Here is a 472,625-nt window from a genome sequence, read left to right on the forward strand (position 1 = left end):
ATACATGTTATCTGATTTAATCGATATTAGAACCACATTGAATAAACTTTTGAGGTTCAAAGTCGCGATGAACGCTATCAAAATTCACTAATCTTGTCACATATATTATTAATTCATTCACATAATTCTTCATAAATAAATCCTCGGAACACGTATTTCAACTTTAGTAGCATCCACTAGTTTATTATCTTCCTACATACACCGAGCGAGGTGGCGCAGTGGTTAGCACACTGGACTCGCATTCGGGAGGACGACGGTTCAATCCCGTCTCCGGCCATCCTGATTTAGGTTTTCCGTGATTTCCCTAAATCGCTTCAGGCAAATGCCGGGATGGTTCCTTTGAAAGGGCACGGCCGATTTCCTTCCCCATCCTTCCCTCACCCGAGCTTGCGCTCCGTCTCTAATGACCTCGTTGTCGACGGGACGTTAAACACTAATATCCTCCTCCTCCTACATACAGACGTGAACCTGAGCCTTGACGAGACAAAACTAACATGTTCAATAAGATTAAACTCACTACGACGTCATTGTTGTACAAAACATTACAAATTCTCAGTTATTTAATTTTTAGAAGCACGACGCAACAACTCGGTTTCAGGATCTTCTGTTGCTCTTAGGCTGTCGACCCGCGACGTATAGTGGCCAGCAATTTTCTCTCCGGTCCCGGCAACGAAGATGCTGTCTCCGTTCGTTGCGCCGCCCTCTCCGTACATGAAACATAAAAAAAATACAAAAACTTTAGACACTTCACAAATATTACAAAAATACATAAACAAAACTAAATTAAACTTATATTCACCTGCAAACTGGGCTGACACTGGTGGATGAGTGACGCTTTATTTCGTCCCACTACAGCTGTAACTAAATAAATTGTAAGATTGTTACTGCAGAATTTTTTATGTAAATATAGTTTCCACTGATTTTCTCACATTTTAGTATATCATACAGAATTTTGATTTTTCACATTAACAAAGATGAAATTACATTGTTCGCACCTATTATATACAAATACGTCCGATCACATTAGAGGCAAGCTTACGACTCCCAAACTCTGCTGAAATAACAATATTCCAAAGGGTTTACAATTTTGCTTAACGAATGAATTCCTACTAGTTATCGTCACATTATTAATTTCGATCATTATTTCGTAAATGAATCCAGAAATAAACACAGGATTGCAAAATTAATAACAGAAATTTGAAGTGTGCAAATAATTCGTAATTTCAACTGTTTCTGAAAAAAATATAATTTCACCTGTACATTCAGAACTAATGTTATCGAGTATAACAACAAAACTAAAATATCCTAGAAAGTAATTCCTTTTCATAAATTTTAGCTTGAAATATACAATTATATGAAAGTTTTCAGAAAAGCAACTGAGATAATATTGACCTGTCCAAAATACGAAAAATAATACTAGTATCGACAACTACTGTTGAGGGAAAGTAATGCTGCAGGAGAACGTCTACATCCATTTTTATAATTCGTATAGGTTTGTCGGCATTGTTACATATGACTTGTACCATGAAAGATATTTCTGTCCGTCTTTCACACTTATTTTTATTATTAAGATCAAGCGTGCAGTAAAACCGCCAAGACAAGGTTGGAGATAGTACCACCAAAAGTTACTAGATAGTGGGCCGATCGATAGATCCAACAGAATTCGAGATTACTCGAGCTGTGGCGTAAGATGCTCGAGCAGCTCGAGTCTTGTTCAAGCACAGCACTACTTAATGAATAGGGAACATGGAGATATAATGAGGTAAGTCAGAAACTTGAAACAGTAGACGTCCGCTATGTTAGTTCCCCCAAAAATTAGCTGGTGGTGGACGCGTTTTGATCAAGACTGCTAGCTTGTGTCATTAACGGATGAATACAGGGTGAATCGCGTGAATCACCTAAAACTTGCACCACAAATTTTGCGGAAATGTCACATCCTATTGATGTGCGGTTTTTACAGATTGGATTGGTATCAGGGGCTGTTAGCCAATCAGCAGATTGTAATAATACTTAAAAGTGCATTTTTTGTACAGATAAACATTTTTTTAATGGAGCAACGCCTATTAGCATTAACAGGGTAAGAATAGCGTAAATTAGACTGTCTGTGGAGTTTGTTACAGGATTCTAATGTGAATCGTTTACGAGAAATCGTATTTTGGGAAGTTCCCACACCAACACTTGTACAATACCAGTGATAGCATACACATATGACACTTGCCTCACTCATGTCACTTCCTAGTGCTATTGCGCTGGAGCTAACGTTAGGATCAAATGCTACAGCAGCAGGAATAATTATTTCCTTCTCTTCTGTTGTCACTTGTTTTCTCTTGTTACGTTGTCTAAGTGCTACAGTACCAGTTCATGTAACTGGTTGAAGAGGTTGATAAATAATTGCCGAGATGGCTGACGTCTATTGGGGTATCTTGTCACACACACTGTACAAGGACGAATTGTATTTTTCCTACACTCTCCAAACACCATGTGCATGTCGGCTTTTTCTGCATTAATAAATCCAATCGTCCATTCACGACCTACTGTTTGGACTTTCACACTCAAACTGACTAACAAGTCGCAGTGCACTCAAGGAACACTTAAGCACACTGCAAGCAAACATAAGAACATCGTACCTAGCAACTACACTGGTTGAATGGCACGAAGAAAAGTCGGTGTGAAAACTGCGAAAATATTTTAACTTTCACTAACTGGATGGCAAAGCAGTTCACTCTTGTTGTTCTAATAGGGTGAGGAAGTAGTCTTTTTCGTGTGACACAACCCAAAGCCACAGTAAAACGGCGCTTGCAAAGAAGAGGTTATTTCCAATCTGAACCGAAAAAGATGATTCCGAGATGGAAATGGCCAGTTCTGATGTAGATTATTCGTCCAGTGCGAAACAGTTATTCTTCCTCTGACAAATATACATCTGAAACTGACATGGTAAGTCGAAAACACATACTTTTTTAAACATTTAATACATTGAGGCTTAGGACTGTGTCAGAGCAAAAACTGTTGCGTAATTATAACTGTTATATACTCTCTAACTACACTACATGTGTGTGAATCATGAACAAATTATACTTCTCCTATTAATTACTGCATTATTGGTAATAATTTTAATATTATAAGGCTATTTGCATAATATATTAAGGTATGTTATATGCATTAAAGTGCTTTGGTCTTTCTCATTCTGAATACTTAGTGCAGTTTAGGATGCTGACGAATGTAAAAGGTCTCTCGAAGTATCACGTGCTAAAGAAACTAAAGGCAGAAAAAAAGAGGAAATATATGCAATTGGAAAAGGGAAAAATGTAAACGTCATAGAAATTCTGGCACAGAGTACATGTCTGATAAAACAGGGCAAACTGTTGCTGCTAAAATTCGTGATCCTGGATATATATGTAAAAACACATTCATGAATGTATAGAGCAGATATTCCATTCTTTTTGGGATATGCGTGATTTCATTTGCCAAAATAATTACCTTCTGAGCAATATTAAGATGAAACAAGTGCACCGGAGGTGACCATGATTAATGAAAATCTGAAATTAATATTTTATATCATGTACTTTTTATAAATAAAATATTGTTATTTTTATTCACATATTTTACTCTTTTGGGTACCCAAAAAAAGGAAAACCGCAGTTTCGCAGCGAATGGTTACTTTTTTGTACCAGGTTAAAGTGAATGACTGTAATATTTTGGTATGCAGAGAAGGATTTTTAAGTGTGCTTGGGTTTCATAACAATCAAGGACGTCTTAAGAACTTACAAAAACACTTGTGTGATGGACACTTCACTTCGCCAAAAAGCAGAACAGGTATTTAAGAATTAAATTAATTTTGCATCCTAGAAAAAAACATAATTTTGTTCTATTCTGCTTATTTATCCAGCGTTTTTCCTTAAGTGTCATATTCAAACATAAATTAACTCAATTTCTCTTACTTGGGCTTCAACTTTAAAATTACTTTTATACTTTTTCTTTGCTTCCTGGAAAAAGGGAATCCATCAAGGAAAATTTCACCAGAAGCCGTTCAGAGAGTTCACAACTTCATAATAATATACCTAAATATGCCTGTCATTACAACCACTCACAGAAACCTAATAAATTACACTTCGACCATGACATGTTAATTTCTTCATTGTATCAAGAACATTATTTGAAATATCGTGAAGAAAATAATGCACTGCAAGTAAAAGTTTCGAAATTTCGATATTCTTAATCATGATTTTAATATTGGTTTTAAATTGTCTCGTTTAGACACGTGTCATGCATGCGATGAATTTAAAATTCAAATAAAAAATACACAACTGACCAACCCTGAACATATGATTAGAAGATTAAAAACTCAAAGGGACCTACATCATGCCAAAGCATCTGCTGGGCAAAATATCATTACACAGCTTTCCAAGTTAGCTAGGGAAAATCCTGACAAACATCTTACAATAGCCTTTGACCTACAACAAACGTTTCCAACACCAAGGCTGACATTTGGGCCTGCATTCTACAAGAGGAAGTTGTGGGAATATAATTTTGGTATTAATGATTGTGGGTCTAAAAAGGAACAAATGTACATATGGAGTGAAGATGAAGCAAAGCGTGGATCTGATGAGATAGGAAGCTGTGTGATAAAATTCCTAGAAATAGAAAAATCTCAAGCAAACATTCTTCACATTATTTGTGATAATTGCAGAGACCAAGACAAAAACTGGGCAATTGTTGCACTAGAGAGATCACTAGTGCGTTCAGGAAAATTAAAGGTCGTCGAAGATTGGTTTTCACAAGTTGGACACACATGATTGCTCTGTGACTGAGGTTTCGGTCGAATTGAGAAGCACATTCAGAACAGGAACTCCACTGTGTACACCCCTGATAACTGGATTACAGTCATTTGAGAATCGTGAAAGAAGAAGCCGTTTTCAGTCGTTACAATGAAGCAAGCAGACTTTATAGATCTGACACCTGTGCAGATCAATACTGCAAAGAAGGACAAACATGACGATGGATCTCAGTTCCGATTTTCTGAAGCGTCAGCTTTTCGTTGTGATGAAGGAATGCCGTAACATTTAAAAGTGAAGTATCAGTATACCGATTTTGAAGAATTCAGAAGTAAATATCGCTAGAAAAGAACGAGTCCATCAGGAGCTTAATTCGTGCCAGCTATCAAGGAAATTCTTAAAACCCATTCCAATTTGCGACAGAAAAACTCAAAGATATTATGTCATTAATGCCATATATACCAGATGTTTCGAAGGGATACTTCAAGAGTCTGAGTGAAACAAAGGAAGCAAGTGATGAAAATGACAAAGAGGTGATAGATATTGTCTATATTGTTTGAAAAATTGTAGTCACTATCATTGTAAGCTATGTTGTATGTTGATGTTCAAATTTTTGTAAACCATGTATTCATTTAGTATGAAACAGGCCAAAGCCCAATATTATGTCACCCAGGGATAAAATATTTTTTTTATTAATACCGTTTAACTTTGTTCACAATATAACTCTGCACACATGTATATTGACATATTGGAGAAATAAACTACTTTTGTCAGACACCCAGAAAAGATGAAATATGATGTATGGATTTATTCAAAGTTTTAAAACGATCTCCTGAAAAATTTAAGTTTTGTGGCTTTGGGTTATATCATTTTCATCCCTTTAGTTTATGATTGGTTAATGATACGAACTACCAACCCACTCTGTGAAAACCGCACATCAATAGTACTTTCCACTTCTGCAGTATTTGCGGTGGAAATTTTAGGTGATTCACCCTATTATTATTATTATTATAAACCCTTTTAAGAGCGCAACTGAACTTGAGGAGTCATGTTTTCTTCTTCACCCTTCATCCTTCCCAAATTATCTTCATACGCTTGCCGTGCTCTCTGCGTTCTGCCGATCATTTATTTCCTGTTCTCTTCTCGGAGCGTTTTTATTTTAGTGTATGTTTCTTTATGATGTTCCTGGACTGCTGTCGATTGCTTATGTTGTCTTGAGTAATTTACAGTTCGTTAATGTCTTATTCTGTTTCATTGATCCACTTTGTGTTGTTCTTGTTAGTGTTTACTATGTCAAAGATTTGCCTTGCGAACCTGCTCTTGTTCATCCTGCTGATACGTAGATAAAATTTCAGTCTTCTGTTTCTAAAGGTCCGTTATTGATTATTTCTCTTTGTAGATCTCTTTTGTTGGCCTCTTTATCCAAATTCCTTCATGAAACTCTGGTCCATATATCTTCCTCAGAAGTTTTCTTTCTTGCTTTTCAATCTTTCTGGTTTTGTTATGAGCATGAATCACTGTAGTTTCTGGAGCTAAGTGGGCTTCTGGTAGCCGGTCGCGGTGGTCTAGCGGTTCTAGGCGCTCGGTCCGGAACCGCGCGACTGCTACGGTCGCAGGTTCGAATCCTGCCTCGGGCATGGATGTGTCTGATGTCCTTAGGTTAGTTACGTTTAAGTAGTTCTAAGTTCTAGGGGACTGATGACCACAGATGTTAAGTCCCATAGTGCTCAGAGCCATTTGTGCTTCTGGTAGAACCACTGAGTTGCACTGCCTTAGTTTTGTGCTGACAGAAACAGATTTTTTATTGGACTGATTCCAAGTGAGCTTATGTTGTTGTTGTGGTCTTCAGTCCTGAGACTGGTTTGATGCAGCTCTCCATGCTACTCTATCCTGTGCAAGCTTTTTCATCTCCCAGTACCTACTGCAACCTATATCCTTCTGAATCTGCTTAGTGTATTCATCTCTTGGTCTCCCTCTACGATTTTTACCCTCCACGCTGCCCTCCAATACTAAATTGGTGATCCCTTGATATGCTTTCTATAATTTGGAGATTCTTTCTCGATTGGCTATGGAGTTCAATCCTGATGTTTGGATTGTCTTTCCTAGATATCTGAAGTGCACAACTCATGCCACTTTCCCATGCTGTGATGGATTGATTCTTCTCATAGGGATTTGTTTCTATCAGTCCAACTCGAAAAGCACTCAGGGGTGAACGCTGTGAGATGTTGGAAACTGACGAAACATAACAAAATACGTTTTCAGCATCTTCGAAAAGAGGACATGGAGTAAACACCAGTTTCATCAACCCTTATTAAGGAAAATGCTGTTTTATGAAAGCATCCTTTTCATATAGCATACTTCTCTTATTGGCTACTAGAAACGCCTAACGGTACAAACATTAAATTAAAGAGGTGAAATGCGTCGTTTTGCTGCATCATATACGCTTTTAAAGACCAGAAAACGTATGAACATGCCTTCCTGGCGCTTTGTTATTGGGGAAAGCACTAACATTTTTTGTTTAAAAGAGCTGTTGCATGTACACTACAGAAATAAAGAACAAGGAGTAATCGTAAGAATAGCCAGCTAACATTTTGGGGCCCCTAACATAGCGACGCCGGCTTTAAAGCAACGTACATCGTACGACTGTTGCGCCATTTCTCCTTATCGATACCTCCATTATAGTAGGAAGACCAAGTGACCCACAATTGATACATCGCTGACATTCTCGGCTGCGATATCTTTTGCAGTCGTTCGTTCGTTTCGACACAGCCACTCGCGAGCAATTACCAAGCAATATCAACCAGAATTTCGAACGATGTTCTCCAGTAGAAAATGAACTGCCATGTTTAACAGTCATCAGCGTACGTCGATTGCTTCGGTGAACAATCATAAGTTTGTAGTTCAGATGTGTATGGTACTATCATGTGACATCACACGCCATATTGACAACCTCAGGAAGTGCTACCATGAACGCAAAAAAAAACGGGAAATGGTGCTATATACTTTCACTGTATGTCGTTTTGTAGCCAAAGTGGGCGGGGCCTACTGCCATCTTAAACTGTACAAAATATTAGGAGTCTACTGTTTGTATTGCTTCTTGTTTACAATTGTGCGCGTAACAGCTATTTTAAATACTAAAATTACAATGCTTATATGAATAAAATAGTGTCAAAAAGACAGTTTCGTTCCTTTTTCCGTTCTTGCATGTATTTTCTCCATTAATGCGATACATTTGGCCTCATTTATGTAACTTTTTTATATATATTTCGAATAACAGAAAGAATAGGATGTGGTGTGAAAAGGATGCTCTCGTAAACTATTTAATTCCATTTTTACTGTATTTGTATCGATGATAAATGAAACTGAAACCAATGCTTGTTTCTTTCTGGTACTGCTTCTTGTTAGTTACACTTTCAGCTTTCAGCTCGTACGCACAGCCTCGGATCTACGATATTTCCGAACGGGGGCAAAAACTTGATGGTGACGCCCCCCCCCCCTCCCACCCCTCGAGCATTTGAGATTGGAAGTCAAAAAATTTTTTAAAATTGATTTTTCAAAAAGTATGTCCATTTTTAGCGCACGTCTTTCTAAAGAGTTTGATATATAAAACATATATGTGTGAGGAAATGTAAGGCATGTTATTTGATGTTAAGTGTGCCGAAATGCAGTGTCACACCACATCACGCAGCATTCTTCTATCGCACGTCACTGTATTTCGTTCTGTGGAATCCAAACGTGTTTATTTTTGTAATGGAAGCCATCAAACTTATGTTCGGGACAGTGGAAATTAAAAGATCCTGTGGTGCCTCTCCTGCTCCCAGTTCGCCAGTTTGACATTGGACACCGCTTTAAAAAAAACTTACAATTAATACTGGGTGGGATTGTTTGTGATCGGGAGAAAAAGAACCCTTCAACAAGTTCGCACTCTTTATTGGCTATTAGCTAATAATTTTCCCTTTTGTGTGACATAAAATTAAATATAGGAAACATAAAACCAGTAAAGACAAGAGACAAGCAAGGCAGTACACATTTCTTCAATCCTTAGGTCCCAGCATTTTTTCCCTCTCTAGTCTTGCTACAGCCTTACACCATATGCTTTCCTTTCAACGAAAGAATCTACTACCTCATCAAAGTTCGTCAAACGTTTTGTTTCATGAAAAATCAAAATGTCACTGTCTAATACTGAAAAAGCTGTTAATGAGAACAGTACCCAAGACTGGTGTGCTTTCTCGATTTGAGTAAGTCTATTTTGTCACTGTCTGCTAGATAAAACAAAATAAGGCTTTCTCATATTGCAGCAATTGTAACACACGCCAAGTAAGGCGAAACTGTTTTGGCACAAATGGTCATTTTTAACTAACTCATTTACATGAATAAAACGACAGAACATAATTCACGAAGTACCAATATCAAGTGCCTATGCGGCCTACTACAAGCTAAAAGTTTTATGTTAGGAAATAGTCTCACATTTAATCCAAATGCTCCAGTTTCTCAAACATGAGATCGAAAAATAGCAGTAGTACGAAATTTTTATATAAATTTGGAATCGTCATATTCTTCCATATAATTTGGATGATGTCCCCGTTTCTTCTCCTTCCTCGTTCCAACAAACAATCTTGTCCTCACTAATTCTGTAACTATTTCTACCATTGTCAAAACTTATTCTCTTGTTAACTTTACTAGCCGGTTCAGTTATCCCGCGTTTAATCTCCGGTTAGCTGTTACTGCGTTTTCCGTGCTATTCCGAGAATAGAACTTAAGCGGCTGCTACCAGATGCTGTACAACTGCCCCTTAGTAGTGTAACGACTGGCAAAAGTTTTTTGTCAAAATTTCATTTTTTTCAATACACCGAGAAGATGATACGTAAACTTTCTTACCTGTTAGCCGTTTATTTCCATTCTGGTAGTCTGAATCTAGTGATTTTGCTAATAAATATAACAACGCTGATCATTCGCACACCGAATCAACCACATAAACAAACAGCGACTGGCATTCACCCGTTCGGGTTTATTCGGCTCAGCTCGTATAGGCCGGTCCGCTTTTGTCTGCGGAAAAGTTTTTTTAATTTCCGGATGCGACGGGGTTTTCCGTGGCAGAAACATCACGTACACTATGCATGCATTAAAAAATCTAGTTATGATTCGTTCAGAAATCAACTTAGAATGTGTACAAAAACTAACACGGATGTGTTTCAAAATCATATGAATAATCGATAGGCCAAAGTGTGCTGGTTATTTTTCTTCGAGAATATGAATTTGGAGTTCTCTGAAATTGCCGCCTGGGTCAATTAGCGCGGTCTGTCCACCCCCCCTTCCCCCTCTGTACACCGCGAAATTAACAACGACGCCAGCGTTTGGTCTCGTGACTGCTCTTTTTTCTCCATTATTATAGTATCTTGAAGGGCTGTATCACCGATGCGTTATTAACTGACATTCAGTGATAATGGTTGCTTCGAAACGGAATACTGCAAGTTATAATTCAAAACATTTAAATATGCCAAAATGAATGTGACGCCTGACCCACCGATTGTCGATATTCCGTGTGATGTCAAATTTGCAGAAGATCTTATGAGATGAGCGTTAACCATAGAGGTTACCTCAGTGGTGTTACCAGTTTCTGTGGCTCCTCAAACAATATCTTTGATAAGTTACGATTTCTGTTTGGAAATATCGTAAACGAACGTTTGTCGTGAAACGTGTCTGAGTATTATTTTCAGTACGTAGTGTGTTGGCGAGGCTCATTTATCTTTCGTTGCCGCTCTCTTCTTGCCTTCAAATATACATCATGCTGATGACGTATTTCAGAAACAGTAAGTAAATACTCTTACACCAATAATCCACTGTATAGTATGGAACGTAAATATTTTGTTCAATTCGGTCTCATGTTAAGGGTCCAGTGTTCGAAATAAAAAGGTCGTTGTCAAATTCGCTTATTATTTAACATGCAATTCTCAGCAAATACAATCGCGTGGTAGATCTAGAAATTTTGTATTTTATTATCTTCAGGCTAGATGTTTATTGTACATATCCCGTACATCAGCTATATTGCGGGGTGGGATACAAAGTAGTAGCCGAAACACAATTACAGAACAAAAAAATGATTCAAAATATGGTAACTGGAGTACCTTGATTGATTGTTTTGTATAGATGCGTTTACAGGGGCCATATTTTAAGCCAGTTTGTGGCCGCGGTACTGTTGATATCAACATTGCTGCAATGTGGCTCCAGCATATGGCAATGCTGCGGTATGGCCCGGCAGTACTGTCGATGATAGATCAGCCTGTTGCAAATAGTTGCCGAGGTTTTGCCCAGCAAGGGTGGAGAACATTTTGTATGGCCTAGCCATATGAATGTGTGCTAGTCTGTAAACGATTTCCTCTCGTGCCAGCTTTGCTGCTGCGTTCTCGCGCATAGTGTGCCAAATTTCCGAAACAAAATAAGCTAGATGTGTCCGTGAAACGAGCAGAAAGCTGATAGAAAGCAGACAGTCTTTCTAACTGAAGCCATTATACCGTGTGAGGTATTTAAGTAGGGGAGGGACATAATTGAAAATCCAGAAAGTTAGGTTTTGTTAGATAACTGCAACTATATGAAGAACAATTTGAACAAATTTTACACAGCGGCAAGCCAAAATGTAATGAACGCTAATATTATTTTGATGAATTCTTTTTACTTTCCAATCAAGTTCGGCACTTTACTGAGTTTAGGGGGACAAAGTTTTCGGAAATATTTTTTCTCACTTTTTGATCTCGAAGATAAAAACTTTTTAAAACATCGAGAGAGAAAAAAATTTCCCATTTTTTGACCGGACCACGAATATGTTATTTGCAAACATCATTCAAGCTTAATCGTAGCACATCAAAGCACTCTGATAAAATCGCCTCATTCAGTTTGCACTAAAGTCAAGTAACAGTGTAGTTTAGTGTTGGTTCGGTGCTTGTTCTACTGACTCGTGATGACTAGAATTTTCCCTGATTTGACCGAATTTCGCCGGCCGCGGTGGTCTCGCGGTTCTAGGCGCTCAGTCCGGAACCGCGCGACTGCTACGGTCGCAGGTTCGAATCCTGCCTCGGGCATGGATGTGTGTGGTGTCCTTAGGTTAGTTAGGTGTAAGTAGTTCTAAGTTCTAGGGGACTGATGACCATAGATGTTAAGTCCCATAGTGCTCAGAGCCATTTTGACCGAATTTCGTGTGGTAAATTTGTTCGACGTTTGCCGTGATAGTGATTCAGCTATTGAATGGGCTTTCGGTCATGGTTTGCTGAAACGTGAGAGATTCTGTGAAGATGGACAATGCCTTGGTGGTGCGAATAAAATGTTATTAGAACGCAAGCAATCTTCCGACGGTCGTATTTGGAGCTGCTCTGTAAGACGCATTTGCTAGAAGATTATTTCAATTCGCAAAGATTCTTTTTTTACGGGTAGTCATCTGTCTATCGAATGGATTATCAAAATGGCTTACTTCTGGAGCTTCGAACTCGATAAGCAGGAATTTTTGGGTCTAGTGTAGCAGGGGATACAACTCGTCGGCTTTGGACAATGACGTCACAAGTCGCCAGAGAGCAGTTTACCATTTTCGCTTTTGCTGTTATGTTTCAGTTTCGTTTTTTTACTGGTTGCTTAATAAAGTGGATCTGTTTATTCTATCTCGCGAGATTTTTTTTTAAAAAAGCCAAAAAACACTTATCAGCCACTGAAGGGAGCTACAACACTAAGAAGAATCGCTTCTCGATTGGCCACTTGTGACGTCATTGTCCAAAGCCGACGGGTTGTATCCCCTGCTACACTAGTCCCGAATTTTTGATGCGTGAACTGCAAATCTCGGCTAATACGGTTGTGGATTGGAAACAGTTCTGCAGAGACATTTGCCAGGAGTATTTCGCGCAAGAGCTGATTGTTTTAGGCGGTCAAGGGCGTACAGTAGAGATCGACGAAAGCTGTTTTGCCCATCGAAAATACAATCGAGGTCACAAGGTTACGGAACAGTGGGTATTCGGCGGATACGCCACCTAAAACCAGAGAAAGCGTCCTCGTTCCTGTAGTTCGAAGAGATGCAGCAACTCTGCTGCCGATTCTACAACATTATGTGCGGCCTGGGACCACTATCGTCTCCGATTTGTGGGGAGCGTATAACACAGTCAAGAATCTAGGTTAATCATTCCATGCATTTCGTTGATCGAATTACTCACGCAACTACTAATCATGTTGAAAGCGTATGGCAGAAAGCAAAACAGAAAAACAAGCGCATGTTTGGTACTCATCGCAATACGCTGTCCAACTGTTTGGCCGAGTTTCTACGGCGGAAACGCTTTGGATCAAACCCATTTCACAATTTGATTGATCACATCAGGCGCGTTTATCCGAATGCTGCGATTTAATTTGCTGCAATTTAACTTCAATGATCTTTACGCATTGTTATATTTCGATTACATGAGAATATTTTGTTTCAATCACTTTATGTTGTATTGTTACATTTTGATTAAATGACAATATGTTTTACTGTTTCAAAACTGATGAAAAATATTTCATATTACTGATTAGCATAGTCAAATTGACGATAATCTGTAAAAAATCAGATTTCATGGGTGTCCCCCTAAACTCGATAAGTGCTTCAAGTTCTTGGAAAAATAGTTTGGTCGTATCAAGTACGTAAGTCAGTTTAAAACAACTAGAGGAAATAAATATCCCATAGGATTTAGTATTTTAAGTGTGTACGACGTTTCATTTTAATGGGTTTAAAAGTCGGAGAGCAGAAAAGAAAAAAGATGTAGACGTTCCTTGTGCATCTCATTAGAAATTATTTCTAAACGCACTAGTACTTCGGATCCGGAAATAACAATCTGAGAATTTGTTTCTATGATATGCATGTGAAATACCAGCCCATTTTTAAAACCTCGATATTTTGATGCAAAAATGTAGGCTCATTTAAGTAATCATCTTCATGTCAGTTTCTTTCCCAAAGCTTTCTTTTTCTCACAACAAAAATGTAAGTAATGCTTCTGCTAGGTACTTAGAAAACGCACTTCAGAATATCCGCAATGTAACATTACACTGTTCCTTTTATGCATCTTCCTTCATTGTTGTGTAGTTGAGATGCTACGCTACGCTGCAACAGCTTTTCCTGTGAGGCTCTCAACCGTTATCTACATCACACTCCGCAAGCCACCTAATGGTGTGTGGCGGAGGGTACTTTCGGTACCACTATCTGACCGCTCCAACCCTGTATCACTCGTGGATAGTGCCTGGGAAGATAGATTGTCGGCAAGCCTCTGTATTGGCTCTAATTTCTCGAATTTTCTCCTCGTGGTCAATACGCGAGATGTATGTGGGGGAAGTAATATGTTGTCAGACTCCTCCTGAAAAGTGCTGTCCCGAAATTTCAATAGTAGATCTATCCGTGATGCACAACGTCTCTCTTGTAACGTCTGCCAGTGGAGTTTGCTTAGCATCTCCGTAACGCTCTCTCGCCAGCTAAACGATCCCGTGACGAAACGCGCCGCTCTTCATTGGATCTTCTCTATCTCCTCTATCAATCCTACCTGATAGGGATCCCGGTAATTTCCAAGAACGTTTGCCCATCGAAGCCGCGGGCTGCAAACGACATATATCGAACGTGCGATTCTTAAATGGTTCAAATGGATCAGAGCACTGTGGGACTTAACATCTGAGGTCATCGCTCCCCTAGAACTTAAAACTACTTTAACCTAATTAACCTAAGGACATAACACACGTCCATGCCGGAGGCGGGATTCGAACCTGCGACCGTAGCGGTTCCAGACAGAAGCGCCTAGAACCGCTCGGCGACACTGGTCAGCCGTGCGATTCTAAGTCGATCACCCGACTGTGGTGGCGGGGGTTATGATAAATTATCTGTGAGACGCTAGGAAAACCCAAACGATTTATGACGATAGTGAGTGCTATGATTGCCTCACGTGGAAGAATCTAATTCCCTGCTTATGCAATGTAGAAAATGTTGGATTTTTGTCGGAAACGTGCCACTCGACCCATACTTTTGTGTGACATTGGAAGAGTGTACCCAGGTTACGGCAAAAAGGGAATGCTTCCCGTAGCATACACATCAGATGGACTTTCTCATGACAACGACTGAAGTAAGTCGTTTCCTTTGTTGTTGTTGTTGTTGTTGTTGTTGTGGTCTTCAGTCCTGAGATTGGTTTGATGCAGCTCTCCAAGCTACTCTATCCTGTGCAAGCTTCTTCATCTCCCAGTACCTACTGCAACCTACATCCTTCTGAATCTGCTTAGTGTATTCATCTCTTGGTCTCCCTCTACGATTTTTGCCCTCCACGGTGCCCTGCAATGCTAAATTTGTGATCCCTTGATGACTCAAAACATGTCCTACCAACCGATCCCTTCTTCTAGTCAAGTTGTGCCACAAACTTCTCTTCTCCCCAATCCTATTCAATACCTCATCATTAGTTACGTGATCTACCCACCTTATCTTCAGCATTCTTCTGTAGCACCACATTTCGAAAGCTTCTATTCTCTTCTTGTCCAAACTGGTTATCGTCCATGTTTCACTTCCATACATGGCTACACTACATAAAAATACTTTCAGAAACGACTTCCTTACACTTAAATCTATACTCGATGTTAACAAATTTCTCTTCTTCAGAAACGATTTCCTTGCCATTCCCAGTCACTTAAATCTATACTCGATGTTAACAAATTTCTCTTCTTCAGAAACGATTTCCTTGCCATTCCCAGTCTACATTTTATAACCTCTCTACTTCGACCATCATCAGTTATTTTACTCCCTAAATAGCAAAACTCCTTTACTACTTTAAGTGTCTCATTTCCTAATCTAATCCCCTCAGCATGACCCGATTTAATTTGACTACATTCCATTATCCTCGTTTTGCTTTTGTTGATGTTCATCTAATATCCTGCTTTCAAGACACTGTCCATTGCGTTCAACTGCTCTTCCAAGTCCTTTGAGTTTCGACGATGACATTGTAATTCTGTCAGACAGCAAAGTTTTTACTTCTTCTCCATGAATTTTAATACCTACTCCGAATTTTTCTTTTGTTTCCTTCACTGCTTGCTCAATATACAGATTGAATAACATTGGGGATAGGCTACAGCCCTGTCTCACTCCCTTCCCAACCACTGCTTCCCTTTCATGCCCCTCGACTCTTATAACTGCCATCTGGTTTCTGTACAAATTGTAAATAGCCTTTCGCTCCTTGTATTTTACCCCTGACACCTTCAGAATTTGAAAGAGAGTATTCCAGTTAACGTTGTCAAAAGCTTTCTCTAAGTTTACAAATGCTAGAAACGTAGGTTTGCCTTCCCTTAATCTTTCTTCTAAGATAAGTCGTAAGGTTAGTATTGCCTCACGTGTTCCAACATTTCTACGGAATCCAAACTGATCTTCCCCGAGGTCCGCTTCTACCAGTTTTTCCTTTCGTCTGTAAAGAATTCGTGTCAGTATTTTGCAGCTGTGACTTATTAAACTGATAGTTCGGTAATTTTCACATCTGTCAACACCTGCTTTCTTTGGGATTGGAATTATTATATTCTTCTTGAAGTCTGTGGGTATTTCGCCTGTCTCATACATCTTGCTCACCAGATGGTAGAGTTCTGTCATGACTGGCTCTCCCAAGGCCATCAGTAATTCTATTGGAATGTTGTCTACTCCGGGGGCCTTGTTTCGACTCAGGTCTTTCAGTGCTCTGTCAAACTCTTCACGCAGTATCTTATCTCCCATTTCATCTTCATCTTCATCCTCATCGTTTCCTTTATCATTACAAATATTGTAGTAATGCTCTTCTTTTGTAGTTGCTGTAGCGGCCACTATAAACATGCTCATAGCACCCGCCCCCAAAGTAGCTTGATCGATTTACAGTCGCGTGTTCGACATCTATCGTTCGGAACCCACGGCTTCGATTGAAAACATTCTTAGAAATTACCGGGATCCCAGACAGATGAACAATACTCAAGAATCGGGCGAACAAGCGCCTTATAAGCCACTTCTTTCGTGGATGAGTTACATTTCCTTAAGATTATTCCGGTGAATTTAAGTCTTGTCTGCTTTTACCACTATCTGTTTTATATGGTCATTCCACTTAAGGTCGCTCTGGACAGTTACGCCTAGATATTTCACGGCAGACGCTGTCTCCAGCTGTTTGTCATCAATAGTGTAGCTGTACAGCAGTGGATTTATTTTCCGTACTGTATGCGTACGCCGACGAGCCCTGAACACACACACACACACACACATACACACACACACACACACACACACACACACACACAGCTTTAGTTTCCTTTTCGCACTTTTTCATTCAGTCGAATTTTCATGCAATATTGAAGCGAGTTTTGAAATCATAGTTCAGTGCAATTTTTCTTCAATCAACACGGCTTTTAATGCTTTCCTGTTGAGAAAAGAAGGCTAGAAAAGAATCTAAATAATTGCGAAAAAAGACTTACCTCCAGACCCCAGTTGACCACTCATTTGTATAGTATTAAAAAGAAGCCAGAGTTAGATCTATAAAAGCTGATTTAGCAGCATTGCTCACGCCGGCTCCGCTGTTCTGCCAAGCCACACGATCTTTGTGCTGAAACAATATTACATTACTGGCCATTAAAATTGCTACACAAAGAAGAAATGCAGATGATAAACGGGTATTCATTGGACAAACATATTATACTAGAACTGACGTGTGATTACATTTTCACGCAATTTGGCTGCATAGATCCTAAGAAATCAGTACCCAGAACAACCAACTATTGCCGTAATAACGGCCTTGATACGCCTGGGCATTGAGTCAACAGAGATTGGAATGGCGTGTACAGGTACAGCAGCCCATGCAGCTTCAACACGATACCAGTTGATCACGAGTAGTGACTGGCGTATTGTGACGAGCCAGTTGCTCGGCCACCATTGACAAGACGTTTTCCATTGGTGAGAGATCTGGAGAATGGGCTGACCAGGGCAGTAGTCAAACATTTTCTGTATCCGGAAAAGCCTGTACAGGACATGCAACGTGTGGTCGTGCATTATCCTGCTGAAATGTAGGGTTTCGCAGGGATCGAATGAAGGGTAGAGCCACGGATCGTAATACATCTGAAATGTAACGTCCACTGTGCCGTCAATGCGAACAAGAGGTGACCGAGACGTGTAACCAATGGCACCCCATACCATCACGCCAGGCGATACGCCAGTATGGCGATAATCATGATGCTGTAAACAAAACCTGGATTCATCCGAAAAAATGACGTTTTGCCTTTCGTGCACCCAGGTTCGTCGTTGAGTACACCACCGCAGGCGCTCCTGTATGTGATGCAGCGTCAAGGGTAGCTGCAACCATGGTCTCAGAGCTCATAGTCCATGCTGCTGCAAACGTCGTCTAACTGTTCGCGCAGATGGTTGTTGTCTTGCAAACGTCCCCATCTGTTGACTCAGGGATCGAGACGTGGCTGCACGATCCGTTACAGCCATGCGGGTAAGATGCCTGTCATCTCGACTGCTAGTGATACGAGGCCGTTGGGATCCAACACGACGTTCCGTATTACCCTCCTGAACCCACCGATTCCATATTCTGCTAACAATCATTGGATCTCGACCAACGCGAGCAGCAGTGTCGCGATACGGTAAACCGCAATCGCGATAGGCTACAATCCGACCTTTATCAAAGTCCGAAACGTGATGGTACGCATTTCTCCTCCTTACACGAGGCATCACAACGTTTCACCAGTCAACGCCGGTCAACTGCTGTTTGTGTATGAGAAATCGGTTGGCAACTTTCCTCATGTCAACACCTGTGAATGCTCTGAAAAGCTAATCATTTGCATATCAGAGCATCTTCTTCCTGTCGGTTAAATTTCGCGTCCGTAGCACGTCATCTTCGTGGTGTAGCAATTTTAATTGCCAGTAGTGTAGTTTATGCGCTACTTAATTACAGTTATAAGGTCTCCACTGGTATTCCACAAGCAAAATGTCCTGTTGTACACCCTGTTCTGACAATTTTTGCTCATAGTGTTGGCGGGAAGCACGAATTAGTACAAATTGCAATCATAAGTTCTACGAGGGTTTAGTGATCTAGGGCGAAATTGCTGTCAGTGAAGCAGTGACTTTTAAATTCTTTGTTGATCTACGAACAGGTCGCGATTTCTACGAGTGTGATTAAGCAGTTTACGGCTGCATTTTCCGAATATCTCGCGATTTCCTATGCTGTTGTTAGGCTGGGACATAATAGTACAGCTTCAGTTTGTAGAGCAAAAAATCTGGGTGTAGTGACAGACTGATTTGTAGCGTAGCCCCAGATCTAGGTTAGGTTGGAATGCAACAGTTTGGTTGTGAGCTGGCGAAATAAATCTGGGGTAAAGGAAAGGCAACAAATCTTATGAAATTAGCTGTTCGGTGGAATTCAGCGAGGGTCGAAAAAAAATGCTTCCTAGAGTCCCTTGAATTTTGGACCAAGAATGAAAAAGAAAAGATCCGGGTTGAGACTACGGCCGTTAGTGTCTGCTTCAATTCATACAACACTGTAGGTAAACACAGAACGTCGACAGAATGCGGCGAGACGTTAGAGGTGCCATCCCACGATATGGCAGAAAGACCAAACATTTCGCGAGTTACCTAGTTGAGTATTTGTCCCGTCGAGCACATCGCCAGAAAGAAATATTACGTCACTTTTTTGCTGAAGCGGCTAAACTTTACCCGCCCGGCGCAATAAATACGAAATCCGCCAAATACGGCACGATAGCTTCGGAAACTATGAAATTGAGAATACGCTGTACGACGTACTGTTGTTAGGCAATCTACCACAATAATTCTTTCAAAGAATGTTGCAAGTACGACTAACGACTACATTTCCGTGTCTTTCGAGCAAACCGACTTCGTTTCCTCAGCATTACAGGTATGTTGCAGTGTCGCTTTGCTTGGTACTGTACACTTTGTACATTGCATTGGAATATCTACTTTATTCGTGTTTCGCTCTTAGCATTTTTCGTCGTTCGTGTGCACGCATTGAAAATGTGGTGGTATGATTGGATGATTAGAAATCGTGTAATGTGCTCTCATTCTGTTTTCTGATTAGCTCCGGAGATCACACGTCCTGTGCCTGGGTTGTGTAATGAAAGTACATCGTACAGCGCAATATCGAGTTGACAATTTCCGAAGCTACGTATTTGGTAGATATCGTATTTATACTTCCTTGTTACGCAAATATGCAGAGCCATTGCTACGGCGCATGAAAGATCTACCTAAGAGACATCATTTTCTTCTGTTTGTTGTGCTACTGTGCCTGAAAGTGCTGTATCGACGTATAAAAATTCTACCAATTTTTGTTGTTGATAGAATTATAGAAGTATAAAAGTTAGGTTTTTTCGGCAATGCGCACCTTTCCTCATACGTTGTATTTACATCAATCTGTATTAATATTTTATTAATTATAGGCATATTCCTTCACATGTATAGTTCTGCAGTGAAGGATGAATCTTTGTTGTCTGAGTGAACCTGAACTCTGGTGACAAAATTTCGGATGTTGTTAAGTGATATTTGAGTGTTATGGTTCTAGGGACTCTTGGTCTCTGGTGGGTCATTGCAGAACAATAGTGTAATTGTGTTGTTGTATTTGTTCCCTCAGTTGTTTTTGTTCCTGCGAGAATACTATCATAACAGCGAAAGAGTCTTTCATTTTCAATCCCCGAAATGGTACAATTGTTCTTCATGCAAGATTCGCTAAACATTAGTTTCGCTAATGTTCAGACCTCGTGCAATGCGCCGGCGATAGCACGTAACGAATTATCTTCCAGATCAGGTGTTCTGACATGCCTTCATTCTAACATCGAAGGATTCTGTTTCTGATAGATGCCCATGTACAGATGCAAAACCAGTGCGATGTTATCAAATGAAACTATATGGCTCCACAGACTTTTCAAGTCTCAAAGATCTACGATATATATATGCAGACTGAAGCGACAAATGAAAATTTGTACAAGGTCGTGATTCGAAGCTGGTTTCCTGCTCACTAGACAGATGTGCTAACACGACGCCACCCTGTTAGCCTGCGCAGAATAACGTAGCCAGTAGACGCGTAGTCGGCAGGGCATCTGTGGGGAGAGTGGCTCAAATGGCTCTGAGCACTATGGGACTCAACTTCTAAGGTCATTAGTCCCATAGAGCTTAGAACTAGTTAAACCTAACTAGCCTAAGGACATCACACACATCCATGCCCGATGCAGGATTCGAACCTACGCCCGTAGCGGTCTCGCGGTTCCAGACTGCAGCGCCTAGAACCGCACGGCCACTTCGGCCGGCTTAGTTAGGTTTAAGTAGTTCTTAGTCTAGGGGACTGATGACCTCAGATGTTAAGTTCCATAGTGCTTAGAGCCATTTGAACCATTTGTGATCGCTACACAACGAACTTTTCGGCGACACTTCAACGTTCCACGCAACAAAGCCGTTCCTAATGCAAACACAATTCGGTCTTGGGTTCGGCAGCTGGAGGGAACTGGTAGCACTCTTCAGAATAGATACACGTGGCCGACATAGATCTATCAGAACGCTAGAAAATGTGCCGCGGGTGAGAACAGCAGTTCAACAATCGCCGGAATGTTCTGCTCGACAACATGTTGTTGCATTAGGGATTTCAGACCGCAGTTTGAGAAGAATTCTGCAGTGCGATTTGAAGTTCCATTCTTTCAAAATAATGATTGCTCGAGAATTATGCCCAACAAACTACGCCAATCGTCAAAATTTGTGTGAGCAAATGCTTGCTCAGATTCCTCCGAATGCAGATTTCTTCAGTAGTGACGAGGCACATTTTCATCTTAGTTGGTGCGTGAATAAGCAAAACTTTCGCTACTTGGTTGAAAATAACCCCCGAATTATTCATGAAAGGCCGCAACATTCTCCTAAAGTGACAGTGTGGTGTGCCATATCACAATTTGGCGTGGTATGCCCTTACTTTTTTGAGGATGGAGTGACCGTGTCAGTGAATTCCACACGTTATGTTTCAATGTTGGAAAATTTTCTGCAACTCAGAATTGACGAGATTGTTGAAGAACATGAACCGGGGGACTTGGGACTTGTGGTTCCAATAGGATGGAGCTACTGCTCACAAAGCCCGAATTTCACTTGATGTTTTGAGAGAAATGTTTCCGTGACGCCTCTTCTCTTTGACGGGTGATGTCGGGTGACCTGCGCCGTCACCAGATTTGAGCATTGGTGATTCATTTCTTTGGGGATATCTGAAGGAAAAGGTTTTCAAAAGCCGCCCTCACACCCTACCAGAGTTAAAAGAGCGGATTATTGACGAAGTGAATGCCATACCCCGCGATATGTGTGCAAGAGCTGCTCGAATCTTCAGGGATAGTCTACAAAAATGTATTAATGCTAACGGCCGCCATCTTGAGGACATCATTTTCAAAACTAAATGAAATTAAAATGGTATATTGTACTAATTTAGAAAATAAAAACTTTTTTCTCCATACATTCATATTTACTTTTTATTGCTCCTTAAAACTGCTTAGTCGGTTCTGCCGCATCCTGTAGTTTATTAAGGAAATGAGAAAAAGTACATCCTCGGTACAAAAATAAATGTTCAACGTTTTCACTGGTTCCAAAACTCATAGCATTTCTCGTTTCACCGGCTATTGATGATCATCAAAAATTATAGTCTTTCATCGCAGAAGCCTGTAGTAAGGGGAATAACACACTAGACAGTGTTCTGCATAACAACCATATGACAAAACACTCTTCATTGCGTGCTACCATTTGCCACAATCTCATTTCGATATCTCAAACCGTTTAAGAAAAGTGGGGAATCTTGTGAATGTTTCACAATGGCTTTATCGCTGGTCCACGTGATCACAAATCAGTGTGCTACATTAGATCAATTTTCTCGAGACTGGTGACGGAGACCTCCATCCAAATCTAAAGAAAAATGGAATGTGTTATCTAAATATCATATGCAGCAGCTTATTATGTAAGATGCACCACAAAAATCATAGCGACCTCTACTTTTCAATGCAAACTTTTTAGAATTTCTCGCAGTGTCTTACTTCTATGCAAATATCACAATAACTGTGACCATTAACGAAATGATGGGCGCATCATGAAAATGACTTATAAAGCTACAAGCAAACCAGACATGATTTTTTTTTTACCAAAAGTTTCTTAAAGAAAGACTGCAGGGCGTGTCCCTCGATTCTCTCATCTCTCATCGCCGACCGACCGTAGGGGGAAAAATTTGTGTAGTTACAAATTATTGTACATTGGTGGAGGCGGGGGGGGGGGGGGGGGGGGGGAAGGGCGAAGGATGCCATGAACGGTAAGTACACTCCTGGAAATTAAAATAAGAACACCGTGAATTCATTGTCCCAGGAAGGGGAAACTTTATTGACACATTCCTGGGGTCAGATACATCACATGATCACACTGACAGAACCACAGGCACATAGACACAGGCAACAGAACATGCACAATGTCAGCACTAGTACAGTGTATATCCACCTTTCGCAGCAATGCAGGCTGCTATTCTCCCATGGAGACGATCGTAGAGATGCTGGATGTAGTCCTGTGGAACGGCTTGCCATGCCATTTCCACCTGGCGCCTCAGTTGGACCAGCGTTCATGCTGGACGTGCAGACCGCGTGAGACGACGCTTCATCCAGTCCCAAACATGCTCAATGAGGGACAGATCCGGAGATCTTGCTGGCCAGGGTAGTTGACCTACACCTTCTAGAGCACGTTGGGTGGCACGGGATACATGCGGACGTGCATTGTCCTGTTGGAACAGCAAGTTCCCTTGCCGGTCTAGGAATGGCAGAACGATGGGTTCGATGACGGTTTGGATGTACCGTGCACTATTCAGTGTCCCCTCGACGATCACCAGTGGTGTACGGCCAGTGTAGGAGATCGCTCCCCACACCATGGTGCCGGGTGTTGGCCCTGTGTGCCTCGGTTGTATGCAGTCCTGATTGTGGCGCTCACCTGCACGGCGCCAAACACGCATACGACCATCATTGGCCCCAAGGCAGAAGCGACTCTCATCGCTGAAGACGACACGTCTCCATTCGTCCCTCCATTCACGCCTGTCGCGACACCACTGGAGGCGGGCTGCACGATGTTGGGGCGTGAGCGGAAGACGGCCTAACGGTGTGCGGGACCGTAGCCCAGCTTCATGGAGACGGTTGCGAATGGTCCTCGCCGATACCCCAGGAGCAACAGTGTCCCTAATTTGCTGGGAAGTGGCGGTGCGGTCCCCTACGGCACTGCGTAGGATCCTACGGTCTTGGCGTGCATCCGTGCGTCGCTGCGGTCCGGTCCCAGGTCGACGGGCACGTGCACCTTCCGCCGACCACTGGCGACAACATCGATGTACTGTGGAGACCTCACGCCCCACGTGTTGAGCAATTCGGCGGTACGTCCACCCGGCCTCCCGCATGGCCACTATACGCCCTCGCTCAAAGTCCGTCAACTGCACATACGGTTCACGTCCACGCTGTCGCGGCATGCTACCAGTGTTAAAGACTGCGATGGAGCTCCGTATGCCACGGCAAACTGGCTGACACTGACGGCGGCGGTGCACAAATGCTGCGCAGCTAGCGCCATTCGACGGCCAACACCGCGGTTCCTGGTGTGTCCGCTGTGCCGTGCGTGTGATCATTGCTTGTACAGCCCTCTCGCAGTGTCCGGAGCACGTATGGTGGGTCTGACACACCGGTGTCAATGTGTTCTTTTTTCCATTTCCAGGAGTGTATATTAAATATCCTGAATGGTAGGGTGTTAACGTTGGAGCAGCTGGCGGGAGAGGGCAGGGGGAAGGGTGTCTGAAGATCAGGTAAGCTGGAAGAACGCTTGTAAGCGATATACACTACTGGCCATTAAAATTGCTACACCAATAAGAAATGCAGATGATAAACGGTTATTCATTGGACAGATATATTATACTAGAACTCACATGTGATTACATTCTCACGCAATTTGGGTGCATAGATCCTGAGAAATCAGTACCCAGAACAACCACCTCTGGCCGTAATAACGACCTTGATACGCCTAGGCATTGAGTCAGAGCTTGGATGGCGTGTACAGGTACAGCTGCCCATGCAGCTTCAACACGATACCACAGTTCATGAAGAGTAGTAACTGGCGTATTGTGACGAGCCAGTTGCTCGGCCACCATTGACCAGACGTTTTCAGTTGGTGAAAAATCTGGAGAATATGTTAGCCAGGGCAGCAGTCGAAAAGTTTCTATATTCAGAAAGGCCCATACAGGACCTGTAACATGTGGTCGTGCATTATCCTGCTGCAATGTAGGGTTTTGCAGGGATCGAATGAAGAGTAGAGCCACGTCCACTGTGCCGTCAATGCGAGCAAGAGGTGACAGAGACGTGTAACCAATGGCACCCCATACCACCACACCAGGTGATACGCCAGTATGGCGATGACGAAGACACGCTTCCGATGTGCGTTCACCGCGATGTCGCCAAACACGGATGCGACCATCACGATGCTGTAAACAGAACCTGGATTCATCCGAAAAACTGACGTTTTGCTATTCGTGCACCCAGGTTCGTCGTTTGAGTACACCATCGCAGGCGCCCCTCTCTGTGACGCAGCATCAAGGGTAGCCGCAGCCATGGTCTCCGAGCCGATAGTCCATGCTGCTGCAAACGTCGTCTAACTGTTCGTGCAGATGGTTTTTGTCTTGCAAATGTCCCCATCTTTTGACTCAGTGATAGAGACGTGGCTGCACGATCCGTTACAGCCATGTCATACCAGGCCGTCGGTATCCAGCACGGCGTTCCGTATTACCCTCCTGAACCCACCAATTCTATATTCTGTCGACAGTCATTGGATCTCGACCAACGCGAGCAGCAATGTCGCTATACGATTAACCGCATTCGCGATAGGCTACAATCCGATCTTTATCAAAGTCGGAAACGTGATGGTGCGCATTTCTCCTCCTTACACGAGGCATCACAACAACATTTCACCAGGCAACACCGGTCAACTGCTGTTTGTGTACGAGAAATCGGTTGGGAACTTTCCTGATGTCAGCACGTTGTAGGTGTCGCCACCGGCGCCAACCTTATGTGAATGCTCTGAAAAGCTAATCATTTGCATATCAGAGCATCTTCTTCCTGTCGGTTAAATTTCGCGTCTGTAGCACGTCATCTTCGTGGTATAGCAATTTTAATGGCCAGTAGTGTAGAAACCTTATTTTGAGAAAGTACAACACATGTCAAAACTCATACCGGTTCGCAATAGTTCGCGTTGACAAGCCGGGACTCACAAATCCTCTACCTGTGCTGTGGTAGCTGTACGATCTGCCTTTGTAATATGACGATCTCGGTGGGCGTCTGTGCTACGTGGACGTCCAGAACCTCATCTGTGAGTGCGAGAACGACCACTGACATTAGCGTCGTTGCACAACTGGCGCAGCTCTCCAACTTGTGCGTCAGTTCTCCGGAAGGATCATGCCGCCGCTCGGAAGACCACAATTCCCTTTCAAACTTGTTCAGTTGGCTGTGTAGACTCGGCCTAGATTCCAGCTTTAGTGCGATTTGTACCAGGATTTCAGCTGTTGTCCAGTTCATGGTGGTATTCTACCTGTATCCTCTGCCTGGATTTCAGCTGTTGTCCGGTACGTGGGGCACTCCACGTGTAACTGGGGCTGACGGTTATCTCTGAAGAATCTGGTTTTCGGTTACACTGGTTATTGTCATCTCGAATTTAACTTGAGGCTAACACCGCTCAAGATAACCGGTTTTTTCGTTGCTATTATTTCCAGAAATAAACGTAGACATCACACAAAGGTTGATAAATTCTACGACTTCCTCTATTTTTCGCGTTAAGTTATCCGTTTGTAAAGGTTGCAAGCAGATGAAAGCGTGTTAAGTAGAAACAGGCAGCAGATCAAGTAATTTCTGTTATCATAAACTACGAATGAATTGTTAAATTTTTATTTTATTTACTTTATTACTCATAGCGTAACTTCCTTTTCTATTATTTCACAGAAATGGCGGAGAAGTACTAAGCTTTTGTGTAAAATTTGTAGCTTTCTTTTTCTTTAATTATTTCGAATGAAAAAGCCGTTTTTACTCAAACATGCATCCTTACTTTCTGACTGGAATCTGAATACAATTGGGTTTCGTTGGCAAAACCAAAAATGTTCTTTTAAAAAATTCGAATGCACAGTAGAGATAGTGCACAAAACATAAAATTTACCAGGAGCAATGACATGACAACGCTAAAAATTTCAATAATGAATTAATCCAATATTTATTGTTCCATCTGATCATAAATACTGAATCTATAATGTGCTGATCCGTAAGTTGATTCCTTGAATCAGAAAAAAAAAATCATTTAAAGACTATATCAATCTTTCATTAGCCACATATCGCTCGTTTTTTTAAGTTTTTTCTTAAACCAACAATTCCAGCACAATTGCTGTGGTAAATTGATACATTGGTTTTACACTCGGTTATCAGAAAAAAGAAAAGTATACACTATGTGACCAAAAGTATCCTGTCATCTGGCTGAAAATGACTTACAAGTTCGTGGCGCCCTCCATCGATAATGCTAGAATTCAAAATGGTGTTGGCCTACCCGTAGCTTTGATGACAGCTTCGACACATTTCATGGGCGTGTTGCTAGATTTGTTACCGGTAGGTTCGATCTGCACGCAAGTGTTATGGAGATACTTTGGGAACTCAAAATGGAATCACTGGAAGGAAGACGAGGCTTTTTTTGTTTGACACTATTGCGGAAACGTAGAGAATCTACATCTGAAGTCGACTGTTGAACGAATCTACCGCCGCTAGCTTAGGTTTCGCGTTAAGGACCACGAACATAAGATGAGAGAAATTAGGGTTCGGATGGAGGCTTGTAGACAGTTGTTTCCCTCGTTGTATTTACCAGTGGAACAGGCAAGGAGGTGACTAGCGGTACATGGTTCCATCCATTATGCACCATGTGATGGCTTCCGGAGCACGTGCGTAGATGTAGAAAAATATTGGTATGAAATGGGAATTGGAACAATTTTTAAAAAGCTTCTACAGTACTACCCTTAAAATTGCTGCACCCTGAAGAAATGCAGATGATAAACGGGTATTCATTGGACAAATACATTACACTAAAACTGACATGTGATTACATTTTCACGCAATTTGGGTGCATAGATTCTGAGAAATCAGTACCCAGAACAACCACCTCTGGCCGTAATAACGGCCTTGATACGCCTGGGCATTGAGTCAAACAGAGCTTGGATGGCGTGTACAGGTACAGCTGCCCATGCAGCTTCAACACGATACCACAGTTCATAAAGAGTAGTGGCTGCGTATTATGACGAGCCAGTTGCTCGGCCACCATTGACCAGACGTTTTCAATTGGTGAGAGATCTGGAGAATGTGCTGGCCAGGGCAGCAGTCGAACATTTTCTGTATCCAGAAAGGTCCTTACAGGACCTGCAACATGCGGTCGTGAATTATCCTGCTGAAATGTAGGGTTTTGCAGGGATAGAATGAAGGGTAGAGCCACGGGTCGTAACACATGTGAAATGTAACCGCAGCTACGGTCTCCGAGCTGATGGTCCACGCTGCAGCAAACGTCGGCGAACTGTTCGTGCAGATTGTTGTCTTGCAAACGTCCCCATCTGCTGACTGAGGCATCGAGATGTGGGTGCACGATCCGTTACAGCCATGCTGATAAGATACCTGTCATCACGACTGCTAGTGATACGAGGCCGTTGGGATACAGCACGGCGTTCCGTATTACGCTCCTGAATCCACCGATTCCATATTCTGCTAACAGTCATTGGATCTCGACCGACGCGAGCAGCAATGTCATGATACGATAAACCGCAATCGCGATAGGCTGCAATCCGACCTTTATCAGAATCGGAAACGTGATGGTACGCATTGCTCCTCCTTACACGAGGCATCACAACAACGTTTCACCAGGCAACGCCGGTCAACTGCTATTTGTTGTGAGAAATCGGTCGGAAACTTTCCTCATGTCAGCACGTTGTAGGTGTCGCCACCGGCGCCAACCTTGTGTGAATGCTCTGAAAAGCTAATCATTTGCATATCAGAGCATCTTCCTCCTGTCGGTTAAATTTCGCGTCTGTAGCACGTCATCTTCGTGGTGTAGCAATTTTAATGGCCAGTAGTGTAATACAAATTTGTTCATTCTTCCAGGCAAAACTTAAATATTTTAATCTGTTTTTATTAAATTTATTCATTTATATTTTTTTTTTGTGTACTTGCTGACTGTGGAAGTGTTTGCAGGATACTCCCATCGTGGGCTGATAGCGTTCTGTGCTGCTACAGTTGTGGGCTTTGCTGGCGGCCTGCTCTTCACAGGTAACTGAAAATATCCTACTTCATATATTTTCAAGTGGATGTTTTATGAAATTTGGAATGAGCGTCCCAATTATATTAGTAACTGTAAACCATCAATCCCATTTCTCTTCCAAGAATCGATCTTCTGTGTATGAAATTGTTTCAAACGTATTGCAAATCAGTTAATGTGATGAACGTTTGACGTTATGCAAACGAGAAAAAGTTCAGAAAAGGTTTCAAATTGTGTGTAAAGTTGGCTGGAAGACGCTAAGTGCTCTGATTCTTCATACCTGAAGATTACATACTGGGTATTTGAGCACCGTAAATCGCGTTGACCAAGCCATCGAAACGGCTCCTAACTGTAATAGCTCTCTGTGTTACACCTTTAACGAAAGATTATAGGCCTTTGAATGGATTATTACAGCATTTTCAAATTTAGCCGGCCGGTGTGGCCATGTGGTTCTAGGCGCTTCGGTCTGGAACCGCGTGACCGCTACGGTCGCAGGTTCGAATCCTGCCTCGGGCATGGTTGTGTGTGATGTCCTTAGGTTAGTTAGGTTTAAGTAGTTCTAAGTTCCGGGGGTCTAATGACCACAGATGTTAGGTCCCATAGTGCTCAGAGCCATTTGAACCATTTCAGATTTAAATTCGGTCCATAATTATGTAAAATATTGGAAATGAGGTTTTTGTCGCCTATGGAAGCCATTAGATAGGCAACTTACAGTTCGGACCATGTACTGGACTATCCATTTAGTAATACTGCTATTGACAGGTGGCTGTAAGCAGGGGAGTTCTCTTGGCTACTCACAAGGGTAAGGCCTCAGACACGGCGAACCGATTAGGCCGCTCATGTGTACATCTCAAATCAAAGATGTGTATATGCAGACTGAATTGACCAATGAAAATTTGTACCAAGGTCAGGATTCGAACGCGGGTCGCCTGCTCACTAGGCAGATGTGCTAACCACTACACCACCCTTGCTCAGTGGCTATGCACAAATGCACGAACTACTGTATTGGCCTCCCTCCTCAGTTTTGCTTCAGTACCCCCGACCCCACCTCTCCCTCTCCCCTACCCCCGTTTTTTGAGAAAACCACCCATAAAATTCATGACGAGCAGCCGTCTGAAAATTGACGGGATCAAAATGGGTCAAATGGCTCTGAGCACTATGGGACTTAACATCTTAGGTCATAAGTCCCCTAGAACTTAGAACTAGTTAAACCTAACTAACCTAAGGACATCACAAACATCCATGCCCGAGGCAGGATTCGAACCTGCGACCGTAGCGGTCTTGCGGTTCCAGACTGCAGCGCCTTTAACCGCACGGCCACTTCGGCCGGCGACGGGATCAATACAAAATTTATCATCATATATGAGGTCTACAAACGAAAATTTCATAGAAATTGAGGAAAGAAAGTTTTACGAACTACTGCTCGTGTACCCATTAGGTGAAAGCTGTTGAACGAAAGCGCCGCTGGTGCAGCGATCAAAGGGATCTGGCTGGAGGACAGAGAACATGTCTTCAGTTCCCAAATGCAGTCTGCAGCTTTTCTTACATGTATATTTTTTTCTGTGTCGAAATTGGAGGATTAATAAGGCAGGTAAATAATACCATACTAATAATAAAACCGTAAAACCGACGTGTCTGGTCTGTTTGTTTGGACACACTAATCTTCAAAACTGTTAGACGATTTTTCATAGCATTTTTACAGGTAACTTGAGCGTAGGCTTTATTTCGTAAAAATTGGATCACAGAAAAGAGATAGAGTAATTTAAAGTTTTAACGCCGCTGCAACGTGGAGGTTACGTGCAAACCGGTGACAAATGAAATAATAAGTACAGAGGACTTAAAAGATATATCATATTTATTGGCTGATCAACAGTTTAACCCAAATGGCACAGTATTTACCCAAAAATTTTGTGGAAGTGTCTCTTATTCACAAGTCAGAAAAATCCATTACACAATACCTTTCTAATTGAATTAGGTGCAAACAAGAACTTCTTATAACTTCTCTACTAACTGTAATTGCTTTAATAATAAAAGGTAAAATCAGTTCCATTTGACAAGGGCACTTTATTATTAAAGGTGAAATAAGTTTCTTTTTAACCGGATACACAAGTTACAAATACATTACACAAAACCTTTCTGATTGAATTACTTGCAAACAAGAACTTCTTATAACTTCGATCTTACTGTAACCACTACAATAATAAAAGGTAAATATACAAGTAGTATAGCAAACGGAACAGATGCCTTGGCGTCCCAATGCAGAGGAAACTTAACTTAATGCAAGATCCCCACTCACTGCAACCTGAAGAACTCAGTGACCGCCGTATCGGTTGCCATTTTCCCGGCGGACAAAAGAACCTCCGTTCCCTCTGGTACTGGTCGGCCAAGACATCGTACTCCGGACATCGATTTAGACATGGACTAGGCGCCCGCTGCAAGAGAAAAGCACAAACACACAGCCACAGACAAAAGAAACAATGTTAACAGCCCCAGAATGTAGTAAGATAAAATTCTGCAACGATAGATCACATCAAGACAAAGGCAAATTAAAAATGGTTAAAAGCATTAACTGTAGACTTCAATTTTCAAAATATGTAAAACTGCCCCAGCACAGACTAGTTTTAAAAGGGCAACGATAATACAAAGCATAATATTATTACACCAGTACGTCGCAGTTCCAATACAATATTGACACTCACAAGAAAAGGTAGAAGCTAGTGATAACATGGGTAGGCCCGATTGCAAAACTAGAAGCGTGAATGTCTACTTATTCAATAGACTCCACTAGGCAAAATGAATAACACATTGCTCAGCGTCCTGTGTAGAAGACTATGGCCCAGTCTCGCCTCAAGAACTTGCAATAACAGGCCCGCTTCCGCACTCCGAGCCACATACACCAGTCAAATCCAGCTAACTCCACGCATACACAAGTTTCACTCTCTGAGGAGCGACACGTACCGGCCGTTACGAAGCCAAAAACCAGTCTGCCCACCAGCACCACCACTGGCCAACGAGGCAAAGATAAGCAACGCCAGAGGGAAACAATCGATCCAGGTGAATCGAACGGAGAAAGCACTGGCGCCGGCGCCTCCCCACATACCAGCCACATAGAGAAACATGTTGTATCTTTGGAAAAAGCTGTCAACTTTTTGATGTTTGAACTGCATAATATTTGCGAAAATGATTTTATTGATTGAAATGTTCTACATAATACTATTCAACGTAATGAATACAGTGTTTATACTAAATGTCAACGTGTTTAATGCATACTTCCATACCAATTTTATTAAATGCGAAAGTTACTGTGTTACATATTCACGACGAAACTGCTGAACTGGTTTTCGGGAAATTTTGTATGGAGAAAGCTTGAACCCTGAGTATGAACATGGAGTATTTTAGTGGGAGAAGACGGCCCCTGAGAGTGTGAATTAGGGGATGGATCATCTTTTCCGTTATCGAACATGAACTATGTGAACAGCGTATTAAATTTGTTATATAATGTCCATTTAGATGCTTCAGTGGCACGGTAGATAGATGCACCCCTCCGCACGCACCACTCTGCTGCGACATTGTGCGTGACGGTGCGCCGTTTCGTGCGTTTGGGCAGTGGAGACGTGGGGAAGGAGTGGTGGGGGAGGGGGGGATGAATGGTGGGTGGGACAAAAAACCCAGTAGCGGTAGCTAAGCTCGCTGGAACAGGCAAACATGAGAGTCCAGCTACACTACTGCACATACAACAGTTGACTTCCTCACCGTCGCTCGTCATAACTAAACTGCTGATAAGTGAGCGCAGTCACAAGTAGGCAAATAAATTTCTCGTACAATGGATTAGTATAGAAATAAAATTTTAATTCTTGTCACCACTCTGTTACATGTCCTTTCCTTCAAACAACTTGTCCTATAAACATTCAATGCAAGTACGAGGTGCAACAATAAAGTAATGAGACTGATGTGAAAAAATGGTGCTTACTGTTTTAGTCAAGTTTAGTGTTGTCTACTTCAAAGTAGTTCCCTTCTAATTGCACACACTTTTTCCAGCGCTTCTGCCATTGATGGTAACGTTTCTGGAACTCATCTTCTGTAATATCCTCCAAGACCCTCGTCACAGCTTTTTGGACATCTTGTGCTGTTTGAAAATGGTGTCCCTTGACCGCCCTTTTGACTCTTGGAAATAGAAAAAAGTCGCACGGAGCGATATCTGGTGAATAAGGTGGCTGTGGTAGTACTGAAATTTGTTTTGAGGAAAATTGCTGTACTGACGGAACAGTATAGGATGGCGCATTATTGTGATGCAGAATCCAATTATCAGCAATATTGGCACGGACACGAAGAACTCTTTTACGAAGTCTTTCTAAAATTTCTTTGTAGTAATATTGGTTAACTGTTTATCCAGGAGGCACCCACTCTTTATGAACAATTCCCTTGGAATCAAAGAAGCGCATAAGCATGCGTTTCACTTTTGACTTTGACATGCGAACTTGTTTTGGTCTGGGTGATCCCTTTGAGCGCCATTGCGAACTTCGGCGTTTTGTCTCTGGATCGTACCGAAAAAACCAACTTTCATCACCAGTGACAACACGTCTCAACAATTCTGGGTTGATTTCCGTCTGCTCTAACAGATCAGCTGCCACATTTTTCCGAGTTTCTCGCTGTCGTGGTGTGAGATTTTTGGGGACCATTTTTGCACAGATCTTTCTCATACCAATATCTTCAGTTATTATCAGACGAACCGTATCTTGATTGATGTTCAGTCCTTCAGCAATCATTTTCATGGATAATCTTCGATCAGATCGTACGAGTTCACGCGCCCTGGCCAAGTTGACATCTGTTCGTGTGGTTGATGGTCGTCCACTGCAGTTTTCATCTTCAACATTCGTTCTGCTTCACTAAACATTTTATGCCAACAAAAAACTTGAACTCTTGACATAACCCCCTCTCCAAAAGCATTCTGAAGCTTACCGTAAGTTGTTGTCGCGTTTTCACCCAATTTAACACAAAATGAAATGCCATACCGTTGCGCAATATTATGCGGTTCCATTTCTGTGACGAGAGAGACAAACACGTGTTAACTTATGACAGCACAACTCACGACTGCGCAGTTAGATCCATGTGCTGCTTGGACTAGAAGCAGCTTATAGACCAAGGTAAAAGATATTGTGCCTACGCAAGTTTGCAGGGTTGCCACATCTTGCGAAGAAAATCAGTCTCATTACTTTATTGTTACACCTCGTAAACTTGTGGCACCAAGAACATCTAATGAATGCAACTTGGTGCAGCCACATTGTTCCTTCCAAAGATTCGGCGGAAAATAAACTTCATGTACATTTAAAAAGGTTACTTCTTGGGGAATTAATTTTGATGCATACCACACACGCGATATCATCACCTGAAAAATCGGTACTGGAAGTTGATCATGAATTACGCTATGAATCGTTATTGCGTCCTTACAGTCTTACTCCGAATTGTTTTCATTCAATGAGGCTTAAAATTTTGAATCATTACTAACCCAATTTACTTGTCTGCCATTGTTATTACTCCTTATTGATTTACTTACTTTATTGCCCCTCTCATTCCTACCAGTTTCGATACAGAAGAGAAATAATAGTGAAAGGAAAGCTACAGGATGCATTTGGGAATTGAACACAGTTTCTCTGGTCCCTAGCCAGATGTATTGTTCGCTACGCCAGTGGCGATTTTCTTGAACAGTGTTTATCTTATGGGTATGTAACGAAAAAGTTTCTTTCGTTGATTAAAGAAAATATGCGTTTCCATATCCCATATACGATGATTAAAAATTCTGAGTTTCCAGTCATCTATCGATCCCTACAAGTTTGAGTCGATTGTGCGTCATGAACTTTCGGGGTGGGTTTCTTAAAAATGGTGTGGTGGGGGTATTGAGTGAAATATCTGAGACTTTTTCATTTTAGGTTTTACAGGAGCGATCTACTAAACATGGGCTAGATAAGTTGGTCGTATCTTAGCCCTTCCGTTTGTTAGTGATTTTTCCCTGAGAATATTCGCAAGCTGTATTGTGGTGCAATGTTGTGGGTACTGGAACGGACGGAACATATCTGTACTGAGAAATTTAGCCTCTACTCTCACTCCATGAGTGCCCTTGTTCTATACAACGCATGTGTCCAAAAGACACATACACCCAGAACATTTAAGGCTCCCTTCTCTACCTACAGAACCTTGGGAAGGAGGTGTCATTCGGCTGACTACTAGGGCACAAGGTAATTCAGGGAAATCAATTTAGTGGCTATGACTATCAAGAAAGCGCGTATCCCAAATCCCGAAGTTCAGTGTGCCATCCCTCTACATACAGGAAAGTCCTCATTGTATACAAGGCTTGGAAAGGATCCAGACTCGTGTTACTGAATGGTACATAATTGGAAATTCTCACTCGAACGTGCGAAAACACGAATTCTTTGAAGAGTTTCGAGGTTACCGGATTGGGCGGGGTTTAGCGACGTTCCCTGTTCCATTGAAATAGTTACCATGAATACTGGATCTTACCATCCAAGATAACTCATTAGGGTATATTCAGTCCCTGCCCCACTGAAGTAGTTATTATGAATCCCGGATCTTACCATGCCATACAACTCATTAGGGTAGCATTCAAGTACATTGTTGCTCAAAGTTGGTACAATGTTAATGAAGGACTGCACAGAAGTGTTGGAGTCTTTCGACGTATAACTTTTCAGATGCTCTGCATTCAAGATGTTATGGAGGTAACATAGATCTCTGTGTACGGTTGGATGATGGATATCCGCTGGATATATGCTTTTTACTCGTAAGTGCTGCAATATAAACAGGGATAGCGACATGCGGTAGTATCACATGCACAAAATATAAAAGCGTAGTGCGTTGGCGAAGCTGTTATTTGTACTGGGATTATTCATGTGAAAAGGTTTCGACGTGATTATGGTCGCACGAGGGCAATTAAGACACTTTGAACGTGGACTGGTAGTCGGAGCTAGACACATGAGACCATTTGGGAAATCGTTAGGAAATTCAATATTCCGAGATACATAGTGTCAAGAGTGTGATTCAAATGGCTCTGAGCACTATGGGGCTTAACTTCTGAGGTCATTAGTCCCCTAGAACTTAGAACTACTTAAACCTAACTAACCTAAGGACATCACACACATCCATGCCCGAGGCAGGATTCGAACCTGCGACCGTAGTGGTCGTGCGGTTCCAGACTGTGGCGCCTAGAACCGCTAGGCCACCGAGGCCGGTGTCAAAAGTGTGCCAGGAATACCAAATTTGAGGCATTATCTCTTTATCACGAACATCGCAGTGCCCAACGGACTTCACATAACGACCGACAGCAGCGACGTTCGCTTGTAGTTGTCAGTGCTAACAGACAATCACCACTGTATGAAATAAGCGCAAAAATTAATGTGGGACGTACAGCAAAAGAATCCGTTAAGGCAATGTGGAGAAATTTTGCGTTAATGTGCTATGCTAGCAGACTACTGACTCGAGTGCCTTTGATAACAGCACGATATTGCCTGCAGTGCCTTTACCGGATTTGTGACCGTATCTTTTGGAACCTACACGACTGGAAAACCATGCCTGTTCAGATAAGCACGGATTTCAGTTGGCACGAGCTGATGGTAGGGTTAGTGTGTGGTGCAGACTCCATGAAGCCATGAAACCAAGTTTTCAACAAGGCACTGTGCAAGCTTGGTGGTGGCACCATAATGTGTGGTCTGTGTTTAAATGGAATGGACCGGATCCTCTGGTCGAACTGAACATCTTAGAGACCATTTGCAACCATTGATGGACTTCATGTTCCCAAACAACGATGTCATGCCACTGGACCACAGTTGTTTGCGATTGGTTTGAAGAACATTGTGGACTGTTTGAGCCAGTGATCGCCCGACGTCAATCCCATCGAACATTAATGCGACATAATCGAGAGATCAGTTCGTGTGCAAAATCCTTCTCCAGCAAGACTTTCGCAATTATGGACGGCTCAATTTTTATGCATGGACGGCTCAATATTTCTGAATGGGACTTCAAATGACTTGCCGAGTCAACGCAGTGTCGGGTTGCTGCATTACACCAGACAAATGGTGGTCCGACACGATATTAGGAGGTATCCCTTAGCTTCTGTCATCTCAGCGTAATCCACTCATCAAAAAAGCATATTTCCAAATTACTCACCAATAATGAATTTGGACGTTCCTTTTATGTTTATACAGGAAGGTGGTTGTGTACATAAGGCGAATTCGTTCATCATTGCCACTCCGCCTCATCAGGGGCATGCAATTGCGGCTTGTAAACAAACGCAGTACGCCAGAGCTGAGTTCTTATGAATCCACTGTTGTCCGTGTGCCTTGTAGTGTGGCACAGTATCTCACAACAGGCGCTCTGTGGCAGACCGTATCTAAATCAGCGGGGAGAAAACAAGAGACAAGCTGACGTTGCGGATATTGTTCACGTTAATCAATGTGGTGTCTCCACACGGTGGAAAAAATTCCAGGAAACGCATTCAGGGGCGGATCGACATCGCGAAATCTGTCCACGCAAAACTGCAGCAGCTCAGGACCGGTTTGTGAAGGTATCTGCACGGAGACACCCTACAAAGACAGCGACTACTCTGCGCCACAAGCTTCGAGAAGCGACAGGGTTACCGGAAGTACCCAGACTGTGTGCAACAAACTTCATGATGGAGAGTTGTACAGCTGAAGACCTCTCAAGACTCCACCACTGCGTCCACGTCGCAGGGGTGTTCGTGTAAGATGGGCTGGAGCAAATGAACATTGGACACCAGACCAATCGACCTAATCGCTGTTTGTAGCCGAAGTGCGGATAGGCTTGCATCCAGACGACGATTCTGTTCGCATATGGGGGCGACCAGGGAAGACCAGTCATCCATCAATGGTGTGGCACGTCGCCAACGATCTGGTGGCTCAATCATATTCTGGCAGGTACCATGTATGACAGCCGCACAACACTCCTTGCAATTGAAGGCAACATGATTGCTGCAATGTATGAAAACAGCGTTCTCCGACCCATAGTCAGTGGTTTTGCAGAAACTGTAGGGAAAAGGTTCGCTCTACGGGACGATAACACCTGTCCTCATCGTACTGGCAATGTGAAGGTATCTGACACGATGTAGGATCAGAAGAATGGATTGGCCAGCATGCTCGCCGGATATGAATTGGATAGAGAATGGATGGAGGTTGCTCATAAGAGTGATTTCTAGTCGTAATTAACCTACATTACCGATTAAAGCTCTTAGGAATGCTGCCATTGTGGAGTGGAGAAAATGTCTCAAGAGGCCTGCAATGAGTCGTTACTGAGCATGCACCGTAGCATTCAAGAATGCCTGAGGATTCGTGGAGGATCTACACGTTATTGAACAGTGCACTGAACACACAATGTATGTTTTTTGATATTGTGGGACACTGCAAAGTTCTTTTTTTTTTTTTTTTCAAAAATGTCCCTTTTTTCCTTTCATAATCGATTTAAAGGAAACATATAGTATAGTTTTCTTTTGCGTAATATTCTGTATTATCAAAAACAGAGTGTAAGACATCAATCTCATTTCAAGGTATGAGAAACAAATACATCCTTAACTTTTTTTGGTGGGTGTATACAATGTACTGTTTTGATGTAGGTGTAGGGTACAGTATCCTCACTGTTGAGATAGGGCATGATGCTTGGTTGGGAGATGAGAGGCTGGAAGTGGCAGCAATAAGTTACGGTTATTAAACTCAACTACCCAGCCCTGGCGTTTCTCCTTCTGGACACTAACGGAGATGAAGGCCTTCACACTCGCCTCAGAATTGAGCACAGCCTGATAACACAAGACTTCCTGCTCTGGTGGGTGGCTGTCCAATGTGAGACATTGAAAAATAAATGTTCTGTTGGAGTAGATGACATCTCTAACAAGTTATTAAAACAATGTGGAGCAATTACAGCTGATGTTTTGAGTCACATATGTAATGCATCACTGACTCAGGGTATTTTTCCAGACAGGTCAAAATATGCCATTGTCAGGCCTCTCTACAAAAAGGGGGAAACCACAGAAGTCAATAATTACTGGCCAGTATCCTTCCTTACAGCATTTTCAAAAATCTTTGAGAAAGTAATGTACTAAAGAGTGGTTAGCCATCTCAAAAGTAATGGGATACTTAGTAAATCACAGTTCGGATTTCAGAAATGCTGTTCCACTGAGACAACAGTATACAATTTCACCGTGCACATAATAGAGTCTTTAAATAGTGTAATGTGACCAGTAGGAATATTCTGCTACTTATCCAAAGCATTCATTGTGTGAACCATGACATTGTTAGAGAAATTACAATATTATGGTATAAATGGAACAGCATATGAGTGGGTTAAGTCATATCTACAGAACAGGAAGCAAAAAGTCTCTTTATATGCTTCAAGTGATTCAAAGGAATTTGCCACTTCATCTAACTGGGGTGAAATTACATTAAGTGTTCCACAAGGTTCGATCATGGGTCTCCTCCTGTTCTTGATATATGTGAATGATCTCCCTTCTTATGTGAAACAAACTGCTGAACTGACACTGTTTGCTGATGATACAAGCATAATTACTAATCCAGTAAAAGTAAGTCTGACAGAAAATTATACAAATAAGGTCTTTGGAAAAGTTATTGATTTTCTGCGAATGGGCTTGCTCTGAACTTTGAAAAAACACAGTACATCCAATTTTCTGCTGCAAAAAGTATAATTCCTTCAATAAACATAACACATCAAAAGAAGTCAGTAGCCAGTGTAGAGCATACAAAGTTTTTGGGTGTACATATAAATGAGAATCTTAATTGGAAAATTCATATGATGGATCTCCTAAAGCGACTAGGTTCAGCAACTTTTGCAATCAGAATAATTGCCGATTTTCAGGATGTAGAAATTGGTAAGCTAACATACTCTGCATACTTCCACTCTCTAGTGTCATATGGAATAATATTCTGGGGCAACTCAACTCTTAGGCAAAAGGTATTCACTGCTCAAAAGAAAGTAGTTAGAATAATGTGTGGGGTTCATAGTCGCACATCTTGTAGGCATCTGTTTAAAAGGTTAGGAATCCTTGCAACTGCTTCACAGTACATTTACTCAGTAATGAAATTTTTTCTCAACAGCATGGACCAGCTTAAAATCAACAGCGACATTCATGATAACAATACCAAAGACATACACTGTGCTGTACTTAACCTATCTTTGGCACAGAAAGGGGTAAAATATGCTGCTATAAAACTTTTTGATAAATTACCAGATGAAATGAAATGTCTGACAGACAGCAGTAATAGTTTCAAAAAGAAACTGAAATCATACCTCCTTGACAACTCCTTCTATACCATAGATGAATTCTTGAATGTGAGCAAATAAATCTGGGGATATGAGTTTTGTGCCATTTAAGGGAATGGGATAGAGAATAGCAAGATTTAGGTATAACACTATAATGTAAAAAAAAACTTGTTTCCTGTACGCATTTCTTGTGCATTTGATACGTTCCACATCATAACGGTTTTTCCGTGCTATTGATCAATGGAACACATAACTAACTAGCAAAAGAGCAGTGAATAGTTTATCAGATGATGTGTCCTCTGTTTTAGCATGTAATGAGACAAGTGTGGTGAGACTTTGAAGATCTTGTGAACCGTCTGACTTTCTCTCTTATACAAGCCTACAAATTAAAATTAGGGGAGTGTAACGAACAACATACTAAAAATCCTGACCAGTGACGGTGGAGTTGGGAGGGCATTTAATTTACTTTTTTACGGTTTTTCTCGACTGTCTTGAAAACCGCAGATTCTAGCGAAAATGTTTCTCAATACAAAATTAAACTACATTATATTGCCTACAAAACAGTTTCTTTAAATTTTTTCTCTAGGACTAATAGTTACTGCGTTGCAGGGGATGGAAAAATCTGATTACTAAAAATGTTTTAATGGTATAAAATTAATGTGTATTGTTAGATAACGTGGGTTAAGAACAAATATTACATTTTTGTACTGCATATAAGTGCAGTAGAACCGTATTAGCGGATAAACTGTATTTTGGGAGTGGAGGTTAGAAACATGAGGGAAGATAGGTCGCCAGATTGTGGTCATACACTTCCTCCTTCGTGCTGTCTACCACAATGAAGAGTCTGTCCCAAGAGTAACACGCTGTCAGTACGCATTTGACATTCTCAATTTGTCTCCACTATCTATAGTGTTTATTAACCTTACGAAAAAACCCTAAGAACTTATGGAACAACCTTATACATTATGACACTTATTGTAGTAGTTGGCCGGCCGGGGTGGCCGAGCGGTTCTAGGCGCTTCAGTTCGGAACCGCGCTGCTGCTACGGTCGCAGGTTCGAATCCTGCCTCGAGCATGGATATGTGTGATGTCCTTAGGTTAGTTAGGTTTAAGTAGTTCTAAGTCTAGGGGACTGATGACCTCAAGGTGTTAAGTCCCATAGTGCTTAGAGCCATTTGAACCATTTTTTTTTAACCTACAGAGGAGCAAGTATGTAACCATAGACGTGTCGCATTATCAGTATTCATTCACAGGGATTTGAGTACGTATTTTCGTCTCTAATTGTTTTTGTCACGTAATTTTGTTAATTATTACATAAGGTAGTCTCACTTCCATCTTAAATTAGCAACCAACCATCATACCTGAGTTGTTATCCTCATAAGTGCAATTAATTTCACACTCTACCGTGCTGATTACTCCCGTTGTGTTTAGCGAAATTCCTTCCCCTGCCAGCCCACGGCTACTTTCAGAACCGCTGCAGACCTCGCTGACCTTGGCCACAGATCCTGTTGCCGCCTCCCCCCCCCCCCCCCCCCAGGGACCTACCCCCTACCCATACCCCTCTCGGCTGCTTTCACTGCACAGAACTGGGAGGACACTCCCTCACCCCCCCCCCCCCCCTCCACACGCATTCTGCATTCCTCATGCCAGACCCTCACCGATAACCACAACCCGCAAACATCGGTCGGCACTCGGCAGCGTCCCAGCGTCCTCGGGCAATCAACACCCGAACACACCAAGCTGCATATTGCACATTCAAATGTCCAGTCTCTGCCAGCTCACTTCGACGAGTTCAAATATATATTTCAAACTACTGATATACACGTAATACTTTTGTCAGAGACTTGGCTCAAACCAAGTATTCCTACAACTTCCGTAAACCTAGATGGCTATATCTTTCTCAGGCACAACAGATGCAACAGACGAGGGGACGGCGTAGGGGCGTACATACGCTCTGATTTGTCACCTATTGTACTACATACATCCGACAACAATGGAGATAAACAAGAGGAATATATGTTCATAGAGACCAAATCTCTTAACAGAAAGTGCTTAATATGTGCCCTTTACAAACCTCCTAAAGTAGGTGGGTTCGCCTGCTTCGAAACTGCCCTCTCTAGTCTCGAATCGTCATATGAACATGTAATTATAGCAGGTGACACTAACATTAATTTTCTGCGCAATAGTTCTTTCACTGGCAAATTTGAGAGGATGCTTTCTTCCTCAAATATGACGCTACTTCAGCTGGCACCTACTCATCACACGACTACCGGTCACACTTTCATAGATATATTCGCAACGAAATCTCCAAACAGAATAATCCGCACCTCTCAAATATCTGCGCCTGGCATGTCTGCCCATGACATCATTTTCATGACGTATTCACTAGAATGCCCTTGAACTAAAATAGCTCATGAATCTCAGAGACGCTGCACATCAAGCATAAAAGATACACCCTACAACTGAAAATCATACTGTGTAGAAGCAGAAACGAAGCATAGTCAGTCAAGCGGTGAGAAACGCTAAACTCAGGCATGCCCATACATTAGCTAACAATAGATGTAGACCAGCTATCCTGTGGAAAAATCTCCGTAGTCTCGGGTTAGGCAAAATAAAAGTCGCAGAAAATTCCATGGTCCCAGCTGAAGAACTAAACCGATTCTTCACATTATCTACAACCACAACTGAACCGCAAAAAAAAAAAACAGAGAATCATTGATTACTTCATGAGAATGAACGACTGTAGCAAAGAAAAATTCTATCTGCAGCACGTCACTTGAAATACTGTCAAGAAAGCCATAATGCGGATTAGATCAGCATCTACTGGACATGATGGCATCACTAACCAGATGGTAAAACTTATTATTGATCAACTACTGCCCTCTATAACAGACATTTCCAACGATTCATTAATCACAAGTGTTTTCCCTGAGGCCTGGAAACTGGGACAAATTAAGCCACTGCCTAAAAAGTACATCGCCACAGCACCATCTGACTACCGCCCCATCTGCCTTCTTCCTGCACTATCAAAGGCCTTAGAATATATAGTCCATAACCAGCTCACCAACTACCTAACTACTAACAACCTACTAGACGAATACTAATCAGGTTTCCGTACACATCGAAGCGCAACATCCGCACTGATAAAGGTGACAGAAGACCTGAAAATTGCCATGGACAGACAAGAAGCGACTACCATTTGCTTGTTAGATTTCAGCAAAGCATTCGATACTGTCGACTTCGACATCTTACTAGCCAAACTTAGCGGTCTAAATTCCTCACCAAGTGCAGTGCAATGGTTTCGCTCATACATGACGTCTCGTCAGCAACGCGTCCTGTCTGGGAATATAAAATCACAATGGCGGCAGGCAGTGTCAGGCGTTCCCCAAGGTTCAGTATTAGTTACTATACTCTTCTCCCTGTATGTCAATGATGTGTCATCGCTTCTGACCTATTGCAAATATCATATGTATGCTGATGACCTTCAGTTGTATCTAAGTGCGAAACCAAGCAATCTTAAGAAAGCTATTGAAAATTTCAATACTGACCTCGATGCACTATCAAAATGGGCACAGGACCTAGGACTAAAACTAAACCCATCTAAAACCCAAGCGGTACTTGTTGGTCACTCTAAGCTCATTAGCCCAAAACATCGGGAATCCGTACCATCTCTTATCCTTAATGGAACAAATATTAACTTCTCTCCCTCAGCAAAGAGTCTGGGAGTAATAATAGATGAAAATCTAAATTGGACAGAGCATGTAACTGCAATGTGCAAAAAAGCATCTGCATCCCTTCATGTCCTACAAAAATATAAAAAACTCTTCCCTTTCGATCTGAAAAAGAAATAAGTACAAATGCTTATACTCCCAATCATTGACTACAGCGATATTATCCTACAAGGCCCCTCTCTGGAAAATTCGCGACGTGTGGAACTGGTCATGAATGCCTGCGTCCGATATATCTGTGACGTTCGACTCCTTGGTCACATTTCACCGGCATATGCAAAATTACCCTTGCTGCGTGCAGACAAACGCAGAGATTTCCACACACACACACACACACACACACACACACACACACACACACACACACACACTCATCTACTGCCTTATAAATGTACACTGTCTCTCATAACTCTCCTGGTCCTTAACGCTTATGTCGGAACAACATGACAGAAACACGTTTCCATCATAATAAAATCCTCTATGTTCCACTGCATCGCTCAGTCACCTTCGCCTAGTCCTTTACAGTAGCGGGAACTCGACTCTGGAATAACCTCCCTCGTTATGTTAGAGAACTTAAAAACATGTCCGGCTTCAAAAAACAGTTAATGATATATCTACTTATGCAACAGTAATGCCTTCGTCTGTAGATGAATGCACTTCACCTCATTTCTTCCCTCTTTCCCCCTCCTTAAATCTCCCTTCCCCAAAACTCGCTATACTAGTAAACATCTACTTTACACACCAAGATATTAATTTACATCTGCACAAATCTTCATTACTATTGCCAATTTTCCTCATGTTTATCATTATTATTTGATTTTTTACTGTTATTATTATTGCTTTTATCATAATTTGTATGTATAGCACCTGTTGTAAAAATACTGCCAGCATTTACTTTATTAGGTCTTACAAGGGGAGGCCGCCAATTGTGAAATTCAGATTCGATTCATACTGCGCATAATAAAAGCTCATGGCCAGAGGTGTAATGTGGCAAAGCACCAAGATGCACTTCTCAGCCGTTGTCGAGAAAATCGACAGTTAAAAGAAGCCGTTGCGGTGAAATACTCTCTACGAATAATGATTTTCTACGGGCCGTGGCGCAGCGGTAAGCGCTCGGGTTCGTAATTCGAACGTCGCCGGTTCGAATCTCGCACCATGCAATTTTTTTTGTTATTAGTTTTTGTAATTCAAATATATATATATATAATCTATTAATGAATTGCTTATGCATGTTGGTGAAGGCGGATCGCTCTCCAATTGTACCGCCTCCATTTTTCCGTTTGTTTAACAGGGTGTACCAAAGCTCTCCCGTCCGCACTGATTTTCGACGATGTTATAAGTTGCGCTAGGGACCGCATCTACCTTCTTTCGAAGTTAGCAGGCAACTACGCTGTTACGCGGCGGGTCGTTTCGACCCATTCGGCATCTGTCCTTCAAGTGTAACGAGCGAGTAACGGATTTTATATTTCATACCTGCCACAGCAAGTTTGTGTTCGTGGGGTCTCTATTCTAATTCGAACGTTTGACTTACGTATTGTATTCGTTTCGGAATATCGTTTCTACGTCTTCCGTTAACTATACGTGGTTAACATTATGAAGATAATTAATAACATTTGTGAAATACAACTTTGTTTGCGGAAAACATAATGATGTTCGAAGTCGCCAGTTTTTCCACGACAAACGACTTTCAACAACTAATTATATGCATAATTGTTGCAACTGATTGCCGGGAATTATATATTTGAATTACAAAAAACAAATACTAAAAAAAAAAGGTAGCATGGCGCGAGAATCGATCCGGCGACCTTTGGATTACGAATCCGACCGCTTACCGCTGCACCACGACGGTGTAGAAAATTAGTAATCGTAGAGAGTATTTCACCGCAACCGTTTCTTTTAACTGTCGATTTTCTCGACAACGGCTGAGAAGTGCATCTTGGTGCTTTGCCACATTATACCTCTGGCCATGAGCTCTTATTATGCGCAGTATGAATCGAATCTGAATTTCACAATTGGCGGCCTCGCCTTGTTAGTCATGACTCTTCATTCATATTGTCACTAGAGTAATCTAATGTTCTTATTTAAACTATTGTCATGATGTAACTCTGATGTGTGAAATTCTGCATGTGTGGAACGCTGGCCCGATGTAAGAGAGGGTCTGATGGCCCTAATCTGATCAGGTTAAATAAATAAATAAAAATATTATCCGGTAGGTGAAAGCTGCCAGCTGGATGGAGAGAATCCATCGGAGAAGGTGCGCGTGCTGTGTGTGGTGATCACGCAGCCAGAGAACCACCGTGACAAGGCGCTCGCCGTCAAGGAGACGTGGGGACAACGGTGCTCGGAACTCCTCTTCTTCAGCTCTCAGCTGGGTAAGCCGCCTGCTCTGAACAACGCTCATCACCTGGCGTATGTCACATAAACACAGAAGAATCAGTCATCCCAGGCAGGGCCGCACTCACGACCATTTTGTTTTGGGCGGGGGGGAATCGGAAAGCTAATTTTATCTAGTATGACTTTACTGTAAATATAGATTCGATTGAACCTTTTAACAGAAAAGAGAAATGGACAGGAACTGATTTGCTGCAGCCACCCCCCCCCCCCCCCCACCCACCCTTGCGTGCGGGTCCGCATATCACGCAATCTGGTCACCCTGCACTATAACAAGATTCGTTGTTGACTCAAGAATGGACTTCTCTCCCGCTAAGTTGGTTACTCTAAACGAAATTATCTGAAACATATAATTTATTTAACATGGCAAGATTAGGGCCATCAGGCCCTCCCTTACATTTAACCAGACATTCTACATATTGTACGTTCATATGTTTTAGTAGGCATGTTAAACTACATCTAGTAAAAGACATACACATACAGTTCATATTCGTAGATGATAAGTATTGCGATAATTAGACGTTATGATAAGGACAGATTTTAGATAGGAGTGCTAGTAGCGGTGTATATGAGAGAAACTCATGGTGGTGATGTTTGGTTTGCGGGCGCTCAACTGCGCGACCATCAGCGCCCGTACAAAGTCCCAATTTTTTACACTCTCCAATTTTTAACAATACAAAGTAGCCACTGTCACGAATGATGACGACGAAATGATAAGGCCAACACAGACACGCAGTCCCCGGGCAGAGAAAATGCCCACCTGGCTGGAATCGAACCCGGGATCCCATGATCCAGAGGCAGCAGCGCTATCCACTAGACCACGAGCTGCTGACGAAACTGAAGGTGAAGGGTTGGGAAGAACAAGGACGTGATGAAGCACAGTTAAGAAAATATAAGGTAGAAGGAGATTGCGTGGCTAATGGAGATAGAAGAAGAGAAAGGAGCAAGATAGGAGGCACTAGCTTTGTTATTTGACAGAGGGGAAGATTGGCCGTGTACATTAATTTTGCGGAAAACGTTATGAGGGTGATAGCAGGAAATACTTCAACCTCTTAAAAGCAGCACGGATTATGTCATAAAGCTGCACTTGAAATTTTAGTTTTTTTCTCGGAATTGGTTGGCTTTAGATGTACTTTCAATTTACCTGGGCTTATCCCCAATTAATCACCTAGGTCGTGCCTACCCCTTGTAAGATAATCATTTAATGTAATCTACCTAATTAGCGGAAACACGACTTTGAAATAAGGTCATGGAGACTAATCTTTTTTTTTTTTTTTTTTTTTTCTATTGAATCGGTGGATACGAATACTGTCCGATGTTATGATTATGAACAATCAGTGATCAAACCCTAGTCGGTATCATTTACAATTTCTATTTAGCTCTAGTTGGAAACAGTGAGTTCGAACCTGGTATCATTTGTGTGCTATGCATTTTATAATTAGAGTAGATATTAAGTAATGACGTTTTCTGTAGGCTCGGAATAGAGGTATTTTATATCTCGTTAAATAGGTCTTTCTGGTTTAGAAATGTTTATAGGTGGATAAAATGCTTAATGCAATTTTAATTTCGAAGAATTGAAATGAAAAATTAAAATGTTTTCATTATTCGCAATAAATCCATTGACTGGAGATGGTATGGTGAGCCTGTTTCTATCAACCGTACAGTTGAAGAAAGGATGTAAAATAGTGAATGCGCCGGCTTACTAAAATGCACTCTTAACTGAGAACAGACACACTTTATACCGAACAAACCGAAAATTTACTTCCAGTATCTAACTGGGTCGACAGGTGTCTTATAAGCTGATCGATGAAAACTCTGTTACGTGACTTCGAGCTACTGTCTTCACTTTCTTACATGGTTTGAGGTGCTTGCTTTGATATCATCGGACGGGGCTTAAAGATCACTTTAGTAGGTCTTTCCACTTTACGTAACCCTTCCTGCTAAAATCGTTCGGTATTTTCTTTTCCTATCGGAAAGGCATGGTACACAAGTTTTCGAACAAGAATTGTAACCTTCGGTCTATTCTGTTGTGTTCCGAAATAGCCCAGAAGCAGCAGTGTTGCACCTAAATTTTTCTTTACATGGCTAAGTATGGCACTGAGACTAGAGACAAAGCAAGTTAATTAGCTCAGATTTGCCCTTGCCCGATCTATTTTCAGCTGCACGGAAATTTTTACCCAGTTACAAACGTAGTAATGTTGTGAAACTGTTCGCCATATACTCTGCTCTAGAAGAGTTGAAGCCTTATATACACTGTAGCGCCAAAGAAACTGGTATAGACATGCATATTCAAATACAGAGATATGTAAACAACCACAACAGGGCGCTGCGGTCGGCAATGCCTATGTAAGTCAACGAGTGTCTGGTGCAGTTGTTAGAACGGTTGCTGCTGCTACAATGGCAGGTTATCAAGATTTAAGTCAGTTTGAACGTGATATTATAGTTGGCGCACAGCTTCTCCGAGGTAGCGATGAAGTTGGGATTTTCCCGTACGACCATTTCACAAGTGTAATGTAAATATCAGGATTCCGGTAAAACACCAAATCTCCGATATCGCTGCGGCCAGAAAAAGATCTTACAAGAACGCGACCAACGGCGACTGAATCGTTCAGCGTGACAGAAATGCAACCCTTTAGCAGATTTTTGCAGATTTCACTGTTGGGGCATCAGCAAGTGTGAACATGCGAACTATTCAATGAAACATCATTGATATGGGCTTTCGGAGCCGAAGGCCCACTCGTGCACCCTTGATGACTGCACGACACAAAGCTTTACGCCTCGCGCGGTGTCAGGGATTTTCTCTGCCTCGTGATGACTGGGTGTTGTGTGATGTCCTTAGGTTAGTTAGGTTTAAGTAGTTCTAAGTTCTAGGGGACTGATGACCATAGCTGTTAAGTCCCATAGTGCTCAGAGCCATTTTACGCCTCGCCTGGGCCCGTCAACACTGACATTGGACTGTTGATGACTGGAAACGTGTTGCCTGGTCGTACGAGTCTCGTTTCAAACTCTATCGAGCGGATGGACATTTACGTGTATGGAGACCACCTCATGAATCCATGGACCCTGCATGTCAATAGGGGACTGTTCAGGCTGGTGGAGGCTCTGTAATGGCGTGGGGCGTGTGCAGTTGGAGTGACAAGGGACCCCAGATACGTCGAGATATGACTATTGACATGTGACACGTACGTAAGCATCCTGTCTGATCACCTACACCCATTCATGTCCATTGTGCGTTCCGGCGGACTTGGGCAATTCCAGCAGGACAATGCTACACCCCATCCGTCCAGAATTGCTACAGAGTGACTCCAGGAACACTTATGAAAACACTTCCGTCCTCTACCAAACTCCCCAGACATGAACATTATTGAGCATATATGGGATGCCTTGCAACTTGCTGTTCAAGAGAGATCTTGGTTCAAATGGTTCAAATGGCTCTGAGCACTATGGGACTTAACATCTGTGGTCATCAGTCCCCTAGAACTTAGAACTACTTAAACCTAACTAACCTAAGGACATCACACACATCCATGCCCGAGGCAGGATTCGAACCTGCGACCGTAGCAGTCGCGCGGTTCCGGACTGAGCGCCTTAACCGCGAGACCACCGCGGCCGGCAAGAGAGAGAGATCTCCACCCCCTTGTACTCTTACAGATTTATAGACAGCCCTGCAGTATTCTTGTGTCCGTTCCCTCCAGTACTACTATACACGTTAGTCGAGTCCATTCCACGTCGTGTTGCGGCACTTCTACGTGCTCGAGGTGGATGTGCATGATATTAGGCAGGTGTACCAATTTCTTTGGCCCTTCAGTGTATGAACACGTGGTCTCTATTCTTACTGACAGGTCTGTATGAACAGAGACCACGCATTCATATAGGGAATCACTGTCCCATGCATAGGCTGTCATCACACAAAACTATCAGCTGCATTCAGGGTCCAGGTGAATGGTGTCACATTGTGTTCAGCGGTGAATGGTCTGCCTTAGGGAGTGCATATGAATGGGGTCACATTGCGTTCAGCGATGAACTGCAGTTCTGCACTACCCTGTATGACCATTGTTGGCGAGTGTGGCGGAGAACTGGAAATGCACAAGTTCGGTGAGGGGAGCCATCGGGTATGACTTGAGGTCACAGCTGATAGTGAGTGAGAGGACTCTGAGAGCACAATGGTAAGTCATGGGTATCCTGTGCCCTCATCTGTTACCACTCAAGTGACAGTGTCATGGTGCCATTTTTCAACAGGACAAGGTTCATCCACACGAGAGTGTTTTGCTTAATGTTGAGGTAGTCCTGCAGCCACCAAGATCCCCGTATCTTTCATTGATAGAGCGTGTGTGGGACCATTGTAGACATCAACTCTGTCCCAGTGCCAGCATCCAGGAGATCAAGGACAAGTTACAATTGTTGTGGACCAGCTTGCCTCAGGAGAGGATACACCAGCTTTATGCCACCCTTTCCAACTGGATCAGTGCATCCATGCAGGACAGGGGGTGTAACGACATGCTGATAAGTGTGCTGAGACTTTATTTTTTTAAGATTTGATTTAATTTTTTAATCGCTGAGATAAAATCACACACTCTGTCGACCCATGAAGGTTCTATTTGTTTTTTTGTCCCTTTGGTTTACTTTACATTTTTTGTCAGACAGTAAAGTATCACCTCGACACGTTAAAAAAGAAATGAGCTGGAGGCATAATTACAGATACCAGTACCTGTACATTAGATGTATTGACCCTGGCTGTTGAGACACTTATCCCACTGTGACACAAGGCGGTGAATGGCTGTCTCATAAAATTCCCGGGGCTGCATGTTAACCAGTTACGCACATACAGCTGGACGTCGTTGTCTGAGGTGAATTGTTTGCCCCTCAGAGCCTTTTTAAGTGGACCAAAAATGGCGTAATCACAGGGAGAGAGGTCTGGACTGTATGGAGGGTGGCCGAGAACCTCCCATTTGAATTTCTGCAGGAGTGCCGCGACTGTGTTGGCTGTATAGGCCTTGCATTGTCGTGGAGCAGAATGACCGCACGGGTGAGATTGCTGGGAATTCACTGTTGTCCCGTGCTGCAGGAAGTGTATCAGAAGAGGGCCACCTTAGTCAAAGAAGAGCGTCAGCATAACCTTTCCTGCACTTGTCTGGATGGCCTTGGTTTTTTATTTTTTTGTGGTGGTGACCCTGGATGCTTCCACTGGAGACTTTGTTGTTTCGATTCTGGTTCGATGTGATGACACCATGACTCATCTCCAGCCACCACTCGTGCCAGGAATGCATTCCCTTCCTGAACATAGCACTGCAGATAAGCAAGACAGTGGGCCATTCGATATGCTTCCTGGTGTGGTTGAAGACTGTGGGGCACCCGTCGGGCACACGCTTTGCGCATGTGGAGTCTTTCCTTCATGATGGTGTGAACACTTCTGACACTCAGTACGACCACGGTGGCTATGGTTTTCAGTGTCACTCAGCGGTCTTGGGTAATGAGTGCATCCACCAGCTGGACGATGTCATCGGTAATGCAGTGTGGTGCTCCAGACAGTACATCATCAGCTAATGACACCCGTCCTTCCCTGAAGCACTTGCAAGGGACATGCAGTGTCCGCTGGGCACTTGTGACATTCGTCAGTGAATGTCCATTCCTCCCACTCCTTCCGCTGTCAGAAAACGAACAACACCTCTTTGCTCTTCTTTTGACGCCTCCGTGTCACTGTTTGCAACGCCACTGGCGGCGTTTGACGATTGATGCCTGCTGCTACTAGCTGTGTATAGTCACGGGATGTACACACATGCCATCTAGCGATGGGCTGTGAACTTCCACGCCCTGGTCGGAACCACACCTCGTTACACACGCCACAATATTACCCTCCTCTCACCAGTTTGCGCATTCCAGACTCCAGCTCTTTTCTTTTTGAACGCGCCTTATAGTATGTGCTGTTTGTTTGGGTTTCAGACATGATGCTGCCAGTTGTAACCCTGAATGTGTCAGAGGGCAGAGAGGTGCTGTGGAACAAGACGAAGGCAGCCGTACGGTATGCGTGGGACAAGGGGCTGCTGAGAAGGAACGAATGGTTACTCAAGGCGGATGACGACACGTGAGTACTTGTTTCGCACAGAAATAGCTAAGCAACTTCTCAGGATCTCAATGTTGTGATGGGTTGTCAAATTGATTTGGGTTCTAACAGGTGATAAATAACATGATTATTGCGCACGTAAAATGAAGAATTGAAATATATTTTACAAGTAAAATGGACACTTAACTCTTATTATAAAACTACTTCGATGTGCGTCAGAGTATAGGTATATTTACACAGGTGAGCCAAAACATTATGAACACTTCCCACTGCGACGATGAATATCGCTTGTGGCGTTGCTGTAACGTGACGCGGTAACAAAGGTAGGAGACACATCCAGAAAATAAGTTTCCCTATCTTTTAAAAACACAGACAACATAGTTACATGGAAAACTTTGACAGCAAGAGGTACAACAATGTTTGAGCTATTTTTCGACATAGTACCAAAAGAATTTTGTATTTCTGTGCCGTAGAAGTCTGCTGTGAATCCAAATGGCACAGAATTTCTTGAACAGCAGGTGCTTAGTGACAATCTCATGCAACAAGGATTGCGATGTCTGAAGTAAATGGTAGCTGGCTGCATAATTGTGAAGCGAGGTTTGTCCAGGATGCCCTGCCGCGCCAGCTCAACCAGCTGATCATTGATGAGGGAAGATCACCTACTGTGCCCTTCATCGTGGACACTTAGACGACAGTCAGGAAAAAAGCCTACACCAGCAATGCACCTTCTGTTTCTTCATAATGCTCTACCCATAGACCTCTACATCTACATACATACTCCGCAATCCACCATATGGTACCACAACTAGCATTTTCTCTCCCTGTTCCACTCCCAAACAGAGCGAGGGAAAAATGACTGCCTATATGCCTCTGTACGAGCCCTAATCTCTATTATCTTTGTGGTCTTTCCGCGAAATGTAAGTTGGCGGCAGTAAACTTGTACTGCAGTCAGCCTCAAATGCTGTTTCTCTAACTTTCCTCAGTAGCGATTCACGAAAAGAACTCCTCCTTTCCTCTAGAGACTCCCACCCGAGTTCCTGAAGCATTTCCGTAACACTCGCGTGATGATCAAACCTACCAGTAACAAATATAGCAGCCCGCCTCTGAATTGCATCTATGTCCTCCCTCAATCCGACCTAATAGGGATCCCAAACGCTCGTGCACTACTCAAGAATAGGTCGTATTAGTGTTTTATAAGCGGTCTTCTTTACAGATGAACCACATCTTCCCAAAATTCTACCAATGAACCGAAGGCGACTATCCGCCTTCCCCACAACTGCCATTGCATGCTTGTCCCACTTCATATCGCTCTGCAATGTTACGCCCAAATATTTAATCGACGTGACTGTGTCAAGCGCTACACTACAAATGGAGTATTCGAACATTACAGGATTCTTTTTCCTATTCATCTGCATTAATTTACATTTATCTATATTTAGAGTTAGCTGCCATTATTTACACCAATCACAAATCCTGTCCAAGTCATCTTGTATCCTCCTACAGTCACTCAACGACGACACCTTCCCGTACACCACAGCATCATCAGCAAACAGCCACACATTGCTATCCACCCTATCCAAAAGATCATTAATGTAGATAGAAAACAACAACGGACCTACCACACTTCTCTGGGGCACTCCAGATTATACACTCACCTCCGATGAACACTCACCATCGAGGACAACGTACTTGGTTCTATTACTTAAGAAGTCTTCGAGCCACTCACATATTTGGGAACCAATCCCATATGCTCGTACCTTAGTTTGGAGTCTGCAGTGGGGCACCGAGTCAAACGCTTTCCGGAACTCAAGGAATATGGCATCTGTCTGATACCCTTCATCCAAGGTTCGCAAGATATCATGTGAAAAAAGGGCGAGTTGCGTTTCGCAGGAGCGATACTTTCTAAAGCCGTGCTGATGCATGGACAGCAACTTCTCTGTCTCAACGAAATTCATTACATTTGAATTGAGAATATGTTCGAGAATACTGCAACAAACCTGTGTTAAGGATATTGACAAACCGATGTTAAGGACCTAACAGAGTTGACGATGAATTTCGATGGGCGCTATGTTTTGTGCATTAAGGAATCTTATTACAGTCTGAACCTCTTAGGCGGCAGGAGAATGAATAAGAGCTGCCATTTTGGGGCACTGCTGGCGCTGTACTGGCACCAGGCAGGATCGCTCCGATCGGCACGTCACAGATCTGTTGCACATGCGCAATTTTCCCGGCTAAATACGTCTCCTTTAAAGGAAACAACATCTGGAAGTTTGCTTTCTGGATGAGCCTCATGTGTAAGGAGAGCAGACACGGACGAGGGATCACGCTAAGACATTGACTGCAAATTGGCAAATCTATTGAGATAAGCGACTTTCACAAAGGGCAGATTAATATTACGCAGAGCCTGTGGACGAGTAACACCAAAATGGCGAAGCTGATCGAATGTTCACGTGCTACTGTCGTGAGCATCTACGAAAAGAGGTAGGACAGTGAAACTATCAGTAGGTGCTAAATGGCCGGACGACCACCACTCTTCACAGAACATAGGGTTCGGAGACTTGTCTGCTCTGTAAAGGATTATAGATGGTGATCCTGTGGCATCTCTGCCGGAAGAGCACAATGCTGGTGCAAACACAAGTGTTTCGGAGCACACCATTCATCGTACATTGTTGAAGATGAATTTCTGCAGTTTCCTCTACTTGCACACATGTTCACACGACGACATAGTCAATTACAATTGCAAAAATTTCAAATGGCTCTGAGCACTATGGGTCTCAACATCTATGGTCAGAAGTCCCCTAGAACTTAGAACTACTTAAACCTAACTAACCTAAGGACATCACACATCACCAATTACAATTGCAGTGTGCACAGGAAAATCGGGATTCGACCATCGATCAATGAAAACGTGTCGGCTCTTCATGTGAATCACATTTTCGCTACAATAGGTCGCTGATTGTCTCCACAAACGCCGTCATCGTGGTGAATGGTGCCTCGAAACGTGCAGCGCGCCAGGGACGCAGGATGGTGGGAGCGGTATTATGCTGTGGGAGACATTACTCTGCGCTTGCGTGGGTCCTGTGATAGTAATCCAAGACATGCTAACAGCACTGAAATACCTGTATCCCTCCATGCTTGATGTCTTCACCGACGGCTATGTCATCTTTCAGCATTATAATTGTCCCTGTCTCGGAGCCAGAAATGCGCTACAGTGGTTTGAGGAGCATTATAGTGAACTCGCGTTGATGTCTCAGCGACCAGACTCGCCTGAGATAAATCCTAGGGGACCCATCTGGGTTGCTATCGGGCGCCATACTGTGTAAGCAAATCAGTTGCCCATTATTTTACGTAAGCTGTGCATCGACGTCTATGGCCACATGCCCAAAGAACTACCAACAAACGGTCGGATCCATAATATACAGAACCAGGGATGTATTTTGCTGCAAAAGTAGACAAACAAGCTATTAAGCAGTTGGTCATACTGTTTTTGCTATCAGTGTATATACCATTATTGATAGAACCAGTCTGACACCTATTACCAAGTAGACTGTCATTGGTAATACAGCTCGAAGCACTCTTCAATAGAAACTCTTTCTCCTAGCACCTTTCAAAGACAAAGTTCACAGCTGGCTGGGGTGGCCAAGCGGTTCTAAGCGCTACAGTCTGGAACCGCGCGACCGCTACGGTCGCAGGTTCGAATCCTGCCTCGGGCATGGATGTGTGTGATGTCCTTAGGTTAGTTAGGTTTAAGTAGTTCTAAGTTCTAGGGACTTATGACCTTAGAAGTTGAGTCCCATAGTGCTCAGAGCCATTTGAACAAAGTTCACAAACATGTGCAAGGAGTTGCAGATAAAGTCTATTGGCGCCAGATGAGGTACCCATGTCACCGCTTGCTGTGGACTTGTACTGACTGGAACTCAGCCTGGCTTAGAAACGACCTCATATCCATTGGTTGGTCTGTTTCAAGAAAGGCCACCAACTGTGGCGCGAAGAACTTCAGTTGGCATGCTTTGGTACTAACGTGTCATTGGTGTGATCCGTGATGCTCTGACAGCGAGGAGCATCTCACCAGCGCTACGCCTATCAGCTACACCACCCTCAAAGCAGTTACAAAAGGCGAAAATATCCATCTTGACAATGCAGCAGTTGATAGGTTAGTTGATCGCCACCAGCTGTCACACATTCTCTGTTGAAGACCTATGTTGGCAGACCACCATATCCCTGAGAATGTACTTGTGACGACTCTCTACAAAGTGGATCAGAAAGCTTCACCAAATTTCACATTATATCTTCTCTATGAATCAAGATAGGCATTTTAGCTTACACACAGACTTAACATTGTTTTTACCTGTCAGGTTAGCTGAGAGCGCTATTGCGCTGCTTCCTGGACTTGCATAGGCGCTTCGGCCCTGGATCGAATCTGCCTGGCGGATTACCGACGTCGGTCGGTGTGCCGGCCAGTCTGGATGTGGTTTTTAGGTGGTTTTCCACATCCTGCTAGGTGAATACCGGGCTGGTCCCCACGTTCCGCCTCAGTTACACGACTCGCAGACATCTGAACACATTCGCACTTTTCCATGAATTACATTAGACGCAGACAGCAGGGGTACGCTAATTCCGTCCGGGAGGGGGTACGGGATAGCGGCAGGAAGGGCATCCGGCCACCCCTTTCCACTAACATTGCCAAATCCGTGCCTAACAATGCCGACCCTGCGTCACCGTGGGACATAGCACCAGTGAAAGACAGACTTACATTGTTTTAATTTTCAAAAGAATAATCCGATCTACAAGGGTATGTCTTTTACATGCATTCACACACAATATCTGATCGAAAGAATCTGTATCCCACTGTCTAATGCAGAATCTACCACTAGAAGTTAAGAGAGGCAGTCCCATTAATTTAAAGGTATGAACAAACAAACACTGTCTGAAACAGACAGTGTAGGCCCAACGGCAGCGACCAGCCGCCATGTCATCCTCAGCCTTTAGGCGTCACCGGATGTGGATACAGAGGGGCATGTGCTCAGCACGGCGCTCTCGTGGCCGTTGTCAGTTTTCGTGACCAGTGTCGCTACTTCTCAGTTAAGTAGCTCCTCAGTTGGCCTCACAAGGGCTGTGTGCACACCGCTTGCCAACGGCAGTCATCAGACGTGCAGTGTGACCTACCCAAGTGCTAGCCAAGCCCACCGGCGTTTAACTTCGGTGATCTGATGGGAGCCAGTGTTACGACTGCGGCAGGCCGTTGGCTAATATAAAAATAGGTGGGGAGTTCAGATGTGTGTGAAATCTTATAGTACTTAACTGCTAAGCTTACACACTACTTAACCTAAATTATCTTAAGGACAAACACGCACACCCATGCCCAGGGGAGGACTCGAACCTCCGCCAGGACCAGATGCACAGTCCATGACTGCAGAACCTTAGAAATAGGTGGGGAATATTGTGTTGTTGGTACAAAAGCAGTGACAGCAGAATGGGTCGCTCAGAGAGCTGAGTGACTTCGACTGTGGACTTGTCATTGGATGTCCCCTGAGTAATAAATCCAACAGGCATTTCAACCTATCTAAAAAGCAACCCAAAATGACTGTTGGTCATGTCATTGTAAAGTGGAAATGTGAAGGAGCAGCCACAGTTAAACTGAGACCAGGCAGTACTGATGAGCAGGGACAGTCGAGCATTGTGGAGGGTTATTGTAAAAAATATTAATCTAGCAGAAAAAAACACTCGTGACTTCAAAGTGCTACCAGCAGTACATATAGCACAATGACTGTGCATACCGAGTTAAAATGAATAGGGTGCAATGGTCGCGCAGATTCTCATAACCCACACATTTCTGAAGTCAATGCCAAGCAACACTTCAGGTGGTTAAACATCAATACCACGGGACAGTGAATGACTGGAAACGAGTGATTCGTTGTGATGAGTCATGATATAGCTTTTGGCAATACAATAGAAAGTTTTGAATTTCGCAAATGCCTGGCAACTTTACCTGCCATAATGTATAGTATCAGCGGCGAAGTACAGAAGAGGTGGTTTTACAGTATGGGGTCCGTTTTTTGTGGTTAGGCTGTGATCCTGTTATTGTGCTTAAACCTTTGAGTCCCAACAATAAGAAAAAAATGCCTGGTGATCAAAAAGTCAGTATAAACTTGAAAACTTAATAAACCATGGAATAATGTAGATAGAGAGGTAAAAATTAACACACATGCTTGGAATGACATGGGGTTTTATTAGAACTAAAAAAACGAATTTCACAAAAAGTCCGACAGATGGATCTGGACAGCAAGACATCAGTGACTGCGCATGACAATCGTGTATAAAAGGAGCTGTAATGAGAGAGAGAATCAGATGCGCCAGCACTCGCAGCATGTTGACGTTACCTGAAAAGGCGCTTTTAGTGAAGCTGTATTATCAGAATGGGGAATTTGCTAGTTCAGCGTTACGATCCTATCGCCATAGGAAGGGGATTCGAACGGGTAAAGGTCCGTTGACAAATGCAGCTGTGGCTAGAATGATTTCGACGTTCGAAGCCACGGATTATTTAGACGATAGACCCCGTGGTGGCCGACCGAGCTCAAGGCGTAATGCTGCTGAGACAGTTCAGGAAGAAATGGACACAGTAGGGGGTTCGTCTATGCACGGGGAAGTCAGCGCTCGTGCAGTCGCATGTCGCACCGGCGTTCCATACACTACTGTTTGGTTGGCACTTAGTGAAGCGGAGGGCATTTGTGGTGTGGGCGTTTCAAAAGATGGCGGAAGATGACGATTGGTTGAGTAACGTATTGTGGACTGACGAAGCTCATTTCACGCTCCGAGTGTCTGTCAACGCCCACAACTGCAGAATTTGGGCTACCGAAAATCCTAGACCTGTCGTGGAAACTCCATTGCACGACGAGGAAGTCACGGTATGGGTTGGATTTACCACATCTACCGTTATTGGGCCTTTTTTCTTAAAGGAAATGAGTGATTCTGGTTTTGTAACTGCTACCATGACGGGTGAGAGGTACGCCGATATGTTACAGAATCAAATCATCCCCAGCCTGGCTGATAAACACCTGCTGGAACGTACGATGTTTATGCAGGATGGCGCTCCACACAATATTGCTAGACGCGTGAAAGATCTCTTGCGCGCGTCGTTTAGTGATGGTCGTGTGCTCAGTCGCCACTTTCGTCTTGCTTGGCCTCCCAGGTCCCCAGACCTCAGTCCGTGCGGTTATTGGCTTTGTGGTTACATGAAGTCGCAAGTGTATCGTGATCGACCGACATCTCTAGGGTGCTGAAAGACAACATCCAACGCCAATGCCTCACCATAACTCTGGACATGCTTTACAGTGCTGTTCACAACATTATTCCACGACTACAACTATTGTTGAGGAATGATGGTGGACATATTGAGCATTTCCTTTAAAGAACATCATCTTTGCTTTGTCTTACTTTGTTATGCTAATTATTGCTATTCTGATCAGATGAAGTACCATCTGTAAGACATTTTTTGAACGTTTGTATTTTTTGGTTCTAATAAAACCCCATGTCATTCCAAGCATGTGTGTCAATTTGTACCTCTCCAGCTACATTATTCCGTGATTTATTCAGTTTTCAAGTTTATACTGACTTTTTGTTCACCCATTATTATTTTAAAAATTTTCACAAAAATAATTACACTGATTAGTCAGAACATTGGCCACCTACCTAATTGCTGGTATGTCTACGTTTGGCATGGATAACAGTGGTGCCACAATGAGACCTTGGTAGATTGCTGGAGGGAGTTGGCACCACATTCACACACAGGTCACCTAAGACCTGTAAATTCCAGGGAAGGGGGCAGTGAGCTCTGACACTACATTCAATCACATCCCAGATGTGTTTCATTGGGTTCAGATCTGGCAAGTTTGGGGGGCCAGCACATCATTTTGGACTCGCCACTGTGTTACTTAAACCACTCAATCACCCTCCTGCCATTGTGACATGACATTATCCTGTAGAAAAATGCCACTGCCATCAGGAAACATGATCATGAAGGGGTGTATGTGGTGTTCAACCAGTGTGTGATACTCCTTGATCATCGTGGTGCCTTCCAAGAGCTCCACTGGTCCAATGGATGCACACGTGAATTGTCGCCAGAGCATAATGGAGCCATCGCCAGCTTCTCCCCATCCTGCAGTACAGGTGTCAAGGAGCTGTTCCTCTGGAAGACGACAGGTTTGTGTCCTCCCATCAGCATTATGAAGAAGGTATTGGGATTCATCAGAACATGCAGTGCTCCTACACCATATGCCACTGGTTACATGCCCATTTCAGTCATAGTTGCCAGTGTTGTGTTAACACTGTCACATGCATGGATCGTTGGCTGCAGGGCCCATCATTAGGAGTGTTTGGTGCACTGTGTTCGGACATACTTATACTCTGCACAGCAGCAAAGTCTGGCATCTGTAATGAGTGGCCAGCCGCTGTAGCCGAGCGGTTCTAGGTGCTTCAGTCCGGAACCGCACTGCTGCTACGGTCACAGGTTCGAACCTGCCTCGGGCATGGATGTGTGTAATGTCCTTAAGTTAGTTAGGTTTACTTAGTTCTAGGTCTAGGGGACTGATGACCTCAGATGTTAAGTCCCATATTGCTTAGAGCCATTTGAACCATTTTTTTGTAACGAGTGGTGGCCACCCAACCCTATGATGTCCGGATGTGGTTTCACCAGGTACTAAAGACACAGACCACACCACAGCACTCCTCAAACACCTGACGAGTCATACAGTTTCTGAAAAGCCTCCAGACCATCACAATCTGCCCTCAGCCAAACTCACATAGATTGTGTGCATTCCTCATTCTATACACAAACAGCAAGCTCTCTGATACTACATGCACCATGCATGTGTCTGACTAGTAGTCATTCCTCGCCAGGTGATGTTGCTGTCACCTGGACTGGTTTATATTGATAGTAGGGCAGTGGTCATAATGTTGTGGCTGATCAGTGTATATCATAGTAGCAAGCTATGAAGACAAGAAGAAACTGGCAAAAAGTAAATAATCGTTTGTTTGAAAGAGGGGGTTTCGGTTTGGAGACAGTTTTCAGCCACGCATTATTTCATGAAATATTTGTATTTGAAAGCAATTTGGCCTTTCTCCTAGGTACAATCCCACCTCCCGAAACTCTCATGAACTCATAATGCCTAAAAGGGATTATAGTCCTAAATAACAAGCAAGAATGGGTCTAAATTTATTAAATTATATCAAAAGTACTTACTCCCCCAGGAGGTTAATTTCGAAACTACTCACTAAAGAAGCAGCACAAATTTACGTTGCAATATTTTTAGATACCTATTTTCACTGTCAGCAATCTCCTCAATATGATAATTAGAAACAAGGCACATGTCCATAATCTCCTTCAATCACATAGTACAATCTCTGCACCGACTGTTGCTTTCAACATTGTAAACTGCTACAATATGCTGTACTCGTGAAAGAGCCCTAGTGTACAATTAGATGTCTTTATCTTGTAATAGCATCGATGGTTTTATGCGAAAGGCACCGGTACCTGGTACTTCAGTAAAAATTTAATATAGCGGCTTGAGGCAGAAAGGTCTGGTGCTCAGTGTTAAGAAAATTTTAAATGCAGAAGCATATGAGCACATGTTACAGAATTATATACTGCATACAGTACAGGCACAGTTCAGAAGTGATGATTGATTGTTATCAGCGTGACAATTCCCTTTGTCATAAAGTGATTTGTGGATGATAACATTCTTGAAATGTACTAGCCTGCTTAGAGTTTGGCCTGAACTCCATGTAACATCTTTGAGATAAGTTAGAACGTAGAACTCACTGCAATGCCCAGTGTCCAACATCACCACATTCTCTGCATTTGGCTTTTGGGGATAAATGGACTTACATTCCTCCAGACATTGAGCCACCTCATTGAAATTATCCACAATAGATTTCAAACAGTCACGAAGACGAAGGTTGGACAGATCTTGTACTAATGTCCATTAATACATGCTGGGGCCAGCTGGTGTGGTCGAGCGGTTCTAGGCGCTTCAGTCTGGAACAGCGCGACCACTACGGTCGCAGGTTCTAATCTTGCCTTGGGCAGGGATGTGTGTGATATCATTAGGTTAGTTAGGTTTAAGTAGTTCTAAGTTCTAGGGGACTGATGACCCCAGATGTTAAGTTCCATAGTGCTCAGAGCCCATTCATGTTGGGATAATTTTGACCACACTCTATATAATGTGATGGAGGAACTAATTATTCATCGGTTGTGGGCAGGTACGTGGTGATGGAGAACCTGCGGCAGCTGCTCCAGCCCCTGGAACCTGAGGAGGCGCTTTACCTAGGGCTCCACTTGCTGGCCAATGTACCCAAAGGCTACATGAGCGGTGGGGCAGGCTATGTGCTCAGCCGTGGTGCCGTCCAAAGGCTGGTGGCTGCCTGGGATCTGGATGTGGAACTGAAGGAGGACGACTCTGGTTTTGAGGACATCAACATTGGTGAGCAGTACCTTCCCAGTCAGTAATTCCAGCATCATTATCAGCTTACTATACTAAAAAAGTTGCTTTCATAGTTGACACCACTAATATGTACCTGCGCAGTGGCGACCGAATTGGAGATAGACACGTCGAATCCTGGTGGTAATAAAAAATTTCACTGTCACTTTTTGGGTGATGCTAAACACGAGACACAGCAGCAATGTCCTGGATTAAATGGCATACCTCCCAACTGTGGCTCATGGACCGAGAGCATGTCACTGTCGATAGTGATCCGCCAGTGTATAGGGATGCAAGCCGTTAACCACGACTGTGGATCGTATTTAATCGCAATCAGTTGAGTGGTTTAGTCACGAAAACGTAACAATCAGTTACTTTCCCATTTATAATACCAGTATTAATATGGAAGTATGGATTAAGCTCGTTGAGCATTATGTAAGCATTGTATACATCACATTGAACTATATTATGTAGAACAAACCAACCAATAAAAGCATTTTTGAAAATATAATACAGTTTAAAGTCAAAGAGTTAATACATAGCTTCTTCAGAGAGTAGCTATATTTCCCTAATTCTCGTTATATTCTTCATATCATTTAGTTACTCTCGCATTTATATTATCTGTGGGGATTAAACTGGCAAACCCCTTACTACTATTTGAGAGGGACAGGCTATGTGCTGACACTATATTTCACTATCTCTTATCTCTACATCGTCCAAAGCAGACGTAATGCCAGACTATATACACTCATCAGCGATGGTGGATCTAATGCTATTTGACTCCACAGTTTTAATATTGCCATGTAAACTGTTTAAATGACTGAATGTGTTTTTGACATCTTATGCAATTTTTCGTGAGTATTTTAGGTAACTTTGTATTCAAAGTGACATGTGAAATGCATTTCATCTCTTCTCTACCTTGGTGTAAAGGTGATGCCATGAAAACGTTCCCCAGAATCTCCAGAAGATAATGCTTCCTCCTACACCGCTAGTCAGCACTCAGTGGACATTCAGTTGCGGTATTTCCAGACAGACTCCAGCCTTTGTCACCGGTGAACAGCAGTGAGCGTAGGTGTAACGGTGGGGAACCTGCTGTGGAGGCACATACACAGCAGCGTTTGTTGAACAGTCATTAGAGGAGACAGTGTTGATCATCTCTTGGTTTATCTGGACGGACACTTGCTCAACAGCTGCACATCTATTCGCCCATACACGTCTCCGCAGCCATCGTTCACCCCTTTTGTCTATGGCTCGTGGTGCACCACTGTTGCCTCGGCACTGATTTTAGGTAGTGCCATTCTGCCGTGCACAGTATACTTGAAACACAGTGGCATCCAAACAGTTTACAAAATCATCCATTTCGGAAATGTTTCCACCGTTGGCCCGAAAACATTTGATCATGTGCTTTTGGATGTCAGATAAATTGCTCCATATCTGCATAATGAAAACAACTGCACAGTTCCCATGTCTGCCCAGCATGCTTTATACACCCTCCTTAGCTAGTGCTGTCACCTCCGCCTGAGTGTGGTTATTGCACGTTGACTTCGAATGTAGGCGTTGGTCATATTAATAAGGCTGGACTGTGAATAAGAAACTGGCAGTTTGTGTTATGCCCGCCTGGATAAATTTCTACAGACACACGTGGCTATATTCAGTAACGTCACTGCTGATAAAGGCGGCGCAAAATCTTTGACCGACTAGAAGCGACTGTGTAGCACAGTTATCTTCAAGCTTTCTCCTGGGATTCCACAGATGTTGGGTGAGCGCAGTATAAAGAGCGCTGGTGGTGTTTCAGTTTGGGACCTTTCTGGGTGAGTACCCTTGTTGTATGATCAGTCAGCTATTTGTGATGGATCTTGTCTTTCTTACATTTAAGGTCGATGGAATGTAACAGAATGGAAGGCAATGACACTGTCAGGTGGAGGGGTGTTTTGCTACACAGAATGCCAGTGAAGTGCCACTTTGCTTACTCCAGTACCGAATGGGGGAAGTGAGGTAATAACATGCCATCAGTGAGTCAAAAAGTCGTAATACAGTGGCAGAATTAAGGAACCAGCAATTTATTTTATTTAGCGTATGGCTAAACCACCCCAACATAAACATTTACGAGCTGTTCACTGCCATGCATTGCTGTGGCTCAGTCTGGTGCAATGGAAGAGATCAAGCACTCATCTGTAATACGTATGGGAATTGGATACACGTCCTAATCTCCTTCTCTCCCGTCTTTGTCCATCTCCTTTTCTCCCATCTCTGTACATCTCCTTCTCTCTGGCCTTCTGGCCTTGAGCCTTGTTTATTATTCCACTACTGGCCATTAAAATTGCTACATCAAGAAGAAATGCAGATGATAAACGGGTATTCAATGGACAAATATATTATACTAGAACTGACATGTGATTAAATTTTCACGCAATTTGGGTGCATAGATCCTGAGAAATCAGTACCCAGAACAACCACCTGTGGTCGTAATAACGGCCTTGATACGCCTGGGCATTGGGTCTAACAGAGCTTGGATGGCGTGTAAAGGTACAGCTGCTCATGCAGCTTCAACACAATGCCACCGTTCATCAAGAGTAGTGACTGGCGTATTGTGACGACCCAGTTGCTCGGCCACTATTGACCAGACGTTTTCAATTGGTGAGAGATCTGGAGAATGTGCTGGCCAGGGCAGCAGTCGAACATTCTCTATATCCAGAAAGGCCCGTACAGGACATGCAACATGTGGTCGTGCATTATCCTGCTGAAATGTAGGGTTTTGCACGGATCGAATTAAGGGTAGAGCCACATCTGAAATGTAACGTCCACTGTTCAAAGTGCCGTCAATGCGAACAAGAGGTGACCGAGACGTGTAACCAATGGCACCCCATACCGTTACGCCGGGTGATACGCCAGTATGGCGATGACGAATACACGCTTGCAATGTGCGTTCACCGCGATGTCGCCAAACACAGATGCGACCATCATGATGCTGTAAAGAGAACCTGGATTCATCCGAAAAAATGACATTTTGCCATTCGGGCACCCATGTTCGTCGTTGAGTACACCATCGCAGGCGCTCCTGTCTATGATGCAGCGTCAAGGGTAACCGCAGCCATGGTCTTCGAGCTGATAGTCCATGCTGCTGCACACATCGTCGAACTGTTCGTGCAGATGGTTGTTGTCCTGCAAACGTCCCCATCTGTTGACTCAGGGATCGAGACGTGGCTGCACGATCCGTTGCAGCCATGCAGATAACATGCCTGTCATCTCGACTGCTAGTGATACGAGGCCGTTGGGATCCAGCACGGCGTTCCGTATTACCCTCCTGAACCCACCGATTCCATATTCTGCTAACAGTCATTGGATGTCGACCAAAGCGAGCAGCAATGTCGCGATACGAAAAACCTCAATCGCGATAGTCTACAATCTGACCTTTATCAAAGTCGGAAATATGATGGTACGCATTTCTCCTCGTTACACGAGGCATCACAACAACGTTTCACCAACCAACGTCGGTCAACTGCTGTTTGTGTATGAAAAATCGGTTGGAAACTTTCGTCATGTCAGCACGTTGTAGGTGTCACCACCGACGCCAGCCTAGTGTGAATGCTCTGAAAAGCTAATCATTTGCATATCACAGCATCCTCTTCCTGTCGGTTAAATTTCGCGTCTGTAGCACGTCGTCTTCGTGGTGTAGTAATTTTAATGGCCAGTAGTGTACATTAACATAAGAGGGAATTCCGTGATAAAAGGAGGGAACTTGTGACCTAAAATTACTGTCCAGCCTGTCTGTGTTCTCGTGCAGGCTGGTGGATGGAAAAAGTGGGCGCCACATTTGTGCAGACAGCCGACGTGAATGGACGCAGGCGCTTCCACGCTTTTCCCCCGTCCCGCGAGCTGAGCCCGAAGATAGATATGATGGCCATGAGCCAATTCTATAGGGAGGCCACGGTAAGTTCTGGCCGAACATTCTTCTACGCTATAGACTGAGGTGACAAAAGGCGTGCGATAGCGGTGTGCCCAAGTTCAGATGGCATTAGTATCACGTACATAAGATATAAAAGGACAGCGCATCGACGGAACTATCATCTGTATTAAGGTAATGCCTGTGAAAAGGTTTGCGAATGATTATCGCAGCTCAACGGGAATTAAGACTTTCAAAGCCTATCTGTGATTGGAGCTAGATGTATGAGATATTCCATTTCGGAAATCGTTAGGGAATTCAGTATTCAGAGATCCACAGCATTAAGATTGTACCTGTCAGCACAGACAACGCAGTGGCTGGCGGTCTTCACTTAACGGCCCTGAACAGCACTGTTTGCGTAGAGTTGTCAGCGCTAATAGACAAGCAGGACTGTATGAAATAACCGCAGAAATCAAAATGGGGCATACGGCAAACGTATCCTTTAGAAGAATGTGGTGAAATTTGGTGTTGGTGGGCTATGGCACCAGACGACCAACTCGTCTAGATTACAGACTCCATTCCATATAAACACAGCCCATACCATTTTCGAGACACCACCGTCTCACAGTATCTCGTTGAAAACTTGGGTCTGCACCACAATCGAACCCTACGAATAGCTTTTACCAAGTGAGATCGGCACTCACCTGACCCGCCAGGTCTAGCAGAGAGCGCTAAAGCGCTGCTTCCTGGACTCGGGAAGGCGCGCTGGCCACGCATCGAATCCGCCCGGCGGATTAACGACGATGGCCGGTGTGCCGGCTAGCCTGGATGTGGTTTTTAGGAGGTTTTCCGCGTCCCGCTAGGTGAATACCGGGCTGGTCCCCACGTTCCGCCTCATTTACACGCGTCGCGGACATTTGAAACACGTCCGCACTATTTCACGATTTACACTAGACGCAGACAGTTGGGGTACACTGATTCCGTCCTGGTGGGTACAGGGTAGCGGCAGGAGGGGCATCCGACAATCCCTCAAACTAACCTTGCCAAATCCGTTCTAACCACGCCGGCCCTGCGATCGCTGCGGGACTATGGCGTAAGCGAAAGAAAGAAAAGAAACGGCACTCATCTGACCAGGCCAGGGTTTTACAGTCGTCTCGGGTCCAAACCAATAAGGCCGCAAGTGCAGAAACAGATTATGCAGGCGATGTTGTGCTGTTAGCAAAGGCACTCGCACTGGTCGCCTGCCGCCATAACCCATTAGTGTCCATTTCGCCACACTGTCCAAATGGATACGTTCGTCGTACATTCCAAATTGATTTCCGCAGTTATTTCACAGTGTTGCTGGTCTGTTAGCACTGTTAACTCTGCACAAAATCCACTGCTCTTAGGCGTTAAGTGAAGGCCGTCCCTGATCAGAGCTACGCAGGTGGTTTGAAAAGTTCTCGGAACAGACTACAAAAAAAGTACTTACATTACAGAAACTTTTTTTATTTTTCAATGTAGTCTCCTTGTAGATTAATGCAGTTGATCCCATCTCGAAAATGAATTTCCCCGAGGCCTGGAAAATAGTTGTCAACTCTGGCTATCAATTCTGCGTTTGAAGTGAATCTTAGTCCACCAAGAAAATTTTTCTGTTTTGGGAAGAGATGGATGTTAGACGGAGCCATATCAGGTGAATACGGCGGGTGTGGCAACAGTTCATACCTTAGTTCGTGTAATTGTGCTACGTCGACAGCATGCCACCTAGTAGTCGGAAGTTCCATGCGGCTTTTCGCGGATGATGCTGTAGTATACAGAGAAGTTGCAGCTTTAGAAAATTGTAGCGAAATGCAGGAAGATCTGCAGCGGATAGGCACCTGGTGCAGGGAGTGGCAACTGACCCTTAACATAGACAAATGTAATGTATTGCGAATACATAGAAAGAAGGATCCTTTATTGTATGATTAGATAATAGCGGAACAAACACTGGTAGTAGTTACTTCCGTAAAATGTCTGGGAGTGTGAGTACGGAACGATTTGAAGTGGAATGATCATATAAAAATAATTGTTGGTAAGGCGGGTACCAGGTTGAGATTCATTGGGAGAGTGCTTAGAAAATGTAGTCCATCAACAAAGGAGGTGGCTTACAAAACACTCGTTCTACCTGTACTTGAGTATTGCTCATCAGTGTGAGATCGGTACCATATCGGGTTGACGGAGGAGGTAGAGAAGATCCAAAGAAGAGCGGCGCGTTTCGTCACAGGGTTATTTGGTAAGCGTGATAGCGTTACGGAGATGTTTAGCAAACTCGAGTGGCAGACTCTGCAAGAGAGGCGCTCTGCATCGCGGTGTAGCTTGCTGTCCAGGTTTCGAGAGGGTGCGTTTCTGGATGAGGTATTGAATATATTGCGTCCTCCTACTTATACCTCCTGAGGAGATCACAAATCTAAAATTAGAGAGATTTGAGGGTGCGCAGAGGCTTTCCAGCAGTCGTTCTTCCTGCGAACCATACGCGACTGGAACAGGAAAGGGAGGTATTGACAGTGGCACGTAAAGTGCCCTCCGCCACACACCGTTGGGTGGCTTGCGGAGTATAAATGTAGATGTAGATGCGGTTTTGATCCAGCGTCAAGAGTCGCAGCACCCATCTTGCAGATAATTTTTTCATTCCTAATTCTTCATTTAAAATGTGATATACCCTTTCAGATGACTTCTGGCAAGCGTGAGCAATTTCACACGTTTTCAATCGGCGATCTTTCGTGATCAGTTTGTGCACTTTTGCAATGATTTCTGGAGTAGTGACACATCTTGGCCCACCACTGCGCGGATCATCACATTAGCTCTCCCGACCATATTTAAATTCATTTGGCCACTTGGCAACAGTTGAATACGAAGGAGCGGAGTCCCCCCAGCGTATTCTGGAAATCGGCATGAATGTCCTTTGCTTTCATACCTTTCTGTATGAAGTACTCAATCACTGCTAGAATCGCGATTTTATCCATCTTCGCAAAACACTACTCGAGAACAACAACAGAGCCACGTCACCGCCACAGCTCTCTTCCAAGAGCACTGATGTGGCACGTGTTTACAGGTAATAGTCCACAATGACTATCACGTGAACAACTCGTTGAGCTAGCGCTGACCTCTCATGGTGATTACGACAACTTTTCAAACCACCCTCTTAATACCTGAAATTTGGCATTCTCAGCACACTCTTGACACTGTGGACCTCGGAATACTGAATTCCGAAATGGAATGGTCCATGCGTCTAGCTCCAACTACCGTTCCGGCCACAATCACGTCAGAAATATTTTCAGACGGATCACCTGAGTAAAAGTTACTACTCTGCCAATGTCGCTTTATACCTTGTGTACACGATACTATCGCCATCATCTGTACACACTATGTGATCAAAAGTATCCGGACACCCCAAAAAACATACTTTTTCCATATTAGGTGCATTGTGCTGCCACCTACTGCCAGGTACTCCATATCAGCGACCGCAGTAGTCCTTAGACATCGTGAGAGAGGCAGAATGGGATGCTCCGCGGAACTCACGGACTTCGAATGCGGTCAGGTGATTGGGTGTCACTTGTGTCATACGTCTGTACGCGGTATTTCCACTCTCCTAAACATCCCTAGGTCTACTGTTTACGGTGTGATAGTGAAGTGGAAACGTGAAGGGACACGTACAGCGCAAAAGTAAAAAGGCCGACCTCGTCTGTTGACTGACAGAGACTGCCGAGTGTTGAAGAGTGTCGTAATGTGTAATAGGCAGAAATCTATTCAGATCATCGCACAGGAATTCAAACTGCATCAGGATCCACTGCGAGTACGATGACAGTTAAGCAGGAGGCGAGAAAACTTGGATTTCATGGTAGAGCGCCTGCTTATAAGCCACATATGACGCCGGTATGTACCAAACGACGCCTCGCCTGGTGTAAGGAGCGTAAACATTGGACGTCATCTAAAATGGTTCAAATGGCTCTGAGCGCTATGGGACTTAACTTATGAGGTCATCAGTCCCCTAGAACTTAAAATTACTTACACCTAACTAACCTAAGGACATCACACAGATCCATGCCCGAGGCAGGATTCGAACTTGCGACCGAAGCGGTAGCGCGGTGCCAATCTTTCAACACGATCGAGCACCTGTTCATAATACACGGCCTGTGGCGCAGTGGTTACATGATAATAGCATCCCTGTAATGCACTGGCCTCCATAGAGTCCTGACCTGAATCCTATAGAACACCTTTGGGATGTTCTGGATCGCCGACTTCTGCCAGGCCTCACCGACCGACATCGATACCTCTCCTCAGTGCAGCACTCCGTGAAGAAGGGGCTGCCATTCCCCAAGAAACCTTCCAGCACTTGATTGAACGTATGCCTGCGAGAGTGGAAGCTGTCATCAAGGCAAAGGGTGGGCCAACACCATATTGAATTCCAGCATTACATCTACTTTTACATACATACTAGGCAATCCACCATACGGTGCCTGGCGGTGGGTACCTCGTACCACAACTAGCATTTTGTCTCCCTGTTCCACTCCCAAACAGAACGAGGAAAAAATGACTGCCTATATGCCTCTGTACGAGCCCTAATCTCTCTTATCTTTGTGGTCTTTCCGCGAAATGTAAGTTGGTGGCAGTAAAATTGTACTGCAGTCAGCCTCAAATGCTGGGTCTCTAACTTTCCTCAGTAGCGATTCACGAAAAGAACGCCTCCTTTCCTCTAGAGACTCCCACTTGAGTTCCTGAAGCATTTCCGTAACACTCGCGTGATGATCCAACCTACCAGTAACAAATCTAGCAGCCCGCCTCTGAATCGCTTCTATGTCCTCCATCAATCCGACCTGATAGGGATCCCAAACACTTGAGCAGTACTCAAGAATAGGTCGTATTAGTGTTTTATAAGCGGTCTCCTTTACAGATGAACCACATCTTCCCAAAATTCTACCAATGAACCGATGACGACTATCCGCCTTCCCCACAACTGGCATTACATGCTTGTCCCACTTCATATCGCTCTGCAATGTTACGCCCAAATATTTAATCCACGTGACTGTGTCAAAATTCTACCAATGAACCCAAGACGACTATCCGCCTTCCCCACAACTGCCATTACATGCTTGTCCCACTTCATATCGCTCTGCAATGTTACGCCCAAATATGTAATCCACGTGACTGTGTAAAGCGCTACACTACTAATGGAGTATTCAAACATTACAGGATTCTTTTTCCTATTCACTTGCATTAATTTACATTTATCTATATTTAGAGTTTGCTGCCATTCTTTACACCAATCACAAATCCTGTCCAAGTCATCTTGTATCCTCCTACAGTCACTCAACGACGACACCTTCCCGTACACCACAGCATCATCAGCAAACAGCCACACATTGCTATCCACCCTATCCAAAAGATCATTTATGTAGAGAGAAAAAAACACCGGACCTACCACACTTCCCTGGGGCACTCCAGATGATACCCTCACCTCCGATGAACACTGACCATCGAGGACAACGTACTGGGTTCTATTACTTAAGAAGTCTTCGAGCCACTCACATACTTGGGAACCAATCCCATTTGCTCGTACCTTAGTTAGCAGTTTGCAGTGGGGCACCGAGTCAAACGCTTTCCGGAAGTCAAGGAATATGGCACATCCCGTCTGATACCTTTCATCCATGGTTCGCAAGATATCACGTGAAAAAAGGGCGAGTTGCATTTCACAGGAGCAATGCTTTCTAAAGCCGTGCTGATGCGTGGACAGCAACTTCTCTGTCTCAAGGAAATTCATTATATTCGAACTGAGAATATGTTCGACAATCCTGCAACAAACCAATGTTAAGGATATTGGTCTGTAATTTTGAGGATCCGTCCTTCTACCCTTCTTATATACAAGCATCACTTGCGCTTTTTTCCAGTCGCTCGGTACTCTATGTTGGGCAAGAGATTCACGATAAATGCAAGCTAAGTAAGGAGCCAATGCAGTAGAGTACTCTCTGTAAAACCGAATTGGAAACCATTCAGGACCTGGCGATTTATTTATTTTCAACCCACTCAGCTGCTTCACAACCCCAGGGATGCCTATCACTATGTCCTCCATATGGGAATCTGTACCGATGGAGGTCGCCACGAACTTGTAAGTCATTTTCAGTCAGGTGTCCGGATACTTTTGATCACATAGGAATGTGCAGATGGCTATCCCATGACTTGTCACCTCAGTGTAGAGTGAATGGCTGCACATAATGGCAGTGCAAACTACGAAAGCTTGTTTTGAACAGGGGTGCTGCTCGGACACCGCAGTCTCCTTCCACTACTTGTCCGCTGCAGCCCTGAGGACCATGGAGTACCTGCTGTACGACGTGGCGATCTATGGGGACAGATGGTGTCTTCCCGGCTATGGGAAGTGGTGAAGCCAAACACCAGTAGCAGAAGACTTGAAACTCCATCGCCAAATCATGTCAGCTTTAAAAATCATACACATAACGTAACTGATTCTTACTGAACTCGTTTCTGAGCCGCTACCTGGTTAAATAATTGTTTTGCTTCACCAGCTACGGCTTTGGGTATTTAACCTGTATCAGTATGTAGATTCCCAATGAAGTTGCAAACTGTCATTGTTATGCAAGGATTTTTAATTAATGCTAAATTATGGCCCTGCAAACTCTAAAAAACTGTCGGAATAATGGCACTGTGATTTAATTTTGTGACCAGGCGAGATAAGTATGTAATGAATGTTGTTATGCACTGAAGCGCCAAAGAAACTGGTATAGACATGCGTATTCAAATACAGAGCTATGTATGACTACGAAGTCTTTCGCGAAGGAGTCCTTGCATAAAAAGTTCTCGGTTTACTTGCCGCGTCAAATTTGGATAACATACCAAGCTTTCGACGACTACATCCATCATCTTCATCAGGGGTAAAACTGACTGTCGTGGACCGGTGAGGCTTCCGCTTTTTATTAGCAGTGGACGGCTTCTCATTGGCTGGATGACGTCACGGTGAAAACGGCGCCTACCGAGGTGGCGGCCTCTATGTCCATAGATTTTGTTTGCGCACTTTATCCAGCGTTGCTTGCAGCGGAGAACTGACAGGCGGAGAACTGCGAGGAATGTAAGAAGTCTCCCTCTGCGCTCTTTCTTTATCAACTGCGTGCTTCCATGCATTGCACAGTGCACTTCCGGAGTCTCTGTCGGAATTATCACAGAGTCTAATTTCAACTGCTTACCTGATGACAGAGTCCCAATAGTTTGAAGTGTGAGCAAGTAGTCTTGTTTCATCGAATAACATCTTACGTTTATTTAACAAACTGTGCTCAGCCACCCGTGACTTTTCCAGATACCTGTTTTTCAGGTGACGCTGATGTTCCACACAGCGATCGGAAACATTTCTTATAGACTGACCCACATAATTTTTGCCACACTCGCAAGGAATGCTGTAAATTCCCGGTACTCTCAGGCCGAGATTATCTTTCACGGGTCGTAGCATTTCCTTAATCTTCCTGGTTGGCCGGAAGACTAGTCTAATTCCCTGCCGGCTCAGGACTCTGCCGATCTTGCTGGTCGTTGCACCGCAGAATGGTAGCCGCGCGATGTCTTGGTCCTCTTGATCTGTTCGAACAGCGTCCTTCCTTGGTTTCTTCGCCAGAGTAGATCTGATACCACGATCGGAATATCCATTTTTTCTTATACCGTCGTCAGACGGTTAATCTCGGAGCCGAGGTGATCCTTGTCCGAAATAGTCCTTGCTCTGTGTACTAAGGTATTCAGCATAGCTCTCTTCTGAGCTGGGTGGTGAAAACTAAGCGCGTTTAGATATAAATCTGTATGCGTTCGGTTTTCTGTACACAGAATGTCCGTGACGTCCATCTGATTTTCGCTCCATCAGCATATCTAAGAAGGGTAACTTCCCATCCTTCTCCACCTCCACTGCAAATCGTTATGATGTATACCATTCAAATGATCAACAAACTGCTGCAGTGCCTCATTGCCATGTGGCCAGATTAAAAATATATCGTCAACATACCTGAAGGAGGATGGACGTAAGGGAGCACTGTTCAACGCTCGTTCTTCGAAATCCTCCATTAAGAAGTTAGCTATGGCTGGTGATAGTGGCGAACCCATGGCTGTTCCGTCAGTCACTTCATAATATTTTCCACCATACAAAAAAATAGGTGGTTGTCAAAGTGTGTCGAAATAACTTCAGTATTTCAGGAGAGAAATAAGCAGCCAAGAGTTTTACATTCCTCGCAGTTCTCCGCCTGTTGCGATGGATGGCGCTACAAGCAACGCTGGATAAAGCGCGCAACAAAATCTATGGCCATAGAAGCCGCCACGTCTGTACGCGCCGTTTTCACCGTGACGTCATCCAGCCAATGAGAAGCCGTCTACTGCTTACAAAAGCGGAAGCCTCACCGGTCCGCGATAGTCAGTTTTAACCCTGACGAAGATGACGGAGGTAGTCATCGAAAACTTGGGATGTAATCCAGATTTGACGCGGCAAGTAAACCGAGAACTTTTTATGCAGAGATATGTAAACTGGCAGAATACGGCGCTGCGGTCGGCAACGCCTATATAAGACAAGTGTCTGACTCAGTTGTTACATCCGTTACCCATGCTACAATGGCGGGTTATCAAATTAGAGTTTGAACATTGTGTTACAGTCGGTGCACGAGCGACGGGACACGGCATCTCCGAAGTAGCGATGAAGTGGGGATTTTCCCGTACGATCATTTCACGAGTGCACCGTGAATATCAGGCATCCGATAAAACATCAAATCTCTGACATCGCTGCTGCTGGGAAAAGCTCCTGCAAGTACGAGACCAACGACGACTAAACAGAATCGTTCAACGCAACAGAAGTGCAACCCTTCCGCAAATTGCCGCAGATTTCAGTGCTGCACCATAATAAACTATCAGCATGCGAATCGTTCAACGAAACATCAATGTGGGCTTTCGGAGCCGAAGGCCCGCTCGTGTACCCTTGATGACTGCGCAACACGAAGCTTTACGCCTCGTCTGGGCCCGTCGGCACCGACATTGGGCTGCTGGAGACATGTTGCCTGGTCGGGCGAGTCTAGTTTCAAAAATTATCGAGCAGATGGCTGTGTACGGTTATGGCGACAACCTCATGAATCCATGGATCCTGCATGTCAGCAGGGGACTGTTCAAGCTAGTGTGGGGCGTGTGCAGTTGGAGTGATACGGGACCCCTGATACGTCTAGATACGACTCTGACAGGTGACACGTACGTAAGCATCCTGTCTGATCATCTGCATCCATTCATGTCCATTGTGCACTCCGACGGACTTTGGCAATTTTAACAGGACGATGCGACACCCCACACGTCCAGAATTAATACAGAGTGGCTGCAGGAACACTCTTCTGAGTTTAAACACTTCCGCTGGCCACCAAACTCCCCAGACATGAATATTATTGAGGATATCTGGAACGCCTTGCAACGTGCCATTCAGAAGAGATCTCCACCCTGTCATACTCTGACGGATTTATGGAGAGCCCTGCAGGATTCATGGTGTCCGGTCCCTCCAGCACTACTTCAGACATTAGTAGAGCCTATGCCATGTCGTGATACGGCACTTTTGCGTGCTCGTTGGGGCCCTACATAATATTAGGCAGTAGTGCCAGTTTCTTTGGCTATCCAGTTTCTTTGCTATCTACGTACCACTCTATATCATTTGCGTATGAAGTATCAATAACGTTGTGGACACAAAAAATTTAACGAAAACGTTAGCACTAGATGGCTCTGCAAGCGGCAGAATACACTACTGGCCATTAAAATTGCTACACCAAGAAGAAATGCAGATGATAAACACGTATTCATTGGACAAATATATTATACTAGAACTGACATGTGATAACATTTTCACGCAATTTGGTTGCATAGATCCTGAAAAATCAGTACCCGGAACAACCAACTCTGGCCGTAATAACGGCCTTGATACCCCTGGGCATTGAGTCAAACAGAGCTTGGGTGGCGTGTACAGGTAAGCTGCCCATGCAGCTCCAACACGATAGGGAAATGGCAGCAAGAGAGGGGAAGAAAACCAATGTGCACTCCGTGTGCATACCGGGGGGAGTCATTCCAGATGTGGAAAGGGTCCTTCCGGATGCCATGAAGGGTACAGGGTGCACCCAACTGCAGGTGGTCGCTCATGTCGGCACCAATGATGTGTGTCGCTATGGATCGGAGGAAATCCTCTCTGGCTTCCGGCGGCTATCTGATTTGGTGAAGACTGCCAGTCTCGCTAGCGGGATGAAAGCAGAGCTCACCATCTGCAGCATCGTCGACAGGACTGACTGCGGACCTTCGGTACAGAGCCGAGTGGAGGGTCTGAATCAGAGGCTGAGGCGGTTCTGCGACCGTTTGGGCTGCAGATTCCTCGACTTGCGCCATAGGGTGGTGGGGTTTCGGGTTCCGCTGGATAGGTCAGGAGTCCACTACACGCAACAAGCGGCTACACGGGTAGCAGGGGTTGTGTGGCGTGGGCTGGGCGGTTTTTTAGGTTAGATGGCCTTGGGCAAGTACAGAAAGGGCAACAGCCTCAACGGGTGCGGGGCAAAGTCAGGACATGCGGGGACCAAGCAGCAATCGGTATTGTAATTGACAACTGTCGAAGCTGCGTTGGCTCGTGGAGATAACATCTTGGACCTACTGATAACAAACAGACCCGAACTTTTCGACTCTGTATGTACAGAACAGGGAATCAGTGATCATAAGGCCGTTGCAGCATCCCTGAATATGGAAGTTAATAGGAATATAAAAAAAGGGAGGAAGGTTTATCTGTTTAGCAAGAGTAATAGAAGGCAGATTTCAGACTACCTAACAGATCAAAACGAAAATTTCTGTTCCGACACTGACAATGTTGAGTGTTTATGGAAAAAGTTCAAGGCAATCGTAAAATGCGTTTTAGACAGGTACGTGCCGAGTAAAACTGTGAGGGACGGGAAAAACCCACCGTGGTACAACAACAAAGTTAGGAAACTACTGCGAAAGCAAAGAGAGCTCCACTCCAAGTTTAAATGCAGCCAATACTTCTCCGACAAACAGAAGGTAAACGATGTCAAAGTTAGCGTACGGAGGGCTATGCGTGAAGCGTTCAGTGAATTCGAAAGTAAAATTCTATGTACCGATTTGACAGAAAATCCTAGGAAGTTCTGGTCTTACGTTAAATCAGTAAGTGGCTCGAAACAGCATATCCAGACACTACGGGATGATGATGGCATTGAAACAGAGGATGACACGCGTAAAGCTGAAATACTAAACACCTTTTTCCAAAGCTGTTTCACAGAGGAAGACCGCACTGCAGTTCCTTCTCTAAATCCTCGCACAAACGAAAAAATGGCTGACATCGAAATAAGTGTCCAAGGAATAGAAAAGCAACTGGAATCACTCAATAGAGGAAAGTCCACTGGACCTGACGGGATACCAATTCGATTCTACACAGAGTACGCGAAAGAACTTGCCCCCCTTCTAACAGCCGTGTACCGCAAGTCTCTAGAGGAACGGAGGGTTCCAAATGATTGGAAAAGAGCACAGATAGTCCCAGTCTTCAAGAAGGGTCGTCGAGCAGATGCGCAAAACTGTAGACCTATATCTCTGACGTCGATCTGTTGTAGAATTTTAGAACATGTTTTTTGCTCGAGTATCATGTCGTTTTTGGAAACCCAGAATCTACTATGTAGGAATCAACATGGATTCCGGAAACAGCGATCGTGTGAGACCCAACTCGCTTTATTTGTTCATGAGACCCAGAAAATATTAGATACAGGCTCCCAGGTAGATGCTATTTTTCTTGACTTCCGGAAGGCGTTCGATACAGTTCCGCACTGTCGCCTGATAAACAAAGTAAGAGCCTACGGAATATCAGACCAGCTGTGTGGCTGGATTGAAGAGTTTTTAGCAAACAGAACACAGCATGTTGTTATCAATGGAGAGACGTCTACAGACGTTTAAGTAACCTCTGGCGTGCCACAGGGGAGTGTTATGGGACCATTGCTTTTCACAATATATATAAATGACCTAGTAGATAGTGTCGGAAGTTCCATGCGGCTTTTCGCGGATGATGCTGTAGTATACAGAGAAGTTGCAGCATTAGAAAATTGTAGCGAAGTGCAGGAAGATCTGCAGCGGATAGGCACTTGGTGCAGGGAGTGGCAACTGACCCTTAACATAGACAAATGTAATGTATTGCGAATACATAGAAAGAAGGATCCTTTATTGTATGATTATATGATAGCGGAACAAACAGTGGTAGCAGTTACTTCTGTAAAATATCTGGGAGTATGCGTGCGGAACGATTTGAAGTGGAATGATCATATAAAATTAATTGTTGGTAAGGCGGGTACCAGGTTGAGATTCATTGGGAGAGTGCTTAGAAAATGTAGTCCATCAACAAAGGAGGCGGCTTACAAAACACTTGTTCGACCTATACTTGAGTATTGCTCATCAGTGTGGGATCCGTACCAGATCGGTCTGACGGAGGAGATAGAGAAGATCCAAAGAAGAGCGGCGCGTTTCGTCACAGGGTTATTTGGTAACCGTGATAGCGTTACGGAGATGTTTAATAAACTCAAGTGGCAGACTCTGCAAGAGAGACGCTCTGCATCGCGGTGTAGCTTGCTCGCCAGGTTTCGAGAGGGTGCGTTTCTGGATGAGGAATCGAATATATTGCTTCCCCCTACTTATACCTCCCGAGGAGATCACGAATGTAAAATTAGAGAGATTAGAGCGCGCACGGAGGCTTTCAGACAGTCGTTCTTCCCGCGAACCATACGCGACTGCAACAGGAAAGGGAGGTAATGACAGTGGCACGTAAAGTACCCTCCGCCACACACCGTTGGGTGGCTTGCGGAGTATAAATGTAGATGTAGATGTAGATGTAGATACCACAGTTCATCAAGAGTAGTGACTGGCGTATTGTGACGAGCCAGTTGCTCGGCCACCATTGACCAGACGTTTTCAATTGGTGAGAGATCTGGAGAATGTGCTGGCCAGGGTAGCAGTCGAACATTTTCTGTATCCCGCAAGACCCGTACAGGACCTGCAACATGCGGTCGTGCATTATCCTGCTGAAATGTAGGGTTTCACAGGGATCGAATGAAGGGTAGAGACACGCTTCGTAACACATCTGAAATGTAACGTCCACTGTTCAAAGTGCCGTCAGTGCGAACAAGAGGTGACCTAGACGTGTAACCAATGGCACCCCATAGCATCACGCCGGGTGATACGCCAGTATGGCAATGACGAATACACGCTGCCAAGGGTAACCGCAGCCACGGTCTCCGAGCTGATAGTCCTTGCTGCTGCAAACGTCGTCGAACTGTTCGTGCAGATGGTTGTAGTCTTACAAACGTCCCCATCTGTTGATTCAGGGATCGAGAGGTGGCTGTACGATCCGTTACAGCTGTGCGGATAAGATGCCTGTCATCTCGACTGATAGTGATACGATGCCGTTGGGATCCAGCACGGCGTTCCGTATTACCTTCCTGAACCCACCGATTCCATATTCTGCTAACAGTCATTGGATCTCGACCAACGCGAGCAGCAATGTCGCGATACGAATAACCGCAATCGCGATAGGCTACAATCCGACCTTCATCAAAGTCGGAAACGTGATGGTACGCATTTCTCCTCCTTACACGAGGCATCACAACAACGTTTCACAGGGCAACGCCGGTCAACTGTTGTTTGTGTATGAGACATCGGTTGGAAACTTTCCTTATGTCAGCACGTTGTAGGTGTCACCACCGGCGCCAACCTTGTGTGAATGCTCTGAAAAGCTGATCATTTGCATATCACAGCATGTTCTTCCTGTCGGTTAAATTTCGCGTGTGTAGCACGTCACCTTCGTGGTGTAGCAATTTTAATGGCCAGTAGGTACAACACATGCGCGGCATGCAGCTGTTCCTCAGTTTGCAACTGAAACGCTTGTTGTGAGTAATTCAATGTAGCATCACATGCAGCACGTAAAGTTGTTTTACGAGAATGGTGACTGCGCCAGTAGCTCTGCAGAAGTTCTGATCACTCAAGGTTCTGAAAAATTTGGTCCAACGTCTGTCAAGAGTCTGGAGAAAATAATTATGGAATTGGAAAAGACAGGGTCGTTTGAAGCGTGGGGTGACGGGGGAAACTGTTGATCTGACGTGAGTAGAATATGTGGTCAAAACATTGCAGGAGGGGTCGAGCATTGGTGTGAAAACATTTGCTTGAACCTTAGACATACCTCTGAGCGCAGTGCATAAAATTCTATGAAACGTACTGCGTTGCCATCCATATAAAATTACCCTTATTAAGGAGCATGCTGACCAGCTAGTAAGTCAAACATCTGCTCTAGAATTTTTTGCTCACATAAAAGTGGCTGATTGTTATGGAACATTCTGTGGGCAGACAAGGGACATGTCAGTATACAGAACTGCGTATTACAGGCAACAGAAAACCTTTCGCACATCAACCGGTACCGCTTCATTCTCAAAGGTGGTTGTGTTGCGGATTGACGGCATCGTTTACAGTAGGGCCACTTTTTTTTTTCCTGTATGAGATGAGTCCCGCGGGTTCTGGTGCCTATACCGTCACTGATGAACACTATGAGAGTCTTTAGAGTACCGACGTCATTACAACCCTTTAACAACGTGGATGTGTATGTAGAATCATTTCCAAGCAAGCTGGCGATCCCCCGCAAATTGCACAGCCAGGGAAGGAGAGACAATGAGGATATGTTAGAATTACTAGCTGTCAGTTCTCTACAACAAAGCCGTTCAGATCACCTGAACTTAATCCCCGTGACTTTTAACTGTGGCTTTACCTGAGAGATGCTGTGTTCAGTGCATCGATTGCAAACGTAGGTGAACTGGAGGCACCCACTTCACAACGCAGTCTGAACGTAACCCCTGAGACACTCTGTTATGTTGTGAAACATGCAGTTCCTGGATTTCAACTTGTGGCAAAAAAAAAAAAAGTGGACACCATATTGAACACGTCTTTCGTCAGTCTCTCGACAATTAGAAACCGATGTCATATTGCTTTTTATACAGTTTTTGGCCTCAGGGTATTGAGAAACCGAGATTATTGTTGCTGTTTATGCGTTTGTAGGTGGACAGCACATTGAACGTGTATTTCGCTAGTCTCTCGACAGTTAGATACCAATGTCATTTTGCGTTTTATACAGTTTCAGGCATCAGGACAATTAAAAACCGATGTCATTATTGCTGTTTGAGCTTTTAGGTTTCTATACTTCAGTCAGTAAAAACAGAAACCTAATAGAATTACTTTGTTGTTCATCTGTCTGTCTGACTGACTGTTCAAAGCTCTTTTCCTCAGGAATGGGTAAACGTATCAAGTTGACATTTGTCGCGTATTTAAGGTCTACGGTCCGTTTGTGATGTAAAAAAGTGAAGCTTCTAAGTCAATGAAATCAATAGATACGGTCGTTTAGGTTACATTTAGACACTTAAAAACTCACACATCAAAACCAAAAGGGCACTGCCTATTGGCCTAAAATCATGAAATTTATCAAGAGGAAAGATTTCACGGTACAGCTAAAGGGAAAAATCCTAAATTACACTTCCTGGCAGATTAAAACTATGTGCCCGACCGAGACTTGAACTCGGGACCTTTGCCTTTCGTGGGCAAGTGCTCTACCATCTGAGCTAGCGAAGCACGACTCACGCCCGGTACTCACAGCTTCATGCACTGCTCCTGCTGCTTCTGCCAGAAGTGAAGCTGTGAGTACCGGGCGTGAGTCATGCTTCAGTAGCTCAGATGGTAGAGCACTTGCCCGCGAAAGGTAAAGGTCCCGAGTTCGAGTCTCGGTCGGACACACAGTTTTAATCTGCCAGGAAGTTTCATATCAGCGCACACTCCGCTGCAGAGTGAAAATCTCATTCTGAAATACTAAATACTGAAATACTAAATTGTTAATTTGTAATTATGAAAGGTTGCTACTGACCCTATAGCAGACATGCTGAGTCGCACAACAAAAAGACTCGCAAATAAGCTTTCAGACAACAAGGCCTCTGTCAAACATAGTAGACACACGCAAATGCAACTCTCACACACACATGAATGCAGTCTCTGAGAGCTGAAGCCACACTGCAAGCAGCAGCAGCAGCAGTGCATGATGGGAGTGGCAACTTGGTGGGAGTAAGGAGGAGACTGGGGCAGGGGGGGGGGGGAGGGATGGTGGGGTGGGGGTGAGGGACAGTGAAGTGAAGTGCTGCTGGGGAGCATTCAGGAACGAGGTGGAGAGGGGGTAGGGCAGCTAGGCGCAGTCAGGAGGTTAGGCGGAGGTCAGGGGAGAGGTGGAGGGGGTAGCAGAAAAGGAGAGAAGTAAAAAGACTAGGTGCATTGGTGGAATGAGGGCTCTGTAGTGCTGGAATGGGAATACGGAAAGGGCTGGATGGATGAGGACAATGACTAACGAAGGTTAAGGCCAGGAGGGTTACAGGGTATATTGCAGGGAGAGTTCCCACCTGTACATTTCAGAAAATCTGGTGTTGGTGGGAAGGATACATATGGCATAGAGTGTGAAGCAGTTATTGATATGAATGCTGTTGTGTTGGGCAGCATGTTCAGCAACAGGGTGGTCTGCTTGTTTCTTGGCCACAGTTTGTCAGTGGCCATTTGTGTGGACAGATAGCTTATTGGTTGTCATGCCCACATAGCATGCATCACATTGGTGTTGCAGTTTAGCTTGTAGATCAAATGGCTGGTTTCACAGGTAGCCCTGCCTTTGATGGAATGGGTGATGTTTGTGACCGGACTGGAGTAGGTGGTTCTGGGAGGAAGTATGGGACAGGTGTTGCATCTAGGTTTATTACAGGGGCATCAGCCATGAGGTAAGGGGTTGGTTGCAGGAGTTGTGTATGGAAGGACAAATATATTGTTTAGGTTCAGTGAATGGTGGAATATCACTGTTGGGGGGGGGGGGGGGGAAGAAAGTGGACAGGCCATTTCTCATTTCAGGGCATGAAGAGAGGTAGTCAAAACACAGGTGGAGAGTGTAATTCAGTTGTTCCAGTCCTGGGTGGTACTAAGTTTCGAGGGGAATGCTCCTCTGTGGCTGGATCGTGATACTTTGGGAGGTGGTGGGAGACTGAAAGATAAGGCACCGGAGATTTCTTTTTGTACAAGGTTGGAAGGATAGTTACTGTCTGAAAAGGCCTCATTGAGAAACTCCGTATATTTTTAGAGGGACTGTATGGAATGGGTGCCAGCTGTCAAAGAGGAGGTATTGCTGGTGGTTAGTAGGTTTGGTATGGACAGAGGTGCTAGTCTAGCTATCTTCGAGGTGGAGGTCAACATCTAGGAAGGTGGCTCGTTGGGTTGAATAGGACCAGGTGAAGCGAGAGGGAGGGGGGTGGGGGAGGGAAGAAGCTATTGAGGTTCTGGCGGAATGTGGATAGGGTGTCCTCACCCTTAGTCCAGATCACAAATATGTCACCAATGAATCTGAGCCAGGTGAGGGGTTTAGTATTCTGGGTGTTTAGGAAGGATTCCTGTAAATGGCCCATGAATAGGTTGGCATAGAATGGTGCCACGTGGGAGCTCATAGCCATATCCTGGGTTTGTTTGTAGGTAACGCCTTCAAAAGAGAAGTAACATTCCATCCTGGATTTTCCGTTGTTTAATTTGTAATTGCATCACACGAAAAAAATATTTCTTTTGTCATTTGTTATCTGATTTCAGACTTGAAATTAAAACATTCTCGAAAGCCCTTGATTTCCCGTGACAGATATTCTGCCAGTATCAGTATCGATAACAGGCAAAAATCGTAAATACCCTCGATTCCCGGAATGGATGAACTGTCTGTGTACTGTATTAGATTTTAGCGTTGTTTTGCGCATTGGTATTCCGTTTGGAGACTAGAAATCTACTCTGTAGCAATCAGCACGGGTTTCGAAAAAGACGATCGTGTGAAACCCAGCTCGCGCTATTCGTCCACGAGACTCAGAGGGCCATAGACACTGGTTCCCAGGTGGATGCCGTGTTTCTTGACTTCCGCAAGGCGTTGGATACAGTTCCCCACAGTCGTTTAATGAACAAAGTAAGAGCACATGGACTATCAGACCAATTGCGTGATTGGATTGAAGAGTTCCTAGATAACAGAACGCAGCATGTTATTCTCAATGGAGAGAAGTCTTCCGAAGTAAGAGTGATGTCATGTGTGCCTCAGGGGAGTGTCGTAGGATCGTTGATATTCACAGTATACATAAATGACCTTGTGGATAACATCGGAAGTTCACTGAGGCTTTTTGCGGATGATGCTGTGGTATATCGAGAGGTTGTAACAATGGAAAATTGTACTGAAATGCAGGAGGATCTGCAGCGAATTGACGCATGGTGCAGAGAATGGGAATTGAATCTCAATGTAGACAAGTTCAATGTGCTGCGAATACAGAGAAAGAAAGATCCCTTATCATTTAGCTACAATATAGCAGGTCAGCAACTGGAAGCAGTTAATTCCATAAATTATCTGGGAGTAGGCATAAGGAGTGATTTAAAATGGAATGATCGTATAAAGTTGATCGTCGGTAAAGTAGATGCCAGACTGAGATTCATTGGAAGAATCCTAAGGAAGTGCAACCCGAAAACAGAGGAAGTAGGTTACAGTACACTTGTTCGCCCACTGCTTGAATATTGCTCACCAGTGTGGGATCCGTACCAGATAGGGTTGATAGAAGAGATAAAGAAGATCCAACGGAGAGCTGCGCGCTTCGTTACAGGATCATTTAGTAATCGCGAAAGCGTTACGGAGATACAGATAAACTCCAGTGGAAGACTCGGCAGGAGAGACGCTCAGTAGCTCGGTACGGGCTTTTGTTGAAGTTTCGAGGACATACCTTCACCGAGGAGTCAAGCAGTATATTGCTCCCTCCCTCCTACGTATATCTCACGAAGAGACCATGAGAGTAAAATCAGAGAGATTAGAGCTCACACAGAGGCATATCGACAATCTTTCTTTCCACGAACAATACGAGGCTGGAATACAAGGGAGAACCGATAGAGGTACTCGAGGTACCCTCCGCCATACACCGTCAGGTGGCTTGCGCAGTATGGATGTAGATGTAGATGCTATGGGTTTATCTATGGATTGTCATTTTTATTTGAGTCCACATATCGTCATTTGGAGATAGTGAGTGGAGCTGTGGATGCTAGAAAATGGAATAATGCCAAGTGGAGAAATCGGAACATTTCCGACAAATTCTTCTGCTGGAATTAAATAGAGGGGTGACAGCAGCATAGCCAGTCAGAAAAATTTGCGCAGTGTGTGTGTGTGTGTGTGTGTGTGTGTGTGTGGATAATGCCACTGGGCAATGCATGGCAAGAAAAAGATTTTCTCGTTTTAAGGAGGAACGTTTTGACATTAGTGACTCTTCACGTTGAGGAAGACTCTTTGGGGATTTGTGAAGAGTGTTTAAACGAATTAATCCACAGTGATCATGTCAGTGTACTCGACAACTGGCAAATGTGATGAACTGTGATCATTTCTCCATCGTGCGACATCTGTATGCACTGGGAAAGATCAAGAAATTGAGTGTGTGGGTACTGCATGCCGTATGCCAAAATCACAAAAATCAGCGGTGACCATATGTGCATCTCTGCTTACTCGTCATCAGTTGGCTCATGAACAACGCCGACTATTTCTATACTGGATCGTTACTGGCGACGGGAAATGTCTATATGGTAATATAGGGAAAAGAAAGGAATGACTGAGCCGAAACAAAGCAGCAACTCGTGTACAAAAACCTTTGCGCACCCACAAAAGATAATTATGCATCTGGTGGAACAGATGAGGTAACCATCACTGCTGACATTTATTGTCGACAACTGAGTACGTGTTGCTGATGCAATCAATGAACTATAACCAGGAAGACTATTTGAAGTTATGCTACACGCACGCCCACATTCCGTTAGAATGACAAAAAACACTATACAGGAGTTGGGTTGGGAAGTCATTCCACACCCATCTTACCTACCTCCTCTTCCGACCTCAGAGTTTCACCTTTTCCGATGTCTATCGAGCAATCGTCAACGAACTTCCTTTCCGGATGAAAATGCGTGCCGAACATGGCTCAGCGATTTCTTCGCCTCAAAACCACGTGATTTCTAGTCGCAGAATTGGAACAATTACCCCAGCGTTGTCAGGCTGTTCTAAATAGTGAAGGAGAATGTATTATTGATGACTAAAACCTCTGTCATCTGATGTGGTACGACCTTGCTGTGGTGGATGGGCTTACCTAACTTAGTGCCAATGCACTGTCATGCACATTGCACAATACAGTTGATTTAATGTACAACTGCCAACATAGCCGTCGTATTGGGATTCATATGTCATTCGTGGCAGTACCTATTCACATTATGATGGTTGCAGTGCCATCTAGTGGTAAAATGTTTCTTAAACTTGTTTCCATAACGTTTCCAACTTCTTGGATAATCCTCTGCTGAAATTTGACGTCATTCTGAGCAGCGATTCTTGTTTTACTTTTTTTAAACTGGTACTTCAATTACAGTTACGAGGATGGTTTGATAAGACTGGTAAAAATGCAAGAAAAATGTTTCATAAACAGCTCACCTTCCTTCTCGACACAGCCTCCTTTAAGGGTCATACACTTGGTCTAGCGATCCTGAGGCTTCTTCATTCCATTGGAAAAATAGGTTCTGTCAAAATCTGAAAGATACTTCTCGACTGCAACTATCGATTCCTCATTTCATTTCCACTTAGGGAAGACGAAGAAGTCACTTGGAGCGATGTCTGTTGAATAGGATGGATGTGTAACCAATTCAAAGACCAATTCATCACTGTCGCCATTGTTATCCCTAATGTGTGGGATGGTGCATTATCTGGTGAGTGAGCACTTTTCTGCACTCCAACCTTGGTGTTCATGTTTCAAACGATCCGACAATGAAGTATAATGGGGTCCTGTTATGGTTCTGCCTCTTTCAGAGTAATCTATGAGAATTGTTCCTTGGGAATCCCAAAAAACTTTGCCCATCACCTTACCAGCTGACGAAATTATATTTGCCCTTTTTAGTTCACTTTCACCAGCCTTTGTGACTGCCGTTTTGGCTCCGATGTGTAATGCTGGATCTAGGTTTTATCAAGTCACAAATCGGCACAAAAATTCTTAAGGGTTGCCATTAAACATCGCCAGACATTGTGTAGAAACGTTGTAGCGTATATGCTTTTGGTCGCCTTTGAGCAATGGTGGCATACACCTCGCATACGGCTTCTTCATAACCAATTCTCCACATTGGATATTATGTACTCGCTCTGTTGAGATGCCTACAGTCTCAGCAATCTCATGAGTTTTTCTTCGGCAGTCTTGCGTAACTATATCATGGACTTTGTCACTGGTTCCGTGTGTGATGATCTCAGTGCACAGCCGGACCCCACTTCGCCTTCGGTGTTTCTCCGACCACGTTTAAATTCATTACTCCAAAAGTAAATGGTCTGTAATCATGGTGCAGCGTCTGCGTGAACTTCATTCAGTTCTGTTTTGATTTGTGCGGTAGTCCAATCCTTAAAATGAAAATGTTTAATAACAGCACGAAACACGGGTTTCTTCGTTTTCAATCGGTCGACACACTGACCAATTCAAACATCTGTCAGTGTAAGCTGTACATTGTTGAAATTTCTTATACGATCCTTGGAATAATGAAGCTTACCAACCATTAAGCCGGAACAAAAATGTCGCATTCTTTCATGGAAATTTACCAGGCTTACCAAAGTACCGTGGCATGTTGTGTCGCAGTTAAAATGCCTGACTCCGTGAAGAGGTACCTACAAGGTGGCTGCGACTGAACACCGTATTGTATTCTTGCTGCCCGCTTCTGTGCAATGAATACATTCCTTCTAAGTGGTGAGTTGCTTCAGAAAATCATTCCGTAACATATTACAGTCAAGTTTAAATCCGAAAGAAGCTTGTAACTGAAAGACAACACTTAGCACTTTTACGCTGAGGTTGTGCAGCTATATGCACATACACAGATTCTGGTAATAACACTGAAACAAGGTATGAAAGGACAGTGTCTTGGCGGAGCTATCATTTGCACTCAGGTGATTCATGTGAAAAGGTTTCAGTCGCAATTATGGGCGCACGACGAGAATAAAGATACTCTGAATGCGGAATGGTACAGCTAGACGAATGAAACGGCTCATTGGAAAATGATTAGGAAATTCAGTATTCCACGATCCACAGCATCGACTGTGTGCCACGAATACGACATTTCAGACATTATCTCTCACCATGGAAAGCGAAGTGGCCGACGACGTTCACTTAACGACCGAGAGCCGCGGCGTCTGCGTAGAGCTGTCAGTGCTAACAGACAAGCAACACTGCACGAAGTAACTGCAGAAATCGACGTGGGACGAACGGCGAACATACCTGTTAGGTCAGTGTGGCGGAAAAGGTGTTCATGGACGATGGCAATAGACGACCGACATGAGTGCCTTTGCTAAGAGCATGACATCACCTGCAGCTCCTCTTCTGGGCTCGTGACACATCGGTTGGACTCTAGACAACTGGAGAACCGTGGCTTGGTCAGATAGGCCCCGATTTCAGTTGGGGAGAGCTGATTGTAGGGCTCGGTCGTGGTGGAGAGTCCACGATGGCATGGGCCCAAGTTGTCAGCAAGGCACCATGCAAGCTGGTGGTGGCTGCATAATGGTGTGTGCTATGTTTACATGGAATGGACTGGGTCTTCTGGATGTTCTCCTACTTGTAGACTATTTGCAGCCACTCAACGATACTATTTTTATGGATGACAATGTGCCATGTCATGGGGCCACAGTTGCTTGGGATTGATTTGAAGAATATTCTGGACAAATCCTGAGAATGGTTTGGCTGCATAGATCGCCCGAAGTGAATTATATCGAGCGTTTATGGGACACAGTTCAAATGGCGCTGAGCACTATGGCACTTAACATCTGTGGTCATCAGTCCCCTAGAACTTAGAACTACTTAAACCTAACTAACCTAAGGACATCACACACATCCATGCCCGAGGCAGGATTCGAACCTGCGACCGTAGTAGTCACGCGGTTCCGGACTGAAGTGCCTAGAACCGCACGGCCACCACGACCGGCTGAGATAGGTTATGCTGAGTGGCGACGAAAATTTTTCTATCTGCGCTTGTCAGCTTAAAGGATAGGAATAAAACAGTTGTCGAACCAAGAAACATATGTTATGCTGAGTGGCGACGAAAATTTTTCTATCTACGCTTGTCAGCTTAAAGGATAGGAATAAAACAGTTGTCGAACCAAGAAACATCATAAGGTTCAAAACGTTCGTCTGTAACCTGTTGCGGTTTTTCTAATCAGGTGACGTTTTTAATCTCTCGAGGGAAGAGTTGCTAAGAAAAGTAGTTCCCTGGAAAAACTGCATTTCATTCGCATGTGATAATGAAAATACATTGGTGGGACACACAGGTGGAGGTTCCTACTTTTTTGTAAGAAATTTCAACCACACGTAAGAATATAAATTTGTTCTTACCATTTGCTTCATGTAACTACACAAACAGCTGCATAAAGCGTAAAATACTTTTATGCCGAGGAATTTGTAATTGATTTTTACTACTTCCTCCAAAAAAAGTTCAAAAACCAGTCTACTTCAAAACTCTGTAAAAATATACACTGGGGAGCCAAAGAAACTGGTACACCTGTCTAATATCGCATAGGACCACTGCGAGGACTCAGAAGTGCCGCAACACGACGTAGCATAGACTCGACTAATGTCTGAAGTAGTGCTGGAGGGAACTGACACCATGAATCCTGCAGGGCTGCCCATAAATCCGTAAGAGGGGGTGGAGATACCTTGTGAACAGGATGCTGCATCCCAGATATGCTCAATAACGTTCATGTCTATGGAGTTTGGTGACCAGCAGAAGTGTTTAAACTCAGAAGAGTATTCCTGGGGCCACTCTGTAGCAATTCTGGACGTATGGGGTGTCACACTGTAACGCTATGGTTATTCTACAAGGTCGCATTACTGCCATTTTGCTGATCAGATCTATCCGATATTAAAAGACGACCGGCCTCTGTTCACACAGCTCACATCGTTCAAGGCTGCTTTTGTGAGCACGAGGATAAATTGTCGCATGTTCCCTGGCCACCGCTGCCACTAGATCTCAGAATTATTGAGTCTTTGTGGTCTACTTTGGAGAGAATGGCGCGTGATCGCTATCTATCTGAATTTGCCGCCGTTCTCCAGGAACAATTGAATAAGGTTCCCTGGAAAACTACGCAGTACCGGTATTTATCCATTCCGAGGCGATTGAAAGCTGTTTTGAATGCCAACAGTTTACCTGTAACATATTAGGCATGGTAATGTGTTGCGCTTTTGGTGTTCCACATTTTTGTCCACCCCTTATACGAGGGTTGAACGAGGGAAAAAAAAATTGGCTCCGCCATCATTGATTGGGTATGGATGGGAATATTTTAATAAATCAAACGCAGAAATAATCCTTAGTATGTGATCTTTAATTACCTATATTCACTTTTCGCCATAGTCACCAGCCAATTGGATACATTTCTGCCAACGATGAACGAGTTTTCTGAAGCTGTCACGGAAGGAGTCGACACTGTTTCCACAGCCACAGTCTCACAGTTGTCTCAGCGTCTTCATGAGAAGCATAATGATGTCCTTGCAGATCGTCTTTCACTATTGGGAACAGATGGAAGTCAGACGGTGCTAAATCTGTACTGTATGGAGGATGCCGTACGGTGGTGAGAGTCTCTGGAGTTCTGCTGTGGCGTCACAGAACACTGTGGCCATGATTTTCCAGCTGAGGGCCGCGTCTTGAACTTCTTCTGGGGCGAGTCTTTGTGTCGATATTCCATAGACTGACGTTTCGTCTCCGGGTCGTCATGGTTTACCCACGTTTCGTCCCCTGTCACAACTGAATGGAGAAAGGCGTCACCTTCATATTCGTAACGCGAGAGGAGTTCCTGGCAAATTTCAAGTCTGTGCGCTTTCATTTAAGGAGTCAGCATCCGGGGTACCCACCGTGCACAGATCTTCCGATAGCCAAGCAAAGCAATAATGTGACCCACACGTTCTTGTGAAATGCGGATTGGGCTTACAACTTCTCTCTGAGTGATACGACGATGGTCCTGAATCAATTTGCCAACATTTTGCTTGTGAAACTCGGTGGTTGCTGTCACAGTGCGTCCAACTCTTTGTCACGCAGGTCACATATTCCCGCCTCAATATCTTTAAATTACTCGCCCAACCAGGCACAGTATTCACATCAACACAATCACCATAAACTGCTTTCATTCTCTGATGAATCTCCTTTGGGGTGACACCTTCTGCTGTCAAGAATTCAATTACTGCACGTTGCTTAAATCGCATTGTCCGACCGTCTGCGCAAGGTTCCATACTTTACACTGTAGCAACAAAACCGTTCAATGCTAAGACTTCCCACCAACTGGAGCTGTGGAGAAGAGGATACGGAACAAGCCAGTACCTGCCGCATACCAGTGCTGCCAACTGTTGAAGAGGTACGAAGGTGGAGACATTAATTTTCAGTCAACCCTCGTAAATGGTTTTCGTTCTCCAGAAAAGATCATAATACGGAAATATCAAACGTTTAGCTTAGTTCAACAGAGTGACGTCAATGATACAAGTATTTATTTGTACCGATACGACGAGTCTTCCTGGAAACCAGAATGTGCTGCACTTTTTTACAGAAACACGTGTAATGCTTCGTTGCTGTTTCGACCATGGTGAACCGCTGCTAATGGCGAGCAAGCTATTTCGCATAATCTAAGTAGAACAGAGTTGACTCGCTGCATTCTCGCGTCCGTGGCCAGCGGAATGAACTGTGCTTCTCAGCGATATTGGGGCATTTCCAGCAGGTGCGTTGCACCACTGCCACTTGAACTACACTTGAAACTCTAATGACAGTGATAAAATCACAGATGGCGGATAACCTTGCCCCAGAGGCCACCAGTTACCCATCTTTTGTCGCCACGCCTTATCGCATATCCTAACGATCCATTTCGTCACCTGTTGCCGAATGATACTCACTCCTCATCTGGAAGACTGTATGCGATCTCTTTGGCTTCCCCAGTTTGTCATAGGGTTAAACGGTACGACTTTATGAGGCGATTAATCTAAAGTATGCGGCAGGGGAGTGATTTATACGAAGCATGTTGAAAAGAAGTCAGGTGCGGCTAGGACTCGTGCACTAAGGGTTCGGTACAAACTTAGATATGTAGATAGACTATCCATGCCGACAATCGACGTTACTGACGACTTTTGCCTGTTACCGACATTGATACTGGCAATAGATCGGTCCTAGGGATTCCAAGATTTCATTTCAGGTTTGAACTCTGACAACAAATGACAAAAGAAATATTTTTTTCGTGTGATGTAATCACAAATCAACGATTTCGGGTTTTTTCCTTTACGTGTATTGTGAAACTTTGCTTCTTGCCAGATATCATGATTCTAGGTCAACGGGAAGTAACCTGTAGGTTTCGATGGCTGAGTTTTCGAGTATCATAATACCTGACACAAACGGCCGTACCTATTGAGTGCATTGAATTGCAGGATTAACATTTCTACACCGCCAAGGGACCATAGACCTTAAGATGTGACACAAATTTCAATTTGGCACGTGTACTCATTTCTGAGAAAAATGGTTCTTAACAGTCGTACCGGACGGACAGATAAACAGACAAGAAAGCGATCCTGTAACTGTTTTCGTTCCTACTGGTTACTAAAAATAAAGGGAATTTTTGTTTTTGAGAATGAATTTTATTTATACGCCTACATCAGTGTTACTCCTCCTAAATAGACCCCATTAGATATTACACTTATATCGGCGCTATTTCCGAGTCCCTGGAACTCTATGTTTGGGATGGGTTTCAGCTCTCTCAGCGATGCGTTTTTAATCTCATACCAGCGTTGTGTAGAACCCGATGCCAGCGATGTGGAAGGCGCAGTATACCATTGGCAGAGCCTGTTCTGCTGATGGTGCGAATGGAGCTGTCTACTGCCTCTCGAATCTCTGGAACAGTTCTGAAGCGAATGCCACGAAGTGGTTCCCTCATGTTCGGAATCAAATCAAAGTCGCAAGGACTTAAGTCCAGGGAGTATGGTGTATGGTACAGTACTTCCCAGTCCCATCGACCGAACAGAGCAGCCACAGCTTGCATTGTATGCGCCCGCACATTATCGTACAAAATGATGGATGGGCTGCGCAGAAAGTGTCGCCGCTTCTTTCTCAAAACTGGTCGCAGGTGATGCTCCATAAAGGAACAGTAATGCTGTGCACTGACGGTCTGCCGTGGAGGAATGTAATGCGTTGGGATAACAAGCTGTGGCTGCTCTGTTCGGTCGATGGGACTGGGAAGTACTGTACCATCCTCCTCAATTTGGTCCTACGGAGGTTGACGTGTGAATAAATAAATAAATACGGTATTTTTATTGCATGAACAGCGGAAAAGTATCGAGCGGTAAACATTTTTCCTTTCAACTTTTGTAGTCCTGTCTTCCTAGTTGCGTGTATATACGGTATATTGACAATTTTTACTTATGGACCGTCTGACAGCAACTGAATAAAACAATTTTAGTGCCATACGCGTTTCGCCTTTATTTTCTGCAAGGCATCATCAGTGGCCTGGAATATGTACATATGTTAGCTATTTAATTTACATTTTTGTCACTGTGCCTGTAGGTTATAAACAGTTCTGGTGGTTGGTATTTCCAATTAAGTAGTAATGTTTTGAAATGTACTTACAGGTTGCATGGACAATTTCTTACATATTACGCTCCTGTTGCATTTTTGGTGTTGTTCTTCTTCTTATGAACGCCAGTTTGCGGTTTTTTCCACAAAAAATATTTATACCACACCAAAATACACACACACACACACACACACACATACACATACACATACACATACACATACACACACACACACACACACACACACACACACACACACACACACACACACACACAAATGCATACACGAACAGACCACAGATACTCCAATAGTTACACTCATAAGTTTGGCAGTAACATTCGATCTTTGGCAAAAACATTTGACAGTCGGCAACAGAAACCAAAACATTGCATTAAAACAAGCGTTCAGTGCATAGTGCTGTGGAATGTGGAAAAACCGCAAATTGGCGTTCATAAGAAGTTTAACGACTCTTTCAGACAAATGCAAGTGAATGACAGTCGCCATAAATTAATTTGACGATTTTAAATTTTAGTGGAAAGATAATTAGTTTTATTTTGTAGCAGCTACTTATCTGCTCTACTATTAACCGATCTTCTCCTCCCTGTTCTCTCTGTCCATCTTGTCCTCTCCGTCTTTCCACCTCCTCCTCCTCCCCCCTTCTTTATCCACCTCCAACTCTCCCCCTCTCTACACATCCTTCCTCTCTCTTTGCATCTGCATTTCCCCTCTCTCTGTCCATGTCCTAAACCACTCCTCCCTTTGTCCATCTCCTCAACCCCTCTCGTTCTGTTGCCTTCCCTCCTCCCCCCTTCCCGCCTAACTGTCATAGTACTTGCAGTGAATCCTGATGCAGTTTGGAATTCCTGTGCGATGGTCTGGATAGATGTCTGTCTATTACACATTACGACCCCCATCAACTGTCGGCAGTCTCCGTCAGTCAACAAAATGGCTCTGAGCACTATGCGACTTAACTTCTGAGGTCATCAGTCGCCTAGAACTTAGAACTAATTAAACCTAACTAACCTAAGGACATCACACACATCCATGCCCGAGGCAGGATTCGAACCTGCGACCGTAGCGGTCGCTCGGTTCCAGACTGTAGCGCCCAGAACCGCACGGCCACTCCTGCCGGCCGTCAGTCAACAGACGAGGTCGGCCTGTACACTTTTGTGGTGTACGTGTCCTTTCACTTTTCCACTTCATTATGGAGACGATGCTGTTATCTATTATGAAGTGCTATCTGAGAGAAATTACATAAATATTCGGTCAGATCTTGACAAGATTTCAACATGATACAGAGATTGGCAACTTGCTCTGAATGTTCAGAAATTTAAAATTTTGCACTTCATAAAACGAAAAGATCGTAGTATTCTATTACTGTGTTATCAATGAGTTGCTGTCGGAATCGGCCAACTAATACAAGTACGTGGATGTTACGCTATGTAGGGATATGAAATGGAATGATCACATAGGCTCAGTCATGGGTAGAGCTGGTGGTAGACTTCAGTTTATACCTAGAATACTGGGAAAGTGCAATCATTCTACAAATCACTCTTGCGACCTATCCTAGAATATTGTTCAAATGTGTGGAACCCATACCAGATAGGACTAACTGGGGATATTGAACATGTACAGAGAAGGGCAGCACGAATGGTCACATGTTTGTTTAATCCGTGGGAGAAACTGAACTGGAAGACTCTTGAAGGTGGACGTAAACTGTCCTGAGAAAGTCTATTAACTAAGTTTCAAGAACCGGCTTTAAATGATTATTTTAGGAATATAGTACAACCCCCTGCTTATCGCTCAGACAAGGATAGTGAGGATACACACAGGGATAGTGAGGATAAGATTAGAATAATTACTGCTCGCCCAGAGGCATTCAATCAATTCTTCCCACGCTCCACATGTGAGTGGAGTAGAAAGAAACCCTAAATAACACGTACAATGTGACGTACCTTCTGCCATGAACTTCACGGTAGTTTTCAAAGTATAGATGTAAATTTAGGAAGGAGTCAATTTATAGATCAACACATTATAGAACGAGTATTTATGAAGAGTTTGGCAATAAAGTTTCGGTATTGAATTAATTCATTGTTGAAATTTTAACTGTTGTGAGGTAATTGTTCCTGGTAAATATTATGTTTTGCCCAGCATGTGATCTGAATTTTTGAAATAGCAATTGTGGTGTTTTGTCAGCAAATAAACAACTGTACACAAATTCGGGTTAAAAAGTAAACGTATATGTTTTACTAAAATGGCGTTTTATTTCAGATACTTAATAAAAAAGATCGCAGCAAATTTTACATAGAAGCATACTATTTGTCTGCCATCTCTGTTAAATAATAAAATAGAAAGGAAGTTATTTATGGCAAGAGTGGTAAATTTAAAATTTAACAATTCATTCTTAGTTCATTATGTTATAATAAAGGGAATTTTTGTTTTTGAGAATGAATTTTGTAGTAAAAATAGAAAATAGTTGACGTTCTACCTTTGTGTACGTAATATGCCTTTCTTGCTTGCAGCCCTTAGATGCAAACAAGCAACATGAAAAACAGAGCTCTCAGATCTCATTTTTCACCCTTTAGTACTGACTATTCGTAATGCCCAAACAGTGGTATGGTCCTTGATTACGACATGCTTTTTAAACAGAGATTTAAAAAATTAGATTCAATATGAGGATACTAGTGAATTTTTGTAGAATTCAAACCCTCATTATGTTTCTAGTGCTTACTGAGCAGCGAACCGATGTAAGTTTTTTTACCTATTTTATTTGATATCTTGATTCCATGTATCTTGAAACGTAAAATGCAAAAGTCTGAGGGAGTCATAGAATTTTTCAACTTTTGTGCTGTGTCTACGTTTGTTGTTGGAAAAAATAACAATAATAAACGGAAAAATCTATTATTTCAGAAACCGGTTATTTTGAGCGGTTGACAGTTCTGTTAAACTGGAGATGAAAAATACCGCGGTAACCGAAACTCCGTTTTTTTAGCAATAACTGCCATTCCTAATAACCACTCCAGGCATCAATCTTCTGTATCAATCACCAATAGCCAAAAACTGAAACTAACATACAGTTATCCATATTTGTATTGGCCTTACCATTTCTGCAGTCTGATTAAAGTTACTTGATAGTTGATACTTCACATATCAGAGCTGGTATCCTCCAATCAGACCACTCAACGTCATGCCTGAACCATTTGCTGTTGCCAAACTGCCATAACAGCTGGTCAGATCACTTCCAATTCCTTGCCTGGCATTCGTTTTTCATGTGTGTGGTTCACGAATCATAGGTCTGGGCTTTTTATTTCGTATTTCATCATACATGATAGCCACACCACGGATAACATACACACTTAACGATGCTTATGAAATACACACCTTTCATAGTGCTAGCTAAACAGTACTGGGTATTTCCACACAGCCGCAATTCAGCATCACATATGTGGTTATCCAAATCACAGATCGGCTTACATTAGATATGTATAAGCTTATAATGATGAAGATCGCAGGCTAGAGCTCGTTACATGTCGTCAATTTTTTTTATTTCTGAATCTAATCAAGATAGTTTGATTATCGTTTTTATTCAGTAAATTGATTTAACTGTATTTTTTTATTTCTAGTTCTTGGCCATGTCATTTTCATCATCGTATTGACAATTTTATTTGCTTCTGTTTTTTTTACCGATCACTCCTGTTTATTTTTTTTTATTTTTTTTACTTATCACTCCTTTTTTCGTTTGGAATCTGCCTGTATCGTCTATAATCTGCACCCAAGTGACAGGGAGAACTGCTCATCGGTTGGTAACGTGGCAGCTTGCATAACCAATGAGGATATTTTCATGTAACCAGTCATAGTAAGAAATCAACAGTTCGTTTTCAATTCTGGAACTGAACGTTTTGTGCCTTCAGTTTGATCCCTGGCCGTTAGCTTTAATAGCCATGGACAAAGTGAGACTGAATTTAGTTTTGCTGCAGCTTGTTAACCACCGCTTTCTCAGACACATCACACGTCATGTGGTTGTTGTTAGCTTAGGACACGAGTTTATATTAAGGGCTGTAAAACGCGTCTTGTAACGCAGTTCAGTTGTTGACCGCTTAAAACCAGCTGTCGACAGAGTATCTCGCATTTCCGACATACCTTGTGGTGGCAATTTCTAACATTGCTCTGTGTTACACATTAACAGCGTTTGCAGAGTGACTTGCAGTGTGTGTGTGTGTGTGTGTGTGTGTGTGTGTGTGTGTTTGTTTGTTTATGTATAACTGAGAGGTGGTCGGTGGCTGATGTGGCAACACTGTAGCGGCAACACTGTAGCGGCAAGTGACAATGTCAACTATCAAGTAAGCTTAAACGGGCTGTTGGGCAAATTGACATTAAGCTACATATTCAAAATCTTGTTTCAGGGTTCTGTAGATGGTATGTATCCATTTCACGAATGATTTGAATGCCAGTGCGGGAGAGTCATGCTGTTTTCCACTAGCTCACTTTCGTCCATTTCACGGCCATGGTAAGGTTCCTGTAAACATTTCTAGACCGGAAATGTATTGCCACAAACATTGCCGGGTAAAAGTGGCTGGAATTGCTGCTGTACATGCGACTCCAATTTGTTAGGGCTGCAATCTTGCCAGACGACATTGTCGCGCTACATTGTCAGCAGTATGCAATTTCATGACATGTGTGAACATACCATTGAGAGACATGTTCACAAACATATTCGTTTAAATGACAAAAACACTATTCACTGTGGTAACAAGAAGCCTGGCTTTTTGCCAACATCGAAGGTGGTGTTTTCTCTTTAACAAGGATGTTGCAATGTTTCGGTGACCCCATTAGGGTACAGCGGAGATATTTCGCCAGTTTAAACTGTAAGCTCTGTATATTATGGACATGAAACTATTTTAAAAAATCTGTCAGTGTGATACAATTATGGTATGTTAATTTCGAATGCATTCCAGAATACAAAAGATCGAAATTCCTTTACAGAAGAAAGCATAAAATAAATATCTGAAGAAAGGCAGATATCACAGTTTATAAAAATGGTGTGGCTATTCCACCCTATCAAGAGGCTACTCAGTGTCAAAATCACAAGCATTTACCGCAAGTAAACATTTTTCGTCCTTTTGCACCAAAGCACATTTCAAGAAACCATATAGCACATTGCTGGCACTTTATCCAGGGGAGCTGTCTGCAACACTTGTTGCTGTTTGTTTCATACGTCCATTGAACCATAAAGCATTAGGCTTTTTCCTTTTATATGTATGGACCGTCTGAAAAGAAACCAAGAAAACGTGTTATCTAGAATTTCGCAGTAAAACGTCAATTAAACTAATAATTTGATTATTTTTTTGTGGAGAAACAAAAATCCAGCAACCTGTGTTCTTACATAAGTGACCGAAAGAGTTTAAAAGTGCACGTCATTGCGCATGGTCAACCTTAATTTGTTGGATTGCTTTCTTCAACTACGGCAATAATCCGTTGAATTCAGCTGGAGACTTTTTCAAGGAGGTGTCAGAGAGTTTGTGGAGACACGAAAGCCCTTTCTTTCTCAAGAGCAGAAACCAGAGAGGGTAGTGATGTTGGACGCTGGGATGTGGAACGAAGTCAAAGTTCTGACCCATCCCAAAGGTATTCCACGCGTTTGGATCGTAACTCTGGACAGGTCAGTCCATTTTGGGAAGTAGTTGTCCACAAACCATTGCCTGCTTTATGACAAAGTGAATTGTCATACAGATACAATCGAGCGTAGTCTTCGGACTGTTCCTCTACTGTACACGGCACATAGTGCTGTAAAATGTGTTAATATTCAGGGTGTACGTAAAGTCCGGGATTATTTCAATTATTTATTGCACAAGAACTATACCTTGTACAGGTGTCATACATATATCATTTTGAAGAGAAACTCTGAAAGGTTTTTTTTTTTTACAAACATTCGGTATGCGAACACCGTATGTCATTTGAGAAAATATCCATGTTGGTTGGCACTAGATACCTCATTATGTTTGAGCACAGAATATGCTCTAAGAGCGTGCAACAAATCGAACAAAATTGAAGGTGACTGCCAAACGATTCTATTACCGCCGAGCATACATTGCTCGTAAGGGCCACGTAGATAAGATACGAGAAATTAGGGCTCATACAGAGGCATACAGTCGTTTTTTCCTCGCTCTGTTTGCGAGTGGAACAGGAAAGAAAATGAATAATGGCGATACAGGGCACCCTCCGCCATGCACCTTACGGTGGCTTGCGGAGTATCTTTGTGGATATAGATGTTCAAGACCTTTGGGCAGAAGTTTTGTGGCTGACTTCTGCCCCCCCCCCCCTCTAGATTAGATTAGATTTACTTTCATTCCAATTGATCCATAGTGAGGAGGTCCTCCAGGATGTAGAACATGTCAGAAAAACAGTACATGACAAATATTTACAACTGAAACAAATAAGCTAATGTACCTTCCATAGGACACAGGTGGAATGATTATCATTTTTTTTTTTATGAACGCTATATGAAATGATCATTCTGCAACACTCGTTTACGAAGATCGCATTAAGGGGGGTTGGACGTCAAACGGGCCGACTTGGAGCAAGAGAGGCACCACAGGACATTTTAATTTTCACTGTCCATACTTTTACAAACAAATTCATAAAACTTTGTCAGCATGACCAGAAAGGATTCAGGATTCACACTCTTAGCAGTGGAAGTTCAAAAACATAACAATTTTGTTTTTTTTTCACATTTGAAATTTCATCATTTTTTCACTTATTATTGGCTGCGTTTGTTACTATAGGTACACTTTTCTTCATAAGTAGAAGAGATTCTTCGATGAATCTCGCACAGCTTACAAACCACACTTACAGGTGCATGAAACTCTAGAATTTCTTTAATTTACGAAAAATTGAATGAGCTGTTATACTTTAAATTTCATGTTTAGAAAAAACTCAAATTCTACAGTTAATTATTTGAATTTTTACCGCAGTTTTTAATAGATTTGGAAAATTCTAGAGTTTCATACACCTGTGAGTATGGTTTGTGTGCTGTGCAAAATTCATCGAAGAATCTACATCTGCATCCATACTCCGCAAGCCACCTGACGGTGTGTGGCGGAGGGCACCCTGAGTACCTCTATCGGTTCTCCCTTCTATTCCAGTCTCGTATTGTTCGTGGAAAGAAGGATTGTCGGTATGCTTCTGTGTGGGCTCTAATCTCTCTGATTTTATCCTCATGGTCTCTTCGCGAAATATACGTAGGAGGGAGCAATATACTGCTTGACTCTTCCGTGAAGGTATGTTCTCGAAACTTTAACAAAAGCCCGTACCGAGCTACTGAGCGTCTCTCCTGCAGAGTCTTCCACTGTAGTTTATCTATCATCTCCGTAACGCTTTCGCGATTACTAAATGACCCTGTAACGAAGCACGCTGCTCTTCGTTGGATCTTCTCTATCTCTTCTATCAACCCTGTCTGGTACGGATCCCACACTACTGAGCGGTATTCAAGCAGTGGGCGAACAAGCGCACTGTAACCTACTTCCTTTCTTTTCGGATTGGATTTCCTTAGGATTCTTCCAATGAAGCTCAGTCTGGCATCTACTTTACCGACGATCAACTTTATATTATCATTCCGTTTTAAATCACTCCTAATGCCTACTCCGAGATAATTTATGGAATTAACTGCTTCCAGTTGCTGACCTGCTATATTGTAGCTAAATGATAAGGGATCTATCTTTCTATGTATTCGCAGCACATTACACTTGTCTACATTGAGATTCAATTGCCATTCCCTGCACCATGCGTCAATTCGCTGCAGATGCTCCTGCATTTCAGTACAATTTTCCATTGTTACAACCCCTCGATACACCACAGCATCATCTGCAAAAAGCCTCAGTGAACTTGCGATGTCATCCACCAGGTCATTTATGTATATTGTGAATAGCAACGGTACTATGACACTCCCCTGCGGCACACCTGAAATCACTCCATTGAGAATGACATGCTGCGTTCTGTTATCTAGGAACTCCTCAATCCAATCACACAATTGGTCTGATAAGTCCATATGCTCTTACTTTGTTCATTAAACGACTTTTGTTCATTAAACGACTGTGGAGAACTGTGTCGAACGCCCTGCGGAAGTCAAGAAACACGGCATCTACGTGACAACCAGTGTGTATGTCCCTCTGAGTCTCGTGGACGAATAGCGCGAGCTGGGTTTCACACGACCGTCTTTTTCGAAACCCATGCTGATTCCTACAGAGTAGATTTCTAGTCTCCAGAAAAGTCATTATACTCGAACACAATACGTGTTCCAAAATTCTACAACTGATCGACGTTAGAGATATAGGTCTATAGTTCTGCATATCTGTTCGACGTCCCTTCTTGAAAACGGGGATGACCTGTGTCCTTTTCCAATCCTTTGGAACGCTACGCTCTTCTAGAGAACTACGGTACACCGCTGCAAGAAGGGGGGCAAGTTCCCTCGCGTACTCTGTGTAAAATCGAACTGGTATCCCATCAGGTCCAGCGGCCTTTCCTCTTTTGAGCGATCTTAATTGTTTCTCTATCCCTCTGTCGTCTATTTCGATATCTACCATTTTGTCATCTGTGCGACAATCTAGAGAAGGAACTACAGTGCAGTCTTCCTCTGTGAAACAGCTTTGGAAAAAGACATTTAGTATTTCGGCCTTTAGTCTGTCATCCTCTGTTTCAGTACAATTTTGGTCACAGAGTGTCTGGACATTTTGTTTTGATCCACCTACCGCTTTGACATAAGACCAAAATTTCTTTGGATTTTCTGCCAAGTCAGTACATAGAACTTTACTTTCGAATTCATTGAACGCCTCTCGCATAGCCCTCCTCACACTACATTTCGCTTCGCGTAATTTTTGTTTGTCTGCAAGGCTTTGGCTATGTTTATGTTTGCTGTGAAGTTCCCTTTGCTTCCACAGCAGTTTTCTAACTTGGTTGTTGTACCACGGTGGCTCTTTTCCATCTCTTACGATCTTGCTTGGCACATACTCATCTAACGCATATTGTACGATGGTTTTGAACTTTGTCCACTGATCCTCAACACTGTCTGTACTTGAGACAAAGCTTTTGTGTTGAGCCGTCAGGTACTCTGTAATCTGCTTTTTACCACTTTTGCTAAACAGAAAAATCTTCCTACCTTTCTTAATACTTCTATTTACGGCTGAAATCATCGATGCAGTAACCGCTTTATGATCGCTGATTCCCCGTTCTGCATTAACTGTTTCAAATAGTTCGGGTCTGTTTGTCACCAGAAGGTCTAATATGTTATCGCCACGAGCCGGTTCTCTGTTTAAAAAAATGTCACTGGATTCTTTGTCCCTGCCACCCGTTATGAACGCTTGAGTCTCCCAGCCTATATCCGGCAAATTAAAATCTCCACGCAGAACTATAACATGGTGGGGAAATCTACTCGAAATATTTTCCAAATTATCCTTCAGGTGCTCAGCCACAACAGCTGCTGAGCCTGGGGGCCTATAGAGACATCCAATTACCATGTCTGAGCCTGCTTTAACCGTGACTTTCACCCAAATCATTTCACATTTCGGATCTCCGTCAATTTCCTTCGATACTATTGCACTTCTTATCGCTATAAACACGTCTCCCCCTTCACTGTCCAGCCTGTCTCTGCGGTATACATTCCAATCTGAGTTTAAGATTTCATTACTGTTTACGTCTGGTTTCAGCCAACTTTCTGTCCCTAGTACTATATGGGCGTTGTGACCGTTTATTAATGAGAGCAGTTCTGGAACCTTTCTATAGACGCTCCTGCAGTTTACTATTAGCACATTAATATTGTTATTCCCTGTTGCATTTTGCCTACTCCTACCTTGCCGCGTCTCAGGAGGCGTCTTGTCGGGCCTAGGGAGGGAATTCTCCAACCTAAAAAACCCCCATGTGCACTCCACACGTACTCCGCTACCCCTGTAATCGTCTGAGCCTCTGGTTTAAGCCTTCCACTCGGCTCCAAACCAGAGGACCGCTATCGGTTCTGGGAACGATACTACAAATAGTTAGCTCTGATTCCACCCCGCGAGCGAGGCTTTCCGCCTTCACCAATTCCGCCAACCGCCTGTACGAACTAAGGATGACCTCAGAACCCAGAATGTCTTACTTCTGAAGAAACGTGTACCTATAGTAACACATGTAGCCAATAGTAAGTGAAAAAATGATGAAATTTGACACGTAAAAAAATTATTTTGTTATGTTTTTGAACTTCCACTGTTACGAGTGTGAATCCTGAATCCTTCCTGGACATGCTGACAAAGTTGTATGAATCTATTTGTAAAAGTATAGACAGTGGGAATTAAAATGTCCTGTGGTGCCTCTCCTGCCCCAAGTTGGCTCGTTTGACGTCCTACCCCCCCCCCCCCCCTCCCCCCTTAATGCACTGAATTTAAAATTTAAAAAAAAGTTTTATTTATTTATAAGGTAATAAACATATAATAGAACTACTACAATATTTATTTACAATGAACACATTACTGCACTGAAATGGTGCAGAAGTTAGATTATACTTTACACACACACACACACACACACACACACACACACACACACAAAGCAGTTGTTTCTACTGAGAAATTCATCAATGGAGTACAAGCAGTTGCCCACCAATAAATCCATTAGGCTTCTCTTAAACTGAATTTCATTGGTTGTTAAGCTTTTTATGGCTGCTGGCAAGTTATTGAAAATGCGTGTTAATGAATAATGCACACCTTTTTGTACAAGAGTAAGTCACTTTAAACTCTTTCTTCTGAACGTGTGTGATCCGTGCTTTCTTCCATCCAATAGGCATTGTTTTTTCCTCAAGGGATCTACAAAATGGCTCTGAACACTATGGGACTTAACATCTGAGGTCATCAGTCCCATAGACTTAGAACTACTTAAACCTAACCAACCTAACTAACCTTAATATATATTAATGACTTGCCATTCTATATTCACGAAGATGCAAAGCTGGTACTTTTTGCCGATGATACAAGTATAGCTATCACACCCGATAGACAAGAATTAACTGGTGAAATTGTAAACGATGTTTTTCAGAAAATCATTAAGTGGTTCTCTGCAAATGGGCTCTCATTAAACTTTGACAAAACACAGTATATACAGTTCCACACAGTAAATAGTGACACCATTAATAAATATCGATCAGAAATCGGTAGCTAAGGTAGAATATTCAAAATTTCTAGGTGTACGCATTGATGAGGTGTTGAACTGAAAAAAACACACTGAGGATCTGCTGAAGCGTTTGAGTTCAGCTACTTATGCTATTAGGGTCATTGCAAATTTTGGCGATATACATCTCAGTAAATTAGCTTACCACGCCTATTTTCATTCTCTGCTTTCGTATGGCATCATATTCTGGGGTAACTCATCATTGAGTAAAAGAGTGTTCATTGCACAAAAGCGTGTAATCAGAATAATTGCTGGAGCTCATCCAAGGTCATCCTTCAGACACTTATTTAAAGAGCTATTAATCTTCACTGTAGCCTCACAATTTATATATTCACTTATGAAATTTGTTATTAACAATCCGAACGAATTCAAAAGTAATAGCAGTGTACATGGCTACAACACTAGGAGAAAGGATGATCATCACTACTCAAGGTTAAATCTAACTTTGGCTCAGAAGGGGGTAAATTATGCTGCCACAAAAGTCTTTGGTCACTTACCTAATAGCATCAAAAATCTGACAGATAGCCATAAATTAAAAGAATTTCTTAAAGGCAACTCCTTCTACTCATTAGATGAATTTTTAGGTATAGTAAGTGGGTAATTTCCCAACCCTCACAAAAAAATTGAAAATATTGAGTGTCATGTAATATTTTGTCTAATGTAATATCTTCTATAGACACCTTTTATTAACCTGACACGTTCCACATCATTACGAAGTGTCGTATTCATGATCTATGGAACAAGTACTAATCTAAACTAATCCCTAATCTAAACACATCACACGCATCCATGCCCGAGGCAGGATTCGAACCTGCGACCGTAGCAGCAGTGTGGTTCCGGACTGAAGCGCCTAGAACCACTCGGCTACAGCGGCCGGCTCTCAAGGGATTTACGGTAGGTTATAATTAGAAGAGGAGCTAATAAGATGTAAATTCAAAATTTGTAATAGGCAAGCTTGTATCAGTACCGTGGTTTGATGTAAATTCAATTTCCCTTAGCGTGACCACTTCATACCCCGCCTTTCCCTATCGATGATTATCGAACTTCCCAATGCGAGGCGCAGTGCCTTGTGTAAGCACGAACGCACTGATTGTCCACCTCACAGTGACGGAGAAGCGGCCTTGAAACGGTCTCATCCGCAGACGGAAGTCTGGAGTGGCTTCTTATCGCGCGAGCCACGATTGCTGCGGCCGGTTTTGTTGTCAGATGTGGCGCATTGTCGTCACTCATCTGGGACAGCGGCTGCCTCGCACACGGAGCGCCATGTGGTTGCCTTCAGCTCTCCGTGCGGTGCTCCTGCTTCAAGCGGTGTCTCTAGCGATCGGTGAGTGTGCTTTCTGCTTCGTGTCATCCCTTGGATATCGGCGCCTGCGTCACGATTTTTCCGAAATGAAGCGTAACTGTCAACAAGATCATCATCATCAGTGTTCTGCCTAAAGGCAGGTCTTCACATGGTATTTCTCCAGGCTGTCCGGTCTTCTGCCATCCTCTTCAGGTCTGCATAATTTCCTCTTCCCTTTATGTCGTCTATCATCTTGTATCTCCTCCTTCGTCTCGGTCTTCTCCCGCAAATCAATCCTTCCAAAGCACCTGCTAGCGAGCACTCCCTTCTCAATAAATGTCCCAACCAGTTCTTTTTCCTTTCTCTTACAACCTTCAGCAGACATCTTCTCTCACCAACCCTTTCCAATACTCTTTCATTACTCACTCTTTCCATCCATCTTATCCTCTCTATTCTCCTCCACATCAAATCTCAAATGCTTCTAACCTTTTTTCATCCACTCGTCTCAGCGTCCATGTTTCTGCCCCATATAGTGCCACACTCCAGACAAAACATTTGCCAAGCCTTTTCCTTAGTCCTTTATCTAATTTGCAACATAAGAGTCTCCTCTTTCTGTTGAATGCCTCCGTCGCTGTGGCAATTAGAGATTTCACCTCCTGGCGACATCTCAAGTCTTCAGTTATTGTGCTTCCGAGATATTTAAACTCACTTACTTGGCTAATGGTAGATTGGCCTATTTTGATATTGGACTGTCTGCGTCTTGTACTGATGACCATACTCTTTGTTTTTGCTGTGTTTATTTGCATTCCATATTCCACACAAGCTTCATTCAGATGTTTGAGCATGTCCGCTCACTTTCTGCCACTAATACCATGTCATCAGCAAATCTTATACCTTCCATTCTCTTTCCACCAATACATATTCTTTTCCCATCTAAGCTTTTCGCAATAATCTCTTCAAGGTATACGTTAAACAACAGTGGGGAAAGGCAACAACCTTGTCTAACACCTCGTCCAATGCTGCTTCCTTCTGACATTTCAATCCTTATCCTTACTTTCAGGTGTAAATATAGATTCTGTATCAGTCGTCTCTCTTTCCAATCTACTCCTTTCCTCTTCAAAATATCCATCAGCTTGTTCCACTGAACTCTGTCAAAAGCCTTTTTTAAGTCTATAAAAACAGCAAAGATTTCTCTACCCTTTTCCATATATCTTTCCCCCATAGTTCTTACCAGTTCCTTTTCCTCTTCTAGATCCAAACTGCTCCTCTGCAATCCCTCTATCCAGCTTGCCATATAACTTTCTATTCAACACTCTCAGCAAGACTTTAGCTGCATGAGAAATTAGACTGATGGTCCGGTGCTCTTCACATTTTTTACTGTTTCTCTATTGGTATCATAACTGTTGCAGCGAAGTCCTCAGGCCATTCCCCTTTGCCATATATCTCGTTACAGAGGTAGACTATTTCTTTTCTTGCCTTGTTTCCCAGACTCTTCAACAGTTCTGCTGGCAAATCATCAAGATCACTGGACTAAAAACTGTGTAATAAAATGGAACGCCTAGAACCGTCGTTTTGATGTTATTTATTACATGGCTACCAGTTTCGGTGATTCAGTACACTATCTTCAGGCATTGAGTGACGCTGAGGGGGTAATCCACTCTTACACACGTTTTCATCGGTGGCCAACATCTGTGACTGGTTTCCGTAGACTGTAACAACGATGTTGTGTTTCCAACCGTCAACCACCAACTTAGTAGTTGATGGTTGGAGACACAACATCGTTGTTACAGCCTATGGAAACCAGTTCATAGAAGGCCGGCCGGTGTGGCCGAGCAGCTCTAGGCACTTCAGTCTGAAACCGCGAGACCGCTACGGTCGCAGGTTCGAATCCTGCCTCGGGCATGGATGTGTGTGATGTACTTAGTTAGTTAGGTTTAAGTAGTTCTAAGTTCTAGGGGACTGATGACCTCAGATGTTAAGTCCCATAGTGCTCAGAGCCATTTGAGCCAGTTCATAGATGTTGGCCACTCATGGAATCGTATATGCGATTGGAGTTAAACACCTCAGTGTCAGTTTACACCTGAAGGTGGTGTGCTGAATCACCGAAATTGGTAGCCATATAATAAGTAACACCGAAAGGACCGCTGTGAGTGTTCCATTTTATGACGTGAGTGAGTGCCCAATGTTCCTCAAATCTTCAATCATAAACATGGACGTACAAAAACTGGACAAAAAAATTGCCACCCCTAGAGGAATCATTAGATTTATGCATGTTGCGAAAAGTGGCAGTCGATCCTCAATAAAGAAAAGCGTGAAGTTATTCTCATGAGTACTAAAAGAAATCCGCTAAATTTCGATTACGCGATAAGTCACACAAATCTGAAGGCTATAAATTCAACTAAATACTTAGGGATTACGATTACAAATAACCTACATTGGAACGATCACGTAGATAATGTTGTGGGTAGAGCAAACTAAAGACTGCGATTCATTGGCAGAACACTTGGAAGGTGCTACAGGTTTATTAGAGGGGCTGCTTACACCATGCTTGTCCGCCGTATTCTGGAGTACTGCTGTGCAGTGTGGGATCCGCATCAGGTGGTACTGACCGATGACATCGAAAAAGTACAAAGAAGGGCAGCTCGTTTTGTATTATCGCGAAATAGGGGAGATAGTGCCACAGATATCATACGTGAATTGGAGTGGCAATCATTAAAACAAAGGCGTTTTTCGTTGCGACGGGATCTTATCATGAAATTTCAATCACCAGTTTTCTCCTCCGATTGCGAAAACACTCTGTTGGCACCCACCTACATAGCGAGAAATGATCATCACGATAAAATAAGAGGAAAAATAAAAAATAAAAAATAAAATAAGAGGAAAAATTTAAGTGGTCGTTTTTCCCGCGTGCCGTTCGACAGTGAAACGGTAGAGAGCGAGCTTGAAGGTGGTTCATTGAATCCTCTGCCAGGCACTTTATTCTAAATAACAGAGTAATCACGTAGATGTAGATTACAAGCATAGAATGAAATTTTCACTCTGCTGCGGACTTTGCGCTGATATGAAACTTCCTAGCAGATTAAAACTGTGTGCCGGATCGAGACTCGAACTCGGGACCTATGCCTTTCGCGGGCAAGTGCTCTACTGACAGCTACCCAAGTACAACTCGAGACCAGCTTTACTTTCGGAGACGAGGTACTGGCGAAAGTAAACCTGTAAGGACGGTAGAGCACTTTCCCGCGAAAAGCAAAGGTCCCGAGTTCGAGTCTCGCTCCGGTACAGAGTTTTAATCTGCCAGGAAGTTTCATTACAGGCATGATGTAATTCATTTAATAGCGTGTAATTTCTCCCCTGGACTTGACAACCGCCTGGATTTGGTTAGGAAATGAGTCCACAAGGCTGTGCAGGTACGTTCCATCCAAGCTAAGCCACTCGCTGAAGATTTGCTCGCGCAGTTCCACTAAACTTAGCAGTTAAGTCTCATAAGACTTCTCCACTGTTCATTGCATGCATTTCCCGTCGCAACGTTCTCCCGTTAACGGATAAGGCTGGACTTCCATTCACTGCCTGCAGCAATTTCTGCCGGTGTTGAAGCGATTTTGATTGCATGCAGTGAAACGCTTTTCCAGTCCCTCTCAGTCGGCATCTTTCCCGGCCAAAATTCTGACATGTTTCGTGACCACTGTCTTAACACCATTGCTTGTAAACACGATGAGCAGTTCGCCGCGAAGCATAAACAAATCCAGCAGCTTCACACACCGTAGAGCCAACGGCACGACCAAATCCTATTGCCCCTTTGTGCTTCTGTCACGTCCTTACATTTACCCATGTTTATGTACAGCCGGCCGTTGTGGCCCAGCGGTTCTAGGCGCTTCAGTCCGGAACCGCACTGCTGCTACGGTCGCAGGTTCGGATCCTGCCTCGGGCATGGATGTGTGTGATGTCCTTAGGTTATTTAGGTTTAAGTAGTTCTATGATCTAGGGGACTGATGACCTCATATGTTAAGTCCCATAGTGCTCAGAGCCATTTGACCCATTTGTTTACAACACTCGCTTGAAAAATAACTGTCGCATTGATAGTTACTTGTCCAGTCAGCTTAGGGGCGACCATCCGTCCAGTGACCTTTCTTTCTCTTTCTTCTTCTTCTTCTTCTTCTTCGTCTACACATGCACTGTGTCGTCTTTTGCACTGTCTTCTCTGACTGACTGCTAAATGCAGTACAACAAAAATTTACTATCTCGCGTTACAAGTAAATAAGTATTAACCTCAGAATTGCGTCGCTAGCAGCAAATGACCCAAGAGTTCTTTACTAAACAAAGCCTGTTAACAAAAGGAGGACAAAAAGAAAGAAACACAAAATTAGAACAGGTTTTCCGTGGTTACAGCGAGGACAATAATTTCGTGGCTTCTACGTTTACAACAAACCACATTAATAACGAAAAGTGTTCTAAAACGAGAGTACGCTAGCGGATTGATATCTAGCCCGCTGCCCCCTACCGGCGGGCGTGCGATCGATAAGCCCAGGCGATGCACGTGCGGCGAGGTACGTCATCAGGTGACGTCACATTTCCAGCCTTTATCATCCACTTTTGGGGTATTTCCCGACGTTTGCGGCCCCATGTATCTTATATTAAATTGCTTGTCTCAGCGCCATCTACGTCACATCGGGGGTTTTTAAACATTTATAAAAATCACCAGTACAAACGGGCGTTCGGCCATGATGATTTAGAGTTTTTGTGATTTCCCCAAATCGCTTCCTTTTAAACGGCACGGCCTTCCCCTTTCTTCCCTAATCCGATGGAACCGATGATACCGCTGTTTGGTCCCCTCCCACGAGTCAACCAACTAACCACCCTTTTTTTCGTCCATCATGACAAATATGATGGCCCAGGGTATCCGCAGCTGTGGAACTTAACTGGAAAGGAATTATTGCACTAATTTTATTTTTTATCACCACAACCGGTTTCGGTTACCAACACCATTTGCAAATAGCTGTTGTGCTTAGCGTTATGAAGGTACAAAGATGCTACTGTCGGTAAGCGTTTGTGTTCGATTAAATCATTCAAATGAAATGATCGTACGGCATTGTTGGCCAGGAGACCCCTTTCGGGGGAGTTCGGCCGCCGTATTGCAAGTTCTTTCTAGTTGGCGCCACATCGGCGACTTACGAGTCAATGATGATGAAAATGATAATGAAGGACACACAACACCCAGTCCCCTGCCGGGAATCGAACCCGGGCGCCTGCGTGGAAGGCGATAACGCTATCGCTACGCTGAGGAGGCGGACATGAAATCATTTGAATCTCTCAAGTCATCCGCGACTACCGCTGGATAACAACAGATGGAATTGTTGTGACATTACTGTCGCATATTACTGATCGATATTGATTTATTTTTGCCACCATTTCGTGGTTAATTTTATATAATTAAACTTTCCCTATTATCGCGTTATAACACGGAAACTAATTACCGTATGAGTGCTAAACGTGGTGGCATTTATGTCCAAAGTATGGGGTGCATGATTTCTATGCGTCACAGTGCCACCATCCAGTTCCATTTATGGCCACCAGGTGCCGTGGTCAGTCATCTTGATTCATACCTCACGCACCTGACCAGTCGCATTGCACTCTTGTTGACGTGTCAGCATGAGCTTGGACAAAAGGAAAGGATTATGGAAAGGTCGTCTTTCTCCACGTGCTGTGCGGAGCATGATGAAGTATTTCGAATCGACTGGAGAACTGGGTATCGCTCTGCGAAGAGGCCGACGACCGGTCTCACCTCATGTGGTTGATGAAATCGCGCCTGCCGGAGTGGCCGAGCGGTTCTAGGGGCTGCAGTCTGGAACCGCGCGACCGCTACGGTCGCAGTTTGGAGTCCTGCCTCGGGCATGGATGTGTGTGATGTCCTTAGGTTAGTTAGGTTTAAGTAGTTCTAAGTTCTAGGGGACTGATGACCACAGATGTTAAGTCCCATAGTGCTCAGAGCCATTTTAACCATTTTTTGATGAAATCGCTGTTGCTATGGCGCAATTCCCGATCGTCAGGGAATGCGCGTGCAGTGTCACGACAGCTGAGCACTCATTGGTCCACTGTACGGAAGGTGCTTCCAACCATTCTGAAACGGTATCCGTACAAGATCCATATCGCACAGCAGCTTGCACCACAGGACGCACAACGACGTGTTGACTTCGCTCTCCACTTTCTCGCAAGTCGACGAGGGCCGACCCTGCACAATCTTATAGATAGACGAAGCTCACTCTTCTCTACGGGTGAGGTGAGCACACAGAATTGCCGAGTGTGGGGATTTTCACCTCCAGTCACTGTGCAAGAAGTTCCTCTGTATGGTGTGGCTTCACGGCTACGTTCATCATTGGCCTATTCTTTTTTGAACTCATTGGCGCTTGAGGACCGAAGTGCAATGTGACTGGTCAGCGCTACTGCAATATACTTCGCCAGCGTGTCATACCAGCCCTACAGGAGAGACAGGCATTGAAATCAGCAGTTTAATGCAAGATGAGCCCCACTGCACATCGCTCGTGAAGTTCACCTGCTTCTCCGAAACACATTTCTAAACTATCCAATTATCCGTCGATCTTTTCCAAATGCTTGGCCGGCACGATCACCTGATCTCACTCCCTGTGACTTCTGGTTGTGGGGCTACCTGAAGGACAGGGTTTACCAGCGTAACATTCACACATGTGCTGATCTGAAGCGCAGCATATCAAGAGAGGTAGACACCATACCTAAGTACGTGCTTCGTTCTGCTGTGCAAAATGCAATCCTGCGCTTACAGATTCTTCTGGACACTGATGGCCGCCATATTGAGCCCCTTTTATAGCAGTAATGGTACCGTGTCAGCCCATTAAAAGTGTTTCAATTGAATTGCTTCTGCGTTAATTCTCTCCCCCATGTGCTTGACGTTAATGCTACCAAGTTTGGTCCTCGTACGGTAGTTAGTTTGCGTGTTGTTGTTGTTGTTGTTGTGGTCTTCAGTCCTGAGACTGGTTTGATGCAGCTCTCCATGCTACTCTATCCTGTGCAAGCTTCTTCATCTCCCAGTACCTACTGCATCCTAAATACTTCTGAATCTGCTTAGTGTGTTCATCTCTTGGTCTCCCTCTACGATTTTTACTCTCCACGCTGCCCTCCAATACTAAATTGGTGATCCCTCGATGTCTCAGAACATTTCCTACCAACCGATCCCTTCTTCTAGTCAAATTGTGCCACAAACTCCTCTTCTCCCCAATCCTATTCAATACCTCCTCATTAGTTACGTGATCTACCCACCTTATCTTCAGCATTCTTCTGTAGCACCACATTTCGAAAGCTTCTATTCTCTTCTTGTCCAAACTAGTTATCGTCCATGTTTCACTTCCATACATGGCTACACTCCATACAAATACTTTCAGAAACGACTTCCTGACACTTAAATCTATATTCGATGTTAACAAATTTCTCTTCTTCAGAAACGATTTCCTTGCCATTGCCAGTCTACATTTTATATCCTCTCTACTTCGACCATCATCAGTTATTTTACTCCCTAAATAGCAAAACTCCTTTACTACTTTAAGTGTCTCATTTCCTAATCTAATTCCCTCAGCATCACCCGATTTAATTTGACTACATTCCATTATCCTCGTTTTGCTTTTGTTGATGTTCATCTTATATCCTCCTTTCAAGACACTGTCCATTCCATTCAACTGCTCTTCCAAGTCCTTTGCTGTCTCTGACAGAATTACAATGTAATCGGCGAACCTCAAAGTTTTTATTTCTTCTCCATGGATTTTAATACCTACTCCAAATTTTTCTTTTGTTTCCTTTACTGCTTGCTCAATATACAGATTGAATAACATCGGGGAGAGGCTACAACCCTGTCTCACTCCTTTCCCAACCACTGCTTCCCTTTCATGCCCCTCGACTCTTATAACTGCCATCTGATTTCTGTACAAATTGTAAATAGCCTTTCGCTCCCTGTATTTTATACCTGCCACCTTCAGAATTTGAAAGAGAGTATTCCAGTCAACATTGTCAAAAGCTTTCTCTAAGTCTACAAATGCTAGAAACGTAGGTTTGGCTTTTCTTAATCTTTCTTCTAAGATAAGTCGTAAGGTTAGTATTGCCTCACGTGTTCCAACATTTCTACGGAATCCAAACTGATCTTCCCCGAGGTCCGTTTCTACCAGTTTTTCCATTCGTCTGCAAAGAATTCGCGTTAGTATTTTGCAGCTGTGACTTATTAAACTGATAGTTCGGTAATTTTCACATCTGTCAACACCTGCTTTCTTTGGGATTGGAATTATTATATTCTTCTTGAAGTCTGAGGGTATTTCACCTGTCTCATACATCTTGCTCACCAGATGGTAGAGTTTTGTCATGACTGGCTTTCCCAAGGCCGTCAGTAGTTCTAATGGAATGTTGTCTACACCCGGGGCCTTGTTTTGACTCAGGTCTTTCAGTGCTCTGTCAAACTCTTCACGCAGTATCTTATCTCCCATTTCGTCTTCATCTACATCCTCTTCCATTTCCATAATATTGTCCTCAAGTACATCGCCCTTGTATAAACCCTCTATATACTCCTTCCACCTTTCTGCCTTCCCTTCTTTGCTTAGAACTGGGTTGCCATCTGTGCTCTTGATATTCATACAAGTGGTTCTCTTCTCTCCAAAGGTCTCTTTAATTTTCCTGTAGGCAGTATCTATCTTACCCCTAGTGAGACAAGCCTCTACATCCTTACATTTGTCCTCTAGCCATCCCTGCTTAGCCATTTTGCACTTCCTGTCGATCTCATTTTTGAGACGTTTGTATTCCTTTTTGCCTGCTTCATTTACTGCATTTTTATATTTTCTCCTTTCATCAATTAAATTCAATATTTCTTTTGTTACCCAAGGATTTCTATTAGCCCTCGCCTTTTTACCTACTTGATCGTCTGCTGCCTTCACTACTTCATCTCTGAGCTACCCATTCTTGTTCTACTGTATTTCTTTCCCCCATTCCTGTCAATTGTTCCCTTATGCTCTCCCTGAAACTCTGTACAACCTCTGGTTCTTTCAGTTTATCCAGGTCCCATCTCCTTAGATTCCCACCTTTTTGCAGTTTCTTCAGTTTCAATCTGCAGTTCATAACAGATTGTGGTCAGAATCCACATCTGCCCCTGGAAATGTCTTAAAATTTAAAACCTGGTTCCTAAATCTCTGTCTTACCATTATATAATCTATCTGATACCTACTAGTATCTCCAGGATTCTTCCAGGTATACAACCTTCTTTTATGATTCTTGAACCAAGTGTTAGCTATGATTAAGTTATGCTCTGTGCAAAATTCTACAAGGCGGCTTTCTCTTTCATTTCTTTCCCCCAATCCATATTCACCTACTATGTTTCCTTCTCTCCCTTTTCCTACTGACGAATTCCAGTCACCCATGACTATTAAATTTTAGTCACCCTTCACTACCTGAATAATTTCTTTTATCTCGTCATACATTTCATCTATTTCTTCATCTGCAGAGCTAGTTGGCATATAAACTTGTACTACTGTAGTAGGCATGGGCTTTGTGTCTATCTTGGCCACAATAATGCGTTCACTATGCTGTTTGTAGTAGCTAACCCGCACTCCAATTTTTTTATTCATTATTAAACCTACTCCCGCATTACCCCTATTTGATTTTGTATTTATAACCCTGTAATCACCTGACCAGAAGTCTTGTTCCTCCTGCCACCGAACTTCACTAATTCCCACTATATCTAACTTCAACCTATCCATTTCCTTTTTTAAATTTTCTAACCTACCTGCCAGATTAAGGGATCTGACATTCCACGCTCCGATCCGTAGAACGCCAGGTTTCTTTCTCCTGATAACGACGTCCTCTTGAGTAGTCCCCGCCCGGAGATCCGAATGGGGGACTATTTTACCTCCGGAATATTTTACCAAAGAGGACGCCATCATCATTTAATCATACAGTAAAGCTGCATGTCCTCGGGAAAAATTACGGCTGTAGTTTCCCCCTTGCTTTCAGCCGTTCGCAGTACCAGCACAGCAAGGCCGTTTTGGTTAATGTTACAAGGCCAGATCAGTCAATCATCCAGACTGTTGCCTCTGCAACTACTGAAAAGGCTGCTGCCCCTCTTCAGGAACCACATGTTTGTCTGGCCTCTCAACAGATACCCCTCCGTTGTGGTTGCACCTACGGTACGGCCATCTGTATCGTTGAGGCACGCAAGCCTCCCCACCAACGGCGAGGTCCATGGTTCATGGGGGGTTATAACGTGTTAAATACAGAAAGTTTAATTGTAACTGTGGTGTCACCGCCAGACACCACGCTTGCTAGGTGGTAGCCTTTAAATCGGGCGTGTTCCGTTAGTATACGTCGGACCCGCGTGTCGCCACTGTCAGTGATTGCAGACCGATCGGCGCCACACGGCAGGTCTAGAGAGACTTCCTAGCACTCGCCCCAGTTGTACAGCCGACTTTGCTAGCGATGGTTCACTGACAAATTACGCTCTCATTTTCCGAGACGATAGTTAGCATAGCCTTCAGCTACGTCATTTGCTACGACCTAGCAAGGCGCCATTATCATTTGCTATTTATCTTGTGATGCATGTACCGTCAGACCGATGTTCTCCAATTGTGGATTAAAGTTAAGTATTCAAGCAGCTACGTACGCTATTGGCTATATTAATTACCTTGTCCAGTTCCAGACCTCACGCCAGCTTGCGTGAGCTAAACGCGTGCCTTTCGGCTTCACCTCCTAGTGGCTTGGCTGTCTTGCCAAGTCACAATAGTAACCACCCGGGAGAATGCATTGGGCATGGGTGCTAGAAGGAAAGCTTTGCTTTATTTGCACTGGGAACGTGTTCTGCTGATGTGGTCTGTTTCTCCTCTTTGTCAGCAGGAAGCGGTTAGTAGAACTAAGAGGAGCGAAAGTTCCCGGCGGGCTGCGCAGTTTTCCCGGAAATATAGTTGTGGCCCGCTTTGGTGACTTTATCGGCAGAGCCGGCGTCTCTCCTAGCGATAGGCGGAAGTCACCCAGCCACCACTGCCGTCTCCAGACAATAACTGAGCACGGCGCTTCTGCCTATTCTGTTCGGACTTCAAAGGACGAGACACCGCCCGATCAGAGCGGGAAGGTCCATTGCTTTCGCTCCAAAGTTTTGTGTACCCAGTGAACTGCGTCGCCTCGCCACCGTTCTTGGCGCGAGCGAGCCGACCTGTCGACGAGACACTGCACCGTCCCAGAACCAACTAGGGATAGCGGTTCTCGCTGACGCGACCGGTTTTCGCTTATATCGGTTTTTGCCCACGCTAGTTTAGCCTGGCTGTTAAAACCGATCAAAATAACCGGTTTCTGAAATAACCGATTTTCGTTTTTTTTTTTTTTATTCCTATTATTTCCGAAAACAAACGTAGAAATTGAGCAAAAATTGAAAAATTCTGACCTTCAGTTTCAAGATACAATGTCAAAATATTAAGTAGAGAGATAAAAACTTAGTCTTTCCACCGTCCAGATACACTGCAGATTTGATGGTAGCCTCAGCGAAGAAGAATGGCCCGATAATTCGATCGTGCTATAGCGCGCACCAAACATTCACCTTTGGACTGCCTCTGGTGCACTCCATGGCCTCGCCAGGGGGTTGTGAACCCCAAATGCGCACATTATGGCGATTCACTACTCCACTGACAAAAAAGGTCGCTCCGTCGGAAAAGGCAATTCGTTTGAGATAACCATCATCGCCCTCAATACGTGATAGCATTTCGACCGCAAAGTCATATCGACGTGTACTGTCATTGGGCAACAAGGCCTGAACGATCTGCACTTTGTATGCACGAAACAATAAACGTTTGTGTAAAATTTCATGAAGATAGCTTTTTGGCATCTGTAATTCACGTGAGGCCCTGCGCACCGATTTCTTCGGACTTCGCAGGTTCTTGGTCTACCATACCTCAGAACGTCAGCAACAGATCCTGTGTTCTTGAACTACTCATAACAGGCTTTAATGCTCTTGACATCAGGTGGATTCCTTCCAAATGTTGTCTGGAAGTGTCTCTGCACTGTGGTTGGTGATCGTGTCTCATGGTACTACAGGACACACTGTGCCTTCTCCTGATTGGTTAACATGGCTTTTTTGGCACTGCACCTCATCCACTACTTACGTACTGCGGACCTAAAACAGAAAAAAACTTTGATAGTTGTAAACAGTTCGACACAAGTTTCATATTTGTATCTTGCTTCTAGCCTGAGTTATCAGTTTATGTAATCAGGGAAAGTCTTTTCGGACACCCTGTATATTTCGTGATAATTTACCCGTTTTTAAGAGATCCAGTCAGATAGACACGTATTATGTACACACAGACAGCAGATCAGCTACTTTCCATTTTTATTGTACACTATGAATGAACTGTCGTTAAGCATCTAATTTATTACTTAAACAGTACCCGAACTCTTACGGGAATCGGCAAAAGGCCGCGAGTAATGAGTATAATGGGCAGGGACACTATGCATATAGTGCGGGACAATTAAGTTGGCAATGTGGGTCTCACGGGAGGCGTGCCACAGAGAAGTCCCTGCGGTCGCACTATCCTCTGTGTCCTCGGTGGCTCAGATGGACCAGGGTTATCTGCCCTCTGTAATAAAAAACTGAGGCAACGGTTCAACACTGAACTTGAATGGGTGTCATGGGGCATCCGCACTGAACAAATGCAACGAACAATATCGAACAAAATGAGAACAAAAAAAAGATGGATAGAGCGTCTGCAGGAGATCCCGGGTTCGAGTACCGGTTGGGATAGACATTTTCAACTGCCCCCTTGACTTACATCAAAGCCTGTATGCAGTTAGGGGTATTCATTTAATTTAATACTGTTGCCGTAATTTCCTTCCTTTCACAGAAATAGCAGACAAATAATTTAAAGCAACTAAAAAGTGACTCTGGGCACTAATGGAACTTAACATCTAAGGTCATCAGTCCCCTAGAACGTAGAAGTACTTAAACCTAACTAACCTAAGGACAATACACACATCCATGCCCGAGGCAGGATTCGAACCTGCGATCGTAGCGGGCGCGCGGTTCCAGACTGAATCGCCTAGAACCGCTCGGCCACATCGGCCAGCATTTAAAGCAAATAAAGCACTATACTTCATTCCTGTGTCACTTCTTAAACTTGCTTCCATACTAGCTTTGTACCATTCTGCAATACAGCGGATGTCCGTCGACGAAGCGAGAAGCTACCGTATAGACCAAGGGGCAAGTTTTGCGCACTGCTCGGACACAGGTACCTTAGGCTACGACACACGGCAATGCGGACATTATTGTATTTTTGCTTCAGCAATGCCGTACCAATTCTTATTTGATGTGTTTGTTGCCGTATCTGTCGACATTGTTATTAAAATAGCACTCATAGCTTTTTCCATTTTCTATAACAATGAAATATTTCAAACCAATTCAAATTTTACATATAAAAATAACTCCTATTTTAGAAAAGGTTTATTTAAAAAAGAAAAATTTTAGCACTGCTTTTGTGGGTGATTGATGTTTCGGTTTGTTTTGTACTCGGTTATTAGTAAGAAATAAAAAACACCGGCCGCAACCGGGACGAAACAAATACCCGTTATTCAGAACAAAAGTACCAGTATCTGTTTTAATCGGTTGGTTTTTCGCATCTTTTGTACGATCTTCTTATTTGTTAAGGTGCATTTCGTATGCCACCACATTTATGTATACGGGGTTTCAAAAAGTCTCTCCGCAGTGTCGTATGATTGTTAGCCGGGCGTGCCGAATGCCGCAGTCAAAATATCGAAATGAAACTCAGAGAAATAAATTTATTGAATATTCATTTTTACTTACAAATTTTCACATTAAATGTTGAAAGTGCCCCCTTGTTGTTGAATAGAGATTTCAATTCGTCTAATCATGTTTCCACACACAAGCAGTAACATTTCTTCTGTAATAGAATCCGTGAAAGTGGATATTGCAGTTTTCAATTCATCGATGGATTTTGGACGCTTTTTATAGACTGTTTCTTTCGCTGCACCCCAGAAGAAAAAGTCAGGCGGTGTTAGGTCAGGCGATCGTGGACCAAGGTCCCTATGAAATTATGCGATCACCAAAAACGTCAGCAAGCAGTGACATTGAAACGCGAGCTGTATGCGCGGTTGCACCATCTTGTTGAAAATAACCGTTCAGTATTTCACTTAACACAAGTTCTCCTATGAATGGGTACAGAATATCACTGCAGTATCGTTGTGCGTTTATTGTTTCGTTGAAAAATATGGGACCCACAATCCGACGTCTAGAAATTGCAATCCAAACTCCTATTTTCACAGAATGAAGTAGTTCCTCATGAATACACAATGGATTTGCAGTACTCCACATACGAGAATTTTGCGAGTTCATGTACCTGGATAAAAGAAATCACGCCTCATACGTAAAAACATTTTATTAAGAATATCTCTGCCTTTTTGTTGAACGAAATTTTTGAACCATTGACAATAATGCAGTCTCTTGGCAAGATCAGTATTTTTCAGTTCTTGCACGACTGTCACTTTGTATGGGAAGAGTTCTAATTTTTTCCTTACAGCTGTGTGGGCCGTTCCGACACTAACATCGATTTCCTGGCCGAGGTTTCTTACTGACTTGTTTGGACTCGTGGGCATTTTATCGGAAATATCGAATAGTTTATTCTCAGACCAAACGCTAGGACGACCACTTCTCGGTGCATCTGTCACTGAACGCGTACTCCGAAATTTGTTAGTTAAATCTCGCACAGTATCGCGATGAGGGAGTGTTGTCTCCGGGAAAAGTGAGTTAAATGTATGACGAACTGAAACTGTGTCTTTACCGCCAGCTTTGAACACCTGTTCGACTAAAAACACACCTTGTTCAATGGTTAGCATTTTAACAGTGACAAAAACCGACACAAACGAACAAAGGAACTGAACTTAAACGTTCACGTCAACACGTAACGACACACACCAACGATACTACTGACGCTTGCTGAGATGGGGGAGTCCACTTGAAGGGAAGTACCCAGGCAGGCGAAAGATCATACGGCACGCGCGGCTAACAGTCATACGGCACAGCGGATGGTTATATACACTCCTGGAAATTGAAATAAGAACACCGTGAATTCATTGTCCCAGGAAGGGGAAACTTTATTGACACATTCCTGGGGTCAGATACATCACATGATCACACTGACAGAACCACAGGCACATAGACACAGGCAACAGAGCATGCACAATGTCGGCACTAGTACAGTGTATATCCACCTTTCGCAGCAATGCAGGCTGCTATTCTCGCATGGAGACGATCGTAGAGATGCTGGATGTAGTCCTGTGGAACGGCTTGCCATGCCATTTCCACCTGGCGCCTCAGTTGGACCAGCGTTCGTGCTGGACGTGCAGACCGCGTGAGACGACGCTTCATCCAGTCCCAAACATGCTCAATGGGGGACAGACCCAGAGATCTTGCTGGCCAGGGTAGTTGACTTACACCTTCTAGAACACGTTGGGTGGCACGGGATACATGCGGACGTGCATTGTCCTGTTGGAACAGCAAGTTCCCTTGCCGGTCTAGGAAAGGTAGAACGATGGGTTCGATGACGGTTTGGATGTACCGTGCACTATTCAGTGTCCCCTCGACGATCACCAGTGGTGTACGGCCAGTGTAGGAGATCGCTTCCCACACCATGATGCCGGGTGTTGGCCCTGTGTGCCTCGGTCGTATGCAGTCCTGATTGTGGCGCTCACCTGCACGGCGCCAAACACGCATACGACCATCATTGGCACCAAGGCAGAAGCGACTCTCATCGCTGAAGACGACACGTCTCCATTCGTCCCTCCATTCACGCCTGTCGCGACACCACTGGAGGCGAGCTGCACGATGTTGGGGCGTGAGCGGAAGACGGCCTAACGGTGTGCGGGACCGTAGCCCAGCTTCATGGAGACGGTTGCGAATGGTCCTCGCCGATACCCCAGGAGCAACAGTGGCCCTAATTTGCTGGGAAGTGGCGGTGCGGTCCCCTACGGCACTGCGTAGGATCCTACGGTCTTGGCGTGCATCCGTGCGTCACTGCGGTCCGGTCCCAGGTCGACGGGCACGTGCACCTTCCGCCGACCACTGGCGACAACATCGATGTACTGTGGAGACCTCACGCTCCACGTGTTGAGCAATTCGGCGGTACGTCCACCCGGCCTCCCGCATGCCCACTATACGCCCTCGCTCAAAGTCCGTCAACTGCACATACGGTTCACGTCCACGCTGTCGCGGCATGCTACCAGTGTTAAAGACTGCGATGGAGCTCCGTATGCCACGGCAAACTGGCTGACACTGACGGCGGCGGTGCACAAATGCTGCGCAGCTAGCGCCATTCGACGGCCAACACCGCGGTTCCTGGTGTGTCCGCTGTGCCGTGCGTGTGATCATTGCTTGTACAGCCCTCTCGCAGTGTCCGGAGCAAGTATGGTGGGTCTGACACACCGGTGTCAATGTGTTCTTTTTTCCATTTCCGGGAGTGTATATATATAATATGTTGTGACTTAGCAAGATAGCCAAGTCACAACGAGAGGAAGCCGAAAGGCACGCGTTAAGCTCACGCAGATTGGCGTGAGGTCTGGAACAGTTAAAAGGAAATGAGAACTTAGAAAATGGACGCAGTTGCTGTAATACTTAACTTTAATCCACATTTGTAGAAACATCGCTCTTGATGATACATGCTTCACAATATTAATTATCAAAGCTATGGCGCCTTGCTAGGTCGTAGCCAATGACTAAGCTGAAGGCTATGCTAACTATCGTCTCGGCAAATGAGAGCGTATTTGTCAGTGTGGCTTCGCTAGCAAAGTCTGCTGTACAACTGGGGCGAGTGCCAGTACGTCTCTCTAGACCTGCCGTGTGGTGGCGCTCGGTCTGCTATCACTGACAGTGGCGACACGCGGGTCCGACGTATACTAATGGGCCGCGGCCGATTTAAAGGCTACCACCTAGCAAGTGTGGTGTCTGGCGGTGACACCACAATATATATATAGGGAATATTCTGAGGCGTCAAGGGGTCACCAATTTAGCATTGGAGGGCAGCGTGGAGGGAAAAAATCGTAGATGGAGACCAGTAGATGAATACACTAAACAGATCCAGAAGGATGTAGGATGCAGTAGGTACTGGGAGGTGAAGAAGCTTGCACAGGATAGAGTAGCATGGAGAGCTGCATTAAACATTTCTCTGGACTGAAGACCACGACAACATATGTACACAGCCTGGAAAAAAATCGCAACACCAAGGAGGAGTTGTGCGACATAAACGAAAGTTGGTAGGCGTGATTCGACATCTGAAAGACGATGTCTATTCGTATTTGACGCCATTCGCGTGAGGATGCAAATCAGGTTTACTTTAAACACGGGCTGCAACGGTCGTGAGTGTTAGTTACTTTTGAGATTGGACTTGATGAATTATGTTAGTCAAGAATGCCTTTAAGATGACAAAGACAACATTATGAACACCCCATTGAGTTTGAATGAAGTCACGTAATAGGGTTACTAGTAACTGGATTGCTGGCAGCGGTGACCACGAGAACGTACGGCTCTGGACGGCCAGGTGGCACTATCGAGAGGCAAGGCAGTCGTTTTCGGCATGTGGTTCTGGCGCATCGTACTGCATCCACAGCAGCAGTTGGTATGGAGCTCCACCCCGCAAACCGACATCCCGCACCTGTACAATACAATGCATGCATGCACACAACGTTCTGGCTATTACAACGGTTATTAATGTACCACATTCAACACTAGCAGTAACTTATCTCAAGTTTACATTGACCTCTGATCTTGCAATGTTAAGAACTTAAATATGTTACCCATACAAATGTATTCCCGAAAATCCGTTATTTTGCATTAATTACTTTTTGGAGCCGCGATCCCCCCCACCCCCCCGCACACACACACACACACACACACACACACACACACACACACACGCACACACACACACACACACACACACACACACACACACACACCATACCATTCCATACTACAAACGTTATATACAGGGTGTTACAAAAAGGTACGGCCAAACTTTCAGGAAACATTCCTCACACACAAAGAAAGAAAATGTGTTATGTGGACATGTGTCCGGAAGCGCTTACTTTCCATGTTAGAGTTCATTTTAGTTTCATCAGTATGTACTGTACTTCCTCGATTCACCGCCAGTTGGCCCAATTGAAGGAAGGTGATGTTGACTTCGGTGCTTGTGTTGACATGCGACTCATTGCTCAACAGTTCTAGCATCAAGCACATCAGTACGCAGAATCAACAGGTTAGTGTTGGAAATGTCGTGTGGCTAGGGCCTCCCGTCGGGTAGACCGTTAGCCTGGTGCAGGTCTTTCGATTTGACGCCACTTCGGCGACCTGCGCGTCGATGGGGATGAAATGATGATGATTAGGACAACACAACACCCAGTCCCTGAGCGGAGAAAATCTCCGACCCAGCCGGGAATCGAAACCGGGCCCTTAGGATTGACATGCTGTCACGCTGACCACTCAGCAGTGTTAATCACGAACGTGGTTTTGCAGTCAGTGGAATGTTTACAAATGCGGAGTTGGCAGATGCCATTTGATGTATGGATTAGCACGGGGTAATAGCCGTGGCGCGGTACGTTTGTGTCGAGACAATTTCCAGAACGAAGGTGGAACGAAGGTGTCCCGACAGGAAGACGTTCGAAGCAATTGATCGGCGTCCTAGGGAGCACGGAACATTCCAGCCTATGACTCGCGACTGGGGAAGACCTAGAACGACGACACCTGCAATGGACGAGGCAATTCTTCGTGCAGTTGACGATAACCCTAATGTCAGCGTCAGAGAAGTTGCTGCTGTACAAGGTAACGTTGACCACGAAACTGTATGGAGAGTGCTACGGGAGAACCAGTTGTTTCCGTACCATGTACAGCGTGCGCAGGCACTATCAGCAGCTGATTGGCCTCCACGGGTACACTTCTGCGAATGGTTCATCCAACAATGTGTCAATCCTCATTTCGGTGCAAATGTTCTCTTTACGGATGAGGCTTCATTCCGACGTGATCAAATTGTAAATTTTCACAATCAACATGTGTGGGCTGACGAGAATCGGCACGCAATTGTGCAATCACGTCATCAACACAGATTTTCTGTGAACGTTTGGGCAGGCATTGTTGGTGATGTCTTGATTGGGCCCCACGTTCTTCCACCTACGCTCAATGGAGCACGTTATCATGATTTCATACGGGATACTCTACCTGTGCTGCTAGAACATGTGCCTTTACAAGTACGACACATCATGTGGTTCATGCACGATGGAGCTCCTTCACATTTCAGTCGAAGTGTTCGTACGCTTCTCAACAACAGATTCGGTGACCGATGGATTGGTAGAGGCGGACCAATTCCATGGCCTCCACGCTCTCCTGACCTCAACCCTCTTGACTTTCATTTATTGGGGCTTTGAAAGCTCTTGTCTACGCAACCCCGGTACCAAATGTAGAGACTCTTCGTGCTCGTATTGTGGACGGCTGTGGTACAATACGCCATTCTCTAGGGCTGCATCAGGGATTCCATGCGACGGAGGGTGGAGGCATGTATCCTCGCTAACGGAGGACATTTTGAACATTTCCTGTAACAAAGTGAAGTCACGCTGGTACGTTTGCTGCTGTGTGTTTCCTTTCCATGATTAATGTGATTTGAAGAGAAGTAATAAAATGAGCTCTAACATGGAAAGTCAGCGTTTCCGGACACATGTCCACATAACATATTCTCTTTCTTTGTGTGTGAGGAATGTTTCCTGAAAGTTTGGCCGTACCTTTTTGTAACACCCTGTATACTTTTCTTGTAAAACAAAATACTTTCTGATTGACTCTCATAGCCGTCCTGTAGAAGTGCAGATAAAAGCAGACCATAACACCAAGTCTACACTGGTTTACAAGGAGCCAATGTTTCCACGCTCCATTCGTAAATGAAACGGAAAGAAACCTTCAATGAGGAATACTCTCCATCACGAAATTAATACTCATTGTGATGATGGTTTATTCCAAAACTTCTCGTTAACAAAGGGGTTTTTGACAGATATATGAGTGATTAAACTCGTGACCTTCAGAAAATTTTTTAATGGATTTTGATCAACGATCAAAGTTGTTTTAAAAGTAGAAGTGTTAAGGTTGCGTGTGTACTGGCGACCGAGATAACAGTTAAATTACAGTCCTGCAAGGTCAGGAAAACCGATATCTGAAAAGAGAGTGATAATGACAGTACATCAAATCGTTCGCTTTAAAGGTCGCTATCGCCCACATCGCAGCTGTCAGATAACCGATCTCAGATAGCGCCAGAGAAGGAGATCGCGTGCGATACGGATGAAAGGTTCGCGGTCACTTCAATGAAGGCACCAGATTTCTTCAAATACGCCTCACATTTCAGCAGCCAGTGTGTCAGACAGCACACAGCCCATACAAGCTTCAACACGCTTTTCAGATACAGGCTGTTTCCGCAAAAGCGCGCATAAATGTAACAGGACATAGAGAATGCTCCACTGAACGATTTGAGATATGCAACCTGGGATCGGGAAGCCAGCTTAAAAAGATATGGAAGTAAACGTGTCTACCGCTTTGTCTAGCATTTCTATTTTCCAACTTATTTACAACTAACGTGCGTACAAGTTTAAAGGTACAGGGCTGTTTATTTACATGTACATTATTTCCTGCTAGGAAACAAGGAGGACGAGCTTGATTATCAGGAAGTCGTGATGCAGGTTTTGCTTAATTTATTTGTCCATAAGGTGCCTCTGTTGTATCGCATTTGTATTGTCCCCAGACAGAACGTACTATGAATCAGCGCCAGACCCATTGCTCAGTGTTACGCAGAGGCGTGCAGTACAATACGATCAAGCAGTATTTCCTGGTCGCTGGATTGGAAGAGAAGGTCCTATTCCATGGCCTGCGAGGTCACCTAACCTCTATCCCCGTTATTGTTTCATGTGGGAATATCTAAAGTCACTTGTATATGTGATCCCAGTGGATATGAAGATGGAACTACACTCATGCTCATAAATTAAGGATAATTGCAGATTGTGGTGCCACACAACGTGGCACTACACAAAACTGGCGCTAATAGTATAGGTACATAGGGAACACACACGACGCAGTTCTTTTTAAGTCCACGGTGTTGGTGATAAGTTGAGAAAACCGTCCCGAAACACGTGGTACAAAACGCCGCTGTTTCCTGCGCATGTGCCCCAACATCAATATGCGATATGATTACCATGCACACGTACACAGGCCGCACAACTGGTTGGCATACTCTGGGTCAGGTGGTCGACCCGCTGCTGGGGTATAGCCTCCCATTCTTGCACCAGTGCCTGTCGGAGCTCCTGAAGTGTCGTAGGAGTTTGAAGACGTGCAGCGATACTTCGACCGAGAGCATCCCAGACGTTCTCGATGAGGTTTAGGCCTGGAGAACAGGCAGGCCACTCCATTCGCCTGACATCTTCTGTTTCAAGGTACTCCTCCACGATGGGAGCTTGGTGGGGCCGTGCATTATCATCCATCAGGAGGAAGGTGGGACCGACTGCAACCCTGCAAAGGCAGACATACTCGTGCAAAATGACATCCCGATACACCTGGTCTGTTACAGTTCCTCTGTCAAAGACATGCAGGGATGTACGTGTACCAATCATAATCCCACCCCACACCATCAAACCACGACCTCCATAGAGGTCCCTTTCAAGGGCATAAAGGGTTGGTACCTGGTTCCTAGTTCACGCCAGATGAAAACTCGGCGAAAATCACTGTTCAGACTATACCTGGACTCGTCCGTGAACATAACCTGGAACCACTGTTCCAACGACCATGTACTGTATTCTAGACTCTAGGCTTTACGGGCTCTCCTGTGATCAGGGGTCAGTGGAATGCACCTTGCAGATCCCCTGGCGAATAAACCATGTCTGTTCAGTCGTCTGTAGACAGTGAGTCTGGAGACAAGTGTTCCAGTGGCTGCGGTAAGGCCCCGAGCAATGCTACCTGTAGTACTCCGTGGCCGTCTGTAGGCACTGATTATGAGATGTCGGTCTTCTTGTGGTGTTGTACACTGTGGACGTCCCGTACTGTAGCGCCTGGACACGTTTCCAGTCTGCTGGAATCGTTTCCATAGTCTTGAGATCATACTTTGTGGCACACGGGGGGCCCGTGCTACGACCTGCTGTGTTTGACCCGCCTCCAGTCTCCCTAGTTTCTACCCCTCATAGCGTCATCAATATGTGTTCTTTGAGCCATTTTCAACACACAGTCACCGTTAGCATGTCTGAAAACGTCTGCACACTTACTCGCTGCACCGTACTCTGACATGCACCAACACACCTCAGCGTATGTGGGCTGCTGCCAGCACCACCGTGCGACAACCGCAGGTCAAATGCACCGCATGGTCATATCCTGAGGTGATTTAAACCCGCAGACTGCCCACCAGAGTGTTGTTTCACCATGCATCAGCATTATCCTTAATTTGTTCAAAAATTCAAAATGGTTAAAATGGCTGTGAGCTCTAAGGTCATCAGTCCGCTAGAACTTAGAACTACTTAAACCTAACTAACCTAAGGACGTCACAAACATCCATGCCCGAGGCAGGATTCGAACCTGCGACCGTAGCGGTCGCGCGGTTCCAGACTGTAGCGCCTAGAACCGCTAGGCCACCCCGGCCTAGCATGAGTGTATGTGCTAGAATTGTAGCTGCCTGTGGCGTGATTCGAAACGCACCAAGAATATTTGTCAGGTTGCGTCAGAATCTTATCGCCGACGGTATGCTTGCATTGAGACGGATGGACGTCATTTTCAGGATATTTTGTAAGATATGTGCGTTCATCGTGTCAACGACGGTATTTGCAGCTAACTGTAACTAATGTAAAAAAAGTACACTGTAATGTGACTTTATTTTCCTTATGTCCTTAAGCTAGCTTCTCCGATCCCAGGTTTCGTACCTCAAATTGTTCAGTGGAGCGCCCTCAAGTCCTGTTAAATTTTTGCGCACTCTCACGGAAACACCCTAGAACACCAGTAGACCTCCGATTCCGTAAAGAATAGAGCACCCGAGTGTAAAACAGCTTCAGTCTTCTTATTACTTTACGTATGTGTTAATACGTTAAATAGCTGCCTTTATGCATGTAAGCGAGAAAGATTTGCGACATCATGGTAACTGAAGAAAACTTATCAAGCAAAGATCGATGAAAAAGCATTTTATTGTGTGACTATTTTCAACAGGGCTGTGGTGTCATCATCGGATCTGCAGGAGGATAAACAGCTGAGAGGAAAATATTTTAAAATAATGATATTACAACTTGATAAACCGTCTTGTTACCTGACCTATGAATTATAACAAACTTTACTCTTCTGAATTTTTACAACATATTATCCATCAGTGTTCAAAGTCGCCTCACATTGCATATGTCGTTGGACGACAAAGAATATTTATGGCTAGATAAATGTATGAGAAACGGTAATGTTGTGATTCTGGATTATTGAATTTGATCTGAAGTATGTATTAAAGAGTTTTTGAGATCCTGTAAGAAAGGACAGAGTATCCTTTTTCAACATTACACTGTTGATAAAAATTATTCTATATTTCCATGTATTATTTAGAGTTTATACAAGAACAAACACAAATATAAGTACAACTACGTATCATTTTAATGGGATTTGATGAGACAGATCATGATGGACCTAATTTCTACACACGTATAGGCCGTGGAATGTATTCAGCTTTCGATGCTAGGAAAATTTTGTGAGATTATTTTCAGATCTAGTTCTGTTGAGTGGTTATAATGTCAATGTCGACTTTCCCTTTTTTAGCATAATATTCTGGGAACTATGGTTGAAAGGCAACAGTCAATTTCCATAGCCCTGACACGCCAACCCACTGCAGACTGATAACGAAGTTGTGAGCATACGGAAGAGGTTCCCAGATATGTGAGTGGCTCGAACACGTCTAAAGTAATAGAACCCAATGTGTTTTACTCGATGGCAAGTGTTCGTCAGAGACGAGTATGGTTAGGAATGCCCCAGGCAAGTGTGACAAGATCACTATTATTTTCTACATGCACAAATGATCTGGCGGAAAGCAACGGCAGCAATCTGTGATTGTTTGCTGACGATACTGTAGTGTACAGGGATGTGTCGAAGATGAGTCACTGTAGGAGGATACAAGGTTGTATTGTATTGTATGTTAACCAGGGGCCTAGAAACGACGGAGAGGTTCCGTCCCCGCCGCAGCCGCAGTGGTCCGCAACCCCACGACGACTACCGCAGTCCACTTCACCCCTCCGCCGCCCCACACCGAACCACTCTTTCAGGACTGCTGTGCGGTTTGCCCCCCGGTGGACACCCCAGAGAACGTCTCACACCAGAAGAGTGTAACCCCTATGTTTGCGTGGTAGAGGAATGGTGGTGTACGTGTACGTGGAAAACTTGTTTGCCCAACAATCGCCGACATAGTGTAGCTATAATAAGGGGAACCAGCCCGCATTCGCCGAGGCAGATGGAAAACCACCTAAAAGCCATCCACAGACTGGCCGGCTCCCCGGACCTCGACACAAGTCCGCCGGGCGGATTCGTGCCGCGGACCAGGCGCTCCTTCCCGCCAGGAAAGCCGTGCGTTAGACCGTACGGCTAACAGGACGGTCAGGATACAAGGTTACTCAGACAAAATTTCTAGTTAATGTGACAAATGGCAGTTAGTCGTAACAGTAGACAAATGTAAGATAATATAGACGAGTGGGGAAAACAATTGAGTAACTTTCGAATACAGAATCAGTAGTGTCCTTGTGACACAGTCACGTCATCCAAATATATGGGCGTGACGTTGTAAAGGGATATGAATTGAACGAGTATGTAAGGATTGTGGTAGGGAAGGCTTTGGTTTATTGGGAGAATTCTACGAACGCGTGATTCATCTGTAAAGGATAACGAATAAAGATACGAATGGGACCTGTTACTGAATACTGCTAAAGTGTTTGGGATCCGCAAAAGGTCATATTAAAGGAAAACATAAAAAGAAGTTCGGAGGTGGGGTGCTAGATTTTTTACCAGTAAGTTCGATCATCACGAAAGTATGATTGAGATGTTTCGGGAACTCAAAAGGGAATCCCTGGAGGGAAGGTGACGTTCTTTTCGCCGAAGGCTATTCAGAAAATTAGAGAGCCGGCATTTGAAGCTAACTAGTCCTTTTTCCCTCGCTCTATTTGCGAGTGGAATAGGTCGAGAAATGGCCAGTAATGGTACGGCGTACCCTCTGCCAAGCACCCTACAGTGGCTTCGAGGATGTATGTAGGTGTTAATGTAGCGCACGTGTCTGCGACATCATTATCAGAGCCCCACGGATTTTGACAACGGCCACAATGTGGATCTCTCTTATAATATGTCAGATTTGTAGGGCATTCGGATGTGAGAATGGCCCGATGTTGGATTGCATGGAACACAAGGGCAGACATACTTGACCTCAAGATCTCGGTCGACCACATCAGACCACCGGAAGGGAGGTTCGCTGTATTGTGCACCAACCACATCGCAACCTCCTTACATCTGCGCCTGCCATTCAGAACAAGTAATGGACACTGCAACGTTCTGTCTCATCCGGCTCCATTGATCAGAGACAAGCAGTAGCCACGTCACATACTTAAAGCTGCCATTAACACCACAACACAACGGCAGTGATACACAGAAGGATTTCACGACCGGATGACTTTACTTAACCGTCAATTAGGGCGATTCACAAACTATTTTTTTTATTATTCATATGACCGGTTTCGGTTCATTCAGAACCATCTTCAGATCTGATATTTCAGTTACACATGTTACGTCACATTTTTATGTGATGTAGCATGTGAAAGTTGCTGGATTTGGACGGGTTACTCCTGTAACTGAAATATCAGATCTGAAGATGATTCTGAATGAACCGAAACCGGTCATATAAATGATAAAAATTGCAATCAAGACGGATTTTAAGTAACATTATAAAATCACTGATTGCTGTTACCCCATAAGACATTATGTCTGTTTTTGCAACGATTCACAAACAACAACTTAAGTACACATGTTATTCCAAAAACGTTATCGTGGAAGTAGGGGCCAGGAGGTGCTGGTGAAAAAAAACACACATTGATAAGGTTATCTTTTATTTTAAAAGGATTTCTCAGTAATAAATTTTTAAGTTTGGCATTTCTTTAAAAAAAAATAATTTCAAAACAATTTCAAATAGCTTGACAATTTTCATTATGAAAAGGAGATTACCAGGTATGACATTAACAGCTTGCCAATAATGAGATTTTAACTTGCCATATATATATATATGACAACAGTTAAAAACCTCTTTTAAAAATAGCTCCATGTAAAGGATATTGCAAGGTTTGACGTTAACAATAAGAAGATTTTAAACTTGTTATATCAATAAGGGAACAATTCCAAAAAAACTTTAAGTAGCTAGCTTGTAATAAGCAAAAATAGTTGTCTCTCGCCAGTTACATAACATATCTGTTACGGGATAAAGCCAGCTCAAAAACCTTAACATTAAAGGCAGTTCCCCAAAAAAATTTTCCTTAGCTCGGTGAGGGAGTGACACGTGTAAAGGTGCCCAAATCACAATAGGCGGAATAGTTACTGGTCGTCTACAAAGCCATAGCAGATCAGCCCCAAAACTTCCATTACAAGCCGCCACCTCCCCGAGTTACTCAAAACCAGAAGATGTAGCAAGGGCGGTGCCTGTACAGAGACCCGCGACACCGACGCTAAATCACCCAACTCAGGTGTGAATGAAAACGGCCTGACCAAGAGGCAATTACCACATTCCCGCGGACAGGCAAACGAAAACTGTTATGGGACGACTCCAACAAAACCACTTATACATGGGTTCAACGGCCGATAAGAAGACATACGGTGCCACGCGCTGATCTCCTGCACCACGGCTTCTAAGCTTCATAAGCCACGTACATGCGGGTAAGGCAGACTTAGCTCCTAACAGCCACGAGGTCGGGCAAAGCACGTGGCGAGCAGTTGACGACCCCCAGCAGCAGGGCCCCGCTCGCGCCACCACCTCTCTCTGTCACCGCCCAGTACCTACTCCTCGATCGTCACGAGACCCTACACTTGCTCCACCTCCCGCCAGAGGGCGGTAGCGATCCAAACAGGGCGCCAAACCGAAAGCGCCACCGCAAACACGAGACGCGAAGCGAAAGCACTGCGCCTGGCGCGCTTTTCGAAGAGCCGGACACAACTACGGCTCAGTTACCGCTGGTAAACTTTTCGGGGTATAAATTCGTGGTCCACGAAGCTCTCCTGTTCCTAATGTTTCGTCCAGAACTGCGCGGGACATCTTCAGAGGCGCTGCTCCTCCGTTGAGTGTTGCCGACTGATCGTAGGCAAGGGCAGCGTCTCTGAAGATGTCCTTCACAGTCCTGGATGAAACGCTAGGAACAGAAGAGTTTTGTGGACCATGACGTTATGCCCTTACACTTTTACCAGCAGTAAAAACGGCAGTATTTTGAGTAGTCCCATGACCGGGAGGTATGTACTGTTGATGAATGCCGTCGCACTGCGTTGCGCGATGAACCGTGACTCTGCGCTACCTTGGATGACCGCCGTCAGTGAATGTGGTGGCGACCTGAGGATAGCTCCCATTCTTCCAGCGTTTTTGGGACGCACGACGGTGTTACTAAAATGGTTCAAATGGCTCTGAGCACTATGGGACTCAACTGCTGTGGTCATAAGTCCCCTAGAACTTAGAACTACTTAAACCTAACTAACCTAAGGACAGCACACGACACACAGCCATCACGAGGCAGAGAAAATCCCTGACCCCGCCGGGAATCGAACCCGGGAACCCGGGCGTGGGAAGCGAGAACGCTACCGCACGACCACGAGATGCGGGCGACGGTGTTACTCCTGGCGTCAATCACGGCTGGCAGTGATTGAAGGGATTCTGACGACTTAACGGTATGTCACAAACATCCTGTGCCCTCATGTATTACCTCTCATGCGGTAGTATCGCACTATCGTTTTTCAGCAGGACAATGCTCATACAAACATGACACATTTCTCTGTGAACTGTCTTCGTGATGTTGAGTTACTTCTTTGGCCAGAAAACCCCCCAGATCTGTCCCCAATGGACAGTGTTTCCCAACCTGGGGGTAATGACCTCTTGAGGGATAAAATGAAATATTCTGAGGGGCAAAAACTAAACGATTCGATTTTGCTCCAGTCACGAAACTAGATAATTTTCAAAAAAACATTACTATTATCACAATTTTGTAAGACTGGTGTTAGTTATATTAAGTTATCAATAATTACATATTCTCAATTAACAGCATCAATGCAGTGGAGGTTACAGGTTCAGATGGCTCTGAGCACTATGGGACTTAACATCTGAGGTCATTAGTCTCCTAGAACTTAGAACTACTCAAATCTAACAAACCTAAGGACATCACACACATCCGTGCCCAAGGCAGGATTCGAACCTGCGACCGTAGCAGTCGCGCAGTTCCATACTGAAGCGCCTAGAACCGCGCGGCCACACCGGCCAGTGGTTACAGGTTCCTTACATAGTACACCAACTACACACATGTGTTGTGCTTTTTCCTGCACATTGCTGATGATAAAAGTGAGACATATACGGGGGATAGGCAAAATAATGTGAACAGCGGTAGTAATGGGATGGCTGTGTTAGACGGTCAACAACGCAGGTAAGGCACGTGTCGCGCTGGACTGTGCGTGTTCAGTACGGACTAGGCACCAGTGCAGGTTGTTTACAAGTAGTGCACACTTCGTATTTGCATTCAGAGGCCGAGGTCGACGTGCAATGACAGACCTAACAGAGTTCCAAAGAGGGCAGATTGTGGGCGCCCGATTAGCTGGAGCATCAGTAACCAAGACAGCCAACTTATTGAATGTTTCAAGAGCAACTGTTTCAACAGTCATGACAACCTACACAAAAACATGGAAAGACATAATCGTATAAACGTAAGAACGGGCGCAAATCAAAACTAAATGACAGAGATCGTCGTAGGCTAACACGAATTCTGTCAAAACAACACAAAACTACGGCGGCTAAAGTGACTGCAGAGCTCAATAGCCATCTTCGAGAACCCGTATCTCCTGACACTGTCCGCCAAGAATTCCACAAAGCGAATATTCAAGGACGAGCGGCTGTACCGAAACCATTAGTGACGAGAACGGACACAAAGAATCGTAAAACGTGGTGTCAGGAGCATAAATCCTGGATGGTTAACCAGTGGAAATACGTCATATGGTCAGACGAGTCAACGTTTTCATTATTTACAACAATGGGCCGGGTTTAGGTTTGGAGAATGCCAAAAGAAGCCTACATGCTTGATTCCAGCGATTAAGTGTAGAGGTGGAAGTGTGATGGTGTGGGCCGCTATATCATGGTATTCTGCTGGTCCCATCATTACTCTCAAAGGCCGTGTCACAGCCAACGACTACGTGAACATTTTAGGGTGATCAGGTGCATTGCATGATTCAAATGTTGTTCCCCAACATCGATGCCATATTTGAGGACGATAATGCATCCATTCACACAGCCAGGACGGTACAATTGTGGTGTGAGGAGCATGCAGCTGAACTGCAGCGTCTTCCCTGGCCAGCACAGTCCCCGGACTTGAACGTTAAGGAACCCTTGTGGTCGGTATTGGAGCGCAGACTCCGGAGCAGATTTCCGCCTCCCTCTTCACTACAGGAGTTAGAAGAGGTTCTGATCGAATAGTGGCATCAAATTCCACTGAAGACTGTACAATCATTATATGCCAGTATTCCAAGAAGAATCGCAGCTCTATTACTGGCAAATGGAGATCCAACCTCTTATTAATAAACCATTCCCAAGTAAGTACAGGTGTCCACATTATTTTGCGTATCCACTGCAAGTAACAAATGCTAGATATCTCAAGAAAATTTCTTCGCCAAGTTGTCGATAGTACCTACAGTAGGCAGTTACGTCCCATGAGATTTGACACACATTTGAACATTTTTTGAACCTACAGTAGTTCAGAAATTGCTTCATTACTCGCTTAGAAACAGATAAATGAATTAATTGACAGCAGCACACAGCATTAACTACATACGTGTGTACACATTATTATTATTATTATTATTATTATTATTATTATTATTATCATCATCATCATCATCACTATCATCTTCTTTCCTTAAAAATGGAAAGTGACGTGGACCTTGATCAAGCGTGACTTCCTTTTAACTGTACGGTATATGTTACATTGCATTTAGGAACTTTCGGGTAATTGAACATGTATCAATAATTACAGATTTCTGTAGTTGTATATATAAGTTTGGATGTAGCTGTATTCCGTTGATGTACTGGTGGATATTGTGTGGTATGACTCCTGTAGTTGATAGTATAATTGGTATGTCAACTTCATCCTGATGGCACATGTCCTTGACTTCCTCAGCCAGTTGGATGTATTTTTCAATTTTTTCTCCTGTTTTCTTCTGTATATTTGTTGTATTATTATTATTTCCTTCACTTTCTCAGACGTTAAGTCCGGTTATTATTATTATTATTAATGTGATTAGACACAAAGCGTTAATAGCCTGAAGTCGTACAATTTCTGCCAGTTCAGAAGTAAGGAATCCAGCAATCATGTCGTTCACAGACAGTCAGTATAGTGCACACATCTGAACTTGGTTGATTTTAAATGGGGTTGTAATGTGCAGGTCAAGAAAGTGCTGCAATAGAGAGGAGCAGTGCAAGGGAAGTATGTTCTGTAAAATATCTGGGAGTATGCGTGCGGAACGATTTGAAGTGGAATGATCATATAAAATTAATTGTTGGTAAGGCGGGTGCCAGCTTGAGATTCATTCGGAGAGCCCATAGAAAATGTAGTCCATCAACAAAGGAGGTTGCTTACAAAACACTCGTTCGACCTATACTTGAGTATTGCTCATCAGTGTGGGATCCGTACCAGGTCGGGTTGACGGAGGAGATAGAGAAGACCCAAAGAAGAGCGGCGCGTTTCGTCACAGGGTTATTTGGTAACCGTGATAGCGTTACGGAGATGTTTAGCAAACTCAAGTGGCAGATTCTACAAGAGAGGCGGTCTGCATCGCGGTGTAGCTCGCTGTTCAGGTTTCGAGAGGTTGCGTTTCTGGATGAGGTATCGAATATATTGCTTCCCCCTACTTATACCTCCCGAGGAGATCACGAATGTAAAATTATAGAGATTCGAGCGCGCACGGAGGCTTTCCGCCAGTCGTTCTTCACGCGAACCATACGCGGCTGGAACAGGAAAGGGAGGTAATGACAGTGGCACATAGGGTGTCCTCCGCCACACACCGTTGGGTGGCTTGCGGAGTATAAATGAAGATGTAGATGTAGAACAAGTGTCTACCCTTCCTGTGGATAGCTAGCTTTCCGTCTGAAGAGGAGTTGTGGTTAGCACTTGTGACGCACTACGAATTCCTTCGTCATTCTTACACACACACACACACACACACACACACTAAACATCATTCATCTTTCATGATTTTAAAAGTAAATGTGTTCCAAGAAAAGTTTTTGATTCTACAGTTTAGTTAAGTGCTAAAATTGGCGACAACGTAGGGGAGCGGGCAACAGATGTAGAAGGGTGGAGGCCGGGGGATACCGGCTGATGTCTAGTTGCATTCAGGGGTAATGGTCTAAGAAAGTTTGGGAACGACTGCGACAGAACACGTGTGGGACTGGCTCTGAAAACTCCGTCCCAGTGCCAGGATATGAAGGAGCAGCTACATCAGTCGTAGGTCAGCTTGCCTCAGCAGAGGATGCAACGGTTTTACGACTCCCTTACAAATGGAGTCGGTGCATGCATCCAGTAGCCGATCGGTTCTGGGCGCTACAGTCCAGAACCGCGCGACCGCTACGGTCGCAGGTTCGAATCCTCCCTCAGGCATGGATGTGTGTGATGTCCTTAGGTTATTTAGGTTTAAGTAGTTCCAAGTTCTAGGGGACTGATGACCTCAGAAGTTTAAGTCCCATAGTGCTCAGAGCAATTTGAACCACGCATCCAGACAGTGTGTGTGCAACGTCGTATTGACAAGTAGGCCCACACCGTCATGTTCTTCGTAAATTGGACTCGCTATTGTATTCGCTGAAACAATATCGCATACTCTCTCAACCTGTCAAGTTTCATTTCGTTTCTTTCCTTCTTCTCATTTTGGATTCTTCGCTTTTTTCGTCGGTATATTTCCATCGACGTGTGTGCTGTCTCTGATGCCAGCTGAGTATTTGTCCTCACGCAACGTTTCGGACTTCGTTCGTATTTCTCGAGACTGATAACGCTGTACTAATAGTGGCGCCTTTGTTCTTGTATCAGTATTGAAACTTCAGGACATAACAAAGCGCCATGTACCCTTTGTTCCTCCAGCTGTTTGTAATCTTTTTTCACTGTCCTGTAAATAAATGCTCTAACCCTATCGTCATGAGACAGTAAAGGCAACGCCTTGTTGATGTGACCATTGTTCGCTGCCCCTCCCCATTTGCTTTTGCTTAAAATCTGCATCTACATGGTTACTTTGCAATCCACACTTAAGTGCCGGGCAGAGAGTTCATCGAACCATTTTCATACTACTTCTCTAACATTCCACTCTCGAATGGCCCGTGGGAAAAAGGAACACCTAAATCTTTCTGTTCGAGCTCTGATTTCTCTTATTTTATTATGATGATCATTACTCCCTATGTAGGTGAGTGTCAACAAAATATCTACGCATTCAGAGGAGAAAGTTGGTGATAGAGATTTCGTAAATAGATCTCGCCGCAAAGCAAACCGCCTTTGTTTCTGTGACTGCCACCCCAACTCGCGTGTTATATCAGTGACACTCCACCCCTATTGCGCGATGAAGCGAAACGAGCTGCCCTTCTTTGCAATTTTTCGATGTCCTCCGTCAATCCTACCTGGTATGAATCCCATACCGCGCAGCAATATTCCAGCAGAGGACGGACAAGTGTAATGTAGGCTGTCTCTTTAGTGGGTTTGTCGCATCTTCTAAGTGTTCTGCCAACAAAGCGCAGTCTGTGTTTCGCCTTCCCCACAATATTATCTATGTGGTCTTTACAATTTAAGTTGCTCGTAATTGTAATTCCTGAGTATTTAGTCTAATTGACGGCCCTTGGATTTGTGCGATTTATCGTATACCCAAAATTTATCGGATTTCTTGTAGTACCCATGTGAATGACCTCGCACTTTTCATTGTTCGGTGCCAATTGCCACTTTTCGCACCATACAGAAATTCTCTCTGGATCATTTTGTAATTGGAATTGATCGTATGATGATTTCATTAGACGGTAAACTACAGCGTCATCAGCAAACAGTCTAAGGGGGCTGCTCAGTTTATCACCTAGATCATTTATATAAACCAGGAACAGCAGTCGGCCTCAAATGGAGCAGTCATTACCCAGTTTATATTCATTTGAAATTTAATAATGAGAGCACTTAGCCGCTGGCAACTTCAAGCACATCTCACCTAATTTTTTTTTCCAGTTACTTGCTTAGTCAAATGCACTTAATCGCGACACAAAAAAAAAATTAATGTAGAGTAATGAAATTTTGGGAATAAATTTGTCTAGGATCACAGGTTAATGTAAGCGCGAGAAAAGCCATTCAAATGTGAAATGCTGGTAGATTAATGACCGGAGTAACTGCCAGAATGTTGAATGCATTGTGTTGTACAGGTGCCGGATGTCAGTTTGTGGCATGGAGTTCCATACCTGTTGTAGTTGGTCGGTCAATACAGAGACGATAAAATGCTGTTTTTGGGTGTCGCTAGAGTCGTCATTCTACAAGGTGCGACAATAAAGTAATGAGACTGATGTGAATAAACATGTTGCTTACCGTCTTAGTCAAGTTTAGTGTTATCTCCTTCAAAGTAGTTCTCTTCTGATAACACACACTTTTTCCAGCGCTTCTGCCATTGATGGTAACATTTCTGGAACTCATCTTCTGTAATATCCTCCAAGACCCTCGTCACAGACTTTTGGACATCTGTGTTGTTTGAAAATGGTGTCCCTTGCCCGCCGCTTTGACTCTTGGAAATAGCAAAAAGTCGTACAGCGCGATATCTGGTGAATAAGGTGGCTGTGGTAGTACTGAAATTTGTTTTGAGGTTAAAAATTGCTGTACTGACAGAGCAGTATGGGATGGTGCGTTATCGTGATGTAGAATCCAATTATTAGCAATGTTGGTACGGACACGAACAACTCCTTAACGAAGTCTTTCTAAAATTTCTAAGTAATATTGGTTAACTGTTTGTCCAGGAGACACCCACTCTTTATGAACAATTCCCTTGGAATCAAAGAAGGACACAAGCATGCATTTCACTTTTGACTTTCACATGCGAGCTAGGTGATCCCTTTGAGCACCATTGCGAACTTCGGCGTTCTGTCTCTGGATCGTACTGAAAAAACCAACTTTAATCACCAGTGATAACACGGCTCAACAATTCTGGATTGATTTCCGTTTGCTCTAACAGATCGGCTGCTACATTTTTCCGTGTTTCTCGCTGTTGTAGTGTGAGAGAATTTTGAGGACCATTTCTGCACAAATCTTTCTCATACCAAGATCTTCAGTTATTATTAGACGAACCATTTCTCGACTGATGTTCAGTTCTTCTGCAATCATTTTCACGGATAATCTTCGATCAGATCGTACGAGTTCACGCACCCTGGCCAAGTTGACATCCGTCGGTGAGGTTGATGCTCGTCCACTGCGGTTTTCATTTTTAACATTCGTTCTGCCTTCACTAAACATTTTATCCCAAGGAAAAGCCAGCCGGAGTGGCCGAGCGGTTCTAGGCGCTGCAGTCTGGAGCCGCGCCTGCTACGGTCGCAGGTTCGAATCCTGCCTGGGGCATGGATGTGTGTGATGTCCTTAGGTTGGTTAGGTTTAAGTAGTTCTAAGTTCTAGGGGACTGATGACCTCAGAAGTTAAGTTCCATAGTGCTCAGACATTTCCGACGTGTTGAGGACTTTGTTCTATTAAGGGGAGTAGGACGTCAAACGGGACAACTTGGAGCAGGAGAGACACCACAGGAATTTTTAATTTCCACTGTCTATACTTTTAAAAATAAATTCATAAAACTTTGTCAGAATGACCAGAAATGATTCAGGATTTACACTTATAGTGGTGTAAGTTCAAAAATATAAGAAAATAATTTATTTTTTTTCATTTGTATTTCACCTTTTTTAGTTCACCATTGGCTGCATTTGTTGCTATAGGTACACTTTTCTTTATAATTAAGGAAGATTCTTTGATGAATTTTGCACAGCATACAAACCATACTTACAGGTGTATGAAACTCTAGAATTTTCCAACTCTATTAAAAACTGCGGTAAAAATTGAGATAATTAACTATAAAATTTGAGTTTTTTCTAAACGTGAAGTTTAAAATGTAACAGCACATTCATTTTTCATAAATTAAATAATTTCTTGAGTTTCATACATCTGTAAGTATGGTTTGTATGCTGTAAAAAATTCATCGAAGAATTTCTCTTACTTATGAAGAAATGTGTACCTATAGCAACAAACACAGCCAAGAGAAGTGAAACAATGAACTTTCACATGTAAAAAATATTATTTTGTTATTTTTTGAACTTCCACTGCTCTCCATGGATTCGACTAATGTCTGAAGTAGTGCTGGAGGGAACTGACACCATGAATCCTGCAGGGCTGTCCATAAATCAGTAAGAGTACGAAAGGATGAAGCTCTTCTGAAACGCATGTTGCAAGGCATCCCAGATATGCTCAATAATATTCATGTCTGGCGAGTTTGGTGGACGGCGGAAGTGTTTGAATTCAGAAGAGTGTTCCTTGGGCCACTCTGTAACAATTATGGACGTGTGGGGTGTCACAATGTCCTGCTGGAATTGCTCAAGTTCGTCGGAATGCCGGAAAGCACATTGGACATGAATGGATGCTGATGATCAGACAGGATGCTTGCGTAAGTGTCACCTGTCAGAGTTGTATCTAGGGGTCCCATATCATTCCAAATGCATACATCTCACACCATTACAGAGCCTCCACCAGCTTGAACGATCCCCTGCTGACTTGCAGGGTTCATGGGTTCATGAGGTTGTCTCCATACCCGTACATGTCCATCCGCTCTATACGATATCATATGAGACTCGTCCAACCAGGCAACATGTTCCAGTCATCAACAGTCCAGTGTCATTGTTGACGGGCCTAGGCGAGGCGTAACGCTTTGTGTCGTGCAGTTTTCAGATTACACGAGTCGGTCTTCGGCTCCGAAAGCCCATATCGATTATGTTTCATTGAATGGTTCACACGCTGACAGTTGTTGATGGCCCAGCATTGAAATCTGAGCAATTTTCGGAAGGGTTGCACCTCTGTCACGCTGAACGATTCTCTGCAAACGTCGTTGGTCCCGTTATTGCAGGATTTTTTTTTTCCGGCGGCAGCTATATCGAAGATTTGATGTTTTACCGGATTCCTGATATTGACGGTACACTCGTGAAATGGTCGCAGGGGAAAATCCCCAATTCATCATTACCTCGGAGATGTTGTGTCCCATCGCTCGTGCGCCGACCATAACACCACGTTCAGACTCGCTTAAATCTTGATAGCCTGCCATTGTAGCAGCAGTAACCGACCTAACAACTACGCCAGACACTTGTCTTATATAGGCGTTGCTGATCGCAGCACCGTATTCTGCCTGTTTACGTATCTCTGTATTTGAGTACGCATGCCTATATCACGTTCTTTGGCGCTTCAGTGTGGAAGCCAGTATGTTGTCCTTGACAGCGAGTGTTTATCAGAGACAAGGAGTGCCCCAGGGAAGTGTGATAGAGCCCTCATTGTTCTCTATATTCATAAATGGTTTGGAGGACAGGGTGGGCAGCAATCTGGGGTTGTTTGCTGATGATGCCGTGGTGTACGGTGAGGTGTCGAAGTTGAGTTACTCTAGGAAGGTACAAGACGACTTGGACAAAATTTCCAGATTGTGTGCTGAATGGCAGCTAATCATAAATGTGGAAAAATGTAGGTTAATAGAGATGAGTAGGTAGATTAAATGCGTCATTTTCGGATACAGTATTACTAGTGTCCTGCTGGAAATAGCGAAGTCGTTTAAATACCAGGGCGTGACGTTGCAAAGCGGTATGAGGTGGTACGAGCATGGGAGAACTGTAGTAGGGAAAGGACTTCAGTTTATAGGGGGAATTTTAGGTTCAAATGCCTCTGAGCACTATGGGACTCAACTGCTGAGGTCATTAGTCCCCTAGAACTTAGAACTAGTGAAACCTAACTAACCTAAGGACATCACAAACATCCATGCCCGAGGCAGGATTCGAACCTGCGACCGTAGCGGTCTCGCGGTTCCAGACTGCAGCGCCAGAACCGCGCGGCCACTTCGGCCGGCGGAATTTTAGGAAGGAATGGTTCATTTTTGAAGGAAACCGCATATCGGCCGCTGGTGCGACCTATTCTTGAGTACTCGTAGAGTGTTTGGGATCCATACAACGTCGGAGTGAAGGAAGACATTGAAGCAGTTCCGAAGTGGGCTGCTAGATTTGTTACCGGTAGGTTCGAACGACGCGTAAGAGTTACGGAGATTCTGCGGGAACTCAAATGGGAATCCCTGGAGGGAAGGCGACGTTCTTTTCGGGAAACATTACTAAGAAAATTTAGGGAACGGCATTTGAATCTGACTGCCGAACGATTCTACTGCTACAAACATACATTGCGCGCACGGACTACGAAGGTAAGTTGCATGAAATTAGGATTCATACGGAAGCATATAGATAGTGGTTTTTCCATCACTCTTATTTGCGAGTGGAACAGAAAGGACTAGTAGTGGTACAGGGTACCCTCGACCACGCACCATACAATGGCTTGCGGAGTATATTTTTAGATTTAGATGTAGATGTAGACGTAGAACGTGCCTTTCGTGGTCAGATACAACAGCGCAAACGACGGGCTTTGGTAACATCTGCTATTACGTTCAAGCACGCATTTGTTGCCGTGTTTTCACATTTTTGTCCAACCTCTGCATGTTCCCCAAAAACGGACGGGTAAAGAGTTCAAAGTTTGGAGAAAGACAATGGAATACCACCTATGACAGGACCGTAGCAAGGCCTACCTTCAGCTTCACTTACAAGCGAACTACCGTTTAAGGAATGTGACGAACGATTGTTAGCAATCAGTGCGGGCCACTTATATCAGTAGTTGGCCGACTTATTAAGCGATAAGCGGCCAAGGCCAGGCAAACAAAACGCTTCTGCTACAGCGTGACACGAGTTCTTTATCAGGTGTAGATTGCGGTCGAGGGTCGAGAATGTTCATTGCTGGGCTCATTCTACCTCGGTGAGTCCAGGGGCTCCGCGTGCCCTTCACGCAGTCTCGCTGACCCTCGTGTCCTCTCCAAATGAAGATTTTTGGGGTTCCTTACATCAGTCCGTAAAACGGAATCCTTACAGGATCAGTATATGTTGTCTGTCAGTCTGCCCGACTGTTCCGACACCCATTTTTCCCCACAGGAACGGGCAGATATATCAAGTTGATATTTGTATCACATACTATGGTCTGTGACCCCATCTCTGAGTAAAAAAATTTAAGCTTGTAAGCCAATGCAGTCAGAAGATGCTACGATTTACACTCCTGGAAATTGAAATAAGAACACCGTGAATTCATTGTTCCAGGAAGGGGAAACTTTATTGACACATTCCTGGGGTCAGATACATCACATGATCACACTGACAGAACCACAGGCACATAGACACAGGCAACAGAGCATGCACAATGTCGGCACTAGTACAGTGTATATCCACCTTTCGCAGCAATGCAGGCTGCTATTCTCCCATGGAGACGATCGTAGAGATGCTGGATGTAGTCCTGTGGAACGGCTTGCCATGCCATTTCCACCTGGCGCCTCAGTTGGACCAGCGTTCGTGCTGGACGTGCAGACCGCGTGAGACGACGCTTCATCCAGTCCCAAACATGCTCAATGGGGGACAGATCCGGAGATATTGCTGGCCAGGGTACTTGACTTACACCTTCTAGAGCACGTTGGGTGGCACAGGATACATGCGGACGTGCATTGTCCTGTTGGAACAGCAAGTTCCCTTGCCGGTCTAGGAATGGTAGAACGATGGGTTCGATGCCGGTTTGGATGTACCGTGCACTATTCAGTGTCCCCTCGACGATCACCAGTGGTGTACGGCCAGTGTAGGAGATCGCTCCCCACACCATGATGCCGGGTGTTGGCCCTGTATGCCTCGGTCGTATGCAGTCCTGATTGTGGCGCTCACCTGCACGGCGCCAAACACGCATACGACCATCATTGGCACCAAGGCAGAAGCGACTCTCATCGCTGAAGACGACACGTCTCCATTCGTCCCTCCATTCACGCCTGTCGCGACACCACTGGAGGCGGGCTGCACGATGTTTGGGCGTGAGCGGAAGACGGCCTAACGGTGTGCGGGACCGTAGCCCAGCTTCATGGAGGCGGTTGCGAATGGTCCTCGCCGCTACCCCAGGAGCAACAGTGTCCCTAATTTGCTGGGAAGTGGCGGTGCGGTCCCCTACGGCACTGCGTAGGATCCTACGGTCGTGGCGTGCATCCGTGCGTCGCTGCGGTCCGGTCCCAGGTCGACGGGCACGTGCACCTTCCGCCGACCACTAGCGACAACATCGATGTACTGTGGAGACCTCACGCCCCACGTGTTGAGCAATTCGGCGGTACGTCCACCCGGCCTCCCGCATGCCCACTATACGCCCTCGCTCAAAGTCCGTCAACTGCACATACGGTTCACGTCCACGCTGTCGCGGCATGCTACCAGTGTTAAAGACTGCGATGGAGCTCCGTATGCCACGGCAAACTGGCTGACACTGACGGCGGCGGTGCACAAATGCTGCGCAGCTAGCGCCATTCGACGGCCAACACCGCGGTTCCTGGTGTGTCCGCTGTGCCGTGCGTGTGATCATTGCTTGTACAGCCCTCTCGCAGTGTCCGGAGCAAGTATGGTGGGTCTGACACACCGGTGTCAATGTGTTCTTTTTTCCATTTCCAGGAGTGTATTTCACATGTATTGATGCTCTCAGACTCACTCATCAAAACCAACAGGGTACTTCCCATTGACGTAGAATCATGAAACGTGGCGAGAAGCAAGGTTCCACAGTAGGAGTAAAGAATCTGGTAATTGTTAAATAGTAATTACATCACGTAAGACATATCTTTCCCATTTGAACTTACATTGCATTCATCATCCGTTAAAAGTATAATAGGAAAATATTACTGCATGCAATCATAAAATGTGAGTTGCAGTCAAGTTTAAGTGCGTGAATAAAAGTATTTTATTAAATTTTGTCTTCTACATAGATAAACAGAAGTCCCTGCTCGCTTCGCCTTGTATGTCCGGGCTAGTCTCAGATTCCCGGGATGGATAAACTATTTACGTACATAATTACACTAAGTGCCAAAAAACTGGTATAGGCATGTGTATTCAAGTAAATGATAGATATTTAAACATGCAGGACACGGGGCTGCGGTCGGTAACGTCTGTATAACCCAAAAGTATCTGGCGTAGTTGCTAGATAGGTTACTGCTGCTACAATGGTAGGTTATCAAGATTGAGTTTGACCGTGGTGTTCGCGATGGGACACAGCACCTCCGAGATAGCGATGAAGTGAGGATTTTCCCGTGCGACCATTTCACGAGTGTACCATCAGTATCAGCAATACGGTAAAATATCAAATCTCAGACATCGCTGCGGCCGGAAAAAGATCCTGCAAGAACGGGAGAAACGACGACTGACGAGTATCGCTCAACGTGACAGAAGTGGAACCTTTCCATAAGTTGCTACAGATTTTAATGCTGGGCCATCAACAAGTGTCAGCGTGCGTACCATTCAACGAAACATCATCGATATGGGCTTTTGGAGCCGAAGGACCATTCGTGTACCTTTGATGACTGTACGTCACAAAGCTTTACCACTCGCCTGGGCCTGTCAAGCCCGACATTGGACTGTTGATGACTGGAAACATGTTGTCTGGTAGGACGAGTCTCATATGATACTGTATAGAGCGGATGGACGTATACAGGTATGGAGACAACCTCATGAATCCATGGTCCTTGCATGCCAGAAGGGGAAGGTTCAAGCTGGTGGAGGCTCTGTAATGGTGAGGGGCGTGTGCATTTGGTGTGATATGGGACCCCTCATACGTCTAGATGCTACTCTGACACGTACGTAAACATCCTGTCTGGTCACCTGCATCCATTCACGTCCATTGCGCATTCCGACAGACTTTAGCAATTCCAGCACGACAATGCCACACCCCACATGCCCAGAATTGCTACAGAGTGGCTCCAGGAACACTCTTCTGAGATTAAACACTAGCCATCAAATTGACCAGATATGAACATTATTGAGCAAACTGGGATGCCTTGCAACATGCTGTTCAGAAGAGATCTCCACTCCCTTGCACTCTTACGGTTTTATGGACAGTCCTGCAGGATTAATGGTGTCAATTCCCTCCAGCGCTACTTCAGTCAGTAGTAGAGTCCATGCCACGTCGTGTTGCGGCACTTCTGCGTGCTCGGGGACCCTACACGACATTAGGCAAGTGTACCAGTTTCTTTGGCTCTTCAGTGTATGTTTGTACACAATTCACAGAGCGCGATTTCTACTGGGACTTGGCCAATTTTTATCTTATATCTCACTGTTTTACCATTTTTATTTCAGTTTATGGCAGCCATCTCTTCCACTCCCTCACTATATTTTCAAGGAGAACTTTGAAATACTGTCGATTGCAGTTTAAAATGAGTGCAACGTACTTGAAGCGCCACTTACTTGTTTTCATGTATTTATAAAAAATGCCTTCTGAGTTCCGTTAAGAAGCTATTTGGTCCGAACAAGGCAAACTGGGTGCTTCAACAGGATAATGATCCGAAACATCGCAGCCGTCTCTGTACAGCGTGGAAACAAGACAGTGGGGTGTCCACGATGGAGTGGCCTGCAGTGTCTCCGGATACAAACACGATCGCAAATGTTCGTTCGTATATTAAGACGAAGCTTTAAGGAAAGCCATATATACTTTGAAACAACCGTCATATCAAATCAGGACGATATGGAAATCGTTACCGAGAGAATACGCGGAAAATCTCGTGAAAATCATGCCAATAAAGTTCCAAGCTATAAACGGTAATGGTGGCGTTTGGATTAACTACCAGGTAATTGTGCTATTTGTAACAATATGTATTTTCTTGTAAACATATTTATAATAGTATCTTTTATTTCATACAGATAAAGCGTACACTTTCTTTTGGAACCCATTGCATTGCTAAGGGGGGAGGTGGGGAAACACTTTTGCCCACCCCAAATGAACAAAAAGATACGAAAGTCATTAGTTGTAGTTGACTTATACAGGGTGGGGCAGAGAAACATGCTTATTTGCATTTGGCGCCCTGACGCGACAGTTGCTCCGAGAAGGGTCGATTAGTCACATTTGAAGTTGCAGCTCGGCTTGGTACTGTCAGCACCATGCAGTGGACGAAGATAGGGCTCGCGTTTGCTGTCGGAGCGTACTTTTTTAACGATCGCTCAATCACTGCCACCAAAGGTGCATTCCGTACCTATTTCAATATTGCTCCCCGTGATCATGTTCCTGGCCTGCAGTCGGTTGTTTCGTGGATAATTATACTACTGGCCATTAAAATTGATACACCACGAAGGTGACGTGCTACAAACGCGAAATTTAACCGACAGGAAGAAGATGCTGTAATATGCAAATGATTAGCCCTTCAGAGCATTCACACAACGTTAGCACCGGTGGCGACACCGACAACGTGCTGACATGAGGAAAGTTTCCAACCGATTTCTCATACATAAACAGCAGTTGACCGGCGTTGCCTGGTGAAACGTTGCTGTGATGACTCGTGTAAGGAGGAGAAATGCGTACCATCACATTTCTGACTTTGATAAAGGTCGGATTGTAGCCTATCGCGATTGCGGTTTATCGTATCGCGACATTGCTGGTCACGTTGGTCGAGATCGAATGACTGCTAGCAGAGTATGGAATCCGTGGGTTCAGGAGGGTAATACGGACCGCCGTGCTGGATCCCGTCCTCGTATCACTAGCAGTGGGGATGACAGGCATCTTATCCGCATGGCTGTAACGGATCGTGCAGCCTCGTCTCGATCCCTGAGTCAACAGATGGGGACGTTTGCAAGACAACATCCATCTGCACGAGCAGTTCGACGATGTTTGCGGGAGCCCCTGCGATGGTGTGCTCAACGACGAACGTGGGTGCACGAATGGCAAAACATCATATTTTCGGATGAATCTAGGTTGCGTTTACAGCATCATGATGGTCACATCCGTATTTGGCGACATCGCAGTGAACGCACATTGGAAGCGTGTATTCGTCATCGCCATACTGGCGTATCACCCGGCGTGGTGGTATGGGGTGCCGTTGGTTACACGTCTCGGTCAACTCTTATTCGCATTGTCGGCACTTTGAACAGTGGACGTCACATTTCAGATGTGCTACAACCCGTGGCTCTGCCCTTCATTAGGTCCCTGCGAAACCCTACATTTCAGCAGGATAATGCACGACAGCATGTTGCTGGTCCTGTACGGGCCTTTGTGGATACAGAATATGTTCGACTGCTGCCCTCGCCAGCAAATTCTCCAGATCTCTCACCAACTGAAAACGTCTGTTCAATTGTGGCCGAGCAACTGGCTCGTCACAATACGCCAGTCACTACTCTTGATGAACTGTGGTATCGTGTTGAAGCTGCATAGTGCAGCTGTACCTGTACACGCCATCCAAGCTCTGTTTGACTCAATGCCCAGTCGTATTAAGGCCGTTATTACGGCCAGAGGTGGTTGTTCTGGGTACTGATTTCTCAGGATCTATGCACCCAAATTGCGTGCAAATGTAATGACGTCAGTTCTAGAATAATATATTTGTCCAATGAATACCTGTTTATCATCTGCATTTCTTCTTTGTGTAGCAATTTTAATGGCCAGTGGTGTAACTTCAGTGAAACTGGCGTTATGAATAAAAAAATCCTGGGCTCTCACTATCTGCAAGGTCAGCTCAAAAGCTGATCATGGTAGGGCTGTTTTGCGATTACCTCAGCGCTCTGAGCGCAAACATGCAGCTGTTGTTCGGTTGTTTGTTAGTTCTGTGAGACGATTTCTTCATGCAAAAATAAAATTTCATTCCTGCAAATTGGCGGTGGTGGAAGACCTTCATCTAGACGATTTTGTTGCTCGAGAATACGAGTTCCCGCTCAAATTACGTTGAATAAAATTAAAATTTCTCCTCGACGTCTCAACACACGCAGCTTGGTTGCGTGGCGCGCAACTGTGTTACGCGCTTTGTGCATGTGCACCGGGGCTTTCATCCGCGAACAGCCCTGCGTCAGTGACCACCGCTCGCCGCCAGCTCGGCCAGGCTGCGATGTGACACCACAGGTAACGGCCCGTCCTCTCTGCTTCCGACACAAGCGGCTGCTTTAGGGCGCTAAGCAGAGCTGAGTCGGCCTAGTGGGAAAGCTCTTACAAGGGGAGGCCACGATGTTTGGAACGCGGATTTATTTCAGACTTCGTACACTCGTAGTACTCCATGAGGACAACAAAATGTGTAAGCAGTAGCGCGTACTTCTCAAGCGTTATTGAGAAAATCGCAAGATAATTTCGGTCGTCAAATACAAATCTGTGCGTGGCCATTTTAACCATGAAGCAACTACAGCCAAATGGTTCCGGCACGGTAGCTCAGCGTGATCGGTCAGAGGGTTAGCTGCCCTCTGTAATAAAAAAAAACTGAGTTAGTGAATCAACGATGAACTGAAATGGGTGTTTTGTGACGTCCGCATCGAGCAGATGCAACGAACGAAAACGCCCTGAACAAGCAATATAGAGCAAAATTTTTTTTTTTTTTTTTTTTTTTTTTTTTTTTTTTTTTTTTTTTTTTAAGTTACTGGCGTTCAAGCCGCTGGATCGAGTTCCGTTCGTCAGTTTTTCTTATTTTCAACACAGTCATTTTCTTTACTATTTATATTACAGTTGATATAATGGGAAAAATACGTGTAATCGGATGAACTATTAAATTTACAATGTTATTTGAAGTCTACTAATTTTTATTATCACAAATAATATAATATTCATATCGACTAGTAAACGACCAAACCCATAAAGTGATGCTGAAAATGTATGCTTGTCCGTGTCTTCAAAACTGTTCGTATTTAATCGAAAGAGAACGACAAATTGCTTCTCGGAAGACGCTACTAAAATACACTCGATACTGTATAACCAATTATCAGCGCCGATTTTTAAGGAAATACTCCGTTATGCATGGTTTGCTTCCAAACTATCGTCTAAAAGAGAGGTTTTTAAAAATGTTAACGAGGTTTGTTTTTCCACGGAAAACGTCAAAAGACCTTGCGTATGCGGAAACATAACATTTATTCAATGCAGCTGGTGCCGTTTAACTTTGTTTTCCACGTTTTTACGAAAAATACGACCTGCAACTTGTACTCATAATGTCGAAAGCGACGATTAATTGTACATCTTTCAAAAGCCGTCTGTGCCGGTCAAAACTCGGAGGTAACAAGTCCTTTCGGGCTCCTTCCAGGTATAAGGGATTTCTCAAATCACGGACACGCGTACATTTTCAGTATCACTTTATGCGTTTGGTCGTTTACTAGTCAATAGTTATGAATATTACATTAATTGTGATAATAAAAATTAGTAGACTGCCAAATAACATTGTAAATTTAACAAAAGTTCATCCGATTACACATATTTTCCCCATTATATCAATTGTAATATAAATAATAAAGAAAATGACTGTTAAAAATAAAAAATAAACTGACAACTGACGAACGGAAATCGATCCAGCGACTTGAACGCCAATCACTTTTTTTTTTGTTTAGTTCTATATCGTTCGTTGAATTTGTTCAGGGCGGACGTCCAATGATACCCGTTCCATTTGTTCGATGATCCGTTCGCTCAGTTCTTTTATTATAAAGGGAAGCTAACGCTCTGACCGAACACGCTGAACTACCGTGCCGGCACCACTCGGCTGCAGCCGCTTCATGGTAAAAATGGTCACGCACAGATATATATTTGACGGTCGAAATTATCTTGCAATTTTCTCAATAACGCTTGAGAAGTACGCGCTACTGCTTACACATTTTGTTGTCCTCATGGAGTACTACGAGTGTACGAAGCTTAACAGTAAATCCGCGTTCCAAACGTCGGGGCCTCCCCTTGTTAGTAAAGATAACACTGTCAGTAGATAATCTTTATACTGAATTTTTATAACATGGGGGGATTGGTTACCAAACGACTATTCAAGCTGGTGTGTGGAATCTATGACTCTCGAGAAACATCACAAGGGAAGATGACAGTCTCGTGCATCAAGCACATTGTAACACATTTACGAGGGTTGCCAAGAAAGTAATTGCCCCTCTTTTTTTTCTCACCCAAAAACTATGCTACGAATGCGAGACGTTAAGTATGTATTATTTGAAGTCTTCTGAGTGAGCGCGCCTCCGTCACTTCGGACATATAGTGTAGCTGCAGGAGAGTTTCAAAATGGCGTCTGTTGTTGATGTACGTTACAAGCAACGTGCCTCATTGAATTTCTCACTGCAAAGAAAGAAATTGTGGGGAATATTCACAAAAGGTTGTATGAAGTCTATGGAGCATCTGCTGTCGACAAAAGTACAGTTAGTCGCTGGGCACGGAGGGTGAGGTCATCAGAATGCGGTTCGGCTGAGGTCCACGATTTGCAGCGGTCGAGGAGACCATCTACGGCTGTCACACCTGACATGTTGCACCGAGCTGATGTCATTCGTGAGGACAGACGCGTTACGACTCGGCAGTTGGCGCTGCATCCGTCAATCAGAAAAGGAGGTTCACACAGCGAAGCACTGGCTCCGCCACTAAGACAAAGATTGTTACCGACAGGGCATACACGCCCATTTTTCGCGCTACGGGAATACAGAGATACGCAAATCGGTAGAATACTGCGCCTATATAAGACAACAAGCTTCTGGCGCAGTTGTTAGATCGGTTACTGCTGCAATGGCGGATTATCAACATTTAAGTGAGTTTCAACGTGGTGTTATAGTCGGTGCATGAGCTATGGGACACACCATCTCTGAGGTAGCGATGATGCGGGGGTTTTCCTGTACGACCATTTCACGAGTGTGCCGTGAGTATCAGGAATCCGGTAAAACATCAAATCTCCGACATCGCTGTGGAAGAAGATGCTGCAAGAACGGGACCAACGACGACTGAAGAGAAACGTTGAACGTCACAGAACTGCAACCCTTCCACAAATTGCTGCAGATTTCAATGCTGGGCCATCGACAAGTGCCAGCATGCGAACCATTCAACGAAACACCATCGAATGGGCTTTCAGAGCCAAAGGCCCACTCGTGTACACTTGATGACTGCACGACACAAAGATTTACGCCTCCCCTGGGCCCGTCAAGACCGACATTAGACTGTTGATGACTGGAAACGTGTTGCCTGGTCGGACGAGTCTCGTTTCAAATTGTATCGAGTGGATGGACGTGTACGGGTATGGAGACAACCTCATGAATCCATGGACCCTGCATGTGAGCAGGGGACTGTTGAAGATGGTGGAGGTTCTGTAATGGTGTGGGACGCGTGCAGCTGGGGTGATATGGGACCATTGATATGTCTACATACGACTCTGACAGGTGACACGTACGTAAGCATTGTGTCTGATCACCTGCATCTGTTCATGTCCATTGTGCATTCAGACGGCTCAAAATGGCTCTGAGCACTATGGGATTTATCTTCAGAGGTCATCAGTCCTCTAGAACTACTTAAACCTAACTAACATAACAACATCACACACATCCATGCCCTAGGCACGATTCGAACCTGCGTTCATAGCGGTCGGGCGGTACCAGACTGTAGCGCCTAGAACCGCTCGGCCACTCCGGCCGGCCATTCAGACGGGCTTGGGTAATTCCACCAGAACGATGCGACACCCCATACGTCCAGAATTGCTACAAAGTGGCTTCAGAAACACTCTTCTGCGTTTAAACAGTTCCGCTGGCGACCAAAGTCCCCAGACATGAACATTATTGAGCATTGCCTTGCAACGTGCTGTTCAGAAGAGATCTCCACTCCCTCGCAATCTTACGGATTTATGGGCAGCCCTGCTGGTGTCACTTCCCTCCAGCACGACTTCAAACATTAGTTGAGCCCATGGCACGTCGTGTTGCGGCACTTTTTAGTGGTCGCGTGGGCCCTACACGATATTAGGCAGATGTATCAGTTTTGTGGCTCTTCAAACCAACAGACCAATGTTTACAGGATGTTAAGCGTTTTATGAAGCAAGGTCTTTTTTTTTTTCTTCAAGAATATGAATTTGGCATTTCCTGAAATAAATTGCCCCTCGGGGCAGACACCTTGGTTTGCCGCCGTCTCGCCCCCCCCCCCCCCCCCCCGCCCCCCCCCCCCCAAATTGACCCGGGCCTGCTGCTACACCATTCCCCGAGTGCTGAGGATGTGTATAATCGCGCCGGTGGGCTTTCCTACGGAGCTATGGACCTCTGTATGCGTTCTGAGCTGTTGACCTCTGGCTTCTAATATTTATTATACAACGCACGTGCCTCATTCCGTGCTATCATTTGCAAAAAAGTCTCGTTTCGATATCTAGAATCGCTATGATCAATGACGATTGTTGTGATCACAAGATTTGGGATGCGCGAGGACGTCACCGAGCGCGTAGCGCACCATCATCCTTCGGATATAAAACCCAATAACACGAAAACGAAACGAGATATCGTTCTGCTTTCAGTTTTTTAAAAAAAAAAAAAAAAAAAAAAATTTCGATACCTTATCTACGAGGGTCGTTCAGATAGTAATACCTCCTATTTTTATTCATGGAAACTACAGGAGATACGTAAATCAAAACAGCAAAGCTAAATAGAGCAATATTTCAGCTACAGACTGTGGTTTTTTCCCACAATGTCATCACCATTCGTTTGGCACTTTTGCCAACGATGAACCAGAGCGTGCATGCCGCGCTTGTAGAAATAAGAACCATCTGAGGCTGACCGCTTCCTTACAGCTTTGACAAAAGCATCCGAGTCTTGAAAATGATCGGCACGTAGTCCATCTTTCAGGGCCCCAAAGAGTGGATGTCTAAAGGCTCTAAATCGGGACTGTACGGTGGATGTGGTAAGACAGTCCAGCCGAATTGTGCAATGATGCGTGGTCGCAATACTGATGTGGGGCCTGGCGTTATCATGTTGCAGGTGAAAGTTGTTCTTCTTCTCTGGCCTTACCCTAGAAATTCTGGCATTCAGCTTAGTCAGTGTCATCTCGTAGTGTGCTGAATTGACAGTTTCTCCAGGATCCAGGACATCCAAAAGAACCACACCCTGGCTATCCCAGAAGACTGTGCACATCACTATGCCTGCAGACGGCTGCCTCTCGAGTTTCTTCTTTGTCGGAGAGTTCTCATGTCGCCGTTACGTGGACAGTCTTTTGGATTCCGGCTCGTAGTGGTGCCGAGATGTTCCAACACTGTTTCCAAGGCATTACAGCCAACATTCAACTTTGCACACAATTCTCTGGTCGTTATCCTCCGATGAGCACAGATTAGTCGATAAAGATGCTCTTCATTGCGAGGGATGACAGCTGTGCAGGGTCGACCGGGCCGTGGCTTTTCATGCACACCCTTCTAACCAACTTGAAAATGCCGTACTCATCGCCTCACGTATCTCACGCCTATTGTATCGTCTCCATACAGCTTGAGCAAGCGTCGATGGATTTCAACCGACGCAATTTCTTCAGGTATGAGGAATTCAATCGCACATCGCTATTTTATATGCGCGTCCATATCAGACTCCACTTTGGAACACCCTTCTGCTGGCGCCAACTACCGCAGAACAACGGAACCCGCCTGCAAATGAAAGATAAAGGTTCAAGCATTGGCACTACACCAACGGCATCTGACGTGGGTATCCAGTCACCACAGAAAAGTATGAGGCATTACTTTACGAACGACCCTCGTATATTATAGTCACTGCAATGTATGAACTAAAATCAACCAGACGTTAAGTTCGCGCACCTGCGTTTTAAACCCTGCAAACTCTTTAAAATTTCGTGCAATGCTTTACTTAATCTGGTGCAGCGCAGTGAGTATTGCGGATAACAAAAGGAATTCAGCCGGCCGCGATGGCCAAGCGGTTCTAGGCGCTTCAGTCCGGAACCGCGCGACTGCTACGGTCACAGGTTCGAATCCTGCCTCGGGCATGGATGTGTGTGATGTCCTTACGTTAGTTACGTTTAAGTAGTTCTAAGTTCTAGGGGACTGATGACCTCAGATGTTAAGTCTCATAGTGCTCAGGACCATTTGAAAAGGAATTCAATTTTTTATCGAGTTAAGATATCAGACTGTAAAATGTGCAAAAATCAATTTTTCTACCTTGTAGCTTTCCTAAAATGGGATGAAAAGTATTTCATACCGGCCAGAATGCCTCCAAGCACAGGCTTCAGCATTTGGAGAGCTGTGCAGCCACAACAAAAGCCACTTCAGCATGGAATGCAAATAGCACATCTTTAGCAGCGAAAAATATTAGCAGATTAGGACAACATTTTAAATTTTGTCAATAATTATATCAAATACATAAATCAAAAATTTTACTGCTCCTGGGAAACATGATATAGGATACCTGCAACCACAACTGGGTCACCAGTTTAGCCATTTAGTGACGTAGAAACACTTCTAATCTCCACGGTTCATAAATTCTGAAAATCTAATTTTTATTTTTGTTCTTGTAGATCTGATGACGTCTGTAAAGCTGAAACCAGATATCTATTCAATTTTATTAAAATGTGATATAAAAAACTTTAATTCTGATATTTATTTAGATGTCAAGGTCACGATTCTCCTCCAAAGACCAAAGTGACGTCATTTCAAAAATCTCTCGAACGTGATACTTACCTGCAACAGACAAGATTCTTAGAGCAGAAAAAAGAGGCGTACCAATCTACAGATCTTTCCTGTTGCAGCTAAGTTCAGAAATGTATGAAGTCCGTTTCGTTGTTCCAGGTGCTGAGGATGTCAGAACTGCAAATGGAGGTGACGCCGGCGCGAGGCACTCTGCAGGAAGTTCGTGGAATCCAGACTTCCGGTTCCAGGTACGTAGACTCTGGGCATACATATATACAGGATGCTCCATTGATAGTGACCGGGCCAAATATGTCACGAAATAAGCATCAAATGAAAAAACTACAAAGAACGAAACTCGTCTAGCTTGAAGGGGGAAACCAGATGGCGCTATGGTTGGCCCGCTAGATAGCTCTGCCATAGGTCAAACGGATATCAACTGTGGTTTTTAAAAATAAGATCCCCCACTTTTATTACATACTCGTGTAGTACGTAAAGAAATATGAATGTTTTAGTTGGACCACTTTTTTCGCTTTGTGATAGATGGTGCTGTAATATTCAGAAACGTATAAGTACGTGGTATCACGTAACATTCCGCCAATGCGGGCGGTATTTGCTTCGTGATACATTACCCGTGTTAAAATGGACCGTTTACCAAATGCGGAAAAGGTCGATATCGTGTTGATGTATGGCTAGTGTGATAAAAATGCCCAATGGGCGTGTGCTATGTATGCTGCTCGGTATCCTGGACGACATCATCCAAGTGTCCGAACCGTTCGCAGGATAGTTACGTCATTTAAGGAAACAGGAAGTGTTCAGCCACATGTGAAACGTCAACCACGACCTGCAACAAATGATGATGCCCAAGTAAGTGTTTTAGCTGCTGTCGCGGCTAATCCGCACATCAGTGGCAGACAAATTGCGCGAGAATCGGAAATCTCAAAAACGTCGGTGTTGAGAATGCTAAATCAACATCGATTGCACCCGTACCATATTTCTATGCACCAGGAATTGCATGGCGACGACTTTGAACGTCGTGTACAGTTCTGCCATTAGGCACAAGAGAAATGACGGGACGATGACTGATACGACATTGTCACATCACTGCCGTCACACAGGACTGCAAAACGATCGCTGCAACGCATCAGGCAAAAAAGCATGGGATCTACACAAGATCCGACCGATGCTGTAGGAATATTTCTGCAAGAACATCATTTGCTAATGAATGATGGGAGCAAATTTTTACTTGCAGATGACGTCAGAGGAATAAACGATAGGATATTGGTATTCGCCAGCGAAAGGGGAAAATCCTGTTAAACAGACTGCAATTCGTTCTTTGTCGATGGAATGTTCAAAACCTCCAGCAAGCAGTTTGGACAGTTATTTATTGTTCATGCCGATATTTCTAGTTCTGAGGAGGAAAGAAACACAGTTCCAACCGTGTACGCCTTGCCACCCAATAAAAAGCGAGAAACGTACGGTCGCTTTTTCACAGCTGTTAAGAGCAACGTACCTAGATGGAATCCTATAGCTATCATTATGGATGTTGAGGCTGCAGTCACCCAATCAGTAACGCATTTGTTTCCTGATGCAAAGATTAATGGCTGCAATCAGTGCTTGTGGAGGCAAGTGCTGAATTGCGGCCTTGTTGCTGCCTACAAGGAAAACGAAGAAATTCGTTTTCACATAATACTGTGTTCCGCTTTGGCTCTCATTCCCACGCACATGTTAGATGATGGGTGGCTATGCATTCAGGAGAGCACACCAGATAATGAAAGACTGCAGGAGTTTTATGTCTAAGGCCACTCTTCCTTGCCCAAAAAAATTCTGAAATGTAACCTGGCTGCACTGGAGGAGTGTGAATGTGCCTCAGCAACTGCCCGGCCGGCACAAGCAGAGTGCTCAGTCGCACCAAGTGGCAGCAGGTAGTGGCCGAGCAGGTAGTGAAGCAGCATTTGCGACACACCCTGTGCCGGTCCCCCAGCATCCCGGATTTCTCACAAGTGTCGCCACATTCCAGTTTCTCACAAGTGTCGCTTCTAACAAGTGTCTACAACTCAACTGAGCTAGTGACCGAGCAACTGCACTAGTGACTGTGACTGAGAATTGAGACCGGTACTGAGCCTTCCAGTCAGTGGAGGGGATCTAAATACTACGGTCGAGAGCGCGTTGGTGGCGTGTTGCTTGCGAGTCTGTCTTTGGCCTCTCTCTTGATATGCCCACTTGATCCAGAGCCTGCTATCGATCTTGTTGCTAAATCTTTGCCGACCAGTGTGCTGGCAACAGCTTATACCAGCACAGTACCTCAACATTATGCATACAGTTCAGTTCACAGAGACATATTCCATGTGTGGGCGAGCATTGTCCTATTAAAAATGACACCACAGCACTGTTACATGAGAGATTACATATGAGGATACATAATGCCTATGACATACTGTTGTGCCTCCATACTTCCCTGACACTCTATGAGCTGTGTCGTCAAATCAAACCCTATGGCTCCCCACATTATGACGCTGGGAGTAACACTGCTGTGTCACTCCAAAACTTTGAGTATGGTGTGGACTTGGAGAGCAGCAGGCCTGTTCTCCCAGTGTCGAAGGTCATCTGGGGTAGTGCAGAACCGCCATTTGTCAGTGAACATGTACAGCGCCATTCATCTACAGTTATGCTTCCCAGTCGTGGCATAACTCTAATGAAGCCATTTCTGTTGTGGTGTTAATAGTAGCGTACAAATGAGATGGTAATTTCTACCCTGGTTGCTACCTGTCTGCGAGCTATGGTGTGGAATGACACACAGTATCGTAGGGAGTCCATTACTTGTGCCCAGTAGGCAGGTGCAGTTCTGAAGGGTTGTGATGTGCCCGGTGCACACTATAATGGTACTCTCTTGTGGTGGCCAGACGTGTTCGCCTTCCCCTCATGTTTCCATGCAGTCCAATATCGGACCAGTATCAAATCCGATTGTCGAACAAAAGAGTATATTGCACGGTTCGACCAGCTGGCCAAATGGAGATCGAATTAGTTTTTGGCTATACTGTATCACACAGTAACGTGCCAACTGCTTGTACTTCACTGTGATGTCTCAACATCTTACGCTGCTCACGCTCCTTTTATACTCCTACTAGGCCTGATAACTGCACTGAACCAGACCGCGTCCAGAGTAGACACTTTGACTGTGAAAATTTTATCAGCAGACTATCGATGTATTCGTAATAATGTTCTCGGATTTACTGCCCTCTAGAAAAGTTCTCGCACTCAAATCGTTCTTGGGATCGAGAAGTGGCTGAAACTTGAAGTGGAAAGCTCTGCGATATTTGGCGAGTCGTGGAAAGTATACGGAAAGACAGATTATAGGTCATAGGAGGAGGAGTGTTAATTGCAGTTGACAAAAATATCACCCCTATTGGGGTCGAAGTTGAGTATGACAGCGAAGTTATCTGGTCGCTTATAACAGGTATAGGTGAAACGAGGTTTATTGTTGGATGCTTTTACCGGGCAGCCGATTCCGCGGTGTCAGTTCTAGAGTCATTCAAAGATAGTCTGCGGTCAATAGCGCGTAAATACTCAGGTCATGCAATACTAGTTGGAGACCACATTAACGTGCCGAATATAGACTGGGATGTCTATGGATTCATTGCGGGTGGGGTCGGGGTACAGACACACACTCGTACGAAAGTCTTTTCAAGCCGTTTTATTAAAACTGTCTTGAGCAACTAGCTCGGCAGCCGACACGTAATGGAAATATATTAGACCTTCAAGCTGCGAATAGGCCGAATCTTATCGACAGTGTCGGTATAGAATCGGGGATAGCGATTACGATGTCACTATAGCAACTATGGTTACGAAAGTTAATAAATCATTCAAGAAGGCTAGGAGAGTGTTTGTGCTAGATAGAGCAGATAAGCAGTTGTTAGCATCTCACGTAGAGAGTGAATTAGTTCCAGTAAGATGGAAGTAGAGGAACTATCGGCAAAGTATAAGCAGATTGTATATCGTGGTCTGGAGAGGTATGTGCCTAGTTTGTGGATAAGGTATGAAAAAGACGCACCATGCATTAATAACGAAACTCGTAAGATGGTGAGGAAGCAGAGGCTGTTGCACTCACGGTCCAAAAGGGAACGCACAAATAACGACAAGCAAGGGTTAGTAGAGATTCGTGCGTCTGTGAAAAGATCTATGCGCGACGCATACTACTACTATTACCACCGTCATACCTTAGCAAAAGGTCTGGCGAGAACCCGAGAAAATTCTGGTCGTATGTAAAATCATAAGCTGGTCTACGGCTTCCATTCAGTCCCTTGTTGACCAGTCTGGTGTGGCAAAAGGAAAGCCAAAGTTTTAAATTCCACGTTCAAAAAATCGTTCACGCAGGAGAACCGTACGCATACACCATCATTTCATCATCGAAGAGACTGCTGTATGGACGACATAAAAATAAGCATATTTGGCGTGGAGAAAAACCTGAAAGATCTGAAAGACAAATTACCAGATCCGGATGGAATCCGAATTCGATTTAACAAAGAGTATTCTACGGCATTGGCCCTTACCTAGCTTGCATTTATAGTTAATCTCCAGCCCAGCACAAAGTTCCAAGCGGCTGGAAAGACGTGCAAGTGATTCCTTTACATGTTGTTGTTGTTGTTGTTGTTGTTGTGGTCTTCAGTCCTGAGACTGGTTTGATGCAGCTCTCCATGCTACTCTATCCTGTACAAGCCTCATCATCTCCCAGTACTTACCGCAACCTACATCCTTCTGAATCTGCTTCGTGTATTCGTCTCTTGGTCTCCCTCTACGATTTTTACCTTCCACGCTGCCCTCCAATACTAAATTGGTGATCCCTTGATGCCTCAGAACATGTCCTACCAACCGATCCCTTCTTCTAGTCAACTTGTGCCACAAACTTCTCTTCTCCCCAATCCTATTCAATACTTCCTCATTAGTTATGTGATCTACCCATCTAATCTTCAGCATTCTTCTGTAGCACCACACCTCAAAAGCTTCTATTCTCTTCTTGTCCAAACTATTTATCGTCCATGTTTCACTTCCATACATGGCTACACTCCATACAAATACTTGCAGAAATGACTCCCTGACACTTAAATCTATACTCGATGTTAACAAATTTCTACGTTTTATATCCTCTGAACTTCGACCATCATCAGCTTTTTGCTCCCCAAATAGCAAAACTCCTTTACCACTGTAAGTGTATCATTTCCTAATCTAATTCCCTCAGCATGACCCGACTTAATTCGACTACATTCCATTATCCTTGTTTTGCCTTTGTTGTTGCTCATCCTATATTCCCCCTTCAAGACACTGTCCATTCCGTTCAACTGCTCTTCCAAGTCCTTTGCTGTCTTTGACAGAATTACAATGTCATCGGCGAACCTCAAAGTTTTTATTTCTTCTCCATGGATTTTAATACCTACTCCGAATTTTTCTTTTGTTTCCTTCACTGCTTGCTCAATATACAGATTGAATAACATTGGGGATAGGCTACAGCCCTGTCTCACTCCCTTCCCAACCACTGCTTCCCTTTCATGCCCCTCGACTCTTATAACTGCCATCTGGTTTCTGTACAAATTGTAAATAGCCTTTCGCTCCCTGTATTTTACCCCTGTCACCTTTAGAGTTTGAAAGAGAGTATTCCAGTCAACATTGTCAAAAGCTTTCTCTAAGTTTACAAATGCTAGAAATGTAGGTTTGCCCTTCCTTAATATAGCTTCTAAGATAAGTCGTAGGGTCAGTATTGCCTCACGTGTTCCAACATTTCTACGGAATCCAAACTGATCTTCCCCGAGGTCGGCTTCTACTAGTTTTTCCATTCTTCTGTAAAGAATTCGCGTTACTATTTTGCAGCTGTGACTTATTAAACTGATAGTTCGGTAATTTTCACATCTGTCAACACCTGCTTTCTTTGGGATTGGAATTATTAAATTCTTCTTGAAGTCTGAGGGTATTTCGCCTGTTTCATACATCTTGCTCACTAGATGGTAGAGTTTTGTCAGGACTGCCTCTCCCAAGGCTGTCAGTAGTTCCAATGGAATGTTGTCTACTCCGGGGGCCTTGTTTCGACTCAGGTCTCTCAGTGCTCTGTCAAACTCTTCACGCAGTATCGTATCTCCCATTTCATCTTCATCTACATCCTCCTCCATTTCCATAATACAGTCCTCAAGTACATCGCCCTTGTATAGACCTACTATATACTCCTTCCACCTTTCTGCTTTCGCTTCTTTGCTTAGAACTGGGTTTCCATCTGAGCTCTTGAGCTATTGGTTATGACCTGTAGATTGAAACTGAAGAAACTGCAAAAAGGTGGGAATTTAAAGAGATGGGACCTGGATAAACTGAAAGAACCAGAGGCTGTACAGAGCTTTCTTTGGGATTGGAATTATTAAATTCTTCTTGAAGTCTGAGGGTATTTCGCCTGTTTCATACATCTTGCTCACTAGATGGTAGAGTTTTGTCAGGACTGCCTCTCCCAAGGCTGTCAGTAGTTCCAATGGAATGTTGTCTACTCCGGGGGCCTTGTTTCGACTCAGGTCTCTCAGTGCTCTGTCAAACTCTTCACGCAGTATCGTATCTCCCATTTCATCTTCATCTACATCCTCCTCCATTTCCATAATACAGTCCTCAAGTACATCGCCCTTGTATAGACCTACTATATACTCCTTCCACCTTTCTGCTTTCGCTTCTTTGCTTAGAACTGGGTTTCCATCTGAGCTCTTGATGTTCATGCAAGTGGTTCTCTTTTCTCCAAAGGTCTCTTCAACTTTCTGTAGGCAGTATCTATCTTACCCCTAGTGAGATAAGCCTCTACATTCTTACATTTGTCCTCTAGCCATCCCTGCTTACCCATTTTGCACTTCCTGTCGGTCTCATTTTTGAGACGTGTGTATTCCTTTTTCCTGCTTCATTTATTGCATTTTTATATTTTCTCCTTTCATCAATTAAATTCAATATATCTTCTGTTACCCAGGGATTACTACTAGCCCTCGTCTTTTTACCTACTTGATCCTATGCTGCCTTCACTACTTCGTCCCTCAAAGCTACCCATTCTTCTTTTACTGTATTTGTTTCCCCCATTCCTGTCAATTGTTCCCTTATGCTCTCCCTGAAACTCTGTACAGCCTCTGGTTCTTTCAGTTTATCCAGGTCCCATCTCTTTAAATTCCCACCTTTTTGCAGTTTCTTCAGTTTCAATCTACAGGTCATAACCAATAGATTGTGGTCAGAGTCTACATCTGCCCCTGGAAATGTCTTACAATTTAAAACCTGGTTCCTAAATCTCTGTTTTACCATTATATAATCTATCTGAAACCTGTCAGTATCTCCAGGCTTCTTCCATGTATACAGACATCTTTTATGATTCTTGATCCAAGTGTTAGCTATGATTAAGTTGTGCTCTGTGCAAAATTCTACCAGGCGGCTTCCTCTTTCATTTCTTAGCCCCAATCCATATTCACCTACTACGTTTCCTTCTCTCCCTTTTCCTACTACCGAATTCCAGTCACCCATGACTATTAAATTTTCGTCACCCTTCACTATCTGAATAATTTCTTTTATTTCATCATACATTTCTTCAATTTCTTCGTCATTTGCAGAGCTAGTTGTACTACTGTAGTAGGCGTGGGCTTCGTCTCTATCTTGGCCACAATAATGCGTTCACTATGCTGTTTGTAGTAGCTTACCCACATTCCTATTTTCCTATTCATTATTAAACTTACTCCTGCATTACCCCTATTTGATTTTGTGTTTATAACCCTGTAGTCACCTGACCAGAAGTCTTGTTCCTCCTGCCACCGAACTTCACTAATTCCCACTATATTTAACTTTAACCTATCTATTTCCCTTTTTAAATTTTCTAACCTACCTGCCCGATTAAGGGATCTGACATTCCACGCTCCGATCCGTAGAACGCCAGTTTTCTTTCTCCTGATAAAGACATCCTCTTGAGTAGCCCCCACCCGGAGAACCGAATGGGGGACGATTTTACCTCCGGAATATTTTACCCAAGAGGACGCCATCATCAATTACGGCTGTAGTTTCCCCTTGCTTTCAGCCGTTCGCAGTACCCGCACAGCAAGGCCGTTTTGGTTAATGTTACAAGGCCAGATCAGTCAGTCATCCAGACTGTTGCCCCTGCAACTACTGAAAAGGCTGCTGCCCCCCTTCAGGAACCACACGTTTGTCTGGCCTCTCAACAGATACCCCTCCGTTGTGGTTGCACCTACGGTACGGCTATCTGTATCGCTGAGGCACGCAAGCCTCCCCACCAACGGCAAGGTCCATGGTTCATGGGGGGGTTCCTTTACATAAGAAGGGTAAAATAACCGACCCGCAAAATTACAGACCAATATTCCTAACTTCAGTTTGTTACAGTCCTTGAACATGTTCCTAGTTCAAATATAATAAACTTTCTTGAGACTGAGACGCTTATGTCAACGATTCAGCATAGTTTTAGAAAGCATCGCTAGTGCAAACTTAGCTTGCCGTTTTCTCACGTGAGATACTGCGACTATGAGTGAAGGACAACAGACATATTCCATATTTCACGGTTACCGCATTGTTTCACAGTGACGGTCAGCGTTCACTGTTTCACCTCAGGGCAGGAAATCAGTAAGCAGAATGCCCTTCCTGTCCCAGAAGACGGTGCACTTTCAGCTCCGATACAGTCTCTTTGAATTTCGTCTCGGCCGGAGATCAACTGTGACACCAACTCATTGGCTGCTGCTCGGTTTCCGGGATCAAGTGAGAAATCCACGTCTCGTCGCCCGTGACAATCATGTCGAGGAACTCGTCGCCGTCATCGCGATATCGTTGCAGAAATGGTAGCGCTGCTAAAGCGTTTCGTTTTGTGCTCGGGTGTCAGGTTCTTCGGCGCCCACCTGGCACACAATTTCTTGAACAGTAGGTGCTTAGTGACAATTTCGTGCAACAAGGATCGCGATATCTGTATCTACATCTACATGGATACTCTACAAATCACATTTAAGTGCCTGGCAGAGGATTCTCTATTATTCCAATCTCGAACTACGCGCAGAATAAACGAACACTTACATCTTAGCGTGCGAGCTCTGATATCTTTTATTGTACAGGGTGAGCACAAAGTCTTGCCCTGATTATAAAAATTTGTAACAGAATAGCCGTTGGACATAATAGCCTACATTTGATGCCGTTACATATGTTAGTGTTACTAGTTGTGACCAATAGATGGCGCTAGCGCTCGACAACACTGACGCGGTCTGTTAGGTCACGTTAGTGGCGTCGAAGCAGGAGAAAGCGCAATGTGTGCTTTGGTTTCACGAAACGAAATCGCCCTCAGTGTTCAGCGTAAATTTCGGGCTTCTTATGAACGTTAAATCAATAAAGCGATGGCATGCAAAGTTTAACGAAGCAGGCAGCGTTGAAGATCGTCCTTTAAGTGGCAGGCCTCGTGTGAGTGATGCAACTGTTGATCGTGCTAGGCAATCGTTTCAGCGGAGTCGGTCTAATTCAACTCGTAAAGCATCTCGTGAACTTCAAATACCGCAAGCAAGTGTGGTGAAGATTCTTCATGAAAGGCTTAGGTTTCATACTTACAAAGTGCAAATCGTGCAATCGTGCAGGCCTTGCAACCGAATGATTTACTGACACGTGCTGAATTTGCATTTGTGATTCTAAACAGTATTGATGGCACTAACGATTACTTAAATCGCATATGCTTTACCAATGAATCCACCTTTCATGTCATTAGAATGTAAACAGGAATAATGTCCTTATATGGGGTTCAGAGTCTCCACGTGCTACTGTACAGTTACAGCGAGACAGCGGAAAAGTGCATGTTTGGTGCGGCCTCATGCATAACAAGGTTTTTGGACCGTTTTTCTTCGCGGACAAATCCATTACCGCTAACACTTACTTAGACGTTTTGCAACAGGTCATTGCGCCACATTTAGAACAACAACCACCATGGATACTTTCCCAGCGAGATGGAGCACCCCCCCCCCCCCCCCCCCCCCCCCACTGGGCTTTGATTTCCGGATCGGTTGATTGGAAGGAACGGTCCAACATCCTGGCCACCCCGCTCTCCAAACATTACCCCCCTTGATTTTTTTTTTCTGGGGCTATATCAAGGACAGTCTTCGTCACACCAGTTGCTGACGTCGCCAAACTGAAGGCTAGGATACAAGCTGCTGTGGGTACTGTGACAGTACACATGTTACGAAACACCTGGCGGGAACTGGAATACCGCCTCGACATTCTTCGAGCTACCAAAGGAGCACACATTGAGATTTAAGTGGTTAAAAAGAAACTACTAACACTAATCTATGTAACGGCATCAAATGTAAATTATTATGTCGAACGGTTATTCTGTAATAAATTGTTATAATCAGGGCAAGACTTTGTGCTCACCCTGTATTATGACGATCGTTTCTCTCTACGTAGGTCTGCGTCAACAAAATATTTTCACATTCCGCAGAGAAAGTTGGCGATTGCAATTTCTTGAAAAGATTTCCCGCAACGGAAAACGACTTTCTTTTAATTATGTCCACCCCAAATCCTGTATCATGTCCGTGACTCCCTCTCCTCTATTTCGCGATAATACAAAACGTGCTGCTCTTCTGTGAACTTTCTTGATGTACCCCATTAAACCTAACTGATAAGGATCCCACACCGCGCAGCGGTACTCCAAAAGAGAGCGAACAAGCGTAGTGCAGGCAGTTTCTTTAGCAGATCTGTTACATTTTCTAAGGGTTCTGCCAATAAAAAGCAGTCTTTGGTTTGCCCCCCCCCCCCCCCTCTCCAACATTTTCTATGTGTTCTTTCCATTATAAGCTGTTCGTAATTGTAATTCCTAGGCATTTAGTTGAATTTACTGTCTTTAGATTTGATTGCTTTATCGTGTAGCCAAAGTTTAACGGATTCCTTTTAGCACTCATGTGGATGACCTCACACTTCTCACTATTTGGTGTGAATTGCCAATTTTTGCACCATACAGACATTCTTTCTAAATCGTTCATAATTTATTTTGATCTTCTCATGACTTTACTAGACAACAAATAACATCATCTGCAAACAACCTAAGACGGCTGGTCAGATTGTCTCCTAAATCTTATATATGGATAAGGAATAGCAGAGGGTCTTTAACACTATCTTGTGGAAAGCCAGAAAGCACTTCTGTTTTATTTGATGACTCTCCGACAATTACTACGAACTGTGACTTCTCTGACAGGAAATCGCGAATCCAGTAACACAACTGAGACGATATTCCATAAGCACGCAATTTCACTAAAAGCCGCTTGTGTGGTACAGTGTCAAAAGCCTTCTGGAAATCTAGAAATACGGAATCAATTTGAATTCCCTTGTCAATAGCACTCAACATGAAACGTCCCCTTTGAAAAATTACACGACTGTGCTTAAACTGACACACAATATTTTTTAGCGCAACGCAATCTGACTTTCAATAATCCCTACAAAAGAATGGCCCTGACTAACATTAACCTATACCTTTCACAAATCACTTACCTCACAAAAATCTTCGTTACTCGAACTACTGCAATACAGCGAGCGCCACTACTGCCAGCTAAATAAAAGATTCAAACTACGGAAGGCACTAACTACTGATAGGCATAGTTAGCAAATGAAAGATTTTAATAGAGAACAAGCAATGTATTTACTTTAATAGTCATAATATATATAGCAGTTCATGACATTCAGTCTTACAAATTTCAAAACTCCGCCATCTCTCTCCCCACATCCACCACTGCTGGTGAGCCACCTCCAACTGCGCAACTCTATGCGCTGTTCACATCCAGCTGCCGCTGCCCAACACTACAATGGCAGACAACAATGCAAACTAGACACTGACTGCACACAGCACAGCCAGTGATTTTCATACAGAGCGCTACGTAACGTTGCCAATAAGAGAACAAACAGCCTACTTACAAACACCTCGTGTGAATGCCGGCCGGGGTGGCCGAGCGGTTCTAGGCGCTACAGTCTGGAACCGCGCGACCGCTACGGTCGCAGTTTCGAATCCTGCCTCGGCCATGGATGTGTGTGATGTCCTTAGGTTAGTTAGGTTTAAGTAGTTCTAAGTTCTAGGGGACTAATGACCTCAGAAGCTAAGTCCCATAGTGCTCAGAGCCTTTTGAACTTCGTGTGAATAAAGAGCTAGCTGTGTTTCACAACAATGTTTTCTAAATCCATGTTGACTATTTTTCAATAGACCGTTCTCTTCTAGATAATTCATAATGTTCGAACGCAATATATGTTCCAGAATCAAGCTGCATATTGAAGTTAATGATATGGACCTGTAATTCAGCGGATTACTCCTACTACCTTTCTTGAGTATTGACGTGACCTGTGCAACTTTCCAGTCTTTGGGTACAGATCTTTCGTCAATGAATGGTTGTATAATAAGGAGCTATTGTATCAGCATACTCTGAAAGGAACCTAATTGGTATAGAGTCTGGACCAGAAGACTTGCTTTTATTAGGTGATTTAAGTTGGTTCCCTACTTTGAGGATACCTACTTCTATGTTACTCATGTTGACATCTGTTCTTGATTCGAATTCTGGAATATTTATTTAGTCTTCGTTGATGAAGAAATTTTGGAAGGATGTGTGTAGTAACTCTGCTTTAGCAGCACTGTCATTGATGGAATTTCCATTGCTATCGCACAGAGAAGGCATCGATTGTGTCTTGCCATTAGCATATATTACATACGACCAGAATCTCTTTGGATTTTCTGCCTGTTTCGAGACAAAGCTTCGTTGTGGAAGCTATTATAGGCATCTCGTGTTTAAGTCTGTGTTGAAAATGGTTTCTGAGCTCCGTAATGGTGAAGTGACTGTTCTCCAGGATGTGGTGCCTCACCACTTATTTACTGGACTTTTTTATCTTGTTTTGATCCATACTACCACTCTCCAAAATATGGAAAGCAAAGAGCTTGCAGTAGAAGAGATTTGTTTCACAGTATCAAAGATAAAGAATTGCTCACAGCCCTTAAGGTATGCGTTTTAGAGCTCACATTTAGTTGACTTTTTGTATCGAATGATCATTCCTGTCATATCCCTGAATATTGACCATCACTTCTGGAACGCACTGTATTATGAATGTGAGTGTGCACTTTCTCAGTTATTCTCAGATTTAAATAACTTTGTGACTGGCGTTTCAACAAGTCGAGTGGTAGAGTTCACGTGCCAGCCAGTTGCTGTTCTCACCTTCTTCTCACTGCGTTGCCTTTTTCACAGGTACTCGCAGTGTCTTGTGTGTAGCTGAGTCAGCATAAGTTGATCCCTGACAGTTAAAGTGAGCTTGACGTGTCAGCTTTCAGGGCCTATGGTAACCAGCAATGTCACTCGATTTCGTAAACATTCCTGTGGCAACGCCTCGGTATTGCCACAGCTCTGTAGAAGGCTATTGTTTTCGCCTGTAGCCATTGGTGCTTCGCAACTGAAAACTTGCAACAGCGCTACGATCTGTCAAGGGTCGTCTTATGCCATCTCGTATGGTGGAGCTGGCTACACACCGGCAACCCCGCCCCTGCCACCGCAGCTTGTCAGTCACCAAGTTATTTTAATCAGAGTATACAATGTACCATGTCCGATACTAATGGTCGCACTACTAATTTTCCGACAGGCGAGTCTGTGGTGGCACCGAGACGAGTTTCCACTGTGCGGGGCAGTCGTCATCGATGAGCGCAACCTGGTCACCGCCGGGCACTGCATATACGACGGCATCATGAGGCCCACCAGGTCAGTTCACCTTGCGACACCTTTACTGTACAGCCTTCCTTCCTCTCTGTTGTTAGTGCTTGCAAGGGATGGGCTAAACTGCAGTGTTGGCCATTAAAATTGCAACACCAAATAGAAGAGCAAATAATAAAATTTTAGTTATTGTTCATATACAGTTGTTGCTGTTGTGGTCTTCAGTCCTGAGACTGGCTTGATGCAGCTCTCCATGCTACTCTATCCTGTGCAAGCTTCTTCATCTCCCAGTACCTACTGCAACCTACATCCTTCTGAATCTGCTTAGTGTATTCATCTCTTGGTCTCCCTCTACGATTTTTACCCTCCACGCTGCCCTCCAATGCTAAATTTGTGATCCCTTGATGCCTCAAAACATGTCCTACCAACCGATCCCTTCTTCTAGTCAAGTTGTGCCACAAACTTCTCTTCTCCCCAATCCTATTCAATACCTCCTCATTAGTTACGTGATCTACCCACCTTATCTTCAGCATTCTTCTGTAGCACCACATTTCGAAAGCTTCTATTCTCTTCTTGTCCAAACTAGTTATCGTCCATGTTTCACTTCCATACATGGCTACACTCCACACACATACTTTCAGAAACGACTTCCTGACACTTAAATGTATACTCGATGTTAACAAATTTCTCTTCTTCAGAAACGATTTCCTTGCCATTGCCAGTCTACATTTTATATCCTCTCTACTTCGACCATCATCAGTTATTTTACTCCCTAAATAGAAAACTCCTTTACTACTTTAAGTGTCTCATTTCCCAATCTAATCCCCTCAGCATCACCCGATTTAATCTGACTACATTCCATTATCCTCGTTTTTCTTTTGTTGATGTTCATCTTATACCCTCCTTTCAAGACACTGTCCATTCCGTTCAACTGCTCTTCCAAGTCCTTTGCTGTCTCTGACAGAATTACAATGTCATCGGCGAACCTCAAAGTTTTTATTTCTTCTCCATGGATTTTAATACCTACTCCGAATTTTTCTTTTGTTTCCTTTACTGCTTGCTCAATATACAGATTGAATAACATTGGGGAGAGGCTACAACCCCGTCTCACTCCTTTCCCAACCACTGCTTCCTTTTCATGCCCCTCGACTCTTATAACTGCCATCTGGTTTCTGTACAAATTGTAAATAGCCTTTCGCTCCCTGTATTTTACCGCTGCCACCTTCAGAATTTGAAAGAGAGTATTCCAGTTAACGTTGTCAAAAGCTTTCTCTAAGTCTACAAATGCTAGAAACGTAGGTTTGCCTTTTCTTAATCTTTCTTCTAAGATAAGTCGTAAGGTTAGTATTGCAGTATTGCATATACAGTACTATACTCGATATGGCGAGAGAAGAGCTGTGACAGTTGACGCAGCCTCGGTGCACGTGCTTCGCGCATCCACGACGGCCAATCGATCGTGAGTTTTTGATTACATTGCTGTGGCAACGCCCAAGTGTTGCCATAGTGCTGGGTGACCACTGCTTTCAATCAGTTGTGCCACGTGATACGTTCAGGTTTGTGTGTATACGTGTGCATTCCGCTACTTCTGTGAGTTTCTTGCCATGTGTCTAAGTGGAAAAGTGTGTATAAGTGGAAAATGGCCGCCTGTAGTGCAGAGAAGAGGCTTTTGGGAAAAGAGCTACGCTGAAATCCCAAGCATACGGATTTAGATACAGATTGCGTGTTTACTTTGAAAGGGAAAGGGACAATGGTGGGCCTTTGATATCAGTGGGTAAAGTGGTTGACAGAGTGGCAGAAGCAGTGAACATCTCTACAGCGACAGCGAAGAGAGTCACAAATGATAAAAGAGGCTGCCAGTTCAGCTGCCAGCCCTGTTATTGTGACGCCTGGAAAGTCAAGGAAGAGATCGTGTCATGTGACTGAAATAGACGACTTTGAAGTAAGTGCTATCAGGCAACACATATACGCGCACTACAGCGGCAAGGTGTGTCCAACGCTTGAAAATTTGATGGCATCACTGTCGGACAGTGGTTTGTTCACAGGCGAAATGACAAGTCCCTCCATTGTTCTGGAAAAAAAATTGGCTTCCGTTGGAAAAAGTTCTCAGGACGAAAGTTATTGCTGGAACACGAGACATTGTAGCGTGGAGACGTCGTTGATTGCAGCGAATCCGGAAAACGTAATGTGGATTGGCAAAACATGGGTCAACGTGCGTTATGCACGTTCCATTGCGTAGACAGAAGACACGCGCCACGGAACTATGAGTGTGCCAACAGGTAAGGGAGGGCGTCTAATTATAGTTCATACTGGCTCTATGAACGGTTTTGTGCCCAGTGCTATGATGACGTTGCAGTAAAAAAAACTGTCGACTACCATGAGGAAATGAATGCAGATACGAGGGTAATCCCAAAAATAAGGTATCCTATTTTTTTTATAAGTGCAGAACTCTGTTTGTGTGGCACTTGGTTACACTGTTATGAAAAGTGCTTCACGTGCTGTGTGTAAACATGCGCACGCCGCGCTGAGGCGCTCAGCCTTGGCTTGGCAGCCGTTGGATGTTACCAAGTGCGAATTGCGCGCAGTTATTCGGTTTTTGAACGCAAAGGGCACTGCGCTGATTAAAATCCATCGCCAATTGACAGAAGTGTATGGTGAGTAGTGCATAGATGTCAAAAATGTTCGTAAGTGGTGTAGAGAGTTTGCAGCTGGTCGGACCGAAATTCACGACGAAGAAAGGAGCGGGAGACCGTGTTTCTGAGGAGACAGTGTTGAAGGTTGAGCAAAGCATGCGTGAAGATCGGCGGATCACCCTGAATGATCTCTTCACGTTGGTTCCTGAGGTTTCCCGAATTTTAACGGAAACATTGAACTACCGGGAGGTGTGCTCAAGATGGGTGCCACGCATGCTGACTGAGGACCACACGCGACTACGAGTTGATGTTCCGCGCGCATTTCTTCACCACCTTGCGGCCGAACAGGACAACTTTCTGGACTCAATTGTCACGGGTGACGAAACCTGGGCATACCACTTTATACCTGAGACCAAGCAACAATCTCGCCAGTGGCGGCATCCTTCTTCAGCATGGCGGCGAGCTGGTATGACATGCCCATATAAAAACTGCCACAGCGTCTACAAAAATGCATCGACAGAAATGGTGATTATGTCGAAAAATAGCTAAATTTTCAAGCTTTAAACTGATGTAAACGATTGTAGAAATAAACAGGTCTATGTACTTATAAAAAAAAATAGGAGACCTTACTTTTGGGATTACCCTCGTACATTCAAAGACTGTTTCGGTACTTGTTTGCTGCAAAACGACAGTCCCGGTAGTGCTTATGTAATTGACAATGCGCCGTGCCATTGTGCATAATTAAATAAGGCATCAGCGGCTGCTGCAAGGAGAGACGAAAGTCAACTGGTTAGAAGATAATAAAATAGGCTTTAACAGAATATGCGCAAAGCGGAATTTTCGGAATTAGTGAAACGATACAAGCCACAGAAGACGCATTATGTGATAGATACATTAGCAGAGAACCCCGGCCACAAACTTATACGTCTTCCACCGTGCCACTGCCATTACAGTGCAATTGAACTCACCTGGACTCAAATAAAACAAGATGTTGCGGAGCGAAACAAAACCTTTACGTTGCGAGACACAGAGAGGCTGGTAAATGAGGCTGTCACACGAATAACGGCAGAAAATTGGAAGAACGTCGTGAACCACGTGTGGAAAGAGATTACGAGGTCAAACGTAGAAGATGTAAGAGAAGAATCCGTTCATAATATTGTAATTTCTTTATCAGACGACGAGGACAGCAACAGCGAAGATAACTAAGAGCATGTGATCGTGACGAGAGATGACTAATTGGATGATAATTGATCTTGGAGTTTCCATTCTCCCACAAGAAAAATAGAGGTAACGTCCTTATTGGATATTTTACATGTGCACTTTGCTTTGCTTTGTTAACGTTGAAAATCTGATTGTGTGATATTTTTATTTTGGCTGGAACCATAGTCATGGTAATTTTTTAATGATGTTACCGCTGTTTGACGATAATAATTTTTGTTTTATTGTTATACGATCCAGAGTTCGGCCGTAGACCATTTTCAAGTACGGCAACTCATAAATGTCAAAAGATATCGTACTGGTATGAAATACAGCGGAATATGAACCGTATAACAATAAAATAAAAACTGTTGCCGTCAAATGGCTGTAACATCATTAAAGAAAATATTTGTGTGTGTGTTTGTGTAAGGTGACAAACACTGGTAGCGCATGTGAAAAAATATCCCATCAAGGAACACATCGGTCAGCAGAATGCTGCAGTGAATGACGCGGCAATTGTTAGGTTCTGAAGGAGAAGCAGAGTGTTGCCGCGGGCCGAAGGTCTGTCACCCCGCTCCCCCCCCCCCCCCTCCCGCTGTCACGCTGCCTGTCCGTGTCGAATACTGGCAACTGAGCTGCCAGCTGTCAGAGCTCTTCTCTCGAAGTACAGAGTATAGCGAACCGAGCAGCTTTGCAATTGCTACACAAGTGGTGGACAGACAGAGGACGGAGAACAAGATTATGATGTGTTTCCTATTCCATCTCCTCCTCCTCCCTCTCTGTACTCCCCTCTATCCTCCTCCTCTTCCTCTTCCTCCTTTCTTCCCCCTAACCTCCTCCTCCTTCCTCCCCTCCATCTTCCTCCTCCTCCCTCCCTCCCTCTATCCACCTCCTTCCTATCTTCTATCCTCCTGCTCCTTCCTCCCCTCTATCCTCCTCCTGCTCCTTCCTCGCCCCCATCCTCCTTCCTCCCCTCTATCCTCCTCCTGCTCCCTCCCCTCTATCCTCATTTGCCTCCTCCTCCTTCCTCCCCTCTATCCTCCTCCTATCCTCCTGCTCCTTCCTCCCCTCCATCCTCCAGCTCCTTCCTCCCCTCCATCCTCCAGCTCCTTCCTCCCCTCCATCCTCCAGCTCCTTCCTCCCCACCATCCTCCTGCTCCTTCCTCCCCTCTATCCTCCTCCCTCCCTCCCTACCCTCTATCCTCCTCCCTCCCTCCCCTCAGTCCTCCTCCTCCCTCCCACCCCTCTATCCTCCTCCTCCTGCCTTCCCTCTATCCTCCTCCCTCCCTCCCTCCCACCCCTCTATCCTCCTCCTCCTGCCTTCCTTCTATCCTCCTCCTGCCTACCCCTCTATCCTCCTTCCCCCCTCTATCCTAATTTGCCACCTCCTCCTACTTCTCCTCTATCCTCATTTGCCTCCTCCTCCTTCCTCCCCTCTATCTTCCTCCTTCCTCCCTTCTATCCTCCTACTCCTTCCTCCCATCTATCCTCCTCCCTTCCTCCCCTCTATCCTCCTCCTCCCTTCCTCCCCTCTATCCTCCTCCTCCTCCCTCCCTCCCCTCTATCCTCCTCCTCCCTCCCACCCCTCTATCCTCCTCCTCCCTCCCTCCCCTCTATCCTCATCATCCTACCTCCCTCCCTCCCCTCTATCCTCATTTGCCTCCTCCTCCTGCCTCCCCTCTATACTCCCCTCCTCCCTCCACACTATTCTCATTTGCCTCCTCCTCCTCCTCCCCTCTATCCTCATTTGCCTCCTCCTCCTTCCTCCCCTCTATTCTCATTTGCCTCCTCCTCCCCCTCCTTCCTCTCCTCTATCCTCATTTGCCTCCTCCTCCTCCTCCTCCTTCCTCTCCTCTATCCTCTCCTCTATCCTCATTTGCCTCCTCCTCCTCCTCCTCCTCCTCCTTCCTCTCCTCTATCCTCATTTGCCGCCTCCTCCTCCTCCTCCTTCCTCTCCTCTATCCTCATTTGCCTCCTCCTCCTCCTTCCTCCCCTCTATCCTCCTCCTTCCTCCCCTCTATCCTCCTCCTCCTCCTCCTCCTTCCTCCCCTCTATCCTCCTCCTCCTCCTCCTTCCTCCCCTCTATCCTCCTCCTCCTCCCCTCTATCCTCCTCCTCCTCCTTCCTCCCCTCTATCCTCCTCCTCCTCCTCCTCCTTCCTCCCCTCTATCCTCTTCCTCCTCCTCCTCCTCCTCCTCCTCCTCCTCCTTCCTCCTCCTCCTCCTTCCTCCTCCTCCTCCTTCCTCCCCTCTATCCTCTTCCTCCTCCTCCTCCTCCTCCTCCTTCCTCCCCTCTATCCTCCTGCTCCTCCCTCCCTTCTATCCTTATTTGCCTCCTCCTCCTCCTCCCTCCCCTCTATCCTTATTTGCCTCCTCCTCCTCCTCCTCCTCCTCCTCCTCCTCCTCCTCCTCCTCCCCCTCCTTCTTCCTCTCTGTGTTCCCCTCCCCACTTTGTCTCCTCTTCCCTCCTCACTCTGATCTTGAGTCCTTTTATTGTTACTGTAAATTAATATTCCATTGTAATATTCTAAATCATAAGCCATAAACACTACCTCTGTTTTTCTGTGAAAACCAACTGCGAGAAAGAAAACAAAACACACTGTTTTGTGTACAAATTACCTTTAAATATATGTAATGAGAAATAACATGTATCTGGAAGGAACAACATTGTTGTGTATACAGTTTATCTCAAATTTACACTACTGGCCATTAAAATTGCTACACCACGAAGATGACGTGCTACAGAAGCGAAATTTAACCGACAGGAAGAAGATGCTGTGATACGCAAATGATTAGCTTCTCAGAGCATTCACACAAGGTTGACGCCGGTGGCGACACCTACAACGTGCTGACATGAGGAAAGTTTCCAACCGATTTCTCATACACAAACAGCAGTTGACCGGCGTCGCCTGGTGAAACGTTGTTGTGATGACTCGTGTAAGGAGGAGAAATGCGTACCATCACGTTTCCGACTTTGATAAAGGTCGGATTTTAGCCTATCGCGATTGCGGTTTATCGTATCGCGACATTGTGCAGGCGTTGGTCGAGATCCAATGACTGTTAGCAGAATATGGAATCGGTGGGTTCAGGAGGGTAATACGGAACGCCGTGCTGGATCCCAACGGCCTCATATCACTAGCAGTCGAGATGACAGGCATCTTATCCGCATAGCTGTAACGGATCGTGCAGCCACGTCTCGATCCCTGAGTCAACAGATGGGGACGTTTGCAAGACAACAATCATCTGCACGAACAGTTCGACGACGTTTGCAGCAGCATGGACTATCAGCTCGGAGACCGTGGCTACTGTTATCCTTGATGCTGCATCACAGACAGGAACGCCTGCGATTGTGTACTCAACGACGAACCTGGGTGTACAAATGGTTAAAAGGTCATTTTTTAGGATGAATCCAGGTTCTGTTTACAGCATCACGATGGTCGCATCCGTGTTTGGCGACATTGTGGCGAACGCACATTGTAAGCGTGTATTCGTCATCGCGATACTGGTGTATCACCCGGCCTGATGGTATGGGCTGCCATCGGTTACACGTCTCGGTCACCTCTTGTTCGCATTGACTGCACTTTGAACAGTGGACGTTACATTTCAGATGTGTTACGACCCGTGGCTCTACCCTTCATTCGATCCCGGCGAAACCCTGCATTTCAGCAGGATAATGCACGACCGCATGTTGCAGGTCCTGTACTGGCCTTTGTGGATACAGAAAATGTTCGACTGCTGCCTTGGCCCGCACATTCTCCAGATATCTCACCAATTGAAAACGTCTGGTCAATGGCGGCCGAGCAACTGGCTTGTCACAACACGCCAGTCTCTACTCTTGATGAACTATGGTATCGTGTTTAAGCTGCATGGGCAGCTGTACCTGTACACGCCATCCAAGCTTTGTTTGACTCGATGGCCAGGCGTATCAAGGCCGTTATTACGGCCAGGGTGGTTGTTCTGGGTATTGATTTATCAGGATCTATGCACCCAAATTGCGTATAAATGTAATCACATGTCAGTTCTAGTATAATATATTTGTCCAATGAATACCCGTTTATCATCTGCATTTGTTCTTGGTGTAGCAATTGTAATGGCCAGTGGTGTAACCAATAAGAGAGAATACGTATCTGGAAGAAACTATTTGTCAGACTAAGGGAAAGAAAACAAAACCGCACATTTTCACTACAGAGCACAGCACAGCATTTTCTTTCTCACAGTCGGTTTTAATAGAAAACGAAGGTTGCCCTGAAAGTAATGCGGCAATCTCACGTGCTAATTCCTTTTCACATTGGTTTGCAAAGTTACGCCTGGACATTGAATCAACGAGACTGTGTCAGGCCGCAATCCACTAATGTTTTATCCGTACGTCACCGGATTTTTTTCTCCCACTGATCCTCATTAATTTATACTTTTCTACAAGTAGAGCTAGCTGCCATTCATCACATCAACTACAAATTTTGCCTAGTTCATGTCGTATATTCTTACAGTCGCCCAACGACAACACCTTCCCACACACCACACCACATCATCATCATCATCATCATCATCATCATCATCAGCAAACAGCCACAGATTGCTGCTCGGCCTCCGTCAGATCATTTGTGTACATAGGAAATGACAACAGTCCTATTACACTTCCACGGGACACTCCTGACAATACTCTTCTCTCAGACAAACATTTTCCCTCAATGGCAACATAGTGGGTGCTGTTCATTAAGAAGTTTTCGAGCCATCCACATTTCTGGGAACGTATTCCGCATGGAAATACCTTCGTCAACGGTCTGCAGTGGGGCACCGTGTCCCACGCTTTTCGGAAGTCTAGGAACATGGACTGATGGTCGCCATTCATCGATGGGAGTGAAAATGAGCGTTTGGCGTCATTGGTCGGGAAGCCCCTTACAGGGCAGGTCCGGCCGTCTTGGTGCAGGTCTTATTACATTTGACGCCACACTGGGCGACCTGCGCGCCGGTTGGGGATGAAATGATGATGAAGGCAATACAACACCCAGCCCCTGAGCGGGGAAAATCCCCAACCCAGCCGGGAATCGAACCCGGGCCCCTTAGGACGGCAGTCCGTCACGCTGACCATTCAGCTATCGGGGCAGACTCCATTCATCGATAACTCAAAGGATACCGTGCGAGAAGAGGGCAAGCCGAGTTTGGTATGAGCGATGCTTTCTAAACCCGTGCTAGTGTGTGGGCAGAAGAATTTCCGCTTCAAGGAACTTTATTATACTTGAACTGAGAATATGTTGCAGAATTCTGCAGCAAATCTATGTTAAGGATATTGGTCTGTAATTCTGCGTAGCTGTTCTTCTACCCTTCTTATATACATGACTGGTCTGTGCTTTTTTCCAGTCGTCTGGGACTTTGCGCAGAGCGAGGGACAGGTCGAACAGCACTGAAAGTGTACGTAGCTGACTGGAGTCTGGCCAGAGGCGTATAATTCCGTCCTAAGCGCTGCGAATTTGTCTCTTTTTCAATCGATGCAAGGCGTCGAGTGTACTGCTGATCCAGTGAGACGTTTAACCCCCAGTGTGTGTAAGGTGTCAGGCCAGAGGTGGTTCTGTGAAGTTTAGTTTGTGTTGCCGAACCATGAATTGTGCCTATTCGTTCAGGTTGCCGTGAACATGAACCAGAATAATCATTTGAACATTCTTTCCCTTGCTTCTACATCTTCATTATGAGCATGCTGTGACACGCCTTCCAAAATGACAATAGCTCTGCTCTCAGTGCTCCACATAAACGTACGTTCCTGATTTCACCAACACTTAGGCACCTCGTCCTATCTCGAGAGGCCTGCTAAATCACCTCATCTTAATCCCGTAGAAAATACATGGAACCATTTGGAATAGTGGATGATATGAAGCAGTCAACGTCATCCCAGTTTGGTAGCTCTATGTCATCATATCATCAGTGAGTGGCATCTGCAGGGCACCTAAGGAAACGTGTGGACTGTCATTCTGGTCGAATAGAGGCAATTAACAAAGCTAGAGAAGGCATTATCCGCTACTAGCGACCCAGCAACGCTTTAAAATGGCTAAATATCTGTGCGAATTGGATATACACTCAAGCGCCAAAGAAACTGGTATAGGCATACGTACTCAAATACAAATTGTATTCAGATACAAATACAGGCAGAATACGGCACTCCGGTAGGCAATGCTTGTATAAGACAAGTACCGGTGCAGTTGTTAGATCGGTTACTCCTGCTACAGTGGCAGGTTATCAAGATTTAAGTGAGCTTGAACGTGGTGTTACAGTCGGCGCGCGAGCGATGGGAAACAGCATCTCCGAGTTAGCGATGAAGTGAGGATTTTCTCGTTAGACAATTTCACGAGGGACCGTGAATATAAGGAATCAGGTAAAACATCAAATCTCAGATATCGCTGATACCGGAAAAAAATCCTGCAAACGGGACCAACAACGACTGAAGGGAAACGTTCAACATGACAGAAGTGCAACCCTTTCGCAAACTGCTACAGATTTCAGTGCTGGGCCATCAACATGTGTCAGACTGCGTATCATTCAACGAAACATCTTTAGGAGCTGAAGGCCCATTCTTGTACCCCTGATGAATACACGACACAAAGCTTTACGCCTCGCCTGGGCCCGTCAACGCCGACATTGGACTGTTGATGACAGGAAACATGTCGCCTGGTCGGCCGAATCTCTTTTCAAATTGTATCGAGCGGATGGACGCGTACGGGTGTGGAGACAACCTCATGAGCCGTTGGAACCTGGATGTTAGCAGGAGACTGTTCCAGCTGCTAGAGGCTCTGTAACGGTGTGGGGACTGTGCAGTTGCAGTGATATGGCACCCCTGATACGCGTAGATACGACTCTGACAAGTGACACGTATGTAAGCAGTCCTGTCTGATCACCTGCATCAATTCATGTCCATTGTGCAGTCCCACGAACTTGGGCAATTCCAGCAGGACCATGCGACACCCCCTACGCCAATAATTGCTACTGAGTGGCCCCAGGAACACTATTTTGAGTTTAAACACTTCCGCTGGCCACCAAACTCCGCAGACTTGAACATTATTGAGCATACCTGGGATGCCTTGCAACCTGCTGTTCAGAAGAGATCTCCACCCCCCTCGTACTCGTATTGGTTTATGGACAACCCTGCAGGATTCTTGATGTCAAATCCCTACAGCGCTACTTCAGACATTCGTCGAGTTCACGCCACGTCGTGTTGCGGCACTTCTGCGTGCTCTCGGGGGCCCTACACGATATTAGGCAGGTGTACCAGTTTCTTTGGCTCTTGAGTGTATGTCCTTGTCTCATTCTGCCCCCTCTCTGTCCATCGCCTCCTCCCTCCCTTACCGTACTTATCCTTCCCTTCTCTTTGGCCGGCCGCGGTGGTCTAGCGGTTCTAGGCGCGCAGTCTGGAACTGCGCGACTGCTACGCTCGCAGGTTCGAATCCTGCCTCGGGCATGGATGTGTGTGATGTCCTTAGGTTAGTTAGGTTTAAGTAGTTCTAAGTTCTAGGGGACTGATGACCACAGATGTTAAGTCCCATAGTGCTCAGAGCCATTTGAACCTTCTCTTTGTCCACGACCTCTTCCTGCCACTCTCTTTGTGCGTCTGCTCCCTGCCCCCCCCCCCTCTCGACCATCTGTTTCTCCTCCCACATACCTCTGTCCGTCGCCTCCTCCTCCTCCTCCTCCTCCTCCTCCTCCTCTCTGTCCATCACCATCTCCTCCCTTTCTCTATTCGCCTCCTCCTCCCTCCCTCTCACTGCCCATACTCTCTCTCTCTCTCTCTCTCTCTCTCTCTCTCTCTCTCTCTCTCTCTCTCTCTATCTCCTCCTCGATCTTTCTACGTCCTCCTCCTTCATTTCTCTCTGTCCATCTCCTCATTCACCGCCTCTGTCCATCCCCCCCCCCCCAATGCATATCCTCCGCTCCCTCTCTTGATCTTGCCCATTGTTTATTGTTATTGCGTACGAAACCGTGACAGGAAATTGAAGCCATTTAAAATGAGTGGGTAAATTTCATGGGATCATTTTTGTATAGAGTATGAGAGAGACATGTCCAGCTGTTGCATCTGTCGGGGTAATAGCTTCAATGATAGTATTTTGCATAGTTTTAATGTGGAAATGGGGACGTTTACAAATTTCTGGACGATTCAGATTCCGTTGTAGTATTTAATTTTTAGCCAGTAAATACAAATCTCCTGTATTCTGTTAAAACTGACTGCGAGGAAGAAAACAATACTGCACATTTTTGTGTATACAATTTTTCTTTAAAATTGTATACAATAAAAACGAATATACCGGGTGATCAAAAAGTCAGTTTAAATTTGAAAACTGAATAAATTGCGGAATAATGTAGATAGAGAGGTACAAATTGACACACATGCTTGGAATGACATGGGGTTTTATTAGAACCAAAAAAATACAAAAATTCAAAAAATGTCCAATAGATGACGCTTCATCTGGTCAGAATAGCTATAATTAGCATAACAAAGTAAGACAAAGCAAAGATGATGTTCTTTACAGGAAATGCTCAATGTGTCCACCATCATTCCTCAACAATAGCTGTAGTCGAGGAATAATGTTGTGAACAGCACTGTAAATCATGTCCGGAGTTATGGTGATGCATCACGAAACTGCGCGCGCAGGAGATCTTTCACGCGTCCAGCAATATGGGGTGTTTTTGTTTGGTTCTAATAAAATCCCATGTCATTCCAAGCATGTGTGTGTCAATTTTTACCTCTCTATCTACATTATTCCGTGGTTTATTAAGTTTTCAAATTTATACTGACTCTTTGATCACCCGGTATATGGGACAAACAGTTTGTCTAACCATGTTATCGCAGTAAAAAACTGACTCCAACAAAGAAAACGAAACCGCATGTTTTCACAACACAGCACACCACAGCATTTCTTTCTCTCAGTCGGTTTTAACGGAAAACTTTTGCTTAAAAAATGTATACCATGGCCGTCTGGATGATTATTAGAATATCGTGTAACACTTTGAAGTAAATTTGTCAAGAACTTTCTCATATTGCTGGAAATAACGCTTCCCCTTTTTGTATTATGTGTGTAGATGTATAGAATCCTACACACATCAAAAAAAGTTTTGCATCACCCCAATTCCCAGAAATCCTGAAGAAAGTCGTTGACTGTGGGTAATGTATCACAGACAGTCCCTTTGACTGTTCAGAGACGTCACTAAACCAACCCTGAGATGTAAACAGCCATGCATGAGCAGCGCCTATTACACGGAGGGGAATCCGACAGCTAGGAAGTGCTCTCAACAAGGGAAGTGTCCAGGCGTCTCGGAATGAACCAAAGCGATGTTGTTCACAAATGGAGGAGACACAGAGAGACAGGAATTGACGATGACATGCCTCGCTCAGGTCGCCCAAGGGCAACTACTGCAGTGGATGACCGCTACCTACGGATTATGGCTTTGAGAAACCCTGACAGCAACGCCATCGTGTTGAATAATGCTTTTCGTACAGCCACAGGACATCGTGTTACGACTCACACTGTGCGCAATAGGCTGCATAATGTGCAACTTTACTCCCGTCGTCCATGGTGAGGTCCAGCTTTCCAACAACGATACCATGCAGCGCGGTACAGATGGGCCCAACAACATGCCGAATGGACCACTCAGGATTGGCATTATATTCTCTTCACCGATGATTGTCGTATATGCTTTCAACCAGACAATCGTCTGAGACGTGTTTGAAAGCAACACGGTCAGGTTGAACGCCTTAGACACACTGTCCAGCGAGTGCAGCGAGGTGGAGGTTCCCTGCTGTTTTGGGGTAGCATTATGTGGGGCCGACATACGCCGCTGGTGGTCACGGAACTCGCCGTAACGGCTGCACGATACGTGAATGCAACCCTCCGACCGATAGTGCAACCATATCAGCAGCATATTGGCGAGGCATTCGTCTTCATAGACGACAATTCGCTCCCTTATCGTGCACGTCATGTGAATGACTTCTTCAAGTTAACGACATTGCTTGACTAGAGTGGCCAGCATGTTCTCCAGACATTACCCTATCGAACATGTCTGGGAGAGATTGGAAAGGGCTGTTTATCGACGACGTGATCCTCCTACCACTCTGAGGGATCTACGCCGAATGGCCGTTGAGGAGTGGGACAATCTGGACCAACAGTTCCCTGATGAACTTGTGGATAGTATGCCACGACGAATACAGGCATGCATCAATGCAAGACGAGCTACTGGGTATTGGAGGTACCAATGCGTACAGCAATCTGATCCACCACCTCTGAAGGTCTCGCTGTATGGTGGTACAACATGCAACGTATGGTTTTCATGAGCAATAAAAAGGGCGGAAATGATGTTTATGTTGATCTCTATTCCAATTTTCTGTACAGGTTCCGGAACTCTCGGAACCGAGGTGATGCAAAACGTTTTTTTTTATGTACGTACGTCCATCCAAATGTTTATTCGAGAATCATGTGAAAATTCAAAGTAAATCGGTCGAGGACTTAACGCGATTTTTAGAAACAAAATTAGGCAACTCTTTTCGCAATACAGGATGGTCAGAAGCAGCCTGAAAATATTGTAAGGGTGTTGCGAGATAGGCTGTGTGTTAAGAAAAAAATTCCGTACGTTGCGGAGTTTCACAGTTAATCATCATTGAAGTTAGCCCATCAGTTCGTTGCACGTGCAAATTCATGCAGCGCGCCAAGGACGGTGTCGACAAATGTGTTCTCCTTCCGGTTTCCTAAAACCGAACAAGAGAGTGACACAAAAATTGCACGTGTGAGGTACTAAGAATCGAACCTGTGCCAAAGGCTTTGCAGTCTTGTGTGGTTTCATCTCCGCTATGAGAGCGACTGACACTACCTGTATCTGGCGGAATGCTTGAATTTTCACGCCCAACGGCCTGATTGAGTAAATCAACTTAAGTTGGAAATCGCGCAATGTATCGAATGGTTTTCTCAACAGTTATTTCTCAGCACAACTTACCCCGCAACACCCTTACAAGCTTTTCTGACTGTTTTTGACCATCCCGTAGCAGTAGCCTATAGATTAGCGTGGAGCCTCTTGAGATTGACTAATTATTTTGTCCAGTGTAGTTGAAAAGCTGTGGTCGCTAGAGTGACATGCATAGTATGCCGTCACATTTTTTTTTTAATTGGAGTGCAACAGAAAAAGTTCTTAATGGAATATTTCCAATGAAATGTGAAAGCTGCTCTGTAACATCCTGTCGGGCATTTCGTCTTCAGGAGGCCGATTAACTTCTTGCGGATAACTGTGGGGAGCCCCGACTACCAGAAAGCTACCAGCTACGATGTGGGCTACACATACACCCACTTCTACTTTGACACGCTTGGGATGGACCACGACATCGCTGTCGTCAGGGTAAGTGCTCTACCCATCAACTCTACGACCTGTGGCCTGTACTTATATTCAGTAGCGGCATTTCTTGTAGGGTATACTTAGAATCACGAATTTCGAAAAAAGAAAAAACCAAAAACTTGTAAAATAGAAACACAGCAAAAGTAACTATGTAACATACTTCTACCACCGTCTAACAAAACAGTCGCAACACTTCCCCTCGATTTTGTTGTCTACTGCGCCAGCAGCGCGCCAAGCGGCTAGCAAGCAAAACTATTGAGTTCGGTGCGATCGTGAACGCGAAATCGAATAGTAGTTCCCAGAATGAGATTTTCTCTCTGCAGCGGAGTGTGCACTGATACGAAACTTCCTGCCAAATTAAAACTGTGTGCCGGACCGAGACTCGAATTCGGGAGCTTTGCCTTTCGTGCACTAGTGCTCCACCGACTTTTTTTTCTCATTTTGTTCGATTAGTTCGTTGCGTTTGCTCTAGGCGGACGTCACAAGACATCCGGTCAAGTTGATCGTTGATTCCTTTACTCAGTTTTTTTTATTACAGAGGCCAAGCAGCCCGCTGACCGAACACGCTGAGTTACTGTGCCGGCTCCGACTGAGGTGCCCAAGCACGACTCACGCCCGGTACTCACAGCTTTACTTCCGCCAGTACCTCGCCTCCTACCTTCCAAATTTCACAGAAGCTGTCGTGCGAAACTTGCAGAACTAGCACTCCTGGAAACATCCCCCAGGCTGTGGCAAATGCATGTCTCCACAGTATCCTTTCTTCCAGGAGGTTCGCAGGAGAGCTTCCGTGAAGTTTGAAAGGTAGGAGACGAGGTACTGGCAGAAGTAAAGCTGTAAGGACGAGACTTGGGTAGCTCAGTTGGTGTCAGCATGGTATCTCAGCGTGTTCGGTCAGAGCACTAACTAGCCTCCGGAATAATAATAATAATAATAATAATAATAATAATAATTACCGTACAGTTAAAAGGAAGTCACGCTTGATCAAGGTCCGCGTCACCTTCCATTTTTAACCAGACATAACGTCTGAGACAAGAAAGAAAGAAATAATAAAAACTGAGTGAATGGATCAACGAGGAACTTGAACAAGCGTCACGTGACGACCGATAGAGCACTAGCCCACGAAAGGCAAAGGTCCCAGGAAGAATAGCAGTTTTTTCATTTTAGTGTGTGTGTGTGTGTGTGTGTGTGTGTGTGTGTGTGTGTGTAAGGGGGCATCTGTAGCGCAATAAATTGCAGTAACAAAATGAAGAAGTCACCTCATCAGTTTTTTTTTAGGTGTCCTAAGAACCCCGAGATATATATACCATCATGTTATTAAACTGTATCGTCCGGATTCGCTTGCGAACTACATGTGTATTAATGATCAATGTTTCGTTTTAGGAACAGAAAATGGCTAGTGAATAGCAGTTTTGTTCGCTATACTTCGAAGAATACCAGTTCATGGATGCAGACAATAATAAACTCGTGTCGAATGCAGTATCCACACTGTTAGACATCCCATATACGCTACCTCAACTGACGATGAAGAGGAAATTGCCGCAAACGTTCGACAATCCATCTAAATCTGTAAGACTGTTATATGGCACAGAAGCAGCCAGTTCAACTCTCCATGACAGTGCCAGAGTCATCTGAATCGTCAACACTGACCTGCTTTGATGATGAAGTGGTTAGATTTTAAGTGCAGTTATTCGTGCCTTGCAGAAGTGTGTGAACTGTCAGAATGTGCAGATCGCTAGAGTTGGTGCAAAACTATTACGCGACAAGGAAAGTGCGTATCATTTTATGTGCAGACAGCAACAGAAACTGTATCAGAAGGATGAAGTGAAGGAGGACAAACAAATTTCGAAGATTGTAGGATCCCGATATTTAAAATATGTCCTTCACTTGTTGTTAAGCCAGATTAGCATTCCAGATTAGTAAAGTGCAGCAGGATGGAAAGACGAAAATAAGCTGTTTGCTCTAAATTACAGCACTCAGGCATACAGGCTTTGCCAGAATGTTTTATGCTTCCATCAGTGCATACATTACAGTGATATTTGGAAGACATCCAAATAAAATTGGGAAAAGTGCACGAAGAGGTACACAATTGTGCTACTTACGTTTGAATCCGTGTGTTTATATTCCTTTGATATCAATGTGATAAGCTGCAGTTCTATGTAACATCACAAGTGCTTTTTCACAATTGTGTTGTAGCTTGCCACTGGATTCATTGTTTTTATCCCTACTTGCACTTATTTAAGATCACTTTTAGAAACATCTATATCCGCTGATATTAAACAAACTCTTGGAGGCAAAAAGATAATTTATATATTTCATAAATCAAGTAGGAAAGGGATGCAAGACAAACATTGCACTTACAGCGCACTTGACGTTCTCCTTTCTCGCTGCTTGGAGTGTCGCGACTGTTATGTTAGACTGTGCTTCTACTTAGATTGAAACTACTACAGAAATGGTCATAAATAAAGGCATTAATAAAAATAAAACACATAGTAACTCACTATTACATATTTTTGTGAATTTATTGTTCTCTTTCTGGGCATAAAAATTGGTACCATGAGATATGAACTCCTGCGTTTAGTTGAATATTTCACAGTTCCCTTCTCTACAGCCAAAATCACCAAGTTTGACAGTCTGTCATTGCGTTGCGAAGGTAGCCTTAAGGGGACACTGCACGTGTAATTCGTTGAAATTTGACATTTTCTGTTTTCTACTCCATAATGAACTTTAGACTTTCCTGAACATTTTGGTATATAATACGTTAAAATCAGACAGTTGTGAGACCTTCAAATAATATTTGAATGTTGATGTGTGACTGTCAAACTTTGCAGCTATGCATATACTGCCGCAGTTGAGCAGTCATATCTTTGGAACAACACAGTTTAGAAGGCTGTGAATTACTTTGCTTTGTGCCTACAGCTACGTCTCAGAAGTTGGCATTACGAATAAACAAATCAGTCCTTCGTTTCTGATGCTAGTTTTCATTGAAAGAAGTGTGATTATCGGCTATTTTTGTAGTTAGATAACTTCTATTGCTTTTTGTACGTAAATAAAATGACGAAGTGTAAAAATAACTGTGACAATTTAGAGAAGATGAAAATAGCTGTGTGGATCACTTTCTTTCATCGAATATCAACTGATGAAAAGCCAGTCATGCTTTGTGTCCACCTCCACCAAACACTTGGTGTAAATATGGGCAAGCTGAATTTTCTGGCACCCTGCATGAGTTTACAGATGAACATTCTCTTTCTTTGGCAGTAATGCAGGCAATCAAACCTATTTACAGAGATTTGACAAATCCTGAGCTACTAAAGAAGTGTTTACATGGGAAGACAGAGATGTCTGATGCTATAATAACTTTTAACGGTGAGAACTATGAAAGACTTAAGGTTCTGGAGAAGTTAGGGGTAAGATTTGGACAGAACAAAGCTAAAGGACTGCGAGAACTGGATGAGCTTGATGTACGTGAAGCAGAGTTAGTAAATGACAAAAGAAGCAGGAAATAAAAGCAGGTGGCAAGCACTGAGGCGTTGACACTGAAGAAGAGATAGACTTAGGTTAGGGCAATTCTAGTGCATGAAAGACGCAGAAAAGTGTCTGTATGAGATTTTGTAATAAAAAAGTTTTAAACCCCAATAACTCTGTACTACATTTTTTGCAATAAATGACCCATTTTCTATAAAGTACTGATTGTAGAGACATGAAATTTTCACAGCATGCCTAGTGTGAGATTAAACACACATGGAACTAGAATAATTAAAATATCCTGAGTTGCTTTGTTTTTATGATCATTTATTTACAAAATTCTGTCAAAATAATGAGTGTCAGAAAAAAAAGATAGCATGCCCCCACAATACAATGTTGGTAATAATTCTAGTTCAGTGTATCTAGAAAGGTGCATTCAATAATTATGGAAAACTGTAAGTTCATGTCTTAAAAAGTTTCCAAGATAATGGGTCACAAAATTCGATAATTTAACATTGGCGGCATAAGACATACAATGTCCCCTTAAACTCGTTTTAATGTACTCACTCTTCTTTCGCAATATGCAGTGGTTGCTGGAATTGCAAGAACCAACGACAGTGATTTCACACTTTGAGATAGCGTTTTTAATCCACTGCTTATAATAGATTTAAGGACGTCTTGAGGCTGTACACGTTTGTCCTCACTGCCGTAAATAAACGTTAAGTTCTTCTTTCGGTTTTGCAGTGCCAAAAAAAGGATACATTTTAAGTAGTTTTTCAACTTTATGTATGAGGAACTTGTTTGGCCTACTATAACCTGAGAACTTTTTCTCATTTACAAGTTCTGTAAAATATGTTTTATGAAAGTTCTGGCATCCAGTTTCCATGTTTACTACTACTTTGTCAGTTATTTAGAATGTTAGCCTTCTCAATTTCTGAATACTTGCTTCTGTTTCGTTAAAAATTAATTTCATATATTCGTACCAGATTTATAAGGCTCTTAGGGTTCACTATGCATTTCATAATGATTTCCTCACATCTTAGTCTTTCAACAGCCTTAATGCAGTTTTCAATTTTGACCTTACAGCGTCGTATGATCACAATTTTACTTTGCAAGATGTCAAACGAGATACTTGTGTTTTGGAAAATCAAATTGTACAGCTGCCGTAGAAAAAGAAAAGTCTGACCATCCAGTATACTATATAACCCAATTGCTTGGTTTAATGGATTATGATCCTACCCTTCATTGTTTGTCACATCATTAAATGCTGCTCTCAGGTCTGTATAGTGAAGAATAATAGTTTTGTTCACCACATGAATGAAAATTCCTCCTTGTTTCATAAGTGCTTGGTAGTTCAAATCTTCTTTCCCGTAGAAGTTCACTTGTGTTACTGGAACAGCTAAAAATGAGTGAAATGATTATAGATATGTAAGAAAAATTTTCACTTGTGTAATTTTTTTACAATCATGGAGAAGGGCTAGGTTCAACCGATGTATATAGCATTGGATGAAGAGAGCTTGTTTTACAATAGAATGGGCACTGTAATTTTTCACTGCAGCCTTCGTATGTTTGCTATGATGATTTGTTTTTATCAGTATTCCAAGTGCTTAGCACTAGGAACAAAACAATGGCTATACCTTGTACACTCCAGTCTTTGGATATGTCTAAAACCCTACGAATCTCTCCCGTATTTCTCCTGATTCGTTATTTGCAAAACGAAGAGTTAGACTCATTTAACTTCTAGTTGAGACATGCATTGTTTTGTCGGCTTCTACTTATATTAAAGGACTATTTTATATTTCACTTGAAATGTGGTCTGTAACCAATATCGGTAATACAAACTATTAATTCATTCTGTGTGTCAAAAAAAAGCGATCTTAGAGAGACCGTAGTCAGTTCTTACTGTACCTACCTGATTAACAGCTGCTGTAATATGTGAAATGCAACATTGATACTTTTTAGCGTTCGAAAGGAACGTTTGAAGACTCTTCACCTGCTTCCCACTTCCGCCATTTAAAACCGTCATTACCCATTCCAAATAGCACACAGTAAAAATAAAAGTTTGTTGCTTACAGCGCTGCCACTTAACCACGGTTTTGAGTTGTACCTGAGAAGAATAAGTGTAAAGTGCTTTTTCGCCACAGTATCATTTTTTTCAGTTACAGGAAAAGGTACGATAGCCACAGTATTTCTTTACGTTTTCTATTGCACTTATTCATATTGTCAAATCTTTGTTCTATTTAATTACATTACAGCGATACTGTATAGGGAGTCGAAGTGTCATGAAAAAGCAACACATTTGGAACTATGAAATTGTTATAGTAAATAAGTGATTTACATCATCTGACCTACTGAAACATTCTTGTGCTGAGTGTTTAGGGCATACTTTTAAGTATGATTGTGGGGGTGAAATTCTTACTTTTTATTTTTCGGAGACATTTTTGACTCTTTGTTCATTTTTTGGGAAACTGGAATAGAAAAACAAATTAATGCAGGACGCTGTGTTATTGCAAAAGTACATAGATGCACGTAATGGTTTGACACCTGGCATAAATTGGAGACTGTCACATACAAACTTTATCTGCATATGGACATAACACGAATATGCATACACTGACTGGCAGTTTACTGCAACAGACTTGCAAATTTATCTAGGATTGTATCTTAAACACATGGCAAAAAAAATCGCAGAAACAGAATTTGTTTAGTATCAGCGCCAGAGAAGTTGATGAGCTGCTGTACTGTGACAGACTTGCATCCAGTGACCAAAATTGGAAATAATTTTTTTTTAGTGTAAATCAGTTCTGCATTAACACATTAGCATATCTACAAAGTTTCACTGCCCTGTAATAATTACAGCCCATACTGGACCTCCACGAGGACCTGCACTTTAGACCCTGTCACCAAACTTTTTTGGAGTGATCGAGTAAAACTATAAGATACGAGGTAGACATCCAAAAAGTGAGTTGTAGGTCTTTCCATGACAGGACAAAATCGCAGATCAGCACATCAAAGTAATTGTTTTGAATTGGGGAGGAGGAGATGTGTTGTTTATTCCATACAGTGCTTGGTTAGAGTGCCAAAGTTGGTTCTGTAATTCACTGTCTAAATGTCAAGAACATCATTTGTGTTGATAAGTTTGCGAAGTTTACGTAGAAACTGTAGTGAGTGACTCAGTGGTGAGGATAGTTCAATGAGAGACGTAATCAGCCACACGGTATCGAACAAAGTGGGCATCCATGTTTGGTTCATGAAGAATTTTTTGTGCAGTTGAAGACGTCATAAACGAAATCTATAATTTTGTAGTATCCAGTGTTTCTAAGAACTTTACACAAATTTCAGGATCGAGTTATCATGAAATTGTTTCTGAAAAAAAAATTAATTTTCGGAAACTGTGTGCTAATTGAGTGCTCACAGAGTAACAGAAAAAACTGTGTCCGGGCAGTGAAGTTGACTATTTGTCACTGTATAACAAAAATGATGATGATTTTCTAAGCAAGATAGTGATCAGCAATGAGATTTGAGTTGCTTATGAAACCACTCAACCATTGTAACGGAGGCACACTGATCACCAGTGAATATTGATGATGATGATGATGATGATGATGATGAGTCCCATACTCTTTGCAGAGCGTAGGGGAGCGACGCGGGAGACCCGCGCTGCCTTACTAGGCAAGGTCCTAGTAGAGATGGTTTGCCATCGCCTTCCTCCGACCGTAATGGGGATGAATGATGATGATGAAGACGACACAACAACACCCAGTCATCTCGAGGCAGGAAAAATCCCTGATCCCGCCGGGAATCGAACCCGGGACCCCGTGCTCGGGAAGCGAGAACGCTACCGCGAGACCACGAGCTGCGGACCAGTGAATATTAAAGCCAAGGAAATCTTGACACCTTGAAAAGCCACGTTTGTAATCTTTTGGGATAGACAAGGGATTCTGTTATTAAGTATAACGCCAAATCTCCAACAACCTGGCACAAATTTTGCAGTGGGATGGCACTTCGGTGTGCCAAAGCCAGTGGTACCTGGCACACCCAGTCAGTCACCCATCTGCATGTTAACCAGGCCTGACATTGCTTCAATTTCAGTGATATGGTAAACGTAAGTGTCGTGACTAGGGCCTCCCGTTGGGTAGACCGTTCACTGGGTGCAAGTCTTTCGATTTGACGCCACTTCGGCGACTTGCGCGGCGATGGGGATGAAATGATTTGGACAACACAACACCCAGTCCCTGAGCGGAGAAAATCTCCAACCCAGCCGAGAATCGAACCCAGTCCCTTAGGATTGACATTCTGTCACGCTGACTACTCAGCTACTGGGGGCGGACAGTGATCACGTGAGAACTGGTGTTTGCAACACAACAAAGCGATTGGCAAATAGGCACCTATGAAACTCACACACATAATGCAGAATATGTCCCACGGAAAGTTTGCACATTGTATTGTTTTGTTTCATGACTATGGTCGACCTCACACTGTAAACAAGCCAAGACAACTCTTACAGGGCTCTTGTTGCAGCCAGAATGAGCATCCTCCGTACAACACTTGCATTGACCCTAACGCCTTCTATTTCTTTTAGCACCTGAAAACGTTTCATGGTAGTAAAAAATCAAACAACAATGTCGAGCTCAAAGAACATATTTCTGTGGAGAGTGCTTACAGAATTGTGGGAACTACAATATTCGATCAAAAGTATCCAGTCGCCTATTAGTGAACATAAATACACTATGTAATCAAAAGTATCCGGACATCTGGCTGAAAATGACTTAAAAGTTCGTGGCTCCCTCCGTCGATAATGCTGGAATTCAGTATGTTGTTGGCCCATCCTTAGCCTTGACGACAGCTTTCACCCTCGCAGGCATACATTCAGTCAGGTGCTGGAAGCTTTCTTGGGCAATGGCAGCCCATTCTGCACTGCACTGAGGAGAGATGTCGATGTCGGCTGGCCGGTATGGCCGTGCGGTTCTAGGCGCTTCAGTCTGGAATCGCGTGACCGCTACGGTCGCAGGTTCGAATCCTGCCTTGGGCATGGATGTGTGGGATGTCCTTAGGTTAGTTAGGTTTAAGTAGTTCTAAGTTATAGGGGACTGATGACCACTGATGTTAAGTCCCACAGTGCTCAGAGCCATTTTAACCATTTTTTTCGATGTCGGTCGGTGAGGCCTAGCACGAAGTCGGCGTTCCAAAACATCACAAAGGTGTGCTATAGGATTCAGGTCAGGAATCTGTGCAGGCCAGTCCATTACAGGGGCTCGATCGTGCTGAAAGATGCAATCGCCATCCCCGAATTGCTCTTCAACAGTGGAAAGTAAGAAGGTGTGTGAAACATCAGTGTAGGCCTGTGCTGTGATAGTGCCACGCAAAACAACAAGGGGTGCAATCCCCCTCCATGAAAAACACAACGACACCTTAACATCACCGCCTCCGAATTTTAGTGTGGGCACTACACACGCTGGCAGATGATGTTCACCGGGCATTCACCATACCCACACCCTACCACCGGATCGCCACATTGTGTACCGTTATTCGTCACTCCACAAAACGTTTTTTCAATGTTCAGTCGTCCAACATTTATGCTCATTACACCAAGCGAGGCGTCGTTTGGCATTCACCAGCTTGATGTGTGGCTTATGAGTAGCAGCTAGACAATGAAATCCAAGTTTTCTCACCTGGCTAACTGTCATAGTACTTGCAGTGGATCCTGATGCAGTTTGGAATTCCTGTGTGATGGTCTGGATAGATGTCTGCCTATTACAAATTACGACCCTCTTCAACTGTCAGCTGTCTCTGTGAGTCAACAAACGAGGTCGGCCTGTACACACAACAGTGGGCCTAGGGATGTTTAGGAGTGTGGCGAACTCGCGTACAGACGTATGATACAAGTGACACCCAATCACCTGACTACATTCGAAGTCTGCGAGTTCCACAGAGTGCCCCATTCTGCTCTCTCACGATGTCTAATGACTGCTGATATCGTTGATATGGAGTACCTAGCAGTAGGTGGGAGCACAATGCACCTAATATGAGAAATGTATGTGTTAGGGGTGTCCAGATACTTTTGATTACATAGTGTATGTGGTGTGACCATCCTCCACTTTTATAACAGCTCGACCTCTGCTGGGGACACTTTCTGTGAGATGTCTGTTCAGGAATGCCAGTCCATTCTCCCTCAAGAGCCAAAACCAGAGAAGGTAACGATGCTCAACGCTAGGGGACTGGAGCAAAGTTGACGTTCTAACTAATCCCAAAGGTGTTCCACTGGGCTCATGTTTAGACTTTGGCAGGCTAACCCATTTCAGGAATGTTATTGTCCACAAACTGTTATGATAGCGTACCTTGTCATACAACTACTGACACAGTCATCATCTCAGCACTGTTCCTCTGCTGTAAAATGTATGTTCAATAAGGGGACCATATCCTAACCATGAAAAACACATCCAGACTCCTACACAACTTCCTCCATACTTGACTGTTGTGACTACACATGATGGCAGGCAACGTTCTCTAGGCATTTTCCAAAGTGAGCCCTTCCATCAGACTGCCACAGGGTTCAGCATGAAACATCACTCCAAGTCATTTGTTTCTGGTAATCCAATGTCCAGCGGCATCACTCTTTACACCAGCTTGAGCATCACTTATCAATGGTTACAGAAAGATGTGGCTTATGGGAAGCTGCTTGACCATTGTACTCATTCTTTTTAGCTACCTATACATAGTCATGGTGCTATCTGGATCGCTGGTAGCACTTTGGAGCTAACGGGTGATTCTTTCTGCTGATTTTATGTGGTTTTTTTTAACGACTCCACAATGCTGGAGGGTCTCCTGTACAGGTGGTCTGCCAGATCATGATTAAGTTGTGCTTGTCCTTTCACATTTCCGCTTGACAGACTCATCACCAACAGTTGAATAAGGGCAGCGTTAGAAGTGTCAAAATGTCCCTGATGGCTTTGTCAGTCAGGTGACATCCAATACTATACCAAGTTCAAAGACACTAAATTCTTTTGAGTGATCCAGACAGGTTACAGCTTCCCTGTTGACAATACAGTACTCTTCACCTCCTTTTATACTGACAGGTCCACCTCTCATGACACCTGACGGTCAATTCTGCTTTCATAGGGGTGTTATGATACTTCTGATCAGATAGTGCATATAGATATTTTAAGCCTTGTTTCTTTCTCTATAAATAGCTTTCTCTGCATCTGTACTTACTGTCTAGGAGCATCTCGTAATTAGAGTGGCAACTACATAGAGAACACTGTGTTGCAGCTGAAGAAGCCGATGAAGCTGGGGGAGAACGTGCGGAGCATCCCACTGGCGGCCAGCGCCCCAGCCCCGGGCACCGTCTGTCAGCTCAGTGGCTGGGGGTCCTGGGCTAACGTGAGTAGCGTTTCTCCCACCAACCCCTTCTCATCCCAACCCCTTCTCCTCGCTATTCCAGTTTGCACCTACTAACTTCACCTATCTAGTCACATATGCCATCCCCTTCTTCACACTTACCCACCCACAGACCTGCAACCAAATTTACAATCTTTTTATTTATTTCTTTCTTTGATCTCATTGTGTCTTCACGCAAATTTCAGGTGGTTTTCGCCTTTCATTATCATCCTGCTCCCTCAGATTTCATCTTTCTTCCTCATACTTCATCTGTTTCATCCTTTTCGTGATTTTTCCCACTTGTTTGGGTATATTTTTTGAATTTTTTCGGAAGTGTTTCTACGTTATTTATGTATTTTTATGCGTTATCATCCCCCACCATGGATCCCTGCTCCATCCATCTGAGTCTATACAAAAAAAGTTTCCTTATCCCTAGCCAGTACCCAGACTCTCATACTGTTCCTGCATTGTTGCTTGGCTCTTGGAATCCTCCCAAATGGCTTTACCATAAAATTACTGCCACCCTTACTTCCACAATGACCTCCATCTGTTCAAAGTCCATCAATCCTTAACCTTTACCAATATAGTACTGCAAAACCATTATCAGTCAGTCCCAAACCTCCTTGCAATACCTCCTCACCATCTGTAAAATTCTCCTGCTATGCAATCCCAAACTCCTGAATGACATATCACACATTGAAACTCTTGTCCTCCAGGAAGTAGAGCAACATGCACAATGCCACTTCAAAAAACTCTCCACCCTATTCAGTTCATACTCCCATCTTGGACTACCACTAAAAAAAAATTTAATCATCTTGTTTAGTGACAGGTTATTGGTACGCATTGATAAAAGCTACAGATCCAGAACAGAACCTTGCAGCGCCCCCCCCCCCCTCCCCGCCTTACTACATCCCAATCAGATACAGACCGATTCCCTGTTTGTTGACACTCAACAAAACCGTTCTGGTTCTCATTTTTGACATAAAATTTACCATAGTTCAGCTTCTCTCATAATCACATAATATTCCAGTTATGTGCAAGTATAGCATGCCCCACAAAACCAAATTTATTTGTTAGAAGAAATACTTCCTGTCTCCAACTGGTCATTCAATCCTGAAAGTGCCTCACTTTTGTTGATGCTCCATGTTATGCACTACATGGATATTAAGTCTAGTGTTCATCTCTGTCATATATGGCTCACAGCTATAGAACCACAGAATCTAATGTGTGTGAATTTCTGTCTTTCCTGATTCAGCGAGGCGAAAACAATGCCACTACATTACGTCACATGGATGTTGTCGTACAGACGCAGGACAAGTGTTTGGGCCCCAAGGACACAGATGTCACTACTCCACTCATCTGTGTGGCTCCAAAGAACGGTGATGTTTATACACATGTAAGTAGTTAAAATGTAGAGTAATTACACTACATGGCAAAAATTCTTTCCATTCCCAAAGTTGACAGTTTTGCACACTGCTCCCAAGAAGTTAATTGTGTGATGACGCACACTGTGATACAAATACAGTACTTAATCTTAGGTGAAGCATTCTGCTACGAATATTACTCATAAAAATCGGTAAGCTCCGAAACTGTGCCATTACAAAATGTATTCTCTTCAGTGGTTCATACCCGACCGAAATTTGTCGAAATTTAGTAAAGACGTATGAATATACAGGGTTTCTCAGAAGTGTATGAGGAGGGACTCTAAACTCACAAGGGAGTGATTCGATCTGACATATTGAAACATGTGAAATTTCTTAAACAGGAAAAAATACCAAAAGAAATGCTGTGCCGAAGCTTTAGCTGCTAAAATGGACTGCAAGTATTTTTAAAAATATGTTGAAAATGGCCAGATTTGTAGGCCTCAACCAGCTGGGAAAATGTGCACCCCTACTGGAACTATATCAGGCTGCACATGTGCAACATGGCAGACTCATACCTTGTAGTTGTGTAGTTGCCGGTGCACTGGTTAACAGTTAACACGACACAACCAGATTGTAATTTGCAAAGTGAATTTCAGTTTCCGTTGATACTTTCTCTGACACAATTCTTCAGTTATTATTCACATTGAATTTTCAATTCATTTAATAGCCATAATCATTAAGTTAAGAGTATTATTGGTAAGAGTTGACAGTAGAGATAAGAATGAATTAATATTAACTGTGTTATCTTCATATGTGTCTACTAATTTGCCTTTATACAGGTTCCAGTGTTTAGTAGTAATGTGAATCCAGTTAATGTTCTCTTTCTAAAGAGATGAAATACACTTATTTGATCAGAATCGTCTGAACACTTATTAGTGGACTATAATATGGGATGTGCTCACCCTCCATCTTTAAATTGGCTTAAACTCCGCTCAGGATACTTTCAATATGATGTCTGATGTCTGTGGAGGAGTAGCAGCCCATTCTTCCTCAAGAGCCAAAACCAGACAAAGTAGATGTTCGACACTGGGGTCTGGAGAAAAAAAGGCCGTTATAACTCATCCCAGACGTGTTTTATTGGGCTTATGCCAGCATTCTGGGCGGGCCATTCCATTTTAGGAACGTTGTTGTACACAAGCTGTTGCCTCAGAGATGCTGTTTTCTCACAAGGTGCACTGTCAGGCTGATAGAAAACGGTCATTGTCTTCGAACTGTTCCTCTGTTGGACACAGTTCATAGAGTTGTAAAATTTGTTCATATTCTTATCATTTCCTTAAGCGCAATAAGGGGACCACATCCTAACCATGAAAAATACCTCCATCCACTTCACTGTTGGTAATGAACATGACAGCAGATAACATTCACCAGGCATTCACCAAACCCAAAACCTTCCATTGGATTGCCAGTGCAGGAAAGAACTTGATATGCAGTCGAAATCACGTACTTCTCCTGAGGACGAATATATGCGTTATATACCAGTTCAATTCTTGGATATACATTCGAGCGACATCAACACTTTATTAGAGCCTGTGATTATATTAGCACAAATAGAAAATAACGCTCATGATTCCATCGATTATGGTTCAGATACAGATTGTTGTGCCAATAAGAGACTGGAACAAGAACACCTTCCTAGCCCAAAGAGAAGGTGTACTGTTGTAGCTTTGGTGGAAAGGAAAAGGCTGTGAATGTTCGATGATGGAGTGATGAAATGCTTAAAGTTAAGCAGTGTACAAAGTCTGTTATTTTTGTAAATCTGAGCATGAATCGTACGAAAGGAAGAAAGATTTGGCGCACTAAGAATTATTAATTAAAATTAAATGCATCAAAGTGTGAAAGAACGACTGTTCGAAAGATATAAAACAACTTGTGAGAGTCAACGCACCAAGGAGTTCTACGAGACTGGCCCCTCCAAATCACAAGTGAGATGAACATTCCTTATTTCCTGGCTTCTTTGGCCGATTAAGGAGAGTCCACAAATCTGCAGAATAGAAAGTCGTAAAATTGTTGAGTTTACATTTGTTAAATGTGTAGAGGAGATACTATTAATAAGAAGTATTATAAAGGAATTCGCAATTGATGTACAGACGAAGCTTGGTGTTATCCCTGCAACTGCTGTTTATAGGTTTTGTGGGGGGAAAAAAAAACAAAAAAACGGAATGGAAGCAGTACTTATCATTTTAAGGTGAAAAAAGAGAGAATCGAATCTCTCTTCAGGAATGGCGAGGCAAATTAGCACCAAAAACAGAAAAGATTAATTGCAAAAATGTTGTAATCATTGTACCAAAATCTGAAATAATCGTAAATAATAATGTTAAACATTTCATTTGAAACTTCTTACTATCTGCAGAAAATAATTCATTGCTTGCCTGAACGTAACACCACTTCTGTCTTTGGGGAGGAGGATGAAACGATTGGTGACATAATGCAGCTTTCATACAGAGCAATTGATGTGATTCAGCTTCTGATAAAAAATATTTTTGACAATGGAAAGCCTTTTTTAAGGAAATTGTCAAACAATAAGATTTCCTCTTCGTCGTTTCAGATTTATCAGTGGAACAGTGTTTTCAGCCTTGTTGTTTGTATGTTATTGGTCTATATCTCATGTTTTATGAATTTGTTTAAGTATGTCTGGTAGACAGTGCATTTGCAGAACAATTGTTGAGACCATTTCTTACTCCATCTCAGTTTTGCCTGAATAAAGTACTGCTTACTGTAAAGCACCTGAATGAATGCATTAAACTTTTCTTAATCGTACACACTGTTGTGTTAAAGTTATTAAAGTCTAAATTCTGAATTTAATTTTTGGATACCTTGCACTTTCAAGGGACAGAATTGCATACAATTAACCGGCTGTGGCAAAACTGATGCTGAAAGAAAAATAAAGGGGAAATAAAGTAATGGGGGTTCTACTTCACACACAGGCTGACGACGGTGGACCACTGACGTGTTCCGGCCAGCTGGTGGGAGTTGTCATCAGGAACGGCCGCAACGGCCTCGGTGTTGCCGTCACGGATGTGTCGCTGTACACCGACTTCGTGGCGGAGTCGGTAGCGCATCCCGGGCGTGGCGCCTGGCCCTTCGTGTCGTCACTACTGACAGGCATAGCCGAGGCGAGCACCTGTCTCGCCATAACTGCCCTGCTAGCGCGCATGTCCAGCGCCCGATGACGACACATCCCGGACACTGCACCACTGGCAGGGAGTTGCACTGATCGCTAACTGCTGCCTGCGTCCAGTGTCTGCAAAATGGACGAGAGAGAGAACGTGTCCTGCTCTCTGATGGGTAGCCACGTTAATTTTACTGGCTGTGAGAGAGACTCGGATTTTTTATTGCATCGCTTTTCCCAATGTAAATGTGTATATAACTAATAAAGAAACTCTTTTTTTAGAAAATGTGTTTATGGATCTACATCCATTCTCTAAAAGCCACCTTATAGTGTTTGCTGTAAAATGTATTGTGTACCATTGCCATTTTGCTTTTTCCTTTTCCAATCACTAGTGATGCGCAGGATGAGAATTTGTTAGTAAGATCCCATGTGAGCTAAAATATCTCTTAATTTTACTGACATGGTCTTGTTGTGAGATATATGCTGCTAGGAAAAAATTTGTGCACCTTTTACAGGCCTCCAATTCACCCAAGATTGATTGTGGCATCAGTTCATATGGAGTACATGAAATGATTATACACACATCAAAAAACGTTTTGCATCACCCCAGTTCCCAGAAATCCTGAAGATAGAAGTTGACTGTGGATACTGATCACAGACACAGTCCATTTGACTGTTCAGTGATGTCACTAAACCCGTCCAAAGATGTAAACAACTATGCACGAGCAGCGCCTATGAGACGGAGGGGGTCCAACAGCCGATCAGTTCCAGTCATTCCACCATAAAGGAGGTACACAGCTCGTGTTGTCTGTAGTTCAACCATGCCTAGACAGTCAGTACTGCGGTTCGACTACACACACATTGTTACTATGGGCCAGGAAGGGCTCTCAACAAGGGAAGTGTCCAGTTGTCTCAGAGTGAACCAAAGTGATGTTGTTCGGACATGGAGGAGATACAGAGAGAAAGGAACTGTCGATGACATGCCACGCTCGGGCCACTCAAGGGCTACTACTGCAGTGGGAAACCGCTACCTACGGATTATGTCTTTGAGGAACCCTGACAGCAACGCCACCATGTTGAATAATGCTTTTTGTGCTGCCACAGGACATCGTGTCACGACTCAAACTGTGTGCAGCAGGCTGCACGATGAGCAACTTCACTCCTGACGTCCATGGCGAGGTCCATCTTTGCAACCACGACACTGTGCAGCGTGGTACAGATGGGCCCAACAACATGCCAAATGGACCGCTCAGGATTGGCATCACGTTATCTTCACCAATGTGTGTCCCATATGCCTTCTACCAGACAATCATCATAGACGTGTTCAGAGGCAACTCGGTCAGGCTGAACACCTTAGACACACTCTCCAGCGAGTGCAGCAAGGTGGAGGTTCCCTGCTGTTTGGGGGTGACATTATGTGGGGCCAACATACGATGATGGTGATCACGGAAGCTGCCATAACGGCTGCACGATACATGAATGCGATCCTCCGACCGATAGTGCAACCATAGTGTATTGGCAAGGCATTCGTATTTATGGACAACAGTTTGCTACCCCATCGTGCACATCATGTGAATGACTTCCTTCAAGATAACGACATCGCTTGACTAGAGAGGCCAGCATGTTCTCCAGAAATGAACCCTATCTAACATGCCTGAGATAAATTGAAAAGGGCCGTTTATGGACGACAAGACCCTCCAGCCACTCTGAGGGATCTACACCGAATCACCGTTGAGGAGTGGGACAATCTGGACCAACATTGCCTTGATGAACTTGTGGATAGTATGCCATGGCGAATACAGACATACATCAATGCAAGAGGATGTGCTACTGAGTATTAGAGGTACCAGTGTGTACAGGAATCTGGACCTCCACCTCTGTATGGTGGTGCAACATGCAATGTGTTTTCATGGGCAAGAAAAAGGACAGAAATGATGTTTATGTTGATCTCTATTCCAATTTTCTGTACAGGTTCCAGAACTCTCAGAAGCGAGGTGATGCAAAACTTTTTTTGATGTGTGTGTTTATAGATAAATAGCATGCACAGTCCTGAGGTACCAGGTGTCAACCCATGCTGAAACATCCAAATCAGTACATGGTGTAGCCTCCATGGGGGGGGGGGGGGGGGGGGGTCAGTGCTGGTGCTGACTCAGACATCCAGGTAATCGTACTGATGGCAAACACTATAGTGGCATACATTATGCCAGGCCTGCTTGATCTGTTAATGTAGTTCTGTAATGGTTGTTGATTGACATGTTGCACAAAACACTTTTTGTTCCATCATATCCCACATATGCTGAATTGAAGAAAAGTCTGGAGCTTTTGCTGGCCAGTGAAGGTGCTGCACATCTTGCAGAGGATGTTGAGTTTCACGGACAGTGTTGGAGCAACACACCTTACTGTTGCGAGAATGGCAAAAGAATGGGTCTAACAACATTCTACATTCCACTGGTTGCGTCCTTTCTAGAAACATCGAAGGTGAACGAGAGTTGTACCTTATCCCACCCCAGACCATAACGTGTGGGGTGGGACCAGTGTGTCTCAGGTAAACGCATTCTACAAGTCAGCTCTCACCAGGTTTGCAGCCGGTCAGAGTGGCTGAGCGGTTCTAGGCGCTACAGTCTGGAAGCGCGCGACCGCTACGGTCGCAGGTTCGAATCCTGCCTCGGGCATAAATGTGTGTGATGTCCTTAGGTTAGTTAGGTTTAAGTAGTTCTAAGTTCTAGGGGACTGATGACCTCAGAAGTTAAGTCCCATAGTGCTCAGAGCCATTTGAACCAGGTTTGCATTGCATGTGTAGAAGACCATCGCTTGCGTGTAGTAAGAATCTGCTTTCATTGCTGAAGACCATAGCGAGCCATTACACATTCCAAGTGATCTTCTGATCCCACCAGTCGAGTTGTGCACATCAATTTTTCTGGTGAGTGGGGGACGAGCTAGACATGTGTGTGCCCATAGCCCCACCTCTAATAAGTGGTTCGCAACAGTTCGTGTTGAAACATCTGAGCTCACAAACCCTCAATCTGCTGCTGCTGTCCTTACAATATGACGTTCCTGGCAGGCATCTGTGCCGCGTGGATATCCAGAATCATGTCTAAGGGAGTGAAAATGTGCACGTTACCACTGATACCAGCGTTGTTGAACAACTAGCTTTTGTTGCAATTCTCCACTAGGATCATTCTACCACATTTGTACGTTTAAATAAAGGGCGTAAGACTAAAGTGGCTTTATCTTTTTCAAATAGTGTTTTCTTATTCAGCTGAGCATTTGGTTTCCTTTAGTCGACTTCTGGAGCATCTCTCATAACTTTCAAACAATAGTCTGCAAGCGTACCTGAGTTCCATTTGCCCTGGTACCTTCTTTCCAGTTCTGTAACATCTTGATGGAAATGCTCTCCATGCTTGCCATTCAGTGGCACAATGGCGTGCAAAAAGGTTTAGATGTGAGTCCAAAAAGTACATCTTGAGCGACATACTATAACCTAGCTCCTGGCATATCTTCAGAAATACACTAATGAAATAAATTGTCACTTCTGAGAAACAAAAGTCACTCCACCACATCCATAGCAAAAACTATTCATGCCTTTAACAATTTGTTTGCCATCTTAATGTTGAATTAATCTGAATGTAAACAAAATAAATTTCCCTAAGAGAATTTGAATTATGAATATGTATTTTACACACATGAAGATAAAGGTTTGTGGTTGGTTTCTTATTTATCTGTGAAAATTTAACTTCACACAGAGAAAATTCCTAAAAAGGAACAGCAGATATAGTATCTAAGTACAGCAAATGACATTTACGTAAACACAGTGGCTTCTCTAGGAACCAAATATGGCATACTCGGTGCTGACAGCCTTTATTTGTAACAATAAAATATTACGAACATTACAAAATTCACTCCATCATAAAGTTAATTCCCGTTTCATTCACGTGAATGATAGCTGTAACAACATTTTAAATATCATATTCATTTATTTCACATTGAAATTAACAGGAATTAACTATTTTTAACTCAGATAGGATTTGAATGCAGACGAGCAATATTTTGTCCAGTTAGCTAATTATCACCATCATTGTCGCTATCCATTTTCGCGTCTACTGCTATTATGATGGACAGTCACAGAGAACTGTCTATCCATAACATAGTAAACTTTTTCACTATCACGTGTTTGCTTTCAATAAAACAAACTTGTGATTGATATTTCTTAGTCGAGTGACAGGGGCCCGATGGCAGCCAACCCAGCTGTTTCTTGTTCTGCACATGCTTAGTGTGTCGCCTTTTCTATAGCCACAACCAGCAGTGCTGCAGGCTCCTATATGGGGTATTCGTCTTACATGTTTTTTGTGTATGTGCACAACTGTTGATTGCACAAGCACATGGCATATTGAGTATGAACTGGCAACTCTGCTCCTTCACCGAGTCGAAAAAATGGCTCTGAGCACTATGGGACTTAACTTATGAGGTCATCAGTCCCCTAGAACTTAGAACTACTTAAACCTAACTAACCTAAGGACATCACACACATCCATGCCCGAGGCAGGATTCGAACCTGCGACCGTAGCGGTCGCGCGGTCCCAAACTGAAGCGCCTAGAACCGCTCGGCCACTTCGGCCAGCTTCACCGAGTCATTTTAACCAAAGTTTCGCAGCTTTTTCAGAACAATACCCACGCAATCATGAGGTAAGTACAGTACATGCTTCGATGCTTGGCATACTTTACATGGTCTCTTATTCAGGGTGGTCCAAAAGTCCAGAAACACCCCCATAAAATTCACATGGAGTAGAAAACAAGGAAACACATTCCCTACACACGAGGAATGGGAAGGGAGAAACTTTATAGGCTATGCCACCAACATGTCGGCCATCTTGAAAACCGCCATTTTGGATTCAACTCCAGAATTTCAAATGGGAATGTGGTCATGTGACATATCAAACAGAGAATTTCACCAGAAAAACAAAGCCGTTGTTATCTTAAACACAGCTTTGTTCATTCTCGGGTTATAGCCAGTTACATGTGGCAGCGGTGGGACGCTCGGCAGCATGTGTGTTATGTGCCGAAGAGACATTATGCCGAAGTTACACAGTCCCGACAGACCACCATCAGACATAGGAATGGCTCGATATGTTGTCCATTATTTTGGATTGTTAATGATATCCTCTGAACCCAGTCCTGATGAACTTTGACCAACACATCTGGCTCAATTTGACCACATGCATCAACAATGTGCTGCTTTTGATCATGCATATCCTGTATTTTCACAGGATAAACCAGTGCTTTGACATGACCCCAAAGATAAAAATCCAAAGGAGTCAAATCTGGTGAACATGGTGGCCACTCCACAACACCTCTATGACCAAACCATTTTTTAGGGAAGTGCACATCCAGTTATGCTCGCACATTGTGCCCATAATGTGGTGGGGCTCCATCATGCTGGAAGAATTCCGGAAATGTCCCATCCACCGTTAACAACGAGGGAAACACCTCTTCATCCAATAACCTCAGATAACCGTTGGCTATTAACGTACCATCAATAAAAAGGGTCCAGCGACTTTGGTACTCCACACACCACACCAGACCATCATTTTTTGTGACTCCACCGTTTTGGAAGCATCAGTCCAGTGCGGATTTGTGTCGGACCAGTATCTGTGATTCTGCTTGTTCACTTCACCATTGATAAAGAAATTGACTTCATCACTGAACAGCACCTGGTAGGGTAAACATGGGTTTATCTGCAGCTGCTGTGTCACCCATTCTGCGAACTGTACCTGGCGGTCTGGGTCATCCTCGTTCAGGTGTTGGAGCGGCTGAATTTTGTACGGGTGCCATTTGTGCTGCGATAAAATTCGCAGTATGGAGGTATGGCTAACCCCACATTCTTGTGGCAGGCGACGAGTACTCCGTTGCAGACTCTTGCTAAATGATGCCAACACACTCACTGTTGTTGCTTCATCGATGGTGGATTTTGGTCTTCCAGCCTTAGGTTTATCTGCGACAGAACCTGTTGCTTGGAATCTGGCGAAAAGCTTGGCAACTGCGCTGTAAGTGATGGGCTGTCTGGTTGGGTGACGACTGTTGAAATCCTCAGCAATGGCCCATGTGCTTCTTTCTCCTGATATCAAGATGATTTCAGTGCGTTCTTCATGTGTTAAGGACATTTTGTAACCTGTAAATAAGGAAACAATGATTAAAACGTTAGCATGAGTAAATGATACCTAACAGTTGAACACATGTAACATATCAGGCATGGGATAGTCACTTTGCACCGTTTCAGACTCCATTTTATGACTTCTCAGTACGTAATACTCATGCTGCCGATCGTCCCACTGCTGCCGCATGTAACTGGCTATAACCCGAGAATGAATAAAGTTGTGTTTAAAATAAGAACGGCATTGTTTTTCTGGTGAAATTCTCTGTTTGATATGTCACATGACCACATTCCCATTTGAAATTTTGGAGTTGAATCCAAGATGGCGGCTTTCAAGATGACCGCCATGTTGGTGGCATAGCCTATAAAGTTTTCCCCTTCCGTTCCTCGTGTGTACAGACTGTGTTTCCTTGTTTGCTACTCCATTTGGATTTTATCAGGGTGTTTCCGGACTTTTGGACCACCTTGTAGTGTCTTAACGGATCGCTAGAGACCTGGACAGTGATACCTGTGTTAGATTCTGCCTACAGTCTTTGTGGATCTCAGGTGACCAGATGTGTGCAAAGTTTGGCCTGTCTTGGAAATACTTCAGCACAGCTGGCCGTAGATGAGCTGGGATGATGAGCAACCATTCATGCATGCATGTCCAAAAGAACATTGCATCATAATTCAGAATAACACAGGGACTGCAATATTGTATTTATCCGCTGGCACCAGGCAAGTGGCTTTCAAGCAAAAAGTCTCATATATACAGGAATATACATAATGGATGCATGGTCGACGACTTATGGAGGTCTGGGTCTAGCTACGAGTCTGGCATGGACAGCCAAATGATAAGGCAACTGCTCACAATAATGGGGAAATCGGAGTTCAAGTCCCAATCCAGCATGAATTTTCATTATTGTCATTTCATAACAGCTGTAGTCGCCATGTGCATGTCTAAAGGAAAATCACATCATAGTTCAGAAGAACACAGGCACTGCAACATCATTTGTACAAGCCTGTTGTATCTGGCGACTCAGTCCAATCCTTACAGCCATTTCATTGGGTCCTAACCAGCATCTCCAGAAAATGCTGATCGGTGCCTGATGTGCAGCTGGCTTATTTCCAGTTTGGAATCCTTCTGCCTTCCGAGTACACGGATCTTGGCAATAATGTACCACTTTATACTCCAGTTCCTATCATGTAGGCCATGGTTTCTGTGTTGCATAACTGGAGCAATGGTGAAGATGATGTTTGAAGTACATACCATACTCACTGAAGAATACCACATGGTAGCCAGACTCAAGCCCAAATCCAAGCCACACAGGATAGCCGTGCGGCCTAAGGTGCCTTGTCACGGCCTATGCGGCTCCCCCTGTTGGAGGTTCTAGTCCTCCCTCAGGCATGGGTGTGTGTGTTGTCCTTAGCTTAAGTTAGATTATGTAGTGTGTAAGCTTATGGACCGATGACCTCAGCAGTTTGGTCCCATAAGGCCTTACCACAAATTTCCAAATTTTCCCAAATCCAAAAGCAGACTCATCACTGAAATACTACACTTAGTACTGAAATAACATACATACAAACACCATGATACAGGCAAGAACAGAACTGTCCTCCATGGTGGAGAGTCTGCTATTTATACAAACATTGGATATTCAAGAATGCTGGCATTTATTCAAATCTTGAATATTCCAGAACATACAAACATTACAAATATATTTCAAGAACCCTCGAAATGATAAATACTTAATGACAGTTTCTGTTGGTCAGGCTTGAAATTGTGACAGACAACACACTAGACAGACATGCTAACCACTACACCACCCTGCATGCACCACAGCCTGTCGCAATGACATTGTTCACAGGTATGTCAGCAAAGAACGTCAAGGTTTCTTGGGAAGAAAAATTTGATCCCTTGTAATCTATCGAGGACAGTGTGACAGACCCAGACATGAAGTGCTTGAATAATGATTACTGAAACCAACAGCTATATTTTAATCCAACGTTGTCTATTCAAATCATGCTACCAGTTTCAGCACCAAAAAGCGTCATCTTCAGGCCCCAATCGTAATTTGCCATCAGCATAAAAATTGCAATGACAAAGACCGACAGTGCCTTCAGACAGAAACAGTACAACTTATTAAGCATGTATGCCTGCATGTATAACCAAGCGGGGCCAAAACCAACTGGTTTTTGTATCAGTAACAAGCCCACCAAGGGTCAGATGAAAACTCCCCTGTCTGTTGGTGGGTTTGTTACTGATACAGAATCCAGCTGTTTTTGGACCCACCGTGCTCAATTTTGTGGGCTGCACGTGTGGGCTTATATACTTAATAATGAGTTTTACCGTTTCCAAGAAATACTAAATGTTGATATTTGTCATTATTGTTCGTATGTTGATGGCAGATTATGCGTGGTGCCTGAAGATGATGCTTTTTGGCGTGGCATGTTTTGAATAAACGGTGTTGGATTACATACAATACGCCTGTTGGTTTCAATTATCATCATCGTAATACTGAAAGGTTTAATGTCTGACATCATATTCATTGTTGAACATGTGACCCACAAGCTGATTTTCTCCTGATACACAGCTCATCTCCATACGTGGTTTCGCTGTGGTTGATGTCAGTTGTTACCCTTAGTCACTGTTGTTTGTTACTTTTGTCATTTGTAATAAATTGTTTCATTTCGGTACTTATTTTATTCAAATTTATATTTTATAATACATGATGAAGGATTAATTGATGTGATGCGGCAGCTGTCTGTAATCTAAGACATTAGTGTACTAAATTACTTGTCCTCTATTGTGTGTATAAAATGGATTTTTATACATACCGATACAGTATTTAATATTTTCCAATTAAATGAACTACATATTGTTGCAAGTGAAAAAAGTAATGTGAGTAGAATAAGGTTAAATATTAGTGAAATTTGTTTGTATATTGTCAGGCATTTGTAATGTTTGATAAAGAAATGGACTGAAACTTTCAGGCATTGCTAAGATAGCAAAATGTCTTGTGAAAGTAATGTAATAGAATTGTTTGTTTAAAAGCGTGTTTGAAGCAGGCTTATTTGTTTTTAAGTAGCTCTCCGGATTGTGTGTGAAAAATTTTTGCAAGCATCAGCGGTCAATATTTTTGTTTGACTATCTATCTCAAGTAGAAATATGGCACTTGAACTATTTAAAGCCAAATATGAGATGAAAGGAAAACCTATAAATCTTAAAGGGAAAGGTATTTGGAGAGAGAGATCACAATTGCAAAAAAATTTGCACTGGACTGGCAACTAAACTTAAACCAACTGGTAATGGGATGTAAACAGAGCTCATAACACTGTGTTCCTTTTAGTAATTCTGGGTGCAATTTGGCGTAACAAATGAAAAAGATTAGGACTTTCGACGTTCTAAAATATTAATAAAACACACTATTCTTCCTGTAGACCTGTAGGGTGTCAAATTCCCCTACTATACCCAACAGTGTCATATCTCCGACCGATGCTTTTTTTTTGTGTTACGAACTTCTGTTTTCCTTCTCTAATATACAAGCCATTCGTGCACGCTGCAAATCATTTGAGTCTGACAAATGTACTTTCCGCATACTCCAGCATTCACGTACACGAACTTCCGTGTTCCGTATGTGCACTTTGCGTTTATAAACAGTTGAGAATAGTTTTGCGAAGACCACAATTCGCTTGAAAAAACAGTCGTGGACAGCCATGCGAGCTGAGATCACATGAATTGAATTGACTTGATGAGAGGTGCCTTGACGTGATGGACGGTGTGAATACACCCTAATGTGCCGGTGCCGTGTCAGTCAGTGCGAACTGCCCTTGAAGAATAACCCATGAGGATGGGACAAGCACACTGAATCCTGTTTGGTTTTATATCAGACACAGTTTTTCGCTTAACAGGTGGACCTGGATCCAATAATTTTGTCTTGAAACACGGTCACTGCAAGAGCTACAAACCACAGATAATAATAATCGCAGTCTAACAAAGTGGGTTTTACACGAGCATGTTTGTATGTGTCAATTGACTTCAACGTGCACTACTGACAATTTTACACCTACATCATACTCCGCAAGCCACTAATGGTGTGTGGCGGAGGGTACTTTCGGTACCACTATCTGATCCCTCCAATCCTGTTCCACTCACGAATAGTGCGTGGAAAGAATGGTTGTCGGTAAGCCTCTGTATTGGCTCTAATTTCTCGAATTTTCTCCCCGTGGTCAATATGCGAGAAGTATGTGGGGGAAGTAATATGTTGACTGACTCTTCCTGAGAAGTGCTGTCCCGAAATTTCAATAGTAAGCCTTTCCGTGGTGCACAACGTCTCTCTTGTAACGTCTGCCAGCGGAGTTTGTTTAGCATCTCCATAACGTTCTCTCGCCAGCTAAACAATCCCATGACGAAACGCACTGCTCTTCGTTGGATCTTCTCTGTCTCCTCTATCAGTCCTACATGATAGGGATCCCAGATAGATGAACAATACTCAAGAATCAGGTGAACAAGCGCCTTATAAGCCACTTCTTTTGTGGATGAGTTACATTTTCTTAAGATTCTTCCAATGAATCTGAGTCTGGTGTCTGCTTTTCCCAGTATCTGTTTCATATGGTCATTCCACTAAAGGTCGCTCTCCATAGTTATGCCTAGATATTTTACTGCAGATGCTGTCTCGAGCTGTTTGTCATCAATAGTGTAGCTGTACAGTAGAAGACATCTTTTCCTATGTATGTGCAGTATGTTACATTTATTTATGTTCAGGGTCAGAGTCTGCACCATTCATTAATTCTCTGCAGGTCGTTCTGCAAATTCTTACTATTTTCTGGCGTTGCTACTTTGGTATAGACAGCAGCATCATCTGCAAATAGCCTTAAAGAGCATCCGACGCCTTCTGCTAGGTCATTTATAAATATTGTAAAGAGCAACGGTCCTCTCACACTTCCCTGTGGTACTACGGATATTACCTTTACATCTGCCGATTTAGTTCCGTTAAGAGCGACGTGTTGAGTTCTATCTGCAAGAAAGTCTTGAATCCAATCGTAGGTCTGCTCCGATAATCCATAAGCTCGTACTTTTTTCATCAAATGGCAATGCGAGACGGTGTCAGATGCCTGACTGAAATCAAGGAACACGGCATCAACCTGAGCGCCGTTGTCCACTGCTCTGTGGATCTCATGGAGGAACAGAGCCAGCTGAGTTTCGCAGGATCTCTGTCTGCGGAATCCATGTTGATTTTTATAGAGGAGCTGTTCATTTTCGAAGAACATCATAGTTCTTGAGCATAAAATATGTTCCATAATTCTACAACAGATTGACGTCAACGATATAGGTTTATAATTTTATGGATCTGTCTTATGGCCTTTCTTAAAGACGGGAATGACCTGTGCTTTTTTCCAGTCGTTAGGTACAGTACCTTAAGTTGCTAAGCGATCTATGATAAATCACTGCTAGAAGGGGAGCAAGTTCTTTCGCATAATCTTTGTAGAATCTTATAGGTATCTGATCTGGTCCTGAAGCCTTTCCACGACTGAGCGATTGTAGCTGCTTTTCAACTCCGCGATCGGTTATCTCAATATCAGCCATTTCGATGTTCATACGACAATTAAAAGGAGGGACAGTGTTACGATCTTGCACGGTGAAACAACGTCAGAAGACCGAATTCAGTATTTCGCCCTTCTCTCTGTTATCTTCTGTTTTGGTGTCGGTGTGATCACTGAGAGAATGAATAGATGATTTTGACCTGCTTACTGGTTTTACATACGACCAGAATCTCTTAGGGTTTTTACTCAGATCATTTGACAACGTCTTACTTTCAAAATCAATTATCGCTTCTCTTAATTCTCTTCTTACATTCATTTCCGCTTCATTTGGCTTTTGTTTGTCAGCTAGGTTTTTATTTCTCTTGAATCTGAGATGAAGTGCTCTTTATTTATGTAGCGCTTTTCTAACATGGATATTAGACCATGCTGGCTCTTTCCCATCCCCCAAAACATTACTTGGAACATACTTGTGTAGGGCATATTGAACGATGCCTTTGAATTTTTTCCATTTGTTCTCCACATACTTGTTCTCATCGCCGAATATTTGATATTGACTGCTGAGATATTGTGAAATTTGCATCCTGTCATCCTTGCTGTTCTCCCTACCTTTCTTAAAATTTCTTGTAGAACCCACTGTCATAGATGTTGTCACAGCCTTATGATCACTGATACCTTCCTCTACATTACGAGTCCAGGTCTGTTTGTTGCCAGGAGGTCTAAGACGTTATCCTCACGATTTGGTTCTCTAACTATTTGCTCAAGTTAATTGTTGGACAAGACATCCGGAACAATGTCATACGATTCCCTATCCCTGGCACCAGTTTTGATGGCATAACACTCCCAATCTATACCTTACAAGTTGCAGTCACCCCCTATTACAACGGCATGATCAGGAAAATTACTAATGATATTCTGCAAGTTCTGTCTGAAGCGCACTACAACTACAGATCTTGAACCAGGTGGTCTATAAAATCATCCAATCAACATTTTTGACTGTTCTTTGATACTCAGTTTCACCCAGATTAATTCACATTCAGAATCCGTGATAACTTCACTAGATTTTATCGACTTTTTTACTGCAATATACACGCCGCCACCACTGGCGACTAACCTATCCTTACGATAAACATTCCAGTCTGAACTTAGGATTTCGTTATCACTGACATCTGGTTTCAACTAGCTTTCTGTTCCCAGTACTATCTGCGCCTTTTAACCATCAGTAAGCGATACTAATTCTTGGACCTTTCCTTGGATGCTCCTGCAGTTTACTAAAATCATATTAATCTTTTCTGTCTCTGATGTACGAGGACCAAGATTCTCTGAGGTCGCTGTGGCTGATTTAACAGACAAATTTTCTTTGCTCCCAAGGGAGAGGTTCTCTAACTTAAAAAAGCCCCAAGTGCACGCCACACATACTCCGCTACCCTAGTAGCCGCTTTCTGTGTGTAATGCAAGCCTGACCTACTAAGGAGAGCCCTACAGTTCTGCACCCAATAGCGGAGGTCGAGAAAGAGCCATCTGAGCCTCTGGTTTAGACCTTCCACTCTGCTCCAAGCCAGAGGACCGCGATCAACCCTGGGTACAATGCTACAAATAGACAGCTTAGCCTGCACCCTGCGTGCGTTCCTAGTTGCCTTCACCAAATCAGCCAGCTGCCGAAAGGAGCCGAGCATGGCCTCAGAAACTAAGCAGCAAGCGTCATTCGTGCTGATACGTGCAACTTCATGCAGCCAGTTGCACCCAGTGCACTCGATAGCCGCCGGCAGGGCCTCCTCCACGTCACAGATGAGACCTCCCAGCAAATATACCGAATGTGCACTGGAATTCTTTCCTGCCTTGCCTGCTATGTCCCTGAGGGGCTCCATCACCACCTAACTTTGGAGCTCCTAATGACTAGCATACCCACCCTCTGTACTTTTCCGGACTGGGCAGGAAAATCGACTGCTGGCCCAGCAGGAGAGTCATCCTGTGCTGGCTCAGAGTTATCGTCAACACTGGGTAGCACCTCATACCTGTTCCCTCTTTCGTCTTCCGCCCAGTGACTCGTGAACCCACCTCTGCCTGCCACCCACCATGGAGTGAGGATGAACCGGTCAGATGTTGTATATTGGAAGCCACAGCGATGTTCGGGTCACCAGGGGATTCCAGTGGCACCAAAGGTGTCGCAGGTCTCGTCATTGGGACCCCGACGTCACCTCAACTCTGAGCATTAGCTAGAAGCTTGTTGACGGTAGCCAACGTAGCTACCAGCTGTTTATGGACAGCAGCTAACTGCTCACAATAAGCATAGTCCCTAGCCTTATCGTACTGTGTATAAAACAGATATAAGGTCTCAAATGGCGCTACTGAGTTTGAAAATATACCAAAGGAGAATAAAGAAACACTAAAAGTTGCTATGCAGATTTCTCACCGTGCTCTGAGACCGCAATCCATTAAACAGAAATAAATTTCTCTATTGAAGTTGATGTATTTACAGATACCTGTTATTAGAAATCCTGTTTGCCGAAAAGTTACTGCACGAGATAAATATTCAAATTATAATGCACTGATCTAAACTGTGTGCTGCCTACTAGCACAAAATTAAAATCTAGTGGAGTGACGGAGTTTCTGGCGACGGGAAAATTTACACTAGGAAGCCGCCCTACACAAGGATATTCACAAGACTTATGCAACAAAGAAACTACGATTAATTTTCTAACCTCTAGTATACACTAAAATACACATGTACAGTTAACTTCTTTGCAGAAGCACGTGAACAAAAAACAAAACAATTCACACAGGCTTGAAAATTTTCAATCCAATCAGGTACAGTTTAGCTTTTCATCATGGCGACACCTGGATTAATATGTGCCGACTTTCGAGTCGTGGCTTTCATTATAATTCAAAAAGCTATAGGATGGTTTCATAGAAAAAAGAGAAGACGCGGACGTTGGGTTCTACAGTGGATTGCGAAGATAAAAGAATTGGGAGAGACTAGAATGCTAATTAGGAAGCTGGAAATTGAGGATAAAGCTTCCTTCGAAAACCATTTTCCAATTTACAGACGTTGTTTTGGACATTTCTAGAGTCTCGTAGGCACTTCAATTAAAAAAATGGCTCTGAGCACTATGGGACTTTACATCTGAGGTCATCACTGTCCCCTAGAACTACTTAAACTTAACTAACCTAAGGATATCACACACACCCATGCCCGAGGCAGATTCTAACCTGGGACCGTAGCGGCCACACCAGCCAGCACTTCAATTTAGAGAAAAGTCGTATCAGGGTATCTTGTTCAGGCGATTCATTTACCTCACGTCTATATATACGTACCGCATCTCTAAGTCAACAATTTCCAAGTTTATGCCCGCACTTCTGGGTGAAATATACGTTTCTCTTGCTACTATTATGTTCTTCAAAAGCCGATCAGTAATAGGAAACCACAGCAACGTTGGCTTATAATCTGTGTTTGTTAAAGAACCATTCCCCACTGAACCCTAACCTTACTGTTCTCTGTCATTTACGTATTTCGTAAACTTGGGATTTTCGTTTTTACTCCATTTTCATCAATATGTGGTACATTTTCCCATATACCGTTTACAGTGTCTCCTTTTGCTTCAGCCTTCATATTTCTAAGTATCAAGCTTAATGTTCCACGAACACGAGTATTCCTCGTAGAGTTCCATAAATTGCATTATATACAATAACGTACACATTTTTGTCACTGTCATTATATTTCAGGCCTCTGAAACAAAATGTGCACGATATCAATTCTTGAACGGACAAAAAAAGACTGTAAGCAAGAAGCGCCATCTCGCGAAGACGAAGAAAATATTGGGGGGGGGGGGGGGGGGGGCAACGTGCGCAAGTATGCAGACCCGGCTTCAGATTTAATTTCTACGTTCGCCAGTTGCGACGACGTGAGATTTTGGGTGATTCACGCACGTCTTTACGTATGTAAGTCAACGTGCTCAAGCGACACGTGCCACTGTAGATCCCACGATATATAAACTTTGCAGTGTTTGATGACAATAGTAAATATCTCAATTGATCGATCTATCGATACTAGCATTATGTGTTTGTTGCAGTATCTTTGCAGTAGAGCTTTTAATTGGTTTCTTTGGAATGTATGGTGATATTGTTTGTATTTGAATGAGTAAAGATTCTTTTTTTTTTTAGTTAGAGTAAAATTTATAGCTGAAAGTAAGGCATTTTATGAAAGACATCAGCAACACTTCATTTTTCCATTGTAAGCGTTAAATGCATTATATTTTGACAGCTGCTGTAGCTCGAAGAACGTCTTTGCGGTTTAGAATAGGTAAATAGTAGATCTGTATATAATCTTACGTTATGGAAAGGAATGTGTTAAGTGCATTTATTCAAGCATCGGAAAAAGCAGCTAATATAGCAAGAGCATGTCGACAGAATGCACATTTATTTGAGCTCCTTGTGCAAGAGAAGGTAGATGACGAGAAAAACCCTAGATTTGTACACGATTTCAAGACTCTGGCTGACGTTCTGATACAAGAAACAATAAAACATGATATCGGCGAACAGGTAAACAATATGTGAAATTTGTAAACACACGAAAACATTTGGTTCAGTGTCCGGAGATGTCAGCAAATGACAAGCCGGCTTGTCTCTCTTGCAGTTTCCGGAATTAGCGCAGCATATAAAGGGAGAAGAGAGTAATAAATTTCAAAACACTCTGGGTGAAAGTATAACGGTTGAAGTAAAAGCTGACAAAGATTCTACAGCAGCGCTGTTGAGTAAGGTAATGTCAGTACATATTTAATGTTAGTGTCTTTTATTGATAACCAAGCCTTAGGCGAACATATTTAAGTGATTATGAATCAGTTTGTAATGAGTTCTTCAATATAAAGTTTTAAGAAAGTCGTCTGTAATATATGTAAGTTTCATTGCTACATTTTACACTCCTCCATGGAATTCATGTAACTTAAATATTTAAATGTAGTTTATTTATAATGTTATTTGTACTATAAGCTGAAGTTGTTAAAATTTGCAATGAAGGTGTACGGAAGTCTACCGAGTCATTCCGTGTCAAATCAACAGACCTATTTTACCTCACCCTCTTAGATTTTGCTGAAAGTTGGTATATTTATAGTGGGCACTGAGACTAAGAAAAATGCTAAATTTCAATTTTTTGTCTCAAACCATTCCTGAAATATGGCTATGTAAACTTTTCAAAAACCAGCCAAAAATGTGTGAAGGGACTTTTTTTAAATTGCCCTAGGAGCTGCTGTAATTGAGCTAGAGAACTGGGAAAGGTGTCATTTTGCATGCTCTTTCCAGGGATGTACAACAAAACATAGCTTCTAATTAATAACCTTTCTCAAAATATTAATTAATATTTTGATTTAATTTTTTTACAAAAGTACATAATTGAAAATGTCATCTCCCATTAGGGTGTTACAAAAAGATACGGCCAAACTTTCAGGAAACATTCCTCACACACAAAGAAAGAAAATATGTTATGTGGACATGTCTGGAAACGCTTACTTTCCATGCTAAAGCTCATTTTATTACTTCTCTTCAAGTCACATTAATCATGGAATGGAAACACACAGCAACAGAACGTACCAGCGTGATTTCAAACACTTTGTTACAGGAAATGTTCAAAATGTCCTCCGTTAGCGAGGATACATGCATACACACTCCGCTGCATGGAATCCCTAATGCGCTGATGGAGCCCTGAAGAATGGCGTATTGTGTCACAGCCGTCCACAATACGAGCACGAAGAGTCTCTACATTTGATACCGGGATTGCGTAGACAAGAGCTTTCAAATGCCCCCATACATGAAAGTGAAGAGGGTTGAGGTCAGGAGAGCGTGGAGGCAATGGAATTGGTTCGCCTCTACCGATCCATCGGTCACCGAATCTGTTGTTGAGAAGCGTACGAACACTTCGACTGAAATGTGCAGGAGCTCCATCGTGCATGAACCACATGTTGTGTCGTACTTGTAAAGGCACATGTTCTAGCAGCACAGGTAGAGTATCCCGTATGAAATCATGATAACGTGCTCCATTGAGCGTAGGTGGAAGAACATGGGGCCCAATCAAGACATCACCAACAACGCCTGCCCAAACGTTCACAGAAAATCTGTCTTGATGACGTAATTGCACAATTGTGTACGGTTTCTTGTTAGCCCATACATGTTGATTGTGAAAATTTACAATTTTATCACGTTGGAATGAAGCCTCATCCGGAAAGAGAACATTTGCACTGAAATGAGGATTGACACATTGTTGGATGAACCATTCGCTGAAGTGTACCCGTAGAGGCCAATCAGCTGCTGATAGTTCCTGCACACACTGTACATGGTACGGAAACAACTGGTTCTCCCGTAGCACTCTCCATACAGTTACGTGGTCAACGTTACCTTGTACAGCAGCAACTTCTCTGACGCTGACATTAGGGTTATCGTCAACTGCACGAAGAATTGCCTCGTCCGTTGCAGGTGTCCTCGTCGCTCTAGGTCTTGCCCAGTCGTGAGTCATAGGCTGGAATGTTCCATGCTCCCTAAGACGCCGATCAATTGCTTCGAACGTCTTCCTGTCGGGACACCTTCATTCTGGAAATCTGTCTCGATACAAACGTACTGCGCCACAGCTATTGCCCCACGCTAATCCATACATCAAATGGGCATCTGCCAACTCCGCATTTGTAAACATTGCACTGACTGCAAAACCACGTTCGTGATGAACACTAACCTGTTGATGTTACGTACTGATGTGCCTGATGCTAGTACTGTAGAGCAATGAGTCGCATGTCAACACAAGCACTGAAGTCAACATTCCTTCCTTCAATTAGGCCAACTGGTGGTGAATCGAGGAAGTACAGTACGTACTAACGAAACTAAAATGAGCTCTAACATGGAAATTAAGCGTTTCCGGACACATGTCCACATAACATCTTTTCTTTATATAAAAACAAAGATGATGTGACTTACCAAACAATAGCGCTGGCAGGTCGATAGACACACAAACATACACACAAAATTCAAGCTTTTGCAACCAACGGTTGCTTCGTCAGGAAAGAGGGAAGGAGAGGGAAAGTTGAAAGGATGAGGGGTTTTAAGGGAGAGGGTAAGGAGTCATTCCAATCCCGGGAGCGGAAAGACTTACCTTAGGGGGAAAAAAGGACAGGTATACACTCGCACACACACACATATCCATCCCCACATACACAGACACAAGCAGACATTTGGAACCCTTGTCCACCACGACCATGGTACTTGGTTGTCGGGAGTATGTGACTGAGGGACTGCGTCAGCTTTCAGACAACACCACATACAAAGTTTGCCAAGGTAATCCCATTCCTGATGTCCAGGCGGAGTTTCAAGGAATCCTCAGAACCTTAGGCCCCCTACAAAACCTTTCACCTGACTCCATCAACCTCCTGACCCCATCGACACCCCGCACCCGTACCTTCTACCTTCTTCCTAAAATTCACAAACCCAATCATCCCGACTGCCCCATTGTAGCTGGTTACCAAACCCCCACAGAACGTATCCTAAAAGTCACAAACCCAATCATCCCGGCCGTCCCATTGTAGCAGGTTACCAAGCCTCCACAGAACATATCTCTGCCTACGTAGATCAACACCTTCAACTCATCACATGCAGTCTCCCATCCTTCATCAAAGACACCAACCACTTTCTTGAACGCCTGGAATCCTTACCCAATCTGTTACCCCCGGAAACCATCCTTGTAACCATTGATGCCACTTCCTTATACACAAATATTCCGCATGTCCAGGGCCTCGCTGTGATGGAGCACTTCCTTTCACGCCGATCACCTGCCACCCTACCTAAAACCTCTTTCCTCATTACCTTAGCCAGCTTCATCCTGACCCATAACTTCTTCACTTTTGAAGGCCAGACATACCAACAATTAAAGGGAACAGCCATGGGCACTAGGATGGCCCCCTCGTACGCCAATCTATTCATGGGTCGCTTAGAGGAAGCCTTCTTGGTTACCCAGGCCTGCCAACCCACAGTTTGGTACAGATTTATTGATGACATCTTCATGATCTGGACTCACAGTGAAGAAGAACTCCAGAATTTCCTCTCCAACCTCAACTCCTTTGGTTCCATCAGATTCACCTGGTCCTACTCCAAATTCCATGCCACTTTCCTTGACGTTGACCTCCATCTGTCCAATGGCCAGCTTCACACATCCGTCCACATCAAACCCACCTACAAGCAACAGTACCTCCATTATGACAGCTGCCACCCATTCCACATCAAACGGTCCCTTCCCTACAGCCTAGGTCTTCATGGCAAACGAATCTGCTCCAGTCCGGAATCCCTGAACCGGTACACCAACAACCTGAAAACAGCTTTCGCATCCCGCAATTACCCTCCCGACCTGGTACAGAAGCAAATAACCAGAGCCAATTCCTCATACCCTCAAACCCAGAACCTCCCACAGAAGAACCACAAAAGTGCCCCACTTGTGACAGGATACTTTCCGGGACTGGATCAGACTCTGAATGTGGCTCTCCAGCAGGGATATGACTTCCTCAAATCCTCCCCTGAAATGAGACCCATCCTTCATGAAATCCTCCCACTTCACCAAGAGTGTCTTTCCGCCGTGCACCTAACCTTAGTAACCTCTTAGTTCATCCCTGTGAAATCCCCAAACCACCTTCCCTACCCTCTGGCTCCTACCCTTGTAACCGCCCCCGGTGTAAAACCTGTCCCATGCACCCTCCCACCACCACCTACTACAGTCCTGTAACCCGGAAGGTGTACACGATCAAAGGCAGAGCCACATGTGAAAGCACCCACATGATTTGCCAACTGACCGGCCTACACTGTGAAGCTTTCTATGTGGGAATGACCAGCAACAAACTGTCCATTCGCATGAATGGACACAGGCAGACAGTGTTTGTTGGTAATGAGGATCATCCTGTGGCTAAACATGCCTTGGTGCACGGCCAGTACATCTTGGCACTGTGTTACACCGTCCGGGTTATCTGGATACTTCCCACTAACACCAACCTGTCAGAACTCCGGAGATGGGAACTTGCCCTTCAGTATATCCTCTCTTCTCGTTACCCGCCAGGCCTCAACCTCCGCTAATTTCAAGTTGCCGCTGCTCATACCTCACCCGTCATTCAACAACATCTTTGCCTATGTACTTCCGCCTCGACTGACATCTCTGCCCAAACTCTTTGCCTTTACAGATGTCTGCTTGTGTCTGTGTATGTGTGGATGGATATTTGTGTGTGTGCGAGTGTATACCTGTCCTTTTTTCCCCCTAAGGTAAATCTTTCCACTCCTGGGATTGGAATTACTCCTTACCCTCTCCCTTAAAACCCCTCATCCTTTCGTCTTTGCCTCTCCTTCCCTCTTTCCTGACGAAGCAACCGTTGTTTGCGAATGTTTGAATTTTGTGTGTGTGTTTGTGTGTCTATCGACGTGCCAGCGCTTTCGTTTGGTAAGTCACATCATCTTTGTTTTTAGATGTATTTTTCCCACGTGGAATGTTTCCCTCTGTTTTTTTTATATATATATAAACACCCACACACCTACAGCACATAGTTAGACCTTAAAAAATTCCTCTATGTAGTAGTAAGTGTTGCCAAGTAGATATTGTTTCAGTTTGTGCTCAGAAGTAATTTTACCATGCACTGAATTCTTCATGCCAGTAGTTAGGTGATCAAGATTTTTATGGCTGAATATGTCACTCCTTTTCGTCCCACACTGAGCGAAGGCTGGTGTAAGATATTTCTCATTCTAGTACAGGGCTTCGCAGCAAACAGGTTCCACAGGCAAATGGTGAGTGAAAGCCTGCAAACAGCATCTACTGTACCTCCTCCATCATTATAGGGAATAGAATGGGGAGCAATGTAGAGACTTGTGCAGACAAGGAAATCAACCCTGAAGGAAATGCTTGGAAAAATCTATGTTGCCTTTGTAATCCATCACATTAAAAGTAAATTCCTTCAACCTCCAGATGAGTGCAACTTGAATACTGGAAGCTTTTTTATTTTCCCATTCAGATGCACTGAGAATCCTGAGTTATTTCCCTACATGGCTGCCACTCAATATATAGACACACAAACTAATAAATTCCATGGGAAACCTAAATTTTCTATACTTTCTTCAAAGTTGTTATGAATTTCACATAGATTGCTAAATAATGCACAAGAAACTCTTTGCATAGATTTTACAAGCTGGCTCTGAATGGTGTCTGCCATAATCTGTGTGGGACACGTGATTGGTTGGTTGGCTGGCTGATTTGGGGGAGAGGACCAAATAATGAGGTCATCAGTCCCATCAGGTTAGAAAACGATGCGGAAGGAAGTTGGCCGTGCCATTTCAGGCATTTGCCTGAAGTGATTCAGGGAAATCACTGAAAATCTAAATCAAGATGGCCAGACTCAGGTTTGAACCATCATCGACCTGAATGCGAGTCCAGTGTCTTAACTACTGAGCCATCACGTTCGAGGACACATGATTTTCATGTTTGATAACTGCACCGTGTGAAACTGTTCTACCAAAATGTTCAGCTGCATCTACCAAGCATTCATTTATAACCTCATCTGCAGATGATTTCATGCTGTTAGCAAAGTATTCACATTGGTTGGCTGCTGCCATAGCGCGTTAATGCCAAATTTTGCTGCACCATCCTAGTGGATTACATTTGTCGTATATCTCACATTGGTTTCTGTGGCTACTTCACGGAGTGTTGGTTATCTGTTAGAACTAATAACTCTATGCAAACGCTGCTGCTCTTCGTCAGTGAGTGAGAATTGTCAGCCACTGTGTTTTCCATGGTGAGAGGTAATGCCTGAAATTTGGTATTTTCAGCACACTCTTGACTCTGTGGATATCGGAATATTGAATTCCCTAATGATTTCCAACAAGAGATGTACCATGCATCTAGCTCCCAACTACCATTCCGTGTTCAAAGTCCATTAATTCCCCTCATGTGGCCATAATCATGTTGGAAACCTTTTCACATGAATTGCCTGAGTATAAATGACAGATCCACCAATGCACTGCCCTTTTATATCTTCCAGAATGGGAATTTCATTCTGCAGCGGAGTGTGCACTGATATGAAACTTCTTGGCAGGTTAAAACTGTGTTCCGGACCGAGACCCGAACTCGGGACCTTTGCCTTTTGCGGGCAAGTGCTCTACCATCTGAGCTACCCAAGCACAACTCACGACCCGTCCTCACAGCTTCAATTCTGCCAATACCTGGGCTCGTACCTTCCAAACTTCACAGAAGTTCTTGTTTGAAAAGCACTTGCACTTGCGCGTGAAAAGCAAAGGTCCCCAGTTCGGTCCAGCACACAGTTTTAATCTGCCAGGAATGTTTATACCTTATTTATGGAATACTACCTCCACCTGTATATGTACATATACAGTCCAAAGACTGGTTTGATGCAGGTCTCCACGTTACTCTATCCTGTGCAAGCCTTTTCATCCGTGAATGACTACTACATCCCATATCTATTTGAACCTGCATTCTGTATTCCTCTCTTGGACTCCTTTCGCAGTTTTTACCCCCCCCCCCCCTCCCTCCCACATTTCCGTCCAATACTAAATTGACAATTTGTTTCATAATGTGTCCTATCAACCGATCCCTTCTTTCAGTCAAGTTTAGTTTTTTCCCCAATTCCATTCAGTACCACCTCATTAGTTTTGTGATATACCCTCTAATGTTATGCTATTTATATTTTTGTTGTGCTGTTATAACAACGGTGGCTCTCATTTGTCAATAAAAAATTGGACACTAGCATCTCTATACTGAAGAGAAGAGGATGAATCTTACAGAACTGCTGCTTAACACAGTCCAATTTGAATCTGATGATTACCTTCAACAGATCTCCACCCCTCCCCACTTTAGTAATCTGGAATCCTTTCACTTTGTTTCTTCTCCTCCTCCTCCTCCTCTTCCTGTTTTTCTTCTGACCTCTCCTACTTTACCCTCCTTCTTTGCTTCTTCTTTTACCCTTTCTCATGGTTTTCGCTTGTCAGAAAACTGTGCCCTCATGGAAATGGTGTCCAGGGCACATAACCCACCTATTGTCTGATTTAAAATTACTTGATGGTTGACTCTTCATGCATTGTAGCTGGTTCCCACCAACCTGGGTGCTCAGCATCACATCTGAACCGTTCGCCATTGCCAAACTGCCAGAACAATTGGTTACCTTCTAATCCCTTGTCTGTCTTTCTTTCTTTCTTGATGTTTTTGGATCCTGAATCATGGGTCTGACCCTCTTATTTCATATTTCGTCTCTCTCTCTCTCTCTCTCTCTCTCTCTCTCTCTCTCACTCTCTCACACACACACACATACACACACACACACACACACACACAATGTTAATAATGTAAACTTTACACAACGTTGCATGAAGCCAAATTTTCAAAAGCTGTCAATTAATTGTTGTGACTGGGACATCAGAGTCGCAAACACAACAGCCCTTTGTAGCATAGTGGTTAGCATATAAACTTGATGTGTAGAAGGTTGAAGCTTCGAGTCTCATCAAATGCAGCACCATTTTTTATTTTTCTAAATCTAATCAAAAGACTTCATCATTTTCATTCAATTGACTGGTTCAAATTTAATTTTTTAATTTCTAATATGTAACTGCATCGTTTTCATCATCGTATTGACTTTTTTTATTTGCTCTTATTTTTCTTCCTTTCATTCTTTTTTCACTTGGAATCTGCTTGTGTCGCCTATAATCTGTAACCAAGTGCCAACCAGGACTGCTCATTGGTTTGTAATGCAGCATCTCATGTAGCAAGTGTGAGGATAGTTTCAGGTAACCAAAGACAGCGAGAAATAAGTTTGCTTTTACCACTAAAGCTGAAATGTTGCTGTTGAAGGCAGCTATGCAAACAAATAAATTATGAAATTTTCTTGTCTTGAGTTTGCTGGTAGAAGTTAGCCTTCAGTGCTGTGAAGAAAGTGATTGTGATTTTAATTCTGAAGCAATTGATTGATCACTGTTTTCAAGGATACATTGCACATCACGAGGTTGTAGTTAGGTTAGGACATCAGTTTAAATTCAGGCTACAAAACCCATCATGTGCCACACTTCAGTCATTCAGTCACTTAAAATCAGTTGTTAACAGAGCATCTCCCATTTCCGTCCCACCTCTCAGCGGCTGCTTCCGACATTGCTCCGCACTGCACATTAACAGCATTTGTGAAGTGACCCCTTTTGTGTATGTGTTGGCTATATCAGAGCAGCAGCCGGCAGCAATTGCGGCAGCAAGTGACAGACGTCAGCTATAATGTAATTTTAATCGGACTGTAGTAACGCCTCTGCCTTGATGCCTCAGTATGTGTCCTATCAACGTATCATTCTTTTCGGGCAATTTATCTCATGAAGCTCTTTTCTTCTTCTTCTTTTTCTTCTTCTTCTTCTTCTTCTTCAGTTCAAGTATTAAGCCTTTGCATCTTAGGGAGCCATATCTTCATTGAGCTTCCCAGATTTCTTCGGCCTGCTGGATTATAATTCCTGACGTTGTAAGATATCCTGCGACTGTTCATTCTGTCAAGATGTTCACTCCCTTTTTTGTGTTGTCTTCAATTTTGTTTCTTATTTTATATACGTTTAATTCCTTCATAATGTCCCCATTTTTTAATCTGTTTCCTCTGGTACATCCTTTTACAGCACTAAGAAATCTCATTTCTCTTGCCTGGATATTACTTGTTGTTTTTAAACAACCCACAACTCATTTCCATAGAACAGTGTGGAAACGGCTATTACTTTATTAAACTTCATTTGTGTTTCGCAGGAGAGCTTCTGTGAAGTTCGGAAGGTATGAGACGAGGTACTGGCGGAATTAAAGCTGTGAGGACGGGGCATGAGTTGTGCTTGGGTAGCTCAGTCGGTAGAGCACTTGCCCGCGAAAGGCAAAGGTCCTGAGTTCGAGTCGCGGTCTGGCACACAGTTTTAATCTGCCAGGAAGTTTCATTTGTGTTATTTTGTGTGTTTAGTTTATAATCACGTGTTTATTGTTCCACGTATGTTTCCAGACTTGTCACTTTCTTGTCTATATCTTTATTGTACTTGTATGTGGCGATACCATATCCCAGATAATGAAACTGGCTGACATGTTCTACTACTGGATTGTTCACCACTGTGTTTTGTTCTTGTGGGGTCATATCGTATAATACGCATTATTATTATTATTATTATTATTATTATTATTTAAATTTTCTTTGTGGGCATAGTCGTATTATAATTTTTGGCTTTTTGTTTAGAAGGTAATTTGCTTTTTGCAGGTTGTACTCATTCTCTGCTGAAATTGTGACACCCTCTGCATATAAAACACAATTCAGATCAGTCAGTTTGTCTTTTCTGATACCTGCATAAAACTTGGTTTACCACATGGGCAAAATGCTCTACACCCTTGTCTGACTCCTCCCGCCTAGTACTGATGGATGGTGCTGCCAGCTGTCCATTTATAATTAATGTGATTGTTGTGTTTTTGTATAGACTCCTTATGGTGTGTATTAAATGAAGTGGGCATTCTGTTTTCTTTGTTGTGCTGCACCATTTATTGTAATTAACTTTGTCAAAAGCTTTTCTAGATCAGCAAATGCTAAGTAAGTCCCTTGATTAAATTCTGTATGTTTTTCAGTGATCTGTTTCATCACAATGCATTTGTTCTTCACTTAATAATAACTCGGATACTACTTTTAGTCTTTTGTTCCGGTTCCTAGCATAAAGCCTTCCTCACAAGGGTTGAGGTAGCTAAGATTGATGTGGATTTGGATGGAACATCTGACCTCATGAGAGACAGCTACATCGGCACATGGGTTGAGCTGTTCAATGTGACATTTACTGTTGTGGTGACTGTAGAAGAAGAGCAGAGAAAATTGCGAAGAAGTTTATGAACTTTTTGATGGTTTGAAGATTGTATTGTTTGTAGAGGAGCACTAAATAAAGCTGTACAATGATCTGGGATACATATTAGTAGAAATTGTTAGTTCATCTGCATTTTCATCTCAAGTTCACATTCGTCCATTTGAACATGCATGATACCTATATTCTCAGTGTTACACTGACTACCAACACTCTTGAAATAATGTACTTCATCACATACATTTCAAGATCGAGATTAGTTTCATAATTTAATTTGAATGGAAGAGGAGATTTTTCTGAAGCTGTGCACCATCAAATGAATAAGAAAGACCTAGAACCTTTTGGAAAGTGAAGGGTAGAAGAAAACTGGAAAGAAGTGGACGTGAACCCACTGCTTTATTCTTCACAGCTCAGGAGCTCACAGCGCAACCAACTACGCTACAGCTTTGATGCAGCAGTCACCTCTACATATGTCTTAAGACTGTATCTTTGGATGTCTTTATTTGATATGTAATATGGAAACTGTTCCAAACAGGTGAACATTTGACAGATCATTATCATGCCATAGCTTTGAAATGGTATACTTTCATAGCTCACAAGTTATAACATAAAACATCAGCTACAGGAAGCCTTTACCTGCTGGTGTGTAGCTCCCTGTCATTTTATTATAATGAATTTTAGCTAAAAAGGACTCTGGTGCTTTGAAACTGCTTATATTCATACCTCATAACCTATGAGAATGAAAACCCACAAAATATGATCCTTAACACTATATAATATGACAGATCCCATGTTCTGCTTGTTCTGTAAAAGATGCCATGTTGAATTGGATATGTTCCTCTCCACGAAGCAAAAATCTGATATGCCAGGTTGTTGTCTATGCTGTAGCCTTCCTCTTTTTCAAGAGTGTCATAGTGTCCACTGACACCTCTTTGCAGAAATTATCCAGACCTCATGAGTTTATATATTCCATTTGCCTGTGTTCTGTCTGCCTGTCTGCATATCAAAGGGATATCTTGTTTTTGACTCGTTGTCATTAGCTTTTTTCTCCGCAGTTTAGTTTAGTGCCTCTTCATTACTTACATAGACTATATCTTGTCTGCACATGAAAATAATAATAGTTTGTGTGGTAGGTTCTGAATGGGGACACAGTGGCTGCAGGTTTGCTGGCTGACGAAGTTCATAAGGTGGTGCCACTGGAGGACGTGAACCTCGCCAACTCCACACTGCCTCACAAAGTTGAGCTGCCTGTCGAGCATTTGGGTGTCTGGATAGACCCTATTGGTATGTTGGCTTAGTGTTCCATTTTAATCAGCTACAGTGTGAACATATTTATGAGTGTTTGTTTTAATCATATGTTGTACTGATTCTTATCTCTCTTTATCGCATCACCTGATTGAACTACATGATTGAAGTGTGTTGCTTTTTTGCAGTACAGTCCTTTCTCAAGTGTAATTTTGTTTTATTTGATTCTAAGAGATTACAAGTAAACCTTTAATGAGAATAAAAAGGTAATTGAATGTAGTTGAATAATGTCAGGAGATAGTGGAGGAATTAGATGCTGAAAGTACACTGCTTGACAATTGCTAAGGAACAGCTGACACATGCTGAATAACAACTGCTGATTGCTATGGAACAACCAACAGTTGGAAGGGATACCTGACCAACGACAGCAAAAGGAAAGGTAGAGGATGCGATGTGTTAACTGTAGTGAAGCCTTTTGACAAACGCTCTGTACGCATTCGACAGTTCGTGCAGTGCGGCGTGTAACGAATGTTGTTGTTGAACCAATTAGTGCCGGTGAAATGCGCTTTTCCTGTCTTGTTGGGATCTACATATTGTGATGTTTGTTAATTATGAATTTCAATGTGTATGTGTGGTTAAATGACTACTATGTTTTATTCATACAGACAGATGGTTTCGTTTTATTATAACATTTTGGTTGTTCCGCTAGTATGTATTTCACTGCCTACGTTATGCGAGACTCTCGCGCATTACAGTAGTGCCCTCTCTCGTTAGATGTTCCAAGCGCAAGCTTTATCCGTTTGACACTAGGACACAGGTAAATTTGGTTCTATATTTCTAGTTTACATAAATGTCTTTAATTGGCGTGATACGCTTTATTTATTAAGACAAAGTTTGAATTAACACAACCTTTAATAATTTTTGATGCGCTTATGTATGTATTTATGGATTGTAATATGCGCGAGTCTGGCACATGCAAGTGCCCTCTCTCGGCGAAACAATCTACCTTAGTGCCTTCACACTCGTGTCTCAACAGTTCATAGGCGAAGTAACATTGTTAAACTGTTCGCTTTGATCCTGTGCCCATTACACATGTTGTACAAATGGAGATGATATTTTAATTACTGACGACGCCTTTTGGCATAATTGTTTTATTATTCTCCAGTGCATGATGTAATTTTAGTAAGTACTAAAGATTGTGTGCCTGTATTACTTTAGCAATTTCACCATTATTTAAGCTTCTGTTTCTCACTTTCGTTGATATGGCTTTTCTAATGAATGTGTCTTTCTATTCAGGAAGTTTTACTTCTGATGAAGGTATATTTATATGTACCGAAACCTTGGTCAAGAATTTTAATAAAAAAATTCTATCCTGCAACTGTTTTTGGCTGCCATCCTTTATTGTGATGGATGTGTGTGTTTGTCCTTAGGATAATTTAGGTTAAGTAGTGTTAAGCTTAGGGACTGATGACCTTAGCAGTTAAGTCCCACAAGATTTCACACACATTTGAACATTTTTTGAGAAGACGAGAGAGGAAAATATTAAGAAAGGTTTTTGGAGCTGTGTGTGAGGCGGGGCAATGGAGGATAATGAGAAACAAGGAATTAGAAGAACTGTATAGAAATCCTGATTTGGTGACTGAAATTAAGTGTAACAGATTAAGTTGCTGGGCCATGTAGAGCGAATGTCGGAGGATCGAGCTGTCAAAAAGGTTTACACAGGAAGTCCAGATGGCAAAAGGAGCAAAGGGAGACCCCGGAAATGATGGCTGGAGGATGTGGAAAATGATTTGAGAAAGATTGGAGTCAGGAGATGGAGGAAACGAGCAGAAAATTGTCAGGATTGGGCTGTGATCATCAGAGGGACCAAGGCCCTACATGGGCTGTAGCGCCAAGGAGTAAGTGAGTAAGTACATACCTGAAGTGAATGTATCAGCGCTGCAGTACATGTGGAGTAAGGAGCGAGTGGTAGTTTCCCATGCTGACTAGTGGAGGCGGTTGGCCACCTGGCACTTTCACAGCCAAGATGAGGTGCCGATCCAGAAATTGCTCGTGATGTCAGCAAAGACATACGTAGGGAAAGTACATTTATTCTGAAGCAATTCAAGTAATTGTTATTAATACACTTAAGTACCAAAGAAACTGGCATAGGCATGCGTATTCAAATACAGAGATATGTAAACAGACAGAATACGGTTCTGTTTCATGAGTCTACTGTGAATATCAGGAATCCGCTGAAACATCAAATCTCCAACATTGCTGCAGCCAGAAAAAAATATTGGCAAGAAAGGGACCAATGCCGACTGAAGAGAATTGTTCAACGTGTCAGAAGCACAACCCTTCCGCACTTGCTGCAGATTTCAATGCTGGGCCATCAACAAATGTCACGATGTGAACCATTCAACGAAACATCATCAATGTGGGCTTTTGGAGTCGAAGGCCCACTCGTATACTCTTGATGACTGCTTGACACAATGCTTTACGCCTCACCTGGGCCCGTCAACACCGACATTGGACTGTTGATGACTGCTCAGGCGAGTCTCATTTTAAATTGTATAGAGAAGATGGATGTGTACAGGTATGGAGACGACCTCATGAATCCATGGATCATACATGTCAGCAGGGGACTGTTCAAGCTGGTGGAGGCTCTATAATGGTGTAGGGTGTGTGCAGTTAAAGTGATATGGGACCACTGATACATATAGATAAGACTCTGACAGGTGACACGTACGTAGACATCCTGTCTGATCACCTGCATCCATTCATGTCCATTGTGCATTCCGACAGACCTGGGCAGTTCAAGCAGGATAATGCAACAACCCACATGTCCAGATAATACAACACCCCACATGTTCAGAATTGCTTCAAAGTGTTTTTAAGCATATCTGGGATTCCAGAATGAGATTTTCACTCTGCAGCGGAGTGTGCGCTGATATGAAACTTCCTGGCAGATTAAAACTCGGTTCCCGAGTTCGAGTCTCGGTCGGGCACACAGTTTTAATCTGCCAGGAAGTTTCATATCAGCGCACACTCCGCTGCAGAGTGAAAATCTCATTCTGGAAACATCCCCCAGGCTGTGGCTAAGCCATGTCTCCGCAATATCCTTTCTTTCAGGAGTGCTAGTTCTGCAAGTTTCGCAGGAGAGCTTCTGTAAAGTTTGGAAGGTAGGAGACGAGGTACTGGCAGAAGTAAAGCTGTGAGTACCGGGCGTGAGTCGTGCTTCGGTAGCTCAGTTGGTAGAGCACTTGCCCGCGAAAGGCAAAGGTCCCGAGTTCGAGTCTCGGTCGGGCACACAGTTTTAATCTGCCAGGAAGTTTCATATCTGGGATGCCTTGTAACATGCTGTTCAGAAGAGATCTTCACTACCTCATGCTCGTACGGATTTATGGACAGCCCTGCAGGATTCATAGAGTTCAGTTCGCTTCAGCACTACTTCAGACATTAGTTGAGTCCATGCCACGTCGTGTTGCAGCACTTCTGCATGCTTGTGGGAGCCCTACATGATATTAGGCAGGTGCACCAGTTTCTTTGGCTCTTCAGTGTATTTGCTAAAAAAACTTGCCTTTTGTCACTCGAACATTAGGAAGGGTCTACAGGCTAATTTTACAATGCCAGGGAATGTTGAAGTTAATAAATAAATGAATAACTTTGGCATAATCAATAGATCATGCTCTCGTGCCATTGATAGTTAGCTTACAATCTGTGTGAACAAGTTCATTTTATGGTTTTTCTTAAATAAATGCTCCATAATGGCATCCAGTGTAAAAATTATTTGAACAAAGAAAACTTCTTCCCGCTTGAATACGTAAAATTTAGGCAGTAGTATTGTACTTTCAGAATCCGATGGCACTGCTATGGCTCTGCAAGGGACCATAAAACTACAAGAGCTTCTCCACATAACAAGTAGGGAGAACTCCTACATGGTGGCTAACTAAGTTCAAGGACAGACTGACTTAATTATCACAAAACTTGGATGGGAAAGCATGGTCAGTTATTCTGTATGTACCTTATACCACCATCTAGGGACTCGCCAGCCACCCTGGGATATTTCTGAAAGTTTAGTACGAGTGGGGGGGTTCTTACAAGAGGCATCAAGATTAGTTATTTTGGTAATGGAGGGATAAGTGCCACGTGACAATTTAAGAGGGTGACCAAGGCTTAAATACTCTACAGAATGGATGTAGGCTGCTGCATTTATGAAGAGGTGAACAGATTTGCACTGGATAGACTGTTGTAGAGAACTGAAACAACCCAGTCTTCAAACTGTCTTGAAGTTAAGAATACCTATTTGCTTAAAAATCAAAACGGCAATATATTTATGAAAAATTTTCAAATTCACAGGTGTACATGAAACACCATTTTTCAATGCATTCAACCTTTTTTGGTCCTCATCTCGTCCAGTATGTCTTCCTTGACCCAGGGTTGTCATTGACTTTTCCAAACTCTCCCTATTTCCTAAACCTCACCAGTTCTTATCCTTCACCCCCTCTTCCTTCCCCTTCAACCCTCCTGCTGGAAGAAGGAACCACTGGCTCCAAAAGGTTGCAAATTCAAATGCCTTCATATGTGTCTTCTCCTCCCGCTATTTGATGAGTAGATTTTTTAGCCATCCAATTAAATTACATTTTCAAAAATGATTATTTTCATTGGTACACATATCTACATACATACTTATGTACATACTTACCCCACAAGCTACCGTACAGTATGCGGCGGAGGGTACCACTGCTAGTCATTTCCTTTCCTGTTCCACTCCCAAATGGAGTGAAGGAGAAATGACTGTTACTGTGCCTCCGTATGACACCTAATTTCTCATATCTTATCTTTGTGGTCCTTACCGCAAAATGTATGTTGGCGGTAGTAGGATCGTTCGGCAGCCACCTTCAAATGCACGCTTTCCTAGGTTACTCTTGACGATAGCTTTGTCTCTGATAAACACTCGACATTGAAGAAAACATGTTGGATTCTATTACTTAAGATGTCTTCGATCTACTCTCATATCTGGGAACCTATTCCATATGTTTTTACCTTTGTTAACGGTCTGCACTGGGGCACTGTGTCAAATACTTCCTGAAAATCTAAAAACACGGAATCTGCCTGTTGCCCTTCATCCATAGTTCACAATACATCATGCAAGAAAAGGGCAAGCTGAATTTCACACAAACAATGCATTCTACAACCATGATTATTCATGGAAATAAATTTGTTGGTCTCATGCAAGTTTATTGTATTTGAACTGAGGATATGTTAAAGGATTCTGGAGCAAACTGATGTTAGGGATATTGGTCCATAATTTTGAGGGTTCATTCTTTTACCCTCATTATATACAGAATTCATCTGCACGTCTTCCAGTTACTTGGGACTTTGCACTGGGCAAGACATTCATGGTAGATGCTAACTAAATAAGGGGCCAATGATGTAAGCACTCTTTGTAAAATCGAATTGGGAATCCATCCAGACCTGCAGCTTATTTGTTTTAAACTCTTCCAATTCTTCCTGTACACCAGGGATGCTTATTACTATGTCACCCATACTGTAGTCTGTTCGATGGTCAAATGACAGTGTGTTGTACGATTCTGTTGCATGAAAGATTTCTTAAATGTAAAATTAAAAACTTCAGCTTTTGTTTTGCTTTCTTCAACTGCCACACCAGACTGATCAATGAGTGATTGGATGTAAGTGTTAGACCCACTTAGCGAGCAAAATAACTGATGACGGTCGAAGTAGAGAGGATATAAAATGTAGACTGGCAATGGCAAGGAAAGCATTTCTGAAGAAGAGAAATTTGTTAACATCGAGTATAGGTTTAAATGTCAGGAAGTCATTTCTGAAAGTATTTGTATGGAGTGTAGCCATGTATGGAAGTGAAACATGGACAATAAATAGTTTGGACAAGAAGAGAATAGAAGCTTTCGAAATGTGGTCCTACAGAAGAATGCTGAAGATTAGATGGGTAGATAACATAACTAATGAGGAAGTATTGAATAGGATTGGGGAGAAGAGAAGTTTGGGGCACAACTTGACTAGAAGAAGGGATCGGTTGGTAGGACATGTTCTGAGGCATCAACAAAAACAGCGATTTTACGTAAGACCATAATTTTCTCAGGTTCTCGGGCAGATATTTGCTAGGTTACAATGGTTCTCATTGTACTTTTCAAGCCGAAGGATGAGCTTCATCAAAAACATCTCCTGCCGCCTCTTTGGCCCATTGTTTAATTGCCCCCCTTCTAACAGCCGTGTACCGCAAGTCTCTAGAGGGACGCAAGGTTCCAAATGATTGGAAAAGAGCACAGGTAGTCCCAGTTTTCAAGAAGGGTCATCGAGCAGATGCGCCAAACTATAGGCTTATATCTCTGACATCGATCTGTTGTAGAATTTTTGAACACGTTTTTTGCTCACGTATCATGTCATTTCTGGAAACCCAGAATCTACTCTGTAGGAATCAACATGGATTCCGAAAACAGCGATCGTGTGAGACCCAACTCGTTTTATTTGTTCATGAGACCCAGAAAATATTAGATACAGGCTCCCAGGTAGATGCTATTTTCCTTGACTTCCGGAAGGCGTTCGATACAGTTCCGCACTGTCGCCTGATAAAGAAAGTAAGAGCCTACGGAATATCAGACCAGCTGTGTGGCTGGATTGAAGAGTTTTTAGCAAACAGAACACAGTATGTTGTTCTCAACGGAGAGACGTCTACAGACGTTAAAGTAACCTCAGACATACCACAGGGGAGTGTTATGGGACCATTGCTTTTCACAATATATATAAATGACCTAGTAGATAGTGTCGGAAGTTCCATGCGGCTTTTCGCGGATGATGCTGTAGTATACAGAGAAGTTACAGCATTAGAAAATTGCAGCAAAATGCAGGAAGATCTGCAGCGGATAGGCACTTGGTGCAGGGAGTGGCAATTGACCCTTAACATAGACAAATGCAGTGTATTGCGAATACATAGAAAGAAGGATCCTTTATTGTATGATTATATGATAGCGGAACAAACACTGGTAGCAGTTACTTCTGTAAAATACGTGGGAGTATGCGTACGGAATGATTTGAAGTGGAATGATCATATAAAATTAATTGTTGGTAAGGCGGGTGCCAGGTTGAGATTCATTGGGAGAGTCCTTAGAAAATGTAGTCCATCAACAAAGGAGGTGGCTTACAAAACACTTGTTCGGCCTATACTTGAGTATTGCTCATCAGTGTGGGATCCCTACCAGGTCGGGTTGACAGAGGAGATAGAGAAGATCCAAAGAAGAGCGGCGCATTTCGTCACAGGGTTATTTGGTAAGCGTGATAGCGTTACGGAGATGTTTAGCAAACTCACGTGGCAGACTCTGCAAGAGAGGCACTCTGCATCACGGTGTAACTTGCTGTCCAGGTTTCGAGAGGGTGCGTTTCTGGATGAGGTATTGAATATATTGCGTCCTCCTACTTATACCTCCTGAGGAGATCACAAATCTAAAATTAGAGAGATTTGAGGGCGCGCAGAGGCTTTCCAGCAGTCGTTCTTCCTGCGAACCATACGCGAGTGGAACAGGAAAGGGAGCTAATGGCAGACTCTGCAAGAGAGGCACTCTGCATCACGGTGTAGCTTGCTGTCCAGGTTCCGAGAGGGTGCGTTTCTGGATGAGGTATCGAATATGTTGCGTCCCCCCACTTATGCCTCCCGAGGAGATCACAAATCTAAAATTAGAGAGATTCGAGGGTGCGCAGAGGCTTTCCAGCAGTCGTTCTTCCCGCGAACCATATGCGAGTGGAACAGGAAAGGGAGGTAATGGCAGTGGCACATAGGGTGCCCTCTGCCACACGCCGTCGGGTGGCTTGTGAAGTTTAAATGTAAATGTAATCATTGGTGTAGAACCTTTTTCCACCTGTAAACAACTTCAAAGGGATGAAAAGATGAAAATCAGGGCAGCCATTACCAAAGTAACTATTCTTGATGCCTCTTGCAAGAACCCCCCACTTTCCCATCCAAGTTTTGTGATAATTAAGTCAGTCTGTCCTTGAACTGACTTAGTTAGCCGACATGTAAGAGTTCTCCCTACTTGTTACGTGGAGATGCTCTTGTAGTTTTATGGTCCCTTGCAGAGCCGTAGCAGTGCCACCGGATTCTGAAAGTGCAATACTACTGCCAAAATTTTCTTTGTGCAAATAATTTTTACGCGGGATGCCATTATGGAGCATTTATTTAAGAAAAACCATAGAATGAACTTGTTCACACATATTGTAAGCTAACTATCAACAGTATGAGAGCGTGATCTACCACATGATTAGATTGAAAGGTAGCCTGCAGACTACAGCGCCCAGTCTGTAACTTGAGTGAGGGCAGTAGGTAATGACCCAACCGAATGAATCCAAGAGTTGGAGTACGGGGATATGCATTGCCATGCAGAATGCCCCTCCCTTTGTTAACAGTCCCCTTCTTTTCTTTTGTATTACCCTTCATAGCTTTTTGGGGTTCCATAGTACCATTCAGTATGAACTGTTTCTCCCAGGAGCAAATTTTCCGCGAGGAGACTCCTTTTACAGTCTCAAAAGAATGAATGCATGATTCTTTGAGCCAAAACAATGGTTTCGAATTGTTTACAGATTGTGAGAAAGGATGTGATGGTGATGAGGGATGTCACTACTGCATTGATTGTTTTTTTGCCTCAGGGCTGTAGTGGGGCACCCACGTTCTGTTGCCAGTCACGGCTGAGTCAGCGATAGTCGCCACAAATCATCTCTTCAATCTTGTTCACTGTCTCATCAGTTACAATTGAGAGACCCTCACTTTCTTGTTGATCATGAAAATTTGTTCTGCCAGCTTTGAACTCATGAAACCACTTGCACACGTTAGTATGATTCATCACACAATCCCCATAGACAGCTTTTATTTCATTAAAAATCTGGAATGGCACTTTTCCCTTTGCTAGAAGAAGCTGGATTATGTCCCTTGCATTGCATTTCAATATGGCAATACAACAAGTGTTTTCTGGTGACTGGCACAACTTGGCATTTGTTCTGTTGTCAACACCTTGTCCTCAAATGCAGCGCTGTTACCTCTGTAAAGAAAAAAAGAAAAGAAAAATATTGCTACGAGCTTCATAGGCTCAGTACTCTTACTTTCTGGACATGCCTCATATATAAAGTGAGACATCACTAGATTGCTGTAAAGAACTTCTGTGGAGAGCAAAAGGAGAGCACCACTACAAAGTCTTCTCACTTTATTTGAAAATGTAGGGTTTCTTATTCACAGGTTTCTAAAGGAACCTGCAGGACAGTTCACACCCTTGTATACAATGACTTGAATACGCTTTGCAGATGGACAGAGATTTACCAGTTTCTAAATGAAAAGTTCTACAACATTGTCGGCTGCGAGACCTGAGGGGTTCTTTGTGCACATTGGTGCCTTTCCTTTGGATGTTGTGAGAGCTGTGTATGAAGTTCATGTGTTGTGTTCAGGTCACTGTAATGGATGTATGTATTGTGAAATGAAATGAAGTGAGATACTATGGAATTAGTATTGTGGTACAAACATCAGGTATCTTTGGCAGCATAATTAAATATTCCATCGAAATAAAGATGTCGGTCAACCTAGTAAACCCAGATGAAAGTTTTAATGTAAATATGGCTCTAGGTCTGTAATTTGATTTCTTAGGGTCTTATGGGCAATATTCTCCACCAGAGCTGGGAAATTCTGAGAGAATGTGTGTGATGGCGAGAGCTCTGAAAAACGAATGAGCAAGGGCTTAGCAGGTGCCAGGAGTTGAGCTTGGCTACAAATAGTGGCAATCTGGCTTGAGTCCAGGCAGCGAGTGCACCTGACTCACCTTGCAGTAATTGAAGATGACGATTGGATCAGTGGTTGAAATATTGTGCAGGGAAAGGCAATCTACAGTTGTGGGCCACTGGGGGCAGGTGTGTCAGAATATGTGTGAGTTAATTCACGTCTTTTAAGGGGCATTCAAATGAAAGCTGAACACATGCCACAATGGGACCCTTTAATGGTTTTATTCAAAAGTAACCACCACAAGTGTTGAGACATTTAACCCACTGGAAGACAAGACCATTAATTCCTATTTCGTAGAATACGCTTGGCTACTGACACATCCACAACTGCATTCACTCTCGGACTTCCTCGTCTGACTGAAACTGACGTCCACGCACATCTTTCTTCAGGTCACCAAAGGTGTGAAAACTACACAGTGAAAGATCCGCGCTGTACGGAGGATGCTGCAGGGTTTCCCAAACAAATCGCTGAAGCGTAGCATTTATCCTACAGGCAGTGTGGGGGTGAGCATTAGTGTGGAACAGGATATTCTGTCTGACAGCATTTCTGGGTGTTTTGACTTTATGATGTATCACAGTCTCTGCAAACTGTCTTCATAGTGCTATGCATTGATTGTGTTTCCATGCACGAGGAACTTGATGCGCAGAGGGCCCCTTGAGTCGAAGTAGAAGGTGGTCATGAGCTTACCGGACCTTGTGTGAACAACTTTGAATTTCATTGACAGGGGAGATGCAGGATGTTTCCACTGTTGCTTTGCCGTTTGCCTTCAGGCTGTTGTAATGGTGTCGAATGGAATCATCCTTTTGCACCATAACTCTCACCCCCACACTGCCAATCAGACAAAGACTACATTTCAGCAGTTTGGTCGGCAAACACTGCAACATCCTCCGTACACGTCTGATCTTTTATCATGTCTTTTTCCTGTCTTTGGCGACCTGCAGAAAAATGTGCATTGACGTTGGTTTCATTCGGGACGAGGAAGTGCAAGAGTGGGAGTGGTTGTGGATCTGTCTGCAGCTAATCGAGTTCTACAAAACGGGAATTGACCATCTCTTCTCCCAGTGGAAAAAATGTCTTAATGCTTGTGGTGATTACTTTTAAATGAAACCATTTCATAGCCCTATTGTGGCAAATGTTCATTGTTCATTCAACTACCCTTGATAGCTTTCACACAGTCATCTTCTGAAACCACAGAAGTACTTATTCATAAGTTTTAATATTCCCTTTGCTTTCTGGTTTGTGGTATCTATCCATACATATTCGCATTCTGATGTATTTGAAATAGTATGATTCACGTTTTTATTTTTGCAGTCATAAGTTTCATGTTGCGTAGCCTTCAGTATTTGGTATTGTCATCCTTTATAATGTGTCTTTCACTCTTCGTACTGGAGATAGTCGAAAATGGATACTCTCTTTACATGTTCCCATACTTTGAAATAAAAGTAAATAATCTGCAGCGCAGCCACAAGAATAATGACGATCTATAAATACGTGTTTTGCGCAATGCCTGGGATATACAAGACTGATGTATTCTACCCCACCACCTTTACAGCAATGAAACTACAAAGTAGTAGTAGGATTATATTTACTATGCTGTGAAATGACTGAAATTGAGAAATATTTGTCTCCGTTCTCTTTTTATGTAGATGCGACTTCTGAATACATCAGGGGCAAGGAGACCCCATCGACCATTAATGGTTTGTACTGTGGTGGCTTGCAGTGCGTCACCGTTCTCTTGGGAGTGTTCGACAGGTCGACCGGTTGTCCAGTGATGGGTGTTGTAAACCAGCCTTTCTTCATTCATGATGATGACAGGTACCATTGCTATGTACCATTGTGTGTGTGTGTGTGTGTGTGTGTGTGTGTGTGTGTGTGTGTGTGTGTGTGATGGGGAGACCTTACAGACTGCTGCTGTTCCGAAAAGAGTGCTAAAAAAGTAACTTGGATGATCAAATAATTTCTGAATTAATGTTGTAAAGTACAGAAAGTGAGCTTTCATAGAAAGCCTCTTGCTACAATTCAGTTCTCACTACCCACAGCTTTGTTCTTCTATTTCACGTATGAGATGTTGATTACAAAATATTGGACGATAATTTAAGGCTTTGGCTGAAGCAATAGCAAGGGACATGTTGGATGTTCTGAGAAATTGCCCAGTAAAGTTTTAATAAATGCTCATAAGTAGAATATTTCAATGACGTCCATTGTTTTATTCAGATAAGCCATTGTTGTCAAATATTTCTAGAGTAGTGACATACAGTGTACTCCCGATTGTTTGTGTGCGTGTTATCCAGTTTGCAAGTAATTTTTGCAGAGAAACGGATGTGCAATATTTTTATCTAGCAGACTGCAATAAACAACTTGCTGCTTGACAATAAGTGCCATTCCCATTGTTTAAATGACTGCTGCGTGACAACAGAGTACTGTTTCCGTTGTTATCGGCCAGCCTGTTCCGCGTAAACTGGAAACAAATTCAGTTTTCTGATTTCGGTTGGTAGGTAAGTGTCAGTGAAGCAAGTTAAAAGAAATTTGTATGAGAGATGATGGAGAAATGAAAGAAACTTGTTGACATTAAAACAAAAATTAGAATTAATTGAAAGATTTGAGAAGGGGGAATCTGCTGAAAAACTGCATGCTGATTATGGTACTGGAATGCAGACTGTTTGGGACATTAAAAAGAACATGCAGAAAATGCAGGATTTTGTCAGGAAATGCGATTTCAACTCTGGACCATTTGTACAAAAAAACATGAAAAGATCTACACTGCTCTTTTGCAGTGGTTTAACTAAAAACGAACAGAAGACATCATTGTTCCAGGTGCGATATTTGCTGAAAAAGCTAAATTTTTTTGTGAAGCTCTGTATGGCTAGAGAGAGAATTTAATGCCTTATCTGGACAGCTAACTGGATTCAAACGTCATCACAGTAATCACAAACTTATTATGTGAGAAGAGCGGCTTAGTTCAAATGTTGTGGCTGCTGAGCCCTTCCAGGAAGAGTTCCAGATATTTGTGGAAGAAAAGAATTTCACACCAAGCCAAATTTATTATGGAGACGAAAGTGATCTGTATTGAAAATGTCAACTAACCAGGAACCTTGCTTTTAAGAGCAAAGCTCGTGCTTTCCGGTGTAAGTTGTTAAAAGAATGCATTACAGTTTTGTGCACCACTAATGCTTCTGTGAACAACAAAGTGAAACTACTAGTAATTGGAAAATCGACAAAACCCAGAGCATTCGAGGATATTGTAGCTAAGGAGCTCCCTGTGCATTATTACAACCAAAAAGGTGCATGGATGGCTAGTGAAACTTTCAAAAACTGTTTCCACACACTTGTGCCACATGTTTGGCAATGTATAGAAGGGAAAGGGTTGCAACAAAAGGCTGTTCTATTGCTCGATAATGCCCCTTCACATACCAGTGAGAGGATTCTCGTATCTGATGATGGTCATAACTAAGTTCTTACCTCCTAAAGTGACTGCTGTTGCATAGCCACCGGAACAAGGTATAATTGCATTGGTAAAGTGGTGTTACTGAGCTGGTGTACTGAGAATGCTAATTGATAAGAATCTTAGAAGAAAGATTAAGAAAAGGCAAACCTACGTTTCTAGCATTTGTAGACTTAGAGAAAGCTTTTGACAACGTTAACTGCAATACTCTCTTTCAAATTCTGAAGGTGGCAGGGGTAAAATACAGGGAGCGAAATGCTATTTACAATTTGTACAGAAACCAGATGGCAGTTATAAGAGTCGAGGGGCATGAAAGGGAAGCAGTGGTTGGGAAAGGAGTGAGACAGGGTTGTAGCCTCTCCCCGATGTTATTCAATCTGTATATTGAGCAAGCAGTAAAGGAAACAAAAGAAAAATTCGGAGTAGGTATTAAAATCCATGGAGAAGAAGTAAAAACTTTGAGGTTTGCCAATGATATTGTAATTCTGTCAGAGACAGCAAAGGACTTGGAAGAGCAGTTGAACGGAATGGACAGTGTCTTGAAAGGAGGATATAAGATGAACATCAACAAAAGCAAAACGAGGATAATGGAATGTAGTCAAATTAAATCGGGTGATGCTGAGGGAATTAGATTAGGAAATGAGACACTTAAAGTAGTAAAGGAGTTTTGCTATTTAGGGAGTAAAATAACTGATGATGGTCGAAGTAGAGAGGATATAAAATGTAGACTGGCAATGGCAAGGAAATCGTTTCTGAAGAAGAGAAATTTGTTAACATCGAGTATAGATTTAAGTGTCAGGAAGTTGTTTCTGAAATTATTTGTATGGAAGTGAAACATGGACGATAACCAGTTTGGACAAGAAGAGAATAGAAGCTTTCGAAATGTGGTCCTACAGAAGAATGCTGAAGATAAGGTGGGTAGATCACGTAACTAATGAGGAAGTATTGAATAGGATTGGGGAGAAGAGAAGTTTGTGGCACAACTTGACTAGAAGAAGGGATCGGTTGGTAGGACATGTTCTGAGGCATCAAGGGATCACAAATTTAGCATTGGAGGGTAAAAATCGTAGAGGGAGACCAAGAGATGAATACATTAAGCAGATTCAGAAGGATGTAGGTTGCAGTAGGTACTGGGAGATGATGAAGTTTGCACAGGATAGAGTAGCATGGAGAGCTGCATCAAACCAGTCTCAGGACTGAAGACCACAACAACAAACAAGAATGATTTACTGGCATTCTGGGATTTCTGATACCTCGTAGGAAGTCAAGCCAAATGCACTAATTTGATCATGAAGGAAAATACTTCCATGTACAGAAGAAAGAGATTTTTAAGGTTTCAATGATGAAGAAATAACAATTGCACAAATGATGAATCTAGAACCCTGTTTAAATGATTTTGAAGATGTCGATGAAGGAAACTTGAATGAATGGCAGAAGATTGTTGCATGTGGACCTGCTTTCCAGTACATGAATGTCACTGAAGTTGTGGCCGTTGCTTCACAAGAAGAGGACAGTGAATGTGAAAGTGCGGATGAAGACAGTGATCCTGTTAGTCATTGTACAGCATTGCAATATGTTGATGCTCTTCTAGATTATATCAGTCAGAGGGGCTTTCAGCACAATGACATTATTGATGCAAGAAAAATTGAAAATGCGGTGTGATAAATGTGAACTCCGCTCAGAAGCAGATCAGCATCGCACACTATTTTACAGGCCTACAGTACCTAAACACAGAACTTGGATAAACTTTGAAAAAGAGTATGTATTTCAAAATGTCTTGATTATTCAATTTTTCAGTTATTTGTGCATCATCTCCCCCACATTACCTTCAATAATCGGGAATATACTGTATTTTTAAAATTGCAGACTCAATCCAAAATTGTGTTCTTAAAAATATGTTGGTGGATACTTAACATTGTTTACCTGCAAACTGGGTGCATTTTACATGGGTTAGCATTGGCTTACCACTGTTTACTTGCTGCATAAGCTTACAAAACATTACTGTGAAACCTATCAGAAATACAGATTTAAAAGGTCTGAATTTTCTCAGTTTATGATACTGTGATTTGCATTACCAGTTTTTTTCAGTAATTACAGTAAAGTATAACAGCCTCAAAAACTAATATGTGATTCAACGCAATACAAAATCAATTCTATCATCACATTACAGCACATAAACAGTATTAAGTGTGGTCCTTAACATTTCTCCCATCACACTATCATGTAAATTCATGGAAACTATGGTGAACGATGCAGCTTGACAATGTCTATTTGCTTAAATAAATATGTTTACATGATTAGTGACAAATTTTGAAGTGCATTTGCATTCAGGAATGTATTCAGGATCATTATCTGAGTCTTAGTTACCCAAATTGGACTTGTACAAGTTGTCCGTGAAAGGCATTTTTGTGGCGTGGCCACCACTGACGATAGTGCTACTGACACCTGTGTTTTTGGCACTTTCACTGTTTATGTGTGCACATCCTAACAAAGTTGCAGTTAGTGAGAATCTGAAATTAGAGACAGAGCTGCAATTTCTTGGATTATAGTGGAAGTATCAACTAATGTTAATAAGTATGTCATGTACCATATTATACATCCAATAACTCTGTTTATCATCTGCTGTGCCTTACCATTGCTTACAGCCAGGATCTTCAGTTTTCATATAAAAATAACATTCTTTATTTTTAACTACTAAGCACATAAAAGTATGAATGTTCATAGTAAATTAAATTCGGTTTACAATAGAAAATAACATCCCTTTTTTTATTTCTGGAGATAATGAATAAATATGCACATGATATTGGAAACAGCTGATTCAGTACTTGCTAGTTAACATTTAAATTTGATGGTAAATATAGAATACAAATGTGTGTTTATAAAGAATGGTAACACATAGTGAAAATTGAGCCGGCAACCTCGCAATTACAAGATGAGAAATATACCACTGCACAGTTTCAGTGAGACTTAGTAGAGACATATACCTTACTGTCAGTAACAATCGCTTTGGGGTTAAGAAGCCCCTTCCCACCAAAGGGATGGGGAAAGAAGCATAGCCTGTGACGCGTGAATTCCCAGACTTACTTCATTCAGTGTTTGAGAATGATAGTAATTGAGAGACTGAGAGATTTATACCAAATAAATTAACAAATTACAGAGCCGATCCTCCCTGGTACACTAAACAGGTCAGAACATTGTTGCAGAAACAACAAAAAAAAAAAAAGTATACCAAATTTAAACAAATGCAAAATCTACATGGTAGGCAATCTTTTACGGAAGTTTGAAATTTAACACGGACTTTAATCCAAGATGCTTATAATTGTTTCCACAACAAATTTTTGTCTCAAAACCTGGCAAAAAATGCAGAATGAGTTTCGTTGTATGTAAAGTATGCTAGTGGCAAAACACAATCAATGCATTCTCTGCACAATGGCAATGGAAATACTATCAACGACAGTGCTGCTAAGGCAGAGCTACTAAACACAGTCTTCTGAAATTCCTTCACCAAAGAAGACAAAGTAAATATTCCAGAATTTGAATCAAGGACAGCTGCCACTAAATGTAAATGTCGTGTGAATAAGGCCTCCCATCGAGTAGACCGTTCGCCGAGTGCAAGTCTTTCGATCTGACGTCACTTCGGTGACTTGCGTGTCAATGGGGATGATGATTAGGACAACACAACATCCAGTCCTTGAGCGGAGAAAATCTCCGACCCAGCCAGGAATCGAAACCGGGCCCTTAGGATTGACATTCTGTCATGCTGACCTTTCAACTATGGATGCAGACAGCTGTAACTATGAGTAACTTAGAAGTAGATATCCTCGGAGTAGTGAAGCAACTTAAATCACTTAATAAAAGCAAGTTTTCTGTATACCAATTAGATGCTTTTCAGAATACGCTGATACAATAGCTCCATATTTAACAATCATACACAGCCACTCGCTAGACGAAACATCTGTACCCAAAAACTGGAAAGTTCCACACATCACACCAATATTCAAGAACGGTAGTAGGATAACCCGCTAAATTACAGGCACATATCATTAATGTCAGGATTTTGGAACGATATTGTGTTCAAGCAATATGAATTACCTCTAAGAGAATGGTCTATTGACACATGGTCAACATGGATTTAGGAAACATCATTCTTGTGGAACACAACTAGCTCTTTACTCATATGAAGTGTTGAGTGCTATGGATAAGGGATTTCAAATTGGTTCCATATTTCTAGAAGGTTTTTGACACTTTACCACACAAGCGGCTCATAGTGAAATTGCAAGATTATGGAATATCACCTCAGTTATGTGGCTAGATTTGTGAATTCCTGTCAGAGTCCATAGTAACTGACAGAAAGTCATCGAGTGATACCTGGCATTCCACAATATGGTGTTATGGGCCCTCTGTTGTTCCTTATCTATATAAACAATTTAGGAGACAATCTCGGCAGCAGCCTTAGCTTATTTGCAGATGATGCTGTCATTTACCACCTAATAAAGTCATCAGAAGATAAAAAAAAATTGCAAAACGATTTAGAAAAAAGATAACTGAATGGTCCAAAAATTGGCAGTTGATTCTAAATAATGAAAAGTGTGAGGTCATCCACGTGAGTGCTAAAAGCAATCCATTAAACTTTGGTTGCACGATAAATCAGACAAATCTGAAGGCCATAAATTCAACTAAATACCCAGGAATTACAATTATGAATTAAATTGGAAAGAACACACAGAAAATGTTGTTGGGAAGGAAAACTAAAGACGGCGTTTTATTGACATAACACTTAGAAAATGTAACATCTAATAGAGAGAGTGCCTACGCTACACTAGTCTTGTCTCTTTTGGAGTACTGCTGTGTTGTCTGGGTTCCTTACCAGAAAAGTAACAGAGTACATTGAGAAAGTTCAAAAAAAGAGCAGCATGTTTCCTATTATCCTAAAATACAGGAGTGTGTGTCATGGACATGATACGGGATTGGGGGTGTGGGGTGGACATAATTACAGTAAAACAAAGGCATTTGCCACTGTGGCATAATCTTCTCATGAAATTTCAATCACCAACTTTCTCCTCCGAATGTGAAAATATTTTCTTTACGTCAACCTACATAGTGAGGAACAACCATCGTAATTAAATAAGGGAAGTCAGAGCTGGCACGGAAATATATGTGTGTTCATTTACTCATATGCTGTTTGAGGTTGGAACAGTAGAGAATTATTGCAAAGGTGGTTTGATGAACCCTCTGCCAGGCACTTAAATGTGATTTACAGAGTATCCATGTAGATGTAGATTTTTGGCTAGTTCATAGGCTGTGCTGGAGAGTATCTAGGACATAGCTTTAGTACAGTATCATAATCATGGAACTGAGTGCTATTACTATGTATGCCACAGTCCCAATGATCAATTCATGACAAGAGCTGGTGAGTTGGAGTATTTGAAGGGCACTAGCATGAGGCTGTGACAAGAAACTCAGTTCATAATGACTGAATGTGTCCTCCTTATTCTGCTACATTCACTTTACAGATCGTTAACTGCTCTGTTGGTCCCTTGCTGTGCGCCCTTACGAAATAGATACAATTCTAGCAACATGCCTTACAAGCTAACGAATATGCTGTCCTCGCTTCCTGTGGCTTTCCGTCCTCTTTTCCATAGAATGCTTATTCCTTACTCACAGACAGTATCATTGATCTCACCCACTTGCAACATAATGGTTCACTTTCTTCTTCCGCCTCTGTCTCTTTCATGACTTTGATTTGCCTGGGGCAGTGTGAGTGAGTTTTAATATATATTTTTTTCTAATTTCTATTGCTTACTAATATGTGCTGTAACATTATTCAAAAACATGTGTCCCTCTTCTGGTGACATTTTATACTTGGCCATTGGAGCAATAAAGCATTCTAGACAATTGGAAAAAGCCACAGGTCATTATTTTTCAAGAACGGTGAACCCTGGTACTACTCAATTCTTTAGAAAATCAAAAATTACACTCTCACCACAGTTATTTAAAGGAAATAGGAAGCCTGGGATCACTGGTGATGGACAAGCTTGTGATTGTTTTACAATTTTAATTTGACTCAAAATAGACTTTATTACAAACTTCAATTTGGACATTTGCCCTCTTACTGATGCAAAATACAAATCTTCACTTTAATTGAATTACATAAACACGAATAAGAATCATATTTTGCTTCCAAATCCAAAATCTTACATAGCATGTACGGTGAATAATCAATCATAAACAATTGTTCTTGTTTAACCATATCTCAAAAGACTAGTAACACTATACACTTCCAAAGTTACACAGCCACATAATACCACAACTTCATTAAAAAAACAAAGATCTTAAAGCTTAATAAAACTGAACTGCCCACATAAAGATCCACAGTGAAACATGCTTATACTAAAAATGCAAAGTGGGCCAACCAGGATCGCAAAATTGACACACAGGAAAAATAACAAGTTGCACATTCATTAAAGATACACAAATGATTGACATAAGTATTAAATTAGAATGGCTAATAATAACTCGACCAGTAAAATAACTTACAGAAACGCTAATATTATCAAAGTGGCCTCACTTAACTTTAGAGAACAGCGTTAAGGCCCACAGCAGTATTTGGAATCAATGACGCTATGGCCAGCAGGCAGTACGAGTGTTCACTCCCCACGGCTTGTGCACAGGCTCACTGGCAGGCAGTATATATTTATATATAGTCCAAACAGCCTCACAATCAGTAGTCCTGACAAGAATCCATAACCGCACCGACACCAGGAAACGAGCAGACTTAACAAATGGCCTGCAGCACAGATAGGCGGCAATGAAAACAAGGTCAACTCACAGCCACACTGGAATATATAATGAGCATGCCCCCAAATTCTTAAGGAGCAATACTCTAACATTACCCGTCTCCCAGTAAATTAGCAGGAAACTTAAAGATCACTTCCAGTTGCCTTTGGCACTTCCAACATTAAATAAACATACCAAATCGTGCCGTGACAAATGATTAAACCATTAACTCTACGGCTGCCGGGCACGTACACAATGGCAACCAGTCCCCAAGCGGTCATTATGTCCTAAAACAAGTTAAAACTTGCATGAAAACCACTTAAAACACACACTCCACTAATGATGAGAAACGAAATGAGGAACATCAGCTTCCTTAAAATAGCCACTGTTGAACCAAGTTCAGAACCATCTCTGGCAGCTACCAGTTTAAACAACCTTCTTAGTTAAACACAGAATAAAAGTCATACGTAACTTGGAGCTTGCAAATTATGAGCTGGGAAGCTGTTCAGCATGAGACGATGAACCCACCACAATTTTGCTCATCAAGATGCCCAATGATTGGCACCGTACATCCTGCGCAACAAAAGACAAGGGCGGCGAGCACGGTGAGGACACTGGCTTGTTTTCAACATATTGCCTATATTGCCAACATAAGAATTACAGAACACATTTTATGCTCACATCCTATTACCTATTTCAAGAACAAAATCTTCCACCATAGGTTTGTAAACTCAGTTTACCCTGCTAGTCCATGAGATCCAGAACCCCATAGACAAAGTTATCTTGATTGACATGGTTTTTGACTTGTGGTTGACATTTGCTGCAGTTCTAAACCGCCTCACAGTGAACAAAATATGTGGTTTCACAATATGTGGTCAGCAATTTGATTGAATTAACCCCTTTGTAGCAGATACAATTCAACCTATCATTCTGAGCTGGTCAATTACTTCGAGAGCACCTTAGGGAGAATTAGAGGGCCATTAATCATCACAGTGTATACAAAAATCTTCTGGATTGTGCCAGAAGCTGTTCATTTTTTATGCTGTTGTATGGCAGTCACAAGAGCAACAAATTGTATGTTGATTTTCCATCAATTTGAAATTGTAGGGATGACTCAGTTTAAGTTGTTTGAAGAAATTATATTGCAAGAAATTTAGTGTGTTTTGTATGATGTTATATTGCAACCCAAAATAACATAATTTTAATTATGTCAGTGTGTTCAAAACACCAATATCAGATACTGAATCAACTGTCTATTGATACATGCATTGAGGTGACAAAAGTCATGGAGCACTTCCTAATATCATGACAGACCTCCTTTTGCCCAGAGTAGTGCAGCATCTTGATGTGGCATGGACTCAACAAGTTGTTGGAAGGCCCCTGCAAAATATTGAGCCATGTGCTGCCTCTGTAGCCATCGGTAATTGTGAAAGTATTGCCGGTGCAGCATTTTCTGCATGAAATGATCTCTCCAAGTATGTCCCATAAATGTTTGATGGGGTTCATGTCGGGTTATCTGTGTGGCCAAATCATTTGCTCGAAATGTCCAGAATGTTCTTCAAACCAGTTATGAAAAAAATTGTGGTCTGGTCATGTGACGCATTTTCAGCTATAAAAATTCCATCGTCATTTGCTAACATGAAGTCCATTAATGGCCGCAAATGGTCTCCAAGTAGACAAACATAACTATTTCCAATCAATGGTAAGTTCAGCTGGACCAGAGGACACAGTATCTTGTTGACAACTTGAGGCTATGATTTGTGGGGTCTGCACCACACTTGAATCCTACCGTTAACTCATCTGACCGGTTCACAGCGTTCCAGTCATCTAGAGTCCAACCAGTATGGTCACGAGCCCACAAGAGGGACTGTAGGCAATGTTGTGCTGTTAGCAAAGGCACTCACATCGATCCTCTACTTCATAGCCCATTAACGCCAGATCTCACCACACTTTCCTAATGTATATGTTGGTCATACATTGCACATTGACTTCTCTGGTTATTTCATGCAGTATTGCTTGTCTGTTTGCACTGACAACTGTGCAAATGCTGCTGCTGTCACTCATTAAGTGAAGGCCATCAGCCACTGCATTGTCCGTGGTGAGAGGTAATGTGTGAAATTTGGTATTATTTACACACTCTTGACACTGTGGATCTGGGAAATAGACTTCCCTAACGATTTCCAAAATAGAATGTCCCGTGTTTCTAGCTCCAAATACCATTCCGCATTCAAAGTCTGTTAATTCCCATCATGTTACCATCATCACATTGACAATATTTTCACCTGAATCGCATGTACAAGTGACAGCTCCGCCAATGCAATGTCGTTCTATACCTTGTGTTCATGATACTACCACCATCTGTATATGTGCATATCACCATCTCATGACCTTTGTCACCTCAGTGTGTAACTATGAAAAATATTTTAAAATTGAGTTGCAGCCTCACTTGCTTGCTATAATTTTGCCACTTTGTTTATTAAACGTGGTGCTGTTTTTATAGTCCGGGAAGTGGGTCCTAGCACGGCGTAAGTTGCTAATTTTGTTTTGTATTTGACTTGCATCTTCTCACTGTTGTTGCAAACGAACCTTGTTTTCTGTTGCAGGTGGATCGGAAGATGTATGTGGGGGATAAGTCACAATGATACAAATCTAAACTGCATTCCCAAACCAGATTTATCACCTAAGGGAAAGGTAACATATCATTTCGAGGTCTTACAAAGATTAAAGTGGTTTGAATTTAATCAGCAAGCTCTTTTAATTTTTAAAAGAACATAATGTTTTGAAAATATTTGTGACAGAGATTCTGGGATTTTATTGATTCTATAATAATTATTAGCAGACTTTATGAAATGCATTGCAATGAAACTTGACCAGAGATGCTTTTTTATATATATTTTTTATCTATTGCTACAGGTTTTGAGGATGTCTCATAAGTGGTAACTAAATAGAAACAAGCGGTTATCACTGATATATAAAGCCTTTGCCAAAAGCAGGTGACACACACACACACACACACACACACACATGCTCGCACGCACGCACAAACGCAACACCACACACACACACACACACACACACACACACACACACACACACACACACACAACTGCAGTCTCAGGCAACTGTGCCACACTGCGAGCAGCAGCACCAGTGCATGATGGGAGTGGCAGGTGGGTGGGGGTAAGGACGAGGCTGGGACAGGGAGGGGGGGGGGGACAGTAGAGTAGGGGTGGGGTAGGGTAGGGTAGGGGTGGCGGACAGCGCAGAGCTGCGGGGGAGCACGGAGGGGCAAGGTGGAGAAAGGATAGGGCAGCTGTCTGGAGTCGGGAGGTTAGATGGAGGACTGGGGAGGGGGGTAGCCGAAAAGGGGAGAAGTAAAAGGACTGGATGTGATGGGGGGAATGAGTGCTGTATAGTGCCGGAAAGGGAGCAGGGAGATCGGATGGATGAGGACGATGACTAGCGAAGGTTGAGACCAGGAGGGTTACAGGGAATGTAAGATACAAAGGTGTTCAATAAGTTTTGCACAGTCATCTCTAATTTTTTTTTTTATTTTTTTACAGGAGGAGAATGAAATTTTTTTTTAACATACTTGGAACATTTAGCTATACATTGAGCCAGCTCGATGTAGCCTCCATCTGGCCCAACATTCTTTCCATGATGTAAATGCACTTTAATAAAATTCTGGGGATTGACTTTTTACACCATCGCTTGACACAGGAAATAAGGTCTTCCTCATTATCAAATGTTTTACTGCGCAGGTGGGCCTTCAGACGACCAAAGAGGTAAAAATCAGATGGAGCGAAGTCCGAACTGTAGGGAGTATGAGGAACAATTTTCCAACCCATTTACCTGATTTTCTCCTGCGTCATAAGGGCTGTATGGAGTTTGGCATTGTCATGGTGTAGTCTGATGAACTGACCCTGAAGCTGTAGTCTGTGGGTCTTGATGGCACATCACAGCTTGTCTGATGACAAACAGTAACGGTCCCGATTAATTGTGATGCCAGGTTCCAAAAAGTGAAAATGATACCACACTGATCCCAGAAGAAGGAGGCCATTACCTTTGGGCCTGCTCTTCGTGAAAATCTTGGTTTCTTCCGAGGGGAACCCAGATGACACCACTCCAAGGATTGGGTTTTGCTCTCAGGTTCGAACAAAAACAACCATGTTTCATCCTGGTTAGTGACACTGTCAAAACACTGTTTCCAGTGGTCTTCATGAGAACCTCGCACACATCCTTCCTCATCGTTTTCTTTTCTCTTGTCAATAATCTAGGTACCCAACACACACAGATTTTTCTGTACACTAGTTACTGTACCGGTGATACCACACTACACAATGACAAATGAGTCATTTCAGCAAACTGTCGTGTCGTCACACATGTCATCTTGGATGATTTGATCAACGGTCTTCTTATTCACATCACTCACTGCCGTTGAGTGTCTACCGCATCGTGGATTTCCAGTAGAGAGAAATGACCTTCTTTAAACCTCTGCAACCACCACTGGATACCGCTGTGATCCACTGTGTCCTCCCCATAAATGGGGAGCAACTTCCTGTGAATCGATGTGTCAGCGCCATTGCCGGTCTTGAAGAGTAACTCCATCACCGACCATTGTTGCAACCTGACATCTATGTCATGGTCCATTATGTCTCACCTGTAAATAAAAGAAAATACTTTTATAGACCAATTATAGCTAAATGTTCCAAGTATGTTCACAAAAAATTTCATTCTACTCCTTCAAAAAATAAAAAAAAATTGGAGGTGACTGTGCAAAACTTTTTGAATGCCCTTTGTATACCACAGGGAAAGTTCCCACTTGTGCAATTCAGAAAAGTTGGTGTTGGTTGGAAGGATCTATATGGCACAGGCTGTGAAGCAGTTATTGAAATGAGGGATGTCATGTTTAGCAGCGTGCTCAGCAACCATGTGGTCCATTTGTTTCTTGGCCACAGTTTGTCGGTGGCCATTCACGTGGACAGACAGCTTGTTGGTTGTCATGCCCACATAGAATGCGGCATAGTATTTGCAGCTTAACTTGTAGATCACATGACGGGTTTCAGAGGTAGCCCTGCCTTTGATGGGATAGGTGATGTTTGTGACTGGGCTGGAGTAGGTGTTGGTGGGTGGATGTATGGGACAGGACTTTGCATCTAGGTCTATTGCAGGGGTATGAGCCATGAGGTGAGGGGTTGGGAGCATTGGTTGTGTAGGGATGGACGAGTGTATTGTGTAGGTGTGGTGGTGAGCAGAATACCGCTGTGGGAGGGGTGGGAAGGATAGTGGACAGGGCACTTCTCATTTCAGGACACAACGACAGGTAGTCAAAACCTAAGGCCCTAAAGCAAAGACAAAGAAACAAACTTTCACACTTAAAAATGTGTAATAGACGTGTCATGTCCAAGTTCCTCAGAGCAGGTACCTATCATTTTCTGGGTTCTGTTTCTCTTTTTGTAGCCTGACATACACCCCCCCCTCTCAACTTGAATAAATATCTATAAACCCCCAAGGCTATGTCACATTTGTATAAATGGATTATAATATTCAATTCCATTCACTTTTTTAATGAATAAAATAAAATAAATGTCCCTCATTCAGGTGGTGCTGGTAGGCTCCGGCGAGTCGGAGGAGCTGCGAGAGAAGCTGCGAGCGTCGGGGGCAGTGGTGGTACGCGGTGTGGCAGGGGCGGGTCACAAACTGGTGGGTGTGGCGTTGGGGCTGGCGGACGCGTACGTGCTGACGCGGCCCACCACCTTCCTGTGGGACACGTGTGGACCGCACGCGCTGCTGCTCTCGCAGGGCGGCGGTGTCGCCAGCTGTGCCAATCCGGGCACGCAGCTCATCTACACTGGGAATGTTGGCACCTGCAACGAGGGTGGCATCGTCGCGTACCGTGACCGCACCTTCCTGGAGGCTCTGCTTGACCGTGAGCTGCAGGAGTCGGTCCTGCCGCTCGACCCGCAGGCATCTGGCGACCCACAGGCATCTGGCGATCCACCCCAGTGAGACCCCGTAACACCTCGGAAAGTTCTGCCTGGCGACTGCGGACAGTTACATTTTTCCCGCCATTTTAATGTCATTATCCCAAAAGTGAATGAAGTTGTTTCACAGACTACAGTGGAGTCTGCTGTGACAGCAGATGAAAATTATATGCCTTAATACAATTTTAACTGTTGTCTACTCCCGAATGCATTACAATCCCTGGTGATACAGTCTGCCCCTTTGGCCCGATCTCGTATGCCTCACTGCCGAGTGAAAAGTGTTTTAGAGATAGTGAACTGGAGGTGATGCATTTGCAAACGTACCTGTATGTATAAAGATTCAAATTGATGATCTCATGCCTTTTTTTAGTGATTTTTTTTTTGTTTGCAAAATGAATATAGCAATTACAAATGACCATAACTATTTAATGAGTACTGATACATTGATAAGCATTCCAAGAATGTAAAATAAAAAAAAGTCGAGAATATTTTACGTAATGTATATTAGTTACCTTTGGTCATACAGACAACATTTCAGCAGTAATCAGTTCTGAAGAATTAGAGTTGTACATTTGAGTTCTGGAATTGTTTTTGGCAAAGGCACATATATAATATCTTCAACATAACCCCATAAAAGGAAATCCGTGGGTATCACGTCTGGAGATCTAGGTAGCCGAGAACGAAACGCAGTGTCATCATGTCCAGTACAACTTATCTGCAATGGTTTGGAAGATGTCGATTTAAAAATGTGTGAACTTCAACAACCATTGGAACACTTCATCTTGCTGAAACGTGGTATCGATATAAGCTATGGAATCAGCCATTGCTAAACCACGTCTAGGTAAAGATATCTCAAAATGCATTGTTCTGCACCCAAAAATTGACTTTACAGTTTTTGTACTGACATCACACAGAACACATTAGCCTCCGGTGAATCGCACAGATGTTCTGTTAAGCATGAAGGCTTTTCTGTACCTGTATTTGAATGTTGTCCCAGTTAACCCTACCACTTATGTGGAGGGTTGCCTCATTGCTAAAAATGAGATCTGCAGCAAATGTTCCTTCCTCCATGGCTTCCAACATTACCATTGCATAATTCTGATGGTTATAATCATTTGTAATTACTGTATTTATTTCGAACTGTTCTGTACATGTGTATAGTAGTGTCACATCTACATTGAGGAGGTAGTGTTACCTTGCCAGATGATTAATCAGTCAGTTGTAATACTGAATCCTCATTTCTGTCCTGTCATTTTTTTTTCTCTGCAAGTGGAAGATCCTTATGGCGGACAAGGAAGTGCAATAAAGAAGCAGTATATTTAGTACTGCATATAGACTCATGTAAAAGCACATGGCACTATTCTAGCATTGGAGCTCTCCTGTGTCTTGAGTGACCTATCCTCCCTTTTTAACATTTCCCAACCTTATCCCTGTTTTCTCCTTGAGAAAGAAACCAATATTTCCAAAAGCTAGCAACAAGTATGTTCCTTTATGTGCGTCTGTTGGCAGTACTGCATGTTTTGCTACCTGAAAATTATGTACTAGAACACTTCTGTCATTAATCTATTTTTTAGTTTTCTCAAGTGAATTTTCTTTTAATATAACAAATGAGTGACATTGTTTTGATGTAATTCAAATGCTAGTCTTATTTGATTGTGAAATTTTACAGATTATGATCAGATACTTGTCACACATATGTAGCCGTTCTATTCTTCATATATTCATTAAACATGTCAGAGGTTCACGTTGATGCACAGTTTCTCTTGAATCAAAATGTTACTGATTTTATTAGCCAGTATCATATGAGAAAGGAGATGTGATTTTTATAACTGAAGTTATCAGTTATTATGTACGCTTTATGGTGACAGATCTTGGCCAATTTACAAGTACATGAGTGTAGAATTTTATTGTTCAGCAAAACAAATTGAATACTTGAACAGGGTGGCAGCACCGTCATGTTTATGGCCAAGAAATGAGGAGGGGAGGCAGAACAGCGTACATTTGGTAATTTTGCAAGTGGAACACTGCCACACGCTACACATCTCTGCTTCAGTGCCCTGCATAGCACAATGGTCAACCATTGAGTGGCATGTGAATAAACTACTGGCCACTTCACTTCTGATACTTCATATTTTCAAAAAAATTTAATTTAGTTTGTCTTTTTTGAAAAAGTGGAAATGTCATCTAGTTGTGATATAACAACTCGTTTATTCTGGCTCCTTTCAAAAATAAATTTTTTAGACAGAACAATTTTTCTCACAGGTGGAGAACATTGTATGTGGATGGCGATTAAAGAATGTCTGAATGGTGATGCAGCTTAGGGTACTAGCTGTTTCACACTGAAGCCATCCACGCAGGTGGACCTTCATACGAGAGAGATCATCCTCAGAAACAGAACAAAATCAATTTCTGTATAACCTATTCAAATAGAAACAATGCTGGTAGTGGTTGCGTAGCCAAGTGCCTATCAGTTTGAGCATATTTGAGGGCTTGGGTTCTGTGCTAATCATGTGAATTTTTTATAATATATACAAATATATAACTGAAACTAAGGGCGAAGACTACTGAATTTATTAGACAGTGCAAAATTAACGTACAACAAACCTATAGTGCCAAATGTTAATGACTTAAGTTTCGCCTGAAATTTATTGAAAATTGAAAGCTGCTTTGGAAAGGTTTGCATACAGTGTCCATTGTGCAGGAATACTTAATGTTACCAGTTCTGTTTTCAAGACCACACTCATTCTGAAAATTATAGATCATTACTTAATAAGTAAATTTGTATGTGTTTGCAGCATCATAATATGAAAGCAATTGCATTTTTTCTCTTTCTAACTGACGTAATGAAGGTGGTTACGATAAGTGAAAATAGAACAAGTAAAAAGAGAAAGAGGGAAGAAAATCAAAACTTACTTCTGACTAGGATAGAAGCTGTATCCCCGCACTGTGTGAGCTTGCAACATTGCACAATATGCTATAGTGCTCTTCCATATATTGTGGTCATTCTCATGGATGGTCCGCTTTCTGAGAACAATATATCCTTAACAAAGGCACACCAGGGTGAACAACTATATATCTGGCACTTCAAACCACATCACCGACAATCCATTATCCGATCTTCACCTTACACCCCACACCCTCCCCTTCTGTGCTAGGTGTGAAGTTCACTTCTGTTCAACTTCAACTGTAAAGGCCTCCAAAAGTTGGTATTTCCATCTGTTATTCATAACACCACAGAAATTGCTACTACATCATACAGTTAATCATGTTGTTAAACGCACACATATTGATTATTGTTTGGGGTAAATACTTAACCACCACACATTTCAGCATTGTGTCCCTCCTGCTGAAATTTGTACTTGTGCTTCCTCAGCTTGAACCCTTTCCTTGGTGTCTAGGGTCTTTTTACATCCTGAGGCTCTTTTAACTACAAAGAAACGGTCTTATCATGAACATAGGGTACTCATCCTCCAGATATGCTTTTTATGGATTTTTCATTATAACTGGGCAAAGTATTTATGGTTATGCCACAGTTCACTGTACAATAATTTGAATTTTTTTCCAATGGTGTCAGAAAATACCACATGTATATATATAATATGTGATTTTCAAGGTTATATTTCAGCTTGCTTGTCAAAATAAAAATTTGGCAACAGTGCGCCTTCTCAGCCAACATTTATATGTCCGTTGTTGTAACTAGTTCATAGAAAACACATATGTGTATGGTGGAATAAAATCACAGTTAGAAATTGCATTTTGTTGAAGTTAGACTTGATGATATATTTTATACAACGAATCCACAGTTAGGAATTGCATTTTGTTGAAGTTAGATATGGTATTATATTTTATTCATAATGGATGATGATATATGCTTTGAAAGGAGCTACTGGCTCGAGCAGGTGATAGTGATAATGAATCAGTTTTGCAAATGGGAATGAAAGTGCTACTGATGTAAATGTGAAAGGAAGATATACAGGTCAGAGATGAGGTGGATGTTAATGACTGTGAAGATGATGATGATAATGTTATTCAGGAAACTAGTGCATCTTCTCTTGTACCTAGAAGGGGACAGGTAACACACGACATAGTATCACCTGATATTTGCAAGCAGGTGTCCTGGAATGTTGTTGTTGTGGTCTTCAGTCCAGAGACTGGTTTGATGCAGCTCTCCACAATACTCTATCCTGTGCAATGTTCTTCATCATCCAGTTCCTACTGCAACCTACATCCTTTTGAATCGGTTTAGTGTATTCATCTCTTGGTCTGCCTCTACGATTTTTATCCTCCACACTGCCCTCCGATACTAAATTGGTGATCCCTTGATGCCTCAGAATATGTCCTACCAACCAATCCCTCCTTCTAGTCAAGTTGTGCCACAAATTTCTCTTCTCCCCAATTCTGTTCAATACCTCCTCATTAGTTACGTGATCTACCCATCTAATCTTCAGCATTCTTTTGTAGCACCACATTTCGAAAGCCTTTATTCTCTTCTTGTCTAAACTATTTATCGTCCACATTTCAGTTCCATACATGGCTACACTACAAATATTTTCAGAAACGACTTCGTGACACTTAAATCTATACTCGATGTTAACAAATTTCTCTTCTTCAGAAACGGTTTCCTTGTCATTGCCAGTCTATATTTTATATCCTCTCTACTTCGACCATCATCAGTCATTTTGCTCTCCAAATAGCAAAACTCCTTTACTACTTTAAGTGTCTCATTTCCTAATCTAATTCTCTCAGCAACACTTGATTTAATTCGACTGCATTCCATTATCCTTGTTTTGCTTTTGTTGATGTTCATCTTATATCCTCGTTTCAATACACTGTCCATTCCGTTCTGCTACTCTTCCAGGTTCTTTGCTGTCTCTGACAGAATTACAATGTCATCGGCGAACCTCAAAGTTTTTATTTCTTCTCCATGGTTTTTAATTCCTCCCCCGAATTTTTCTTTTATTTCCTTTACTGCTTGCTCAATATACAGATTAAATAATATCGGGGAGAGGCTACAACCCTGTCTCACTCCCTTCCAAACCACTGCTTCTGTCCCATCCCCCTCGACTCTTATAACTGCCATCTGGTTTCTGTACAAATTGTAAATAGCATTTCGCTCCCTGTATTTTACCCCTGCCACCTTCAGAATTTCAAAGAGAGTATTCCAGCTTCCTGGAATATAATATGTGAAACTGCACATATTCCACATCACCTTAGGCCACAATTAAAGACAAGGGCAGACCTTTTATCACCAATCATATGCAGAGTGTAAAAGTAGTGCATAGTATTAATCATGCAGAAGACAGTAAAATTCTATAGTTGTACCTTGAACACTGAATTGAACTTGACTCTACAGAACTACAGACTGTCTGGTTTACTAATAATAGCTGGTTTACACAGAGTGTGTCTGAAACCTCTGAAGGAATTTCAATCAGATGAGTATAGAGTACTCATTTTTCAAATCAAACTGAGTTTTTCAAGATATCCATATATTCTGATTCACCTTCAGTTGATAATTAACGTACAAGTGAAGAAAGAAAAACCGTTTCTGAATCAAAAGCTGAACCTGTTTGGGCTGTGTTTAAAATGTTTGTTGATGCATGCATTTTGTCTTATATCCCTGGGCCTTATACGACGTGCTATCCAAAATTTTCGGGACTGGTGTTGCCATCTGTTGAAAACCTTACCTTTGGATTAATAGTCACCATCACCCTCGAAGTAGTTCCCATCCGCATGTACACACCGGTCCCAGCGCTTCTTCCACTGGTCAAATGTTCTCTGGGAGTCCTGTTCTTTGAGGGTTTTTATCATCACCAGCGATGTTTCTTGAATCCTCTCTAGAGTGTCGAACCGACGGCCTTTCAACTTGTGTTTCAGTTTTGGGAATAGCGCAAAGTCGTAAGGTGCTAAATCTGGCGAGTACGGTGGGTGGAGTACAACTGCCATGTTGTTTTTTGCCAAAAAGGGCATGGTGAGCAAGGACGTATGACAAGACGCATTGTCGTGATGCAGCAGCCAGTTCCCTTGATGCCAAAAATCAGGCCGTTGTTGCTGCACGTTTTCACAGAGCCGTTGCAAAACATCACAGTAGTATGCAGAATTCACTGTTTGGTTGGGTGGAGTGAATTCTTTGTGCACAATTCCCTTGGTATCAAAGAAAATGATGATCATGCTGTTCACTTTGCTCTTCACCTGTCTCACTTTTTTGGGTCGTGGAGAGCCCGGGCTCTTCCACTGGGATGATTGTTGCTTTGTCTCTGGGTCATAACCATCCAGCTCTCGCCGCCAGTGATAACCCGTGACAAGAAGGTTGGATCATCAGGTGCGGTCCGTGCACACTTCAACACGCTGTGCCTTCTGGTCAGTAGTTGAGATCCTTGGCACAAATTTTGTGGCGACACGATGCGTGCCCAGTTCATCAGTCAACATTTGTTGACATGTCCCATAACCAATACCCACTTCATGCGCAAGGTCTTGAATGGTTCAATGTTGATCCGCATGAACCAATTGTTGAAGTTCGGCAACAATGTCTGGCGTTGTATGGCTAATGGGCTTTCCAATGTAAGCATCATCTTCGACGTCTGTACGGCCGACCCTGAACTGAGCATGTCACTCAAACACAGGCATATCGCTCATGCCCTGCCCCCCAAACACTCGTTGAATCATTGCAAGGGTCTCCGTAGCACTTTTCCCAAGATTCACACAAACTTTGATACACACACGCTGTTTTGTTCGCTTATCCATCATAAAATCGCCACACACCAAACACAGAGTATTACGGAAATCATCGTGGACAGGCAACATCTCCTCCCAGCTGAATGCCACTCCGCACACTGACCCATCAGATATGCAGCTCTCGCCACCTAGCGGTGCAAAGATCTACTACTACTACTTTCCAGATGGCGGCACCAGTCCCGAAAATTTTGGATTCCACCTCATATATTACTGTTAGCACCTTAGTACATGTGCATTCATCGAGTACATTTCTTCAAAACATGGGCAGTACAGGATAAAAAAGTGCACTGTTCGAAACTGTGAGACCAATTTTCTCATAAATGCACAACTGTATACAGGGAAAGCAGCTGAATGAAGGAACATAAATGAAGGGAAATGAGTGGTACATGATTTAGGTGATCATCTGTGGGGAAGTAGTAGGAATTTTTTTTTTACAAGTTTGCAAGTTAATTATAGCATGCAACAGTGGAAGTCATTATTATCTTTTCCAGAGATGCACATTCCATAACTTTTTTCATCTGCACTGTCACTGCTTTCTCATTGTTTATAAATTTGATTTTGTTAATAGCAGGTTATCACACGCATTACTTCAACTGCGATGTGACGGTACCTAAGTCATGTGACCCAGTAAGTTGCCGCTACGACTGAGTCTGCGGTTTACTTTGCCGAGCATTCATCGAGTACATCTCTTCAAAACAATTCTTCTTCAATTGTGTATCAGATACAGCATAGTGCTTCAGTGTTATTTTTAGCATGATAATTGCAACTTGATGAGTGTTTTTGTAGCAACTCAGTTGGAAGAGCATGTTTTGGTATTTAGCAAAAAATAATTCTCGAGCAAGAGGAATAGAAACAAGTCCACAGATAACAGGCACTGCAGTCTCAAAGCAAGTAATGTAGGCTGTAACACTTATACTGTCTGTATGTCATATGTCAATATTATTGAAAGGATAGATTGCTGCCACCATATAGCGGAGATGTCAAGTTGCAGGTAAGCACAACAAAAGGACTGTCAAGCAAGCAAGCGTTCAGCAAAGGCCTCGTGACACACACACACACACACACACACACACACACACACACACACACACACACACACACACACACAGTCTCTGGCTGCTGAGACCAGACTGCAAACAGCAATGCACCATGGGAAATACAGTGTGAGTGGTGGTGATACGGAGGAGTCTGGGGCGTAGAAGGGTAGGGATAGCAGGGCAGCGGTGGGGTACAGTAAACTGCTGCTTGTGGGGACATACAGGGGTGCAGTGGGGAGATGATAGGGCAGCTAGTTGTAGAGGTTAGATCGAGGGCAGGGGAAGTGTGGGGGCAGTGGAAAGACAGAGAAGTAAAAAGACTGTGTGTGTGTGTGTGTGTGTGTGTGTGTGTGTGTGTGTGTGTTTTGGTGGAATAGAAGGCTTGTGCAGTGCTGGAGTGGGAACAGGGAAGCGGATAGGTGGGTGAAGTACAGTGATTAGCGAAGGTTGAGGCCAAGATGGTTACAGGAACATAGGATATATTGCAGTGCGAATTCCCACCTGTGCAGTTCAGAAAAAGTTGTGTTGGTAGGAAGGGTCCAGATGGCACAGGCTTTGTGGCAGTCATTTCCTCACGGTTCATATCCCTGCAATAGGCCTAGATGTGAGACCTGTTCCATATATCCTCCCACTGCCACCTACTCCAGTCCAGTCACAAGGATCGCCCATACCATCAAAGGTAAGGCTACCTGTGAAACCACCCACATTATCTACAAGCCATTTTGAAGGCTACATTCAGATTCTTATCAGAACCTTTTGAAGCTATAGGGGCTGAAGTGGGTCCATGATGTCCCAACACAAATTCCAAATTTTTTCAGCTGAAATTTTGTGATAAAAGAATGTGTTGCATTACCTATTGAATGCCCCTCGTATTAGTAAATATAGTATCTCTGGGCACTGTTTCTGAGGTCTTTGTTCGCAGAAGTGTGACTCGAGGGGTAAGAACCAGCCAGTGTAACCAAAGATGCAAGTGCTAATCCTCAGTTAGTCATAGGTTTTTTCCCTGTCACTTATTGCTTCTTTCACCTCTAGCAATAATTTCCACATGTGCAAATGCCAAATTGCTCTGTGTTCTGTGTAACACTTTCTCTACTATTCTTCATTATTAAATGTATTCAGTGTTCAGTTCCTAATTGCATCATTCACCAAAATAATGGGTTCATTACAGTATGTTAAAAGAAGGTGTAGAACAGGAAATTGAATATGTTTTTGGTTGTTGATCTTGGTAAAAGTTCATTGTAGATGTTCATTTCAATTTTTATATGGTGCAACTGGCACTGGTGATTCAGGTTATGAATTAACTACTTTCTCATGAAACACATTAATTTATTTATTTTTAGTTAGAATTGTTGCTTTGTCACATGCTTAACTCTGGCAATCTCTAGCTCTAAATTTCTACAACTGCACCCTTCAACTCCATGCTACAACTGCAAAAACTTTTTGACACAGTTCTCTTCAAAGGTATACTAACATATGACAGTCAGATATAGGCATATATGTTAACTCACACCAGGCATCAGTTTTCAGCTTACATTTTTTTTGTGTCCTTCTACAGTAACTTGAATTTATGTAAATGAATTTTATAAGTACAAACCATATTTTAGAATATTATATTTCCCTAATGCAGTTCAAAGAAAGATAATTGAACTTATTCCGTTGCTGATTGGGATGTGACAGAAACACACATGGCATTATTTTCTTAACTTTTTCTTCAGAAAGGAAAGAGACCAATACCCGACAAAATTAACTCCCATACCACTAAGAAACATTACATTTAGAGTTCATGCTGAAACACAGGTCTTCTTATAACTTGCTGGTTAAACCAATTCAGAGCTCAGAGTAAGGTTTCATTCACTCATTCTCTCACATATCATGTTCTGTGAATCCTACTGTTAAGGGAAACATTAAAAGGATGTGTATAGAATCAAGTTGCATGTTGCAGAGTTATTGGGAGACAGTTTGGCCAGCAAGAAGGAGAAATTCCATTACTGTTGGGGGAGGTGAGTTATTTCTGGCTTTCAGAACTGTACGTTCCTTCACTAGGAACGAGTAGGGGCTAGGTTCCTGAAGGAAGGCAAGGACACTCAGCTCCAGAGACAAGCAAACGCAGAGTGAAATGTAAAAAACGGTGGAGAGGAAGATAAATGAGAAATGGTGAATACTTATCAAGAATTGAGAGGAAAGATAGTGGTGGAAAAAGACAGAGTGAGGGGAGGTGGGGATAGGAGAGAAGGGGAAAGATGAAAATAGAAAGAGAGAAAGAGCTTAAAAGAAGAAAAAAAGAGAAAAAAATATTAATTGGCAGAAGCAGTCACTACTGGTAACTTCTCTCAAGCACACTAACAACCAATTTCACTAACTCTAATTAAATTGTTAACTACATAAACTACTCCTCTCTCTCTCTCTCTCTCTCTCTCTCTCTCTCTCTCTTTCTCCTCTCCTCTCCTCTCCTCCCCCCCCCCCCTCCCCTCCCCTCCCTCTTTCATACGTATACACACATTGTTGGTTCATGCAAACAAACATGATCTAATTCCTGTACTTTGCCCTTGTATTCCAAGTGAGTATGGCTTGGGGGGTTTCAGATTACAAATCTAAAGGCCTGCAGTTATGAGCTCATTTGGTTGTAGGATTTTTTCCTCCTGTCACTCATCACATCTTCACCTCTAGCAGTGATTTCTTAAGCCTTTAAAACCAACACTAGCTGCATGCTGTGGCTTCACATGGTGTGGAAATGTTTGTGTGTGGCCAAGTTCTGCTAAACACAGAAATGATATCTTAGTGAAGCAATGTACAAGAGGTTTGATGCAACAAAATAAGGAACATATTTCTCACCCTTCTTTTGGATCTTCACTTATGACCGGCACTGGTTAAGAAGTACATATTTCTGTTGATTGTCAAACAGTGGAAACTCCAGGTAGGAATGTCAACAATGTTGGAAAGACAGATTGCTGCTTACCATAAAAAAGATCCTTTAAGTTGTGGACAGGCACAATTGAAAGACACTTACTTGAAGCTTTCTGCCACAGCCTTCAGCAAAACAGAATCACTCACCATTCATACACAAAAGTAAGCACAACTAGTGCATGCATGACTGCCAGCTCCAGAATTTGATGCTGGACTTGGCAGTCATGTGTGCATGAGGTGTGCTTGCTTGTATGTAGGAATAGTGTGTGTTTCTCTTTTAGATGAAGGCTGTGGCTGAAAGGGTACTTCTGTTGATTGTTATGTTTCAGCATATTATGTATTATTACTTTTCACTTGAAATATAGAATTAATTTTACCTAACAAAGGCAAATACTGTTACTTCATCCACGTGTTGACTTCCAAATGCAATGTGTTTAGGCACAGATCTCTTGTTTCAAGTGTTCATAGTAAACTGAGTTAAATTTTAATACTGTTCCTACTTTGTGAAAATACCATCTTTATCTTCATCAAGAAAGTGAATGACTTTCAAAGAGATGAAAGCTGTAGTATTGTCACTTGTGAGTAGAACTTACACTGGTGCTGAATATGTGTTGCCTCTATCAACATTATTTGTATAACATCATAAACTGTTCAGCACATTCCTTTGGATCAAGTACCCAGTCCCATGCAGTGCTAACTGTGTAGTCCTTTTCATTCCATCGAAGTTGTTAACTCCTATCCTAACCTCTGTTGTCTTCTCAAAAAGTGAAATGCATTTGAGGTTAATTTGTATGGATACATACACAAATGGATACACACTGGGCAAAGTGATGCACTCTGTGAAGTGTAGTTGTCAACTAGACACCAATATAACATTGAGGAATGTTCCTCCAAATTTCTGTTGGAAGTATCACATCCTTTATTTCTTTCTTTATTTTTTTTCCTTCAATTTGCCATTTTCAAAGTAAACATCTATTTCTATGGTAACAACCACACACATTTCTACTACAGTATTTCACTCAAAAGCAAGAGACCTGGTTGTTGTTGTTGTGGTCTTCAGTCCAGAGACTGGTTTGATGCAGCTCTTCATGCTACTCTATCCTGTGCAAGCTTCTTCATCTCCCAGTACCTACTGCAACCTACATCCTTCTGTATCTGCTTAGTGTATTCATCTCTTGATCTGTTTCTTCGATTTTTATGCTCCACGTTGCCCTCCAATACTAAATTGGTGATCCCTTGATGCCTCAGAACTTGTCGTACCAACTGATCCCTTCTTCTAGTCAAGTTGTGCCACAAATTCGTCTTCTCCTCAATTCTGCTGACTACCTGCATATTAGTTATGCGATCTACCCATCTAATCTTCAGCATTCTTCTGTAGCACCACATTTGAATAGCTTCTATTCTCCTCTTGTCCAAACTATTTATCATCCATGTTTCACTTCCATACATGGCTACATTCGATACAAATACTTTCAGAAACGACTTCCTGACACTTAAATCTATAATCTATACTCGATGTTAACAAATTTCTCTTCTTCAGAAACGCTTTCCTCGCCATTGCCAGTTTACATTTTATATTCTCTCTACTTCGACCATCATCAGTTATTTTGCTCCCCAAATAGCAAAACTCCTTTACTACTTTAAGTGTCTCATTTCCTAATGTAATTCCTTCAGCATCACCTGACTTAACTCGACTACATTCCATTATCCTCATTTTGCTTTTGTTGATGTTCATCTTATATCCTCGTTTCAAGACACTGTCCAGTCCGTTCAACTGCTCTTCCCAGTTCTTTGCTGTCTCTGACAGAATTACAATGTCATCAGCGAATCTTAAAGTTTTTATTTCTTCTCCGGGGATTTTAATACCTACTCCGAATTTCCTTTACTGCTTGCTCAATATACAGATTGAATAACATCGGGGAGAGGCTACAACCCTGTCTCACTCCCTTCCCAACCACTGCTTCCCTTTCATACTCCTCGACTCATAACTGCCATCTGGTTTCTGTACAAATTATAAATAGCCTTTCGCCCCCTGTATTTTATCCCTGCCATCTTTAGAATTTGAAACAGAGTATTCCAGTCAACATTGTCAAAAGCTTTCTCTAAGTCTACAAATGCTAGAAACATAGGTTTGCCTTTCCTTAATCTTTCTTCTAAGATAAGTCGTAGGGTCAGTATTGCCTCACGTGTTCCAATATTTCTACGGAGTCCAAACTGATCTTCCCCGAGGTCGGCTTCTACTAGTTTTTACATTCATCTGTAAAGAATTCGTATTAGTATTTTCCAGCTGTGACTTATTAAACTGAAAGTTTGGTAATTTTCACATCTGCCAACACCTGCTTTCTTTGGGATTGGAATTATTATATTCTTCTTGACGTCTGAGGGTATTTCGCCTGTTTCATACATCTTGCTCACCAGATGGTAGAGCTTTGTCAGGACTGGCTCTCCCAAGGCCGCCAGTAATGGAATGTTGTCTACTCCCGGGTCCTTGTTTCGACTCAGGTCCTTCAGTGCTCTGTCAAACTCTTCACGCAATATTATATCTCCCATTTCATCTTCGTCCACATCCTCTTCCATTTCCATAAAATTGTCCTCAAGTAAATTGCCCTTGTATAGACCCTCTACATACTCCTTCCACCTTTCTGCTTTCCCTTCTTTGCTTAGAACTGGATTTCCATCTGAGCTCTTGATATTCATACAAGTGGTTCTCTTTTCTCCAAAGGTCTCTTTAATTTTCCTGTAGGCAGTATCTATCTCACCCCTAGTGAGATAAGCCTCTACATCCTTACATTTGTCCTCTAGCCATCCGTGCTTAGCCATTTTGCACTTCCTGTTGATCGCATTTTTGAGACATTTGTATTCCTTTTTGCCTGCTTCATTTACTGCATTTTTATATTTTCTCCTTTCATCAATTAAATTCAATATTTCTTCTGTTACCCAAGGATTTCTACTAGCCCTCGTCTTTTTACCTACTTGATCCTCTGCTGCCTTCACTATTTCATCCCTCAAAGCTACCCATTCTTCTTCTACTGTACTTCTTTCCCCCATTTCTGTCAATTGTTCCCTTATGCTCTCCCTGAAACTTTGTACAACCTCTGGTTTACTCAGTTTATCCAGGTCCCATCTCCTTAAATTCCCACCTTTTTGCAGTATGTTCAGTTTTAATCTACAGTTCATAACCTGGTAGTTCAGACCTGGTAGAAGAATCAAATGACATCTGACGATTCATCCACAAGGGCCATGTGATTATTTTTTCCCCACGAAATCATGTTCATATGGGACACAAGTTATAGCAATTGTTGCAGAAGCAGTTGTCTTGCAAAACAATATTTTTAAAATGTGCATGCACTGCAAATGACAGAGTATACATGTCAGCTTAAAAATGATTTTAAGTGAACTACCATAACTTTCATTTAAGATTATTGCATGGCGGACAAAATTAGTGTTTTTGTTGTTGTGGTCTTCAGTCCAGAGACTGGTTTGATGCAGCTCTCCATGCTACTCTATCCTGTGCAAGCCTCATCATCTCCGAGTAACTACAGCAACCTACATCCTTTTGAATCTGCTTAGTGTATTCATCTCTTGATCTGTTTCTTCGATTTTTATGCTCCACGTTGCCCTCCAATACTAAATTGGTGATCCCTTGATGCCTCAGAACATGTCGTACCAACTGATCCCTTCTTCTAGTCAAGTTGTGCCACAAATTCGTCTTCTCCTCAATTCTGCTGACTACCTGCATATTAGTTATGCGATCTACCCATCTAATCTTCAGCATTCTTCTGTAGCACCACATTTAGAAAGCTTCTATTCTCTCCTTGTCTAAACTATTTATCATCCGTGTTTCACTTCTATACATGGCTAAACTCCATACAAATACTTTCAGAAACGACTTCCTGACATTTAAATCTATACTCGATGTTAACAAATTTCTCTTCTTCAGAAACACTGTTCTTGCCATTGCCAGTCTACATTTTATATCCTCTCTACTTCGACCATCATCAGTTATTTTGCTTCCCAAACAGCCAAACTCATTTACTATTTTAAGTGTCTCATTTCCTAACCTAATTCCCTCAGCATCACCTGATTTAATTCAACTACATTCCATTATCCTCATTTTGCTTTTGTTGATGTTCGTCCCTTTCAAGACACTGTCCATTCTGTACAACTGCTCTTCCATGTCCTTTGCTGTCTGACAGAATTATGTCATTGGCAAACCTCAAAGTTTTTATTTTTTCTCCTTGGATTTTAATTCCTACTCCAAATTTTTCTTTTGTTTCCTTTATTGCTTGCTCAATACATAGATTGAATAACATTGAGGATAGGCTATAACCCTGTGTCACTCCTTTCGCAACCACTGCTTCCTTTTCGTGCCCCTCGACTCTTATAACTGCCATCTGGTTTCTGTACAAACTGTAAATAACCTTTCGCTCCCTGTATTTGGCCCCTGCCATCTTCAGAATTTGAAGGAGCATACCGGGTATGCCAGTCAATATTGTCAAAAACTTTCTCTGAGTCTACAAATGCTAGAAATGTAAATGGATCTCCATAAATTCAGCTACAGAACAAGAACAATGATGGGGTATTTTGCTGGTGCCATTCTTCCTGAATGAATCATTATCTGTTACTGCGTAAGGTAATTCATTACAAAGCACACTGTCCATGTGCTTCACAGTCATGGCATAACTCAGTCTCTGACTTGGCAGAATGGGTATTTAATGCCTTGAATATTGGTCTCCTAGTATTGTGAAGCAATATTTTCCCCATTACTTTTAAGATTCTTTTCTGAATACTGTAAGATATAATTCAATGCACCAGATCAAAGTAAACTGACTACAGATAATTAAATCACAGCTTTTACATAGTACTCTTAAGACATATTAAGGCATAACAAAAGCAGCTCACTCTTTTAAGTTACGTATCTTTGTGCACGTTCCTCTGTGGAGAACTGTCTATCCATATCCCAAGAAACTTCATTTTATTTACCTGCATGTTACTTCGTTATGAAGAGGTATCGGCTATATGTTGATTCCACTATTTCATGAGGACTATTTTGCTCTTATTTAGCAATAGTTTATAGTTACATAGCCAGTACGAAAATCTTCTACTGGTGTGTGGTATGTCAGCTCTAATAGGTTCCAATCGTGTTCTGGAAGGGCGGATTCATATTGTTAGCAGACAGAACAGGAACTGTGGATAGTTAATTTTTGTGTACAGCATGAAGAGGAGAGGCACTAGGATGGAGCCTTGTGGGATACGATAGGTTGCTAATGCTTCCTCAACTTTCCTACCTTTTTGAATTGTGAGTACTGCTAATTCCTTCCTGTTGGAAGGACATGAGCAGAACCAGTCATTGCAGACACCTGTAATTCTGTAAGACTCCAGCTTGTGTAACAGGAGAGACCTATAAAGACCCCAGAAGTGAGATTCTCATCAAGTGCACTTATCAACTGAGGTGACAGATATTACTGGATACCTCCTAACATCATATCGGACCTCCTTTTGCCCATAATATTGCAGCAACTCGGTATGGAATAGACTCAACAAGTCATTACAAGTCCCGTGCTGTAATGTTGAGCCTCTATAGCCATTCATAATGTGTTGCCATGCAAGATTTTGTGCATGAACTGACCTCTCAATTACATCCCACAAATGTTTGATTGGACTCCTGCCAGGTGATCTGGGTAGCCAAACCATTCACTCAAATTGTCCAGAACGTTCTTCAAACAAATTGTGAACAATTGTGGCCCAGTGATAAGATGCATTGTCATCCATAAAAAATCTGTTGTTGTTTGGCTGCAGATAATCTCCAAGTACCCGAACGTAACTGTTTCCAGACAATGATCAGTTCACTTGGGCCAGAGGGGCCATTCCATTCAATGTAAACACAGCTCACACGATTATGGAGCCGCAGTCAGCTTGAACAGTATCTAGTTGACAACTTGGGTCTATGGTTTCATGGGGTCTGTGACACTCTCGAACCATACTATCAACTATTACCAACTGAAATTGAGTGTCATGTGACTAGGCCATGGTTTTCCAGTCATTGAGGGTCCAACTGATATGGTTACAAGACCAGGAGAGACCCTGAGGGTGATGTGTTGTTAGCAAAGGCACTAGTGTCAGTTGTTTGCTGCCACAGCCCATTAACTCTAAAGTTTGTCATGCTGTCCTGCCAGATATGTTTGTCATATGCCCCACATTGATTTTTGCAGTTATTTCACACAGTGTTGCTTGTTTGTTAGCACTGGCAACTCTACACAAATGCCACTGCTCACGTGACAAGGTGGATCACAGAATATGGAATTCTAAGGATTTCCAAAATAGAATGTCCCATGCGTCAAGCTGTGACTGTCAGACCGCATTCAGAGCCTGTTAATGCCCATCATGTGGCCGTTATCATGTAGGAGACTTTTTCAATTAATCACATGAGTGCAAATGACAGCTCTGCCAACACATTGCTCGTTTATACCTTGTGTATGTGATACTAACCCCATCCATATATGTGCATATCGCTATCCCATGAGTTCTGTCACTTGTGTAATATAATATGTGAGGGGGGAAATTGATCCACTGATTGACTTGTTTTTTCAAAAGCAACTTGTATTCAGATAATAAATTGTGGCTTTCAAGCAAAGTGGTTAGACATGGGTACACAGCCTTTCCAAGCATTTTAGAGAAACTTGATAGGATGGAGATAGTCCAGTTGGTGTTGAACTCATGCTTGCCTTTCTCGAAGACTGAAACTGTCTTAGCCACCTTGTAAGCTTCAGGGAAACTGGCAGTAAACAGCCGATAAAGTAACATAGTAGTGTATCAATTTAGAGATCAACATTTCTCACAATCAGTTTTGAGTTTACTTCGAAATACACTCAGTGCTCATTTCTCCTGCAGAAATAGATTTCTTTTTATTTTAAGACACAGCAAGGGAATGAAATTTTTCTCAGTATTTATGAAGACACATTTTATTAGTGCTCTGTAAGAGACGAATAATAAGTATATTCTGAAAGTTAAGTTCCAGTGTGAGCATTGAAAGAATTAAACAAGCACTAGGCTATACATTTACTAATCAGTTTACTGTGTGAAGTCTTCACACACAGTGCTGTCATGTAGCTATTAATATTCTCTCTCCCCCTCTCTCTCTCTCTCCCTCTCTCTCTCTCTCTCTCTCCCTCCCCTCTCCCCCTCCCCCTCCCTCCCTCCCTCCCTCTCTCCCCTCCCCTCTTTTAATATACAAATATTACCTAAAGTTAAAATGCCAGTTTTTGGGAATAAACATCAAGTGATTCCCACACCTTTTTTCCACATGTCTGATAGACTGTTCAAATTAGCTTGGTTTGGTGTGTTCCCTAATTCTGTTCCATAACTAATGTTTGAGGATAATAATGAATGTCATGCAGTCTTTGGTGTAACAGTGTCTTTAAAGTATGTGGATAATATCTTTAATTCCAAAATATTTCGAAGCTTTTATTTTTGTTTAGCTAATGAATGTACATAATTCTCTTGTTTAGGGTGTATTATAATCGATGGTGAAAGCTGACAGGTGAAAGTGTACAATAACAGGGGCAAAAACATTCCAGTAAACACAGGTCTGCAAATAAATCATTAGTGAGAATTGCAATTTCACATTGTGTTAACATAATAAGAACACGACCTTGACTGATTGTGCATACAGAGTTGGTCAGGTTAATGCCACTTCTGTGGTATGTTAGAATAGCAAGTGAAATTATCATGTAGATGGCACACTTCCACTTGATATGTACCATTTAAATGCCATTAACATGACTATTCCTGTATGTCCTCTACATTTAATACAACATGAAATGTAACTATTTTCAGAAGGACAATAATGAATCTGTTGACAGTGGCTACAATGCCGAAATTCCAGTAATGTATTCAGAAGGAAATAAAAGGAAAATGGTGAAAGCTTTGCCATTTAGACAATTTTACACGACTGACTTCCAATATTAGAAAATCATAGTAGATGTACATTAATTAATAACTGAACAGTTTATGTAGATAGATAAAACATATTATTACACAGAAGTAAGTTCGTTGTTAATTCAGCAAATCCTTGCAATACAGAAATGTATTTGCAGTTGCGATACAAACAACCATCGACTGTACAAGGGAATGGTGACAATTAAAATTTTTGCATCACCAAGGCTCACACCCAGATTTCCTGTTTTATGCAAGTGGTTGCCTCATCTGCTTTGGCTATCCACGTATGACTCATGGCCAGACCCACAGTTTTCGTCATTCCTGCATCACAACTTGTATTGTACACACATTATGTAATTCTCCGTACATGAGAGGAGATTTTAATTGAAAGTCGCTGCCTGGTATCAGTGGATAAATATGTTATTGTTATTGTTAGGAAGAGTGATGCAATGCGGGTCATGCACAGATATTCAAAGAGGTTACGGTGACCACTTGTGCAAAGCAGGAAATTAGGATTCAAGTTCTTGTCTGGCACAAATTTTCATTGTCGTCAATCCATTATACAGCTGTTGGCTTGCAACTATGAATACATTTCATGTATTTCGTAACAGCTGTAGCTGCTGCAGTGCCTGTTCCTTTGGGCATGTGGTTCTTCTTAACAACACAGGCACTGCAATATCATATCATCAAATCTTAGCATATATTAATAAATATAAAATTCTGCACCTCACAAGTTGCAGAAACATGGTATTCTATGACTAAAATATCAATGAATCACAAGTAGAATCTGGGGACTCATGCATATTCCTGGGTGTAACAAATTGTGTGATTGAGTGGATGTGATGTAGAATGATCACATACACTCAGTCACACATAAAGTACGCATCAGACTTCATTACAGTGCTAGGATAGTGGCGAAAATGCAACTAGTCTATAAAGGAGACTGCTTTTATACTACTCTTGTGCTACTCGTCCTAGAAAATGCTCAGTTGTGTGGGAGCATGCCAAATAGGACTCACAGGTGATGCTGAATGTACACAAAGAAGATTAGTTTGAATGGAACAGGTTAGTTTGATTGATGGGAGAACATCACACAGATGCTGCAAAACCTAAACTGGTAGACACTGCCCCACAGAAACTTACTTATATAGCTCCAAATTCCATAACTGTGTAAATATACCGTAGCATGCTACATATTCAGGGTTACCACAGGTTCTGGAAATCAGGAAAATATGGAAAAAAACACTGGAAAAATCGTGTTTTGGTCTCAGCGGGTGAAATGGTTTGTTTACTGAGGTGTCATGCATCGTCATCGGCTGGGTGCAGCTGAGCGTGTGTGCCACTTCCCAACGCCCTCATTACTAGTGCATCTCTTCTCCCTACCTCTCCTCTCAGCTTGCAGTCAGTGCTGCCACGACTTTTTCCCACTAGCCTAGCAGCTGCCGACAAGAGGCAGGGAGGCACGAGGAGTGGTTTGTTTGGCACTGATTCTCGGAGACTGTAGATGCAGTGGCTGGAGACAGTGGTCACGTGTGCATAAGTTGTGCCTGAGTGATTGTGTGAATGTGTATGTGCTCTCATTTTTTGACAACAGCTATGGCTGAAAATTTAGTTGTGAGAGTGTAACTGTCTTTTGTACATGCCTGCCTGTGTCTCAGCAATCATCTTTATGGTGAATTGATGCCTATCCCCATTATTATTGATTCTAAGAGTATTTGAACAAGTTATTTGTTGCTTGGATTGATCACCGTAGTCTCATTTCATAATCATGTTGTCTGTGGCTCACGAATAGCTTGCCACATGAGTGGATTTCCACAACGGGCCAAAACCACAGGCCATTTCTGCATATATCTGTAATGGGTCGGGGCCACCAATCTGAAGCCATTTGGTTCCCACTAATATGCAGGCCCTGCCATCAGATCTAACCCATTTGTGAGTGGCATAAAGCAGCAGATTTTCATCGTTTATCCGTGGACCCAGAACTGTAGTGCTCGTTTTCAGGCCAGAGGCCACAGGTGATGGATTTCAGGAATTGCAACTGTCTTACCGCAAGTATCTTTTACCGTGTGGCATTTTGTAGACATTTTATCTGTTCTAGTACATTTTGTCACTTCAAAAGTAGTTTATATATTGGAAAGTATGGACGATAAGAAGAAGAAATTGTGTCAGTCACTGACAGTTTGTACACTATGTACTCATAGATTTCTCAAAAGAAAATCCCAAAATAGCTGTAAAATAATAGATATAACACACTGGGTAATAACTGACAATAATGAATGGAGTAGAACCAACATTTTATTGCAGTCACCTACAGTGTTTGTTTACACAATTCTTCCCCATCTAATACTCTTCTTTCAAGAGGTCTACTGTTTTTTTTTTTATAAAATCAGTGAAGGTATTTTAAATATGTCTTGCGACTCCAAGGAAATCCATATTTTTGTCACCAAATGTGTTTTGTTTTATTGGCTTGCTTTCCCCATCTAAAAACAGTTCATTACAAAAGATTTTGGTGTTAGTCCTTAATATTTTTGCTCATATCAGGAAACGCCATCTGCTAGCAAGTTTTTGTTCGATATTTCCTCATTTGAGCTATCATTTCTGGTACCGTAGCTGCAAAGACAGATTGTCAATTTATGTCTTAACTTACCCTTGAGACGTCAAAATTTGTAAGGGAAAAATGCTAAAACTTGTCTGGAAATCAGAGAAATATCAAGGAATTTCACTCAGGGAAACTTATGGCAACCCTGATATTGCTTCCCCTAGCAACCACAAAAATACATGTGGAATGGAAAGTAGAAAGCAAAATTTTGTCAGAAATTTAAAATTTTCAGTACAAGTAAAAATGCATTTTAGTTTTTTTGCGTATTATTCAGTGCATACTCATACCAGTTTGGATGTTGTTTGAATCCAGCAGAAGTCAATAACATCATTAAAAGCAGTCATTAGTCTTCTGAAAATGGTCCTCTTGATGTTATGGAGAAATAACTCTAGCCCAACAAAAGATCACTTTTCAGAATCTCACAGATTTATATGTAATGCTTCACAAAATAGCATCTGCTAAATTTTAAAGAAATTTTAAGGGGCTCAGAGCAGTTTTGTTTAAAAGAAAAAGTTTTGTGATTATAACGAGCCAAACAAGACAACCAGTCCCTTTCCATATTAGAGTCATAAATGGCTACAGATGCTGTCAATTTGCAGTTGGTCATAACATAGAATAAAGATATCAGTATTCTGCCAAAAAAAAGTGGCAAAAGGTTTACAGATTTCTCTCAATTTGGGGCCAATTTGCTTGGTTTTAAATTTATGTGCACTGCAGTGTGTTACAGGTATGATGAAGTTAACCACATGGTGTGTCATGTTAAGTCATAAATCTCTGTACCATTTGACAAAGGACATTTTAGGAGTAATATATGTGCAGAATTTGTCTCTTAAGTATGTCCAGTTAAACAATGGTAATAAGGTGAAACTTTAAAAAGGAATTGTCTCAAAACACCTCTTGTCCATCGTGAGTATTCAACAGCTAACTCACTCAAATTCAGAGACACAGACCTATTTTTTTTTACAAATTGTTTATAACTTAATAATGAACACACAAATTACAATTACTCAAAATCCAAAATTTTCGACAACCGGTTCCTTTTTGCTTTCCATCTCACTTACATTACAGCATTTAAGCATGCAGTCATTCCTTACGTGCTCCAAATGTAAATGGAATGGAAAGAAACCGAAATATTTATCTGATACTGTCCTCGATGACCTCCTTCAAAGGAGGAACTCACAGTCCTAGACGCTTCATCAGTGATGCTTTGTTCTCATTATAATGGAAACTGTTAATTGCATGTCTCCGTATTTAGCCACCCACTCTCATGTTTACCTGCATGTATATATAATTCCTCATCTACCTCGATGGCACAGGTCCAGTAATCACAAGAGTTGGCCAAACTCTTGTGTCAGTCAGCCTTATGAATTGGCGTACTATCTGCTCTGAGCAGTGTACAGCCTCGTATTTCATCCAAATTTATGTTTGTTTAAACAATTTCTTAGTATTGTGACAGATTTCCCCACAGAACTGCCACAACATTCACTAAGAACATCATATGTAAATGGAATCCTGAAGCCTCCCCACATATGAGTAGTCAACTGCATCAGACTACTGTGTAGATGAGCAGGGTTCAACAGCCTGGTACATTTCCTATGTGGAAGGGCTGTACTTTCAATCTCTTGATGATAGTAGAGCAGCTGAAGATTTGGGGCTTCAATACTGAATGCTGACAACGGCTGGGGGCTGTCTGTTGACCTTCTTGCTTCTTCCATATTGGATTCAAATAATGCCATAGAGCACTGGATGACACGGCAGCCATTCGGCATCATGTGGTCATCTGGGGCTGCTTGCATTGTGGAGCTACTTCATATTGTTTTTTGACTGTCCATAAGATATGGCATGCCTCAATGTTCTGTACTGGGTCCACTGCCTTTTCTTCTACATGTAATTACTGTTCTTAGTTCTTGAGTAGTTCTACATGCAGGTAATAGATTGTTATATGTAACCACTAAGCCTGTGATGAATCAGAGTCTACTTAAACATTGTTGTAACTGAAATAGTGCAATATTTTAATGAAAGCCATCTCAGTGAAAGCACCTACAACATGTCAGTTGTGAACTTTATACAGACAACAACATTGTGAAACAGGAATAGTGTAAAATTTTTGGGAACAACCATTCATGACAACCTAATTCATTGTATATCACAATTAATAGCAAAAACTGACACGCGCAAAAATATACGATAGTAGAAGCAAACAACATTCAGTAAACATGGGGCAGCAAATGACCAGTTTGCAAGATGGTTGCAAATTTGTGGTTATGAGCAGCCCCTGACTTCACTATGAAATATTCTTCTAGTTAACACGAGCTTAATTGAAATGTAAATTTAATTCCCAATCTCATAAGGCTCAAATTTCACCCATGGCCTACCTTAACAAGAAATACAATACTGCTTCACGAGGTAATTCATGCATTTTAAAAGTGTTGTTGCACATGTCAGCCTCATATTTGGATGCAATACTGCTCTCTTTTCTACAGTGAGTACAAATTCTTTCAAAAATCAGATGTAGAACTATGAAACCAGAATTACGATTTGCAGACAACATTGTTTTTCTATTATCATTTGAAGAAAACTGCTACAGAATCACATTGCATCCTTGTCAAGGCATTCGGCGAACATGCTCTTGGAAAAACACAGTGTTTCGAATGGTTCAAAACATTCAAAAGTGGTGATTGTAACATGCGAAATGGCAATTGTAGGTTGTTATATCCTAGCCAGTAATGCCACCCGAGCCCGCTGCCAAAAGGTTGGCAGCATCAAAGTCCGGACGCCGTCCGCATAAGCAGCGCCAGCGAGACAGGAAATCGCCGCAAGTCTGCGCGCGCCATCGCTGGCTTCTGGCTTCTTAAGCGCTGGACTCGCGAGCGCTAGGACAGTTCTGTATTCGCCACTCAGTTGTATACTCGCCACCGAATTGTGTACTTGCTAGTCAGTTGTGTGTTCATCGCAGCAGAGTTGTTGTTTGTCGTCAGCCGACGCTGACCTAGCCGCTCCGACTCGAACTAGACAGATCTCTGTAGACACGGAGTTCACCACTGTGTTTCTGTATCTTCGTTAATAAAGATAAGTATCGACTTTTATTTAATCAGAGTGTTTGGGTTTTCATCTTTCTGTTCACTGTTCCAGCAGACCGGTCGGCCCGCTATTAAAAGTGTGGCGGTGACTTCGTAAGCCGTTTCTACAGCGAATTGTTTGTCGCTACGAACGCCGCCACAAAACTGGCGACGAGGACTTCCGAACTCGTGTGCAGGCCTGGTTCAACTTGTTTCTGGTTATACTAATTATAGCGATAAAATTTTGGGGGCTGGTTTAATTTGTGTTCACTATGTTTGCCGACTTACAACAGTTGATCCTGTTACAGAGTCAGCAAATACAAAGTCTGGTGGAAGCAATCGCCAAACAAGCGGCTAATCCTCCAACACAAAAGGAACAAGCACAAGCAGCACCACCTTTCCGTGCTTTTGATGCATCAAGAGAAGAATGGCGAGAATATTTCGCGCAGCTGCAGGCGCACATGACAGTCTACAAAATCACAGGTACTGAGCGGCAGCTTTATTTAATTTCCACTGCAGGCATGGAAGTCTATCGACTACTTTGTAAGTTGTTCCCGGAATCCCAGCGAGAAGCTTTAGACTATGACGTTGTTGTTAACAAACTTGCTGAGTATTTCGAGTCGTGAGTTCATGTGGCAGCAGCCAGATTCAAGTTCTTCAGATTAAAGAAACTGCCACATCAATCTAATAAACAGTGGTTAACAGATTTACGGGGCCTCACCCGTCAGTGCCGATTTAATTGTGTGTGTGGAGTTTCCTACAGTGATGTCATGCTACGAGACGCTATTACTCAAAACATTGCAGATTCTCGTATTCGTGCTGCTATCTTAAAGTTGCCTGACCCGTCATTAGAGACTGTGATGAACATCATTGACGCCCAAGATACTTTTGACTATGCTGAGTGTGAGTTAGATCAGCCATGTATTTCTCAAATTGCCTGTGCTAAGCAAGTTATGCCGCGCCCGCGGCCCCACCGGCAGCGTCAGACTGTAAACACTAGCCGGCCGCGTCATGTTAAACACATTCGTCAGCCGCGTGTGCAAAATGATAGAGTTAAGTCTTGCCCTAAGTGTGTTCTTGCTCATCCTCGTGAACGTTGCCCGTTAAGAAACGCGGTTTGTCACTTTTGTCAAAGGAAAGGACACATCCAGACTGTTTGTTTGCGTAAACGCAAGAACAATTCTAGTGCTGCCCAGCCCATGGATATTCATGTTCTTCAAAGCCAGCCCGCCCAGAAGGTCGCGTTTAAAGACTCTTCCATGGTTCGTGTGGGTAATAAACTTGTTCGCAATAAGCCACCCACCCAGCCCTCTGCTATGCGACCCAAGCGTAATTCAAATGCTGTAAAAAGTAATGTACAGACTGCAAGTGAAGCGGGAGTTGTTGTTCCACCCGCCCAACCCACGAGTTGTCGTAAGCAGCGAACACGCGCTAAACGCGCTGATTTTCTGTCTTCCGCCTCCACTGCACCGATCCAGAGACAGTGTAATAAACTATTTGTGAAGCTACGCATCCAGGATAAGACCTTCAATTTTCAATTAGACACTGGTGCGTCTGTGACTCTCATAAATAGTGCTACGTATGCGGCTATCGGCCGCCCTAAACTTTCAGCGGCAAAACATTCTTTGGCTACTTATAGTGGAGAACAAATTCCTGTGTATGTAGCGTGCCAGCCACATTCCGTGGCAATACAAAAACAGTTTCATTCACAGTGCTCCGCGCTACAGACAGTGTAAACATTTTCGGATTAGACTGTTTTGACTTGTTTGGCCTGTCTATCCAAGACAATGTGTTGCAAATTAATTCTGTTGTTGTTCCTCAAGACAGCATAACCGATTTGTGTAAACGATACAGTGACATATTTAAAGACGAACTAGGTTGTGCTGCGAACTTTGCCGCTCCTATTACGTTAAAAGATAATGCTCAGCCTCGATTTTGTCGTGCTCGTCCAGTGCCTCACGCCCTCCGGGCACCTGTAGAAGATGAACTTCGTCGTTGGCAAAACAACGGTGTTATTCAACCCGTTTCAGCGAGCCAGTGGGCTTCTCCCTTAGTTATTATAAAGAAACCGTCTGGCAAGTTACGTTTGTGTGCTGATTTTAAGTCGACAGTTAATCCTCAGACTGTCATTGATTCTTTTCCTTTGCCTAGACCGGACGAGCTGATGGATAAGTTAGGGGAAGCTCGTTTCTTTTCCAAAATTGATCTCCGTGACGCATATTTGCAATTGCCCCTCGACGAGCAATCACAACAGTATTTTGTCATAAACACGTCGTTGGGGTTGTTCCGTTTTCTGCGTTTGCCTTTTGGTTGTGCGTCAGCTCCAGCTGTTTTTCAGCGTTTTTTGTCACAACTTCTGGCTAATGTGCCATCGTGTTGCAACTATTTAGACGATATTATTGTGTCCGGTCGGACGCCTGCTGAACATTTCCGTAATTTGGAGTGTTTGTTTCAAGTGTTGTCTCAGGCAGGCCTACGTTGCAACATCGATAAATGTTCATTTTTCCTTACGGAGATGGAGTATCTGGGACATGTTATTAATGCTCAAGGCATTCATCCCTCCCAGTCACATTTAGCAGCTATTCGTGATTTGCCCGCCCCTCGCAATCTGCATGAATTGCAAGCAGTTCTTGGCAAATTGACGTATTATATTAGGTTTATACCTAATGCATCACAGATTGCTGCACCGTTGCATCGTCTCCGCCGTAAGAATGTTCCGTTTGTGTGGTCAGCTGATTGCCAATCAGCCTTTCAGCAGCTTAAAGAGACTTTATTGAATGATCGTTGTCTGGTCCATTACGACCCTCACAAGCCTCTGGTGTTAGCTTGTGATGCCTCTTCTTTCGGCCTCGGTGCTGTGTTGTCTCACCGAGTCGGTAACACCGACCGTCCTATTGCGTTCGCATCTAAATTGCTAAACAAAGCTCAGTGTAATTATAGCCAATTGGACAAGGAAGCGTTGGCTATTGTGTTCGGTGTCACAAAATTCCATCACTACCTCTATGGTAGACCATTCTATTTAGTAACAGATCACAAGCCCCTGACGTCACTGTTTCATCCGTCTAAACCAGTTCCTCAGCGGACAGTTCAGAGACTACAACGTTGGGCTCTTTTGTTATCACAATACCAGTATGAGATACTGTATCGCCCTACAGCTCAGCATGCAAATGCTGACACGCTTTCTAGATTGCCGATTGCTGCGGATGATGTCTTCGATTCCTCTGACGACTCTTGCCATCAGATTGACGCCGATGAGCATCAATCCCTCCGGGACTTTCCGATTGATTATCATCAGGTGGCACGTGAGACAGCTACGGATCCTCATCTGAGTTTACTATTACGTTTTGTTCAACGTGGTTGGCCGTCCAAGGCAAAGGACATATCGGATCCTGTGGTTCGTCGCTATTATCCGCAACATCATCTGTTGTCTGTTTCGCACGGAGTTTTGCTGTTACGCACCGAGAATGACCAGCTTCGTGTAGTGGTTCCCCAAGTGCTCCAATCCAAGGTCCTCGACTTGTTGCACCAAGGTCATTGGGGAGTGGTCCGCACCAAGCGGCTTGCCCGCCGTCATTGTACATGGATCGGCATTGATAAACAGATTACGCAGATGTCTACAGATTGTTCGACGTGTGCCGAACACCAAGCTGCTCCGCCTCAACGCTATTTTGAGTGGGCATGCCCTGCCGGTCCCTGGCAGCGAGTACATATTGATTTCGCTGGTCCATATTGGCATTCTTGTTGGCTCATCGTGATAGATGCATTTAGTAATTTTCCGTTTGTTGTGCCCATGCAGTCTACAACGTCTGCACAAACTATACAGGCGTTGACTTCAATTTTTTGTATTGAGGGTCTTCCAGAAGTTTTAGTGTCTGACAATGGTCCACAATTTACCTCTGCTGAATTTGAAAGTTTTTGTTCTGCCAATGGCATTCGCCATGTTCTTACTCCGCCGTTCCACCCTCAATCGAATGGTGCAGCGGAACGTTTTGTACGCACATTCAAGGATCATATGGACCGCTTTCGTGCTACGCACTCTCGTCAGCAGGCCCTCATCACGTTCCTGTCGTCGTACCGGACCACGCCACGCGACGGCCCATCGCCTGCGGAGCTTCTCCACGGCCGTCGTCATCGCACCCTACTACGGTTGTTGCACCCCCCGGATCGACCCGCCGCTTCTGAGCATCGCACGCGTTTTCAGCGCAACGACGCCATTTTTTTCAGAGTTTATCACGGTCGCCGTCGTTGGGAACGTGGTACCGTGATAAGTGTCCAGGGTCGCGGTTTTTATACTGTTCAAGGTGCTACTGGGGTGCACAGGAGGCATCAGAACCAGTTGCGCCGCGCTGGCCGCCCGGATTCTGCTGCTCGTTCTTTGTCCACAGATTTGGTCCGCGGCGGGTTCCAGCCGCGCCTTCCGACTTCGCTGCCGCCCCCAGGGCAGCAGCAGCAGCCGTCGCCGCTACCACGCCGTCAGCCCGTCCCGTTGATGCCTCCCGCGCAGCTTCATCTGGGAGCGCCCCAGGTGGTCGCTCCGGCGCCTGCGGTCCCTCTTCAGTCGCCACCGCCTTCGGAGCTGATGGACGTCGACCCCTCAGCCGGGCCGCCTTTCCAAGCGGTGGCTGTGCAGCCTGTCCTGCAGCCACTTTCCTTGGGCACCCCCCAGGAGTCTGACCCCGCAGCGCCTTGTCCTGCGCCCACTCAGCAGCCGTCGACGCAGCGTCAGGAGACGCTGCCTCTCTTCGTGGGTCCCGACGCCCCGTCGAGTCCAGTACCAGAAGCTGCGCCCGTGGTCACAGGTGTGCACCCTGACCTCGGTTTTCAGTCGGTGTTTCCCGAGGCCCCGCGCAGCCAATGCTGGGGTGCGGACCGGGGACTGCCACCGACAACAGTCTCCGCCCCGGTCTCTTCTGCTACGCCTGCGGCCAGACCCCTCCCCCGCCGTCGACGCTCGCCACGTCATTATTCAACGACGGTGCGGCGATTTGGGGGGGAGGAGTGTTATATCCTAGCCAGTAATGCCACCCGAGCCCGCTGCCAAAAGGTTGGCAGCATCAAAGTCCGGACGCCGTCCGCATAAGCAGCGCCAGCGAGACAGGAAATCGTCGCAAGTCTTCGCGCGCCACCGCTGGCTTCTGGCTTCTTAAGCGCTGGACTCGCGAGCGCTAGGACAGTTCTGTATTCGCCACTCAGTTGTATACTCGCCACCGAATTGTGTACTTGCTAGTCAGTTGTGTGTTCATCGCAGCAGAGTTGTTGTTTGTCGTCAGCCGACGCTGACCTAGCCGCTCCGACTCGAACTAGACAGATCTCTGTAGACACGGAGTTCACCACTGTGTTTCTGTATCTTCGTTAATAAAGATAAGTACCGACTTTTATTTAATCAGAGTGTTTGGGTTTTCATCTTTCTGTTCACTGTTCCAGCGGACCGGTCGGCCCGCTATTAAAAGTGTGGCGGTGACTTCGTAAGCCGTTTCTACAGCGAATTGTTTGTCGCTACGAACACCGCCACAAAATAGGTAACCACTGAAAAAGTTCGACAACAATGAATTGAAGGCCTTATTGGATGAAGATGATACTCAAACACAACAGTAACTTGCAGAACAATAGAAAGTGCTACAGAAAGCTGTTACTCTTTGGTTGAAAGCTGTGGGAAAAGTGCAGAAGGTAGGAAAATGGGTTCCACATGGAATGAATGAAAGATAACAAGCAAATTGAAAGACCACTTATGAAGTGCTGCTTGTCAGATACAAAAGAAAGTCGGAAGGTAGGAGGCGAGGTACTGGCAGAAGTGAAGCTGTGAGGACGGGGTGTGAGTCGTGCTTGGGTAGCTCAGTTGGTAGTTGTTAAACATGACCAAATCCTTTAATATGATCCCCACAATACACTCTCCAACAAGATCAACAGAGCATACTGATTCAATAATTGATCAAATCTTCATAACTGATACTGGTTACAAATTCACTGGCGAAGTACTGAGCATGGGATACAGTGACCATGATGCTCAGCTACTGAGCATTGACATGGAAAATAGTAAAATCAGTTCCAAAAAGGTATTTCAAAGAAGAAACTTTTCAGATTACTTTAATACAGCATTTCCTTTTGAAACAAAAACTTCAAGCAATCAAAATAGAAAGTCGTGGGTAACAAAAGGAATCAAAATTTCTAGTGATGATACAAGCATAGTGTTGACTGGATCTAGCCCTGAATCCCTTCAGACAATATCTGATAACTCCATGAAAAAACTTTCTGAGTGGTTTAACAAAAATGGCCTAATTGTTAATAGTGGGAAAACTGTATGTATCAACTTCCATCTAATTCCCACATCCAATCAAAAAACTATCCAAGTAAAGTTAAATAATGATAAAATTGAAAATGTAAATGCAACAAAATTTTTGGGTCTATGGGTCCAACAAAATTTAAAATGGGACACACATATAAACAACTTATCAAAGAAACTCTCATCATTGTGCTATGGACTAAGAATACTAAAATCTACTACAAGTAAATCCACACTAATGCAAGCATACCATGCGCAGTTCCACTCATTGCTCCGCTATGGAATCATCTTTTGGGGAAATTCAACTCACAGCACAAATATATTTAAACTACAAAAAAGAGCACCGAGGATAATCTGTGGCCTCAAAAAGCTGGAATCCTGTAAATGTAAATTTATAAAACTTGATGTTCTAAGCATCCCATCCCTATTCATTCAAGAAACAATCCTATTCACCAGGGAATACCTCTCAAGAACAGGCAAATTAATCCAAAACAATGATATACACGCTCATTATACCAGAGGGCAATCTAATATCCATCAAATTTTTTCAAGGACATCATCATACCAAAAATATATAACTCATCTGGGCGTCGTATTACACAATAAAATTCCAGAACAAATAAAAACTGCTCCAGATCCAATATTTAAAAATAAACTAAAGGCATTTCTGACAAAGCACTGTTTCTATTCAGTACAAGAATTCCTGGAAATGAAAAATTATAAAGTTCCTTTGTAAATACTGTGATTAGAGTAAAACATTCTGTAGGCAAAATAATAACCTAATTTCTACTATACACAACTATGTTTCAGTTTCACTTCCCCAAATTTTTTAACTCGCTTTTTGAATGTACAAGTACACATTCTATTAGTATTAAAACTTAATTGTCTGTGAAATCTCAATGTTAATTTCATGTTTAATGTAGTTTTTAAATGACATTGTCCTTCTGTTGTGTTTCCAGTTGACATTTTCACTATTCTGTAATCTCAGTGATTATTTGTGTAAATTTAAATTAGCACTACATTGCCTACATGTTTCTGTTGTGTTTCCAGTTGACATTTTCACTATTCTGTAATCTCAGTGATTATTTGTGTAAATTTAAAGTAGCACTACATTGCCTACATGTTTCTTAGTTCCTCATGTAAATTGTTTGTATTCTCTGTATGTGAAGTTACTATATTCATCAATGAACAATTTTGTGTACATTTTTTTTAAATGGCAGTCCATTGCCTATTTTTTTCTCCAAACTACATATTTGTTAAGAAAAATGACTTGTCCTATATCATGTGTACTTTGTACAATATGTGATCCACAGGATAAATAAATAAATACAAATACAAATACAAATACAAGCCCGCGAAAGGCAAAGGTCCCGAGTTCAAGTCTTGGTCCAGCACACAGTTTTGATCTGCCAGGAAGTTTCATATCAGCGCACACTCCGCAGCAGAGTGAAAATCACATTCTACAAAAGAAAGTCGTTTCTCCAACGAATAGTGACAGGTGATGAAAAATGGATGAATCCAGGCAAACCTTTGACATCCACTGCAAGAGCAAATCGCTTTGGAAAGGACAATGCTCTGTGTTTGGTAGGATCAGTAGGGAGCCATCTGTTATGAGCTGCTGAAACCTGGTGAAACCATTGACACTGATCACTACCAACAGCAAATGATTGACTTAGATTGAGCATTATGTGAAAAATGACTGGAATATGGAAAAAGACAACACAAAGTCATATTGCTCTATGATAGCGCACCATCACACACAGCAAAACGAGTCAGGGAAACGACTGGCATTGAGTAGGGAAATACTAGGGCATGCGGCTTATTCTCCAGACTTGACTCCATCCGATTATCATCCATTTGCACACTGGAACATGCTCTCGCTGAACGATGCTTCAGTTCACATGAAAATGTACGAAATGGCTCGTTGACTGGTTCACTTCAAAAGAAGAACTGTTTTTTTTGGTATGGCATTCGTAGTCTGCTGGATAGGTGGGAGAAATGTGTAAATAGCAATGGAGATTATTTGAATAAAATATTGTTTATCATTTTCAAATAACGGACTTGTAATTATTCCATCCCAAATTCCAGTTTCATACCTCTACAGCTGGTATATCATGATAGGATTGTATAATTCATTGCTCCATGTCTTCAATTGTATATCAGTGAGAACACTATACATTACACTCTAGCACAAAAATCTGGACAATTAAGATTAGGTCATCTTGGCTCTGATCAACATCTCTATATTGGAGCATTAGATGTCATCTTACATAAGCAGCAAAATGTGCCAGTGTCCCACAATATATCTCTCGCATTCCCCCACTGTGGCCTATGGGTGAAATATGAGACCAGTTAGATGGGGACTTCTGAATATGAAACATCCTGGCAGATTAAAACTGTGTGCCGGACTGAGACTCAAACTCGGAACCTTTGCCTTTTGCGAGCAAGTGCTCTACCAACTGAGCTAACCACGCACGACTCACGTCCTGTCCTCACAGCTTTACTTCTACCAGTACCTCGTCTCCTGCCTTCCAAACTTTACAGAAGCTCTCCTGCGAACCTTGCAGAACTAGCACTCCTGAAAGAAAGGATATTACAGAGACATGGCTTAGCCACAGCCTGGGGGATGTTTCCAGAATGAGATTTTCACTCTGCAGTGGAGTGTGCGCTGATATGAAACTTCCTGCCAGATTAAAACTGTGTGCCAGACCGAGACTCGAAGTCGGGACCTTTGCCTTTCGCGGGCAAATGCTCTACCAACTGAGCTAACCAAGCACGACTCACGCCCAGTACTCACAGCTTTACTTCTGCCAGTACCTCGTCTCCTGCCTTCCAAACTTTACAGAAGCTCTCCTGCGAACCTTGCAGAACTAGCACTCCTGAAAGAAAGGATATTACGGAGATGGCTTAGCCGCAGCCTGGGGGATGTTTCCAGAATGAGATTTTCACTCTGCAGTGGAGTGTGCGCTGATATGAAACTTCCTGCCAGATTAAAACTGTGCGCCAGACCGAGACTCGAAGTCGGGACCTTTGCCTTTCGCGGGCAAATGCTCTACCAACTGAGCTAACCAAGCACGACTCACGCCCAGTACTCACAGCTTTACTTCTGCCAGTACCTCGTCTCCTGCCTTCCAAACTTTACAGAAGCTCTCCTGCGAACCTTGCAGAACTAGCACTCCTGAAAGAAAGGATATTACGGAGATGGCTTAGCCGCAGCCTGGGGGATGTTTCCAGAATGAGATTTTCACTCTTCAGCGGAGTGTGCGCTGATATGAAACTTCCTGCCAGATTAAAACTGTGCGCCAGACCGAGACTCGAAGTCGGGACCTTTGCCTTTCACGGGCAAGTGCTCTACCAACTGAGCTAACCAAGCACGACTCACGCCCCATCCTCACAGATTTACTTCTGTGCTGTGTGTGCTGAATAGTTTACATTTGGAATAGATTTGTACTAACTGGGACAATATTTCGTACTAAATTTAGTGGTTTTTGCATCATATCCTCAGGTGGTTGTTGCATGGTACTGATATTCATCCAGCCACTTTATTTCTGTTCAAATACCCCCCCCCCCCCTCTTATCAGAACTGTTATGCTCATTACTTTCCTTCTTTACATTTGGTACTTCACATTCTGCCCACTTATAAAATCCTGGTAAAACTTCAGTCCCTACCTCTGAACCTCTTACATTTTTAAGATCACACTTTTTCTGTACAATCATTAGCCCTCATAATGTCCCAGAATTTTTTGTTAAACTCTAACTAATTCATATATTAATATAATAGAGGGAAACATTCCACGTGGGAAAAATATATCTAAAAACAAAGATGATGTGACTTACCAAACGAAAGCGCTGGCAGGTCGATACACACACAAATAAACACAAACATACACACAAAATTCAAGCTTTCGCAACCAACGGTTGCTTCATCAGGAAAGAGGGAAGGAGGGGGAAAGACGAAAGGATGTGGGTTTTAAGGGAGAGGGTAAGGAGTCATTCCAATCCTGGGAGCGGAAAGACTTACCTTAGGGGGAAAAAAGGATGGGTATACACTTGCACACACACACATATCCATCCGCACATACACAGACACAAGCAGACATTTTCATATTTACTTATTAGGATGAGTAGCTGTACTGTCCCCATTTATTGTTATTTAACATCCCTCTTTTATTATTGTTTGAATTAAGGGTCCCATAATTATTTGTTCTGTTTGCCGCAAAACTGTGGACCCTCACCGAGGTGATATTAAGTTTTCCTCTCTATTTTCCCCCGTTATCCTGTCTTCTTTTTGGACGTGTTTCATTTCCTACATGCCGTCTACTGTTCCTGTTTTCAGAATTTCTTTTCCACTGCCTGTCTCTGTTATTTCCATTTTAATCTCTTGCACTATTGTTTTGATGTTCAGACCCATGATTCCTGTAATTTCTTCTCCCAAAGTTAGCCGAGTTGAAACCAGAATCCACCTCCCATGGCAATTATTTTCTTGGTTAATGTTCTGCCCATTGTTTCTGTCCACACTTAAAAACAAATTTCAAGAATATGTCTAGAGTGTCATCTGGCTCATGAACAAGATCCCAAGAGGCAACCTTCTCCTATGTTCATCAATTTCATCAGAAGTTTTGTCTAACTGTACTAATTTTTTTAGGCAGTTTCTACAGAAATTCCTTCATACAACCATTCTTCTCCCTATAAATAGGACCATTCAAAAATTCATTCTTGATTCTGACCAAAGTTTATTTAAAAACTTTTTTTTTTTAATTCAAGATCCTGAAATGACCATAGTTAAGGATTGCTCATGACAAAGCTTCTCCTTCAGGAAACTTTTTGCTAGAGTTGATTTTTAAATTGTCTGCCATACCAGTAATTGTTCAGTAGCCTTTGATTGCTTTGCAGTTCCCTTAATAACTTCATTTACTCAATTTTCAGTGGTATCTTCTCTTGCATCAACACCCATAAAGCCAGCCTACATCCTCTTCTTCAATTCTAAAAGCTGGTTACTGAATTGTCCATTGTTAGCCTTTATAGCAGATTCTGTTCCTTCCATTCTAGTTTCCACATTTTCCAGTTAAATGGCAACTGTTGGATTTTATGTGAGGTTCTAGATGGTCACTGTTATATTTTATTTGGAATTCCAGATGATTACTGTTAGATTTCATTGTAGCCTCTATGTTTCTTAACTTAGTGCCTAATCCTCCCACTTGTACTAAAAAACATATCAGTAACTTCTGTAAGTCTGGTTTCTTGTCCACTTCCACCTCAACTGAACTGTCAAAAATATTTTGACTCATGTGTAAGATCCCCACCCCCTTGAAGCAGTTCCTGCTGCTTTATTTTCATTCATTTTAATGTGACTATATAGTACTCTACCCCAAAGAAGCTAAGCAAAGCTTTCTAATCCCATTAAGAACATTTCCTACTAAGCTATTAATTTTGTTTGTAATTGATTTTAATAATCATAAGGTACAAAACTGTTACTTAATTGCACTTTAGCTCTTTTACTATTTAAAAAAATATGTGAGGAATTATTATCACCTATTAAATCTTTTATTCGCTAGCACACTTTCCACATGTGAGATGGTAGTTTTTTAGAGTGATTTCTCATCTCATTTTTTAAGACAACTGATAAGTACACTCTTGCAGATAATTCTAATGCCGTGTATGATTGCATCAGCCAGATATTTAATGTGTCCTCTCTCCACATTCCTACATACTTGTTAAAACTTCAGTTTTCCACTTTTCATGCTATCTCTCTCCTCCTTTCTCCCCCTGTTCGGTTGACGTTATACTAACAAGTGTGTCTTTAGAACAAGATTTTCACTCTGCAGCAGAGTGTGCACTGATATGAAACTTCCTGGCAGATTAAAACTGTGTGCCGGACGGAGACTCAAACTAGGGACCTTTGCCTTTCGCGGGCAAGTGCTCTACCAACTGAGCTACCCAAGCACAACTCACGCCCCGTCCTCACAGCTTTACTTCCGCCAGTACCTCGTCTCCTACCTTCCAAACTTTACAGAAGCTCTCCTGCGAACCTTGCAGAACTAGCACTCCTGAAAGAAAGGAGATTGCGGAGACATGGCTTAGCCACAGCCTGGGGGATGTTTCCAGAATGAGATTTTCATTCTGCAGCGGAGTGTGCGCTGATATGAAACTTCCTGGCAGATTAAAAGTGTGTGCCGGACCGAGATTCGAACTCGGGACCTTTGCCTATCGTGGGCAAGTGCTCTACCAACTGAGCTACCCAAGAATGTCTCCGCAATATCCTTTCTTTCAGGAGTGCTAGTTCTGTAAGGTTCACAGGAGAGCTTCTGTAAAGTTTGGAAGGTAGGAGACGAGGTACTGGGGGAAGTAAAGCTGTGAGGATGCGCCATGAGTCGTGCTTGGGTAGCTCAGTTGGTAGAGCACTTGCCTGCGAAAGGCAAAGGTCCCGAGTTCGAGTCTCGGTCCGGCACACAGTTTTAATCTGCCAGGAAGTTTCAAGTGTGTCTTTACTCCTGCATTTCATATACACCCGTGTAAAAAAAGAAAAAAGATTATTAGGATTGAAGAAATAAAGAAGTTAGTTCCCCAAAGACCGCATCCCATACCACCCCACCCATCCCCTCCTCAAGACTCCCACTGTGTTGAGTAACTTCACCATGACATTGTCAGATGAAGAGTAGTCGACATGCCCTACAGAACAGGCTTGTCACAATTTCACTCATACAGGCCCTGGAAATTGACACTAAGACACTTCTATGGATAGCCAGTAGAGATTGGGTAACCACAAGTCCGTCATTGTATTAATCAGCCTTTGAATCACCAGTCTCTACATCAGTTGTCATTTACAGTATTTCACCAATGTGAAACTCGCCTTGGTTACACTTGCCAGCTTACAGTGCATAGTTAAGACCTTATATGACCAAACCTCTCCTATAAAAGACATACAAAAGCTGATCATTTTGCATAAAAGGAAAGGAAAAGTTAGAAAATCCCTCATACGAAACATCCAGCATTACTTTTCCGTATTTTTATTTAATAATGTATACTCTTTATGTTCCAAGTAACAGACTTTCCATGTTACTTTTATTAGGTAAGATAGCACAGTAAGATGAGGATGTAAATTATAGAAAATGGAATGGTTGAAGAAAAAGAAGAAATTACTCCATGGAAAGCTAAATATGGAGTAAAGAAGCAGTTAACTTGGACTCTGCAAAGGAAGCATGTTTTCTTGAGGGTTTGAACTCTTTTATTGTATTGACATTACACAGTGCCTTTTCTTGCCCTTACTAGGAAAACTGCTTTTGTGTGTGGAATATTCATTGTTCCGAATTGCCCACTGTATTTTGCAAAAAAATTACTATTTTCTCTCTCTAAATTAGAACTAAGATGGAAACCATCAATTAATACCAAATCATTAACCTGTAGTGCAAGTGTAATAGGCTTTTCATTGGATTTTCTTGATCTATTTTGTGCTTGGTTTTCTAGATTCCCTTTTACCATACTCTGTCATCTTCTGCTTTACTGGTTTTTGATGTAGACCACATAAATGGATCGCCCTCCAATATGAGATGATGTCTAAAACATCTCCCGCTTTCTTTGTCAAACAAGCCATATATGTGCCAACAAAATTTGTCAGTTTAATGTTACTTTTGAAGCAGTCACTTTTCATATTTGCTGTATTTTGATGATAGTTGGAATGGCTAAAAATGCAGATAAAGCATTTATATCATCGACTATGGGGCTGTGTTTAAAGAAGAAGTAAGCAAGACGTTGGTCCAGGGAATGAGTTAAAATGAGCTCACATAACACTAGGTACAGAAAGATGGTTGAAACCTGAAATTGATACCAATGAGATTTTTGTGAAAATTTACGTGTTCATAGAAAGGATAGGCAAATGGGAAATTGGGGGGGGGGGGTGTATTTTTTGCAGTAGACAAGAACAGAAAATGAATCTGCATGTGAGACTGTTTAGGCAAGACTCAGTATGATGTGTGGTCATAAAATGATAACTGGATCCTTCTATCATCTACCAGACTCATCTCCTGACGTAACTGAAAGCTTGAGACAAAACCTCAGTTCACTTCTACAAGTTCCCCAATCATACTGCAATCATTGGCAGAGATTTTAATCATCCAACAATCGATTAGTAAAATGATTGTTTTGTTAGTTTTGGGCATGATAGGACATCTTGTAAAACATTACTAAATGCCGTCTTTGAAAATGACCTGGAACAGATACTTCAGAACTCAACTGATGATGGAAATATATTGGATCTAATGGCAAGAAACAGACCTGACCTCTTTGAGGATGTTCACATTGAAATGGGTATCTGTGACCATGACATGATTGTGACAACAATGATTACCAAAGTACAAAGGACAACTAAAACAAGCAGAAAAGTGTATGTATGTCCAGTGAACTAGATAAAAAATCAGTAGTGTCATATCTCAATGAGGAACCTGAAACTTTCAGCACATGGCAGGAGCATGTAGAGGAAATCTGGCTCAAGTTTAAAAGAATATTTGACCATGCACTGGATAGATATGTACCCAGTACAACAGATCATAATGGGTGGGAACCTCCATGGTGTAGAGTCACTGTAAAGAAACCTCCAAAGAAACAGAGATTACTGTGTAATAGGTGTAAAACAAAGCATAGGGTTATAGACAGAGATATGCTGAATGAAACATGTTTGAATGTCCAGAGAGCAATGCATGAAGCTATCAATGACTACAATATCAGAATATTATCAAATGATGTTTCACAAAACCCAAAGAAATCCTGGTTGTATGTAAAGGCTTTTAGCAGCACCATAGTCAGTATACAGTCCCTAGTGAAAGAGACAGGAATTGAAATTGAGGGTAGCAAAGCAAAAACTGAAATGCTTAACTCAGATTCCAAATGTTCCTTTACAAAGGAAAACTCAGCAGAATTGCCCCAATTTAATCCTTGTGCCACTGAAGAGATGAGTGAAATAAGTATTAGAGTCAGAGGTGTTGAGAAATACCAGAAATTGTTAAAACTGAATGAAGCCCCAGAGCCCAATTACATCCCTATCAGATTTTATACTGAATTTACAGCTGAGATAGCCCTTTTTCTAACTATAATCTATCGTAGATCCCTCGAACAAAAACTGTGACCAGTTCTTAGAAGAAAGCACATGTCACACGAGTCTACGAGTAGGGTAGTACAAGTGATCCACAAAATTGCTGTCCGATATCCTTGACATTGATATGTTGTAGAATCTTAGAACATATTCTGAGCTCGAACATAATGAGTTGTCTTGAACAGAATGGCTTCCTCTATGCCAATCAGCATGTATTCCGAAAACATCAATCATGTGAAATCCAACTCGCATAGGCTGAGTCGTGTGTAAAGCAATTAGTAAACTTTGGTTTATTGGTAGAATAGTGGGAAAGTGCAAGCAGACTACAAAGAAAATTGTGCGACCAGTTCTGGAATACTGCTCAAGTACATGGGACCTGTACCAAATAGGGCTAACAGGGGATACTGAATGTATGCAGAGAGGGGCAGCACAGGTTTGTTTGGCATGTTGGAGAGTGTCACAGAGATACTAATGGTACTAAACTGACAGACTCTTGAAGATAGAGATGAACTACTCTGAGAAAGTCTACTAACTAAGATTCAAGAACCAGATTCAAATAATTACTAGGAAAATACTACAACCCTCTATGCATCACCCACATAGGTATTGTAAGGATGTTGTTGTGGTCTTCAGTCCTGAGACTGGTTTGATGCAGCTCTCCATGCTACTCTATCCTGTGCAAGCTTTTTCATCTCCCAGTACCTACTGCAACCTACATCCTTCTGAATCTGCTTAGTGTATTCATCTCTTGGTCTCCCTCTATGACTTTTACCCTCCACGCTGCCCTCCAATACTAAATTGGTGATCCCTTGATGCCTCAGAACATGTCCCACCAACCGATCCCTTCTTCTGGTCAAGTTGTGCCACAAACTTCTCTTCTCCCCAATCCTATTCAATACCTCCTCATTAGTTATGTGATCTACCCATCTAATCTTCAGCATTCTTCTGTAGCACCACATTTCGAAAGCTTCTATTCTCTTCTTGTCCAAACTATTTATCGTCCATGTTTCACTTCCGTACATGGCTACACTCCATACGAATACTTTCAGAAATGACTTCCTGACACTTAAATCAATACTGGATATTAACAAATTTCTCTTCTTCAGAAACGCCTTCCTTGCCATTGCCAGCCTACATTTTATATCCTCTCTACTTCGACCATCATCAGTTATTTCGCTCCCCAAATAGCAAAACTCCTTTACTACTTTAAGTGCCTCATTTCCTAATCTAATTCCCTCAGCATCACCCGACTTAATTAGACTACATTCCATTATCCTTGTTTTGCTTTTGTTGATGTTCATCTTATATCCTCCTTTCAAGACACTGTCCATTCCATTCAACTGCTTTTCCAAGTCCTTTGCTGTCTCTGACAGAATTACAATGTCATCGGCGAACCTCAAAGTTTTTATTTCTTCTCCATGAATTTTAATACCTACCCCGATTTTTTCTTTTGTTTCCTTTACTGCTTGCTCAATATACAGATTGAACAACATCGGGGAGAGGCTACAACCCTGTCTTACTCCCTTCCCAACCACTGCTTCCCTTTCATGCTCCTCGACTCATAACTGCCATCTGGTTTCTGTACAAATTGTAAATAGCCTTTCGCTCCCTGTATTTTACCCCTGCCACCTTTAGAATTTGAAAGAGAGTATTCCAGTCAACATTGTCAAAAGCTTTCTCTAAGTCTACAAATGCTAGAAACGTAGGTTTTCCTTTCCTTAATCTTTCTTCTAAGATAAGTCGTAAGGTCAGTATTGCCTCACACGTTCCAGTGTTCCTACGGAATCCAAACTGATCTTCCCCGAAGTTGGCTTCTACTAGTTTTTCCATTCGTCTGTAAAGAATTCGTGTTAGTATTTTGCAGCTGTGACTTATTAAGCTGATAGTTCGGTAATTTTCACATCTGTCAACACCTGCTTTCTTTGGGATTGGAATTATTATATTCTTCTTGAAGTCTGAGGGTATTTCGCCTGTTTCATACATCTTGCTCACCAGATGGTAGAGTTTTGTCAGGACTGGCTCTCCCATGGCCGTCAGTAGTTCCAATGGAATATTGTCTACTCTGGGGGCCTTGTTTCGACTCAGGTCTTTCAGTGCTCTGTCAAACTCTTCACGCAGTATCGTATCTCCCATTTCATCTTCATCTACATCCTCTTCCATTTCCATAATATTGTCCTCAAGTACATCGCCCTTGTATAGACCCTCTATATACTCCTTCCACCTTTCTGCTTTCCCTTCTTTGCTTAGAACTGGGTTTCCATCTGAGCTCTTGATATTCATACAAGTCGTTCTCTTATCTCCAAAGGTCTCTTTAATTTTCCTGTAGGCGGTATTTATCTTACCCCTAGTGAGATAGGCCTCTACATCCTTACATTTGTCCTCTAGCCATCCCTGCTTAGCCATTTTGCACTTCCTGTCGATCTCATTTTTGAGACGTTTGTATTCCTTTTTGCCTGTTTCACTTACTGCATTTTTATATTTTCTCCTTTCATCAATTAAATTCAATATTTCTTCTGTTACCCAAGGATTTCTACTAGCCCTCGTCTTTTTACCTACTTGATCCTCTGCTGCCTTCACTACTTCATCCCTCAAAGCTACCCATTCTTCTTCTACAGTATTTATTTCCCCCATTCCTGTCAATTGCTCCCTTATGCTCTCCCTGAATCTCTGTACAACCTCTGGTTCTTTTAGTTTATCCAGGTCCCATCTCCTTAAATTCCCACCTTTTTGCAGTTTCTTCAGTTTTAATCTACAGGTCATAACCAATAGATTGTGGTCAGAGTCCACATCTGCCCCTGGAAATGTCTTACAATTTAAAACCTGGTTCCTAAATCTCTGTCTTACCATTATATAATCTATCTGATACCTTTTAGTATCTCCAGGGTTCTTCCATGTATACAACCTTCTTTCATGATTCTTAAACCAAGTGTTAGTTATGATTATGTTGTGCTCTGTGCAAAATTCTACCAGGCGGCTTCCTCTTTCGTTTCTGTCCCCCAATCCATATTCACCTACTATGTTTCCTTCTCTCCCTTTTCCTACACTCGAATTCCAGTCACCCATGACTATTAAATTTTCGTCTCCCTTCACAATCTGAATAATTTCTTTTATTTCATCATACATTTCTTCAATTTCTTCGTCATCTGCAGAGCTAGTTGGCATATAAACTTGTACTACTGTAGTAGGTGTGGGCTTCGTGTCTATCTTGGCCAGGATAAGATTAGAATAATTACAGCATGCACAGAGCCATTCAAACAATCATTCTTCCTGTGCTCCATATGTAAATGGAATGGGAAGAAATCCTAATAACTGGTACAATCAGACATATGCTCTTCCATGCATTTCACAGTGATTTGCAGAGTATAGATGTAGATGGAGAAAGATACACATAAAAATCTGTTAAAGAAAATGTTAAAGTCAGAACCTGATGATTGTGTCAAATATCTGGGGTGGACAGTGAAAGTTTTAATAACTTGTTCAGAGTTACTTCACTTTCGCACTGGAAAAGGAGGCACAACTATGGGAAAATAGTGTCAATTGTAGTGTCCGATTCCACACCTTGGTTTTGGGCAATGACCTCATACCTTAGGCTAAGACGCTACATAGAGGCAACCTTTGAAAGCAACTGATCATATTCATAAATGAACGAATGTAACATATGATAAAACAAAATTACAGTCAGTCACAGTTCATGTGAATAATTACTTAGCCACAAATCATATCAAAAAGGATTGGAGGTAATGAAAATAAATATGAACAAAAAAAGAGAAATGTAGTGTCTGAAATAAATTATTATCATAATTTATGCTAGTAAGAAAACCACAGAGAACCTTTAAATTTGTTAACTTTTACTGCATGGTGAATTCATAATATTGTGAAATAGTGTTAATTTTTAATAATAATTATTGAATCTAATGGGGCTACCATGGGAGAGTTGGGGGTTTGGGGCAAGGAGAAACTAAAATGTAATGCAACAACTTGGAAATGAAATTAACAATAATGTACATGAAACATAAAAATAACAGTAGCATGAAATGTGGAGAAAACAACACAGGAAGCCTAAAAGAAAATCCAGCACACAAGTAGCGAAAATTCACGAAAAAGAAACAAGTAACTAGAATTAAGCTATATAGGTCAATTCTAGTAACTGATTACAAAAATTCTCTGGTTCATAATTTAAACCATTTTTCCAGCATTTGTGTGCACTGAAATGTAATAGGATGTCTGCATTTGTAATTGTTCTCTGAACTACTGTGAAAATGTAACTAATGTTGGAACAGGTAACTAGAACTGACCTATAGGTAAGTTAATTCTAGTTACCGATTCCAACCACTCCACGGTACTTTGTACCACAAGGCTCCATTCTATTATCTGTAAATTACTTGGAACTGAACAAGTCCATGCCACAATTACATAAAATTCGTAGATGACTCAGATGTGATAATAAAAGGAAGGACCAGAGAAGAATTACTGCACAATATTAAAAAGTGTACCACCCACAGACTGGTTTTCTGAAACAATTTATTAATAAACACAGGAAAAACAGTTACAATGCTCTTACACACAGTGCAAAATAAATGTCTCCTAACACCAGACATAGAGTTGTATACCAGAACACTTGAAAATGTAAGCTCTACAAAATTTCTTGGAATATGGATCCAAAAAGATCTAAGAGGGGTTCAATGTGCAAAACACATTACAAATAAATTGAACACCATTTGTTATACAATCAGAATTCTTTCTGGTTGCACATTGAAAGAGACACTAAACAATGTATACTTTGCCCAGGCAGAATCCTTATTGTGATATGGCATAATATTTTGGGGAAACACATCTGCTAACAAAAGTTGTTTATGCTAAAATAGAATTGTAAGAGGCATAGAAAATGCTGTTCAAAGAAGCTCATGCAAGCCCTTATTCAAGAAACTTCACATCCTTCCACTACTAAGTCTACATATGTTTTAAAAACAATCTTATATCAACTAATCAGAGTATCCATCTGTATAACACAAGGAGAAAGCAGGATATACATGTTCAACATGCATACACAACATTAAAACAATAAAACTTCAAAATTTAAAACTGCTGTCCATAAATATTTATTGCAGGGAGTGTTGTTATAGTATAGATGAATATCTTGAAAGGTAAAAATTCATTGCAAATATTAAAAAAAGAATGAATGAAATGTTAATCAAAAGTTTTATGTAAAAAAGCTGATTGAATTACTTGTCTTAAATAACACGTATGAAAGCTTAATTTTTATTTGTGAGAATATTAAGCCTCAATCAATGTAAATATTCTTGTATGATTTAAAAATGTGTGTTGTAAATCACAGTGACTTGTCCAATGTCATTTTGGATTTTTTGTTCGACAAATGATTAAAAGTGCCAATAAAAATGAAATGATGAAAGACAGCAGAGGAAGATTCACAAAACTATATCAGGCTTCAACTCATGTAAAGCACAATAGATGTTGAACAGTTTCATAACATTACTAAATCTATAACTGTGTAAAGATTTCCATGTTGTTGCAAATAGATCATGCAAGGGCAGGCGTGAGCTAATTAGCTACCTTTGTCTCCAGTCTCAACCATGCAAGGAAAAATTTAGGTGTGATGTTGCTGCATCTGGGCTGTTTCGGAACAGAAGAGAATAGACTCAAGGTTAGTATTTTTGTTTGAAAACCTGTGTAAAGTAAATAAATGCCTTTCATGTAGGAAAAAAAATAAAAAAATCAAACGATTTTAGCAGGAAGGGTCATGTGGCATGGTATAGGTTTATTAAAGTGAGAGCGATCACCACACCACTGTTTACTAACCAATGTTTTAGTGTGAACCCCAGTGTTATAATTGACATTTTCACACAATCTCCTCTACGAGTTGAATTTACTTTCGTAACCTTTTGTTAGTTTCTTTGAATTTTTCGGGGTATTTGCATTTTTACTGCATACTATGTGAGACTGATACTTCACTGCCATGCTGTAAATTAAATAAATATTTATATTGTAATTTTGCGGAAATGTGAGCTATGACACATTTATGGATCATTGAAGACCAATGAAAACAACAAACTCAGTGTGACATATTATAAGCCTTAATCGAATCTGTACGTTTTAAAAGTCACACCAGGTAAAATTAGCTCTTCAATTTGCCCCGTCGCCCCCGGGGGGGGGGGGGGGGGGGGGGGGGAATTTCTATGTGCGAGCTTGATCGTCTATGCTATGAGGGGAAAAAAAACTTGTAATCGGTACCAACAGTATTTGATACTTTTTCGCAGTAGTTCAGAGCTCAATAAGAATTCTAGAAATCCTACAATAATCTAATTCTCACACATACTGCAAATGTGTCCAAAATTATGAACCATTGCATGGCTCATTATTTAGATCGTTTTTGGAGCAGGTGTGTGCACTGAAATGTAATATGATTCATGCTCTTGTAACTTCTACAAAAAAGTATTTAATATTGGAATCAGTAACTAGAATTAACGTATATAGGCCAGTTCATAGCTATCGATTCCAGTATTTGTTACATTATGTGAATTTTCGTTATTTGTGTATTGCGCTTATTTCTTTTTAATTAAATTGTTTTATTATACTACGATTTCAGGTGGCGCTTTGCTGTAATGGAATTTAATGGTACTCTGTGCTTTTCTTTCTCGAAAAAGTCACAATAATTTATTTCGAAACTGTATACCGGTGTTTCTCTTTTCTACATCTACATTTATTCTCTGCAAACCACCACGAGGTGCATGGCAGAGGGGAACTTCCCATTTTTCCAGTTATTAGGTTTTCTTCCAGTTCCATTCACGCATGGAGCGCGGGAAGAACGATTGTTTGAATGTGTCTGTGCGTGCAGTAATTACTGTAATCATATCGTCACGATCAGTATATGAGCGATGGGTATGGAGTTGTAGTAAATTCCTCGAGTCATCATTTTGTTTTTTTCTTATTTGTTTCTGTTATTTTCAATTCGGTTGGATATAAGTCGACGCTAATTAAATACCGCGGAATTGTGTTTGTAATATTATCGTATGCCACATTAATCTGTTTACAAATGAGATCCGCTGCTTTCAAAGATTGCCTCTATGTAGCGTCCTTGCCGTTCGGAAGACATCATTGCTTAAAGCCGATGAGTGGAATTGGACTCTATAATTTATCCCGAAAATTTGTTGTCTTCTACTTGATCTTCTAATGACAGTTTATATAAAGCAACGTGAAAACACATTGCCCACAGTGACCATGGAAGAATCGGAGAAGTTAGATTTCTTTATTTCATTGCACCACCGCTTGTATGTTATGCGTAGGCCGTAGAGTATTGATTTTCTTCTTAACCTCTTCCCACGTAGTGTGTGACTCGGAAACATGGAAAAAACGCTACCATTTTGGTAACTGTCAGTGATTTCTTGTTTTTATCCCTGATCGTAGTTCCCGTAGTTGTGGAAACTCACGATACGGCGAGAGCAATTGTAATAAAACAAATTTTCACTGAACATACGCGGCGAAACATCGGCACGAATATTGTGTGCCATCTTGTCAAACTTTCCTCAAACAAAATTTCTCACAAATTCGACCTGTGCTTGACAAACACGTCAAACAGTACCGTAGACGGTCAAATGTTTGGCAAGCACAGTAAAGTTTGACAAATTGTTTGATAGTCTCCGGCGGCCTTAAGAAATCCTTTCGGTACAGTGCTTTTCCTAAACGAAGCCGTATCTGTCAATCAAGCAGGGGACAAGGATTTTACTATGCGTAGCATGAAGGGTACGAGGCGCTGGATTTGATCAAATAAATTGGACGAAAGGCGAATTTGACAAATGTTTCCTATTACACTACGTCAAATATATTGGACAAATCAATTTTGTCAAAGAAATTTGACAGGGTAAAGCCGGCCTTAGTCAAGACGGCAAGGCCGTCAAAAGTGTGAAGTGTAACAATTGTTTGTACCATTTATTGTTGTTGTGTGGTGTGCAACATATGTATGAAAGCAGCTGCTGCAGTGAAAGGAATTAACACAGTACTTAGTTCGGTAAGAATGTACCCAATGTGATTGTTTTGAGCGTATTCGTGTTTTGTATATCGGTTTGTATCGCAAACTTAGGTCCAAAACTGACGGAAAATTTATACGTGTTTTCCGTGCTGATCGTATCAGAACTCATGCTTGTATCGTGACATCATGAATTACAAACATAACCTGTGTGTTGTAGTAACTTTTGGCGACAATATCCTCTTTCAAAACAAACAGTCCCCCAATTTTACCAATTTTAATTATTTAAGCGGAAACGGTATATTTATGACAGTGTGGGACCCTTGCAAACGTATATTTTCGCAAGTACGTGTGTTAGGCACAACCTATTTCGTGGCAAATCGGCGTTTCTGATCTACACCGTGAATATCTAGTATATCGCGTCACATTAATCTTCTCTTTTAACAGGAGTGTATATTGTTTGCAGTTATCGTAAATTATCGCCCTTATGAAAATTGTTAGTAACTATCACCAGAAAAAAGTTTCAGAGAAACGGTAAATTTTATACGAAATTCCTCTTTTGTCGTATTAGATATCTCGTCTCGGCTGTAGATCGTTAGGTATAGTGCTAAAAGGCTATTTGTAATACTTCTCGCATATCAAACCCATAAATTAAAAAAAGTAAACAAGCGTAGTTTAATGTTATATAACTACTGCTCTGCTAAATAGGGCTTATCCTAGCAATAAAACCCGTTAATTGAAATGGGACAAGAAGCGCCAATTAAAATTATTTAATTACTGCTCAGTGAAAAAAAATATCGCACTAGGAACAGTGTTTTCAACTGTGTTTGCTCTTCTCGGTCACGAGGTGGGTTAGTCTGTGTACGTAAAACAGCTAGATATAACACTGACTACTGTCAAGCGACTGAAAGCTACTACGAATGGGTGTGTCGTTCGAGCTACCGACGGTCATGTACCAGAGATACCGTGAAGTTTTTATATGTGTTTGTGTCGGCGGACATCTAGGCACTAAAACACAACGAACCCAGAGGAAAAGGCGTGTCTGGGATAGATCTTTAATGCGCTGCATTACAGAAAGTGCATATTTGCACAGTAAGCAGCTACAAATACGAAATCCACAAAATAAGGCTAGATAGTTACGGAAACTGTGAAGTCGTGCTGTGCGATATGCTTTTTTTCTTACAGAATCTGAACACAGGACACGTGATCTAGTTAGCCAGTTACAGCAAGCACAGAACACGATAAGAAACCCAGGGAAAAGTCACGAAGTTCATCCATATCCATCTACATCATGGATAAATACATTTATACGTGATTTTAAATGTGTTTGTGTCGGTCAGTAGCAGCATGACTATTTCGTCACGCGTGCGCTCACACAAATTAATATACATACAGTATTGAAGCAAGTAGAGCCATGGCTTCAAACATATGTAAATTAAAGGGGATCGCTGTTGTCAGGTGCAATGGGGCATTACGCGGAATCAGCGGCGACGAGTAAAAATGTGTACCGACCGGGATCTCTTGGTTACTAGGCAGGTGCGTTCACCCCTGCAGCATCCGGGACACACCGCCGTCGCGTGGATTTTCTTGGCACGGCTAATGGCCGATCCACATTCCCACAGAGTGCCACCTATCCGCAGTCCCTGCCCATTTTACTTTCGTTCGCTACCCTGGTTCCCACTGGAGGTCGGGCATATTTGTGCATTCGCACTGAAGAAAATGCCTAGCAGCCCCGGATCTACGATATTTCCGAACCGGACAAAAGCTTGATATTGCCCTCCCTCATGCGTTTGAGCTAGGACGACAAAAATTAAAAAAAAAAAATATCTTCCAAAAATACACTAGTGGCCATTAAAATTGCTACACCACGAACATGACGTGCTACAGACGCGAAATTTAACCAACAGAAGAAGATGCTGTGATATGCAAATGATTAGCTTTTCAGGGTATTCACACGAGGTTGGCACCGGTGGCGACACTTACAACGTGCTGACATGAGGAAAGTTTCCAACCGATTTCTCATACACAAACAGCAGTTGAACGGCGGTGCATGGTGAAATGTTGTTGTGATACCTCGTGTAAGGAGGAGAAATGCGTACCATCACGTTTCCGACTTTGATAGAGGTCGGATTGTAGCCTATCCCAATTGCGGTTTATCGTATCGCAACGTTGCTGCTCGCGTTGGTCGAGATCCAATAACTGTTAGCAGAATATGGAATCGGTGGGTTCAGGAGGGTAATATGGAATGCCTTGCTGGATCCCAACGGCCTCATATCACTGGCAGTCGAGATGACAGGCATCTTATCCGCATGGCTGTAACAGATCGTGCAGCCACATCTCGATCCCTGAGTAAACAGATGGGGACGTTTGCAAGACAACAACCATCTGCACGAACAGTTTGACGACGTTTGCAACAGCATGGACTATCAGCTCAGAGACTGTGGCTGTGGTTACCATTGACGCTGCATCACAGACAGGAGCGCCTGCGATGGTGTACTCAATCACAAACCTGGGTGCACGAACGGTGTGATGGTATGGGGTGCCATTTGTTACACGTCTCGGTCACCTCTCGTTTGCATTTACGGCACTTTGAACAGTGGGCGTTACATTTCAGATGTGTTACGACCTGTGGCTCTACCCTTCATTCGATCCCTGTGAAACCCTACATTTCAGCAGGGTAATGCACGACCACATGTTGCAGGTCCTGTACAGACCTTTCTTGATACAGAAAATGTTCGAGTGCTGCCCTGGCCAGCGCAATCTCCAGACCTCTCACCAATTGAAAACGTCTGGTCAATGGTGGCCGAGCAACTGGCTCGTCACACTACGCCAGTCACTACTCTTGATGAACTGTGGTATCGTGTTGAAGCTGCATGGGCAGCTGTTCCTGTACACGCCACCCAAGCTATGTTTGACTCAATGCCCAGGCGTATCGAGGCCGTTATTCCGACCAGAGGTGGTTGTTCTGGGTACTGATTTCTCAGGATCTATGCACCCAAATTGCGTGAAAATGTAATCACGTGTCAGTTCTAGTATAATATATTTGTCCAATGAATACCCATAATATCATCTGCATTTCTTCTTGGTGTAGCAATTTTAATGGTCAGTAGTGTATGCTTATTTCATAGAGCACATCGTTCTGATGAGTTTGATATATAAAACATGTATGTTCGAGGAAATGTCAAACATGTTATTTGATCTTAAGTATGCCCAAGTGAAGTGCCACGCCTCTTCACACAGCATTCTTCTGTTGCATTGCACTGTATTTCGGTCTTTGGAATTATATGTATTATGCGTATATTTTGTAATGGAAGCCATTGAACCTATTCAAGGCAGTGGAAATTAAAATGTCTTGTGGTGCCTCGAATGCTCCCAGTCAGTCGGTTTGATGTCCTACCTGCTTAAAAAAGACTCAAAAATAATACTGGGTGGGATTATTTGTAACCAGGAGAATAAGAAATCTTCAGAAAATCTGCACTCTTTAATGCCTATTAGCTAGTAACTTTTTCTTTTGTGTGACAGATCCCAACATTTTTTCCTCTCTAATTTTGCTACAGCTTTATGCAATGTGCTTTCCTTTTTGCGAAAGGATCTAGTACCTCATCAAAGTTCATCAAACGTTTTCCTGTGTGGAAAATCAAAGTGTCGTTATCCAATATTGAAAATCTGTTCTAATAGTACCCAAGACTAGTGTGGTTTTTTTGATTTTATTATGTTTATTCTGTCACTGTCTGCAAAATAAAAGGAAATGACCTTTCCAATATTACAGCAATTGTAACACATGCCAAATAAGCAAAATTGCTTTGGCACAGATGGTCATTTTTATGTACCTCATTTACATAAATAACACGACAGAATGAATTAACAAAGTATCAATATCAGATGCCTAATAGGCCTACTATAAGCAAAAAATTTTATGCTAAGAAATAGTTTTACATTTCATTCATACAGTCCAGTGTCTCAAGCATGAGATCTGAAAGTAGTAGTACAAAATTATTATGTAAGTTTGGAATCGTGATGTTGTTTCATATACACTGAAGAGCTAAAGAAACTGGTAAACCTGCCTAATATCATGTAGGTCCCCAATGAGCATGCAGAAGTGCTGGATTACAATGTGGCACAGACTTGAGTAATGTCTGAAGTAATGCTGGAGGGAACTGACACCATGAATTCTGAAGAGTACGGCAGGGGTGGAGGTCTCTTCAGAACAGCATGTTGCAAGGCATATCAGATATGATGAATAATATTCGTGTCTGGGTAGTTTGGTGGTCAGCGGAAATGTTTCAATTGCCTTGCAGATATTGGCAGGTTTTTGTCCTTCAGATATGTGGTTAGGCTGGAAGGTAAGAGAACATCTTAAATTGCTGCAAGTGAAGCAGTGACATTAATATTCTTTTCATTTTTTTAATGAATATATCACAATTTTTGAGGGTATGGTAAGGCTTTGACATAACAGGGCTTAATCGTAGAACGTTAAGGGGGAGGGGAATGTTATATTATTACTAAACCATTGTAAATTTTACTACTTCATATTTTATTCAAAGGAAGTCATAATTTATAGTTTATGCACTAGTTAATTACAATTATAAGACCTGCAGTGTATGTCACATACAAAATAAGTACAACCTGTCACATTTTGCACCCTATACTGACTGATTTTAGCTTTCAAAGATAGAACGTGCCTCAGAAAGAACTGATAGGTTGGTGTCAGAACTCTCAACCTCTGCGAATTTCAAGTTGCTGCCCCTTGTACCTCACCTGTCATTCAATAACATTTTTGCCTCTGTATATCTGCCTCGACTGACATCTCTGCCCAATCTATTTGCATTTACATATGTCTGCCTGTGTCTGTATATGTGCAGATGGATATGTGTGTGTGTGTGAGTGTATACCTGTCCTTTTTTCCCCCAAAGGTAAGTTTTTCCACTCCCGGGATTGGAATGACTCCTTACCCTCTCCCTTAAAACCCATATCCTTTCGTCTTCCCTCTCCTTCCCTCTTTCCTGATGAAACAACCTTGGGTTGTGAAAGCTTGAAATTTGTGTGTGTGTTTGTGTTTTTTATTGTCTCCTATCAACATACCAATGCTTTCATTTGTTAAGTTACAGCATCTTTGATTTTATATATATTAGATGGATAATCATTTACATATACATATACACTGATCGGCCAGAACAGTACGACCACTGACCTACTATTGATATAAACCCATCCAGGTGATAGCAGCGATACCTGGCGAGGAATGACTGCTAGTCATACACACGCACAGCACACGTAGTATCAGTGAGCGTGCTGTCCGTGTTTACAATGGGAAAGGCGCATTATGTATTCAGTTTGATTGAGGGCAGACTGTGATGGTCCAGAGCAGGGGTTCCCAACAAAATTTTCTCGAGGACCCCCTCATCGAGCATGACTGGTACCTTGTCATATCACAGTATCAAGTACATAAAAAAAGCCAAATGAAGAGTCTTTTTATACGTTTTCTATTTTTGGTACTTAGAAAAAACATTGACATATTCATTATTGAAAAAATATTGAGCTTAAAACTGCTCATCAGGAAGCGGCCAAAACAAAAAATCTGTTATCATATGAAATATATTTAATATATTTTTTATTCTAATAGCATCTTGCGGACCCGTCTGGCATAGCTCGCGGACCCCTGGGGGTCTGCGGACCACCTGTTGGGAACCACTGTTCCAGAGGATCGGCACGAAGATTTCAGAAACTGCACTACTTGTCGGGTGTTTGTGGAGTACTGTGGTGAGTGTCTTCCACACGTGGCAAAACCAAGTAAAACCACGTTCAGATGCCGTGGGGTTGGGTGGTCACCCCACATTACAGGCAGACTGGTAAAACAGGACAGAAAGCGAACTGTGGTGGAGCTAACACCAGACTTTATACTGGGCAGAGTACAAGCATGCCTGAACACTTTTAACGATGGGCCTCTGCAGCTGACGAACCGTGCATGTGCTGATGTTAACACCACAACATTGGCAACTATGACTGAAATGGGTACGTGACCATTGGCACTGGACATTGGTGCTGTGGCAGAGCATTGTATGGTCTGATGAATCCTGATATCTTCTTTGTCATGCTGATGGGAAGGGCGCGAATCCATTGTCCTCCAGGGGAACAGCTCCTGGACACCTGTGCTATGGGACGGAGACAAGCTGACAGTGGCTCCATATGCTCTGGGGAGCATTCATGTGAGCATCGATGTGTCCAGTGGAGCTCGCACAAGGCACCACGTTAGCCAAGGACCACGAACACCCCTTCACGACGGTGATGTTTGCCAATGGCAGTGTCAGTTTTCGGCAAGATAATGTGCCTCAGAGGAACACAGTGGCAAGTTTCAGTTGATGTGCTGGCCTCCAAACTCGTCAGATCTGAACCCAATTGAACACATCTAGGATGTGACTAATCGTGGAGTCATAGTTTATCGCATCCTTCCTCGGAATGTGCAGGAATTAGGCGGCTTGTGTATTAAGCTGTGGTGTCATCTCCCGCCAGTGATGTACCGAGGCCTCATTGCTTTAATGCCACAGGTGGACATGCTGGCTATTAGGTAGGTGGTCATAGTGTTCTACCTGATCAGTGTGTGAGAAACAATGGCAGACCAAAGATTGGGCCTTTGCAAAGCCCACGCATGATTCCTCCCCGTCAGAATAATCTCCCTCGATTACTTTCATTGAATTACCAAGTGTAACTTTCTGCATTCTTCTGCTTAGGTATGACATTCTTTATCCACTGGTTGGCTGTACCATAAATTCCACAAAAATCTTCATTCATCAAGGAGAATATTGTGATTCAGACAGTCAAGTGTCTTAGGTAGGTCACAGTAGATACCAGCCACTGCTGTTTTGTTATTTAATGCTTGTCAAATTGGTGAGTGAATGTGTAAATGGTATTCTCAGTAGAGCAATTCTTCTGAAATTGAAACTGTGATTTACTGAGGATATTACTGTTGCTCAGATGAGATACTATCCTGGAATACAATACCTTCTCAGAAGTTTTGGAAAATGCCATCTGAGTGAAACAGATTGTAAGTTATTGCCATCTCTCCTATCACCTTTCTTATATAGTGGCTTAGCAATGGCATATTTTAATCTCTCTGGAGAAATGCCTTGAGTTAGTGATGCATTACACATTTAAGATAGACTGGACTTATATGGGAACAAATCTTTAGAACTGTATTGGAAAAAAATATCAAATCCAGAAAAGCTTTACATTTTGAGAAAATATTCAATTTTCTTAATTTCAGAGGGAGATGTTGGTGATACGTTCATATAACTGAAATTTTCTTGATTTCAGAGGGAGATGTTGATGATACATTCTTATGATTGAATGTTATGAAAGTTGCTTTTGCTCTTGAACTCTTTGTCTCTGTATTTTCCATAGTATTTAAGAATTGATTACTAAACACATTTGCCACCTGAGACTCATCATTTATACCCCTTCCATTTAAATCAGTGGTGGTGATATCCTGTTCTTTGGCGTCTTGTTGTCTCTCACATCGTTACATTCCATATACATAGACAGCTTTAAGTTTGTTGTCACAATTACTGATTTTTGACTATTGTGTATGTTCATTGGTTTTTTAATAAATATTCTTAATAATTTTGAGTAATTTCCCTAGTGTCAAATTACTGCAGACTCTCTGCTTGTTCTTGCCAACAGATACTTGTCCCTTTTCCTTTCATGAGATACTTTAACCCCTCTAGAAATCCATGGTTTTTTACATAACTGTTTAATGTTCTTTCTGATTAGCTTATGCAGAAAGCTATTTGCAAAGAATGATAAGGATTTATCACGAAATACAGTAAATTATGTCAGCATTTGATTCATTATAAATTTCATCCCAGGTCATCTCTTATAAGCAGTTCTTAAATATATTTGTCCTGGAGTCAGTAAATATTCCAACAGATTCCCACTGAGGAGTATCACTACTATAAGGTACTATATTATTTATTCCAATTGACTTTGCATCATGGTCAAAGAGATTAGATTAGATTAGATTTACTTTCATTCCAATTGATCCGTAGTGAGGAGGTCCTCCAGGATGTGGAACATTTCAGAAAAACAACAATACATGACAAATATTTACAACTAAAACAAATAAGCTAATGTACCATTCCATAGGTCCCAAGTGAAATGATCGTCATTTTTTAATGAACATTATATGAAAGAGTCATTTTGCAAACACTAATGCACTGAATTTAAAATAAAAAAGTTTTTTATTTATTTATAAGGTAATAAACATGTAATACAACTACTATAATACTTATTTACAATGAACTTTTATTACTGAGTATACAATTATTTTCTTACTTTGGGCTTCATCAAACCAAACATTATCAATTGGGGCCCTACTGTTTGTATCCACCCATACTGTAGAGTGTTAAAATCCTTGTAGTTAACTTCTGAAGCAATTATAGCAAACTGCCAGAGTTTGAATCACTCCTAAAAAGCAGTGATGCTCACATAATACTAGGTACAGAACACTGATTAAAACCTGAAGTTGACAGCAGTGAGATTTTTGGAGAAAATTTAAGTGTGTACCAAAAGTGTAGGCTAATGGGACATGGAGGTGGTGTATTTGTCACAGTAGACAAGAATTCCATATCCACCAGAAAAGAAATTGAGTCTGAATGTGAGATTGTTGGGCAATACTAAGTAGGGGTGGGTGTAAAATTACACTTCTGTCAATTCACCTCTTGGTGCAACAATAAATTTTGGACGTGACAAGGCATCCTGATACATTACTAAATGCCTTCTCTGAAAACTACCCACAACAGATTATTGAATCTATTGTCCACAAATAGACCTGTCCTCTTTGAGGATGTCCACATGGAAACTTGTCTGGATGACCATGAGGCACTTGTAGCAACAATGATTACCAATCTACAGAAGGCAACTAAAACAAGAAGAAAGATTTATGTGTTCAGTAAACTGAATAAAGAAGCATTAATGTCCCATCTCAATGAGGAACTTGAAATTTTTAGCTCATGACAGGGGTATGTAGAGGGCATGTGGCTCTAGTTTAAAAGAACTGTATAGATATGTACCCAGTAGAACAGTTCATAATGGGAGGACCCTCTATGGTATACAGTCATCATAATAAAAATTAAAAAATCGTCTAAAGGAACAGAGACAACTGCAGATTAGGGTGTAGAACAAAGCATAAGGCTGTAGATAGAGAGATGCTGAATGAAACACATTTGCCCATCAAAAGAGCAATGCATCAAGCCATCAGTGACTACTGTACCAAAATATTGTCAAATGATATTCCACGAATCCCAAAGAAATTCTGGTTGTATATAAAGGCTGTTCGTGGCACCGAAGTTAGTGTCAGGTCACTCAGGGATGGGACATACTGAAATTGAGGGTAGCAAAGCAAGAGCAGAAATGATTAACTATGTTTTCAAATGTTCTTTTACATAGGGAAACCCAGGAGTATTCGCCCAGGTTAATTACTGTACAACTGAAAGACGAGTGAAATAAATGTTAGTGTCAATGGTATTGAGAAACAACTATAGTCATTAAAATGGAAAAAAAGAACCTCCAGCGTGCGATGGAATATCCGGCAGATATTGAATTTGTGACCGAGTTAGCCCCTCTTATAACTATAATGTAGAACAAAAAAACTGTGGCTACCACTTTGAAGAAAGCCCAGGTCATACCTATCTACAAGGAGGGGAGCAGAAGTGATCCACTAAACTAGTCCAATATCCTTGACATCCATTTGTTGTAGCATCTTAGAACGTATCCTGAGTTCAAATGTAATGAGGTACCTTGAATAGAATTTCAAAAACATTGATAATGTGAAATCTGATTCACTCTTTTCTCAAGTGACATACTGGAAGCCACGAACCAAAGCAGTCAGGTATATGCAGTATTCAATTTCCAAATAGAGTACAACATCAACACTTATTATCGAAAGGTACAATCGTATGGGGTATTGGTGAAATTTGTGACTGGATTGACGATTCCTTGGTAGGGAGGATGTAGCATATTGTCTCGGATGGAGAGTCATCGACAGTTGTTGAAGTTACGTTGGGAGTGCCCTGGGAAGCACTGGGACCCTTTCTTTCCATGTTGTGTAATAATGACCTAGCAGACAATATTAACAGAAACCTTAGATTTTTTTGCAGGTGATGCAGTTATATGATCTTGGTAAGATTTCAGAGTTGCACAAAGATTGGCAAATTTCTTTAAATGTTCAGAAATGTAAAATTGCGCACTTCACAAAACAGAAAAAGTAGTAGTATACTGTGACTGTAGCAGAGGTCATGAAACTGAGTAGAGCAGCCTCCCTCCCGCCCACTCCAAGTACAAATTATTAAAAGTCGGCACCTTTTGGAACACTTCCTGTTGACTGTTCTGCTTAGATCTGTGCCCCCTCAGCGACCCCAAGTCTGTGACACTGTAATTTCCTGGGGAAGTGCTGTTGTTTTGATTCTGTGAGCAGATAATCAATTGATTAATAACAGCAGTTGTGCTTATGGAATGTGAGACATTATCACAGATGTTTACTAAATGTTTGGAAAGTCAATTTTCTTCTACTCATGGCATTATATTACAACAGCCTTAATTAATTTAATGTTCTGTACTATGAATCAGCATGGTTTTAGAAAGCATTGCTCATGTGAAACTCTGCTTGCCCTTTTCTCACATGATGTACTGCGAACAGTGGATGAAGCGTAACAGGCAGATTACATATTTTTAGATTTCTGGAAGGCTTTTGACATGGTACCCGATTGCAGGCTGTTAACGAAGACATGAGCATATGGAATAAGATTACAGATACGTGAGTGGCTCCTTTTCCTAAGTATGTTGTCCTCGACAGTGAGTGTTCATCAGAGACAGGGGTATCGTCAGGAGTGCCCCAGTGAAGTGTGATAGGACTGCTGTTGTTCTGTATATACACATATGATTTGGTGGATAGGGTGGGCAGCAATCTGCAGTTGTTTGCTGATGATGCTGTGGTGTACAGCAAAGTGTGGAAGTTAAATGGCTGCAGGAAGATACAACTTAGACAAACTTCTAGTTGATGAGATGAATGGCAGCTAGCTCTAAATGTGGAAAAATTTAAGTTAATGTGAATGAGTAGGAAGAGCAAATCTGTAATGATCAGATACAATATTAGTAGTGCCCTGCTTGACACAGTCAGGTCATTAAATGTCTGGATGTAATGTTGCAAAGTGATATAAAATGGGAGGAGCATGTGAGAACTGTGGTAGGGAAGGTAAATGGTTGGCTTCAGTTTATTGGGCAAATTTTAGGAAAGTGTGGTTCACCTGTAAAGGAGACCACATATAGGACACTGGTTTGATCTAGTCCTGAGTAGTACTTGAGCATTTGGGATCTATATCCGGTTAGATTGAAGGAAGACGTCGAAGCAATTCAGAGGTGGGCTGTTAGATTTGTTACTGGTAGGTTCGAACAACACATGAGTGTTATGGAGATGCTTTGGGGACTCAAATGGGAATCCCTGGAGGGAAGACAACGTTCTTTAGAGGAACACTATTAAGAAAATTTAAAGCACCGGCTTTTGAAGCTGACTGCCAAACAATTCTACTACTGCCAACATACATTGCATGTCAGGACCATGAAGATAAAATATGAGAAATTGGAGCTCATACGGAGGCATATAGACAGTCGTTTTTTCCTCAATCTATCTGTGAGTGGACAGTAAAGGAAATGACTATAGTGATACAGGGTGTGCTCTGGCACACACTGTACGATGGCTTTCAGAGTATCTATGTAGATGTAAATGATTAATGGAAAATCTCATATAAGATGTGAAACAAATACTAACAAAGAGATAGAGGGGCTGGCCAGTACTTACCTCAGCTCAGTACAGCTGATAGATACACATCGCCTGTACTGAGCTGAGGTAAGTACTGGCCAGCCCCTCTATCTCTTTGTTAGTATCTATGTAGATGTTCAAATGAGTACCTAATCTGAATATAACTGCCTCTGGAATGCACACTCACAAATCTATGTTACTTCCATGTCAAAATTTATACCATAGCAGCTGATGAGTGTGAGTCATGGATGTCCATGAGTTGTCAGTAGTTGTAGACAAACTGTAAACCTTTTAACTCCCCCCCCCCCCCCCCCCCACTTCTTCAAGCTCATAGTGGCCATGCCACTACCCCTCTGCTCCTGAGATAAGTTGCAAACTTAACTTAGCTCACAATCAAATCACCAACTTCAGTTAAAATTAACAACATCTTAAAATATTACTGTCTCTGCAAGAGAAAGGAAAAGCACTTGAGAAAAACACTTACATGTCAGTCATAAGATAGCACAATTGTTTATGCAAAATGAGTTACTTTAAAAAAATGCATGGTTTTCAACACTAAACAAAAGGAATAACACGTGTTTTTCTGGGTGTGAACCAACTGGAAGAAGTAACTTCAGTTAAGTTTGAGGCATAACAATAGACAGTGAGCTAAATTGGAAGCAGCAGATAAATACTGTTTCCAAAAAGCTAAGCTCAGTGGTATTTGTAATGAAACAACTGGCTCAGTATGCAAATCAAGACCTCTTGTGCACTGTCTACCATGGACTTTTTGAACCATTCATGCAATATGGAATCACGATATTTGGGAACTCAGCCATCACAGGAATGAAAAGAGTATTCATGCAGCAGAAGAAAGGCATTTTAATTATATTGAAAAAGAAACAAAAAGAATCTTGTAGAAACCGTTTCAAAGACCTTAATAGTTTGATGTTTCCATCACTGTATATATTCAAGACCATTGTGACTGTATTATGAGATCCCACAAAACTGGAGACCAATGAAACTGTTCATTGTCATAACACAAGGAGCAGAAAACAGTTGTGGTACATTTCACATAGACTTCAGATTTTCAAAAAAGGACTGTGGTATAAAATTAGTAAAAGCATTGCCAAAGGACTTTCAAAACTGAAAAGATGTTCCCTGCAACCTTAAAAAAGGTTTTTGATAGAAGAAGAATTCCACAGTGTAGCTGAGGGCATGAGCAGACAGTGAGCAAATGTGGTAAATGTTATGTGCCATGTCAACAGAAACTAGAATTAGAAATTAGTGTTAGAAAGTAAACTATAGTTAAAACTACTTATTTACGATATGTAATATTCACAAAAATGTATTTTTTAACTCTGATGTATGTATTGTAAACCATTTAGCATTATGCATATGCTCTGCAAGCTATTATATGCATTTACTGTGTAGCCTGTTACATATATTTGTCTAGATTGTAAGCATAATGATGTGTCCTATGTTACAAGTATATTGATTTACAAAACATAATTTACAGGACCTATAAAAATCACAGTCACTATGGGGTGAACATGTTGTTGTTGTTGTTGTTGTGGTCTTCAGTCCTGAGACTGGTTTGATGCAGCTCTCCACGCTACTCTATTCTGTGCAAGCTTCTTCATCTCCCAGTACCTACTGCAACCTACATCCTTCTGAATCTGCTTAGTGTATTCATCTCTTGGTCTCCCTCTACATTTTTACCCTCCACACTGCCCTCCAATACTAAATTGGTGATCCCTTGATGCCTCAGAACATGTCCTACCAACTGATCCTTTCTTCTAGTCAAGTTATGCCACAAACTTCTCTTCTCCCCAATCCTATTCAATACCTCCTCATTAGTTATGTGATCTACCCATCTAATCTTCAGCATTCTTCTGTAGCACCACATTTTGAAAGCTTCTATTATCTTCTTGTCCAAACTATTTATCATCCATGTCTCACTTCCATACATGGCTACACTCCATACAAATACTTTCAGAAATGACTTCCTCACACTTAAATCTATACTCGATGTTAACAAATTTCTTTTCTTCAGAAACGCTTTCCTTGCCATTGTCAGTCTACATTTTATATCCTCTCTACTTCGACCATCATCAGTTATTTTGCTCCCCAAATAGCAAAACTCCTTTACTACTTTAAGTGTCTCACTTCCTAATCTGATTCCCTCAGCATCATCCGACTTAATTCGATTACATTTCATTATCCTTGTTTTGTTTTGTTGATGTTCATCTTATATCCTCCTTTCAAGACACTATCCATTCTGTTCAATTGCTCTTCCAAGTCCTTAGCTGTCTCTGACAGAATTACAATGTCATCGGCGAACCTCAAAGTTTTTATTTCTTCTCCATGGATTTTAATACCTACTCCGAATTTTTCTTTTGTTTTCTTTACTGTTTACTCAATATACAGATTGAATAACATCGGGGAGAGGCTACAACCCTGTCTCACTCCCTTCCCAACCACTGCTTCCCCATTCATGCCCCTCGACTCTTATAACTGCCATCTGGTATCTGTACCAATTGTAAATAGCTTTTCGCTCCCTGTATTTTACCCCTGCCACCTTCAGAATTTGAAAGAGAGTATTCCAGTCCACATTGTCAAAAGCTTTCTCTAAGTCTACAAATGACAGAAACGTAGGTTTGCCTTTCCTTAATCTAGCTTCTAAGATAAGTTTTAGGGTCAGTATTGCCTCACATGTTCCAATATTTCTACGGAATCCAAAGTGATCTTCCCCGAGGTGGGTTTCTACTAGTTTTTCCATTCGTCTGTAAAGACTTTTTCGTTAGTATTTTGCATCTGTGACTTATTAAACTGATAGTTCGGTAATTTTCACATCTGTCAACACCTGCTTTCTTTGGTATTGGAATTATTATATTCTTCTTGAAGTCTGCGGGTATGTCGCCTGTCTCGTACATCTTGCTCGCCAGATGGTAGAGTTTTGTCAGGACTGGCTCTCCCAAGGCTGTCAGTATATAAAGAGTTTAATTATTGGAGACTTGTGAAGCAAAATCCTGGGGACAGCTGGTTGTTTGTCGTACTGTCATAAAAAGCTGTGCAGTGATATAAAAAACTGCGCAGTGTTTGTAGCAGAGCTGGTATGTAACATGGCTGCTTTCACATGTGGCCCGGCTCTGGTGGAGTAGGATAAGCCTGTGACAGCGCAGGAGTAGGAGGTGCTGGGTGGGTCGATTGGACAGGTCTTGCACCTGGGTCTTCTGGGGTTTGGGAGTGGGAGTGGCATATTGATGGACTAGGATGTTGTGGAGGTTGAGTGGGTGACAGGACACCAAGTTTTTGATTTTCTTTTGAATTGGTTGGGATTACCAATTTCTTGTGTCTGATGGAAGTTTATTGCACATTTTACCACTGAGAGCATATAACTCTTCTCTGAACCACAGCACAAAAAGGAAAAGTCTACAAGAAGATTATTTGTGTGTCTTGTATTGTGACTGTGTAAATCATAGTTCAATTGATACTTTTTTATTATCAGCAACAAAAACCATTATGGTGTAAATGCTTTGGGAAATGAGTGTAAGAATTCCAATACCCTTGAAAAGGCTTGTGCAAAATGTATGTTTATCTACTTAACACAATATTCGATAGAAATGTGACACGAAGGAAAGAACATGATTTTTTTTAATGAATTGCCAACAATTGAAAAGGCGTAATGAAGATTGAGATTTGGGCAACTTTCGGAGGACTATGTTTTATAGATTATTAAAAGGAATGAATTTCAAATGTGGTCTGCATAGACATGATAACATGCTAATAGATAGGGATGACGTCATGTTATGGAGGCTGTATTGTCTGCAAACCATTAAATTGTTGAGAGATGAAGGAAAGTCCATTTATTATTTGGAGAAGACATGGCTGAATGCAGGACATACCAGAATTAATGACTGGGTAGACAGCAGCATAAAATCCAGTTTCTGTCTGGATTATCCACTAGAAAAAAGGGTCCATCAGGTAAACAAAAGTGCCTGATTATCACACACTTTGTGAGCAAAGCAGGTTTCATCAAACACTGTTTGTGGACTTTTGAATCCAAGAACAGTGGAGTTGATGATGAGCAGATGTGCTTTGTTTTTTTTGGTAAGTGATTTCAAGATGCTGTTCATCAGCTTGAAGAAAACTCAGTTGCTGTTCTTGATAACATGTCATACCATTCTTGTAGAGAAGAAGATGTTCCTAATGTGAATTTGAGTAAGCAATGTATATCACATTGGCTAGCTGTAAAAATATTGTGATCCATAAAAATTCCAAATTGCATGAATGGCTGCAAATGGTCATCACTTAAGTGAACATCCAGCAGGATCAGTCCATATTGTGTAAACAGGGCTCATACCATTATGGAACAACCACCAACTTGCGCAGTGACTTGTCGAAGACTTGGGTCAGTGCTTTGTGCCATATTGCACCACACTCAAACCCTACCATCAGCTCTTACCATCTGAAATGGGGACTCATCTGACCAGGCCAGAGCCTTCCAGTCATCTAGGGTCCAACAAACAGTCTGATCATAAATGATTAACCTATTTCATTCTTTGCATTTGGTCATCTTCTTTTGAGACCACAAGTAATGACTGCTAAATCTGGTGGCTATCACTGTGATGCTCTGTAAAACTGTTGTGGACTTACCTCTTGTTTGCATTTACAGGAAGCTGCAACAGCTGGCACATATATCGAGTCATGACAGAAGGTCGGTGCAGCATGTCGGAAGAGCCCACTCCTGCGTCAAAGAAAGTTTCATCCGGTCTGCTGTTCAGAAGCCCCCATCCAGATGCGGCACTCACTCCACAGTCAGGAGTGCCCACGTCTGCACCAAAAGAAGTTACAACTGGGCTACAACTTGGAAGCTCACACCCAGATGTGGCAGTCACTCCACAGTTGGGAGAGCCCACTCATGCATCAAAAGAGGTCACACCTGGGCTGCCGCTTGGAAGCCCCCATCAAGATGTGGCACTTGGTACACAGTCAGGAGAGCCAGCGTCTGCACCAAAAGAATTTACATCTGGGCTGCCACTTGGAAGCTCCCATCTGGGTGTGGCAGTCACTCTGCAGGAGGGAGAGCCCACTCCTGCATCAAAAGAAGTTACAACTGGGCAGCCACTAGGAAGCTCCCATCCAGATGTGGCAGTCACTCCACAGTTGGGAAAGCCCACTCCTGCATCAGAAGAAGTTACAACTGGGCTGCCACTAGGAACTTCCCATCCAGATGTGGCAGTCACTCCACAGTTGGGAGAGCCCACTCCTGCATCAAGAGAAGTTGCAACTGGGCTGCCACTAGGAACTTCCCATCCAGATGTGGCAGTCACTCCACAGTTGGGAGAGTCCACTCCTGCATCAAGAGAAGTGGCAGTCACTCCACAGTTGGGAGAGCCCACTCCTGCATCAAAAGAAGTTACAACTGGGCTGCCACTAGGAACTTCCCACGCAGATGTGGCAGTTACTCCACAGTTGGAAGAGCCCACTCCTGTGTCAAAAGAAGTTACACCTGGGCTGCCACTAGGAACTTCCCATCCAGATGTGGCAGTCACTCCACAGTTGGGAGAGCCCACTCCTGCATCAAGAGAAGTTACACCTGGGCTGCCACTAGGAACTTCCCTTCGAGATGTGGCAGTTACTCCACAGTTGGGAGAGCCCACTCCTGCGTCAAAAGAAGTTACACATGGGCTGCCACTAGGAACTTCCCATCCAGATGTGGCAGTCACTCCACAGTTGGGAGAGCCCACTCCTGCATCAAGAGAAGTTGCAACTGGGCTGCCCCTAGGAACTTCCCATCCAGATGTGGCAGTCACTCCACAGTTGGGAGAGTCCACTCCTGCATCAAGAGAAGTGGCAGTCACTCCACAGTTGGGAGAGCCCACTCCTGCATCAAAAGAAGTTACAACTGGGCTGCCACTAGGAACTTCCCACGCAGATGTGGCAGTTACTCCACAGTTGGGAGAGCCCACTCCTGCGTCAAAAGAAGTTACACCTGGGCTGCCACTAGGAACTTCCCATCCAGATGTGGCAGTCACTCCACAGTTGGGAGAGCCCACTTCTGCATCAAGAGAAGTTACACCTGGGCTGCCACTAGGAACTTCCCTTCGAGATGTGGTGGTCACTCCACAGTTGGGAGAGCCCACTCCTGCGTCAAAAGAAGTTACAACTGGGCTGCCACTAGGAACTTCCCGTCCAGATGTGGCAGTCACTCCACATTCGGGAGAGCCCACACCTGCATCAAAAGAAGTTGCAACTGGGCTGCTACAAGGAACTTCGCAACCAGATGTGGCAGTCACTCCACAGTCAGGAGAGTCCACTCTTGCATCAAAAGAAGTTGCAATTGGGCTGCCACAAGGAACTTCCCAACCAGATGTGGCAGTCACTCCACAGTTGGGAGAGCCCACTCTTGCATCAAAAGAAGTTACAACTGGGCTGCCACTAGGAAGCTCCCATTCAGATGTGGCAGTCACTCCACAGTTGGGAGAGCCCACTCATGCAACAAAAGAAGTTGCTACTGGGCTGACGCTCGCAAGTCCCCATCCTGATGCGCCACTCAGTCCACAATTGGGAGAGCCCACACCTGCGTCAAAAGAAGTTGCAACTGTGTTGGCACTCAGAAGCTCCCATCCGGATGTGGCAGTTGCTCCACAGTTGGGAGAGCCCACTCCTGCATCAAAAGAAGTCGCAACTGGACTGCTGCTTGGAAGCCCCAGTCCAGATGTGGCACTCGATACACAGTCAGGAGAGCCAAAGCCTGTGCCAAAAGAAGTTACGACTGAGCTACCACACGGACTCTCCCATCCAGATGTGGCAGCCACTCCGCAGTTGGCAGAGCCCACTCCTGCATCAAAAGAAGTTACAACTGGGCCGCCACTCAGAAGCTCTCATCCAGATGCAGCAGTCACTCCACAGTCGGGACAGCCCACTATTGTGCCAAAAGAAGTTGCAACTGGGCTCTCAGTTGGCAGCTCCCATCCGAATGCAACAGTCATTCCACCTTCTGGACAGCCTCCTCCTGGGTCAAAAGAAGTTGCAACTGGGCTGCCACTGGATGTGGCAGTCGCTTCTCAGTCAGGAGAAGTCACTCCTGCATCAAAAAAGGTTGCAAGTGGTCTGCCACTCAGAACCCCCCATCCGGATGTGACACTCAATCCACAGTCATCAGATCCCACACCTGCACCAAAAAGACTTGCAACAGGACTGCGGCTCAGTTGCCACCACCAGGGTGCGGCACGTGGTCCGCAGTGTTCTGCGAACAACTCTGCACCATCTGTCAGTATCCTGCCTGATGACGTGATGTTGATGATATTCTCCTACTTCAGCCTTCCCGAAATCGCCGGTATCTTGCAGAACGTTTGCACTCGCTGGAGGATCCTGTCCCAGCACCCATGCTTGTGGACGCACAAGGAGTATGTGCCCAGGTAGAGTACCCTACTGAACTGTAACATAAGGTGTATGTGCTCAGGTAATGTATCTGTAAGTCTCTTCTGGTACAGTGGGTAACACAGAAACTAGAATGAATTTTCACTCTGCAGCAGAGTGTGCACTAATATGAAACTTCCTGTCAGATTAAAACTGTGTGCCGGACCGAGACTCGTTCTCAGGATCTTTGCAAAGGTCCCGAGTTTGAGTCTCGGTCTGGCAAACACACTTTAATCTTCTAGGAAGTTTCAGCACAGAACCTATTAGGCATTTCCTACAGATTATGTTTGGTTTGCAGTTATTTTCAGTAGTCTGTTGTACAAACTGTACACTGAGATGACAAAAGTCATCGGATACCTACTAATCTTGTGTCAGCCCTCCTCCTGATTGGCGTAGTACAGCCATGTGGCATGGACAGTCATTGGAAGTGTCGTGCAGAAATATTGAGCTGTGCTGCCTCTTTAGTCGTCCATAATTGCAAAAGTGCTGCTGGAGCAGGAGTTTGTGCATGAACTGACATCTTGATTATGTCCCATACACGTTAAATGAGATGTTGGATTCATGTCAGGTGATCTGGGTGGCCAAATAGTTTGCTTGAATTGTCCAGAATGTTCTTCAAACCAATCATGAACAATTATGGCCCAGTGACATGACACATCGTCATCCATAAAAATTCCATGATTGCCTGGCTGCAAACGGTCTCAGAGTAACCAAGCATAACCATTTCCAGTTACTAATTGGTCCAGTTGGACTAGAGGACTCAGTCTATCCCATGCAAACACAGCCCACACTATTGTGGAACCACCACCATCTTGCGCAGTGCCTTGTTGACAACTTGGTCCATGGCTTTGTGGGTTCTACATCACACTCAAATCCTACCATCAACTCTTACCAACCAAAATTGCGACTCATCTGATCAAGCCATGGTTTTGCAGTCATCTAGGATCCAACCAACTTGTTCAAAAGCCAGGAGAGGCTCTGCAGGCGATTTTGTGCTTTTCCATGATTGACTGGCTGCAAATAGTCTCAGAGTAGCCAAGCATAACCATTTCCAGTTACTAATTGGTCCAGTTGGACTAGAGGACTCAGTCTATCCCATGCAAACACAGCCCACACTATCGTGGAACCACCACCATCTTTCGCAGTGCCTTGTTGACAACTTGGTCCATGGCTTCGTGGGTTCTACATCACACTCAAATCTTACCATCAATTCTTACTAACCGAAATTGCGACTCATCTGATCAAGCCATGGTTTTGCAGTCATCTAGGATCCAACCAATTTGTTAAAAAGCCAGGAGAGGCACTGCAGTCAATGTTGTGCTTTTAGCAAAAGCACTTGCGTCAGCTGTCTGCTGCCATAGTACATTAATGCCAAATTTTGCCACACTGATGTAACAGATACCTTGTTGTATATCCCATATTGATTTCTGTGGTTATTTCATGCACTGTTACTTGTGAGTTATCACTGATACCCTTATACAAATGCCTAATCTCTTGGTTGTTATGTGAAGGTTGACGGTCACTGCGTTGTCCTTAGTGAGAGGTAATGCCTCAGATTTGGTATTCTCGGAACACGCTTGCACTCTTGACACTGTGATCTTCAAATTCTGTAACGATTGTCAAAATGGAATATCCCAAACATCTAGCTCCATCTACCAATTCTCGTTCAGTCTTTTAATTCCCATTGTGCTGTCAAAATCATGTTCAGACATTTTTCCACATGAATCATCTGATTACGAATGATAGCTCCACCAATACAGCGCCCTTCTATACCTTCTGTACACATCATCTGTATATGTGCATATTGTTATCCCATGGCTTTTATCAGCTCAGAGTACAGCTCATGAAACTGTCAAGTAAGGTTTTCAAATGTAGCACTCTCCCTGTTGGTAAGTTGTACTGAATATTTTATATTGGTTGTGTCGCAAAACTTAAATAGACTATTTAAATGACAATCATTTATGAATGTGAGCTACTATTCAAAGTATTCTTTAATAAATAACTGGCTTATGTCAGATACCATGAGGTGTAACATCCAATATATGAATATACGAGGTATGTGAAAAAGTAATGAGACAGATTTTTTTATCTACCAATTTTTTTTTTTTTTTTAAAAGAACAATATTGTCCCATTGAAAGTAGTTCTCTTCAGCAATTATACACTCATGGTCTCAGGACTCACATCAGGTGAATAGGGGGCTGGAAAACAACAAGAATGCCTTTTGACATCAAAAATTCCATGATGGAAGTGGCCGTATGACATGGGGTGTTGTCATGATGCTGCATCCACACATCAGTGATGTCCAGTCTCACTTGATTCACCCTTTTCCTGAGCCTTTCAAGGACATCTTTTTAAAACACTTGGTTGACAGTTTGTCGTGGAGGAACAGTCTCAGAAGAGCACAGACATGTTTGACATTTTCATTAATTTTTGAACCTGGAGGTCTCACTGAGTGAGGCTTATCTTCAACGTATCCTCAGCCTTCCAAAAATGATTTTATGCCAGTGAAAACCGTGTGCTCCTCATAGGCCTGTTTCAACTTTTCAAAGGTCACACTTACAGATTCCCTAAATTTAACACAAAGCTTGATGGCATAATGTTGCTTTAAATCCTGTGGTTCCATTTTTGTAACACACAACAAAAATACAACTTCTATGATGATGCGCTCAAAAACCATGTGATGACTGTGCAGAGCTGAAACACGGAATGAGCATCTGGAAGGGATGAACGCACTGGTCTACACAATCAGAACAACACAGCGTTGTCAGATTCCTCGCAGTGTTGTCAGTCTCATTACTTTTCTCGCATACCACGTAATTTAGTTCTTTACTTTTAGTCTTGACTGTTGTGCCTTTTTATGCTTGTCTGACATCTGCTGTGGCTAATTTGCTTGCAGTATAGAATTTTTACACCACTTTTCCAAATTTCCAGCAAATAACTTGTGAAGTCCCAGTTGCATTAATAAATTATGTATTGACTTCACAAGGCATACATTAACTCCCTTTGTTCAATACATCCCATCAGAATCTGTAATTAGAATGAATCACAAATACAGGTTGTAGATAAAGTCCGGGAACACTTTCAGTTATTTATTGCGCAAGAACCAAACATTGTACAGATATCATATGTATGTCTTTTTTTTTTTTTTTTTTTTTTTTTTTTTTTTTTTTTTTTTTTTTTTTTTTTACCGTAACATCACTTCATGTAGTCTTCCGGGCAATTGTTCTTGGATTGTGTCTGCAAGACATATCAGTTGTTGACAATAAATGTCAACAGTGATGGCTACACCTCAGGGAAGCAATTTGTAGTACACCACACTGTCACTGTGCCACCAGATGCATAATATTATCTTTTGTGGTTGCATGCAGGTCTCTGCACGGGTAGTTGCTGGTTTGTTCGGGCTCAGCTGTTCCTTTCTTTTCCTTTGTTATCATAAAGATACCATTTATCATTGTCAGTAGTGATGCAAGATAGGAATGGCTAGTGTTGTTAATGAGGCAACTGATGACAAGCAAGCAGAGATGCACTTATGACCACCCCCTGATTTTTGTGAGTTTGGCTTAGAACATGCAATATCGTAACCCACTTTTGGAACCTTCACCAGTGCATGCAAATGTCGTTCATCACATCTGCCAGCTCTCAAGTACAATGATGCGAATAATTGTGTATTAAAGCTTTTAATCAAATGTCGAAGGTCTTCCTGAATATGGAGAACCACCAACGTTAAAACGACACTCCTTAAAATAAGAAAGCTATTTTCATGCTATGATCTGTCCAGTGGCATTATCTCCATACAAGATGCAAATGTTTTGGCTGCCTCTGCTGCTGTCACCCCCATATCAAACTCAAATGGAAGACTAGGTCGGAAATGTTCCGATTTGTCCACTTGCCACTCCATTTTGTGGTGTCCTCAGCTCCACTCACTATTTCCAAATGACAAAACGTAAACTCAAATAGCAATAGTGAACTACAAATAAAAAATGACAATCAATAAATAAACCCATAACAGCTGCAATATTAACGTGCAAAACTAAAATGCTATGAACTTATGCACCAACCTAATAAAAATAACAACCCATCTGACACCTTATTTTATTACTTTTTAGGTGCAAAGTATCACCCATCAGGGAGCAGACAGAGTGTCACACATCATGCCTTTGGAGTAGTATGTTCCATCACAACCATTTTCCAGCTAATTTAGTGAGTGCAGGAGAAAAAGTACGTTTCAAATTTGTAGCAGATATAAACAGTTCAGCCTAATCTAGACTTACTAAACCTCACTTCTTCACACAAATAAAAAGTCAAAAATCATAATTCACAGTTCACAGTATGTTACAGCAAAGTCCCTGTTATTCAAAGATGTTGAACAAGGATTGTCAGTCAACAGAATCATATGCTTTCTTGAAATCTGTGAAGATGCAAATCACTAGAGCATTACTAATGGCCTTGTATTTTAGAATTATTTTCAAATTGAAGTTTTCGTCTGCGCCTCAACAATCTGGCTTGAAGCCTGCCTGGTATTCACCAATTAAGTGTTCTACCTGCTCTTGTGTTCCCTGGAGTAAGCATGCTGAGAAAATGTTGTAGGTAAGTTGTAGGAGGGAGACTCCTCTGCAGTTGTTTACGTTTTTCCTATCTCCCTTCTTGTGCAGTGGATGAACGTAGGCACACTTCCAGCTGTCAGGATGTGTTTCTGTTTGCCATATGGTTGTGATTATTTGTGTAAGTTCTTGTAGAGACTTTAGTCTAAGGTTCTTTAGTAGTTCTGCAATGATGCCATCTTTATCAGATGTTTTGTTGTTTTTTAGTTTAAGTATATGTTAGTGTGTCTCTTCACATGTTGGTGGTAGTGATGTATTAGGAATCTTATTTGGGTTCAGGGCAGTTAAGAAAAGCAGAAAAATAACATGCCAGTTCCTGACAATCTGTTGATTAGTTAACACAAGTTTTCCATCTTGTTCTCTGAAGTGTAAGTTTTGACATGTGTACCCATGGACCTTTCTTACAAAATTCGTGTAGAATTCTCTATGTTGTGATTGCAGAAGTTTTACTCTAGAGTGTGCATTTGCTCCTACATGTACTTCACCTTGGTTTGCCAAAAGAGTGTTACAGCCTATTTTCTGCACAGGTTAAAACAATACAGGCTTTCTAGTGTTTTTTCATTGCTGTATTCATGGTAAGTTTGTGTCCTTGTAGTGCATTTTCACATTCTGATTTCTACCATGGGTTTTTAATGTTCTTTTTCCATGGTATTTGTTCTTTTGCTTTTTATGTGATCTTTCTTGTAATTTTTCCCACGTGTTTGCATATAGTTGTCTTTCCCATTTCCGCTGTATGTTAGATTCTGTGGTCTTTTTCATGTCAAACTCCTCTGCGTTTGTTCTTTTCCAATGGATTTCCTCGGTGTACATTTTATTTACATTCGAGTCAGCCTCCAGCACCCGGAAACTATGGCCATGTATGCGTGAGCTGCACTTTTGTGAATGTTTGTGTGTTTTCTATTTCAGAAGAAGAACTTTGCCTGAAAGCTTAGTGTTTTACCAGTCTTTTTCATTGTGTTTCCTCAGTGATCTATCCTTTCAACATTGTTGAGTTTGATTCAAGTTAGGTAGTGGTCTGAATGAAAATTCGCACCTCTGCAGACTTTGGATGTCATGGATCTCCTTCTGCCATTCTTCTTTGTATATTTGCGTGTGGGAAACTTTTCCACAGTTCGCTGGTGACTTGTTTCTCTGTCCATTTGTGCATTGAAATCAGCTAACAAAATTTTTACATCATCTTTGGGGATCTTGGCCATCACTGTCTGTATTGATGCTCAGAATTTCTCTGTTGATCTCCATTTCGCTGTTTATCCCCATTTGTGAGGGTGTGTATTTTCATAAAAAATGGAAATGCCATGTGGCTAGGGCCTCCCGTCAGGTAGACCGTTCGCCTGGTGCAAGTCTTTCCAGTTGATGCCACTTCGGCGACTTGTGTGTCAATGGGGATGAAATGATGATGATAAGGACAACACAACACCTGGTCCCTGAGCGTAGAAAATCTCCAACCCAGCTGGAAATTGAACCTGGGCCGTTAGGTATGACATTCAGTTGCACTGACCACTCAGCTACCAGGGGCAGACCTGTATTTTAATGATGATGTTTTTCTTGTTTGTGCACTGTAGGTCTCTTTTTTGTTGGGTTGACTTCTCTTGCTGAATTGATTATCTTCTCATGTACCATGAAAGTCATGCCCAGAGGTGGAGTACCCCTGGAGACTCGTTTTCCTGTCTTGCTCTTGAAGATACAGCAGTTTCCATAATCTATTGTGTCTTTGTCTGTCATGTGTGTTTCGTGCAGGGCAAGTGTAATTGTCTTGCGTTTGTTGAGCTCTGTTGCACAGTTTTCCCGGTTGAATCAGCATTTATTATGTTGAAGGTTTGTGTGAAAATGATTCTGTTGACCGACAGTCCTTGTACAACATCTTAGAATAACAGGAACTTCGCTGTAACATATTGTGAATTCTGATTTTTGACTTTTTTATTTGTGTGGAGAAGAGAGGTCTAGTAAATATAAATTAGGCTGAACTGTTTATATCCGCTACAAATTTTAAACATAATTTTTCTCCTGCATTCACCAAATTAGCTGGAAAATGGTTGTGATGGAACATACCACTCCAAAGGCATGACATGTACCACTCTGTCTGCTCACTGATGAGTGATACTTTGCAACGAAAAGTAATAAAATAAGGTGTCAGATGGGTTGTTATTTTTATTAGGGTGGTGTATAAGTTTGTAGCATTTTAGTTTTGCACATTGATATTGCAGGTGCTAAGGGTTTATTTATTGATTGTCATTTTTTATTTGTAGTTCACTGTTCCTACCCGAGTTTACGTTTTGTCATTTGGAAATAGTGAGTGGAGCTGTGGACACTACAAAATGGAGTGGCAAGTGGACAAATCGGAACATCTCCAACATAGTCTTCCATTTGAGTTCAATATGGGGGTGACAGCAGCAGAGGCAGCCAAAACATTTGCATCTTGTATGGAGATAATGCCACTGGACAGATCATGGCATGAAAATGGCTTTCTTGTTTTAAGGATTGTTGTTTTAACGTTAGTGGTTCTCCATATTCAGGAAGACCTTCGAGGTTTGACTAAAACCATTAATCCACAATTACTCGCGTCAGTGTACTTGAGAACTGGCAGATGTGATGAACTGTGATCACTTCACCATCAAGTGATATTTGCATGCAGTGGTGAAGATTCAAAAAGTGCGTGTAGGGTATTGCATGTTCTAAGCCAAACTCACAAAAATCAGGGGGTTGTCATAAGTGCATCTCTGCTTTCTTGTCGTCAATTACCTCATTATCAATACTGGTCATTCCCATCTTGCATCACTACTGATGATGATAAATGATATCTTTATGATAACAAAGGAAAATAAAGGAACAGCTGAGCCCAAAGGAAGCAGCTACTCCCCATACAGAGACCGACATGCATACACAAAAGATAATATTATGCATCCGTTGGCACAGTGACGGTGTGGTGTACTATAAATTGCTTCCCTGAGGTGTAATCATCACCTCTGACATTTATTGTCAACAACTGATATGTCTTGCAGACGAAATCCAAGAACAGTGACCAGGAAGACTACGTGAAGTGACGTTACTCCACGAGTGCGCCCGCCTGCATTCTGCTAGATTGACAAAAAACTATATACAGGAGTTGGGATGGGAAGTAGTGTTGCTACTATATTGGAGTACATAAAAATTATGAGAGGCAGTCATCTTAAAGGTTTTATGGATAAATTTATTGATTCAAAACACTGTGTCAGGAAAATTGAATGCATGTTGTCTCCACTTCCTACAGAGCCGAGGCAAATGAAGGGGAGGTTATAAAGATGATCAGGGCAATGCCACAGCTGCGTACATTGAGGATTGAGGGAGTGGCGTCGCCCCACCTCATGGAGGCTTTGTCTGAAAGCTGTCTCAACCTCACCACGCTGGACACCGGGTCGAGGGAGCCGATCCGTTGCGCAGTAAGTGCTTTCTTAGGACTGAAGTAAACAGTGTGTGACCTACTCATCTGCTTAGCTTGATTGGTTCCACATCCCTGTAGCTCTCCTTCATGGTGGGATTTATGGACCATGTTGTAAGTTTGCTTAAATGAAAGATTGGATTAAAAATACACTGAAGAGCCAAAGAAACTGGTACACCTGCCTAATATTGTGATATGGCCCCTGCAAGCACACAGAAGTGTTGCTACACAAGTGGCGTGAGCTTGTATGTTGTCTGGATTAGTGCTGCAGGGACCGGACACCACAAATCCTACAGGGCTGTCCATAAATCCGTGAGAGTGTTGGGTGGGGGGGGGGGGGGGGGGGGAGACGGGGGAGATCTCTTCTGAAACAGCATGTTGCAAGGCACCCAGGCACCCTGCATATGCTGAATAATGTTCGTATCTGGGGACTTTGGTGGGCAGCAGAAGTGCTTAAACTCAGAAGAGTGTTCTGGAGTCACTCTGTAGCAATTCAGGACATGTGGAGTGTCATGTTGTCCTGCTAGAATTGCCCAAGTTCGTCAGAATGCACAATGGACGTAAATGGATGCAGGTGATTAGACAGGATGCTTTTACGTACATGTCACCTGTCAGACTCATATCTGGACGTATCAGCTGTTCCATGTCACTCAGACTGCACATGCCGTAACCATTACAGAGTCTCCACCAGCAGGAACAGTCCCCTGCTGACATGCAGGGTCCATGGATTCATGAGGCTCTTTCATACCAGTACATGTCCATCCACTCAATACAATTTGAAACAGAACTCGTCTGACCGAGTAACATGTTTCCAGTCATCAACAGTCCATTGTCAGTGTTGACGGGCCCAGGCAAGGCATGAAGCTTTGTGTTGTGCATTCATCAAGGGTACACGAGTGGACCGTCAGCTCCGAAAGCCCATATCGATTATGTTTCGTTGAATGATGTGCACACTGACACTTGTTGATGGCCCAGCATTGAAATCTGAGCAGTTTGTGAAAGGGTTGCACTTCTGTCACATTGAACGATTCTCTTCAGTCATTGATCCCATTCTTGCAGGATCTTTTTCCAGCTGCAGCAGTGTCGGAGATTTGATGTTTTACTGGAATCCTGATATTCAGGGTACACTCACGAAATGGTCATACAGGAAAGTCCCCACTTCATTGCTACCTTGGAGATGCCGTGTCCCATCACTCATTTGCCAACTAGAACACCACATTCAAACTCACTTAAATCTTGATAACCTGCCGTTGTAGCAGCAATAACGGTTCTAACAACAGTGCCAGATGCTATTCTGCCTGTTTACATCTTTCTTTGAATATGCATGCCTATACCAGTTTCTTTGGCACGTCAGTGTATTTTAATATTATAGGCAATAATCATCAAAGATATTACTTGCAAATATGAGGAAAGATTGAAAAGTAATGCACAATAATTTTATTACAAACAATTTTATTAGGTAATGAAACAAAATAAACATAAATGTACATACATATCTCTTAATTACTTTTTGACATAGTCTCCAACATTGTCAATGAATTTCTGTCATTGTGGTATCGGTTTCAGTATGCCCTGTTCATAGAAGTGTGTTTGGTTCGAGTTTAGCCATCTGCAGCCTGCTGATTTCACTTCTGCGCCTTTCACAAAGCATTGGCTGGCCAGGAATTTCTCATGGGACCAAACTGTTGAAAGTCCGATGGTGCAAGGTCCAGACTGTATGGTAGATGCTAGAGCAACTCTCACCCAAATTTAGTGATTTTGTCATGAACAGGAGCAGAAAGATGTGGGCAAGCATGGTCATGAAGAAATCTGTCACCATAAGCATTAATGTTCTGGTGTTTGTCATGAGGAGTGCAATGCAATTTAACCACATTTTTAATGTAGACTGCTAGACTGCAGCATTCACAGTGGTTCCATGTTCAGCAACATCCGCCAATAACACATCATGCATATCCCAGAATGCTGTCACAATCACTTTTGTAGCTGATTGAGTCACTTTGAATATTTTTCATACTGAGGAACCAGCATGTTCCCTCTCTGTAGAGACCTTCTCAGTTTCAGGTGTACAGTGACACATGCACAACTCATCACCAGTAGTGATTCACTGGTCCTTGTGGTTGTTTGTGACGTTCTTAGGCCCTCCAGTGAGCACTAACTTAACGAAATTTCAATGCACTGTGAACAATTTCGTACACCACACCAAAGGAAATGTTTAACTGCTGCGATAAGGCTCACAGTTGCATAGGCCAGTCATTCAAAATTGCTGCCTCAGTGGCTCCAACATTCTGTGGGGTTGCAGCTGTTAACAGCCGCCCAGAGTGTGGTGAATTAGTAAGGTTTGCACGACCCTCTTGAAAGAATTCAAACTACCTGGAGACGTCCCCATACATGCCAGTCAGTAGCATGCACACCATGTTTGTGTGATAGTTCAGGTTTCTCTTGCCAGAGCTGCAGATGAAAACAAAATACCCACAAAATACCCTCTGTGGTTCAAACTTCAAACTGTATTGTCATGAAGTATCTACATTCCATCTGCCATACCAGGGGAGAGAAAAACTTTTTCTGATTCTCCCTCATATCATATAATCCTAACTACACACACACACACACACACACAGATACTTGATGCGTGAATTAAGGCTGCGCTGGTGCATGATGATTTCGACCTTCATTTAGGTATTCTAACACTGCTGCTTCCTATGCTCACTTAAAAGCAATTGTTACAAAATGTGATTATAATTAATTACATGTCTTCAGCTAGTCATATAGCTATATAAATGGGTATTTATAGGGCATGGGAAGTAGCAACATTAAAGTACAGTTCTAAAATGGATGACGTAATGAGCAAAAATTTTGAACTCATCTTATTTTGTGAATGTAATTGTGGCTCCAAATTTCTTCTTGCCTAAAGGATGATGTAAATGTCCAGGTTTGTCACAGTTCCTTTATTTTCCATCAAAACATGGGAAAACAATGAAATTTATGGATCAGTTTTCTGCACATTGCTAAAGAGAGTTTTCTTTTGAGTGAACATTGTTTTCATACTTATCACTGTCCTCAATCAACAAGTTCATAAAACATTCCGAATGTAATTTCAAAACAAATTACAATTCCCATCATAAATCAGCACAAAAACTGATTTACAACTCTGTGTCTAGACAAAGACTGTACCACTCAAGCCTGAGACAAAGATGAACTACTTCTGGTGTGAATGACAAATGATATATTACAGCACGAAGTTTTAGAATGCTCTAGAACTGGCAGTTGGTCCACTTAACTTCTGTACATAGTTTTCTTCATAGATGAGTGAACAGTGACAAAGAAAACTTGTCTCTTGACTCTAGCAAGTTTTTTAATAAATAAATCACAAAGTTCATCTACATCTACATTCATGCTCTGCAAAGCACTGTGAAGTGCATGGCAGAGGGTGCATGCTATTGTACCAGTTATTAGGGTTTTTTCCCATTCCATTCATATATGGAGTGCAGAAGGAATGATTGTTTGAATGCCTCTGTGCATGCAGTAATTATTCTAATCTTGTCGTTGCGATCCCTTCGTGATTGATATGTAGGAGACTGTAATGTATTCCTAGAGTCATCATGGAAAGCCATTTCTTGAAACTTTGTTAATAGACTTTCTCAGGATAGTTTACATCTATCTTCAAGAGTCTTCCTGTTCAGTTCCTTCAGTATCTCTGTGACACTGTCCTGTTGATCAAACACACCTGTGACCATTTGTGCTGCCCTTCTCTGTATACATTCAATATCCCCTGTTAGTCATATCTGGTACGGTTCCCACACACTTCAGCAATATTCTAGAACCAGTCATACAATTGATACGTAAGCAATCTCCTTGTAGACTCATTGCACTTCTCCAGTATTCTACCAATAAACCAAAGTCTACTGCCTGCTTTACCCATGACTGACCCTATGTGATCATCCCATTTCATATCCCTACAAAGTGTTACACCGAGGTATTTGTATGAGTTTGCCAATTCCAACATTGACACATTGATGTAATAGTCATAGGATACTACATTTTTTCATTTTGTGAGGTGCAAAATTTTCAATTTCTGAACATTTAGAGCAAGTTGCCAATCTCTGCGTCATGTTGAGATCCGATGACTTTGATGAATATTCTGGTTTGGAGCTCTGCTGTCACGGTCTGGATTAGGCAGGTTTTTCCTCTTGTGGAGAACATCTCTGCACTGGGAACAGCTTGTTGTGATTCTCTTCAGGGCAGTCCAGGTCCTGCATAGTAGGTGGGATCCACATGGAAGTCTAGCACCTGTAAAGATGTTATGCAGGTGCACATCTGTTACTGCTTCCCAGCAACCTTTCCATTCATCAAGAAGTTTATAATCCTTGGCATCCATGCCAGTAGCATCACACAGGGTTGTGGTGCAATTTTAGTGTAGGATTCAAAAATGTGGTCACTATGTGAGGGTAGATTGGGATTCTTGGAAATCTTGTGGAGTTCCGTCATAAGGGCAGTAGATCTGCAGAGACCAGGAGGAAGCCAATGAACTGGAGTAGGTCTGATTGTGCCAGATATTATGTGCATTGTAGTATTCAGCTGGGTGTCAACAGGCCTTGTATGGTGAATCTTCATTCAAACAGGTGCACAGTAGTCAGCATTTGAGTACACAAAATCCAAGGCTGAAGATCTCAGGGTGGTTGGTGAAGATTCACAGGTTGTTCAGCATAGCTTATGGTGGATATTGTTTCAAGTCCTCAACTTTCTGAGCCAGGTTCAGAAGGTGCTGTTGGAAGGATAGTGTACAGTCCAAGATGACACCAATATATTTTGGGTTCCAATTATGATGAAGAATTCTGCCTCTGAAACTTTCATTCAGATTTACATTTGTGAAATTATTATTTAAATGGAAGCAAGATGCTTCTGTTTTAGTCACACTGGGTTGCAATCTCCAGATTTTGTAGTATTTGTCTAGTATACACAAGTCTTTGGTCAGAATCTCTTCTGTTGTCTCCATTTCCTGGTGTTGTATGGCCAGAGCCAAGTCATTGGCGTAGCAGAATTTTCTGGACGGGGTGTCAGGTAGATATGATTTGAACAGCAATGATGAGAGAACTGATCTCTAGGGCAATACATAGCTTAGCTTCCTCTCCTTGGTTATCTTGCTTCCAATAATTATTTAGAACTTCTGATTATTTAACATGTTGTTAACCAGTTGGGACATCGTTGTGCATGGTATGTTACAAGAAATTTGCAGCTAAGACCTTCCCTCCACACAGTGCCGAAGACAATAGTAAGATCAACAAATGCTGCTGATGTTTTCAGTTTCATTTGGTATCCTGCCTCTATGAAGGATGTAAGAGACAATACTTGGTTGCATCAGTTACACCCTAGTATAAAGCCTACCTGATCAACAGGAATATGCTCTAGGATAGCACCACTTATTCTGGTATGTATCAGTCTTTCAAAAAGCTTATAGCAGCAGCTAAGAAGGGTGATATGGCAGTAGCTCTCTACCTTGGTTGCTGATTTTGCCAGATTTCAAAACAGAGATTATCTTCACCCTATTGAACTCCAGTCGAAGATAACAGGTCAGCAGGATGTTAGTGAAGAATTCTGCCATCCATTTCTTACCGAACCTCCCATATGAATCAGGAATTCTGGATGGATGCCATCAAATCCAGTTGCCTTAAAACTGCAGAGCATACTATTATGAGCTTGGAGATAGGAGCTGCAGTTAGGATCAGCAGCTTCCCTCAGTCTGAACTGCTCCTAGTATTTTTGGGATATTGAATTAACTGATGAGGTTAATAGTTCCATTAAGGTGCGAGCCCAAACTGGTTGGTGCAAGTGGGAGGGGGGCAGTACGGCGGTGCCTGTGTTCCATATAGGGGCCCTGCTGCACGGGCTGAAGGTGGTGCCTGTGTGTTTGCAGTAGCAGGCTTTGGGGCAGACTTTTGGGTCGATGTTGAATTTGCCAGAAGTGTCGGCCAATTTATTTGGTTCACGGATGCCATGTTTGGTTGTTGAGATTGGGTCTTGGCTGTGGTGGAGATGTTTTTTCTCTTCTACCTTTTCTTCACTAGAATGATGGAAAAAATTGCAACACCAAGAAATTATTAATTTAGATTGACAAAATTTCATACATTCGTCTGGGTAACATATTTAAGTAATTAACATTGCTAGATCACAGGTTTGTGGGATAGAGTTGTGTGCCTGTTGCACTTGGTCAGTCAATGGAGGGACGGTTGATGATGTTTGTTGATGAAATTGGAGTTGTCATCTGAAGTAGTTCCTATATGTGCTCATTTAGAGACAGATACGGTGCTCAAACAGGCCAAGGCAACATGTCAACACTCAGTAGAGCACGTCGGCTCACAACATCGGTATATAGGTGAGCGTTATCCTGTTGGAAAATGCCCTCTGGAATGCAGTTCATCAGTGGCACCACAACAAATCAAATCACCAAATTGTTGTACAGATTGGCAATCAGCGTGCACATGATAACCACGAGAGTGCGCCTGCTGATATAAAATTGCATCCCAGACCACAGCTCGAGGTGTAGGACCAGTATGTCTAACACACAGACAGGTTGGTTGCAGGCCCTGAACTGGCCTCCTCCTAACCAGTACATGGCCATCACTGGCAACAAGGCAGAACTACCTTTCTTCAGAAAATACAATAGACTTCCACCCTGCCCTCCAATGAGCTCTTTCTTGACGCCACTGAAGTCAAAAACGGCAGTGGTTTGTAGTCAGTGGAATGCATGCTACAGGATGTGTGGCTCTGAGCTGTCCTCAAAATAACCAATTTCTAATAGTTTGTTGTGTCTTGCGGTGCCAACTGCTGCTCAGATTGCTGCTGCAGATGCAGAACGATGTGCCAGGGCTGTGGTATTCCCTCTCAGTAGTGGCCAGTCTTCTTGTGGCCATACATTCCTGACATTCCTGTCACCACTGCTGCCACCAATCATGTACAGTGACTACAGTCATTCCAAGTGTTTGTGCAATATCACAGAAGGAATTTTCAGTTTCTGGTAGCCCTATACATGGCCTCATTCAAACTCAGTGAGGTGTTGATAATGGCATCTTTGTCACTTTAAAGGCATTCTTGACTGACATATACTCACCATGTTCAATCTCAAAGGTAACTAACGCTCATGACCATTACAATGTGTATTTAAAGCAAACCTGATTTGCATCCTTGTTGTGGTGCTGCTCTTATGTGACTGCCGGGAAATTCAGAGAGACATCATCTTTCGTGTCTGATGTAGAAACGTGCCTACCAACTTTCATTTATGTTGGTGTTGGAGTTTTTTTTTTTCTCATCAGTGTATCACGAGGCGGACTGAGCACGCTTTGTAATTGGCAACTTGTTCGTCTTTGCATTTGTAAGACTCCAGCTTTACTTCGTACTTTCTGGTGCGTCACGTGGTCGCATCGTGTTTACCACATTTGACACAATTTGATTTAAGGTTGCAATGCCTGGCTTCGTGATTCTAACCCTAACAAATATGGGATTGAGTTGAGCCATTGGGTTCTCTTTTGGAGTTGACTGTGACCTCTAGGTGTAAAAGTGACTTTAACATATAAACTTGTGTCACTGCTTCTGTGTTACCCTTCTGTACAAGGTAACAGGGTTGGAGCCTTCGTTCAGTGGCTCACTCGTCCACTGCAGACATTTGTGTTACTCTTTGAACTAGCTGACGTAGTAGACGTAGGGCTTGTATTAATGTTGCTTCCATTGTGACTGGAAGTTTCTATTGAGCACTTTTATGTTTTTTTAAATTCAGTTCATGTATATATTACTGAATGTTTTCACGTTTTGACAAGGTGCATAGGTTGTTGAAATTCTTTGGTTTGGAAAACTGCTAAGTGATCCTCCCCCACTAGGGGTGGGTCTTCATTCTCCCCCCCCCCCCTCCCCCCGCCCCCCTCTGCCCCACACCTATGAATTATCCTTTGCACCCCTTTTCCACTCCTTCTCCTGAGCCCTATCCACATAACTCACATCTGTGTAAAAGACACAGATTCTAGACCGGTCCCATACAGCCTCCCACTACCACCTACTCCAGTCCTGTCACAAAAATTTCCTATCCTGTGAAAGACAGGACCACCTCAGCTGTAACAACTGTGTGGCATTTTGCGTGGACACGACCACTGACAGCTGTCTGCACACATGAAGGGCTACCACCAAGCTTTTGCTGAGAGACAGTTGCCAAGTGTGCTGCCCAACATTGTGTGCTTTACTTTGATGACCACTTCACAGCATGTCCCATCTGGATTCTTTCCTCCAACACCATCGCTAGTTCCTGTTGACACATGCTTGAGTCCCCTTTGCTGCTCTAACTGTAGCCTGCTATCCTTCCAGCACACACATACAGTCCATTTTTCTCTCTGTCCCCCCCCCCCCCTCCCCCCTCCCCGGCCCCCACCCATCCCAAACAAAACCTCTTGATGCCACATCTACCAATCCTCCATCCTGCCCCTACCACGTCCCTCACACTCTCACAGGTATTTCCCGCCAGCCTTACCCTGCTATCACTCTCCTTCCTTACCCCACACTTTCTCCTGTATCCCTACTATACATCCCAACTGATATCGCTGCCCACCACTGTTGGGCCTGAGGAGTTATAAGGAGAAGTCCCAAGCTGTGGGATGAAATCTTTGAAATCATCTATACAGTGATGTAGATCAAAGCGTCAAGTGTCATATGCCCCCTGCCATTCACATGGTTGGCCATTGTTTGTGAGTAAGTGCTGAAAAAAATTTCGGAATTAAGCATGACAACACTCTACAGCTTTAATAAAAGAGAGTTGAACTGACTGACCGTGCAGTGTAATGGTTCAAGTTCAGGCCCCACATGCAAGAGATCTTAGCCTCGAATCTCGGTAGGTGCTTTGAAATTTAAATCTCTAGAAGAATGACTTTGGTCATTACTCTTATTTGATTAATTGCATTAAATGTATTTTTTTATTTCTAGTCCTTTGTCACACCATTTTAACCAGTGTATTAACTTCTACAATTGCTCTCATTTTTTTCTTTCTCTCATTCTTTTTGATTTGGAATCTTTGTGTATGTGATTTTAATTATTTTTATTTATCTATCATAATCATGTGTAACATTTAAAATTGTGGATATGTTATTTAAAAAACAAAAGACAAAATAATCTATTTACGTTGACCATGTATTGGTGTCAAAAATGTAATTTTCATCACAAGATGTACATTTTTTTAGATGATTAGTGTCTTACAAACATTTAAATCATTAATTCCGATTCCTCTATTGACAAAGCAACACAGTTGTTAAATGAAACAAGAGAATATAAATAAAACGAAATTCAAGCAAAATGTGGAACAGAAATAATGAATGCAGTAACATGGACAAACATATGGGATGATAAAACAGAAGAAGTTGAATTGAAGTTAATACAGAAAATTAATTAAAATCACACGTGGAAAGATTCCAAGTGGAAAAAGAATGATAGGAAGAAAAAATGAGGGCAGCAACAAGTTTATAAAACTGACATGACTACGGAATAGAAATAAAGAAAAATTACATGTAGCCCAATTAATTAAATAAAAATAGTGGCTAAAGTCATTTTGATAAAGATTAAAAATGAACAATTTGAAAGCACCTGACAGGCTTTAAACCCACAACCTCTTGCATACGAGGCCTGTACCTTAATCTGCGAAACTACTCTATTAAATACATCCCTATTTTAAAGCTGTAGAGCATCACACAAAATTCCGAAATTTTTTTGTTGATTACTTGCCACGAGATCCACGGCAGTGAAAGGCAGCAGGATGTGTCATACTTGTGACCTTAACCTACATCACTGTATTGACGATTTCAAAAAATTGATCCCTCTCCTTACTAGAGATGACAGTGGGCATGTGTGTGTTAACTATGTGTGTATAAATGTGTGTGTGTGTGTGTGTGTGTGTGTGTGTGTATTATTTTTTTTCTTGGTGTCCTGGGAGGAATGGTCAGTATTCAAGCATATGACAAGAACCATCATTCAAGCAAAAAACTTTGTATGGACATATGCCCTATTCCGAATAGTTTATGTGATAAAACACATTGACTGTACAGTGTTATTTATTTTCTGTATAATTCGATATATTGTCGGATTACATGCTGAAGAGTCAGCCGGTGATGACAGAGACAAGGGGGTCTGTGGCCAAAGACTGTTAAACCCTTTTGCTGCTGTGAGCATGTATAGATGTCCTGTTATGCCATTCCCCAGGTGCTGCAAATGTCTATACGTGTGCTGCTTGGATTTTCCTCCAGTGCTATGGGCATCTGTATACATATGGAGTCACCAACCTATCACTGCTGGTGACGAGTTACTTTCATATTTTGGTGAATGAAAAAGTTTTGAGTATTTATAATGCAGCATATGGGCCTCATTGTGTGCTATCATAGGCAAAAAACCTCGTTTCGATATCTTGAATTGTTTACAAGATATGATGATTGTTACGAGCACGTGATTCACAATGTGCAAGAATGTAAATGGGCATGTCGCATTTGGCAGTCTGTCGTATATAAAACCTGATAACTTTGAGAACAAAATGAGATATCGTTCTGTTCTCAATTTTAAATAAAATTTCAACACCTTACTTACATTTCATTCCAGCCAACGTACAAACTTTAATCACTTGTACACAAAGTTTATCCAGTACATTTTTACATCTGCAAACTCTTTAAAATTTAATCAGTGTTTTACTTAATTGATGCAGCTCAGTAAGTATGATGGGCAACGAAAATAAATTCAGTTCTTCATTGAATGTAGATATCATACTGTAAGATGTGCAAAAATAAAATGTTTTCACCTTTGAAAAATAGGATGATAAGTGTTTCATATTGGCCGGAGCACCATCTATCAGAACAGGCACCAGCATTTTGTGAGCAGTGTAGGCATAACAAAAGCTGCCCTCAGCATGCAGTGCAGAGGGTGCCTATGTAGCAGAAAAAGTGTTAACAGTTATAAAGAACTGCTTGTTGGCCCAGCAGGGGTTGTGGCTGCTGGCTGGTGCTGCTGAAGTGGCACCTCATGCTGCTGAAGCCAGCAGCCTTTGTAGGCCACGGCGATCAATGTCAGTGATGTGTTGTGTCGTGCTGTGAAGGTATCTGTGTGGGAGATGGCCTCTCAGCTCTGCAAGTGGGTGTTGTGATGGCGTGCAGAGTCCCGTGTGTGTGAGGCACATCCTATTGCCCTCGGACAGGAGTCAGTCGGTGGCTGGTGCTGTGGCGTCAAGTCCCTCTAGGACGTCAATGTCAGTGATGGTGGGCACAGACGGCAGGTTGGCAGGACAGCGACACTGAGTCCCGTGAAGAACTAGGTGCAGACAGCAGATCCGGCCTGGTCTCAAACATGTGGCTGCAGCTGGCAGAACCCAGTCATCTCTCTACCCAGTCTCACCATGGTGTTGTGGTGCTATTGCTGACTTCTGGCAATGACAAGTGATCCCTGCATTAAAATCCAGACTTATTTACACTGAGGTGACAAAAGTCACGGGATGCCCCCTAATATTGTGTGAGACCTCCTCTTGCCCGACACAGTGCAGCAACTCGACCTGCACGGATTCAGCAAGTTGTTTGAAGGCCCTGCCAAAATATTGGGCCACGCTGCCTCTATAGTGATCTGTAATTGCAGAAGTGTTGCTGGTGCAGCATTTTGTGCACAAACTGACCTCTCAATTATATTCTGTGAATGTTCAATAGAATTCATACTGGGTGATCTGGGTGGTCAAATCATTTGCTCAAACTGTCCGGAATGTTCTTTGATCTAGGTAATGCAGATCATTGTGCATTGTTCATTGAGCTGCCACAGATAGATAGGAACATTTCACAAATGAGAACCCGTATGAGCAGGAACTTCAGCAAAGAAAACTTGCTAACATTTAGTGAGAAGAAAATGCTATTCTAACATTAAGAAACAAAAAGTGGAAACATAAAAATGGAATACCCACCAAAGTTATTGAAGTAGTTCACAATAGAATTGCAAACCCACTAGCTCATATAATAAATCAGTGTTTTGAAGAGGGCTCTTTCCCAGAGGAACTGAAATATGCTGAAGTCAAGCCACTCTTCAAGAAGGGATCAAGAGAGATCATGGGAAATTATTGTCCTATCTCGATTCTCCCAGTCCTATCTAAAATATTTGAAAAACTTGCTGTTGCACAAATCCAAAACTTCATTGCAAAATATTCTGTTATTCTAAACAATCAGTTTGATTTTCAGCAGGAGAAAAACACCATAGATGCAGTAAACAGTTTCATTGAGAAAATAAGTACATTATTGGACAAGAGGAATAAGGTGGCAGGAATTTTCTGCGACCTCACAAAGGTGTTTGATTCTGTAAACCATACATTGCTTGTTTACAAACTTGAAAAGAATGGCATTAGCAGCAGTGCCCTACAGTGGCTTAAATCCCACTTATCCAACAGAAAGCAAAGAGTTAGCATTTCTTCATATGGCGCATATTATTTTTTTGATTGGAAAAAAATATCTCATGGTGTTCCACAACTCTCCATATTAGGCCCAGTCCTATTTCTCTTTTATGTTAATGACTTACCATTAAATATCAGCTCCGCATCAGTTCTGTTTGCACATGATACTTCTATCTTAGTTGAAGATCAGGATTCAGAAAAAAATCTCAAATCTGTGATCAGTACCCTCAGTACCTTAGAAACTTGGTTTCAGTTAAATGGGTTGAATCTAAACATATCTAAGACTCACGTGATGCAGTTCAAAACCAAGCAGTCAAAATGTGAGCAGACTAAGATTGTACACAACAACCAAGGTCTAGAAGAAGTTGACTCAGTCAAATTCTTAGGTTTAAATGTATAAAGCTTTGAGCTGCCAGCCACACATTGAATACCTGATGAACAAACTGAGCAGCTTTGCATTTGCAATGCAAGTGTTATCAACTGCAACTGACATGGACACATGAAAAGCAGCATATACAAGCTACTTCACATCCATTATTAGATATGGTATTGTTTTTTGGGGTAACATGACAAACATATTGCAGATACTAAATATGTGCACTGCACCATGTCAACCATGATTTAGAAAGCATAAAATATTAACTCTGCCATCCTTATACATATATGAGATTATTATACTTTTGTACATCAGACATGAACTATTTGAGGAAAACCATTTTGTCCATTCACATGATACTAGAAACAAAGAAAATTTTATGCTCCCCACCCACTGCCTCAGATTGTATGCTCAGGGACCTCAATACATGGGAATGAAAATTTGTAATAAATTAGAAGGGAACTAGTTGATGCAGATGAATTTAGGTTCACTTAAAACAAAGGTATATGAGGTACTGACACTGAAGTGTTATTACTCAGTGGATGAATTCTTGTGGGACAAACTGGAAATTTGAGCTGGATACAATGTGTTTCACATTCCAAGAAATATCCTTATAATGTGTTTATTTATTATAGTGCTATTATTTATTAATGTAAAAATCATTGTAATGGTTTTATAGATTTTTTACATGTCTCCTGGACATGGATTGCAAATGTTCGTCATGAGATGAATAAAACACAATTTTGAATACTTGTGGCCTGTTGATGTGGCACATTGTCATCCGCACAATTCCATCATTGTTTGGGAACATGAAGTCCATGAATGGCTACAAACTGTCTCCAAGTAGCTGAACATAACCATTTCGAGTCAATAATTGGTTTATTTGGACCAGAGGATTTAAACTCCATGTAAACACAGCTCACACCATTATGGAGTCACAATCAGCTTGCACAGTATCTTGTTGACAACTTGGGTCCATCGCTTCATGGTGTGTGTGTAACACGTGAACCCTACCATCAGCTCTTTCAACTGAAACGCAACTCATCTGACCAGGCCATGGTTTTCCAGTTGTCTAGGGTCCAACCTATATAGTCACAAGCCCACGAGAGGCACTGCAGGTGATGTCGTACTGTTAGCAAAGACACTTGCATCGGTTGTCTGCTGCCATAGCCAATTAATGCCAGGTTTTGCTAACAGATACATTTGTGATTTGTCCCACATTGGTTTCTGCTGTTATTTCATGCAGTTATCTGTTAGCACTGACAATTCTACACAAATGCTGCTGCTTTTGGTCTTTAAGTGAAGGCTGTTGGCCCCTCTGTTGTCCATAGTGAGAGGTAATGCCTGAATTATGAATTTCTTGGCACACTGTTGACACTGTGGATCTTGGAATATTGAATTCCCTGAAGATTTCCAAAACAGATTGTCCAATGCATCTAGCTTCAACTATGTGTACGTAATATTATCCCCATCTGCATATTTGCATATCGCTATCCTGTGACTTTTATCACCTTAGTGTATATGCCTACAGGGCCCATTTGTGTCACTAAAACCTGGCATGTAGTCATGTTGCTGTAACAAGAGACTCGCTCTGGTGTGGTGACACTGCCCCACTTGCTACACGGTTACGTCTACACAGTGCCCTTTATCACTTAGCTCAACTATCCTCACTTTGCAATCCACTGGCAAGTCTGCTACTGTTATCCACATATTGCCAAACAGGTGGCTACTGATCTGTGGCTGTTAACATGACACCCTATGTCACTTCTGTGGTATTTTTCCATACTTTAACAAAAAACTAATAATTTTATGACTGAAGACTGGGTTATGGCACTGTGACACGTACACATGTATAACAATTAGTAACCATTGAATATGTATTTTACAAAAACACAGATTTTCAACACACATGTAATTTTTGCCGCATTTGTGTTTGTGGGACATTGATACTTGCAGAAAGTTGCCATGTGCTAGTAGGAGGACTATGCTGCAACATTTCAACAATGTGTAGCTGTTTCTGGACAGGTTGTTGAACTACATGTTCAGAAGAAAATGGGAACATGAAAGACTACCTGGTTCATATAAAGTGTTGAAAATTGTGCTACGCACTCCACGATCGGGAATTTGACATGTCAGAAAGTGCTAATGATATTCTTTGACAGTAGCAAGAGCTCTATCGTCACAGAAGCCATAAACAAACACAATATCTGCATATTCTTCATTAGTGTATGTGTGTGGCATTTTAACCAGTGCGTGTGCAAACACAGATAACTGATCTTCTCTCTGATACACTCTCATTCCCTTGCACAACTCCACCCACAACAAAACATATATAACTGCTTATTCTGTGGGCTGGTTTAATGGCATCCCAAGCAAAGAAGTTGAAAGCAACAAGGTAGGGGTAGAATAAGACACCAAAGAGGTTGGCTGGGTAAGGCACATATGTGCACACCACTAGTCCAAAAAGAAATGTTCATTAAATGTGTTCTATCTCAGAAACCAATCTGAATAGGGCATATGTCCATGTGAAGTTTTTTGGTTCAAATGATGCTCCTGTCATATCCCTGAATATGGACAATTCCTTCTGGAACACCCAATATATCTGAAGAACTTTGTCCGACAGCTTAGTCTACTTTCAAGTAAGCCTGCCTACTGCTCTGTGGTTAGTAGCAATCTATCCTATTAAAAATTTTTTTTCAATATGTTGTTGTTCAAATGGAATAGTAGAGTTTTGAAAATAACCAATAGTGCGCTATCCCATCTGACCCCTATATAACATCCAATACCCCTAATGTCTATACCTAAAAGTAACACTAAATTGGAACCATTGATCCTTATTAAATGTAAGAAAGTATATACAAATATATACATTTCTGTAAGAGCATGACAGCTCCTTGGTGTTCGTTTCAGTGTGCATGCTCTAGTATTGCCTGAACTCCTACAGGAGTTAATAATTTGCGAGTAGGGCATTATCCGACGAGAGGCACTGCATTGCAGTGTGCAATAAGTAGTAAACTTGGGACGGTAAGCGATCATGTCCATATGGCCTAAGCGTTTGAGGCAACTGCTCATGAGACATGATAAATCCCGGTTTGATTCCCGATCCAGCACAAATTTTTGACTTCTGCTATTGTATTACCACACTATCCTGTGTGGCTTGAAGTCATGAATTCCCACCCATCCCTTCCCTTTCTTTCCTTATTCTCTGTTTCATGTAAAAGTACATGCCGAAAGTTGCAATTGTAAAAACGTTACAAAATCACTGAAGTGCACTTAGATATAAGTTATCACTTGTGTTAAAAAAAATTACTGCATGTTAAATTAAGTTAGTTATAAGTAATGGGACAAGTCCTAAGTTCCTAAAACAAGAATGAGAAGGATAAGTAAATAAATAAAAATGAAAAAATCAAACAATGGAAACTCCAGGTGGTAGTAGTAGTAGTAGAAGTAATAGTAGTAGTATGTTATTGTGCCTTAGGGCAGATCTTGTCATGGGTTAAGCATCTTCCACTTTTGTCTGTCCATAGCCAGTCTTTTCATATCTGAATATTTGTCTCCTTTGGTATTGTCCAACATTTGATATCTTCTTTTTCCTCTTCCCTTTTTACCTCCACCATCCCTTCTATTCCTTCCTTCAGTAAACAGTCCCTCCTCAAACAATGTCCAATCCAGTTCCGTTTTCTTTTTCTGATGACTTTCGGCATGTTTCTTTTGTCTCCAACTCTTCTTAATACTTCTTCATTCCTTACTCGGTCTTCCCATTTCACTTTTTCTATTCTTCTCCATATCCACATCTCTAGCACCTCCAATATTCTTTCAACTACTTTCCTCAATTTTCAGGTCTCCACACCATACAGTGCAACGCTCCATATGCGCTCCATATGTAACATTTGGCCAGTCTTTTCCTCAGATCTTTGTTTAGTAATCCGCAAAGTAATTTCTGTTTCCTCTTGAATCGTTCTTTTGACATTTCTTGTTAATCTTCATTCGATATTTTTCTAATTTTTTGTTTAGATCATCTAACATTTGTTCCATCTCTCTTGCACTCTCTGCCAACGCAACCATGTCTTCTCAAATCTTGTGCACTACTCTCTCCGACCCCCTATACAAACTCCTCTCCTTCCATCAAAACTTTCATTAATAATTTCCTCCACATAGATATTGAACAGTGTTGGTGATAAACAACAACCTTGTCTTACAAATCTTTCCAATTCAATTTCTTCACTCATCACACCTCCTAATTCTTACTCTCGCTCTCTGCTTCAAATATAAATTTATTATTAGCCGTCTATCCCTCCAGTCAGCTCCATGTTTCCTTAGGATTTCCATCACTTTGTCGCATCTGACACAGTCAAAAGCCTTCTCAAGATCAATAAACACAACATACACCTTCCTTTTCTTCTCCATGTATCTCTCCCCTATCACTCTCAGTAGCCCAATGACATCAAGGTAGGAATATCAACAATATAGAAAAAGACAGAGTGCTACTTATCGTAAAGAAGACACTTCAAGTTGCAGACAGGCACAATTAAAAGACACTCGCAGATAGCTTCCGACCCAAGATGCTGGAGTTGGCTGTGTCCAAAATCTTTCTGTGAGTGTCTTTGAATTGTGCCAGTCTACAACTTGATGTGTCTCCTTTATGGTAAGTAGCAATATGTCTTTTCTTACATTGCTAAAAATGAAAAAAACTTGACAACTCAGTTAAGTATTTCAATTTTGTAATTGTTTGTTCAGTAATGAACTCCCTACTATACATATAGAACTAATAAGATTTAACAATTGTAACATTAGTTACATTTTCCATCAGTGCTTAGCAGTACATGATAATAATATTAAAAAGGAAAACACTTCTTAATGTTGTGTAAAATTATATTTATTTGGACATGAACCAGCTTTCAGCTTTTCAGGCAATCTTCAGATGACAACTGAATGTGGTAAACACAGATAAACAAGATGTGTGATTTACACAGTTATCATTTGTACAGAAGATGCAAAAATGATAAAGCATTTGCATAGGAAAACATTACAGTAATTATATTAACTAAAAAAGGGATAAACAAAGTTTTATGTGGAGATACATTTAACAAATGATAAGAAATAAGGTGAACTTACCCTTTGAGTCTAGTGCAGTGGAGACTCAATTAATGGGGCTACTTGTCTTTGTAGGTCTTTCATATAATCGAAAATCTGCATAATCAGATACATGAAGAAAAGAAATTTTTGTATTATTGAGTCTAGAAAGATAATCTATGTCACCTGCACATGGTTATCTTTTGGGTGTGTTGTCAGATGTTTATCTTTCTAAGGTTAGTACATAATGATGAGTAATTTTCTGTGCGATAGAGTCTGCAGCTGTGATGAGTTTTCGAATAATATTCTGATGTCCTTAGCTGCCATTCTCTTTATTTCATGTATGGTAATACAATTTCAGTCTTAGGCTATTTTCAAACATTTTATGGATGATTCTTTAGTGGTATATTATGCCATGTATATCCTTGCTCCTATGAATGAGTGTAATGCTTGTAAAATAAATCAGAGAGCTTTTTCACTGTTTTAGGAGCACAGTACTTTCAACCAGTTGTTGCAAAGGTAAAATAGTTAAAAACCTCTCTAGTTTATTTTATGAACATTACATGCAGTCATGGAAGCAAAGACATACATGGCATAATATACTACTAAAGAATCATCCATAAAATACGTGAAAATCGCCTAAGGCCAAAATTGTACAATCATACATGAAATAAGGAGAATGGCATCTGAAAACATCACGGAATCATTCAAAAATAATGATAGGTGTTTATTCAAAACTATAAAACTAAATTAACCTTATTAAAATCAACACAAATCAATGTTTATTAAGAGATAGAGACATCTTCATATGTGTATGTGTATTTTTGTAAATTTACTGAAATACTGCAATCTTAATCATGAAATGCCTAACAAAAGTCACATAGGACAGTCTTTGGAGTTTAATCTTTTAAAAAATATTTGCTATCACACTCTGTCTCTTTTCCAATCCATTTGAAAGGTGAAACTTACTGGCAGATTAAAACTGTGTGCCGGACCGAGACTCGAACTAGGGACCTATTGCCTTTTACGGGCAAGTGCTCTACCAACTGAGCTACCCAAACACAACTCACGCCCTGTCCTCACAGCTTTACTTCTGCCAGTACCTCGCCTCCTACCTTCCAGACTTTACAGAAGCTCTCCTGCGAACATTGCAGAACTGGCACTCCTGAAAGAAAGGATATTGCGGAGACATGGCTTAGCCACAGTCTGGGGCAATGCATTCTGGCATTTGAAAGGTATTTGCAGGGCTTGAAATGCATCCACATGAGATGGTCTGCATCATTTTTAGCATTTACAGTTTCTTCTGTTTTATCTTTTTGTGCTTCTGCTGTTCATTTTCCTGCAATATGTTTTCAACAATGTCATCATCCGACGTGATAACCAACAATACAAAGCTTCTTCCAAAAGTTCTCTTATCACAGAAGTACCTATACCATGCTTATGGGCTAACTCATAACCAGTTTCTACTTTTTTGTAATGATCAATAATGTTTATTTTTTCTTTGTGCAATAATGCCTATTTGACATGGCGCAGCAGTAGGCAACTGTCTTAACTCAACAATAATGAAACACACAGAGCAGAGATTGCACAGGGTGCTGGTGGGAAATGCAGCACAATGTTTCCGTGCATACACGGACTAGACTACAAAGATATTTGCTTGTGGTTGACAATCCAGATAATTGTGAATCTGTATAACTGGGATCAGGAAGTCTCCACTGTGTTTGTGTAATTTAACAAAGGGGAAAATTAAGTTTTCACCACAAATGCTAGATTCAGATTGCAACGTCATCTTATTTTTCACAATTTACTGTAAATTCATCTTATTTTTCATCATTTGTTAAATATGTCTCCATATAAAAACTGTTTACCCCCTATTTTTAGGTAATGTAATTATTGTTATGTTTTCATATGTGAATACTGTCTCATTTTTGTGTTTTCTGTATAAATAATATCTGTGTAATCAGACATGTTTATCTGTGAAACTTTCTGGCAGATTAAAACTGTGTGACGCACCCAGACTCAAACTCGGGACTTTTGCCTTTCGTGGGCAAGTGCTCTACCAAATGAGCTACCCAAGCATGACTCACAACCCCTCCTCACAACTCTAATTCTGCCAGTACCTCGTCTCCTACCTTCCAAACTTTGCAAAAGCTCTCCTGCATACCTTGTAGAACTATCACTCCTGGAGAGACATGGCTTAGCCACAGCCTGGGGGATGTTTCCAGAATGAAATTTTCACTCCGCAGCGGAGTGTGCACTGATATGAAACTTCCTGGCAGCTTAAAATTGTGTGCTGGACCGAGACTCGAACTCGGGACGAGGTACTTGCGGAATTAGAGCTGTGGGGAGGGGTTGTGAGTTGTGCTTGGGTAGCTCAGTTGGTAGAGCACTTGCCCGCAAAAAGCAAAGGTCCCGAGTTTGAGTCTCGGTCCGGCACACAGTTTTAATCTGCCAGGAAGTCTCATATCAGCGCACACTCTGCTGCAGAGTGAAAATTTCATTTGGAATCATGTTTATCTGTGTTTGCCACATTGAGTTGTCACCTGAAGATGGTCTGAGGAACTGAAAGCTGGTTCATTACCACATAAATATAAATTTGCAGACTATCAGGAAGTGTTTTCCTTTTTAATATTATAACAGTTGTAATGAAACTCAAAATTATGTAGTAAAAGAATTAAATTTTTGCCAATTAATTACATGCACTGATTATGGTGTTCATTGGAAGGGATTTATCAAATGTGACATTTTGTACTGCTTTATCTGCATTGCAACTGACATTTATTTGTTTCCACATTCCTCGGAAGCATGTAGCAAAGAAACTTTTCAAGAGGTGCAATAAAATACGCGTGCTGAGAACTGTCGACGCGTGGCAAACCTTCGACTCGAGGTTTGTGGATGCAGTGGCTCAGCTGCCCCACCTGCAGGTGCTGCAACTGTACAGCGCGAGGGACAGAAGTGGCCATATTCGGCTGCGCACCCTCGCAGACAACTGCCCACACCTGCGCGAGCTGCATCTCGGCTGGATGCGCTACACCATAGAAGAGGCTGAGTACTTCATCAATTCCAAGAAGGATATGCTGACACACCTGGAAATCAGGTGGATGTCAAATGAAGGGAGGTGAGTGTAACTCCTCAACTGCCTGTGAAATTCTGATGAAGATTATCAAGAGAGTAAAGAAGCTGGGATGGCTTGAGATGCATCCTGTCTACCAATCTCGTTTTTGTCAAACTGTGCCATAAATTTATTTTTTCCCTAGTTCAATTTTGTACATCTTCATTAGCTATTTCAAGGCTTCTAAAATGTTGTCTGTCAAGCCTCCCTTCTGAAAAATAAACTATTTTGCTTCCCCACCCCTCCCCTCCCCCTACTTTTATTTCCTTCCTCAGCACTCCTCGTACTTGGCACAAACATGATCCACAATATCTATTTACTTCTCTGTAATTTGTGTGCAATGTGTGTGCTTGAATTTGTGGAGAAAGTCTGACGGAAGATCGGAAAATAATGCACAGTAGTTTTATTACCAAAAAGTTAAATAGGTAACAAAACAAAAAGAATCACACCTGAACTTACATCTTTTGCCTACTTTTCTACATAGTCTCTCATTGTGGTAGCAGTTTCAGCATGCCCTGCTCATAGAAGTCTGGTTGGTTGTAGCATAACCATCTGTGGACTGCAGATTTCACTTCCTCATCTGTCAAAAAGCACTGACCAGCCAGGAATTTCTCATGGGACCAAACTGTAGAAAGACCAATGGCACAAAGTCCAGACTGTATGGTGGATGCTGGAACACCTCCCACCTAAATTTGGCAATCATCTCATGAACAGGAGCAATATGGGGGCAAGCATTGTCATGAAGAAGTTTGACGCTGTCAGCATTAATGTTCTGGTGTTCATCATGAAAGGCACAACACAACCTAACCAAAGTTTTAACGTAGGCTGCTGAATTCACAGTAGTCCCACGTTCAGCAGAGTTTCCACCAAAGGCATACCATGTATATCTCAAAACACTGTCACTACCAGATTAAGTTACTTTGAATTTTTTTCGTATTGGGGAAACGGCATGTTTCCTCTCTACAGAGGCCTGCTTGGTTTCAAGCATGTAGTAGTGCGTCCACAACTCATCACCAATGATTATTCCTTCCAGGAAGTTTTGCCCTTCTGAGTCATAATGTGTTAAGTGTTCCGAGCTTGTCATCATTCACTGGGCCTTGTGATTGTCTGCCATGTTCTTGTGCATCCAATGAGCACAGACTTCACAAAATTTCAATGTGCCATTAACAATATCTTCCACTGCACCACAGGAGATGTTGAACCACTGTGATAACGTTCGTAGTAGCACGTTGTTGTTGTTGTTGTGGTCTTCAGTCCTGAGACTGGTTTGATGCAGCTCTCCATGCTACTCTATCCTGTGCAAGCTTCTTCATCTCCCAGTACCTACTGCAGCCTACATCCTTCTGTATCTGCTTAGTGTATTCATGTCTTGGTCTCCCTCTACGATTTTTACCCTCCACACTGCTCTCCAATACTAAATTGGTGATCGCTTGATGCCTCACAATATGCCCTACCAACCAATCCCTTCTTCGAGTCAAGTTGTGCCACAAACTCCTCTTCTCCCCAATTCTATTCAATACCTCCTCATTAGTTATGTGATCTACCCATGTAATCTTCAGCATTCTTCTGTAGCACCACATTTTGAAAGCTTCTATTCTCTTCTTCTCTAAACTATTTATTGTCCATGTTTCACATCCATACATGGCTACACTCCATACAAATACTTTCAGAAACGACTTCCTGCCACTTAAATCTATACTCGATGTTAACAAATTTCTCTTCTTCAGAAACGCTTTCCTTGCCATTGCCAGGCTACATTTTATATCCTCTCTACTTCGACCATCATCAGTTATTTTGCTCCCCAAATAGCAAAACTCCTTTACTACTGTGTCTCATTTCCTAATCTAATTCCCTCAGCATCACCCGACTTAATTCGACTACATTCCATTATCCTCATTTTGCTTTTGTTGATGTTCATCTTATACCCTCCTTTCAAGACACTGTCCATTCCGTTCAACTGCTCTTCCAAGTCCTTTGCTGTCTCTGACAGAATTACAATGTCATTGGCGAACCTCAAAGTTTTTATTTCTTCTCCATGGATTTTAATACCTACTCCGAACTTTTCTTTTGTTTCCTTTACCGCTTGCTCAATATACAGATTGAATAGCATCGGGGAGAGGCTACAACCCTGTCTCACTTCCTTCCCTACCAGTGCTTCCCTTTCATGTCCCTCCACTCTTATAACTGCCATCTGCTTTCTGTACAAATTGTAAATAGCCTTACGCTCCCTGTATTTTACCCTTGCCACCTTCAGAATTTGAAAGAGAGTATTCCAGTCAACATTGTCAAAAGCTTTCTCTAAGTCTACAAATGCTAGAAACGTAGGTTTGCCTTTCCTTAACCTTTCTTCTAAGATAAGTCGTAGGGTCAGTATTGCCTCACATGTTCCAACATTTCTATGGAATCCAAACTGATCTTCCGCGAGGTTGGCTTCTACCGGTTTTTCCATTCATCTGTAAGGAATTCGTGTTAGTATTTTGCAGCTGTGACTTACTAAACTGATAGTTCGGTAATTTTCACATCTGTCAACACCTGCTTTCTTTGGGATTGGAATTATTACATTCTTCTTGAAGTCTGAGGGTATTTCGCCTCTCTCATACATCTTGCTCACCAGATGGTAGAATTTTGTCAGGACTGGCTCTCCAAAGGCCTTCAGTAGTTCTAATGGACTGTTGTCTACTCCCGGGGCCTTGTTTCGACTCAGGTCTTTCAGTGCTCTGTCAAACTCTTCACGCAGTATTGTATCTCCCATTTCATCTTCATCTACATCCTCTTCCATTTCCATAATATTGTCCTCAAGTACATCGCCCTTGTATAGACCCTCTATGTACTCCTTCCACCTTTCTGCTTTTGCTTCTTTGCTTAGAACTGTGTTTCCATCTGAGCTCTTGATATTCATGCAAGTGGTTCTCTTTTCTCCAAAGGTCTCTTTAGTTTTCCTGTAGGCAGTATCTATCTTACCTCTCGTGAGATAAGCCTCTACATTCTTACATTTGTCCTCTAGCCATCCCTGCTTAGCCATTTTGCACTTCCTGTCGATCTCATTTTTGAGACGATTGTATTCCTTTTTACCTGCTTCACTTACTGCATTTTTGTATTTTCTCCTTTCATCAATTAAATTCAGTATCTCTTCTGTTACCCAAGGATTTCTACTAGCCCTCGTCTTTTTACCTACTTGATCCTCTACTGCCTTCACTATTTCATTCCTCAAAGCTACCCATTCTTCTTCTACTGTATTTCTTTCCCTCATCCCTGTCAATTGTTCCCTTATGCTCTCCCTGAAACTCTGTACAACCTCTGGTTCTTTCAGTTTATCCAGGCCCCATCTCCTTAAATTCACACCTTTTTGCAGTTTCTTCAGTTTTAATCTACAGTTCATAACCAATAGATTGTGGTCAGAGTCCACATCTGCCCCTGGAAATGTCTTACAATTTAAAACCTGGTTCCTAAATCTCTGTCTTACCATTATAAAATCTATCTGAAACCTTTTAGTATCTTCAGGGTTCTTCCGTGTATTCAACCTTCTTTCATGATTCTTGAACTAAGTGTTAGCTATGGTTAAGTTATGCTCTGTGCGAAATTCTACCAGGCGGCTTCCTCTTTCATTTCTTAGCCCCAATCCATATTCACCTTCCATTTCCTACTGTCGAATTCCAGTTACCCATGACTATTTAATTTTCATCTACCTTCACTACCTGAATAATTTCTTTTATCTCATCATACATTTCATCATCCTCTGCAGAGCTAGTTGGCATATAAACATGTACTGCTGTAGTAGGCGTGGGCTTCGTATCTATCTTGGCCACAATAATGGGTTCACTATGCTGTTTGTAGTAGCTTACCTGCACTCCTAATTTTTTATTCATTATTAAACCTACTCATGCATTACCCCTATTTGATTTTGTATTTATAACCCTGTATTCACCTGACTGAAAGTCTTGTTCCTCCTGCCACCGAACTTCACTAATTCCCACTATATCTAACTTTAGCCTATCCATTTCCCTTTTTAAATTTTCTAACCTACCTGCCCGATTAAGGGCATACGCCAATCATTTCAAATTGCTGCCTCAGGGTTCCAGCATTCAGTGCGGCTGGAGCTGTTACCGGCCACCTGGAGAGTGACAAATCAGTAAGGTTCACATGGCCCTCTGGGCACACAAATATCAAACTTTGCTCTGCTGCTCTACACAAGTTGACGATAGTAACATACTTGCCATGTTTTTTCATATTTCAGGCTTCTCTTGCTAAAGCCACATGGGAAAGTACAATAGCTTCTGTAGCGCAAGATTCAATCTGTATCATAGTGGCTCGAACAGTCCACTGGTATACTGCTGGTTCATAGTGTCCAACGGGCACAATATTTCGACAATCAGTCATGTCGCCATCGTGAGGTACACTGACGAACTGAGCTCCTGAAGGTGGGCGGCCGATTTAAATCCCCTCCCCCTGCGGGCTGCTCTCTTCGCTGACGGTCGCGAAGACGTGGGCGTCGGAATCTCATAGTGAATTGTGCCATTCCATTTGTAATACCAGGGGAAAGAAAAGTTATTGTAGATCCTGTCTTGGTTGTACCTCTGAAACAGGAACTAACAGATCCCCATCCAGGTGGAGTCGAGACCGATATTCTGTCTCGATTAACGCCATCCCAGAAAACGTTGACTCAAACAAGTAATTTGTTGTGAAGGGTAACACAACACACCCATTGCCCTTCTTGCTAAATTGAGATAATGATTCTGAGTCTTCGCCTACAAAATTTCAAGAGACTCCAGTTTAAATTCATTTTGAAATGTTCTATCACTTGAGAGTTCTATGAGCTCCTCATGTTCTACTGTTGACAAAGAGACTAATTAGTCATCTGTTACGATGCTGCCAAACTGGTTGTGGATCCAGTGATAATCAGATGAAGGCTCTGGAAATTTACCCTTGAACTGTTGATGAAGGTTTTCAAGACGTACTCCGCCCATTCCACTATTTTTGCCTACATCCAACTCATTTTCCTTCACAAAATCATTCAGGCAAAATAACTTCTCACAGTTACCTTTCTCTGTCTGTGTTTTCTGAAGTCCAAATTTTCTGTTAAATGCAAGTGCTTTTTTACTTAAAAAAGTGATATTACTATTTCGGTCTTGAAGTGATACATTAAGATCATTCAGTTTCTCAATAGCATCAGCCAAGTAGTACAATATTAGAAGCCATTTTTTCTCCAGAAACAGAGCTGCAAGTGTAGGATTGCTGTTCAGTAAGAAAAGATGAAGTTCATCTGTCAGATCTACCAAGCTATGAACAACTTTACTACTAGATAATTGACATTCCTTGGTGCCCAATAGAAGTGAATCGTGAGTAGTACCCGTATCCTCACAAAGAATAGAAAATAAACTGTTTAAAGCGTGTGCTTTCATAGTATTTATGCTACTGACTGTATCATCCAGCACTCCAGTTGTTCTCATTTATAGGCCAATGCCTCACTCTGTATCATGCAGTGTCTGAATTTTACAGGGGAAATAGCACACACTCTGTTAGACACCTCTTTCATTCTAGTGAATGCTGCCACTGCATCAGTTCATTTACCAATAAAATTTGTCCATGATAGATCATTGTCCACGTAAATGGAATTCACAAGAAATAAAATGTATTTGTCTATAGTGCTCTCTTCCAGAGCTTTACAAAATAGGCAGACCTCATACATTTAATGTTCTTAACAGCATTATACAAAAACAAGAAACTGGGAGAGACTTCCAGTATCACTACTGACAGCAAGTTGCAAGACGAATTTTGCGCTATCATGAGGATGTGGTAGCAATTAATATTTCTTATCAGAGTCTGGTGCATGAATACGACAACAAAAGTATCATCTAAGAGTAGTGTCAGCTACAGACTTTTACCAAACCTTTCTCCATGCCTTTTAACGTGTGTGGTAAAAGTAATTTCTATCCAATAGTGCGTCCTGATTTGGCTTTTGAAATGAAGTGGGATACAACAACAGAAAAAACAACATCTTGAATGCTTGTAGGGCTTTCGTAGGAACTGATACCTGCTTCTTCTTCTTCTCTTTCCTTTTAAGGAATCTTACATTTCATTTTACCTGTTGCCCATGACACTGAAAACATTTGGTGAGTTTAATCACATCGTCCATTTGTCTGCAATTGTGTCTTTAGTTGTATACCGTCCAAGCTATCATGGCTAAAATAAAAAACACACTGTGATCATCCTTGTTATTCAAAAAAATGCTAGTAAGGCCTAATGTCAGATGATTAACTTGATATTTACATACTTTGATTTTTCCATTTAGAAGCAATGTTCCAGCTAAGAACAGAGGAAGATGCACAAGGAGAATGAAGTTTGATTAAATTTGAATCTTTTTCCTTACTGGAACTGCATACTTTTGAAGATTAGACTTGGTGAATCACTATCATGGGACCTCTTGTTGTCACTGTGAATCTGCCAGTTATTGACTGATGTGAGAAGTCACGGGATAGCGATATGCACATATAAAGATGGTGGTACTGTTGCAGACACGAGGTATAAAAGACCAGTGCATAGACGGAGCTGTCATTTACACTCTGGTGATTCACCTGAAAAGATTATGACTGCACAACAGGAATTAACAGACTTTGGACATGGAATTGTAGTTGGAGCTAGACACATGGGACGTTCAATTTTGGAAATTGGGATTTCAATATTCTGAGATCTACAGTGTGAAGAGTGTGCCAAGAATACCAAATTTCAGGGATTGCCTCTCACTGCGGACAACACACTGACCAACGGCCTTCACTTAAAGAACGTGAGAAGTGTCATTTGCAGTGCTAACAGACAAGCAACACTGCGTGAAATAATCACCGAAATCAATGTGGGACATATGACGAATGTATGCGTTAGGACAGTGCAGTGAAATTTGGTGTTAATGGGCTGTGGCAGCAGACGACCGACGCGTGTGCGTTTGCTAATAGCACGACATCACCTGCACTACCTGTCCTGGGCTTGTGACCATATAGGTTGATCCTAGACAAATGGAAAACCGTGGCCTGGTCAGATGAGTTCCAATTTCATTTGGTGAGAACTGACGGTAGGTTTCGAGTGCCGCACAAACTCCACTGAACTGTGGACTGAAGATATCAACAAGGCACTGTGCAAGCTGGTGGTGCCTCCATAATGGCAGGGAATGGACTGGGTCGGCTCGTCCATCTAAACTGATAATTGACTGGAAATGGCTGTGTTTGACTACTTGGAGACCATTTGCAGCCATTCGTGGACTTCATATTCCCAAACAGCAATTGAATGTTTATAGATGACAGTGCGCCATGTCACTTGGCCACAATAGATCGTGACTGGTTTGAAGAAGATTCTGGACAGTTTGAGCAAATGGTTTGGCCAACCAGATCGCTCGACATAAGTGCAGTCAAACAATTATGGGATATATTTGAGAGGTCAGTTCGTGCACAAAATACTGCACTGGAAACACTTTCAGAATTATGTGTGGCTGTGGAGGCAGCATGGCTCAATATTCCTGCAGTGGACTTCCAGTGACTTGTTGAGCCCATGTCACATCGAGTTGCTGCACTGTCCAGGGCAAAGGGGTCCGGTATCCCATTACTTTTCTCACCTTTGTTGTTGTAAGTGTGGTTAACTACTTTCACTGAACAACTTTTAGAATTGGACTTCTAGGTAACTCACTATCTTTGAAGACCCTTAGAAGGCTGCCTGAAATTGAGTGGACTGTAACAATGACTGTGATATTAACAATCTGTTACTGTAGTCAGCACTGCAAGGAACTGGCCATCATATTGTCAGTTGGCTTATTGTGATTGGGCAACGGGCTTGTCGCAGTGGATGCACCGATTCCTGTGAGATTACCGAAGTTAAGTGCCGTTGGGCGTGGCCAGCACTTGGATGAGTGACCATCCAACCGCCATGCGCTGTTGCCATTTTTTGGGGTGCACTCAGCCTCGTGATGCCAATTGAGGAGCTACTCGACCAAATAGTAGCGGCTTCGGTCAGGAATACCATCGTAACGACCAGGAGAGCGGTGTGCTGACCCCACACTCCTCCTATCCGCATCCTCCTCTGAGGATGACACAGCGATCAGATGGTCCCGGTAGGCCACTCGTGGCCTGAGGACGGAGTGCTTATTGTGATTAATGGTTGTTAAATGTTTGGTAATTAGCTACTGGTGACAGTTTCTTAGTATTGCTGCTGAAAGGATCTACCTGTCAGTTCTCATGAAATTAACAATGGGGGAGGAAGGAGCCTTCCTAACTTCGTTCATGGAAATGAGAGCCTGACACAATCTATATTTGTTCACCAGGAGTCATTTTCTTACATGATACGAAATGAAAATATTTCAATTAAATTCCCCATCTCGGGGAGACGGGGGGCACTTTGAGAATGACTGAGCTATTTCATCTGTTCATTTAACCTTCAGAATTGTTCTGTAGCATCACATTTTAAAGGTGTTTATACTCTTCTTGTGGACAATAAGCAGTACTGACATTTTGTTTCCATACAATGCTGCATTCCAGGCAAATACGAGTACAAGAGAGGATTGGAAAGTAACATACAATAATATTTCTCCCCAGGTATTGCCATTGGAGTGTTGAAATTTCATGATGGCATTGTTTGAAGTTTGTGTTACAGAGGGTATTTTGTTTTCATATGTAGCTCTACGAAAAAAAACATGGGACACATGTCAACTTGTGAAGAGCATTGTAGTGTGGTTCAGTATTTGTGAACCAGAAGTGTATAAACTGAGTGAAATTCTCAGGGACATGTGTGGCATGTACAGGGATGACTGTATTTACTGTAGCAATGTCTCCAGGTGGTGTGCATTCTTCTTAGAGGGCGTGTGGACCTCAGTGATTCGCCACGCTCTGGGCAGTCGGTAACAGCTGCAACCGTGCAGAATACTGGCACCATTGAAGCAGCAATTGAATGGGAGGCATATGCAACTGCAAACCGTATTGCAGGAGTTTAACATTTCCTATAGTGCATTCTATGATACTGTTCATGATATGTTCCAATTTTGTAAAGCTAGAGCTCGCTGGGTGCCTAAGAACCTGACAGACAACAATAAGGGCCAGCAAATGTTGACAAGCTCAGATCACTTGACACTTTACACCACTGGAGGGCGTGACTTTCTGAAAGAAATCATCACAGACGATGAGTCGTGGCTGTTCAACTGTGTGCCTGAAACCAAGCAGGCCCGTATGGAGTTGAAACATGCTGGTTCTCAAATATGAGAGAAATTCAAAGTGACTCAGTTTGCTCTGAAAGTGGTTGTGATAGTGTTGTGGGATATGTGTGTTGTATTATTGGTGGCTTTAGGGATAGCAAATAGGATAGTTCATCTACTACTTTCCGTTTCTCATTTCTTAATTCAGTTCCTTCAGCATCGCCTGGCGTAATTAAGACAGCATTACGAGATCTGTTCAAAAAATGCTGGAACACTGTCCACAAAATTTTTCTACACCTACCTTTTGCTTATTATGCATAGCCACCTTCTAAATACTCTCCTCCACAATAGAGACACTGCTCCCAACACAGTTTCCGCTTCTGGAAGCAGTCTCGGTACACCTCGCTGGATCGTGTGAAGCGCCATTTGCAAATTTTATATTATCTCCTCTATTGTTTCGAATCTTTGCCCTTTCAATAAGGTTTTCCCCAGGGGCCAGGTCTGGAGAGCACGGAGGATGAGGCGGCACAGTGATTTCGTTTTTTGTGCAATAATAGAGATGAATGTGTGGGTGAGTTACGGTGATGTAAGAGCCACGAATTGTCCACCACATTTCGGGACGTTTCCTTCTAACGTTTTCTCTCAGCCATCACAACACGTCCTGATAGTGCCATCGATTAATGATTTGTCCCTGTGGCATGAATTCATTATGAACTAACCCTTCAAAGTCAAAGGTAACTATCAGCATGGTTTTGACATTTGACCTGACCTGATGAGCTTTTTCTGCTCTCGGAGAATCCTTCCCGACCCATTGTGAAGACTGAAGCTTGGTCTCAACATCATAACCATAGACCCGTGTCTCATCACCAGCTATGATCCTCTTAAGGGACATCCCATTCTCATTTGCATGATCCAAAAGCTTTTCACAGATTGTGTGGCAAAGGTCTTTCTGGTCTTGACTCTTGAGCCATAGGATGAGCACAATACATACCAAGATGCTGTGTCAGTATATCATGACATGATCTGACTGAAATATTACATTCTGCAATCTCTCAGTTTTCGATTGACACACACAGTTTTGTTGACGTTCCTGACACGAGCATCATTGGTAGACGTCGAAGGGTGTCCTGAATGAGGATCATCTTTAACTTCCGTCCAACCATTTTTTCAACGATGTGAACCATTCATAACACTGTGTATGGCTTAAGCAGTCATCACCATAGGCTTTCTGGATCATGTGGTGTGTCTCTGTAAAGGTTTTCTTGAGTTTCACACAAAATTTAAAGTAGACATGTTGCTCTTGTAACTCTGCCATCTTGAAATTCACAAACTGTGTGACACAACGTTCTATGCAATACAGAACTGAAGACTAACTAACAGACATGCAACAATGAAACTTCCAGCAGTTACATGGTAAACAGAGGCATGTGCAGGAGTGTCAACCGCATTTCACTCCAATACACCATTGACGTGATATTACGAAGTTCTGGAATTTTTTGAACAGACCTTGAATTTATGTTAATTTTATAACATCAGATCTGTACCAATCTTGTACCCTTCTGCTGCCACTCTTCTGCTTTATGTTGTCCCTTTGTCCAGCATCAGCACAGCGTCAGCATGATTATTGACAGGTTTGGTATGATTAATTTAAGGAGTCGCATGCCCTCCTGTTACCCCTGGGACAGCTTATGTGTACACTAGCTGTCTGCATGTAGCATTATTCATATGAAAGTGAGCAAGAATTTTCTGAATGTGTATGAATTGTGTAACTGAGATGGGGCTGTGGTACCAGCCCAGTATTCACCCAGGGGATGTGGGAAACCACCTAAAAACTACATGCGAGCTGCCCGGCACGTCGGCCCTCGTCATTAATCTACCTGCCGGATTGAATCTGGGGCCGGCACAGCTCCCTATCCTGGAAGTGGTGCTTTAACACACATGGCTATTCGGGCAGGTACTCCTCTGCTGCCAGTGGCTGTAGTAAAGTTATTACACCTTGAGAACGTCATTACTTTCAAATTTATTTCTCTCTTAATTTTTTATATTTTTTAAAGATAAGAGATGATATACACTGATGGAAAAAAAATCTCAACACCAAGAAGGAGTTGTGCAACAAATGAAAATTGGTAGGCACTTTCCTACGTCTGAAACAGGATTTCTTTTCAAATTTCACACCAGTCACCTAAGAGTGGCGCTGTTGGTGCCACTGTGAGGATGCAACATACACACTGTAACACTCATGAGAGTTAGTTACCTTTGAGGTTGGATGTGGTGAGTTGATGTTAGTCAAGAATGCCTTTAAGGTGACAAAGACACCACTGTCAACACAGTGCTGAAATTGAACGAGGTTGTGTGATAGGGCTATGAGAATCTGGATATTCCTTCTGCAATACTGCAGAAGGGTTTGACAGGAATGTAGCCACTATACACGATTGCTGACAGTAGTGGTCATGGGAGTGGACAGTAACAAGAAGACTGGGCTCTGAACGGCAATGTGGTACTATCAAGAGGGAAGACAGTCATGTTCGGTATGGGGCTGTGGTGCATCATATTGCATCTGCAGTACCAATTTGACCAGAAGTTGGAATCACAGTGACACAGTGAATTATTAGGAAACAGTTACTTCAATGCAACTCTGAGCCAGATGCCCTGTAGCACACATTCCAACATCCCCAAACCAGTGCCATTTGCGACTTCAGTGGTGTCAAGTGAGAGATCATTGGAGGGCAGTGTAGAAGTCTTTTGTGTTTTCTGATGAGAGCTGGTTCTGCCTCGGTGCCAGTGATGGCTGTGTGTTGGTTAGAAAGAGACCAGTTGAGGGCCTGCAACTAACCTGTCTTGGTGCTAGACATGCTGGACATACACCTGGTGTTATGGTCTGGAGTGTGATTTCGTATGACAGTAGGAGAACTTTTGATTTATTCCACGCACCCTGACTGCATATTTGTGCATCGATCTGGTGATTTGACCTGTTGTTCTGCCATTTACAAGCACCATCCCAAGGGGTGTTTTCCAACAGGATAACGCTTGCCCACACACCGCTGTCGTAACCCGACATGCTCTGCAGAGTGTCAATATGTCGCCTTGACCTACTCGGTTACCAGATGTGTCTTCATTTGAGCACATCGTCAGACAAAACTCCAGCATCGTCCACAAACAGCAGTAACCGCCCCTGTATCGACCTACAAAGTGCAACAGGCACAGAATTCCATCTCAGAAACTGATATCTGGCACCTATATAACACAATGCGTGTATGTTTGCATGTTTGCGCTCAACATTCTGGTGGTTACACCATTTGTTAACATCCTAGCATTTCACATTTGCAACAGTTTATCTTTCACATTCATTGACCAGTGATCTTGCAGTGTTCACCACTTCAGTATTTCACCCAGATAAATGTACTCCTGGAATTTCATTACTCTACATTAATTTTTTCTGGTGTTGCAATTTTTTCTGTCAGTGTATGTCAGGTTGAATCTTCAATGTTGGTTGATAAAAAGTGTCCCATGTGATATGTTTGGTATCTTTGTTATTTTTAGCACCACAAGACCAAAGGTTGTCATGAACCATAAAAATACCTACACGGCAACATTCCACATTCTCGTGGGGGGAGGACGATGGTTCAATCCTGGGTCCGGCCATCGTGATTTAGGTTTTCCGTGATTTCCCTAAATCACTCCAGGCAAATGCCGGGATGGTTCCTCTGAAAGGGCACGGCCGACTTCCTTCCCCATCCTTCCCTAATCCAATGAGACCGATGACCACGCTGTCTGGTCTCCTTTCCCAAACAACCAACCAACCAATCCACATTCTCATTTTGGATGGGATGCTGAGGTGATTGAAGTGTTTCAAATCTCTCCTTTCAAAACAAATTCCAGTAAGAACCAGCTATTGCCATCCTAAAGCACAGCTGCAGTCACCCTCCTTGTATAGAAGCTTTGCTTTGCACACCCTATTTTTGAAAGAGAGAATGTGAGATGGCAGTCCATTGATTGCCTCTTGGCTTCTCATATTCTGTAACAATACAGATGAGGTAGGTGTCATCTTCCCTGTACTGACTGAAGAAATGTGGAGCCACTCATATTTGTTAGCCTTGCGGACCTCTTTTGACCATCTAGTTACTGAGTGGCAACACTTTTTTTCTTTACAGATAAACAGATACTTTGTTCCAAAAATATTTATTACTACTACTATTACCTGATGATGTCCTAATGAGCTGGAAAGCATTTACTAATAATCAAATAGTAGCGAAGCAGAACAAAAATTATTTGCCTAATATATGCTTTGTGGGACATTGACAACTGTTGCTAACTCTTTCATGATTAATCTGCTTCAGTTGTACTACATAAATCATTTATGTGGATAAAATTGTATACACAACCTGGGTTTCAGGATGTGTAACTCCACAACTATGTATATATTTAGTATTTTTTGGAGTTTACTAGTCGTGTTGGCTTTTCCATTACCAGATATTTTATGCTCCCTGAGTTGTACTAGCTGCATCCATAGTCTTGCATTCTTAATATGTGTACTCTGAATATTGATGTATCTCCTATTATTACATTTAATTTGTGGTATGTTGGCTTGGCCACTTTCATATTTTGTAGTGTGGTTATATGGATTCTATGCACTTGACAGAAAAAAAAATCACACCACCAAAAAATAATTAATGTAGACTAACGGGATTTTGAAAATACATTTGCCTAGGTAACCTATTTAACCGATTAACATTGCAAGACCACAGGTTAATGCTAGAACGAGCTGTTGCACATGTGAAATGCTGGCACATTAATAACCGGTATAACCGCCTGAATGTTGAACGCAAGCATGCAGATGTGCGTGCATGGTGTTGTACAGGTGTTGAATGTCAGTTTGTTGGTTTGTGCTCCATGTGTGCTGCACTAGGTCTGTCAATACAGGCCCAGTTAAAGCTGTTAGTGGATGATGCTGGAGTTGTCATCTGTTGATGCCCCATACATGCTCGAATGGAGACAGATCTGGTGATGTAGCAGGCCAAGGAAACATGTTGACACTCTGTAGAGCATGTTGGCTTACAACAGTGGTATGTGGGCAAGCGTTATCCTGTTGGAAAACACCACATGGAATTCTGTTTATGAATGGCAGCACAACAGGTCAAATCACCAGATCAATGTACAAATTTTCAGTCATAGTGCATGGGACAACCACAGGAGTGCTCCTGTTGTCATATGAAATTGCACCTCAGACCATAACTCCGAGTGTAGGTCCAGTTTGTCTAGCACCCAGACATGTTGCTTGCAGGCCCTTAGCTGACCTCCTCCTAACCAACCTGTGGCCATCACTGGCACCGTGGCAGAGTGGCTTCCCTCAGAAAACATAACAGACCACATCTCTGGGGGGCCCTCCAATGAGCTCTTGCTTGACACCAGTGAAGTTACAAATGTCGGTCATTTGGGATCAGTGGAATGCAGGCTACAGGGCATCTGGCTCAGAACAGTCCTTGAAGTAACTGATTTGTAATAGGTCATTGCGACTGTTTCATAAACCTGCTCAAATTGCTGCTGCTGATGCAGGACGACACGCCAGAGCCATATGCTGACCACAATGGTCTTTCCTCTTGGTAGTGGCATGTGACCACCTGGAACCCAGTGTTCTTCTAACCATAGATTCTCATTACCACTGCTGTTGGCAATTGTGTGCGATGGCTACATTGCCAAGTGTTTGTGCAGTATCGTAGAAATAACATCCAGCTTCTTGTAGACCTATTATACGACCTCGTTCAAACTCAGTGAGGTTGGTTGATAATGGTGTCTTTGTCACGTTAAGGCATTCTTGAATAACATCAGCTCACCATATTGAATCTCTAAGGTAACTAATGCTCATGACTGTTACGGTGTGTATTTAAAGCAAACCTGATTTGCATCCTCATGGGGCATTCTAAGCACCACTCTTGTGCAACTAGTGTGAAATTCCAATAGATATGATCTTTCACCGAGTGAGGTGGCGCAGTGGCTAGCACACTGGACTCGCATTCGGGAGGACGACGGTTCAATCCCACGTCTGGCCATCCTGATTTAGGTTTTCCGTGATTTCCCTAAATCGATCCAGGCAAATGCCGGGATGGTTCCTTTGAAAGGGCACAGCTGACTTCCTTCCCCGTCCTTTCCTAATCCGATGAGACCGATGACCTCGCTGTCTGGTCTCCTTCCCCAAACAATCCAACCCCACCATGATCTTTCAGATGTAGAAACACACCTACCAACTTTCGTTTGTGCCACACAGCTCCTTCCTGGTGGTGTGTGTGTGTGTTTTTTTCCATCAGTGTATTTTATACTATGGTTCTATTAATTTTATATTTTGTACTACAGTTTTGTTAATTTTATTTCTTGTCAGTTTGGTTATACATTTTTATTTATTGACAATTGCATTATACATTGCATATCTCCCTTTTATTGTTTGCTCATGCCTGTCTTAGCTACTGAAATGCATAAGTAACATGATTTTAGCTCTATTAGTAGCAGGTGGCACTTGGGAGAAAACATGGGGGTGTGGCCATGGTATTAGCTATGATTTCTTGGATGGATTTCTCGGTATTAGCTCTGGTGGTGGGCACTCTCTAACGTATATGTGTACTCACATGTCTCATTGTGGTTCATGTGGCAATCTGTTGACCGATCTTGCTGGGCATCCACGACATGTGGCAGGCTGGGCCCGTAAATGGTAAACTACTTGTGAGGTTCACAAATTGACATTTTACAGCTTTTATGCCTTCATTTTAATTTATGAAGCCCATGCCATATGTCCAATAATTTGCAGTTGGTTTTTAGGTTACATTCCACTGGCAAAGTGTGCTTATTTGCTGTTATATGCATGGTTTTTTTGGTTAGGTCCTGTGTCCCTGATGTGGTACTGGTTGACTCAGAGAACCTTTTCATACCTCACCCCCACGAGATCTCGCATTCTACTTGATAAATTTGCTGGATTTTTTTACAAGACAGGTACGGCTTTCTCATACACAATGAAGGTATGACCTGATGTTTACATTTGTATGGGCCCTATTAATGTTAACTAATTTTATGAAGAATCCCTCTTAGTTTTCTGTATTTTTTTTAGTGGCTGAAGGTGGGATTTACAACCTAAAACCTGGATCATGCATATTATTTTATCGAAATAAATGATGTGTCAAGTATAACTGGAGTGGATTTATTTATCATGACAGATTATTTGCTATTCACCCTTAAATATGAAATTGTTACACCATGAAGTGATGGAAGATGCTGTGGTTCACATTTTTATTGTAGGTTGGCTAATCTGTATCTTTTCATATTGAAGAGGTTTTGGGTAGTGGTTCGTATAATATTTTCGAATGAAAGTATTATTTAAGATTCTTTAATCAACTTTTTTCTTCAAGTAATTTGCCACTAGCGATGGTTAGGTGCTAGTCATAAAGATGCGCAGTTGTTGTTCTCTCATTAAACCCAATAGACCATATATTGCACCAGTGCTTAATTTGTAAAAAAAGAGGTTCTAGTATTGTGACCTTCTGGGGAGTGTTTTTCAAATTTAGACTTCTTAAAATGTTATTTTACCACTTTAATGAGCATTTTAAAAGTGTGAATACAACATTTGTAACGGTAAGAAAATAAATTTCTGTTGTACCGTATGTGCCAGCATGTGCCAACATGAATCATGCGCCGCATTGTACTGAATGATTTTGTGTGGGGGCAAGACACTACACTTGTATTCAAGGGCATGGGTTGTCAAATTCTTATATTTTCTGTGGGTTCCCTAAACTGCTCCAGGAAAATACGGAAATGGTTTCTTTGTAAAGTACGTGCCAAATTCCTTTTCCACCCTTTCTCGGTGTGACCTTATGCTGTTTCTTTAAAAATCTCGTTGTTCACTTATGTCTCACTATACCCATCTACAACAGTACGCTGCAAATCATGTGAAGAACTTAGTAGAAGGTACTTTCTATTGTACCACATGGAGTATGAGAAGAATGACTGTGTAATTGTCTCTCTGCATGCCATAATTGATCTACCGTATTTACTCGAATCTAAGCCGCACTTTTTTTCCAGTTTTTGTAATCCAAAAAACCGCCTGTGACTTAGAATCGAGTGCAAAGTAAGCGGAAGTTCTGAAAACTGTTTGTAGGTGTCGCCACAATTAACTTCTGCCGTCGAATATATGTAGCGCTACACAGGCACAAAGATAAATACTGACGCAAAAAAAAAGTGGAAGACGAGCTTTTCTTCTCTGCCTCGAGATTTGACCACTGCATTTTCATACATTATCCAATGAAGTAAATACAAATTCCTTATTCTCCATCTTTGAATGTAGCAGCATTTCAATGTACTTCGAAAATCCGACTGGCAAGACTGTTTGGGATGGCCAACTCTATGTTCTGAATTTTTTCCTACCTGTGAGAAGAGATGGTTCCTTACAGGAACTTTTATGAATTGTGAATCACATGCAGTATTCTCTCCACCATAAGAGTAATACGAATATAAACATTTTGCTGTGTATTCTTTCATGTCTGCTGCTAACTCATTTAAATCCTGTCTGCCTAATAAACTACAAAACTAGAGTGAGACAACAGCAAACGCGGAAGAATATACATATCGTGTCATGTTTATATTCGTATTATTCTTATGCCTAATAGTGATACAGTCAGAAATGAAGGACGGCAATTGACTAGATTTTTAAATCGAAGATGGCTCTAATTTCAGTGCAGAGTGTAATGTACTAAAGAGGTGTCTGCAAAGATTTTCAAACGGAGAAAAATTTTCACTAAACTCTTGTTCAGAACATCTTCTATCATACACTGTATATTATTTGGTTCTTGTTGATCATTATCAAAGAAATCAGCAGTGTAAGTAACAACAAAAAGCAGTCTCTTGCCATTGTTTCGCTAATGAGGCTTTTCCTCTCTCTCTCTTTTTTTTTTAAATTGTAATTGGCGGTAGCGTGCACAAAAGCAAGCCATGCCGCGAGTTGCGACAGGTCGTAAACACTCATTATCAGAATGCGACAAACAATGCATGACACAGTACAATAACGCATTTTCAGCTTAGAGTGATGTAAACACCTGTAACAAAGAGAATGGCACTTATCAGATCAAAGAAAAATAAGCAATCAATTCAAACCAGACGAAGTACGCGAAAAAGGAAAGGTACCCGTATAAACACGGACGGAGCACTTGACGCATGGCAATGGCTACCTGGTAAAGCTTAACTGCTAAGCTTATGACTCGAACCAAACTACTGTAGCTGTATCATAATTCATTCGACCTAAATTGTGTCTCATATTACGAGGGTCGGTCAAAAAGTAATGCCTCCCATTTTTTTTCTACTTAAAGAAATTAAGTTAAGTGAAAAATTTGAATTTGGCGCCATTCCTCAAACCTTCTTCTGCAATCCACTGCAGTAGTAACTTTCTGTGTCAACAGGTGGCAGCACAGCAGAAGTTTGTAAGATGGCTGACATCGATGTTCGTTTGAGACAGCGTTGTGTGATAGAATTCTTGAATGCAGAAGGTGAAACGCCCATACGCATTGATGAAAGACTGAAGAAGGTGTATGGTGTTGTGACAGTGGATGTCAGCACTGTTAGACGATGGGTTCGTCGTTGTAAGGAAGCTGAAGGGCAAACACCGTTGACTGACGAAAAGCGGAGCGGCAGGCCGGTGAGTGCAGTGACTCCACACAACATTCAGCAAGTTGATGACATCATTCGTGGTGACCGTCGGGTGACTGCAGATGAAGTGTGTCGCATTATTTCTCTTAGTAAAGGCAGTGTGATCACGATTATTAAACAATTGGGGTACTCAAAAGTTTGTGCACGGTGGGTTCCAAGAATGTTAACCGATCAGAATAAAGAGGCAAGGAAAACAATAGCCTCCCAACACTTGCAGTGCTTCCGTTTGGAGGGAGATGAGTTTCTGAAAAAAATTGTGACCGGGGACGAAACATGGGTGCATTTTTTTGAACCCGAATCAAAGAGGCAGTCAATGGAGTGGCGTCACACAAGTTCGCCGAGGAAGAAAAAATTCAAAACTGTGCGATCGGCAGGGAAAGTTATGGCAACAGTTTTCTGGGATACAGAGGGTGTGATTCTGGTTGATTTTTTGGAGCAGGGATGCACAATAAATTCTGTTCAATACGTCACAACCCTCAACAAACTTAAAGCACGTCTTCAGCGAGTTCGCCCAACAAAATCAATGGCAGATGTTCTTCTTTTGCATGACAATGCAAGACCACACACCAGTCGTCACACCTCTGACGAGATTGTCAAAATTGGATGGGAAGTTTTGCCTCATCCCCCATACAGCCCTGACCTGGCACCATCAGACTTCCATCTGTTCGGGCCACTAAAAGAAGCTCATCGTGGGATTCATTTTGAAGATGAGGAGGCCGTCAAAACATCCGTGCGTCAATGGCTTAGGAAGCAGAGCTGTGATTTTTACCGTGCTGGGATACATGCCCTTGTTCAAAGATGGACCAAAACTGTAGAGATGGGCGGAGATTGCATTGAAAAATGACAAAATGATCCTCAATGTTGTGGTTTTCAACCTATGTAATTGCATTTAAATTTCCTGACAATTAAACGTAGAAAAAAAAAATAGGAGGCATTACTTTTTGACTGACCCTCGTACAATGGACCAACTTTGTTTCGATTTGGAGGTGCGGCCTAAAACTTTTGTCTTCCCTTGAATTTCGAGTCTCAAATTTCAGGTGCGGCTTAGATTCGGGAAAAATTTTTTTTCTTCATTTCAAGTCTCATTTTTCAGATGTGGCTTAGATTCGAGTGCAGCTTGGATTTGAGTAAATACAGTAGTATTGTTTCCAAGCTCCTTGGGGTGATACATATGAGATGGTACCCAAAAGAAACCGAAGCTATTTTTTTTAAATTTGTTTATTCACATTTTAAGCGAAACCTTCAAATTACTCCCTAGTTGCACTAATATACTTGTCTTACCTTTTATTCCTTTTTTCAAAACATTGTTTAAATTCATCCTTTGTGATGCCTGACTGCACCTCTGTCACTTTTTTCTTTGCCACAGCAACACCAGCAAAATACTTTCATGTTTCTTTTCATTCTCGGAAACAAAAAACAGTTACACGGGGCAAGGTCAAGTGAGGATAAGGGGTGAGGAACAGGGGTCATGCCATTTTTGCTCATGGACTGTCATACAGACAGGGCTTTGTGAGCAGTTGCATTGTCATGATGGAAAAACAAGTCATTCAACTTCCACAGATCGGGCCACTTCCAGCGCACAATGTTGTGCAATCTTTTAAAAACTGCAAAGTAGAAAGTCTGGTTGACTGTCAGACAGTGGAACAAACTCTGAAAGGATGACTCCTCTCATATTGAAAAAATAAATCAACATTGATCAGGTTACCTTCCATTCAGAAAGCTGTTGCACTCAGCGACTGTTATATTGACTTGTAAATTATAGATTGCAGCGATCAGTCATCCTTTTTAAATATTAATGTGGAGATCTAGCTTTTGGCTAGAAGCTAGCTATTCTCAATGCACTATTATTTTCGCTCAATGCATGTAATTTCCTGTTGGTCGGGCTTCATCCACAGTTCATTGACTGCACCTCTGTAGCTTTTTTCTTTGCCACAGCAACACCAGCAAAACGCTTTCATGTCTCTTTTCATTCTAGGAAACAAAAAAAAGTTACATGGGGCAAGGTCAGGTGAGTATGGGGGCTGAGGAACAGGGGTCATTCAATAAACTGTGGATGAAGCCCGACCAACAGGGAATTATATGCATTTAGCGAAAATAATAGTGCATTGAGAATGGATAGCTTCTAGCCGAAATCTAGATCTGCACAATAAAATTTAAAAAGGACGACTGATCACTGCAATCTATAATTTACAAATCAACATTGTCTTAATGTCTGATTCCACCTGATGAGCTTTCCTGAGGTGAGGTGAACTTGAACTATTCCACTGGCCTGATTGCTGCGTGGATTTAGGATTGTATGCATAGCACCAAGTCTCATCACCTGTGATAATTTTTGAAAAAAAAAAAAAAGAAAAAGTTTGGATCATTTCAGGACTCTTATTTCAAAACACAGCATGATTTCACACAACCTTGTTTTTGTTCAGCAGTCAACAGTCATGGCATGAATTTGGCAGCCACCCTTTTCATTCTCAAATCTTCTGCTGCAATTCGCTGCACTAAACTACTTAGTTGCCTCTGAAAGTTCTGCAATTTTTTCAAAAGACTATGGAAGACTGAGCAGAATGAGGCTTGTCATCAGTTGACATTTCAAGTTTTTTGATATGAGAAAATACTCAAACACTCGAGTTTTTCTGTAGCATCATCCTTGTACACCATTTTTAACTTTTGAAGTGTTTCTGTTCCTCTTTGTCCAAGCAAAAAGCAGAACTTCACCGCTGTATGCCGTTTGTGAAAATTGGCCATGACAAAAACGACAATCCCACAAAACAGTTGTCACTATAAACTTTTCTGAAACTAGCCCTGACCTCCTTCAGTGACGTCACTCAGCCTAATGACTCTGAAATGTTTCCTCTGTATGCTCCTAACGGCAAAATGTGGTACTACTAAAGCTCTGCCCTCCAAATTACTTTTTTTTCATTTTGGTCTGCTTGTGTCTATTGTGTGTGTGTGTGTGTGTGTGTAAAAGTTACCTATTACAGAAATAACTGTTTCACAGGAGTATTGTTCCCCTGTTGGCTGTATGTGCCGGCACCTTGGAGTACCTGAGTCTTACTCGTTACCGTCTCAGGGAAGTGGCTGGAGCAGATGCTTTCACCACACTGTGCAAATTTCGCAAGCTGCACACACTTCTATTCAGGGGCATTATGAGGAGTCCTCCTCCTGAATTTTCACTAGCATTCAGGTAAGTAGTTGTAGTTCAAATTGTAAATTGCACTCCATTGTTATTATGAATGAAGGTAGAATTTTACGTTGTGTGACCAAAGATGCTGCTGTGTTTGATTGTATTATTTATTGTTATAGACCTATTTTGGTGTGTTTGCCATCTTCAGGTTTATCTGTGAAAATAATTCAATATTTCAAATTTTTAAGTAGCAACAAAAATAATAAATTACTGATAATACAATGTAAATGGATAGATGAAAGAATCTACTCCCCAAATGGTGGCAGGGGAACACACAAAAGGGATTAACTTTTACAAGTTTTTGGAGCCAGTAGCTCCTTCTTCTGGCAGAAGAGTTGAAGTGGAGGGAAGAGTGGTGAAGGATAAGGACTGGAGAGGCTTAGGGAAAGGGGTACAGTTTAGAAAAGTCACCCAGAACCCCAGGTTAGGGGAGACTTACCGGATGGCATGCAAAGGAATGGCTGATTGTTGGGGACTGCACTGGATGAGATTTGAAAACTGAAGGTGAAAGACAGGGTAATATGCAAGACAGACATTACTACTAAAAGATCGTGCACGAGTTAATAAGAGCAAAAAACTGAGTGCATTGTATGTAATAGAGGTGGGAGGTGGACGGTGAAAAATAGACAAGTCAGAAAATGAAAGATGTAGAAAACTAAAATGGAGTGAAGAAAGGAGTAGTTACTGTGAAGAAATTCTGAGATGGAGGAATTAATGTAAATTACGATCAGGTGGGTGGTGAGAACGAAGGACATGTTGTGGTGCTACTTCCCACCTGCGGAGTTCTGAGAAACTGGTGTCAAGGGGAAGAATCCAGATGGCATGTGTGGTGAAACAAGCACCGAAGTCATGACCGTCATGTTGTACAGCATGTTCTGCTACTGGATGTGTTGCCTGTATACACCCTCTGCCTATGCCCATTCATCCTGACTGATAACTTGGTGGCACTCATGCCAATGTAAAAGGCTGAACAATGTTTACATAACAGTTGGTATATGACACGTGGCCTTCAATGAGGGCGAGGATGAGATCAGTTACACACTTCCATACACATTAAACCTACTAACAAACAACTGTACTTACATTTTAATGATTAATGGAAAATCTCATATAAAGATATGAAACAAATGCTAACAAAGAGATAGAGGGGATGGCTATTACTTATCTCAGCTCAGTACAGCCGATAGATACACAAAATAGAACAGAAAATTTATGTATCCTAGCTTTCAAAACTTTGTTCCTTTGTCAGGGAGGAGAGAGGGGAAAAAAGGGGAAGAAGGGAAAGTGGATTCAGTTACTCACAACCCAGGTTATGAAGCAACAGGGGAAAGGTAAACAGGGAGGGTAGAAAAGATGGAGGCATGGGTTTCAGAGGGAAGCCAAAGATATTCTACTGTAAGTACTGTGCCAGCTTCAAACCAAAGAGGATGCATACAGAAGTAAAGAGGTATATAGTTAAAGATAAACACAACTATGTAGGATGAAAAGATGCGTGAATGGCTAAAGAGGAAAGAGAAAGAGGAGAAGAGTGAAGAGTAAATGGGTGTGAGGTTGGTTAACGTAGGTTCAGTCCAGGGGGATGGCGGGGTGAAAGGATGTGTTGGAGTGCAAGTTCCCATCTCCACAGTTCCGCCAAATGGCACGTACTGTGTAGCAGGTTCCTAGGTCCCTAGAATTATGCTGGACAGCATGCTCTGCTACTGGGTATTGGACATCTCCTAGGCGGACAGTTTGTCTGTGCCCATTCATGCGCTCAGCCAGTTTAGTTGTCGTCATACCGATGTAAAAGGCTGTGCAGTGCAGGCATATCAGTTGATAAATGACATGTGTTGTTGTTTCACATGTGGCCCTGCCTTAACTTGTGTATGATTTACCAGTAGCGGGGCTGGAATAGGTGGTTGTGGGGGGATGCATGGGGCAGGTTTTGCAGTGGGGTCAGTTACAGGGGTAGGAATTGCTGGGTAGAGAAGGTGGTCTGGGAATATTGTAGGGTTTCACAAGCATGTTACAGAGGTTAGGGGGCGACGGAAGGCAACTCTGGGTGGTGTGGGGAGAATATTGTCAAGGGATGATATCATTTCAGGGCTTGACTTGAGAAAGTCATATCCCTGGCAGAGTAATTTGTTGATGTATTCACACTGGGTTTTCCTTTGTAAAAGAACATTTGCAAACATAGTTAAGCTTTTCAGCCTTTTCTTTTTTACTTTCAATTTCAGTCCCTGCCTCATTCACTAGGGACTGGGCACTAACATTGGTGCCACAAACAGCCTTTATATATGACAAGAATTTCTTTAGGTTCTGTGAAAGGTCGCATGATAGTATGATAGTATTCTGCTACAGTAGCCACTGGAGGCATCACACCTTGCTCTCTTGACAGCCAAAAATGTTTCATTCAGCATCTCTCTATTTATATACCTGAGCTTTGCTTTACACCTATTATGCAGTGATCTCTGTTTCCTTACAGTTACAGTTACTGTATACCATGGAGGTCCTATCCTATTATGAACTGTTCTACTGGGTACATATCTATCCAGTGCATTGTCAACTATTTTTTTTAAATTTGAGCCATAGTTCCTCTGCATGCTCCTCCCCTGTGCTGAAAGTTTCAAGTTCGTCATTGAGATGTGGCACTACTGATTTTTTTATCTAGTTTACTGAACATATACGAGGGCTATTCAGAAAGTATGGAACATTTTGGGATTTAAAAAAAAATACTAAGCATAAGAAATACATTTTAATATATACATTTAAAAGAGTGACTGACATACTACTTTTTGATGTAGTCACCAAACACATTGAGGCAGTTATTGTAGCGGTGGACAAGCTTCGAATGACCTTTGTCGTAAAATTCTGCCACCTGAGACTTCAGCCAGTGAGTCACACCCACATGAAGTTCCTCGTCATCAAAGCGCTGTGTTGCAAGCCAGTTCTTCATTATGGGAAACAAGCAGAAGTCACTTGTGCAAGGTAGGGTCTGTAGGGCAGATGAGGGAAAATTTCCCATTTGAATGAATTGTGCAAAAGAAAATTTTTGACGTCAGCTTTCCTTGGCACTTGTTTTGAACTGCTCTTCTAAGGCTGTGCAATGTTTGATAGCACCGGGCAGAATTTATGGTTGCTCCACGTTCGAGAAAATCAATAAGAAGCAGACCTTGCCTATCCCAAAACAATGTCGCCATCAACTTCCTCACTGACAAGGGTTGCAGCATTTTCTTGGATTTTGGGGGGGACCTTGTGTGTCCCCACTCCATGGACTGTAATTTTGTCTCACAATTGACATGTTTCACCCAAGTCTCATCACCAGACACGATTTGATCCCATAATGAATCATCATGTTTGTGGTAGGCATCCGGAAATATCAACGTTGCCCCCATTGGCTGTTCTTTATGGTGCTCTGTAGGCATTTTGAGCACCCATTGTGCACAAAATTTGTGGTAGCCTAGCTTTTGAGTGACAATTTCAAACAACAAAATCCTTGAAACTTGTGGAAAAGAAAGCAAAAGCTCTGTTATTGGGATCGACAGTTTTCATGAATTGGTTCATCAACTTTAGCAACAAGATCGTCAGTCACAATGCTCGGGCGTCAACTCTTCTCTTCATCATGAACACTGGTTCGACCATTTTTAAACCAAATGCACCATTTCTGGATGGAAAATTCACTCTTTATGTTATTTACGTACACTTTGCACAGTTCACAATAAATTTCTATAGGTTTTAGGTTTTTGCCAACAAAAACCGTATCACAGATCGCATCTCACAACTGGCAGGATTTTCAATTGCAGCGCACATATCAAATTCGAATATTGAAGAAACTAGATGCACAGAGATGTTCCCGCTGTCACGGATGGATGCCGACCGAGCTGCCATTCACGCACATACCATAATATATGCAATCAGCGCGTGCCTAACGGTGTCAGACGGAAACATTCCCTACTTTCTGAATAGCCCTCGTATATCTTTCTGTTTGTTTTAGTTGCACTTTGAACTTTGGTAATCATTGTTGCTACAACTGCATCATGGTCACTGATACCAGTTTTGTTGTGGACGTCCTCAAAAAGGTCAGGTCTGTTTGTTGCCATTAAATCCAATGTATTTCCATCATGAGTGGGATTCCTAACTATCTGTTCTAAGTAGTTTTCAGAGAAGGCAGTTAGTAATGTTTCACGGGATGTCTTATCACGCCCACCACTAACAAAACTGCAATGTTTCCTATTACGTGTTGGATGATAAAGTCTCCACCAATGATCACAGTTTGATTGGCTAACTAACATGCAAGTGAACTGAGATTTTCTCTAAAGTTTACAGTTACACAACGAGATGAGTCTGGTGGGCAATAGAAGGACGCAATTATCATTTTATGTCCATCCCTAATACTGAGTCTTGCCCAAACAATCTCGCATGCAGCTTCAGTTTCTACCATGGTGGATTTGAGTTTCTCGGCTACTGCAACAAATACACCACCTCCATTTCCCATTTGCCTACCCTTTCAATATGCACTTAAATTATCCCCAAAAATCTTACTGCAATTAATTTCAGGTTTCAACCAGCTGTCTGTACCTAGTATTTTGTGAGCTTCACTGCTTTTCATGAGTGCTTCAAACTATGGCACTTTGTTGTGAATGGTTCGATAGTTTAGCATTAGGATTTTAATACTCTCACCTGTGGGAGGCATTTCTTTTGCTCTTACACTGATATTTCTTGGTTTCTTACAGCTATTGTTATCTGGATTGGATCTAAATAAAAACCTTTTGTCTGATGTCGGAAGGCATGGAAGTTGAATGCGTGACAGAGGGTATGGACCTCAAAATTGCAAAAATGTGCAGCATCAACAAAGCATGTCTTCTGCTTGTTGCAGCTAACAATCAAAAATGATATGCTGTCATTGGATATCATCTTTCCAGGTGGACAATTTTTTTTTTTTTTTTTTTTTTTTTTTTGGCAGTATACTTATTCTAAGTGGCACTAACTGATCTACCTTAACACTAAAATAAAATCATTATGAAACTTACAATTCAGCAAAAATGTTGTAAATTTCTGACAGTAGGAGAGCAGTTTTTGATGTTCCCAGACAGAAACTATTTAAGGGAAATGACACACTTATGACCTCTTACCAGTTCAAATAAGAGTAAGTCTTCTTCTCAGCAACTCTTAACTGTGACAAACTAGAAGCACTTTCTGCTACCATCACATTTACAACAATAAAAATCCCCCAAAATTTTGACCAAAGTTATGCTGGAGTATTGTAAGTAATCTTCATCATCGTTTGGAGAAATGTCCAGCCTTCATTTACTGTCTCAGCTTTAGCAACCAGCCTTTACTGGTTCTGTGACTCTCAGTGTACTTGATTACAATATCACAAACTCTTTTAACAGTATTTATGAACATGACAATGAACTAATTCTTATGTATGAAATGAACTTCCATTAAGTTGTTGGTTCTTCAAAAATACACTGAGGTGTCAGAAGTCATGGGATGCCTCCTAACATCGCGTCGGACTTCCTTTTACCCAGCATAGTACAGCAGCTCAACGTGGTATGGACTCAACAAGTCACTGGAAATCCTCTGCAGAAATATTGCCTCTACAACCATCCATAATTGTGAAAGTGTTTCTGGTGCACAATTTTATGCACGAACTGACTTCTCGATTATGACCCCTAAATGTTCGATAAGATTTATGTTGGGCAATCTGGGTGGCCAGATCGTTTGTTTGAACTGTCCATGATGTTCTTCAAACCAATTGTGAACAATTGTGGCCAGATGGCGAGGAGCATTGTCATTCAAAAAATGTCATTGTTGAATGGCTGCAAATGGTCTCCAAGTAGCCAAACACAACCATTTTCACTCAGTGATCAGTTCAGCAGGGTCAAAGGACCAAATCCATTCCATGTAAACACGGTCTACACCATTATGGAACCACCACCAGCTTGCACAATGCCTTGTTGACTACCTGCGTCCACGGACTCGTGGGGTCTGCACCACACTCGAATCCTACTGTGAGTTCATATTAAATGAAATTGCGACTTATCTGACCAGGCCTCAGTCTTCAGTCATCTAGGGTCTAACTGCTGTGATCACGAGCCCAAGAGAGGTGTTGCAGGTGATGTTGTGGTATTAGCAAAGGCACTCGTGTCAGTCGTCTGCTACTATAGCCCACTAATGCCAAATTTCACCACATTGTCGTAATGGATACATTCCTCAGATGCCTTACATTGATTTCTGTGGTTATTTCACACAGTGTTGCTTGTCTGTTAGCACTGACATGTACAAAAGTGCTGCTGCTCTCAATTGCTAAGTAAATGCCTTTGACCAATGCTTTGTCAATGGTGAGAGATAATGCATGAAATTTGGTATTCTTTGCATGCTTTGGCTCTGTGAATCTTGAGCTATTGAATTCCCTAATGATTTCTGAAATGAAATGTCTCAGGTGTCTAGCTCCAACTACCATTACTTGTTCGAAGTCTGTTAGTTCCCGTTACGCAGCCATAATCATGTCTGAAACTTTTTAACATGAATCACCTGAGTACAAATGACAGCCCCACCAGTGCACTGCTCTTTTATACCTTGTGTACAAGATACTATCGCGATCTGCATATTGCTACCCCATAGTTATAACTTCTGTGTGTTATGTTGTACTTGTTACTATGTCCTTAACATTTCCATTTGTCATAAACACTTGTATTTAATAATTTATCAAAATGTACCTTTACAAGGTTTAACTTGTGTTGTGTTTCAGAGATGGCGGTTTGGCAGGAGTACGAGACTTGACACTGTCCGATTATCGGCTGATGCCGGACGATACTTTGCTCACCATTTCTGAGGGGTGTCCAGAGCTGCAGACCCTGACACTGGACGGTTCTTCCAGACCTACGGATGGATTTTTTGAGCCCCTCTGCAAGTTTAAAAAGCTGGAGACGTAAGCCTAAGTGTTTAATGTTTTATGGCTCTATACCACAGCATGCTCGAGTGGCAGGCCAAATCATTGTTTATGATAATGTCTTGTGGACATTCAGAATATTGTGCCACTTACTCTGTGAGAGCTCTTCAGGTGTGGGGACTTGCGAATTTACTCACCAGCTTACGCTATTAGAGTGTGTACTTTTTATTGTTCCAAAGAAGATACTAATGGATATGACTCATCTGTGGTGGCCATTCATTCAAATTACTGTATTTCAGAACATAATGTGTTCGCAGTCTCTGTGTTCAAATTTAAAGCAATTTTAAAGCTGTTGGTAAGTTTGATTTGTCTTTTTGGTTCTTTTCAAGTATATCTACATGAAGTAGAATGTAAACTATTAGTCTAAGACCCTGACTTAAATCAACCTTCCTTCATTGAATTTGCTAATGAGATGTATGCTTTATGTAATGTAATCTACAAGGGCTATCCAGAATGTAACAGACATTCTGAAGTAAAAAATTAACACTATAGGAAAACCAAATTTTGTTATGTGCATTTCAAAGGTACATTCTTAAGCTATTTTTCTACATAATCTCGATTCAAATTGAGGCACTTTTTATAGCTTGGCACAAGTTTTTCTATATCATCTCTGCAGAAATCTGCCAACTGTGATTGGAACCACTAGTTTATACTGGCATGCAGTTTGGCGTCAGTATAAAAGTGTTATGTAGTGATCCGTGTCTTCATTGCTGGGAAGAAGTGGTAGTCGCTCAGTGCCAAATCTGGCTGTACGGTGGATGATTCAGATCTGTGCTGTATGATGGATGATCAAACACCTCCTACCCAAAATCCCATAGCAGCGCTTAGGTATGATTGGACATGCATTGTCATGAAAAAACAAAATTTTTGTGCTTAGTTTTCCTTGATGCTTTTTTTTTGCCTGCCTTAACTTTGTCAATGTTTGACAATATCTATCTAAGTTAACTGTTGCATCACATTCAAGGAAATCAATGAGAATCACTCCCTTAGAGTCCCAAAACACAGTAGCCATGATCTTCCTTGCTGGCAGGAGACATTGTGTGTCCCCATTTCATCAACTGTCTTTTTGTTTCACAACTGACATACCTTCACCCAAGTCTCATCCCCAGTTATGATACGATCGGTAACTTTGTTGCAATTTTTCTCGTAATCTTCGAGGAAGGTCAGTGCTGCAGCCACTTCTGTTTTTTTTTTTTTTTTTTTTTCCTTCTGTTAGGATTTTGTGAACCTACTTAGACAAAATTTGTGATAATTAAGCTTCTCCACCACAATTTCATACATCAAACTCCGCGAAATTTGGGAATAATGATGCAAAAGTTCTTAAATCATGAAACTACAATTTTCACGAATTTTGTCACTGATTTTCAACACCAGTTCCATCAGTCCTCATTGTGAACATTGGTATGACCATTTTTAAAATCAATGCACTGTTTTCTCACTCAGCTTTCCCTCACTGCTCCTTTTCCATACACATCACAAAGGTTGTGAAAATTTGAGTTGATCTACAATTTTTTGCCAACAAAAACCTAATCACAGACTGCACATTTTACCATGTCACAGAAAGTAAAGTAGCACAGACACAGACCACATGCTACCACTGCTGAATGCATAGTGAGTGTAGGAATGTTATAGCACCAAGATGGCAGCTGCAGCCCCAACCACCAATGTGATAGACCGAAACATCTGTTACTTCCTGGTAGCCTTGTACAACAAAGCATTGTCAAGGATATTGGACAGTAGTTTTGTGGATCCCTTCTACTACCCTTCTTGTAGATGATGCTTTGTTCCAACTACTTACACAAATCATTCTGAATGTCCATTAACTGCCTGAATCGACAAAAATATTGAAAAAATTCATGAACTTTGTTCACCCTGTCAGACCATCACTCAGATCTTATATTTGGAAGTTGTAAGAAGATTAAAAAACAACAGTGTTCACCAAAAACGACCCAATTTGTGGCATACAGGAGACTGGTTCTTCCACCACAACAACGCACCTGCACACACAGCCATCTCTGTTAGTTTTTGGCTAAAAATGGCACGCTTCTGCTGCCCTTCGTACTTCACTTGTCTGACCTTGCTCTGTGCAGCTTTTTGTTATTTTCGTGCATGAAAAGGAGCGTGAAAGGACATCAGTTTGACAACACTGAAGAAGTCAAGAAAAAACGAGGGAGTAGTTGTCAGCCATTTCTAAAGGTGGCTACAAAAACGTTTTGAACAGTGGAAGCACCAATGTGGCAAATTTAGTATTTGTAATGGAGAGTATTTTGAAGGGGATAAGGTTGTTTTATAAACAATTTGAAAATATATAGCTTTTTTTTTTAAAAAAAAAAAAAACAGTTCTTTTTGGGTCTCTCTCTCTCTCTCTCTCTCTCTCTCTCTCTCTCTCTGTGTGTGTGTGTGTGTGTGTGTGTGTGTGTGTGTGTGTGTGTGTGTGTGTCTATGGGGGGGGGGGGGGTAGCCCCTTATTAAGTGGCAAGTATTGTGAGCGAATGGAATAGGTTTGTTTCCATACAGTATGTACAGCACCTACTGTTGACATTTGTACTGTTGTGGAACTAATTTCAGTATCGTACAGACACAAAGATAAATAAGATAAATTACTTAGTAATGAGCCATGAGTGACCATGGGTCCTTTGCTCTAGAAAGCTTGGAAAATATCCCTGAACAACCTCCAAAATTTTGTCAGAGTTCAGGGTGAGCCTGTGTGTCCTACAGCAGTGGCCATCAAACATTTTTGCTGAAGAGCCAATACTGACAATGTGGGGTGTGTGGGGTGGTACCAGAGGTCACATACATACTTAACTTATTATTAGTTGGTAACCTACATAAATTAGCACACTATGAGACACCAGTAAACCGCCTATAAGAAAACTGCGATGAGTTGGCCACTGGCCCCATGTACTGATCATTAAAAGTCGGCACCATTTGGAATACTTTGTGTTGACTGTTCTCTGTTTCATATTCCTGCCACCCTCAGCAACACCAGATTTGTACCATGGTAATTGCTGATGAAGTGCTGTTGTTGTCTGTCAGAACAGACAATTAATTGATTAACAACAGTAATTGTACGTATATTAGTGCTGTTGTTGGCTGTCAGAACTGACAATTAATTGATTAACAGCAGTAATTGTACTTATATTAGTGCTGTTGTTGGCTGTCAGAACCGACAATTAATTGATTAACAACAGTAATTGCACTTATATTTAAATGTATTCTGCAATACAAGACAAGATCACAAATGTTTACTGTGTTTTTAATGTCATCTTTCTTCTACCCATTTTGTTGTGCTACAACAGCCTTAATTTAATGTCATGCTCCTTGCTACAAGCATGTACCACATCTGAAGAGGACCATCTCTGAGAAGCTGACTGATGTGAGTCCTGCATGCCTGACAATTGTCAGTCCTGGAGGACAAACTAAAAATTTCCCCTGTGACATCCTCTAACATTGCAGTTGTCGTGCTATGTACCCTGTGCCCCTGAAGTGGAAAGATTGGAGTTTAACGTCCCATCGATAATGATATCATTATAGATGGAGCACAAGCTCGGATTGTTTCAAGGATGAGGAAGGAAACTGACTTTGCCATTTCAAATGAACTGCCCTGCCATTTGGCCAAAACAATTTAGGGAAATCACAGAAAAAATAAGTCTGAATGGGTGGACTTGGATTTAAACCATCGTCCTCTCAAAATCCGAGTCCAACGTGTCGACCACTGTACCACACCCCTCAGTCTCTGGCGCCAATGTAAGCGACCATCTCTATTTATGTCACAGTCAAATTCACCAATGTCAATTAAAATTAAGCACATCGTAAAGCATTACTTTATAAATATTTCCATTTCTTAATGAGCAGTAATACTATACTCGTAAGGAGCTTGTAACATAGTTGACCTTTTAGATTCACTTGTTAGTTGCTAGGTGGATATTATTATAAAATACCGGCGAGAACTGTGGGACACACAAATACTTCATTTGAATTTGACAACCATTATTCCACAGTGTATGATTGGGGACCCAAAATTAACCAGAATTTGTTCGTAGAAAGCATTTAGTTTAATGTTTTTAAATACGACCTTAATCTCCTTCATTGTACTCTCCATTAGCATTAATCCACTTGTCCAAACATTCATTCCAGTGTCGGAAGCATATTTTTAATTTGTCATCTTCGATACCTACTAGCACTTTCAACATTGGCAGAAACACTTCCTTTTCAAGTCTCTTTTCATTCTCAGGAACAGGAAGAAGTCTGAGGGTGCTAAATCTGGCAATAGGGCAAATAGGTCAAGGTAGTCATTTTCATTGAGGCCAAAAACTGGCAAACACTGAGAGCTGTGTATGCAGGAGCATTGCTGTGATGCACGAAGCATTCACGGAATTCCACAAAGCCAGACGTTTTCATGTTGAACTCTGTGCAGCCTTTTCGTAACCTCCTGGTTTTGAGGGACAAATTCTGAGTGTACAATCACTTTGGAAAATAATAACAAAAAAAAAAAAAAAAAATCAACATCATCTTCACATTCAGTTTCACATGCTGAGCTTTTTTTAGACAGGGTGAGCCAGTTGATTTCCATTGAGTTGACTATTGTTTACTTTCTGGATCATACCCATATCACCATAACTTATCACCTGTGATGAATTTGTTGAAAAAATTTGGATCGTCTTTGAATGCGTCCTCCATTTCATGACAGGCTCGAACACGATGATCCTTTTGATCTCTGGTGAGAAGTGTCAGCACAAACTTTGCTGCCACTTTGTGCATCTCCAAATCAATGTTCAGAATATGCTGAACTGAGCTCCATGACAACCCAGATTAAGTCCTCCAGTCGGTCAAATGTCCTGCATCGGTCAGATCGAGGATTTTGCCAATGTTATCCTCGCTTCATGCAGTTGAAGGGTGACTAGAATAGGGTCAATTTTCAGCATCTATTTCTCCCTTGTCAAACTGAGAAAACCATTTGTATACTTGAGTTTTACTAAGAGGATGTTCTTTGTAGGCAGTGTGCATCACCACATTATTTTGCGCTGCACATTATTATTAAGAAGTAGCCACTTTCTCGTTCATGTCTTCACTGTACTCACACACACAGAACTGCCAGAGAGGCCACACTAGTCGCTTCAGGTGATGCCGCCTGGTGGAGTGACTTAGGAGAAGGCATACAATGATCCTCTGGTGGTGCAACCTGATACTGCAGGTACACTGTGCACAGCATTACAATTCTGCTTATTTTCGGTTCCCCCTCATATGACTTTAATTTTGTTTCAAGTTAGATGAACCCTTTTTCTCACACAAATTGAAAGACTAGCTATTTTACACTGAAGCACCAAAGAAACTGGTATAAGCATGCCTATTCAAATACAGAGGTATGTAAACAGGCAGAGTATGGCACTGCAGCTGGTAATGCCTATATAAGACAACAAGTGCCTGTGCAGCTGTTAGGGCGATTACTGCTGCTACAATGACAGGTTATCAAGATTTAAGTGAGTTTGAATATTGTTTTATAGTCGGTACAAGAGTAATGGGACACAGCATCTCCAAGGTAACGATGAAGTGGTGATTTTCCCATACGACCATTTTACAAGTGTACCATGAATATCAGGAATCCGGTAAAACATCAGTCTTGGACATCGCTGCTGCTAGAAAAAGGTCCTGCAAGAACAGGACCAATGACAACTGAAGAGAATAATTCAACATGACAGAAGTGCAAGCATTCCGCAAACTTCTGCAGATTTCAATGCTGGGTCATCAACAAGTGTCAGTGTGTGAACCACTCAATGAAACATCATAGATATGGGCTTTCAGAGCCAAAGGCTAACTTGTGTACCCTCGATGACTGCAAGACACAAAGCCTGGGCCCGTTGACACTGCCATTGGACTGTTGATGACAGGAAACATGTTGCCTGGTCACATGAGTCTCGTTTCAAATTGTATTGAGTGGATGGACATGTATGGGTATGGAGACAACCTCGTGAATCCGTGGACCCTGCGTGTCAGTAGGGGACTGTTCAAGCTGGTGGAAGGTCTGTGTGGCGTGTGTGCAGTTCAATTGATATGGTACCCTAGATATGTCTATGTAAGCATCCTGTCTGATCACCTGCATCCATTCATGTCCACTGTGCATTCTGACAGTCTTGGACAATTCCAGCAGGACAATGCAACACTCCACACATCCAGAATTTCTACAGAGTGGCTCCAGGAACACACTTCTGAATTTAAACACTTCTGCTGGCCACCAAACTCCACAGACATGAACATTATTGAGCATATCTTTGATGCTTTGCAACGTGCTGTTCAGAAGAGATCTCCACCCCCGCATATCCTATGATTTAGGACAGCCCTCCAGGATTCATGGTGTCAATTCCCTCCAGCACTACTTCAGACATTAGTCAAATCCATGCCATGTTGTGTTGCGGCACTTCTGTGTGTTCGCGGTGGCCCCACGTGGTATTAGGCAGGTGTACAGTTTCTTTGGCTTTACGGTGTAAGTATCTTGTGCTCATGTAGTGCCTTTGATAGTGAGGAATAATTTTATACTTTCTGGTATCTCTCTTAATGAAAGTTGTTTTCATTTTGTTCCAGATTAAGAATAAGTAATAACTGTACTGAAAGAGGAGAGCTCTTAAAACATGTTGCCCGGATGCCAGCACTGTCCTCACTGAGCTTTACCTGTACTGATTTGCCGGGTATGGAATACTTGCTCGATATGCCAGGGCTCCAGTACCTTTCCTTCCACCATATTTCGGGTTATCGCATACCATTTGACAGCTTCCCAGGAAGACTTGTAAATCTCAGGTAAGATATGTCTGTAATAATTAACACATGTTGTAGATATTTTGCTCTCATTCTCCATCCCACCTTGTCATCCCTTTCTCCCCATCTGACACCTCACATTCATGCTCTTAGAGGATGAGAGAGAATAAATGTAGATGAACAATTGTAAAAACGCTATGACGACAAGCCAGGCTGTTCTCCACAGTACTGAAATAGCATGTGAAATGCCAGCAGGTGATAACATAGGAAAATTATGATTACTGTTCTTTAGTGTATGTGAATCACCTATTTTGCTGATCATTTGTATGATTGTGGTACAGTACATTGATTAACCAAAGTAAATGGGGAGGGGATGGGAACCGTTCCAGATGATAGTGTTTTCAAGTTAAGCCATGAATATCTACACGAAGACAAACTAGAAACATTAAAACAAACAGAAGTTAAAGGCATAAAATTAACAATTGAGCCATAAGTATTACACAGTTTTGTTTTGTAATATCACAGCACATATTTTTTAAAAGTTTTGATGAAGAAACACTGTTTGTACTATTTCTTGGTTCATGATTTCTTGAAAATTGTCTCCAACAACCCATTCATTCACCTTGCTCGCATTCAAGTCTTCACATCAAGAAATTCTTTTTACTATTTCTCTCCCATTTTTGAAATTTTCCAAGTGGTCGCCTTCAACAGCATCAGTTTTCTCCAGCACCTATGAAGAGTTTCTGCTTCCACATTATTGGGCCAACCAATAAATTACATGTTTCATATTTACTGCCTTCAGCTCTTCATTCATGTTGTTTTCTGTATCACTGTCTTGCAGGAAGGTTCTCAAAAACAGCTCGCAATATGGCTGTTCAGTGGCTGAATTAGATAGATAATTTTTTGGGAAGGAAATGCTCAACAAATCAATTCTTTTATGTCCATAAGAATATGTATTGATTTTTAAGGGAGACCATTTTGTTTAGTTTAAAACTTTTCACTTTTCATTGTAACTGATCACTAGAACATTTGGCCAAGAGTTAACAAGACATCCAAGATGTTTTTTGGGCTTTGGGAAAACTTGATAGTGTATTTTTGGACCATCTTTCAATGCTCAAGGTTTTTCAGCTTCCTGATATGTTCTAGAGGCAGTCTATGTGTGCCAGATGTGTTTGATGCCAAAATAACCATTTTCTGTTCTTCTTTTCATTTTATCTCCTGGGGCAGATGTTTCTTTTAAGGAAGTTAAGGATCTCTAGGCAACATCTTAAAATTAACATCTGTTTCATCTGCACTGTAATTATGGTCCTTAACATAGCATCAGCTGTGATCTTCAGCCTCTGTTTTCAAAACATCAACTGCATGTGGCTCTGCAGATAACTTCCCTGCACATATATTAAATTGCTGAATGCCATATCTGTTTTTAAACCTGTCTAATCACCCAGAGCTTGAAAACGTACCTCTTTTTTCCTCGGCTAACAATTCAGTTAATATTTTCTTGCATTGCTGGGACACTGAAAGGTGAGCTTCTATCTCGTTGTTGGGTAAAACAGAGATTAAGAGCCTCACCCTCCTCACCCTTTTTTTTTTTTTTTTTTTTTTTCAGCTTCTCTAGAAATTTAGGCTTCACCTATTCCAAAATGATAGGAACACCAACTCCATAATAAGCCACAACAGTTTTCTTTTTCAACTTATGTGATAGCTTCCAATTTATCAGCAAAAGTTATTGCAACACAGTTCCATTTAGCACGTCAGAAAAATACAATGCAATGGAAGTGAACAACAACCTGAATGTTCTATTGTTGTCAGTGTTGCCATGTTCAGAGTGGTCGTTGGGGAAGCAACTCAAGGTTGGGCGCCCATCTCTCCCCACTAACTTCACCTCAGAATACTCTTACCCACGAATTATTTCTGTGCAGGACAATATTAATTTTTGGCTTTGTGATATTTCTCAAGTGTTGTTGAGAAATTGAGATTTAAAGTTTTACAAGCCAGCTGAATATCGTGTGAGAGCACCATCCGCCGAGCAGTACAAGTTAGTGCAACAGGCTAAGGTGGTGTGTGCTGCTTTTAGCTGTGAGCATTTCCTCTTTTTTTCTCCTGTCTTTTACCCAACACTTGTATTGCTACAGTTAATTACATCTCTTCAGAAATGAACAACAACAGTAATAATAGCAATGATGATGATCATAGCAGTAACACACACACACACACACACACTTCTGTCTCTCTCTCTCTCTCTCTCTCTCTCTCTCTCTCTCTCTCTCTCCCTCCCCCCCACCCCTCTCTCTAAGGTGACATATCTTCTTTTATCACAACTTCACTCTGACTGAGTTGGGTAACATGAACATCTAAGGGTGTGTTGAAAAGCAATGCCTCCAAATCTTTTACTGTGTCTCAGTGTCGACTGAGGTATTGTATGTCATGCATATTACTCAGTTGACTTTCCCGCTTTGCTGACACAAGTTGCAACCCTCTGCCACTACAGGGCTCTGAATTGTAGTGTGTAACATGGAGGCGTGTAACATAACTATGTCGGTGCATGAGAAACAGCTTGCTGTGATCATATTTCTAACAGCAGAAAATGCACCTCCAAGAATGAAAGCTCTGTACTGTGATAACTGTGTTGACATCAACAACGTGCTATGTTGGGTTGTTCATTTTCATAATCAAGGAAATGGTGGTGCTAACATCAAAATGTGTGACTGAGCTCGCAGTGGGTGATCACATATGGCAAATGAATAGGCTCATCGAAATCAAGGTGATGAACTCATCAGAGAAAATCACCTGCTATCACAGACACAGATCTCAGGCAACTGTGACGTATCACAAGAGCACATACGGGCCATCGCTGCAGTACTGCATTATAGAAAACTGTGTGCAAGGTGTGTACCTTGAATGCTTCTTTAGTATTTTGATTCTGAGGGCACTGGGTTCCTTAACAGTATTGTGACAGACTATGAAAACAAGAGAGCATCAATGGACAAACAATGACTGATGCCAAGAACATTCAAGACCGTGCCATAAGCAAACAAAGTCATGCTCACAGTGCTGTGGGGTGTTCAAGGTGTGGTGTGTTTGGAATTCATACCTAAAGTCACCACCATAAACTCTGCAAGATACTACAAGACCCTCAGAAAAAGGAATTCATCCTTCGGCATGGCAATGCCAGACCACACATGTGTGCTGTAACACCAGCAAGAATCTGCCATCTTGTGTTAGCTGTCATCAGTAATGCTCCGTACAGTCCCAAGTTGGCCCCCTTTGATTTTCATCTGTTTCCAAAACGTTCTTTGAGGAGTTTACTTTGATAGTGATGAAGTGGTACAAGCAGTAGTGAGCTTGTGGTAATGCCAACATAGTCAAACATCCTACAGTCACAGTTTGAACATACTGGTCTTTTGTTGGGACAAATGTGTTTGTTGCCAGGGTAACAATATTGAGAACTAAACATGTAAACATTAAGAATGAAGATGCAGGATGTTAATAAGGCTTGTTTTATTTAAAAAGCTTTAAGAGTTTCTTATAAAAAATTTGAAGTCATTACTTTTCAGCACACCCTTGTAGTTTTGAAAATAAATAAATTTGTACATTTTGGAATAGTATTTGTCTGGTACATTATTTTGATGGCGTAACCTAGCATTTTTACAATGAATAATATTAAGATTTCATTGTACTAAACAAATTGTTGCCATTTTATGTGTCTTTATTAGATAATTATCAAGCAAATTCAAGGGGAAGTAAAAACTTATCCACAATGGAACTGTACATTTTATTGCAATAAAAGAAGAACGTGTATGTTAACATTATTTTTCAGTATGGTCTTTTCTTTTTCAATGCATTCGGTCCGTCGTTGCACGAGAAAAGTGGGTTCTCACCTGAGCAGTGAGCCACGCAGGCGCCGTGTCCTTCACTTCTTTGTTTGAGGTGAATAGATGTACCTGTAATGCCCCTTTGAGTGAACCAAAGAACTGGTAGTCAGAAGGGGCAAGATCTGGACTATGCAGAGGGTGAGCCATTACTTAAAACTTGAGTTGCTGGAGCATTTCACCAATGGGAGCAGTCACATGTGGATGGACATTGTCGTGTGACAATGCAACCTTTGACAGTAGTCCTCAGCATTTGCTTTAAATTGCAGGCTGTAGTCTGTTAGTAAGCATCTCACCATAACATGGAGACGAGGTACTGGCGGAATTAAAGCTGTGGGGAGGGGCATGAGTCACGCTTGGGTAGCTCAGTCGGTAGAGCACTTGCCTGCGAAAGGCAAAGGTCCCGAGTTCCAGTCTCGGTCCAGCACACAGTTTTAATCTGCCAGGAAGTTTCATAACATACACTGTTTACTATTGTGCCACTCTGCTGATAATGTTCCAGCACATTCCAAAAAATGGTAAGCATCAGTTATCCTGTGTGTTATTGGGTTTTGTACTTTTTCCTATTGGGCAATTGTGGACATTTCCATTCCGTACTCCACTGTTTACTCTCCGGCTCGTAATGCTGTATCTGTGTTTCATCACCAGTGATGAGTGTGACCGAGAAACCTGCCACGTTTGTTACCATAGTGATGCAAATGTTTTTGTCAGATGTTCAAGCACTTTTCTTAATGCAACACTCTGAGCTGTTTTGGGACCCATTCTGCACAGATCTTATGAAGCCCAAGTTTGCTGTGAATGATTTCATAGGCAGAACCATGACTAATTTGCAGATGATATGCCACTTCACCAATTGTCACTCATCTGTCTTATCAAAACAGTGTCACATGCATACGTATGTTGTTATCATTTTTGGTGACCATTTTTCAGATTTGCTGCTCATTTGTAGACATTCCATTGCAGCAAGACTCTGATACCACTGTTCATCTTTGACGGGTTGTGGTCCCCATTACACTTAACTGACCACAAAAACTGGATCACCACTTGTTCTTCTTTGGTGCAAACTTGTAAGGGAGAGACCATGGTCTATTTGCAACAAAAGAAAGAGAAATGGGGGAATCTGGATTCAACTTTCATAGCAAGACCACAAAAGAGAGAGAGAGAAGTCAGTATGAAGACTTACTCTCACAGTAAAAAATGTCAAACAGCTTTCATAATTCTAAGGGGTCATTTAATACACACAAATAGCTGTACAGAAAAAATGTTTCATTAAATCAGTACAGTTGTTATCTATCTTTCCTTGTAATTCCCCTCCAACATCTGTGCACCTGTCCCAGTTTTGTAAAGGTATTCTGATCCCTCAGTGAAGAATTCTGTACCTTGATCCTGATAAAAGCTTAGCCCTTTTTCTTTACCTCCTGACTGGTCAGGGCCACAAGGAGGATGAGGTAAGACCTCCCAGCCCACTTGGCCAATAGTTTGCAAAGTTGGTTGTACTATACTAGACCCAACATTGTCTTGGGGAAGCAGCACACAGTCCCTCTGCTATTCCTGACTTTTTTAAATGATGGGGTTGACTTTGCTCGCAGTTCTGTCTGAGTGGTATAGCAGGGTGTACGGAGGAGAGGGGGGGGACTGGAAATTTTTTAGAATTCCAGTAATTCTTTATTGTGTGGTTTTGACTGGTAAGAAATGATATTGTAACAAAGAATTTTACTTTAGCCAGCTTCTGCAGACTGCAGCAATAAAACATAAGCAAGGGAATAACACCAAATAAAACTGCAGATGAAAAGGAAATTCACCATTTACAGCAACAAAACACAGAGCACACTCAAGCATTTTCTGACAGAAAAATGTGTCAAAGATGTGAGGATGAAGACTATGCAATAGTTTGAAACAACAAACTGCTTTTGATGAGCTGATTTGAAAAGCGTTACTTTTAATGTAATTTCTATTTACGCAAGATGAATTACAGTACATGTAAGAATGTGTGATAAATTTCTTACATAACAGAGTGTTTGACTCTCATTCAATACTAAACACTTCGAGGACCAGCCACTTAGAAAAATGTAGGCCCAAAAGACAACCCATTTGTATCTTTATTTAAAATTTTACTTGCACATTTGTGTTTGATATATCTTGAAGGATAACACATACTAGAAAAGGCGAATATTATACATGAAAGCTTAGCTTTTCTTATAGCTATAATGTATGTATAATTATTTAAAACATTAACTTTTCCCATTTATGTGTCTGTACTACTTAACAGTTGCATGCTGGTGGCTGACATCACATGTCCTATGCTCTGAATATCTGCTGGCATTGGTGAGTGAGATCACTAACATGAGCTATGATTGGCTGACAAAAGCACATTGAAATCTCAATTTCAGTGCCTTGGAAGCTACTGTGCTTCATTTGGCAGAATTCGTATTTATTCTTTTGTAATATGAAAATATGCCTTCTACATGTTGCCACGCTTCAAAGAGCTTTCCAAAACACATTGTTTTTTGCTGGGTTTCATTTCCTAAAGTGTCGAGAAGTTCTACACTTATGTATAAAACCTTTACCATTCAAAGAGAACACGGAAAAAATGTACCTCCACTCAGGGTATAGTGTATTTTCAGCCAAAAAAAAAAAAAAAAAGTGAATTTTTATGAGGAAGAAGTGTATTTTTAACAGGGAAATCTGAGAATTTCTTGTTCTTGTCCATGTATACACGCTGTACAGGCTACTGAAATTGTGTTGCTCTTCCAAAAAATGATTGATAATGGGTCTTTGGGCCTGCAAAACATAGTCAACATGATTGTATCAGACGAGGGTGTGTTTTGAGTTTCTTATAGGCAGACGATGGATGTTTCCACTGCATGTTTTGATGCTTGGACTCCATGTTAAAATGACTTATCAAAATTTCATCTCAGCATTATTGAAGTGATACATGATCTCAGTGCCTATGCAAAATCTCTGTTATTCGTGATTAATCGTAAGTTATCTGAGGACCCACGTAGCTCAAGTCTTAGAGGAGTTCAATTTGCTGTGGATGATGGAATGAGTTGTGCCAACACTCACTTGACATTTTTCAGCAATTTATCCAACGGTAAGTCATTTGCCTTTTTGGATAATTTAATCAATACAAGCTTGCAATGTTGAGTCTGACCAACCACATGAAGTGTTGCTTGTCAGGTACACTTCTACAGCTACCTTTCAGCTTTCCACCCATCCATGGAAACTTACACAGACCATGCAACTACTTCTGTATTGTTTGTTCATCTAACAGAAAATTTCTGATGGTTGCACATCTTTGTGAAAGCAAAAATTGGATCACAGTATATTGTTCTTTAAAAGTACTGTCTCTGTACAGACACACCATCATGACTAGGTCCTTAAGCACTAACATATTAATTAAGCACTAACATATTAATTGAACAAATGGCACTATCTTTTTGTAAAGTAGCAAGCTAACACATATAAAAGTTTCAGTTCCCTGCATTAGGTGTTGTCCTCACTATATATTGCACCCCAGCAAGAAAAGTGACCCATGATGAAAATTGGCATCTTTAGTTTATGCCACTCAGAAATGCATGTGAAGTGTCCCAATGTGCCTGAGAAATATATTCTCAATTATTGCATTTTTTTAGTGGAGCCACTCTTTTTGCTGTGATGCTATATGTTCATCTGTTTGATTATTGAATGATTCTAGTATTATCACAAACACTCTTTTTAGTCTACATTCTGCCTCCTTGTATTTCAAAACTCTGTTATTAGAGATGTTCTTTTGTAAAGAGTAAATTTTCTTTTGGACTATTGTCATACTTCAAACAGGTAAGTCATTGAAGATTATCATGTTCGCTCTGTCTGCCAAAATCATTATTCTTACATTACTCTCCTTCCTCAAAGCTAATCATCTTAGATAAATGGAAAATTTGTCCTAGGTATTTATGTCTGCCATGCATCTCATGAGGGGGCTTAGGTTATCCAGAAATAAAACATGATGTCTTAGGAGAACAATACTCTCATGATGTTTGTCTACAGGGTGATTCAAAAAGAATACCACAACTTTAGGAATTTAAAACTCTGCAACGACAAAAGGCAGAGCTAAGCACTATCTGTCGGCGAATTAAGGGAGCTATAAAGTTTCATTTAGTTGTACATTTGTTCGCTTGAGGCGCTGTTGACTAGGCGTCGGCGTCAGTTGATGCTAAGATGGCGACCGCTCAACAGAAAGCTTTTTGTGTTACTGAGTACGGCAGAAGTGAATCGACGACAGTTGTTCAGCGTGCATTTCGAGCGAAGTATGGTGTTAAACCTCCTTATAGGTGGTGTATTAAACGTTGGTATAAACAGTTTACAGAGAATGGGTGTTTGTGCAAAGGGAAAAGTTCTGGACGGCCGAGATCGAGTGATGAAAATGTAACACGCATCCAGCAAGCATTTGTTCGCTAGCTAGCAGAGAGCTGCAAATTCCACAATCAACTGTATGGAGAGTCCACATTGGCACTTATCTGTCCGTAACTACCTGAACGTCAACTACCCGAGGCGATGGATCGGCTGTCAGGCAGCCCGTGACAGAGCACTTCATCACTGGCCTCCAAGAAGCCCTGATCTTACCCCCTGCGATTTTTTCTTATGGGGGTATGTTAAGGATATGGTGTTTCGGCCACCTCTCCCAGCCACCATTGATGATTTGAAATGAGAAATAACAGCAGCTATCCAAACTGTTACGCCTGATATGCTACAGAGAGTGTGGAACGAGTTGGAGTATTGGGTTGATATTGCTCGAGTGTCTGGAGGGGGCCATATTGAACATCTCTGAACTGGTTTTTGAGTGAAAAAAAACCTTTTTAAATACTCTTTGTAATGATGTATAACGGAAGGTTATATTATGTTTCTTTCATTAAATACGCATTTTTAAAGTTGTGGTATTCTTTTTGAATCGCCCTGTATAGTCATAAAATCATCTACTATTTAGAGATTTGTTAGCACATTATAATATCTTATGTAATCAATCTAATTTGGCTAGCTTCCTGCCCATGATCATATGAACCACTTCAAATAAAAAGATAGAGTTTTTGTACAAATTGTAAGGTAGTGATATGGAATGGTTGTGATTTCAGTAATGTTAATGCCTTGATCAGGAATGTTGAAAATAGAAAGGTTAGCTCAGTACCTAGAAATGTATAGTGGAAAGAGGAAGACCAAATAAGTATAGAAAAAAGGAAAAATGGAAGAGTGAGGTGTAGAGCCCAAGGAATTCTGGAATACACGCCAAAGATATTTATAAAACGTCTATTACCCCCACCCTACGATCACCAAAAGTACCAAAGAGTGTTCATTGGCATACCAGAGGAGTATATGTAACACGGCCCTACAGAACACATTGAGCTATTCAACCCTCTGATCACTCCTGAAAAGTAGCTCCAAACACTGTTTCCTGAGAGAATATCCCTATCCATACAAATAATCTATGAAGTTCTCTCTACGTTTGTTAATAATATTACAAACTTTAACATGTTTAAATATGTTATCCATTTTCCCTTACTGTAGGAAATGAAAGGAAGGAAGGAAGATTGGGTTTAACATCCCATTGACATCGAGATTATTAGAGATGGAGCACAAGATTGGATAGTGTCAAGGACGGGGAAGTAAGTCAGCCATGCCCTTTCAAAGGAACCATCCCAGACAGACAGACAAATGCAACTCACACACATGACCACAGTCTCTGCCAGCTGAAGCTGGACTGGCTGAGACTGCCAGAGACTGTGGTCATATGTGTATGAATTGCATCTGTGTGTGTCTTTTGTATATTTTTGAGGAAGACCTTGTTGGCCAAAAGCTCACTTTCTGACAGTCTTTCTGTTGTGCTTATCTGTGACTCAGTGTCTCTGCTATACGGTGAGTAGCAACTGTCCTTTTCATAATGTTGTCATGTTCCATCCTGGATTTTCCATTGTTGGATGTAAATGTGAGTGTTATTAAGGTATTTGTCTAGCCTTGTATGGAAATGAAACATGGGAAATAAATATTTCAGAGAAGAAGAGAATAGAAACTTTTGAAATGTGGTTTTACAGAGGAATGCTTGAATTAGATGGATAGACTGCATAACTAATGCAAAGGTTCTGAATTGAGGGAGCATGAATACAGTAAGCAAGTTCAAATGGATAGCTTACAGTAGTTATTCAGAGATGAATAGGCTCACACAGGACACACTAGTGAGGTAAGCTGATCAAACCAGTCTTAGAATTGAACACCGCAACAGCATATAAAACTCTTACCAATAAATCTTCTTATGTTTTTTACTCATATCTACCACAATACTGATATGCTGCTGGCATTTACTCTGAATCTGCTGCATTACTCCAACTAGGATTGATGAAGCATAGAGTGTACACAAAAGCCTACGCAGTTACTTCACCGTATGGAAATACTGTGACTGCGGTGGCCCTTTGCGTACTTGTTACACGCAAAACCACAATACAAAGCCCCTAAACAATTCCATACTCTGAACAGCTAAATTGCTATGTTGTTTAAATATCAAATATCTTGGAAGCACAATAACTGAAGACTTGAGATGTCACCAGGAGGTGAAAACTCAAATTTCCATAGCGAAGGAGGCTTTCAACAGAAAGAGGAGACTGTTATGTGGCAAATTAGATAAAGGTCTAAGGAAAAGGCGTGGCAAATGTTTAGTCTGGAGTGCGGCACTATATGGGGCAGAAACATGGATGCTGAGACGAGTGGCTCGAAGACCTCTTAAGTAATAGAACCCAATACGTTGTCCTCGATGGTGAGTGTTCATCGGAGGTGAGGGTATCATCTGGAGTGCCCCTGGGAAGTGTGGTAGGTCCGCTGTTGTTTTCTATCTACATAAATGACCTTTTGGATAGGGTGGATAGCAATGTGCGGCTGTTTGCTGATGATGCAGTGGTGTACGGGAAGGTATCATCGTTGAGTGACTGTAGGAGGATACAAGATGACTTGGACAGGATTTGTGATTAGTGTAAAGAATGGCAGCTAACTTTAAATATAGATAAATGTAAATTAATGCAGATGAATAGGAAAAAGAATCCCGTAATGCTTGAATATTCCATTAGTAGTGTAGCGCTTGGCACAGTCACGTCGATTAAATATTTGGGCGTAACATTGCAGAGCGATATGAAGTGGGACAAGCATGTAATGGCAGTTGTGGGGAAGGCGGATAGTCATCTTCGGTTCATTGGTAGAATTTTGGAAAGATGTGGTTCATCTGTAAAGGAGACTGCTTACAAAACACTAATATGACCTATTCTTGAGTACTGCTCAAGCGTTTGGGTTCCCTATCAAGTCGGATTGAGGGGGGACATAGAAGCAATTCAGAGGCGGGCTGCTAGATTTGTTACTGGTAGGTTTGATCATCACGCGAGTGTTACGGAAATGCTTCAGGAACTCAGGTGGGAGTCTCTGGAGGAAAGGAGGCATTCTTTTCGTGAATCACTATTGAGGAAATTTAGAGAACCAGCATTTGAGGCTGACTGCAGTACAATTTTACTGCCGCCAACTTATATTTCGTGGAAAGACCACAAAGATAAGATAAGAGAGATTAGGGCTCGTACAGAGGCATATAGGCAGTCATTTTTCCCTCGTTCTGTTTGGGAGTCAAACAGCGAGAGAAGATGCTAGTTCTGGTACGAGGTACCCTCCGCCACGCACCATATGGTGGATTGCGGAGTATGTATGTAGATGTAGATGTAGAGAGGATGAAAAAAGGTTAGAAGCATTTTAGATGTGGATGTGGAGGAGAATGGAGAGGATAAGCTGGATGGTAAAAGTGAGTAATGAAAGAGTATTGGAAAGGGTTGGTGAGAGAAGATGTCTGCTGAAGGTTTTAAGAGAAAGTATAAAGAACTGGTTGGGCCATTCGTTGAGAAGGGAGTGCTTGCTAGCAGATGCTTTGCAAGGACTGGTTTGTGGGAGAAGACTGAAAGGAAGAAGGAGATACAAGATGATAGACGACATAAAGGGAAGGGGAAATTATGCAGACCTGAAGAGGATGGCAGAAGACCGGGCAGCCTGGAGAACTACCATGTGAAAACCTGCCTTTTGGCAGAACACACTGATGAATGAACTAAATATCATTACTATCATGCATTCTTCTTCGTGGATGTAGGGTTACACATCATCTGCTGGAGTGAGGTGTGATACCACACAATGGGAAAATTTTTAAAAACTCACAGATATTAACCTACTAACAGCAGATGAACACTTGCTCTACAGCATAACTGAGAAGGCAGCAACTTTTTTCTCAGTGTATCAGCTTTTTTTCTAATCATATTTAATTAAATTTATATGGCATTGGTGTGACTAGCATTAAGCAGAACAGTGATAGTTTATTGTATATATAGTACAGAACATGATAATTAAACAAATGAAGATATTCTGAATTACAAATGTGTTTTATTCCCTCTCTTTCTAGAAATTCTTTTCAGGTGTTTGAAAATAATTGAGCACCGTCGTCTGAAAAAATGGTTCAGATGGCTCTGAGCACTATGGGACTCAACTGCTGAGGTCATTAGTCCCCTAGAACTTAGAACTAGTTAAACCTAACTAACCTAAGGACATCACAAACATCCATGCCCGAGGCAGGATTCGAACCTGCGACCGTAGCGGTCTTGCGGTTCCAGACTGCAGCGCCTTTAACCACACGGCCACTTCGGCCGGCCCCGTCGTCTGACACGGTTGCTTCTAGTGCACCACATTTGGAAAAGTTTGTCCCCTCAATTTTTGAAATAAGACTTTTATGTGTTGTCTTCTTAATTTTATACATATAATTTTGGCGAGGTGTCCAACTATCTCTTCAGTGCAGATGCTTACAAGGCTCTGACTCTTACCGGAATCAGTGAAACGCTGCAACTAATGAGGCTAATGGGCAAGGGGCACTACATTAGTAGTGTGTGAATTAGTTTAGAATTTCGGTCTAACGGGAGGCACTGAACAAGGTGGCCCAGTGGTTCATACACTGGACTCGCATTCGGGAGGACAACGGTTCAAATCGGTGTCCGGCCATCCTGATTTAGGTTTTCCGTTATTTTCCTAAATTGCTTCAGACAAATGACAGGATGGCTCTTTTCAAAGGGCATGGCTGACTTCCTTCCCCATCCTTCTGTAATCTGTTGGGACCGATGACCTCGCTGTTTGGTCCCGTCCCCCAAATCGACCAACCAACTGATCTGACGGGAGGCGTGCTAGGGTAGTCTGTGCAGTTGCGATGTCCATTGCGTCTGGGTGGCTCAGTGGTCAGAGCATTTGCCTAGCAAGTGGGAGACCCAGGTTTGAATCCCAATTTGGCACAAATTTTAAACTTTACCCATTGGTTTCAGTCAATGTGTGCAGGCAGCCAATGTCTTCAATTCCTTTGTGACTTCTTAATTTGGTATAATTGAACAAATTTTGAAAATCACATTCCAGGTGATCTAGATAGAGGTCCATAAATGTCTGCTGCTATTGGTTCATGGATAGTATTCTGCTTGTAGTTGCTGTATGTTTTGTTACTAACTTTTATTCAGACATTTATCGTAAATATAAAAATTTTTCCTTACCTTCATTGCCATGTCATACAAGTGTTGTCACTGCAAACATTTTACTGTCCATATCTTCCATGTAGGCTTACACATTTTATGAACACATCAATAAATCTCCTGGTTAATGTAATTTCCAGTTTTCAGAATCAACACATGTTCTTCTAAACAAAATTTACACATGTCATTTATAAACTGATTAATCTTCACATGTACCAACATTCCAAAAAAGTTCTTTAGAAGTCTTCGATTCTTGTCATTGTTTTGGTATTATTTACTATGGCTAGAAAATCTTCTAGACTTTAGAGAGAGGACCAGCGATTTTGGCATATAAATTGCAAGATGCAAGTGTGCCAACAACTTGCAGCTAAGGGAGCTTAATGTGCTGGGGAAGGTTGGTTAACTCACGTAAAAGTGCAAATATGAGGGTTGGAACTTTAATAGTGGCAACTATTTATTTACAGCTTGTACAACTCTGTTGACAGTTCGAGTGGCACGGTCTATTGCCCGACGAATTTGTAGCAGTTTTGAAGTGAGTGCCGTGAAGTGTTTCCTTCAGTTTAGAAATCTAGTTGGACTCACGAGGGCATAAGTCAGGTAAGTGCAGTAGATGGTATAGCATTTAGCAGCCCCATCAGTCAAACAAATCATTAACAGCTTGCACTGTACGTTCTTGAGCATTGTCCTGCAAAATGGTGGTCAGGTCCTGCAGAAAGTGTCCTCACTTCAGTATCTAAGCTGGTCGTAGGTTGTGTTCCAAAAATGAACAGCATAGAGACAGAAGTGACGACACTTTCTGCAGGACCTGACCACCATTTTGCAGGACAATGCTCAAGCACATACAGTGCAAGCTGTTACTGATTTGATGGAGCTGCTAAGTGCTATACCATATACTGCACTCCCCTGACTAAAGCCCTCATGAGTTCAACTCGATTTCTAAACCGAAGGAAACACTTCATGGAATTCACCTCAGAACTGCTACAAATTCATTGGGCAATAGACTGTGCTGCTCGAACTGTCAAGACAACTTGCACTGCTAAGAGTATTCTACGACTTCCACATCACTGACAGTGGGTTACACACAATGCTGGTGACTACTTTGAAGGTCAGTAAAACTTTGAAACACGTATCTATTTTGCACAAGGTGTAAATAAATAGTTGCCACTATTAAAGTTCCAACCCTCATATATCAAAATGTCTTGATTTAAATGTCTTTGAAGCGGCCAGATAAATCTATAAGTTAGTTCCCTTCTTTTACATCCCTAACAATGAGCAGGACATATTTGCCTTTTTTGTGCTGTGACAGGTGAATTTTTCATTCTGGTTCCAAACTTTTACTTTATCATAATTTTTACATTAGACCGCCATAGCTTGGTCACCGATATAGATTTTTGTTGATTTGGGTGATGACTGATCCAGTATAGGTTTGTTTATTGTCTTTCAAACCATTTTTCTTGTATTGTGGCAGTGGATAAAGCCTTCAAAACACAAGAGAATGACCAATGTATTTGTCTACCTTCTTACAAAATTTGAACTGATTCACACAACTCTGAAACATATAAGTGGCATATGTAAAAAAAAACTCACAAATAATATGTATATCTACAGATAAAGATTAATGGATAAAAAATTTCATTTTGAGTTTATCCATTTATCTACCTTGGTGCAAAGTTTGAACCAATTCATACAAGTGTAAAGTATAAAAGTGGTGCATTTCAAAAACATCACAGAAAAAAGTGTTTTGTGTGTGTGAAACGCAAACAGCACACGTACCAGTGGTGCCATTACCTGAACATTAATTTCAGTCCAATTAAAATTTTTTGCAAAAGTAATTAATCAATTTGCACAATTTATCTGGGCACCAGCTCTGGCTCCTCATTCAAACCTTGCTTAAGATACTCTAACATAGCTACAGTAAGACAGGTGTTTGAATGGCTATACAAATTGCCGCTGCTACAGAATAAACCAAAAGTTTTTTATCCCACGTTCCCAGCTCAAATAGGAATCGAACACCAAGAATCCCAAAACTGCGATTCTGTGTGCAACCTTCTCAAACATATTTGTTACAGCACTTCTGCACTATAATAATAATGTTCAGGCAATCCAGCCAGTAGCAAAGTCCCTATCCACTCTTCATTCTCCAGGAACTTCATTTTATTGAGCTTAAATGCATCGTTATGATCCTATTGCAATAGTCATCTATTGAGTTGCATTTATCAAATTTGATTGTAATTAATCTCCTGAGCAAGTCCGCTCTTCATATGAGTCCAGAGTGTTGGATACTTTTTCCAGGGCTGTCCATGCTTTTGCTGCCATATTTGTGTCCCTTGTATGGGAATTATTTGTCTTGCCCATGAAGAGAACAATCCAGGAATGGCCTCTTTTCTTCCAAGGATTGCCAGTTTCATTGGATCTGAAGGAACGAAAAGATTGACACACCTGATCACGTATTCTTTTGTTGATAATTGTAATATAATTAATGTGAAAGCTTTGTGAAGGAGCATGCTATTAAATGGAAATCAGTACGTTCACTACAATGACTATACATGTATGAATGCTTAACAACCACAGAGTAATAGTAACAACAATGTGCAAACTGAAAACTGTCAATATCAATTTACGTATCACAACACTGCCAAAGTCTTTCTATTATCAAATTTTCTTTTCTTTATTTGTCATATTATTATTAAAATTTATCCTTAGCCCATTCTTGAAATTATTTCTGTGAGTGCCAAAATTTCTTCTCCCCTCATAAATTCTTTTACAATTCTGGTTATGAACACCCACCATCCCTCATACAGTCATGCACGCTTGTGTGTGAATGCCAGAACACACACACACACACACACACACACACACACACTCTGTCTCTGTCTCTTTCTCTCTCTCTGATGTTCCCAGGATTATAATTTTGTCCATCATTTCTTTTTAGAGCCCTAGCCAGTTTGCCCATGTCAATTTTCCTTACAATCCCCCTTTCAGTGGTTCAGTTTGTAATTCAAGAAAAGGTTGCCTAAATGCACTAATCTTTTCAATTCATTTTTACAAAATTGTTTCATGCTCCCAAAACTTTTATTATAATCTGGCACATTCCATAATTCACTCGCTCAGGTTCTGACTAAAATTTAAGAACCCTTCCTCAAATTCTGCATAAGACAGATTACAAGTAGAATTTTGATTTGTGTAAGATAATGCTTCAAAAAAATACTGACAGCCTTTATTTTGAGATAATAGTGGCATTCCTGGGTGTTGAATGAGATCTACACAATGTAAATTACCATTACCTGGAAATATTTTCACAGGTACATTTGTGCACATGCTGCTGCTGTTACTAAAGAAATTTTTTGTAGGTACTCCTTGCTCTAATTCAGTTTTTTTTTCATATTATCAAAATTTCCTTCCAGCACAGAAACATAGTTTTACAATCTTTAGCATTATTTGTTAAATTTTCTTTGATATCTTTAAATTTTACGCCAAATTCAAGTATCTTTCCACTACTAATACAGCTGAGCAAATCTACTTTATAATCCAAATCCTCTTCTACATTTATCAAATTTGACCCATCCCTTCTTACCATGCTGTGAATAAAATTGTCATATGAGTAAGTACTTTAATTCTCTTCTTTAGCCTGAAATTGTTTCTGTGATTGATCTACTTGAACTGGTGCATACAAATTAATATTGTACTTTTCATTGTCTTCCACACAGAGAGCTAGTATTTGTCCGCTGTTTTGGAGACCAAAGAAAAGTAGATGAAATGTGTGCTCTGATGCCAGATGTGAAGGTAGAAGGAACGCTGATGGCGTGGAAATGAAAATGTTTTGGTGAGTAACACTGTGTTTCCTACCAAGTAAGGGTGGTCCAGCTAGAAATCCTAATTTTTTCTTCTTGTGATTTTCTAAATTCTGTCCAGCTATCTTGCAACCAGTCTCTTGACCTCTCCGTATAAGAACTGCATGAATCCCTCCCTTGCAATATTGCTGCTTTTGTCACTATATTGAGATTCATCAAGGAAAACAAATAGTTGGCTATGTCTTTCTAAGCTCTGCTGTGCTTTGCTGATGAAAAGTTACTGTAAATTATTACATTCTATTAACAGCAAATGGTGTAATCAAAATGGAGGAGTTGTGTGTTAGGGATTGTTGAGCCCTGTTTCTAATGACAGTGAAGTAAATGCATAAAGTTTGGCAGATACATTAGTAGTGTTTTTGTTTTGCTTCACGGTATTTTTCACCATAACAACTAATATATTGATAAATGGATGAGATTAATATGTTGCTATGAAAAGAGCCCTGAAATACTTTTTAGGGATGCTGTGCTGTGACTTTATTTGGATAATTAATTTTCAACAAAACAAAATATATTATGTTCATATTATTCTGGAACTGGCTTACTATAAAGGGAACACTGTTTCAGTACTGTAACTCGCTATAAAGATCAACATATCTTTCTTACTTTACAGTTATTGAAAAGGTTACTGAAAATTATTTCGTTATCGATACTGATGTTACAGTAAGCAATGTTTGTCCAACATCAAAATTTTGCAGTGGATTTTTGTTAACAGTAAAACACCAGTAAGTACCACGACTAACACGAGAACATGAGGCTATTACTATCCTAAAATGTTTTTACTATAATGTTTGCCAGACCACAACTACACACAGCAAATTTCTTTTATGTCATGAAGGTAAATTATCTTTTTGCTTTTTGTGATGTGTTTTACAGGTGGACACGGGCTGCAGATGATGTTATGTTAATAAAACATAACATATTATCTGTGGTGCAGAGCTGCACTACGAACGAACGAACCGCTGCCACGTCGCATTCAAACTGCATTAAATGAAACCAGTCATACCGCCAAGAAGCGGACAGGTATGATGTTATGTTAATAAAACATAACATCATCTGCAGCCCGTGTCCACCTGTAAAACACACCATAAAATCTGCTGCTCTTCCCTGCAATCCCGAAAGCTGAAAGAAATAATTTTAGTTCACTGTTACCTGTCCGTTTCTTGGCGGTATGACTGGTTTCATTTAATGCAGTTTGAATGCGACGTGGCAGCGGTTCGTTCGTTTGTAGTGCAGCTCTGCACCACGGATAATATTTAAAAAGCTGAAAATGTCTTAAAAGAATGGGATAAAATACTAGGCAAGCTTATTACAAATCATAATGCAAGTTTTCAGTAAGTAACTCTGTTCAAAACATTTAGACAGATTAAATTCTTACATACCTTTACAAATCAACTCCTAATGGCGTCCTTCTCTCAATCTTGACAAAAGAATGCTACACAAGCATACAATATAGCATCACAGGATCTTCCAACACACGTATCTCCAAAAGTCAACAGAGAAATTAATGCTCAGTCACTATTATTTATACTCGGTTTGACATATTCTCATCTTTGTTTGATATTTAATAAGTATCATCTGTGGCGGTTTCAGTACTCGCCGACACTGATATTATCCTTAAAAAATAAAATAAAAAAGAAAAATCGGTACACTGTTCTATACAAGTATAAAACATGACACATAATGGTTTCTCTTTATCACATAAAGTTCACACAATCATTGTCCATGCAATTACAATCATCCAGTTCAATTATTCTTATCTTTTTTTTTTTTTAATAAGTGTTTTGCCAGGAGACGTTACATATTCCATTAGCTATGGGTTTATTTATTGATTGTTATTTTTTATTTGCAGTTCACTGTTGCTGTTAGTGTTTACATATCGTCATTTTGTCATCATTTGGGCATAGTGAATGGAGCTAAGGACGCTGGGATATTGAGTGCCAAGTGGAGAAATCGGAAAATCTCCAACATATTCTTGTATCTGAGTTCAATATAGGAGTGACAGTAGTGGTGGCAGCCAGAAACATTTGCACCATGTATGGGGATAATGCCACTGGACAGAGCACAGCACTTTATGGAGGATTGTTTAGATGTTAGTGACCCTCCACATTCCGTAAGTCCTTCAGGGTTTGGTGAAGGTCATTGAATGCATTAATCCTCAATGATCCACTTTAGTGCAGTGGAGAACTGGCAAATGTGATGAACTGTGATCATTCCACCATTGCGCAACACTTGCATGCAATGGGGAAGGTTCAAAAATTGAGTGTATGGCTACTACGTGCTCTAAACCAAAATCACAAAAATCAGTGGGTGTGCACCTCTCCTTGCTCGTCATCAATTGGCTCACGAACAACACTGACCATTCCTACCCTGTACTATTACTGGTGATGAGAAATATTGTCTTTATGCTAACTCAAGGAAAAGAAATAAGTGGTTGAGCCCAAACAAAGCAGCAACTACCTGTACAAAGATCCGCCCACCTGCACAAAATATAATGTTATGCATCTGGGGAAACAGCGATGGTGTAGTGTACTACAAATTGCTTCCCTGTGGCGTAACCATCATTGCTGACATTTCTTGTCAACAACTGAGATGCCTTGCGGATGCAGTCCAAAACAATGACCAGGAATACAGCATTAAGTAATGCTATTCCATAAATGGCATCTGTCTGCATTCTGCTAGACTGCCAAAAAAACATTGTACAAGTCTTAGGTCGGGAAGTCATTCCTTGTCCACTTTATTTACTCGTTCTTGCATCCTCAGATTTTCATCTTTTCTGCTCTCTATCGAATAGCTTTCAAGGCAGTTTCTTTCTGGATTAAAATGCATTCTGAAAAAGGCTCAATGAGTTCTTCGTCTCAAAACTGTGTGGTCGCTGCAGTCACAGAATTGAAAATTTACCGTGGCATTGGCAGACTGTTGTAAATAGTGAAGGAGAATACAGGGTGCGTCAAAAAAATGTATACACACTTTGAAGCATCATAGAAAATTTATTTCCCATTCTAAAATGTTAAATTTCTGGAAACGGAAAGCTTAAAGTCCAGTTGGAAAAATAAATGTACTTTGCAAATGTGATTAATGTTCAAACTGGTGGCCTTCAGCATCAATACATTTCTGACTACGAGTCATCACTGATTCCGTACCTCGTACCAAAGTGTCCAATGAGATTTCTGCACACACCGCCTGAATCTCATTCTAAAGTGTGTCCAGGCTACATGGTTTACGTTTGTACACCTCATCTTTTACTGTGCCCCATAAGAAGAAATCCAGCGGCGTGAGGTCTGGAGAGCGTGCAGGAAACTCGATTGGTCCCCTGCGTCCTATCCACTGGCCTGGCATATTGTGATCCAAGTATGTTCGTACGTCCCTATGATAGTGTGGCAGGGCGCCATCTTGTTGGAAATAAAACTCAATTACCATATAATGCATGAATGGCAGGGAATATGGAGTCAGCAAACATTGTTAGGTACGTTTCTCCAGCAACAGTACCTTCAAAGTGGAAAGGCCCAATGAGTCCCCTTGCAGACAAACCACACCACACATTTACACCAGGCAAATTCACAGCCTTTTCAACTGTAATGTGAGGATTATCTTCAGCCCAGTACACACAATTGTGTCTATTGACAGTTCCATTGAGTTTGAATTGGGCTTCATCCGACCAAATTATGCTACCCATAAATCCCGGTTCACGTCTCACCGTCTCCTGAACCCATTCACAAAATTCTAACCTTCCATCTGGATCGTCATCACTTGGCTGCTGCACCAGCCTTGGAATGTACACACGAAACTTGCCTTTCTTCAGAATGCGTAGCACACTACTAGCACTTACATTACTCTCACGTGCCGCTTGCCTTGAAGATTTTTGAGGTGAACGCTGAAACAGTTCCAAGACCGCAGTTGTGGAATCATCACTTGTAGCTGTACGAGGTCGCCCTGATCCACCTTTATGCACATCACACACTGTTCCATGAGTTTTGAATTTGTCTCGTAGATGTGTAATTGTTAACCTTGAAGGTGGTTCTGTACCTTACTCACTTCTCCACTGTCTTCGAACCGCAGCTACATTGTCAAACTTCCAGTACCACTTAATTATCTGCTTCCACGCTTCAAAGCTCAAACGTACGTCTGCCATGTTGCAGTTACTTCCTTGCCACTGCTGCCACCTGTTGAAGAAACAAAACATTACTTTCTCACAGATATTTAATGGGAAATAAATTGTCTATGACAGTTCAAAGTGTGTATACATTTTTTTGACGCACCCTGTATATTATTGATTGTTAAAGTCTCTGTTAAGTGTATTTGTGGTGTTTATCAAGCTTATGGAAAAACACTACAAACTTATACACTAAACAAATAATACTGTAATTAAAGTCCGCCTGCTTCGCTCAGTGGTAACATGCTTGCCTTCCATGCAGTGGGCCCGTGTTTGATTCCCGGCCAGGTTGGAGATTTTCTCCGCTTGTGGACTGGGTGTTATGTTATCCTCATAACCGGCATGCAAGTCACCCAATATGGTGTAGACTGAAATAAGACTTGCACGCAGCGGCTGAACTTCCTCGGATGGGGCCTTCCGGTCAACAATGCCACACGCTCATTTCGTTTTCTACTGTAATTAAAATACATTTTTATATTCTGTAGCACAAAATACTTGATTAGGGTTTCATGTTACTGTAGTTCAGACCATTGTCTGTACAATTATTTTGTCGATGCAGGGAAAAGCAAAATATCAACATTGTTCAATGAGATATATCTTGTAATTGATTCTGAAGCCTGACAGGATGCAGATACTTCTAATTGATGGAAAACCTTATATATTTTTCCACTGTGTTTTAGTAATGTCGAGCTAATGATGAACACTTTGCATATAAATGGAATCACTGCTTTTAGGGAAACAACTGTCTTCACTTGTCACTGTGGACTGCTTCATTGCATCAGATAATTTTTACTAAATTTTTTTCTGAAACCTAAGTATATTTCGTAACAACAAACTGACTAGCATGTTGGGCTGCAAATTTTCCCAACAAACTACAGTGACAAAATTGTATCTTGTGGCCTTTTCTTCTTGCAGTTATTTTGTAACAAGTTCTTCCGACATTGTCAGTGTATGGTTTATCATTTTCACATTTATCATTACCCAGGGTGGCTGAGCAGTAATATACTATGGGTGCAAACTAACTTTTGAATGAATAAGCTTAGACTCACAGCCAAACCATTGTTTGTGATCTTGTTTCTATTACAGACCACAGTGGCTGCTTTCAGTGGCACATGCAGTGCTAAATGCCATTATTTATCCAAACAGTACAAGATGGTACGACCTGGCTACTATCTAAGAAACTCATACGAATGATCAAGCTGAGTTCACTGCAAGAGATTTGATTCCATGCTCATATCAAAGTAATCCTGCACACCTGGCAGAACTACATTTCTGCAACTTTTTTCCATACAGATTTATCAGTTTTATAATGGTGTAAGTAGTTTTAATGAAAATGAAACAGCATTGAAAAATATAACTGAAATTAACTACAGTGTTTAAAAGTTGCACACAACAAATGAAATGTGCTCGACTCATTCCTCGATATTATGCTTATATATTCTGCTACGTATTACATACTTTTACTGTTATGATTATGGTGCTCGTCATTGAAATGCTCATACATTTTATCTTTTATTGTGCTTTTGCCGTGGTGTTTATACTGCATTCCTGTACGTGAGTAAAAGATATTTACATTGGATATTGTGCTTGTTCAATTAGCTATTAAATTCTATTCAATCGTCTCAGTGATTATAGTGTTGTTCTACTCCAGTGAACTGGTATCACATTTCCTTGATACCTTAGCTCTGGATTTACAATCTTTCTTTGGTATCACCTGCATCTCTGACCTGGTTCAACACTGCAGTCACTTTTCCTTTTTTTCAGACTATGACACACACTTTTTTCTTTGAAAAATTGCCTTCAGAATTCAGCTGTGTCTTATACTCTAAATTAATGTAAATGAGCAGATAAAAAAAATCTGCTCACTAAGCGGCGGCAAGGGAACACACCCAGAAAAAGATTTAACTTTCACAAGCTTTCAGAGCCAGTGGCTCCTTCTTCTGGCAGAAACGTTGAAGGTGAAGGAAAATAGCACAAAGATAGAAAACGAATGATAGTTTGAACAAGACAGATGACAACAAAGACTGATGAAGGGTAAATAAGAAGGAATGATGGGGCTCTGAAAGCTTGTGCAAGTTAAACACTTTTCTGTGTGTGTTACCCTGCCACCGCTTGGTGAGTAGATTTTTTTTTATCTGTGCAGTTACATTATCAATAATTAATTATTTTTGTTGTTATACTCTGACTTAATATAAAGTGTCCAGTGTTTGATTTAAAATTCCTGCCAGTCTTAAAAATGGCCCCATATCAGATGCTGTGGGAAACCTAACTCTACCTATTAAATTCACAAGCTCGGTGACACTGTATCGCTGTCGTCCTTCCATCACAAGCCCAGAACACTATCTGGCCTATGATGTTCTGCAGCAGCTGTTAACACCTGTTACTATAGGCTGTGCATCGAATAGGCATAATCACTGTGGCAGCGCAGAAGGAAAAACAATTAAGAAAGTCAATTGTAAGTAATGCAACAGGGGAAATACTGCAGAATGCCAAAAACTGCCAAGTGCAGATGTGAAATGAAGCCTGTTGACACCAACCACTGCTAGCAAGAAGGAAAGGAGTGCATTATGTATAAATTTAAACTTCCATTGCAGTTAGCTCAAGACAGACAACCTATAGTAGCAGGTGAACTGAAAATGATTTCTGTTATCAGTAACAGTACAATACCTCTGTTAGTAGGGAGTTTTGTAATGGAATAAAATAGAAGGAACTCATGTGATGCAGGCTATAAACTGAAAGTAATAGCACATGCAGAAGAATGCAGAAACAGAGCAGCATTTCGGTCCTCTGCCTACAGAAAAAAACCATTGGTGGTTGGTGGGCTTGTGGAGAAGAACTGAAAGAAATGGGGAAGACTGAATGTGCAAATAGAAGACTGAGTGAAAGATGGCCAAAACTAGAAGATGATGTGTTGAAATGGATTCAAGGATACCATCAAAATGTTATTGGAATTAATGCATAAATGATTCAAATACACACTCGTAAGCTAGTGCTGCAGTGGAACTTAACAGACATGAAGGGTGGAGGTAGTTGTTGCTACAGGTTTATGGACTTGGTATCAAAATAACTCAGATAAAAACCTGCTTGACAATGATTTTCCAAAGAAACTTAAAGACTATCTCATTGAAAAAGAGTTTTACAGTGTTGCAGAATACTTATGTCATTAAATTTGTATATATTGTTATTCATTATCAGTGATGTAAAAATGTAAGTTAAAGGAGTAGAAAAATAAGTGATAATGAATGTTACTACTTTGACATGTCCTATATTACACGTACATTTACTGTACACAATGTAATCTTACAGGATCAAATAAAATTCAATTCAGTTCAATTCAATTCAAAACGCCACAGGAGTATGAAGAGAAAATATATTTCCATTGCTTTGTTATTCAACATCGAAAGAAAATCATTGTAGAACTAAGTCAAATAGCTAATGTGGATGAAATTCCTCTGACATTTCATGTGACAAGTAACAGAACTGTCACCACGAAAGGTGCTAAAACTGTAACTATAAAAACAGATGGACATGTAAAAATGTTATTTTGTAAAAAAATTTCTTAAAAATTAAGATGTGTCTTATAGTCTGTAAAATACAGTACTATATCTCAAACATTGTTATCCTTCATCAGAGAGCTTATCCTGCTTACTAATTAATCACTTTGTTGCCTCACGGGTTATTATTTTCTTCAACTGAATGCTTGTCACATTTTTCACTTTTGTGCAAATTTTTGTACATTCATCGGAACATCTACAATCAACTGTCATAACATCGCGTTTATTCGATCGTGAGCCATTGTTTGTAATTGTGTTTATATTCATTGCCTTAAGTAACTATGCACCTGCTGTTAACCTATTTGTGTCTGTGAACATGTAATTTCACAAATTAATTTTTCTCCATTAACTATGTTTGTGTCATGAAGAAATTTTGAATGTTTTTATGCTTCAACGTCACTTTTTCATCTTTAGATTATATATATACTTTCTCTTTCAGGTTTTGGATTCTGATTTGGTCAGATCCTTTTCAAGCCAGTATATATGACCCATCCAACTTCTCTTGAAGTTTATGAAGTACTTCACACACTACCTCATTTTGATGCTACCTGTTACTAACTGCATGTAAATCTAATCCATATTAAAATCATATTTTGCCAGATTCTTGAGGTTTTGTATGTGGCTTTATTTTGGCACTCTTACTGTAACTGGATGATTATAATGAACAACGGGCATATCTCAATACAAGGCATGTCCCGAAAGTAAGTACCATTTTGGGGAAAAACTCATAAAAACCTTTTTATCAAAACAAAATTTATTTTTGCAAGAAAGGACATTTCTTAAACTATTTTTCTACATAGTTTCCACCGTTGTTCAGACATTTGTCACAGCGGGAAGGCAACTTTTCTATGCCCTCTTCATAGAACGACACTGCCAGTGAAGACAGCCACAGCAAAGCACCGTAATTTTTTGCGTTGTCATCGATGTCAAAGTGCCTTCCTCCAACATCATGCCTCAAGGTCAAGAACAGGTGGTCAGAAAGTGCAATATTGGGGCTGTATGGTGGGTGATTGGACTGCTCCCCCTTTATTATTGAATAAGGTTTCAAGTGACACCAGCAGAACGGAGACACGCATTGTCATGAAGCAACACAGAGCCGTGGCCAAACATTCCACACCATTTGTTTTGAATTGTGTGCTGAAGTTTTCTCAGTATTGCATTGATGGTTTCACCTCTGGGAAGGAACTCAACAAGTAGAATGCTCTGTCTGTCCCAGAACACAGTGCTGTTTTGACATATTGTTTTTTGGGGGATTGTGATTGCCTCCCCTCTATTGACTGTTGTTTTGATTATGAGTGCCATGAGATACCCGAGTTATGTCACCAGTTACAATTCTGTTTAAGAATTCATCTCCATCACCACAGTATTGGGTAAGAAATGTCAAAGCACTTCTAAGTCGCCTCTTACTGCCGACATCCATAAGCATTTTCAGAAATTGATGGGAACACAATTTGCAAAAATTTAAGCGATTTCTGACAATCTCATGCAAAGCAGTTTTTGAAATTTGTGGAGACTCATCACAAAGTATTCTTATTGTGAACCATTTGTTTTCACAAATTTCCTCATTCACTTTCTCAGCCAAATCAGCATTGACAGCACAAGTGTACCCACTCCATGCTTCATCACAAACACTGGTTCATCCATCATTAAATTGTGTGACCCACATTTTCACCATTCCATCACTCATTATATTTTCACCATAAATTTCTACAAGCTGACGACGAATTTAAGCTGGTTTAACATTCCCTGCAGCCAGAATTAGACTTAGAAGACGCAGTTCACAGTTGGATGGTTCAGAAACTTCTCAAATATTTTGAATGATCACTAATAAATGTAAACACAACACAGTCTGGCTGCAATGGTGTCAGTGGAAAGACAATGAACCAGAGAGACGAGTGTGATGGTTCAAATGGCTCTGAGATTTAACATCTGAGGTCATCAGTGCCCTAGAACTTAAAACTACTTAAACCTAACTAATGTAAGGACATCACACACATCCACGTCCCAGGCAGGATTCGAACCTGCGACTGTAGTAGTCGCGTGGTTCCGGACTGAAGTGCCTAGAACCGCTCGGCTACCACAGCCGGCGACGAGTGTGAATGTGTGAACTGCGACACTAGTGCTGCAGTGGCAGTAGAATGAAATGGTACTTACTTTCCAAACATGGCTAGTATCTTGGTACTTTTTTTTTGTATGAATGGTCCAATTTTATAAGTTATTCAGTGTACATGGTAAGTTTTTCATACTCAGTAAAGCTGTGTCATTATCTTGAATGTCCATATTCATGAAAATTCTCTCATTATACAGCTTACTTATTTGCAACATGCACTGCTACATTTGTCACTTATTATGTTGTATGTTACTATTCTGCACCTGTTGAAACAAGTTCTCTGTCAGTGGCGTCTTAGTATTACACCAATTATCAAGTCTGATTATGTATCACTTTCATACTGATTATATGCCACTCTGTTATATTAAAAAAGTTTTGTATGCTGTATGATTGCTATTTATTGCTGATCATAATTTTTTTTATTGTGATTCTAGAAAAGGTAATAGGTCACATATAGTAGTCACTAGACGTCAATCAAGGTACTTTATTTTCATTTATGAAAAGAAAGAAGTTCCATTAACATCTAGCTACTACTTTTTCTGACCTATCAGCTTTTTTTATGGAACTTATTTATTTTCATTTGTGGGAATAAAGGTTTCATTAACATATAGTGACTGCTTTTTGTGACCTATCAGCTTTTTTAGAATCATAATAAAAATAATTAAAAATGATTGCACAATTCACTCATGACTTTCCACTTGTACTTAAAATACTGATCATATTGTTTGTCACTATCATATACACTAACTCTTACACTCATTATTAATTAACTGTCTCATCAAAGAATTATCATTATAATTTTTGATAAGAGGTTTTGTTTGTCTTCTCTGAACACTGATTTGAGGAATCAATTTGTTCATGTTGGGATAATATTAACCTCCACACATAAGAAATTGTTACTTGCTAATGTTTTTGCCAATGTAACAAAACATTATGTGATTAGTAGTGACAGAAAATTTAATGAAAATTATCATAGAAATAATAACAGAAAATTTGAGGTTTTTATAAAATGTTGCAGAATTTGGCATTTCCCTCTGTAAAATTTTATAAATCCAAGATAGTTATTGAACGTTAAAATTGTATTTCGACTTCTTTTTTTCTTCAAGGTTGTAGTTCATGTATAATGATGTTTATTTCCTACATAACAAATAATGATGTGATGTCAAAAAAATATTCTGCTTCCAAAGTCATTCTTCTTGACACTTTTGAACAACAAATCATAAAAAAGAATGATGCATTTTGTAGAGATCTTTAAGATGGTATATCAAACAAACTTTCGTAGTATGCAAGTATAAAAAGATGCCAAATATAGCACTTCAGTTTTGGAAACAATGTAAATAATCATGAGTTCTGCTTTGTTTTCTTTTGCTAGTCAATCTCAGCACAGGATACTTGATGTTCCACATACATCACAGTCGTCAACGTATGACAGGTGAAGAATTTAAGTAATGCCTCATGAATAGTGCAATTGATTGCTTCTTATGGACTAATGTTCCTTGCTTTCACTAACTCACAACCAACTTATCATCTTTCAGTATATCTTAAACCTTGGGCAATGCAACAGACTAGCATGTCACTGCAAACTGTATTCAAAAAATAGTAAAATAATATCGAGTAAATATTGAAATAAGCATTCTCACTTACCTGTTATGCCACTAGAAACAAGACTGCATGATGATGATGGCACATATCATGTTTCATCAACTCATCACCTTTCAACACCACCTAAACCTCAGGCTATGCAGCAAACCAGGCTATGACTGCAAACCACATTCACAAAATAATATTGAATAACTATGGAAATAAACATTCTCAGTTACCTGTTCTTCCACCAGAAACAAACTTACATGACATCACATATCCTGTGCTGTGTTTCATTGATAGGAGCAAACCGAGTGTAATACATAATGTTGGTTTACATGTTTATAAAGCTAACATGCCACATTTGGTGGTTCCCATATTTGTACTTGGTACTGCAAAAATGTGCAGTTTAATTGATACATAGTATTAATGATCTGTCCAAACCACATCCAGTTGCTGAATAAAAATATTGCCTCTAATCCAAATTAAAAGATCATTATTGTGAAAAAGGGAATGTTTGATGAAGAAACCAGAAAATTCCTGAAAAACCTGATGGGAAAAAATACTTCAAGCAGAGGGGCTGTTAAAAACTCAAACACACTGGATTGCACCTTCAAACTGGTCTGACAATTCGTATGGCCACAAATCCATGCAAGTTTCTGTTCACAGCTCTACATTTGTGTTTCAGTCATGAGATGATAATGATGAACTCTGTTAATGCCAATGTGGCAAAAAAGCTGTTCAGTGTACCTGTAGTGACAAGTAACAGCCATGTAGACATTAAAAAATGTGTCGTGTGTGCTGTAGGCAAATACAGAATGCAGATGGCTGTTTCCACACTGCAGTGAAGTATTGACATATCGGCTGCATAATGTTTCAGGAGAGAACTTTCAATTTACAACAATGCTTTATTTTGAAAAATGTTTTAACATTGTGTTGTTACTGAGTTATTTTTCATTTAATTGATTAGGTGTAATGGATTTAACATAAATGATTTCTTTTTTTTCAGCAATTAAAATAAATGTTATCTGTAATGCCAATAAACACAATGAAATTGATAGGTATATTTTCATTTGCAACCTAATCTGAAAAAAATTAAATACGACAAAAATGAGGAATGTACTGCACTTTAAAAATAAGCAGTCAGAAACTAATTAAAAAACTGGCAATAAATGATACCAAATTTGGTAGATTACAACACCAAAATAATACTAAAAATTGGGAAAAAAGAATATCGAATTTTGCAGAAAATAGCACTGAGATTGACAAATACTGACTCTAAAATTGGCTAATAACATCATTGAAGTAGGTAAAAAAATAAAATGATTTTTTCTTGTCTCTAGTGATTAGCTATTACAGCAGGGTATGCCAGACACGAGCAGATTATCTAATGGAATGGAGGTAAACCACTTAAGTTGTAAAAGATTTTTATTTTTCCAGTATTATGACCAATTTAAGGCTAACAAATGCCCATTATAAGGTGTAATTTTATTGTGCCCATTCTATTTCAGATCATAAACGTGGATTTTGGCATCCCACATCTTCAGTCTAAAGGCCATTCCTGAATATTCCTGAGGAAACTCAAATACTCCACAGCATCAACCCAGTGTGTACTTCAAATGAATGAATCTTGCTTAAACACAAGGCACTACTGAACAATTTTTCTTTTTTTGAAACAGCATCCAGATTTATCCCTTCTACTTTCTGTCATCAGAGGATTATTTATTTGTGTGTGGTTGTAGTGTTACTGAACCTCAGCCAAATGTTTATTTACTAAATGACAGGTTGCTACTTACTGTAAAGAAGACTGTCAAGTTGCAGACAGGCACAATTAAAAGACACTTATTTCCTACCTGGAGTTTCCATTGTTTGATATTTACCAAATGACACAGTCTTTGTACTTAGAATGGCTTTTAGGATTCATTTTAATTGAATCAACTGCAGATTCTTGCTGAACCATTGTAAATTAAGTAAACAAACACTGTTTTTGCCTTGTTTCACAAATTTTATTATGGTTACTACACAACCTAAGTATTGGGTTATAAGCCTTTTCAAGTGCATTACTGACTGATTTCAAAGATGATTTTTAGGATTTTTCAGTGTTTTATCTGTGGGCATAAAAAGAGTGGTTTTCTTATTACATGTGCTTTATCTAATCCGTTTGTCTTATATTATTGTAGTTTCTACATTTTATGTGCCTCTGGCATAGCTCATGGTACTTTATAGTGTAGTTTTTCAACACTGCATTTTAAAAAATGGTCATTTTGATGTTTGTCTTATGATACCTTTTTACATTTTATGCTCCTTCAGTGTCATTTACATCACTTCTTAGTATAATTTCTCAGCTTGTACCAAAGATTGATAGTTCGATGTGAAATTCCAGCTAGTCACTTTTGTAATATTTCCTGTTTCATCCTAATAGAGGGCTTTGGCGTTGCTCGACTGATTTAGTAGCTTACCTGTTCTGTTCCCTTCTCTGCAAGCACCTGTTTGTGTCTTACTCTCGCTTTTGGTGGTCACCTCTGCTCTGTCCAGTCTGCCATCGCTTGGGATCGTAGCATGTGATACAAGTTTTAACCTGGTATTTTGTATTATGACTCTCTGTCTATATAGGCCCTGTTAGTACTCTTGGTTCCCCAGTCACCACTGTTCTGCAATGGTTTTTGTATTTTTCATTGCAACTAGGTTGACTGTTGGTACAATTTCAGTCTAGATAGTTCTTATTCATTTCATTGCCTTGCACTTTCAAGTGTTTGTAAACAATTTTTCCTTAATGTTATCTCATGCTTGTTTTCAGTGACATTACACCTGATGATGGGCATTTGTTAGACCAAAACAAGTGATATTGAAAAAATAAAAACCTTTTGCAACTAAAGTGGTTTACCTCCATATTCCCTATGATACTAAGTTGCAGATGTTCATTTAACAGGATTACTTGCTTATGGGATATGTCGGTTTTGCGGCTAAAGAAGATTTACACATGTATCAGCTCTATATAACATGTACATTAATTACTCATTTATACTCATTTGTATTGTCAACCTTATGTGCAACTCCACTTTTCCTTTATAATAGCCCCCTTACTGATTATATGCTGTCCAGATGCAGTGGCACTAACATTTTGCTATGCTGATTGTTCATTAACATCATTATTTTATATGTCATCCCCTTGCAACTAAATACTAACAAAATAGAACTGAAGCACTATTGAAAGCCCATTTCTGTACCTTAATTATGGAATGGGCATTTGAATCTTGCTATGATCATGTTTACAGTAGAATTTTCAGTATTCTCTGAATACTAAGTTTAATGATTTTTCTTTTGATTATTTTGGTGAATTATTTGTATGTTGTGTTTTGCACATATTATACTTTTGTCTATGGTATGTTCTTTATAGGAAAGTTAACTTCTGTGCTGATTGCCATACTGTGATTGATAATTAGTTGTTAATCAAACAGGCATAATAAGGGGAGTTGTCATGACGTCACAAAAGTTGAAGCTAACATCCAGCATGTTAGTTATCCCAGATATTAGCCTCTGGTGGAAGAGTTTTGATTAAAAATGCCAGCTTGCATCATATTTTGGTGAGCTGTTAGAAGGAAATATTGGAAACTGACCACACTTAGCAAAATACAGGGTGTCCATAAAGTCCCTTTACAACTTCAAAACTTTATTACAATAGCAGTTGTTGAAATATTTTAACAACATTTCTTTTATTGTAATCAGTGTTTATAAAAGTTTTTTTGACGGTGTTTAAATAATATGGGTGCCTTTAGTTGCAAAAAGCATATCAAGACTGTACTCGATTTCTTGCCATGTTTGCTGTCATCAATGGTGGCAATGGCATTACAAATCCTTCACTTCAAGGCAGTAATGTCCCATATCTGTGTCTGATACACGATATCTCTTACATACCCCCATAAAAAAAAGTCCAAGGGAGTGATATCTGGCGAACGTGGTGGCCAAGGAATTGGCCCATCCCTCCCAATCCATCTGCCTGGAAATGTTTCATTGGGGAACTGATGAACATGCAGTCCCCAATGTGGTGGTGCAACATCTTGCTGGAAAATGATTGATGGTTGTAAGTCAATCAGTTTTGGTGCTACATATTTGGTCAGAAGGTTCATGTAAACATCTGCAGTAATTGTTGACTCGTTGAAGAAAAATGGACCAATTATTCAGTTGCACATGATTCCACACCACAGATTCACTTTTGGACTATCCCGGTGAAGCTTCCTGGTCACATGGGTGTGTAAAAATCCCCAGATTCTCACATTGTGTCTTTCTAATAACCCAGAAACATGAAAAGTTGCCTTGTCACTGAAACAAAATCGCTTGAGGAATGGTTCATCCTCCGGAAGGCATTCCAGCATGTTGAGTGCAAACTCTGTCCGTTTTGGCTTGTCATTTGGCTCATGTGTCTCTAACAGTTGCACTTTGTAAGTGTACAACCATAAGTTCCTGTGGAGGACCATATGCACAATTGAAAGTGGTAGTTGCAACTGTCTGATAGCAGTGCGGATGGACTTCATAGGTGAACGAGTGAATACGTTTAAAACGTGATCAGTGTTTTCCTCGGATGTTCTTGGACCCCCACGGTAACTACTGCGCCACCCAGGAGACAGCGACCGTTATCGTAATTGCACGAAATATCTTGGTATGCCTCACGGCCGATCCACAATCCCATCGACAACCACCTATCCCCAGTTCCTGTCCATTACACTCCTGTTTGCTACTTATATATTCCCACAGGAGGTTAGATGTATTTGTGCATTCACACTGAAGAAAGTGCATCCATTACACAGTCAGGCTTATCAATTATTTGGATGTTCCTTAAAAAAAAAAAACAGACGCAGATGGACAGGGACTGAAGACAGGTGGCGCCCGATGGGAGTGTGGATCCACCGTGATGCGTACCGACATGGTCCGTGTGCAATTGTGACAATGTTGTGTCCTGGATGGCACAGTGGTTACTGCTTCTGCCTTGCAAGCAGGAGATCCAGGATTCCAATCCTGGTCCAGTACACATTTTCGTTCATCACTGCTGATTCCGCTTAATGTCCCACTTCAGCTGATAGCAGTGATCCTCCTTCAGTGTTTCATAGCTGCTGGATTTGTGTGATGTCTGTTCTCTTGAAGGAACAGACACTGTGCATTCAAATAATTGATTAGCCTGGCTGGGCAATGGATACAAAGTCTTCAGCGCAAATGCACAAATATGTCTGACCTCCTCTGGGAATCTTTAAGTAGCGAACAGGAGTATATTGGACAGAGGCTGCAGATAGATGGTACTGAGATAGTCTGTGCAGTTGTGCACTGTGTCCCAGATGGTGCCGTGGTTATCGCACCTGCCTAGTATGCAGGAGATCCCGGATGCAAATCCCAGTCCGGTACACATTTTTGTTTGTCACTGCTGATTCCTCTTAATGTCCCGCTGCAGCTGATAGCAGTGATCCCCCTTCAAAACAAGCCCCAAGCCTGATCCCCCCTCCCACATCTTTCCATTAATTGGTTTCATTCACAAGTCAATGACAATAGCTGCTAAAATGCAAGAGAAATGTGTGTCAAAATGTACTGGCAGATCACAGAAAGCTTTTTCCTTCTCATCCTGTATGGTAAGTCTCCCCTGACCTGGGGTTCTAGGTGGCTGTCCCAAAATCTACCTTTTCCAAGACCAGTCTTTTCCTTCACCCTTCAACCTTCTTCCTTCCCCTTCAACCCTTCTGCCTGAAGAAGGAGCCACTGGCTCCGAAAGCTTGCCAATCACAACAGTCTTTTACGTGTGTGTTCTGCCACCACTTAGTGAGCAGATTCTTTATCTATTCAATTAAATAATTTTACCAATAATTGATTGTTTTTGTTGTTAAAGTATCATTACAGTGCCACAAATCTCTTGCATCAACTAGAAACATAAAAATTAATCAAGCAATTATGTACAGTTAACTTCAAAAACATCAGTCAGGCATTGCTTTAAAGTTAAATTTTCACAACATTACTCCATTAATTGCAATGCTTCCTACAGCTAGATCTTCACAAAATCAGTGGGCTGGCCTAGGCAAACATAATAAATGCCATTTGACATGAGAACACCTACAGATAAATCATACTCTGGTGGGAATAAATCCCAAAACCAAGAAATAATGTAGAGTAATGAAATTTCAGTGATACATTTGTTTAGGTAACATATTTATGAAATTAACATTGCAAGATCACAGGTTAACGTAGGTGCAAGAAAAGCCATTGCAAATGTGAAATGCTGGTACATTACTAACAAGAGAACCTTCCCATCGCACCCCCGTCAGATTTAGTTATACGGTAAGTTACTATGGGTGCCAGATATCAGTCCCCCGCATGCTCGATTGGAGACAGATCTGGTGATCGAGCAGCCCAAGACATGTCAAAACGCTGTACAGAATGTTGGTTTACAACAGTGGTATGTGGATGAGGGTTAACCTGAATGGAAAACACCCCCTCGAATGTCGTTTATGAATGACAGCACAACAGTTTCAATCACCATACTGATGCATAAATTTGCAGTCAAGGTGCAAGGAATAACCACAAGAGAGCTCCTACTGTCATACGAAATCGCACCCCAGACCATAATTCCAGGTATAGGTCCAGTGCCTAGCACGCAAACAGTTTGGTTGCAGCCACTCAGCTGGCCTTCTCCTAACCTACATACACCACTGGCATCGAGGTAGAACCAGCTTTCATCAGAAAACCCAACAGAACTCCACCCTAGCCTACAATGAGCTCTCGCTTTGCACCAAAGAGTCATAAATGGCAGTGGTTCTGAATCAATGGAATGTATGATAAAGGGCATCTGGGTAAGAGCTATCCTTGAAGTAACCAATTTGTGACACTGTGTTGTGTCACTGTGGTGCCAACTGCTGCTACAACAGAGGTATTACAATGTGTCACAGCCACACGCAAAACACGACAGTTTCCCTTTTTGGTATCACCACGTGGCCATCCAGAGCCCAGTCTCCTTGCTACTGTACCTTCCCATGACCACCAGTGCCACTAATTCTCTGCAATGGCTACATTCCTGTCAAGTTTTTCTGCAATATTGTGAAAAGAAAGTCCATCTTCTCATAGATCTATTACAGTACCTCATTCAAACAGAGTGAGGTATTAATAATGGCATCTTTGACATCTTAAAGGTGTTCTTGACTAACATCAACTCACTACATCCAGTCTCAAAGGCTCCTAATGTTCATAACCTTTATAGAGCATGCTGAAAATAAACCTGACTAGTAGTACCACTCTTACGGGACTGGCATGATCTATGGATAGGTGTCATCTTCCTCGTTTATCCTGCACAACTTATTTTTTTCTGTCAGTGTACAGCCACAAAGTAGGAAAACAGAAAAAACCAAGTATTTGCAAATTTACACCAATTCATGGATAGCAACATAAGTGTCAATCATTACTGTCTTCTTTCCAGAGTGTCACCATTTTAGATGCCCCAAAACATTAGCAGATTAGTGTTCACAATTGCTTCTTGTTCTTAATTTCTGTCATGTTCATACAACACTTGTTATAGACTGAAAATGTCACAATGCTTCCATAAATAACAGAGAGCCAGGAAGCATTTTAGACTTTTTCTGGTCTCGGATGCATATTTGATGCGGTAATATGACACATTTGTCTTGTTAATGTAACTTTCTTTTTGTTATATGTTTCGAATAACCGAGAAGAGAACTATGTGATGTGAAAAGGCTGCTTTAGAATTTCCAGCATTTTCCTTAATATGAAGTGATAAAACTGGAGTTCTATGTTTTCTTCGAAAACATGCTGAGAGCATATTTTTGGAAGCATAATGCAATTGGATAGATAAGTAATCTACTCACCTCCTGGCGCCAGGAAGACACACATATTAAGATATTTAAATTTGCAAGCTTTTGGAGCCAGTGGCTCCTTCTTCTGGCAGAAGTGTTGAAAGGGAAGGAACAGGGGTGAAGAAAAAGGACTGATGAGGTTTCAGAAATGGGCAGAGTCCAGAAAAGTCACCCAGAACCCTGGGTCACAGGACACTTTGCCAAACAGTATCAGAAGGAGAGACTGATTGTTGAGGACTGCACCAGACAATATTTGAAAACCTGAGAGCTTAAAGCTAAAGGATATAATAATATGCAAGGCAGACATTACCAAAAAGCAACACGTATGAATTAATACGAGAGGAATGCTAAGAGCACTGCACGTGATAGAGACAGGGAGCGGTAAGGCAAGGCATCTGGCGAGAACCGAGAACGTGTTGTAACACCAGTTCCCACCTGCAGAGTTCTGAGAAACTGGTGTCTGGGGGAAGACCTGAGATGGCACATATGGTGAAACAGGCACCCAGGTCATGACTGTCATGTCACAGAGCATGCTCTGCAACGGGATACTGTGTGTTGCCGATATACACCCTCTACCCGTGCCCTCTCATCCTAACTGATAACTTGGTGATGATCATGCTGATGTAAAAGGCTGAACAGTGTTTACATAATATACAGGGTGTCCATAAAGTCCCTTTACAACTTCAAAATTTTATTCCAACAGCAGTTGTTGAAATATTTTAACAAAATTTCTTTTATTGTAATCACTGTTGACAAACGGTACACATTTTTGTTCATCGTTGCTGATTCCACTTAATGTCCCACTGCAGCTGATAGCAGTGATCCCCCTTCAATTTACATATGGGTTTCACAGTTGCTGGATTTGTGCGATCTCTGTTCTTTCGAAGGAACAGACACAGTGCATTCAAATAATTGGCGCTTGTTGTTTTTCCTGTCATACTCTAGTTGTGAAGTCAGTACCGGCAGCTATTAACCACTCTCACAGTGAAGCAGGAGTGTTGTTGGACTTAAATGGTTGATTAAAATATGTAAAACAGCCTTCACTTATTATCAAACAAATGCAAATCCACGCTGGAACAAAAATTATATTATGGGAAGGGTAGATTGCTACTCATGACATAGAGCAGATGCTGAGTTCCAGACAGGCACAACAAAAAGATTGCATGCTATACATTTGTGCTTTTGGCCATAAGGCCATCTTCTGAAGTATGAAACACATACGCATTCATTCTCTCCCCCCCCCCCCCCTCACACACACACATGATGCGCACACACACGCATGCACATGCGTGACCACTGTCTCTCGAAAGCTGAGTGACTTCAGCAGCTAGCAACATTGGTCATGTATGTCTGACTTGTGCTTGTGTGAATGTTTATGTGTTCGCTACATTAGAAGATGGCCTTATGGCCAAAAGCACAAATGTACAGCAGTCTCTTTGTTGTGCCTCTCTGTGTCTCAATAACTCCTCTTAAATTATCCAATTTACAATGTGGAACATTTAATAAGGACTGGAAGAGGAGAGAAGTTATGTGGAGAGTAAAGCCATGTAAAGTTAAGAATATTATCATTTGTACAGTTGGTAAAAGTGAGAATATGTTGTCTGTGGTGAACGTATAATGAGATGGATATTGATGCATATTTTCATGATGAGAGATAACTTCAATTGAAGTATTGAGGTTATAAATAAATAAATGTATCTAAAAACAAAGATGATGTAACTTACCAAACGAAAGTGTTGGTATGTTGATAGACACACAAACAAACACAAACGCATTTATTATGTAAATAAATAAATAAATTTATGAAGTAATAAGGATTTTTTTATGATGTGACATGATATGAATACAATGATGTGGTTGGGTTCTTTTGATTGTTATGATGAGATATAGTAGAAGTTTATAGTGAAGAATATGATGATGACTTTATAGTTAGGGATTAACTGCATGAAGTGCAGTGGATTATCCTCATAGAGTCATATGGAAATGTATTTGTAATTAGGTATCTGTAATTTTGCGAGAGCATTTCAAAGTATAGTCAGTGAAAAGAGGAAATTAAATGTTGTATTTATGATCAGTAAGTTTTCTGAATGAGAAAATGTAGTAATGTTTGGATTAAACTGCAAACTTTTCTTGAAGCACAAGTATTTGGGAAAATGTTTATAATTAACTAAACTGTTAGTAGAAATAAGATGTTATAATTTATATATGTAATTGCTATATGTAATGAGTATCATCTTGAGCAAAGTAGAAACAAGTTCTGACAGATAAAAGGTTACAAATAAAGGGGTATTTAAGTGCGGAACTGGGAGGTAACTATTGATGGAAGAAGAATCCTTATTAAAATGGAACAATTTAATTGCACTCAGTTGATTAACACATTTTTACAGATTGATATCATACCTTGTACATTTGTATGTTAATTTATGGATAAAGATGTTTTGTAATAATCTTTTTTATCACTGTAATTATTGCTGAGGTGCAGATTTACTTAATTACAATTATGGTATAATTTTTACATGAATTTATTGTGTCTTGTAGACAATGTATGTAATTTTTTATGTTTGATAACTATATTTTTAGGACATGTGCCAGTCACAGTTAACATAAAAATATGTGTAACATGTATACTTATACATAATTATGCAATTGAAGTAGATTAATACTAATAAAAAAAATCAGATGTGATTCTTCTTAAATTTTTGTCTATTGATGTGCAATTATTTAGTAATTAGTTTCACAAACTGAATTTCAAATCCTGCATCTACTAATGTGAATTTGCTCTTTAATTTTATGTTTTACATTGTTTTTGCCCTGAATGTAATTGAAAACTTGTGAAGCTGTACAGTTTTGTAGGAAAATGAGGAGGTTAATTGAACTCGGAGGTTGACCAAGAATTTGAGCGAAGGAGGTGAGGACTGGTGGATGATCTCAATAATGAAGAGATGAGAGGTAAGAAAAGAAAAAGGATGACAACCAATTATGGAAATATTTTTCTCATTTAATGTATGTCACTTATAACACAGTCAGTTAGATAAATTTGTTCTGTTTCAGAAAACAATGCAAACTGTGACTCCTTGCAGGAATATTTGTAACAAATCAAGATCCATGCTGAACCTTGTTTGCCCTGTGTCAACACTATTGGCACATGAAGTTGTCTCTTGTTTTCTTTCTATTGCCCGCAAAATGTAATTAAAAAGTTAATAAATGGAACATGTAAACTTATTTCAAGCATGTGAGTTCATTTAGAACATGAAATGAAAACAAAAAAATGACTGAGGACTTCATTATTGCAATGAGCAGATACAACTGACAGTTATGATTAACAACCAGACAGACAAGATAAGTAACATTTATGAACTGTGGCATTTTTCTCCCACAACAGACTAAAATTGCTCAAAGCTTCATAAATTATATTGATGCAAATGGAATTAAAATACTGGTTTTATCATTATTATAAGCCAGGGAATGTTAGAAGGCCAAGGGACATGTTTCTTACTATCACAAAAAATAGGAATGTGAAGGGTGGGAGAGCTCTCAAACCTCTCCCAGTTAATTCTGAAATCTTCCTTTCAACACCTCCCCCCTTCCCCGCTTTTGAAACTTATCAGTCTCTGCAACCCTTTCCTGTCAGTGCCATTGGCGGGAGACTATCCTTGGTACAGTGCAGAGCCTGGTTGATGATCACATTCTATGAAAGTAGACAGGATATGAAAGATAAAGGAACATTTTTATCTTCTATTAGACACTACCCAACAAGCTGTTCCAGAATCGACTTTCCACATGACCTGTATTCATTGAGACTGGCACTAAGTTTCCAGCAATGAAGGAACTTAACAGTATACACAGCATCATATTTTGACTATGTGTAATGATGGATTTCTCCCTCATGTTTTCAAAAAGGCATTTACCATTAACCGAAAAGCCCCTTTCAGTATTAGCATTCCTATAGAAAAGACGCCAAACTAATTTCACGACAACCATCAAATTTTGCTATTAGCACTAAGGACATCCCAGTGGAAATGATCAACTCTAACTCTCTCTCTTTCTGCCCCCTCCCCCTTTTCCCCCAGACTGGCTGTATTCTTTAAAAGAACTGATAGCGTGTGGCAGAGATGTCAGGTCCTTGAATTCATGCATTACATTGTCTGCTGCAGTTCCACTTAGATGATTACTTTCAGTGGGGATACAAATCAGCTTATTGAGATGTGATTTTGTCAAACCTGGGTCAAGACACGTAATGGTAAGTGTCAGCAGATAGTTTAAGGGTGACCTGTTATTACATTTAATGACAAATGTTTGAAGACTTCTAAGACACATAATGGTGAGTGTCAGCAGATAGTTTAAGGGTGACCTGTTACTACATTTAATGATAAATGTTTGAAGACTTGTACTACACTCTTGTCAAAACTTAAGAATCTCTACAGTTCTTTCACGTTGAAACGGGTCTTCTTTAATTCTTTACGGCTATCAAAACCTAGAATTACGTTTTTTTGCCGGTGACAGATTTTTTCCTTCCTTGGCATCAGTTAACTTGATTGATGTCCTTTTTCTAATATTTCCACCTTCATTAAATGTTTTCATACTGTATTTACTATATATACTAAAGATGTGTGGAGAAATGGAGTTAACGGAACATCTATCTGGAACTGCATTTGGAAAGGTTCAATATCACAGGCTAACAGCTTAGAAAAAGCTAGTTGGCGTCACAGCACTGGATCATCAGTAAACCTACTTACCAAAATGAAACTTCCACTCTTCAGTTCATTCCTTTTCTTCTTTACACCTGAGAAAAACTGCTTCATGTTTGGTGTCATGTTGATTGCTCTTTGAGCAACTGTGGAATTTTCCAGCCATCTGAGACAACAAAATTTTTTTGGGAACATAGTGGAGCATGGATACAGAATATACACACATCAAAAAAAGTTTTGCATCACCTCAGTTCTGAGAGTTATGGAACCTGTACAGAAAGTTGGAATAGAGATAAATGTAAACATCATTTCTACTCTTTTTATTGCTCATGAAAACCACACATTGCATGTTGTGCCACCATACAGCGAGACCTTCAGAGGTGGTGGTCAGAAGCGGTGGTGCAGATTGCTATACACACCAGTACCTCTAATACCCAGCAGCACATCCTCTTGCATTGATGCATGACTGTATTCGTTGTGGCACTCTATCCACAAGTACACCAAGGCATGGCAGGTCCAGATTGTCCCACTCCTCAATGGTGATTCAGCGTGGATCCCTCAGAGTGGTTGGTGGGTCACATCGTCCATAAACAGCCCTTTTCGATCTAACCCAGACATGTTAGATAGGGTTCATGTCTGGAGAACATGCTGACCACTCTAGTTGAGCGATGTCATTATCCTGAAGGAAGTCATTCACAAGATGTGCACGATGGAGGCACAAATTGTCATCCGTGAAGATGAATACCTTGTCAGTATGCTGCCAATAAGGCTGCACTCTCAGTCAGAGGATGGCATTCATGTATAGTACACCCACTATGGCGCCTTCCATGACTACCAGTGGTGTACATCGGCGCCACATAGTGCCACCCCGAAACAACAGCGAACCTCCACCTTGCTGCACTGTCTGGACAGTGTGTCTAAGGCGTTCAGCCTGACAAGGTTGCCTCCAAACACACCTCTGATGATTGTCGGGAGGAAGGCATATGCGACACTCATCGGTGAAGAGAATGTCGTGCCAATCCTGAGCGACCCATTCGGCATATTGTTGGGCCCATCTGTACCATGCCGCTTGGTGTCGTGGCTGCAAAGATGGACCTTGCCATGGATATTGGGAGTCTAGTTGCACATCATGCAGCTTATTGCACAGAGTTTTAGACATAACATGACTTCCTGTGGTTGCACGAAAAGCATTATTCATCATCATGGTGTTGCTGTCAGGGTTCCTCTGAGCCATAATCCATAGGTAGCGGTCATCCACTGCAGTAGTAGCCTTGGGCGGCCTGAGCCATATCATGGACTGTCTCTCTGTATCTCCTCCATGTCCGAACAACGTCGCTTTGGTTCACTCCAAGACGCCTGGAAACTTTCCTTGTTGGGATCCCTTCCTGGCACAAAGTAACAATGCAGATGCCGTCAAACTGTGGTACACTAGCTGTGTACCTCCTTCCTGGTGGAATGACTGGAACTGATCTGCTGTTGGACCCCATCTGTCTAATAGGCACTACTCATGCATGGTTGTTTACATCTTTGGGTGGGTTTAGTGACATCTCTGAACTGTCAAAGGTACTGTGTCTGTGATACAATATCTACAGTCAATGTTTATCTTCAGGAGTTCTGGGAACCGGGGTGATGCAAAACTTTTATTGATGTGTGTATGACACCCTTGACTGGAATGTTCTTGAACAAATTATACTAGGCTCTCAAAAACAATGCAATGTCCCAATGTGTTACCTTAATTGCATCTTTGAAAGCATTATGCATGTAATGTAGAGAACTGGCATTTGAAGCTGACTGCTGAATGATTCTACTGCCACCAACATTCATTGTGCACAAGAACTATGAAGATAAGGTACGAGAAATTAGGGCTCAAAAGGAGGCGTATAGACAGTTACTTTTCCCTCACTCTATTTGCAAGTGAAACAGGAAGGGAAATAACAAGTAGTGGTACAGGGTTTTTAGGTTAGATTAGATTAATTAATCATTCCATAGACTCACAAAAGAGGGAATCCTCCTGCGTGTGGAACATGTCAGACAAACACATTACAAAAATGTAATTAGAAAAACTTGAGTTTCATTAATTTTAATGATACTCAGTCAGTAAACAGTAAAATTATGTACATGAATTAAATTTAAACTTCTAATATTTACAGGTTTAATACTTACATCTGCTTTCATTAAATCCATCATTCAGACATTTGCTAGTTTCTTGGCTGTTACAACCAAGTATTGCCAAAAATTAAACTATAATAAATTTTCATTAAAATGGTCTACTGCACTTGTTGAGAAACTCGTGGGTGGAATAGGAGTTGGCCACCAAAAATTCTTTTAAATTATGTTTAAATTGTGCCTTGTCTGAAACTAAACTCTTAACGGTTGCTGGTAACTTATTGAAAATATGCGTTGCTGAATACTGGACTCCTTTCTGGGCAAGAGTAAGTGATTTTAAATCTTTATGTATATTGTTCTTATTCCTAGTATTTATACTGTGTACTAAGCAGTTAGTTGGAAAAAAGATGTATTATTTACAACAAACTTCATTAAGGAATAAATATACTGAGAAGCTGTGGTTAATATGCGCAATCTTTGAATAGGTTTTGACACTATGTTCTTGGATTTACACTACTGATTACTCTTATTATACGCTTCTGTGCTCTAAACATTTTTTCTCTGTTTGTCTAGTTACCTCAAAATATGATACCATATGACATAATGGAGTGAAAATAAGCAAAATATGCCAGTTTTTTATATTTATATGTCCTATGTCTGACATCATTCGCATTGCAAACACAGACTTGTTTAGGAACTTTAGCAGTTTGTTAGAATGTTGATCCCAACTGAATTTATTATCAAGTTGTAATCCCAAGAATTTTACACTCTCAACTTCTCCTATTTCCATGTCGTCATATTTTATACACACACCAGAAGAAAATCTCTTGGAAGTTCTGAACTGCATATAGTGGGTCTTTTCAAAGTTTAATGACAGTCAATTGGCTATGAACCACTTATTAACGTCAGTAAAAATTTGATTAGCTGCCCTTTCTAAATTTATATTTGATTTAATATTTATTGCAATGTTTGTACCATCTGCAAATAAGACAAACTTGGCATCTGGTAATGTAACAGATGACACATCATTAATACACACAAGAAACAGTAGTGGACCTAGTATGGAACCTTGGAGAACACCACATGTAATTTCTTCCCAGTCAGATGATGTCTGATTGCCTACTGCTGAAGTGTTACATAATAACACCCTTTGTTTTTTATTAGTAAGATATGACTGAAACCACTTTGCAGCACTACCAGGACGCCATAATATTTTAATTTACTTAAAAGAATGCTGTGATTCACACAGTCAAACGCCTTTGACAGATCACAGAATATGCCAATTGCCCTAATTTGTTGTCCAATGAATTAAGGACATTTTCGCTGTAAGTGTAAATAGCTTTCTCAATATCAGAACCCTTAAGAAATTCAAACTGTGACTTTGACAGTATGTTATTTTCACTAAGGTGCTTAAGTAGATGATTGAACATAACCTTTTCAAAGATTTTTGAAAAAGCTGGAAAAAGTGAGATCGGTCGGTAATTTGACGGCATTTCTTTGTCCCCTTTCTTGCGGAGAGATATAACTTCAGCATATTTAAGCCAGTCCGGGAATGTTCCTGTGACAAGTGATTGATTACACAAATAACTTAAGATATGACTAAGCTCACATGAACACTCTTATTAACTTTGTTGATATGTCATCATAACCACTAGAATGCTATCAATATAATGGAAGGAAACATTCCACGTGGGAAAAATTATATATAAAAACAAAGATGAGGTGACTTACCGAACAAAAGCTCTGGCAGGTCGATAGACACACAAACAAACACAAACATACACACAAAATTCAAGCTTTCGCAACAAACTGTTGCCTCATCAGGAAAGAGGGAAGGAGAGGGGAAGACGAAAGGAAGTGGGTTTTAAGGGAGAGGGTAAGGAGTCATTCCAATCCCGGGAGCGGAAAGACTTACCTTAGGTGGAAAAAAGGACAGGTATACACTCGCACACACGCACATATCCATCCACACATACAGACACATTGGTGTCTGTATGTGTGGATGGATATGTGCGTGTGTGCGAGTGTATACCTGTCCTTTTTTCCCCCTAAGGTAAGTCTTTCCGCTCCCGGGATTGGAATGACTCCTTACCCTCTCCCTTAAAACCCACTTCCTTTCGTCTTCCCCTCTCCTTCCCTCTTTCCTGATGAGGCAACAGTTTGTTGCGAAAGCTTGAATTTTGTGTGTATGTTTGTGTTTGTTTGTGTGTCTATCGACCTGCCAGCGCTTTTGTTCGGTAAGTCACCTCATCTTTGTTTTTATATATAATTTAACCACTAGAATGCTTTGATTTCAAGGACTTTATGATGGATTCTGTTTCTCTGGGTGAAATACGTGTCAGTTCGATTTTACTGAGATTGCTTGTGTGCACTGGTCTCAGATATTCCATTGCATTATTTACTGAACCTGACAACCCCATGCTATCAGTAACAGAGACAAGATACTTGTTTAAATGGTTTGCAACACAAAATGCATCTGTTACCAGGGTACCCTCCGCCATGCACTGTGCAGTGCCTTGCAGAGTATCGATGTAGATGTAATGAAGCCCACAGCTACCAATATCTAGCGGTTTTATCTCTACTGAAATTGCTTTATATTCTTTCAGAAACAGCCAATTTACATTTTGCCTGTTCATAAAAATCTGGAGCATTTTTCCCTTTGGTATGTCTTATCATGCCAGTGGAAGTTCTGGAGCATCCAAGAAAAGGGGACGTAAGGTATCTTGTTGTTATCTCTTTTATTTTCATCCCAAAATCTTGGATTTACACCCATACGTGTGCTTTCCACTTTACTGATCAAAGCCAAGAACAATATAACTGGCTTTCATCAGCAGCCTGGCTGTTGAACTAAAATAAAGCACAATTCCAAACATAACCTTTCTTATCTTGCTTAAGTTGCATCTTGTTAGCTACAGCACTATCTTTACACATTCTTGAGATTACAGCAACATCCTTTCTAGTCTCCTAAAGTCATTTGTGTTTCAACATAACGGAGAATTTCTTCTGTCGTTACATCTTCTTTTAATATAAATTCTTCAAGCCTGCATGGACGATTTGCTGTTGACTCTTATACAGATACAGTGAACCTCGCTTAATGAGCACCCCCCATAATACGGAATTCACATAACGAGCAAAACAAATTGTAAAAAAAGTGATTCACTTAACAAGCAATGTTTTGCATGAGTGACGACGATTTAGTGTGACGTCACCAGCCGGCGAGGGAAACATTTAACAAAATGAACCCCTTTCATTGTCAGCAGTGGCTTATGAACAATGTCTTTAGTATGTACTGCAGTCTGAGTGTAGGGCTCTTCCTGCTGCTGTCTTAGTGCAGCATGCGATCACACGTTATTTGCGAGAAGGGGAGAATGATTTTCGCTGACATCGTTAAGAAAACACCTGGATCATCAGCGGCCGAAGAAGTGCTCGAGGGAAGCCGTGGGTGGTTCGAGAAGTATAAGAGAGGAACTGGGATCGACAGCATTGTGAGACACGGCGAAGCAGCTAGCTCCGACACAAAGGCAGTCGATAACTTCACCAGCAACCTGCCACAACAGGTTTTTAACTGTGACGAGACAGGTCTATTCTGGAAAAAGGTGTTGAAGCATACTTTTATAACAGTAGAGGAGAATGCATTGCACAGTCACAAGCCAATGATAGACTATCTCACAGTGCTATTCTGTGCCAATGCAAGCAGTGATTTGAAAATTAAATCGCTGCTTGTTTACCATTCAGAAACTCCATGAGAGTTCAAGAAGTGTGAAGCCCAGAAGACCAGGTTAAATGTGATGTGGAGGTCCAACAACAAGGCTTGAGTGACGCGTGATCTTTTTTGTGATTTTGTCAATGAAGTGTTTGGTCCCTCAGTGAAAACATATTTGTTTGAGATGGATCTGCCACTTCATGCTTGTTTGTTATGGACAACACTCCAGCCCATTCTCCAGGCCTACAAGACTACCTCCTTGAAGAATTTTAATTCCTCAGTATCCAGTTTCTGCGTCCCGACACCAGCCTATGGGCCAGCAGATTATTTCTAACTTTATGAAGCTCTACACTAAAGTATTCTTCAAGGATTGCTTTGAGTTGAGTGAAGCTACCAATCTGACTCTCATAGAGTGGGGAGGAGTTAACAAAAGAACTCTCACTTCTGCTTGGAAGAAGCTTTGTCGAATGTGACTCTGAAGTATTTGAGTCAGTATATGTGAAGCCGGTGCTCAACAAGATTGTGTCTGTGGCCAAGAGCATGGGACTAAAAGTGGATGACAATGATAGCGATCAGTTTGTGGGAGATTACAGCCAAGAAATGGCCACTGAAGAGCTTATGGAGTCGCTGTGTGTTTCATAGCAGGAAGTTGTGGAGAGGAGTCCTTCGTAGGAGGAAGACGAGGAGGAGGTGGTAACAGCAAAGCAACAGTCTTCTTGCACAACATGAGAAATGCTGAAAGCATGGGAATTGGTCGCATCGTACATTGAAAATCATCACCTCAATAAAGCAGTGGCCACATGTGCTAGAAAGTTATTTGACTATAATACTGTGTCCCATTTTAAACAAGTTTGAAGTGTCGACAGAAACAGATGACTATATATAGCTTCCTAGCAAACAAGAAAAAAAGAAAGTATCATGAATAAAAATGTACATAATACATCTAAAAACAAAGATGATGTAACTTACCAAATGAAAGCGTTGGCATGTTGATAGACACAAAAACAAACACAAACAAACACACACACAAAATTCAAGCTTTCGCAACCAACGGTTGCTTCGTCAGGAAAGAGGGAAGGATAGGGAAAGATGAAAGATGTGGGTTTTAAGGGAGAGGGTAAGGAGTCATTCCAATCCCGGGAGCGGAAAGACTTACCTTAGGGGGAAAAAAGGCCAGGTATACACTCGCACACACACACACACACACACACACATATCCATCCGCACACATACAGACACAAGCAGACAATTGTAAAGGCAAAGAGTTTGGGCAGAGGTGTCAGTCGAGGCAGAAGTACAGAGGCAAAGATGTTGTTGAATGACAGGTGAGGTATGAGCGGTGGCAACTTGAAATTAGTGGAGGTTGAGGCCTGGTGGGTAACGGGAAGAGAGAATATACTGAAGGGCAAGTTCCCATCTCCTGAGTTCTGACAGGATGGTGTCAGTGGGATGTATCCAGATAACCCGGACGGTGTAACACTGTGCCAAGATGTGCTGGCCGTGCACCAAGGCATGTTTAGCCACAGGGTGATCCTCATTACCAACAAACACTGTCTGCCTGTGTCCATTCATGAGAATGGACCAGCAACAAACCGTCCATACGCATGAATGTCTGCTTGTGTCTGTATGTGTGCGGATGGATATGTGTGTGTGTGCGTGTGTGTGTGCGAGTGTATACCTGTCCTTTTTTCCCCCTAAGGTAAGTCTTTCCGCTCCCGGGATTGGAATGACTCCTTACCCTCTCCCTTAAAACCCACTTCCTTTCGTCTTTCCTTCCCTCTTTCCTGACGAAGCAACCGCTGGTTGCGAAAGCTTGAATTTTGTGTGTGTGTTTGTGTTTGTTTGTGTGTCTATCAACATGCCAACTCTTTTGTTTGGTAAGTTACATCATCTTTGTTTTTAGATATATTTTTCCCATGTGGAATGTTTCCCTTTATTATATTCATATCAGTAATACTGTAGGTATGATTTTCTTCGAATAAAAGGCATGACTAAGATAAAAGTTTAAGTAGTTTTTCTGGATGGAACACATTATTGTATCATCATCATCATCATTTAAGACTGATTATGCCTTTCAGCGTTCAGTCTGGAGCATAGTCCCCCTTATAAAATTCCTCCACGATCCCCTATTCAGTGCTAACATTGATGCCTCTTCTGAAGTTAAGCCTATTATTTCAAAATCATTCTTAACCGAATCCAGGTATCTTCTCCTTCTATCCCGACTCCTCCTACCCTCTACTGCTGAACCCATGAGTCTCTTGGGTAACCTTGCTTCTCCCACGCGTGTAACATGACCCCACCATCTAAGCCTGTTCGCCCTGACTGCTACATCTATACAGTTCATTCCCAGTTTTTCTTTGATTTCCTCATTGTGGACACGCTCCTGCCATTGTTCCCATCTACTAGTACCTGCAATCATCCTAGCTACTTTCATATCCGTAACCTCAACCTTATTGATAAGGTAACCTGAATCCACCCAGCTTTCGCTCCCATACAACAAAGTTGGCCAAAAGATTGAACGGTACACAGATAACTTAGTCTTGGTACTGACTTCCTTCTTGCAGAAGAGAGTAGATCATAGCCGAGCACTCACTGCATTAACTTTGCTACACCTCGCTTCCAGTTCTTTCACTATGTTGCCATCCTGTGAGAATATGCATCCTAAGTACTTGAAACCGTCCACCTGTTCTAACTTTGTTCCTCCTATTTGGCACTCAATCTGTTTATATCTCTTTCCCACTGCCATTACTTTCGTTTTGGAGATGTTAATCTTCATACCATAGTCCTTACATTTCTGATCTAGCTCTGAAATATTACTTTGCAAACTTTCAATCGAATCTGCCATCACAACTAAGTCATCCGCATTTGTGAGACTGCTTATTTTGTTTTCACCTATCTTAATCTCACCCAGCCAGTCTATTGTTTTCAACATATGATCCATAAATAATATGAACAACAGTGGAGACAGGTTGCAGCCTTGTCTTACCCCTGAAACTACTCTGAACCATGAACTCAATTTACCGTCAACTCTAAATGCTGCCTGAATATGTATGTAAAGACCTTTAATTGCTTGCAAAAGTTTGCCTCCTATTCCATAATCTCGTAGAACATCAATAACTTCCTCCTAGGAACCCCGTCATATGCCTTTTCTAGATCTATAAAGCATAGATACAATTCCCTGTTCCACTCGTAACACTTCTCCATTATTTGCCGTAAGCTAAAGATCTGGTCCCGACAACCTCTAAGAGGCCTAAACCCACACTGATTTTAATCCAATTTGTCCTCAACTAATACTCGCACTTTCCTTTCAACAATACCTGAGAAGATTTTACCCACAACGCTGATTAAAGAGATACCTCTGTAGTTGTTACAATCTTTTCTGTTTCCATGTTTAAAGATTGGTGTGATTACTGCTTTCATCAAGTCTGATGGAACCTGTCCCGACTCCCACGCCATTTCAATTATCCTGTGTAGCCATTTAAGACCTGACATTCCACTGTATTTGATGAGTTCCGACTTAATTTCATCCACCCCAGCCGCTTTATTGCACTGCAATATATTGACCATTTTCTCCACTTCCTCAAATGTGATCCTATTTCCATCGTCATTCCTATCCCTTTGTACATCGAAATCTGAAACATTACTCATTGTATTTTCACCTACATTGAGCATCTCTTCAAAATATTCCCTCCATCTGCCCAAGGCATCAGCAGGATTCACCAGCAGTTTTCCTGACCTGTCCATAATACTTGTCATTTCCTTCTTACCTCCCTTTCGAAGACTGCTAATTACACTCCAGAATGGTTTTTCAGCAGCTTGACCCAAAGTCTCCAACCTGTTTCCAAAGTCTTCCCAAGATTTCTTCTTGGATGCTGCAATTATCTGTTTTGCTTTGTTTCTTTCCTCAACATACCTTTCTCTGTCTACCTGAGTTCTAGTATGTAGCCATTTTTGATACGCCATCTTTTTCCTTTTACAGGCTGCCTTGACTGTGTCATTCCACCAAGCTGTTTGCTTCATCCTACCTTTACACACTACTGTTCCAAGACATTCTTTAGCCACCTCTAATACTGTATCCCTGTACCTTGTCCATTCCTTTTCCAATGACTGTAATTGCCTACATTCAACTAACTGGTACCTTTCTGAGATCACTGTTATGTACTTGTGCCTGATTTCCTTATCCTGAAGTTTCTCCACTCTTATCCTCCTACATATGGACCTGACCTGCTGCACTTTCGGCCTCACAATACCAATTTCACTGCAGATTAAATAGTGATCAGTGTCATCAAAGAATCCCCTGAATACACGTGTGTCCCTCACAGCCTTCCTGAATTCCTGATCTGTTATTATATAGTCAATGACAGATCTGGTTCCCCTGCCTTCCCAAGTATACCGGTGAATGTTCTTATGTTTAAAAAATGAGTTTGTGATTACTAAGCCCATACTGGCACAGAAATCCAAGAGTTGTTTCCTATTCCTGTTGGCCTCCATATCCTCTCCAAATTTACCCATAACCTTTTCATACCCTTCTGTTCGATTTCCAATCCTGGCATTAAAATCACCCATGAGCAGAACACTGTCCTTGTCCTTTACTCTAACAACTATGTCACTGAGTGCATTATAAAAACTATCCATCTTATCTTGATCTGTCCCTTCACAACGCGAATATACTGACACAATCCTAATTTTCTTGTTAGACACTGTCAAATCTATCCACATCAGTCGTTCGTTTATGTATCTTACTGCGACTACGCTGGATTCCATTTCTTTCCTGATGTAAAGCCCTACACCCCATTGTGCTATTCCTGCTTTGACTCCTGACAGGTAAACCTTGTATTCTCCCACTTCCTCTTCTTTCTCACCCCTTACCCGAATGTCACTAACAGCTAAAACGTCCAACCCTATCTTACTTGCAGCCTCTGCCAACTCAACCTTCTTCCCAGAGTAGCCCCCATTGATATTAATAGCTCCCCATCTCGTTACCATCCGTTTGCCGAGTCGTATCTTAGGAGTCCCTGGTTTGTCAATTGGAGGTGAAGCTCCGTCCCCTCCAAAGGTCCGAGGCATTTTGCTCTGATTGTTGTCAGCATCATATTTAAAGTACCAGCGAAGCAGGTTGCTAGCCTTACTTGCCCTGGGTCCCATTGGGCTTTACCCCTAACGGTTGAGGGACTAACCGGTGGATTTGGTAGTCTTTGCCGGCTGAGCACAAAGGTGACCACGACTCAGAATATGTCCGAGATGCCCAGCCTTATTCCAAAGTAACTGGTATCCTGACTGTCAGGACCACTTACTTGGCCACTCATACGTTGCCCGTGGTTCATGAACTAGGACATGACAACAGGAACCCACACCATGAACCACATTATTGTATTTTACATTAATTTATATGGGATAAATTGTTTCACTTAAAGAGTATTTTGCACTATCAGTAAATTTCTAGAATGAATTATGCTTAATATGCAAGGTTCCACTGTACTTTAGATTCTGAAGAAGATACTACTAAAGTATGTGACAAAAGAAGTATGACAGTGCAGCACTTGATTTTTTGGCTGAAAGAATATCGGTATGTTTTTAGCCCTTCATGTGCCTAAAAAGTGCCTGATGTCTCATATCATTTAACAATATTTGGCTACAGCAGTAACTGCAATCATCCAATATGTTCACCAGGTACAGGCAGTCCTTTAAATGTGAGTTATTCTTCCTAACAGCTTGATAAAAATTTCTTGAAATTGGACAGTGTTGCGCTATTAGTCTGTAGAAGAAGAACAAAATACTTACACCACTTTCAGACACACACACACACACACACACACACACACTCTTTATTACTAAGTTGTGCACACACTGTCACAGGAAACATATTTCTGCTAGAAACATGTTTCCTTTGGCATTTTGTAACGTGTTTCCAACTTTCCTTCTGGTCTCGGTCCACACAGGTGGCAAATATTTCTCACAGTTCATTCGCATCATCTGTAATGCTTGAGGTTCGTCATATAGTTTTCGTATTGTCTGCTATGTTATGTCTAATAATGAGGAAACTACAATGATATGTGGTGCTGCACTACTAATACTCGAAGCAGATTCACACGAACAGACAAACAGAGAGAAAGGCATCGTCGTTGTTGGTGGACAAACATACCAGAGAGGAACTGGCGGTAATAACTTATTACAGGAGCTAAATATGGAAGACAGCTCTTGTTTTTGTAACTTCAGCTGGATTTCCACTGATTTTGAATTCCTTTTTTTTTAAGTCACAGATTTCAGGAAAACAATACTGGTCAACCAAAGACCTGTTTCCAGAATGAAATTTTCACTCTGCAGTGGAGTGTGCGCTGATTTGAAACTTCCTGCAAGATTGAAACTGTGTGCCGGACCGAAACTTGAACTCGGGACCTTTGCCTTTCACGGGCAAGTGCTCTACCAAATAAGCTACCCAAGTGCGACTCACGATCCATCCTCACAATTTTGCTTCCGCCAGTGTCTCGTCTCCTACCTTCACAGAAGTTCTCCTGTGAAAGTTGCAGGACTAGCACTACTGGAAGAAAGGATATTGCGGAGACATGGCTTAGCCACAGCCTGGAGTATGTTTCCAGAATGAAATTTTCACTCTGCAGTGGAGTGTGTGCCGATTTGAAACTTCCTGGCAGACTAAAACTGTGTATCGGACTGAGACTTGAACTCAGGACCTTTGCCTTTTGCGGGCAAGTGCTCTACCATCTGAGCTACCCAAGCACTTTGATAGAGCACTTGCCCGCCAAAGACCTGTTGTTTCTCTTCATTTTTTGACAATGAGAGATTCATTTTAGAGCTTTGCGTGCCAAACTTATTTCACATTTCAAAGCAAGTTATATCTCAAATAGTACCCGAGGCTTGTGGAGCACTGGTGGAAGTCCTGAAGGTTCATGTAAATGAAGAACATTGTTAAATACATATACAGCTGAACCTCCATATATCAGACTTTGGTATATCGAGGAACTGTCTATATCGAATTTTTTCTTCTTTCTCTTCTCTTGGAAGCCCAAAATTTCAAAGAAAACCTGCCACTATATCAAAGTTTTTAGAAGGCTGCTGCAGAAGGGCAGATTTTACCTCTATATATTGAAGTTCAGTGGAAAAAAACTCTTTGAATCGAAGTCATCTCTATATATCAAAGTCCTTTATATGGTAGCTTCATATATCGAAGTATGCGCAAATAGGGGAATCCCAATCCCTCCTCTCTCTCTCTCTCTCTCTCTCTCTCTCTCTCTCTGTGTGTGTGTGTGTGTGTGTGTGTGTGTGTGTGTGTGTGTGTGTGTGTGTGTGTGTTGAGTTTCCATATTTAGAAGAGCTGTGCAGTGGTCCCAACAACAGAGGAATAATAATTAGTGAACTTTCTTTGAAAGAAAATGCAGATTATTTTGCAGGAACATTGGGTTATCATGCATTTTGTGGAAGTAATAGTTGGTTAGAAAATTTCAGGAAAAGACATGATATTGTTTCCCAAAATATAAGTGGGGAAAGTGCCAGTACAGATAACAAAATTTGTGGTCAGTGTTAGTTAGAATTGCAGAGAATCCTCCAAATTACAAACCAGATGACGTTTTTAATGCAGACGAACTTGGACTTTTTTTATAAATGTCTTCCAGATAAAACTTTGACTTTCCAAGGAGTAATATGTCACTGGGAAAAGCTAAGCAAAGTTTGTGTTATCGTTCTGTTAGCAGCAAATATGACTGGCATGGAAAAACTCAAGCCACTTATGACTGAAAAATCTAAGAAACCATGTGTTATTCTGGCTGCAGTCATTTGCTGTGGAGTACATTGTGATCAAGAAAGCATGGATGAGTTCAGAAGTGTGTTCCAACTGATTAAATGATTCTCTTAAAATGACTCATGGAAATTGATAAAAAGTCGTGTTGTTTGTGAACGATTGCAGTAAGCACAGTGCTATCCCTCTGTCAAAATCAGTGACATACAATTTTTGGCATCTATCACTTTGTCAAAATTGCAGCCCTTAGATCAAGAAATAGTCATGAATGGCAAAGAAAACTACAGGCATGAAGTGGGTGATCAACAGTCTGCAATATTGATGATGAGAACCCTACAACTATTAACTTTTTAGATGCTATGAGAATGCTGGATAAAGAGTGGGAAAACATGAAGGAGCAAACGATCGTCAGTTATTTCCAGATATGCAAATTTTTGACAATAGGTGAAAATGAGCAGCTGGTGGGTTTAATACTTAAGCATACAAAATCTTAACTTGATTCTGACACTGGTTTATGGGAGATTTGATTAAAGATTTTATTTTATACGGTACTTATAGGAGATCTCAGTATCCTCAAGTCTGAATGGACAAAAGTAATGAGTCACTTTAACACTGTTCACATTCATTTTGGAGATTACATGGGTGTGGACAATGATGTCGCAGTAGCAGGCTCACTAACAGAAGCCAAGATTGTTAACTTCGTGAAGACAGTCAACAAAAAGAAGGCAGCAACAATGACGAAGTGGAAAGGGGGTGAGGGGTGGGGAGGTCAAGGTCGAAAAAGCACCGCCTGTGACCGCCAGGTAGGCCAAAGCAGCTCTTGACACGATCAGAGAGTAGGTGGATAAGTGTGAGAAGGTAGAGGATAATGTGTTCTTGGCCATCATAATCGTAGACAATGAGATCGATTCACAGGTGGTCAAAAATTTAAAGCAAGCCAACATTACGGATTACTTTTAAAGCCAATAATTTCTGTAAATGTTGATGTACTTACTGCATATTCTTAAACTTATAGATTATTGTATGTTTCAGAAAGAATAAAACAAAATACATAACAGTCTATCTTGAGTTCTCTTTTTTATTTCCCAAACTTAACATAGGCCTATATGACACACAAACATGAAAAAAACACAGTACAGTAATTAAAAAATCGTGGTTAAAAACTTATTTTTCTTTTTGGAAGCTTGTTATATGGAACCCTTGATATATGGAATGAATTTTGCCTTTCAAAAAGATTCAATACATCCTGGTTTGACAGTATTATCAGATTTTTACTCTTCTGGTCTTATCCCACATAAATCATCAAAAATTACTTCCTGAACAGTATCGTTACTTTCTGGGTTGCTATGAACATGATAGGGGAGTGAACATAGCACCAATTCTCACAGAGTGTCTTTCTTTGTGCCGTTCTCATATTGCTTGCTTCGCACATTCCACTAGTCCACCTCAGCCTGGTGCAGCTATAATAGCTCAACCGTCTACTGCATTGTCCACTCTATCCTCACCGCCCCCGCCCCCCCCCCCCCCCCCCCCGCCCCTCCCAAAAAGATACTAGTGAAAAGACAACATGAAATGACTCAGTACACCAGACAGAACGTGACATATAATCTTCCACTAATGCCATGCAGGGGTCAGCTAGTGACATATAGTAGCTGGCCTGAAAAATTGTTTCCTTTGATCCAAACCGATATTGCTCTGCCAATAGTTGTTTCCGTATTTCAAAACATGTTTTGAAATGGTGTCCACAAGCAGCAACTGAAATATATTTTGAAAATATATTTCTAGCTCAGTGTAAAATATACGCAGTTTCACAACTGATCATGACCTCGAACTCTATCTATCTAGAGAACATACTAGGCATAAGAAATAAATGTTGAAAAACAAAGAAAGTATGTAAAATAAGTTCAAATAAACATGAAAGAGATTTAAATTTGTTTATTGTGATATCATGTGAATGCAGATCTGGCCAGTTGTATTTTTATATATGGTAACCCACTTCATTAATTTTATTTTATGCGAAATACATAATGAATCTTTATGTTGACTTCAGATCTGATGTTGAAAAAACATTTTTTCTAAAAGTGGCTGTGAAAATACTTTGTAAACACATAGTAAATGTTATGCTCAAAACGATATTTTTACCTTACCTTCCTTGTAACAATCCAATGTGAAAATAAATTTTAATCACTGGAGCAATTTAACCTTGGGAAAGACATTATTTAACAATACATCTGTTACATTTCAAACAATGTTGCTAAACAAGCCTCCATTCCTTTTGTCTGCACATTGGTGCCAACATTGGCCAATATTTATGGTACGACTCCCATACATTTAGGCCAACTTTCAGCTGAATTCATACACAGCCAAGTGTAAACATGTATGAAGCATGGATTGCAGCTGGTGCATTTGTGATTTTGGGTGTGAATAATTATATTTTGTCACTGCAAAGCAAAAAAGAAAATGTGTAAAAGAAGTTGATGGGCTATGACGCTTCATACATTTCAAAATCACTAATTTTTAAATAAGGTGCAAAATCGTAGGCAAATACAACCATAAATGTATTTCTTGCTGGTTAAGTTCCAAGCATTCAAGAACTTGCAAGGAAGTTTTAAATAAGGTGTAAAATGGTAGGCAAATACAACCATAAATATATTTCTTGCTGGTAAAGTTGCATGTTAGTCCACAATCCTGAGACATTGTGATATGAAACATCTATCCTGGAAGTGCAAGAGAGATACAGTCAGCCTGATCTTTCAAAACGAGAACCAAAACAACGTCGGCGACAGCGTGTGATCACCGCATCGATACCAGCTTCAACGTCATTTGATGTTTGATCGAAATACTGAAAAGAAACGAAGTCATACCAAGATGGGGCTAATATTCATACAAGTAGTACACTTTAAAATATTAAGTATTTTAAAATTCTTTGTTTATTAAACTCAATAAATCTGAATTAGAATGCTAAGTTAAAAACACAGAATTCTCTGAGATTTTCTGAAATTCCCTGAGATTTCCCTGATTTTTCCAGGTAATTCCTTGAGATTTTCCAGAAGAATGTCTCCCTGCTGAAGGTCAGACTATTAATCGATACTATTAACTTGAGGTTCATGCTCAACTCCATGAGAAACTAAGGAAAAAGTGACCCAAATTGGTGAAGAACAAGTCATGGGTACTGTATCAAGACAGTGCACCAGACCATACCACACCATCTGGTAAGAGATTTCTAGTGAAGTACAGCATCCCACTGTTAGACCATCCATCTTATTTCCCTGACCTAGCACCATGTGACTTTTATCTATTCCCCAAAATTAAATCTGCATTAAAAGGAACAAGATTTCGGTCTATTGAAGGAATGAAAGAAGTAGTATGTGTCATCAAGGAGCTCACAGAGCAGTTTCCATCAATGGAAAATTCACGTAGAGCATTTTACGGGTGTATATTGAGGCTGACAACAACTAAATATGTACGTTTCTAAAAATAAATGTTTTACAGCAATAGTTCCATTATTTTCTAGCCACACCTAGTAAGCACAGCCGAGACGACCACTCATAGATGCTACTGAAAGGAGTATATCCCTGGATGGCTGACGGAAACCTATGTGGAGAGTTCCTCAAGTGTGGTGCACACAAAATATTGGATGATCTGCACATACCCCAAATGCAGACAAAAGTGGACAAAACTGTTCAGGCTATGCACTGCTAGCAGTCCAGCTGGGAACTAGGGCCCTCCTATGAAAACTGGGAAGTAGAAGAGAGTCAATCCTGACAAGCCTGTTGTGGTATGGAATGCCATTGCCTCACTGATCAGCTCTACTTCTAGGTCACCCATGGACTGAGGGTACATTACTCAACTTCAGGGCAAGATTAAAAACATAAAAGCTGCTACCAATTCACAATCTGAGTACTCTCAGAACTTCACCCATGAAGGTAAACAGCACCACTAGAGGATGTCAAGCCAGACAAACCGCCATACTTCAACTTATATGCCCAGGCTACACGTAGTGTGATTTCCCGATGCCACTTAATGTGAACCCTGGGATGCTTAACTCGCAAGAACAGACTTGAGGTAGGCCGACTCCCTTCTCCTTTACCAACTTGAACTTGCGCTTCGCTTATATTGATCTTGTCACTGACGAGGCATGGTTTTTAATTTTCCTCTGTCCAGTGTTTTCCATACATCTGGGAACTAATGCTAATGTCTAGTTTGGTAAGCTCCTCACTGTCATAAATTTAGAAATTATATTCTTACTTGAGCTTGAAAGAAATATTACAAAAAAGAATAGGAAGTAGGTGAAGATGACATTGGAGATAAGTAACTCTGAGAAGAATGTGACAGAACATTGAAAGGCTTTAGTGAAAACAAGGTCTCTCTGGAGCAGACAGCACTCCCTCAGAATTATTGAAATTCTTTGGATAGCTAGTCAAGACATTATTTCATATGGTGTGCAAGCATAACTGGGTACAAGACCAATAATCATTAATTAATGCAGTTAACTTTTCAAGTAACAGATAAACTTTTAAGTGAATTTAAAAAATTGACAGATTCTGTAACTTCTGTTAAATTTTCTTTGAGTCAGTTAATTGTTAATTGGGCAGCTTCTGTTTATGGCAAAAATGACCCCGTGCCACCTTCAGAAATCGTCTGACAAGTTTGGGTCACGTAGATGTGTGGGTATGACGAGGTGGACGCAGTTAATGTAAACAATCGAGTGCAAGCGAGAATAAGTAGGTGCTGGTTGTTTATTTACTGAGCTCACACCATTAGGTACTACTTTTTGTTTGTGGATTGACTGTAGAAATTAATTCTGGAATCAGATTCTACCTCTATAATTGAAGGAAATCTGCTGCCACATCTAAGTTACTATGTTAATTTTGTATCCAGGTCTGGAGCAGAAATATGTTTAAATTGTAAACTGTGTTTGCCTTAAAAGGTAACACATGAATTGTAATACAAACAGTTTGAAGAAAGAGTGAAGGCAGGTCCATTTGAGGGAGGGAGGGGGGGGGGGGGATGCGAACCAGTCATGGGCATTTAGATATCATCAGAGGAGCCAGTAGCAGTAACATGATTAAAAGTATATGATAAAGGAGGTGGAGAGTCTTTTGGCACTGCAGCAATTGCATATGCAATGTTTAGACCACTGCATATTAAATGAGTTGACGATTAATCGTAACTTCCAATAAATTTCGTGTAAAGTAACACTTTAAGGTTTAACGAAGTTAACTTTTTTAGTAATGGATTAACAGTTAGTGAAGTTAACTCTCTGATTAATGTTGCCAAGATATGAGTGGAAGATATATGGCACAGGGAAAATACTCTCAGACTTCAGGAAGAATGTAATAATTTCCATTCCACGGAGAGCAGATGCTGGAAAGTTTGAAAGTTAGAGTTGCAAAATAATGACGAATTATTTACAGAAGAATGGAAAATCTGGTAGAAGCTGGCCACAGGAGAAGATCAGTTTGGGTTCTGGTGGAATGTAGGAAGATACTGACTGTACAACATATCTTAGAAGGTAGGTTAAGGAAAGACAAACCCAGTGTTGTAGTACTTGTCAGAAGATTTTCATGAAGTTGATCAGAATACACTTTTTAAAATTTCTGAAGGTAACAGGGATAAAATACAGCAGGAAAAGGTTATCTACAACTTATACAGAAATTTGTCAGAGTTGAAGCACATGAAAGGAAATCTGTAGTTGAGAAGGGAGTGAGACAGGTTTGCAGCCTGTCCTAAGCATTATTCAGTATGTTCAATGAACAAGTACTAAAGGAAATGAAGAAGTTTGGAAAAAGAATGAAGGCCCAAGGAGAAAAAATAAAAATTTAAGGTTTAACGATGTAGCTCTTTCAGAGTTTTTGGAATAGCTATGGAAATGAACAGATAGTGCCTTGAAAAGAGGTTACCAAATGATCATCAACAAAAGTAAAACAAAGGAGTCACTAAAAGTAGTAGGTGAGTTTACCTATTTGGATAGCAAACTAACTGATAACGAAGTTGAAAGGATATAAAATGCAAGCTCACAATTTTTTAACATTTAATACAAATTTAAGTGTTAAGAAGCCTTTTCGAAAGGTATTTATCTGGAATGTAGATTTTATATTAGGTTGGCGCAGAATTCCATAGTGCTGTTGTTTTGCATGTTGGTCTTTCAGTTGATACAGGTTTATTTATCGATAGTCATCTTTTATTTGTAGTCCACTGCATTTATTTGAGTTTATGTATCGTCATTCTTTCATTCAGAGATGGTTACTGGAGTTGTGGATGCTAGAAAATGGAGTGTCAAGTGGAAAAACCTAAATATTTCCGATGTATTCTTCTATTTGAGTTCAATAGAGGGGTGACAGCAGTGGACACAGCCAGAAATTTTAGCACCATGTATGCCATTGGACAGAACATGCAAAGAAAGTAGTTTTCTTGTCTTATGGAGTATTGTTTTGACATTAACGATGCTCCACATTCAGGAAGACATTCAAGGTTTGATGAAGATCATTTAAACATATTCATCCACAGTCATTCATATCAGTTTTGGCATATATGATGAGCTCTGATCATTCCATCATTATGTGATATCTGCATGTAGTGGGGAAGGTAAAAAATTGGCTGTATGGCTACCATATGTTCTAAGCCAAAATCACAAAAATTAACTGGCAGCCATATGTGTGTTACATTACAAAATTACAAGCCATTCTGCCACTAACTCTGTAAACTGCACACCTGTCAGGCAAATGTGTACACAGGGATTGCAGTTCCTCACAAGCACCTATCCCTAACTTAGTTATGATGCTGAAGTCTCGTTTTTACAGCCAGTGTGTGACAGGGGGGATGGAGTACATCGCATTATTCAAAGTTCGTTTAGAATACACAATCAGTCAACCATTAAATCGTACATCGTTACAGCACCATCTCAATCGATCACTTCATCCACTCTCTGTTGCCGGCCGGTGTGGCCGTGCGGTTCTAGGCGCTTCAGTCTGGAACTGCTTGACCGCTACGGTCGCAGGTTAGAATCCTGCCTCGGGCATGGATGTGTGTGATGTCCTTAGGTTAGTTAGATATAAGTAGTTCTAAGTTCTAGGGGACTGATGACCTGAGAAGTTAAGTCCCGTAGTGCTCAGAGCCATTTGAACTCTCTGTTATCCTTTAACGCAGATGCAAGTAAGTTTAGAGGCGGATGGTTCTCTGTCTTCCTGAAAAGCATCAATTACGGTAGTCAACTCGTGTGTATCACTGGTACCTTGATAGACATACAGTATAATGCTGCCTCAACAGAAAAAAATTGACTGCCTCCCTGATTTCCTTTGTTTCGATATTGATGTTTTCTTGGATTCCTCTTGTTGCCGCAACTGTTTGGTGTGAACCAGAAGATACGCAAGTACTTCCTCAATTTCTCCACATTTCGCTGTATGTTCAGTCAATTTATACCTATTCCCTCGTCTTTTTTCGCATTTCTATCGGTTTTATGTCAGATATATCCATGTGATCATGACATAACCTCTCGTTCTGTGTTCTAAAATTGCTTGTAAATGTAGCACAGCTGCCAACACCTATCCCAAAAGCACTGATCTGGAGGCGTAATATAGCACTATACTTGACTGTATCCAGTCACCTCCAGTCACCCTGACAGGTGTGCTGTTTACAGACACAGTGACGGAATGAATTGTAATTTTCACGTCAGATGCTGCTGCTGTGCGTTTATGTGTTTCCTTGTAAGAGGTATTTGCCGTTACTAAAGATCATTTTGTATAGGGCTGATGCAGATATAGTATAATTTCTGAACCGTGTTCAGATGTGAACAGTGGGTGCAATACGTCTCCGGAAAGCTATATTGTACCCATATCACACAGAGCCAGTGTTCTAAGGAAGTAGTTCTTTCGTTTTACTGTTCGATAACATAGTTTATTGTAGAGAAATCGGGAAGAAGGATGTATGTCATGTGCTTGAAATATATTTCTCACAATGGGATATTAACAACGCTATGTTCCTTACTACTGCTAGGTTGGAAACACAAGCAATCTAACATTACAGCCCGTTTTAAGTGCAGAACGTTGTAGCCTTAGGAGTGCTTGTGTTTATGTTCTCTCTTACCAATACCTTCCAGGTACCGTTCCTAGGCTCTATAACAATACTTTAGAGTTGATAGCTTGGTTGAGTTATGTAAAAATGCATCGAGCTCCATTCGTCTGGAGCTCCATTTCACATAAAAATCATTCGTTTCTTGTTCTTAACCGTCTGCTATTACATCACGGCACATTGAAATCTGTTACTATACACCGATAAGGAGTGCTAAGCTCCTCAACATGGGTACATCTTGAGAAATCTCCTGCACTTGGATGGGTGAGGACTCAGAAAGCTCCAGTCATTCACGAGACGTGGAGTGTAGCGATCTTCTTCTGATCGGTTGCAGATTAATTCGGTAACTGTGCTGCAGGGTGGGTTGGTAAATGACAGTGTGATGACGGTCTTTCACTCTGTACTTTTACCCTAAGACAGCGAGAATGCTATGTGACTCTCATGTGCAGAGAGATAGGTTGTAAATTAAGCACTGTGCTTGAGGTGTTAGAAATATGTAGAGCGCTGTCTGGTATAGTTTGATGATTTATGTGTTTGAGAATTAACACAGAATGGACGTACTGAGCAGTCATCTACCTACATTCGCAATGATACTCGCAAAGCAGAGAAGAGGCGGCTCAGCTACGATATTGAAATTGGGGAAACATGCTGTCACATCATTGACCAGTGTTGAAGTTACTGTAAAATTGCTAATATAGTTCACACTATCAACTGTGATGCTTATTATTACAGTGCATCGGCAGTGTCTTTCCCACGAGAGGCCATGGATGTGAGAGTCTTAGTGTCAGTTTAGGACCTGACACAGACATCGAAGTTGTGGCAGAAAAACAGAATGTATGGCAGTGTAGAAAGCGTGTTAGAAAACAGTGTTTCAAACAATGACACAGTGTCATAGGGAGCGTCTCTTGCGACTTACAGTATGGTCTGTGGGATACAGTCATCATCCTACAGTATGGGTGATGAAACCTTAAATTGACCTCTGCAATGGACAAAAGCTGTATATTTAATAGGATCATCCCGCATAGGCAGCAGCAGCAGTTTGACAGGTAAATTCGATGACCGACAAGGTGTCCCGTTAGGAATGCTATTCCGGGGAGCATTGCACTCCGCACTGAACCGCAATGCAGCTACGTGTCATTGCGCCAGCATTGGTGCCTAGGTGACTTCTATATCAGAAGTTAGTGGAGGTTTTATAGTTCATAATTTTTCTCTGTTGGGGGGTAGAGAATAACGATGATAGCATGTTGGGCTGATTGATTTGAATGGACACAGATCTGCTTCGGACTGTAGTATCTGTATCTACGCAGTTTGGAGATGTACCGTACCACATTTCGCACATTTCCACCAAATGGTCAAAACACGGTCCTGTTGCACTAATGCAGGTCGTTCTGTTTCTACACTCCTGGAAATGGAAAAAAGAACACATTGACACTGGTGTGTCAGACCCACCATACTTGCTCCGGACACTGCGAGAGGGCTGTACAAGCAATGATCACATGCACGGCACAGCGGACACACCAGGAACCGCGGTGTTGGCCGTCGAATGGCGCTAGCTGCGCAGCATTTGTGCACCGCCGCCGTCAGTGTCAGCCAGTTTGCCGTGGCATACGGAGCTCCATCGCAGTCTTTAACACTGGTAGCATGCCGCGACAGCGTGGACGTGAACCGTATGTGCAGTTGACGGACTTTGAGCGAGGGCGTATAGTGGGCTTGCGGGAGGCCGGGTGGACGTACCGCCGAATTGCTCAACACGTGGGGCGTGAGGTCTCCACAGTACATCGATGTTGTCGCCAGTGGTCGGCGGAAGGTGCACGTGCCCGTCGACCTGGGACCGGACCGCAGCGACGCACGGATGCACGCCAAGACCGTAGGATCCTACGCAGTGCCGTAGGGGACCGCACCGCCACTTCCCAGCAAATTAGGGACACTGTTGTTCCTGGGGTATCCGCAAGGACCATTCGCAACCGTCTCCATGAAGCTGGGCTACGGTCCCGCACACCGTTAGGCCGTCTTCCGCTCACGCCCCAACATCGTGCAGCCCGCCTCCAGTGGTGTCGCGACAGGCGTGAATGGAGGGACGAATGGAGACGTGTCGTCTTCAGCGATGAGAGTCGCTTCTGCCTTGTTGCCAATGATGGTCGTATGCGTGTTTGGCGCCGTGCAGGTGAGCGCCACAATCAGGACTGCATACGACCGAGGCACACAGGGCCCACACCCGGCATCATGGTGTGGGGAGCGATCTCCTACACTGGCCGTACACCACTGGTGATCGTCGAGGGGACACTGAATAGTGCACGGTACATCCAAACCGTCATCGAACCCATCGTTCTACCATTCCTAGACCGGCAAGGGAACTTGCTGTTCCAACAGGACAATGCACGTCCGTATGTATCCCGTGCCACCCAACGTGCTCTAGAGGGTGTAAGTCAACTACCCTGGCCAGCAAGATCTCCGGATCTGTCCCCCATTGAGCATGTTTGGGACTGGATGAAGCGTCGTCTCACGCGGTCTGCACGTCCAGCACGAACGCTGGTCCAACTGAGGCGCCAGGTGGAAATGGCATGGCAAGCCGTTCCACAGGACTACATCCAGCATCTCTACGATCGTCTCCATGGGAGAATAGCAGCCTGCATTGCTGCGAAAGGTGGATATACACTGTACTAGTGCCGACATTGTGCATGCTCTGTTGCCCGTGTCTTTGTGCCTGTGGTTCTGTCAGTGTGATCATGTGATGTATCTGACCCCAGGAATGTGTCAATAAAGTTTCCCCTTCCTGGGACAATGAATTCACGGTGTTCTTATTTCAATTTCCAGGAGTGTACATGGGTTGCAGAAGGTGGTGGGTATGTCTTTCTCTGACTTCTGCTCAGTTCCGGCTTAAATTGGAACGATCACATGCGGAAAGCTGTAGAAATGGGAGCAGTAGCATGATGCATAGGGGGTGACTAAAACCACGTTGGCATTTTACTGTAGCAGCTAGGTTCGAGAAAGGTGACTCGTTTTGAGATATGGGTGTGCCAGAAATATGAATGAGTAGTGGTTGTAATCATTAAAGGAATTGTCAATGGGATCCAATGCAGGTATGTGCTTGAATGGAAAGACCTAATTCCAAATCATGGACATCATTTCTAGCGGACAGCGTAACACTAGAGATCTGAAAAGCTAGTGTACATTTTCTTACGACCTCAATTGGCACACCATCTGCTACTGTTTGTGATCCTTCTCAATCAACCATCACCTACAGCTCAGTGGATATACTACTGAACCTCTGACAAGGGGTCGAGACAGAATGTGCTACAAATACCGTAGAAATATCTAGGTGCAGTAGCATGAGGGCTTTGCAAGTACTGGTTTCATTCCATGTTCCTTAGCCGAATCACTTTCTAAATTGAGTAATTTTATTATGAGGCTGCACTGTCGGCGACATGTTGGTCTGATACTATATACTCCTGCGAACGTCATCACGGTATTTGCCTGGGCAAAAAACCACTTATTCAGAGGTAATGTTGTACCTCGATTTTTAAAGCAGGTATAGATTTCAACATTGATACTTGTATGCACCTGTAGTACCAAGACCACTTGTGATAGTAACGTATAGTAGTTGTTGGGATTGGGTTTTTTTAACATCTGGTGGTTAAACCTCTCTTTCTGAGACATGGTGGTAGCTCCCACAAGAAAAACTTATGAGACATGTCCACCCATGGTTGATTTTATCTCAGTATTATTTCGTATCGCCAGCAATCAGTTATTGATGAAATATTATACTTAGTAGTAGGGGTGCATGATATGTTCGAATTTGAGCATCAGGCTTATAAAGTATGTGTTTGTGTTCCAACATGTGCAAAGAAAATGACTGTGTCCAGTTGTAAGGAAGGTATGGATTTGATGTGGAGTACTGTGATAGCATGGGAAGAGTATGTAAAGTCATAAGAATGGTACTGATATTTCTATTTCCAGAGTCACAGCCATCAACAGAGTGTATTTCCAAAACTTCACTCATTGTTGAATGTCATTCAACTGAGGCTGCAGTCATAACATTTAGTTGTAAGTACAGGGATAAAATATATATGTAACCGATTTCTTAGGATAAACATTCTATCTGTGCGTCCTTGGCTTGCAGCGGTGGTGATTCACGTTTCCCGTTAATGGTAGGAGCTGTCAGACTGGAGAGGTCTGTTGGAGTGTAGGAATGTAAATGAATTAACTGTGTTGTCCTCTAGACGACCGAATAGCGAACTAATACTTAGTATGTGCTTGATAGCTTTCTTGATTGCGTGGAAATTTGAGAAGATTGAATATGGAGGTGCATCTGCACTGGATCATTACTCTCTCTTATGTAAATTGTTCGGTTCACTGCTTCTGCACATTTCGCTCCTTTATTTAGTTGAGAGAAGATCGATTGTGCTGCATGCATCTAGCGTGTGGAAGACACTTTTGCTGGTTCTCTAGACATGAGAAACACTTTAGTTGACCTAGTAAACTATACGGATGATTTGGAAACTGTTACATCACTGACATCTGCATTCGAGAGTGGAAATATCAGTTTCCTCTATTTGTTTCGAGTTCTCATGTAAAGGTCCTCACATATGGGATAAGTGCTAAAGTTTCGGGTTTTTAGAGGAATAATTTTCTTTATATATCTTCAGAATTATGTTGCGCGAGTGATCAATAGAATACTGCTGTGTGCTTGATATCTAGAAGTACAGCGGAAATGTTATAATATTATGGCAAATGATGCGGAAATACTAGTGTTCGTGTAATCCCAGAGTCCGGAGATGGGTGTAGAAACGCAAGCAAGCAATCAGGTCTGGACCAGAAACAGTAGCATGTTTGTACCAAGGGGGAAACGAGCCAGTCGTTGCACAACAGTTCTGAGAGTGACTGAGGGCTTTCTGATGCAAAACGGGTGATTTGTATGACGCAGGATATGAATTGTATGTTTACTACATCGACACGGTACGCGGTGGTATATTGATTGGTTGGAGATCGGTTTCACGCTCTAATATACATTCTCCTGTCCTCAATGAGAGCACAGTGTACTTGAGTAAGAGTGTTTGCGTATTTGATGATGTGTAGGGCAGCTTGCAAGGTTTAAATGTCGGTGTAATATCGCAATCGGTGTAAAGTAGTTTTTTGTTGCTGAAAGTCCCGTCTGCAGAAATAAAAAAAGGTGGACAGTGCTTCCACACAGGCGATATCATTAATTTGTGCAGGTAAATTCGATAAGAGCCAATCATAATGCTCGATTCATTCACATGAAATCCTTCGTTCTGGTATATAAAAGCATCTACAAGCTTGTTTCCAGTAACCCATTGTCCAGTGGCGGCGCTCTTTACACCGACTCAAGCCTCGTTAGCACTGATTACAGTAATGTATGGCTTATGAAGAGTTGCTCGACCATTACACCTAATTCTTTTGAACTCCCAACAAGATGGAGGCTAGGTATCTAGGGAAAGTTTTGGGCAAGCAAGTGTTCACAGACAAGTTGAAGCGTATCATCGATCTGTGGCGTGGGTGTGGTCACTCATGCGCCACTGTGGCATTAGGGCATCTACAGACCAGTAGCTGTATGATACCGAAAAATCACGCCATTTTTCTCTCCACTAGAGCAGTGCTTCGAATTCTGTTTGTGTAATTGTTCTGACTTCACGCCCATCTGTGCTTAGACAATGCTTTCCAGACAACAAGAATGGTGTTTCCATGAGTGTGCAGAGACATGATGAAGGTTTTTAGCAGTGAGAACGTTTGTGTCTGTTGTACGCATGAAGGGAACATGTGAGGATTGCTTGGAAGAAAGTAGCCTGTGCTATTCTGGGAAGCATTGCGACTTCTCTTTCAGCGCTGGAGCACAGGTAGAGTGAGGTGTCACGTCAGCAGCAGTGAAGACATGGTGCTTATTTACATAAAGATGTGACGTCAGTATAAGGTTGAGAACCTTGTTAGATGCACTTGCTATGGTTTGTAGCTATGCACGCGCACTTCGTGGCATTGCGTCAATCACGCTGGACAGTTTAGCACAGTTAGACCCATGTAACATGTCACGCTAGGAACAATGCACCCTGTGCTATTCGGTGACATCAGCATCTCCAGGTATCGCATCACACATCAGCAATGGTAAAACACACGTGCTGCCCAGAGGTGTCTCGCATATGGGACTGGCGTGAGCGTGCCTTGGAGTTCTGTGATGTCAGTATAACACTGACTGTATACTCGAAAACAGAAAGAACTTTCACCTACAGCAGCGTGAGAGCAATGGGTCATGCTGGCTTGCGTTCGGTGGTGGCTTGTGGTGGTGTCGGTGCTTCTGGAGCTTCTGTGCTTCCATTCGGTCGCATCAGCAATGGTGTCTAGGTGAACATGTATTTCGAGAGGAATTTCTCAGGTACCAAGTATGAAGGGGATGTCGCCGCCTCATGCTTGAGGGCATCTGTGGGGGGTTTGACAGCTGATGGTCGCGTCACCTTGCATTGCTGCAGGTAGCCTCCTGTGAAATCTACTGGACAGGGCATGGTGGACAGTGTCTGCGTACATTGTTTGTGTGTCTGTTGCATTATTTTGCTGCAGGCTGCGCTATGTGCTATTTGGATAGTTTATGAGTACTAAGTGTGTCTACACATCAGTGTACTGCGTTATTTAGGAGTCTGTATGTCTGTACAGAAATTATTTCGGTAAATTAGGAGTTGTTTGCATGTCCGCAGAGCATTATTTAGGAGTAGTTTACAGGTCTGTGGGCTGTGTGGCATGACGCCAAGCATGTGTTTGGTATCAGTGTGGTAAATATACTCCATCGCTAAATAAATTGTTCCAAAATAAATAATGTACACTCCTTCCTTACTCTTTCCAGGAGCCCAGCGCAGGCTGAATCATTTTCGCGCTATTTTCCCCCTCCAGACCGCCATCTTGGATTATATCACAGGAGGGATGACAGCACCCTCTGGTGTCAGTATTGTGGACTAGGTGAGTTGCTGTCTAGATCTCATGGTGGAGACACTGTCTGCAAAATAAAAACTTATGTCCAGCAGAGTCGTTTTCATGCCATTTCCCGCCCCCCCCCCCCCACCATCTTGGATTACATCACGAAATGGATGACAGTGTTCTCTGGTGGTACTGTGTACTAGATCCCGACCTCATGGTGAACACACTGTTGGCCGCTATCTTGAATAATGGTACTTGTGACATCAGCTGATGTCATGGCTACCATCTTGGATTACATCACGGAGCAGACAACAGTGTCCTCTGGTGGTGGCACTGTGTACTACGTCAAATGGCTCTGAGCACTATGCGACTTAACTTCTGAGGTCATCAGTCGCCTAGAACTTAGAACTAATTAAACCTAACTAACCTAAGGACATCACACACTTCCATGCCCGAGGCAGAATTCGAACCTGCGACCGTAATGGTCACTCGGCTCCAGACTGTAGCGCCTAGAACCGCACGGCCACTCTGGCCAGCGTACTACATCAGTTGGAGTGTGGACCTCATGGCGAACGCACTGGATGGTGGTGCTGCCTCTAATTGTTTATAAAGACTGGTGCACGATTTCGACAGCTGACGATTAGCAAGCATGTTTACAGAGTCTTTTAGATGGATTATTATTTTGACAATTTATGAGTTGCTTGGATCTCTGGACATAAACGTATTGTATCATTTACAAGTGTTTTGCATGTCTGTAGGCTGTGCAGTGCGGTATTTTGACAGTTTACAATTAGCAAGTGTGTGTGTAGAGCATTATACATGAGTTATTTAGGAGCAATTTGCAGGTCTGTATGCTGTGTGGCCTGTGAGCGTGTGTTCTGTATCACTGTGATAAATATACTCCATCCCTAAATAAACTGTTCCAAAATAAATAAAATACACTCCTTCCTCTCTCCAGCAGCCCAGCACAGGCTGAGTCCTTTTCCCAGCAATTCCTAGGAAGAGATGTCAGTCGGGTGACTTAGGTTAGTGGAGGTAGTCCAAGTGACCTATCTTCCCGTGATTTTCTTAGGTTAGTAGAGATAGCCCAATTGACCTATACTGCCAAAATTCAAACTTGGCGCCAGTTCCTAGGAAGAGGTGGCGGTCGGGTGACCTATGTTAGTGGGAGTAGGACAAGTGACCTATCTTCTTCCGATTTTTCTTAGGTTAGTAGAGATAACTGTGGTGTGATCCATTATCCTTCTGGAATTTGAACTTCCCACCATTTATCTAGGGGAGAGAAGGGGGGTTAGGTTAGTGGAGGTAGCCGAATTGACCCATCTTCCCGCGAATTTTCTTGGGTTAGTAGAGATAACAGTGGTGTGATGCATTATCCTGTTGGAATTTGATCTGCCCATTATTTTTCTGGGGGAGGGGAGGGGGGTTGGGTTAGTTGAGGTTGCCCAATTGACCTATCTTCCCGCCAAAATCCGCCATCTTGAATGACGTCACGGCCGCCATCTTGGATGATGTCATGTGCTGTTATGAAGTCTACATGCCGCCATCTTGGATACATCTGGCAACATTGGAAAATGGGGTGGAAGAGGCTTTGTTCTAATACTTACAACACTCAGGGAATTCCCTGTGCATTGTACATTTGCACATCGCCACTAGACCCCTCCTGCAATGCTGTAGCCTCATCTTCAGCAGACGTCGAATCAACTGCTTTCCTTCCTCAGCCACACTGCATTTGAAAGGAACCTGTCTTTTCGAATTTTGCAATCATTTTTTCCAGACCCTTATCAGACATCGGACCATGCCTTTTTTCATACATTCTGAACATCTGCAGGACCACTAGCACACAAACACCGTTCTTGCAAAACAGCTTTACCAGCAGTGCGCAATCTTCATGGAGACTGTCATGTTGGCCATATGGGATGCAAAATGAGGAAAAGTTTTCTGACGATTACAGTGCCATCTGTTGGTCAAATTTGCGACTTTTTTTTGTTCCACAACGTTTCATCATCCATCAAAAAAGACTCCCCAAATTTGATTTCATTCTCAACAGTGTTTTTCTTTCTACTGTGTTTAAAAACTGGAAATTTAATTGTGGGCACCCTGTGATCCTCCACTGCTAGTGCTGCAACCTGGCGCCTGTGAGTAGTTATTGCGTGCTGACGTCGAACATAGCCGGTGGTCATTTTAACGTGACTGAACCGTGTATCTAGTTGCTGTTCTCATTTATGGGCTGCACTGCTCGTTTTATACCCCATGGAAGCAGGAAGTGGCAAAAGTCATGGGACACCGATATGCACATACACAGATGCCGGTAGTACTGAGTACTCGACGTATAAAAGGGCAGTGCCTTGGTGGAGCTGTCATATGTACTCAGGCAATTCGTGTGATTATGGCCACACGATGGGAATTAACTGACTTTGAACGTGAGATAGTAGTTGGAGCTAGATGTATGGGACATTCCATTCGGAAATCATTAGGGAATCCAATATCCCAAGATCCATAGTGTCGTAAGTATGCTGAGACTACCAAATTGTGGGCATTACCACTAACCAGTTACAATGCAGTGGCTGACAGCCTTCACTCAACGACCGAGAGCAGCGGCTTTCCAGTAGAATTGTCAATGCTACCAGACAAGCAACACTGCGTGAAATAATCGCAGAAATCAGTGTGGGACCTACAACGAACGTATCCGTTAGGACAGTGCGGCTATATCTGGTGTTAATAGGCTATGGCAGCAGAGGACAGAAGCGAGTGCCTTTGCTAACAGGGCGACGTCGCCTGCAGCGCCTCTCTTGGGCTCGCGACCATGTCGGTAGGACCGCAGGCGACTGGAAAACCGTGACCTAGTCAGATGAGTCCGATTTCAGGTGGTAAGAGCTGCTGGTAGGGTTCTTGTATAGCGCAGACCCCATAAAGTCATTGACCTAGGTTGTCAAGAAGGTACTGTGCAAGCTGGTGGTGGTTTATTAATGATGTGGGCTGTGTTTACATGGAGTGGATTGGGTCCTCCAGTCGAACTGATCATTGACTACTTGGAGACCATTTGAAGTGATTCCTAGGCTTCCTGTTCCTAACAAACGATGGAATGAAACTTCTCATTCTGGAAACGATGGAATTTTTATGCATGACAATGAGCCCTGTCACCAAGCCACAACTGTACGCGATTGGTTTGAAGAATGTTCTGGACAATTCGAGCGAATGATGTGGCCACCCAGATTGCCCGAGATGGACCCCATTGGACATTTATGGGTCATATTCGAGAACTCAGTTCGTGTACAAAATCATGCACTGACAACAATTTCGCAATTTGTTGCATACAAAGTTGCACTTCAGTTATTACTGGTTTTAACACCTGCTGCAGAAGATGACCATTCAAACAAACATATTAAAATTGATCTTATTTGATCGAAAATAATAGAGAAATCAATTTCTGTGAAGAGTGTATAAAAATAAAATCAATAGTGCACTGTCAACTGTCATCCCAAGTTCTTGTATGTTCGCACTGGCTGTATGAATGATTTTTATTAAATCTGCGGCCGGTTTCGCACCACTCATCGGTGCTTCCTCAGGCAATCTGTACAAAAAATAATAGAGTAGATCGGGGGAAGGTGTCATACTTAAGGTTTGGAGGATCGAAAGGCGAATTAGAATTGAAGATTCAGGATCAGCACTGAAATATTGTTCACTGATGAGATTTTTCTATGAAAATGCCAGTTGGCGTTATGAAACCATTAGTAATTATTAGTGTATTTAATTTTCTTATGAACAGCGTCGTTTAGGCATCTCACCCCAGGAATTGGGGTGAGATGACAGTTATATTGAAAGGAGATTTCAGCACTAGTTTTGTGCATTTATGATACAACATAGCTACATAAGTAATTCAGAAAGCAAATTTATTACGTTTGTAAGGAATAGAATACAAAACAAATATAGAAATACATTTAAGACTAAGAAAATGACAAAAAAGTATACAAATGAAATCAGAATTCATTTGCACAGTTATTGCACATGTTTTCTTCCTCTGTACAGGTTTCATGCAATCATTCATTGCAAATGGCACCTAATCAAATCCACTTGTGGTCCATTTTTATGACAGTAATTCTTGGCACACTCAATACAATAATCACTGTTATTTGCTGAGTTACTTGGTTTGCTATACTTAGGCCGACCTGGAGTTGATTTTTTGCTTTTAATTCGCTGTGACCTAGCTATTTCTGCTTCTTTCCGACTCCTTTCTGTGAGAGCTTCAGCGGTTTTCTTTCTGCGCTTCGATGGTAATGGATCCAAGATAGGCATAGGAGTAATTTCTTCGGACGATGTTCCTGGCATCGGCTCATTATCAACCTGTGCCTCAAGTCTTCTATTGCCTTTCTGTGGGAGAACAACCCGAGCACATCCTCTACAGTCGGTGCTATATCCTTCATTCTTGTCTGCTACACCAGTAGCAACCAGATCAGAAATTTGAAATGCCTCCTCTGGAATTCTTTCCGGGTTGTATGGCTACAAGCCACAAGCTTCAAATCCAGATTGAGCATTGGATGGAACTGAAGCTTTCTTCCAGGCTTCGCTGAGGAAGACTGGGAACTGTACTCTTGAGACTTTACGTCCGGGATGACATAATGTCCAGTTTCGCATTGTCCTATAAAAAGCTTTTTCAGTGATTTGAAAACACACCTCTCAAGAGGCTGAAGGTAGTGTGTTGAATGCGGAGGTAAACAAATCACGATCACAATATTTTCTGTAGCAAGATCAAGCATATCTGGATCAATAGAATGTGAGGTGTGTCCATCGAGAAGCAGAACTATTTTTCCTTGTCGTTTTCTGGGAATAAAGTGGTCTTTCATCAAACTCATGAATATATCAGAGTTGACATACCCTCATCTCTCATTCATAAATACAATCGAACCATTCGGAAGTCCATCCTCCCATTCAGACTTCTTTCTTTTACCTTTTAAAATGCACTCTGGAGGAATGAAGTTGCCTTCAGCATTGCAGCAAGTGATCACCGTTATGGTTTCCCCTTTTTCTTGAGAAGTTACTTGATGCAAATAAGGAGAACCTTTTTCTGTTATCACTTTGTCTGGCCTAGGATTCATCTGAGACCCAGTTTCGTCCATGTTGTAAGGCGGCCAGGCTTATCCAGTAAAGAATTTGCTGTTAAGACATCCAGAACTAAAGAAAAATATGCTGCAATATCATCTCTATTCATTCCCATAGCCCTATCAATAGAAAGACCTTGTAGCCTCTTCATAGCTAGCTGCGGGTTACGTTTCAGAAAGGACTGTAACCAGTTCCAACCTGGCATTTGATTTTCTTTAGAAAATCTGTGAGGAATTCCATTTCTTTCCGCAAACTGAAATACCAGCCTACGAAGAGTTTCTCCAGTTGGTGGAAATCCACACATTTGCAACTGTCTTATGTAAGTGAGCAGCTGTTTCTCATTCTCTTCACCAAGGCTACTTATAAATAATGAAAATAATTATAATGTGATAGTAATTCATCACTGAGAAAAATTTGAGGAATTAAAAAAGTGTAATTAAATCATTAATTTTTAGGTGAATTAATATTTCAGTTAGAAATTATTCTCATTTTGCTCCATAGTAAAAGAAAACATTATAATTAATAGAATACTGCTTACTTTGCTTACTTTAGAATACTGCGTCCTTTCTTCTTTCTTCGCCAGACGTCGTTTCAGAGTTCTATATGGGATCCCATATTTTTGGGAAGCTCTATAACAATTCATTTCACCAGTCCTTACATGTTCCATAGGGATTCTTCAGACCACTGACCCCTGTTTGAATGTTCTAACATACGTTCGAGGCAGGTCCTACGAAAAGGAAGTCTGTGTGCCTGAGGGATACGATTCGGCATCTTACCATGCTATTACAGCATAAGCGAATATCTCTGCGAAATTGTATAAAATGTATGTTTAAGTTAATGTGACAAACGAAATTACATCAGTGCATAATAAATTATGTTATAAAAACACTTATTAGTTGTATATTGTATTAAACATAAGATAAATTAATATGAATTCAGCACAGATACAAATTTTGTAAAGATATTATATAGTTGTTAAAATGTACCCTGACAAATCCTATATCACAAATGTGATCATTGGGATGATAATAAATAAATAAATACCCCGATAAAACAGTGGCGTCCCTCCCGAGGATCGGGGTGAGATCCCACTTACCGTGACTGCCACAACATGGCTGTTGCGTGGCAACGGCGGATGGCAAATTAAACTGCAAAGTATCTTCTACGCTCAACATGTGCAGCATTTGGCTCTACTACATTTTTCTGACGCTCGTACGCTCTTGAAAATAGCTGTGCGCTATTAAAAAGGTGTCAGTTTTAGCTCTTACCTTGCATTTGTTGCATCCAAAGCTGAGAAACAATTACCACAGCGATATACGGAGCTGCCTTGGCCCCATACTACAGCTAGCGATTGGCGTGAAGGTTGGAGTCGCGATCTGTTGAGAGCCGGCGGAAATGCCAGCATTAGGCATCTCACCCCGATAGGCATCTTCCCCCGATCTACTCTATAATAAGAGCTCATATAAACTATTCAAGCCCCCAATTCTGAGTTGGAAATTAAACTTTTAAGTAGCCAGTTTTTTGAATGAAACAAGAAAGTACTCACATACGCTATTTATAACATAGTAACGTTGATCACTGCCCTATAGCCACTCCCCACCATTCACGTCCAATATACCGGTATCTGGTGAAAGCGGTAGCTAAAATTTAAAAATCTTTTTTTTTTTAATTTTAAATGATGGGAGCGGCAATGACCTAGAAAATAAAAATAAAATACGATGCTAATAAAACTCCCCTAAACACGAACGACGAACAGCGGAAAGATTAACAGGGGTGTATTACGGAAGATAAACATGAAATATAACCCTGTTTGCACCCCACTCGCACCCGGAACGTTCACTTACCAACAGCCAGTGAACAGCGGATTAGCTATTGGGCGTAAATTCCACTGGATACCTTTCTCTGGTTACATATGCTTAAGTTCTAAGGGAATAAATCCGCCATTTTATACACTACATTCCATTAAAATTGCTGCACAACGAAGATGACGTGCCACACACGCGAAATTTAACCGACAGGAAGAAGATGCTCTGATATGCAAATGATTAGCTTTTCAGAGCATTCACACAAGGTTGGCGCCAATGGCGACACCTACAACGTGCTGACATGAGAAAAGTTTCCAACCGATTTCTCATACACAAACAGCAGCTGATCGGCGTTGCCTGGTGAAACGATGTTGTGATGCCTCGTGTAAGGAGGAGAAATGCGTACCATCACTTTTCCGACTTTGATAAAGGTCGGATTGTAGCCTATCGCGATTGTGGTTTATCAGATCGCGACATTGCTGCTCGCGTTGATCGAGATCCAATGACTGTTAGCAGAATATGGAATCGGTGGGTTCGGGAGGGTAATACGGAACGCCGTGCTGCATCCCAACGGCCTTGTATCACTAGAAGTCCAGATGACAGGCATCTTAGCCGCATGGCTGTAACGGATCGTGCAGCCACGTCTCGATCCCTGAGTCAACAGATGGGGACGTTTGCAAGACAACAACCATCTGCACGTTGGACGACGTTTGCAGCAGCATGGACTATCAGCTCGGAGACCATGGCTGCGGTTACCCTTGACGCTCCATCACAGACAGGAGCACCTGCGATGGTGTACTCAACGACGAACCTGGGTGCACGAATGGCAAAACGTCATTTTTTCGGATGAATCCAGGTTCTGTTTACAGCATCATGATGGTCGCATCCGTGTTTGACGACATCGCGGTGAATGCACATTGGAAGCGTGTATTCGTCATCGCTCACTGGCGTATCGCCCGGCGTGATGGTATGGGGTGCCATTGGTTACACGTCTCGGTCACCTCTTGTTCGCATTGACGGCACTTTGAACAGTGGACGTTACATACCAGATGTGTTACGACCCGTTGCTCTACCCTTCATTCGATCCCTGCGAAACGCTACATATCAGCAAAATAATGCACGACTGCATGTTGCAGGTCCTGTACGGGCCTTTCTGGATACAGAAAATGTTCGACTGCTGCCCTGGCCAGCACATTCTCCAGATCTCTCACCAATTGAAAGCGTCTGGCAACTGGCTCGTCACAATACGCCAGTCACTACTCTTGATGAACTGTGGTATCGTGTTGAAGCTGCATGGGCAGCTGTACCTGTACACGCCATCCAAGCTCTGTTAGACTCAATGCCCAGGCGTATCAAGGCCGTTATTACGGCCAGAGGTGGTTGCTCTGGGTACTGATTTCTCAGGATCTATGCACTCAAATTGCGTGAAAATGTAATCATGCCAGTTCTAGTATAATATATTTGTCCAATGAATACCTGTTTATCATCTGCATTTCTTCTTGGTGCAGCAATTTTAATGGCCAGTAGTGTATTCCTAAAAACAATGGACAGACGTTCAGGCACAAGGATGTTGCAACATGGAAGTTTCAAGTCGTCGGGGGTATATAGTATCGCCTGTGATGATTGTGATGCGGAGTACATGGGCCAGACAGGAAGGAGTTTTGAGACCCGCTTTAAGGAGCACACCAGCTACCCACGCTGAAAATCGACCGTAGGTACGCGTTTGCGGGAAACGGGTCGCCATATCACCGGTATCCAGAACAACATGCTGGTGTTACACTTGGAAAGTAAGGGCAGCACCCGTAATGCTTTGGAAGAGGTTGAAATCTTCAGAGTTCTGAAGAAATCCCCTCGCCCCTACTTAATCTGACCGATCTGAGGCACAAGGGTCTTTTAGAAAATTTTGATTACTTACCTTACCCCTATAGCTTACTTGTTAGTAGGTTCTGTCCAATATATTTTTATGTGTACTCCAGGCCTTACGCATTCAGAACCACTACATTTATTATTCTTATTTTTTTAATATTGGCCACCTAGTATGGTTTTAGACTTTAAAAAAATGGACATAAGGAATTGTTTATCAAATGTTCAGCACCCCTCACTCTTCACACCTTGTACACGTCATTCGGCCTCTGGCGATCCTCGCGCCACTGCATGAGCGCTTTCCGGGTTTCGGCCAGTCAGTCAGGCCGTGTCCCCTGCCACGCGGCTTCCCTCAACTTGCACGGTATGCTCTGATATGTTTACATTGCCCTAATTCCTCTGTTTGTTCGTGCTAATGTTCCGCTCTTCGTTGTTCGTGTTTAGGGGAGTTTTATCAGCATCGAATTTTATTTTTATTTTCTAGGTCATTGCCGCTCCCATCATTAAAATTTTTTTTAAATTTTAACTACCGCTTTCACCAGATGACGGTATATTGGACGTGAATGGTGGCAACAGGGCAATGTGGCAATGGTGGCTACAGGGCAATGTTCAACGTTACTGTGTGAGTACTTTGTTTCATTCAAAAAACTGGCTATTTAAAAGTTTAATTTACGCCTCAGAACTGGGGGATCGAATAGTTTTTATGAGCTCGTATTAGATTTTTTGTACAGTTTGCCTGAGGATGCACCGATAAGTGGTGCGAAACCGATCGCAGATTTAACAAAAATCATTCATATAGCCAGTGCGGAATTATTTTTTGAAAAAAATGTCGAAGTTTGGCTGTGGTTGCCCGCTCTACAAAACATCTTGTATGTCCGATACGCTTCCAGGCTTTCTGGTGAAAGAGAAGCTTTCATGAATGTTAACGGAGGATGTTTTCCAACACATCCTTTAGAAACAGGTTGTTCGTGTAAACAATCGTCCGTAAATTATGCAATATGAGAAAATATTTTTTGGGGCCAATGTTTTTCTGGTGCCAGTTTGTAAAATATGAAATTGACAAATGAAGATAATATTGCAATAATGTTTAAACAAATGAAAGCCTATCCGAAATTTTATTACAGTCGTAACTAAAGTTTTAGTTTAGTTCCATTAAAATGCATCTGAAATCAAACTTTTTAAAAAGAAAATGTTAAGGGTGCTTTACATTATATGTTAATTAGCTGTAACAGTCATTTCATAAATAAAATCGAATTATTTATGATTTAACTGATATTTTAGGTCATTAACTTATAAATAAGTATGTTAAAATCTTTACAACAATTAAAAAACCAACAAATAAAATGTTCCCCAGGATAGGATCGAACCTGGATCACCAGCGTGGCAAGCGAGTCAGCTATTTCTTTCTGAATTTGTTCGTTGTTGATCGTTGTTTTTGGTCGTTGCGGACGTCACGTGACATCCGTTCAAGTTCGTTTGTTGATCCTTCCACTCAGTTTTTTTATTACAGAGCCCAACCAGCTGAGTTACCGTGTCGGCTATAGGGTCAGCCATTTTGCTGTGCTGCAAACTGATCGCTTTGTCAGCTGCGCATAAGACTTCAGAGCCCTTTTTCTCGGAATGTTCTGGCTAGTGCGCTTTGCAATTGTTGTAGGTGGAAACACTTGCGGTGTACTACTAACCTGCAAACTCTCATACCGACCTAAAATTCCGAAAGCGCTAGAGATGCTGACTTTTCGTCGCTTGTGGGTCGGTCGCGAGGTGGCGCGGCGGTGAGCGGGTCGACGTGCGAGCGCGAGAGGTTTTGAGAGGTGGGGAGGAGACCCGGTTGGTGAAGAGGCGTTTTGAAAAGGCGCTGTACAGGGGCAGTTGTAACGGCTGTATTTTGAGATGGTCTGCACGGCCAAGCGGTTGGTGGCCCTAAACCGATTACATCTTATTGGTGACGTACTTCTCAGATACTGTTGGACGATTATTTCGCTAACCTGATAAGGTGACACCATTCTACTTGTCTTTCGCTGACCATGCAATTTTTGCCTTCCGTATTGTAAGTGTACCTCACCTGAGACAAACTATTAGCGAGTGCTCAGTTATGAAAATCTGTTTGTAACTTCTTAGGGAAGCGTCCGACCCCACTCGTCGTCTTTGACCCGTGACGAAAGGCTTGTGGTGTGTGACGTCACGACGGCGCGGAGTTACGTTTGTGAGAGTGGCGTGTTTGTAGGTGTCGTTTTGATGTGATCGGTGGTGCTCTCTGGTGGTCTGTTTATGTGTTGTGTGTTAGGTGATGTTTTTGGTTTAGTTTGCGTATTTATAGGTGGCGTATTGTTGCGGTCGGTGGTTCTCTCTGGTGGTGTATTTATGGGTAGCGTGTTATGTGGCGTAAGGTACACGCCATGCTCTCCGCCTCGCCTATTGCATCTGTCTCCCCTCCCCCATGCGGATCCTGTACGATCTCATTCCGTTCCCCACCTCCTCCTTTTCCTTGATAGGATACGGATCCTGTACACCTCCCGCCAACTCGATCCTCCTCACCCGCTTGTCTCGCCCATCCTCTCCCACCCCCGCCCGCTGCCGCGCCTGTATTCCCACGTCCCACCCGGCCTCCATCTCTCCACTCTCCTTACCGTCTCCCAAGGTGGCTTCCGCCAGCTCCCCCTCCCTGAGATGTCCTCCTCCCCCCCATCTACCCCTCCTATCAACTTTGATCCTGCCCCCCCCTCCCACTTCTGGTGTCCTTTCCTTTAGGCACGCTCCCTCCCTTCTCTCTCCTTTTCCCCCCATCCCTCTTCCCCTCCCCCTTCCTCCTTTCCTCCTATCTCCTCTGCCCATGGCATCTCTGCTCTCCCCTCTCCCTCTCCCACCCCGCTCCTCCTTTCTTGGCAGGTCCCCGGACTCGCACACGCTACGTGGACTTCGCGCGCCGGAGATCATCGCCCTCAGTGTCTCGTGTGTGCCGTCGTGTTTCGTGTTCAGTGTTCACCGTCGCACTCCATCGTTCACCTGTGCCATCGCCATCTTCAGTGTTTGTACGTCGTTTCAAAAGTTTGCCGTGTGGATTCTCGTCGAGTGTGTACGGCTCCATGTTTGTCCTTATGTGTCTACTGTTTTATTGCCCACCGTTCTGGAGCTTATGTGTGTTCTTCCTGTTTTTTTTCTCATTGTGTATTCTATGGCTGAAGAGCAGCGTAGATTGCTGCTAACAGCCTGCCTGTTGTACAGGTTTCAAAATAACAATACAGTAAAAAAAAAAATGTGGCGTAAGGTTCACTTGCTTGGTAGCATTGCACGTGTGTGATATCGGTGGTGACTGTGCTTTCAGCGGAATATTTTCAGTGAGTTAACGATTTTGGTCTTGTTATGTCGATGTTATTGTAGTTTTTTTCTGTTCATTGTGTGTGAATTTTGGTAAATTGCTTTCTTTATGTCTTTGGTAAGTATGGATATGACTGACAAGGCCAACAGTTTCTGATTGTCGGAGATGATGGGGGACAGTAGGTTGTCTCTAATAAAATTTCTTCAGCTATTCGGCCTGTAGGCTGAAGTCGTGAAGTGTTCAGTGTGTAGTGAATAAATGAGGCTTACTAGAGTTCCAGTGTGTCTGACCAGGGACGGCTATATGTGGAGATGTCGTAAGAATAACAGGTCAAGGGAAGTGTTAGATTCCAAGTTTGGTTTTCTATGTGTTTCTTGTGATAAGATTAAGTGTGGTGATGAAAGTTTTGAGATTTATAGTGTGGCATCGGTAGTTGCTGTTAATCTATAAAGATCAAGGGAAGTAATCGATTCCAGTGGATTTTGTGTGTAGTGAAATTTGTGAAGGTTGTGGGGTCTTGTTATTTAGGGTTTTTTTGTCGTTTGGTGTAGTGGCGTGTGTTTATATTTAGTTTGATCCCAACTCCCCCCCCCCCCCCGCCGCCCCCCCTCCCAAAAAAAAAGAAACCCCAATTTCCCATGCTTGTCCCGTTAGCTTGATTAGGTATTTCGTGGAAGGTGTGTATGTTGGTTTTTCGATGTATTTTCGTGTTTGTTGTCATGTTACGTAATGACGTCATAGGCGCCATATTGGAATGGTAGTGGATGGTCGTTTCCGCCATATTTGTGACGTCATGGGTTTAAGCAGACGGATGGAATCGGACGCTTTCGTATTTCCGTAATCCATGTTGTGGCCGGATGATATGCAATTTGTTGCATCATTCCCAATCGAACTGTTGTTTGGTGTCTAGTAGCATCGGCATTCTGCCTTACCAGCCAAGCCATGGGGCTTATTGTGTATAACGTTTTAAAACTGAGTATAAATTTGTTTCAGTCAATTTGTGTATCTTAAACTGTATAATGTACCTAAGTACACTAATTCCGTGAGACACTTGTGCCGAGGTTTGAATGTCGCCATCCACCAAGGGCTCGATTATCGTAAGGATAAAATATCATCTGATTTTTTTTTTTGGGGGGGGGGGGGGGGTTCATCACGTGTGGAGGTGAGCTCAATCGGTTACTTAAAATATCTCAACCCTAAGTCTTGTTTAATTGTCACTTGTAAGCTAAATTTAGCAGTCGCAATTTGTTTCAACTCGTGCAATACTGCTACTATGCCTTTTGTTTAAAGTTGTTTGAGTGATTGAGCTTGGTTTTATTAACAGAGCACTGTTTGAGACATTTGGTTATAGCGTGTTGTTGCTGCGTCAGCACACGCGATTTGTTGGACTGTAATTGTTGACTATTTGTTCTACATCTGTGCCTAGGTGGTGGGTCTGGGTTACACCTTTGGGTTCTCGCTTGTTCTTGCATCTGACGGAACTGAGCGTTCCGTTAAGGCCCAAGTGGACCCAATGACAGCGCTCTGAGTAACCTTTCGGGGGGAGGGCACCCGGGGAGCGTAGTCAGACGTGCCTAACTGTATTTCGCGCCCTCGGTCGGGCCGATAAATCGGGCCCCGAGCGGCACAACCAGTTGTTGGCTGCCGGCAGGACGTTCATGTCTGCACTTGGCCGATGCCGTGAGCTGGTAACTATTTGTAAGAAAAGTGTCTGTAGATTATTGCCTGTCTAATTGGGAGTCCGTACGTAAGTTTACTGTTAATTTTAAACAAATATATTTGGGCAATGTTTTAAAACTGTCTTTAAGTGAACTTACGGTAACCCTTTAGGCGTTCAGTGTATTGTATATTTTATAAAAAGGTATTATCCTGAAACTTCCTGGCAGATTAAAACTGTGTGCCAGGCCGAGACTCGAACTGGGGCCTTTGCCTTACTCCGGCACACAGTTTTAATCTGCCAGGAAGTTTCATATCAGCGCACACTCCGCTGCAGAGTGAAAATCTCATTCTGGAGGTATTACCTTATTTGAGAAGTTGTTATACTGTCATTGGTATTTAAAGCCAACTGATGGGCTTCATGTACAAACTGTTGTCTGACGTGAAGTTTGATCATTATTTCTGTTGATTGACTTCAATAAATATTGTGAACAATAGGTGAGTGTTCCCCTGCTCTGAGGCCGTCCTTCCACTTACACGGTGAGGCCACGACGTCTGGAACGCGGATGTACTGCAAACTTCGCACACTCGTAGTACTCCATGAGGACAAGAAAATGTGTAAGCAGTAGCGCGTACTTCTCAAACGTTATTGAAAAAATCGCAAGGTAATTTCGACCGTCAAATATCGTCACATATATACACCTACGCGTGGCCATTTTTACCAGGAAGCGCCGGCAGCGGCAGCAGAGTGGTTAGCGTTCAAGTCCCGTAATCGCTGGGTCGCTGCATCGAATCCCGCTCGTCAGTTTTTTTTTTAAATTTCTAACAGTAATTTTCTTTACTATTTATATTACAATTGATGTAATAGGAAAAATACGTGTAATCGTACGAGCTTTTATTAAATTTACAGTGTTATTTGGTAGTCTACAAATTTTTATTATCACAAATAATACAATATTCATAACTACCGACTAATACATGGCCAAACGCATATAGTGATACTGAAAATGTATGCTTGTCCGTGATTTGAGAAATTCCTTATACCTGGAAGGAGCCCGAAACGACTTGTTACTTCCAAGTTTTGACCGGCACAGACGGCTTTCGAAAGACGTACAATTAATCGCCGCTTTCGACAATATGATTACAAGTTGCGGGATGGTATTTTTCGTAAAAACGTGAAAAACAAAGTTAAACGGCACCAGCTGTATTGAATCAATGCTATGTTTCCGCACACGCAAGGTGTTTTGAGGTTTTCCGTGGAAAAACAAACCCCGTTAACATTTTCAAAAACCTCTCTTTCAGCCGATAATTTGGAAGCAAAGCAGGCATAACGCAGCATTTCCTTAAATATCGGCGCTGATCATTGGTCATGCAGTATAACGTGTATTTTAACAGCGTCTTCACGAGAGTCAATTTCTCATTCTCTTTCGATTAAATACGAACAGTTTTGAAGACACAGACAAGCATACATTTTCAGTATCACTTTACGCATTTGGTTGTTTACTAGTCGGTAGTTATGAATATTGCATTATTTGTGATAGTAAAAATTTGTAGACTGCGAAA

At 42.1% G+C, this 472,625-nt stretch overlaps 2 protein-coding genes across 2 annotated transcripts; both read left to right on the forward strand.

The window, feature by feature from the left end:
* Positions 1 to 10,487: 10,487 nt before the first annotated feature.
* LOC124552649 lies at positions 10,488 to 202,571 on the forward strand. The gene is made up of 11 exons (XM_047126975.1): positions 10,488 to 10,582; positions 29,034 to 29,108; positions 46,331 to 46,489; positions 52,449 to 52,590; positions 62,827 to 63,047; positions 158,208 to 158,296; positions 171,675 to 171,790; positions 186,793 to 186,928; positions 197,657 to 197,767; positions 199,020 to 199,160; positions 202,113 to 202,571. The coding sequence occupies exons 1-11, from the start codon at positions 10,558 to 10,560 to the stop codon at positions 202,356 to 202,358; spliced, it is 1,461 nt and encodes a 486-aa protein (XP_046982931.1). The 5' UTR covers positions 10,488 to 10,557; the 3' UTR covers positions 202,359 to 202,571.
* A 15,535-nt stretch (positions 202,572 to 218,106) lies between these two features.
* LOC124552453 (inositol polyphosphate 1-phosphatase) lies at positions 218,107 to 259,545 on the forward strand. Its single transcript, XM_047126730.1, has 6 exons — positions 218,107 to 218,504; positions 218,599 to 218,721; positions 229,946 to 230,096; positions 241,482 to 241,650; positions 252,658 to 252,745; positions 255,656 to 259,545. Exons 1-6 carry the CDS (start codon positions 218,298 to 218,300, stop codon positions 256,061 to 256,063), a joined length of 1,146 nt encoding a protein of 381 aa, XP_046982686.1. The 5' UTR covers positions 218,107 to 218,297; the 3' UTR covers positions 256,064 to 259,545.
* Positions 259,546 to 472,625: the final 213,080 nt, after the last annotated feature.

This window comes from Schistocerca americana, chromosome 10 (genome assembly GCF_021461395.2).
Source record: "Schistocerca americana isolate TAMUIC-IGC-003095 chromosome 10, iqSchAmer2.1, whole genome shotgun sequence".
Taxonomy (NCBI): domain Eukaryota; kingdom Metazoa; phylum Arthropoda; class Insecta; order Orthoptera; family Acrididae; genus Schistocerca; species Schistocerca americana.

Excerpts from the sequence above, each read along its gene's own strand:
- LOC124552649 (XM_047126975.1), top strand. The coding sequence starts at position 10,558 with ATGCTGATGACGTATTTCAGAAACA. Across the intron at positions 63,048-158,207 it reads TTTTGAGGACATCAACATTG|GTGCTGAGGATGTCAGAACT; the intron begins GTGAGCAGTACC and ends TCGTTGTTCCAG. Across the intron at positions 199,161-202,112 it reads ACGGTGATGTTTATACACAT|GCTGACGACGGTGGACCACT; the intron begins GTAAGTAGTTAA and ends CTTCACACACAG.
- LOC124552453 (XM_047126730.1), top strand. The coding sequence starts at position 218,298 with ATGGAAAGGAATGTGTTAAGTGCATTTATTCAAGCATCGGAAAAAGCA. Across the intron at positions 230,097-241,481 it reads TGTCTGGATAGACCCTATTG|ATGCGACTTCTGAATACATC; the intron begins GTATGTTGGCTT and ends CTTTTTATGTAG. Across the intron at positions 241,651-252,657 it reads TTCATTCATGATGATGACAG|GTGGATCGGAAGATGTATGT; the intron begins GTACCATTGCTA and ends TTTCTGTTGCAG.